The following is a 504,291-nucleotide window of genomic DNA, read 5'->3' as shown; positions in this document are numbered from 1 at the left end:
GAGAAAGGGGACGACGAAGGTGGTGAGGAGGAAATACAAATTCTTATTAGAGAGGACTGAGGGCGCGCGAGAGAAAATACAAAAGAAAGCGATGTACAGTAGTAGCGTTACCGGAGACAAAAACCGTTGAGAGATCTCAGGTGAGCGAACATCGTAAAGAAGACCGCTGGAAGAAGTATTACACTGCTGGGGTTTGAGAAAAGATAAACAATGGCAGAACTCGTGTTTAGCCTGCATTCTAACGTACAGAAGCTGAGGAAAGGCTATCGGTTATTTGGAGTTTTGCAAAGGTGGTACCTACATTCTTAAAATGGGTAAAAGAAAAGGGAAGGAAAAAGTAACAAGCAAAGAAAAATAAAATCTGGAGAAATTGTGACATGTCTGTTGAGAACACAAGGTATATGTACCACAGCTTAAAGACAGAGGACCCTGGAGTTGGTTAAAAAAGGGGGATGCTATGAAATGGATTCTAAGATGACGATCTTTAAGTGCGTGTTAAAGTCGTGCTCAGGGAGGTTAAAATGCAAAGAAACAGGGGTTGGTCGCTGATGAACAATGTCTCCTTTGTGTCCGTAAAACCGTTCCCGCATGGAATTAGACGTTTCTCCGACATACTGAACGTGACATTTGGTGCAGAAGATTATGTAGCATACATTATATGAATTACAGTTAAGAGAGTGTTTTATTTTAAAAGTGAAGTTGTTTTGTAGCTATCAATATGTGTACACGAAACAATAAATTTACAGGTCTGGCATCGTGTTTTGCCACATGGAGCACAACTTGGGGTTGATGGTGAATGTTTGACGATACTAGTAGGTTACGCAAGTTCGTCTGTCGCTTGAAAGCGACCGTGGGTGCCTGCGGGAAAACTTCCTTCAATTTCCTGTCAACGTGAAGGATATATTCAAATGGCGGTTTAGGATTGTTTTACAGTGATTGAGAGATTTATGGAACTGAGTGGTGAAAACTAAGTTTGGGCTTTCTATTCTAGTTTTAGGTGCTAGTGGGACATCTCTTTCCTGTAAGTTTGATTTGTGGAAGGTATTACTGACTAGAGGGGAAGGATAACCACGGTTTAGGAAGTCTTTAGTCATGTCGCGTGCATGTTTAGAAAAATCTTCCTGGTCTGAACATATACGTTTTAAGCGCAAGAAGGTATGTCACTTTTCTGTTTCCGGGGGTGGTAACTGTCAAAATGGAAATACTGGCGTCGATCTGTGGGTTTTTTAAAAAGCTCGGTAACAAGTGAGCCCGATCTAAGAGAGACGGCTACGTCTAAGAAGTTAACAGATTGGTCTGAGAAGTGACATGAAAATTTAATTGAATGATGCAGCGAGTTAAAATCTCAAAAAATCGTTTTAGAGACGTTTCATCATCAGACCAGATGATGAATATGTCATCGATGTATCTATAGTATGCCTGGGGGACGTATATAAAATGATTCTAGTGCTCAGATTGGCCCATAAAAGGTTAGCATAATTTGGGGAAACTCGCGAACCCATCGCTGCTCCGTGGATATGTACATAATGGGTGCCCGAAAAAGTAAAGTTGTTGTATTTCAGAACGAACTCTAAGAGATACTACATCCATGGTCGCTAGAATGACATTACTAAGATTGAGCTGGAGATTGATGAGTGAATCGATCGTGCCAAGAAAATCTTTTGTGTCCTTAACATTTGAAGGCAGAGGAGGGGGGATGTGGTTGATGCACTTATCTAAAACTAAAGAAATGTTCTCTGTCGGGGTATTTATACACCTGAAATGATAAGCCTGCCTAGGTGATTTTCCTAATGGACTTTGATCAGAAGGTAAAAATTGCCTGGCTTAACGTTCTTTGGCTTCATGAATTTAGATATATCAGAGGAGACCAGGTTTTTACGTGAGAGGTCGTCTGTGGTTTGGTTAATAATGCAACAAAAAGATTTGGTGGGATCCTTATCTAGGATTTTATAGAATTTCGAGTCGCTAAGTTGTCGTAGGGCTTCGGCTGTGTAGTCGGAGGTGCTCAGAATAACTATGCCGCCACCCTTGTCGGCAGGTCTAATAATAATATCTCGGGATTTTAGGCGATTCAATGCAGCTTTCTCTTTGGAGGAGAGGTTACCGTGATGCGATTTTGGGCTATTGTTAAATGCAGACATGATGTCATTATGGACGGCTTGAATGTAATTATCTATGAGGGGGCTGGTTTGGCTGGGATCAGGTGTCCAAGAAGAAGTTTGTTTGAAAGGTTCAGCTTTATCTGTGCATTTGTCATGAAAGAAAGTAATGAGGTGCATTCTCCGGCGTAGGCTCCGTTGAGACTTGAGACTGTTGAGACTTTGTGTTGGTGTCGTCTGTTTTTCGTCTTTTTCCCAGTCTCGGGTTTTCGTCATGGATCCGTAAATCGTTGAGTACTTCAAATTCGTTTATGGTAGTCTGTATGGAAGCGAAACTGAGGCCTTTGGACAGAACATTCACTCTGACTGAATCAATTCGGCGTTAGAAAGATTGAAGACTACGTTTGTGGCATTGGATGGTAGTGGGTCGACTGGCATGATCGGCTTCAAGATGTATCGGGGGTCAAGGGGTGTCAATATTACGTCAAGTTTCTTTGCTTTATTCAATTTTACTTTATTTATTTCGGTAGCCTTTTTGAATGCAAAGGGTTCGAGTTAGTAGGAGCGTTACCGGAGACAAAAACCGTTGAGAGATCTCAGGTGAGCGAACATCGTAAAGAAGACCGCTGGTAGAAATATTACACTGCTGGGGTTTGAGAAAAGATAAACAATGGCAGCACTCGTGTTTAGCAATCCCCTTTAGTATTGTATAATGCATCTCCCATTGTTTGACCAACTTCAAGGCCCTCTGCCTTTAAACTGTGGTACATATACCTTGTGTTCTCAACAGACACGTCAGAATTTCTCCAGATTTTATTTTTCTTTGCAAAATTCCTAACAACCGATAGCCTTTTCTCAGCTTCTGTACACTAGAATGCAGGCTAAACACGAGTGCTGCCATTGTTTATCTTTTCTCAGACCCCAGCAGTGTAATATTTCTTCCAGCGGTCTTCTTTACGATGTTCGCTCACCTGAGATCCTCTCAACGGTTTTTGTCTCCGGTAACGCTCCTACTGTACATCGCTTTCTTTTGTATTTTCTTTTTCGCGCCCTCAGTCCTCTCTAATAAGAATTTATATTACCTCTTCACCACCTTCGTTGTCCCCTTTCTCTGATGTACTTACATTAGTATAAATATCTCTATCAAGTGTTCAATGCATCGCACCTGATGAAGGACGGACTCCGTCCGAAAGCTTGTTTTTCAGTAAAATAAATGTTTCAATCTCTTTAAATACTTATTTTATTCACTCGCGAGTGCTAGACTTCTCCCATTTTTGCCTGTAGACACGTGCCTGTAAATTTGCCACATGTGTGTAGGGGTGTCATAGCTTCGGAGTGTGCGGCTTAATAAGGAGGACAAAAACTGACGACGTGACTTGTTCTCTTTCTCAGAGGAACATTACGTGCCACAGCGTACCGGGGGAAGAAAGAAGGTAATTTTTCGCGCATGGGACCTATCACGCCAAGGGGTAGGATCCATCTTGTTTATGGCTGGAACTTTTTATGGTGGTGTTATGAGAAACAAGAGCAGAAGAAAAAAAAAAAGATGAAGAAGAAGAACGCCTGAAAAAAAAAAAAAAAAAAGAACAACAACGAAAAACAGCATTGAGCTCGCGCGTGCAATGGCTTAAAATCCAAAGCCATTGCGTGCTACAGATTTTTTGTGAACTATAATCTTAAATAGCATGCCGCATCTTCACTGTGACTTTCCATGGGCAATTCTCGCCTTCTTCTCCTTGATGTGTATCATGAAAAACACACACACACACACATTTTGCGACGGGCGTTATACAACTGACACACGGTTCCCAACTGTGTCGTAAAAGAAAGGGGAAAAAATGGTTTCATGATGTCCACGTGCGAATGGCTCGGAATTACGAGCTTTGCTTTCTCTACGCAAGACTGAGAGACTGATATTTACGAACGAGATAACACGACCTTTTAGGAAGTGATGCTTCACAATGGAAATAGTTAACAATGGGCGCATTTACTACGGCTACCAGAACCACCATATCATATTTGTTCCCCTTGAATTGTACTTCAGGTTCACTTTGGCGCTCGGCCCGTAATTACGTTTGCCAACCATTATGCAAAGGTTCTTCCAATCTATCAGCTGGCGACTTTCCATGCAAGAGTTCTATTTGCGTTGTCCCATTGTATATACACGGATATGTCGTACGTACGATATCATCTCATCCCATAAGATTCTCGATTAAGCCGTCCTTCTTTCCCCGTCTTTTTTCCTTTTCGTCTAATAAATATATCCCCCCCCCGTCATTCTTCTTCGTTTTCAGTTATCTTTTCCCTGTTCTTTTTGGAATAGCAAGTTGACTCTTTGCTTGGATAGCCCTTCCTTTCTTTTTTAAAAATAAACATACCCCTCCCCCCGTTTGAAAATAGGCATAAACAGTTTTTGTAGAATTTCCTTAAGCGTACGTCTTATCATAGAGCTACAAACGAGAGTATATTTTTACTGCTATGATATTTTTACTATGGCGTTATTTATACACATTACATATTTATGGCTAGTAATCCGTGGGCCCCGAATTCATACACGTGAAATTGATAGAACGGAAGGTTCTTGCTTGGGGAACATTTGTCGAGCCTTACTGGGTTTTTACATAAAAGAGCAAAAATTGAAATTGAGCTGTTATAATAATGTTTAATAATATATTTTTATTGCATTAAATACACACACACAGAAAAAAGAGAGAGAGCGAACACTGGCCCGCCTAAGCTGATAAGCTTGTTGGCTGTAGACATGGCAGTCGGTACGTATATACAGTTCAATCATAGAAGCACGAAGAGGATCAAAACACACTCAAATAAAATGCTACACAGCATCCAACAATACCACAAACAAAAGAATAATCAACGAACAGGGTGGAAGCTAGCAGTTAAAAAAATGATGACGACGACGACGACAACGACGACGACAATAATAATAATAATAATAGGCTGATTTTCGTATGGCATAAAAAGCCGTAGTGACCTGTGGAATGGTACACCCCTGACGCATACAGGTGTTCTAGCACATATATGTATAGTTTGCAGGGTGTGCAACGAAAGACACGAAGGTGGCTATATTGTAGTGAAGTGAACCGTGGAGCTGGCAGTAGCCTGGCTATAACATTTCCGTTTTCTTAGTTTTCACTCTATTAAACATACCCCCCCCCCCCCCCCCCCCCCGTGGAACACGAAAACCTCAATACAAGAACGATTATAATCTCGCATTTTATCGGCAGGATGGACATCTTTGATGCACTGGCAGTGGAACTGACCTTTCGTGCATTCAAACCACGTACCACTACTGGCGATAACGTTAAATGTCAGGAGTGGTAATTTCCCCCAGAAATCGACATCTGCGGGGCGGGATATATGTATTGGTAACCAAGCTGTACGTGGGAAATTACAGTAATTTCGAGGGAAGGGTTGCAAAAAGTCGGGGGGTGCGGGGTAGGGAAACCCCTGGTAACGAGCCGTATCACAGTAACAGGGCTGGTTTACTCAAAGGTACATCGCTGCAGATCTGGTGGGCGGGCCAAAGATGAGCACAGGAGTTACGGCGACTGAGCATGATGACACAAAAGCAGGTACGGCAGCAACCCGCAGGATTGGGAAGAGTCTTTCCTGGAGCGTAGACAGGTAGAAATTCCAGCGAATCGGTAAGGAAGTATGAAGGGAATTGCCTCAGGACGAGAGCCACCGATATTTCTAACAGAGACTGTTCCACCCTCGGTTCCACACTATGCAGATTTGAAGGGAGACCAGAGCAATCAAACGAAGATGGGTAAATGAGAAGACATCGGTGAAAAGACACCAGTGATGCGTTTCCCAATAGCTGGCAACGCGGTACCGGCATTCCTTTCGAAGCGAAAACAGATACGTACTATATATTTCATGTCTTACGAACTTCCGCAAGTTCGAGAGGCCCGGCTCGCCTCGGAATCAAAATGGTGGAGGTGACGTGTCTCAGTTTATTTCGCTCATGCATACAAACAAGGCTCAAATGAGGAATTGCTTAGAGTGTTAACTCCACATCAACGTAACGATTCTGTTTCCTACTTACTTTTGCCGCGGGACACCAAGTAGATCGTTGGAAAGCCAGTGTCAGCGTCATGTCGTTGGTTTCGGTCAACTTCGGGCCGACATTGCAAACTTCAATGGGATGTTGGTCGCAAGTTGGCAGTGTCGGCTAGATGTCGCGTTTTTCCATCAACATCGAGCCTACATTGCCAACTTCTGTCGTACATCGGTCACAAGTTGGCAGTATCGGCGATACGTTGGACCGACGTGCCCAACTTACGGCCGATATCGGCCCGATGTCGTGTGCTTCCTGCTCGCCGTTGTCGGCCTCACAGATGTAGGCAATGTCACAACTGACGTCCTAGGGGAATGTGCGTCCTGGGCCGACTTCTAAGGAAACTGTGCCGACATATGTCTGAAAGCGTCTGAGGAAAACCCAGGAAAAACCCCAGACAGCACAGCCGGGATTCGAACCCGGGTACCTCCCAGTCTCGACGTGACATGGGCCGTGACGTAGCTGTCAACGCACCATGCGCTCTGGCAAGACAACCAGCAATCGAGGTACAGTTGGAAAAGTTACAGGAAAATGACCTCACACTCACAAAGCAGTAGACCAGAAACGGACGTTTCTAGCAGAGCCGTCGCGAGGGGAGTTTGCGCCCAATGCAACTCTGAAGCGCCCCCCGCCCCTCTCACCCGTTGACGTCAGAAAACCTGTAAACAAGGAAAAAGAACGCTTATTTGCACTGCCGAGATCGTAAATTCAGATTCTCTTCATGTCCGCTTTATACTGTCCAACCAACCTGCCGGGGCCTGCTCTGTGGCTCCCTCTCTGGCGGGGGCGCCCGGGGCGGCTGCCCCCCTCGCATCCCCGTCGCTACGGCTCTGGTTTCCAGTATAGACAAGCAGACTGTCGAAGTACGGCTATGTGTCGGCCAATGTCAATGTCAGCAATGCCAACAACTCGTTCACATTGGGCGCATTAAGTATAGGCGACCCGGAGCGCGAGTGTTTCAGGCGCCACTCACTATTCAGAATTCGCTTTTCGCTCTCCTGTTTCATTTGGGTACATGGAAGGATAAGAAGCAGACGACAAGCACCCGGGTGCTTGACGTTTCCCTGTTGAGCGCCTCCGCAACGACGGCCTCCGAAGCGTGGGTTTGGAAGCAAAGCACGGACTTACCATGTCATCCGATGCTCCTTTTTCGAGAAACTGTAATACTTTTATAACGGTTATGCTTTTCTATCCGTGGACAGCCTCCACACGGATGTCGGTCTGCTTTAATGCAGACATATTCACCCCCATGCAGCCATCTTCACAGTAAACAGCTCCTATGAGATCTGCTACAAATTCCCATCTTTTCCATTTCATTCACTGTTATAAGGACGAGTCTTCCCAACCGCAGTCGTGTCTCCCAACGTTATTATATAGGTTCAAGCTAAGCCAACGTGTCCTCCGTCTGTACACTGCATGTGCAGACAACCGAAAGCTGCGTCAGGTGAGTGAGCAGTATGACGTCCCAAAGTTGCTTTTCCCTGCTTAGTGACCGCTTCGGGTGTGTCATACCCCCGATTTGATTGCGCCAAATGAGGGGCGCCTACGTAACGCACCCATTGCCAGCGAAAGCAAACATCCTGACTACGCTTGATATGATTTCGGATTATGGTTTGCAAAACCACAGGCGACGGAAAATTCCCAACCCGTTAAAAAGGAGCACTGAGGTACTTCTTTTTGTCTGAAGCGTGTTCTGCAGCAAATAAAATGAGCTCAGCCTGCTCAGCACAGGGGTGGCATCCAATGTATTGCTCCGTAGACGAAAGCGTGCTGGGCAGGTCTTGGTCGCACGTCACAGCAAGCGTCAAGGCACACGTGACCTTAAAGATGGCGGCGCCCGTGATCGGCGGCCAAACCGTTTGTAAACAATGCGGTTGTTGTTTCTGGACGACGTTTTGGATGTTTTTCGGTCACGGTAATTATTTTTATCCGATAATCTCGCAATAAAACGCGCAGTTTTACACATAAAGCCTCGTATTGTTGCCAACTTCCAAAGATGTGATGACGACCGCGCGTTAAGACTTACCGAGCCGATGCGATGTACTTTTAAACTAAGGTGAAATGGGCTACCATGTTGCGGAAGAAGCACCGCATAGTTTACACTGGAAAAATACTGTCATCTCTTGGTGTTATGACGGCGAAAATATGTCGGTAAGCGGCAAAACGACAGATAAACAAAGTCACATGACCTCAAAATGACGTTTTCTATGACGTGCGACCAGGACAAGATGGCAGTTTTGCCAAAAGCACCCGCTCGAGGGTAGTTACAACAATGGCGGGTTTGTGTCACCCCTGTGCTGCTCAGGTGAAAGAACGCAGAGCGCCAGGTGACCAACAGCGCGCGCGGGAGGCCCGTCCAGCATGGCTTTCAAAAATCCTCCACGCCACCTGGATACAGAAGGGCTGCTTATTCTCCTCTCCTCTCCTCCTTCGCTCCTTTCTCCTTCCTCATTCTCCCCCATTCGCTCCTCTCCGTCCTTCGCTACGTGGACATCTATAAAGTCAAAATCCGTCTGCTACTGCGAATCGCCGTTCTGCGAATTCACGAACTTGCAAAGAGTTGCAGCTGACCTGGAACCTGTAGTCCTGAATCCATAGGTAAAAAGTGCAACACGCTTTCCAGAAAATCAGTCTTGAGAAAGATATTGGACCGTTTTGCGCTTTATTTTAAAGACTTCCCATTTAGTACGCGAGGACGTTCAATCATTACTCGCAGACGACGGTGGTTCGTCACCATGGCTACGACCGCTGAAAGCTCGTTCGTGATTGGCAGCCGCCGTTGAAAACACGATCCTGATTGGCTGACTCTTAGTTGTTACGTCACATCCACGAGTAAGCATGCTTTCTCTATCCAGGTGGTGTTGGCCGTACGCGGATGCTTTCTCCGTTTGTTTTTATAAACAAAATACAGAAGCCGACACTGAAGATTTTTGTTTAAGTTTAATTTGTACAAGCTTTCGCGTGGAGGTCCACGCTTCCTCAGGTACGTGGTACCTGAGGAAGCGTGGACCTCCACGCGAAAGCTTGTACAAATTAAACTTAAACAAAAATCTTCAGTGTCGGCTTCTGTATTTTGTTTATGTGATCTACAGGACTTGACTCCCCTCTTCGTATACGCATCCGTTTGTTTTTGTAAATTTGATTGAGCAGTGACAATACATCGCACAGCGAAAATATTTTGTATTGTGATCGACTCCTGATCGACAGCTTGACGAGTGAAACAAGGGTTCGAGAGGGACCTGTTAAATGTAATCTAATTGCTCCTTTATACCGCGGTTTTTGACGTGCTACTTCACGCACGCCTGTACGACTCTCACGAGTGTAGATGACGCCGGCGCACGCACATATGGCAGCGATTCGTATCCTTCGATAACTGCGAATGCCACGTCGTTCCACGTGCATCCATATAGAATACTTGGTGACCCGGTGGTTGATACCACGAGCATTCTCCGAGGTAAATAATTCCTCTATTGACCAGCAAAATTTCACACTGCTGGCGTGCCTCAGGTCTATGTGCGTACAAAAAAAAAAAAAAAAAAAAGAAAGCGTTCTCAATGAGAGAGGATTGGGACACACACACACACACACATACATTGGATGATGATGAGGTGGGTGATTCTCCGCCGCTGAGGCAGTACACTGCCCTATTGCGCAGTGGGAATGGATGAGGGGATGAGGATGGGGGGAGCACTTTCAGAGAGCCGTCACTAGACCAGTGGAGCACAAGTACTCCGCAAGAAGACGAAGGCCTTGCATCTGGTGGGCAGGGTTCGACTACGCCGAGGATCTTCGCGAGGTTGAACGGCCGCTTGTCAATACGTTTCGTAGAAACTTCCATCAGCGCACGTTCGTGGTGATATTGCCCACAAGCCAGGATGACGTGGCAGAGATCGCCGTGCACTCCACAAGTGGGGCAGAGGGAAGACAAGGTGTAGCCGAGACGGTGTTGAAAAGCACGTGTAATACAGTAAAGGGGAGCGGTAGTCGCAGAGGAAGTACGAGAGAAAGCGTGGGGTCTACATCCGAGAGAAGGGAATGAGCGATGTCGTGTTGCCACTGAGCCTGCATCTTTGGGCCGGTGAGTGTCCAAAGGAGGTGTCTTCGGTCGTCATCATTATCGGGGAAAAAGCAGCGTGCTGGTGGGCGCTCGAGGCGGCTGTGTCTGCTGAGAGGATTGGGACTTGTTACTGCCAAACGCCATTTTTGACTTTTCATTGAAGGACACTATGTACTGATCCACCTTGCAGCTGGACCTTACCGGGGAACGAGAATTGACCTTCGTACTTCACGTCCCGATAACACGCTCCAACAAATCGTGCACGTTGGAGCACACAAGCAATGCACTACTGCACGCTAACGCCGTGTTCCCGTGGGCGCCGCCATCTTGAAAGCGCAGCGCCGTCTATAGCCCGGGAAGCCCGTTGAAAGCTGTTTACCTCCCAAGCGAGAGACAAGGGAGTTTTAGTTGGCTACTCCTGCACCTCCGATAACTTTCCGACTCAGCTTTCCGCACAGTGCGCATGCGTATACTGAGTCGGAAATCTCTATCGTCTACGAAAAATATCGGAATCCCACTCATTCCGAATTTATCGGGTTTGTTTCGTGCGAGCTTTCATTGTCCCACTCAGCTGGAGCATGCGCAGAGCGTTCACTTACGAACAATATGGCTGACAACAACGGAAACAATATCGTTCACTCGGGGCGTGCACTGCGAACGATTTTGGTCTGCAACTTCCCGAAATCATGCATGGGCGACAACCACGGGTACTGTAGCGGACGTTCTGAAGAAAGGACAGTGCACTGTTGACGGTGTGCGGACCTCACACCTTGTGTGACTTCCCCTGCCTGGACGCCTAAGCATAAGTGAAGATGTGCATTGTTTCGCAGACTATTTTTGACCAAAAGCTGTTGCCGGCGCATGAATGCGCAGAGAAACATTTAGCAACATTACGTCCTCCACAACCATTGATACAAATGCTTGTAACACGCGTTTCATGTGCATAATGTAACTGGATACTAGTAAGCGAAGTTAAGGTTTGTGCGAACAGACGGCGTCCCGCTTGATTTTCCGTATCGGTGGGTCGTTCTCGGTGACTCTTCGTCTGCGAACTAAAACCAGGCTCCAACAGCTCCCCATAGAGCCCATAGTTTGACATGGTGGTGGTGGTGGTGGTGGTGGTGGTGATACGGCTTGCCGTTGTCGGCCTCACGTATGTGGGCAACGTCACGACTCACGCCCTGGGGGAATGTGCGTCCTGGGCCGACTTCTAAGGGAACTGTGCCGACATATGTCTGAGAGCGTCTGAGGAAAACCCATAGTTTGACATAATTCACACAACACTGTGCACACGACCAATTATCACGAGGTGGATATTATGCACAACAAGTCGGCCAATCAGGAGCCTCAATGACTAGCTCTCCTTTCGGCCGGTCCTGGCTACCATCGACTTCTACTGGATTTCAGGCCTGCCGCCGTTATTCGGTATTCAAAATTAATAAAGCGATTTTTGGGTAAAATAAAGATTTATTGGATACAAAGCACTGATTCAAAGATCTGATACATGGGTGCACTGTGCGTACAAAGCCCACTGCGTTGCTGACACACTGGGACAAAGTTCGAACATGAAGGAGAACGAACACACCGTTCAACTCCTAATACTGAGCCAGTCTCATGAGTGCGTACCGTTTCATGATGAGCATCTTCCTTCGCTGCTTGTGGTGCATCCATTATAGCGAAGCGAAAAGCGCTTGTGTGGCACGTAATCCTGTCTTTGTTGACAGTCCTCGAAATCCAACGGCGCCCGAACTTGTTCTTCACGTCTAGAGGCCCACAACTTTGTTTCTGTTTTTGGTCAGTATGGAATGTTAGGCGGCCGAAAACAGTTTTCCCACAATTAGTGCAACCGTAGCTAAATTGGGACGCCTGCAATAGCTCCCCGAACCTCCCGCGCGCGAAACACCCTCCTTCGACTTCACGATAGGCACGTGATGAGCGCCACCACACACGTCACTATGTGACGCAAGTGGTGAGGACGCTCCTCATTGGACTTGGGATCACATGATTGAGGTCAGCAACATCGCCCAGGCCGGAGCGTCTGCTAGCGCTTCGGAGACGCCATGCGTTCTCCGGCTTCGTGATGTCCGAAACGGAGGGTTTGAAGGCTGTCCACGACACAACCACGATTTTTTCGGACCGCAGGCACCACGGGAAGAACGAGTGGTGCAGCCAGAAATTAACGGCGTTTGTACAGCAAAAACCCCGTGCTTCTCGACAGTGTGCAGCCTGTACGACAGTTTTCACCGCGCAGTTGGTTCAGTGGCTAACAGGTGGCGCCACAATACCGCCGCCATCGCTAGCTTTCTGCTGCTGTGAATTCTGAGATTGCACAGAAGCCACGGATATATTACTCTTGTGATCGTAGTCTTATTTTTTCAGGCTGCGTATATGCTTCTTTTTTTATAAAGAAAACGTGATATAAATCATATAAATAATAGAAGTCAACAAGAAGCAGCTCGCAATGTTCGTAGCAGACGGTTTTTCCTACGAACGAATGAGGGGCTCTCTACCACGAACGTCGCACTAGAGTGGGTGTCGTCTGCAGTTGGAGCGCTCCTGCATGTCACCGTGGCAGCGATTTTCCAAATTAATTGTACCGTGGTGATACAACTTTGGACAGAAATATTTTGTGGGAATGCTTTTCACATACTGCTTTACAAGATGACAGCAGTTTTGGGCCATGTTAGATACCACTTTAATGCTCCTTTAAGCATTCCGGTACGGCAGTTGATAGATTGTTCGTGTGATAATAGTTGTGTCCAGAAACAGCACAACACGCGTAGACTCACAATAAACCCGCGAACATATTTCTTCAAACTGCATGTTCTGCCGATTGACACCACCGAACACAGGGGGACGACATGCCGGCCGTGCTATTTCGAAACTATGCTGAAACCAGGACCTAGTTATATTAAAAAAAACTCTCTATTTAAGTAGGTCCTGGCTGAAACGGCCGAGACGCTGCACGCACATGCGCGCGTACAAAATGCGATTTCAAATCATTCTCGACCAATCGGAGCGCGCGCACAGTCTCGGCCAATGGGCTTGCAACGTGGTGTATGGGCGCACCGGTACATACTCTACAGCCGCGTCCGCGGGTACCTGAGGAGGACTGCTAAAACTGCGGACAAGCGCTTTACGAATCATTCCCACCGACTCGTGAGTCGTATCTGTTTTTCCGAGATCGTATGGATCGGCGTGTTATCGCAGTGGGAACTAAAACGCCGTAAGGAAAGCACACGTTGTAGTGTCTTGCCAGGATTTTCTGTATCGTGCCCAACGTTGAACAGAACAACGACAGAGGCTCCTTTCCGTCCGTACACTTCAATGCTTTATTTTCGACTCCCTCATACCTCTACAGTTTTTCCCAGCGTGTCTGTTTACAGACATCGTGTTGGATCGACGCGCCTACGTGGCGGTGTGTATTACGTTACTTCGATACCATCCGTGTATGTGATATTATATGTTCGGTTATACGAACACTACATCCCCCCCCCCCTTGCTTTATTAAAGTCCTTCAGTCACATAAAGAAGTAGTCTGCAAATCTTGTAGGCGGTTTTCCGCGATTTGCACGTTCGGAACTACGGCAGTTTGTCACTGCTGCTGTGGTATGGCTGCCGGTTGTGCGTTGATCCGGGCTCGCATCAAAAGGGCTGGTGCTATCTTCTGCGTTGGCAGGAGGAACAGCTGTATGGGCAGGGTGCTCCGCTGTTTGCCACTCGTCCGAATCCTGAGAGGGGATTTCAGGAACGCGTTTAAAGAATGAGGCATTCCTGACAATTTTCTTGTTGTCGCGTTCGGCGGTGATCGCTGTTCCCTGGACCCTGATGACTCGGTAGGGTCGAGGGTCATATGCAGACTCACACGACAGTGGCGACTGCCGTTTCAGTAGCACAGTATCTCCTTGTCGAAGTTCATGGTGCGCTGCATGACGCTGCTTGTCTGCATATGCTTTCATTTGCTCCTTCTTCTCCCGGTCTCTCTTTTCCAGCTTCTCATGGGGTTTCTTTTCTGGTATCTCAGGAATTCTTGTTCGAATTTTTCTGCCGAACAGAAGTTCTGCTGGAGTAACGCCAGTCGTGGAGTGTGGCGTTGCTCTGTAGTTCAGGAGATAGTTGCTGATTTCTTCTTTCCAGTTGCTTCCGGAGGCGCCAGCCGCCTTCACGGTCTTCTTGATACTTCTTATAAATCTCTCTGCTTCACCGTTTGCTTGCGGCCACAGTGGGGTGGTACGGTGATGACGTATGCCATTTTGGCTCAGATAGCTTGCGAATTCTTTCGAGAAGAATGGTGGACCGTTATCTGTTTTCAGTACATGTGGTAAGCCGTGTACTGCGAATATATCGTTGAGTTTTGCCGTTACCGCTGTGGTAGTCAGTGAAGACAACGTCGCAACGATGGGGAATCGTGAGTACTCGTCCACAACCACCAGCAGGTAGCTGTTTCCTGGCAAGGGTCCTGCAAAGTCTGCTGCAAGTGACTGCCATGGCCCATCGGGTAGTGGAGTCATCATCAGGGGCGAAACCCTTTTCTCCTCGACAGTTGTTTGACAGGCTGCGCATCTCTTGATCAGGGCCTCCGTCTTCTGGTCTATGCCTGGAAACCACACTTTCTCTCGTATCAGCTGTTTAGTCTTCACCAGACCCTGGTGTCCCTGGTGGGCAAGGTGGATGACCTGCATTTGGGCTTTCTCAGGGATCACCAGACGAGTTCCTCTCAGGACTATGTTGCTGTCAGTGACAGTTAGCTCATCCTTGATTTGGGCAAAAGGTTTTAGCTTTTCATCTTTCCACAGGCGTTCACGAGACTTTCGATCAGCTGCCCGTAGTGCGCTGATTAAACTGTTCATCTGCGCATCGTTCTTGTATGCATCTTCGATGTCGTGCACGGTTAGTGCGTTTGGCGTGGCTGCCTTCATTACAAAGGAGATGTATTCTTCAACTGCGTCTGTTTCTCGGTACAGCTTGATTTCTTGCGGTGAGCAAGGCGGATGCCTGGACAAATAATCCGCAGGATTGTCCTTTCCCGGGATGTGCTGGATCTCGAACAGGTAGTGTTGCAATCGGAGGCTTAAACGTTCCAGTCTTGCTGACAGTTTTGCACTGGGGTTTCTCAGGATGGACACCAACGGTAGATGGTCTGTCTTTACTGTGAAGTGTCCCCCAGCGAGGTATACTCGGAAGTGTTCGATAGCCGATACAATCGCAAGCATTTCCTTGTCAATCTGAGGATATCGCTTCTCAGTCGGGTTCAGTGCTCTGCTGTAGTACCCCAAGATACTGGGTATCTTGTCCCTTTTTCTTTCTTGGACCAAAACGCCGGCTAATCCATCAGGTCCTGCATCGGTGAGGAGATATGTGTCTTTGCTGTCGTCAAAGTACGCCAGAGTGTGCGCTTGGGACATGGCCCCCTTCACTTTGTCGAGTGCCTCTTGGTGTTTTGTTGTCCAGGAGAATTCGGCGTCTCTGTGTGTCAGGCTTCTCAGGGGCTCTACGAGTTCGGCCAGGCGAGGGATGAATCTGCCGCAGTAATTAACCATTCCGAGAAGGCTCCTGACTTCGGTCGGGTTTCTCGGCGGTGTCATTTCAGCTACTGCTGCTACTTTGTCTGGGTCTACACTCACTCCCTCGGCCGAAAACACGTGTCCGAAGAATTTGAGGACTCGAGTACCGATGACACATTTTTTCTTGTTGAGTGTGAGTCCTGCATCTTCAAGACGTTTCAGCACTAAGCGCAGACGGTGGTCGTGCTCTTGGATTGTGCGCCCTGACACTAGGATATCGTCGCTCACGTTGATGATGCCATCTTCATCTGGCAGGACTTGTCTGATTGCGTCCTGGAATATTTCTGCTGCGGCATTCACACCAAAGAGTAATCGTTTATATCTTCTGAGACCGCAGTGTGTGGCGAAAGTGGTTATGACTCTTGACTCTTCGTTTAATTCAAGCTGGTGGTAGCCCTCATTGAGGTCAAGCTTCGAGAAGTATGCAGCTCCGTTTAGTATGTTTACTATGTCTTCTGCGGTAGGCATGACATGACGAACGCGCGTGATTGCTGTGTTGGGTTCTCGCATGTCGATGCACATTCTCACCGTTCCGTCGTTCCGAGGCTTGGGAACTAGGACGACAGGGGAAACCCATGGTGTCGGTCCTGTCACTGGCTCGATGATGTCGAGTTCCTCCAGCCGTGACAGCTCGGCTTCTAGCGCTTTTCTTAACCGAAAGGGAATCCGCCGGTGCTGACGGGCGACGGGCTGCACGTCTTTCGAAATCTCTAGTTTCACTTGGAAGTCCTTGAGCTTACCGAGTCCATCAAACAGCTTCGGAAATTCCTTTACGGCGTCGACGGAAGACTTCTCGGCAATGTTCTGCACAACGCTGACGAGTTGTAGTTCTGTGGCTGTCTGGTAGCTCAAAAGGGATGTCTGTGACCCTTTTACAACGTACACTGGTGCTCTCGTTTTCGTTTCTCGGACACCGAACTCAGCAACGAATGTTCCCAGCACATCTCTTGGGTAACACCGTACGGTACGAGACGCGTTGCTGTAGCGTCTAACGGTGTTCGGAGCTGTTTACGCCAGGTTTGCTCTCCTACAACGTTGACCCCAGCTCCAGTGTCCAGGTAAAAGTCTATTGACGTATCATTAACCTTGACGGTGACAACTGGAAGCTTGCTCGTGTTGGTTCGCACATGAAACAGTGACTCATCTGAGCTCGGGGCTTGCTGGGGGTCTGCTGTGGAGGTCGATGCAGCCAGGGATCGCACTGTTTCCTTTGTCTCTCTAGGGCCTCTGCACCATTTAGCGAAGTGGTTTTTCTTCTGACACTTATGACAGGTCTGTCCCCAGGCTGGGCAGTTTGTCTTGCCACCTTTGTGGGGCCAGGTCCTTCCACATGCTGAGCACTTCTCTGTTTGGGTGTCTTCAGTGTGGTTTTGTTTCGGACGATTTCGTTGTTGATTTTTCTTCAGAGGCGGACCCTCATGCGGCTGCTTCTTTGGTGTGATCTTCTGCACAGGTTGGGCTGACGTTGGGCTCTCTATGCTGCTAGCTTGCACTTCGGAGATCTCGATGCTGCGTCCCGTGCTAAGAAGTTTCTCCAGCGTGATGTCCGTCTCGCGAAGTGCAGCCCTGCGCAGTTTCTGCGACGATGTGCCTTCTATGATCTGCGAGACTATCTCGTCCTCAATGGCGGCGAACTCACTCGTTGCACCCAATCTTCTGAGTCGGATTTGAAACTGGTCCAACGTCTCTCCAGGCTCTTGTCTGGCCTGTCGAAACACATGTCGCTCGAATACTGTATTCTTCTTAGGGGCGAAGTGCTCTGTCAGGCATTTGACGGCAGTCTTGTAATCCGTTCCCGTGTTAGAGAGCGATAGGAATATGTCGTACACTGCTTCGCCGGCATAGTGGAGCAGCATTGCGCGCTTGCGCTCTGCATCTTTGACATCGGCCGCCAAAATGAAGTTCTCGAATCGAGCTAACCACTTGGTCCAACGCTGAGCGAGCGAGGACACATCTGAGTGCGGGTCGAACGGTGGAAGGGCTGGTAGGGAACTCGTCATATCGCTTACTTGACGTGGCTCCGCGGCGTCTGTCGAACCTGCTTCTTGGCTTTGTTGTCCCGTTGCTTCGGACATGGGCTTCTCCGACGGTGGATTAACATCCCATCCTCGTCGCCAGTTTTTTGTAGTGTCTTGCCAGGATTTTCTGTATCGTGCCCAACGTTGAACAGAACAACGACAGAGGCTCCTTTCCGTCCGTACACTTCAATGCTTTATTTTCGACTCCCTCATACCTCTACAGTTTCTCCCAGCGTGTCTGTTTACAGACATCGTGTTGGATCGACGCGCCTACGTGGCGGTGTGTATTACGTTACTTCGATGCCATCCGTGTATGTGATATTATATGTTCGGTTATACGAACACTACACACGTGACGTGCGCTTTCTCCGTCATATCGTGTATCGTGCTCCTCCTTTCTGGCTTGGATGGTAAACAGTGGCTGCAAAAGCGCTGTGTGTGAGGCTGGCTGGGAAACGCTCTATTCGCCTGCCTGGAGAAGTTTTGGTGCCGCCACCTCACAGGGAGTAGCCCGTGACGTCAGGCATTGGATGCGAGGCAGGAGAGCAGACGACGCATAGCTCTTGATTGCTTGTTTTGCATGTGCGGCGTTTGCGTGCAACTGTGCTAGTGCGACTCTGATACTAAGTATCGCTTGACTCACGCGTGAAATACAGAAACAAAAAGACGTGGATGAGTGTCAGGAGACAAAATTGCATTTATATGAAGCGAGAACTGGTGGGGTAGGGCGTGTGTGTAAGGCGTACGAGCTGGTACTTTCCGCAACTTCAAATTGAGACTAGAAGTAACAAAAGTCCAGTCAGCATACTTTTTGTGCATGAGAAAGAAAGCAATTCCTTCAGCTTTAGGATGAACTTTGAAGGGGCCCCTCTGCTAAATTAGTAGCAAGGTATCCATTTTTTTAGCATAGACCTATAGAATGGTTCATCTACCGATGTAGGTTCAACACGCACAGCAATATTGAAGTGTCAAAAATATCACAAATACTGGGTTTTAGAGCATTTAGGAGCGTCTTTTAACGGCGTGCACTAAAATATAAATGTGAATTTCACTAATATTTGCATACAAAAACTGCTACTTGAGTGAAGACACACACTCACATAAAAACATCTTGTTATACACTGTGCGACACCGCCATTGTGACACACCACTTTCTTAGCCAGACCAGTACCTTGCATCTGTACATATCCAAAGCAAATACAAGCAAGCGGTTAACAACATGCCCGATGCCTTTCATATCAAGAGAAACTTGCTCTCGGAGATTGTTTTATTAGTGTTTCACACTTCAGCAGTAGTTGTGACAATGTTAGTCATATACGGCAAGAGGTCGAAGCGGAATATCTGCTGCAAGATCATAAAAAAAGCTTCACTCGGTGGATAGCGCCCACAACGTGAACTCGAGCACTGGGTAGCGACTGCTGCTTGCAAAGTACTTACTGCAGACGCGGCTGTGACGGTAATTTTTTTTCCCATGTCGAGTCTGATGAGCCTTTTCAGTCGCGTAAGTTTCGCACTACAGCATTTCGCAATCCAGAATAAGAGCACGCTATCTTACCTACGGAGCGACAGAACCGCCAGCGCTGTTTACCAGTTGCTTTGATAAGGAATGCTAAAGCATCTCTTGCGGCTGTTCCTAATTTTCCGTCGCCCCCGTGCGTGAACCCTGCGGATGAACACGAAATTGACAGCCGGATAGCTGATCCAAAGAGCGTATTGGTGCACTGCTCCGCGCAAGAAATACGTAAACCGAAACCAATGAATTACTCGGAAAAATAACTAAGTGTCGACGCGTTTTTTTTTTTTTTTTTGCAATATTTTTCGCTGAAAGTTCCCGATGCGTAAAACAGAGGTTCCGTAAGCGTGCGAAGTAAAATTTAAAAGTTAGGATGTTTATTTAATTAGTGAGCGTATGTAAATGAGCCGTTCATTACTCAGTTCATAGCCGATGTCCCAAGGATCTTTACCAAAAAGAAACTTCTTCGATGGCGCCACCTGTTCACGAATTATTTAGCCGGGGGATTTTCGTGAAACACCCGGTAGAGTCAGAAACCTTTATTACGATTTGACACATTCACCTCAAAGTTCAACACACTTGGCACATTGTTCCTGAAGCTTCCTTAATCCTCGAACAAAAAAAAATGAATCTGCTCTCCGAAATATGCTTCGGCTGTTCCTATTACCTAGCCTACTAGCCTTCCTAGCTCCTATTACCTGGTCCTATCTCCTTGCTTCCAAACTTCTTTTCAGGTTTAGGAACAAGAAATATTCTGATGGGGAAAGATTCAGCGAGTACGGCGGATGTCCAATGCGTTCGAATCGCCAGCCTGTCAGAACCTGCAATGTATGGCCTGCTTTGTGAGCCGGTACATTGTCCTACAAGAGCCCTTCCGTAGCTTCCCGCACCGTTCGTCTTTCAAAGCTTCCTTTAACCAGCAGAGTTTCACCATTTTGAAGATATTGAGTCATGACAACACCTTCCTTGTCCCAGAAACCGTGGCCATATGACCTTTCCCGCTGATCGCTGAGTCTCGAACTTCTTCGACCTCGGGGAACCCAAGTGCCGCCGTTCCATGGACTATTCCTCTGTTCAGGCTGATGCAACCATGCTGTAGCAAGTTGCTCCGGAAGAAGGATGTCACTGCACTCTAAACACAGAGCTTCACCGCATTGCACGCAACTGCGCCAACCATCGCCGCGAACGATGGGATTGTCGCTACTGATTCGAGGACAGACGGGGGCGCACGCCTTTTCGTGTCCATTTTGGTATATGATTATTGACCACAAAAAGGCGTACGCCTTCCTCTCTCTTTGGATCAGAAGTGATAACCCAATCGTTCGTGGTCATGGCTGGCACACAGCGTGCTGTGCAGTGAAGTTCCGTTTTTAGAGTGTAGAATGCTTAAAATGCTGCAAAATGCGAACCAACTTGGAGGTATACCCATTCGGCATTGTTTCTAAACGCCATTCAAACATTTCGGCGCCCATTTGGCTACCGCATACCCAAACTCTTCATGAATTACAAGCCCGACGCGTCCTTTGGACATGCCCAAGGTCGTTTAGGTCGTCATTTTAGCCGACATTTGCCGATCTGCAAGAATGAAGTCATGGACGCAATCAACAATTTTGGGTGTTGACATCGTTGTAGGTCTCCCATATATTCCGGCGTCTTCGGTGTCAAGATCCACATGGTGAAAGCTGGCACACCACTTCTTGACGTTTAAACATGATGGCGCAAACGAGGTGAGGTGAGGTGGGGTGGTAACGTGGCTCGAAACTGTGTTTCGTCAAGCCGTGCATCGGCAGCCACAATGCAAAATATTTTCGCTCTGCGGGGTGTTATAACTGCTCAATCGAAATTACATTAACTCGGAGATAGTAGCCGCGGACGGTCGACACGATCCTCGCGTGACGTACGGAGGCCCCCGTGCCGTTTTGTTTTTCTCCCTGCGCACGCAAAGGCGATAGCGTATGATGCACTAAAACTCACTAATCGCGTACACATGGCGTTCATCAATAACATGCCAAACCCCGGCCCGGGGGTGGGGGTTTAATCCAACAGCCCGAAGCCCACGTATAGGGAACCGAGGAAGGCGAAGTATGAGGGGTGTTCAGGTCAAACCGGGACTTTTCATTTTTCGCAAAAGTAAAATGAACGTACAGGCGAGAAATTAGTTTTAGTTTTCAACGTAATCTCCAGCTGCACTAATGCACTTGTCCCAGCCTTTCACGAGGGCTTGGATGCCAGCAACGTAGAAATCCTTACCGGCACGTGGCAGCCATGATCAGACCGCATTCTTGACCTCGTCGTCGCAGCTGAAGTGGCGGCCCCCAAGGAACGCCTTCAGTGGCCCGAAGAGATAGAAATCGCTGGGGGCGAGGTCTGAACTGTAAAGGGGATGTAGCAGCAACTCCCAGTCTTGTTCCTGTAAGGTGCGTGTCGTGAGATGTGCGGTATGCGGACGTGCATTGTCCTGTAGGAGGAGGACTCCTTTGGTGATGAGGCCCGGCCGCTTTTGCTTGAGCGCCTTATGCACATCCCTGAGAACCTAGCAGTAATATGTACTATTGATGGTGGTACCACTGGGCAGAAAATCAACATGAACAACGCCAGACTTGTCCCAGAAAACCGTGGCCATGACCTTACCCGCAGACGGGGTGCTTCGGAACTTCTAGAGAGCTGGCGAGCCCGGACGCTTCCACTGTTTTGATGCGCGTTTAGACTCAGGAGTGAAATGGTGCACCCACGTTTCATCGCACGTGATGATCCGATCAAGGAACGGCTGTCTTTCAGTGTCGAAACGGTACCTTAGCTCATGGGAGATTTCCAGTCTTCTCTGCCGGTGAAACACGGGGAGCTGCCTCGGGACCCAACGGGCGCTAACTTTCCGAAACGGGAGGTGTTCATGAATGATAGTGTTCAACGTTCTCACAGAAAGGTCAATCTTTCGAGCCAATTCGAGACATGTTATCCGTCGGTCCTTGAGGATCAGACGCTCCACAAGTTGGATGTTGTCAGGAACTCTGACACTGGGCTCTGAGCCGCCCCGGCCGGGATCGTCCTGCGCTGATGTACGGCCGTCTCGGAACCGTTTGCACCACTCAAAGGCCTTGCGGCGGCTAAGTGTATCGTAGCCATACTGAGCCTGAAGTCTTCTGTGAATTTCAGATAACTTTACGCCTTCCTTCACGAGAAACTTCATGACAATTCGCTGTGCGATGTGCGCGCTCACCTCATTGTCGGCCATCTTGTCCAGCTCGTGTCTTCTGTTTTGCACAAACTTAGGACCACCACGTGGTGAGCGCGGAGGCCTGTCGCGTGTGAAAATGACGAAGAAGAAGTAGCGCGAGCCATTTGTACACTCAGGAGACAGAAAGTCCTGGTTTGACTTGAACACCCCTCGTATAAATACGGAAGTATGCTTAATGGAAGTGAAGGAGGTGAACGAACAGTAGACGATATCAGAAAATCTGAGTGCTCCTTGCGTGAGCGCTGCATCCTGGGAGATTACTGGAAACAACTGTCCTTCACGTTTCGTTTCCGCTGACTACTCGTGCACAATCGGCCGAGAGAGAAGGAACCGGAAAAGCTTGGAGACCTTCTGCTCCTTTGTTTCCAGCAACTGCCCATAGTTTAAAACAGCGCTAAGCTCTCTGGGATTTCTTCAAGTCGTCTATTGAGACAAACACACCAGCACCAAAGCAATGATCTGAAAGACGACAATGGAAATCTACCTGTTTGTAAACAAATGACGTCGTAATGTTCGACAGCGCCACGAGTTTGGTAGAGTTGAACTACGTTCAAAGCTATAGTGGCGAGCAAGGTCGCGCATGAAAGCCACGGTCTTGAGGGGATTACGATGATCTCTGAAAGGGACGGGACCTTCGGTCCTACTTTCTTTCAGCGAACAATTGCTCATTTTGTGAACCCAGCTTTTCCCTTCCGATCTGTTTTGGTTTCGGTCTGTCTACCAACGTCATGATGACGTTTGTCGGGCAGAGGTTTATTCACAAAAAATCAGCAAGTGCTGATAGAAGGACACGAACCGCTGTCGTGGATTCACAGCGCCTGAGTCCCGTTCCTGTGCTTCTGACTGGTGTAGATTCCTTACATTTCCTATGTCGCCTATGCCTTTGTACTGAACACGAGCCTATGTACATTCAAGCGCTTGCCTCGACCACCTATGCAAATCGACGCATATACAAAAGGTGTTCGTATTCGCATGTATACTCGCTAAGCACTTTGCATGTGATCGTGATCATGTGGCCCTCGTGAACGCGGGCGCCAAGAGAACTTTATTTTTCAAGATAGATGATTTCCCAGGCTGTTTTCTTTTTAGCCTGCGGGTTCTCGTTTTCCGACGTGGCGGCAACAAGTCGTCTGTATACAGATAACCAATGGCGACCTCGCGCCTATATGTATTGTGCTGACAGTCTTGTTATCATTCCTGTCTCGAGTGCTTGTCTTGAGCTTTTTGCCTATACTGACGGTGCGAAAACATTCGCTATCTGTATCCGAGTGCGATGCCTTCGCTCGCAATGCGTTAGAGTCTAACGCAGTTTCTCGGGACAGAGAAGGCGTGGAGATGTTTCGGGCCGTGATCGGCGCTGTCCTGTTGCTCGCCTTGGAAGCTCACAGCCTTTCGACGTGTCCTAGAGTGGAGGTGATCTTTCCTTGCCGCTGCTCCATCTCTTGGTCCTGTCGCTGTCCCGAGGCGCACTGCTCCGGGATCCGAGAAAGTCCGCGGCTACAGTACGCCCTCGTGCCGTTCGCCAACAATGGTTTGGTGAATCTCAAGATTGACTTCAGTCACGTGGACTTCTGCGAAGACTTCTTTCCGCGTGGCATCATGGTCCACCTGCTGAGGATCCGCAACAGTCGGCTCAGCTGGAATCCAGAGTCGAAGCCCCTGGAACCGCTCGCTGACTCGGTGGAGCACATCTCGCTGGTGAAGTGCAACGTTCCGGGAAACTGGACCGTCTTCTCGGTGCTGAGGAAGTTGAAGATACTGGAGGTGAACGAGGGTCAGGGAATTGTGCCAACGTCGCTTACGGATGTTCCAGCTACGTTGGAAATGCTCAAGTTGACGTGGTGCAAGTTGAGGGACTTGGCTCCCGGGGCGCTCGCGCACATGTCCTCCCTCAGGACAGTCTATCTGCAAGGATGCAAGCTAGAGAGGCTGAGGAGGGGTGTGTTCTCCGGGGATTCCCTCGTCACTCTCAACCTGCAGTGAGTGCTGAGCGTTCAGTTACACTAGCATCGGCAGGGCGTGACATGTCTCTTGCAGAAACAACCGCATATCAGTGGTGGAGGAGGGAGTTTTCGACGACATGCCCAACCTGCTGTCCTTAGATCTGAGCTCGAATAATATAAGAAGCCTTCCAGTGGATGCCTTCCGCAATAACCCGAGGGTTTCACTCATTCTTTACAGTAAGTATAGCGTTCAAAATCACCAAAGAACTCTGCCAGAAATTAACCGTTCCTAAACATTTTAGTCGCTCGAAGTAAATTTACCTAACTTGCAGTCATATAATTATTGTAGCGTGCGACGGTGTTCTGCTATAGAATCGCACGTTAAATTCGCAAATATAGCAAGTAATGCACGAATTCCCAAACCTCACTGGTTGCGACAGACCTGTAATTTCGCTGTTATGTGGAGATTTACGAGCACAAACGCACATTCCGCTGCACTGTTTACGTGAAGGCACACATGTATTTACATAATCCTGCTTAGTGACGAAGAGGCGCAAACGTGTCCTAATATAATTGAGTTTGTTTGTTTGTAAGGAAAAAAGAAGAGAAATTACTTAGCGATTGATTGATTGCATCTTTTACACACATTGTGTACACAGGTACATTCGTGATAGTGATAGCCGCATAAGCTTCAGCCGCACTCTCCTGGCAGTGTTTTCCGCCTCTGTGCTACAATTATTTACAAAGATGCCAATTATTACTGCAGAACCTTGTAACTACACCCAGAAACGTAGTCGATGTTGGTTATAAGTAAGTGATTGAGACAAAACAGAAATGACAAAAATGTCAACTCAAAATTTTTCGCATGTTTATACGTATCTACATATTTTGCTACGATAGTAGAGTAACATCATGTTGAGACCACTGCCTGTGGACATTTATATTTACAGATAACCCTTACAACTGCGACTGCAGCGCCAAGTGGCTGATGCGACGAGCGGACGACTGGCGGCTGCCGCAGTGCAGCGAACCCCCGACGGTTCGTGGCAAGTCCATGTCACAGCTGCAAGACTACTTCCTTTCATGTTAACCTTTCCAAACAACTCGAAAAATACCTCACAATTAAAAAATACCTAATTCTGAAGCAGCACCTATTGCAGGTTATTCTATTAAATGAGCGTGTGCATCCAACGCCACCTGCATTTACCAAACTTCATAGTCATACAGACTGCATTAGAAGAAGATTCACTCCGTCTTTTTTTTTTTTTTTTCATGCCGAATACCATTTCGTTCTCAAGAAGCTACTTCTTATTAAAGCGTACTTGACGAGAAGCCCCCCCCCCCCACCCAAAAAAAAGAAAGAAAAGAGAGAAAAAAACACACACACTTTGTTTTGGTGGTATTTAATATGGTGCTTCAATACCGGAAGCGATACTCTACAGTCTGCCCCGCTGCTGGAACAAACGACGACGAAGCACGAATTAGGCATTGTAGCCTCGAACCTCTGCAGCAGATGCAAGGTGCCAGAGTATGGCGGGCATAGCCAGAGGACGCACTTCACGTTTGAATGCACTGCCCAGACTACGAGCCAGCAAGAGCAAGACTGAAGCAATCCCTCCAAGCCCTCGACCAAAGGCCTTTCTCCTTTTGTAAAGTGATGGGGAGATGAACTACACAGGACCAAGAAGTTAAAGCTCTGGAGGTACTCTGCGCCTTCCAAAAAGATAGCGGCAAACACTGCGTATACAGAATTCTGACCTGACCTGATCTTCCTCCGTCGTTGGAGGGGGAGAACGCGCATACGGCACCCTACACTGTTAAAACAGAACTTCACCACATCACATGCTCCTACACTCTAAAAACTGAACTTCACTGCATAGCACGCTCTGTGCCAACCATTGCAACGAATGATAGGGTTATCGCTTCTGATTCGAAGAGAGAAGGGTGCGTACGCCTTTTTGTGTCGATCTGGATACATGGTAATTGCCACAAAAAGGCGTACGCCTCCCTCTCTCCTCGAATCAGAAGCGATAACCCTATCATTCGTGGCAATGGTTGGCGCAGAGCGTGCTATGCGGTGAAGTTCAGTTTTTAGAGTGTAGCCAACCATCATTCCGAATGATATCATTCTGTGACCTGATTTGTTCAAAAGATGGGGGAGGCGCCTATCTCAAGCATAATGTGTCTCAGATAGGCGCCTCATCCATTTTCAACAAATCGATGCACAGAATGATATATCATTCGGAATGATGGTTGTGTAGGAGCGTGCTATGTGGTGAAGTTCTGCTTTAACAGTGTGGCGTCTTCCAGAGGTTTCTACCCTTGCTTCAGACATGCGACGTCACTAAGCGGGGATTTCCGTACCGGGCGACGCGACAGAAGAGAGTGACGCGCCGCACCATGTACTGCCGTGTCCTCCCGTTCTCTGCGGCAGGATGATGCCAAAAACAACGTGAAGAGCCCTCTGCGAGCACGTGATATTTTCAGAGTGTGGTGTAATATCTTTACTTATCCTGGATCGCCTGGTACGAAAAGAGAACCGTTAATGGGGTGGGGTTACACGAGGAAGTCCCGCAACGGGTGACGCTTAAAGGAGTACAGAGGGCCATCAAAAAAAAAAAAAAAAAATCAGATTAAGACATCTGATGAAATTGTGTGTGTCATTATACCAAATAGCGCGAAAGGTTTTGATGTGTGCAATTTGTTTCCCCGAAAAAAACTCACATAAACATAGCTCCGCGCCTTCACCCTTAACTCGCCACTCCAGCTGTAACGAGGATGAGGAGGTATGATGGCACGTCACCGATGACGGCATAAGGAGACTCGTTCTGGTTCGCCGGTCAGTGGGGGTCAGCGCCTTGTCCCTCTGCCGCCGTAAACCTGTTTTGCCAGTTTTCCCGGAGAATTGGGATAGAAGGAGCGGCCGAAGCATTACCGAGCAAGGAGAAAGGCTTTATCAGAACCCCGAACAGCCGAGTAGCAGACGACAGCGGAGTAGCAGACAACATTTCTCTAGGCCAATCAGCGAGCGTTCTCCTTATAGCGTCAGCGCGAGGTTCCAGGCAGATCACAGGCTGGTACTGCTCTTCACCACCGTTGCGCACGGTCGCTTTTTGCGGCGTATTTTAAATACAATTTCTGCGATAATTATGACTCTCTGGTGTAAATTACTTCGCATGGTGCATCTTACTGGCCTACTTAACAGCTTTATAGGAAGAAAACTGAGTGTTAAAAATATACACATATAGCGCTTTGCTACATAGCACTAGAAAATTGCGCTATATTTTCCTCCCCGCATTGCTACGAACCGCTATAAAACAGCTCTTGTCGAAGTAGAGCCCCGGTCAACTTTTCTAGCGCTATATTGAGCGGTGAGTCTGCGTTAACCAATCGTGAGCTTCTTTGAGGCGTGACGTCGCGGAAGCTGGGGTTTGTTTTGCTTCCGATCACTCAAAGCAGCAAGACGGGAATGCAACGACGACGACGTGAAAATGGCCACGAGTTTCATCTGCCAATGCATGTGTGTTTGGTTACTATAGTCTGGTATCGCGATCACAGCATCAAAAGTGTCATCCCCCTTCATGCTGCGAATACCCGACGCTGACAGTAAGCAATCACGGTAGCACCGGTGCATCACGTCGCAAAGAGATATCCCGTGACCCCAGCAGGATAGCGCTATGTGCTCGGTTGTATGTGAGAACGGCAAACGGAAAAACAGCGCTAGGTTTCGAGCGCTATTTTCTAGCCCTATAGAGCGAAACGCTATATGTGGGAACTCGCCTTTACCCTAGCGACAAACAGCTACGCTGCAGACAAAGCTAGAAATTTATTGTTGAAATTGCCAAATCGCTTGCGATTCGGTCTCGGTCTCGTACGCAAGTCGAAACGCCGCGCCTATGAGCTTCGGTTTCAGTCTCTTGAGGCAGAACGAAGGAAAAAGGAGCAGACCACCACCGGCTGTGCTGTCTGAGGTTCTCCCCTGGTCTTCCGAAGACTTTCCATACGAATGTCGGCACAGTTCCCCCTGAAGTCGCCGAACGCATACTAACCCCCCGTCCCCCACTCCTTCCTGATGTCATCTAACTGTCCACATGTGTTCGCCGCTCATAGCCACAGTTGCTTCGCGGCGCTAACACAGAATTTAAAAAAAAACGAGAGTATGATGACTGGTGGCAAGCGTCTGATGAGCCTGTGCTGGGACCAGACTTGTACGTATTTGGAGTATTATATTTAAAATACTGTATTTTAAATACCATTTGTGGTATTTTGGTACTCTACTCAATACTTTTTGTTTTGTGTATTTGTGCTCTATTTAAAATACATTTTATGGTATTTTCTACTCAATACTCCAATTACATATTTTGGATCTCCCTCTCAAACTTTCTGTGTCTTGTCTTTCCATTATCTTGCTTGTTCAGTGGAAATTCCCTGAGTCCCTCGGACTTGACCCGGACATTGGCCCTTCTTGGAAGTCTCCATTTAGAGATTTTGCCCCGTGTGTACTAATCCTTGGCGAGTGAGGGTTCTAATATGTGTGCCCTGACGTGGTGACGCCGAATTCTGACCTCGCCGAGCAGGCACCTCTTAGAAGATTGCTTTGTTCTGGGTCACATATACTTAGTGGAGTTATGTGGTATCTCTTTGTCATCTTTTTGGGACTTGTGTGTAGATGACTCGTATCACACAGCGGAGGCTTGCGTAGTGCGCGGGGTTTAGGTGATTCATGTCACATAGCGGCGACTAGCCGCAGTGACAGGTGACTTTTTGCGTTCAAGGATAAATAGTATCTTAATTGTATTTCAAATACTTTTTGAAGTATTTTGTACTCTAATTACTTTAATCTTAATTACTTTAATTTTCATGTATTTATACTCTATCTTAATTACGTTCTAACGTTAGTATTTATTATCTTATCTTAAATACATTTTTGAGTATCTTGTACATGTCTGGCTGGGACACGCGTACTTTTATTAGTCTATGTACAATGAACTTGCTGAAACCTACGCTGGCTGCATCACTTATTAATAGATGCGTGCTACATTACTGCAAAGCCCACTTGTCCCCACTTCCTTGAAGTGTGAAGGCTGTGAATAGATTCAGTTTCCTTGCTGGCGTCACAGCTGCGTCTCTTACGTACACTGGAACAGAGCACACGCAGACAGTTTTTCCATGATACTGATATTCTGCATGAGAAGCATGGACAACTTAGATCCCAACATACATACACATTTATTTAAATATATACACATACTACAAGCTCTATCCACAATATAGTTTTCTCGCAACAATGGTGCAACATGGACTCTTTTTACGTGCCAGACAAGGCAAAGCTCGACTGCCATGAGGTAATTCTGAGTTGCGGTACCCGGTATCCAATTCGTCGAATCATTTGCATTTATCACATTGCAGGGAGGTACATACGTAATGTAGCGAAATAAAAACGCGTCTAGTAAGGCGTACATATTCGCGGGAATATGCTATGTTATAATACCTTCGTTGTACCTACACTGTTTACGCATATTGTGCATGAATATCGTTACGCTCTCGTTTGGAAGATAATCTAAGTGTAAAGCCGGTACAGACATTTAAGCTACGTTTCGGTAGGTGGTTTGACTTGGATGATGTAGGCGAGAGTCTTCCCCGTGAACCAGCTGAAGGAATTGTCGAACCTAAGCACATCTGTAACAAAGAAGGGAAAAAAGACGGTTATTGAACTTTGCAGAGGAAACCACGTGAAACTCACAGGTTCCAGCCTGCTGACACTTGAGCTGACCGTGCTCAGGGACAATACCGCAGGAGACACGATGCATGGCCATGATTTCAACCGTACCGGACGGAGACAGGTAGTTGACGCCGAAAGCCAGGTCGTTCTTGGTTGTCTGGAACTCCCAGCTCAGCATGGAGCCAATCCTGTCGACCTGCGTGATTAGTTGACACCCATCAGGTGTGCCCAGAAAGAACACTGAGCGTAAGGCCTTTGGTTCTTAAAGGTATAGGAATGATGCGGGGTATAGCCGGTGCCAATCCATAACCACCACCAGTTGTCCCTGTTGTGTATGTGTTCCCATAACTCGGTCTGTCGACCCTTCTGCTGCTCCGATGGTTGTTATGGAAGCCGGTCGTAACAACTCCAGGTTCAGTACTCCAACAAGTGAAAATGGTAAACGTTTCTGAGGGGGTCGTTCGCGTTCTCGCGGCTATCTTTCAGAGCTGTCGCGCAACAGCTGTCGTGGCATAGTGGTTAGGTTATTTTTTTTTTAATAATTGGGTGTTTTACGTCGCGAGACAACTGAGATCATGAGCGACGCCACAGCGGTCGGTCTGTGGATTGCTTTTGCCCACCTGAGGGTTCTTTAACGTGCGATGACGCGGCACCCCGTATTTAACGTCCCTCGCGGAAGACGGCGTGTCTAAGCAACTTGTACCCTGCCACCAAGTTGCTGGCGTCCTCGGCTGGGTTCGAACCCGCGATCTCGGGATCAGAAGGCGAACACGCTACCGACTGAGCCACCGAGGCCGGGTTATGATGATCGCTTTCCAAGCCGAGACTGCGAGGTGACACGGGTTCGCAATCCCGGCGCCCGCTGTGCTGTCTGAGGTTTCCCCTGGGGTTTCCGATGACTTTCCAGGTGAGTGTCGGCAGGACCCCCCATGAAGTCGGCCCAGGACGCATACTAACCCCCGCTCCCCTTCCTGCTGTCCCCTCTCCACCTGTCCTCATAGCCACAGTTGCCTTGCGGTGCTAACCGAACTTGAAAAACGGAAAAACAGGAACTTGAAAAAACAAAACAAAAAACAGAGTGATCGAGAAAGGAAAATGGTGAGACGGCGGAAAACGGTACGAAAAATGGAAAGGTAAAAGGCGTACTAAACTGCAAAAGGAATCAAGGATGCCGTTACCTTGATAACAATACAAAAGGAACGAGATTCATCCGTTGCGTCGTTCGTGATTTACGAGCGAAAGAAACCACAATTTGCGCTTTCCCAATCCCTCTCAACAAGGCCGACAATGAGATTGGTCTCCTCAAACGATTTGTGCAATCATCGCGGGAGATCCTTTGAGGGGGCCAATCAGAGGACCTCTGCGTCGTCGCACTTCTTGAGAAGGAGAGGGAGAGGGTAAGCATAAATTGTAGTTTCCCTCGCTCATAAGTCACGAACGACGCAATACCCATTAATCCCGTTCCTTTTGTGTTGGTCTCGAGGTAGCAGCATCTTTTGCTGCACGTTCGAGTCGAAACCTAAGATTCTAATCGATGCGTAAGAGCCAAGCGGAAAGGGTACATTGGTCTTGGGGAAGCGTTACACACAGGACATATCGCGTTCTGTACGTTTCTGTGGTACAAAGTTTCTAGGAATTTATAGTGAATGGATGCTGGGATGGTTACCTCAACGGGAACTTCCAGTGTTGCTAATCTGTCAATGGAACACACCGTGGCCCCTTCCACTTGAAACACCTGGCGGACGTTCTTCATGTACGACACCGGCAGGATTCCGCCTGGTCCAATCTGCAACATTCACATTATCCGTTATCTGTCAGAAGAGTTGTGGACAGAAAGCAGCCTGGGCCGACTTCTAAGGGAACGGTGCCGACATATGTCTGAAACCGTCTGAGGAAAACCCAGGAAAAACACCAGACAGCCGGCACCGGGATCCGAACCGGGGTTCCTCCCAGTTTCGACGTGACATGATCAGCGCGTCAATGATTCGCTCGCAGCGGACGTAACAAGCAAGCGCAATCGTAAACGCGGCAGTGTGAATCGGGCTTAAAGTGGGACTCCGTAACACAATCGCCACAAAGGTTGTGGTACGAGTACATCTGTAATATTTGGGATGTCAGGAACATGTTTACGAAATATCTCAGTCCAAAACCGCGCAGGTTTTACTCAGGGCGTTTGTGTATATTCGGTCGGAGCTAGGCGCTTGGACTCATAACGAATACACACACGGCTCGCAGCGCCTCCGAGCGAACAAATATAAACGCCCTCGAAGGAATTAATACGGAGCGAGCGCTTGGCCTCTGTGAAGCAAGATAGCGCTGAAAGCAACACTGCTGACATGCTAACGTCATCCGGCATCCGACCAGGGAGAAAGATTGTAGGCGTGGAAGCAGACGAAAATGCTGGGTGACGTCAGGAAATCCTCCTCGCAGGACTAACCGCCGTAGTATGGAGCTCTATTTTTTGCTCTTGGCATTTCGGTTTCGGTTTGCTATTGTCATCATTTACGAATTAATTGCTCGCACAAAATGAATGCGAATGGTGTACTCAGAATCGAGGGGGTGGTTCGTGTTCAGTATGATGCTCACCTAATTTTTTTTCGCAGCGAAGTGTCCCTTTAAGGGCACGCGCAGGGCCAAATGAGCTCGCGAGCTTCCTGCACGCTCCCTGAGGGACGAAACAAACATGGAGGACATATCTGTGATTTCATAGGATCGCGTCGAGCGACTGAAGCGTTACCCTCACGGTTTTGTTCCCGTTCCGACAGTGCGATGAATTCGGGACTGGGAAGATCCCCTTGAGCGGTACGACGAATGTGAATTCAAACAAAGGTACCGTTTATCGAACCTGTTGATGGGCTCTACCGACTACTGGACATCAGGAGGGGCATAGACAAATTTGGCTGCCCTTTTGCGACCATCCAGCGATTGTTATAATCGTGCCGTTTTAGTAGAAATCGTATCTGCAATACCCAACAGCTGTACAACATCGGGACACCAGACTGGCATGAAGCTTGCAAGCAAAACGCAAGCAGAACAGGCGATACCAAAGTAGCAGACGAGGGAAGCGGAAATAAAGTGCGGTCCCGCGCATGCGCTTCTGCCTCGCAGGAGGAAGAACGTGGCTCCAACCAAGGTTAGCTCGAAAGAGGGGTCCCACGTCATCGATTTTGACAATGCCCAGATTCTTGATTGTGAAAGCGACCTCACGAGAAGGCTCCTCGTAGAGTGGTCCACCAACCATTATAGAAATTCATAGTAAAAAACATAGGCCCCGGAGAGACATGCGGTCAAAAGGAATTTTTTTCTGACAATAACTTTGCCCGTGTATGAAGCCTGCTGCATCCTGTCCTCTTTGTCATCGGGAACGTCGGGATCCCTCTTTCGAGCTAACCTTGGTTGGAGCCACGTTCTTCCTCTTGAGACCGTGGTCTTCCCCAACCAGGTGCATCTGTATCGAACATGTTCGATGTTCAAGCCTCTGCCTCATTCTATGAGGAATCGTGCCGAATCCCCTTCGAGCCTCCTGACGCGCAGCCCTTGGCTGAGGACTCGCACGTTTACGTTCGAGAAACTCATGTTCCCTTGAGGGGATGTTCGCCCTCAGGGCGCCCGTAGCACAGGGTCCATTGAGGGCCAAGTTTGCGGGTGGCTTGGGAACAAGGAGCCACGCAGCATGGTAGTAGTGTAGTAGTACTGCTGAAAGGGCTTGCCGTTGTCGGCCTCACAGAAGTGGATATCGTCACGACTAACTCACCGAGGGAGTGTGCTTCCGGGATCGGCTTCGTGCACACTATTGAACATGGTCTCACTGACGGGCAGACTTCCTTTGTCTTACAAGGGACAATCTCGCGGTCTCTTTAGCATTATTTCGTTCTCGACGCGTCTGACTGATGAGACAGTGCAAGAAAATTCTTCGGTCAACAAGGGTCCTACACTGCAGCAGTGACGAGTTTGGATGCACCAGACATATGTCTTTCTGATTTCGCTTAGTAGTTTGGAGTGGTTTGATGAAACAAATAGTGATGATGATGATGGTGGTGGTGGTAATAATGATAATAATAATGCGTGTTCTAATATTAGCGTGTTGACACATCTTTTACATATCAGTGTCCAAGTTGCGATACAGCAGCATTATGTGAACCCGGTCACGTGACTCCTGGTCAAATTGACGGCGGGGATGAATGAATGGGACAGAACAACACTGATCAAAGCGAGCCCCCCCTTCCCTACCCTTGTTGCCCTCTAACGTTGTTCTCCACTGTGAAGAAATCTTCAGTTGTGAGTTTGTAGTCATCGTGTAGTGTCCTCCTCCATGTGTGTCTCTGTCCCCTTGCTGCATACTATCTACAATGTCACGTTACCAACCACCCCAACTATCAACAGTGCTAGTACCTTATCTGAGCACCTGGGGTCGTCGTCGGGCCCTACGAGGCTGCCTCCCCAGTGCTGAGGAAATCCTGACGGGTCCAGCATCTTCAGGAGGGGTTCCTGCCAGCCATCTAAAAACAAACGCATTCCATCAGTAAAACTAGCAACAATGGGCTGCAAAAGTATAGCATCGCGCTAACCGCGGTCCTCACTAACATCACTAGAGAGTTTGAGTGCATCGTGCGCTATTGACTTTGCGTACGTAAGGGATAGCGTTGTGGTTCTGCCCAATGCGCGTATAGCTCTCTTTATGTTTTGCACACGCTCAGAATCACCAACGCTATCCCACACGTACGGAAAGTCGATAGCGTACGCTGCATTAAAACTCACTAATAACGCTTGCGTAGAAGCCCTGAAATGAAAGGGTGCAAGGGAAATGCATTTGATATACAAGCATGCTCACTTTTGAACTACACTCTGAAACATGAGTTTCACCACATAGCACGCTCCTAGCCAGCCATCGTCCCGAATGACGACGTTCTCGCCCCTGATTTGTTGAAAACGGGAGGCGGAGCCTATTTTGTACCCATTGGGCACGTGCATAATGGCACAAAATAGGCTCCGCCTCCCGTTTTCAACAAATCAGGGGCCAGAACGTCGTCATTCGTGATGATGGTTGGCTAGCAGCATGTTATGTGGTGAAACTCATTTTTGAAGAGTGTACGGTCTCATTTACTTCGCTCACTCACTAGTCGGAACCTGTCTGCTTTTTGTTATGTCTCTTGGACATCTGGGTTATATTTGTTTTGCTTTTTCTACTTTGTCTATATTTATGTGTAGTGGAGTAGCCTCTCCGAACTTCCTGCCGAAACTCACGTCCTCTCCATATTTGTTTTTTTTTAATTAATCAGTCAATCAAAACATAGTTACAAAGCAGCTGCTATAACCTTTTCCGTAGATGTGAACTTTGGAGGCTGTCCTCTCCGTGAGAAACGGCCGAATTATCTTCCAAAACAGCGGGAAAAATCCAGGTGCTGAAACAGAACGCGTCATGTGAGCATGTCTGAAAGCGATGCGACATAGTCTGAAACCTGCCATTAATGATGTAAGCAATTTCAAGCGTCTCCGGGTAGTTGTCCTCGTACATCTTTAGCAGAGACGTCAAGAAGTCCATCACTGAAAGAAGAACTGTGCTTAGACAACCGACGGAGAAATCCTGGTATACATACCCTGCAGTGAGTACAGCTGTCGTAGGCTGAAATTTTCAAAGTCGAAGATGCAGAGCTTGGTCTCGACGACTTTGCTAAACTGGAGGACAGACACGCAGTGTAACTGACTCGATGTAAATCCACAACGTCCAGGTAAATCCACATTTACCTACACTCATAATTGTACCGCTTAATTACATTTTTATGTCAATAAATGAATGATTTGTGGAGCCGCGGCTTCTTGGTTGCTGCGTGGTATTATCCTCGTCAGTTACCTGTGAAACACTCAGCAACTTTTGTTGGTCCCTCTAGCCTACTTTTATTCCGAAATGGCTGGCGTATAATTACTACCCGAAAGTAATCGGTACAACTCCGCAACACACTTAATGTGTAGTATAGACAAGTTTATAGTTCCGTACCTTTATCGAGTTTCTCTTCTTCAGGGAGTCTGCATGTTCCAAGAGGTAGGTGACATGTCGCTCCAGTTCTGACTGCGGCACACACTGGAGGAACCCTGCGGAACGAGAACCACAATAGCTTTCCTCTTTTAATTCCACAAGGAGCACCACTCCTATTACTGAGCACAGCCCGTGTGGGTAGTGAGCCACCTCGATTTGAAGAGAACGGTTCGTCTTGCTGTACCTACAACCCGCGCGACCTCGGCCAACGTTCGTCACAGCGTTGTCAATGGTCGGAAGGAAGGTTGCGAATGCGAAGACGGTCAAGGGTGCAGCGATTTAACCGCGTTACAACAGGTAGCTTTAGTACTCCTACGATGGGTGTTAATGAGAGGTGCCTGTGGAAGGGACCTCTGGGGATCTGACCTACAAACTACGGAGGCTCCGTTGGAGAAGACGCTTTCTCGTAAACATTCGTTCAATCGGGTATAGTGTAAAAGCCCCCCAATGCATGCAGGGGAAACATAACAGAGAGGTTGCAACTCAGCACTGGACTGGCAAGCAAGTTTATCTATGGCATCTTCGATAGCTCTATGTTCCACTGGTCAAAACGGATCGTTCTGACAACAGCTTCGGCAGTTGTTTCTTTATTCCATCTTCTTTCTTTCTCCAGCTTGGACTCCTTGGTACCGACAGTCGAAGACACCGCTACAAACTTCGCGTCTAAATACCATCAGACCGACCCGGCCTATCTCTTCGATTGGTTCTTCAATGGCCGTTTTTTTACACTTTTTTGTCGTTATCTATAGCGTAATCACAACTGTCAAGGCCCAGACACGTTTGGGACGAGTTCGCTATCTGTAACAAGAACTTACCCAAGCGACACAATGTACTGAAAGTCGAGTGCAATAGGGGTGGACGGGTAGGTAGAAGGCCTTGAACAGACTCGTGAAACTAAAGAACATTGATAAGACACATACCGGCCACCCCGATTGCACTAGACTTTCAGTACATTGTGCTGCTTGGGTATCTTTGAGCATCAATGGTGCCCTCTTCGTTAGAAAAATTTCAACTCTATATGAGACATAACAACTGACGGGGCGCAAACACACCGCAAAGATATACGCAAGCTGCACAACGTACTGAAAGACGAGTAGGGGTAGACGGGTATGTGTCTTATCAATTTTCTTCAGTTTCACGGGTCTGTTCAAGGCCTTCCACCAACCTGACCACCCACATTGAACTCTACTTTCAGTACATTGTGCTGCTTGGGTAAATTCTTTGTTTCCAACGTCTCTCTATATAAATAGTGACCCTACTTTTTTGCCCCTGGTCCAGCTTTTTTTCTTCTTGTTTTTGCTAGTGTAGCGTGCGCCGTAATGATCGTCACCATGTATTTGTTGTTGTTTTTATAAACATTGAGTAATGGTCAGATAATTTCTAGAGTAAACGATGAAAGACTTGAACAGGTGAATCCGATGAGAGAGCTAAAGCGCAAGACGGCTGTGATGGTGGTGGTGACGATGAAAGAGCTTCGCCGTCGTGGGCCTCACAGAGGTGGGCAACGTCACGACCGACGCCCTAGGGGTAATGCGCATCCTGTGCCGGCTTCTAAGGAAACTGTGCCGACATATGTCTGACGGCGCCTGAGGAAAACCCAGGAAAAACCCCAGACCAAAATGCTTGTGTCTTACGCGTTCCTGTTTACGTTCCTTTTTGCATTCCAATCACGCCTCTGGAAGAAGAACTCGTCTTTCGTGTCGTCACTTGCGCGGCCATTTTCATGGTCGCGGTGACAATGGTGGTTTGTAATGATCTGTGACCAGGACCTTCCCAGAATGCATGGCATTCGTCTGGCGCGCTATTGTCGACGGAGCGATGTGTGATAGGGAACCCCTCTGATAACGAATGCCTTGCGCGTCAGTCTTTCTGCATCTTTCTGCTTGGCCTGATAGTTCGTCTTGTGCAGACCTCATTGGAAACTATGCCTAGAGTCAGTGACAACTTAAGTCCTACAGTTGGGACCGCCCATCCATCCGTGGAAGGCTCCTGTCATTGGCTACCAGCCTTTGCACGATTCCCCTGCTTCGCGATGTAGTGCCGGCTTCTCTCTCTCTCTCTCCCTCCCCATTTCCCACTTGGCCGCGTCGCACTACATTCGCGCGCGCGGAGCGATTCTTGTGTGGGGGCGGGGTCAAGTGTATGACTTAGGTATGTTGTCACTGACTATACACTCTAAAAACAGAACTTCACCGCATAGCACGCTGTGAGCCAACCATTGCCACGAATGATTGGGTTATCACTCCTGATTCGAGGAGAGAGAGAGGCGCACGCTTTTTTTGTGGCAATTTGGATATATGGTAATTGCCACAAAAAGGCGTACGCCTCCTGCTCTCCTCGAATCAGGAGTGATAACCCTATCATTCGTGGCGATGGTTGGCGCAGAGCGTACTATGTGGTGAAGTGCGGTTTTTAGAGTGTAGGAAGAACTGGGAACAGCGCAAGGGGCGTCGGGATTCGAGACCGTGTGTGTTCTAGCTCGTCGTATTGCCATGGAGCATGATTGAGTATGAGGTGACGAACTTCTTGGTTAGACAATGAAAAAAAAAAAAAAGTCTCGGGGTTTTTACATTGTGCATCTTGGTTAGATTCGCCACACTTTAACAAGTTAGAAATGATGAAGTGAGAGAACGCCGAAGTGAGTATTGCACTACCTTTTGATTTGATTTGATGTGTAAAAGAAAAAAAATGAAGATGTTAGTCCCGAGCCACTCGGGACTGGCTACTCCAGGACGCGTTATTCAAAAAAGAAGAAAGGGAAGCTACACAAATCTATGCACTACCTTTTCATTCCGTACATTATCATAACCACTACAGTAATTCACATCGCATCTTATCGAGGAAAGATTTTGGATATTTTTGGATTCCTTCCTAAAGTGACCCGTAAAGCCAAACGGGTCTCAAAAGGGAATTATATTTCTCAAACGTAGCACTTCACCGCGTTTCGTTTTCGCCGCTGCCTCTCTATTTCAATCGATACAGGTATGATCCGAAAATACAAAATGATAGAAATAAAATTCAGTTGCATGAAAATAACCCCCCACGTTTTCGTAAACATCCCCGCTGCCGTTACAAGGCAAATACGTACGTCACACAAAAAGACATACCCATCGAAGCATAAAATTCATATTACAATCCTATACTACTATAGTGTACGGGCCGCAATCACGCGGACGTCCATTACCCAGTAAGCGACTGTTATCATATCCATATTAATAACCGTCCATAGCAAGGGTCCTGTGCTTTGCACCCAGAAGGCAGCAGGGCCCACATCCTGCTACCCTGTGGTTTATCGGCTGTCCCAACGGGAAGGCCCCCGACGTATTTATTCAGCTCTCCGTACATGCTCGAGCAAAAGTTGGCCGCTCTCGCAAATTTTGCTTCCATGTAGATACAGAGCGCAGGCGGGAAATTTCCTCAGTGGCTGTCCAAAGACATGGCGATGATCAAGGCCGATCCTTCCATCCGTTACGATGCTATCGGTTCTTTCCTCAGGCTACTCTGCAGTCGTGCGTGCACTCCGGCAGAATGGTCCTCAAATCGCCGCTCAGATATTTCGCGGGGAGCACAACAGCTATACTTAATTGTCGACGAGGGCTATATAGGCAGCGTTAGACCAGGCTAAAAAAGCTGGTTCTTAAAAGGGCGAGGCTTTTGGCTAAAAGAACTGCTTGTATAGGTATCAGGAGTCAACGGAACATGGACAGAACGCAAAACGGCACAAAACAACAACAGCAGATAGTAGTTGTCTGGTTGTTCTGTGTTCGGCCAGATGCAAGTTTACACTGTAAGGATGGCGAGGGAAGAGTAATTTTAGTCAATCTGGAGACATGTTGCCTTGCCACCACCATTAGTACCTTTTGGGCGAAATGCACGCCTAAATGCCCTTGGAAGTAAATACACGATACATACATAGTGTTATGTATATGCATTTATAGCACACACATTAATTTCACATAACATGACGACAAAGCCGTACAAGGTACGACGTTTCAACGTCTACACGGGCGTCATCGTTAGATCGTCTTATCTGATGATGACGGCCGCAGAGGCGTCGAAACGTCAGCAAGCCTTATACTTCTTTGTTTTCGTGTTATGCGAAGCGATGCGGCGTTTATGTTCCATAAATACAACGTTATCTCTCCTGGCTGTAGGTCTGTGCTTAACATGCTTGTTACGCAAAACGATTCAAATGCTTACCCGCACAACCAACTGTAAAAATAACGTTCGCGATTGCAGCATTCTTTTCGAAGCGTGAATTCTCGCTCGAAATTTTCGCGTGCTCCAAGAATTCGATAATATTTTAATCCGTTAAAATTAGGCACTGGCGAATATTAAGTTCTACTTCGAGGGAAAAGCTATGGTGATATATGAGCGACGCCACAGCAATGTGAACAGCAATCCGTGAACTATGGTCCCCGTATTTAGCACCCGGTATTTAACCTTCCTTGCAGTGCGAAGGCGTGCCTAAGCAACTTGTACCATGCTATCAAGTTGCTTGCGTTATGGGCCACGTTCGAACCCACAGACAGCCATGAGGTCAGTATCAATGTGTGAGTATCTATCGGTATCAATGTTTTCGACGTTTCGTCTTTCACGCCAGGAACTTCCACCGTGTTGTAAGGGAGAAAATTCGCACGTGTCAAAATTTCGACACAACCATTACGCCTTGATCATTGCGACAATTCACGAAAAAGAAACAAAGAAAATAACCATAGGCCATTATATGGTGCTTTTTCTCGGCCTTATCTCGAGGTTATCATACTGACTTAGCCATTTTCCCACACAGAAGTTTATGCCGTAAAAGGTGAAGTCACTTAACCGTAACACGAGAGGCAGTCAACTGCTTATGTAAGATAACCTTTCACAACCCACGTCGAATTTTGTAACTTCTACTTCCATCGAGGTCTCTCAATTAGTTCCCGTCACGGTGTTGAAGTAACGTCTCAGAAGCCTCAATAGGTAGATATCCAAGAGTCCTGACCTTTGATGTCGATGTTCCCGATAGGAATAAGCCACACCGGATATCCTTCCGGACTGCACTCCAGAAATCCTCCTGGGAAGTGTTTCTTCACGATCTGATAAGAGAGCGATCAGATCATCATCTCAGTGTTATCGTTACCTTCCATTACCCTTGTGTCCTTGCGGACGTTCACTACCGCAGCGTATCCTTGCCCGGAACGAGTAGTAAGAGCATGGATGTTGTTACACAGTTAAATATTTATGTTCTTTGCATTTAGAGCACGTGCCTGTTGGTAAAACATCATAAATCACGTGGTTTCTTCCTCTGATTACCGGAGAAGGCAAATGGGGCTGCTATATTCTGTGCCAGGAAAAGTGAAAACCGGAAGTGACGCAAGGATTGCGTGGTCATTTACATCTATAGTTCCTCCCGTTCCCTGAGAGCGCATGGTACCGCGAACTAGTTCCGCTTGCTATTTCGATGCGGCGACGCCTGACGTCGTGGGTTTGCGAAATGAAACGATAATAGTTCGTTCTTGCAGAAGGACTTCGCTGGCCTTACGCTGTATTGCGTTGTTTCTTTAAGGACGCGAGAAATTAGAAGCCGAGACGGCCTTGCCGGGTGCACGAAGGTCGAAACCGAAACTAAGACGTGCATAACACGTCCGGCATTTTATATGCTTGAAAACAAGAGCAGTGCGACGCCTCGTTTTATTAAATGCAAGATAACTTCTACGAGAGCAACGTTAGGAGCGCACCGTTCACGCTGGTATCAATGCTAGGTCCCCTCGCACCGTCGCACTGTGTTAATTTTTACAATTTTCTGAGAGACACTGGTCTTCCACTCAGTGGCGGATCCCAGGAGAATGCGGGTGAGGGTACGCCCCCTCCCCCCTGCCCCCACACAAAAAGGTTTAAATATTGGATTTCCTCCTCTCCCCTGCCGTTATACGCGCTTCCAGAGCGACACCCCCAGAGGCGGATTCAGACCTTGGGTCTGCAGTGGGGGGGGGGGGGGGTTCTTTGACGAAGTGTGTAGTGGAGGAGGTGTGAGAGGGAAATCCAATGTATAAACTGACGTTTTTGGGGGGCGATTGCTCCCCGCCACGATAAAAAAGCGAGAGTCTGGGTCCGCTCCTACTCTATCTTTAGCTGAACTCAAGCCGTACTTTTGCTCAATGTTCAATGACTACTTGGTTATGAGCGGTTCATGCGGTGATTGCTGAATTACTACTATAGGCATTACGAGCCATACGAAAACTAACTTTATATCACACCGGCAGGGACTTGAAACATTATTCATCTATCACATCGTCATTTCATTTCACCAGTGTACCCTAGGGTAGGGCGGCACAAATTTCATCTATGTATTTGACAATCGGTGGGCCATTAAGTGAAAAAAAAAAAAAAAAAATCCTCATTCACCGTCGCTTCATGCATTTGTTGGAATTTGTTGTTCTTTATAAATGTATAAAAACTGGTTGGTTTTTACCGTTTGGTAAGAACCTGCCAAAAAACGCTTGGCGAAGCGTTGAAATGTAGTTTGGATGTCAAAGACATATTTATCGCACGGACATACCTGTGTTCTGAAACCAACAAAGCGGACACGAAACAATTTTTTTTTTTTTTTGCGCGCGCATTGGTTTAATTGAATGGCCACGAGCGGGCGCTCTCAACTCTGTCATCGCAGAAGGACAGCCATGATGCTTTCGCTTAAAAAAAAAGAAAAAGAAAAACAAAAGCAAAAAAAAAGGTTAACGTACCTCGTGCTCACAAAATGGCCCTTCATACGCAGATGCATAAATGAACGCTCCACTATACGTGACGTAAAGTCGGATATATCGAACAGGATGGCGTGGTCGAAAACGCTATATCGAATCTGCTCGCGGTATGCTATACGAGGTTGCCGAGATAAGGTACGTACCGAGATAAGGTACGAGATAAGATAAACCTAATAAAAGAAAGGGCGTGGAAACTAATATGTAAAGAGGTGTGCTAGAATTTCATACAGAAATTCCCACTTTGCACAGTTCTGTGTGGAGTAATTGTGAAAATCGTAATTACACGAAAATTATGCCTCCCACCGCTTTTCGCGCATTTGGTGGCTGCATAAACTTAGATACGACAATTACTTCGCTGCTTTTCAACAATTTCGCAGCATAACACACCCATTTTTGTTGCTCCACTTCCACTAAGTATGCCTTTTGAGTGTTAATTTCGAAACCTCATCGATTCTTAGACAGACCAAGAATATAAGGGCACTAACAATGTATAAGGAACGAGTGCTTCTTAACCTTTGGTGCGGTTTACTGAAACAAATCCGGTAGCGGAAAATTTACGCCTTAATTTTTTTTAGCACTCCATTTGCATAATAGAGGAAATATTCGACGTCTGCGTGGAAAGTGGTAGTTTTTTAACTGAACATAAGACATATACGAGTATTTTTCCTGGGTACCCCTATACACATTATGGCTTCTATACGTCACCAAATGCTTCAAACGGCCATCGACTAAACGAGAGCCTGTTGAACGTTCCTCCCAAGGTGTAGCCACATGCAATTATGTGCCGAAGACACTCACGGAAAAGCGTAGAACGATAAGTGTGTTAACGAGGATAGTGTATAGGTAGTATACCCTCCGTGGAAGGGCGTAACAGCTTACCTCGGAAGGTACATGCGTTTGTAGGATGTGGTCCACGTCGTTGTTTTGCCTCCACTTGATGCTCTGTAGATTGATGAAGCGGTTGCACATTCACAGATATGACCATCAAGAAGACACCCCTACCTGGCGGATCATGTGTTCGCTCTTGATCAGGTTGAACTCTCGAGCTGAAAAAAGTAGTAGATTTTAAGTATCTGCCATATTGTAAAAATAAAAGCCGTAATTTTTGCGACGACCAGTAATTTTCGCAGATTTTGGCATCGCCGTTTCTTTATTTTTTTTTTGGCAAATATTGTTAAAGACGCAGTAAAATGCAAAAATTTCTCATCGCGGCATGAAAAATGTCGTTACTTTGACAACAATACGAAAGGAACGAGATTCATATGTTGCCTTGTTCGTGATTGATGCCCCATGGAAAAAAAAAAAAAGAAAAAAAGAACGCAATTTACGCCTTCCCTCTCTCTCTCGCTTTCCCCCGGAAGCGACACACTGCGGAGGGGCCTCGAATTCGTCTTTTCAAACGGTCTCCAACGATGGTTGGTCAAATCGTTTCGCGGAGACCAATGAGGGTGCGCTCCGCGTTCCTGCCTGAGAAGAAGCGGGAGAAGGGAAGTGCGAATTGAGTTTTTCCTATCGATCATAAATCACGAACGACGTAACCCTTGAATCCTGTTCCTTTTGTACTGATGTCAAAGTAACGACATTTCTCATTTCGCGATAAGAAATTTTTCTACTTTAGTACCCTTCTAGTTGCTTTTTACAGCAAATATTTGCACAAAAGAGAAACATACCACGCAGCCATCGTAGAAGATAATTGTCCGAGGAGTCGGGCAGGTCCAAGTCACTCACATTATGCCGGAACTGCGAAGTAGGATTTTTTTAGGTACCATATAAAGAGGGGAAAAAAATGTTGGTTGGTTGGTTGGTGTTGGGAAAAATTAAATGGAGAATGTCGCGCTCACGAAGAGAGCCGGCTACTACAGTTCAATGAAATATCCAGAAAAGTAAAGAAAATGAGAGTTGAGGAGTGAAAATGAAAAGAAAATGATCACGTGTCACACATGATTGTTACAGAACGTCCAAAAATGTTATTCGCATCGCCAACTGAGAGTTGTTTTCTTCGAAGCTGTTTCATTGACTTCAGCTCGTTTCATTTTTGCTGCAGAAGTGTTTCATTCTACGATGCCGGTTTGCCGGAAATAATTTTTATGCTGGGTGTTATTTTTTTTAGCCATTACATAATTTCTATTTTAAAAAAAGCTACGAGAGCAGTATACATGCCGTTTTTGCAGTTGCGTTCTAAGCGGCCATCCTCTGGAAGAAAGCGTGCAACTACAAGATGACTAATTACCTAAAATTCGTTAATTATCTTTTTCATTCGGACAAAAGCGAGATAGAACATTGAGAGACTATCTTACACTCTTAGAAATGAACTTCACCGCGTAGCACGCTCCTAGTCAACCATAATCTCGAATGATATCGTTATCTTCCCTGATTTGCTAAAAACGGGAGGCGTACGCCTTTTTTTGTGACAATTATGAACAGCATAAGTGTCACAAAATAGGCTCCGCCCCACGTTTTCAACAAATCAGGGACGAGAACGTTGCCATTCGGAATGATGGTTGGCTAGGAGTGTGCTATGTTGTGAAACTCATTTTTAAGAGTGTAGTTGCGAGCCATTTCAAGTTTAAAAAATCCTTAAACACACACGTGCGTTAAAATATCTGTCCCCGAATTTGAATATGCAAATGAGCCGAAACCGAAGCCGCGGCGCCCGGGAACGCGGGGAGTACAGCGTTCATTCGACGTCAGAGGGCCACGTGATTTGCAGCGGTGGAGATGATTGGAGTAGGTGCCGCTCAGCTGGCCAGATAGGCCTCCGTCGGCGAGGGTGACGCGTTCCTCCTCTCTTCTTTTTCGGTTTCGGCTCATTTGCATACCAAAATTCGGGGATGGATATTTTAACGAATGTGGGTGTTTCAGGATTTTTTTTTTAATGCGCAATAGCGTTCAACGAGGGTAGTCTCTCAATCTGCCATCTCGTTTTTGCCCGAAATTCCATAAATAAATAGTGCAATGATGAATTTCAGGTAGTTAGTCATCTGGTTGTTACGTACTCTCTTCCAGAGGATGGCAGTATAACTCAAATGCAAAAACAACATCTATGCTGCTCTCATTGCTTTTTATAAAAGTCGGTAAAGGCTTTAAAAAAAAACTTATTTACAAGTACCTTCAAAAGGCCTACAAAAACTGTTACGTAAGGGAATGGGAGTCACTTCGTCCCCAACACGAAAAGTGCACCAATACTAGCATTAGAAAAGAAAAATAATGAAAAATACATCATTACAACAACTGGCGGGGAACAACGAAGAGAGGTACACACTAATAGTAACTCCTCCTCCTCCCTCGATATATTAGTGCTGCGAGATAAAATCCATGTGTTTAGAGCGACAAAGAAAAAAACATCCCGAATGGTGATAGAAGTAGTCGATAAAGACGAGAATTACGATGAACAATAGTGGGGAAAACTGTTGTGTTCCGCTTGGGTGATTTCGGGACCCGTTGTTTTCCTTGGAGTTTTTGTTCCATGAAGCATACTTGTTTCTTTGTACAGTACATGGACGCAGTATATTAGACGACTAGGTATCGACCTAATACCTGTGTAGCTGCATAGCCAATACGATTATGTCATATTACGTATCACCAGGGATCCAGGATTTTTCTGACGGGGGTCCTGCCTTGGACAGCATGCTATTAGTATTACATCACCAAGGTCAATAGACGAGTTCAGAACATCCCAGAGTGCTTAGCGCCGCATCGAACTGTGGGAGTTTACTAATACGAAAATAAAGGGTGGCGTCCAAACTGTTCCGATTTCTTCCCTACCGGTCCATTGTCCACGACATGTCAAGGTCAGCGAAAGCGAAATGTGAAGGATGATTCTTCGTTCCCCCGCTCAGCAAGCGCCCAGGATGCAATGCGTGCGCAAAGAGCACTGGGATTTTCTGAACTCCTCTATTGAAATGCTATGTAACGACTGAAATTGGGGGGTCAGGAAATCTGGACCCCACCCCGCTAAGATTCGCCCCCTGCGTATCACTCAACAACCTGTTAGTATATGTATTGTACGTACCGCATATTGTGCCCATGTCGTGTGCATATGACTCCGCGAATCGTAATTCTGAATATGAAGCAATTCAAATCGGAAGTCGGATCGAGTATAAAATTATTCGGTTCGGTATACGAACAATCCGGATATTGGCACAACCGTACACTCTTAAAAATGAACTTCACCGCATAGCACGCTCCTAGCCAACCATCATCTCGAATGATATCGTTATCTGCCCTGATTTGTTGAAAACGGGAGGCGTACGCCTTTTTTGTGACACTTATGCTGTTCATAATTGTCACAGAAAAGGCGTACGCCTCCCGTTTTCAACAAATCAGGGCAGATAACGATATCATTCGAGATTATGGTTGGCTAGGAGCGTGCTGTGCGGTGAAGTTCATTTTTAAGAGTGTAGTTGTAAGCCACATACGTCACACCCCGTTACCGTTTACCCCGTTTTGATACCGTTTTATTGACCTTTCCTCCCCCCTTCTTTTTTCCTTTGTTCTAATAAATATATCCCTCCCCCTCATAATACGATGTCTTAGTTTAGAAGAAGTACAATGAACACGGCAGCATTTTGCATACTCTGTCACGGTTCCAAAAACTCGTGACAAATTAAATGACGCTAACGATCCGTATAGCGCTGGATTAACTAATTAATTTACTTCTGACAGTACCTCGAGGCCCTCATGGGACGTTACACGAGGGAGGGATATATGCCAAAATAGATTATACTACGCTTTACACACAAACGTAATTTGTAAGACTGTGCTTGAACACTTGGTAGGCAGTTATGCTGACCAACGCTTGAATTATGAATTTCTACTTGGTGGTGAGACTAGTGTTAGCCTATTCTCTGTTAGGCTTTGAAAGCGAAACCGTGAGATAAAGTTGCGTGTATACATGTAGTTCGTAGAGATAAGGACAGTGTGATAGTATTGCGTTCAATGGAATTCGAAAGTCACAATCACGTCGCCATAATTTCGCGCATGGGAAGCTCTTTCAAAGAACAACCCTGCTTCTTTAGTGAATCTAGGAAAGAAGGATATCATAGTCATGTCATGTTTCGGATTGGAGCACCTTGTTTCTTCTCCCTCTCAAGCGAAATCAAGGCGCGCATCGTCGAGTTCAATACCTCCTGTTTTTAACGAGATATATACATTTTTTTATAGCTCAATTGGAGGATTACTCAACAGATAAAGTTATATGACTTTCACTCTCAATCAAGCAATGAGAACCTTGAACGCGCCGTGGAAGTAAAAACCCGTTTGCTGACCTTTTATGCCGTAATCGGCACGTGGCAATCTGGGGGTGAGGACAGACCCCTATGACTCTGAGATGGCATAATTATCTAGGTAGTATCATTTCCAGAGCTTACCGGTGGGGCACTTGTCAGTACACTTCAATGCAATTCAGTACACAATAACACCAATACAGTTTAACAGACATAGAGGGCAGTTCAACCATTATAAGAAAGGTAACACAATTGGATGTCAGGGAAAAAGAGAGCGCTTTGGATACATCCGGGGACATTTTGCGGATTCCATTTCAGAAAATTCGAAGGGAGCCTGAAGCCATTATCGGAGTGTTTTGAACAACCGGTGTAACTAAACACAAACTGTGACGAAATTGCGAAGGCTTCGTGAACTACATGAATGTTCACACGAAAATGAAAACTGAGCAGATGTACCACAGTGGTGTATACAGTTTACGCCGTGCGAAAATCGTAGGTAATATCAAACGCGGCGAAAGGGACAAGAAAAAAAAAAGTAAATAAAAAATAAAAAAACTGTCAGAGGTTTCTCTGATAAATCCTGTAAATCCAAGAAACTTTCTGTGCGGATATTTATTCGTAAACACCCATGGTTTTCTAATCTTACATTCTTAAAAAAAGAAAAAAACATCGGGTATAGCAAACGAATTTTATTTCAGGAGCTGTAAAATAGGGTAAATCGGGCGATATCGTGCGAACGAGCGGATTTTTTTTCGGCTCGAAATTTAGAAGATATAACGAAACAAAAAAAAAAAAAAAAAAAGCGCGTTTCGCAGTCCCGGTGAAACAATTTCAGAGCGACTCTGCGCGTTCTCCGGGTGCCGGGAATTTGCTGTGCCCGAATCCAGTGCACGTTGGCAAGCTCGGTGGCTAACTGGGTTTTCCCCGGGTTTTACTTCAAACAACAATGATGCACATCGGAGGTTAAAAAGAGGGTTTTACCAGGTCTAACCACCCAATAAAAGAGGCTCTTTTTGGTTGCGTTCTAAAAAAAAAAAAAAAAAAAAGTGTCCCAGCCCTACACTCAATGCAAATGGACCTGGGCCGCGTACCCCTGGCACCTTCCAGATGCACCACTGCATCCCCGCTTACCCCTTCTCGCAGTTTCTGTTGTCCGGAAGAACAATTAGACGAACAAATACCTGTTGTAAGATGAGCTCCTGCTCTTTGCTGAGATCTCCCACGTAACCACTCATGACAGTGTGTCTGAATATACTCGTGCCAAGGAACATTCGTTCGATGCATTTTATGGAAGCCCCTCACCTTGAACGGCGAGACGCCATTGGGTCGTGGTTACCTGACGCGCTTCCTTCCCCGACCTCCAATGTCGTCCGGTCCGTCATCTCAGCTGCGCGCGCTCCGTGTTCACCGTCGAGGAACCGAAACGGACATTCTATGTGGTTTTGAGAACATTTCGGAAGGACCCGATGAGGGATCGAAGGAACGTTTGTGCTTATTGGGCAGGGTTAGAGGTGAGGCTATGCGTACGGGTATGGGTATCCGGGCGCTGGGATAGTTGTGCTCCGAGACGCGGCGAATAACTTGAGGTCGTTGCGTTGTCCTCTGTGTTCCCCCGTTACGAGGTCTCGAGAATGAAGGAAAGGCACGCTGTTAAAAATGTTACGTCTTAAAAGTTAGCTCACATTAATTGCAGCATAGTGTGATATTTCGTTTCTTAAAACAAGAATGACGAGCAGATGTTAAAAAATGTGATGCTTGAACAAGTTAACGGCTTAAATTTCGCGCGGAGTTCGTACGGATGAGAAAAATAATGCGAGGGACGAGAGGTTACTGTTTTTTTAAAACGTCGTTTGTGAAGTCAAGGATCTGAGTTCCTGAAATAAGATGTCTTCGTGTTTCCTTCCGTTTTTTCTTTACTACACTGAAATTATGTATTGTCGTTAAACATGTTTGGTTACACATATGAGGATGATGATGAATAGAAGAAAAAAATACACATATAAATATATTAGCACCATTTGTCTTGTGGCATCGGACGTCGGAGAAAAATTATGTATCCCTTTCTTCCTTTTATTTCTGTCGTGGAACAAAGTCGACACTCTTTTCTCGAATGCAAGTCTCTCGCGCGTTTTTCTTTATAACGCAAAACATCTGATGATAAAAAAGAAAGAAAAAGTAATGCGCCGTAAAAGTGAGTCTTCCCCGACACGTTACGTCAACGGTCAAAATACGTCGAATTCCAGCTTTCAATAACACTTTTTCTGCCCACAACCATGGACATGGTCACGTGAGCGTCGCCTGTCTTCTGCTTCGAGACCCTGTTCTGCAGAAATATGCAAACCTCCTCGCGAGGGTATGCAACCCATGTTGCCGGTGCGTCCTATCCTGAGGCGATATGGATCTTGTTTTGCTGTTGTATTCCATCGGGAGCGACGCCAACATTCGTTCAATTGACGTCACCACCGGACGTATTCCATGAATGGATTCTACGTTCTGCTATGCATAGAGAAGTCCGTGCGAACCTTCTCAGTTCGAAACTACGAATTGGGGAGCCCGGCAAACATTCCGCCGTTAAAGAATGTTGGCTGGTGGAGTCTTGCGCTTGTCCTTCAGCTAGGCCTTAGCTACTCGCTATACGCTTCGCAGGGTAGGGTAGCTATAATGTGTATCGACGAGCAGGAACTAACCTCGCCCACGTATAGTGCGGAGTATCGGGGTATATTTTTGTGCTTCGAACTTCGTGAGGTACGGTCCCGTTTTCCTGACATGAAATGGACGCACAGAGAACGAAACTTTCAGCAGTGAACGAAGTGAACTGAAGTTCACGAACCGAAGTTCACGAACAGTCAGCAGGCCTGCTGAGCATGGCCAACCTCTCTTTTCCCCCATAAACAAACAAACAAACAAACGAAGGTTTGAGCCTCGTCTTGTCTACTTCTTCGTGTATTATCGTTCCCTCAAGCTCAAGGTATGCCTTCGTCGAACGAAACTTACTTCGGCGCAACAAATTTCGGAATGATCGACAGTTGTTTTCCTTCTCCTTTCTGTTTCGTCCCAGTAGAACGAGGCATATCGTAACGTTTTCCCAATGTTGCATCAATTATTTTGCAAACAGATTCATACGCATATTCGAATAGGGAGGTATAGAGCCATCTGCGACAAGTTTTGTCACAGTTGTTTATTGGGTGCTATTCACACAAAACGGCATATAGCTTCTCGCTATTACTTCGGAATATAACCTTAACGGAATTTTTCTTTGTACCGTTGGAATGCAGTCGTCATTTCTCGTTTCATTTATTCAATGTTGATGTGTTGTTCACAGTTACAAAGCGATGTTGTGCAGTCATAAAAAATGCAGCTATTTGTGCGAACTAAAAACCGCAGAAGGTGAAAGTATGGCTAAAAAAGCAGAGCGAATGATTAAGAACAGTTCTGAGAACACGTTCCTCCTGATCTCGTTTCCCAACTTTCTTTCCGTTTCTTCTTTTCTAATAGCAAAACGCTAATTTCTAAACATGCACACGAAAAGCAATCAACATTGAGTACGCCTATGGCGTTTGATCCTTCTAATTCGTGCCGTGCAATGTATTCCATTTCTTTGTTCCAATTTGTATGGCAATACCTTTGTACAAGCTGTAAAATAAAACATTTGAACTGAAAACTGAATAGTTATCAAAACCGCAGCGAAAACTGTCCGTGGGAACGTGCAGAGTTAAACTGTGTCGAAGTTATTTAGTTGTGACAGCTTTATTGGTAAAATTATACGCGTTCTCCCTTTGGCAGGGTGGCTTCTGAAACCGTCGTAAAGTTTCGATTTCGAAAGCGCAGAAGTTGCGGTGCGTTATAGCGACAACAGGCCCCCTAGCGGCTGATCTGTGCAACCACGTACTTCGGTTTGATTTTTCTATGATTTTCTTTCTAATGGCGAATACACAGACAAGAAAACGACAAAAAATCAAGCGAGGAAGTGGTATGTTTCTTATTCGGCGCTTCGTAATTTAATACATGAGAAGAATATGATGATATATGATGTGAGCCAAGTACGCGCGCACGGGAACGGAGAGCGAACAAATTTTCGGCGCTTGAAGTCACAGATAATCGCAGAAGACACACAAGTGGGAGCAAGTACTAAAATCACAAAAGTAAAAAAAAAAAAGAAAAGGAAAACGCAAGTAGAATGCGGCATTGTGTTACTGTCTAGGGCTGTGCGGTACATACGGTACGACACGTCTTCATCTAATCAAATGAATTCAAAATAGCTCATTCTGAGATTACAATTTCAACCATGTGACTAACTTTTGCGTCCTAAATTATGGCACAATTGCACAACCCGCACTTGTGTTTTATACGGACGCTCTGTGGGAAATTGGAAATCCGGATAGTATCTCAAGGCCGTATGTGCGCAACTGCCGCGGCGCCATCTCAGCGGCTCACATCCAAGCAAAACATCTGACGAGGTAAACATACACACGCCGACTTGGGTATGTGAAGCATTTTTCGTTGCTTGTGAACAACAATGCCAATGTCACCCGGATGATGCAAGCAGGAACGGACGAATACGAATTCGACTATGCTAACCAGGTGAGATCGTTATGGTCTGTTACTGACGGATTCCGACGCGCTTTATTCATTGCACCGAAATTTCAAGATGGTGTACGCGAAAGTTGCCCTTTCATTGAACGTAATGTTAACGTCTCGTAGAACTTTGGGTGCCCTGCGCAATTTCCGCAACTGACATCTGGTTTCGCTTGTATAACTTGACCTTGTAGTGCATTTCCGCCTTGTTGGTAGTGTTTCGTCAACGTTCTTGACTGAGATAGTCGTTGTTGAAAAGGCTTACGTAACTCCAAAGTCCCTTGTGGCTGATGACAATCTCGTGCGTCTCTCACTGCAACATATATCGTACACGTCCCATTGAAGGACAAGGCTAGATTTTACTCTCTATCTCTGTTGTTGCAATCCTTCAGTCGTGAATTTGATCCGAAGCTTTCGATGCGCGCGATGTACGTGCCTTTAAACAAAAATCCCCATACATGCCATTGGCCAAAAATAAATTAGTTAAAGGCATCATTTCGTACAGAGAATCGCGAATTTAGCCGTTTGCAGCAAATGAACTGTCACCATCGATGTACAGTCTACTCGATGTGTGGTCTTTCTTTATTGTATGGTCGAACCAAATTATTCCCTAGATGTCGATAGCAGGGATGGGCATAAATACATTTTTTGAGTATTTAAATATAAATACAAAATACTTTGTTGACAGGGGTATTTAAATACTCTGCATAAATAGTTTTCAACATCAGTATTTAAATACAAAATATAAATACTGTATTTAAATACCGTAACTACTACCATAAATACTGTGAGGAAGATGTCATCTGGAATTATAGAAATAATTATGATCATAAGGACAAATCAGCAAGAAAGAATAGCATTTATTTGTTAGATTATCATGGCGATTTTAATATTAGAAATTTCTCGAAGACTGCTTCTTTTAGGCATCTTCTGTTCGGCCGTACAATCAGATTCGCAAAAGAGAACAGCATCTCCACAGGTGCCGATGAACAAATGCTTGTATTAAATTTGACGAAGATTCTTCGTAGAACAATGTAATCGGGTAGTCACGATTCCACGTCAAGAGATCCAACGGGTCAAGAGATCCATCGAGTCAAGAGATCCACCGATGGATCTCTTGACTCGGGGGATCTCTTGACCCGTTGGATCTCTTGACTCGTCTGAGGGTTCGCCAGCCTTGGATCTTTTGACCCCTTTGTGTTACGTCGTTAACTCCAACATCGCTAAGCAGAAATTACCCGTATCGAAATACGAGGAACTCGTTTTACGTGCGGTGTAAATAGAATACAAATGCAGGAGGCAAATCAACATCTCATTTTTACTGACTTAGTTACTTACTTTGCACATAGCGCAGTCAAAGAAAAGCCGACAGTTCTCTTATGTCATTTGTGTAAAAAACAGGTGGTTGCATTGTAAGATCGACCTGTTTGTAACACAGAATTTATAGAAGTGCTGTCTTTTTTTTTTTTTTTTCAGCGCTTCGTGTTAGAGATTATTTCTATAGTTAGCGTGGGCTACATACACTCACATTGGGTGGGCCGGCTGCTGTTTCAAACACGTTGATTATTCAAACACTTCTCGTATCACAGCAGGCTCGTAGTCGAAGAGCCAAGTCGCTGTTGTGGACACACGTTCTACATGGCGGAACCGTATGTTCATGGACTCTCTCAGGGTACGAAAGATAGCTTCATATGCCCGAACATCTTTTGTGTGTGTGTGTGTGTGTTTCGGACAAAGACAAAGCACTTTACGGCTGGGCCCATTATTATTGGTAACAAACTTCAGTTCTGGCATAACGTGGGGACGGCTGCGCCAATGGACACAAAAGTACAAAGGAAGCTCTGAGTTCAGCAGTATACCCTGCATTTTGGGGATGAGGTCAATGAACGTGACAGGTCAATGTTGATTGGAAAGCACAGTCAGACAGTATTTTCCCGCACGGTCAGTAAAAGAATAGAATAACGTGACAAGGGTGGGGGCCAATGACAAGAACGCGTCAAGGATAAGTTTTAAGCTCTGCGGCCTACGATTCTTTGTAAGTTGAGCTCAATATTCTTGGTAACAAGCATAGCGTGTTACGGCGCTAGGGCCAAGGGACATAAACGTGCAAAGGCAAAAGGGGGACTCGACTCGCCGCCGTAACCTACAGCGCAACCACAGTATTTTCTCGCTTACTTTTTTTTTTGTGCGTGTGTGGTAAGAAGAGAGAAAACACCGAAAAGTCTTCGCTGTTACCGGCCATATTACTTCCTAACTTAATACTACGTACAGCGCAATCGTTCTGCAATGAACATGGTAAGGGATAGACTTTCTGTTCTGTCGGGAATCCTGACCAGTATGACGCTTTGACTGGTTGGATCTCTTGACTCGTCCGTCACGTGACCGGTTGGATCTCTTGACCGTGTTGGAACTCTTGACGCTTTGGATCTTTTGACTCGCCTGTCACGTGACCGGTTGGATCTCCTGACTCGATGGATCTCTTGACTCGTTGGATCTCTTGACCGGAAGCGGGTAGTCACGACCGTTGTCCGCAACAACAGCGAAAAACTCGCCATCTAAAATGGTTTGTCGCATGCGCATGCTAGCGCAAACCCGGCATAATTGCGCCCCAAACTCGCCCTTCTTCCCGAAAGGTCAAATGCAGGGCGACGTTAAGATATGAGTCAGTATATTCTGTATTTAAGAGTATTTATAAAGTATTTACAAGAATAAATACCCGAAAATTGGTATTTAAATATAATTATAAATACATTTTTCAAGTCTGTATTTAAATATAAAATATAAATACATGTATTTATATTTTAAATAGTATTTTAATTACAATGTATTTAAATACTGCCCATCCCTGGTCGATAGCTAGGGAAGGGAGCGCGCTAGCAAGAAACATACAAATAGAATACTGCGAGATTTCCTAAACTCGTGCTTGGTCGAAATATTTCTTCTTACTTGATATTCACATCAAGCTGGTTTTACTTTGTATGTTTTCTCTGTTTGACGGCCAATCGACCAAATGCTATTGCGAAACCAGAAGCATAATGTAACAATACATATATAGAAGGCAGGGCAGAAACTTCTTGCGTGCAAGTTATTCTACTGCCGACTTTTGTAGAGAGTGCACGTCATGATTCTTAATGATCACAAAATTGATTTTCGGCCTCATTCAGTCACCATATGAAGATGGCCATATAGTGCGCACTTTGTCTTCTCTCTTTCTCTCGTCTATCCCCCTCGACTCGTTCGGCGGCTTCGCTAAATTCGCTGTAGGGGGCTGTGCAACCGTGGTGGCTAGCGTCAGGCAAGGAGAGCCTAGCTCGTAAGTTTCTTTTCAATATCCTAATGCCAAAAGTGTGTTTTCCCCGCATGGAAAGCTTCCTGGGGTATTCATTCTTGCACCTGCCTGTGTTCGGTATGGAAAAGTTATTAGACGATCGTCTGTCAGTGATGTGCTGTAAATGGACCCGCCGGACGACTTGCTCTACGTGAATGGCCTTTCATCATGATTGTGTGATTATTCGAATATTTGGAGGCTTTTCCCCCCCAGTATATATAAAAATAGTGCGAGTGAAAAGTGTCGTTCCGATATTCTCCTTGCGTTGTAGCTAGCAGACGATATAGCCACTGTAGTTCCGTTATTGCAGACGTCTCTGTCGGGAGTTTCGACAGTAATCAATATTTTCTTTGGCATTTTTGGGTCAGTGGCGATTTTGAACAAAAGCAGATTTTACAAGCCGTATGGCCAATTTCTGTTAGCGAGCAAGACTTCGCGACCAGCGTCGCTAACTGCGTCGTTGAACTGGGATGCGTAGTTACAATGTTGAGCGTTGAGCGAACGGTCAGCTTCACTCAGTGCGTAGTTGTGCGTGTTAGTATTCTGGTTCTTGAAAATTGACACGCTTTCGCATTCCCACACGGGTAGATCATATAATCGTTGCTTGTCTTATATAGGATACCAGACATGTAACGGCATTCGGCTCTGCGCTCTGGTTGTTCGTAACCCAGATATATAATTAAGGATAAAATGGGTAGGAACCTGTCGAACTACACATATTTAGACAAAAGAATAAAGAAAATGTTTGCAAGATGGAAACGTTGGTGCCGATAGTTAGTGATTAAGAAGACGAAGGCATCATATTTGTGAGTTATCCCAAACTTGCCCAAACATATGGTAATGCGCACTTAGATTCCCGTTTTCATTGAATTTGTCATTGAATTTCGTAGAAAAAGGGGGAAAAAAAAAAAAACAGGCGTATGAAGGATTGTGTCATATCAACAGCTTATTTTGATGATGTTGATAGAATTTTGGGCACATAAGTATGGCAAATATTAAACAACCCCCCTTCCAAAAAAAAGAGAAAGGAAAAGGGAAAAAATGAAGAGAAAAGAAGACCTTAATAAAATGTTGTTTCAAGTTCTTTGATTTTGAATTATGCCACACAGGGAGGCTCAGTAAAGGCAAATACATGGCATTGCACATTTGTACCCCCAAGGAAGAATACTGAGACAGGAAACTTATGTCATAATAAATTTAGATAGCTTCAGTGGTGTTTCTATTTTCGTTTTAAGTACAAGGACTAAGGAATTTTATGCTGTGGTCTCTGCACTGTTGTAAGTATGGAGGACTAAGGATTTTTATGCTGTGGTCTCTGCGCTGTTGTAAGTATGGCATGGTCACAAGCACTTCGTAATTAAAACTGGTTGTAGAACTCGCAATAAAATAAACACACACACACAATATGTTCAATAACAGCCATCAACATGCACTTGTCTCATTTCGAAAGGATACAATATGCAGAAAAAAAAAGGCAATTTTTTAAAAAGTGATGCTTCTCCCGAGCCAGAACAAACAAACATGATGAAAGATGAAAGTCACTGAAAAGGTTAGCCAGCTGTAGGGATAACCATGTTTGTGCTGCGCATATTCAGACTATGTAGCTCACATATGTCTCGAAATGTTAAGTAGCGTAGGGTATGTAGTAAGCCATTCCCTTTAGCCATAGACTTTATTTGTTACTTGGTATTTAGCGTTTACTGTTGCAGTGGGTCACTGTACTACAAGCTTGATCTCATAGTTATCCCTATTGTTTGTGGCTAGACACCCATAGCCGACTTGTACGAGATACCAAAAAAGGTATTAAGTTACTGATTACCAGGCACAAAAGTAACAGAGTAGAGTAGATTAAATACTCAACTTTGAAAAGCATTTCAGTATAATACTAAAAACTCGCAAAAGTAACTAATTACTTTCAAGGTGCTATCAAGCTACAATTTGCAAGATCCAGTATTACGAAGTGATGATAAAAACGAATACTCGTTCGGATACTGCTGTACTTTCATGATACCTTCTTGCTGCGTGCTCTCCTCCTCGCTCTCATCCTCGCTCTCCTCCGTGGACATCTCACCCGATAATATTGCTCGCACGGGTATCGGATACGGTGCTCAGAGGAGGAGTAAGAGCCACGCAGAACAAATATGAACGAGTCAGCTACCTTGAACGACGTCTACTGTTTTGAGCAGCTATTCATTTCAATTGTTAACACTTGTAGCCACCCTCACACGCTGCGACTCTGTGAGGCACTGGTCCTGTCCCCTAGCCTCTACAGACCCAGATAGTCCGTGGTACTCGGGCCGGGGCTCTCTTCGTCCCACTCTCTTCCCCTCCTATTGAACTTCTTTATATTCACTTGTCACTTGTCTACAGACCCAGGGCATTCACCAACATGACCCTCAGGGCAAACACATTGTCTCGTGTATTCAGTTAACCTAAGACGCTGCCCGCTTCTGCAGCCTGGTCCTTTCCGCGGAAGCACTGGGGCACCCGGGAATATCTTGGATGAAATGCACGCACATGTAGGTGGTATGGTGCCCAACCAAAAACACGCAAGGTTAAACTTTCTCTACCCCTTCATGTCTCCCGGAAAAAAAAATAAAATAAAATAAAACTGAAAGGGAGTATCTTACGAGCAACTTTAAAGTTGTGTACAGACTATTTAGGTTACGCTCATTGGTAGTAGCGAAGGTCGTGCTGAAGACTGGGAGGTAGTGGGTTCAAATCCTACCAACGGCTTTCCCTGTTTTCCCTGGGTTGTTGGCACAGTTTCTCATGAAGTCGGCCCAGGACGCATACTAAGCTTGGGTTGTCCTCATTTTAGGACTTGTATTTGCACTCTGGCAGAATTTTCTTCTTTTCCTTTCACTTTTTTTTCTTTCTGAGGTACCTTGTGCGAGATACTGCGAACATATTTTTATTCACGATGTATTAATTTTTGCGAATCGCATTTGGGAAGTTATTCGCGAGCATTTAATTTCGCACTTCCAGGTCTGTTCCCTTCCACGGCATCAATGTCAAGTTGTGTTCGCGAGTACAATTTTTCGCAATTTTTTAGCGGTCACAAAATTGGAGAAAATTAATACATACATCGCGAATAAAAATACATCTGCAGTATGCTTGCCGATATGGCTGAGATACACCTGCTAAGGCAGAGGCCTGCAGAGGCATTGCATACACAAAGATAATACAGAAAAACCCAAACACTTTGTTTTGCAATAAATGGACTAGTAGTCAGTGATCACACGTTCTAATCTGCCTACAAAAGCAACCTTGCATTCTCAAACATGTTCCCTACTGCGTACTTTTGGAAGGATACAAACGGGTAAGGATCTGAACATAGCAAACAACGCCGTTCTGTAACCAATGTGCGCGTCGGGGGTACAGGGTAAAACGGCAGGGTTCCGTTTCAGGAGTGCGGCCGAGTGCAGGCAGCAGCGGGCAGCGGCAGCAAGAAGGGAAGGAGAGCTTCGACTGGTTCGTCGGGAGCGCGGAAGAGGATCGACATGAAGGTCAAGCTGGAACGCAGCCGGCAGAGCGCACGGGAGTGTCGGGCGCGGAAGAAGCTTCGGTACCAGTACCTCGAGGAGCTTGTGGCGAGTCGCGAGCGTGCTGTGCTTGCACTACGCCACGAACTTGATCTCGTACGTGCACCCCGTAACCCCTCGTGAGACGCGTTTAAACCCGCCCCTCTTTGTTTTTGCAGTACCGTCAGTACATCAGGGATATTGATGAAGGCAACATTCCTGAGGAGGTGTGGCGTCTGCTCCAGGAAGAAGATAACGTTAAGCTGGAGGATGAGGACGTCCAGGATATTGAGTGACGGAATATTTGAAACGTGTTTCGTTGGAAAAATAAATGTTTACGTCCGTCGTTTCAGCCGTGGGCTCGTAACTTGCTGCCTGCGATGTGCTCCATGTTGCCATCTTGTGAGCAAAATGCATCCAGGGTGGATTTATAATTCAAAATTTGAGGGAGGCCCCCCTTCTATGTTATATCTCCGTACGTTCTATATATTATGCTTTTGTATTTACGTGCTATCTGTCACTACTTTCACATGGAATTGAACAGTCTTATCACAGTAGTAATTGCCTGCTCATCTACGGGCACTGGGAGGCGGTTATGTCACAGGCCTTTGTTCAATAGTGCCTCGGACACATTATTGATTGCCTCTTATTATTGATTGATTGCCTCTTATTATTGATTGATTCTTAATTGCCTCTGAATGCCCAGATTTGCCCCTAGACTACCTGTTTTGAGCCTAATGCTCCAGAGGAGTGCAAACGGCACAGCACAGCCAGTTTCGAACCGTGCCTACTATAGCTGTACATTCCAGAAATGACTGTGTCCCCCACGTGTGTGTGTGCATGTATCTTTAGTGCCTTTCAGCAACATCTGACACTGCCAACAGTGAGCAGAAGAGCCCTTTGCCAAACCCTGCTGAGGAGCGAACCCGTATAGGAAGAAATAATTCTGGAGTGTGCTTAGGAAATGACAGTGCTTCTTGGGCAGCATCACAATCACAGTAATCCATAAAAGCAACTCACCGAAAAAATGGCCACCTAATCTACAAAGCAGATATGCAGAAAAATATGCACACACATGTAGTTTTCACTCAAAATTTCACATTTTATTGCCATCAAATTGCACCAGTGACGGAACAACAAAATAGTATCATTTACCTTTCAAATCTAAGACTAGTGAGAATACGTTTAAAGTTCTTCAAAATAAGCAGACGCACGCACGTGGTACGTAGACGATGCACTCGACTCGAATGTCCTCGACATGTTCCGATCACCAAACTTATCCTTATCCTTGAATGCTCTTGACAGTCAGTCGAGGTTCTGCAGCGTTCCACGATTCCAGCAACAGTGTTGCCCCACATTTGTTAGCGAAAAACATGCCAAGTGACAATTTTCGTCATTCACACTAAGTACAAATGTGCACAAGAGTGATGGTGATGTGATGCCGGCGGAAAGAATGAAACGGCGTGAAAACAAAGTGTGTATTGTAAAAGGAACCCTATGTACAAGAAGGAGCCGCCCTAAAGTTCACTGTGTGCTTGGTGATGAATGGCTGCCCTGTAGAGGCCTTCAGAGGGCTTCACAAATACACCCTCGGCAGTCTTCCAATAACATCCGGCGTCCGGGTAGCTCGTTGCACAAATCTCCATCTGTCCACCGATGGGTCGCCCATAAGTGTTGCCGGATGTGCACAGCCACATGTCTGTGTCCACGTGCTTGAATCGTACGGGGGCGCCACGTTCCCAGTAATCCGAACTGCACACCACGATCCAGTTGTCACCTGAAATTGGGGTAGTGTTGAATGGTGGTGAACCTAGAAAGGTGCACTTTGAACAGTGTGGGTGACCAGCATTAGTGGGTGTCGAGCGCCTCTGTTGATAGTTTCCCTGTGAGGCCTTATACAAAGAAGCCTTGCACCCCAATGGTTGGAAGTGTTTTTTTGGAAAAAGACTGGGTATCGGAAATGTGTCCTTGTTCCTGTATATTGCTCGAGTTTCGCTCTCTCTCTGCATTGTGTCTGTGTAAGGTCACGTTGCAGTTGAGACCTTGGATGCTGGAGTTCATGCAGAACAAGGAATTTGACACCGTATATACACGATAAATACACAGTGATGGCCAGTAGTTAACTACATGTAGTTAAACTACTAGTTAAACTACCTGATTGTAGTTAAAAAGTAGCTATCAACCACTTGCAGAAATGTAGTGGCAACTACTAGTTAAACTACTATTTTAAGTAGTTAACTACAGTACTTAGGTTAGTGAAGGCGCCAACTACTTCCGATTTTGCCGCAAGCTTTAAGGCACGCTTGTGCTTCCGACCTTTACCTTGAGCTACTTGTTTGATGAGAACGGAGGTGCAGAGCAGTTGTGTCGTGCATGTGTACTAAATCTTCACTTTTAATGCTTGTCTAGTGAAGCCTCATTTGCTGTGAAATAATTCTGCAACTTAGTTTATCGCGTAAGCACAGAAAGAATCCCGCCGCAAGCTTTGTATTTGACGATCGTAGCAATGGCTTGCGCCAAAGTTTATTATTGCTCGTGATTCATATTTAGGTGTCCAAGAACACTATAAGGGATTGGTGTTGGTGGACAACGTTAAGTAGTTATATAGTAGTTAAACTACATTGCAGTAGTTAAAAAAGTAGTTTTAACTACTCCTCTGAAAAGTAGTTGAACTACTAGTTAAACTACTCAATCACAAAGTAGTTAAACTACTGTAGAAGTAGTTAGCGGCCATCCCTGTAAATACACGACCAGTTTCGGGTGACTTCAGCCTGAACTTCATTCCCCACATCACCACCAGCGAGCGCCTTGCCTCTGGCGATGAAACTCCCCATTCGTCATCTTGGCATAAATTTGTTGTTGTTGAATATGGAAAGACACAGGGAGCCTCACTAATGTGCACCAAGACAACCGAATGACTGTTAGCAGTCATGTATCGCTACTTGCCACTATGTTTCATTGTGCCTGAATTAGAAAGTTGTAGGAAAGTTGCCTGGAGAGGACACCGGACTGAAGTGTCAAATGAGGTACACTTTGTGACAATGAAATCGTGACATGTGGGCTCATTGTCATGTGGTGTTTGTTGCATTTTGCAGTTTTTTTTTTTTAGCCAGAAAAAAGGTACGAGGGTACACAAAGTGTACCTTGTTGGAAGAGCCTCAGTTCAATACATTATCAGACTTTCTGCAACTTTCCAGTTGACACCTAGGCTGTCAAAGCCATACTTTAAAAGTCAGCTAATTAGTTTTACCTAATTAATTAGGCACAGTGAAAGAATACTGGCAGCTACGATCCGCCGCTGCTATAAACATTCTGCTGGTTTCATTCATGTAGGGTGTTAGTCCTTTTGTAAAACTTGGTGAATGCCTGTTGGGACACCCCGCATATAAGGAATATAGAAAGACAGACAGACAGAACAAATATGGGAAGGAGAGAGTTCTGGAAAATAAAAAGTCAAGCTTTACGTGAAGAAGGGCATAAACTGTACAGCTTGAGAAGTGTTGTCCCCCTGGGGTGCGTTCCGATATTCTGATCCGAAGACCGTATGTTGGAAAGTGTCGTACACAATTACAGGCCCATTGCAGGGTTCAATGCAACAGACACAGTGCTAAGTACTCACCTGTATCACCTTGGCCGTTGTCTCCAAAGGCGCTCACTTCTTGGTTCCCCGACAGAGGAGATGAAAAGTGATGGCTGTGCAGATTCTTGTGAGTCGTCAAATGCTCCAGACGGAGCATTGTTCCGCACCCGATAGGCTCCCTGCAAATGCACAAGGTCGCTACTCACTTTTGTGTCTAGTTCAGAACGTGTGCAACTCTGAGCCTGCATGTACACGGCTGCCAACCTGACGAACTCGAAATTCGGGAGACTGCCCGCAATGCGACGGGGGGGAAGGACGTATTAATTTTGGGCGCCGCTGGATCGTGATTCCTATACGCATCAAGTAGCCACTATCGGGCGGGGCTGCGACGCACTGTCGTTGCTTCCGTCAACCGCAATTGCGAATGCTCGTCGCCTCAGGCTCTCCAACATTGCATTTTGCGCGGCTGCAGCCATTTCACCGATGATGGCAGTGGTCTACGTGGTTGCTTATGCTACGTGGCTGGTTGTGTGCTCAACCAGAAAACCCTTGAAAAGGCACTCTTTTTTTCTTCTTCTATCACATCACACACGTGCACGTATTTCTTCTACTCGGAGATCGCCATCGGAGAAGACGAAACTATCGTACGAGGCTGGACTGACGATAGGACGATAGCACGTCTACTCGAGAAACACTGACACAATGAAACACACGATCTGCAGCGATCTCTAGCCATAGATGGTCACACTGCAAACGTGTTACGTGCTGTCTTCTTCAAGAATGCGTTTGTGCAGCTTTTAAGAGAAAATGAGAGGTCCCAATTTTCCAGGAGATTGGAGGGCGCGTCTGTACAACTGGGAGACTCAACGAAATTCGGGAGTCTCCCGGATAATCCGGGAGAGTTGGGAGGTATGCATGTAGCATATAAGCCCCTCTTCTGGGGGTGTTTTCACCAACGACCATTCTTTAATCAGACTGTGCATACAGAGCTTCTGGAAAACATGGCACTGATGGTGCTGCCGTGTAGAGAACCTTCACCTGCACCTAGCACACGACCTATGAAGGACAATATGTAGCAACTATTATACGGAGCACACTAGACAAAGGTATAGTAGAGCACCTGTCCTGTCCCTTGCCTCTGTCCTTTGTCTACTGCGCTCTGTATCACAGACGTTATGTACTAGCGAGCCCAAATCACTACCCTTACGAATGTGCACCAACTTTCTGGGGGTCACTAATATCTGGTGGCGCAAGAGTTGCTTGTTACAGGGTCTGTATGACTTTCTATAAAGTTAACTGCCTGGTTGACTTTAGAGAGATTTCTGACTCTTCTAAAAAAAAAATGTCATCCACCTATGTGCCACTCAGGCCTCTGGAACTCAACTGGCAGTAGCATCAAAATAGCTAAATATGGCTGATTTAAAGCTTTTTCTTCTTCGCTGCAGTTCATTGCCCTCCCTTCTGCACATGATGATGATGATGATGATTCGGGGTTTAACCCTTCTGCACATGTAGCATGTACATTAGTGGTCAGATGACGAATTTCTAGGTGTCCATTTTTCACCGGACGCTGCAGATGTGTAAAGCACTGAACGATGTCGAGACGAGACGAAAGATGACAGCAGCACTGTGCTAAAAGTATATAAAATGTCACTAATCCACAGTTACTCAACGAATGCAGATCTGTGGCGGTTCTGAGGCTGAAACACACAACAGGCAAAGTGCCAAGGTGCCTTTAAGAACACTAACAATTTCGTCGACTGCCTCTGCATTTTCATTTCGTTGTGCACTGTGCATTGTCACAGTCCTGATTTCCCAATTATTTTCAATAACATCATAACTCATGGTGTCACAAGAGCTAAGACAGAGACAAACGGTGAGCACAAATGCCTGTTGTCAATAACGCCCATCTATGCGGAGCTTGCATGTGAGAATATCGGTGGGTTGGGCTGGCCTCATCGTTTCCAGGCCTCAATTCAATTGAGTTTGTGTGGTACACTGTGTAGGATAACACACGGCACAATGTGTGCCACTCGAACAGGGCGTTCAGGCAATTGCATTGGAGTGCTCATTGGCACTGCAACGTTTGCAATGTATATCAGTACATTACAACTTGCACATCACTTCGCACAAGGAGCACAGAGCTTACTGAGATGAGTCTGCTGGCTTCGGAAAGGGTAGGAGTGAAAAATGCACATTCGCTCGACGAGGATGTTTAAAACGTGGCCACCTTTGTTTTGGCTTTGATATTGCATCAGTTGAAGCTGCTTACTACAGGGTCTGGGGAGAATTGCAACCCCTCAAGTACCTACAGGTACCTTCAGTTATGAGCACGAGCGTATGACTTTTGGATCGCTCCAGACTTACCCCCTTGTGCAGGTTTGCTCTTTTTTGCCTTTCACCACCCAATGGCTGTTGTTATCGTCCATTTGGTCTGTGCCTGTAACAGACTGACAACCACGAGGTTAATAATGCATACGCTTTCTTGCTTCGCCGTCTCACCTGCTGACCGCTACCAGAGCCGTACTTGATGTCGTGGGAATGAAGTCGAATATCGTGCTGTCCATTTTGCAGCTTCAGCACCGATCCGCAGGTGACGTGCTGCACATCTGTGGTGTCCAAATGTGTTCTGCTTTTTAATGCTGTACAAAAACTACTACATGCGAGATAATTTGTGGAGCTCCAGAACTCCAAGAGCCTTCTCTTTTCAGACGTCTTAACAAAATATATCTGGTGTGTTTTCTAAAGCAAGCTACTCCACAACCATTCTTTAGCTACATACTTAGACATGTAATCAAGGGAAGTTTTCTTCAACATTGTAAAGGAAGTATGTCGAGAAATTTCAATGTCTGCATCCACCATGGAATCAATAGGAGGATAGACGACATTCTTGCCGTGTAAGTGTGCAGAGATACAGAGAGCTCGGGTCACCCAGGGCACCGTCCTGTCCAGTTATATTGACACACTGCACACCGCAACATCGACAAATCTGCAATGGGCTGAAATGTTCCGAAGCTTCGAACGTTCAACGCGTGGGTACAAATTTCGGCAGATGCTAATGGGGCCCAATAATGAAATCCATTACCAATCAATACATTCTATTCTAACAAAAGTTCCTCAGACGAGATGTTCGAATGCCGGCGGTGTGTATGTGAATGGCAATAAAAAAGCTGCTGTGGAGATGTAGGCTATATTCGTGCACTTACGTGCTTGCGCCGATAAGTAGAGGTGGCTCCAAACTGTAATTAACAATAAACAGGAAACATGATACTGGTATCCTGACAACATCACGACGTCTTTCACGCACAACTGTGCTTCACACACACACACACGCGCAGCTGTCTTCTGCTGTTTATACACGTAAGCATTAGCAGTTTCGTACTTAAACACATACACTCATGACAAACGTCCCATATTGAAGAACATCGCACACAAAACGAGTACTGCGTCTTCATGTACACATGTACGTTTGTAATTTCTACGGTCTATAAGACGGTGCGTACTCGTCCGAAGTTAGCAGAATCATAAAAGCGTCGTCTGCTCCTCTGACCACTATGGGCATGCGTACGCTCGCCACTCGCTTTCCGGTTTATTTCGTTTGGTTGGTGTCGGTGAGTCGTTAGATGGGTTTAATGTGTACACATAAATAAACTACAGCCACGATGACTGAACCCGTGAGGCATGGTTGAGAGCAAGCAGTGGTATTCGCGGTGACTGTCGGAGACAAAGCACCGCTCACCAGAAGACAGCAGTGTACGGAAGAAACATGACTGTCCGTAGTGCTCACGGAGTCAGAAGATGCTAGGCCTTGTGCACGGGTGTCTTTGATGTGCGATTACAGAGCGTAACCATCATAAAGTCTCTGGACCCAGCCCATTATGGATACCGACTATGATCCGGATGCAGTGGAGCTATGTCCGATGGAAGAATACGACTTGGCAAAGGTAAGGAAGGCAATCCACGAAAAGGGTCCAAGATTGGTCCCCGAAAACGAGTGGACGTTGCCAGTCCGAACTGGACCTGTCAGTTGAGTGCTGTCTTGAGTACATCGGTTATAATTGTCGCGTTTGCTGTGAGGCCATACGAGACGTAGTCTGATCGTCCCTTGTGGCTGACCTCCCACGCGAAAACACTCAATTTTGCCTTATTTGGTGAGCGGTAATTTCATTCTTAATTATATAGTAGAGCGACCACTTGGCACTCTGCGGCAATTACACCGTCACAGCTTTGATTGTTGGAGCTGTACGACAAAGCTGAAATATTTTTAGGCAACACGGAACTGGGTAAACTGCGATAGTAATTCTTGCCGACAATGCAAACACCATTGCAAGTGTTTGCGTGAGACGTTCCTCTGTGCACGGGCAAGCTCTACTGACTCATTCTTTCTGGTCTTTGTACTTACCTGTGGATGAGACATTACAACTCAAGAGCCACATTACTACCACGCTTGAGACGTGGCTATAAAACAACGTCAACGGGGATGGCAGTCAAGTACTACTGTCAAAAACAGACCGAGTTCCTCGGTGTGCAGGAAACGATGTGCGTTACACTTTGGGTGGTGTACTCTTTTGCTATTCTGCTTACATCGTGCTCGAAATGGATTAGTACCCATGCATAGGGCTACTAAATCTCGCGTTTTTCTGTTTTCTCGACGACAACCTTACCTTACAGGAGGCAGTGGGCGGGTGCTCTCCGAATTCATTCATTGCCAGGAAGGGCCGGCTGTGTTCTTTGGAGAATTTGCAGCGCAGAATAATTTGCTTATTGGTGATAAGCTCGTAAAATTCAGCATTCGTAACATGAGGGACACAAGCCGTCCGTAACTTCTTTTTCTTACTGGCGGCAACGTTTTTTCTGCGGAAGAGTTTTTTTCTGCAGAACAACAGACGGTCCGCACGGGTTGTTGTCTTTCCGGATTTCGATATCGTCTGTGTGATGGTGACAGAGATATAAGTGTTCCACTTGAATCGTGGCGTTGGCCTCCCACGAAAAGAAAAAAGAACACAACAAACAAACAAAAATCAAATAAAGATAAAGTGAACAGCCGTTGTAAGAAGACCGGCGTACAGTTTCTTTTTTTACCGAAGGGGAAACTTGCTGAGGTGGTATCGCTGCACAAGCGCGTTCGCAGCTACTCCACTCTTTCTTCGCCGGACACCACTTCATTGAAAGAGGCCCACAAACGTTGGCGCGAAATTGAAGGATTGTGTTCTCTTTTTTCTTTTCTTTCTTTTTTAAAATAAGTTTTCGACGATTGCTAGCATTCGAAAGAAAGGATAAAAGATCGAAATACGTTGCGGAACAGTACTCGCCAGCTCTCGTTCTCGAAATAAATAAAATAAATAAATAAAAACACCACGTCCCATATTTAAATAGTGTGTTCATGTGGACACCGTATTCCGTCTCGGAAGATATTTTGACCATGACAGCCGATCTTCCTTGGTCGTGCTTGTCGTGACCAAAGGAACAAACAATGTCACGCGGCCCGAGGATAGCAACACTGGGGCTTGGTGAGTTTCGGTTTCGATCGTCCGTCTGCTTCGGTGTCTTGCATCGTCTTCTGCCGTTTATGCAAGAATGTCTGTCGGCTTTGGTTGTGCGTCGTGAAAGCGAAAGCGTTGGCTACGACGCGGGCGAGGCGGTATTCGGAACAAACGTTGGTGGCGAGTCGGCAGTGGGTGTCATTCGCCCACTTTTCCATCCGCCATGAGCCTTTCTCGGGAAATGCTGCCGTGAAGATGGTGCACTGTGACCAAGTTTCACTCCGACGCCAGGTAAACGTCTTGGCCAGTTCTTCCTTTCTTTTCTGTGCGGCCCTGGGGGAATACTGGCTGCTCGAGAAAGGGCAGTTTGAGGGGAACTCAGTTCAAGCCAATGCGCAGCTTGCCCAGTCGTGTTTTTCGTGTCCAGATTGAAGTGTTTCGGGAAACCTGACATGTTGTGACCACGTTCCTGTATTTGATATAATATTGCGGGTAACAGTGGACAGGCTGCACGGCAGTGATTGCCATAAGACAATCACAGTGGAGTAGATGCACCTTATTGGTACACACCCATAATGGATGGGTGTCAGAGACAATTTCAAAGTTGCAGCTAGTTCTTGCAATTTGCCCTCCCCCTTTTTTCGCATCTGCCCTCATGCCGTGCGCAGCATTATATCATTAACAATATTCTTTTAAAATAAATGCTGAGAAAGATTGCCATAAGGCTATGAATAATGAGTAACATTACATGTTTGTAGCAGAAGAGTGTGTCATACAAAAAAAGAGAGAGAGAGAGAAAAGGGGGAGAGAGAGGGAGACAGAAGTACTTGTGTTTTACCTGGTGTCACTGCACGATTTAAGCTTGGAAGCCTTCACTGAAAATAATCCTGTGTCAAGTAAGCGTAATGGAAACTAAAAAAAGACCAAAAGTGGCAGAACCATTGATGCCATGGATCAAATCATTTTTCATAGTTTCATATAAAATTTGAGTGGTGATATATTATTTTGAGAGAACCAAATGTATGAAATAATTCCAGTTCTGGTATCAAATAATAGATGTGGAAATATACTTGAAATTCTTCATGAATTCCATAGTTATATGAACAGCACTTGGAGCCTATCTGAACTCACAAAAAAATATTTTTATGCCAGATTTACACCAGAAAAGATTTACACCACAATACTTGCTTCCAGGCCAAGCAGCGGGCATCCGTGCTGTGGCTGGTGTCCAAAGCGCACAACAACAGGCTTCCCAGTGAGCTGCGAGATCCTTTCTACAGAGACCATGAGGAACAGGACCGACTCAAGCCTCAGATCGTGCAGGCGCTGGCCAGTGCAGAGCTCTATTGTCTGGCACTGGCCAACATCTATGCTGACCCGAATTATCACAGCCTCAGCCACCAGGGGGTGGTGCAGGCACTGCAACGCAAGGGAGTCGACGTGGAGGCCCCCACGGACGGATCTCCCCTCACCGAGACGGTGCTAACGCAGACCGCTCCCTTGCGAATGGTACTAAATTTGTTCTTAGTGGATAGCTTGACATTGCAAGAATGTATTCTGTTGAGGAAAGGAAGCTTGACTGGAAGACGGGAGTCGCATAATGAAAGAAATTATGGTTATTTTTGATAGCAAAGTCTACAACAGTGAGTGCGTACAACAATTTTTCGTAATTGCCAAGTTATTTGCAAAACTGTTATTAATTTCCAATCCTTTTCCCACATCACTATAAATGTGAGAGCAGCTTGTATGTATGTCTTCTTGCTGTTTCCAATGCTGTGCCAAAACGAAACTGGAGTAGTGGCAACGGGATATGTGTGCCCCTTCCTAGTGTTACAGGAAGTGAGAACCACTACTGTAAAGCTTTCGGTAGTATTGGTTGCAACATCCTTCTAGTAAAGTATACAGGGTGTCTCAGAAAACGTGTAATTGAATTTTAATAACAGAACTACGGCCACATAGAATCAAGTGGTCCACGGCATTTGTTCTTACTAGGTTTTTGCCACCTATAGACATGCATGTCATGCAACGTAAGTTTAATTATGTAAATTTTTGCGAACTGAACTCGGAAATTTGTCAACTAAAGGTCATTTTTCTACCCCACCAATGTGAAGAGCGTGCCCAATTTACTCAAATTAATGATAACTGTCAGGAATATTGGAGACCTGTCGTAACGGAAAAAATAGCAGAAAATCATGCTCTACGGAGCTCCCAGAAGATAGCGCGCAATGAATTTTTCAGCGCAATCGCTGTCAGTCTGACGAAAGCAAGTTGGAAACCCAGCCCACACCAGCATGGTAGAAAGAGATAACACAGACATGGCTTATCGCGTCCGGCTTTGGCTGGGACCATATCTTTCCTCTCCCAATTTCAGGAACTCTTTTCTACTGTCACTCTGTGGGCTGGGTTTCTAACCTCCTTTCGTCGGACTGACAGTGATTGCGCTCAAAAATTCGTCGCAGGTTATACTCGGGTGCTCCGAGAAGCATGATGTTTGGCTATTTTTCCCGATAGGATAGATCCTGAATAGCACTGTCAATTAAGATGAAGTTGAGTAAATTTGGCACGCTCTTCATATTTGTGGGGTAGAAAAGTGACGTTTACTTGGCAAACTTCCGAGTTCAGTTTCCAAAAATTTACATAATTAAACTTACTCTACATGATATGCACATCAGGAGGTGGCAAAAACCTAGTAAGAACCCGTTGACCGCATGATTCTAGGTGGCGTAGCTTTTTTATTAGAATTCAATGACACATTTTCTGGGACACCCTGTATATGGTGTCAAAATAAAGACACTAGGTACAGCTTGCATCAGAGTTAACATTTACGCCATACCAGCCTGCAGACCCAGGTGGAGGTTAGTAGAAATAACGGTGGAGGGTGTTTTGGTCATCTGTCTGTCTACAGTTAGAGAACTAACCCTAGTTCTGAAGGCATTGTTTTCTGCTAGGCACTGCCAGCATGTATTTAACACATATGGTTCCAGGACTGCAAGCTCAAATGCTTTCAAATATAACAGTAATTTAGTGTACTTTAGTTTTGGGATCCTGTTTTTTCTTTCACATAGTTAGTGCCAAAATATGTTACCTAATAATCAGAACTGTATACAGTCAACCCTCAATTTATGAACCCTCAATTTATGAATTCCCTCGTTTTATGAACACTAGCACGAGGAACCAACCTTTTTACATGCATTTTCCCCTCGTTTTATGAACCTCGATATTTGAATAATGGATGGAATTTCTGGGAACCAACTAGGAGTTCCCAGGGTTTTTGCCCTCAATTTATGAACGGATCGTTCCGAGGCCAACAGAAACCTTCGAAGGGATTATTCGTGGCCTTATGAATGGCGCCTGAACAGACAAAAAACGTTTTGCAGGTATTGCACCCCAGGTTCTTAAACGCTCGAAATCCGAACAACAAACGGTTTTTACAGAAGTGTTCCTGACCTCAATTGATGAATACGGTGTCCGCTGTCACCCGGAGATGAATAAACATAGGTTAAAAATCCCAGAGGGAATCCGAGACCAGTTGAGTGCGAACGTGCTGACATCTCTTCTTTCCAAGATTGACACAGCAGAAGGCACAGTCCAAAGCAAAATTAAACAATATATTGCATTATAAACACAATCCCTTCTCGGAAATACTGTTCCCTTTGCTCGATAGTACTCACTGAACGGAATTTTCGATTTATGAATCCCTCGATTTATGAACGATTTTTCGGGGAACCGAGGGTGTTCATAAATCGAGGGTTGACTGTAGCACATTCTGCTTGCAGTATCTATAACTTTGCCATGCTAACATAGCACAGAAGCTGTTTTGTTAGCACCAGCAGACATCCCATTTGTTTGACGCTGACAGGTGCAGGCCAGTGCCACTGTAGAATAGTGCAGACTGTTTTGTTAGCGCTGACAGACACAGCGGCGTAGCGTGGGTTCTCAGTATCGCGCCCCCAAACAAGACACAAAACAGCAATGCATCAAAATCGCCCCCCCCCCCCCCCACGCAAAAAAAAAACAAAAGATCCAGTAGAAAGTGCTTGATAAACAGTTGGACTGTTTTTATTTCAAACTTTTTGCCCTCTGTCAACAATTTCCGCCCCCCAAAATCTTGCGGCCGGGGTGACAGCCCCTACGGTCCCCCTCACGCTACGCCACTGCACAGACATCACGTTTTTTGACACTGTGATGACTGCAGTGAGCAGCCGTTGTTACCGATGTATCTTTACAGGGTGCTCACATGGCTGTCATTAATGGCATCATGGAACTGTACATAAAAGAGGTGCTGATTCCCATCAAGGTGTTTGAAGTGGTCAGGTATGCCTATCTTGCCAAATTTTTCCTGAGCATGAGTGAAAGGGAGTGCTGAAGCAAGAGGAATACGTCTCCCGTAGGCGGTTTGCGGCTGTGGGCTACCCGGAAGAAGTGCCCGTTGATGCGGAGGACGCTGCCCTCTTGTGGCTCAACAAGAGTTCCATCAAGATGAGGCATCGCATCGAAGACCATCTTGGCACCTGTCATGACATGTCCCAGGTAGAGCTCTTGTTTGTGAAGCAGCCACACTTTGGGGAATGTTGTACCCATTTGCGACACTCATTCACACCCGTCCACTAATAGGCATTTGCATGTGCTCTTTGGCACCGAGTCACATAGTTGTAAAAGATTTGTGTGCAATGTTGTACCACTGGTGCATTTTCTTCAACTGCCATCATTCAATTAGATTTGTGTGATATCGAATGACGTATTTCTGCGAGCGCAGTGGCGTGACAAGTGGCAAAGACATTATAAAGTGGTTTCAAACTTCTCAGGTTAATATGACAAAATCTGGTGGTTGGCCTTGAACCGTTTTGCTTGGAAATCTGGACTAAATCGTTTTCTAGCAGTTCGCAGTGGTGATTCTGAGATACGTGTTTGGAGATGTTAAATAAGTGTATAAAGGTCTTATGCAAAATTGTCATTTGCGCAACCATGTATATTTTGATGTTACATGTTTATGCAAAATATAACTTGCTAATATAACTGGCTCTATGCTATCCGGGTGACAGTTTGTGGAGTAAGCTGTGGACTCTCTGCCGCGTTTCCTTCTTGAGAACGTTCCAGCATATTTTCAGTAATCCCGTGAACATTAGACTAGTGTCTAGAGGCCTGTCAAATACTAGAAAACCCCATAAACTGCTGAAAGTGAGCAGTACCCAAATTTTGCAAAGATACTTCACTGGAAAGCCTTTACCCTTATGTGCTTCTTGTTCTACATGTCAATCGAAAGCTATAGATCGGCCGACGCCAGCAGGTTTTATTTCCTTTTTGCGTTTGGTAGAGCAGCCATCTTCCAGCAATTACCCGTTGAAGTATCTCCTATTGTCATATGAGAATGCTGAACATTTGGTACAAATGATTAATGTTATTAATGCTGTTGCGAGGAAGAAATTGCCTTTTGTGCACTATCATCGCCATCCTATTCGTCACATCGACCTTCACCCGCATCTCTCACGGACACTCCTTGACAAACGTTCGACGCCCATTAAAATGCCAGTGTCAAGTTCTAATTATTTATTGTTTTTGTGATGCTGAAAGAAAAGCTCCCTAGAATGGCCAACACGATGCACAGCGAATGTCAGACCTTTGCTAGTGACAGTTTTCTTGTGCACCGCCTCTCACCGCTTACGAGCGCCACCTGCCGACACTAGATGTCCTCCTCTGCAACTTTGCAGGACTTTCGCCCGTTAGTGCCCTACATTCCTGTGATCCAAGAATTGCCAGATCTGAGTGACGGCTGTGCCCTGACTGCACTGCTCAGCTTCTACTGCCCCGACTACCTCTCGTGGGAAGGTGAGTGCGCCCTCCTCCTTTAATACCCCTTTGCAGGTAACAGACAGGCCCAGCTGTTTCTGTTTCATACCCCTGTCACAGGGCAAATAGAATGACATTCCCAACGAATGACGTTTGCACTGAATGTCATGCATTTGTATTGTATTGAGCTACACGAAAAAAAAAAAAACTAATGTGATTCACAAATGATGTCATTGACGATTATTAAAATACCAGGACCAAACATATGGAGTTAAGTACAGGAACATTCGATATGTTTTTTTTAATTTCTTTTTCTCAAAACTAGCGAAACATTAGACTATTTAGAAAAATCGTTTCGTTTTGGACGACGCTTAGTTGGCCAAGTATCACAAGCCAAGTCATGTAAGAAGGCTATGTGCAATGTGTCAGTTGCATGGGTGTGGGAGTTCTCTGAAAAATAGTGTTAAGCCATGTCATGTCAAAAAGGGCAGCTTGCTGTCACAAATTAAAATGAAACTGTGGTGCTTAAATGATATTTACAGACATTTATTTTGCATTATTCACATATGAACTAATATACCTGGTACTCAGCAGATACCATCTCTTTCTCATCAATAAGCAGATTGTGGCAAAAACAATGAAAGAATGGGAACATCTATTGTGGTCTGTTGAGCGGCATTCTGCTGCAAGCAACTGCATTCTGGCTACGGCTATGGCCGTGGCTATCACCCAAATGTAGCGTGCTAATCAAGTCCTCGTCCGAAGCCAACATGGTGGCAGCAACCACGATGAACCAAGAGGCACGCAGTGGGGCCGTAGATATGTAGAACTGAAATTCGTGCCTCACTGGGATTCACTAAAACTGGCAATGATTTGCATTGGCTAAAATAGCGTTCTGGTGGGGTTATTCTGGCAAAGTTTGTACATCTGAATACGTAGTTCATTCGAGCGGTGTTTTACTGTACTGCCATTTGGTTTCACTGTGTGACACGAAACGGATGTCATTCGGTGCGAATGTCCTTAACCGGGAACGACATTCAATTTGCCGCCTGACTCTAGCACGACATTTCCTCGCTTTGTTTCACCGTTACATTCGCTGCAGAGCTCTGCCTCAACGACCCCATGAGCCTGGCGGACTCCCTGTACAACCTCCAGCTGGTCCAGAGGTTCTGTCAGACGCACCTCCCGCACGACGTCTCCTTCCTGACGGTGGAAGACATGTTGTTCATGCATCCATCCATTCGTCAGAACGTACTAGCACTCTTGGCAGACCTCATGTACATCTTTGAGATTCGGCCTCCCAAGTGCGTTCGTCGCCCGGGACTTCGCTACCAGGAGCCGCCCCCCGTCGAAGGTGATCACTTTCCCGTGTGGGAGGGCGTGCGGGTGGGTGACGCTACCCGTTGTTTTGTGCAGCTTCCAGCAGGCAGAATGGCCAGATGCTACGCAAGGCTCGTGCCAGGCAGAACTCGTACAGTCACATTCCGGACCTGTGTGCCAACAGCGGGAACAACAGGTGTGTGTGATGAACGAGGGGGCGGTGTTGGTCTGTCTAGCTTGGTATTCTTGGGGGTGTTCTTAGGGGCGTGTGTGTGTGGCGATCGAATGTGTCCCCAATTTGCATCATCAGTGCTTCAGGTAAAAAAAAAACAAAAAAACTGAACACTGCACGTTCAGCACAGCTGCCTGGCATCCAGTGTTCCAATGAAACGTGGGGATTCCTTCTATTTTTCATTTTCTACCCGAAAGTTATTGTTAGAGCCTGAAGTTTTAGGGTTTTACCCGATTCTTCCCCGAATTTGCACCCCGAATTGAAGGTTGCCTCTTTAGGGTGAAACCCGATTTTTACCTGGCAAATTGCCCTCACTGGGATGTCTGCAGGAACGTACTAATTTACTTGTTTGGCAGAAAAATTCAGTTACATCACCGTTTGTACCAAACCACTACAGTTAGTTTGAGCAACTGAGCCCGATTTCACCCCGAATTTAGCGTGGTGGAAGTGTTTTCACCCGAATTCACATGAATTTAGTGCACATGTTTATTTACCCGATTTTTACCCCCCGAATTTAGAAAAAAATATTTCCCGAAATCTTCTGGCTCTAGTTATAGTCTCACAGAATATCACTCTGTTTTACCCCGAAATAAATCACGATTTTGAAAAAAAGAAAGAAACAAACAATCAAAAGCATCAAACCCCAAAACACGATGGTCTGGGTCTTCTTAGGTATTCACAATACAAATTTACTGCATAGAAACAAACACTGATGAAATTTTGTCCCTTCACAACAGGAAGTAGTAATCTGCGATAGAAAGTTACAAAGCCTGAGCTAGCACACACAAAAACGTGGGTAAGGACAGCACTTGAACTAAAAAGTTACAAACCCGGAAAATACGCAGCAAACCACCATCCTCTCTGCACATATATAACAGAGTACCTGCGAAAACTGTAACGTGTAAAGAAAGCAAATGTGCATCCTCTCCACGAGTACAAGTAGGAAAATAGGACGTCTCGGGCATTCCCCACAGTGGACTGCGGTGGTTACTCTCTCAACTGAATTTTTTTTTTTTTTCCAGCAGCTTCCACCAGAACGGCGCTTGGCGAGGCAGCAAGAGGAACGAGAGTAAGTTTCGTGGACATTGCCTGGTGGTCAGAATTTTTTATGCCAACCTTTGATGCAGGTCCCAGAAGCAAGCACCATTCCCCTCCTGTACGGGATGATGGGGATTCTGATGGAGTCCACCTCAGTTCTTCCCCGAAGTCCAGGTATGTCATCACGTAGCCCTTACGGTACGGCCACGATAATTTTCTTTCCGAATTTATGCAGCCGTGCACCAACATCTTTAGATAGCTTCAGTTGCAAGGAACCATTTAAGGTGACAATAAGCCAAGGATTTTTCGTGTTCATACATACGGTTTGCACTGGAAAGGGTGTCTGGAATGTGGATTATGTTCAGATTAAGCCCAGTAAACAAATTGGATTCTTTGCGACAGCAAGAGAAATCAAACAAGGAAGAGAAATCATGTGTTGACAGGGAGCTCAGCACCAATTTGATTGCTTGACCAGCAATTAACTGGAATGGGGTTGAGGACTCCAGATTGTGTCATCCTTGCAGTCTTGCATTTGTATCATGCAGCTAACAACACACAGATTAAATGTCACCGAATCTTTAGCCTGTACTATGTACACAACCCACTTTTAGGAATGTGTGAGTGTAATTGGGCAGTAGATGCGACACAGTGGTGCAGCATGGTCTGCCTAGCAACATTGTGCATATAGGACCAAGCCAACCCGAGCAGCTATACCTATACCTATACCTCCTATACCTATACCCGAGCAGCTATACCTATACCCATAGGTGGGCATTTTGGTGAAACCTCACTCGCCCTCACCCTCACGGCCCTCACGGGCTCATGCCCTCACTCGCCCTCACCCTCACCGCCCTCACGGGCTCCTGCCCTCACTCGCCCTCACCCTCACGGCCCTCACGGGCTCATGCCCTCACTCGCCCTCACTCTCACCGCCCTCACGGGCTCATGCCCTCACTCGCCCTCACTCTCACGGCCCTCACGGGCACATGCCCTCAATCGCCCTCACCCTCACCGCCCTCACGAGCACAGACCCTCACTCGCCCTCACCCTCACGGCACTCACAAACGCAAGCCCTGAGGGTCTTATCCTCATAAGGTCTCCTGTCAGTGCCATGAGTGTCATGAGGTTGTGTCCCTCGTGAGACCTCCTGTGAGTGCGCTCATGAGGTTGTGCACCTCGTGAGACCGCCTGTGAGTGCACTCATGAGGTCTGAGGAGCGCCAAGTCTCTGTGAGTGAAGTCACTGGTGAGGCCTGAGGTGTGTGAGGTCAGTATGAGGGCATTCAGAAATGAGGTCAAATGACGCATACCAGACGTGCGCAAATTAAATTATGAAGGCATTGATGACATGGTTCCAGCGACACAACCACCGGCTGTGTACTTTAAAGGGCTGGTGTGCACGTATTTAGCAATTTCGTCAACGTCGCGCTGGGAACACAGCAAAGCGTCCTGAGCTGACTGATTACTTCATGATATGGTACCAGCGACCTAACTACTGGCAGGGTGCACTTTGAAGGGCTGGTGTGCCCGTTTTTAGCAATTTCGTCTATGTCGCACTGGGAACACAACAAAGCCTCTTGAGCTGACTGATTACTTCATGATATGGTTCCAGAGACCCAGCTACTGACAGGGTGCGCTTTAAAGGGCTGGTGTGCCCGTTTTTAGCAATTTCGTCTACGTCGCTCTGGGAACACAGCCACGCGTCCTGAGCTGACTGATTACTTGGTGATATGGTTCCAGTGACCGAACTACCGGCAGGGTGCATTTTGAAGGGCTGGTGTGCCCGTTTTTAGCAATTTCGTCTACGTCGCACTGGGAACACAGCAAAGCGTCCTGAACTGACTGATTACTTGGCGATATGGTTCCAGCGACCCAACTACAGGCAGGCTGCACTTTTAAGGGCTGGTGTGCACGTTTTTACAAATTTAGTCTATGTCGCGCTGGGAACACCGCAAAGCGTCCTGAGCTGACTGATTACTTGGTGATATGGTTCCAGTGAGCGAACTACCGGCAGGGTGCACTTTAAAGGGCTGGTGTGCCCGTTATTAGCAATTTCGCGTACATCGCCCTGGGAACAGAACAAAGTCTACAGAGCTGACTGATTACTTCGTGATAATGTTCCACCAACCCAACGACCGGCAGGGTGCACTTTGAAGGCGCTGGTGTGCCCGTTTTTAGCAATTTCGTCTACGTCGCGCTGGGAACACAGCAAATCGTCCTGAGCCGACTGATTACTTGGCGATATGGTTCCATCGACCCATATACAGGCTGGGTGCACTTTAAAAAGCTGGTGTGCCCGTTTTTAGCAATTTCATCTACTTCGCGCTGAGAACACAGCAAAGCCTGCTGAGCTGACTGATTACTTCGCGATATGGTTCCAGCGACCCAACTACCGAGAGCGTGCACTTTAAAGGACAGGTGTGCCGGTTTTTAGCAATTTCGTCTTTGTTGCGCTGGGAACACAACAATGCCCAGGACAATGGGCTGTGTTCCCAGCGCGACGTAGACGAAATTGCTAAAAACGTGCACATCAGCCCTTTAAAGTGCACCCTGCCTGTAGTTGGGTCACTGGACCCATATCACGAAGTCATCAGTCAAATCAGGACGCTTTGCTGTGTTCCCAGCGCGATATAGACGAAATTGCTAAAAACGTGCACACGAGCCCTTTAAAGTGCGCCCTGCCTGTAGTTGGGTCGCTGGAACCATGTCACCAAGTAATTAGTCAGCTCAGGACGCGTGGCTGTGTTCCCAGAGCGACGTAGACGAAATTGCTAAAAATGGGCACACCAGCCCTTTAAAGTGCACCCTGGCAGTAGCTGGGTCTCTGGAACCATATCATGAAGTAATCAGTCAGCTCAAAAGGCTTTGTTGTGTTCCTAGCGCGACGGAGATGAAATTGCTAAAAACGTGCACACGAGCCCTTTAGAGTGCACCATGCCTGGAGTTGGGTCGCTGGAACCATATCGCCAAGTCATCAGTCAACTCAGGACACGTGGCTGTGTTCTCAGCTCGACGTGGACGAAATTGCTCAAAACGTGCACCCCAGCCCTTTAAAGTGCACCCTGCCGGTATAATTGGGTGGCTGGAACCACGTCACCAAGTAATCAGTCAGCCAAGACGCTTTGCTGTGTTCCCAGCGCGACATATACGAAACTGCTAAGACCAGACCAGCCCTTTAAAGTGCACACTGCGTGTAGGTGGGTCGATGGATCCATATCACCAAGTAATCAGTCAGCTCAGGACGCTTTGCTCTGTTCCCAGCGCGGCATAGACGAAATTGCTAAAAACGGGCACACCAACCCTTTAAAGTGCACACTGCGTGTAGTGGTCGCTGGAACCACGTCATCAAGTAATCAGTCAGCCAAGACGCTTTGCTCTGTTTCCAGCGCGACATATACGAAACTGCTAAAAACGGACAGACCAGCCCTTTAAAGTGCACACTGCGTGGACGTGGGTCGATGGAACCACATCACCAACTAATCCGTCAGCTCAGGACGCTTGGCTATGTTCCCAGCGCGACGTAGACGAAATTGCTAAAAACGGGAACACCAGCCCTTTAAAGTGCACCCTGCCGGTAGCTGGATCGCTGGAACCATATCACTAGTGCCTTCATAATTTGCCCACGTCTCGTAAGCGTCATTTAACCTCATTTCTGAATGCACTCACACTGACCTCACACCCCTCAGGCCTCACCAGTGACTTCACTCACACAGACCTGGCGCCCCTCAGACCTCATGAGTGCACTCACAGGAGGTCTCATGATAGGCAAAACCTCATGAGTGCACTCACAGGAGGCTTCATGAGGGTAAGACCTCATGAGTGCACTCACAGGAGACCTCATGAGGGTAAGAACCTCATGAGTGCACTCACGGATGGCCTGATCGCGGGCCTGCCTTCACTCACCCTCACCTCAAAGGCGTGAGGTGAGAGTGAGGGGCACTCATGAGGGCCCTCATGAGTGAGTTCGCCCAGCTATGCCTATACCTATACCTCCTATACCTATACCCGAGCAGCTGATGCCCATATCTTTGCAGGTCCCGCTCGGATGATGACGATGACTTGGCTGGCTATTTTGTGAGACGCGAGCCATTACAACCGGCTAGGTTACGAGAGCCAAAGGAACGAACAAACAACGATGCTAAACACATGGAGCGCGGAGAAGATGACTCGTTTCGGCGGAGGCAGCAGCCCGATGAAAACCGACAGCTGCGGAGAAGTGCTTCGAGATCCGACGCTCGGCCGGCGGAACCTCCTCCTCCGGGAGGTCTTGTACGCAGGAGCTCCTCAAAGTGTGACTTGCACCATTCTTCCGAATTACACAGGAGCGCTTCCCGAAGTGACATACACTCTGGTTCTCCGTTGCACCGCAATGCTTCCAGGACGGACCTGCACAGGAGTTTGTCAAGGTCAGACTTGCAGCAGACGAGCTTGTCCCGAAGTGCCTCGAAACCCGACCTGCACCAGCAGAGCGGGGGGCTGTACAGGAGCGCTTCCAAGTCTGACCTGTATCAGCAGTCCGGTGGCCTGATGAGAAGCCCATCGCGGTCAGACGCTTCACCGCTGAGGCGGAGCGCCTCCCGCGGGGACGCGTCGCCCGCCAGGGGTCCCAAGAGCGAGCCGGAGCACACCGCTGGGCGGAACTCCGGCCTGGAAAGCTACTACGACCACCTGGGGGGCTCCGACGCCGACAGGGTGCAGACGCAGAAGTCCGCGGGATTCCCCTTGAGGAGGGAACCGTCAATGTCACACATACTCAACTTCTCCGGAGAGAAAGCTGCGCTGGAAATGACCGATCCTTTTGAGACTGACATGTTCGCTCAAAGCAGGGAAAAAAAGCAGACGACCAGCTTTGCGAAGTTGTCCAAGGAAGGGAACTCGAGCGGAATCAACATCGTCTACATGCAGCAGCAGAACGAAGGGAATGCACCCAGGCGCAGGAAAGAGGAAGAGCCGGCGCCCGAGGAAGACGCGACGGATTCAGCCGTAGCGGCTCAGCTGAACAACATTCGGATCAAACTGGAGGAACGAAGGAGGAAAATTGAGCATGCGAAGAGGCGAGTGGAGGACAGAGTCAAGAAACAAAGGCAGAAGGCTGGTGAGTCTTCTTTATTTTTAGAACAATGCGCGAGAGAACTTGATCGCCTATACATAGAGCATTGTGTTTTAGGGCTCGTTTTTGCCCTCGGGTTTGCATCATCTTCACTTATTTCTTTGCGTGTTTGTTTTATTTCCATTCATAATGATTACACAATTGGCAAGGGGTGCCTGTAGCAGAGCTGTGTCAGTTCATCCGCCAGTATAGACACTGGAGAACGCTAGGCACTGCACATTCAGCATATTGTGTTCGTCTGGAATGCAGGACATGGTCTTTATTTATTTTCCACACGATACATATACTGTAGCCGACCGATTTTCCTGACTGAACGGTAAGGTACTGAAAACTCTGACCGTTTTTATAATCTGGAGATTTCTGGATTTCTAAATATGGATCCTGGAATTTCCAGTATGTCATACATAGGAATCGTATCCACCTACATATCCATACTACCACAAATTGTGATAGTATGTCATCCCCGCGGAACGTTCTAGTGGAAGAAAACACACACACACACACACACACACAAATCTCTGCTCACCAGGCAAAAGTTTTGCCGCATATTATATTGAGCATTCGCAGTGCAAGAATATTGACTTTGCGTTGGAATACGTCTTTTCCCGTCCGCTATGGAATGTTTTTTGGCTGCGCCTCAGGATATTTGGCGGGGACCGGAAAAAAGTCCGAAGCAGTCTGAAAAAGCCGACGACCAGAAAATTCGACATTATTTCACCACAGCTGCACCAAGGAAGTCTATAATTGTAGGCGTGTCCATAGCATTGAAAGATGACAAACAGCAACAGCGCAGAAACTCGGGACAGCATCCCGATCCCGAAAGTGCCTACGCGCCGGTGCCGAAAATACATCACCTACTGTTACGGTTTAGAAGCTTTATAGCAGTTTCGTCTAGGACTCCAATGACCAATCCAATCCAACGTAAAATCCAAAATGGCGGTTTACAAATTGCCACTGCAGTGCCGAAAGTAGTAGTGTTGGTGCTTCTACGTGAGCCTTTTTGGTCCGGAAAATCGACTTCGACTTCGAAAATCCTTCTGACTTTGATCTGTGTGGCAAAACTGTTCCAAAATGTGTTAATTTATCCCCGTGGTGTCATTGTCTGCGCCAGAAAAATTAAGTATGTTGTGCAAACTAATGGCTGACAGAAATAACAAAGGTCAACATAACATAAAAACACCTCAAGAAGTTTGTCACCTGTAGGGCAAATGTGTTCTATTTTTATGACATTCCGCTGTCTTGTGGAAAGTCACACATTGGCCATTCAGGTCGTTGCGTGAATGTTAGGCTAAGAGATGAGAAAGATATGCTGTTAAAGAAAGAAAGAAAGAAAGAGAGCATGCCACCACTCTGAGAGGCTCATGCTTCAGCCACCTAGCTGTGCACTGCAACACGTGTTGGTGCTCCCCAAGATGGATCAAAAACAAAGATAAAAGGATACCCTACTGATCAATGTACCAGGGAGATAATGGAGGCATTTGAAGTAAGAAAAAAAAATAATGCTGATGATGATGATGGCAGGAGAAAATAAATGGAGATGTCAGCCTGCTTACTGCAGGACAAGCTACACCAGGTATTGTAGAGAAAGAAAGAAAGAACAAGTCGGGGGGTGGGGGGGGGGGGGTTGTGTTAACCATGCTTCTATTGCTCTGTATGATAAGGAGGTCAAATTCCAGGAAAGATTAGAAAAAGGGAATGATACTCGACTGAGCGGTTAGCGGATGACGCAGCTACCATGTATGGGGGGCACAAGATTACAGGTCTTGTTTGCCATTAAATTTTGGTTAAAAGTCTAGCACCTTGTCCTGTCCTCTCGTCCTGTCTGTCCTTGTTACCAAGTGCTTGTACGACTCGTGTCAAAGTTAACTTGAACAGCGCTCCAACCTGCTAAGCGGGAAGAGAGCCGCCCTGGCTGCGCCTAGCTGAAAACAACTGCCTTTGTAACGAGGGTCACCCGCTCAAACTGTAAATAGATGACCAAAACATCCTCCGCGGTTATTCCTACTAAGCACCAGGGTCTCCGGACCAGAATGGCGTTCAAGTTAAATCTGACGCGAGCTGTACATCATGCAAAAAAAGAAAAAGAAAGAGAATTCTGGAACTCTACTGATTTTGAGATTACAGTTGTATTCGGCTGTAAGTTACTCGCAGAACCTATACATTAACCGATGAATGGCACTGGTGAATGGCACGTTCACCACCTGGTTTCTGTTTCGTGGTGACGTAAGCGCGAGCTCATGTGACCGAGATAAAAGTGATTGAGCACTGTTTCGAGGTGTGATAAAAACATATTCAGTCAGTTCAATCTTGAGTGGGTGGATGGATTGCTTGGTGAAATGGGCACCAAGAGTTACTAACAGCAGTGTCACATTAGTGAATTAGTGAATTATAAAATTCAGTTGTGAATAGTTCCCTGAACACCTTGTTGGAGTGTTTTGTGCAGCGGCTCTGAGCAACATGAGGAAGTATGTGACAGTGTTGGTTCGGCTCGTGCTACGGGTTGGGGCTATCATTTTAAGAAGGAATTGAGAGACCTCTGCTGAAGTGCGGGTGCCTTCGTTGTTGTCTTGTTGGGGATATTCCTGTGTGAGAAGCATTTCAGGAGCTGTTCGCTTCTGTAGAAGGTGGCGTGATTCAGTAACTGTTCCGAGGCATTTTTCGGTGACTGCCATACTTTAATCTTTCACGTCAATGGTTCTGTCCTGCTCCTCAAACCCCCTTTTTTTCCCACTTGCATGTGTGTTCCACAGTTGCTTCATCTGCCTTTCAAACTTTGCACCTTCCAGGGAAAGCAGCTTTCCTGCAGGTGATTACAAAAGGCAAGGACGAGGTTCAAGAGAAGTCCCCAGAGAGAACGGCAACGAAAGAGATTGGCCAGCCATCCTTGAGGGAAATAACTGATAACCTTGATACCGTTAGACGCAAGTGGCTCGACAAACCCGCGGAACTTCTAGAAGACCCCTCGCCTGATGATGACAATGTGGATCTGGAGGACTGTGTTTCATCAATTGACAAGCTGAACATGAGCCTTACGGATCTCGATGAGGACCTGTCCCGGCTAGACAAGCAACAGCGTGCGATCCAAAACATGCTGCACGGTGAGCACACTCCAAAACCGACGACGCGAGATCAGTTCTTCCTGCATGGTCAGGGAACCTCAGCAGCGCAGCAACCCGTGGCAGCATCACAGCCGGTGAGCAGGCCGATATCACAGCCGATGTCTCAGCCAGCAAGTCAGCCTATCTCTCAGCCACTAAACCAACCTATGTCTCAGCCGGTGAAACAACCTGTATCTTTGTCAATGAACCAATCAATGCCACAGTCAGTCAACCCACAAATGCAGCAGCCAGTGAACCCACCCACGCAACAACCAGTGAACCCACCCATGCAACAACCAGTAAGCCAGCCGATGTCGCAACCTATGTCGCAACCTATGCCACAACCTATGAACCCACTCATGCCCATGTACCAAACACCCTACCAGCAGCAACCAAATGTATCACAATACCAACAGCCTTATCAGCAGCCCTACCAACAGCCTTATCAACAGCCCTATCAACAGACATTCCAGCCAGCACGGAGGCAGTGGGGCGAACCGAGTAGTTCTTACCCCGTGGAAGCTCCCCCAAGGAGGGGCCAGTGGGGTCCGCCTGTCGTCAGCGTAGCCGAACAGCGGCAACAGTGGGGGCCTCCAGTATACCCCATCAGCCAAGTTGACCAACAGTACGGCGACCAGAGCATGGTCATGTACCCAAAGCAGGACGAGTACCAGTACAACAGATACTCAATGGCCCCCCAGTACTACCAGCAGAACGAAAATTATGCAACCTTCTCGGTGCCGCAGAGTGAACAGCCAGTGAAGCAGGCGCAGGACCAGACACGAGTAGAGGCGATCGCCCGCGATCCGGAGCCCACGCCTGCGCCGCTGCCTAAACGGGACGCGCCTACCAGGGAGGAGCAGAGGCAGGCGGAGGTGCCTAGTTCCCCCGCAAAGAAAACCCCTAACTATGGGAAAACGTTTCGAGTCACGAGGAACAAGGCGGCTTCGCCCGCTGCATCTCCAACGGAGGAGAGTCAGAAAGCGGGTTTCTTCATCAGTTTCGACGACGATCAGCCTAAGAAGCCAAAGCCAAAGCTGAGGCCACGAATTACAAAGCAGGAAGTGGGTGAAGAAAAGCCATCTGAGGAACCTGCAGGTGAGTTCCCCCTGTAGATGTTGCTCCGCGATTGTAGCGTCTCATGCACACATTGTTTTCAGCTCAAGACCTCGGGCAGGAAGATCCTGAGGCAGACGACCCCGGTAACCCTGGCATCGGCTTTGTCATTGGTGCTGATCTGGTCAACCCAGACCCTGTGCGTACACCTTCAGAATAGCCTTCACTAGAGGAACCCTTTGTCCCCTGTTAAGAACTATGAAACAGCACTTCTCTGGGAGCAAAACTATAATCAGGGTGCCTACAAACCTGGAAAACATGGAAAACTGGAAATTATCGGGGAATTTTGATGCTGCTGGAAAAGTCAAGGGATTGCCAGGGAATTTGCCAAAAAGCAGCTGAAGTCAGGGAAAGTTGCACATAAGTGCTGTGGCGATGCGCAGTGAATCGCAAGTGCTGATCAGTGGTTGAACGGCCACACAGAAGCAACGTTGTCGCGTGCATAGCAGTTCGCCAGTACGACAAGCTCAGAGGCAGAAAAGCAGGGCAGCCTCGTTAATACTTAATATATGATCTGTTTTATGAGGGATTTGTATCAGAACGTAGCAGCAGGCACGAAGTTCCCCGTTGTTTTGGACAGGGAATTCGCTTGAAATAGTAATTGAAAACCTGCAAAATTTAGGGAATTTGAAGGCAAATAGTATTCAAATATAGCTTTACTGTGAAACCCGCGTATAACGATATTCCATCGTTATACAGGGTACATCATTAAACGAGGGTTGACCTAAATAGCGCGTCCGCGCCACCCCGCGTGTAGCAAAAGAAAAAGATGCTGAAAAAAACCTCGAAGCTGTGTCACATCGCACTGGCTTGGGAAAACTGACCAGATCTCATGGAGGGAACATGTCAGGACAATTTCTGGCAACATTACACGTCACCAGTCTGCAAGTCGGCTTCACCTAACGCATGCGTGCTTTAGGAGAAGCTCGCTTTAGAACACTGTCGCGCGACTCGTGGGTGGAAAGCACGTGCAGGGCCTTTTGAATCGTCTCGCGAATTTGAGCAGCATGAGCCAAATACGGAGACACGAAAGCATTACCACCGACCTCTTTTACTGACAGTATTGGAAAATGAACAGTCGGTGTCCATTCTCTTACCTCAATTTTCATTTTGGTCAATCCTTTTGACACGAATTTTGGATGCTAAGAATTTTTTCCTTTACTCCGTGAGATTCGTGTCATCGAGATATTGTATCCTATCGCGGCGATTTTCGCCGCGAGGTTACGCGCACGGGACAGCGTCCAACATAATTATACAATTTAGTACTCGGAAGCGCGGTCTCTGTCGCTGTACGCGAATCGTTTGCCCATATTTTGACAGTAAAATCATAAACCATCGTTTTACGAGGGATATCGTTATCCGCGGGTTTTACTGTATTTGAGAATATCAGCTGTTACTAGTGCCTGTCGGTTGTACAAAAGAGCATAGCATGGGACGGTATGGTGTAATACCTCAGGCAGTGGTAAAGATTTAAAGCCTGAACTCCTGCAAAGATAGCATCACAGGCCCTACACTGACACTACACACACATTTTTGTCGCATTTTAATTTGCTATTGAACAAGAGCTCAGCTTACGAAGAGGGTATTATTCGACAACAGCAACAACTTGATGTTGTAATTGCGGTTGTGTAATACGAAGTAAGCCTTTCAGGGCTCCTTTAACAGAACACCACTGTCGATTCATCATCTAACCTTTCCACTTTGAATTGTGTCTTCAGGATGCAGAGAGTGAAATGCAGCGTCGCAAAGAGATGATAATGATGGTGTGCCTGAAGCGTAAAGAGGAGCAAGAAGCCAAGCGCATTGCGAAGGAACAGGCCAATGCTGTCAAGCGCATGCAGCAACAGTGAGTATAGCGCAGATTTAGCGGTGGTTTGTGCTGCTGTGACACTTCTACATTTGGGAAGAGCACACGGTTTCCAGATGAGTTCTGTCTAGGCCATTTTGGGCAATCAGCTCAAAAACTGCAGAACAGGTGACTAGCTATAGCAATCTTCTGGGATTTATCTTTGGGATTTATAATGGATCTGGTGGAACTGGCAGGCAGAGGATCTGGTGACTGGCTTCAAAGAAAATCAGGTGTTCAACTAAGGTAGATAGTGATGGATGATGGTAAAGTAGATGGAGAGTGACGAGGACAGAAATATTCGTACCGGAAGGCAGCCTTGCCATCTGGTCCTTTCTGTCCTCGAGCTTGGGACAAATTGTCCGCAATCCCTTTAGACGGCTCCCACGTACGGCATTTTTGTTACCCAGGAAATGGCCGGCCTTTCACTGTTAACAGAAATTTTTTGTGGGGGAGGGTTTTGAACGAGCAGTGTCGAGCGATTCGAGCATTTTGAAGTGGCGCTCTCCCACTTCACCACGCCACACCCCGGCAGACGCGCCAACTTCTTGTACATTGGCTGGACATTGGCTGAACATTGGCTGGGCAAAAATTCTGCTTGTTGTCCGGCACTGTGCCATTGCAAAGCATATTGGAATGCCATTGTTCACGCGTCTCCAGGTTGCAAAAGGAAGAGCAGGAGCGGAAGAGGGAAGAAGAGAAACAACGACGGCAGGCCATCCTGGAACAATATCGGCTACGGAAAGCTCAGGAAGAAGCGGAGACGAATTCGAGTTCCTCAGCGTCTACGTGGAATGCTACTCTTACACGACCGAGGCCATCTAATCATTCAACATCAAGGTACTGTCTGTTAAAGGTTACATAGGGTCTGAGGTTTTCGGGAAATATTTTTTGCCAAATTCGGGGGGGGGGGGGGGGGCAAAAATCGAGTGGAAAACAGCAGCATCAAATTTGGGTGAATTCGGGTATAAAATTTCTGGAATTACACGAGACGGGTAAAAATCTGGTTTATCGAGCTTGTTGTACACGTCACAAATCTAAGAAGGCAACAGCTGCTGAACTAAGTAATAACACTGTCTGCGACAAAGTGAGGACTGTGTTTAAAGGTCTGTAGCGGAGGAAGATGACCTGACGGGATGCGCATGGGCATCGCGCGCACACCCCGCTTCTCTCGAACCGCAATCGTTGGAATAAACTACTGTTGCAACCTGCCTCCACAAACCATGTCAATTAAAACATTAAAACTGCATGGAATGGAATGGTAATTCAAATCTGCGTGGTAATGCAAACCTGCACATGGATTCAAGTTCTACTTGTGTGAGCATATTTATGCATTTACAACAGAGTTTCCAAAAGTTATTTGTTAGTTGTGATGACTTTAGATCCCCCTCGTCCAGCAGTTTTCGGGTAAATATCGGGTTAAACCCCGTTTTTGCTGATTTGAATCGGTGTAATGGGGTATAACCCTAAAACGCCAGGCCCTAATTATACATTGTGTGTTACGATGTAAGAAAATTGGCTTGCAGGTCATCCTCCAAGCCTAGACCAAAGTCAATGCACGTTGGTGCAGCCTCTCAGCTTGGCTCCCATCACCCACTCTCAGGATCACAGATCAACCTACATGGTATGTTTTTGCCCCTCAATTTTGAAAGGAGAAACGTCTTAACCCATCTGCTGCACGTAGAATGTCGCGGAAGAGCCCCCAGCCCACCTAGCACGTGCTCCGCGGACGGATGGCGAGCGGCCAGTGACGGAGACGCGTGTTCTACGACGTCGTCGCTGTTGCCTTATGAGTACACGGGGCCAAAGCTGTTTGTTAAGCCGACAGCCAAGTCCAATCGTGGCATAGTCCTCAATGCTATCAACACAGTGCTGGCTGGGGCTGTCAACTCTGAGACAAAGGCCAAAGTGGTAGAGGTGAGTGTTTCCAGAGCTTGAGTGGCACATCCCGTTAAACTGGGGCACTTGCAGGAGATCAACCAGTCGGACAGCAAGCACTTTCTCATCTTGTTTCGAGATGCCGGTTGCCAGTTCCGCGGACTCTATTCGTACAACCCGGACAGGGAGGAAGTGCTTCGGCTCTACGGCGTTGGTCCGAAGTCCGTCACTCCACCTATGATGGACCTGTTTTTCAAGTATGTTTGCCCTCCATCGGAGAGCCGCAGTCAATATTAAGGCCCCGGGTTTTCCACGATTCCGCGAAATTTCGCGGAATGCTTCACCTGATGCTTCACCTGATGCTTCCCTGCATGAGGTGAAGCCTGCTTTACAAAATTACCCATAGTGCAAGGCCAATACAGACAGATTGTAGTTTAGCGCTAGATAACGTTACCCCAAGTTTATTGTGCATATGTCACCTCACAGGTAGGGGGTGGTGTCCCTCGTGTGTGCAGTTTAGCGGTGGCGCGGGGGGATTTTGATTTGATGTCTGGGAAGTTGCCTTTAAAAAGTTGGCTCTTAAATAATGCCTACAGCCTTGAACAAAAAAGGGGTCGTAAAGATGTAACTTCCCCAGGGCATGCATTGTAAACTCCTTCCTATAAACTTCCTATAGAACTCTAATGATGCTGAAAGATCTTTCAGCAGGTATAAAATGACTGCAGGTGACAGACCACATCTGTAATTTGTAATAGTCTGTAATTTTATCAAATAATTTTTGTTCCCACATTATCCAACAAAATGAAGTGTTTCCCGTTCCAAGCAGCCATTGACCCGATGGCGCGGAGAATCGCGGAATTTACAAGTCGGTGCCGCAGAATTTTGAATTTGCCATTGCAGCAGAAGACCAGGGGCCCTAGTTCATACGATGGCGCATCTGTTTGGGTGATTGAATCGAGCACTTAAAGCTCAGCTCCGCCGATTTTCGACTGCGACAGAATGGAGCCATGCTTGGGCTGTGCGTTCGTTTCCGCACAGGGAGCATACATGTGAAAAATTTTCACCCATTTGTTTGTAGTTTTTAAAAAAACAATTTTTTAAATTTCCCTGGCACGGCGGTCCTGTGGTCGGCAAACCCTGACCAATCCCGGCTTCGTCCTGGCTTAGCCGCGCTCGTGGCTTGGCTAACGCCAAATCGTCGATGCGATGGCGGAGATCTATGGGCGAAGGTGAATGTTTTGGGTGTGTTCCGTGATAATTGCTGTCGTTAGTAGCCTCAAAGATAGTTTTGCCGGTCTTCTTTAACAAGCCTTACAGGATGGCCTCGTTGTGCAACGACGGCCGTCGTGAGCGGACATTCTGTGCCCGCACTGTGCTTCATGCTACCAACAAGACCTAACACCTAACGTGTGACGAACTCGTACGCATTCTCAATAGCTTTGGCAGCGCACTATGCGTGGACTTGCTGCGCGTGCAGAAAGCACCATCAAAGCTATTGAGAACGAGAACGAGTACGTGCTCGAAGACGAAGTATTTCTTATAAGAAACATGATAAAACGGTGCGGTGGTCCCCGATAGCTCGTGACAGCTATTTCAGCACGATACAGCGGCCATGACGGAGTGTAAACACAAACTGGTTGCCAGGCAGAGCTGGCTAGGTGTGGCTATCCAATCCGCGCAGTTCCAAGTATGACGTCACAAGTGGAACCGCCGCCCGGTAGTTTTTCTCAAATTTCTCACGAAGGAGTATGGAAATTTGGAAAGCAATGTGCGTTTATCAATGAAGTTGGGACCACGGTCCTGAATATCACAACGTCTTCATACTTTCGGAACAGCAGCGGAGCTGCACTTTAAGGGGCTAATGGGTAAAGTGGTGAAAACAGGTTTAAGTTACCGGGTTACCAAGCACAAGTCTGTGTGTGTGTAGAGCATAAATGCAGTCTACCAAGCCCAGCACACTTGTGCAGTACACTGCGCGCAATAAGGAGTCACTGTTTCTGGCTACGGGCCCTGCTTGCGCTCGTGGTGTGCATGCTGGTGATTTGTTATAACTCTTTATTTCAGATACAACTCAGGTGGTAAGAGCTTTACCCGCATCCACACCAAACACCTGACCGTCACCATCGATGCCTTGACCATCCAAAATAGCCTGTGGTCCAACAAACGGCTTCCTCGGAAGGATGCTACGTGACGTCCCAGGCGGCCAACCTTAGCTTAGTTCTCGGGGGTCGAATATTTTTTAACACTGATATATAGGCTGTAAAAAAAAAGTATAAAACGTCGTCGCTCTCGGCTGTCCCTTCACTAACGGCTGTCGTGGTCGCAACATGGAATTGTAGTTCTTGTTTGAAATTTTATGCACTTACTTACACAATGCTCTAGGGTACATAACTTTTTTTATGCACTCTTGGCAGGAAATTTTTCTTTCCAGAGGAAGGCATTTCATGTAAATACTTTTTTGGGTGAGGTTGTTAGACAGCATCATGTTTAGGTAGCTTTTATTTACTACCACAAGAATCACGTGTACAGCTGTCATGTGATACAGCTTTGCCAAATGTATAGCTTTCAGTGGCTCCTAAAAAAAAAACTGCACAAACTGTACATTTCAAGTTGGGAATGATTGATGCGCCAGGAGATTGAGTCAGTCCTTGGTTCGCATACTTGTTTTGTAATAACTGCTGTATCATGCCTCTATACTGTTATCTGTTCAGTACTGAACAATAAAAATGATGCTTAACTTTCTACTTAAAGTGGTCAAGATTTACACGCCGACTTGCATGCACTTACATGTGGTTGAAGGCTAGTAATATGCTGATTGGCCAGATATTGGCTGATGTGTGGGTAAATCAGTTCAAAGGCAGCGAACAGCAGCCTTAAGAAAGTCACAAGCACCCACAGCAGTACGCTGGATGACTGAGCTACCTCCTCAGCTGCGTAGAAGAAACACTTGATCCACCAGAGAGGATCCAGGGGTGGATCCAGAATTTTTCTGAGGAGGGGGTTCAGCCATGGACAGCATGCTAGACACGCAATCTAGGGTCAACTAAACACTATGTGAAGACAGAAATTGAGGACGGGGTCAGGACATACGGGCCCCCCTCTAGATCTGCACCTGAGATCTTGTTCACCAGTGCGCTTGCGGGACGCCCCGTTCGACAGTACTTTCGACCGACGGCGTCAAAATGGCGGCTTCCGCTTCTACAAAGGGGCCACCCCTACACAAAGGGGGATCCTATTCAGGCATCATAAATACCATGCAAGACTACATACTGGGTGGTGCAAGATGCCACCGTTTGGAACTGCTAAAGGTGCAGTATCAGTGCACCTGTCTGCCTTTGAACCAGGAGATTTCTTGCTAGCAGATGGGATTTCTGGGACGGTATGCACGGAGGTTCGTTCTGGAGAGCTGTTCCCAGTCATGACGTTATGCCGTGTGACGATTTTGAAGTTAATATATCTGATCAATGTGAACTAGCGTTAATTTTTCGATTTTTTATTTTTTTTTTGTTCATTGCGCTCTTACGCAGTGAAGCACGACATATGCTCACTGATGATAATCTGCACTCAAAGTCTTGCTCGAATTAGTCCTAACGTTGTCCGGAAAGTGAGCACGGCTTCGCCCAAACACTAGTAACGACCGCCGAGACTGGGAGGCGACGCGGGTTCGAATGGATCTTTTTCACCACGGCTTATGCGCATGCGCGTGACCTTGAGGCGCAGGAGAGGGTTATCTCAGTCTTCATTAGATGGCGCAGTGCGGGGACGACAGAAGTGAGGACCAGTGGGGAGGCCGTACGAACGGCGCGAGCTCGTCGGTCCCACTCTGGACTGGTTCCTTTGTGCCACCCACGTGGATTTGTTTTGACGCGTTCCGAGCGTGGTTCGCCGGAGAGCCGCTAGGATACGATGTGTACGTGAAAAAAAGTCAATTGCAGCACAGGCAGTGCAGTCTGAGGTTTTCCTTGTGTTTTCCGGCTTTTCAGACGAATGTTGGCATAGGTCCCTCCTGAAGTCTGCCCAGGACGCCCACTAACCCCCTCCCCCCTGTTCCCCAATCCTTTCTGCCGTCCTCTTCCTCTGTTCATGTCTATGCCGCTCATGGCCGCAGCAGGCGCCCACAGCTCCCCATAGAGCCCATAGTTTGAGATAATTCAGGCAACACTGGACATACGACCAATGAAAATGCGTCGTGATACCTAGCAGCCAACCAATCAGCAACCTCTCAGTTTGGCTCGGCTTTCGGCCGGCCCTGGCTGCCATTGACTTCTACAGGTTTTCATACCTGGCGCCCGTTATTCCACAATAACTAAGACATTTTTGATAGGCGAAATAGATATTTATTGATGCAACGTATAAACCCAAATGTTTGACTCATATATTCACCGTGCGTACAGGACGTTTCGTTCCTTGAATAGACAGCAACCAAACCAAGTTCGAACTTGCAAAGCACACATACAGTCTACTTCTGGAGGCGAGCGAAGTCCACGAGTGCGTGCGTTTCACAGATGAGCATCTTCTTCTCATTCTGGCGATGCACCGTAGGTCACACAGTCACGGGAAATACTTTTGTCGTTACGAACACACTCTTCTTAGTCACTGTATTTGAAAATGCGACAGCGCTCGAAAGTGTTCCTCAGGCGTCAGCTCACCAAGCATTCCAGCTCCGACCCGGCAAGAATGTCCGTAGGTTGACACTTTATCGGAGATCAGTACATCGCCAGAGTCACTATAGCTCACGAACAAACCCGCGCGTACACTTCCTCTTTGGTCGTTGTGGTCAACCGACATCGGCGAGCCGCGGAGACGCAGCGGCCTCGCTTGGAGCTGCCCGCCAAGTTACTCCTGAGGCGCTTGATACAAGCGCCCACCCTGTCTTAAAAGGGTTTAGGTACTGGAACTAACTAACTAACTAACTGGCCGACTGCCCAGACTGCCCGCGAAAAGTGAGCTGTCAGATATTTCGAAACTTTATCAACCAATCCCGGAGCGCGCATCCTCCTTTGGCCAATGGGCATCCGTCATGATGCCTGACGATGTAATACCACGTGACTGTGACGTGATTTTATTTTTCTACTGCCGCAAATGCGGGGAGCTGTGGAGGCCTGGCCGCAGTTGCTTCGCGGCGCTAACACGGACCTTAAAAAAAAGCTAGTGACACTATCCAAACGAGCGAGCGTTCTGTTTTGATAATCGCGTTGTCAATTAGCAGAAGGCTTACCTGCCACGATGTTGGCATCCATGGATATGTTGCCTCACAGCAAACGCTTTTGGCGAATTAATTGTTACGATCGAAACCACTAAAAGCTATAGTGCTGCCTTCGAAATAAAGACTGCATGTCAGGTGGCAGGGATAAACGTTTGGGGGGTGGGGGTGAACAGAGATACAAAGGCGCGATGGAGTTCACGAAGCCCAGCCCAGGTTTTCACCGTTTGTAAATATGAATTTCTCCCGACCAGCCCGCATCGTCACAGGGGCGGATCCAGACCCTCGGTTTGGGGGGGGGGGGGGGGCGGTTTCTTTGTCGGAGAGGGTAGTGGGGGAGGGGGAGAGAGAAATCCAATGGATAAACTGACGTTTTTTGGGGGGGCGATATCCCCCCCCTCCCTAGATCTGCCACCGCATCGTCATCCTTCTGGTTTATAAACCGCGCGAGAACTGGCTGCCTGCACAGATGCCTACCTCCATTCTTACACGCACCTGGTGCATACCGTGCACCTGATGCGCATAAAAGAGAAACGATGATGCCAATAAATTAACTATTTCACCGACAACGATTGAGCCGTTGGAATATATTGTTCTGATGTCTCGGCACGCGCGGTTTGTGGAAGGATCGGTAGGCGACCGGGACATCCGGACAGGAAGGATCAGTTCGACACGGCAGAACAGCATTACGACGCTTCTGCTGCAAATGGACAGCGAGATGCAACAAGGTAACCTTCGTGACTGTCTTTTATAAAGGCATTCAATGGTGGTAGAATTCGCATCGCTCTAGGTGGCAGTACTTGCAACAGCGTGATCAGCAGCGTCCTCTGGGCCCGCTTGCGCGAATGTTGAGGGGATTCTTCACTGGTGTCCTCAGTATAGCTTCGTGTACGCGCTGCTCTCCTCAACACTGAACAGATCACCGGCAAAGCTACTGAGCACTGAGGAGTACCCTCAACGGACCCAGAGGACTGCTGCTGATCATCTAGATGTGGTACCAACTGCTTGGTTTTGTAGCTTCTATTTATTCCACCTACCATAGCCTTCCCGCACCTGCTGACGAAGGTCGCTAACTTGTAGTTTACGTGAAATGCCCGGTTACCCTCCGCAATCTATGCTAGCCCAACTCCTATACACCGAAAGTATCCACTGGAGGATGCGGTCCTAACGCTTGAGCACCGGAACTGGAATAACGCGTTTGGAAAAATATTTATCTCTGCATAATACTACTGCTGTCACACGAGAAATGACGTGGTCGTTGCCTTTGAATGCCTTTTACACTATATACATTAGATTATATTTCCAGGTGGCAAGAATCCAAAATATAGCAAAATAAGGTAAGATCCATCTTCTTTTATATTAGCTATCAATCACTTAGGATTCTCCACATAAGGGAACACGGGGATCTGCGCTGTTTCGAAAAGGCAGGGGAGAACTAGATGGGTGCTGTCGAAGAGAACGGCCCACCACATACTATGGAGTATGGATCAAGAAAACGAACGTTATATATGACTCCTCCGCATAACACCCGCGCTTGTATTTTCTTTTGTTTCGTCTTTATTTTCGCTTAAAGCTTATGGTTGATAATTCCTATAGTGCCACTGATGTACATATTGCACGTCGCCATTAAGTGATCTAGCTGCTGTTCAGCGCGTGTCATGCTCTTGAACTTCCTTGGACTTTAAAGGGGCGGTCTTGTACAGCCGGGGCGATTCCGAAACTTTGCTGCAACTATCTTGACAAGTACTGTACACATACAACCGTCAAAGTTTCATTCAGAATAACCAAGTCGTTTTCGAGGAATTTGTCGAAACGTGCCGTAATAGCAGACGACGGAACATGCGCTTCACTGCCATGCAACGTCACGCATGACGTCGGCCTGCGGGTACGTCGCCGTTGCCATGGCAATCGGAACCTGCAGAAGGCCCTTGGGTTGAATAATCCCCTTGCTCTCGAAATGGGGACACTCAGACATATATCTCCGCGAGCGGAGAATGTAACCCGTGCATTGACTGTGGGGTCTCCGATAATGTGGCACATAATCGGATACGCAGAAGCTAAGTCACGTGTTTTCTTTCCCCGAGTATTTAATGCGTTTTTTAAAATAAACACGCACTCCTTCTCCATGTACGTCGTCAGCGACACTTCATTTCGAAACATGATCAGTGTGCAACGGGGAGTGTAATGGAAGCGCGCGTAATATATTTTTAGTCGGAGCTGTAGTGCGACCGCGCGCGCACGTGGCTGCGACTTCAGATATGTGATTGTGAGTGGGGTTGTTCTGCGACTTTTTACTTGTCTCTGAAAGTTAACATAGTTGTTCTAAACCACCATGTGGGCCACTTCTTAGAATGTGCGTTTTTCGCCCGAGAACTGAAAGAAAATGTACAAGAGTTGCCGCGGTCCCCGGTTACTCCTGAAAGTCGTCTGCTCAAGCAGGTGCACTGGCGCGCGCAAAAGCAGACGACTTCTGTATCCTATAACGGACTTTCCCGCAGGGCGACCTAGCAGTTCCGGATGTTGCTAGGATTGCTCGCTCTGCCGATTGCCTGTAGGAAGGTGACACCGGCAGCCTTTTGCCGGTATTTGTGGCTCAACACCTTTCATAGGGACTTTTACGGGGTTTTCCTTTCAACATTCCACTACAGCATGAATAAATCTGGAGCACAGACCCAACTCCGTAGTCACCAGTCGTTTTCTTAGTTATTATTATTAGTTATTAGTTTATTATTAGTTTAGTAATATTTTTATTTATTAGTTTGTTAGTTATTAGTTTATTTTATTTAGTTATTAGTTTATTTAGTAGTATTATTAGTTTTCTTCTTATTATTATCATTGTTGTCTTGAGCCAGTACGCTCGTTCTTTCTCTCTCTCTCTCTCTGTGTACTCTCCACCCCTCACTTACTTTCCCTTTCCCGCGAACATTTCCTCCTTTCCCTCTATTCCGCCTCCTCTCCCTCAGCAGGTATTTTTCACTACGAAAGGTGACAACCCTAGTTGTTGCCAACACAGACCGCGGCATGCTCTGCAATCTTTATCAATTTAATTCGGTTATTTAATAACCATGACGTGCTTTGTCGTGTAAATTTGCGGTATTCCATTTTCAACAAAGGGCAATCGAAAGGGCAATGATACACTTTATGAGAGGGGCAGGGGGTGCGAGACCGTCCCTTTAAGGCGTCATTTGATGTGCATCAACTAACCCTAGTGAATACTCTCATGCATCGAAGTTCGGTTTCAACTTGCACTATGCCATCAACCTACTTAGATACGTCCGCTGAGGATAAAGAACACCCAGGTGACCAGAAGGAATCCATGGACTGACAAGAGCGCTCGCGGTCATTGTTGCTTCGCGGCGTAAAGCGACGAATTATCGTTACCATTAGAGTTATGTACAGTTTTGGAGAATGCACTCAGGAAAACGCGCTGGACGGTTACTTCCCTATTTGTGAACCAACCTTGAGTTGATTACTTTCTTAGAAGAAAGAATAAAGAAGTGATGCAGCATCAAAGGTTTCATTACACATGATAGTTCGTGGTTTTACGGCGTGACACAAGCGCAACGCCAAGGAAATACACGGGTGCTATGTCTTACATGGGCAAGAGGAACCAGTAAACAATCGTTTGCCTCTACGTGCGGCACGTTTACGTAGTGCGAAGCGCTTGCGATTTGTATGCAGACTTATCACGGGTGCAAGTGCATACAGGGTGTTTCACCTAAAGTGATGAAAAAGTCTAACTGGCGACGTACTCGCCGGAGGACTGTGGGACTTTCGGCAATTACCTTCTGGAAACCTTCTTGGACACTTCTAGACACACATTTCGCGCGCGCTTCTTTGCGAAAATCAAGCAGGCGGGGCTAAAGCGTAATTTTTACAAATTTTTTCGACTATTTCTGTTACAATATTGTGCATAGTTTTTGTTTGGTCTGCAGTTATCCGTGGAGGACTTCATATTTCTGTAAAGAAAAGTGAGATTCACTTAGCAATTGTCAAAGCTCAGTTAAAAAGACAAATTTTCCACAATTAAAACGTGTCCAAAGCCTTCCACAATGGTGGCAAAAGTTTCCAGAAGGTAATTGCCGAAAGTCCACAATCCTATAATTTTTTATCACTTCAGGTGAAACACCCTGTATATGGCATTATACATTTGTTTGCGTCCAGGGACGGGGGGGGGGGATATGTTTATTAAGAAAAAGAAAGGAAAGGTCAGCCAGACGAAGGTCGGCTTGCTATTCCAAACAAAAAAGGCAAGGGAAGGGGAAGGAAAGAAAAGGGGACGAAAAGAAAAATAAGAAAAGAAAAGGGGAAGAAAGAAGGAGAAAAGGGGACGAAAAGAAAAGTAAGAAAAGAAAAGGAGAAGAAGAAAGCAAAGGAAAAGGAAAGGAGAAGAAATGAAAAGAAGAAAGAAAAAGAAGAAACGAAAAGGAAAAGAAGAAAGAAAAAGAAGAAACGAAAAGGAAAAGAAGAAAGAAAAAGAAGAAAAGAAAAGGAAAAGAAGAAACGAAAAAGAAGAAAAGAAAAGGAAAAGAAAAACCAAACTAAAACACAAAACTAAAACTGAAAAGTCACACACACAGTCACACAATCACAAGGCGTTGACAAGGTTCGAAGGAGGAGCGCTGTGGTGACTGCCCACTGGGCCGAGAGAGAAACTCAGGGCTCACAGGGAGCCCAGGAGACCCGTGTTACGCAGAAAGCGGAGCACCGCTTTTGTAACTCTCCACTGGTTAGCTCGCTGCACAGGGCCAAGGAGTGTTGCGAGGGAAACGTCTGTCCGTCCGTCCGTGCACCCAAGCTCTGAGAGATGTTGCCAGAGCACGGCCCGATGATGGTGGTGACGCTGACAGTGGAGGAGCTGATGAGAAATATCGTCTTCTACACCGCAGCAGGGGCAAGTGGGAGATGAGACGCGGCCCATTTTGAACAGGAGTGAACGGGTGAGGGCAACGTTCAGCCGGAGACGATGTAGAAGGGTCTCCTCCTCGCGGGTACAGCGGCAGCCGATGACAAACTCCAGTGAGGGGTCGATGGACTGCAGGAACGCATTAGGTCGGATAGCGTCTACAAGAAACTGGCGGGTGCCGTCGCCGCAGAGACGCCGTATAAGCAGGCGGCACGCAGACACCGGGAGCGGTAGTAGGGGCACCGGCGTGGCCGCATCAAGCGCGGCGCGTCTCGCAGCCGCGTCAGCACATGTGTTGCCGTGTAGCCCTGTATGCCCGGGTACCCACTGAAGGCAGATACGGTGGCCGACCGAGGAGAGTTGGGCGTACTCCTGAAGTACCATGGTACGCAAATCGCTCACGACACTCGGGTGGTATGTGGACAGGAGCGCCAAAGACGCCTTGCTGTCTGTGAGGACGACCCACGCATCAGGCACAGATTCAGCGATATACCGCAGAGCGGCCAGCAGTCCGAGCAGCTCCGCATCCGTGGAGGACACTGTGTAGGGAAGTCGGAGGGCGAGGTCACGGTTTTCCTGCGAGACGTAGTAGGCCGCTGCAGATGACGCATTCGCTACCGATCCATCAGTATAGATGGCGCGGCTCAGAGGATAGGCCGAACTGAGATGCTCGAGCGCGAGCTGGCGGGCTACTGTCACAGGCACATCGTTCTTCCTCTGGAGGCCGGGAATAGTGGCACAGGTCTCGGGTCTTGCAAGCGGCCACATCGCAGGGGCGTGCAAGGGCAGGGAGAACTGTGCAGGGACGGACCCTTTGAGGCGACCGAGAGCACGACCGAAGTCAGAGGCTGGGCAGTCTTCGTCGACGTGGCGAAGGTAGTGGAGAGGGTGCCGCGTAAGGTACCGTGCGAGAACACTGAGGGTTGCCCCGTCCCGCAGAACATCGATCGACGGTTCACGTGTCTCGGCAAGGACAGAGTATGTCTCGGTGGTCGAAGGGACTCCCAAGCAGACGCGGAGGCTCCTGGCTTGGCTAAAGAGCAGATCTCGATTTCTGCTTCGGCTGATACCGTGCAGGATGGGAAGGCTATACCGGAGAGAACCCAGCACGAGGGATTGGTGGACACGGCGGAGGTCAGAGAAGGATGGGCCCCATCGCAAACCAGCGAGGCAACGAAGAACCGCCACGTAACTGTTGATCTTGGTTGTAAGAGCCTTAATGTGGCGAGACCAGGAAAGGTCACGGTCGAGTACCACGCCCAGGTACTTGCAGTACGGGACAAATGGCAGTGGTGAACCTTCAATGTCGAGCGGGAACCTCGTGAATGATCGACGAGTGAACACCATGGCCACAGGGACGGGGGGTGATAGGTAAAATACTCGACAGCTCCGTAACCATTGGTTCGTAAACATTTATTGACTGCAGCGTGGTCAGCGGGGCTGTAGACAAATTTTTGGCGCCTCCTTACCAGTGCGAACCTTCTTTAATGTTACTTTTATTGCTTTGCTACTTTGTGCTCGCATTATTTCTTTGTAACGCACATATTTCAATACCGCAAGAAATTTGAGCGACGGCTGTAGCAAATGAATACAAGGTGCGGCATTATATAGTGCATCAGAATTCTCTGCGGAGGCGACGTTCGCGGTTTCCTGCTTTCAGTCGCGTATCATCGGCGCAGGAGCCCACTATACTGTCTGTTTAGTAGATAACATTGAGTACACATCGCACGCAGACGATAAGTGTAAATCACACGCGTGGGTACCCTTCTTACACATATGTTAAAGCGCTCTAGAATTGACATCTACGTAGTCCTAGTCTAGTCCGTGTGAAACGTTAGAGGGAACTAGTCTGTGTGGCTGGTCTTCCGCTGCGATGCCAATACATATAGACCTTGTCGCGTTACTCTCAAACCACCTGTCTCCGTGCGCTCCTTAGCCTCGTTCCCAGCGACGTCACAATAGAAGTGGACTGCCAAAATTGTCTGCTTCTGTTGGTATGAATGCTGGTGGTCGTTGTCTTTAATGAGTATGACTCACGAGACCGTCAACATTCCACATAACTAGTCATCCCGTGATCATTTGAGCAGCGTATGCATGTTTGAAAGATCGAAGAAAAAAAAAAGATTGCTTGCTTCAGCGTGCGATATGCACAGTTTTCCACGTGAGGGGTGCCTGCTGATTCGATATCGGTTCTACAACGGTTCCTGATCGGGAAAAAGTGAACCAAAACGAAATGCACACTAACAACACGAAAATCAACGGGGGCACACACAGAAAAATAAAGAAGTGCACAATTCCTATGACTGCCACTGGGTGGCAGCACTGATGGCGGTCCCCGTTCGTGGTTTCGCGTTTTTGACGGTCACATCCGGAAACCCATCTGTGAAACCGATACCGCTATGTTCGGCATCGGCGGACAATCTACCTGGTTATCTTTTTTTCGTCCGAAAAGTGGTTAGATATTAATTAAACGAATCTTAAAAATCAGCGCTGCTTCCGCAGCCGCAAAAGCCCCGGCGACGTGACGTCACCCCCTAAGCTGAGGAGAGAGAGCACGGCGCTCGGAGGAGGAAAGGCGCCGTTCAGGCGCCCGCACAGCCGTGGCGATCCTTTTCGCAAGGTCGCGCCCTCATTGATTCTTAAGGCTCATTCACACATGCGTTTCAAAAAGCGGCGCCGCCTCAGCGTTCGCGGCGCCGCCGAGAGGGGCCTGTCGCACATAGCCGAGCCGCCATCCTGAAAACGCGCTTCGTTCTTGTTGCTACGTCAAGATTGTACCGACACTTCCAGCTCTCTTCCTCAAAATTTACATTGTGAAGCATGTTCTCCATTTTATAATTATCGTGAAGCATTTCTACTGGAATCATCAATCGTTGGAACGACAAACGCGACACAATAGCAGAGAAAGAACGGCAGAAAAAGCGAGACACATGTTTACCTACCGACGACCAAAACACGGTCACACACAAGTCGTATTTATTTTCGTCGATTCCGTTGTTTGCGCAAATTCTGAGCTCATCGTTGACAGCTCAGACACCAAACAGCTATTGCTGGCAAGGAATTTACTCACGCGGTAGCACCAAACACATACACATGCACAAATGACAAAAGATCCCAGCGCGGTATCGGGAGGCCCGCCATTGCCCGCCGGCGCCAAAAGGAAGCCACCTGACCCCTCCGAGCGCTCCGATTGGCTGGATGAAAAGCGTTCGCGTTTCTGCCCTCCGAAGCTGCAGCACGGAGCGGTTCTCGAAAAGCGGCTGGAAACGCTCCGCGGCTCGCGTTTCGCGGCGCCGCGAACGCGAAACGCGTTCAAAAAACGCATGTGTGAATCCAGCTTTAGGGAGTGACGTTTTCTCGTTTCTCCAGAGAGGGAATTACGGCATAATGTCAACATCTGGCGTCTGCTCTTGCCATGCATTCCACTCCACCAGGGTGGGATTTTCGACACCTTGGTTAGTGGTCCACGAAGTACAAAAACGACACTATAGTTTTGAAATCGACAAATCGACGGACACGGATGCGACCGTCCCCTGTAACCACTCTGTCATTGCAGACGGTCCCATGTCCTCCTGCTCCTGGTGGGCATTGTTTTCGTGACTTGCTTGTTCATCAATCTTCATGGGAAAGTCCGCTATTCACCCAACCATGCTTCTTCGTCCACCGCGATACAACGGATACCACCACTGGAAACAGACAAAATTCTTCTTCACACGCCACCACACCACGCAGGTAAATCGTTCTCCATCTTGGATACAACGCGCCATGATGTCAACAACGCGACGCCTTATTGATATTACAGTATCTTGCTACCTACAAAAAGCGCAGTAATACCACGCACTTCGTACACAGAATTCTGGCCCTGACACTGCTTGGAAGGTGCGCTAGCCCAGTCTCTTCTCAATCTCTTTACGCCAGACTACCAACCGTTTCAACACGATGGTACTGGGTTGCAGTCGTTATTCGAAGACAGCACCACTTAAGATCACTGTTTCGTAGATTGGTTCGTTCGAAAAAGAAAAAAAAAATGGAGCAGAGGTTACGAAATTACAAATGTCTAATTTCGAGTTGAAAATCGCACAACCAAGGTGTATTACATTGGCGACGGGTACATCAAAGTAGTGGAAACTGCGCCTATATGTTATTTTCAAGTCGATTGCGTGATTCATATGTAATCATTGTTGTCTTATCCAGTAGTCATGTAGTCCAGTCTTTCTGCCCCATGGCTAAAATAGGCACCAACCATTCTGCAAAAGTCCGGGATCGCTCGCCATGCTCTGTAGCGGGGAACATCATATCGCCGCCTAGAATACTGGAGCGGCCCGCACCGAAGCCTGTTGCCGGTAAGTGGAATTGGAAACTCGTCGTCATCGTGACATTTTTGTTAGATTGGTAGCGGTACAAATGATATGATATGGACACTTGAAAGGCCACGTGTACTCCACTGCTCCCATTCTCATAGAACTTTTTGGGGTGTTACGCTGTGAGCGAAGCAGATTTTCCTCACATGTGGCTTGGTTGACACTGTTTCAGGAGCGTGGACGTTGTACAACATCGGACGGCTGGGTAACCAGATGGGAGGCTATGCCGTTCTCTATGCCATAGCGAAGCTCAACGGCTGGAAAGCCTACGTACATCCGACGATGCATTTCCGATTGTCCCCCTACTTCAAAATCACAATGCCAATCCTTGAAGACGCTGTCGCAAGTATTCCCTGGCGGATATACCAGCTCGAGGACTGCCTATTAGATCGTTACACAGACATCGACTACCCTTACGTCGTGCTCCAAGGGTATCCCAACTCGTGGACCTTCTACCACTACGTACGGAGTGAAATCCTGCAGGAGTTCACCTTCCACCGGCACTTGAAGGACAGCGCCTGGAGGACATTGGACGTGCTAAGAGGAGAGAGAGCTAATCCTACTTATGTCGGTGTGCATGTTCGTCGCACGGATTACGTTCAAATCATAGAGGAGGATTTCAACGGAGTTGTTGCCGACCAGGAGTACTTTAAGAAAGCAATGGCGTACTTCAGGTTACGATACAGTGGTCCGCTATTTGTTGTCGTAAGCGACGATATGGACTGGTGCAGAGAAAACATTGACACTTCTCATGGCGACGTGTATTTTGCTGGCGAAGGTTTATATAGCTCTCCAGGAAGAGATCTCGCACTGCTTGCTCACTGTAACCATACCATTATGACGTATGGGACGTTTGGCTACTGGGCTGGATATTTAGCTGGCGGAGAAGTGGTGTATGTTGACATCTTCACGCTTCCGCACTCGCCGTTGCTGGAGCGCTCCAGGCGGTATGCCAGATATCTGCCGGGTTGGGTCGGCATTGGGGCAAACGTCTCCTCGCTCAGAAGTAGACATCAGAGATGAGCGTCCCGCACAAATCATAAGGAAGCGAAGGAAACCAGTAGATGCAAAGTAGAATCGCACTTTGTACGAAACACGTACAAAGCAAGCCACATTCCAGTCGAGGAATAGAACATGGGCCATTGACGCCGTGCTACTGTCCATGGCTGCGGGTCCTTTATGGAGCTGTAGTTCGTTACAGGGATCATGATGGCTGTTGGGCGCATGCCAGGAGGGTGTAAAGGCAAGTGACCCTTGGAACACGGTGCTCTTCTCTCTAATTTTATTCACTTTAGCCAAATGCGCACACAGGATTGTATTGTAGTTTCTTGTGTGTGTGAGAGAGAGCTTTATTTATAAAAACATGTGAAATACATACATTGGTTTATGGGGAAAAAGCGGCTTGTCCCTATATACGTTCCCAGCAAACCACAAACGTGTATTAGACATACGAGAAAGATCTAAACATCTAAGACATTTGGAATGTCTAGTAGATATCCAGATACATCCACATTCCATTCCATGGATGTTCCGTGGATCGTCGGATGCTCGTCCATAAGTGTATAAATACATGTCCTCTGGATGTACTTGCTGGACATTTGTCACGTCCAGTGGACGTGTTTGCGAGGCATTGTGACGTCTAATATACGTCCAATCGATGTTCCTACTGGATTAACATACGATAATATAGACGTGCGCTTACGAAACGTTGTTTCGACTATCAATTCAATAAGTTTTACGTATAGCGGAAAGCGAATCTATCTTGCGAGAACGTGAGAAATTGGAGAACAAGTAAAAGCAAGTGTTTCCATTTGTTCGCGTCCTGATCTCTGCAAAGTATGTACGTAGCACTCTTCCACCAACACAGGAAACCTGTCAGTTTGACAGCTCCACTCAGTAGGTAACCTCATCATAGACAATAGCCTGAATTCCAAACACAATATTTGTCAGGAAGGAATATCAGAAATGTTAGCGAGCAGTTTGACTCATCGCAGACGTACATATTAATGTTATTATTAATCATTATTACTAATTAATTATTAAGTGTTATGTGTCCAAATAAATTCAGTTGCTAGTTGAACGCCTCCGTGTGTGTTCGTCCCTGTCCCTCCGCGTTCTTAATCATGTTCTGTCCCAACCAACACGCTCTACACCTTCTCGTACATATTAATTGCAGAAACATATCCTCGTCACCGTTACAAACGTTTTCGGCGCCCACTACACTTAACAAACATCCCGCAACTATTGGTATTTTAGTATATGTTCCATCCAGTACGCCAACGGAAACTGAGAAATGCCTAAGCCGTGTCGGGTGGAGTACGGCCACGGCTACGGCATTTGCGCTGTTCATGCACACAAAATAGCTGAAAAGGTAGATTTGCAATCCGGTCTATATATTGTCGTATGTTAATCCGGTAGGAACATCGATAGGACGTATATTAGACGTCGCAATGCCTCACAAGCACGTCTAATGGATGTGACAAATATCCGGCTGTTACATCCAGAGGACATGTATTTATACAGTTATGGATGAGCTTCCGACGATCCATAGTACATCCATTCCACGTTAGCTGGACATATCCGGATGTCTACTAGACATCCAAAATATCCACGGTGTACCATCCTCTGGATGTTCATTAGACGTTTGTGGTTTACTGGGTTATCACACACCCCACCCTGCCCCAGCGAACCACGAATGTCTACTGGGCGTACCAGTAATATCCAGATATCTAAGACCGAGAGGAACGTCTAATCGACATCTATTATATACGTACTGTTAGTACGTATATGTCGATTAGGCGTTCCTCTCGGAACTCTGTACGTACTGTTAGTACGTTGAAAGCGGTGGAAGTCTATGGAACGTGCATTGTACCCATATTCTAGACGTACACTGTACATCCATCTAGCAAGTGTAATGTACGTATAATGGATGGTACAAACTTATGAGACATTGTTCCAACTGCCAATTTCCTGCCGAATCCTGGCAATTTCCGCTTAGCGCTAGAAGCAATTTAAGAACTTGTGACAAAAGGGGAAATAAGTAAAAGCATTAGGTTTTGTTTTCTCGTTTTTTCATCGTTCGCCGTCCTGCTCGATCTGTTGAAGGAGTTTTCGTAGCACTCTCCAACCAACGCAGGAAACCTATCGTTTTTGCACCTCCACACAGCAGGTAATGACATCGTAGACGATAGCCTGAATTACAAACATGATACTTGGGGGAAGAGGTGTCAGAAACGTAAGTTGGTAGCTTGATTCAGTGTAGAAGTATGTAACCGTGCAAACGCATCTTCGTCACCGTTACAAGTCTGTTAGGCCCTCACAACGGGTAGCGAACGTGCTCCAACGATTTGTATGTAAGCTTACGCTTGTCCCATCCTACAGTTGGCAATACGAGGTAGTTCTCTTGCTTGATGACAATACACACCAATACATGTGGGAACATTCACTAAGACTACTGAGGGACATTCGCGTATTTCCTATGGTGGATGGTTCTCTTCGACTATTCAAATAGAGTTGGCACACATCTCCTAAAGACTGCTGAGAAATTCCCATGCAGTTTCCCGGTCTAACAATGAGAGGTGATAGTAATGCATTGCGCTGCAGTTTAGCGGACGATTTAGGCGGACGATCGAAGCTCAAATGTTGCTCGTACGAGAGCAACGAGGTGCCAATAGACGCTGCCGAATTCCGCCGAATAGAGCCCCTGAATTTTGCGGGGTTTGGCATCTCGCGACACCGGCGTTGTTATGATATTGCCCTGAAATTGCTATAGTACGCACCTGATATAACACTGCATATTAGTACTTCGGTAGCTGGGTTTTTAGGAAACTCATAAAAATAATTTAAGCCCGCATTAATTCTAATAGACGTCCTATAGACATCCATGTGCTTTGAACTGACGTCTAATGGATATGACAAACATCCAGTAGTTACGTCAATTAGACGTTCTTAGTAAGAGGTGTGGATGGGTTTTACATGTTGATAGTACGTCCATGCAACATCCAGTGGATCAAAATGAATATCTAGTAGACGTGCATAATATCCAGGACTACCCGTCTTATGGATGTTCATAAGACGTTTCTGGTTCTCTGGGGCACTCCTATACGTATATATGGTACAAGAAGCTTCTCCGTGTTTCCGAGGTTGCAGCGGCCCGAGGTACAGAATGGCCGTGCAGCGTCCACCGCCATAGACCACATGCGCGCTTTGTGCAGCACCCACCACATACGAAAGACCTTTTGTCTCCTGAGTGTACAAATGGCTCGCGCTACTTCTTTTTCGTCATTTCACACGCGACAGGCCTCCGCATTCACCACGTGGTGGTGCAAATTTTGTGCAAAACAGAAGACACGAGATGGCCGACAACCAGGTGAGCGCGCACATCGAACAGCGAATTGTCATGAAGTTTCTTGTGAATGAAGGCGTAAAGTCATCTGAAATTCACAGAAGACTTCAGGCTGAGTATGGTCACGATACACTTAGCCGCAGCAAAGCGTTTGAGTGGCATAGCATTTCACTCCTGAGTCTAAACGCGCATCAAAACAGTGAAAGCATCCGGGCTCGCCAGCTCCCAAGAAGTTCCGAAGCACCCCGTCTGCGGGTAAGGTCATGGCCACAGTTTTCTGGGACAAGACTGGCGTTGTTCATGTTGATTTTCTGCCCAGTGGTACCACCACCAATAGTGCATATTACTGCCAGGTTCTCAAGGATGTGCATAAGGCGCTGATGCAAAAGCTGCCTGGCCTCATCACCAAAGGAGTCCTCCTCCTACAGGACAATGCACGCCCGTATACCGCGCATCTCACGACACGCACCTTACAGGAACTCGGCTGGGAGTTGCTGTCACTTTACCCTTACACTTCAGACCTCGCCCCCAGCGATTTCCATCTCTTCGGGCCAATGAAGGCGTTCCTTGGGACCGCCACTTCAGCAGCGACGGCCAGGTCAAGAATTTCTAAGGTAAGGATTTCTACGCTGCTGGCATACAAGCCCTCGTGAAACGCTGGGACAAGTGCATTAGTGCAGCTGGAGATTACGTTGAAGAATAAAACTAATTTCTCGCCTGTAAGTTCATTTTACTATTGCGAAAAATGAAAAGTCTCGGTTTGACTTGAACGCCCCTCGTAGAACTAAAGTAGTAATAGGTGGTTAGATGTATCATCATCAATCAGGAGAGCTACCTATGGAGTGTGTAGTGTCATCAAGTAAGGAACCTGCCTACGAAGACATGCCTTTATACATGAAATGGAACTCTTGCATAGAACTACTCCACCCGAAGGTGGATTGTTGTGCATACCCGCCAGACCATACGAACAGTCCAGACCTCAGGAAGGGTCGCTTCGGAGGCTAGTACGGTCCTAGCTCGGTGGCTGGAACATAATCCCCCACTCACATTGAACATAGCGAAAACGACGTGTGGATGACAGCCACCGATGAGAACGCTCGAGAGTACCATAAAGGCTCTGCTCACGTTCAAGGTGCTCACGAAGACCAGCACGAATGACTTGATGGCGCCCTGCGCTCCCGGAGACTGCGCCACCGAACGCTAAGCAGTACCGATTAATCCACACTTGGGAGTTACATTGTCACGAGCAAAGCGAACTGCTTCTGTTCGCTACGTCTCTTCAAAATTGGTCGGCTAAATTCATTAAACAGCACTGTCTGTGTCATGGAAGCGGACATCCCACACCAGCTCCTACATTGTCAGCAGCATCCTTAACCATAGGGACACCCTTCGTTGCAGCCTGCTCCAGATTGGCTGTAACGACTTTTCGTTGGCCTCTCTCCTCGGTTTTCTCCGAGTCTCAGGACTGCATGTGACGTTGTTCGAGTGTCTCTTTTTTCTTCTTTCTTTCTTTCCTTTTCCTTCTTTTTCTTCAGCCGGCTCTTTGCATGGCTGACTTTTCCTTTCTTTTTTTTTCTTAGTAAACATATCCCCCTTCCCCCCCGGTGAGACAACTGCCACTGGAGACTGGCTCGCCGACCATCCAACCAACAGGCTGTGATCCTCCACCAGCCACACATAGAGGGACCCTGAGAAACGGCTCGTCCCCTGGGAGCTCTGTTAATTTCACAAAGTGCCGTATATGAGCCTCTTACGTCCCAAAGCGTCCCCACCAGGGAACGCACTCCCTATACGGCGAACTGCGTTTATGCTCTCCAAAGATGCGGGGGAGGTACCTCTGCACGCGGTCTGGCCTCCGCGGCGTCAGAAAAGAACCCAACGGAGTGCACTAAAAATAATTTTCTAAGGCACACGCGGGGTGCTCCGGCGAATGCAAGACTGTAAAGATTGTACGCAACTGCAGTGCGATGCATTTCGCCGCGACAGAAGGCACACCGAGACCGCCCGCGTCACGTACATCCTGAACCCGACTTACAGGAAACGAAACGCTAGACGGGTTATAGCTGAAAGAATAACAGAATCTGGCGCACACACAACACTCCAAAAACCACATGCTACTGAAATACCACGAAGCAGGCAATCGGGCACGATCAGTAATCGGCAAGCCAACAGCCTTAAGTTGCCGTAGTAATATAGAGCAGCGTCCAAATATCCGCATCCAGTTGTCTTTGGCCACACCTCTGGCGTTGATGATGACACCAAGAACTTTGAGCTCCGACTTCACTGGACCGGAAAGGGGGCATCATTTGAAGGTCGGTCAAAACAGTCTCTAAGTACCTCTCCCGGCGTAAAACTACTGAAATGTCGTGGGCATAGACGAAAACAAGTGAGGGGCACGTGCCCGGTCAGGTGTGTGTAGTCATCAAGCAGGAGAGCTACCTATGGAGGTAATCCCTTTTGGACAGACACTAACTTCACGTTACAATCCTACAAGCTAGACAACAACACTCTCTCGGAGAGTTTGCTTTTCGTACTGACCATACCAAGCGAACAATCCAGATACGGGAGGGTCGCTGCGGAGGGCAGTACAGTCCTAGCGAGCTGGCTAGAACATGATTTGGCACTGTCCCTAAACGTGGCGAAAAAAACGAGTACACGTCAGCCAGCGGCGAGAGCACCCCACAAGACCGTTCAGTGCTTCCTCACGGACAATGTGGCTACGAAGCCACGCCCTGACAGCCTGAAATATAGCCGCGTCTCGGAAAAATCTCCCATCCAAGCCGCGTCTCCGATCCAAAATTGTGCCGAGTGCGCGGAACTGTAACGTGGTGGAACTGTACGGTGGATACGCTGAGTGCGCGGAACAGGCAACGGTTCTAGGAACTGTATGGTGGCCTAGGCGACAGTCGACAGCTGCCTGAAACAGTGCTCTGAGGTTTCACACGTCCCGCAAGACGGGCAACCGTCAGAGCGAGAGACGTGAAATCGCGTGTAATCGCTCGCGGAGAGGAAGAACGTTGTGGGCAAGCGTCCACTGAAGAGTGGCACGGCGGGCGTCTAGCGGGCGGTCAGGTGTTTCCTACATGAATCTATGTCTCGGGTCCGAAGTTGTTGGGGCATGTTGAGAGGCCTACCTTCCCTGAAGTAGGCAGTCACAGCCCTGGACTGGTACGTTGGAGACGACACCGAAGAATGAGTCAGGGACACGGGGAAAGTTTGACAAGATTGTTTCATGTGTCTTATGCTGGGTCGTCCGGCAGCGCAGGTAACAGTACAATAGCATTCGAAGCTATGTCTTTCCAGTGGAAAAATAAGAGAAGACAAAACGTACGACGGTCAAGTTGACGCGACACCCGGTAACCAGACAACTGGTATAGAGACAATAGCGAGTGTTAGCAGACCGCTGATAACGTCGTCGTTAACTTACAGAGGGCGCGTCTCTCACTAATTTAGTGCCATTTCTGTGAAGTGCACTCCAACCGAGCGAATGTCACTTTCATCATACGTGTTTGCGACACAGCTTATGTAAGTGTCACTTATGCGATCATGGCAATCACGATAGATAAGAATAAACTGCGGTAAAAAAGTTTAGGTGTGCGCCACAATACCTTCCTGAGAATGTTTTTCTTTAATTTAGAAACACCTCCTGCAAATATTCTTCCAAATATTAAACAGATTGGCCTCAAGCGTGTGTCAAAGCAAAAATGACCGCCGCCGGATCGCCGAGGCCGCGAACTTGTCGCAGGTCGTTAACCAGAGCAATGGCATGTTTTTTCGGCAAAATGTCCCACTGGGCTAAAATAAAGTCAACACGCTGTTGAAAATACTTGTTTAAAAATATCTGGACCCCTCATTTTTTTTTCAATACTTTTACCTGTACCACAAAGCCTGCCGTCGAGGCTACACCCTCAGTCAGTCGAAGACAAGTGAAGTGAGTTTGGGTGGTTTGGGGAACTCACTAAATCGTTAGTGCACTTTCTGCCAAGTGTCACTAAAATATGTCGTGTGGCAGCACACGAATGACATTAAGTGCAAGTGTCGTTCCTGGAAAGTGACACTAAATTAGTCCGTCTAGCCACTGGTCACAACAGCATGTTTCAATGGGTCCCTGACCACATAGACCTGTATAAAAACACCAGAGCAGACGCAGTAGCGAGACGCGCTTGATCTGATGAAACTTCGGCCCTGGCGCGTCTGCCGCTTACAGCCTCAACATGCCGTCAACATATTCGCCGGCAGTTCTATCGACCCATTGATGGACTTTATCGTCGCTTGCCACCGCAGTGGAAAAGGAGAATCCCTTTTCCACAGCGTGTGATTCAATGTTGCCCGTACACCCCGATCGCTTCTATTCAAAATGGCTCGGACAAATTCCCCAAACTGCACTGTCTATGGCGTGGAAAGCTGACATTCCACACCAACTCCTGTACTGCCAGTAGCACCTTCCCCAAAGGAACACCTTCCGTTGCCGTCTGATCAGGATTCGATGTAACTTTTCTTTGGCCACTCTCCTTGGCTCCGTCCTACGCCCCAACCAGTGGTCTGTCTCTCCCGCTCTTCTTTCTGGTCTTTTCCATTCTTTCCTTCTTTTCCGTTTTCGTTTTCCTTTTTCCATGGAAAAGCAAGCCGACGCTTTGTCTAGCTAACCTTTCCTTTGCTTTGTTCTTAATAAAAATATCTCCCACCACCCACATTAGAATCCATTGCGTTCTTGTGGTCAGCATATTGTACCAGGGATTCGGTTACCTTGCAAGTGTGACACGTTTTTGGAAGAGTATGTGGTGTCACATGTTTGAACGTGACGTGCACGACAGCAGTCGCCAAACGAAAACACGGGGAAACACTTAACCGCGAGTGCTGTGGAAACGACTGCGCTGCTGTTTGATTCATAAGAAAAGAAGAATTAAAATTGTTGTGCATGTCCGATGGGAAACACTTAGTTATCGCCTTATCAAGGAGCTTTAGAGAATCGTAAGCACCCTCCGATTCTGTATCGCTGTATTCAATCTGATATCAGCAATGTGACGTCAGCCAATCAAAACGCACCAGGCAATTGGCTTATGCTTTCGGACACGTTATTGTGGAAATTCTAAGTTTTCCTAGGACTCCCTATTGTATCCACCATGCGAACTCCGCGAGCGCAGAGGGTGCCACAGCCACCTTATTTCACGAGGAAACCATCCTACAGTTATCGCTTATCAACAGCAGACAAGTCACTCGAGAACAAACACCCTCAGTTTTTATCCCCATTGTTGGTGTCCCGGAAGGACACATCACTAAAGGCATATGTCTTCAACATCACTTCAGGTAAGCAGTAAAAATTTGCAACAATAAGTCCCAGTAAGCAGTTGTAAAATACATCCGAAATACACCATCCTCAATAACTCGCCCTGAAGTCTCATGCACTGTACGAATACATTGTAGCCAGTAAACACACGGCGCTAGATGCACATTCGAAGCTTACCTCCATCATCCAACTATGTATGGTGGCTGCGATTAATGGCGAGATGGTCGCCTCCATCGTGTACACCAAGATACCGAAATATAGGTGCAGACATTTCAGCTCTACTGCTCTTCGCCGCACAACCAGGAACATTCAGCACAAGAGGAAACATCTACTTTACTTCAACGACAGATTATAATTTTATGCCACGTTCAACAGCGTCGACTGTTGCATTCATAACGCAAACCGTCGGCTCTTCGTACATGTAATTCTTAATGCGATAGCAGTGGCCGAAACCTTGCGTGTAGCCGGTAGTGCAGAAATCAAGTACGTCAGCGAGTTGAAGGTCGAATACCACCCATCCACCGCGGTGCCCGTACTCCGTGTAAGCCTTGCACATCTGAAATTTAATAATACAACTCACTGTCATATTGCACGATTGAAATATGTCAGTCGCCGAAAAAGAGCCAGGCAACAGCAGGAACCTGCAGCTCTTTATTAGCGGTCAAAGGCGTTGATAACTATATACGCTGTATCGATGACACATACAAACGGGACAAGTACTCACTTTTCAATCTTATAGGTTTTCTCAAAAACACACAGACACACACACAGGGCGAGGCTGCGAAATCTGGTGAACATGAATGAATGTAACTGAATTATGAGGCTGGTACACACAAACACAACACATGCCTCAAAGTGACGAATTTTTTTTTTTTCCCTGAGTGCCATGTTTCAATCTCCCATGTTCCTTGGCACATTGAGGCGTATGTTTTGTTTGCCAGGCTGTGCGTTCGAGCCTGAAGCAGGTACGTTCCTTCATGTCCACCAGATCCCGCTGCGTCGTCTGATGTAAGCTGCCTTAAAACTAGTCCGCGCTATTGAGTTTCAATGCGTCCGTCAGCGCTGCGTCAGTCTACGAACCGACGCAAGCCCACTCGAATGCGACGGACGCACAGGTTCGCAGAGCTCAAATTTTTGTTCGGAGCGACTCAAGAAATGCCTGTCGTTGCCCCGGTAACCGTGCCGCCGCGCGCTGTTACATCCTTTCACTTTACTTCATGTAGTCGGCTGTGAGCTGTTTCCCGTAACGCAGCATCGCAAAAGTATGGACGTGAATTGGAAACCCACGCGTCCGTCACACAGAAACGCCGACGGACGGACGTATTGAAACGCAATAGTGCGGACCAGGCTTTAGCTGTCAATGCTGACGCACTTACTTTCATAGACATGGTTCCCCAGGAGTCGTAACCACCGACCCACATAGGATAGGATGATCTGACGACTCGCGTTAGCCTCAAGTAGTCCAGGTTGTCTTGCGATCCGTCGCCGCGGTAAGCTTTGTACCGGTCATGGGTACTGTTCACGCAAGTCTGAAAGACGCTCTCCGTTGAGATGCTGGAAATGCTATACGGGGCCAAATACTTACGTAGCTCACGACGTCGTAGATCCCAGTCTCGTTACAGACGCGCGAGTCGCCCAGCTCGAGGTACTTCCGTTTCTCTGTAGTCGTTTTTGGCATTTGCGCCTCCGTGTAGGATGACCACCGCCCGTGAACAGAGAGGGACAACAGCTGAGTCACGTTGGCCGGTATCTTCAGGCCTTTGCGAAAGTTCAGCGAATCCTCCTGAAACACGCGACAATAGACAAGGTATCCTCGCTAACTGTGCACAGCATTTTATAAGATACTGCAATGCCTTCTTTTTATTGCAGCAGATGTCGATATATTCTAGTGTATACAAAGTGGACCAGCTTATGGCCGCACTAGTCAACCTCGAAGAACATTGAACTCGTTAATTTTTACTAGTGAAAGATAGAAGTTCGTTGCAATGAGAAAGTTTCATCCTTCTGGGGCGCTGATGCCGTTCCCGCTGTGAGATAAAGGAGGATGAGTGAATATAGCACTAGGATATGGTTGCTGCAAAACAGCAAAAAGGCCCTTTCTGTTGCAAAAGGAAGCGTATGACGTCTTTTGTCAACGTGCGGTAGAGAGAGCTGAAGGTCTGTACCGGCCGAACAGAACAGGAAGAAACTTATACTGAAATGAAATATCCATCGGCCGCACCTTTAGTTTTGGGCACAGTATGGATGGTGTCAGTGCAAGAAAAATTTGAAGTCACGTACGAATGTCGGCTGGTCGAACATTATGGCACGAGTCCACAAAGATGGCCCCGTAGACCTGCACCTGTTTTCTTTATAATGTGTCCGGAGGTAAGTGGTGAGGAACAGAACTCCGTCGGGCATCACTTCACTGCGAGGAAAAACAAGTACCTGAGTTGGAGGCATTTCTAGAGGCCTAGCGCCCTATTCTTAAAGGGGCACTGCAAAGACTTCTCCTCGGCCCATTAAGATTACTTTGAGAGCAATACAAAAGGAACGGGATTCATCGATTGAATCGTTTGTGATCTTTGATTACATTAAATACTGAATACTGAATGATCAATAGAACGAAAAAGAAAACGCAATCTACACTTTCCTTCTTCAGAAGGTCGACAATGCGACAATGTCTCGCATTGGCATTCCGCAACGATCTGCAGTAATTGTTTGAGAAATCGTTTGAGGAGAGCAATGGGTGCCCGCTCGGTGTCGGCTTCCACGAAAAGGAGAGAAGAGGGAAAGCGCAAACTGTGGTTTCAAGGTAACGCCGTCCTTCACCTCGCGCAGAGAAATCCTTGCACATGAGTGCCCCTTTGAAACGAGCTTCGACTCTGTATTCCACTCGAAGTGCTCCTCGAGGCTGGTTTTGCGATTCTAAGTCGAGCCTAAGGATCGTTTAAGAATACGGACCCTAAGCTCCCGCAGGCGTTCTATGACACTCAATTAGATATCTTTTAGGAAAGCCACTCACTCTATGATACGTTGGAAGTGAACCCACATCTTCGTAGTAGCAGTGTCGTCACTGATATTGTGTGCTAGCGGTGAAACGCCCACAAACAAGTAGCCGAAACCTGCACTATCTCCTTTGGCTTCTGTCTGAATAGCCTTTATCGTCTGCACAATGAAAAGAAACGTTCGCCGTTGAAATAATTCAGTTGACCATAATTACAATTCGTGGCTTACTTAGAGAGATCACCATGGTCATGAGCGACACCACATTGGTCGGTCTGCAGAATAATTTTACGCGCCTGATGCTTTTACGCACACCGAAGGCGCAAGGCGCATCGTTACTTAACGTCCCTCGCGGATCTAAACAACTTGTACCCTCTTACCAAGTTGCTCCCGTTCTCGGCAAGCATCGAACATGTAACCTTGAGATCTGCTGGCGGACACGCTGCAAACCAGTAGACCTTTCTAGAAAAGCAAGCACCATTTGTGGCACGCAAGGGCTCATGGGAACTTAGAGCTTGACAGAGCATGACGAGACTACCACGGGCGGAGGTAGAAGAACAACAACATTCCCGGTGTGAGCTCAGCTGCAGCGTCAGCCTGGGTAAACCATAACTATGGTGGAGTTCACCATACCATAACCGAAGTACACGACGGAGCAGTATCCCTCAAAGTTCCCATGCTGCTTTGCGCGCACCTTTCTAAAACCTTCTATAGACAGTTTGCAAACCTCAGCGCCCTCTTGTAGCGCGCACGGTAATCTCCAGATTTTCGCCATGTTTGAGGCGCGACACGTGTCATGCCTCACACATGTGCTGTTCCAGTATGTTATTCACGTGCTGAGAGGAGGCGTATACGAGGTAATTCAAACCAGGTGAGAGTGCTTCAAATACCTGTATTCCTTACTTCACTGGCGGAGCACAGACATTGCTCTGCTGTCATTGCACTGCTTTGTCAACTCACCCCAGGAGATATTTAGACAGTTTAGTAGAGCACATTTGAGAACTATGTTAGTGTTCTGTGTACAGAAGAAATATTTTGTGCAAAACGGCTACTATCGATGGTGAATTGTCGCAAAACTATCGTACGTTTCTCGTATCGATGTATACTACCGATAGTTCTCCCATGACTACTACGAGTTTAGGTAGTTTCCTCTCAGACTTCTGCTTCTTGGGTGCGAAGGCTAATAGTACCGGAAAGTCATAGAGAATCCATCGTCCACTCGGCACGTTTGGGACAATATCACCCCTTTGCTCTCTCAACACTGAACTCGCCTTCAGTCTTGAGGGCTAGCCTAGAAGCCATTTCTGTCTCATAGAACTGTGGATGGTAACTGTAAAATATATATTATGCGACGTGTTAGCACAAGTTTGAAGTGTCCTCACACTAAACGATTCAAACAGAGCGAGTGCAGGGTCTGAGGCGAATATCTGAGGGTCAGTACCTGTCTGGTAAACAGTCATATGAAATCCCGTGCAACCTAACGTGACAGTTGTGTAGGATGCTCAAACGAAAACTCAGATTCACAGAGCTGAGAACATCACGTTCCATACCAATGCGTAACAGTCAACTTACAGTGGGTTTCATGTCAAATGCGGTCGTATTAAGCGTTTAGTTTGTAATACCAAATTATTCTGCTGTATGGAGTGCACAAACTATAGTTCTCATGTGGGATGTACTAAACTGACTAAATTTATGCCGGGATGGGATAACAAAACAGCGTTGCGCTAGGTTAACGCGCACACCATCTCGGTGCAATCAGTAATCACCGTGCTCACTGCTTTCGACACAGTCAGCAACACAATCTTTTGAAACATTCTTACTTGATTTGCATTCCCTTTTGAACCCTTCCCGTCACCACGCAAATAACAGTACTAGAACTACTGGAACACTAAGTGTGTGTTCCAGAGTATTACTGTTCTTACTTAAAAGGGCACTAAAATGCAAAAGCAAGTTCACTGCAAATTACGTTACACGCTATGTTAATATCGTACTTGTTATCGTAATTCAAAACCTTGATTCCGTTACGAAGCTATCATCAAAACTATAGCGGACTCTTTTGTGCTTCTGAGCTAAGCAGAGAACGACGTTTCAGCTCGTGCATCGGTGCTTTTAGTCCAAGATGCGCGTGAAGCAGTCCCGGTGAAAAACAAGTGCGCGTTGCGAAGCGGTCTCGCAACGCTGTCTGAAGGACGTGAAGATATTGCTGTCAGTGGAAAATTCACGGGCTGCAATTCAGTGAATCGCGATTGAAAAATGCAGCAGTGCGCATCATGCCGCGCATATGCGGAACACTACGTTGGGGCTGTTCCATTCCACACACTCACGGTAGCTGCTTCTGTTGTCTCATTGGATGCCGCCAAAGATGGCTTTGTTTTATTTGCGGTTTTCTTCTAAACGGTAGCGTTGTGTGAACTAATTTTGTTAGAACTGTACTAATTGAAACACACACTTTCATTGGAGAGCAAGTTGCTTTTGCACTTTAGTGCCCCTTTAAGCTGTTTGAGGATATAGCACGGACCGTTCCATCATGTATTCAATGACCGTTATGCATGTATTCACACTCTGTGACCAACGCATACCTGTAGAAACCCTATCACGTCTTTCACTGCATCCTCGGTTGTATCAACATAGATGTCAACATCGAAGGTGCTGTAGTCTTGGACACCCTGCTTGTACAAGGAGGCTAGGGCTGTTTTTCCAGACGGTTCTTTCAGTTGAGAGATAGCTGCGTCTCGGATCCTGGGTGCAACGTGCAAAACATTAGAGCGAAACTATGCCAAAAAGGCACTACGATGCTTACTCCTGCCTGATGTCAATGCCGAGATGTGTCTTGCCGAACTCGGGTATAAGTTCCGTGAATTTCTTTAGTTCGTCGCCCGGCTCTGACGTGAATGGAACAGTGGTCGGCCTGTACATCAGGAAGTCGCAAAGGCCATCTGGGATACTTGGCAGTGAGACGTCAGCGGTCGGGTTCGCAGTACAGACGAACACTTTGGCGTTGAGAACTGCCGGAACGACAGTTGCAGGTCAGTATCTCTGCTCTCAATGACTCGTGATCAGATTATCGTTCTCATCACAACTACACGACTCGTCACAGCACAGTAGCGTTACCGCTTGAGGCAAGTTGACTCTCCTCACTGCAGTCACTGCGGTGCTGTAGAAGAGCCCATTCTTTTCCGTTGCCCACACTACCAACCTTCCCGAACCGTACTCTCCGGATCCCTGAACGAGCTAGACTCTCGCCCCCTCCCCCCTCTCTCACAAAATTGCTCGGTTGAGTTGCCACATCCAGCCCACCCAACGCTCTGCACTCAAAGTTCTCTTCACCTTTCTCGATGCCATAGGACTTGCGTCCTGATTGTGAAGGTGAAGATCTTGTAATAAAGTTGTTGTGTTGTTCATCACAACTGATTCAGAAAACTGTGGTGTGTAACGCTAACTATACCGTGACACATTGCTAGGCCAGACATTGTAAAAATACAACTTCGCCGCAACGCACGTTCAGGGTCAACGGTACTTCGTGTTAAAATCCGTGCCTCCTGATTTGCTGAGGACAAGGCGGACAAGGACCTGCAGGACAAAACATCACTTTGCAGCAGCAGGGCATCACTTTGAAGTCCTCAACTCCCCTCTCCCACTCTTTTTTTGCTTTAGTCGTGACGATGCCCACTTGAGTGCGGCCAACAACGGCACAAGCTACCTGGCCCTAGGCCAAATATGTTCAAATAAAAAATTACTATTAAAAAAAACATTTTCTTCAGCAAGATGTGTCTGTGGAGTGCTCAATCACGATTGCCTAGCTAACTCATGCGACCACAATTTTCATCACTCCCCTAATGCAGGACTGATTTAGGGGAATTCTATTTGATTCCACCAATTTCATGATTATCATGTATATGTTTATCAAGTACACCTCAATGATCAGCCATGACAATTCAAGCGTATGCTTACTTGGTTTAACAGTTGTGGTCGTCGTAGATGTCGTTGTTGTGGTCGTCGTTGACGTCGTTGTCTCGGGCGTTGCTGTGTCCGACGTCAACGTAGTGCTTACGGGCATCAACGTCGTTACCTCCATCGTCGTAGTTACTTCAGCCACCGCTCCTTCCGGTAGAACGTATTGGCTTTCGTCTTCACCTTGTATTTCAGACATTGACGAGTCGTAATCTGAGCCTTCGCCCTCCCCTGTCGACTTCGCGACTGCGAGAAATCAACGTGACCAAGGCTGTAGTTCAGACAACTCCGTGACAGACACTATTCCGTGGCGTCAGCAGATGCTTTACACAAAACAGGGTCATTATTAAAGGTGTGCCCCGGTGTGGTTATATGTGCGGATATCTTAACGATATCCTCGGACGGGGATACAAATGTGTTTTTGAAACCCGCGCGCCTCTGCGGCACACGTGTCTTTCCGCATTTGATCCGCAGTGACGCCAGCACGAGCCTGTCCCAGAGCGAGACCACGAATTCTTCTCTGCATTTACTAAGCAAAAATATTATACCTTGCCCCGAGCAGAAGCTCCATTCGTTCTATTATGTTTCCGTACCTGCTGAATTTATACGATTTTTTAAAATCATTTTTGTTTGTTTGTGTGTTTGTTTGTAAGGAAAAAGCGAATGTTTTTAAAATCGCCTATTACCTATAACTCAATAAATAACTCATTCATAAGGAGATTTCGAGCAAAAAGTGAGATAGCAGAATGGCAGACAATCCTCGTTGAAAGCCGTTCCATGTTCAGAAAAATCCTGAAACGCGCACGTGCGTTGAAATATTCATTGCCGAATATTGATATGCAATTGAACCGAAAGCGAACACGCGGCGACCGGGAGCGCAAGGAACACTGCACGTCGTCAGAGGGCCTGCTTTGGAGAAACGAAGGCGATTAGGGTACGCGCTGATCTGCTGGCCAGATTAACCCCTCCTGGCCCAGATAAGCCTCTGTGTGCGGTGTGCTGCGCTTCTGAGGCGCGCTGTGTTTGTTTCGGTTCATTTGCATAGCGAACGTCAGCGATGGATATTTCACGGGGCACGCGCTTGTTTCGGGATTTTCAGAGAGGATTCTGCCTCCCATTCTGCTATCTCGCTGCTGTAGCAATTCCCTAATTGGAGAATTAATCAATGAATTCAGGTAATTAGTCATCTTTTAATTACATACTTTTTAAGATGTCGGACTGGCCGCAATTGAGCATTGCGCACTCTCCGGCGCATAACGGGCAGCCCCTAACTGGAATGCGAATGCCGAAACGCGCTCCCCCTGGCTCTTCTCGCGTTTCGCAAGAGCCGTCTATGAGGAGAGTTTGGCCATTCTTTGATCTCTTGCAGCCCGGAGATGGGGAGCCGCCGATCAGAGCCGTCATCGCTCCGCCCACTTGGCTGTGATCAAAGGCGAGCCGCGGCGGCGCAGGGGGATTTCAAGGATGTCCTTCTGCTCTAAAATGGCGGGACGGGAGGTTTCAAGGTGATAGATCTGATCCAAAATGGTGCCACTCGCTTTGGCGCCGCCCATCGTGTGACGTCAAATGATGCGGTTTGAGACAGGCTCGTCCCAATGGCCAAACTCTCCTAATAAAGGGCTCTAGTTTCGCCGTTCGGAGCGGAACTCTGCTGAAGTTAACCCTGCTTCCAGCTGTACATAGAGCTGCACTTAACTCTCGGTTTCCTCAGAATCGTGACTTGCTACATGCCGTATACTCGTTTCGTCAGATCAATAGTAATTTTGGCGCTACCGACAATACGAACCACTGCCCTCGTGCGACATAGCTGCTGTCATTTGTCTCGCTAATATGTGCCCTCTCCACTTCCCCTTGTTCTGCCCCACGCAAACTGGCGGGTCAAAACATATCGCATCACAGAGGAAACGCTGTGCCACTCCTCCGCCAATGAAACACTGTGGCTGCTGAGCTGTTTCTGCCAGTGGAAAAATTTTTGCACCGTTCAAGAGCAAAACATTTATCCGGCTTTGTCATTGTGCAGTTCTCATAATGAAGGTAATCTGATTCGAAGATCCGGGTCTCCTGTGATCATTCAAGTCATCGTAGTCGCAGCCGAGAAAGCGAGTCAGTCAGTCACTTGTTTTGGTCTAAGCTAGCGCCGTAGTCAGCGCCAGATCAGTTCGTCTGATGCACAGCTGTGATCATTGAACACAATGCAGCAGCTTGAGGCACAATTCGGCTCCTCGCCAAGCCATGTGCAAGTCTCATCAGCTGTGGCATCGTGAACAGATGCAAATAGTAGAAGGGTGACCGTTTTGTGCAGTGCATGAATTCACACTCCCGTCCCTCGACAACCCCCACCACTCAGCTCCGAAACTCACCTGCGGCCGCAAGCAATGCGATTGCTATTAGAAGCGCGCCTGAGGCCAACGCAATTAGGACCACCGTGCTCCTCTTTCTGCAAAAAAAGAAAAAAAGAAAAGAAAAAGATCATTTTTGACGCACGTACCGGAGATCGTGCCAACGGACATGTCATGGACGGCATTGCAGTGTCTCGAAGGCGTTACTTGCAGCTTGCAGCATGATCAGCTGTACAACATAGCCGTTGTGGGAGCCATTTCTGCCATCTACGGGCATTTCTAGCCTGGGCTAGGCGCCGTGTGTACAAACGCAGCATCAAAGCCTGCTCGCACTACATGCTACACTCTGATATGACTCTAAAGCAGTGTGGTGAAATCAAATGTGGTGAATGAAACACGATGAATGAAACAGGTTTCGTTTGCTCATTTAATATCAGGAATGTATGAAACTTACGTTTTCCCTGTAACAGCAGAGCGTCATTGTTAGTAATGCACATAATAGACATGTACTACGCGGTTAGACTGATTCGTTTTCGGGTTGTGACACCTGCATTTCGAAGGGGGGGGGGGAGTGAAAATTGGGCGATATTTGCACGCACAAATAAGCAAATAACTCGGATTTTTGCTCACACATTTCGTATGTCATTGTCGATTTTCGGGTGAAACCCAAGCCGTCTGTTTCGAGTCACCATTCTGATATTTGGAGCAAAAATAAAAGTTTCGACTGTTCTGTGATTTACGAGATGCAAATTCTGCCAGTGTAGCAAACGTATCTACATGTTTTTATCGTGTCGAGTGCTCTCCTGTGCCACTCGCACTGGTGGGAACAGGTCACCAGACAAGAAGCACTTGGGACTGGAGCACTGGTTGTCCCGGAAAATTTCAACACGAGTCTCAGCGTCAGTACAGCTCGTATTTAGGATCGGCAGAGCGGAATTATAAAAGAAACTTTACGTAGGTCTCCATCCATACCTATTTTAGCTGAAACCAGTATTCATCCCTCCGAGGGTTTACCGCGACGGCCCAAGTTTGAGAATCTCAGTGATTTTTCTAGTAGAAATAGGGTTCTGCCCGAAATTTCAGAAGTACAAATATCGGGAAAATCGGGATTAACACGAAAACAAAATACACGTGCTTCAAGCAGGACTATTTGCTGAAACCCCTTACCTGGCTTGACCTCTTCTGTCATCGACAGCGGAGGCAGATCTTAAAAAGAAAAAGAGAGGGAAAAAAGCACACGGTGCATAAGCTCGTTCGTCGGAATGAGAGAAAATGTAATTGGCGCACATACCTGACGTGTGGCCAGTCGCTGTATCATCGGCTGCAAAGATTACGCATTCAGTCAACAGAGACAGTGGGACATTCACCCACTGCGTACACGGATGCCCTAGCCGAAAAAAACTTGGACGCTGGGCGCGATGAACGCTATATGGACTCTGTCCACCAGTTCCATCATTATAGTGAGAATAAGGTCACAAAGAGGGATGACGCAAGTCATGTTCCGAGACTACATGATAGTTGTAGTTAGATATTTGCCCCAGCGAATAGTTCGGACATTGAGATTGGAAAATGCGGGAAGACGCCGGGCGCAAGACAGACGTGCAAGCCGATTTACATGCCTTGTTTACGCGAATATTTGACAGTATCCGCTTTAAAAAAAATCAAGAATAAAAAAACATGCAAGTGTGCTCTAAACACGTCGTCTGCACCGAATGTTTTTTGTAAAATGTTTTCGTAACAAATCGTCTGCACCGAATGTTTTCGTAACATGATCAATGTACAAGCAACAGTCTGACTTCGAACCATACAGGCGCACTACGTTGTAGGTCGGAGGCATCGAGTGATTGCCTAAGCAAAGCACAGGCGATTTTGTGGGCCACGTTGACCAATGCGTTCTGAATTACTGCAATTACAGGACTCCCGTCCTGGGCTGAGCTGAGGATCTTCAAAGCAAGGTAATCATAAACCAGCAAACGTGGGGACGTGGTGCACATACACATACGTAACTTCATCGCGGTGCACATAGACGCAGAGTGGTATAGTTGTTGCATACCTTGTGTGGCACAAGTAGACGACATTGCCTGAGACCAAGTTCGACATACAAAATATGTTGTCGCTACGCCCCCCCCCCCACCCACCACCAACACACACACAGTCTCTTCGCGATGCCGATACCAGCGCACGAACTATAATACGCAAAACCTGACGCTGACATTATACGTATTTCACAGCGGGTAGGGGCCCACACACACACACACACAAAGAAGAGAGACAGAGAAAAAAAAAGAAAAAAAGGAAAATCGTGCAAACGGGAATGACCGTCCTATAATGACTAAAAATAACTTGTGATGGTCGTCCACACGTGGGTGGAGTTTAGACACACCAATTCTCAGTTCCCGCCCAACGTTGCGTTATGACGTGCACTTTCATAGACACCAATACAGTAGGCAAGTTAGCACAAATTCGTAAGCAACCAGAATTAGCTGAGGCAAGGTACAAACATGGACAAACAAGGAGGAAGGAAACACAGGAGTGGATCCTCCGACAGTTTTCCATCGGAACAAGCGTAGCCGCCTTCGCATTGCATTCTGGGATGCTCCTGTTTACCACGTGACCCCCCAGACAGCACGGCGCCACCAAAGCGGACGACGCGAGCTGTAGTTTTGTCACAGTTGAGGTGGCAGTATTGTGTTGAATGCGTTGCACTTTTATATCTGTATGTTGGGATGTTTACTCTTCTATTAGAAGAACAGACACGACGTGCCGAACGCAAAAGCAGTATGTGGGAGCGGAAACATCACGTGTTGCAACGGTGACTTCAAACGTACGTACGTTTCTTGATTAAGTGGTAAAGAATGCTGTACCCAGAACACCATTAATCATATTTGTACTGCAACAGAGGATATGAAATGAATCTGCGGCGCAGTGTCAGGTCCCAAACGAACGATTCAAGATTACTCGAACACACTCAGGCGACTAAAACAACCTATCTGTACTTACAAATAAAACATATGTTCCCGGAAGAGAGCTGCTTTCCGTACAACGAGAGCCGCAGCAGGAACAGGAACACACTACCATACGTATTTCTACGATGTTGCTCACATTTTCACAGTAAATGACTTTCGAAAAGCAAAAACACACAGAAGCAGCGATTTTGACTCGAGCGACCGCAAGAGGGGGGCTACGCCAGTCTGGAGGGAAGAGCCGCTCCTTATGTTTCCTTCCTCCATGGTCGGGGCAGGCCTCCATAGCTCCCCGCATTCGCGGCAGTAGAAAAATAAAATCACGTCATAGTCACGTGGTATTACATCGTCAGGCATCATGACGGATGCCCATTGGCCCATGGACGTTGCGCGCTCCGGGATTGGTTGACAAAGTTTCGAAATATCTGACAGCTCACTTTTCGCGGGCAGTCTGGGGGGCAGTCTGCCAGGCGGGCAGCTCCAAGCAAGGTCGCTGCGTCTCCGCGGCTCGCCGATGTCGGATCACCACAACCACCAAAGAGGAAGTGTATTCGCGGGTTTGTTCGTGAGTTATAGTGACTCTGGCCATGTACTGATCTCCGATAAAGTATCAACCTACGGACATTCTAGCCGGGTTGGAACTGGAATGCTTGGTGAGCTGACGCCTGAGGAACACTTTCGAGCGCTGTCGCATTTTCAAATACAGTGACTAAGAAGAGAGTGTTCGTAACGACAAAAGTATTTCCCGTGACTGTGTGACCTTCGGTGCATCGCCAGTATGAGAAGATGCTCATCTGTGAAACGCACGCACTCATGAACTTCGCTCGCCTCCAGAAGTAGACTGTGTGTGTGCTTTGCAAGTTTGAACTTGGTTTGGTTGCAGCACGGTGAATATATGAGTCACACATTTGAGTATATACCTTGCATCAATAAATATATATTTAGCCTATCAAAAATGTCCGAGTTATTTTGGAAGAACGGGTGCCAGGTATCAAAGGAGCAGTCTACAGGCCCACAACTTTGTTTCTGTTTTTGGTCAGTATGGTATGTTAGGCGTCCGAAAACAGTTTTCCCACAATTAGTGCAACCGTAGCGAAATCGGGAAGCCTGCAATAGCTCCCCGAACCTCCCGTGCGCGAAACACCCTCCTTCGACTTCACGATAGGCACGTGATGAGCGCCACCACACACGTCACTATGTGACGCAAGTGGTGAGGACGCTCCTCATTGGACTTGGGATCACATGATCGAGGTCAGCAACATCGCCCAGGCCGGAGCGTCTGCTACCGCTTCGGAGACGCCATGCGTTCTCCGGCTTCGTAATGTCCGAAACGGAGGGTTGGAAGGCTGTCCACGACACAACCACGATTTTTTGGGATCGCAGACACCACGGGAAGAACGAGTGGTGCAGCCCGAAATTAACTGCGCTTGTACAGCGAAAACCCCGTGTTTCCCGACAGTGTGATGCCTGTCCGACCGTTTTCACCGCGCAGTTGGTTCAGTGGTTAACAGGTGGCGCCACAATACCGCCGCCATCGCTTGCTTTCTGCTACTGTGAATTCTGAGATTGCACAGAAGCCACGGATATATTACTCTTGTGATCGTAATCTTATTTTCTCAGGCTGCATATATGCTTTGGTTTTTTAGAAAACGTGATATAAATCATATAAAGAATAGAAGTCACCAAGAAACAGCTCGCAATGTTCGTAGCAGACGGTTTTTCCTACGAACGAATGAGGGTCTCTCTACCACCAACGTCACAGTAGAGTGGGTGTGGTCTGCAGTTGGAGCGCTCCGACCTGTCACCGCGGCAGCGATTTTCCAAATTAATTGCACCGTGGTGTAACAACTTTGGACAGAAATATTTTGTGGGAATGCTTTTCACATACTGCTTTACAAGATGGCAGCAGTTTTTGGCCACGTTAGATACCACTTTAATGGTAGACAGGGCCGGCCGAAAGGCGAGCCAAACGGAGAGGTTGCTGATTGGCTGGCTGCTAGGAATCACGACGCATTTTTATTGGTTGTATGTCCAGTGTTGCCTGAATTATCTCAAACTATGGGCTCTATGGGGAGCTGTGGGCGCCTGGTCGGGAGTCACCGACCGCACAAGCCACCAACGTCCAGTAATCAATGGAGTTCAAATAACGCAGGGGTGGGAAAGGGATGGAGGATCCTCATGGCTTTCGTATTCAAGAGCGTGCACACTCCTGCTCGGCAAATGACATCAGCGGAAACTGCTCCTTCCCCTTTTCAAGTTCCCGAGCTGCTTTACATTTTTAGACGCCGCCGTGTTTTCGAGAAGGCCATATGACCGATACTTACCAATGAAGGATGACTCGAAACCGCTTTCATCTAAAAGGAAAAGTGTACAATGTACGCAAAACAGGTCGACGTAAACACAAAAATACTGTTTTCAAACCGCACGATGGAACGAGACGCAATGCCAACGAACGTTATGCCATTACGATGTTATGAGGCGCAATAATCACAAAAAGAGGTCGAGCATACACATTGCGAAGCCGTAGTAGATGAAGCGAAGCTAGAGGAAGGTAGGCCTGGTAGCTGGCACGGATGGAATTTGGTGCCGCACTTCCTCTACTTCTCCACTCCGTCTTCCTCACAGACACACGATCACTTCGATATGCGATATGTTCGTTGCGCACTTGTTTACTGGAGTAGAGTACTTACGTATCTTAAATGCGTTTTATTTATTTTGCAAATGATTTCAAAAGTCAGTATTTAGTAATAGTACTAAAATACTTTTTCAATAACCTCTAGTCGTTGTCCGAGTTACATTGAAGTAGAGCTGGAACGAATCCAGAATGTTCCGAATCCGAATCAGAAATCCAAGGAAGGTTCTGCGAGTCCAGGAATCTCACGAATCTCGAATCTTTCGAATCCTTCATTAAAAGGAGTTTAAAATTCTACAGAAAAGTGTTTTGAAGCAGAATATGATACATTTGTTTAACAAAAAACAAACAAACAGTTCAGTTTCAGGAGAAAATATGCCCGTATAGTTCATTTGATTGATTTGTAAAAAAAAAAAAAATTGAGATGTTCATTTATTTAATATATTGCTCATCGACTACACGAAATACATAAATTCAGCGTAAATTATTTCCATAAAGCTAAAGTAACAATGAAAAGCAAAACCATGTTACTTTTAAGCTTGTAATGTAACAGTTCCTGCCTGAATTCTTTCAGTCCAGAGCAACGTAAACCAAGAAACGAGAAAACACCCATCGTTCAATGAGGCTTTCGGTGGACTTCGGAGGCGCCAATTTGAAAAAGAAAGGAACAAACGTGGTTGGTGGATTCGAAAGATTCGATTCGCCGTTTTGGGCACTAGGATTTGGATTCCCGCATCACGAATCCCTGCGCAGGATTCGTGGATACGAGGATTCCCGGATTCGGTTGGCACATCCATACATTTAAGTTACTTCTCTGTGCGTGACATTGAGGTCGGGTGAAAGATTAACTTTTGTCTCTGAGCAACGCGCTTTGTGCTGTACATATACTTTAGCGTCTGAGATATTTGGGACATATTAGGGAAAAACTTTAAAAAACTCCCAGTGTCGGTGAGACACTGAGAGTTTTTACGCATTGGGAAAGCCGACACGAAGACAGCACTGAACTACAACCGAGTGACGTTTGTTGCTGTGACATATATAGAGGTTGTCCCAGCTAAATGCGAACATATTTTTTAAATACATATATATCAAACATATAATGAGGGGAAAAAAGCCATTAAAGAAACAAGTAAATGACACTAGACGCGTTTGAAATTCAAAGCTTCTATGGCTGCACGCAGAGGAACAGATACTCATGGAACGATGCGACAGCACCAGAGGACACGTGTTTCGTCGTGTTTGCGGCTCGTCAGCTCTGGGTAGCTGCGCATCGTTAGGGCCGACGAGCCGCAAACACGGCGAAACACGTGTCCTCTGGTGCTGCCGTGTCGTTCCATGAGTATCTGTTTCTCTACGTGCAGCCATAGAAGCCATATTAATCTGTAAGTTTGAATTTCAAACACGTCTAGTATCATTTATTTGTTTCTTTAATGGCTTTTTTTTCCTGCATTACAATTCACTGGCTTGCACTGTGGCATTGAGGAGTGCTCAGTCACCCTCCCAGGTGTATATCGCTCGCTGAGTGACCCCTGGTTTGCCAATTCGGAACGATGCGCAGCTACCCAGGGCCGACGAGCCGCAAACACGGCGAAACACGTGTCCTCTGGCGCTGCCGCGTCGTTCCATGAGTATCTATATATATATATATAAAGAGGGGGAAAAGTTCCATGAGTATCTATATATATATATACTACGAAATGGAGGTTCGAACGACCAGGATGTTGTATATAGATAGGGGAAAAAAGACACCAGAGACTGAAGTAGGGAGTGGGGGAAAGTTATTTATTAAGCTGGCATTTAAACTAAGGGTCCGGGGAAGTCTACGTTTCGGCGGAAGCTCCGCCTTCTTCAATATATATATATAGGGGAAAAGAAAATTAGCAAGAGCTCTTTGGCTGCACGTTGAGCACGTATAACTTGATCGTGCACTCCCTGCCGAGGGCAGCTGTGTCGCTCTACTTGGAGCTCGTCGGCCCGGCGTAGGGAAGTGACACCTGTGGAGGCCGCAATGCAGGCCGGCAAGTACACATACACAGGGAAAATAGCCGAAGCTCTGTGGCTGCAACGTTGAGCATATAGGTATCTTCGATTTGGCTGCACTCCCTGAACTAGTTCAGGCGGTGCAGCACCTTCGTATTCGCTTTGAGAGTGTCACGCGCGCCTAGCCGCACTCTCGTATTCGTTTTGTAATGGTGCACAACTATAGTTCTGCCCGAGTGCACGACCGGCCTGCACAATTGCTGGATAGGAAGCGAGGTACGAGTGCACATAGAGCTGACGACACGGGTCCGCGGTGGTGGCATGGATGTTGTTACGCTAAGGGTTCCTTCCTGCAGCAAGACAGTGGCCATGTGTGCGATGCAGCAGTTAGTGAAGTTGCATGGTCGCAATAAACGCAGTGGGATAATGCGTTTATATCTTGCGACCTAACCGAACGGTTTACTCGAATTCTCGGTTACACGGAAAACATTAATTATTACGCTTGTCTTCACTGCGGCAAATGACGCAGGCTTTGGAGCGGCTGAGAATCATTCTTTAATAAAAATATAGAGAGATGAAGGACCAAGTATAGGAAAAACAGGAGGACCTCGTGTTCGTAGTACCTGCCACAATATTCTCGTGACCAGCCGGGAACACGATTAAGATCTTCCCTTTCCTTCGTGCAAGCAAGTAGAATGCATACGTCGTCCACTCGCTGCTTACAGGTACAGATCATTAACAAACACTCATTCGAATGACTACTGAAGCGAATGAAGCACAACACACACAACGTGGAGAGTGGGGGGATTGGGTGGGGAGATTCCTCGCCGGGGGCGATACTCTACACTATTGCTGGAGGTGATGCGGGGAATGAAATAATGAGTCACAACACACACAAACAGTACACATGAAAGGAAAAGCAAGCACAAACAACACTACAGTGCCCGCTGTGCGGACAGCAGACGACCAGCCTGCTCCTGCACTGGCTTTTTTGTTTTCGAAACGACCGGGGAGCCCTGGTGTTGAACCTATACTTGTACTGTCTCAGTCGGCGGCACACGCGCTTGCACCACATCGGCACTGCCCTGAACTAGTGCCGGAGGTGTAGGCCAAATCGAAGAGACCGGTTTATCATTTGATCGTGCACTCGCTCTAGTTGCCGCTCGCTCTACTTGAGCTCGTCAGTCCGGCGCAGGGAAGTGAAACGATCTCGTGTCGGCGCTAACAGTGGGTCTCGGTGAGACGTCAGTGTTCCACGGTAACGGCGCCACCTGTTGAGGCCGCAGTGCAAGCCAGCGAGTACATATACAAAGGAAAAATAGCCGAAGCTCTGTGGCTGCACATTGAGCATATGCTTATAATTTGGTCGTGCACTCCCAGCCGGGGACAGCTGTTTCGCTCTGCTTGGAGCTTCGTTTGGAGCGTTTTCCTTTGTATATGCATACGCCGTATGCATATGTGTATACATATATCGGCCGTATACATTGGAGAGTCTTCCCGTTCAGGAGGTCCCCGGCAGAATTTTATAAATGCATTTCTGTCGGCACCTTGTACTACTACTCCCGTCCGCGCTACTTCATTAAGATTTGCTGTTGTTCTTTGGCCATTGAGGCAATGGATCAAGACATGTGCACTGCATAATGGTTATATGCACATCTCAACAACATTTGTGTGTATGTAGTGTTATGTTGCGTTTGCAGTTGCTTCGACATGCTGTGCAGCCTCGAATACAGCTTCCTCTTCGTTCGTGTGCCGTGCTCCCAAATGCCGAACCGGAAGACTTTTTTTCTAACACGAAGAACAATGACTGGTACGGCCACCAAGAATAAAAATATTAACCGAGAGTAATGCGGACAGGATGACACTTACATGCCATGCCGTCGGAGGTCGTCGGATTGCGAAATTTGTCACGAATCGTCGGGTACATCAGTGGTTAACACTGGGCGGAGGGCGAGCACAGCTCATTCATTCACGTGCGAACCATCCGTAAGCACCTGGACGTTCCTGAATCCGAGAACACCCAGGCAAAATTGATGATCTGCGAGGTATGTATGTATTTACGGTATCAGTACGGTGCGGGAGGTGATTTATGTTGCTAGTGAAGATGGACATTTAAAAGTGTTAATCTATTTTTTTACAGGATTGCGCCATTCACGCAGTGGACAGCTCCCTGAAGGGTAAGTCCCTAGAAATGTAAATTATCCAGTGTGTTCACGTTGCTGTATGTCCACAGCGTTATGCCGGAGGTCCGTGAGGACGAGAAGCCGACAGACAGGTAGTGACACCAAGGCGCCCTTTTGTGTACCAACACGGTCAGTTCATGCACATAACTATAACGCGCTTCGTCAATCACTGCGCAGTAACATCCCTCCAGAGTCCGACGCGCCATTCCGACTACCTCCCAGGTCATGGCGCTTAACCCTGATAGGAGGATGCATACTACTGGTGGCTGTCATCGTCATGGTCACCAGCAGTGAGGAAGAGCTGCGCCATAATGGTACTAAAGGTGGGTTGGAAGCCTACTTTATTGGAGATTCATTAAATGCGAAGTCTCCCCATAGCCCGCGGCAATTCTTCACCCGCCTATGTACGGCATGTTGAGAAGGGCAGCCCTGCTGGTAAGGATTTTATGCACCTGTCGTCACGCGATCGAGAACAACCAGCTACTATCCACGGCGACGAAGCAATACATACCAGGAGCGGATTTGGGAGGGGGGGGGGGGGCGGATTCGGATGTTAAGATGTCGTTACGGTGTAATAGCATGCTGTCCAAGGCAGGGCCCCCACCCTTTCAGAAAAATCCTGGATCCGCTTCTTGTGACGATTGCTGCGAGTTTAAAATTGGTTGCCCAGCCGCTTCTGAAGCAGTATGGGTGGCTGTTGCACTAGTGTGAAAGGCTGACTACTCCCAGGACTACAATGCCAGGTATTGGCACAGCGACGGTAATGACGCGTACTTCTCCTACATATGAGTGCATGAAAGAATATGAAACCCACAACATCAAAAACATGAATTTTTGACATTTTGAATTAACATTTTTTTTTTTAAGTTTTCAGTTGCAGCTGAAAATCGCTGCTTACGCACGTGAATCACGCTTGAAGTTTGCTTGTCGCAGCCGTTATCTTCAATGTTACATTACGTGCGTGGTTCGTTGGTAAATTAGGTGTATACATACAGAAAAACATTGGTCATTAAAAGGCATTAGTCAGGTTCTGACAGCCGCGCTTTCCCGCTTTCTAAATCTATTTCTAGAGACCCGGCACATCCCCCTCCACCACCCATAGCGTGCGTCATCTGCGAGCGTAGACATGGAAGTCGACCCTTTTCTCATGATTCTTAGAAAGTACCGGTCACATATTCTGATCCAACCTTCCAACTTTGTAGTAATCTTTCGGTAGGTCACAGAGATAACACCCCAAGCAGCACAATGTACTGAAAGTCGAGTTCAAAAGGGGCGGATGGTGTGTGTCTTATCAATGTTCTTTAGTTTCACGGGTCTGTTCAAGGCCTTCCACCTCCTACCCGTCCACCCCATTGTACGCGACTTTTGGTACATTGTGCTGCTTGGGACTGGGAAATTTTCCAAGACTGACTCCAGACGAAAGCTTTCAAAACTCGGTCATGACAAAGCAAGAGAGGGCCCAGTCGTGTGTAGCAGACGACAAGGACACACGCGCATTTGTGTGACATCACAGCCCTAGCTTGCCCTGCTTTGCAGCAGAGTCGAGAAGGGTTGTTACCAGGGTTAAGGCATAGACACATGTACGACGAAATGCGCGACGTGTCGTGCGACGCGTCGCAACGCAAAGCATCCTGGGACGGATTCTGGCAAAATAGATCGTCGCAGCAGCTCTTTACGACACGCCTCAGCGTGACAAAACTGCTTGGATATCTCCGCTCCCGTCGACGAGCTGTCGTGCGGTAGTTGTGACGTCACGAACCAAGCAGCCAATGATGCTGCCACTCTGGTAGATGTAGGTGGGTCCGAGAAAAAATGGCGGACAGTGTGCGTTCTGTAAAAAACAAGTGGCCGATTTCGTCGTGTTGCGCCTTGAAAAACAAATGAAATAAGGAATGAATTTTTCTCGTTTACTGTGTTTTATTATGTGAGCAAATTTCGGTATGTTAGAGAGAGTGTGAGCGAATGTATCTCTGGCCGCGCTGTTGTAGCAACTCGGCGGTTCAGAGCGACATATGTCGTAGGAGTGTCGCCGTCCATGTCTCCACGAATGCAGCATGGGACAAGTCGTGACACGAACGTGTGGGTCATCTTGTCGTACATGTGTATCGTCCTTTAACCCCGGCTATTTTTCGCCTCAGGGTTATGACCTCATTTCCGCTACCCCGGCCTATTCAGGCTACTTTTCGCCCACATAAAGTAACTAGGAGATGCCAGAGGCGAATAAGAAAACGCGCCCTGTACACACGCGCGTGCGGCTTTGTCGTCTGCTGAAAGCCTTTCGTCTAGAGTTAGTGTAGAAAACTTTTCCAGTGTTATTTCCGTGACTTACTGGAGGATTACTATACCAGCACAGAAGATTGAATCAGAAATGCAGATAACTTTCAAAGCGTGCACAGTGTACCCGCGTCTGCATTAAATAGGGCCTTTGTTCTATTTAGTTAGCAAATACCGTGCAATATTGTTGGGTTATACACCGTGCAATAGGGTATGATTATTTGGGTGGGCCTCGATATTCCCGGTCGCGATTCACAGTCATGACCTCGAAACAAATATCGTGCTCGATTGCTTCGTAAGATGATATTCCGTGCTAAAAACTGCTGATTAACCTCTTAGCTTCACCAGTCTTCGATATCTGTCGTCGTTTTAGTCGTGTAAGAGTCGTTTTAGGCAATGGAAACCACATTCTAACGGCCGTTCTGCATTGCAGGGCGGGCGCGCCGGCACAGCATGTTAGTTAGTTAGTTATCAGATTAGTTGAATTTTTTTTATATCCAGGTTAGGCTAAGTTCACAGTTGGCAATTTCCGTGCGTGACCTCATTTTCGGCAGCTTATTTTCAATCGGGAGACCACAAAACGGCTGTGTCCCGGCTGTGCAAAAGAGGTTTCGACCACTCACTTTTTCTAACGAAAGAAAATGACCTGGCTACAGAATTGTCACAGCTGGTTACAGAATGGGCGTCATATGTTTTGTGAAACACATAAAAATTAAACTTTATCGCCGATTTCTCCAACGTGATCTGCCATGTTAGCCAAGGAGGCAAAGGCACTTCGGCGGCTAAGTCCGGTGCCGGCGAGACTATCTCGGCAGAAAAGAAAAATAGTGCCCTGACCTGACCTAGACTAACCTCACCGGATTGCGTTAACCTAACCAAACCTTACGCTTCCTACATTTCACAAGCTGGCAACCTCCAAATCCGTTAGGCTCAGTAAGGTCGCGGTTCTCCTGCTGTAGAAGTGCTTCTGGTTGTGTTATTCGAACACATATAAAAAAGGTTTAGGATCACACAATTTTATGATTATATCTTTAGTTCCGTATATGCCCCTCTTTCACTCGCATATGCGGTATTTACATTTCAAACGCTTTCACTAACTAACTCACCAGCGGTCCCGATAACGAACTGCACCCTCGAGGAAACATGCAAATTTCACTGAACACTGTTTGTTACTTGCTGCGCAGCATGCAATCAACTAACACACAGAACAAACGAAAACACCTAAGTGCTAATAACACCCGATTTCATCCCCAGCTCCAGAGAGAACATAAACATATTTCTTCCTATTCCTCTTCCTGAATACACATTACAATTCGGCGCAAATGGGAACTTCAACGTCCGCCTTCTTGCAGCGCAGAGTAACTCCAGCCGTTCGAAAATTCCCGCGGAAGGGTGGCTATCCAAGGTGACGTGATATGTCATACCCGACTCGCGAGTTACTCGGGTTGAATAAATAAAACAAAAAAGAGAAAAAGAGAGAGAGAGAGAAAAGCGCGCCTGAGAGGTCCGTAGTGATTCGGTTTCGAGAGATTCGTACACTCCTCCTGGCTTTCTCTTTGATAGAAAACATCACGAATATTAGCAGCACCACTGGCCTACCCGCTGCATTACGAAAGCCCGCTGTTCAAAGTAAGTCTGCGCTAGATCTTGTACACAGGAAAGGTCCAACATACGGTTGCCTTCCGAAATAGTATATCACCAAGAAGAAAGCAAGGCTTCGAGAGCGGCCATCGACAGAATACTGTGTAAGTATCATCATTCACGACTATTGCGTGCTTTTAGCATTAGGGGCATTGTATTTCTTTACAGTGGAGGCCAAACCGCGGCTTTCGGTCCTTCGTCCTGAAGGTATACTGTCCTTCTTAGTAACATGTCCATGCTTCAGTGCTTTCCGCCTTTGTAGGAGCCAGACCTCTTTTGTGCGTGCTGTCTCCAGAAGCAAAACACCCGCTTCAATTTCCCAAGAAGTACTGCACACATCTCATCTACTCCGATGTGGAATACGATCTCCGAAACGCCACCTTCACTCCGGTTTGCGGTAGGACTATTTGTCATCTCTGGTAACGATATACTCTTGTTGTGACCAATATCTATGATTTTGATCCCAGAGGCCACATTCGCCGTCTTACAAACGCTCAAGGCAGGCTCCGGGATGCAGTTTGTAGTGAACATGGTCCCACGCACTCTTCAAGTCTTGGCTCGAAACTCCGAAGAGCGAGGACGCTTCACAGAAGCGCTATCACGCTGGCTCACCTCATTCGGTTTCAACGGTGTTGCATTTCTCGGTCAAATCGAGGATTCTGCTTCGCTTGAAGCCGCCCTCGTGCCCACGATGCGCTCTCTAAAAAGTGTTCTAGGACCACTCAAACTTGTGGTTGTCGTCGGCGTAACAGTGCAGGACTGGGATACAAACCCTGTGCTGGTTGCTCGAAGGCTCGCTGCCGTTGGAGAGTAAGTGTCAATGGCGAATTCCATTGCTCAATTTAGAGCGACGTCTGATGTTAGGCGGAGAACGCGTGTTCCACTGCTAGAATTGCAGCGGATTCACGTGTTTCGCCGGTAGTTTTCGCTGGTAAGTCGCTCCACCACGGAGCTCTGTCTTGGCCTGCCGGAAACTTAAGATTTGGCCTGAAACTTAACGGAGCACTGTCGTAACTTACACAGTAGCAACAGCGAGTGTTGGGCAAACCCGGTGAATTTGTCAGGTGCGCGCATCGAGTTTCATCAGGCTGTTGTGCGGATTCGGATGCACGCTCCAGATCAACCAATGGGGTTCGCTATAAGTGACTATTGTTCAACAGTATGAAGGGAATTGCATCAAGACAATGGCCGCCGATATTTCGCACAGAGACTGTTCTTCTGCAACTGCCCTGAACTGTCAGAACTGAAGAAGAACAGCCTCTGTTCGAAATATCTGCGACTCTCGTGCTGAGGAAATTCCCTTCATACTTTCTTACGGGTTCGCTGTATTTCTATCCGTCTATATTGTTTAACATTGGGCGTCATGTGCAGGATGCACGTTTCAAGAAAAGCCAGTTCTGTATGACAGCAAGCACGCGTTTGCGGCTTACAGTAATTGAAATAATGTCTAGGTTGCATTCTCGCAGATTAGATTGCATTCTAGATTACATTCTCGTAGTCTAGATTGCATTCTGCCTGCTACGCGCAGAAGCGCGTAGCACGTACCCAAGCAGCACAATGTACTGAAAGTAGAGTGCAATAGGGGTGGAATAGTAGGTGGAATGCCTTGAACAGAATTCCCCCAAGCAGCACAATGCACTGAAAGTCGAGTGCAATAGGGGTGGACGGGTAGGTGGAAGGCCTTGAGCAGACTCGTGAAACTAAAGAGCATTGATAAGACACATACCGGCCACCCCTATTGCACCTAACTTTCAGTACATTGTGCTGCTTGGGTAGCTTCTAAAATCAATTGCTGATGCACACTTCTTGCGAAATTGCAGAATCTAATCTAACGCTTGAGGATTTCTTGAACTTATTTTAGTACCCCAGTTGCAGAACGAATATGACGTACACAAAATATGTTGAGAGCATAAGTATGCGCTAGCAGGTTCATGTTAGCTTTCTCTATAGGTGTCATATCCGAGGGGTTGAGGTAGCTCAAGACAAATTGACGGTCGTTGTGCGTGGTGCACGTGTCTTGTGTTACCTCCGTCTCATGGACCCCTAGACAAAATGTGTATGTGAATTTCTGATAATTGCATGGCTAATTTATATTGCGCCCAGGCACCTCGACTACCTTATTCTAGAGACTCATTACCAGGTAGTCCCGAACAAGATCTGTCGCACGGCGTTTCCTTCAGTCTTCTACTCTGACGACCGTCATACTCCATCCGTACCTATTGTTAGTGCATCCTATTTTGTAGATTCAACTTCCACTGAAGGCAATTTCCGATCGCAGACTCGCGCCTTGTCCTGGATGGCCAGCATGCTTCTAGACGAGAAGTCACAGGTCAACACATGTTTCTCGATGACGCTGGCAGCGCTGCTCTTCAAAGGAGCTAGAAGTCCCCTGGCAGCATGCAAGACCAGTCAGCTTACCAGTTACATGAAGGTGGGATACGCCTGAGGTGTAGCGTTGGGAAGTGAGGACAGGGATTGCAATGCCACTCGCAGGTCTGTAAGGACATCCAGTGGACTACTGGCGTTACTGCTGACGTGGATGCTTTCGCGGAGAAACGACTTGGCAACGGACAAGTAGAGTCTCACGAAGCGTCTGCTTTCCTTGCAGCCAAGGTACTACAGGTGGTAGTATAGGTGGCATATCAGGACATCAAAATTACTTTATGTTGTGTGACCGTGCTGCCAGAGCCATAGACATCGATCTTTTTCGGTGGGTGCTGGGGTTTGCGCGGTGAGACCTAAAAAAGTTTGACTAATGTCAACCGGGATGATGCGCATTGACATAGTAATAATGAGGTGATCGGTACTCCAGCCAGTGCTAATTAATTTCCCTGCGTCTACCATAAAGAAATGACACCCCGTTTTTTGTTTTTTCTTGAGGGGCAAAGTCAGGAAGCAACCACTCCTCGCTACTACCCAGCAATGCTGCATCTCAGTCACGCTTATAGTATGCTTAGCTTTAGCATCACTGAACATGAGACCTAGCTCTATACTTCCATAGTGCTATAGATGGAAGTTGTAGATGCAAATGCAAAAATCATTCTTGCTGGGAGAGTCTTCGACTACACCAATTGACACCTCTGTGTTGCAAAATGGTTGACAAACATGATGTTCATAGTGGTGTAGGGGCAAGCTCCAATAGAAGTCTTCTGTACTCTAAAGGTATCACGTGCGCTCTCTGTGTTCCCGCTCTCGTGCGTCGCTGCTTATCAAGTGGACATGGACGATTACGAAGGCGAATGTGGAAAACCCTTTGGGCGCCTGGAACTCATGCGTCAAGCACAAGAAAAGCTCACGGCGAGCGACGTCCCCCTTTCTGATATAAACTCTCCAGGACCCGGTGAGTTATTGTCGTTGAATACACTTAGCAACTCTGAACTTCATTGCTTTACAGAGACAACCAGTGAGACTTCGCCCATAGGTAAGCTCATTGTAACAAGAATGCAAAACCTGCCGCCATAGCTCCTTTTGATATTGACGTTTAGATTGTCTGCCTCAACGTGCCTTTCAAGTTAGTCACCAGACGTCCCGATTTGGACTGGACAGGTTTCGCTTTCTGAGTTGTCCGTCAGGTCTGCCTGGGGAACGGCGTTTTGTCCCGCTTCTGCAGCAAGTTACCACGAATGGAAGAAAGAATAGGCTTACTGACTTACTTGCTGATTTGACTTACTGATTATTGTTTTCAAGTGCTCTGGAGTAGCCGGATCCAGTGCTCTGTAGGAGTCACAATCTCCATATTTTTTTTCCTAACTCCAACTCGAATCGACTAAAGAGCAAAGGCACTTTCGACTATACGTCTTCCGCATCTTTTCAAGATCTAGCCGATGGAACTGCGTAACGTCTTGGCTAGCGAGCCGTGCCCATCGTGAGCTTCGTCTAAACCAACGCTTTGTTCATCACGCTGCTCAGTGGGAGTACAATAATTGGCTTAATGACAATTAATTATCATATTTTATTGATGATGATCAATCATCGCGGCACAGACGGTCATAGTGAAATAGAAGTTATAGTAGATTTCAGCTGAGAGTAACAGCACGATTGTTTCCTTCATATGCGCGAGTGTGGGGAGAGGCACAAAAGTGAATACATTCTGGGAAAGGCAGATTATGCGCGCGCTAGATAGCACGTAAAATACAAAATACTCCAGAGAGTGTGGCATAGATGCCAACAAACCGGTGGACAAACTCCATGATGTGAAAAGGCTGAGTCTGGGTACCAACTAAAGAGACAAGACAAACACACGATTTATTGAGTTGCGGAGATGCTGTTCCCCCACACGAGTCCTGACCCGCGGTGATGGAAAATCCCAGCGGGCAGATGTTCATGGTCTTACTCTAGGACGGTGCGGTAGAACCAAAGCTGCTGCTGGCAGCGCGTGTCTGTAGCGAGGTGACATCGCCGTTGTCCACGAACCGCCACATCAGTCACCCCCCCCCCCCACTTCAGACGCGGGGCAGCGATAACACTGAAGACAATGAAGACGCATCGTACCGCAGGAGGGGGAGGAAGGACGAGGGAAGGACGACATGGAGCTATTGAGGACGTACAGTACGGCATTCATTGGCGACACGTCACAAAGTGCTTGACAGTGTGCTTGAGAGTGATGAAATGGGCGACGAAAATGCGTTGGCGCGGTCGAAGACGTGGTCTGGAGTGCCGCAACCGGCACGAGAGCGAGAGCTCTGAGAGTCCCAGGGATGATGAGTGCCGAGACACCGGCTGCAGGAATCCTGCCGTGGCGTCGGCTGCCGCAACGTAATCGGTAGGCGAGCTCGAGGCTCTAATGTTGCGGCCGGCAGGGAGAGGAGTTGCACCTTGTCTCCTGGAGGTCGGGTGCATGGAATGTGAAGTTGACGAAGCAGTGAAGTGCCGGAGGGATGTGCTTCGCAATTGCATCAATAGTACAGAGGTTCTCTTACCGAATTCAGGAAGCCGTCGAGAAATGTGCCGAATGAGCCGGTTTGAAGGAGCCGAAGGTGTCTGATAGGAGTCGATAATTTTGAGGCATAGGGTTTTATGCTCGGCAACATGCCATCAAAGCTTGTGCAAAATCTGGGTAGAAGGACGGGTCACCAAATGTAGGCGAGGTGGTGTTCCTCTACATGAGCCCTGACCGGCACTGATGGAAGATCCCAGCATACATATATAGGTGGCCTCACACTATAGGACGGTGCCGGTAGAACTGAAGCTGCTGCTGGTAGCGCGTGTACATTTAGCGGGGTGACATCGTCGTCGTCCAAGGACCGCCACAGAGTCGTATGTATGTCCCGTCCCTCTAGTTGTTGCCCAGACTCAGGCTTTCCACAAGAGGAGGGAACGACGCCAGCAATTTGGTGCCAGGCTGTGTGCCGTGCGCTGAGCTTTCGGTGCACGTTAGATAACACTTCGGCGGACAAAATTAATCCACAGACCGATCACTGTGGCGTCGCTCATGATCAGTTGTCTCACGACGCAACGTCACAAATTATCATTGTCATTAGTAAAATACAAAAAAAAAAAAAGAAAAAGAAAAGAAGACAGCACCCTGGTCTCCCCCTCGGAAAGGATGTGCAGCTGGGGTCGGAGTAACAGTTTCATTTCACCAAATTCTGTGATATCACTTGCAGGCAGCACCGACAGTGAACGTCGTCGACGCTGTATGGCCCGTGGAAAAGGTGCGTCTCTATGTGCACGCGGTTAATGCGACATGCGATGTATGACTGTGTGCGCCATGGTTGTGCAGAGTCAGCGCGCCCGTTGGTATGTGTGCTGTCCGACCGAATCACCGTGCCTCGTAATTTTACTAAGCAGCATTGCACGCACATCGTGCTTTCTCTGCGACGATATCCTACAGCCGACGCCATGCGACATGTGTCGTCAGGTGAGTGTATCGTTGTGAAAGCCGTGAGCAGCTTGGGTTCCAGAACTGTTGTTCCAGACGTTTACCAGCGTCTAAAGGGGCGGGACGTTAAGGTACTGGTCGCTCAGCACGAGGATGTTCTCCTGCACACAAATGCTGAGAAACTTGCAGAATCTACCGCTGTGTTGCTCAGGGGTACGCAACTCGATGGACTGGCTTTCCTTTACGTCAGTCAAACTGCACCACAGCTTGACAAACTCAATCTGAAGCTCCAGGTAAGACAGCTGAAGCAAGCGAACGCTTTGCAAGGCCATTTATATGTTGCGATTGGTATTTCAGACCCTGCATAGTGTGCTGAAGGCAAGCGATCTCTGTCTGCTGCTCAGTTTGCAGTTATCCGGGTATATCGCTCAGCCAAGAATCGTTGATAAGACGCTGCGTGATGTGTCAAAGTAAGAGTCAAAGTGGCCTGCCTACCGGAACTTCTCTTACTATGGTAACGCAGATAACATAGCTTCAGCCCAAGACATCAGTTCAGAACGAAAGTTGCGTTAAACCGTCCTCTTTCTCTGCAGGAATGTGGACATCCTTGTAGTGAATAGCCACTATCCTGGAAGCTCCGACGTCTGTCGAGCTGTGCACACATCCGTGTACAAGCAGAGTCTGAATTCTTGTATTCCCATCGTTGCTGTGGTATGTTGATGTGCCGCTGTTGTGAATACCATGGAATAAGCACTCTCATTGTACAGGAAACTGCCTTGTCATGGTTAAAGTTCATCGCATCCACTAGCGTGGATGTACCATTCCTGTGTTTTTCTGTCGACCTGCGCGTGTTTCGTTATGCTGCCAGGACGCCACTTGGCATCTGCGACTCTGAGGAACAGCTAGAGTATTCGAAAGTGAGTATCAAAAACCGTGTCCTGAAAACCAAAGCGTGGATCGTACGCTATCAGCTTTGCGCACTCCACAAGGTGTATGTTTCAGGAATAGCATCCGTACCCTAGAAGGTTTTGCGGGCGCGTATCGCATGATTCCGGCTAGAATCGGCGGCTGCTTGTTCTTCAGCATTGCATTCGTTAGGATCGAAAAGCACAATGAACTCAAAGTACAAAATAACAAATATTACCAGAATAAATTGTACGCCTCGTCTTGTCAGTTGCTATGACATTTCGGCTGTCTCTGTAGGGTGACACAGGCGCAGACTATAGCTTTCTGACTTTTGGGTCGAGAACGTTCACGGGAAGAGCTTGATGACAGGAGCCCTGTATGCTAATACGTGTCTTTGCTTCATCTGATGCTGAATGCGTGGCGTACGCGAAACGATCGCCTACGATCAGGTGAAACCCTTTGTAGGTGTGCTCCGGAACAGGATGGAGTACAGTATACGATGTCGCCACCGATAGTCTTATGCGACGTAAGGAAGCGGAGCTAGAGACATTCGACACTGCAAACTCTCTGCGGCGGAAGGCAAGTTACCGCGCGGTTACAATTACCGCTGGAAGCATGAAAGCAGCGCTCTCTTTACAGGTAGAGTCGGCCATAGCAGATTATCCAAAAGCGTGCGTCGTGGCGTTCAACTACGACTTCGACGACGTAGTCGGGCTGTGCAAGGACCAGAGACTTCCTGCTATTCGAGCAGCGCTGGGTAAGAACAGCTGAAGACGTCTTTCCGATCCTCTCTTTAGACTACTTCCTGCTTCAATAACGAGTGAGGTTCTATAGAGCCATTGAGGAAGTCCAGCCGTACGAGACTGTTTATTGGGGTGATGGTGACAGAGATGATGTTCAAAGCCCCTCTTATCTCACGCGGATGATGTCCGAGCCTCGCGCACGCTTCACCATCTTTTCACCCGGTTTTGCAACAGAGGCGCTGAATCAACTACAGACATGCTCTATTTATTCGCCTCGTTTATTCCTCGGCCCAACCAACCTGAGAGCGCTTCTAATTTGCTCCCCCAAGACCACCCCTCTGGCTACGCCCGCCACTGGACTGGGGCGAGTGCACGGATCGGAATACGCGGAGAACATCCAGCGTGTCCAGATATCTGATACATTACTTCGGATGATTAACTGCAGTTCTGCCTCAGTTAAAGCCGTTTCGGCGTTTTTATTTTTGTAATGGCAGCGAGTTCTTTGGTTAACTGTGTAAGGAGAAGCTGGACACGACCGCGTGCACAGAAATGGGAAGCCATATGTTTGTTGAGGCAAGGTGCGTGGCGTTTTGCCACCAAAGTCATACCACGTGGCCGCGCCTCATTTTTAGATACTGTCAATTCCAGATCGAACGATTTACCCCGCTTCGCCAACACTCCGGGAGTACGATGGTAAGCGCTGTCCGATAATGACTCTATCTTGTATTTAGTCCGTTGTGTGTGCTGCGCAGAACCAGTGTCTGTGCATGGAGATTCATCAAGAGGTGAGATCACTCCTCATCGAAAGGCGATCAACGCATGCAGCTGATATTTTTTGCAGCGGCCTCTAAACCGCTGGTGTGCGTTTTATCGCGGGTAACTCATGGGGTGCCTGTCGTTCCACAAGCCGAGTGCACACATGTCGTACACAGAGAAGTATGGTACGACATTCTCGCTGGAACTATCCACATCAAAGGTACCTCTTGCTCTGCCGCCACACTCGTGTGCTTTCGCTGTACTTAACTATTGCATCCGGAAAGTTGGGTATGAGACCGACACGATAACATTCGGCATGATTTCACAGTCTACTGGCCATGTTTCTCTTCCGAAAGCAGATTACATATTAAATAAACGAGTTTTAAATATTCGCGCTCCCTCTGCAGCTAAGGAAGCCCCAGCGATAGTGACATCATGAGGACGCAAGTCATGCACACGAATGGGAGCGCAGCGCAGGCGATTGCCTGCGAGCTCGTCTGCTTCGTGTTCGCACCATAACATACTAAGTGAAAAGTCATCGGTAACTACTCCGGATTACGAGTGTGAGTTCAGACGCGACCATGTCACGTGGAACACAGTGTAACGCTCTGGTTGTACGAAGACATCCGACGCCAACCCACTGCCCAGAAATAACATTGGACAGGCCGATCATAGGCTCTCCGTGACCTGCGGGTGCCTTAACCCGCCCAGCCACCCACCCACCCGCCCAGCCGCCGGTCGCAAAAGGCCCTCCGACGATTGAAATCTTACGGAGAGAGGACAGAAGGAAATGCGGGGAAGAGAATTAGAGGAGAGCAAAGGACTTGACCGAGCTCTTCCTTCTCCCAATGTTTGCGCATGGAAGGAGCCATATTGAATCAGACGAGGGAACGTCGCGTATTTTTAGCGCATGGAAACAGACGGAATTCCGAAAACTGTTGGCAATGCTTGCTCCGCTGCTTCCGTTGGCTACGGACCAGCTCCGGTGGCGCAGCGGTAACGCGTGCGCTTGGAGACTGGGAGGTCCGCGGTTCGAATCCGCGGGCCGGCTGTGCCGTCTGGGGTTTTTCCTGGGTTTCCCTCAGATGTGTAATAGGCGTATGCCGGCACAGTTCCCCTGAAGTCGGCCCATGGACGCAGCTATCCTCCCGCTTCACCCTTTCCTCTCCTCCTCTCCACCACCTTTCCCTTCCCGAGAAACATGCCGCCTAATCAGGCAGGCAGACCTCTCGGGTTCCTCCCTACGACACTCCTCCTCCTCCGTTGGCTACGGATTTTGTCACTGTCCTCTCCTATCCAGGCTCGTAGCCAAGGCTGGTCGAGGCAGCGGCGGTGGCAGTGTGGGGTGGTGTAGGCCAACGTGGTGACTGCGCCCCACGTGGTGTCCGTGTCGTGTCGTGTCGTGTGGTGTGGTGTCCGTGTTTCTTCGTGTCTGTTCTCCCCCCCCCCCCCAATCTTAGGGTTTCAATAATGGATTAGAGCTGTGTGTTACTGCTCCAAAATCCTATTTTGCGTTACGTTTGACGCATGTTTACCGGATTCTTTCTTTGCGTGCGGTACCTATACCTTCTCGACTCCCCAAGCAACTGTTATGCGTATTGTACATGGGCGTTTGGTGTGTGTACCGTTTACGTGTTTCATCTTTCAGCGCAGGCCATGTTTTCTAATAGTTAGTACATATATGCTGTGTATGTACGTTATGCTATACGCTAAGCTTAACGGCGCAGCCGAGCGCTGTCGCGGCAATGCAGGCTCATTCACAATATGACGCTCCCCTCGCCCGTACCTCCAGCTTTCAGAGGTTTGCTTCTAGTAGTATACTCATTAAGAGTTCTACGCCTCCGGCTGCTTTCTCATTGGACATGTCCGCACCAGAGGGCGCTTCGCTCCTTCGCGTCGGATGTTCGGCGGCGTTGCCGGTGATGAATAAGCAGTAAAACGGCACTATAGTTCCGAATCGACCGGGATGGGTGCTACAGTCCCTTTAACACATTTCACAGTACGCAAGAACGTGAAAGCTCACTCGGATATGACTAGGTCAGCATTTTTCTTCAGAATCTTCCCTAGGTCTTATAGCAGAGTGGCCCAACATAAAACATGTGTTAGATCTGGGCGGCGAGATCTTCCTCAACAGCGTGCTGGGTGATGAGCCAGCCGAGCTCGAAGAAATAGCCGCAAACATTGCAGTCTCGTCTCGCCGAATGCACGTCGACGGGGTGGCCATTCTCGACTTCAACCGCACGTCGAAGACCATAGCTTCGCTCGCTCCTGCACTATCGGTATGCTAATCGTACACTCATGCTGTATCACGGATGGTATATTAAGCATGCTACTAGACTAAAAAGTAAAAACGGGCGACAACGGCAGCAGTTCGCCCAAAGTGGACGGCAACACCGCAGAAATTGAAAATGATCTGAAAGTTGTTCATTCCAATTACAGATCCTAAGGAAGACTTTATCTCATGACCTGATCCTTATCCTAGGATTGGAAGTGCTGGATGGATCGCTGCCAACGCGGACCATGACAAAGCGTTTGCTGAACACGATAAGGTGAGCGTAGGGACACAGGAGCCTGCCAGTCAATCATGCATCAGCTGTTGATTCTTTCAGGTTCGCAGACATCACAATATTTCAGACCCACTACAGGAGTGGTCGAGGGTACTGCCAGGTGTCCTACCCTTCCGTGTACGAGTACAAGGAAGGCAACCTTGTTCCATTGGTAGGCGCGTCCACAGCTCTGAGACAACGCGCCCCAGACTTCTAGCTTTTGCTGTTTTAGGCAACCGCTCTGGATTGGATGAAAGACCTGGGGCTACCGCACACATGCATCTCCTTTAACATGGCCGTGCTAGAATTCGAGAGGCTGAACGGCGACATCCGCGACTGTCAGAGAATTTCTTCCCGGAAGTACTCAGAGGTGCAGTAGGAAGGCTGCCGGCTGTGGTTTGGTTTTAGGAAATATTGTGTTTACCTGTGAAAACAGGTTACGTAAATTTGGAATGTCACAGGTAACAGGTGGACATTCTACCGGTTTCCTGTTTGTGTTCGACGTCACCTGGTAGTGTCCGAATGGTAGTGTGAATGCTGCTGGGGGAATGGTGTAATAAGACTGTTATGCGCACTGTAAATGCACCATAGGTGCAAGCCTATTGCTGACTAGTAGGAACACGATACTTCAATGCACAATGCAGTGTCACGGAAGAGTGAATTTTTCCAACGTCGCGTGACCCCCTGTCTGGCATAAAAAAAAAGAGTGCAGTCATTTTTGGTACTGAAGCTAAACGTTCTACCATAAAGCTACGGACAGGCTGCTGTGCGTACAATACGCAGCGGGCCAGAACTGTAATTGGAGTAGCACCACAAGATGCGAACGATGACTTTTCCGGTGTAAGCCCTTTATCACGTACTTATGTAATCGTGAGCCACTGGTGTACAGGCAAGCATATCTTGGCTAAACCCTCTACACCCTTCACAAGCCACTGATGTCCACTGCGGGCGGCGACAGGACGTTGTATACCGAACCAACCATTACTGACTTGTGTAATGGTGCACAGTAACTACACAACGATCGCATAACGAAACCAGAGAGTGAATTTTGCATACTTCGCTCTGTAGTTTGGTCCCCAATACCAAATGGCATCCTGCACCTCATCGGCTTCTTTTATAGACGTGCAATGAGAGTGGATGGAAGAGTAACGACGAGATATCGGAGTCCTTCTCAGCTGTTCGAGAAAAGGGCCCTGTCTGGCAATCTTTTGAATCCGTCGAGCTGCTCGGACAGAAGGTATTTCGTGTAATCTATCTCTGCAAAACAGATGGACGCGAATTTGATCTTACGTTCAGGTAGAACGCGCACTCGCTCAGCACCCAGGCGCCTGTGTGGCAGCCTTCAATGTTGACCTCGAGGATGCTACCCCAGCTTGCGAAGCTCATAAAAGGAGATTTTCCCGAATCTCAGCCATTGCAGAGAGTATGTCACATCCTGGCTCTGATACAATGGAAAGCTAATTTGTTTTGTTTAGGGTACGTCAAGGCTGAAGCCGGCATTAACCCTGTGTACCAACAACTTCCTCGAATGACCGAAGGTGAGTACCTGTGTCAGTATCATGCGAAGTGACATGTCTGATATCTCAGTAAGGCCTTTTGCAGGTAGAGCTTCAATCATTTCTGCGGAGCTTGTAGGTAAGATCGCAAAAAGCATCCACCTGCTGTTGATGTTCTATAGCGGTGGGTATTGCAGGTTCTCCACCACTTCATCGTGGCAACACTCAACCTCCGAGCAGGGGTAAGTATTTCCAAAGGTTCTCTCGCAGTATTTCAAAACTCGCGGCTACTCAACCGTTTTTTTTTTGCAGAGCGTCCAGTGGCGTACCAGCGTACGAATCAAGGCAGGATTAGTAAGTACTTTGTTGAACGAAAACCCTCAGGGCAAGCCTGTCGTCCTGACCCTTCCCTTAACTTTTCCTTACCGGTTCGCTGGATTTTCTTTTCTTAATGATCATAGTTGTCTCGCGACGTAACGCCCCGCATTATTATTATTCTACCTTTCTTAGTAAGGAGTTCGTAATATTCTGAAGCCTTCTGCGCGGTACTACTAGAGGTCAAAGGACATCCGGGTGTCTACACGAGCGACTTTAGCGAGCGAAATGGCGGCGGGGTAGAACGAGGAGGAAAGCACGAGTCATCAAGATATCGCGGAAACAATGCAAAGGGTATCCTAACATTGGAAGGAACGATGGAAGAGCTTGTAGTGCTACTGAAGACTAACGAGACCAGACAACAACATGGCGGTGGAATTGCCAGGTCAGAGCGAGAGCTCGGGCTGAGCGAGGCAAGGCTATTTATTGTTCGCGCCTTGATGTGATGGCGCTGGCAATGCCGCCACAGGGCCTCCCCCTAGCCAAGCGCTGGAAGCTGGCGAACAGAAACGAGCTTGGGAGCCCAAGTGACTTGTCGGGGCGGTCTGAGTCGGGTAGACAGCCGAGGAGGCGACGGTGGGGGAAGAGTAGTTGGAGTAGTGAACGGACAGCTTGCCGTGGAGGGTGAGTCGTAGAGTAGCTCCACGGAGAAGGAGGGCGGCAACGGTGGTACAGCGTCGACGTATGCCGGTTTAAGCCGTTCTAAGGCAACAGTGTCCTCGCGGCCGTTGAGCTGAATGGTGTAAAAGTTGGGTGAACGGCGCAGCACGAGGTGAGGGCCTGTGTAGGGCGGTTGCAGGGGCTTCCGTACAGCGTCACAGCGCACAAAGACGTGTGTGCAGGAGGCGAGGTCGGGATGCTGGAAGGCCGAGGACACACGCGAGGGCCGAGATGTTGCTGGACGAAGGGCGGCCATAGTACGGCGGAGCCGCGAAACGTAGTCAGCTGGTGAGAGAGCAGTGCTGCCTGGCAACGGGCAAATGAGATCTCCGGGGAGGCGTAGGGACGTGCCGTATACCAGCTCGGCGACGGCGCAGCCTATGTCAGGTTTGAAGGTGGAGCGGATCCCCAGGAGCGCGAGCGGTATGACTTCTGGCCAGGGTGTTTCGGGCGCAGCCCGGAGGGCAACCTTGAGCTGTCGGTGGAAGCGCTCCACGAGGCCGTTTGACGCCGGGTGGTAGGCAGTCGTTCGAATCCGCTTGCAGCCCAGTGTGTTGACGAGTCTAGAGAAGAGGGCGGACTCGAACTGGGGACCTCGGTCTGACGTGATGATAGACGGTACACCGAAGCGCGACACCCAGGTGTTCAAGAGGGTGGCTGCAACTGTGGATGCAGTGGCGTCGGGTACCGGTACAGCCTCGGGCCAACGGGTGAAGCGGTCAATGATGGTGAAGATGTAACGATAGCCGGATGATATTGGGAGTGGTCCCACCAAGTCGATGTGGATGTGAGCGAAGCGGCTGTCTGGCGCGGGAAACTGAGAAGGATGGAGGCGGGTGTGCCTGTGAACCTTAGTCCGCTGACACGGAATGCAGGCTTGAACCCAGCGCTTGATGTCCTTGTTCATGAAGGGCCAGACGTAGCGCCGAGAAATGAGTTCTTGAGTTGCGCGTATGCCAGGATGGGACAATGAATGATAGGTCGAGAAGACTTCTCGTCGAAGTGCCGCCGGAACAAATGGGCGGGGTCGACCTTGTGACGTGTCGCACGCGACAGGCTGTGTAGCGCCTGGCAGGTCGACATCGTCTATGGTTAAGGAAGACGAAGGGTCACTTCTGAAAGATGCGAGTTCTTGATCGGATGATTGGGCCTGAGCCAGTGCGTCGAGGAGCGAAGACTGACAGGATGTCCCAATGAAGCTGACGCGACTGAGAGCGTCCGCCACCACATTATCTGCACCACTGATGTGCTGAACGTCTGTGGTGAACTCCGAGATGAATGCGAGGTGGCGGGTCTCACGAGGGGTGTAGCTTGTGCTGCATGAAGAAAATGCGTAGACGAGGGGCTTATGATCGGTGAATGCAGTGAATTGTCGGCCCTCCAAGAAATGGCGAAAGTGCTTGACGGTGAGATATATGGCCAGGAGCTCGCGACCGAAGGCACTGTAGCGAGTCTCCTGGGGCTTCATCTTGCGTGAAAAGAATGCTAGAGGGCGCCAAGCGCCAGAGATACGTTGTTGGAGGACGGCGCCGACAGCTGTGCTGGATGCATCGACCATGATGGACGTTGGGGCGTCGTGTTGAGGATGGAATAGAAGGGACGACGAAGCGATTGCCTGTTTGATTGCCTGGAAGGCAGCTGCCGCTTCAGGGGTCCAAACCAGCACAGAGTGTTTCGAGCGCTTGGTGCAGAGCAGAGCCTCGAGAGGACTCAGTTTGGCTGCGCATGATGGCACAAAGCGCCTATAAAAATTCACCAGCCCCAAGAATTGTCGTAGTTTGTTCACGGAAACGGGCTGCGGGAAGTCTTGAATGGCAGCGACTCGGGATGGTAAAGGCATGATGCCCTGGCTGTTGACATGGTGGCCAAGGAAGTCGAGTTCTCCGACTCCGAATTCGCTCTTAGCGGCGTTGATAATGATGCCGCTCTGTTGTAAGCGGGTAAAGAGTGCCCGAAGATGATGTTCGTGCTCTGTTGGGGAGCGGCTTGCGACGAGGAGGTCATCCATGTACGCGTAGACAAATGGTAATCCGCGAATGATGTTGTCGATGAACCTCTGAAAAGTCTGGGCAGCGTTCCGCAAGCCAAAGGGCATTCGAAGGAACTCAAACAGGCCAAATGGGGTCGTAATGGCGGTTTTTGGTATATCCTCCTCTGCCATAGGAATCTGATGGTAAGCGCGGACGGGATCTATTTTCGAGAACGTGGTGGCGCCTTCCAGATGAGCTGAGAAGTCCAAGATGTGCGGGATGGGATAGCGGTCGGGGATGGTTGCTTTGTTCAATGCGCGATAGTCGCCGCACGGGCGCCAGTCCCCGGTCTTCTTTGGCACCATGTGCAGCGGCGAAGCCCACGTACTGGATGATGGCCTGATGATACCAAGTTCAAGCATGTGGTCAAATTCTGCCTTTGCCACGCGGAACTTTTCGGGTGCGAGGCGCCGCGGGCGGAAGTGAACTGGTGGGCCACGGGTGGAAACGTGGTGAACAACGTCGTGTTGTACGGGTTTCGTCCAGTCGGGTGGTTGAGTCAACGCAGGGAAATCCTTCAGGATAGAGGCGAAGGGGACGTCCGGCGCAGTACAAGATAGTACGCGGGATGGTGGTGCAGGGAGGTTAAGGCCGCAGACTGACAGGGACGTTGAGCGATCAATGAGGCGCCTGCCGTTGACGTCAACGAGCAGCTTGAAACTGTTGAGAAAATCTGCTCCGAGAATTGCTTGGGTGACGTCGGCGACAAGAAAAAGCCACCTAAAATCTCTTCGGAGCCCGATGTTGAGGGTTAGAGACCGTTGGCCGTAAACGGGTATGGTAGAGGCGTTGGCGGCTCTTAGGCTGAAGCACTGCTGTCGGGGTCGGCGTGAAAATTTGTCGGCGGGTATGACGCTTACTTCCGCGCCCGTATCAACGAGGAAGCGCATCCCGGTGGTACGGTCAATGATGTGGAAAAGGCGGCTGCTGGTGGACTCGGGCGCTCTTGTCGTGGAAAAGGTTTTCGGCTGTCGCGACCACGAGCAAGGTAGGAGGCAGCGTCGTGCATCGGCGCCGAAACGGTGGTGGTAGTGACAAAGTCTGCTGGAGGTTCGGGAGCAGGAACGCGCAGGAACCGATGGGGAGTCTGCGCGATGGTCAGCGCGGCAGGAAGTTGATGATCTTGGTCGGCATAAAAGGTTTGCGACCAGCTGGGTAAGGTGACGAACCTGCTGAGACAAGGCGTGGGCGGAGCTTTCGAAGCTGACCTGGGACACAGGCGGAGCGGGCAGTTCCGAGAAGCCGGAGGAATTGACGACTGCCATGCCCAGGTCCGTCAGGTATTGTCCAAGGTATTGTCCGGGTCACCACTGTAGTGCTACTGAAGACTAACGAGACCAGACAACAACATGGCGGTGGAATTGCCAGGTCAGAGCGAGAGCTCGGGCTGAGCGAGGCAAGGCTATTTATTGTTCGCGCCTTGATGTGATGGCGCTGGCAATGCCGCCACAAGCTCTTGCGAAACGGGAAAGAGGTCGGTCAAAGCGATGGTGCCAGCAGACGACACAAGCAGTGAAACAAGAAATATTTTGTGATAGCGAGCAGAACCTTCCAAAGGCACAGAGTATATAGAGGACGATGGTATTCCTCTGCATGAGTTCCGACCGGCGATGATGGTATGCCACGGAGAGGCGATGACAGTGGCCTATCTCCATGGCCGCGCCGGTGGAACTGAGGCCGGTGCTCCAGGCGCGTGGTCATCGTTGTTGTCCACGGTCCGCTACAAGTATACGTGAGAAGATGTGACTAAACCTCAGGTGGTCACGTGCACTCAAGTAACACTTACATCGCTCTTTCCGCACTCTGGTCTCCGCTGACATCTCGCTCGATAAAGTCTCTCGTGCGGATACCCGGTGACGACAAGACACAGAAATATCCGCGCAAATGGCTTACCCTGAGACGGGGCTGGACAATCTGCGTTCGCGTTCTTTTGGAACCATTAATTTGTTATAAAATATAGAGGTCGCTCTGGTGAATAATGGTGCCACAAGTATTCCGTTTCTGTCTCGCAAAGGTACAGGTCGTCCATTCGTTTGCTTCATGAGTCGTGAATGGGTGGGAGCGAACAACTCTCCTCCGAGTCAATGCACGCACGTCGCCTTGTGGCAAGAGACAGCTGGAGGTTAGCGGAGCTTAAGTACTTGTAGACACAAATGTATTACGTGAGTCCACTTTTAGTGAAAGAAGTCCTTGCCGAGTTAAAACGACGGCTGAATTCTCAAGTTGAGTACTTAGTTGCTGAAGAACATTTCATGGAGCGGAATAACACTCGGTTGGCTCTCGCGGCTAGTGACTTCAACGGCGTAGCCATTGTCAACCTCCGGATCCGTTCCATCGCTCTCGAATCTCTTGGTGATGCTCTGGAGGTACGCGATGATAGACTGCCGCCGCGAAAGTAATTAAGTAACACCCACCTGTCTTTTTCTTTTTTTTTACACAGAGCTTCCGACACATTTTGTCTAAGGAACACGTACTGGTCGTGGGACTGGAACTGTTAGATTTTCACCAGGACGCCGACTTGATTGCTAAGCGTCTAGAATATGTTCACAAGTGAGTAACTTAGAGTGTAAGCCAACAGGAGAACGTATCGTGTATAACCATCCATTACCGCCCGCGTCTACCTAGGCAAGCCGACATAGTCATCTTTCAGACTCACTTTAGGAAAGGGAGCTTCTGCCGAACGGCCTACCCTTCCGTGTATCACCCATCAGTTGACAACTGTACTCAAACACCGCCTATTGTACGTATAGTAGAAGCCTGCTGATATGACCAAGAACTACCTATACCTGCTAACTATACCTGCAGGTGGTGGTGCTCCGATGGATGGAACTCGTGTCCTTCCCTAATATGTGCGTCTCATTCAACTTCGCTGCTCTGCGGTTTCATCTCTCTCGAGGTCCCGGCATCGGAGAACTGTGCCAGAATGTTGAGGAGATCAAAGATGTAAGTACGCGAGCCTGGACTGTGCATTCAGGCTGAGCGAACGAAACGCACTGTAGGCTCCAGTAGTACAAAGCCTCTACAGTTGGATGCAGCTGATCATTTTTTAACCTAATCGAAATTACTTACTAGAAAAAGATCATTACGCAAGAGGATATTTGTCTCCTTTACACCCAACGTCTCCTCCCATTATTAACATTGGGTGGAAATATGCGGTAGCTGGTACTTGTAAAACGTACGAGCAGCAACGGGGAACACGGTACGAAAGAACAAGTCAAGAGAAAAGACAAGAAAGGAGAACCAGAAAACACTGAACGAGGAAATTTCATCATAGGTGTCTCGTGCAATAGAAAAGAATGTTAGTTGTAAGCAACCGTCCAATATGGTACTACTTGCTTACTCATACTTACCTGGCGAAGCTGACTCACAACCAACTTGTCTGTCCAAATGTTGGTACCTTTTCTCCCGCGAACTTCGCGCATTCTGAGGTTAGCAGCTCCACTGGCGCACTACCACATCGCGAGGACGACTGTAGGTAGAAAGAGCAGAGCGAGCACCGATTGTCCTCGCTATGAGTGTGAATGGTTGAATATGTCTCTGCACATGAAAGAAGGCGAACAGAAGGGCGGTCACGTAACTGGACATATAAGGGGGGGGGGGGTTGTGTGGTCGATTTTTGAATATATCGGTATGATGAAGCTTGAGGGGTGCGCAGTTCCTTGACCTACTCGCAGAGGGCACTAACTCACCTCCAAGGCGAGCAGTAGTTTTCCCAGAATCAAAGCCATTGGGGTGTACAAAAATGGGGGCATCATTACAACGATGTCGTACAGAAGAAAAAAAAGGGGGTCTTTGGTGGGTCTGGATAAATCACTGAAAGCGAGTAAATACGGAAGGTCCTTCCAGTGCAGTGTATACGACGAAATGCGCTATGCATCACGTAGGCCAGCTTTGTGCTCAGCTCCCCAGCTTCCTTCTCGCCCCTATTTTCCGTAGAGCGACCTCATTCGTTCCTCTCCCAAATAAGCGGATAACAGCTAACAGCTCGATGTGAGGCTCACGTGGACTCTTTAGACGCACAGAGACAAGCTGCTGTAGCGTACTTGGGACACGAAGAAATTGTGCGCCTTGCGGAAAGACCTTTTCTTGATTTTCTATTACTCCACGTAGCTGTGCGGTACCGAAGAGTGGAAGAAATCGGAGGACGGGCAGTACTCTTTGGCTGCCAGCCGTTACCTAGGAGACATCTGGATCTCGCACGAAACAGAACGGCTTCTCGAACGGAAGGTTTCGTGACTTTACCCGATACGTCGCCATCACAAAGAAACAACGTGATAACCATATGTCATTTTTGCAGATAAGCGGAGCGACGCAGATCGACCCTAAGATGTGCGTGGCTGTTTTCAACACGGACTTCGACGGGAGCAGTACATGCCGCAAAGCGGCCTACAGTCGTGTGAATGTTTCGGCCGTTGCTGCGGGTAAGCACTTCTTAACGAATGTATATTATAGAAGTGACCTCAATGCGTTCTCCCAGGCTACAAGAAAAAGGATCTTAACGTGCAAGGTAAGCGCAGAGATTCCTCGTTGCATCGACATCTGAGTTCGCCTTATGTTCCTGCAACAATTCCTTTTCAGAACCCAACGTGGCTCGGCAGTGGGGACCCTTGCACAGTTGAGTATACTGTCAACGTAACTGTAACAACTATTTCCTTGTGGGCTAGGCGTTATGATGAAGCCCGTGCGGGTTAGGAATACGCGGTGACGAAAACGGACACTAATAGAACAAAGTTCGCTGTGCCATACCACAGTGGACCATGCAGAAGGCATGCTCTGTCTATTTTAAGAGTATGAAGGCGCCATGTGTAACTGGATGGTCACACGGCAAATCATCAAATCGGGTCAATCCGGGATGGTTCAATAAAGCACGGGTAAGTAAATGACCGGATTGCCATGTATACACTTAACGGTTCATATTTGGTCTTTCCGCCACCTGGAACGAATATATTTTTTGTTTGAGCTTAGAACTCGGAACTATTCACTTGGGTAGGCCCTCTTTGAAGGTGCTTTTTTTCTAAGTATCTGAAATGTCCGGTCGGCCCGAGTAGATGATGCGCTGAGGAGTGATCCAACCGCTTGCTTGATGCTCGGTTGGCGCCACAGAAATCGGTGGGGGGAGGGGGGAGGTCAGAAGAAAGGCTAGGAGAGAGACAGATTGGGTGGAAGCAAAGGACTTCTGAGGAGGCGATGCCCTCTCGCAACGACGAAGTTCGGCTGGTGCCATGATATATATGGTGTATTCACGGCCCTTCGGAGTTACTCCGCGAATACTGAGACGCGTCTCAGTATTCGTGGTATCCAATGCTATCCGGTCAAAAGTCGTGTCATTTGACTCAGCATTTACGTCGTTCAGGTAGTTTACGTGGCTGACACCCAGCGTCAGTCCGGGAGATACACGACAGATGCTGTCACTGCGGCGACGCGTGAACGCCTCTCCGCGCATTCTTGGGATCCAATCCAAGTCAAGTCTTGTTTTTAGTCAGGGCTCCGTGTGTGAAGTGCGTTCATCTCGACTGTTGTCTGTGCTTGAATGATTTCCCATTTCGTAAGGATAGGATATTGTTTCGTGCAAACTTGTGCTACGTCGTGGGAGAGCGGCGACGTACGGAACTTGCAGGGCGTACTGTTCGTATGTATGTTTCTTCAGCTGTTTCTGAACACTCCACTACTGCTGCAACTTAGCAGTCTTGTAACTTCACTATACCTGATAGCGATGTCCGAACATTTTCCTCGTCCTCGTTCCTTTTCAGAGTCCTCGATAGCACCATAGCTGGGCGAACTCACTCATGAGGGCCCTCATGAGTGGCCCTCACCCTCACCTCACGCCTTTGAGGTGAGGGTGAGTGAGGGCAAGTCCGCGATCAGGCCATCCGTGAGTGCACTCATGAGGTTCTTACCCTCATGAGGTCTCCTGTGAGTGCACTCATGAGGTCTTACCCTCACGAAGTCTCCTGCGAGTGCACTCATGAGGTCTTGCCCCTCATGAGACCTCCTCTGAGTGCAATCATGAGGTCTGAGGGGCGCCAGGTCTGTCAGTGAAGTCACTGGTCGGTGAGGCCTGAGGGGTGTGAGGTCAGTATGAGTGCATTCAGAAATGAGGTTAAATGACGCTTACGAGACGTGGGCAAATTATGAAGGCACTAGTGATATGGTTCAAAGATCCAGCTACCGGCAGAGTGCACTTTAAAGGGCTGGTGTTCCCGTTTTTAGCAATTTCATCTACGTCGCGCTGGGAACACAGCCAACCGTCCTGAACTGACGGATTAGTTGGTGATATGGTTCCAGCGACCTAACTACACGCAGTGTGCACTTTAAAGGGCTGGTGTGCCCGTTTTTAGCAATTTCGTCTACGTCGCTCTGGGAACACAGCCACGCGTCCTGAGCTGACTAATTACTTGGTGATATGGTTCCAGCGACCCGACTACAGGCAGGGTGTACTTTAAAGGGCTGGTGTGCACGGTTTTTACCAATTTCGTCTATGTCGCGCTGGGAACAGAGCAAAGCCTCTTGACCTGACTGATTACTTGGTGATATGGTTCCATCGACCCACCTACACGCAGTGTGCACTTTAAAGGGCTGCTGTGCCGGTTTTTAGCAGTTTCTTATATGTCGCGCTGAGAACAGAGCAAAGCGTCTTGGCTGACTGATTACTTGGTAACATGGTTCCAGTGACCCAACTACTGGCAGGGTGCACTTTAAAGGGCTGATGTGCACGTTTTTAGCAATTTCGTCTACGTCGCGCTGGGAACACAGCCAGGTGTCCTGGGCTTTGTTGTGTTCCCAGCGCGACATAAACAAAATTGCTAAAAACCGGCGCACCTGCCCTTTAAAGCGCACGCTATTGGTAGTTGGGTCGCTGGAACCATATCACGAAGTAATTAGTCAGCTCAGGAGGCACTGCTGTGTTCCCAGCGCGACGTAGACGATATTGCTCAAAACGGGCACACCAGCCCTTTAAAGTGCACCCTGCCTGTATATGGGTCGATGGAACCATATCGTCAAGTAATCAGTCAGCTCAGGACGCTTCGGTGTGTTCCCAGCGCGACGTAGACGAAATGCCTAAAAACGGGCACACCAACCCTTTAAAGTGCACCCTGCCGGTAGTTCGGTCACTGGAACCATATCACCAAGTAATCGGTCAGCTCAGGACGCTTTGCTGTGTTCCCAGCGCAACATAGACGAAATTGGTAAAAACGGGCACACCAGCCCTTCAAAGTGCACCCTGCCTGTAGTTGGATCCCTGGAACCATATCGCCAAGTAATCAGTCAGCTCAGGACGCTTCGCTGTGTTCCCAGCGCGACGTAGACGAAATTGGTAAAAACGGGCACACCAGCCCTTCAAAGTGCACCCTGCCTGTAGTTGGATCCCTGGAACCATATCGCCAAGTAATCAGTCAGCTCAGGACGCTTTGCTGTGTTCCCAGCGCAACATAGACGAAATTGGTAAAAACGGGCACACCAGCCCTTCAAAGTGCACCCTGCCTGTAGTTGGATCCCTGGAACCATATCGCCAAGTAATCAGTCAGCTCAGGACGCTTTGCTGTGTTCCTAGCGCAACATAGACGAAATTGGTAAAAACGGGCACACCAGCCCTTCAAAGTGCACCCTGCCTGTAGTTGGATCCCTGGAACCATATCGCCAAGTAATCAGTCAGCTCAGGACGCTTCGCTGTGTTCCCAGCGCGACGTAGACGAAATTGGTAAAAACGGGCACACCAGCCCTTCAAAGTGCACCCTGCCTGTAGTTGGATCCCTGGAACCATATCGCCAAGTAATCAGTCAGCTCAGGACGCTTTGCTGTGTTCCTAGCGCAACATAGACGAAATTGGTAAAAACGGGCACACCAGCCCTTCAAAGTGCACCCTGCCTGTAGTTGGATCCCTGGAACCATATCGCCAAGTAATCAGTCAGCTCAGGACGCTTCGCTGTGTTCCCAGCGCGACGTAGACGAAATTGGTAAAAACGGGCACACCAGCCCTTCAAAGTGCACCCTGCCTGTAGTTGGATCCCTGGAACCATATCGCCAAGTAATCAGTCAGCTCAGGACGCTTTGCTGTGTTCCTAGCGCAACATAGACGAAATTGGTAAAAACGGGCACACCAGCCCTTCAAAGTGCACCCTGCCTGTAGTTGGATCCCTGGAACCATATCGCCAAGTAATCAGTCAGCTCAGGACGCTTCGCTGTGTTCCCAGCGCGACGTAGACGAAATTGGTAAAAACGGGCACACCAGCCCTTCAAAGTGCACCCTGCCTGTAGTTGGATCCCTGGAACCATATCGCCAAGTAATCAGTCAGCTCAGGACGCTTTGCTGTGTTCCCAGCGCAACATAGACGAAATTGGTAAAAACGGGCACACCAGCCCTTCAAAGTGCACCCTGCCTGTAGTTGGATCCCTGGAACCATATCGCCAAGTAATCAGTCAGCTCAGGACGCTTTGCTGTGTTCCTAGCGCAACATAGACGAAATTGGTAAAAACGGGCACACCAGCCCTTCAAAGTGCACCCTGCCTGTAGTTGGATCCCTGGAACCATATCGCCAAGTAATCAGTCAGCTCAGGACGCTTTGCTGTGTTCCTAGCGCAACATAGACGAAATTGGTAAAAACGGGCACACCAGCCCTTCAAAGTGCACCCTGCCTGTAGTTGGATCCCTGGAACCATATCGCCAAGTAATCAGTCAGCTGAGGACGCTTTGCTGTGTTCCTAGCGCAACATAGACGAAATTGGTAAAAACGGGCACACCAGCCCTTCAAAGTGCACCCTGCCTGTAGTTGGATCCCTAGAACCATATCGCCAAGTAATCAGTCAGCTCAGGACGCTTTGCTGTGTTCCCAGCGCGACATAGACTAAATTTGTAAAAACGGGCACACCAGCCCTTTAAAGTGCACCCTGCCGGTAGTTCCGTCACTGGAACCACAACGCCAAGTAATCAGTCAGCTCAGGACGCTTTGCTGTGTTCCCAGCGCGACGTAGATGAAATTGCTAAATACGTGCACACCAGCCCTTTAAAGTGTACACAGCCAGTGGTTGTGTCGCTGTAACCATATCATCAATGTTCATAATTTAATTTGCGCACGTCTGGTATGCGTCATTTGACCTCACATACCTCAGGTCTCACCAGTGACTTCACTCACAGACACCTGGCGCTCCTCAGACCTCATGAGTGCACTCCTTAGTGCACTCCAGTGTGCCTATCGCTTTTTAACCTCATGAGTGCACTCACAGGAGACCTTATGAGGGTCAGACCCTCAGGGCTTTTGTTTGTGAGTGCCGTGAGGGCGAGGGCGAGTGAGGGCCAGTGCTCGTGAGGGCGGTGAGGGTGAGGGCGATTGAGGGCATGTGTCTGTGAGGGCCGTGAGGCTGAGGGGGAGTGACGGCCTGTGCTCGTGAGGGCGGTGAGGGTGAGGGCGATTGAGGGCGTGTGTCTGTGAGGGCCGTGAGGGCGAGGGCGAGTGAGGGCATGTGCTCGTGAAGGCGGTGAGGGTGAGGGCGAGTGAGGGCATGTGCCCATGAGGGCCGTGAGGGTGAGGGCGAGTGAGGTTTCACCAAAATGCCCACCTATGGCACCAGTGGTGACTGCTTATCGGTCACTGCAGGGTCCTAAGGAACTAGTCGATCGGGAGAACAGCGAAAGTCATCAGCTCATTAACACAACTAACATCGCGAAAGCTATCGAAGTAAATCTTACGCCCAAGATCTCGGAGAAGCAACGTTCTATCGGCGGCCTGGCGCTGCGCCTCGAGGGCACTGAGCTTCAAGACCACTTCCTTTGTGATGCCATCTTTCTTTATCATCCATACTTCTTCGGCTATGACCCTCGAAGTCATTCCAGATCAGCATGAGCCATTGTGCTCACCCGTCGTCTGTGAGGAGTTGTCGTCAACGTCGTCTGCGTCTGTGAGAGATATTCTTCAGCTGTTTGAGAACTGCCAACTAGTGCTGCAACTTTCCAACTCATTAACACAGTGATTCCCAAACTCTGCTACCCCGCGGCCCATCAGATATATCTCGTCGCGACCTCCCATCGGTCTTTTTGCGATGCCGCAGGCTTTTTGATTTCAGTGCATGAACAGTAATAAAAAATGGCGCAGAAATTTCATTTCGCAGTTCATATAATAAGAATGAATCAGCCGAGTCAGAAATGTTCGCAAAAAAAAAAAAAGAACTTATGGCTGCAGGAGTGGCTGTTCCTGTTCCGTACCACGAGCTTTTTTGTGACACAGAATAGTGGGGAGAAGACATAGTCTAAGGACATCATCTGTCGCTTTTCTGCGACATTATCACTTTATTTATCATGGCGGCTCAGTTGCTGAAGTATAATTACTTGCCTCCTTGGGTTTCTAGGTATCTTGGTTTCGAGGAGAACATTCTGTATACTGAGTGGTCATGCTTTTTTTTTTTTTTCAGAGCTGAGGAAACTAGTGTGTGTCTGTACCGGTAGCGAGAACCCGAACGACATGCCGGCAGACTACTGCGACTACTACGTGTACGGGTTCATAAACTATGGCACCAGCTACATCCACATCTTCCCCGATGTTGAGAGCGTGCGGCTGATGCAGAGATTTAAGCGACCAGGAGTGAAAATATTGGCAGCTTTCGTGCCGAACAAGTTTCTGACTTTACTCAAGTACATGGCAGACGAAGTCCAAGGAGACATTTTGTTTCACAAGGTGGTCGGCTGGTTGTTCGAATACAACCTCGACGGAATGGGGACGGTCTACTTCAGGGCGAATTGGAGCGAGTTGGACTCTTTGTCAGTCTTCATTCATCGCCTAGGGTGCAAGTTGCATTCTGCTGGCTTCGAGTTCGTCATTGGCATAACGATTACTGACATGCAAGAAGCGCCAATGACAAAGGCTATTGAAGGCATCAGAGTGATAGCCAGGTGAGCATCCCTCAGCTGCAATGGGAAAGTTTGGTTCACTCGGTTCAGAAGTAGATCTGCGTGGTTGTCGCTGTAGAGATGCCTAAACGTAACAAGTTTTTTGGTGAAGGTGATTAATGCTTCATCGCAAGGGGCGGTACTCCACCCTTCTGGCAAGCCAGAAGTGTTTAGTAGTGCTTATAGGGCAGAGTGTTGGTGAGCTCGATTTGTCCACGGACCAAACCGCTTTATCGTAGTAAGGGGGCGAGGGTCGAGCTGATTTAGAGTCTGGCCCTGAAGGGTCAGCAGTGGGGGTAAGAGAGAGACAGATGTGTTCTAGACTTTCCAGGTCACCGCAGTGATGGGCACCTTGAAGAGGTGGCCTGTCGCCAGCGGTAACGTCACCGAGTTGACACGTTGATGTAAGAAAATATCCATGATCTACCCCTTGAATAGTATTCGAAGGATAAATACTAAGACCGAGGCTGACCATTGTGGTTGGAGTAGGGGCGCGTTCGGGACGCAGTAGCATTGGAGTAAGCCACACGGGGAAGGTCGCGGAGGAGCTCTGCTCTCTCTCTCTCTCGCTCTCTCAATGTGCTTGCTTTCCCCGCCTACCACAGCCGGACCACCACACACACACTTTCAGCACAGTCCTCTATGTAGTCGGGATAGCACGGATGGTACCCCGCCATGTGGGCGAGAAAACGGTGGCAGATCGGGCGGTCTAGCAGGCAAGTGGCGGCACGCCCTCCATTAGTCAGTTTTTTGAACTGGCTGGAGAAAGTGACGCGAGGAGGAGTCCAGACAACGTTTTGCCCTGTTAACATCAAGGAGAACGCAGTTTCCTTGCCGTTGGAATTTTTTCCCTCCTTTTGGAGGAAGGGTTTGAGCTGCGCGTATTTCGAACGTGTAGTATACCGATTAGTAGTATTAGGTAATAGTAGTAGTTTGGTATAGTTGGCCTAATCAAGGCTTCGTCGACAAATGAGACCGCCAAAAATGTTGACGTGCGAAAGTCGTGGATAAGTTGTCCGTTGAAGAGACCGAAACTAGCCGTAGCGTAGATTCCCTTGAAGCAGTTACGCTAGGTGCTCATTCGTTGCACAGTTCACGAAGGGTAACACCAACCGGACGCTTAAATTTCATATGTAATGTAATACAGGGTGTCCCACCGAAAAAGGGCCAGGGGCTAAAGAAAAAACGGAGTGCTCTACACAAATGGAACCAACTGTACGTGCTTGGCAGTTGTGTGGTCTATCCAAAAATGTTTTTCGTCGCCCGTTGTTAAATAATTAGAGGTAATTAATTTTCTAATTACTTTAATTATAAAAGCTACAAAGTTGTTCAAATGAGAATAGTGAGTTTTAGTATACCGTTGATAAGGTTATCGTGCCTATCGGAACCAATCGCAGTTATGCGTGACTCAGAATCTGATCCACTGATTGGTTCGGGTTCATACGTTCGACGCAAGCCACGTTATCAACGGTTTGCTAAAACTTCCCCCCTCTAATATCTGATCTCTTCGGTCACCTGACACCAAAGCCGTTTTTAGAACAAAAATCCGTTCGATAGAGTGTTCGCCAAAAAATCGCGAAGCAACCACATTTTTTTCTTTATTTTGTTCATTGCGCACCTCTAGACACGCGTCTTTCCTTCATCGCCAATACGCTAGGATGAAAGACCACACTATCACCTCTTGCGTCCTGGAAAAATATCAAAAGAAAACAGAAAATGCAACCGAAAATAAGGGCAGTTGCGATAGAGTCACCAGATACGTTTGTTTTTGTTTTGTTTCCGCAAGTTAAAGCTCATCTTCAACACATGAGGAAGGAAAGGCGCGTCTTCGAAGATGTGCAATGAACAAAATAAAGAAAAAAATGGTGTTCCTTCATGACTTTTTTTGCGGACTATCTATCGAACGTATTTTTGTTCTGAAAACGGCTTTGGTATCAGGTGACCGAAGAAATCAGATGTTCTCATTGGAACAACTTTGTAGCTTTTTAATTAAAAAAGTTAATGATACAAAGTTAATTAAGACATTGCCGTAGGAGTCTGCTGATGCCCTCCTACAGAGTGCCCTTCAGCATACGCTGTATTGCAATTGATTTCATCTCGGAAAAAGTGATATAGATATATCTAAAAAAAATCTGTTCACATTTAGCTGGGACACCCTGTATAATCCCTGTGAATCAGATCAGCTAGGCAAAAAATCGTGATAAAGATGAAGACGAAAAAAAAAAAAAAGTACGCAAAGACAGGGGCGCTCGTTCAATCTCGACTCGCCCAGGTCCACGCCCAGTCCAGGTCAGCGCCTGTTGTTTTTTGTGTGTGAGGCGTTTCTCCTTTTGTAATCGGTAAACCTGTTTCCCTGGAGGGAGATTAGGAAGTGTGACTATGCTCATGGAGGATTTCATTGTCCCCCGTCCAGTTTCCTTGTGTGCAGTGATTCTTCAGAGCCCTGAACAGCTGAGTAGCAGACGATGCTCCGAACCAATCAGCGAACGGGGACGGTGTAGCGTCAGCGCAAGGTCACAGGCTGGTACTGCACTCCACCGCTGAGCACGGTCGCTTTTTGCGGCATATTTTGAATTCAATTGCTGTGATAATTTTGACTCCGTGGGGTGATATACTCCTCACGGTACATTTTACAGGCCTACTTGACAGTTTTACAGAAAAAACAAAACGAAAAAGAACAGGGTGTTAAAAAGCGACTTCTGTGTTAGTTTAAATAATCGGACGATGCCACGTATCGTTATAGTCACTTGTCTAATCACGTGTCTAGTTTAGGCCGTGTAATTCGCGGGTTCTCTTCCAAAATATTGCTTCTCTCTGGGATGTGTAGTAATTTCATGAAGTAGTGAACTTTATTGCCCTAAGGAGTATGACGCCATAGTGTGCAATGTGCCACAAGTCTGACAACATTGCACCTTGCAGGTCGGTACCCGTCTCATCATACAGTTATAGGTAGTCTTCCAAAGTGGGTTGGAGAGCGGAGAGCGGGAACGTGCGCGTCCGGTTTTGCTAGAAAAGCTTCAAACTCAAACGCACGAACCTCCGATGACGTCTAGTTTTGGACAATCCTAAATGTTCTTTCAAAATGATAGCACATGAAAGCTCAGGAAGGCGCGTAACGTCCACTGGCGGCATAAATATTTTGAGTACTGACTCCTCCTTGAGCAAACTTGATTTTTATACGAAACAATAACTTTTTAGTCCGAGGCCCTTTAAAGGGACAGTCTAGAGCTGCCGACTATTCAGATTGATGTTGTAATCAACTGTCTGGTACGTATGAACGTCAAATTCAAATTTTCATCTGGCAGAGCCGTAGTGTTTTTAGATGAACAGGTTGCGGTTGCGGCTTCACAATGGCGTAAGCATGGGGCAAATGGGACGCCGTACCTTGGCGGGTGTCACATGTGTGTGCAACCAAGGTGAAGGACCGTTTTGAGATATGGTAGAAACGTAACCAGCTCGTTTTGTATCAAATCGGTAGCGTCATTCCTTTGTAGAACAGAAACCGGAAGTGACATAGTGACGTCACGGTAAGGGAGCATTTTACAGCGTTTGTTCAGTGCTGTAAGTGGATCGGTCGAACTGTGAAGTAACGTATTCGCTGCTTGTGGTTTGCAGGTCTGTTGACATTCTCATCCTAGAGAGTCACATGGGTTACGATTACCCCAAGGACTGCCATGTACACTTTCCGAGTCGGCAGAAACTCACGGAACCGAATCTGGGAGATAGTGTCACTATTGACAGTGTCGCCCAACACGTTAAGCTTCTCAGCGATGCTGGCGTTGAAACACCCATCTGCTTCTCCTTATCGATGGGGGTGCGCACCTATGAACTTGAAGCTAAATCAAGACATGAAAGACCTGGGGCTACATGCGACGTTTTCAGATACGACAATTATAGCGTCGTAAGTTACTTTTTGTTGTCCTTGTTCTGAAAAGTTCTTGGTGACGATTTAAAAATAAGATATGGCGGCGATGGCTGTGCTCGGGGTCACAGTGGGTGGCGGTTTGGCATTGAACTACAGATATGCTACTTATGATGGTTGAAGTCATTTTGTAGCAGTAACGCTCGACGCAAATGGTCTTGCTGAATATACAATATTGCTGATAGTGCGTGCTGCCTCCTTTTCCATTCGTAGTATATTTCATTCAAAGTGTAGAACGTTCGCCAGCAGTGACGGTAGCACATTTTTACATTCCCTAGATTCTGCTTTCCTGTGGGACACGTAGTCTTTGATAGATTTGGATCGTATCTCCGTTGGGCCGCTCATAGCCAAACTTGCCTCGCGGCGCTAACATGAAATTAAAAAAAAACAAAGAAAAAAGATTATCCCCTGTATATACCGACATTGTCAACATATTTGCACATCGGCACCTTACTTCCTGCGGAACTTTCAGATGCGAAGTGGACACCCATTTATGTTGCTGCGAGTCAGTGCGTGTGCTACGAGCGCGGCGACGGTTCGACGGCTGACCTCAACTGAGCCTCTGTATGCAATAAGGGGATAAGTCGAAAAAACAGAAACCGAGAAAACTGCAAGTGAATATTTGATAGCGTAATTGCAGATGAGTTTCCTCGAATCACTCAAATGACAAATGTGTAACATACGTGCATGTGTCTACTCTACATGCCAAGTTCACACCGCCGCAGCCAGAAACACAGACAAAAGGCACACACAAAACAGGACGAACTGCAACTCACGACTACTTTACTGTTGAACACACATACACTCTTAAATACCAGAGCAGGCACCTGTTCCCCTATGTATCTGACCTATTTTTTTAGATAACAAAATTCCTCCTGTATGAGGGCGATAGAGGGAGCGCTGACACATTTTTCTCCTTTTTCCTCAATCAAGAATGCTTCGTATATCTCTCGATCCTGCTGTGATACTCTACATGCATGTCCCGTTAGCATCGTTTCTGGGAGTGAGACTCAGCAGAAATCGAACAAAGCCACAGCAGTCAAATGACATATCCCCTTTTTCTATATAACACCGCACGCATGGGGTTTTCGTGCAGGGAAAAACAGTTTCGGACGAGTCGGACTTTTATGGTGACGCCAGGACGCGCGCGGAGCTACCTTTCTGCAGTGGAGAAGTCTAGATCGTGATTATCGTGCTGCTAAACGAGCACAATCTTGAAAATAATGTTCGTATGGCTGCAAAATATGACTTATTAGCATAGTGCACATGTTTTGTTTTATTACAATGCTCAGCAGCACTGCTGACACGGTCTCGTGATGTAGGAAAAACATGTTTGTCGAGTGGAAGACGAAGTTCATTTTCGCATCGTAGCAAAATATAAGCTACACCTTTTGTATGCGTGTGTAGAAAAGGGGCATGATCTGGCTGTCCATCCTATTGACACACATGCATTTCCCGTTTCTTACCCTCCTATAGCGGATCAATAAATTTCAATACGGTCCTAAATTTTCTTTGTCATGTACAGACTGGTATGAAGATGTCATTGCAACAAAAATAGTAAAAAGGGGGTAATTCGACTTAATTATTTCGCTACGTACCCCTACCCGCGCAGCATAGCCCGTGACGCGTGCATTATCACGTGAAACTTATCCGTTATAAACTTAGACCTGTTTCTGTGGGCCAGGTGGCGATGGAGCGAGTGAGGAGCAACGTAAGCGCCCCGAAATATACAACGCGCGGTAGTTCGCAGACGGCGGGCGGTACTTTCAAATACATGGCCTCCAGTTGTCCGCACCTGGGAAGATTCACCGCGTTTTCTGTGGATTTCCTGCAGGTTTTGTAGCTTTTCTTGCCGCCATGCCACATGAAACACCATGTAAAACCCGCTAGTGAAACAACCTATACTGTTCGACACGTGGCCGCTTGGGCACGAAATGGCGCCGTGGGAAAAAACAACAACTTTATTTCAGGATAATGACGCCGTGAATGGCGCCGTAATGGCGCCGTGGAAACTTTGTTGCAACAGTCCTACATCTGTTATCTGCACCCCTTCTGCCCCTGCACTCATTGCGCTATCTTGCTTAGTTTTGAACTGATGAGGTTTTTGAATTACTACTAATTTCGTGACGTGGCTTCGTCGGTCATGGCGTCCCAGAAAGAAAAGCGTAATTCTACGTCAAGACACGTTCGAAGGTCGTGCTACTGAATAGTGCCACTGAACAACGCCGGCGAATGCTCACAGGGGAAGGATAAAGAAGTCACTTGATTCAGTTCGCTGCCGCTAATAAGAAAATCTGGAAAAGACGACATGAACATCGCGCTTTCGGTTCGGTGATACTCTTTAGCACAGCCCTGCTGTTGCCACAACTCTGTACCTGGTACATTGTACTTGCGTGGTTTCAGACGGCCAGTGTAGGTGATAGCTTCTACTGTAGTTTGGTCCCAGGTATCACCCATTAGTACGCCACGATCCAGCACCTGAAACGCTGTGAAATGCAGTATGTGTAAAATATGTATCTGGATGAATGGCACTATTGAACTTTCAGACATGCGACACTACGGAACACTGGTCCGTTCCCGCAGTTAACGCTCACGCCCAGTCCACTTGGAGATGGAAACCACGCATCGTACAGACCTACGACAGCAAGGAAAACATCTTTGCTAAGGTCTCTCCAGTCATACGCCGTGAGCGCTTGTAGAGGCATGAATTGTGTTACAGGTGCTAGCAAGCAACACACACTGCGCGGCTGTGTACGAGGTTGAGCTCGACGACCCCTACGATGCTTGTAAGACCGGCGACAAGTTCCCGCGGATCCAATCCGTCCATCAGTCATTCGGTAAGGCAGGGTTTCATGGCGGTACCAGTATTGTATTGTATTCTAGTGGCCGGTGGAACAAGTCACAGGAATGAGCCGCCGATATTTCGTAGGGTTTCGTGTTCTGCGATATCAGTGGCTCCCGAGGCCTGTCCTGTTCAGAAAAAAAAAAAAAAAAAACACTGTTTAGTGATAGCAGCATGGAATTGAGCATGGAAAAATTGTGCTCGACGGTTTGTAAAAGAATGAGCATGATCAAGACGAAGACAATGCGGGGTGAAGCTGGAACTGCGCTTGCCACTCAGACATCAGCCACAGAGCGGACCAGGGAAGGATGGTCGTAGTTTGACCGTAGATACACGCCGACAATGTGACGCGTCTCAAACGCGCTGTTTGACTGGAATGTCACTGGGCTTTGCGCGGGGGGGGGGGATATTGTCCACTTCCAGTTGTCTTTATATTTCTAGCAGCATTGCTATACTTATTGTATTCAGCTCTGCGTGCAGCCTGCCCGTTGGAATATGCTATACTCATGACTTTTCCTTTCACCCACCAGAGACCATAGCTAAGTTATGGCCAGGTATGTGGACGATCGTAGTTTAGCTTACTGGGTTGACAGTCTCCATATTGCAATTTCAGAATCGAAGAAAATTATAACGGCAGACGGTAGGTTACTCTGCGCCCCTTGCTCAAGCCACCAGAACCATGTGAAATGTATTGGTTTCAGAACCGGTGTTGATCTGCGTTGTTACTGACAAGAAGCCGACTGTAAACGCTCCTTGCGACCATTTTGTGTACTATGCTGCCCGGTACGTCGGTGGAGAGGTGGGCCTTGAAGACTCATCGGGTAAGTTGACTGCGTTCTACCATCATTTGGCGGAAAATTTGCTTAGTACTACGTGATAGGCAAGCCTGAGCAGGCTTCACCACTTTGGATTTTACCTCAGTGTCGTCTTAGTACTACGTCACTCGTTTGCCACATAGACATATATCGTGTGTTCACAATGGCGACGTTCACACGGAGTGTTCTAATGGAAGAAAAAGCAAAAACTGCCCACGGAGCAGAAGTTCCACCGCGTATTAAGCTAAGCATTCGGTGCCCGATTATCGAACGCGCAGGGGTAAAACGTCACTTGCTCTTTTTGTCTGTCGACCACCGAACATAGCTGAGAGACGCAGTTTTAAAACCCAACACACTTGGAAAAGGATAAAAGTTCAAATGAGGAATGTATTTTACGCACCGAATTCATGGACTACAACTGAGCCGTACGGATATAGTTTCTCAACACCTGTAGTACACGGTCCAAGTTAAGAAACCTTAAACATGAATATGCCGATAGAAACTGCTGAATATGTCATCTAAAGCGTATACCTTTAAGTTTATGAACTGTCTCTACTGTGTGGAACTGAGGGCCGTACCGGGTCTGGAAGAATATCTGAGTGGCAACAGGGCCATTGAGCAATTGGCTGCCGCATTCTCGTTTGGGCCCCGGCTGATCCTTCTGCACGCGCATCGAGCGAGCCCCCTGTGCACTACCAAGGCTATTGAGGCCGCCTCTTGAAGCGCACTAGACTCAATTAGGCGGTAATACGTTATGCAAGCAGGTCGGCTGCTTGGGTAGCTCCGCAGCATCCATCTCTCTACTATTGCCCGTGGAGCGACGTCACCCTGTCTGGACGGGACCGGAAGGTTAAAAACACACAGGGCAACAGTCGGATCCCGTTTTCCTTGCTGCAGTTATATCGCAAATGATCTCGTACCAACTACCCCGTGTCGTTCCTCACATCCTGTTTCCCTCCCAAATGAGGGGGTTCCTGGTTCAACATTTAAAGGGACTGTGCGAACCGTCGCGGTCGATTCTGAAACTGTACAGTATCGTTTTACTCCGGGTTCATCGCCGACAAGAACGCCGAAAATTCGGTGCGAGTTAATGGAGTTGTTCCCGTGCAGCTTGACGTAACGCATGGCAAGAGCAGACGACGAGCATTGAGGGTATACCGGAATTCCCTCTCTAGAAATCGGAGAAAACGTCACTCGGACAAGGTCAACCAGTGAATGCTCTTTTCGCGCGGACAAGTCCAGCCAGCTAGTGCTTGAAGGGATCTTGGTGACCGACCGGCGGTCGGGAGGAACGGACGGCGTTTACTGGTCGAGGAGGGCCTGTAAACGGCTTAAGAAATGTTGTTTCTGGTTAGCGTCCTGCATGTTCGTACAGCCAGCAGCGTAGCATGCTGTTCCACGCGACACGGTTGCGAAGGAAATCACACCGGTAGGCGAAAGTCTGCGTGTTTACCGAGGACTTTCCACGCGAAGCAGACGACTGCGGAGACTACCACCTGCGCTGTGCTCCCATTCGTGGGCGGTGCTGACGTCATTATGCGGTAACTACCTCTGCGGAATTCGTTGCTGTAGAGGGAGTGCGGATCTTTAAAACTCGTTTATTTAATATGTAAGCTGCTTTCGAAAGAGAAACCTTGCCAAGTATACTGGGTGAAGTGGTGACGAACATTATCTCATCGATCTCATACCCATGTTACAGGACGCGACAGTCAATTTAAAGGTTGAGGCGCCCTTGCTTTTTTTTCTCTGTACAAAATCCCCTTGTTGCTGCCTTCTGAGCGAACAGACGCTTGGTCACGTGGTTCCTCTAATATTAACCTTCTCCACTGCTCAGATGTAGCGTAACATACGTGCGGCACAGGGGTTTTCAATACTGGAACAACGCAAGTGCCGAAGCGCACCTCGTATGGGCGTATACAGGTATACGTGGCCTGTCCTCAAATCTCCACTTCTAGCAGTAACAGCGCCACATGCGACGGCCGCAAGCCAGACACTTTACGTCAGAGAAACACTATTCCATGTATAAGCACTGTGCAGACAGACCCGTTGCGTCCGATATAGCGAAAAGGTTTTGCCTTTGCGTTTCCAAGAAACACTATTCTAGAACTCCCTATTGGTTACGCTAGGCACGGAAACTTGACGGCGACGTTACAAACTGTATAGTAAAACTCGCTACCTCACTTGCACTCAACACTAATGAAGATTGTAAGTGCGCGTGGAACCGTTTCTCTGTTCTACGTCCTTGCAGTTTTCTGCGCTTACAGTGACTATGAATCAATACCAACTAGCCAAACTTATTGTCTTGACCCGTCCTCAAGAGGCCTTCATTCCTTTTTCAGACATTCCGTTACCCAGTTCTCCCATGGCGCAGTTTTTGGGGCAAGGCGACAACGATCGCCGCTTCGTTTCCCTCACTCCACAGAATCCTTCGTGGTTCCAGGAGATGGAACGAGACAACAGCGTGATGACTGAATTTGGGTCCTCCGTCACTAAGTTCCTGCTGAAGCACGCCCTTCGCGGTTTGGCGTTTCTGAGGCTACACATCTACGGCGAGGATGCTTCAGACATGTGGCGTTTCTTACAGAGAGCGCACTGCGACCTATCCCTTAGCGGTCGGAAGATCATGCTTGGCATCCACCTTAAAGACGACGCGTCACCCACACTCCTGGCTGATCTCAAGAGCTTGAGCAGGTAAACGTCCCTTGTAGCATTGTTAGATCCAGTAGCTGTGAGTGTCTCAAAATATAGTGCTAACTAAACTGGCACGACTAAGAAAGTCAGGGCGCTTGCGCAGGTAGTACATCTTTCATTAGTGCTTTGAATCCTGAAAAGTGAAAATTCGAGACGTTGTCAACAAAGATCTTACATTGTTTCGTAAGTAACGTAAATTGCAGAGACTAAGAGAGGATAATTAACAGGCAACATACAGCGTTTTGGGCCTGATAAACGGGCTAGCGATGATCTGACGGCGATAGACGAAAAGTCATTCAGTGGCCGTGGTGGGGATCGAACCCACACAACTGCTGGTCGGATTGCCAGTCAGATGTAACTGCAAACGGGAAAGATCCCTCAACCATAATCCGAAAGAAAGCGCCTTTGTACACCTTACAACAGCTCGTACAGACATGTTTTTCTTACACTATGTCCAGGACGGTGGATATCTTCATTGTGGAAACTCACCTGGAACCCTTCCCCACCGCTGCCAACTGCGTGACTCGGTATCCGACCAGCGTGTTTGGCACCTTCGCCGACGCTGGTACTATCCCCATCCAGTTGGCCACAAAGTGGTTCAGCGCCTTGCCCAAGACACAACCCTTGCTCTGTTACTCCGTTTCCATGGCAGCCTTTCAATTTGACAATTCGTGGGCCCCCGTCGGGGGCCCCTGTCAAGGGGTCAAACTGGTCGACATCAGTGAGGTACGTCGTCGCTTCAATGGCACCCCACGGGACTTTCCGGGAGTGCCTCGCCCTCCGAGCAGGACGGGACACAGCACTACTGCTTCTAATAAGTAATATTCAAATCTGTTGAGTCGTCTGTACTCTGCACTAATGCCGTTTTGTCACGTGCAGGCACTGTATACCCAAATGCATCCGGCATCCCGGTTTTTCCGAGTAACAGACAGAAAGTTATGCTGATAAACATTTCGATACGTGATGTGTGACATTTAGGTAGTGAAGATGCAGTGAATGAAACCATCCCGTTACCGTCGTACGGGTAGCATCCCAATGAAGACTACTGAGGGATGCTGGGATGTTTTCTGTGGTGGATATAGTTCTCTTCCCAAATCCCAAAGCAAGAGGATTAGCACACCACTCCCTCTCCTTGCCACCACCATATCTCCCCTCCTTCCTTCGTCCCCCGTCTTCTCCCTCCCCTGGGTGCACCGAGCCATCTCTACAGAGCAGGATAACTGCACTTTCTCCCTACATCGCCCCCTCCCCAATACTGAACGACTGGAGCAAACGCCTCAGGTCGGGAGACGTCTGTACTTCGAACAGAGGCGGGTCTTTGCCTGGGAGCAGTACAACGGTGAACAGTTTCTGTTGGAAATTCGTAATCGTTCAGCTTCTGCCGACCTGCTTCAGTCTACGTTCACCATTGAGTTATCATTCTATTAAAGTGTCGTAAGCATTCCTTGTGAACCAAGGGCGTAGACTCAGGCAATGGTTTTTCACCAGACAATATAACCTTACCTTACCTTATAAGTTACTCCCAGGATAAAAATAAGAAAATAAAATGAGCGATGTTTCGTTGTGAGCTCTGTGACACAGTTGGACCTCATTTCAGACTTGCAAGAAAGGGCACCCACCTGCACGAACCAGTCACTTGGCTGTCTCCAGTTTCCAGACTACGAGAAGCACATTAACCACATATGACTCCAAGGCCGACCTAGTTATCAAGGTAACTACTGTTATCTTACCTGCAATCTGCCGCGTCGTGGACAGGATAACATAACCAGAGCCAGCCATATGGGGAGCAGAGGGGTACACATGGGCGGATCTAGACTGGAGGGGGTTGCGTCACGATGACCTGGCGCAACCGTGTATTTACCATGCTGGCCAAGGCTGGACCCCCTATCAGAAAAATCCTCGATCCGCCCTTGGGAGTACCATCTGGATGGTGGCTATACAGGGTGTTTCACGAAAATCCCTCGGCTGAATAATTCGTGAGCAGGAGGCGATATCGACGTCGACCATGAACCGAGTAGTGAGCGGCTCATTTGCATACGCTCACTAATTAGATAAACATCTTTAGATAAACATCTTTAGATAAACATCTTTAGATAAACATCTTTAGATAAACATCTTTAGATTAGATAAACTTTTAACTTTTACTTCACACGCTTTACCTCGCACCTCGCACGCAGAACCTCTGTTTTACGCATCGGGACGTAGAGCGAAAAATATTGCAAGAAAAAAAAAGGGCATCGACACTTCCGCAGTAATTCCGGGTAATTAATCGGTTTCGGTTTCCATATTTCTTGCGCGGAGCAGTGCACCAATGCGCTCTTTGGACCAGCTATCCAGCTATCAATTTCGTGTCCATCCGCCTGGTTGACACACGTGGTTGACGGAAGATAAGGAACAGCCTCAATACCGCAGGAGACTCATTGGTGTTCCTTCTCCTTCTCTACACGCTTAAAAACGAACTTCACCACATAGCACTATCCTACCCAAGCATCATCCCGGATGACAACGTTCTCTCCCTGCCGTGGGCCTTTTCTTTTTTTGTACTAATGATGCCGTACATAAGTGCAAAAAGAAAGGCTCCGCCTCCCGTCTTCAATTAATCGGGCGAGAACGTTGTCATTCGGGATGATGGTTGGCTAGGAGAGTGCTATGTGGTGTAGTTAATTTTTAAGAGTGTACCCACTAGTTCACAGCGCTCGCGGCGCGTTCGTCATCATCCATGATAAGAGCACGCTATCTCACCTACAGAACGACAGAACCGGCAGCGCTGTTTACCAGTCGTTTTGAGAAGGAACACCAAGGCGTCTCTTGCGGCTGTTCCTTGTCTTCCGTCGCCCCCTTGAGTGATCCAGGCGGATGAACACGAAATTGATAATCCAGGTAGCTGGTCCCAAGAGCGCAATGGTGCACTGCTCCGTGCAAGAAATATGTAAATCGAAACCAATTAATCGGAAAAATCACCAAGTGTCGATGCGTTTTTTTTCTTGCAATATTTTTCGCTGAAGGTCCAGATGAGTAAAACAGAGGTTCCGTAAGCGTGCGAAGTAAAAGTTAAGGTGCTTACCTGTTTAGTGAGCGTATGCAAATGAGCCGCTCACTACTCAGTTCGTGGTCGACGTCCCAAGGATCTTTACCAAAAAGAAATTCCTTCGATAGCGCCACCTGTTCACGAATTATTCAGCCGGGGAATTTTCGTGAAACACCCTGTATATATACGTAGTTGTGATTGTTTTATCTAGTGGAGTTCCTATCGTGTCGACAAATACTGTGTTTCACGCAGGTCGACTTTGCAAACACACCATGTGTGGCTGCCTACGATGTGGACTACGACGATCCCGAGGGTGTTTGCGATGTCCCCGTGACGCGCACGAAGATGCTCAATGAGTCACTCTGTGAGTGCCACGTACCTGTGTGATGCTCAGCTGGTATATTCACGTGCTGAGGGGAGAACAAATTAGGGATGGGACGAATCCAGAATTTTCCGAATCTGAATCCAGGGAAGGTTCTGCGAATCCACGAACCTTACGAATCTCAAATCTTTCGCATTCGCCCCGCACTTTTGGGCCCTAGGATTCAGATTCTCGAATCTCGAACCCCTGCCTAGGATTGGAGAATTCGTGAATTCAGTTGGCCTATCCATAGTACGAATACTTGGAAGGAAAATTAAGTAACCCGAGTAGAGCAATAAGCACTTCAAAAAGTGTGTTTGATACATTACAGTAAGGTTAAGACTATGGTACTGAAACTGATCACTACTTGTTTTGCTTATGTTTTTTTGTTATATTACGTTATGTTATGTTTGCTTTGCGGTTATGTCGGTAAATTATTGGTCAAGTTATGTTGTTGTTCTTCACAATGCTGTGAAAAGACGCGAAAGGCCACGGAAACAAGGGTACCTTGTTGTGAAGGTGCGCATAGTCTAAAGACAGACGAACGAAATCAGAGTAGAAAAGAGTAAAAAAAGTTGTATGGTAGAAGTATCTTTCGTAAATATTGAGTATGGCACAGACGAAAATACAGTATACTGAGTGCGGAACTCAAGTATCGTACAAGGCTGGCACTAAGCGATCGCGAGTGACTCTCGAAAAATCGTAACTGTCCTCCGGTTCAGACTCCGTATCGCTATCAGACAATCAGAGCGCAGTACGCTGAGTCGGAGGCGAATGCGGCTTGCAGGCCCCTTTCCGAATCTCTCTCGTGAAATCAATATGGAAACTCGACATGGCCACAGCACTGTTTCGGGAACATCACGACTAACATTGAAGCGCTTAACGGTGGGCGATGAGTTATTCCTCATTTGCAAGGTACTTTATACACGGTAGGAGGAGATCAAGGGGCAACCGAGCAGCTAGTCAAAAGAGCCCCCATTCAATTCCTCCTATCCCTCACAGGTGTCGCCACTTTAGCGTAGTCTGAATCGTACAATGGAGAGGCCTCCATCTCACCAAAGGATCGCGCTGAACTCCCCAAAGTGTCTGGAAAAAAATGCACGTGCTTTTTATTTGTGAGCTGTTTGGTCCTAGTGGTCTCGGGCATCTTGCAAGCTTTCGATTTTCCCTGTTTTTCTTTTTTGATACACCGTGCACATTATGCGTTGCGGGACATTTTTGTGCTTTAAAATGCCGTGATCACAGTTCGTTGTGGGAAATACGAGCAAGAAACAAATAATGAAAAATCATTACCTTACGCCGCGAGACAATTGAGTATGAATATGAGCGACGCCGCAGGAATGTTTTGGTCTGTATCTTGGCACAAACTTGGTACAATAATGGCTGCCAGAGCTCGGCAAGCCATTGGTCAGGGTACAGATCCGTATCAAGAAACAACCTGTTGACCGGTGATGTACCGACCAAGGCCAGATAGGCCAGCCTAACTATTGCCAAGCTTGGCCCTGTTTGTTGCATGGGATAGGTTTTCGGAACTACCTTCTCATCTACATGTACTCACTAATAATAAAAGCTACACACAGCGTGAACTGTGGGAACGGTTGGAAATATGAAGTTCTATAGCATGGCCTTAATGGCAGCATGTCTCTGCATGAACTGCTCTGTGCGCATGGTCTCCTGTTCAGGGGCATAGCATGCAATGAAGACGTCAAACTCTGGTCGCAGCAGAATAAGGTTCAACTAATGGCGTACCATGGCAACCGTAGAGGGTGTCGTTGCTGTACTACTCTTGAAATGCTGAATCTGAAGATATGACGCCTTCCGTAATAATAACCGGGGTTGTGTTTTCAGATGAACTGGCCAAATCCTACGAGCTGACCCGAGAGGAATGTAAGTAACCATAAAAAGAGAAAAAGAGTGCAGTTGTTCTAACCACATCTTTAACTGCAGATGCTCCACACCGGGCAATGAGGCCCCTGAGCACTGAACGTAAGCGACAAGCCTTAAGGGCAGCAGAGACGGCGTAGTTGGTATAACGATCGATATTGAACAAAGCAGCCAAAATGCCATAGGGCATAGTTAACGGTAGAAGGGCAAAGGCGCAGGAGACATGGTGAAGGGTAAGGAACGCGAGATAGGGAAGGAGGACAATCACGACACGTTCTCTAACACAGCAAACCCTTTAATGACACAAAACGGAAGCCTTCAAAAGTTTCCCGGGGAAGGAGGGGGGGGGGGAGACAGAACATTATCACGAATCACACTGAAGGAAATGTGTTGAACATAGTGGTGCCCTCAAAAACCGGTGAACAGTTATGACAGAGCTTTAGGTGGTGCGCCGGCACCGGCAGTTCATTCGGCGCACTGTGAAAAGAACGCAAAAGTACAAAGAGAGTAGCTTGCATTTTGTGAAAAGAATGCAGAGATGCTGCTCTTTGCGCTGAGTGCTAAAGGAGCAAGTGGAAAGAATGCACCTTCCCTGCGTTTTGGGTTTAATTCACATGGCGTCACCCCTAGAAGCCCCGCTGCCGCTAGCAGGGGGGACGGAGACACAACACAACAGCGGGTTTTGGCAGGTTTTGGCTGTGCAGGCCTGCACCCACATCGCATTCACCACCGTACATTTGACGTTTCAAAGTTAGCGTACTGTGTGAATATTACTCAAAGTAATTTGCATGTTTGAACCTCTGTTAGACCTCTAAGTAACGCAAAGCAGCGAACGACAACTGGAACCAAACTTCGCGGGACTTACTTGTTTTCGGAGTTACTGCCCTCGGGAGGAGAGACGTCAGTGAATAAACTCAATACAGGATGAAGGATGAAAGTCACTGAAAAGGTTAGCCAGCTGTAGGGATCGAACCCACATCTTCTGGATTGCCGGTCCAGGGCTCTACCAATTGAGCTAAGCTAATCTAATAATAATTGAGCTAAGCTAAGCAATCCAGAAGATGTGGGTTCGATCCCTACAGCTCTACCAATACAGCTCTACCAATTGAGCTAAGCTAATCTAATAATAATTGAGCTAAGCTAAGCAATCCAGAATATGTGGGTTCGATCCCTACAGCTGGCTAACCTTTTCAGTGACTTTCATCCTTCATCGTTGATTTCTTAGGCAATTTGAGGCTTTGTTTGTATCTGTCCCTTCTATGTTGTTCCAGCCTCAGAACATCAGTTTATCTCTTGTTCAATACTGGATGTTTTTTTTTATCCTTTCTTTCTTTCTTATACTTTCTTTTGCACTGATGGACATTTTTGCGGGCGGGTTACGCTTCCAGGCGGGCATCCGATGTGGAAAAGAGCATGTAACTATACAGAGTGTTTGTTTTTACGTGCAACAAATTGTCATAAAAAGAGGAGTTGCCTTAGGACGCTTTTACCTTTGTCATTGGATTACCCGACGGGGCTGCTACTAGAAAACCGTATTCTTTTTTAATTTGGGGGCTAATTAAGGGAGATACTTTAATCAACTTTCTAATTGTTCAGTTTAGGGAGCACATTGCAATTGCCATATATTTCCAGCTTCCATGGCATAGTTAGGGTGGCGGCTTTTCACGCCGAGATTGGGAGGTGACGCGGGTTCGAATCCCCGCACCGTCTGCGCTGTCTGGGGTCTTTCCTGGGTTTTCCGGTAGGCTTTCCAGACAAATGTCGGCGCAGTTCCCCATGAAGTCGGCCCAGGACGCATACTAATCCCCTGTCCCCCAACCTTCCTTCTGTCCTCCCTCCGTGTGTCCACATCTGTAGGCCGCTCATAGCCACAGTTGCTTCGCGGCGCTAACACGAAATAGAAAAAAAAATGCGATATTGAAGTCTGATGTCCACATGATGCGCTTGAACCGCTGATGAAGCACAAAAGTAATCAGAGCGCGCGATACGGCCCAAACAATTCTAGCTCTGCCGTCTGCTGTAAACCGCACGTGGTCGGCAAAAGAGCGTGACGTTGATATCTCCGCCCTCGCTTAACGCCACAGAAAAACGTCATACGCGATGTAGGCAAACCCTTATTGCGATATATTTCACGATCTTTGTTTTGTATTCCTTTTTGCTTTCCTTCCTTCCTATTTGCTTTCCTTCCTTCCGTATCACTCCCTTCATTCTGCTGGGTAGGTTCTTGCCCTTCAATGGTACGATAAGCGCTGATATGTAGTGGTGATGCACAGAGCTCCTTGCAAGCAAAAAATACCGTGAAAAGGGTTCGTAAGACGCCTTTCTGTGCCGTTACGTCACTGTCGCTCTTTGCCGATCACTTGCTGTTCACAGCAGACGGCGGGGGTAAAATACTTTGGTCTGTAGCGCGCTCTGATTACTTTCGTGCTTCATCAGTGGTTCGAGCGCATCATGTGGAGGTCAGGCTTTAATATTGCAATTGCAATGTGCTCCCTAAAGTCGAAAGTCGATTAAAATAGATCCGTTAATTAGTCCCTTCATTGAGAAAAACATACGGTTTCCTTTTAGCAGCCCCGTCGAGTAATCCAATGACAAAAGTAAAAGCGTCCTAAGGCAACTCCCCTTTTTATGGTAGGTTGTTGTAGATAAAAAGAAACACTGTATTGGATGACAACCAGCCTAAAATTCAATAGTCAACCTTGTAATTAGATGTTTTCGCGAAAATGTGGAACAGGGAAATCGGAGGCATTCATTACTTGAATCCACCCCTTTCTTAAGAATCGAGAACGCACACCGAGGTATAGGTAATCAAACTTTGATATGCAAATGAGGCGAAACTAGAACTACACAATTCTCGAGCCCAGAAACGACATCGCTTCGGCTTACCTGGCCAACAGATCAGCGTTCATTCTAATCAACTCCATCGCTACAAAACATGTGACCCTCCGACGCGAACGCCCCTTCCCCCTTTTGTGCGCTCGTCAGTTTCAACACGTTTGGATCGGCAAAAGTTGCCGATTTCTATATCACAGTATGTGCTCGTTTCAGGGCATTTAAAAGGGAGGATGAATTCAAGTAATGACAGGCTCCAATTCAGCTATGTCGGATGTCCCCGAAAATATCTAATTATTATGTTGCTTACACGCTTTACTTTGCACGCTTGCATACACGCTCTTTTGCACGTCTAGATTCATAACCCACTTGTGAACGCAGCATCTAGGTAGCTCGCGTAGCTTTATTATAGAAATTCCGTAAAGCACAAAAAAATACCATGTAGATTCAAATGCATGTGCTGTACTTGATTCGCAGATACTATGATATGTGTCTTCTCCGAAGAAACCAGGAATATCGACCTGGTGTCGTTCAGTGTGTGCGACTACATCGCTATCCAACAGTTCGAGCTTGATTCTTCGCTCAGGGTGAACGTCAACGGTACGGAACGTCATTGAAATACTTACTGTAGGCATTTTATACGGTAGAGTCTTTTGAACAGATGTGTCGTGGATCTGCTCTGGCCTCGCAAAATCCTAAAGCACGTTCACGGGATAGTTCACTGTGCGAGTGACAGTGCCACGCAAAGAGATAAGGAAAAAAAAAAAGCCGCCCGGTCAACAGAGCTCACACGGGAAGGACTGGACTACATTTTTAAACACTGTAAAATCTACGTAACCTAGTGTGTATTTTGTTTCACTCGCATTCCCTACAACTCCCGTAAAGAAGCTGCTTCGTGAAACATGAGCCTTGTGTGACAGTGATGGCCACTAACTTCTACAGTAGTTTAACTATATCTACTAACTACTTCGCGATGGAGTAGTTTAACTAGTAGTTCAACTACTTTTCAGGGGAGGTGGTTAAAACTAACTACTTACGTTGTCCATCAACACCAATCCCATTCTATAGTGTCCTTTGACACCTAAATATGAATCACAAGCAGTGATAAAAGTGAAGATTTAGTATACATGCACGGCACAATTGCTCTGCACCTCCGTTCTCATCAAACATGTAGCTCAAGGTAAAAGTCGGAAGCACAATCGTGCCGTAAAGCTTGCGGCAAAATCGGAAGTAGTTGGCGCCTGCAGTAACCTAACTACTGTAGTTAACTATTCGAAATAGTAGTTTAACTAGTAGTTGCACACTACATTTCTGCAAGTAGTTGATAACAACTTTTTAACTACAATCAGGTAGTTTAACTACAATCAGGTAGTTTAACTACAGGTAGTTAACTACTGGCCATCACTGTTGTGTGACCGTATGACGAGCATCCGCGTGTCGTCTTCGTTTATTGCCTTTCCGTTTTGTACACGTACCGACAAGCCCACACGGTCACCGTCGCGTAGTTTACTATCGGCACTATAAGTCATTGCGGTCCACACGGTTTGAAATTCCCGCGTGGAGAGGAGTATGCACGACGTCAGTGTGACATCATTGTGACGACACGAGAGCGTTCCTTTGGCGCCGGGCTTCCCGCTGTAGAGAACACGTGAGGAAGAGACTGGCAAGATGGCGTATATGCAGGCCAGCTAGTGGATGAACTCCATAATGTAAAGGCCTGAGTCTGGCGCACAGAGGGACGACACCAACACACGACTCAAACCAGCAGAGCTTTGCTGGTTGGGGTCATGTGCGTTCGTGTCATCCCTCTGTGTTCCCAGACCCAGGCCTTTATGGACCTGAGGAAGAGGTGCGGGAGAGGACGCCGCCGCCAGGAAAACGACGCGCTGTTTGTGCACATAGCCACGATCAGAGCCGTAGCGATGGGGGAGGGAGAGGCGACAGGGGCAGCCGCCCAGGGCGTCCTCGCCAGAGAGGGCGTCGAACGGCAGGCTCTGACAGGTTGGTTGGACAGTATATAGCGGGAAATGAGAATAATTTGAATTTACTATCGCGGCAGAGAGAGAAAAAAAAAATAATTTTCTTTGTTTACAGGCTTCTGACGGCAGTGAGAGTGGGGAGGGGGAGAGTGCTTCACGTTTGCCCTGCCCTGTGCAAAAAATCACCTCGCTACGTCTCTGGTCACGATGGGCAGTTTGAGGTCAAATTCTCCTGCCAGACACATTTATTTTTTACGTGACTAGGGGTTACATTCGCGGTCCTCCCAAGCGTCCTTTAGAGATGCCAGGGCAAGCAGTTCACTGTCCATGTTATGTACAGGGTCTGCATGAAGCGGGTTCCACGTAGGACGTTTTTCTCGACGAAAAAACGCTGAGCTCATCCGCAAACGCCGATTTCTCCGTCGACACCGGCGACGCTTGGCCTTCTGAGCCACTAGCGGCGTTCTCTGTCACGGGCAAGAAGATGAGTGAGAGTCTCACGTTTAGACTATGAAACATAACCGTGTATGCGTATAATTTGGTAACACAAAACCCACGAACACGAAAAAGAATGCGAGAGCAGTCCTCCCATTTTGTGTGACCGTAGGGCGTAAGGATAGAGGGAAACAACAGTTGCAAGTGTCAATAGTCAGTGACAACTGGGACCGTCCACTCATCCGTGGAAGGCTCCTGCGATTGCGCGACGCCTCCGCTTCGCGATGTAGTCTCTCTCACTCCCCCCCTCCCCCCCCCCCCTTACCCACTTGGCCGCCTCGCACTACATTCGCGCGCGCGGAGTGGTTCTTATGTGGGGGCGGGGTCAAGTGTATGTTCCCACTGACTATAGGTGTTTTGTAACCGGGACAAGAAGAACGTTCTTCGGTCCTCAAGTGTGCTGCTCACTTCGTTCGTATACGCGAACATGGTCATATCTGCTACTTTCATTCTCTGTCCACGCCGGGGCAAGCACACTGCTGTGCCTGGACCGCTTCCTGCACGCACCGCGTGGTGAAGGCCTACGCGTCACTTCCGCCGTTGGCCCAAGTACCTGCCTGCTCCAGACGTCGGCAAAACAGGTCGCGCGGCTATTGTTTTCAGAGCAAAGCGGAAAACCGTCGAGCCCTAGATATCTTTTTCCCTCGAGAACATGTCGTATGCGGGTAGGGACACACAGAGAAATGGATAAGCTTGCATCTGGCGTGTCATAATGGATATGTCGCGATTGGGAGGCCAGATTTCAGGACACATGGCCTGTTGTACAACGCACGTAGATAATTGTTGGCGGACAACTGACCCTACCTGTTAGCAACATAAAAGTCGTGATTCGCTTTCCAGCGTATGTCTTGGAACAAGTTCGACGTTACAGCAACGATATCACGACGATTTTCGTAATGATGGTGACTGCTGAGGGACTTGTGAGCAGGTATAAGTCCGGGCAACGCATCGACGACCTTCTCAAGGAACTGGTTGTGTACATGACTGATGCCGGGTTCTGGGGTATTGCCTTCTCCTACAACAAGACCTTGCCCACAGATCTTGCGACGCAGACCGGGGTTCTGGCGGTGAGCAGCCCTGCGCGCTAAATAGGAAAATTATGAATAGCTGCGTTTAGATGAAGGCGACAGAAGTTGACCACCGTAAACCAGTTGTAAACCGGTGTATATCGACCCCTTTGCTGGTGGTGATGTGGAAAATGAAATAATGAACCCCTTCACAATCAGGATCGAAGCTTCGAAGTCCTATGGTGTCCAAAAAAGGTCAAAAGAGCTTGGAGGGCAGTTGGTGGGAATGAAATAATGGGTCGCTTTACAATAAGGATCGAAGTCCTATGGTGTGTAAAAAGGACAAAATAGCTTGGAGGGCAGAGCGTTAATGGACTGCATTTGGCCATGGACCAAGCAAATTTGATATATAGAGGGGGTGAGGGTTCAGCTGATTAAGAGACAGACTCAGGAAGGCGACAGCATCTTGTATAAGAGCGATCCAATGAGACCGTTCTACGTGCACATGGGGAAAGGGGAATGCTGAGAGGCTGCGCGAAAGGCTGACCTACTTGCATAGCGTATAGCTGGTATATAGAAGGCAGCAGTACCTCCAAAGGAATACAATTGACGGCTGTAGAGTTATGGAAAGAACGTCGTGTCGAAACAACAGGAGACGAAGGGAGAATAATAATATCGTATCGTCGTAAGTATTTGAGAAGTAAATAATTTACGCGATGACAGAGTTGTAACTATCTAAATTTCAATGTTACAATTCAAAGATGAGTGTGGCGCTTCAGTCGAGGATGAGTCGACTGAATATTTTGGAGCTCCGTGGCGCCTTACATACCGACCTTAACGATTATAGTCTATTTGGGCCTTAAGTCTATGATGGAGACACAAGTCAATAAGCCGATCTATAGTCTGTATGTAAACTGGCCTACATCGACACAGTAAAAATAAGTCGCCTGTCTTGGGTAGTGCACACGACAAATGTCGACTCATGGTCGACTGAATGCCGCCATGTAAACTGCGTCGGTCGACTTATTCAGCCACTTCCTACACGTCACTGACGGATGACTCGTCTTACCGAGGCTCTAAACACACGCGTGACGGTCAGAGACGGAAGAGTAGCTGGAGGCGCAGAGTTCCACGCAGTAGTATGGCGGGCTAGTGTATCCACTGACCTATATTGTAAAAAGGTATTGCATTCATAGAATCGGTGAGTTTATCATAACAGTACTATGCCTACCGTAGCAATACGTTAAAAAAAATGCAACTGCTGGCTGTCTGATCATGAAAAGAAGGCGGCGTGCCGAAAGGCTCGAAAAGTATTTGAGAATAACACAATTCACGCGATGCATCTAAATTTCAAGGCCACAATTCGAAGATGAAGGTGACGCTCCCGTCGAGGATCAGTCGACTGAACTACTGCAATGTTACTGCAGGGTGACTGCGCCGTGCAGTGTTGCTGCAGTGTGTGTTTGCATAAATACTGCAGTGTTTTATGGCGCCATAGTCGACAGTCATGTAAACGATCAGTCGACATTTGCGTCCATGTAAACGCAGCTAATATGGCTGCAGAATGCAAGTAGCTATACTAGGGGGCCTATGTCTGAAGGCGCTCACCATTAATTTTCGGAAAGCACGGAAAACCAACTGGACTATTCTTTTGAAGTGAGTGACGTTGCTGATCTTTGATTCGACAACTTCCTTTATCGTGTTGTTTCCGTACGGTGTTTGCTATATGCACTAAAAGTCGCTGCTGCCTACTGTGCAATGCTACATAAACAATACCATAATAATAGATCGGAAAGTGCGTCAAAAGGCATCAGCTGAGCATAGCCACCCTTCCACAGCTCCATGCCCAAGAATTAGGGACAAAACGTAAAGCAGGCTTCACCTAAAATGGCTTCCATAGAGCCTGTGTATTCTGGAACGAAAAGCGCGTGCTACATATTCTGCTGGCAGCGCTTTGCATTCGTTCTCTAATGGCATCTTGCCTCTGCCAGGACAAAACTTTTGAGCAATTTTTTGGGCATGAATAGTGGCATCTTCAAGGTTCCATTCGGGTTCCAAATTTTGAACCTGTAAAGGAGCCTTCAACCGCCGCACGAACGCGTAGCGGCGAAGCCGACGTTCAAGGCCACGCGCAACCACAGGTTTGGGAAATGGCTCGCCGCTGAAGAGACTACAACAGATAAAGAAGACAAGCAAGAAATAACAATACGAAGAGCAAATACTTGTGTGTTACTTCACGTGGTAAGGGTATAGGATATAAAAAACTAAAAACTTGACAGCTGTTAGGAGAACTAACATCGTTGAGGTTGTTATAAAGAGCAAACGTGTGTACATTACGGCTGTTACGAAGTCTGTTGGTATCTGCTAAACTGTGAGCAATCAAATAAAACATAAAATAAAGGTGTGGTCGGAGTGAACGGCACAACAAAAACAACAATAAATGATGACGATGAGATGGGGTGTTTCACCGCGGAGGTGCGCACCCTACCCCACTGCACGTGGAACATTATGTGAAGATGATGAAGGAAGGATGAAAACACAAGAAAGAACTAAAATGACCGGCAGAAAATAGACCTACGACAGTTTAAGACGAAACATGTGCTACTTTGCATAGAAAAATGTGATATCTGAGGTTCTACGATGTGCTAGGGTTGTCAAACCAAGTTTATCGAGGATAGGTTCATAATTATAGACACCAATGCGTCGGCCATAGAGAATGTACAATGACTCCAAGGGATTCGATGCTGTCATTCGGCCAATCTCTTATCTTTGAAAATTAGTAAAGCTAATTATGTATACCATTTTAGTTAGCCATCGAACACTGATGCGACCGGCTAGGAAAGATATCCGAGAGGTCAGGTATGCTAGGCGCCCAAATGGCACGTCCGGGGCTCTCATAAATTTTTAATAACAACTGTGGCACCTAACAAAGGACAACCTGTATATCGTCATATGTTTTCATACTGACTCCCGGAATAATTCGAGGCCCGTTCGAAAAGACCGAATGTACAATCGTATTTATGAAATAGCGCACAAAAAAAAGCTAAAAAATTTGACATGGTTGCAAAATTTGAGACATACACAAATAAAAGATTTGACTAAAATTGGCGGGCTAAAGTGTGCCTAACGAACCAACATTCAGTTTGCTTGTAGAAACAAGGTATTCTGAGGCATGATAGATCTATAAGTTGAGTGAATGTTGGCGTGGATATGTCGCGGTGACGTAGATAGTGTCGTCTAGACGAAAAAAAACGCTGAAGGCTGGAAGGTTCGGCAGTGCAGAGAACCTAGGGATACGCATGTAAGATGAGGGAAGTAGGACAACCATGCACGCACGCGCATGACGCTGAACTATAAAACCGATCTATATATTCCGAAACTCCGAGTGGCTGAACACACCGTTTGTATAGACAGCGGTTTTGTTTCTTCTTTTTCGCTCTCTCCTTTTTCCTTTTTCTTTTGGGTGGGGGTGGGGGGGCTTATTAATACTTGAAGGCAATTTATGATACAGCTATAGGATGTCAGGCTTCCTCGCTAACGCAGGAGCCTCTCTAGCGAGGAAAGCGCAATAGTAAAAGGCGGTCACGTGGTCGGTTTGTATTATAACTACGGTTTGTGGTTTTCGGCATTTATTTTCAACCCGATTCGGGGGGTGTTTATCGGCATTTATATTGGGGACTATAAAGCGGATTTTTTCGGCATCTATATTCCGCTCAAAAAATAAATGCCCGAATACGGGCATCTATTTATTTCGCATGAAGGAGAGCCTATTTTGCGGGCGAAGTAATAACGAACCGAAAAGAAGTGAATTGAATCATGGTTTCATTAACAATGTCTTTTATTGCCTGTGCCAAACCAGCAAACAATGAGACTACCTCTTGTTGTAATAGATGCAAGCGTACATCATCATGCTCGCATCTGTCATGGCGGCTCGTTCCTTGCGATTAATAACACGCAGTTTAGAGAACGCGCGCTCAACATTAGCGCTAGAAACAGGAATAGCCAGTATGCTTAAGGCGCACTGCGGTAACAAAGGCCATGTGCTGGAACGGGTCGTCCAAAACTGAATAGGAGATATATCCACCTGAGGGGCAGGGCATGCAGCATATTCGAAAAACTCGCGCTTTATATCATCCATACGAGATTCGTCAACAGAGCTGAGGTCATCCTCCTATAAGCGCTTACGCAGAACGAAACAAACAGGGCACAGCCCGAAGATAATGCCACGCTCGAGAAATAGTCGACAAAGGGAGATTCCAAGGGGATTTCCCTTTGCGGTTCCAGGAATGGCAGCTGTCAGGATACGAGAAATTCGTATTTTTTCGGAATATTCCGAATCTGAAAAAAAATCATTCGGGAGGTGTTTTCCGGCATTTTTCGGAAAATGCCGAAAACCACGAACCCTAATTATAACACATTACTCTGCTCTCTTTTGACCACAATAATGCTCGTTGCCCTGTCAATGTCATCTGCATTTTTTAGATACTGTAGATATGTCGTTCACCTCGAAACTACAAAAAAAGTTAAGAAATCACGACTTTCTGTTGTTTTTGTTTGATTTGCGATTATCTGGCGACTTTCTGTTGTCGTCATCTCTCAAAATCTATCAAAATAAGCGCAATTTCAGACAACGAAAAAAAAAAGCAAATATCGTTCTGCGTTCCTGGCTTTTATTTTCCATACTTAATACAGCTAACGCCGTAGTGGCTCAAATCTATCCCTACTGCAGCCTAATGGCGCGTGCTTTTCGACAGCCGTACTCCTGGCTTTTCTTTTCGTCAGTGGAGAGGGTGCTAGCGGGTGTGCTGTCTTATCAGCGTAGTTCTTCTGAAGATTTACAATCTTGATCCAGCCGTACATGTTCGCGCTTTCAGCAGTCTGCTTGGGACTGTGTTGTTCGCTATCGCGTCTTTTTTCATTCGATCATCTTTGTTTCGGTAGGTGTGAACAAAAGCTTATTGACCGGTTGATAAGCAACTGCGTGCACCACGTAAAAGTCAGTTGTGTAGCATCGATTGCTAGTACGTATGAGTTGAATAAATAGGAATGAAGCACGATGAACATTTGATTTACACATAAGAGTTAGTGACATCTTCATGTTGGGAAAAAGTTCGCATGGCTGCATATGCGATCACAATGTCCTCCTTTTAACGTTGAAGCCAAAATAATCGGGGGCACTTCAAACCACGTTACTCAAGCTGTGACGCAACATTTGCCTCGGCTTGCCGTCGTCTGGATCTCTGGACGTCGTTCCCGATTTCCGTTCTTAGCTCACCTCGCGTCATAGAGTCCACATCTAACATGCGTGACACGCGCTGGTTGAGTTCGACACTTATACGTGGCCTCTTTCCTCTTGGATGCCACCCTCTTCCCAGCGCGTGACGTCACGTCCCTGATATCTCCTACCCCGTAGCGCAGATGAATTTTCTTCTATCCTTTAACATGTTTTAGCCCATCCAGTGCTGCGTCCCTTTTGTTTGTTCGCCGATCATGTAGGTTCTCTACGACACAATTTTTCTTTTTTAGTCCTTAGCTAGAAGGCCATCCTAGTCAGCGCTGCTGCATGTGACTCATCGCGGCGTGAGGCGAAAGACATGTATACAGGGTGTCCCAGAAAACGTGTCATTGAATTATAATAAAAAAACTACGCCACCTAGAATCATGCGGTCAACGACATTTGTTCTTATTAGGTTTTTGCCACCTTGTAAAGTTAATGTCATGTACGCCAAGTTTAATTATGCAAATATTTGCGAACTGAACTCAGAAATTTGCCAAGGGAAGGTCACTTTTTTACCCCACCAATATGAAGAGCGTGCCGAATTCACTCAAATTCATAATAATTGTCAGTGGTATTCACGAGCTATCCCATCGGAAAAAATAGCCGAATATCATGCTCTTCGGAGCACCGGACCATAACGCGCGATGTCTTTTTGAGCGCAATGGCTCGCAGTCCGACGAAAGGAGGTTCCGAAGCCAGCCCACAGAGTGATAGTAGAAAAAGTAACAGTTCCTAAAATTGGGAGAGGGAAAGCATTATCCCAGCGAAAGTCTGACGTGATAAGCCATGCCGGCGTTATCTCTTTCTGCGACGCCGGGGTGGGCTGGGTTTCCAACCTCCTTTCGTCGGACTGACAAAGATTGCGCTGAAAAATTCATCGTGCGCTATTCTGTGCGACCTCCGTAGAGCATGATGTTCGGCTATTTTTTCCGATAGGATAGCTCCTGAATATCCCTGTCAATTATCATTAATTTGAGTAAATTAGACACGCTCTTCACATTGGTGGGGTAAAAAAGTGACCTTTACTAGGCAAATTTCCGACTTAAGCTCGCAAAAATGTACATAATTAAACTTACATCACACGACATTCACATGAGAAAGTGGCAAAAACCCAGTAAGAACAAATGCCGTTGACCGCATGACTGTAGGTGGTGTAGTTTTTTTATTATAATTCAATGACACGTTTTCTGGAACACCCTATACGGGGTCACGCTCTAGTATCCGTACCCCTTGCATGTGTTTCCCAGATCTAGAAACATAGTGTCACGAAGCGAAATGGGCCGGCGAGTCGTCGAATAAACAGCAAACGGTTTATTAAACTACTTGGTAGGAAAAACACAAGAGTGATAGCTCTCTGAACACAACTGAGTCCAAAGCAAGAATGCTGCAGCCTGGAGCGCACAAGCATTTAAGCGTCGCGCCGAAAAGTCTAGAAACAGCTCGTGCGTTTGCCAGAGAGCAGGCGATGTGTCTGTTAGCTTCTTGCCTCTTCTTCAGCACGCGCCGGGATGGGATGTACCGTTTCGTGCCTGCCCTGGATATTTCTCGAAGATGATTCGTGGCAATAGTTACGACGTTTAACGTCTCCTGACGCAGATCTTTTCCTGCAGTATCTTGCTCAAAAATTATTTTACCACACGTCTGAAAAGATCCCATTAGTGTACTAGTTCATCTCTGGTGTCTGAGGAAAGGACTGCAGTCACAAGGCGTGGTAGATTAACAAGAAATAAATCGACATCCTTTCCTGTTAATGATGTGAATTTAGCAACTTCCGTTTTGCTGTCAGTGAGCAGTCTGACGTTCGCGCCAGTTTCCCTTATAATGTCCACCAGTTTTCTCACGGACGTGTCTTTTCCTTTCGGATCGCGCACTCTATTAGCAGTGTCTACGTCCTGCATTTCCAAGAGCAGGTTTTCAAGATGCTGCTCGACTATTCGTATCTTCATGTGCAAAACATCAGGGACAATGAAGCGGGGTTCTGTAGAGAACAATGGGGGGTGCCGCACCGAGATTTTTCATGTTGCCGTACATCTACGTCTGCTTTCCACTCGCCGAATAATAACTTGTGAGTGTTTGTTTCACAAAATTGATTATCATTACACTACCTAAGAGCATCGTTAATCCAAGAGCTCATATGCATTCCATCACCGATGCCAAACAATTTAAGAAATGCTTATGGGACCATTGCGGGCGGAGGGGTGATGTGGAAATTGGAGCGATCTGCATGCCTACACTGGCGGCACTTTGCTCGGGGAAGGGATGAAGAGGGGGAGATGAAGGAGGAAGCCTCACGCGTGTGGCTGGCATGACCATTGCGCTGCATCGGCATTTTTCAATTTCCACTTTGTACGTGTTGTCATTGTTTGACCAGTTGACCAAAATGTTTCATGTACTTGTTTATTTACCTCCACGTATCTGCACATTTTTTTCATGTGGTTGTATGCTGCTATGTTAACATTATGCTACCAAATGCTAACCTCTCGTTTGCATTGCCTCAATGCCGCCAGGGGAAATAAGTCTGTAGGTCTCACAGCAAAATAACCGTCCACCTTCCGCGTACATGCTTTGAGAGCGATAAGAGCGATAATCAGCTTCTTTTGCGGGGCTTGTCGATGCCACCCGACTACTGAGGTTTCGCTCCTCTCTCTCTCTGTTTTTTTTTTTTTTTTTTTTCTGACAGCGGTTGCAGACCGGTCACTACTGCACGGCTCATGATGTACTCGTACCGGGGCATCAAGCGTGGAATTATTATTTTATCTGTATCTCGTTGAGTTGCCCGCTTCATCATGGCTTCTGCATTAACCACATGACAGACAGAAAGGCGAGGGCGATTACAGCAGCTATCAACGAAACCCGTGCACAAAAGTAACGACTGACTTATTGTGTTGTTTGATTTTAGTGGCTTTTTTTCCCTTCCATAGTTCATCCAATGAAATCATTCCTTGTTCACCAAGATATCTACTGGACCTTATACCACTGCGGTCTTGTCTTGAGTAGGAAGTACGCTAGGACGTTGCCAGAGCTTATTCGCTCTCCGCGCGTTCTTGCTATTGTTCTTGTATGCAAGAGCTTTTGTACCCGTATTTTCTGCGGCTGAGAATTCTGGGAGTCTGCGACGGGAGTACGAACAGATGGGCCTTCCTATATGTCTTCAGACTGCCTGTACGCCATAGAACGAATAATTGCTAAAACGGTATTCGATAATCTGTATGGGAATATGCAAGGAATATATTACACGTCCGTGAGAAAGCTGGTAGACATTATAAAGGGATCTGGTGCGAACGTCAGACTGCTCACAGACAGCAAAACGGAAGTTTCTAAATTCACATCATTAACAGGAAAGAATGACGATTTACTTCTTGACAATCTACCACGCCTTGCGACCCCGGTCCTCTCCTCGGACACCAGAGACGAACTAGAACAGTTATGGGATCTTTTCAGAGGTGTGGTAAAAGAATTTGAGCAAGAAACTGCAGAGAAAGATCTGCGTCAGGAGACGTTAAACGTCCTAACTATGTTTCTAGATCTGGGAAACAAATGCAAGGGGTACGGACAGGAGAGCGTGACCCCGTATATACATGTTTTTTTTTTTTTTGCATCACGCTGCGATGAGCCACATGCAGCAGCGCTGACTAGAATGACCTTCTAGCCAAGGACTAGAAAAAAAATTGTGTCTTCGAGAACCTACATCAGCATGGGATGGGCTAAAATATGTTACAGATAGAAGAAAATTCGTCTGCGCTACAGGCTAGGAGATATCAGAAACGTGACGTCACGTACTGGAAAGAGGGTGGCATCCAAGAGGAAAGAGGCCACGTATAGGTGTCGAACTCAACCAGCGCGTGTCACGCATATTAGATGTAGACTCTATGACGCGAGGTGAGCTAAGAACGGAAATCGGGAACAACGTCCAAAGATCCAGACGACGGCTAGCTCAGGCAAATGTTGCGTCACAGCTTGAGTAACGTGGTTTGAAGTGCCCCCGATTATTTTGGCTTCAACGTTAAAAGGAGGACATTGTGATCGCATATGCAGCCATGCGAAGTTTTTTCCAACATGAAGACGTCACTAACTCTTATGTGTAAATCAAATGTTCATCGTGCTTCATTCATATTTATTCAACTCATACGTACTAGCAATCGATGCTTCACAACTGACTTGTACGTGGTGCACGCTGTTGCTTATCAACTAACCAATAAACTTTTCTTTACACCTACAGATACAAAGGTGAACAAATGAAAAAAGACGCGATAGCGAACAACACAGTCCCAAGCAGTCTGCTGAAAGCGCGAGCATGTACGACGGCTGGATCAAGATAGTAAATCTTCAGAAGAAATACGCTGATAAGACAGCACGCCTGCTAGCACCCTTTCCACTGACGAAAACAAAGCCGCGTTAGCTGTATTAAGTATGGAAAATAAAAGACAGGAACGCAGCACGATATGTTCTTTTTTTCTTTTCGTTGTCTGAAATTGTGCTTATTTTGATAGATTTTGAGAGATGACGACAACAAAAAGTCGCCAGATAATCGCAAATCAAACAAAAACAACAGAAAGTCGTGATTTCTTAACTTTTTTTGTAGTTTCGAGGGGAACGACATATCTACAGTATCTAAAAAATGCAGATGACATTGACAGGGCAACGAGCATTATTGTGGTCAAAAGAGAGCAGAGTAATGTGTTATAATACAAACGGAACACGTGACCGCCTTTTACAATTGCGCTTTCCTCCCTAGAGAGGCTCCTGCGTTCGCGAGCAAGCGTGACATCCTATATAGCTGTATCATAAATTGTCTTAAGGTATTGATAAGCCCCCCCGCCCCCCCCCCCCAAAAAAAAAAAAGAAAAGTGAAGGAAAAAGGAGCGAGCGAGAAAGAAGAAACAAAACCGCAGTCTATACAAACGGTGTGTCCAGCCACTCGGAGTTGCGGAATATATGGATCGGTTTCATAGCTCAGCGTCATGCGCGTGCGTTCAGCGTCATGCGTCCTACTTCCCTCATCTTACATGCGTATCCGTAGGTTCTCTGCACTGCCGAGCCTTCAAGCCTTCATCATTTTTTTCGTCTAGACGACACCATCTACGTCACCGCGACATATCCACGCCAACATTCACTCAACTTACAGATCTATCGTGCCTCAGAATACCTTGTTTCTACAAGTAAACTGAATGTTGGTTCGTTAGGCACACTTTAGCCCGCCAATTTTAGTCAAATATTTTATTTGTGTATGTCTCAAATTTTGCGACCATGTCCAATTTTTTAATTGTTTTTTTTTGTGTGTGTGCGCTATTTCATAAATACCATTGTACATTCGGTCTTCTCGAACGGGCCTCGAATTCTTCCGGGAGTGAGTATGGAAACACATGAGGACATACAGGTTGTCCTTTGTTAGGTGCCCCAGTTGTTATTAAAAATTTATGAGAGCCCCGAACGTGCCATTTGGGCGCCTAACATACCTGGCTTCTCGGATATCTTTCCTAGCCGGTCGCATCAGTGTTCGATGGCTAACTAAAATGGTATACTTAATTAGCTTTACTAATTTTCAAAGATAAGAGATTGACCGAATGACAGCATTGAATCCCTTAGGGTTGTACATTCTCTATGACCGACACATTGGTGTCTATAATTATGAACCTATCCTCGATAAACTTGGTGTGACAACCCTAGCACCTCACCGTAGAACCTCAGATATCACATTTTCCTATGCAAAGTAGCACATGTTTCGTCTTAAGCTGTCGTTGGTCTATTTTCTGTCTTTCATTTTAGTTCTTTCTTGTGTTTTCATCCTTCCTTCATCATCTTCACATAATGTTCCACGTGCAGTGTGGTAGGGTGCGCACCTCCGCGGTGAAAAACCCCATCTCATCGTCATCATTTATTGTTGTTTTTGTTGTGCCGTTCACTCCGGCCACACCTTTATTTTATGTTTTGTTTGATTGCTCACAGTTTAGCAGACACCAACAGACTTCGTAACAGCCATAATGTACACACGTTTGCTCTTTACAACAACCTCAACGATGTTAGTTCTCCTAACAGCTGTCAAGTTTTTAGTTTTTTATGTCCTATACCCTTACCACGTGAAATAACACACAAATCTTTGCTCCTCGTATTTTTATTTCTTGTTTGTCTTCTTTATCTGCTGTAGTCTCTTCTGCGGCGTGCGATTTCCCAAACCTGTGGTTGCGCGTGGCCTTGAACGTAGGCTTCGCCGCTATGCGTTCGTGCGACGATTGAAGGCTCCTTTACAGGTTCAAAATTTCGAACCCGAATGGAACCTTCCAGATGCCACTATTCATGCCCAAAAAATTGCTCAAAAGTTTTGTCCTGGCAGAGGCAAGATGCCATTAGAGAACGAATGCAAAGCGCTGCCAGCAGAATATGTAGCACGCGCTTTTCGTTCCAGAATACACAGGCTCTATGGGAGGCGTTTTAGGTGAAGCCTGCTTTACGTTTTGTCCCTAATTCTTGGGCATGCATATCGGGGTAATTCATGCTGGGAAGAGCCATGTCGAGAAAGATCAAACCAGGACAACTGTTTCGGAGTGTTATAGCTGTCAAAAAGTCCGTCGCTGTCTAATACAAACCTTTTCTGGACCATCAATGATCTTTCTGGTATGAATTCTCCTGGTATGAACGTTGTTGCCACCAGCATAGCACGATAGGAAAGAACAAAACCCCATGTTGGCTTTTGGCCGTTGGCCATGTTGGCGCTGGTGCATCCTAGTAGAGATCAACGCACTTGATCACCTTTCAATGTTTTCGTGGTTCTGCAATGCGAGCGATGATAACTCCCCAGTTCATGTGAAAGCCAGAAAGAATGAATGTACACGCAAACCAATATCTCTTACGTCATCATCGCCAGTATGACAGGTAGCGGATGAGAGTATAATGGCTGTGTGTTGGTTCTCCCAACAGAAATTGCGTGACGCAATGAGAATGGAACAGAGGGCCTTCTACGAAATCATGTTGGTGGTACCACTTACCTCCAAGTGGATTGTATGGTCTCGAAGCGCCCTCTTCAGGTATATGCAGACCTTGTTTTACCATTTCATGCCGTATATGACGGCTGCTCTGCAAGGAGCATGTCATATTGGTATAGTACAGTGCTTTTTGCTTGTGTAAAGCCATCGCCAGACTTAGCCGTAACGTGCGATCGCGTGGCCTGCAGAGACGCCAGCGCCGCCAGGAGTTGAAGCTGGGTTCGAGACATTAGGTCCCTACGCCTAATGTAACAGGACAACTTTAAAATAAGGCACAAAACGGCCCCATAGCTTACTCAATCTTGGTTTGCTGGAAAGGGTGTTGCACTTTTTGTCTACAAATCCAAGTCTACAGGTTCCAAGTTGGCTGCAATCATTTGCTAGTTATTTAATTCGCATAACGCCGAATCGCAGTAGCAGACGAGTTCTGACTTTATATGTCTACGTAGCGAAGAAGAGAGAGGAGGCAATAAGCAAGCCTTCTGTATCTTGGTGGCGTTGATTTGGTGCCCTTCGTGCAAGCGTTACAGTGGTCCCTAAGGGGTCACTACGGAATATTTTATTTCATATTATAAATCACCTCGATGAAAGATTCGGTGCTCCAAGTATAAATGCCGTGCCAAGAATAAGCCGCAAAGCATAATGGATTCGGATATAGATGACGTCACCGAGAGTGGACCTCTCTCTAACTTCGCAACAACGCAAGGGGTCCCCGCAGTTCAACCAACTTTGAAAGCAGTCCGAGGTTGGAAGTCTATCAGCAGTTGTGGCGAGGAGACAAAAATGGGTTTTCGGACAGGAATGTTGTCAGACGCAGACAGTATCGCAATAACATGTCAAACGTCTCAAAACTAGAAATGAATTTTGGAAGTCACCAGATTTGTTTCGTATATAGTGAGGAATTACGAGTGGGATCCTATAGGTCATTATACTGACGCTGCTCATATTTTGCCCATTGTGACCGATACCGCAGCTACATAGACCATATCATCTTCCTTACTCACAACGATGCCACCGAGGGACCGTGCAAAATAAGGTTTTCGTCAAGCTACACTGTGGACAACCTCACAATCTCCAACGTGGTATGCTAACTTCATTCACATATGCTATGGACGTCATAGCGGTAGCCTTCATGATGAACGTAGCCAACACCTAGCCTTCATGCTATGCGCGTCTCCTTGTCGCCGACCTAGAAATACAGCGTCGGCAATCGGTGGCTATTTCGCTCACCACGAATATGTGGTTTTTGGTGGTAATGTTTTAAAAGTCAAGACGCTCCGTGAAACTTAGCAGTCCTGCAAACATGTCCTGTGCATATAGTGAACATGACACGTTATTTTTTTCTTTGTTAATGCTTGTTGTAGCAACTGCTAGAACCTGAGCTTGAAACTCGCAATAAATTGCCAGGTACGTGTCAAATTCAAAGGTACCATTTCGAACGCCGTTCCTTTTGTTGCAACAATGTTTTGCTACAATATAGCGGCAACGATGGATATTTCATTTTCCATGTGTGCTGCAAATCAGTCCAACATGAAATGGCAGGAAATTAAACCAAAAGTAATCTGAAGTGCTCATTTCGGTGACTTTCGGTGTATAATTGTTTTCATTCGGTGTATAATTGTTTTCAACCGCCCATGTAAAACATTTACCCGCGTACGTAAGTAGTATTGATTAATACGGCTTAATAACGGTGCCCGTATAAGAACCATGCGGCATAAGAACCGTGCGCTATAACGACATCCTTTTTCTAATCCAAGATGGCCGATTCTAAGCCAACACAATCCAGTTCTAAGCCAACACAATCCACTTGTAATCCAAGCACAAGCCAAATCCAAAGCCATCTGATTGGCCGCCATTAGCCCCGCCCACTTCACGTTGATTGGCCACCGCGCCCAACTGATCTTTGAATGGCTGACCGTAGATCCGCTCCTTTATGCTAATTAGTTGGCTTGGCTCCGCCCAGTTCACACTGAGCGGCCCGTGCTAAGCCTTGACTGATCATTGATTGGTTGACCGTAGCTCCGCCCCCCCCTTATGCTAATTACTCGGCTCTGCCCCCACTTCACACGCTGATTGGTGCATGCGTATCGCTGAGCACAGCTCCGCCCCTTTATGCTAATTAACCGGCTCCGCTGATTGGTCCATTCTAAGCCTACTGATCACTCTCCCAGCCCCCTCTGATTGGCCGCCGCCGCCGCACGCCGCTGAAACACACCGGCGCCCGCCCCGCTGCGGCCCTATCTCGGATGTTCAAACTTACCCGTGCTGATTGGTCCATTCTAAGCCTACTGATCACCCTTCCAATGTAAGCCTGCCGATTGGCCCGTTCTAAGCCCACTGACACCGGACTTTACTGGCTCCGCCCACTTCACGCTGATTGGTCCATTCTAAGCCTACCGATGGCTGGCCCCCTGATTGGTCCATGCCTACTGAACGGTGATTGGCTTACCTGTCACTCCTAAGCAGCTTCAGATAAGACACACACACACGACAATCGTTGATTTCAACCTTTATTTGGTGCAACAGCCTCCTGGTTCAGCTGTGGGTATAGGTTCAGCTGCATCAGAGATCATTGGTCTATGTGAACATCTCTCACGCTCACTCAGCTCCCTCGGTAGATTCCAACTGTTATTGGTTCATCTGACTGCGCGCGTGGCCGCTCACCCAGCTCCTTATTGGTTCTAGTTGGTCACAGCTCCCTCATAGGCTCCAACTCCGATGGGTCCATCTAACAGCAAGTTGTCACTGCTATTGATCCAATGAACTGCAAGCCACTCATTGGTCACTCACACTCATCTCTAGACGAGATAAATTTAACTGTGGAACTTTTACCATAAGATAACTTTAGCGGGGCTGGTAGGCTCCAACGGCTATTGGCCCGCGCTAACCGCATGCCTCCACCCATTGGTTCACAACGCGCATGCTCTGACGGCGCCGAAGAAGGTTCCCTACACATTTAATAGAAATTATGCTATTGGTCCAGCTGCGTCATAGGGCACGGCTGTGGCCGGCCCTGATGCTACTTACTTCGTGGCGCAACTCTTTAATGGCTCCACCCACTTCGCATTGATTGGTTCATTTTAAGCCTACTGACTTCTAAGCCAGTCCACGCTAAGCCTACTGATCACTCAACCAGCGCTCTGATTGGCCGCTACCAATTGGCCCTCGTTTTAAGTCCACTGACACCAGATGGCGCAACTCTTCACCAGCTCTGCCTACTTCATGCTGATTGGTCCATTCTAAGCCTACTGACTTCTAAGCCGAACCACGCTAAGCCTACTGATTGTCCCTTCACACCAAAGCCTACCGATGTCTGCCCCTGATTGGTCCACGTTAAGCCTACAGAACAGTGATTGGCTAGCCTGTCGCTCCTAAACCACAATGCAGCAGCTTCAGACAAGACACACACACGACAATTGTTGATTTCAACCTTTATTTGGTACAACAGGCAGCTGTGGGATGGTTCAGCTGCATCAGAGAGATCCTGGTCATCTCTTGCGCTCATTGGTCACTCAGCTCCCTCGATAGACACCATATGGCTCATCTAACTGCAAGTGCTCATTGGCCCATCTGACTACAAGCCTCTCATTGGTCACTTATGTCTAGGGCTCCCTAACGGGCTCCAACTGCTATCGGCCCATCCGCGGCTGCTCACCGGTTCACAATGAAACTTTTTCACATGCTCTACCCTACACAGACAAGAGATGGCGCCGCTTGTCTTTGCAAAGATGGACAGCTGCCATTGCATTGGTGACTCATTTCTATCCAACCGGTTCTAGAGAGCCAGCGTGCTGAACAGCTTACATGCCGCCGCCTGTTCACACAGCCACAGTTGGAAATGGGGAAAATTTTTTTTTTCAGGGTACACATCTCAAAACACGCTCTACACGAGTAAAGTTGGCTTCCCCCGGTTGCACGCGGGCGTTAGGTCAAGCCCGCCCCATGAGAACAAGCTTAGGATCGTTTAGGATGTGTGTGTGTGTGTGCTTTGCAGTTCAACCTAAAAATTGTTTCAATCAAGCAGAATGGCAAATGATGCGATGGAGCGCGTTCATTCTTGAGAACGAATTTTGTGACAGAACATAAACAAAACAAAACATTTCAATGTGCAAAAAACTCATCGTGATGCTAATCAGGGAAGCCAGCACGCGTTCGAAATAAGCAAGAAGAAGCACATGATCGAGAAAACAACGATAGTTGGTGCTGTGCAGAGAAGCTGGTTTGAGGGAAAAACAGCTTGTATGATCAATAAACCCTTGGGCCTGTTTTTATTTTAGACAGCGCGCATTCAACACGCGAAATTAAATATATCGAGCAGAATGACAATAGCATAGTGGCGCTATGTGGTGAAGCTCAAGACGCACTGACACTCCAACGCTTATTAAACAATGCTATGCACGCACGTACTGAAGCTAAAAAAGAAAAAGGCAGACTCAACCCAAGCTGAGTATGAAGAAACACACTGCTCCCCTCAGAATACCCTGTTCAAACATAGCCAGTGTACACGACACAGCTCGCAGTCCTGGAAGCACTCTTAGAAATATAAGTCCAAGGCACAACGTCGCACTATGAACGAGTTCATCTCGGAAAAAATGCGCGCTCACCTTCGCAGACGGGTCACGAGCACCATGCCGCAATATCTGAAACATGCGGCGCGTGGACAGCTCACGTGACTTTAGCCAGCCCGTGCAGTTCAACAGTGCAGTGACTTCAACATAAGAAATTAACTAAATCAAGCACAGTGATGCTATGTCGCGACTGATGCTTATTAAACAATGCTATGCACTTCATGGCCAAACTCTGCGGTGGACCCTAGCGGAAAAAAATGTTGCGTCAAGGTGATGTAAATAGGCCTTCTCCGAGAAACTGGGTCACCTCGTAAATCATGTTTTCCGAGGCCGCACGTATTAAAACCAGTGTTCACACCACGCTATGCGAAGGAAAAAAAATATCCCTATGAGCCCACCTGCTCATTGCCGAAACAAGCTTTCTCCAACCGAGAACAAAGGGTTCGCTTATGCAGTTTCCAAGAGGTTCCAAATGTCCTTCGCAGCTAACGGGCGCGCATCACGGGCGCGATTGTGTAAACAAAATCGCACCACCCTCCAAGGGCGCATTTGAGTTCCGTCGACTCTGGGTTAAGCGCACAACGAGGAAGATGAGGAAAGTTTTCAGTTCATTCGGCAGTATTTCCTGTTTTTAGGAGGGAAAATTCTGTGTTGTGTGATGGAGACGCTATATAGATAGGTGATAAGGAGAAGGATTATATAGCACGTACTCATCGACTAAGCGAGTATAGTTTGTGGAGAGCGCCACGCTATTTTAAAGTCATTTTATATCATATCCCAAACGTTCTGCGCGATCAAACGGAAAGAAGAAAACCGTTTCACGCATCACGGTGCGTGCGCGTGCTCAAACAAGTTCTGGCTATTAGTAAAAGTAGTTGTTTTGGGTTCCCAGGCGGGTGTTTCCAGCGCATCAGGCAACAACGTAAACTGCTCTGCGCGATCTAACAAGTCCCGCTCCCACGCGCGTACCATATCATAACTTGTTTCAGCGTACTCAAACAAGTTCTGGCTTTTGTGGTCGTATGATGGTGCAGATTTGTAAAACACTGAAGAGAGTCAAGGGCACACACTATGGAAATCGACGGCCGAATTAGAAAAGGTATTGCGATTTTATCCTCGCTGTCTAATCAAAAGCACTATTTTCAGCAGGGCGAACGGTCCTCGATGTTTTGACGGCGTTTTTCGGTTGGATTCCGGAAGATGCAGTACCGCGGGGTCTCTATGAAGCTTTCATCGGGAATCGATTCACCACCATCGATAGGGTAGACGATGCTGTGGACGAGATCCCACGAGTATACCACGAAATTGAGCTAGAAAAAGGAGATGCGAACCTATTCATGATATCACGCGAAGTCCTAAAGAGATACGGCTACAGAGACATCGCGGGCATAGATATTCTTCAAGCTCTTCATCTGCTGCACGTCTTAGTTTACCTCTGGAATGAATGCTGTCGTATCATGTACGAACCGGATGGCTGTCCCCTAAAGATCGAGTGAAAGTGCTGTGTAATCCTCACGTAAAATAAAGCTCTTTCGTCCGCACAAAAGATTTTTGAATGCATGAACAGACGGTTTTGAACGTCCAGTTAGAAAAGGTATTGCGATTTTATCCTCGCTGTCTAATCAAAAGCACTATTTTCAGCAAGGCGAACGGTCCTCGATGTTTTGACGGCGTTTTTCGATTGGATTCCGGAAGATGCAGTACCGCGGGGTCTCTATAAAGCTTTCATCGGGAAACGATTCACCGCCATCGACAGGGTAGACGATGCCATGGACGAGATCCTACGAGTATACCACGAAATTGAGCTAGAAAAAGGAGATGCGAACCTATTCATGATATCACGCGATCTCGGCGAAGTCCTAAAGAGATACGGCTACAGAGACATCGCGGGCATAGATATTCTTCAAGCTCTTCATCTGCTGCACGTCTTAGTTTACCTCTGGAATGAATGCTGTCGTATCATGTACGAACCGGATGGCTGTCCCCTAAAGATCGAGTGAAACAGAAGAAGAAAAGGCGTCTTTGACGAGCAACCGATTGGAGTGCGGAACAAATAAATAAATATTTTGTCAACACAGTTGTCCGTTTGTATGACTGGATAGGAAAAGCACGATATTTCTTGCATTTTTCTAAAGATATAGATTAAAAAGTTGTGCATATACTCACACATACTATACAAGATATATGATTGTGGATTAATTGCTAAAATTTATCGATCCACATTCAGGAGAAGTGGTGACTACCACACATCAGTAAGAGTTTAATCACAATTTGAACAAGTGTTGCGATTTATGATCAGTGTTGTGGAATGTGTAATTTCACAATACGCAAGCTTTAATTCGCTCACTTTGACGAGCACTCTTTCACGATGACAGAGAATTTAATCGAATGGATTGATATTTTCTATATACACTATAACATAATGCGAATTCTTTATGTCGTGGATATTAAAAGTTACGAATATTTTCCGAATGAAATTTACTTAAAACTCGAAGAAAGGGTCACCCGCGTCGACGAACCCGTTTCGGCAACACGCTCGCGTGCGGTACCGCGTTAACGCGTCGGGCGCAGAATCGCGTTCGGTTTCGGGTACGGCATTGGGAAAACGCGGCCCGGCGTGTTGCGGAAACGGGTTCGTCAACGCGGGTGACCCTTTCTTCGAGTTTTAAGTAAATTTCCATTCGGAAAATATTCGTAACTTTTAATATCCACGACATAAAGAATTCGCATTATGTTATAGTGTATATAGAAAATATCAATCCATTCGATTAAATTCTCTGTCATCCTGAAAGAGTGCTCGTCAAAGTGAGCGAATTAAAGCTTGCGTATTGTGAAATTACACATTCTACAACACTGATCATAAATCGCAACACTTGTTCAAATTGTGATTAAACTCTTACTGATGTGTGGTAGTCACTACTTCTCCTGAATGTGGATCGATAAATTTTAGCAATTAATCCACAATCATATATCTTGTATAGTATGTGTGAATATATGCACAACTTTTTAATCTATATCTTTAGAAAAATGCAAGAAATATCGTGCTTTTCCTATCCAGTCATACAAACGGACAACTGTGTTGACAAAATATTTATTTATTTGTTCCGCACTCCAATCGGTTGCTCGTCAAAGACGCCTTTTCTTCTTCTGTTTCACTCGATCTTTAGGGGACAGCCATCCGGTTCGTACATGATACGACAGCATTCATTCCAGAGGTAAACTAAGACGTGCAGCAGATGAAGAGCTTGAAGAATATCTATGCCCGCGATGTCTCTGTAGCCGTATCTCTTTAGGACTTCGCCGAGATCGCGTGATATCATGAATAGGTTCGCATCTCCTTTTTCTAGCTCAATTTCGTGGTATACTCGTAGGATCTCGTCCATGGCATCGTCTACCCTGTCGATGGCGGTGAATCGTTTCCCGATGAAAGCTTTATAGAGACCCCGCGGTACTGCATCTTCCGGAATCCAATCGAAAAACGCCGTCAAAACATCGAGGACCGTTCGCCTTGCTGAAAATAGTGCTTTTGATTAGACAGCGAGGATAAAATCGCAATACCTTTTCTAACTGGACGTTCAAAACCGTCTGTTCATGCATTCAAAAATCTTTTGTGCGGACGAAAGAGCTTTATTTTACGTGAGGATTACACAGCACTTTCACTCGATCTTTAGGGGACAGCCATCCGGTTCGTACATGATACGACAGCATTCATTCCAGAGGTAAACTAAGACGTGCAGCAGATGAAGAGCTTGAAGAATATCTATGCCCGCGATGTCCCTGTAGCCGTATCTCTTTAGGACTTCGCGTGATATCATGAATAGGTTCGCATCTCCTTTTTCTAGCTCAATTTCGTGGTATACTCGTGGGATCTCGTCCACAGCATCGTCTACCCTATCGATGGTGGTGAATCGATTCCCGATGAAAGCTTCATAGAGACCCCGCGGTACTGCATCTTCCGGAATCCAACCGAAAAACGCCGTCAAAACATCGAGGACCGTTCGCCCTGCTGAAAATAGTGCTTTTGATTAGACAGCGAGGATAAAATCGCAATACCTTTTCTAATTCGGCCGTCGATTTCCATAGTGTGTGCCCTTGACTCTCTTCAGTGTTTTACAAATCTGCACCATCATACGACCACAAAAGCCAGAACTTGTTTGAGTACGCTGAAACAAGTTTTGATATGGTACGCGCGTGGGAGCGGGACTTGTTAGATCGCGCAGAACAGTTTACGTTGTTGCCTGATGCGCTGGAAACACCCGCCTGGGAACCCAAAACAACTACTTTTACTAATAGCCAGAACTTGTTTGAGCACGCGCACGCACCGTGATGCGTGAAACGGTTTTCTTCTTTCCGTTTGATCGCGCAGAACGTTTGGGATATGATATAAAATGACTTTAAAATAGCGTGGCGCTCTCCACAAACTATACTCGCTTAGTCGATGAGTACGTGCTATATAATCCTTCTCCTTATCACCTATCTATATAGCGTCTCCATCACACAACACAGAATTTTCCCTCCTAAAAACAGGAAATACTGCCGAATGAACTGAAAACTTTCCTCATCTTCCTCGTTGTGCGCTTAACCCAGAGTCGACGGAACTCAAATGCGCCCTTGGAGGGTGGTGCGATTTTGTTTACACAATCGCGCCCGTGATGCGCGCCCGTTAGCTGCGAAGGACATTTGGAACCTCTTGGAAACTGCATAAGCGAACCCTTTGTTCTCGGTTGGAGAAAGCTTGTTTCGGCAATGAGCAGGTGGGCTCATAGGGATATTTTTTTTCCTTCGCATAGCGTGGTGTGAACACTGGTTTTAATACGTGCGGCCTCGGAAAACATGATTTACGAGGTGACCCAGTTTCTTGGAGAAGGCCTATTTACATCACCTTGACGCAACATTTTTTTCCGCTAGGGTCCACCGCAGAGTTTGGCCATGAAGTGCGTTTTGATATAAAACAGATGGCTCATCTTCAAGGTGACCCAATTTCTCGGGCTTGCAACCTTGCGGAAACGAGCGAGCACTGATATAAAAGAGATGGTCCCAACCAGAGGGGTGTGTTACGCGCCTGTGTTTCGGCTATCAAGTTTTCCGTGCGGCTGGCACGGTAAGTGGTCGGCATGCTGGGTGTGTCGGCGCATGTTGTGAGGTGTGCGCGGGCAGGCTGAAATCGTGTGAGCTGTCCACGCGGCCGTGTTTCCCTACCCTGCTGTACCGCGCCATGCGACAAGAGTCTACGTGCGTCATACCGGTGTGATGAGGTAAGCCCTTTTTCTTTTTTTGATGAGCCGGACTTGTTCATAGTGCGACGATCTTAATATTGCTGCTTCCAGTATAGAGAAGGAACGCGGAGGTGCACAGGATGTTCGGGGAGAGGGCAATCTGAAATTGTGTTTCTTCATACTCAGTTTTGGGTTGAGTGTCCGTTTTTAACATTGAGTACGTGCGAAGCTTCACTGCATAGCATTGTTTAATAAGCATCAGTCGCGACATAGCATCACTGTGCTTGATTTAGTTAATTTCTTATGTTGAAGTCACTGCACTGTTGAACTGCACGGGCTGGCTAAAGTCACGTGAGCTGTCCACGCGCCGCATGTTTCAGATATTGCGGCATGGTGCTCGTGACCCGTCTGCGAAGGTGAGCGCGCATTTTTTCCGAGATGAACTCGTTCATAGTGCGACGTTGTGCCTTGGACTTATATTTCTAAGAGTGCTTCCAGGACTGCGAGCTGTGTCGTGTACACTGGCTATGTTTGAACAGGGTATTCTGAGGGGAGCAGTGTGTTTCTTCATACTCAGCTTGGGTTGAGTCTGCCTTTTTCTTTTTTAGCTTCAGTACGTGCGTGCATAGCATTGTTTAATAAGCGTTGGGGTGTCAGTGCGTCTTGAGCTTCACCACATAGTGCCACTATGCTATTGTCATTCTGCTCGATTTATTTAATTTCGCGTGTTGAATGCGCGCTGTCTAAAATAAAAACAGGCCCAAGGGTTTATTGATCATACAAGCTGTTTTTCCCTCAAACCAGCTTCTCTGCACAGCACCAACTATCACTGTTTTCTCGATCATGTGCTTCTTCTTGCTTATTTCGAACGCGTGCTGGCTTCCCTGATTAGCATCACGATGAGTTTTTTGCACATTGAAATGTTTTGTTTTGTTTATGTTCTGTCACAAAATTCGTTCTCAAGAATGAACGCGCTCCATCGCATCATTTGCCATTCTGCTTGATTGAAACAATTTTTAGGTTGAACTGCAAAGCACACACACACACACACACATCCTAAACGATCCTAAGCTTGTTCTCATGTGGCGGGCTTGACCTAACGCCCGCGTGCAACCGGGGGAAGCCAACTTTACTCGTGTAGAGCGTGTTTTGAGATGTGTACCCTGAAAAAAAATTTTTTCCCCATTTCCAACTGTGGCTGTGTGAACAGGCGGCGGCATGTAAGCTGTTCAGCACGCTGGCTCTCTAGAACCGGTTGGATAGAAATGAGTCACCAATGCAATGGCAGCTGTCCATCTTTGCAAAGACAAGCGGCGCCATCTCTTGTCTGTGTAGGGTAGAGCATGTGAAGAAGTTTCATTGTGAACCGGTGAGCAGCCGCGGATGGGCCGATAGCAGTTGGAGCTCGTTAGGGAGCCCTAGACATAAGTGACCAATGAGAGGCTTGTAGTCAGATGGGCCAATGAGCACTTGCAGTTAGATGAGCCATATGGTGTCTATCGAGGGAGCTGAGTGACCAATGAGCGCAAGAGATGACCAGGATCTCCCTGATGCAGCTGAACCATCCCACAGCTGCCTGTTGTACCAAATAAAGGTTGAAATCAACAATTGTCCTGTGTGTGTCTTGTCTGAAGCTGCTGCATTGTGGTTTAGGAGCGACAGGCTAACCAATCACTGTTCAGTAGGCTTAACGTGGACCAATCAGGGGCAGACATCGGTAGGCTTTGGTGTGAAGGGACAATCAGTAGGCTTAGCGTGGTTCGGCTTAGAAGTCAGTAGGCTTAGAATGGACCAATCAGCATGAAGTAGGCAGAGCTGGTGAAGAGTTGCGCCATCTGGTGTCAGTGGACTTAAAACGAGGGCCAATTGGTAGCGGCCAATCAGAGCGCTGGTTGAGTGATCAGTAGGCTTAGCGTGGACTGGCTTAGAAGTCAGTAGGCTTAAAATGAACCAATCAATGCGAAGTGGGTGGAGCCATTAAAGAGTTGCGCCACGAAGTAAGTAGCATCAGGGCCGGCCACAGCCGTGCCCTATGACGCAGCTGGACCAATAGCATAATTTCTATTAAATGTGTAGGGAACCTTCTTCGGCGCCGTCAGAGCATGCGCGTTGTGAACCAATGGGTGGAGGCATGCGGTTAGCGCGGGCCAATAGCCGTTGGAGCCTACCAGCCCCCGCTAAAGTTATCTTATGGTAAAAGTTCCACAGTTAAATTTATCTCGTCTAGAGATGAGTGTGAGTGACCAATGAGTGGCTTGCAGTTCAATGGATCAATAGCAGTGACCAGTTGCTGTTAGATGGACCCATCGGAGTTGGAGCCTATGAGGGAGCTGTGACCAACTAGAACCAATAAGGAGCTGGGTGAGCGGCCACGCGCGCAGTCAGATGAACCAATAACAGTTGGAATCTACCGAGGGAGCTGAGTGAGCGTGAGAGATGTTCACATAGACCAATGATCTCTGATGCAGCTGAACCTATATCCACAGCTGAACCAGGAGGCTGTTGCACCAAATAAAGGTTGAAATCAACGATTGTCGTGTGTGTGTGTGTCGTATCTGAAGCTGCTTAGGAGCGACAGGTAAGCCAATCACCGTTCAGTAGGCTTAGCATGGACCAATCAGGGGGCCAGCCATCGGTAGGCTTAGAATGGACCAATCAGCGTGAAGTGGGCGGAGCCAGTAAAGTCCGGTGTCAGTGGGCTTAGAACGGGCCAATCGGCAGGCTTACATTGGAAGGGTGATCAGTAGGCTTAGAATGGACCAATCAGCACGGGTAAGTTTGAACATCCGAGATAGGGCCGCAGCGGGGCGGGCGCCGGTGTGTTTCAGCGGCGTGCGGCGGCGGCGGCCAATCAGAGGGGGCTGGGAGAGTGATCAGTAGGCTTAGAATGGACCAATCAGCGGAGCCAGTTAATTAGCATAAAGGGGCGGAGCTGTGCTCAGCGATACGCATGCACCAATCAGCGTGTGAAGTGGGGCAGAGCCGAGTAATTAGCATAAGGGGGGGCGGAGCTACAGTCAACCAATCAATGATCAGTCAAGGTTTCACACGGGCCGCTCAGTGTGAACTGGGCGGAGCCAAGCCAACTAATTAGCATAAAGGAGCGGATCTACGGTCAGCCATTCAAAGATCAGTTGGGCGCGGTGGCCAATCAACGTGAAGTGGGCGGGGCTAATGGCGGCCAATCAGATGGCTTTGGATTTGGCTTGTGCTTGGATTACAAGTGGATTGTGTTGGCTTAGAACTGGATTGTGTTGGCTTAGAATCGGCCATCTTGGATTAGAAAAAGGATGTCGTTATAGCGCACGGTTCTTATGCCGCATGGTTCTTATACGGGCACCGTTATTAAGCCGTATTAATCAATACTACTTACGTATATCAGTGGTTTTCGATAGATACCGAAAGCCCTACCTAGAACTAACCCAAGCAGCACACAATATCTGACCCATATTGGTCGGTCCTTGGCGATACGGGTCCAACAGTGGATCCGTTTTGCAAGGATTTTCCCCCACATTGACTTGGCAATATCGGCCCAATATTGCCAAGCTTGAGCAAATATAGGAAAATGCAGAAAATGGACGAACCCGTCTTGTACAAATGCCCAAGCAGCCCAGCATGCTTCGATGTTTAACCGTGTGAAATGCCCAATTCAATACGTCGTTAAATACGTACAACAACTTCCCGCAGATGATACACATTGTTCGGAACAGTCAACGTACGTGGCAATGGCACATGCACTGGAACTCAACAACTTTCCACCTGCTGCGAACAGCCGCCGTCATGCTTCGCGATACCAATGCCAATGGGTCGACTGAGAGTGTGGTCGTTTTAGCAAAATCACGCGTCCTACAACTAATGCGCATGCACGACACTCGGATCGGACGTTTCATTCAGGCTAAAATGTCGATGGTTCCTCTATTGACAACGGAATTACCGCTGGGTCAAGTAAAAGAAAATGTCTCTTCTGTAAGGCTAGGTGCTTTCAAGTTACTGCAGGCAGTGTAAGTTGCTGAGGCGCATGTCCGCACCCACAGGAAAGTGTTTCGCTCCTTTGTACTCAAGGTGCGAGTTGGGAATTTTTGGTTCATACACTATTGCGATCCCATTGGAGACAACTGAGGGATGTTTGTCATTGGCGGTTCCGTGGAACTGCCTGGGTCCTCCAGCAAGACGGGCGTAGCACCTGTTCTTCGTTTTTAGGACGATGCAACTTGGATCAATAAGAAGATCTAAAGAAATTATACCGGATACTGGCGCAGCCCATATTGGTCCAATATGGAGCCTGTTTGCACTTCCCATATTGGTGCCATATTGGCAGCCCATATCTATTGGTATATATTGGTATATATATATATATTGGTATATAATATTGGTAATCTTAGCTGCTTGGGAAGTTTGATCGCGGCCAGTCATACATCTGTGTTACGTCATTGTGTTACAGACGGACGCTGCGATGCTCATAAATACCCTACAGAAGTCCAATCGGAGCCTTCCTCACATGTGTTTCTCCCTAAGCATGGCTGTGTTGCAGTTCGATGTAAGTACTGATACGAGGAAGCACGACATCAGGATGGCAATGATTTAATGCCTAAGAATGACTGATTGAACGTGACATGCAGTTAGACATCAGTTCCAAGAGCGGCACTTGACCACCACAAAGATCAGGGTGCTTTGTGGGGTATTGAGACCTAATGTAATGGCGAGACCTTACTTAACATTAGCCTGAACTATAAAAGCAGCCTGCCGCTAGGGGGCTCCAAAGTTGTTTGTTTGTGTGTTTATGTGTTGAGGAGATGACAGAGGACGCGTAGGAAGAATTGCATTGTATTGATATTTGTATTCCTGTGGGTAATTCTTGTTGAGAGATTACGTGACTGCTCTTCTGCATAAGGTGACATTTACAACGTTTGAGCGTTACTTCACGTTGCTGTCACAGACATAATTTATCCACGGGTCTGGGGATCATGTGGTCTTAGTAGTTCCTCTGCAGCGGCTGCCACGTCAAGACAGCAGCGCTGGAACTAGAGGACTAGCACGAGTAGTCAAGGAGAGAGAGGTGGTGCAAAGAGATATCATGCCCCCGCACTTAGATCATATGATACGAGGCAGAACACGGGGCAGGTATCAGGATGGGAACGATTTATTGCCAAATAGCGACAGCGCGGTGACAAGCCTGGAACCTCGTTGTCCTCTTAGTTACAGCACAATCACCTTATTTTCCTCAATAAAACCTAGCTTTCCGCAGGGTACCAACGCTGATTCATACGTGGGCGATCCCTGCACAAAGATGTCGGCCGTTCCTTACGAAAGGGTCAGTATATCCTTTTATCATATGCTAGATATTCGATGGGGAAGAAGTAACCCCGGGAAGTGTAAATCCGACATGCAAAGGGAGTTTGAACTCAGTGGTAGAAGCGCACACAGAAGAACAAGGGGCGAGAGCGCTGTTCTACCACTGTGCTAGTAAGGCCCTGTTCGCATACTTCCGACGATGAATAATTCTGAACACATTCGTTTTGCTTGCCTAGGCGGCACTGTTGGTTTCGGAGCGTAGCCTTTTTACATGTTGGTAGCATCCACGGACAACAGTGGAACAACGTGGAGCAGGCTTGTAGGGCATAGCAGTCGTACCGCACCAGGACCCTATCAGCGAAAGCTCATACTTGGGTGGGTGGGGGGGACGAAGGAAGGTCTCACTTTTTTCCACGCGTGCCATGTAACCAATGACATGTCCCATTAACAGGCTTGTCCGAAGGACGTCCACGAGGACGAAGTGGTGTCTGCCTTTATGAATATGGGTAGCTACGTGCTCACATACGAGGACGAAGAAACGCTCGCTATGAAGGTAAGCTTCCACTGTACCAAGGGCAGACGAAACATAACGACGATCGAGATTAGCAGATATCATGGCCTTAACCAATCGGTTGCGACACCTCTCCCTTAACTTATGCCAGCATCATGGACGTTCCCAGGATTTTTTTCAAGGGGGAGGGCAAAGCGATTCCACAGGGGTGCAAGAGTGCAACCTTCACCCCTCCCCTCTTACCAGATCTTTTTCTGCAGGCGGACGTTGCGCACTTCGAGGTTCCTATGATGACATCTGAGAGTAATCATTACGATAGTCATTACGACCTATGACAAAAGAGCGCACTATTTTCACAAGCGACCTTCCAGGGGGTCACGACCCTCCTTGCACCCTCTCAGTACGCCCATGGCCAGGATGTGAAAGACATGGTCATTCCAAGGCGAATACCCAAACGCACCATTATTTCAAATTAAAATTTATGTAATTATAAATGTCGTGAACATTTCCAGGATAGTGTATTCTACGAGCGACGTCCCTACGGAATATTCTGCTCCTCGCGCGGCGAAAGTTCTGCCACGTTCCATACGTTGAGCATTCGCATGAGATATGGATAGGGTTCCGCGTTTCCGGTTTTTATTTTTGGGCGGATTCGGCGTATGTTTTTCGGTGTTTTTCGATGTTTTCCCTGGAGTGTACATGGTTTATCCGACAGTTATCGGCGAATAGAAATCCCAATGTAATATTTCCGCACGACGCCCATTCAAAATGGCGTTGTTCGCTCCGGTGGCGGCTAACGAAACAGTAAACTGACATTTTTCACAACCAACGTATTTTTGTATGCCTAATCAACTTCGGCAACATCAACAACTTGCAGGCAATGTGCAGCAATGTATCTCTGTCATGTCCTGGAATGTCTGTCTGTATTGGGTGTTTTTCGATTAAAACCGAATGAGGAAAAATTTAGCCGGCGTGTGTTTTTCGGTGTTTTTTGATTAAAACCGAAAATGCGGAACCCTGGGTATGGATAGTGGCACAACGCGGACATAGCAGACGACACTGGCCCTGTCGTCTGCAACGATAGATCTTGTGACTGAGTCGCAGGGTGTTCCCCAGGGTTAGCAGTGCACGAAACGACGTGACGTTGAACGCTCGCGTTCTCGTGGCAGCAGAAAGCTATGACGTTCTCCGCATCTTCCTCTCGAGTATTTCGGAAGTGCTCAATACACGGGAAGTGTGAGAACACCTGCATAACATATCCAGAAAAGTGCCGATAAAGAAAAAAGAATTGGTACAGATAGTGATTATGATACTACATCGGCGTAATTGTGAGCTTTATGATCACCGACGACCCGTGCAGATGGTCGCCCTTTCAGGCTTCTTGCCCAGAGTGTGTGTAGCTACATTTCATACGGACATGGAAGACTTCAAGGGCAACTGCAGCCACCGTCCCCAGGCGTCACGATTGCGAACCATAAGATCCAGCCTAAGTAAGACATCATTGGATGGGATCTCTGCTAGCGCAACTGATATAATCTCTCTTGCAGGCATACCGGAAAATGTAGCAAACAGACCAGGCCTGAAGAGTGAGTGGCATCTTAGTAGTGGTCTGCAGATTGTCGAGTTCGAGCGATTGTCGTGTTGTGCTCGGCAGACGTGGATGAAATGTCATTGCAATTAGTGGCAAACATGATAAGGACTGAGGTAATGCAGCGGTTGGTATAGTTAGGGTGAGTTGCTCCATGCTCAGGTCTGAGTCCAGTACGATGTAATGATGTGTCTGCATGAGTGAGGTCATGCCGGTCATGATGCAGGTGCATGGTGATATATGGTGCACCGTTGTGTGCGTAAGGCTGATTAGCATAAGACAGGTATGGTGTGCCAACTATGGTAATCCTGTCATGCATAAATTATGCTCTTATATGAGTACTGTAAAGAAATTGGATGAAATCCACCACCACAATCGGTCTGTACAGATAGACGCGCACGGCGCTAGCATACATACGTCCTCACATTATGCTGCTAGAAAAAAGAGGTGGACTAGAAGACTGCGTAGATAAACCCCAACAAGAAACCAGCGACCTTGTCTAAGCGAACAGTGAAGAGGTACTGTAATCCTTTGTTAGAGCACTGGTGATTTTTGCTGTCGGGTATACGTCCCGGCGGTCGTCGTGTAGGAAAGCGCATATGAGTATACTGGACGACTGATCATCTAAATTTCATATATTAACATATTAACTTGCTTTACGTTACTTAACGTACATAAAAATACGCACTTTGAGAAAAAGATCGCCACATTTTGATACGCAGACGAGCGGAAACCAGTACTCTACACACTTCTCAAGTGAAGGAACGACGTCACGTTCCGTGTGTCTGCCAGCTTATGCCTGGTTCACACTGTTGCATTTTAACGCGTTTGTATTGTGACAGGTTGCGTTGTGTCGCGGGGCGGGGAATGGTTGTCATGGAAACAAACTACGGCGAACCGAATAACACACGCACCGCAACAGTTGGGCTCGATCCAACTCCATGCGGTATGGATTAGCTCCGGTTACGCAGATCGCCAATGAGGGAAGGCGCACTGGAGAGCGGAGATAGACAGACGTAGAAAGAGTGGGTGCACCACTGGTCAAACACAGGAGTCTTCCGTATCAAACGCAACGCGAGCTAGTCCAGGAAACATCTATTTAATAAGTTGAGCTTTAGGTAATCAGTCATTCAGTAGTTACATACGCTTCTCGTCAAGGTGTCCACCTCAACGCATCTAGATGTAGCTCTCACAATTCTGTTACAAAAATTCTGTAAAGGATAAAAAAAAGTTATACACAACGTTGTAGTTCGCTCGGTGTAGTTAATGGCGCCAGGGTCTGCTGACCAAGTGCCGCTCACATGTCTGAACATGTCATCGCAGACCCATTGCTATGTACTCTTGGAAAGGCAAGCCGAATGACGGCAATGCATATGGGACACTGCGATATGTTGATCTTTACTGACGTGGAGTACGACGAAGCAAACCATATCGTGAGGGCTGCCCATAACCGTAAGTATGAGAAGGATACGTCGGCTGCCTTCTTTACAACGGCTTTGCATGCAGAGGAAGCCTTCGCCGGATTCATGACCTACCACGAGGGCTCTTTGCACGAGCCAGGGCGACCCAAGCGAGCAGTTGCTCTGGATGCGGGCCAACCAAAGTCTGGTGCGTACGGCAATCTGAAGAAACTGGAAGATCTTGCTCTGCACATGGCCCTCTGGCTCAACCTGACCAAATTGGACGGGCTGGCCATATTCGCCGATGTCATGTCCGAGGAAGTGCTGTTACGTCACACATTTTTCATGGAGGTATAATTGACAAAAGACATTGTATGAAATCTCACTTCCGGTGGCATGAACACGGTAATTAAAATTCGATAAGCCGTATGATGTTACGTTTTGCAAGACGTGCCGAAAGCTAGGGCAGTAAGGCAAAGAAGGGAAGGAACACTTTTTGGTCGATGAAAAGATGCTGGGAAACCCGTGCCTTTCCCGTTTCTGCTCCTGTAGCATCTTAATAGGAGGATAGATCTATCCTCCCATTAAGTCTGTCTCCTTGTGCTCATATTGCTAATACTACATCTACAAGTGCATGAACTTCCACTGCGCTGCGAAATCCGGCCTATAGTAAACCAGAAATCTGGATACTCACCAATGAAAAGACGTCCTACGGAAGCACTATCAACATTTGCCGCAATCACTGTAGTTCAATCCAATTGTATCAATGTCCAATTTGCTGACGCAAATGAGACTGCAAGTGACGGGCTGATCACCGACGAGCAGAGGTGCGTGCCGTGTTGTGTGTGTGTGTGTGTGTCGTTCGGACCTACAAGCTCTCACTTTGTGACGCCCGACGCGACGTCGAGGGCGGGCGGCGGAAATAGACGCGCATTTCCGGCGTTGGAACAGGAAGTTATTTCACGACGGCGGCGGGAGCTGCCGAGAACGATATACTGGCGACCAATAAGGTGACACAGAAAGGCCACTCCTTCTGATTTTTCGTCTGCTTTGTACGACGGAATGCCACTGTGGTGGGAACATGAAAATTGTGCGCTCTGACGGGGCGGCGGAAATGCGTCTCTACTTCAGCCGCCCGTTCACGACGTCGCGTCTGCGTCGCCAAGTGACAGCTGGCCCTGACACTGCGCGAGCTTTCGCCTCATTTTACGTTGAACAGACCCCAACCTTCTGTAGACCGTGCTTCTGCTGTGGACGTAACAACACCGCCTCCTCTTTTTTTTCTTTCCTTTTGTGTTTAGAAAATGCATTCCGCCTTCGTGCAACGCAGACGTGAAATAATTCTGATCTACGGCTCCTCGATCATCGAGGGACACAAAATGTGGCCGAGGTCACGCATCGCAACGTAAGCTTTCCATGTTAATGTTTTTTGTATTTTTTTTTAGATATGCGATTTTGCCCGTTGACAGACAACGCGGTTAGGCCGACCACGACATCTTTGACGTCATAAGTTTGCTTTTAAAGGTTGGCGATTGATCTATCGCGTTGGTGCACCGGAAGAAAAAAATGCGTGGTCGAATGAAGAACAGCACTGGCGGGACCCATGGACCTTCATAAAAGTAGACACTGATGGTGTATCTGCATGCCTCTTACTTTTGACCCACAGGAAAAGTATAGATATATGTCGGAGCCAAAGTCTCCATATTTTTCGGTTTACCATCCTACATGCCTTGAGTTCAATTTGAAGCCAAACTGTGAAGACGCTCGCAGCGCATTCTTTTTTGACGGCTTCCGGATTCGCCATAAGTAATGTAAACGCAGCCAATATTCTTCATGCGTTTTCGCGGTGTTTACATGGTCGAAGTAGCACATGCAAGGTGTATCACTGATATCTCCTACCAATTAACAACAACTCTCTGTACCTTCTTGTACGTATGTCCGCCGTAGCTGTTATATCATTTAGCTTTACAACATGGGTGTTTCACGAAAAATGAGCCTAGGTAAAAAAGAATAAGAATTGAAGAAATCATAGCACACCAATAACACTGACTGCGTAGACCAGTGGTGTGAGTGGTGAGGACTGTTCTTGTTTTGCAATTAATTAAATAAGTGAAATTAGATAATCAGTTTTTAATTATAAGGGTTAGAGTCCAACTGTCAATGAGGAGGTTTTGGCTGGCGCTATAACGACACGAAACCTGTTGACTGCAACTTTGTACCTCTAAACGTTTCATTTTTTTACGGTCTCCAAAGACTCACTTTTGGGGTTTGCGAAAACCGGACGCGGGAACTGTTAATGCCGACATGTCAATGAGAACTGCTTCTAGTCTCCGTTCGATAACCGGACGCTCCGGAGCGCTGTGATCCGTCGCTTATCGCGCGTCTGACAGGTCCCTCGTCAGTTTTTTGCAAACCCCGAGAGTTGGTCTTTGCAGCCGGGGAAAAAAAAGAAAATAAAAGAAAAGGATTCGTCGGGGGTACAAAGTTGCAATCAACGGGTTCCCAGCCGTTGTATCGCGCGCTACAAGCTTCTCATTAATATTCTGGTTGTAATCATTATAATCACAAACTTAATAATTAATTTTGAATTAATTACAAAAAGTTTAGTGCCCTCGCACTATTGGTAACACTATGCAGTCAGTCTTTATAATGTACGATGAACTATTTTTTAAGGAACTTTGTCTCATGTTTCGTGAAACACCCTGTATACCAAAAATGTCTAGACTTGAGAATGGGTAGTGAGTTGCACGTTCATGATGAAGATTTTCACCTGTTTCAGCTACGTCGACGTGCTGGTCCTCATGGTCCACCGAAATACCTGGACGAACACTCCGTGCATAATAGCGATGCCGAACACGTTTGATACGACACCCGAGTCTAAGCAGGCAGACATCTATCGGAACAGTATCCGCGGTCTGGAAACCGTCGTGTCCGTGGTACCGGCGGTGGCCGTGTCCATCCAACTGGCAGTCCGTCAGTTCCGCACGGATAAAAAATGGGTGTTGCACGAAACCTGTCTCTTCGAGACTTGGGTCTACTACGAAACGGTACTCAACGGCTGTATTGCCTTGCTCCGACTGCGTTCCTAAGTCACCTTATTTAGTAACGCCGCCCAGAGCTGAAATTACCATCGCGTAGGCCCCATGAGGTTGAAAGAACACTTAAAGAGCACAAGAGCAAAGAATTCAGTCGCTACCGCTGTGTACCAGTTGGGTAGGAAAGGAAAAGGTATACCATGTCGTCTCTCTCATCTGTGCCTTATCTTCCATCACCCCGATCCAGGCGGATGAAGACGTAATTAACGGATAGCCAAATGAAAGAAGGCACTGCTGTGCTGCTTCGCGCAACGAATATGTAAACCGACACGAAATAATAATTAGTTTTAGTATAACGCAAGCTGTCGCCTTTGCTTACGTAAGGGATAGCGTGCTGGTTCTGCGCAATGCGCAAAGCCCTACTTGTGTCTAGCATGCGCGCAGAACCACCAACGCGATCAGCTACGTAGGCAAAGGCGACAGCGTACGTTATACTAAAACTCACTAGGTACTCGAAAAATCTATCTGTCGGCCCGGGTCTTGTTCTAGAATATTTTTCGCTGAAGGTCTTTGGTAAAACAGAGGTTGCGAAAGAGTCGCTCAATGCTCAGTTCATCACCGATGTTCTCCAGCATGCTCCCAGAAATATCTATAGCACCACCTGTTTACAAATTATTCAACGTTTGTGAAACGCCCGGTATAATAAAAAAATATCCTGTTTAAAATGTTGTAAAATAAGTTCAATAGGTTGACCCGGGTGAGGCCATTTGCAGCAGTCCTGTGTTGTAGCCACCAGTATTTTTTGTCATTGTGCCTAATTAATTGCACAAAGCTGAGCTAACCTTCTGTGCAAAAATTTCTCATCGCCCAATGGTAGATGCCGTTACTTTGACATCAGCATAAAAGGAACGTTCGTGATTTATGAGCGAAAGAAATCGCATCAAAGTAACTGTCTTTCACACCGCGAAGAGAAATTTTTGCAAGTTAGTACCACTACAATTCACTTCAGTTATGCACTGAGTGCGGGCCATGCGGGATACTTAAAAGACCATGCTTACAACCTTCGTGATCCCTTACTGAGAGTGCACGTGAGAGTTCCTCCCACTACGGGAAGAGGCGCTCCAAGTTTCCGGCTGATTGGCACCCATTTTCAGACGTGTGGTGGACCTACATGGAGCAGGGGAAATTTCAGCGGGTCCTACCAGACGCGGGACACCATGACGTTCAGAACATTCGAGACCGAGGATTCCGTGCGAATCAAGGTACGGCTTCCTTGATGATGAAGGCAAGAAGTGAACGAGGTGACCCGCGCAGGTCATGCTGTTCAACGAATGGGTGAAGGGTATGGGTGTGGTTCTCTTCAACGTCGAGTACGAAAGCCCTTTCACGGCCTGCGGCACCATGCTGGACGACTTCTCCAGGCTAAAAGCAGCCCGTCGGGCTACGAGTATGTCTTTCGTTCCGCGACTACGGAGCAGAAATTTCATTTGAGGTGGACGTTGTTACTATAAAGCATCACACAACACTTACTTACACAACATCGGGCTCTACTACTTAAGAACAAATATACACGAACAAATCGTTGGCATAACGTCAAATTGGCATCCTTCAGACTCTAACGAGAACGGGGAGAATACTGACGAGTTCGGTCAGCGAATTCCGATGTCAGGAACAGAGGTAATCCCAATGCACCACCGAAAAATAATCGTGCCAGTTTCGAGCGCCAATTTCATTGTCCCCAGCGAACTCGCCAGAATTCGCCGTTTGTGAACATGCGCCGAATTCGCAATTAGCGATCTTATACCAACCGCTGTTCATAGGCCTTGCAGGACGTTGGAAGTGACGATAGTCACGGCAGAATGAGGTTCCTCTGCGTAACAAGAAAGAACATTACGTGACGGAGCGCGTTCAGCTGGAACTACCAGCGAAACGATCGATCGATAAGCGCGAGATCGTACCAATAGCTGTCTTCGACTTGGCTGCACTTCGTGAACTAGTGCAAACGATGCAAGTTCCTGTATTCGATTCAACGGAGGTGCAGCCTTTGCACTACAATCCACCACTCCACTGGAAAAAGTGCCGCGGGAGTGCAGCACCAGTTCCCGAAAAATGCTGCACCTTATCCGACGTCGGTGGAACGCTTCGTGCACCACGTGAACAGGGTAGTTGCGTTGTTTTGCGATGCTTTATCATCCATCTAGAGCGTACTGACAATCAACGTTGTTGAGACGTACCTGTTTTTACTCCGCGAGTCAATTTATAGACAATCGCTGGAATAATTGCGACTTAGTGTACACGTCTGTAAGAGACTATAAGATGACCCTACAATATTGGCCGCCTAGGTATCGATCCAGGTCCGATCCATAGATCATCCAATCTCGGCCATTCCATCAGAGATGTGTGGTTTTCGATGATATTTTGATGGAACTAATCTATAGCGACTTTCACGACGCGTGGCATTGTCTCTGTCTAGCACTACACTTGTACTGTGTTTACTTTGCAGACACAAATAAGGGCGTCAACGAGGACATGCCAGGTAAGGGTCCTCCCGTACGGAAGCGCTTTTGACGTCTTTCCTCATTTTCAGTCACGTTTCCGCCGGTGTTTCCGAATACGACGGCCCCTGATCCAATTGGTATGAATTTTCTTTAATAACCTTACGGCGCAGGGCGTCATACGTGATGCTTCCCTATGTTGGACGCCACGTAACGTCACCGTGTAAACTCATAACGCACGGATGACTTTTTGGTTAGACATACTTGGCTCTGCAAGCACAAATTCGTAGATATTTGTTTTCATGACTAGTTCATTCCCTGGATCGAGTTCCCTATAATTATTGCGACGTTGTAAACCATTGGAATCCATCGGGTTTGAAATTCGCGTGCAGAAAAATGTATGCGCGACGTCAGGGTCAAATATGGATGTTTCCCTTTCTGCATGACTTCGTTCTCCTGCCGCAGTGAATATCTGAGGAGGAGGAGGTGGGAGAGGACGCTGTCACGTCACGGGAACGTCACCCGAGTGGATGAGATTATGTCACATGGGTTTGGGTACCGCCCTCTACGGGGAGGAGAGAGGGGCGCCAAGAAGACAGTTCGAGGAGCAAGGATGCGGTGTGTGTGTGTGGGGGGGGGGGGGGGGGGGCAAATTTCCCACTTGTCTGCCGCACCCGGAGGCGGAATGTCGACGCCAATCCTGGGTCTGCTGCTGGCGGTCACGATGAAATACGAATATAACTAAGGAAATATGTCGATTCCGGGCGAAAGACCTCGCAGAAGAGTTGTTCGTAACCAAATGGCTCCTGTCATGCATTTCAACGATGTCACGGAGCGAGCTTTTCGTTTAAGGCACGATTTCGTTTTTCCATTGCAGCCCGACCGGATAAGCTATCAGACAGTAAGTTCTATACCGCTGTGTAAGGAACTGCATTAATATATAGGCGACGGCTGCTTGCAGACGCTATGGCATGCATCTACGGGAAGCACACCACTACGTTTCCGAGAAACTTCCCCAAGCAGATGTGCGACGCCATTATTCTCATGGCATTCACTTACTACGGTCCTTCCACTACTATTCTGCATGTCACCAACAGTAAGCCACATTGTTGTGGGTAAGAATGTGTCGGAATGAAACGTTTTTGCTTTTCTTTTTCTTATTCTTCAGCTCGAGTGCTCAATGCGTTCCTGTGGCTCGAGATGAACATGCATAAAACTCCTCACTACTATCTGGGGTTCGAGCCAGAGTCCTTCCACCGTCGTTGGCTCGGCAATCCTAAGACATTTCAGCACTTCGCCGAAACAGTGGCTATAACGATACACACAAGTGCACCCAGAGTGCACGGTATCTTCATGCAGCACGGGATCCTCGTCGGTGACGACCCCCAACATTTCTCGAGCATTATCTTCGTGAGTGCCCTTGCAGTGCTAGTAGGTCAATTGGGTCCCGCGTGAATAAATCGCATTACGCAATCTCAAGTCTGCCGGTTAATCGAGGTTCTGCCTCGTATTCGGCGCTATGTGGGCTTCGCCGCTAAGAAGACGCTTGAGTGTACGGGTCGCAGGGAGTTCGCTTAATTGTTTTTAAATCTAGTAGGACTATACGAAGGCCTCTTTGTGTAAGGCTGCACAGCTATGGCGTCAATGGTAAAACCGGAGGCAAAATGAGAATATCATAGAAACTCTACGAGTGTCCACTACCTTTCAGCGTACTCGCCAAGAGGTGAAGAAATTCCGACACGAAGACATATTCCTGGTTGGCATGGCTGCTCTGATGCCCCTGTACCCCAGAGACTGGGAGCAAATCATGTACCTCGTTCAGTAAGTAGATATGGTCCCACTAAACGCAAACGGTCGCTGATGCAGATACTGAATGCAGTTACACCAATCTGACGGTCATGTTGTCGCACCGGCTTGAACCTTCGACAGGTCCGTGTCGGGTCGACACCCCGTCCACGATTCAGCGGAACGAGTATTCTTTGGGTGTCTGGGTAAGGCCTTCGTTGTTGCGCATTCTGCGACAGAAACAGTTGTATTGAGAGTTAGTGGAAATATCACCCTGTCCAAGGGTGATCTATAATTAGGAATATATTGGAACCGGACATATAACCGGACGTATCAAGACGGAGCATATATGGGGGCTTTGTAGGGAAATATTCGTGCACGACACGTATAGTGCCTCCGAGACGCGAGAGCTCCAAATACTCTTGCATTCGGCGAGCTTCCCTGCATCACTGGCCCTGAGGAGGAGTGTTGGAATCCGCGCGTTGGACGTCTACACGTTTGCTGGAGTGGCACATAGGGAAATGATTGGTGACAGTCTGTATACCGCAATACAACGGACAACCACCTCTCGGTCGTGCCGACTCTTCAGCTTCAAAGGATCATGGGAGTTCCTTCGAAATTTTATTCTGTTTTTATTTTTCTACCGCGTGATATGAATGTAAACGCAAATATTCCATTTGGGAAGTGTGGATTGCCCTGGGTAATCTGCTTTACGAGAATGCGCGCAAATGTCGGCACAATTCCCTGTGAAGTCCGCCCAGGACGCACGGTACCCGTAGGATAGTCGTGACGTTGCCCGCCAGAGCGTGACCGACTACGGGAAGTTGTAGCACCATCACCACCTTTGTAGCCCGCGAAATTGAAAGCTGTCTTGCGCACCAGAATTCGCCGCTGCTCTCGTACTTCTTTGCGGGAATATACATACCCCAGAGCTCGCACTCCTAATTTCCGCTACTCGTGGCATGTTTTCTTTCGACTCCAACCATGTCCATTTGAAGGGACCACAAAGTAGGCGAGGTGCAATCTCAGATAATTGGTAGCCTGAGCCATAAGTACTCTTTCGAAACAATTTTCGTTCCAATTGCACCCATTGTTTTTTAGAGAGCTAAAATTGGAAATTACGGGCAACACTCTGTCAAAGGGTCACCAACCGTCGCTAACATTAACATTAAAGAAAGAGAGAAACACACGTGTTTTTAATTTTTCAAGTGCTACAAGCATGCCCCACTCGCGACCGTGTACTCTAACGTTTGTCCCACATCGTCCAGCACAGGTCGACACCGAACCTGTGCTTTAGGCGAAGTGTGACAGAGAAGAAGTCGCGCCGACGGAAGCATGTTGGCGTGGCGCAGCTGTTGCCGCCGACAACAGAATAGCCTTAGACGCACACCTCTAGGAGGAATAGACGTGTGCGCCGACGGAACTTTGACCGACGGCTGCGTCAGCCGCGCGAACAACCACGCGTCAAAAACAGCACGAAACTGCAACCTACCGCCATCACGTTCAGTAAATCGGCGAAAACGTGCGTGAGCGAGATGTATCTACGTCGTGCCATTATAGGTACTGTAAAGCAGTAGACAAGCATGATATGCCGGTGATGTGACTAGAGACTTTGTTGCTTCTAAATACCATATGCGGAACCATACGACCGACAACGCGCTATAAATATTTGCCACCATCGGCGGTGGTGCACAATTCTTGAAGGGGAACATAGATGACTGTTGCGTGACGAATGTGGGATTATTTTCGACCCTAGCCGTTTTACCACAATTTTGGTAATAAGATTAAAAATGTTGAGTGTCCTCTACCACCTATATAGCTCGTTGCGCTGGGTTTCAAGCAGCACTATTAAACTACAGCGTAATAATAAACTGCCTATCTGCTGCTTTACGATACCTTTAAAATCTTGTACGCCGTTACAGAAGGACAGCGCGTGTATTTTGTGCAGCGATGACACGAATGTATTGCAGCTTTAAGCTGCTTCCGTGTCACGATTTCAGAAGTGGACCCAGAACATCATGGTCGCCATGGTGAACCTCGCCCATAAGAAATCCCTGCCGCCTATGTGCTTCAGCATCAATATGGTGGTCTTGAACTACTCCGTACCAACCTACACAAATGACTTTGGCGGATTCTGCCACGACGAACAGTGGACAGGTTATGCAGAGGTACGCGAGCGACCGGCAACAGTCTCCCTCGTAACCGCCTCTTGTCTCATAGACCTGCCCAACACTCGTAACCGGCACGTACGTATCGTCAAGTAAGCTCACCGCGTACACTCGAACCCGAGATGTCTTCAAGGCTTTCGAGAGCGAAGACACCTTGAGAATAAAGGCAAGTGTCTTAGAAGAACGTCTATGCAGGATATAGTATATGATTGCAGCAGTAGATATAGCAGCAAAGTGGTCCAGGGCTGACGACATGCACAGTTTCGATGTAATCTTTCATATTGGTGTGAGACTCGAATGCATAGTTTGGAAAATCGACGTCGAGATCGGCATGTGACGCTGTCATTAGGAGTCTTGCCAAGCAGGCATGCTTTGAACGGCCGTAGCCAGGAGACGAATTGCCATTAGCCGGATGGGCATCCATTCGTGTAGCCAAAGGCTTTCCCTGTTGGAAACCGTCAGCGGCAACCGTTTGAAGTAGACGACACTGACTGCATATCTATGCACGTAGCCAATCACGGAAAATGGGCATATAGCGGGACTTTTTTTTTTTTGGCCTATGAGGCAAGTAATGAATGTGGCTTCACCGTTCCTTGAAAGCCACACCATTTATACAGGGTGTATTCTTACTCGTTAGACGTTTTTTTATCAATAACCTGTGAGAGCAGAAAGGATGGCGTCTGTACAGGTGGGTTACGTGGACCTGCGGATGTCCTGTCGGAAAGCGTTTTATTACTACTCGATGACTAATTAGATGAAATGCATCAATGTTTTCTGGGATATAGCAGAATTGGAGCCAGTCATTATACACGTCCATTGTCCTTTGTTAAACACCCTGAAAAGCGAACATACTTCCAGTTATATGCTGCCGAATTTTGCTATGCAAATGAGCCGAAACGACAACTACTACGCACTACTCGAGCGCAGAAAAAGCGTCAGGCCGCGTGGTTGAGAAGGATGCAGTTGATTGGAGCAGGTAGTGATCTGTTTTCCGGATAGACTGCTGTCCGGGGCATCGGGAGTCATTTTGAAATCTACAATCAACAATCTGTAACGCGGGGTGAAATCGAGTGCTACTGATACATTAGAGGGTTATCGGGTTATTATGCTTTCTGTCTGTCCAGAAACCCGGCTGCAGTTAAAGTGCACATATCGGTCAAGCTCTTCATGTTGTAACACCAAAGTGCGCATAGTCGACCGTTGCACTACATTTACACCCACAGTTACACATATTTACACCCATCATGCGTACAAATTGCTGCTACATAGTGCTCATGATACAACGTGATACGTGAATGGAATTCGGGGAGCAATCGAGTTCAACCAGGAAAAGTCGGATCCTAAGCATAATGTTGATTCGGTACCCCATGGGTCACATGACGTACTCAAGGGTTGCCTGTGACTTGTCCTGCAAGGCTGCATTTATAGGCTCGAAAGGTCTTCTCTTCAGGAGTATGTGACAGTGATTAGTCCTTCTCCGCAGACAGAAATGGCTTCCCGCGAGTTTCCGAGAGTGTGCGTAGCTGCGTACAACGTGGAGTTCGAAGACGAAGGTAACTGCACGCAACGGCGTGCTTTCTCGAGAATGGCATCTCTGCGGAGAGCGCTCAGTAAGTACTTTATAGCCAACGAGATGACACCCCAACCTATCGCGTGCCATTCTTTTCCAGACAATATCATACCGAAGGTCGGCGTACTCAACAGTGAGCTTACTCCTTCTTGACGTAGATGTAATGAGTGTAGGCCATCGATGGGATTATCTTTCTGTCAGCAGTATGGGCAGGCAGATGTGAATAGTACAGCGCACTTTTATTCGTGGCCCTTGTCCCTCGGCTCCTGACCTTCCTCTAGCCCTCGTCGACGTAATGAGTGTAGACCTTCCAAGAGCGGCTTTTGCTGTCGACACCGTTGGTGTATATAACCACATCATTCTTGGTAGTCCTCGCACCCTCGGCTAGCCCTCGTAGAAGTGACGAGTGTAGGCCACTGATGTGATGCTCTTGCTGTCGCCGGTATTGGCGTTCAGATATGCGTAGTACTGCATACCGTTATTGATAGTATAGTTGTCTCTCGGCTCCTATAGTCCCCGCTCTTCGTCCCGAGGCTATCTCCTTAACATTTCCTCACCGGTTCGCGGGATTTCTATCGGTATTTTTTTAATTCTACGTTAGCGCCGCGAAGCAACTGTGGCTATATGGGGCGTACAGACGTGGGCAGATGGAGCGAGGACTGCAGGAACGAGTGGAGGACACGGGGGATTGTTTGTTATGCGCAATGTAAGCATATCAACATGGCATAGCTAGTGGCCTGTCTGATGTTACCACCCCATTTTGGGAGCAACGTAAGGTGCTTTGATTGATTCTTCCGAACACTTCCGTGGCAGGACGTCGTCGCGGCGGTAAGCACGCAGCAGTTTTATTAGTCGTCACCGGTATACGTGAAAACAAAACATAATGTATTTTCGTGTGTTCCAGCTTACTATTTCGACCCTTTCAATCCTTCTCCGCCTCTTCCGAGTAACGAAAGCATACAACGTAAGACTTCTGTACACCTATGACGTATCATTCGTCAGCTGATCCTTAATTGCAGGTACATACATATACGGCGAACCATCGTACAAGAAGAAAAGACGACGGCGCTCGTGTGCGTATAATTTTACCGTGGTCTTAGGTCTTAATTAAACTTAGGTCTTCGGCCTTAGTCGCTGTGCGATTGATGACGTATTCCATTGGCGGAGCCGCATCAAAGTTCTACTCCAGGAAAATACAAACAATGCTCCATTGGCAGAACGTGGTCAGTCGTGCATTTGGGGGAGGTGCACCGTGTATTGCATTGGGGGAGGTGAGGCAAAACAAATTTGATCTAAGAGGCAAAAGCTTTTGACCCATCAATTTAGGTGAACCGTCACGCGGCAAAACGCGACGGAAAGGAACAGGCGTGTGTTCTAGAAATAAGGAAGGCAATGGTATAGAGACATGGAATGCGGCGCCGTGCGTTCCCGCAGAGCACATGTCACTTTCCACTGGGGACGCAAACACGTCCGACACCGCCGGGAGAAAACACTTCATCCACATCTGTCGTGGGATAAAATGTGTTCTCTCGATGGAATTCGCTGTGAATCACGGAAACATCTGCTGTCCATTTTCTGCGATAGTCCATCGCTGTTTTAATGCCATCCCACGCACAATAACGAAAGTGTACACGTTATGAACATCCCAAGCGAGCGTTCGAAGGAGGCATTCCCCGTTTTGTCGACAAATGAGCAGGAACGTAAAACTGTCTTGAACGTGTCTTGAAGCTCTGTTTCATTCGTCAAGCTGTCCAGCAGGAGCCATCGTGCGCTCTGCGGCATACTATCAATATACATAATACCCCAAACGCACTGATGCAAGGATCCACATCGAGCGCTATCGTGATTAGGCTACCATTGTGATCCCCACAAGTGCGGACAAAGCGAGTCTCGACAGAGATAAAAAACGGAGACACTTGTTCCCTGTTTGCGAACGTGATTGCGCACTTCAATGAGGGTTAGCGCAGGTGGCTCCCTCTCACACTCGCCTACTCTCAACGAGCACTGCCGGTTGCGGGGTGGCAATATGGCGCGTCATGTACAAAGAAAACATGGACAAACGCCGCAATAGCTAACTAGCTGAAATAGCATTCGGTTTAATCAAAAACCAATGTTTCCTTCTAATTTGAAACTTAAGTGAGCTCTCGCCAAACGGCGTCAAATGAAAATATGGATCACGAACGTGAAGTGTGTGCGGCGTACGCGTGTCCAGCGGGGATTGTGGCGACCAGATTGCGGGTCGATCCACATTTTGTGCTACAGAGCGTTTGGAGTATAGTATGTTACAAAAACATTGAGAAAGGCAGAACCGGGTCATCTTGCGTGTAAGGTCAGCAGTTGCCCGCGCATTTATTCTTCTTTCTCAACACGCCCGCTTTTTACCCGCTTCCGCTGCGCTAGACTACGTCACGAGTCACACGGTCGGCCTGAAGGTCACCTGCGCTCAACGTTCTTTTGCGTGAGCTCATTTTAATAGTTGCAGAACATCCAGTCATGAATGCTAAAGAAAAGTATGGACGAAAAGTGAGATGAGCTCACATGTAGTCGTGCAGTGGTATAAAGCCCACAGAGCTTCGATCCTCACGTTCGTGAGCTGTCAATGTGGAGCTGTCAACGCTGAATGCGCTTTTGAGCTCTCAGTAGCAGTTGCCAACATCTGTGCGGCGGAGAAGGCGACGTAGGAGGTACTCGAATGGGAGAGGGGTATCAAGCGCCTCAATCAACGATTACGTCATGTGCAGCAGAACTGGGTGGTTCCAATCAGCTGTGATATGTGGTCCGCTCTTTCTAGAGACCTGTGTGCACAGGAACCTGCACTAGAAGCCTGAATGCACAGCAGTCGTGCTGAACTCTTTTTCCAATGCTCAGTGTCTCATAACCCGTGCCAATGAACGGGAAGTCTTTCCTGATGCTCAGTGGCCAATGATACGGCAACAATACGTGCTTAACTAAGAACTCATTGATAATTCAGGGCTTTACGTCGCGAGACAACTGCCCTAAGAAGGCATTCCACTGTAATCAGTAGTTGTTGATGAAGTCCGACATAGGTTGAGACCCGTCCGACTCCTCTTCTGATAGGGCCACGGGGTTTGCCTTCGACCTGTGTCGATATACGTCGCTGTTAAAAAAGAAACTCCTGCACGGTCATGAAACTGATATGAACTGATTCGCTTTAACATCCCATGTTCTGCGTACCATTTTATAGGGCATTTCCACCGGAGGACATCCAACGAAAGTCACGTCGCCACGGACACATCGACAGAACCGAGTAAGTTTAGCTAAGGCGTACCGCAGGCAAGGCGGGGGGGGGGGGGGGAGGTAGGGGGCTCTCAACGGGACGTCTGGAGAGTACGGTGGACAATAAAACGACAGCCGGCTGAAGGTGTCTGTAAAGGACGGTGTTATACAAAAGCGGCACATGTACTCTCATCGTAGCACACTAGAATTCTGCGACCAACTGCTGCAATTCACACGGATAAAATATTTCGTTGTGGATTTCGTTGCTGGGTTGTTCCGTTCCTCCTTTTGGCAAGCCAAGTGCGCGACTCCAACGAACGAGGCTCGTTACCACTGTCGGGCGCCGCTCTCGTTGCTTGAAACGGCGTCCCGCGGACGGCAAGAGTGTCCACACACAAGGCACCGGACGGTCATAGTGATATCGAGGTATGTCGATGGCAGCGGGACTTGCTCCACTTCGTATCTGCTGTCAGGTCAGCTGCTCAGTTCTCGGTTTCATGCAACCAGGGTAGATTTTTCTGAGAGGGGTGGATACACGACCTAGGTCAATTAAACACTATGTCAAGACACGAATTGAGGGGGTCAGGACATCCTGACCCCCTCAAGGACCCCCAAGCAAGGACCCCCTCCCCCCTTTAGATCCACCCCTGCATGCAATAGGTGTGCTTTCCTTGCTTTCCTCTGCAACTGCAATGGAAGAAAACGAGATTCTTTCAACAATCAACGTGATGCTGTTGTCGGTGTCATTAATACTTCGGAATAGACGATCAAACAACAGCAAAAGCGGTGTGTACACCACGTGGGGAATGTGGAGGTAAAAAAAAAAAAAGAAAAAGACATACCGCGTCGTCGTCTTCGCCACAATTGGTTGTCACCGATCGCCGGTGAAGGAGCGACTGCTTGAACGGCGCCAAAGAACGGGCCTCCGAGTGACGTTTTGTCGTTCTGGGCGCCGTTCTGGACTCCCGCCCGGCAGTGGGAACAAGCCTTAAGTCTCGGTCGACTGCACCCTCAACCGTCTTCACCTCGGAAGGGCATTTTGTCTGAAGTAGAAAGGAGGTGGGGGCGCTTTGGGCTTATCGTGCCCCAGACGGACTTTGACATCGCGACGGCTCTGATCCCAGGTACTTTCACCAAGGTATATCTAAACAGGTAGCGCAACTCCCATAGGCCCCTGTGTCTTCAGAATGACGCCATGATAGAGACGGTCAGCGCCATCCATCCATTGAGCGGACTACTACGATTGTAAATAAATGACGTCAGGGATGACGTCAGCACTATGAATAAGTAGTGCATAATTAGCCATGGCACGTTTACATTCGCGCACTTTGTTTGCGTTGTATACCTTTTCCCTCACCCAAGCAACAACACCGGACGAGACTCGGAAAAATAATTCACATCAGGTTTAATTAAACATATCCATTCGAAATACATAGCGCTATCACAGATTTATACAATGCCAGACTGAAGGGCATCGTGATGACCACACAGATTCCCTTAAGTTCCATTTCTCTCCTAGAGCTACACGTACACGTAGTGATTAGACGTTTGCATTATATTCAGTGAGTGGCAATTATAGGTAAATTGCAACGAAACATGGCATCGTTGGTGCACAGCTGATTCCTGCTAACACTCACGCTATCATGGCCGCTCGTCCCATGACGAAATCTTTTTCGCGGGGCCAGCAACAGGGGATGCATTGTATTTATCTGTTCACACAAGTGGTTCTTGGTCTACAGCTCCGAGATGTGAATGTCGTTTCCTGTTTAACCCAAAAAGTGCACCAACTCAGTATTACAATGCACGGACACGATGCACGGATACAGAGATGCACGGATAAACACGCCCACTGTGACACATGCGCAAAAGGAGCAGGACACGGAAATGTACTCGGGTGGTAGATGATTTCGTATATGTGCACGGGCAGGACAACAGAAAGTTTTTTCTACATTAAAATTATGAATAACCTATTAGTACACACACAAGCCACGCCCATGTTGCAAAGTTTTTGTGTTTACGACCGTACCTCTACTGTCAACACCCAGGATCGCTCGCGCCTCTTGCTGGTGGCTTTGCCGATGGGTCTGATTTGGTATTTTCGCTTGTTTACGCTACCAGTTTAGATATACCTTGCTTTCACCCTATGCCAAGCAAGCATTTATTTATTCGTTCTTACCCTTAGCATCTTAACCGTTAAGCTATATTTTTTACTATGCCAGTGTCGCAACATATGAATGACTTCTGCAAATAGAACACTCTTATCAAAGCAACATGATTTATGCTTTCCTTGCGTAGCACCCAGCGTGTGCTATTTCAACGCTCCCGCTCCGGGTTTGCCTTGCGTCGCGAAGCACGTGTGCACATATACCATCTATGATGCTCCGGACTACGACAAAGCAAGAGGAAGCTTCTATAGCGCAGGTACACTCACACTCGCGATGAAATGTGAGGGTGAAGTACTTAAGAGTAAATGTCCTTCCAGATGGAACCTGGGAGTCCGCATTTGCGGCCGCTGTTGCCAACAGTATGAATTTGGTGATTGGTACGACAGCCGAGACCCTGTTGAATTTGTACTACGAGGGTCCGGTGGCACTGGAAGCCTTCTTGAATTCCATTCTCAACCTAGCGACGAGAGCAGATGGTCTTCTTGGCATCAGCGTGAGCATCCTACCAGAAATGGCGACCGCCGATGTAGATCACTTCCCAGATGTCATTCGAGTGAGTTGTACGGGAGTGTACCCGTCGAGAAATACCAGCCCCTATTAGTTATCTTAATGTATCTTGTAGAAGGCGCGAACGTCACTGGACAGCATGCACTTGGAGGCCATATTTGTAGTATCTCCTGCTGCTATGGACAACGCTGACCTAAGAAAGCTAGTCGCCGAGTAAGTATTTCTACGAGTCCTCATTCGAGATCTGAACGTAGGTCTAGCAAAGTGTTCTAGGTACGGGGTAAACAGGAGCAACGAGTTTAACTTGAGCAAACTCTACGGGACTCTAAACCCTGTCTCATTCGCCAAGCTCTCGATCAGGGGTCAGGGGTGTATTGTCACTGCGCAATCAAATTCACAAAAGCAGTTCGAGGAGGCACCCGCCGATCTTCGCGTGACGCCCTCTCTTGCTTCTTCCTTCTCCCCTCACGCGCTGTTTATACCCGTTTGAGCTGCGATGGTCTACGTTACGTGCCAGGGGCTCATGCCTACTTCACGACGTTCCCTCATTCTCCCACACGCTCTTTCCAAGAGTGGAGGATCTTTGAAACAGAGGCTCGCGCGTGCTACAGGTCACCTGGTGCCTCTCGTCACCTCTCGAAGGAGCACGTTTTATTCGTCAAAGAATTTGAAAAAAAGAAAGAAAGAAAAGTGAGATAAGGAGAGAGAGAGAGAGTGAGTGAGAGAAAAAAAAAACGGAAAATGGAGTGACCTCAGTGGTCCCTTTAAAGTACCACTCGTTTATTCGGAATCAGAGCGAATTCGTGTTATCCCCGTCTACATGTTTTCTTATGTCCTCGTCTTTATAGCGCTCAGCAGCAATATGGTACATGTCTCACGTCGTACCTTCCCAAATTATTGCTTCTCAAATGATATTGAAGTATCCTGAAATTAATTTCGCGTTTTGAGAAGTATGACATCATAGTGTGCGCAATCTGCTACCCGTCTGGCAGTGCATGTGCTCCTCCGATGTCGATTTCCGTCTACTCACCACTGCTGTGGGCAATGCTTCCAACATGGCGCGGATAGCGGAGACAGAGAAGGTGCGCACTCTGTCGTGAGGCGTTCTCAGACGTTTCCCTCGGAATCCCCCTGGAGAATCCGAAGCTAGTTCTTTCGAAAATTGTTGAAAGCGTGTAATGTTGACTGTCTGCATTTATGCTTCGTGCATTCACACTTTCGACCAGGTTGATTGTATAGTAAGAAATAAAATAAATATCATTTGTTGCGGGGAACACAATACAGAATGATTTGCAATTTTCAGTACGGCAGATACGATCGTGTACGCTGGTAATGTCGTCGCGAGAACCGTTAAAGGGAACGTCAGTGCGATCGACGACAGATTTCCCGGAGGAATCCTCAGGAGTGACGAGAAGAATGACGAGTACAGAAAATTTCCGGACGGAGATGCTCCAACGAAAGTATGTAATCGGCTCCCAGTAGCACGTGGCCTCCGACTAATGTTATCACGGCGCAGATGTCCTCCATGGATGGGCTTCTGGAGTTGTCCCAAGCAGTCAGCGATAATTCCTTGCTGTGCGTGAGCATCAACTTGGCGGTCTACGAGTGCACGAACGACGGCTGCAGGAAGGCCAACTATTCTGATGTAGGAGCAATCAAGTAATTCCGCAATTTCGTTCACTTATCTCCTTGCAGACATGCAAACTTGTTGGCAGAGTGGACCCGGACTATTCCACAATGAGAGCAAAGGTTGGGTCCTCCGTGTTCATCTATGACAACGAAGCAACGCTCTTATCTAAGGTACGCTATGCGGTGGTCTCGGCAGAAGCGGACGCCCTTGAGTGCAGCAGGCTTCTTGGCTTTTGTCTGACGACTACTGGTCGCGTGTGATGACGTCACAATTTCTGCTTTATATATTTCATACGTAGCTCAACTACTTCCGGCAACTGTATCCGTTCGCATGCGTTGCTCTGCTGAATGCTGATACGGAGGATCACGGCCGCTCGTGTGGTGCGGGGCTATCCTTCTCTCGACTCGCTCAAGCTCGAAGCATGTTGGGTACTTAAAGCGCATTTGCCGGGAAAGAAGTGTCGCAGAATGTCTATGGTGTCGTCCTTGCTAATACATCAAAGTGATTTAAGCCTGGTCCACACTATTGCGTTTCAATGCGTTCGTCGGCGTTGCGTCCGTCTGTGGACAGACGCAAGCCCCTTCGAAAGCAACGGATGCATACGAGTTCAATTTCTGGACTTAGCGACGCAAGAAATGCCGATCGTTGTCTCGGTAACCGTGCCGCCGCGATGCCGTGGAGCACAACGCACAACCCCATGCATGTAGTCGGCTGCAAGCTGTTTTCTCGTAAGCAGCATCGCAGAAGTGCCACCCGCCTCAGCACGTCACATCGAGTTATGTGATTGGGAAAGAGTGGATTGTTGGTAAAGCTAGCTACGCTGGTGTTGCAGTCGTGTAACTTCGTGGTTTTCGCGTTTCGTGAGGTGAGGTCAGGGTAGTATCTGCATGGAACATGAAGCATTCCTTCGTGTCTCCTTCACGCAATGGCATTCATCATCGGAAGCAACCATCAAACAACACATTGGTCGGCGGCTGGCAACAAACGTGGCTTTCTTTTGCCAACGACAGGTCGCGGCATCTGGTAGATTGTCTGCGAACAGCCAGTCGTCTAACGGACGGACGTATTGAAACGCAACAATACGGACCAGGCTTTAGGCTCCCTAATTGCGCTCATGCAATGTAACGGCTGACCTTCTGGTTTCTGCACTGCTTCGTATCTAATATGACCCAGGGACATTTGCTCAAGATATGTTCCAGAAGGTAATGATAGTTCATTGAAAAATCTTGTAACTGTTGCATGTTACCTACCATTTAAGCTTTGCGCATTCCGCAGAATCGCCACGCTGTCCCCTACGCATGCAGAGGTGACAGTGTACGATATACTAAACCTCACTATTATTCCATTAGGAGCATAGGAACATAGCTGACACGATTGGCTGGACGTTCGGAAGAGCAGAGCGCACTGGTGCTCATCTAACAAACGTTACCCCCTCCCTCCCCCACGCGCAGCGCCAACACCCACGTGTCTATAGCATGACTGCATGAGCTAGGAGAGAGAGGCAGAGCGGTCAAAAGGTGTCTGTGCACCTCCAGAGAACGATTTTCCGCTTTTATGCACTGCTATACCATAGACCTTCTGGCGCACACTTTTTCACTCTTGAATTCAGCCAGTACATAACAATAACCTGTTTGTAGATGGTGGTGAAAACATCACTCCGGGTGAGTGGAGTATCTACATTGGTCACTTGCCCTGCGGGAGACCCCGAGGAGAACTACATTAAGGTTCCTCAACCGTTACAGTTCCCCTTCACTCCACAACAGGAACAGCACAACCCCAACGTGCTACGTCGGAGACTCCACTGGGCACAGTCACACCTGCTGGAAGTAGAACACCATACTCTACAGAAGGTACACCTCCTGCTGCCAATCGTTATTCCTCTATAAATATATATCCTTCGTTTGCAGGCATTGCATTCTCAGGCACACACCATGGTAAGTCAGTTCTTTCATAGAATGGGAGGAACTTACACGGCTTCTCGTTGCAGCCACATTGATCTGCCTCTCTGGACACGAAGCCACGGTTGCCGACATAACGCGTATTCCTGCAACCCTCTGCAACTATATCGTGTATCCTCCAGGCTCTTACGACCACCGACGGCGCACCATTAAAGCCATAAAGCCAATCGGTTTGTACCACGAGATTTGAACCACCTGTGCGTGACATGCTGTCGTCCTGCAGACGGGCATAAAGGATCTCGCCTCGTGCTCACTCTGAACCCATCCAGCTTCGCCGACAGATGGGTGGTCAACGCGACTGAGCTCGTTGCTTTCGCGAACACCCTGTTAGTATTTATACGGGACGACCAATGGACAGCTTTTGGCATATTCCTCGAAAATCCTGACTATACTTCCAATGTAGTGGCTGTACATTCGGTAAGGCCATAGATATGGCACGAAATGCCATTTTTATGGAGGCACTCAATGTACGCAGGCCGTCCTAACACTGCTGAGGCGAAACAAACCGACACCGTTTCAACTGGTCGTAGGCAGCGTCCCGCTTCAGGACGGAAGGGCCTTCTTCGGCCTAGTCCTGTAAGAATTCTGCAGTCTTCCTGTACACTTTCTGCTCAATAACGGTTAATGTCCTACAGCGGTGCAGACTTCTTCATCATGATGACTCAGCATATCTCGAGAAAGGACTGCACCGTTCAACCCCCGACAAGAACCCCAGCGTTGCGGGCTTTCATCGCTGACCAGAGCGACGTAAGGACGCGTGCAGGGTCCTGGAGCCTTCCCTAACGAGTATGGTCGTTTTCAGAACTCTCTCATGTATTTGTGGCGAAACTCGGAGCTACTGCGCGCTCTCATTTGCGCCCCGATTAATTTGGGTGTGTTCACATACCAACTGAAAGGTCCATATTTGGGAAACACGGGCGATCACTGTGTCATGGAAGCACATGGAAACTACGCGCAGGTAATACGCCAGAATTCAGCTCTCGACCCTTGAAGCTGACGGACCTTTGTTCTCTAGACGTGTAACAAGACAACAACCACGGATGCAAACGCTGCCTATTACTCCACTCCAACGCATCTGACGACGTTTGAAAATGAGGCTACAGTAGTGCTTCGGGTAAAGTTTTTATGTAATGTTCATGTGTAGGTCCTTTGCAATCGCTCTGTTGTCAAACGCCGCGTCGACCATTCCTTTTGGTTACAGCCCCCTGTATAGTTTCCAGGTGACTAGGTGGCAAGCATGTCACATATCGGTGTATCAGCGTCCGTTGCTAAATATGCGACATTTTGATGCGGAATGAACTCCATAGGAAATTACCACAGAAAGCGCCGTGCAGATTGTCAGTGAAATGCGATAGCATTTGGGCTCATCGCGGGCATTCTCTAACGATAGACAGCATAGAGGCCTGTGGAGACTGAAGTGGCTGACGCCGTTGACAATCGGTAGCTTATCTATGACTCTGACTCTGACACAATAGTGCGTTTTAGTGGATCGTACGTAAGGGATAGCGTTGGTGGTTCTGCGCACTGCGCGAAGCTCTTTCTATTATGGGCGTGCACGGATGCGTGAAAGCTATCTCTTACGTACGCAATGGCGATAGCGTACGATGTACTAAAACTCAGTAGGTTAAAAAGCGATAAAAACTGGACAGACGAAGCACTGTCAGAGCTTCGTCTGTGTGTTTCGTCTGTCCGTGTCCCCTGCACTGGGGTTTTATCGCTTTTAGAACTAAAACTCTATTAGTGAGTTACAGTGCATCGTACGCTGTCGCCTTTGCGTACGTAAGGGATAGCGTGGTGGTTGTGCGCACTTCGCGGGGCACTTGCGCAGATCCACGAACGCTATCTCTTACGTATAGACGACGGCGATATCGTGCGATACACTAAAATTCCCTGAGCTATAACACTTCCCGTACGCGCTGTTAGGATATCACAGAACTTTACTATTTCTTACATACGCAAAGGTGGTAGCGTACGATCTACCAAAACTCTCTATTATCGGCACACAAGGTACTGTTGCACAGGAACTCGTGCCATTGCTGTGAGTGTGTGTTGGGTGTTATGTGTGTGCTATTTGCGGCAGCGACCTGCCTGCCTGCATGTTGCCCGAGGTGAATCATCTGTTCTGGACCGACTTCACGGGGAACTGTGCCGACACTCGTCTTAAAATGTCTGAGGAAATCCCAGGGAATGCACCCAGGCAGCACATCCATCGCCCGGCTTCGAACCCGGGTAACCTCAAAGTGGCGTAGAATGCCATCATCGCAGCCGGGAACTGAGCTTCCTTCTTCAAGATGCCATGCGCGTATACCGTAACACATACTCATCTACTTTAGGTACAGGTACAGCCCTGTGTCGTTGCTAGCGTGCCGTGGAAGACATTAAAACACCTTGTCCGCCTCCACAAGCACGTTCAGCACGCGTACGCTTGAACTTAAGTTCCTCCTCCGACTGACAACTGGTTGCGCGGCACGGTTGTTACTATCACGCTGTTACATCTGAGCCTCTCCCAGGCCGGTTTTGTAGCCACGCTTGAACACGTGATCTTCAAGCAGCAGTCAATTAATTGGTGCAGGGCTTACTCTGCGGCGTACCCATCCTCAAGAGAACTCGATGATGAAGATGTTCGTTCTGAATGAACGATGAATGATGACTGAATGATGAAGATGTTCGTTCATAAATGCTATCGCATTTAATAATGTCAATGTCTTTCGCAAGCGCCCTAGTTCTCAACGTGATACTTTTGTCATTGGCTTGCAGCTGACTCCTCATTTGAATAGTTGATTGTAAAGCAGGAGTCGAGGGGTACATGTAAATATTTGTGGTTTCAGTTTTGTGCAGCGGAATGTCCTGGTCCTGCTACCGACGATTGCGAAGTTAGTGGAGAGTTTTAGCACATCGGACGCAAAGGCGAAGGCGTACGTAGCATATAGCGTTGGTGGTTTTGCGCACTGCGCGAAGCTCTTTCTCTTATGGGCGTGCGCAGAACTATCAACGCTATCCCTTACGTACGCAAAGGCGAGAGCGTACGAATTATTAAAACTCTTTAGTACAGGACGGTTGTTCGCTGATGTTCGCTGCTACGAACAGAAATACCCTATAAGTCAATAGAACTAGTTAACTGCCATCCCTTCCACACGTGAAACTTCAGTATAAAGCAGTCTCTTTTCGGAGCAGGGAGTCGTTGACGTCGTGACAAGGAAGACCCCGCAGTCGTGGTAGAGCACACTACCACGATATTGTCGTTTGCAGATGCTGGAATTTTATGACAAGATCCCTGACCCTTGCGTGGCTGCATTCTACGCGGATTCCGAAGACTCTACGGGGTTGTGCACACCAGCATTCTCGAGACTGAAGGCTATACGAGCGCGACTTGGTTTGTTATTTTGTTCCTTCCCCAATTTCATTTTAACGTTTCTTTCATTTCAGACGAGTACAGTGTCTCCAATTCAACTATGGGAACCACTCCCTTCACCGGGACAAGTGGTGATGATGGATTGCGTACCTGCACCCTATTCTTACCCTATTTGATTCCTCAGGTGCACCAAGAAGTAAATCCTCCGAAAGTGCTACAGCGACAACGCCATCTGCCAGAAGATTCAGCATGCATCCAACGTCATCCAGAGCAACGAAGGCGAGCATAACTACTACCGGGCATCCCGTGGTATCTAATACAACAGCTGAAGATGAAAGGGCGGTTCCAGGACACACAAGTGTTCCACAGTTTGGAAGTAAGGACATGGACAGAGTGCACGAAAACTGCAAAACAAGATGGCGAGCACGATTACCGTGCGATGTGGCGTCATTTCTTCTCATTCTGCGCTCGTCTATGTTGTAGATACTCTCTTGTGCTTCATGTCACCGCAGTTGGCAGTTTATGTCAAGTTCCCTAAGCTCGTCTGCGATGTCATCATATACGACGCACTCTGCCTCAGGGGCGATGGACACGAAGTAATCGGTGAGTGTGTTTGTGTTATACAAAAGCACAGACTATCTATGAATTGTACTTCATCAGATGCCCAATGGAAGGCCTTCTTAGAAATAAGGAAAATGATCCAGAGTGAACGTGAGAAGTTCGCTGCAAACCTGGACAGCGAGTGTCTTCTTAATGCAACAAACACCGATAAGGATGTGAAAGCTGTGGTCACGGACGCAGCGTCCCTGCTTGTCACTTATAATTTATCTGCTGGAGCCGTGGTCGTCCAGGACAGCCGGCACGAGTCTGTCGTGCCGTATACTATCCTTTTGCAGGTGAGAATAACTAAAATCGTTGTATGCGACCGGAACTCTGTAATACACTTCCTGCACATATTTATTGGTGCTAGAGGGACGGCATCTCTTCTGGGCTCTTAAGAGTTCAGGACATAAGCACGACTCTGCACTGCCCGGTCGTACAGACAGTGTTAACTGTATGGAGGCGTAAGGGGCGCTCATTACTAGAATAGAGCAGTGTTTCCCAAAGTGTGGTCCGCGGACCCCTGGGGGTCCGCGAGAGTGTCCGTGGGGGTCCGCGACCGTCTCTTAGATTTCAGTGAGGATTTTCGTCCCCACAAACACGCGCTCGTACATGCTGCCCGATTTCCAAACACCCAGAACTTCCAAAATTGCTACAAGCATGCTTCAACGGCTAGCTTCTAATTTCTGATAGAAAAGTCCTGCAATGCACGTTTGTCCGCGTCATACACATACAAACAAGAAGAAGAAACCAGTCCGGAATCGTTTCTGAAGCTGTATCGAAAGCACGCAGCAGCTGACGAGGTTGCTGGTTATGCACTGGCTAGCATGGGAAATACAGCGCGTCATATCGTTTTGCTTCGAGTTCGAACTGACTGAGAGTGTTCCTGTGTTTAGCGCATTTTATATTTGGCAGCCTGCGGACCTCTTGCAGAGATGGTGACACTACAGATAATACCTCGCACTGAACGCGGCGTTGGAAGTCAACTTCGCTTCTGTCTAGACAGTCACTTGACCATGTTTATGCTTGCACAAATGTAATTTCCTTCCTTGTTATACCCTGTCGCGCATATTAAACGTGGCCTGCAATGCAGTGTACACAGCGCGTATCCCGGTATATTTGTGTGTGTGTGTGGGGGGGGGGGGGGGGGGGGGTCCGCGAATTGGTTCTCATCGCTTCCGGGGATCCGTCACCGCCAAAAGTTTGGGAAACGCTGGAATAGAGTACGTGACAAACTGGTACAGAAAACGCACACCCGTGAGTAGCTGGTCTCGTTAAGAACGCCCTTCGGTGCCTCGGTTCGGTGCTGGTGTCATCAGTCCATCATGAGTGACATTTCGGGGAGAGGGTGCACATGCCTTGATTTACCAAGGTGTACGTCGTCGGATTCTCTCGGTTCAAACGCAACACATTTATGAAAGCCTAGGTGAAGATTTTTGTATTCGCCACAATTGCAGGTTAGGAACTGTGCGCTATTGGGTGGGACAAAAGTAGGGGTGAGGAGGTGGCTCGAACTCGTAATATCTATATATTCCGTGTATCGTACAAACAAATTCGCACTTCACGATACAGAGAAGTGCAACAGTACAGTGCAACCTTTTGGAGACACCAAATGACCGTTCCCACGTCCTGTAACTCCTGCTTGCGTTCGTGTCTCATCTTCTTGTTGTTTTCCTTTGTTTATGACTCGTTCGCGGTTTGGCATTCATGCGCGATTTTCTTGCCGCGGGTTATGGTTGACGTGACACCGTGTCTGACTCGAGATGTACAGTTGACCGTGACGGCAGCTGTTGAAGTACAACAAGACGGCGCAATGCGCATGTATCTGTGGTGCTAGTATACTTTCGATCTTCCTCCATCACACTTGTATGCCTCTGTATTTCGCTCTCACTTCTCTGTCGCCTTTACAATCACAGCAATACCGGTTCCGAATGAATGAGCTTAACAGAGATGGTACACTTATCTTCGGAGCATCTCCAAACTACCTTGCGAACAACATCGTTTTGAAGGCAATTCTCCAGTAAGTTGCTTACCACATAAAAATTTTTCACTATTGCAAGCCCAGCACTGTCTCTGAACTGAACTGAACTTATTTCTCTGTACCCAGAACTGTGGACATCCTCATCTACGTCGATCATCACACCATCACTAGGGATGAGCCGTGTAGAGTGAGCTACCCGAGCGGCATGTTCTTCGAGAACGAGGTATTATCTGCATTCTGTGGAACATATCAACGAACTGACATTATCGGTTCTTGTATTGTCGATTGTCCTCGATGTTTGTCCTTGTAGAATGACCGCGCCGTGGAAAGCATGCAACAGAACAAGGACAAAATAGTTTGCAAGTCGGTCAACATGGCGGTCTTTCGTTTTGCCATAGAAGGAACGAACGACACATTCGGCTCTCTATGTCGGCAAGAAATCATGGACAGTTATGGGCAGGTAAGGATGAGTTGCTGCACGCTGTTGCGTCTTGGCTGTTAAGCGCGTTTCTCTACGCACAACTATACTACTGCACTAAGGGAGCCATTAATGCACCTGCGTAATAAACAGCTAGGATATAGTGTCCTTTGCAAGGAGCTATACCGAGCTCGTTGACAAGTCCATGGTAGGATGATATAGGACAATAAAAACAGGAAGAAATAGAAAAAAAGCAGTGCGACCTATTAAGGACCTCGAATTGCCCCCTTTGATGACATGATCGCTCGCGCCTTAGGTTTGTCCTTCACCAAGAGTCGGAGCAGAAGACGAGCCTGCCTGGTTTCCCATCCACTACAAGGACAGGTTCAACCTGATCACCTACGAAAGTGAGACGACCCTCCAGGAAAAGGTTAGTCCTCCCATGGCAAACATGGCAACGGTCCTATTCCTCACGTACTGTATCTTCTGCAGATCCTGGCACTGCGGAAGTCAGTGACACGCGCCTGCATCGCTGCCTTCCACGTCGAGTTTGAAGTGCCCACAGGAAAGTGTCCGCACCGCCCTGCCTTTTCCAGGATAAAAGGAATGAGAAACGTCCTGGGTAAGGAACAAACAATAAACGCAATTTATGATCCATGTCGTCTGTTACCCTAATTTTCAGACAATCCTGTAGACTATATTCCTCCGTACGTACCCGGTATGTTGTGCCGAGCGTGTAATATGATGGGGGATTTTAATTTTTTTTCCCCTTTCAGATCACGAGACAGGGACAACCGGTAAAGACTTATTTGTCGATCATTATCTTCTGCGTTCATTACTTTCATGTGTTCAATGAACGCTACTTAGGTACCGTTTCAACGACTTCTGGCTATAGAAGGCTCGCCAATGAACCGAGTGCACAAGGTATATTTTTTCTTTGTAGGTTATGTGATCATGAGCACCGACAATTTATCTCTATTTGCAGCTCGACTCGTCTGCTTCCTTGCTCCACCTGTAAAGACATTGCAGAAATACCCATCGTACCTGTGCGATTATATCGTTTACCAGAGCTTGGGTTACAATATTTCATCAAAACACATGTCCTTGTCAGGTATTTGTTGTATGTCGCTCAGCTGCCGTACATCATCTGACACAACGGGTTGCGCAGACGAAGTATCTTGGACGAGGTTCTTGAAGCTGAAGAAGCCTCTTTCAACAAGGCTGATGGTGTCTATTGATAGTCAGTCCATCGTTAATGTAACAAGAGCAAGCGCCGTCGACATCTTCGTCAATGAAGTACAGGTCTGGCTCCAAAATCACCACATCAGAGGCGTGGGAGTGCTCTTCGATTCACAGGACGATGCTCTTCATGGTTACGAAACATTGAAGGTCAGTGCACAATGCAACGTTGCCTGTACTGCATCTTTCTGCCGGAATCGTAAACTACTTTTGTTTCATTGGGAATCCGTTAGGAACTGACCCTGTGGATCTGTTCAGTAGTAAACCTAAAACTGTACTAAAATTTTGCGTCTTGCGTGCAAATATTCGTGTTCACCCAGCTTCTGCATGTTGCCGAGTGCGCTCAGTTACTAAGATCTCGTCCAAAAATTCACTTTAGTGCTAAGTCTGAAATTACAGTTCATTGCCCTGTAGCAACGTAATGGAGTGCGGAAGGAAAGTGCTGCCTTCCATGTCCGCGAACCAAGTAAAGAAGTAGCAACCTAACTTGGAACAAAGAAGAAAAACGTGTACACAACAAACCTCTAGCATACATAGAGCGTGTAATGCCTAATAGGCGTCGTCTTCACGTAAACTCACACGTTTGTGCATGTATCAGGAGCCACGAAGCCTGGGCAGGCTTAACTGTCCTTGTTTAGAGGGATCCTCATACGCCGAAAATGCAGTACTGCGAACTCTCCTGTATTCCTGCCTTAGTAGTTCACATAAACGATTATCCGCTACCTCAGGTCCTTCGTGAGCGCCTTGACCAATTCCAACATGGGGCATACGTACTTCTCATCGGAGCCTCGGCCGCTCTTCCCGTTCACCTTGTTCAGTAAGTGTTTTGATTTCTCACATCATACGCATACTCGAATGTGGACTTCGTTTAGGTTGGCCCATACTTTTGTGTTCGTGACCAACCACGTTCCGAGCGCAACGTCATGTCAGATCAGCTACCCATCCGTCACCACGCACGTGTCGACACTGGTAAGCCTTGCTTCCTGCTATCCCACTTTCTCAACTGCGACTGTACATTTCAGTCGGAACCATTGCTGCTGGCAAAGAGCCTCAGGGAAGTGGCGGGCAACGTGAGCGTCTGTCTCTCCATCAACCTCGCCATCCTGGTCTTCTGGCAGGAGACAATGGACAGAAGTGTCGGTGCAAAGTGCAAACGAGGCGCAGAGACGGACTTTGCTGAGGTGTGACTTGTAACGTTTTGTGGCTTGTAGTTTTTGGCCTTGTCCCACCCACCCTTATTGGAACGTAGGGGCAGTACGGAGTGGCAGTGTTGAGGGCTAAAGGAACCAGTGAATCGGTAAACCCGTGCGCTTTGTGAGGCGGCAAAGGGGAGAGAAGCGCTTGGTTTAAAACACGTGAGCCTCTAACCCAAATCGTTATCGCCATCGAGAAATGCAGTTTCTAACGCGCGTCAGATTTCACCCCACTTACGTTACTCGTCCATCCCGCCCCATACGTCCACAGTCATGCACCACACAGCTTCTCTCCTTAACAGGTGCATACATAGCATGCTTAACCGAATATTCATAACAGCAATAATAGAGCACTGTGAACGCGCGCATGCAGTGTTATCACGATCGACGGTTGCACGTTTTGGTGGCACCAGCTAACGTCTCGCGCATGTGCGTGCGTGTGCGCTCGCAACTTACACGTGTCATCGAGTTCTCCTCCGCAAAGATCTGTGAACGGATTTCTGAAGACCAGTTCAACCCGCACAAAGGTTTTGCTTTAAAATCTAGTTTCCTGAGAGGACACATGTGTTCAGCCTTCGGGAAGTCATCCACTTCTTGATGTATACGAAGAGAAATGTACAGCGTTGCAGGGCTTACTTCTGAATAGCAACACCAGAAGTCATGATGCGCATAGTTTGCAGCGCTCGCAGTAAAGGGAACATGCTTAGGGATCACACTGCAATTCCACGTGTCGATGGAAGACGGTTTCATACGGTTGCTTAGGATGGGCGCACATCTCCACTGGAGGGGGATAAGCATTACAGTGTACAGTCAAACTCCTTTATAGCGAACACCTTTTTAACGAAAATACCATTACAGCAAATTTTTTTGCGGTCCCGCTGGAGCCCTATAGGTCCAATAATGGACATCCTTTTTAACGAAAATACTAACGAATTTTTTTTGGCTGTCCCCTGAGTTTCGTTGTAAAGGAGTTTGACTGTATTTGAAATGGAGTATGTATCTAGATTAAGTACCGCACGTCTACTACGCAGACACAGGTGATTGCTGTCGGTCGTCAAGAAAATAACCATAGTTCCAACAAACCTGTCTTCTTTGTGCAGCTCTGTAAGCAAGCCGAAGTGAAGATAACCCCAGACAAAGAATGGATGAGCGCCTATCTTCAGACTGATGAAAACAACACGCTATACACATTCGAGACAGGAGACATGTTGGCTACTAAAGTCAGAATACCTACAGTCGTACAACGGGCTGTGTCTTTAACGTTACCCATGTAGGTGTCCTTCTTCAAGTCCTGGTTCCCGGACATCTGCGTGGCCGCCTTTCATACGGAACGAGACGTGTATGAGTATCCGTGTCCTCGTCTGCCCCCTTTCTCGAGGCTTATCAAGATCGGGGATACTCTCTGTACGTCACTCTCATCGCCGCTATTGTCAATTAATTAGCAAGTTCTCTTTCAGACGGTAACCACCCGGAGTCTACGTCTTAATAAAATGTAATCCATACCTGTCGTCTTCCTTGGTGTCGCACTGCGAAGTTATTACCGCACTACTATCTCGGGTTAAACTTCCTAATACTAGAGAGTTGTGTGTCCAAGTAAGATGTCGAGCAGGAGATTTTCGGAACCGTTATTATGACCACCTTCCACACTACTGAGGCATTTTGCGTGAGTGTCCTCGAGAAAGGGCACGAAGAGGTGTCATTGCAGTGCCTGTTCATTACCCGTAAGCGTGTCAATCTATTTGTGTGGCGACGTACGTCATTACGACGTACCATTCAGCGGATGACCCCGCACTGAAGGGTGCAGGGCACAGGGAAGGAATGAGGCTGAAACACTGTTGGGTAATTCCATTTTAAATCGACCAAGGTCCGCCGATGACATTTTTTTATTTCAGTGAAAAAAATTTGGAAACTACCTCCAATGCACGAAAGCAGGTTCCCGGCGCTTCCTACGATCAACCAGTCCACAGATGGACGTGATTTTTTCTTGCGACTTTGCATGTGATGCACTTTCACTTGCTGATGCTACTTCATTCGCGTCACATCCTTTACCGCAGCACACTTAAAGTATGGGAACACTAGTATACCTGAACGCTGAAGAAAAAATGCCAAAGTCAGCCGATATGACAAAAATTGCACATTTTTTTAGCGCTCATAGCTCCTCGACGGCAGGACAGATATCCGTAAATGAACTACGATTTTAATGTACAATCTTTCCTCTATCGTTCAATATATAGAAAACAATTCTAACCCGTTTCGTTGCCGACAGAGATGTCAGTAAAGTAAGGTGAGAGCAGAAAATTGCCGATGTTTGATATGGCATACCCCAGCCCGCTGCAATACTTATTCCAATAATTTTTCAGTTACTGAAAGTGCAAGTAGTTATCAACTACTTGCAGAAATGTAGTGGCAACTACTAGTTAAACTACTAATTCGAGTAGTTAACTACAGTAGTTAAGTTAGTGCAGGCGCAAACTACTTCCGATTTTGCCGCAAGCTTTACGGCACGATTGTGCTTCCGACTTTTACCTTGAGCTACTTGTTTGATAAGAACGGAGGCGCAGAGCAATTGTGCCGTGCCTGTGTACTAAATCTTCACTTTTAATGCTTGTCTAGTGAAGCCTCATTTGCATGAATTTGCATTGAAACCGCATAGGCTGGCTACGTGATCGATCATCGTGGCTAAGCGAAAATATTTTACGGTCCACAGTGGCGCAATCGCCACCCACCACAATATTTGTGCGTGGAACATTGATCTGTGACAAAGGAGCCAGAGTGTAAATCTCGCACATGGTCAGTCGTATGTTTTACGTACCTTTATAGCGGAAGCTTTCACTCCATAGAAAATATTTCCGCAGCAAGCTCTTTCGTTAGCTCATAATATACAAGAGCCAGGCAGTGGATTTTACGACAGTGCGTGAATTAAGCGATGTAGGCACAAGAGTATATTTTAAATATCATTATCACCGCTTGTGATTCATATTTAGGTGTCCAAGAACAATACAAGCGATTGGTGTTGATGGACAACGTTAAGTAGTTATAGATGTAGTTAAAATACATTGCAGTAGTTAAAGAAGTAGTTTTAACTACTCCCCTGAAAAGTATTGAACTACTACTCCATCGCGAAGTAGTAGTTATAAACTACTGTAGAAGTAGTTAGCGACCATCGCTGCTGATCACTATTTCACATGACTGCTTTTCAAGGGATACCAGATTTTCTCGTACATGTAGCAGCCATGAGCACTGTACTCACACCCACACCCTTGGGATTGCTTTACTCCCTGGTCCTCCAACCAGAGGCAGAGAATAGCGTGATTTCGTTCACGTGAACGGGTAGAGTGGCTCCGATTTTCCAAAGATCCCTAACACGTATACGTAGTACAGGTCCCGACAAAAGTTTACGGAACACGCGAGCGGTGTATTTTCTCCTCGGTACGACACCCTAGCGGCAAGCGGAAGCTGGCGAAATCAGGCCAGTTCACTGCCTCAGAGGGGTGGACGACTGTGCTCTTAGCGACACACAGCGGTAGTTTCGGTATGTGAATTGTATTTTACTGTTGTGCTCGCCAAGAACACGTGATTCACCGATTGTTGAGACAGGGAGCTCGCCGCTATCATCGTGATAACAAGGATGAATCATAGTGGCAACACTTTACGGTGTATTGCTTTTATTGGAAAGCCATGATATGTAGACAAGACAAAGAATGGTATCTGGTAAACAGTTGCTTTATTATGGACGAGGCGTGACGAGCTGATAAACAATTGACGCTGGCATTGATAATTGATTGTTTGATAAACAACTGACGTGAGTCACGAGTTGTTGACGAGCACAACAGTTAAGTCCAACTCACTTCGCGGGCACAGTAATCATACCGAAACTACCGCTGTGTGTCGGTAAGAGCGCAGTCGTCCACCCCTCTGAGGCAGTGAACTGCCTCAGTGAACTGCCTCACTGAAGGGCCTGATTTCGCCAGCTTCCGCTTGCCGCTAGGGTGTCGTACCGAGGAGAAAATACACCGCTCGCGTGTTCCGTAAACTTTTGTCGGGACCTGTACATCTAAAGGAAGTAAGACGACAGATATGCGTTACATTTTATTTATTCAATAGTAAGTTCGGTATGTTGCGGTCTGAAAAGAAACGGATTCAGATTAGTTTACAGAAAACGTGGGGTGCATGTGACGTACAGAGCGTGTCTGCAATCTTGATAAGCCTCGAGAAAGGTGGTAGGAGAGGGCAAGGGTGAGCGTATACGTCACGTTCCGTGTGGAAAGCAGCAACGCAGACGTCCGGGAACCACGATTTGAAGAAGGCCACCTGAAAGAGGGCAACCTATCGGCACAGTGTTCGTCAGCGACAGACAGAGGCTTACCTTGGTGGCCAAGAGATCTTCTGTTTCGAACGTGTACAGCGTGTTGTTCTCGTCAGCCTGAAGATAAGCACTCATCCATTCCCTGTCCACTGTTATCTTCACCTCAGCTTGTCTGCACAGCTGCCAAGGAAATATGACATACCGCGACCACAAATCATGCCTCACAATTACGGTATGTTTGCACCACTTCAATGCTGAGCGCTATATCTAGTGCCATAGTCAGTGCTCTATGTGATATGTGCCACACAAAGCCTTCTGCCATCTAGTAACGAGCAGTGGCGTAGCCAGTCCTCCAAGGTAGGGTGGGCTTGATACGACCTCCCCCCCCCCCCCCCGCTGATCCTGTGTGGGACAACAACACACATACTTGTGCACACCGCAAAATGTGGATGATAAAAAAGAACGAAAATAATTGTTTTGGACGTTCACAATACGATTACATGCATAGGCTGTCATGACCAATGAGGTGGTGTCACGAGATTGGAAGTATTTTGAAAAGCTCATACTTTGAAAACCATTCAAGAGTGCTGCTTAGATAGACGCCATGAACTGCAAGAACTTTCGCGATCGTCACACTGATCCCCCCCCCCCGCACACACACACATATATTATTTTCTCCTCGGAGTTGTACGATTTGCGTGGGTCGGGCCGTGGCAGGTAGGGGGGGCTCGAGCCCCCCCTAGCCCCCCCGTGGCTACGCCACTGGTAACGAGCAACTGAAGTAACATGAAGGTGAGTTCGATAACATTTAATGAGCAACTCTAATTGATTTAATTTAACAACCTACGGTAATTGTATTCAAAGCGTACATCCAATAATTCGTACGCAATGGCCTACTTTGTAAGCTGCGTCAACTTGCTACATGAACAAGCAGATAACTGCCAGTGACATGTGCTCCCTCATTTGTTAATTTTTCTCTCCAGCCTTTTCTAAACGCGTGATTGGGAAATCGCTGATACGGAGGTCACTGAACCTGTTAATTAACATAGAGCGACCTCTTCCAATATCATTGTTTTTAAAATAAAACACTGGCGGTGCGATGAATGTTAACATTTATTGCCATGCATACCTCCGCGAAGTCTGTCTCCGCGCCTTGTTTGCACATGGCGCCGACTGTCCTGTCAACCTTCTCCTGCCAGAAGACCAGGACAGCCAGGTTGATGGAGATACAAACGCTCACGTTGGCCGCCACTTTCTTGAGGCTTTTCGCCAGCAGCAGGGTTTCCGACTGAAACGTGCAATCGCAGTTGAGAAAGTGGGATAGCAGGAAGCAAGGCTTACCAGTGTCGACATGTGCGTGGTGACAGACGGGTAGCTGACCTTACAAGAGATGGCGCTCGGAACGTGGTTGGTCACGAACACGAAAGTATGGGCCAACCTGTAAGTCCACATGCAAATGTGCGTACGGGGTTCGGATGTCAAATAACCTACCGAACAAGGTGATCAGGAAGGGCCTCCGCAGCTCCCAGAAGTAGCACGTACGTTCCCTGCTGGAATTGGTCAAGACGCTCGCGAAGGGCCTGCATTGCCGAATTTGTGGAATCGTTAGTTATGTCATCTCAGCTATTGGTCAGCTCAGTAGCCCATGTGTAAGGCAAAATCAACTACTCGAAGAACAGCACAGGGCGTGTTGGACGGGATAAGACGTACCGCGCACATGTAGATGTCAAGCTAGGTCACTTTACCTGGGTCACTGTCGTACTTTCGAGAACCCTGCGGTCACACATATCTTAAAGAATATGGCCACTATACTAAGACACACAATTTTTGTTTTACTGTCCTTCTCAGTTCCTATCTTATTTTGGTGTCACGGCTGTAGCAAAACTATGTTCATCATATGTACAAGAAAGAACTCGTATAGCAGTTTTAGCAGCTTGTCAAAACCTTCTTATACAAGATATTAAACACATCAGTACATTTATATCCTTCCGGATTGCATTTGGAACAGTATCAACGATTATGAAACCGGAGCAGCTAGAACTGACCACATGTACTACTTACTTTCAATGCATTGTAAGCACGCAAAGAATCATCCTGTGAATCGAACAGCGCTGCTACGCCTCCGAACTGATGCTCTTGAAGCCAAGCTGGTACTCTATTCACGAAGCTTTCGATGACACCTACTCTCGTTATATTAATGAGAGACTGACTATCAATAGACACCATGAACCTGGTTGCAGGAGGCTTCTCCAGCTTCAAGAACTCTGCCCAAGACGTTGTATCTGCACATGCCGTTAAGCCACATGTTCAACGTCCAAGCCACGTAACGTGGCAAACCTACCTTGTAAGGAGATGTGCTTGGAGGCAACATCGTATCCAGCGGTCTGATAGATAAGGTAGTCACACGAGTACGAGGGGTAATCCTGCAAGGTCTTCACCGGCGGGGCCACAAAGCAGACGAGACGAGCTGAAATTGCGCAATCGTGTGCTTTTTGCCGCTGCAGACTTTTTAGAAATGTATTCATTTCGTGTTATGTATCAACCTCGGCCAAAGTCTTTGTAGGCCCGACAATGAACATTACACACCTCCAAGAATTTCCGAAAGAAACCACAAAAAATCGTTTCAGGTATTCCAAGAGTAGGTGACACAGAGACCTCTGGCGTCTGTCTTAAGAGCAGCGCCGGTCACGTACCCGGTCTCCGCTCTCCGTCCCACGTTACAAGACTGCCAGTAACGGTGGTGTGGAGGGGGAAATCTACCCTTGAGGAGCAACGTTGCAAGACATGCTTACATATTTATTTATTTAGATACCCTCGGGGCGTTTGCGTTAGAAAGGGGAGTGGTGGTTGAAGTAAATGAAGAACAATGAATGAATGAACAATAACAATGAAGTATAACAATTATATCAGAATAACAATGTTGATTACAATGCAACATAGCCACTAATGACACTTTTGTACTGAGCGATGGGCGAAATTGATGTCAGTGAACCGGGGAGGTGGTTCCAGTCCATGGGGGTACTGTAGAAAGAGGAATCAGCATGAAATTTGGTTGAGCAAGATGGAATGTGTACTGTTTGACGATGGCCAGCGCGATTTCATACGTATGTAGCTGCAAATATCAAGCGAGATCGCAAGTTATCGTTATGATAATATATTTTGTGGAACAGGCACAGACGAAAAATTTTTCATCGCAAGTTATGTTTTATAGAAGTTATACTCGCTGGGCGTTGGTAGTTGCCGAAGATGAAGCGGGCAGTCCTGTTCTGAATGATTCGATGGCCTGAAAAGGAATTGCTGAACTCGGGTCCCAGACCAAAACTGGGTACTCAAGCTTCGGGCGAACGACGGACGTGTATAGGAATAATTTGATGCGCTGAGGTTCCCGATGAAAGGTGCGTCTAACATATCCCAAAGTATGGTTAGCGTTGGTGATAATATGCTCAGTATGTGTTTTCCAAGACACGTCTGATGAGATAAAAACTCCTACTACTAAAAACTACTCCTAGGAAAGAACCGAATCTAGCGTAGTGTTATCAAGAGTGTATAGCTGGCAGTTTCCACGGATTCGTGTTATTCTCATGTGTTTACATTTGTTAATATTGAGCTCCATGCCCCAGGTGTGGCACCATGTTAGTACCCTATTAAGATCAGACTGAAGGAGCTAGCGATCAGATCCCTGTAAGATTTCTTTGTATTGTACACCTCGTACTTCTCTGAACTAGAAAGTTACACGTGATTGCAATGGCGATAAGGTTCTGAAGACGTGGGACCTAGTCCGCAGTGGCAATTTCACACAGCGTCATCATTACCTTCAGTGCCTGGTTCCTTGGCGAGCCTCCTGTGACCCTCAGCGGTAGGAGTTACGGTACCTGAAGTGGTCACAGATCATAATGATTGACAAAAAGAAAAAAAAATATGGAGGTATAAGGCAATGAAATAAATGTTTGGTCTTTCATGTTTGATCCTCACCAGTTGAGCCTTCGTCGAAACCTGGAAGAAAGAATTCTGAATATCCACCACTACGCCTCGCTCATTATAACATACCGGGTATTTCTGGAGGAACATATTCCACGGGATTATCTGAAAGTGAATAATCGCCGTAATTATGTCCCAGCTCTGATTAGTTCGTACTGGTTAGTGAAAACGTACCCAGAGCGTTCCGCATTTGTTTTATTCTGGTGAAGCCAGAACGATGCGGACACAACCCAGTGGGAGCTTCAAACTCGACGTGGAAAGCAGCAACGCAGACACGGTTTACCAGCATGCGTAGCGCTAAGACCTGTGGTGGACAGTGAAGCTAAGCGATGAAACAGTTCACTTGATAGGAGTACTACTAACCTTCTCTTGGAGTGTCATTTCGCTTTCGTACGTGATCAGGTTGAACTTGTCCGTATAGTGGATAGGGTACCAAGTCGGCTCGCCTGGAACTCCCACCCTTGGCGGAGGACATACCTGGGTCATCGGAGGACATCTCATGACACCAAGCGGAACGGTCGTTTGCAATTTAGAACACGTGGTTCTAACACAGTGTATAGTAGGCACTCTAACTGGTTCCTGCATTCTGCTTGTGGCATTTGACGACAAGCATAACTGGCAGAGGGCAAGGTATCGCTCACCCGTGTTATTACATTTCTGCAGCGTTACATTTGAGAAGGAAAATGGTTCCATTTGACTCTACAGCGACTCTCACTCGACATTTGCATGGAGGCATCCTTACCTCGCCGTAACTGTCCATGACCTCCTGACGACATGCAGAGCCAAAAGTGTCGTTGATCGCTGTCAATGCAAAACGGAAGACAGCCATGCTGACCGACTTGCAAACCACTTTGTCTTGATGCTGTTTCATGGTTTCCACGCTGTTGTTATTCTGCAGTTAATCGAGTCAGTTTAAATGCTCCAGGCGGTGAAGTTGCTGCTCTTACCTGATCCTCGAAGAACACGCCGCTTGGGTAGCTCACTCTACACGGCTCATCTTTCACGATCGTGTGATGGTTGGTGTAGACAAGGATGTCCACCAACCTGAGTTGAGTTCACCGCAGAAAGGTCGTTTAGGTAGTTCAGGTAATTCGTTATATGGTAAGTTACTTACGGGAGAATGGCCTCCAAGGCGACCTTGTTGGAAAGGTAGGTTGGAGACGCACCGAAGATAAGAATGCCATCTGCAGCTTCCCGTTCAATGCTGGTCCTGTAGTGCTGCGGTTACAAGACATACCTCGGTTGAGATTTTCGGGGATAGTGCAGTGGGGGCGTCGCTGTTCAGCGAGATGGCATAGACACAGAAGCTCTGCAGACGGTGTACACGGCAAGGAGGGACAATTGGTGATTTGTAAGATACAGAAGAGCTAATCTTTCTGCTTGTTGGTTGAGGATGATAAAAATTCCTGACGATTCCCGATTCCCTTATGATAAATTTCCCGCCTCTTCCCCGTAAATGTATATAAGATGGTGCCTTCTTCAATAAAAATTGTTGGAAGTAGCGCCTTGTTCGTCTCACGCTTTGTCCTTGTCCTTTCAGCCCTTTTAACCAGTTTTTGTAAGATACATTTTCCGAGAGGGCATTGTTGCGAGGGAGTTGCTTTGGATCAAACTTAGACATGATGAAGAAAGAGGACAGGACGGAACTGCCAGACAACCACTTTCTTCAGACATAACAGCGGGAACATTGCGGGGAATTACGTATAGCTGTTGTGCCAGAGTTTTTTAATGGAAGTGATGCTATGCCAGGGGGCTAATTCGACGAGCAGCACAACACGGCCGACACACTGGCCTCTGTAGTCACTTGTGGCGTGAAATACGGTGCCGGAATTGATTCGCAACCAGAATACACAGAAAGGGCCGCCACAGCGACGTCTGTATTCTCTTGTAGCGTGAAATGTGCTGCCGGTATCGACTCGCAGCTTCACTGCAGAACCTAGGAACGCGCGGGCCAGCTTCCAGTAATAATGGGCCGAAGTCCGTACATCAGCAGCATGCATCTCAGGTTTCTACTGGTAACAACAAGACATGCACAACAGGCCACCTGGTTGTGGAAAAAGCATACGAATGAGTCTGGTGCCACCAGGATATGTTCATCGTACGATCTGGACACTCGTACAGTCTCAAGAATAGGCTTCTATATACTGTAGCATATGCTATTCTTGGAATTCTGGTCACGTAAACAGCTCGGCTGCTTAGTGAATGTGTTTCCAGAAGTGACACCGACTTCTCCTTATCGTGGGATATCTACGGACCAGTGGTTCGATCACATTTGCCCCAAATAAGTCACTTGATTGCCCAACTCACCTGCATAACGTCCGCCCACTGAATGGAAGGCTCGTGGCGACTGTTCTGGACGACAACTGCACCTGCAGATAAGTTATAAGTGACGAGCATCGATGCCGCGTCCACGACCACAGCCTTGACTAGAGCCTTGTCGATGTTGCTTGCATTCAGAAGGCACTCTGTGTCGAGGTTAGCAGCGAACTTCAGTTTCTTAGTTTTTTTCTGTAGCTTTTCCTTTAAATCTAAGAAGGCTTTCCACTCCGAACCTGATGAGAGTCGGCATTTAGAGACGCCGTTTAGAAGAATTTCGTTTTTGGTACTACATACACCCACCCACCATTGACTCGAGTGTCTAGGTTTCCTTTCAAGCAGACCGCAACGTATATGATGACATCGCAGGCGAGTTCTGGGAAGTTGCTATGCAGAACGAGTGGCGGAGCCATAAAGCACAGCAAAGTGTCTGCAACGAAATTGCGTATGTCAGGAGGCACGTAAGAAAGAAAAACAAGAATGAAGGAAGAGCACGGAGCAGTTGATATTCTTGAATCCAGCTCACCACTACCTTCATTTTATCGTGCGTGTTAAATACAAAAGAAAAGCAGTGGAACCACGCCACGATGATAGATAACACATTTACTTCCAACCCCAGAGCTCACTTACTCTTGGTGGCAGTAGTTGCTGACCTCGATTTCGTTATATTAGGTGGCGCTGTTGTGGGTGCCGTTGTGCCAGTAATACTACTTGGCGTAGGACTCTGGGTTGCACTCGTACTACTGGATGTTGGGGGCATTTCTGTCGTCACAGTTTCTGAGGACGTAGTAACGAATGACGGAGTCGTCACTTCACTTGCAGTGCTCGATGTGTCATCGCGTCCTGTACCTGCGCTCGATTCAGTTACGTGGGATGGGGGCTCACTGGATGCCGTTGCCACCGTACTAGTATTACTACTGGATATTGTCGTGTTTGTCATTACACTTTCACTACTGGCCGTTGTGGGCGATCCTGTCGCCACAGTCTCTGGTCTCGCACTAGTGGTTATTGGTGCCGGCGCTACTGTTCCTGCTGCTGCTCCAGAAGTGCTAACATTATACGTGTCTGCAATGGAAAAGTTGAAGGAGCAAAAGTAGACGAATAGAATATAACTAACCGAGTTGTGCTCGAATAGCGTTGAGCCTTGAGAAGGCTGGCCCGCACAACCCTGTAGGGTCTTCGCAATCAACGCTGAACGCCGCCACGCAGGGGTCATCGATCTTGTTATAATATTCTTGCATCTGCAAAGGGGTTTCATGACCTTCAACTGATGGCGCATCTCCCTTCCGCAGCCACCGAAGGCCGCTTTACGCTGAACTCCTTTTTTTGCCACATATATAACGCCCTTTTGGAGAGTACAATTACGTTCAAAAGGGTGTCTCCTCACTCCCTCAAGGGAGTAGCACAACACCTTTCTCCCTACTCGAGAGTAATATTACTCCCCGGCAGGGAGAAGGTGTTATGCTACTCCCTTGAGGGAGTGAGGAGACACCCTTTTGAGCGTAATTGTACTCACCAAAAGGGTGTTATATATATGTGGCAAGGAAAGGAGTTAAAGTACACCCTCTTTTTAAGAGTGTAGAACAACAGCGATTCCAACATTCACTATTTCCGTTCATTCCCCATGTTCCCCATGGAAGGGGGACCTGGTGAGGCACGAAGTCTTATAACGCGAGAACACTTTGTGATGGCGGACACGGCGGTCATCATCCTACCTTACCTAAAGCGATGGGTACTGAATGAAAGAGTTTACCCGAGTGAGTGACGTTTCCTCATTCTCGAAAGCCATCAGATGCGTTGCATTGGAATAGTACACAGCATTGGCGTCCGTGGTCGTTGCTTTGTTACAAGTCTAGGAAAACGAAGGCCGTCAGCTTCATTGCTCATCAGTGCAGCTGACGCTTATTACCTGAGCGTAGTTCTCCGGGACTTGACTTATACAGTGGTCGCCGGTGTCCTTCTTCTCCTCATACATCAGACGGTAAGTGACGACGGCCATACTAATCGGAGCACAAATGAGGGCACGCAATTTGTTCGATACGCGCCATCGGTGAATAAGGGAGACGAGATCGTCCTGAAAGGGACAAGAGGTGCCAAGGAAGGTGCAAAGACGTTGTTAATGTCCTTACGTGACCCTGGTCAGCGATGAATGCGCGTAAGGCAGGGGTCCGCGTCGGTGGCTCGATAGTACAGGGTTTTACTGGGATATGCTGAGTCATCATGATGAAGACGTCTGAACCACTGTCGGTGGCGCACGTCATTAAGCAGAGTTCTCAAAAAGAAAAGTAACTGAAGCAGGCAAGGAATACCTACAGCAAAAGGCCAAAGAAGGCCCTGCCGTCACGAAGTGGAACGCTACCCACAACCATTTGAAACGGTGCCGGTTGCTTCTGCATCAACAGTGTCAGTATCGCCTGCGTACATTGATTGTCATTAGATAAGTTGCGTTTTGTACGACGTTTATTGTCATACCGCATGTACAGTCACTATATTGGACGTGTGGTTGGGATCCTCTAGGAATATGCCAAAAGCTGTCCATTGGTCTGTCTGCATAACTGTTCCAAGCGTGTTTGTGAAAGCAACAAGTTCAGGTGTGTCCGTCACCCAGTCGTCCACGTAGGTGGATGAGTTCAAAGTGAGCACAGCTTTATGCCCGCCTGAAAGGAATTTGCAATATCTCATGTATAGATGTGGTAAAAATGTGCTACTACGTACCGATTGGCTTGGCGGCATGAATGATGCGTTTTCTGTAGTCGTAGGATCCTCTAGGATAAACGATATAATCGCAGAGCTTAGCAGGAATATGGACTAGATAATCCTCCTTCGCAGTGGGTCCAGATAGGCAGAGCAAAGTTGCTACAACAAAGGGGACCATCAGGTCTTCGCTGTTTCATGAAACAACTTGTTTGGTATACTTACTGTTGTGTATACTGGAATATGGTGTGCCTGAAAATCGATAGAAGACTTATTTTATGCATCTCTGATCACTAGCGATCACGTCATATATACCACTCGCAGAAGATGAGGCAGTGCTTTTTGTGGATGTCGCATTATATTTTGTCGATGTCACGGGGCGGTCCGTCGGTACCTCTGCGGTCTCTGCCGGTGCCGCTGTGCTCTCTGTAGAACCCAACGTGGCTTTCGAAGCCGGTGCTGTCTCCCCCGAAGGCGTCGTTGTCACTGTGCTCCCTGTAGGAGCCAATGTGGCTTTCGAAGCTGATGCCGTCTCCGCCGAAGGCGTCGTTGTCACTGTACTCCCTGTAGGAGCCAATGTGGCTTTCGAAGCTGATGCCGTCTCCGCCGAAGGCGTCGTTGTCACTGTACTCCCTGTAGGAGCCAATGTGGCTTTCGAAGCTGATGCCGTCTCCGCCGAAGGCGTCGTTGTCACTGTGCTCCCTGTAGGAGCCAATGTGGCTTTCGAAGCTGATGCCGTCTCCGCCGAAGGCGTCGTTGTCACTGTACACCCTGTAGGAGCCAATGTGGCTTTCGAAGCTGATGCCGTCTCCGCCGAAGGCGTCGTTGTCACTGTACTCCCTGTAGGAGCCAATGTGGCTTTCGAAGCTGATGCCGTCTCCGCAGAAGGAGTCGTTGTCAGTGTGCTTCCTGTAGGAGCCAATGTGGCTTTCGAAGCCGGTGCTGTCTCTGCCGAAGGCGTCGGTGTCACTGTTGTTTGCGATGGCGGTGTCCCTTGAGTGGTAGTTTGAGCTGTGGATACCGCAGCAGTGAAGGGCTCAGAGCGCGGTTGCTCGAGGGCAACCGAAGAGTAGATAGCTAGCGTATAGTTTCTGTACTTACCCGAAGTCGTGTTATCACCACCGCCTGTAAAACGTTTTTGTTACAAAGTGGCCCAACTCAACACGGAAGAACGATGCTAAAATGTCTACAGCTTTTTGTCTCGCGAACTTGTGTGGTGTCTCATTACTTGGATTTAGTACGGCCAACAAGCCTTGATTTTCATGCAGCTGCGTGGTTCAAAATGACTTGGTACCAGGGAGCTATCGGAGTGCATTTACAGTGTTTTCATCGACATGTATCTTGCTGTAGGTTTCCACACGCTACTGTGCTGAGGGTGCACGGGCCTCTCCAGCTAAACGATGTGACGTGCAATGTGATGACGGATTATGCGCTCGGCCTCTATGCATCTTTACAAGGGTCAGCCACGTTTGTACACCGGAGGTGTTGCAAAGTTCTATCAGGCAATTTCTGAGCCTTCAGCAGTGTACAAAGTAGGACATGTGGCGTCACAACACACAAGAATGTCTACATCACTTTGGCGCATTAACGATGATGCAGGGACACTATAGAGGGTGTCCCAGCTAAATGCGAACATATTTTTAAAATATATATACAGGGTGTCTTTTTTAGGCGATACAGATATTTCATAAAAAATTATAAGGGCTATTGACATGCCGGTTTCACTTCTATCATCCCTGGGCCGGCGGACGTTCTAGGCCATATGTTGCTCAAACGTCAAATGACTAATTGTCGTAGTCGGCGTAGGATAGGCTCGACGGAGTCTAGAAGCAACCCTTTAATATATATATATGAACATTCGTTACATGGCGGTTGAGTTAGACTCGCGTCTTGCCTCGACGGAGTCCCGTTCCGATCTCTCCTACAGCGCACGTAGAGCACGGCTCTCTTCAGAAACACTTTCCCTCTCAGTCCCATGGCGCCATCCGTTGGTGCGCCTTTTAAACATTCACGACACCCCCCTTTCTTTGGAGTCGTGCACTACACTAACTCACAAGTTCAAGCGCACTGGTGGTCGAATCGTACGACCGCCACGGGTTCGCTTAGGTGTTCCATTTCCTCATCTTGGTTCCTGGACGCATGTCCGCACAGGCCGGTTCACTCTTTGTTCCAAGGGCTGTAGATGGCTCTGCGTGCGCCTCTGTAATCCTGACGTCGTCTCCACAACGTAGGACCTTGGTTCTTCTGCTGCTTTTACAATTTTTCCATGTGTGGCAGTTCCCACCAATATCTTTACACTGTTATCCGGCTGCAGAGGTTCTCTCTCTTGCGCTCTGTAGCGTCTGTTCTAATGTTTTGCATGGCCCTCTCTGTATTGACGGTTCCGAGCTCTGAGCCGAGCTCATAGTGCCAGTGTGGTTCTGGGGATTTAGCAGGAGCTGGAACATTAGTCTTTATTTTTCTTCCCATCAGTAGTTCAGTGGGAGTGTAGCCCTCTGGTCCCGGTGTGGCTCGATGTGCCATCAGAGCTTGTTCAACTTCAGGTGTCTTTGTTAGGAACTGCTTGGCCAGTTGCGCAGTACGCTCCGCGGCTCCGTTGCTTTGAGCATAGTAAGGGCTCGATGTCCTGTGTAAGATGTTCCACTCCTTCATGAACGCCAGAAATTCTGCTGACGCAAATTGAGGTCCGTTATCCGATCGTACAACATCGGGAACCCCAAAGCGTGCAAATATTGGCTTGAGACCCCTGATGACATCTGTAGTTGTTGTCGCTTTCAACTTGACGAGCTCGAAGAAACGTGAGTAATAGTCCACTATTACTAAGTAGTTTTCGCCTTGTAGTGTGAAAAGGTCCATGCCTATTTCCTCGAACGGTCGCTCAGGAAGTGGCGTCTGGAGGAGTGGTGCTCGCCCTGGTTTCCTGTGTTCCCGGCAGATGGAACACTTGCGTACGAAGTCTTCTATGTGAGCGCCTATACTTGGCCACGATATTGCTGCCCTTGCTCGTGCTCTGCATCTTGAAACTCCCTGGTGTCCAGCATGAATGTTGGATAACACTTCCTTGCGGAGGAGAGGTGGTCACACTTGAACAGGAGCCCTTCCACGACGCAGAGTTCAGCTGAGCCTTCTGCATATCTTCGTTCCTCGCACGGCAGATTTTTTGGGTCAGGCCAGCCCTCGGAGCAGTATTCAACAACTCGAGATAATGTGGGATCTTTCACGGTTTCTGTCTTGATGCGTGCAAGCATGTCGGCTGATGCTAGTAAAAGTTCCATCGTCAGGACCTCGTATTGACTCACTGCTTCTTCCAGATCACATGTAGCTTTAGTGTCTATATTTGATAAAGGATTCCGAGAGAGTACATCGGCCGTGTGGATGTCCTTGCCTGGAACATGTGACACCGAAATGTCAAATTCCGACAAACGCATGCGGAACCGTTGCAAACGTGGACTTAATTGGTAGATCCTCTTCGAGGTGAGAAGAGGCACCAAAGGCTTGTGATCTGTTTCTATGTGATACCGTAGGCCCAGGAGATAAGTTCTGAAATAGGAGCTTGCCCAGGTGATGGCCAAAGCCTCCTTTTCTATTTGGGCATACCGTTGTTCAGTTTCAGTGAGCGCTCTGGAAGCATAAGCGACAGGTCGTCGCTGGCCCTGCGTCTCCTGTAAGAGGACAGCCCCGAGTCCACACGCTTACGCTTCCTGTAAGCCAGTGACGACAAAGACCCCCTCCTGTAAGTTTGATGTCTCCACTTGATTATTGTTTTTACCTGCCGCAGGGTGTTGATAGCATTTTGACCTGGACCCAAAGGGACTTTGGTGGGGTACTTCAACTCGCCCATTTCTTCAGAGTACAGGCATTGGGGTATTACTGATACGTCAGCCCCAGTGTCGACTTTGAATGTGATATCTCTTCCCCCAACTGTGGCTTTAATCCTCCATGGCTCAGAGCTCGACTCTTTAAGCACTTCTCCCACGTAGACCTCTTCCAGTGCCGCGCTATAGTGGGGCTGACTCTTTTGATGTGTCTTGGGGAATTGCGAAGACTTACAGACTGAGTTTTTGACCTGAGTCAGGCAAGGCAAAATGTCCTTTTTTCTTACAGTTGTTGCAGATTTTGTCGTACGCCGGGCACTGAAGTCGTTTGTGGGGTCGTGCATTTCCGCACCACCAGCATGAACGCGTGCTGGACTGCGAAGTCTTTTTCTTGTCCTGGCGCGGTCGGGTCTTTCCTGTCCGTACTTCAACGGTTTCCTCGCCTTTTTCTTGGGCCCGTATGTCCTTCTGCTGCAGCTTTATTGTCTCGCTGTTTCTAGCTGCCGTTACTGCCGTTTCCAAAGTCTATTCCGGGTTTAACTGAAGACGTTCCGACAGTTGAACATCCGACAGACCGACGACTAAACGGTCTCGTATCAGTCGTCCTTTTAGTTCTCCACACTGGCAGCGATCTGCCATCTTGTGCAAATCCGTTATGAAAACGTCAACGGTCTCATGCGACTCTTGCCGGCGACGGTTGAACTTTGCTCGTTCATATATGACGTTTACTCGAGGCACGAAGTGCTTTTCGAATGCCGTTGTGACTGCAGCGTAACTTTTGTTTTGTTTCGGCGTCAGTTTCAACGAGCACAGTACGTGTTCCCCTTCGCGTCCCATCGCATACAAGAAAGTATTTGCTTGGGTTTCTTGGGGACGGAGGTGTAGCTCCGTGATGATTCTCTAACGTTATGTAACCTTATGTAACGTTATGTAACCTTATGAACTAGGTTTTCCAAGAGTGCGGTTGCCGAAAATCAAACTTATCGGGCAGTTGTACCGACAACGGGTTGAAAAAGTTTGCTGGGACGCTCTGCGTTCCTTGCGCGTTTGCCTCTTCAGCCATCTTGGTTGTTGAGCTCCGTCATAGTCCTTGACGGCTTACTTGATGCTTTTGAAGATGAACGACTTGATCCCACCGCTGCCAGCATGTCGTAGTCGGCGTAGGATTGGCTCGACGCAGTACAGAAGCAACCCTTTAATATATATGAACATGCGTTACATGATGGTTGAGTTAGACTCGCGTCTTGCCTCGACGGAGTCCTGTTCCGATCTCTCCTACAGCGCACGTAGAGCACCGGCTCCCTTCAGAAACACTGTCCCTCTCAGTCCCATGGCGCCATCCGTTGGTGCGCCTTTTAACCATTCCCGACATTAATTACCTAAAATGCGTTAATTAACTTTTTAATTAAAAAGCTACGAAGTTGTCCCAATGAGAACATCCGTTCCTTTCGGTGACTTGATATCGTAGCCGTTTTCAGAACAAAAATTCGTTCGGTTGATCGTCCGCAAAAAAATCGTGAAGGAACACCATTTCTTTTTCTTTATTTTGTTTATTGCGCATCTTCGGAGACCCGTCCTTCCTTCACCGCCAATGTGAGAATGGGCGAGAGCACACTGGTCGCCTCTTGCGTCCTGGAAAAAGATTAACAGAAAATGCAACCCAAGATAAGGGCAGTTCCGATAACGTCGCCCGATACATGTGTTTTTGTTTTGTTTCCGCAAGTTAAAGCTCATCTTCGCCGCATGCGGCTCCTTCACCATCTGACATTGGGGTTGAAGGACAGACGCGTCTCCGAAGATGCGCAATGAAGAAAATAAAGAAAGAAATGGTGCACCTTCACGAATTGTTTTGCGGACGATCTACAAAACGGATTTTTGTTCTGAAAACGGCTACGATATCAGGTCACCGAAAGAAACAGATGTTCTGAACTTCGAAGATGAAGGAACTTCGTAGCTTTGCATAATTAAAAAGCTAAATAACGATTTTTAGGTAATTAGTCATTTGACGGTTGAGCAACATATGGCCAAGAACGTCCGCCGGCCCAGAGATGATGGAAATGAAAACAGCATGTCTATAGCCATATAGTTTTTTTTATGAAAAAAATGTATCGCTTAAAAAAATAGACACCCTGTATATATAACTTTTTTCGGGATGAAGTCAATTGCAATATAGCATATGCTGAAGGGCACTCCTTAAGATGGTACCAGCAATCTCCTAAGGAAATGTCCTAATTAACTTACAAAAGCTAAGATATTGTCCCAATGAGAACATGTAGTGCCTTCGGTCACCTGATACCGTAGCGGTATTCATAACAAAAATCCGTTCGATAGATCGTCCACAAACAAATCGTGAAGGAACACCATTTCCGTCTTTATTTTATTCATTGCGCATCTTCGGAAACGCATCTTCCCTTCACCCCCAATGTGAGAGGGTGAAGGAGCACAGTGCCGCCTCATGCGTCCTGGGAAAAGACCAAACGAAAACAGAAAATGCAATCCAAGATAAGGGCAGTTCCGATAGCGTCACGCGATAATTTGTTTTTGTTTTGTTTCCGCAATTTAAAGCTCATCTTCGACGCATGAGGCGGCACTGTACTCCTCCACCCTTTCACAATGGAATTAAATAATTGGGGGTTTACGTCGCGAGACAACTGAGATCATGAGCGACGCCACAGCGGTCGGTCTGTGGATCGCTTTTGCCCACCTGAGGGTTCTTTAACGTGCGATGAAAGCTCATCACACGGCACCCCGTGTTTAACGTCCCTCGCGGAAGACGGCGTGTCTAAGCAACTTGTACCCTGCCACCAAGTTGCTGGCGTTCGCGGCCGGGATCCTTTTACAATGGAGGTGAAGGGAAGGCGCAGCTCTGGAGATGCGCAATGAACAAAATAAAGAAAAGGTAATGTACCTTCACGAATTTTTCGCGGACGATCTACCGAACGGATTTTCCTTCTGAAAACTGCTACGGTAGCAGGTGACCAAAGGGACCAGATGTTCTCATTGGGGCGACCTTGTAGCTGTTACAATTAAGAAGTCAATTATTGAAAGTTAATTACGGCATTGCCTTAGGAGTTTGCTGGTGCACTCTTAGGGAGTGTCCTTCAGCATATGCTGTATTGGAATTTGACTTCATCTCGGAAAAAGTGATACATATATGTAGTTTAAAAAAATATGCTCGCATTTAGCTAGGACATCCTGTATACATTCTGCATCACTCCTTTCTTCTGAAATGCGGTTAAAATACCTAAAATGCTTCGAACGCGGGCGAGCCGTGAAAAAGGTTCTTCTGTCCCACACTTGTAACTGTGGTCTTCGGCATCGGCATTCAGCAGAGCAACACATGACCTTGAAAACTGTTTTCGGAAATATTCCAGCTACGAAGAAGATACGTAACACATGCATGTAAAATAATCGAATGCAACCAATGCCACATACTCTAGAAGGAGCGTTAATCAGAGACTTCTAGGTGATTTTCTCAGTGATTTTCTAGACGTGTGTTAACCGCCACCACATGTTGCGGCAACAACATGATGAGCGGCGGGCGTACTCCTGATATACTCTGATATACTCGCATATATTCGAAGAAAAGCAATTTAAAAATATTTTTACGAGGGGTGTTCAAGTCAAACCGGGACTTTGTCTCCTGAGTGTACAAATAGCTCGCGCTACTTCTTTTACGCCATTTTCACACGCGACAGGCCTCAACGTTCACCACGTGGTTTGTGCAAAACAGAAGACACGTGCTGGACAAGATGACCGACAACGAGGTGAGCGCGCACATCGAACAGCGAATTGTCATGAAGTTTCTCGTAAATGAAGGCGTAAAGTCATCTGAAATTCACAGAAGACTTCAGGCTCAGTATGGCCACGACACACTTAGCCGCAGCAAAGCGTTTGAGTGGTGCAAACGGTTCCGAGACGGCCGTACATCAGTGCAGGACGATCCCGGCCGGGGCGGCTCAGAGCCCAGTGTCAGAGTTCCTGGGAACATCCAACTTGTGGAGCGCCTGATCCTCAAGGACCGACGGATAACATGTCTCAAACTGGCTCGAAAGACTGACCTTTCTGCGGGAACGTTGAGCACTATCATTCATGAACACCACCAGATTCGGAAAGTTAGTGTCCGTTGGGTCCCGAGGCAGCTCTCCGTGTTTGACCGGCAGAGAAGACTGGAAACCTCCCAAGAGCTCAGGTACCGTTTCGACACTGAAGGTCAGTCGTTCCTTGATCGGATCATGACGTGCGATGAAACGTGGGTGCACCATTTTACTCCTGAGTCTAAACGCGTATCAAAACTGTGGAACCATCCGGGCTCGCCACCTCCCAGAAGTTCCGAAGCACCCCGTCTGCGGGTAAGGTCATGGCCACGATTTTCTGGGACAAGGCTGGCGTTGTTCATGTTGATTTTCTGCCCAGTAGTACCACCATCAATAGTGCATATTGCTGCGAGGTTCTCAGGGATGTGCATAAGGCGCTGAAGCAAAAGCGGCCGGGCCTCATCACCAAAGGAGTCCTCCACCTACACGACAATGCACGCCCGCATACCGCGCATCTCACGACACGCACTTACCGGAACTTGGCTGGGAGTTGCTGCAACATCCCCCTTACAATCCAGACCTCGCCCCCAGGGATTTCCATCTCTTCGGGCCACTGAAGGCGTTCCTTGGGGGCCGCCACTTCAGCTGCGACGAGGAGGTCAAGAATGCGGTCCGATCATGGCTGCTACGCGCCCGTAAGGATTTCTACGCTGCTGGCATCGAAGCCCTCGTGAAACGCTGGGACAAGTGCATTAGTGCAGCTGGAGATTACGTTGAAAAATAAACCCAATTTCTCGCCTGTAAGTTTTATTTAACTTTTGCGAAAAATGAAAGGTCCCGGTTTGAATTGAGCACCCTTCGTACATTGCCGGCGTCGGTGGCGTGTGCATGTCGATGCCATGAACTGGAATGCGTCTGGATGCCACACTGGCACCTCGAGGAGGACTCTCCAGAAGGAGATCTCCAAAGCAGTTTGACATCATATGAGGCTCGTTTCTCCTTGCGTGCTTTGACGTTGTAGGATCAGGCAAACAAAACATATACCTTAGATGAAAGTGTTGCTTCGTTGTCGTAGATGAAGACAGATGATCCCACTGTGGCTGTCATGGCAGAGTAGTCTGGGTCAATGGTGCCAGTAAGATTGCATACCTGCAAAGCAATACGTCAGGAAAAAGAAAAGTGGGATTGAGAAATGCAGCGGTTTGTTTGTTTACTTGTTTGTGAGAAAAAAAAGAGGAGTGCAGCGGTCTTACATCAGGATAGGTGGCCTTCACGCATAAGTTGTCGGTGCAGTTGTACACAGCCAGGTTGAGGCTCACACACACAGAGGAATTATCGTAGAATATCTCGGATAGCTCCAGAAGGCCATCCATGGACGACATCTGCGTCGTAGAACCACAGTGGGGAATGACATTCCTTTGGCTACTGATCACTTACTGTCGTTGGGGAATCGCCGTCGGGAAATTTTGTGCTGCTCCTCGCGCCTTGGTTCCTCCTGCGAGTTCTGGCAGCAACATTTCCAGCGTACACAATCATATCCGCCGCACTGCAAAAGTAAGCGACACTCAGTGAACGCGATGTGAAGCAACTGTTCTTAGGCTGAAGCACACAACAGAGGAACACGACACAAGTCTCAATGCGCCTAACATGAGCAATTGAAATATCGTAGAGGTAGAAAAGGCCAGAGAGCGGCAGAAATCGAACCATGCGTTCCCAACGTCAATCGAGAGATGCGTGGCTCGATTCCACGCATTAATGGCTTGAATTACTCAATGAATCCAGCGACTGCATGGAAAGAGCTGCTCAAAGAGCTTTCGACCCATCTTAGTGGCGACGATGACTACCTCCTTGTGCGTTTTACTCTGCAATACAAAGGTTATTCAAGAGGAATACTTACTCGGCGACTAGTGCCCTTAAGCCAGCGTCGTTCATAGCAGCCGGAGAGACTAGGAATATAGCCGTCATGTTCATACTGTCCAAGGACGTCCGTAATTTCTACAGAAACCATATGCGCTGTAGGTTACCGACCTGGACACGATTCGGACTTACATGAATGGTGTCAGGGAAATGTTCTGCATCTCTGTCCGTAATTTTGTCTAAAATGCTAACGCTAACGCCCAGGAAACCTTCTGCCCCCGTCGCCAAGTCAAGGATGGCTTTCAAGAAGTCTTCCAGTATTTCACAGCCCTGGTAGTACAAATTCAGCAACCTCTTTGCTTTTGTACCGAGGAACAGGTCCATGCTATCGGCCCTGGCAGCTGCAATGGCAGACTCCCAGACTCCATCTGGAAAGAAGTAGTGCGGTGTTATGAGTGACCGCAACGTCATCTGTCTATATGTACCTGTGCTAGAGAAGACACCATGTACGCTGTCGTAGTCCGGAGCATCGTAGATGACATGTGAGCACATACGCTTTGCGACGCAAGGCATTCCTGGCGCAGGAGCGTTGAAATAACACACGCTGGGTGCTATGCAAGAAACGGTAAAATTAGATCGATTTCAATGAAAAGCTTCGGTTATACATGGCACACGCATGCGGCTGAAACAGTGTACCCAGTTAAACAGAAAGATATAGAATCTGCAGGACTACTGCTGAACTAAGAACCTTTGACTTTTGTGAAATAACCTCAGAGGATTTTAGTGACATCGCCTCCTTCTCTCCTCCTTTCTCTAGGTTACTCCATCGCCCCAACTTGTATCGCCTCATGCCGCATGCAAGAACGTTGTCCCTTCCTCCGTCAAAGCTAAAGACAAGCTGCTACGTGTTCAGCTGTGTTCAGCCATTGCAGTTCTGTAAGATTCTTCTATCTTCCCTGCTAATCGTTTCCGTTCAAGTATGTATCGACTCCCTTCACTGAAACGGTGTTTCAAAGCTACGCAAAACGACGTACATCTCGCATCAAGTTAAACGCCGCTGACAATACATTAAATCATAATAATTCAATAAATAAGTCATATAAACCATAATTACGGATATTCCAAGCTCGTATCACTAGGCACTAAAGATCTGCTCGAACTGAACTCACTCGGTCCTTTTGGTGTGCTCGCTGGGAAGCGACTGTCATTGGAAGACCGCTGTGAATGCGCTATGGAATGGCAAGAAACAAAGACTGATATCGTTTACTGAGCAGAGCAGCTGCAGAGGGCTCTAGAGAGCTTTGTGTTCTTCTTAAGCATATTGTAAAGTACTCGAGGACGGCAATCCGTTTCCATCTAGAGCTTCTGCATGTACACCATGCCTAACAAAACGTCACTTCGTCAAATTTACACCACAGTTAACTCTCGCCAGACAACCAACGTGCGTTGGTACCCCCCAACTGAAGGGCAGGGCTACTAAGCTTGCACTGGCACGATGCTACAGCGTGATACCCTCCTCATCATCAGGGGTCTCTGAAGGTGGGGGAAAGGGGCGCTCCCCCTCAATTTTGGCACAGGCCTCCACCGTCCGTCCTTGAACATTTGCTCTGAGGGTCCCGCCACGTCACTTTTCACCTGTAAGTCTCATCCGAGAAAGGATCATTTTCAGCTCTGTTACCGCAGGTTTAAAAGGTAGAAACCCAGCTCCCGTGGCATAGTGGTTAGGATGACCGCTTCACACACCGAGACTGGGAGGCGACAAGGGTTCGAATCATGGCTCCGGCTGTGTCTGAGGTTGGCCCAGGACGCATACTAACCACTCTGTCGCCCACTCCTTCCTGCTGTCCTCTCTCCATCTGTCCACGTCTGTACGGCGCTCATAGCCACAGTTGCTTCTCGGTGCTAACGCACATACACAGACAAAATTCAACATATATGGGTGCTATCCCCCAATTATCCTATACGTGATACTATATGCGGACCCGCTACGCGACGAGTAGCCAGCAAAGGACGCCTTCTTTTTTTTTTTTTTCTTCTTTTTTTTGATCAATGCAGGGAAGCATTCCTGGCTACAAAGGGAAGTTCTGGTCCTGCGGCGAGTAGTAGTGTTGTACATAGCGGCGTTACTACATAGTACCGCATTCGCTACGGTTTTCCTGTAGCAGAGTAGATCCCGTAACATTTTAAATTGGTGAAGGAAATATTTCCGCTACAAACATCTTGGCTGTAAGTACGGTAGTGGCATACTTCATCCTGCATGCTGGCTATGAGAGGGACGATAATCGTCTTTGAACATACTCGGCAACGGGATGCCTATAGTAAGGTGTTGTCTAGCCTGAGAAGGGTACCGTAGCGGAAAAGTAGCGGTGGGGTATTTACCTCGCCGCTCTTTGGTAGCGGTAGCAGTATCGCGTTACTATTTTAAATTTGTAGCGAGACTGGTATAGCGTTACTTCTTTTTAGGAATAGCGGGTAGCGGTATTCTGTTATTTCGTCTTGGTAGCGGGTACAACTGTGCCGAGGAGTCTTTAAGCAGTTCGCTGGTACGTTTGACGACTCGTGTCGTGTCTGTCTTTGCCTCAGCCATGGCCAGAACATTCCGCAGGGCATTTTTAGTGTAGCAAACATTGCGAACGAAACCATTGCATGCCTTTTTGACGAGAACAAAAATATAAAAAAATAAAACACGCCACCGCTGGCTTACTTCTATAATTTTGCCTTACTGAATGCCTTAGTTTTTGCCTTACTTAATGAAACCATCAACAAATATTTAATTTTTTTGTTGCTTTAACGCAAATTTCTTTAGTCGTCTCAAGGTAACCCAGAACGAGAGATGGATGCCTTCCGCATCTGCGTCACAGCCTCCACCTTCATCGGAATGCTTGGACGAGCCATTTGTAATAAACGCATCAATGGCTGTCATTTTTGTATTTTATGCGCTTGGCAACACAGAACCGTGTACCGTAGTACCAAAGGTTAGGTTAGGATATGATAGGGTTCGCCCCCTGTGCCGTGAAGGACTTCCGAAGCCCCTGCGCATCATATAGGGCCGCAACGAATTATTTAATGTTAGCGACGAAGGGCATTGTGGAGGATGAGGAGATGGTGGTGATGGGACTTTTCTGTCGCAAAAGCAATAAGGGCCATAGAGCGCCAAGATTGTGGGACGAGGGGAAAGAGGGTGAAATAAGAGGGTCGTTCTCGTGAGACACGCTTCGAGTGAAGCAACGAAAGGTAACCTTCGCCTTCTCAGGAGCCTTGTCCCACTAGGAACCCCACACTTCATTTGTATTCACTATACCTTAGATGGTATATTTCACGTATCACTAGTGCTTAATGAGCGCTTAATTTTCGGTTGGGTATTAGGAGCTTTCCTACAGCGCATACAAGGTGGGAAAAAAAATCGCATTTCGTGCCTCGTTCACTTGTGCGATCACTCACAAAATACAGCTACTTCAAACGAGAATTCTAATCACATCAAGTGGTAGAAAAATATGTATGTAATCGATATGTTCAACAATATCTAGTCTACGTCGAGCCATCTGCATTCTACACCACTTTTCGTCAGCTATGGTCAACCGACAAGACGCGCTAAGATTTCGGTTTCCAGCTATGCGCAAGGCCTAACGTAGCGTCATTTACTTGTATACAGCATAAAGCATGGACGCAATACAATCACCCTGCCGTACGTAGTGGAGGAAACAAGTATTGATGACCACTCTAATTGCAAGGGGGAGGGGCAGCACTTTAACGGAACTACAAAGCAATGGCCTTCGGCAAAAATTACGATAGAAAGATATACATGTGCGTCGTCGTTTCTTCTTCTTGTAGGACGGTTCGCCGTACTTGTACGTGTCTGCAATAAACAGTTTTACAGAGGGAGATTCCTCGCAGTCTGAAGAAATTCTTACGAAGCAAGCTGCGGTTCGAGGTCGGAGGTGGGGAAGGGTTCAGCGGATCGTAGTAGTATGCTAAAACAGTGAAAGTCCAGGTCATACCTTCATTCTAAGCAAACTAAGATGTCACAGTCCTTTGTGCACTTACCGCCACGGGGAGGATCTGCGAGGAGAGAACGATATCAAAAGCTGAGGACGCTATGCGGGCAACAGGAGGAAAAAGAAATGCTCATATAGACCTGTCGCGTTACTCTCAAACCACCAGTCCCCGTGTACTCATTAGCCTCGTTCCCAGCGACGACACAACAGGGGTGGGTTGCCAAGATCGCTCTTCCCATTGGGATGAATACTGGTGGCCGCCATCTTTAATGAGTATGACTGACGATAACGGTAATATTTCCCTCAAACATCTGAGTAGCGCATCAGTGTTCGGAAGATCAAGGAAAAAGTAGATTGCTTGCTTCCGCGTGCGATATGCACATTGTTCACGTGAAGAGTGCTGGCCGGTGCGATATCTTTTTATGGCTCACCATAATCTTTTCGACACCGGTTCCAGTGCGGGAGAAAATGAACGGGCACGAAATGAACACGAACGAACACGAAAATGAATGAAAACACAAACAGGAAAATGAAGGAACTCGGCTGTCCGCACGTGCACAGTTCCTGTGACTACATAATGATACACGGAACGCAGCCAGGGACACGGACGAGGAAGTGCACAAACGAACTGCTGACTCTCAACTAACAGAAATTTACTTGCAACACACATTTAAATACAAAAACAAGACACAAGGAATGTGACAACACCTTATCACAACAGCAAAACAGAAAAACTAGCTGCTCAACACATGATGGTTGCGATCCCAGCACGTTCCAAGGTATTCCATTTCGGCTGATAAGAGTGACAATGACGGTGCGCTAACACAGTGATCTTCCTCTGACGTTGTGATTAAGAAGGTCTCCAGAATTTCCCGAGCAACGCGCGTTTTGAACCCACCCTCTATTGTGGTATTATTCAATAGCGGGGAGCACCCACAGGTCTTGCAGTGAAGAGCCAGGTGTCCTGATGGAGTGGTGCTCCGGACCAATGCCCTATGTTCGTTCAGTCTAGTGTTAATGCAGCGCCCAGTCTGGCCTATGTAAACCCTCCCGCATGTTAACGGAATGCGATATACCACATTCTGCAGGCATTCTTGTGCGAAATCTGGCAGCCCCTTTTTGTAGGAGAGAACCATTCACATTACCACAAAGAGTTATTAACTTAACTGGCGCTGAGAGGACCACAGGCACGCTATGTCTCTCTCCCACTTTTTTCAAGTTGTGTGACATAGTGTGTACATACGGTATGGACACCGGTCGACCAGGTAACCTATCGTGCTTCTTCTTGGCCACACCTTTTACCTTAGACAAGAGTGTTTCACAGCATGCCTACTGGATAACCCCCTTCGCATAGCTTCATCACTTGCGCTACAAAACCACTGCCAAACTGCCATCTACATGGTGTTCGCATGACCTGTCCAAAGCAGCCCCAAGGCACGCTGAGGCGATGGCCCTTTTTTCAACTTTTGAGTGGCACGAGTCGAAGGGCAGAACTGCCCTTTTAGACCTGGGACAGTATGTCCAGCATACATGATAGGGAGATATCGTTAAGCGTAGGTCAAGGAACTGTAGGTAGGAACTGGGCGCTGCATTAACACTAGACTGAACTAACATAGGGCGTTGGTCCGGAGCACCACTCCATCAGAACACCTGGCTCTTCACTGCAAGATCTGTGGGTGCTCCCCGCTATTGAAAATACCACAATAGAAGGTGGGTTCAAAACGCGCGTTGTTCGGGAAATTCTGGAGACCTTCTTAATCACAACGTCAGAGGAAGATCACTGTGTTAGCACACCGTCATTGTCACTCTTATCAGCCGAAATGGACTATCTTGGAACGTGCTGGGATCGCAACCATCAGCTAGTTTTTCTGTTTTGCTGTTGTGATAAGGTGTTGTCACATTGCTTGTGTCTTGTTTTTGTATTTAAATCTGTGTTGCAAATAAACTTCTGTTAGTTGAGGGTCAGCAGTTCGTTTGTGCACGTCCTCGTCCCTGTCCCTGGCTGCGTTCCGTGTATCATTATGTACAGTTACCATTACCCCGCATTTCTACGCTCGTCCTGTGACTACCACGGGGTGTGGCAGCACCAATGGCGGCCCCCATTCCTTGAATTGCGTTTGTGTATAGTAGCTCGCACTTCCGTTCTCAAGACAACGGCACTCAAAGCAGCTGAATGTACTGCAGGTTGCAAGTATACATAGTATGTCACGCGCAGTTGGCTTTCCACTTCTATGATTCGTTTAGTATGCTTCCCACCAGGATCTACCCGTTCAGCCATGTGCTCTCGTCCTTTCGGTTCATGGTGTTGCTTGGGACTACGGTGCGCATCAAAATATTCTGCAAAGTGAAGTCCAATGGGAACTCTATAGTTCCTATAGGTATAGTTTGAGGCGCACCCTGTGAGATAACGTTGCCGCCGCTGCGCATGCGCAATGGTAGTGTGAAGTGTGTCAAGGACGACTCGCGAGCGCACGCTATTGTTTGGAACAGCGTCCACACACTAGCTGCTTTAGCGGGAGGATCAGGCAGCGTTCCGGCTAGCATCGTCTACTTACTCCTTCAGCTTCAGCGTTCCCTGCGTCAAGATCGAAACAACAAAACAACAAGGACAGATGCTTACCGAAGAGGTTGCCGACTTTAGAATTGATATGATCTATAAAACAAGAAGCGTGACATAGATTATGCTTGTAGCTTATTGAGTTCGTAACAGCACTTACTGAGCGACTTCCGAATGGCTCTCATTCTGGAGTAAGGGCGCCGCTGAGTGCACTTTCCCTCATCTTCGTAGTTCACGTTGTACGCCGCTACGCACAAGCCCGCATATTCACGGGCAGACGAGTCTGTCTGCGGGACGCACGAGGTAAAGTTATTAAGTTGAAAGGCAAATCGTCGTCTGCAACAGAGAATAGAAGTGGAGCTAAATACAAGTTGCAGAGCACCATCGGCTCAGACCAGGTGGGAATTTTTATTCCAGGACAATTAGCTGGTAGTGGCTGTGTGGTTGGAGCCATGCACGCTGTATTTGTCCAAGAGGCAAAGCGAGGAGGGGAGACGAAAAACCGAGGGAGATCTCGAACCATTCATGCCCACAAATTTGCGTCGTGCCTTTCCAGCTGATGGTGGGCCCGCTGTGTTGGGTGTCTCGGATAGGAGTAAATTCAGACTCGACTCTCTTAACCCGTCCCATGAGCCACGAGAACGCCGGAGCAGCCGGCAAGCGATGGGGGCTCGAAGCGTCTGGAGTGACGTACGTACTCGTATCTCTTGTTGAGCGCGACTGTCCACCAGGCGTAAGAGGCTGGCACTGGCAGAACACTACCTCTGTAGTGCGACAACGCCACTACAATCCGCCCACGCCACGCGCTCTTGCCTCGCGCAGGAACATTCTTATTTCGCTCACCGACAACGGCTGTTGTAATCTGTCCTCATTCTTCTGCGAGAACCCCACACTGGTGACCCGAACGTGATTCAGAAGCCGCGACGATGGATCCGACTGCCACTCCTAGCAGCGAGCCTGCAACTCAGCCCCACATCGGCCATGTCGCCGTGAAGATTCCGCCGTTCTGGCACGCGAACCCCGCCGTGTGGTTTTCGCAGGTAATGTCAGTTTCGTCTTGCTAATATTACGTCTCAAGCCACCCGCTATTTCCATGTCGCGTCGGCTTTACCTTCGGACGTGGCCTGCGACGTGGCTGACATTCTCTGCGCCCCTTTATCAACAACGCCGTACGAAGACCTCAAGGCCGCGATCAGCGCGAGGACAACACTTTCCGAGCGAAAACGACTCCAGCAGCTGTTGTCCGCCGAGGACCTTGGCGATCGGACTCCGTCTCAACTTTTGCGACACATGCGGACCCTTCTCGGACCCCGCGCCACCACGATAGACGAGCCTTTGATGAAGGAGCTTTTTCTTCAGCGTCTCCCTCCTACCATGCAAATGCTCCTGGCAATATCAACAACCCTACCGATCGCAGATTTGGCTGACCATGCTGACAGAATACTTGAGGTCGCGCCAGCGACGATTGCCACCGTCCAGACTCCAGAATCACCTATCCTTGTCACTCCGTCCCGTTCTCTCCAGGACGGTCTGGCAGAACTTACAGAACGCATGTCTTCGCTTCTCGCAGCTGTGCTGCCGCGACGACAGAATACCAGAGATGATGATCCCGGGAGAACACGTTCGCGCCGACCACGCTCAACCTCTTCCCGCCCCGCACGACGACCCCGTTTCCCTTCCACGGAGAACCCAACTGACTTTTGTTGGTATCACTGGTCTTTCGGCGCAGGAGCCAGAAATTGCAAACCTCCTTGTGCGTGGCCGGGAAACCGCCCTGGGGTCGTTAACGGCGGCGTGCGGCACCCCCCCCCCCCCCCCGGCAGCCGCCTCCTGTATATCACGGACCCAGGATCTCGTCGCTGCTATCTCGCCGACACCGGAGCAGAAGTTAGTCTAATCCCTGCAACCCGCGCCGACCGTTTGAAAGAAGCCACTTATTACCTCGCTGCCGCCAACGCTACTGGGATCCCCGTTTACGGCGAACGTTCCTTGACACTCTCCTTGGGACTTCGCCGTACATTTCACTGGATTTTCCGCACCGCCGCCATTACTCACAACATTTTGGGCGCAGATTTCCTCCACCACTTCGGCTTGATCGTCGATTTGAAACGCAGAACCTTGGTCGACTCTACCACACAATTGTGCACGCCTGCCCTGCGTTTGACGGCACCCATGACCGTTCCCACTCCCATCATCTGATCACTCCAATCCCCTGTCGCTGAAGTGGTGCATGCATTCCCATCGCTCACGAAGCCACCAGACTGGACGAAGCCGGTGGGACATGATGTCGTTCATCATATTGAGACGAAGGGTGCCCCAGTTCACTTTCGACCACGCCGTCTCGCCCCTGAAAAGCTACGGATCGCTCTAGGCGAATTTTAACATATGCTTGACATCGGCATCGCGCGTCCGTCAAACAGTGATTGGGCGACTCCGCTTCACATGGTCCCCAAAAAAAAACTGGTGATTGGCGGCCTTGTGGGGATTTTCGAGCACTTAACTCCATCACGAAGCCAGACAGATACCCCCTGCCCAACATTCAAGACTTCACCATCAATTTGGCCGGCACCAGATACTTCAGCAAAATAGACCTGGTGAAAGCGTATCATCAGATTCCGATGGCACCAGACGACATTCACAAAACAGCGATTACGACGCCATTTGGATTATTTGAATTCTTACGCATGCCGTTCGGCCTCAAGAACGCAGCCCAAACCTTTCAGCGCTTTATCGACACCATCCTACACGGGCTCCCTTTCGCTTTTGCGTATATCGACAACATACTTATCGCCAGCGCCACAGAACAGCAACACTTAGACCACCTTCGACAAGTTCTCTCTCGTCTGCATGAACACGGCATCGTTATAAACGTCCAAAAATCCGAATTCGGCAAGTCGTCTCTCGAGTTCCTCGGTCACAGAATCACATCGGACGGCATTGTTCCTCTTCCCAGCAAGGTCCGGGCCATCCGGGAGTTCCCTCGCCCCGCCTCCGGCAAGCAACTGCGACGTTTCCTCGGACTTGTGGATTTTTATGGTCGCTTTGTTCCAGGCTGCGCGGCGCTTATGCGGCCACTCGAGAATTTACTGAGGTCGTCCCGCTCACCAGCCGCGCTCTTGTCCTGGTCAGAAGACGCGGTGGAAGCCTCCGACTCTGTCAAGGAAGCACTCGCGAGCGCCACCATGCTCAGCCACCCAATTCACGATGCACCAACTTCCCTTCTTGTCGACGCTTCCGACAATGCACTCGGAGCGGTTCTTCAGCAGGAAATCGGCGGCATGCGTTTTCCCCTCGCCTTTTTCTCACGGAAACTTTCTGAGACAGAGTCAAAGTACAGCGCTTTCGGGAAAGAACTACTCGCCGCTTACTCCGCCGTCCGACACTTCGGGCATTTCTTGGAAGGTCGGAACTTGACTATTTGGACTGACCATAAGCCCCTTGTCGGCGCCTTCACCTCCGCAAGTCGGAACTACACTCCGCGTGAAATCCTGCATTTGGCTTGCATCGCGGAATTCTCCACGGACGTTCGGCACATCAGAGGCGCCAAGAACGCAGCTGCTGACGCCCTATGTCGCGTTCACTCTATCGGCAGCCCTCCTGTTCTCTCCGCAGATATCATTGCCCTTCGACCCTGAAATCGCTCACCTCCGAACACAGCATTCCACCAGCCTCAAGCTTCAGGACGTGCTTTTCCCGGGCCATAGCGCACAACACCTGCGACAACACCTGCGCTGATTCCCGCCCTGTCATAACAGCGACTTTACGGAAATCTGTCTTTGACAGTATTCACGGGCTTGCCCACCCAGGAACGCGTGCTTCCATCAAACTTGTCCTCCAACGCTTCGTGTGGCCCGGAGCACGTCAGGATATTCGCCGCTGGGTACGCTCTTGCGTTCCGTGCCAGCTCTCCAAATGCCATCGGCACACGGTTTCCCCTTTGGCAGCGTTCCTGCCTCCTGCCAACCGCTTCACCAAGGTGCACATTGACCTGGTCGGTCCATTACCACCATCCAAAGGAAAGCGCTACATACCCACCTGCGTCGACCGGTTTACGCGGTGGCCGGAGGCAAAGCACATTCCTGACGCTACTGCTGCCACCCTCGCTACGGCATTTTTGGCAACTTGGGTCGCCCGATTTGGCTTTCCGGAGGAAGTCGTAACGGATCGGGGCCCGCAGTTTGAGAGCGCCCTGTTCCACGCTTTTACCCGCGCCCTCGGAACTGAAAGGCTTCGAACTTCTGCGTACTACCCCGCCTGCAATGGACTAGTCGAGCGTTTTCACCGGCACATGAAACAAGCTCTCATGGCGCAAAACTGCCGAGATCACTGGACCGAAACCCTTCCGTTGGTCCTTTTGGGTATCCGATCTGCCCTCAAGTCCGACTTGGGCTGCTCTTCCGCGGAACTCGTCTACGGAGCCCCGCTGCGGTTGCCTGCGGATGTTTTTAACCGGCCTCCCCAGCCTGTTCACCCTTCCACTTTCGTCGCCCAACTCCGGAACGCCTTCGCAACCCTCCAGTTTACTCCCACTCGTGCCTCATCTGTGGCGCCACCTTTCGTTCCCACCGAATTGCAGTCCACGACCCACGTATTTTTGCGCACCGATCGTCTTCGTCGCGCCCTCGAACCTCCTTACTCCGGCCCTTACAAGGTAATGCAACGCGCTTCTAAGACCTTCCTCATTGACGTCCGCGGCCGGCCCGAAAGTGTGTCGATTGATCGGTTGAAGCCCGCATTCCTCGACAACATAGCCCCGGACCACAATCCTGACTCCTCTCTACCACCGGGCATAGTCACTTGAGCTCCGACTACTCCCGCTCCAACTTTCCTCCGGAACGCTGGAAGGGAGGCATATGTAGTACGACGACAACGACACAACAATCCGCCCACGCCACGCGCTCTTGCCTCACGCAGGAAACATTCGCTCACCGACAACGGCTGTTGTAATCTGTCCTCATTCTTCTGCGAGAACCTCACACCTTTCAGTACTTCCAAGCAAAATACGAACCTACTATGTTACCGAGTCCTCCGCCTGCTTAAAGCTACAGTTGACAGGCAGTTTATGTCGACGGCGTAGATTAACAGCTTGTTGCTCCCAGCACAACAAGTTACACAAGAGACAGAGATCACTAAATATGTTAAATTTGCGAACGAAGCTGCGGTAAAATGGCTCGGTGCGACATATGGTGGGGAACAACGCCCAATTCTATGATGAAAGGAGGAAGTCACTGTAAAGGTTAGCCAGCTGTAGGACCCGAACGCACACCTTCCGGATTACCGGTCCAGGGCTCTTACCAATTGAGCTAAGCTAACACATCTCCCCAGCGACTTCCAAGGGTGCGTCATCTGGAGGGACAAGCCAACCACTCTCGCACTCATCCGACATTCAATATTACATGTTTTCTCATTCATACACACACTCATACGACGGGATCGACGGGAAGTGGTATTTGTAGAACATTATGGCAATTGATGTACGCAGGCTGCGAAGACGTAGAAAGGAAAAATACTTACAAAGCTTGTATGTACTTGTCCTTTCTATGTGTTCCAGCCTCAGTACATCAATTGCCACCATGAACAAGCAACAGTGATCTACGTTCACGATTGCTTTTCCTGATCGCTGCATTGCCAATATATTTCGTTTGAGACCCGGTGTCACCCGCATGCAATGTTGTTTTGTCGCCCCGCCATACTTGACAAGCAATGCGCAGTTGGTGACTACTTGGACACAGTGTTGCCCGCAGTCTTCAATTTTACGTTTCTACGAAACTAGGAGTACCGGTTGTGATGAAAATTATCAATTGAGGGTACTGAGGACTCGGGCTATCGAGCAGATACATCTTCATACCCCTAAAACTGGTTTACGGTACCATACCCAGTGCCTGCGGCTTCCTCTGCACGTTCCCATACACGTACCTTGATGCTGACCGTGTCTTCGTTTTCGAAAGTCCAGACATGGTTTCTGATCCGGCTGTAGCCACACAACCTTGAGGCTGACATGTACGTCGGCGCATGGAATGACGGACACGTCTACGACACGATTGGGAGGTTACGCGGGAAAGGTGCCTCCCTGCTGGTACTCACCTCCGCATAGTTTACCCAATCTTCATCGTAGCAATACCCGTCGAAGGGCACACGATGACCAGCCACCTCAAATTTCAAGACGGCCATGCTCATGCTGAAGCACATGGGCGGCATGTGCTTTTTGCCGGCGAGGTTGATCATGGCTCTCATCACGGACGTGCTCCAGGACTGAAACCATCACATCCATCAGTGAAAAACCATGAAACCATTTATTCGAGCGATTCCGATACCGATATTCCCAATAGAGACTACTTTATTGGCAACAGCACTCAAGTCCTCTTTGTAGCTGAGGGGCTTTAAACCACACACTTTTTTTTAGTAACTAGTTCTCTACAAAAGTAGCTTGCAACTCTTACTAGTTGCCGCTTTTGGTTAGAGTGACTGAAGATATGCGACTATGTTACTCAGGTGCTGCAGAATTTTCTACGCGTCATTTCCCCATAGCGTCGTTTTGTCGCTTCGTTTTGTGCTTCGAATACAATGCCGCATTACCTAACCAGGAACTCCACGAATTTGTATGGTCATCCCATACGTGGCCAGGATGGCTCAGACTCTCACCGTGCTGTTCAGGCCAAACTCTTCTGTTTGTAACACAGGGTGACGGTATAACAATATGCTTGGAGAGCTGGTAGAACACAGTCTTTGGAAGTTACATTTCTTTGGCCTTTTTCCTCAAAAGGTAAATGTAAAGTAACTTTAACGTGGTAACTGTACTTGCAGCTCAGCTATACCCTAGTCAGACAGCAAACCTAAGGTCGTTAGCGGAACGGCCGTTACTTCACCTGTAGTCCAAACATAATTTCGAATGACATCGTTCTCTGCCCTGATTTGTTGAAAACACAAGGCGTACGCCTTTTTGTGGCAATTATGAACTGCACAACTGTCACACAAAAATTACAATCTCAACAAATTAGTGCAAAGAACGATGTCATTCGAAATGATGGTTCGACTACAGGTGAAGTAACGGCCGTTCCGCTAACGACCTTAGGTTTGCAGTCTGGCTAGGGTTCTACTATGATTGCAGGCAAACTATAACTGGAACTTAGTGTAGTATCATTGATATAATATTTTGACGGTCGCGGGATCACGTAAAAAATCCTGGGGCATTGTGAGTGAGTCAACTCCGGCGCACTGCCGAACGCATATACGAAATGCTATGCATTGCAGAAGAGGAGCGTGCCTGCGCTGTGATCGTACATGATTGGCGTCCGGTACAACGGCAAACCCGAACACAGGTTGCTATTGCACTGATGCAGACACACGGCCTACAAACGCGTGCCGCTTTCAAACACGTTTATTTCCAGTTCCCTTTCGCGTCGTCCACTACGCGATCTGCGCTGGCAGCTAAATGGCTACATTGTTTGTCCCAGTTGTGGCGACGTCTCACCGCGGATTGGTCGGCCCCGATCACCTGACGTGCACTATATGTCGTCACTTCCACTACATTTTCGTGATTCGGAAACAAACGGTCCTGTTCCCTTCTCTTCCTCCTTGATGCTAACGCATTTCTCTCCCATTTACTGCTAAATTGCCTCTTCAAATGCTCATTTCACATCTTGGAGAAATAGAGTCACGTGCTCTGGAGTGACAGATGATTGGTGCTGACCTGTTAGCCAGATCAACCGCTATGCGGCCCAGGTGGACCTCGGACGCCGAAGGTTATGGGCTTCTTAGGTGTGCGGCTTCGGTCGCGGCGGCTCGTGTGCGTGTAGCAATAGACGGCGATGGATATTTCAACGTACGTGGCCGCTTCATGACTCTTTGGATGTCTTTAGACGATGATGGTCTCCCATTCTGCTATCTCGCTCCCCCCCCCCCCACCACCCAAGATCTGTGGTAACGAATTTTATAGTCAGTGACAACTTATGTCCTAAAATGGGACTCCCACTCATCCGTGGAAGGCTCCTGCGATTGGCTACCAGCCTTTGCACGACGCCCCCCGGTTCGCGATGTAGTGCCGGCCTCCCGTCGTTCTCTCTCTCTCCCCCCCCCCCAGTCGCCACTTGCAACACCACCTAGATCGAGAAATCCTAATTATTGGTTGGTGTGACGTAACAACTAAGAGTCAGCCAATCAGGATCGTATTTTCAATGGCGGCAGCCTATCACAAACGTGCTTTCACCGATCGTGGCCTTGAAGACGAACCACCGTCGTCTGCGAGTGGTGACTGAACGCCCTCGCGTACTAACTGTAAAAAACTTCGAAATAATGCGCAAAACGCCCCCAATCTTTCTCAAAACTGATTTTCTGTAAAGCGTGTTGCACTTTTTGTCTAAATATTCAGGTCTGCAAGTTCCAAGTCAGCTGCAATCATTTGCGAGTTCTTTAATTAGCAGAACGGTGAATTGCAGTAGCAGACGAATTTTGACCATATATGTCTACGTAGCGAAGGAGGGAGAGGAGGCAATAAGCAGGCCTTCTGCACCTAGATGGCGTTGCCACTTGGCCGCACCGCACCACATTTGCGCGCGCGGAGCAATTCCTGTGTGGGGGGCTGGGTCAAGTGTATGACTTATGTTGTCACTGGCTATAGGTGATTAGTCCTCCAGTGTAGTTACATGCCCTCTTCCAGAATGTCTGTGAAACGCAACTACAAAAATGTCATCCATGCAGCTGTATCATATAGGCACTACTAATAGTCAACCTATACGGTTTCCGAACAAGAGATATGTCCTCAACGTTCTGTGTAGGATGAACATCTATGAGAGTCCCACCCATAGTCCAAGGCCATAGACTTCGTAGGACAGCGTAGACGGGGACACGATGCGACATCCAGCTACTTCAACTTCGGTTCTGTGCGTTACCATGACCATGACGTCCAAGTAACTGCGTTCGTTTCTTTATAAGTGGCTGCGATTGTTCACTATGATGAGAAATCCACTTACTGTATCAGAAGTGAGATATCATCCCACTTCCTCGGACGCAGTGGAAACACAGCACCCATTCCAACTTTAAATAGATTTCGGTGCTGGATTCGAGCCATCTCATTCCGGGTACGCTGAAAAAGGACAGACATGAGCATTCTTGTTGCGCTACTGAAGCCATCTATGGAGCCGTTTCGCGAGCCAATAACAATAATAAAAAAACAATAATAATAATAATAGTTAATAGTAATAGTAATAGTTGATAGTAGTTCATTACATTTCATCTCGCGACGTACTCGGAGGATTGTGGGACTTTCGGCAATTACCTTCTGGAAGATCTTGCCACCATTCAGGAAGGCTTTAGACAACGTTTAATTGCGGGAATCTATTTTTTTAAATTCGAACTTTGAAAATCGTCAAGCGAACATTACTTTTTTTACAAAAATATGAAGTCCTTCGTGGATATCCGCAGACCAAACAAAAAACTATGCACAGTGTCGCAACAGAAACAGTAAAAAGTAGAAATTAGTAAAGATTGCGCTTTAGCCCCGCCTGCAAAGAAGAGAGCACGGAAGGCACGGGCGGCAATTTTCAAATTTCAACTGAAAACGTAAATTCCCTCAATTAAAAATTAACCAAAGCCTTCCTAGATAGCGGCAAAAGTTCCCAGAAGGTAATTGCCGAAACTACCACAACCCTCCGGCGAGTAAGTCGCAGGTTAGAAGTTTTTATCACTTTAGGTGAAACACCCTGTATAAGCGAACCCGCCTGTGCCAGAGGAGCTTGTGACACAGGGGACGGCGTCAGCAGCGGTTACCTATAGCATGAAGATGATGAAGTACGCGAAACGGACACGAATAGCTTCAGAACAATCCAGATCATCAGGAGCAAGACGAATTAAATTAAGGGACATGACACTCTCTTCAGACACAGAAAACAAACTGCACTAAGGTTACCTGAAATGTGCTTCTCTCGCTTGGATTGGGTGGCGAATATTTCGTTGGGCAGGTTAAATAAAAGGAACCTAATAAGGACGATAATAGTTGTCATACCGGATTAATGTTAACGGCTCAATATATCGGGAAGGTAGCTTTCTAAGAAGACTCCTGGCACGCTCGACAGCACAACATGTCATCCAGGAATTCGAAACACTAGTTTCCTTCATCACAAACAACAGACCAGGCGCTGAAATAGTACTGACAACGATACTTCCCCGAAGACAGAACAAACACCGAACATACATATACCAGGACACATGGCTACACGAGTTCGACAGGAAGGCGCGCGCTGTCAACAACCACCTCATCCACATGCGTCAGGTACACACCAACGTTATGGTTATCACACACGCAGCTTTCGAATACCACGCTGAAGCACATCTCGCTCGGGACGGCATCCACCCAAACCACGCAGGCGTACGAGCTATGGCACACAACATCAAACACCTAATGGTCCATAGATGCCGTCCTGCACTGACAAACGCTCAAACACAACATTCTCAACCAGCTTACACTTCAAGTGCCAGCACCGCAAACACGCCAGAACACACGATGGCATCAAAGGGGACCACAACGACCACTGCACCCACGCATACACACGCGGCAGACGACAACACTCCAAACACAACCCGCACACACACAAAGTTCACGCAAACTGTGACACGGAAAACCACAAGCACGCAAACACAGACAGATGACATCGAGGAACACAGCGAGTCTCCCCAGCCACTGACCCCACAGACACCGACCCCACAGACACGACGCACGCGCACATCACGCAGAAAACACCGTTGACTATCCAATCACCAGCCTACCATGCAGTCAACGAACTTTCTACGAATGCGAAAACTCATGGAGAAACGTAGCCGATACCTACATCATCTACGGATCTACACCTACCACCTGGCTCACAACACAGTACCTAAAGGCCTCACCCCTAAAACAGTTCCTGCATTAGGAAAACTGACACCTGAACTAGAGCTAGAGTGGGCATCAGCCCTTAACAACACAGCCCGTACGTTTCTTGAAATATTAAAGAAACAGTGCCACGCGCAACTCGCTACGATCCAGGCCCATATGAACAATATCAGTCTCACCGACGCGGAGGCAAACACTCTCGAACTACACATTCAACAACTCAACCGCGAGCTAGCTAACAAGGAACACTCAAAACTCGGAAAACCTAATTCCAACAACGACACGGATACCGGACCCACTAACACGACACACGCAGCAGCCGAACAAATCATTTCCAGCACCACAACCACAACTCTCCGCAACATCGCTGATCCACCCCGAGAAAACGCTGACGCAAGCACCGTAATAGATATATCACGCTCACTAACCAGCGACGAACTACAAGTCCTCTCTAGGGGGTTAACATTCTGCCCTACACTCAATTCTGTTAACGAATACGAAATCCACAAAGACATATCAGACTTTGCGAGACGGCTACGCCTTAGAGAATTCTTCGCTCATACAACACAAGAAAACAACAACGACCTCCGACTACCATCAACCTGGACACCAAATCACGGCCGAGAACCCGCACTAGACCTGTACATTAAACAAGTAAGCAACGACATCCTTCGCGGTATTTCCCAAAGCTCGCGTGGTCACAACCTCACTAAAACACAACGTGACATCATCAATGCGCTAGCTGACAGAGATGATATCATTATCAAGCCCGCAGATAAGGGTGGGAGTATCGTCATCTGGCCCACAGATAAATATATCTCTGAAGCACATAGGCAACTCAACAATACGCAACACTACCTCAAACTGGACCATGACCCAACAAAGGAGTACACGGCGCTAATAACCCATACCATACAGGACCTCCACGAACGAAAGCTCATCACACGTGATGACCTCAGATATCTCACCCCATCAAACACAGACGCAGGTCGTTTCTATTTACTGCCCAAAATCCACAAGGTACACGCCAACGAGCTCTATACGGCTGACATCCCCGGCAGGCCAATTGTATCTAATAACAACACACCAACAGAAAGACTCTCGAAATTCCTGGACCACTATTTAAACCATATTCCGACAACACTGCCATCGCATGTACAAGACACACCCCACCTCCTCAGAATAATTAGAGATATAAACAACACTCGTACATTTGGTAGGGACACAATACTAGCCACGCTGGATGTGACATCACTGTATACTAACATCCCACACAACGACGGAATCACAGCCCTCTGCAATACCCTTTCTACTACAAACACCAGAAAAGACACGGAAACCATACTCGCTCTAATGGACTTGGTTCTTAAACTGAACTACTTCGAGTTCAATGGTGAATACTACCTACAAGTACACGGTACAAGTATGGGCACACCTGTTGCACCCACATACGCAAATATCTTCATGGGGATCCTAGAAAACAAAGTTCTCAGCGCCCTCTCATTAAAACCCACGGTGTACCTTCGATACATCGATGATATACTGATAATATGGGAACACGGGGAACATGAATTTCAAAAGTTCGTAGATCTACTGAACACCGCGCATAGCAACATAAAGTTCACATCACAACAGTCAACTCACTTAATTAACTTCCTCGACACCACGATATCACTAGACAACGGCAACCTCGTCACAACCCTGTACAAAAAGCCAACTGACAAACAACAATACCTTCACTTCAAGAGTCACCACCCGCGTCACTGTAAGGTTGGAATTCCTAATGGGCAGAGTGTAAGACTACGCAGAGTTTGTTCAAACGACACAGATTACGCTGAGAAGCTTGACGAACTCTGCAGTACACTTGCCCAAAGGGACTATCCAGACTCCCTCCTAACCGAATTCCGTCGCAAGGCACTCACACTCGATCGAAACGAGGTTCTGGAAAACCGAAAAAATCCCGACGCGTGCCAAATAAGCTTCATCACAAGATATTCCAACGCACTTCCAAACATCAAAGCCATTCTACAGAAGCACGAGCCCCTCCTCCAAAGCAGTGACCGACTTAACAACATATTCACAAATCCCATACAGGTGACATACCGACGCGCAAGAAACCTGGCAGACTCCTTGGTCAATGCCAAAATCAGCAAAACGAGCGCCCCGTACACGGGAACACGACCCTGCAATCTCCCGCGCTGCAAAACATGCAAGCACGTTCAACACGCTAACTCCATCAAAAGCACTGCGAGCAATTACACCCACCCCGTTAACCACGCATTCACATGCACAAGCTCCAATGTTATATACTGCATTGAATGCGGCGACTGCTCTATGCAATACATTGGTGAAACCGGCCAACAAATGAACAACCGCCTTACCGGACACAGAACCGACACGTCCAACAAACTCCCCAAAGCAGTCGCCGAACACTTTAACGTTCCTGGTCACAATTTTGACAACATTAAACTATATATTCTAGAAACCGGGTTTAGATCCACACGTGACAGACGTGATAGGGAGTCTTATCTCATATACAAGTTCAACGCTCTTCACCCGTCCGGTATCAACAAATCACAAGGCACCCTAGAAACACTTCACAAATAAAATATGCTTTTCCCATCTACCTCCATTATCATCTGTTATGTTCTGCATGGCCACTGCTTTCTGCTCTCTTTATTGCATGCCACAACTTTGTATTACAAATATATATTTAAAAAAAAAAAATTGCTCGTTCTGGAATTTTCCCCACGTAACCACTAACCTCCTTATCTTTCGCTATGCTTGCGAATTCTTGCCTGTTGTCCTGTTTCGTCCACGTGTTCGTGAACCTTCCATTTTTCTGCAACCGGTCTGTAGCCTAGATCACTACGTTCACATAATCCCCTCCACACTCTAACAAAGCAGCCATTCACTCCCGCCGTAAAAACCCGTACGGACCTTTCTTCCCTCCGGGCTGTTGACCCACAATTTGAACCTTTAAACACGTCACACCTAACCCTTTAAATACCATGCCAATGATGAGGACGGTGCCCAGAAGAAGAACAGTCTCTGTTCGAAATATCGGCGGCTTCTGTCCTGAGGCAACTCCCTTCCTACATCTCTACCGGTTCGCTGGATTTCTACCCATCTATATCCTGGTGGGACTAGGATTTTGTATACCTGCGATCGGAAATACTGCCACACAACAGAGTATCTGAAAAGGTGTTCAAAACGAGGGAGTTGTACATAGACAAAAATATCCGCCATATACTGTGCAAGGGGTACCATAGACAACGCGCTTCAAACAGTTTTTTTAAAAGTTAGAGTTAATTTTAAATTTCACTACAATGTCCATATACGTGTCACACCGTATCGAATGATACTACACCCTAAACGTTCTAAAATAGTTTTCCTGACTCTGAGGTGTAGTACCACATATCCTATATAATACACAGGAAATCTTTCATAGCTTGAACCTTCGCTTGAACACAGCGGACCGCTTCTACTGCTACTGCAGAAGTGCTTCGTATGGTGTTATACAAATGCATATAAAACTCAATCCCTAGTCTTATAGCTTAATAATTAGAAGACCACACGATTTAATTTCGCAATTCTCGTATTTTCATATTCAGCGTAGGACAGTCTATGCATGCATATTTCCCTTTCAACCGCTTTCACTCATTTTTAAAACCCAATGGTCCCAATAACGAATCAACCCCTCTCAAAGGGGATAATGTAATCTGTACCTGGACGATATTCTGGAAGTTCATGGCGTGATCACCGATGAGGATCCCGAACTCGATAAAGATACCGTGCACCCCAGGTGCAGTCTCCTTCATAAATACTGTTACTCTGTTGGCGAAGTGTACGTAAAGAGTAGGGTTGTGTATCCAGTGTCTGCTGAACGACTCTTGGTAGAAACCGACGAGGTAGTAAGGAGTGGTGTGCAGATCCATGTTGGGAATGGCCAAGAACTTTTGGAGCAAGTCAGCTGAAGTATAAAACGATGGAAGTCGTTCATATGGAACTGTTCCTCCAGTGCTAGTCTTGGCTTACTTTTGCTGACTTCGATGGAGGCAGATTCGGGCCCATGGTAGGTGAGGGCCATGAGAACGATGAAGTCGCACATTTGCTTGGGGAAGTGCTTAGGAATAACCGTGGTTTCTTTCCCAAAGACGCATACCATTGGGTCTGAAAACATCAATTGACGGTCAGACACACCCACTTGCACGGCGTTTGCCAAATGGTCTTACTGAATGACAACGCATCCGGTCGCGCTGGAACAGAGAAGACATTACTCGTTAGTCGCGTAAATTTCAACTCGAACCAGCTGTTCTTGACATGGTTCGGTACACAGAAATGTACAGTAAGAAGCACATCTAGCTGAAACAATATAAACTTCAGCCGCCGAAGCGAAACGGGAAGGAGGCGATGAGGCCCTGGTTTTCAGGTTCCCAAATATTGCATGTACTGTTCAACAAAACGCACCTTGCCGATACTGACAACGAAATCTACTAGAAAGGTGGTTCCAATACATTGACTTCACTAGCTATGCAGGCTTACTGCCGAACAACTTCCACCGCTACAACTATCCTCGATTGATGCGCACTGCTGTCGCAGCACGGACATTTCCCATGTGATGCCCTGTGCCATTAGAAGGCCATGCGGATGAATACGTACCTGCTGGCTCCACTTCTGTTATGTTAGCGTGCGACGGAGGCGCTGTGGCTAGAAATAAGAAGGAAATTAAAAGCATGCTCACACCTGAAGGTCACCTACCTGGGGTATCCCATTTCCCTTTATTTATGCCTGAAAAAAAAAATACAGGTTACACACAAAAAAAATCTGCAGAATTCAAGAGTCTAGTTCGCCATTAACGTATTTTAGACCTCCAGTGTCATCCGTATTTCCAGTAAGGAATTCCCACCCAGGTTGACGTCGGCATAATTCCCATGTGTAGTCCTGATGTGACACGTACTAGGTCAGGAAGCATCTGGCCCTCCGAGAGACTCCCTCACCGCGGAGTAGAATTTATACTTGTTCCATTTGTTACACACCGGCATACACAACAAGTAAAAACAATTTCAAAATGACGTTTCGAAATCCATCTGGATTCCATCATCGGAATAACATGCTGGTGCCTGTCCGTGTCTTTTTAAGTGTCAAGGGGAAATCCATCCGGATTCCATCATCAGAATGACATGCTGGTGCCTATCCGTGTCTCTTTAAGTGTCAAGGGGGCGAACATGGAGGGTATGGCCTTAGTAAAATAGGCAAACTTGTGACGTATTACAAGCGTTATGGAGATGGTATTGATGATACGCTTGTTATCGTCAAACGTCATTATACAAGCATATTCTCGGATATTCTCAACATCATCCATCCAAGCGTCCAGTTCACGCATGAAGTAGAGTCTCAGAAAAAAAATAAAAAATCATGAGGTAACCTTGAGCAGGGATGTCCCGCGCAGGTTATTCATTGTTGTTTATAGAAAGCCTCGCGATTCGGGACTAGTTTTACATTTCGTGCCGGCACACCCTGCGGAACCCTGCGTCAGTGGTCAGAACACTAGCAGGCCGCTCGCAAAATACCCCCTCTAGTCCATCCTTAAGAAGGGAGGAAGTGGAGTCCATTAGGGGTTGCCTGAGAGCCAGGGCTTAAACCCAATCATTTATTGAGGACACCTGTCGTAAAATGATTGAGAACCTCAGGGAACCACACGAGATGCAGAATAAGCCGGCGTATGACACCATAGCTTACATAAAAGGAGTTTCTAAACCCATACGACGTGCGTTAGGCCAGTTCGGTATAAAAGTAGCCCCTTAAACCAGGGGTCTCCAACTCAGAGTCGCGGATCGCATCAGCCTGCCCTGCACCACGGCGGGTCGCAGATAGTGAACATACACAAAAGCTGCCTCTGATTTAGGGGACGACGTGGCCGAGGCGGTGTGGTGTAGCGGCAACTTCCTCAACTGTTTTGAATATGGCACAAAATTCATTCTCCAGGCGTGCCGTGCCATGCCAACTGCAGGAGGCCATGAACCTTAGAATAAACTAAACGAGAGCAAGGTTAGAGGAGGACGCGCTCCTACGGATGCGCTGACGACACTTGAGGGCTCTTCTTCCTCACCAGATTCCCGAGATCCACTTGTAGGTTGGCCGCAGTGGCAATTCTCAACCGGGCTCGAAGATGGTCATCAGATGGTCAGATCGCAGCTTAGTCTTGTTCATATTCTTCATTGAAAAGAACTGCTCGCATACATATGCGCTCCTGAACATCGACAGGAAAACGGCCGACGTCAGGCATGAGGCAGACAAACGATTTCTTGTCTACATATTTGAAGAAATCAGGAGCGCCGATTTCGTCAAACTTTTGTCGCAATGCGGAATTGTACTGGATATCTATTAGTTCCATTTGGAGCTCGAGCTTAACGTCTTCTGGGAGAAATGAAAAGGCGTCGGTGAAGAATTTAAACATCTCCTCGAGGATCTCAAAGCCATGAAACCTCTATATGAATTCACAACGCAGCACCGACACTGCCGACGAGTATGTGCGAAGCGTTTCCTCGTTCTTGCAGTCAACAGCTTTTAGATTAGGAAATTGGAGGAGATCCTTCGACGTTCGCTGGTTCTCAAAGTTCCAACTTTCTCACAAAACATTTGACGATGTCCTACATCTCTGTGATCAAGCGAGCTGTCCCAGGCAGGCTCATATTAAAAATGTTCAGATGGTTAGTTATGTTGACGTGAAACACCAGGTCACCCCATCGGGGTCGGACATTTCAGGGCATTCTTTCCCCTTGTTGTGAAGAAATTACTTCATTTGACCTCGAAGGCCGAAGAAATGTTGAAGTACTTTCCCCCTGCTGAGCCATCTGACCTGTGTATGATAAGGCAGGGCTTTGAACGTTTTGAAGGAAATCGGCAAACAGACGATGACTCAAGCCTCTCGACCGAATGAAGTTAAAGGAGGTAAGAACTCCTACCTGCATGTGCTCAGTTACGGGTGTTATAGGTTTAATATTGTTCTTCTACGCTTCGTAATTCTATTTACAATTTATTATTCCATACTTCTCCTTCATAACACGTGCATAAACGCACTTTTTTTCGGATACGGGTGAGTAGACGTTCCGTCATCCAGATACCTGTATCAGTTTTTACGTCATTTGAACGCGGTTCCGCTACGGTCTGCGGTTACGTCATTTAAACGCGGAGGTACAGAGAACGTTCTGCCTTACACTCTTGAAAATGACCATCACCACATAGCACGCTCCTAGCCAACCACCATCCTGAATGACGACGTTCACGTCCCTGATTTCTTGAAAACGGGACGTGGATCCCATTTTGTAGCCGTACATAATGGATATATAATTGGCTCCGCCCCTCGTTGTCAACAAATCATGGACGAGAACGTTATCATTAAGGATGACGGTTCGCTAGCAGCGTACTATATGTGGTGAAGATACGGACCTATTGGATTCATCTATACAAAAGGAGATCCTCCCACTTAAGACCTGCTGCTACGATGCTGCCTTTTACCGCGCTCCACAGGTACCTCCCCGTCGTTGTCCCTTTCAGAGGAAGCAGATCAAACAGGTCCTCCCGCCGTGCGCCGTAAGTCGTGCGTGCACCGCAAATGAACAGCACACAATGAGCAAAATCATTTATGTCCGTGGATTCGTCAAGTGCTAAGGAATATGCACAAAACTTTTTCGAAATATCGCGCAGCTGCATTTCCAAATCCGCACCCATGAAAAAGAGGAGGTTGAAATAAAGGTTTTTGGGGCACGTTCTCCAGGAGAACGGTGGCGGATTTCCGCTGCTCATTTGCGGTACCTGTTGTACATTATCATGAACAACACGGCGTTGTGAGGCGTCTTGTGTTGATTTTCCAGCAACATATGTAGGCGAAACGGGAAGAAAAGCACAGACGACAGAAACAGAAAGAACATAAAAAAAATAATGAAACTGCAGTTCGAAAATTGTCTTTTGAACTTTGGGAACATGCCCATAATACATGCCATACCTTGGATTTAGATAAACCGCCTATCTTAGCTAGGAAGAATCCTGGTATATAAAACACAAACAAACAAAAACAAATAGCGCTATGAACAAACATCCGGTGACATTACGGAATGTTACGCCCCCTTGACACCTAAACAGAAAAAGGCAGGCACAAAAATAATCGCCGAAATATCCCCCTTTAAATAAAAACGCCAAGGAATCCACGATTAAGAATACCTCGTTAAAAATAAATCGTTTCAGAATCTCCCTAATCCACCCTACAGTTGCTAGAGTCATGTGGTATGGCTCAAATCAAGGCGAACTGCAAGCAACTAACCTCGCAGGACCAAACCAGCCTAAACTATCTCAAACTAACCGAAACCAAACTAAACTAACCTAACATAACATGGTCTAACCCGGCGCAAATTGCAATCAGTCCGCCTTCGTGCTAGATGATGAGGGGCTTTTGAAACAGTTAATTTTTTGAAATTTGAAATTTAATAATTTGAAACAGTTAATTTTTAATGGTGGATTATTAAACGGTGACCTCTAAGCGGGGATAGTAAGTGGTTTATTTTAGGAGATATATTTTTAACCGTTTATTTTTTAAGCGGATTATTCTTGAATGTTTTATTCTTAAACGTTTATTCTTAATGGTGGATTTCGGGGACCCCCGCCCCCCCCCCCCCCCCTAAAATTTAACTCGTCAATATCGTGTTGTGCCTGAACAGCGTATGTCTACCATGCAAAGGGCAACTAGAATCGTAACGGGGTCACAACACTATCGGACGCTGCTACTTTCTTGGGGGACAGACTCACATATAAGAAAAACGCTCTTCTTGTGTATTTTGATTTTGCACTGGCTCAATAATGGACTTCTTTCCTTAACACGTCCCTCCGAGAGCGACGCATGCTCCGCTGAAGACATCGCGATGACTCTCGACCAGCGCACCGCTAACGCACGGCTGCCACCGGGGCAGTTTCTTCACGTTGGCTGCCGAGTGAAAGGCAATACCGGTAGCGTTTTGCCGGTGTTTTGCCGACCAATGGCTGATCGATTTCGGTAGAGAATGGGAGTAATGAACAGGATGGGAGAGATAATCTGAGCGATCGTACCTGCCACAGTCCAAACGAAACAAACAGCATGTTTTGCTACATTCTGCTGAATGAGCGCTTTCTATACCATTCTCTTTCTCCCATTTATTTTCCTCTCTATTTCCCTCACCCAATGTGATCTGCTATTCCTCTTCCTATAGGTCTCCCTCAGACTTTCTGTATTTTTCATGACGAAAGGCAGCAACACCGCGCCAACGTCACTGTCGTGGTTTGGAACACCACGCGTTGGTTCGTTTTGACATACAGCAAGAGTGGTTTACCGAAGAAAACCTAGGCTGCGATCTAATTAGGAAAGTTGTCTCTTCAAGTCACGCATGAAGTTCGGATAAGCTACGTCATGCAAGCAACTATATGTGAATTGCCTCGTCCTGAAGCAATTCCCTTCATTCTTCCCTACCGGTTCGCTGGACCTCTACCGGCCGACACCACAATATCACTAGACATCGGCAAGCTCACCACAACTCTATGCAAAAAGTCAACTGACAAACAACAATACCTTCGCTTTAAATGTCACCACCCGAGCCACTGCAAGGTTGGAATTCCTAATGGGCAGAGTGTAAGACTGCGCAGAGTTTGTTCAAACGGTACAGATTATGCTGAGGAGCTTGGCCACCTGTGCAGCACACTTGCCCAAAGAGACTAACTAGACTCCCTTCTAACCGTATTCTGTCGCAAGGCACTCACACTCGATCGAAACGAGGTTCTGGAACACCGGAAAGATCAATAAGATATTCCATATATATATATATATGGAATATATATATTCCAGGAATATATATATATTCTAGATAATAATCGAGGCAAATAAGCTTCATCACAAGATATTCCAGAGCACCTCCAAACATCAAAGCCATTCTACGTAAACACGAGCCCCTCCTCCAAAGCGATGACCGACTTCGGAATATATTCACTCATCCAATACAGGTGACATACCATTGCACAAAAAATTAGACTCTTTGGTCAACGCGAAAATCAGCAAAACGAACACCCGGTACAGTGGAACACGCCCCTGCAACCTCCTCCGCTGCAAAACATGCGAGCACGTTCAACAGGCTAACTCCACCAAAAGCACAGCAACCAATTACACCCACTCTGTTAACCACGCATTCACATGCACAAGCTCCAGCGTTATATTCTGCACTGAATGCGGCGACTGCTGTATGGAATACATTGGTGAGACCGGCCAACAAATGAACAACCACCTTCCGGACACAGAACCGACACCTCCAACAAACTCCCCAAACAGTCGCCGAGCCGTACCTGGTCACAATTTTGACAACATCAGACTATATATTCTAGAAACCAGGTTCAGATCCACACGTGACAGACATGACAGAGAGTCTTATCTCGTATACAAGTACAACGCCCTTCATCCGCTCGGTATCAGCAAGTCACAAGGTACCCTAGAAACACTTCACAAATAAAATACGCTCAGATCTTTTTTCTTCTATGCTATCCCCTTTATCATCTATCAATACTGTTATATTCTGCATGACTACTACTTTTTACTGCATCCCACAACTGTGTATTAGGAATATACAGGGTGTCCACGCTAAGTGTGAACAGATTTTTTAAAAATATATCAATCACTTTTTCCGAGATGAAATCAATTGCAATGTAGCATATGCTGAAGGGCACTCCCTAGGGGGGCATTAACAGACTCCTAAGGCAATGTCTTAATTAACCTTCAATAATTAACGTTTTAATTATAAAAGCTACGAAGTTGCTCCAATGAGAACATCTGATCTCTTCGGTCACCAGATACCAAAGCCGTTTTCAGAACAAAAATCTGTTCGATAGATCGTCCGCAAAAAATTCGTGAAGGAACGCCATTTTTTTCTTTATTTTATTCATTACGCATCTCTAGAGACGCGTCTTTCCTTCGCCCCCAATACGAGAGGATGAAAGAGCACACTATCGCCTCTTGCGTCCTGGAAAAAGATTAAAAGAAAACAGAAAATGCAGCCCACGATAAGGGCAGTCGCGATAGAGTCACCCGATAGGTTTGTGTTTTTGTTTTGTTTCCGCAAGTTAAAGCTAATCTTCGACGCATGAGGCGGCACTGTGCTCTTTCACTCTCACACACTGGGGGTAAAGGAAAGCCGCTTCTTTGAAGATGCGCAATAAACCAAATAAAAAAAATGGCGTTCCTTCACGAATTTTTTGCGGACGATCTACCGAACGGATTTTTGTTCTGAAAACGGTTTTGGTATCTGGTGACCGAAGAGATCAGATGTTCTCAATGGAGCAACTTCGTAGCTTTTATAATTAAAAAGTTAATTATTGAAAGTTAATTAAGACATTGCTTTAGGAGTCTGTTAATGCCCCCTAGGGAGTGCCCTTCAGCATATGCTATATTGCAATTGATTTCATCTCGGAAAAAGTGATTGATATATTTTTAAAAAAATCCGTTCACACTTAGCGTGGACATCCTGTATATCAAAGAAAAACACTTTGCTTGCTCTGAAATTTCTCCACACAACCACTAACTTCCTTATCTTTTCGAATGCTCGCCAATTCGTGCCTGTTGTCCCGTTTCGTCCTCGTCTCCCGTCTCTGTAACCGGTCTGGAGCCAAGATCACTTCATTCACATAATCCCCTCCACACTCTAACAAAGCGGCCATACACTCCGGCCGTAAAAAACTGCACGGACCCTTTCTTCCCCCGGGGCTGTTGACCCACAATTCCCATGAACCCTTAACATGTCACACCTAACCCTTTAAATACCATGCCCATGATGAGGATGGTGTCCGGAAGAAGAACAGTGTCTGTTCGAAATATCGGCGGCTCTCGTCCTGAGTCCAATTCCCTACATACTTCCCCACCGGTTCTCTGGATCTTTACCCGTCTATGTGAATGTCACGTCTTATTATTATTTTCAGATGCTCGTCGACATACTCGTTTGCTCATAGGCAGTAATCAGCCTGGAGTAGCCACCCCTGACATAAGGACATGGGCTCCCTGTGGCCTCGTAGTCGGCGTTGAAGAGGACCACGCCCATGCCTTCCACCCATTCGTGGTAAAGCCGAATCTGCATGGATTATCCCGTTAGTGTCTCGGCCTCATCAATGGCGACGTGGGCGTACCTTGATCCGTACGGAATCATCCGTCTCGAATGCATTCTTGGTGATGGAATCTCGATTCTGGATTGCTCCACTGAAACTACCGACTGGTATGACGGTACTTCCACACACCTGGAAGCCGAAACGTGTATATGTTAAGTGGCAGTAAGGTGAAAAAAAAAAAAAAGTCATTCCTTTGACATCATCAGCACGAAAGGAACGACATCGTTTGTGATTCACGAGCGACAGTTACCTCCCTCATAACTTGGAGATAAACTAGCATTAATTTAACTAGATTATCTTTACATTTGACTCAATGACAATTGCCTGCATCGATGTGAAGTAGCAAACGAGGTCTTGCAGCAAGTGAAAAAGTGGGGAACAGGGTGCAAATAGTCTTGCTCTTGCAAATCTTGCTCTGACATCTCTGCAGCCAGATGTCTTCTCCAATGAGGCAATAGTAAGCACTGGCCACGACTATCCGGAACCACACAGGGAATGTTGACACCATTAAATTAGCAATTAGAGCTAATTAGGACCCCCCCCCATAGTAATTGGTACCATCCCGGGAGTCACCACACTAATTGGGGAGCATCTAATTGGTGTTAACACCACTCTGCATGTTTCCGGATACTCGTGGTCATAAAAGATAATAAAATAGAGTAGAGAGAAGCAGTTTAGTCGAAGATGAACAATGCCATATTGAAACAAGCGGTCCAGAGAGGCCGCTGACCATATCTGGGGTGATGGGACACAGAGGCAGGTGACTACATAGTTGCAAAGCATCACACCACAAGGCCACCATCCTTATTGTGACCGCCAGTTCTGGACATCCTGGGACGTCAGGTGTGACATAATCATGCCATGTCCGTACAGGTTAGCATAGCTCTCAAAACTCCCACACATAATCGAGGCAGAGGAAACTGCTGTGAAAGCAAGAGTAAAATATGCTATCAAGAAGCACGGTCAATATCTAACAACAAGGAGAATTAGGCACACAACAAATCAACACAATCTCCACCACAACATCAGTCACGAGGAGTGCAGAACAATGCATCCGCTCCATCCGAGAGCCAGGCACAGAACTGAATCGTAATGCTTTCTCCTTCTCTATAAAGTCATGCATCTGTACCCGTCTAGCGGTCACTTTTTCGATTAATTTAATGACACAATTATTAAGAATCCTGCCAGCGCTACTCTCGTTCCTGAGGCCGGTGTATCCCGTGTGTAAAATCCCGTATGTATCCCGTGTGTAAATGGGTGTATCCCGTTTGAAACCATTAAAAATAATCTTTCAAAAATAAACGCGTAAGAACCCACTGTTAAAAATATATCTCCCAGAATATATGCTCAAAAATAAACGCCCAAAAATAATCGGCGAAATACCCCCTTTAAATATAAACGCTAAGGAATCCACGGTTAAGAATATATCGTTAAAAATAAATCGTTTCAGAATCCCCCCAAATCCACCCTAGAGTTGCTAGAGTCGTGTGGTATGGCCCACATCAAGGTGAACTGCAAGCAAGGGGCTTAACCTAACCTCACAGGACCAAACTAGCCTAAACTATCCCAAACTAACCGAAACCAAGCTAAACTAACCTAACATAACATGATATAACCCGGCATAAATTGCAGTCAGACCTCCTCCGTGCTAGATGGTGAGGGGATTTTGAAACAGTTTATTCTTAATGGTGGATTATTAAACGGTGATCTCTAAGCGGGGATAGTAAGCGGTTTATTTTAGGAGATACATTTTTAACCGCGTATTTTTTAAGCGGATTATTCTTGAATGTTTTATTCTTAAACGTTTATTCTTAATGGTGGATTTCGGGGACCCCCCCCACCCGACATGCACGGGCACGTCATTGCTAATCGCAAACAAAGCGGGGTTCTAAGTTATCGCGTCCGTTCAATCCGAGAGGCAGGCAGAGAATTAACGTGTATGCTTTTTTATCCTCTAAAAGCCACACATCTGTCCCTCTTGCGGTTACTTTCTGAACTAATGGGATGGCCAAATTATTAAGAATTCATTATTATTAAGACATCCATATCAAGAATTATTAAAGGAGCATTAAAGTGGTATCTAACAAGGCCAAAAACTACTGTCATCTTGTAAAGCAGTATGTGAAAAGCATTCCCACAACATATTTCTGTCCAAAGTTGTTTCACCACGGTGCAATTAATTTGGAAAATCGCTCCCGTGGTGACAGGCCGGAGCGCTCCAACTGCAGACCACACCCACCCTACCGTGACGTTGGTGGTAGAGAGCCCCTCATTCGCTTGTAGGAAAAACCGTCTACTACGAACATTGCGAGCTGTTTCTTGTTGACTTCTATTCTTTATATAATTTATATCACGTTTTCTAAAAAAAAAAAAAAGCATATATGCAGCCTGAGAAAATAAGATTATGATCACAAGAGTAATATATCCGTGGCTTCTGTGCAATCTCAGAATTCACAGTAGCAGAAAGCAAGCGATGGCGGCGGTATTGTGAAGCCACCTGTTAGCCACTGAACCAACTGCCTGGCGAAAACGGTCAGACAGCCTGCACACTGTCTGGAAGCAGGGATTTTTCACTGTATAAACACAGTTAATTTCGGGCAGCACCACTCCTCCTTCCCGTGGTGTCTGCGGTCCCAAAAAATCATGGTTGTGTCGTGGACAGCCTTCAAACCCTCCGTTTCGGATATCACGTAGCCGGAGAACGCATGGCGTCTCTGAAGCGGTAGCAGACGCTCCTGCCTGCGCGATGTTGCGCAAGCGATGTTGCGCGATGTTGATCATGTGATCCCAAGTCCAATGAGGAGCGTTCTCACCACTTGCGTCGCGCATAGTGGCGCTCATCACGTTTCTATCGTGAAGGCGAAGGAGGGTGTTTCGCGCACGGGAGGTTCGGAGAGCTATTGCAGGTGTCCCAATTTCGCTATGGTTGCACTAATTGTGGAAAAACTGTTTTCGGTCGCCTAACATTCCATACTGACCAAAAACAGAAACAAAGTAGTGGGCCTCTAGACTGCTCCTTTAAGGCATCCATACCCGCGAGAGGCCAAGAGAAAAGTGAATCCTTGCAGCCTCTGCGGGCCTTGCTCATTGGTCATGACGTCATCGTATTGTCTCAAGGCTACACTGTCTTTTTTCCACTAATGCCCAACGCAACTACAGTCGAGCCCGTTTATAACAATATTGACGGGAACACGAATTTCAATTGTTATATCAGAGCATTGTCATATGCGAATTTTCGCGAAATAGTCGCGCAGTATGTGGTACAATCGGGAAACATGCGAGAACAACAGTAATGCAGATTGGCCATACCTGATTTATTGCAAAAATGAAAACAACGTCGTTTGCTTCAGCCTTGGACTGCTGTTGCAAACACTCTTTTCTAGTTTATCCAAGCACAAGAAAAAGTTTTGGTCGAGGCCGCGTGCAGCCACGAACTTCCTGAGGTCCGTGATAGCCTCCACAGCGCGCTGCACCGTGACTGGGCGGTCGTCTTCATCATCGTTTTCACTTTCACTGTGTTCATCGTTCTGGGTTGGGCACACCTCCTGGATGATGGACGCATCTGTCACTTCCTCACGCGTTGATGCGCAGCTGTCTGCGTTCAGGAAGTCCTCGAGGGTCACGTCGTCTAAGGGCGCAAGCCGCTCCCACGCTGCCTCCATTTCTCCCTGGATTGAGGCTGCCTCCACATCCTCATCTACCAGGCCTGTGTTTTCGTCAGGAACGCGTATTCCAGCTTTAACAAAACAGTTCCGCACTGTGGCGCTTCACTTCATGCCAGGCAGCGTACATCATTTGTACGGCCATGCTTAGGGTAATCTTTGTCACGGGAGTGGTACGGGCCGCCGGGTTGGGTCCGAGGTCGCGAAGGGTCCGTTCGATCACTCTCCGCTTGTAGCAAACCTTACAGTTTGCAATGATTCCCATGTCAAGCGGCTGAGTTTTGCAGGTGCTGTTTGGAGGTAGAAAGAGTAGCTCCACGTTAGACAGCCGGGGATTGACGCGATGTGCGCTGCAGTTGTCTAGCAGGAGGAGGATCTTCCTGCCTTTCCTTGCGATTTCTTGATCGAGCTCGACAAGCCACTCGGCGAACAGCACCTTTGTCATCCATGCTTTTGAGTTGCTCCTGTAACGCACGGGCAGGCTGTACAGGCTTCGGAAGTCTCGCGGTTTCGCTGACTTGCCGATCACAAACAGCTTTTGGCGATCGCTGCCGTCCATATTGCAGCACAGTAGGACCGTCACTCGGACTTTGCTGTGCTTACCACCAGCACACGCCTCGTTCCTCAATGCATGTGTGTGTGAGGGCAGGAGCTGAAAAAACAAGGCAGTTTCATCTGCGTTGAAAACATCCCGTTCGTCGTACGAGGCGATTTTCGCGGCGTGCATGTCCATCCACTCGTCGATATTCGAGATGTCTGCGGAGGCTGCTTCGCCGACAATTTTTTTTAAATCTGATGCCGTGCCTCTCTTTAAAGCGGTGCAGCCAACCGTTTCCAGGACTGAACCCCTCGTGCTCCATCAGAAAGGCCAGTTGCTTCGCTTTCGCTGTGAGAACGGCACCACTTACAGGGATATTCCGGCCACGGACTTCCAGAAACCACTTGTAGAGAGCGGCCTCGACGTCTGGGAGAGCTGCTCCCCGCATTCTCTTTCGTTTCCCGGACGCACCGTCCAGTGTCGCGGACGCAAGAATCTTGTTCCAGTTCCTGATGATTGTAAAAACAGTCGGCTGCGAAAGACCATACTTTGTAACCAAGGTCTTCACTGGAATCCCGGAACGATGGTCGTCGAGGATGCTGTGCTTAGTCTCGAGGCTGATAGCTTTTCTCTTCAGCTGACTTCCCGACGACGCGGACGCCATGGTTGCGAGTGCAGTCGAATATTCACGTGCCTACGATCTGCAATGTGTGCTGTCGGCTCAGCAGGCACTCCCGGTGTCGAAGTGGAGGAGAAAAGGGGAAAGAGGAAAACGTCTCTCCGCTACTCTCTCCGAGGTCGCGTGCGTTAGCTGCGGTTCAGTTTTCTCCCGTGACTCACTAATCCCTCTGCTCGGGCGTCTAATCCCCAAGGACGCAAAGTGGCCTCAAAAGTGTTCCAAGAAACCTAGCTTGCATTGCTGAACGAATGGAACCCATTCTTTGAGTTCCTTTCTCATTTTTCCCCGGGGCTCAGAGCAAAATCCCATTGTTATACACGAGCAAGGCATTCCTGTGACCATTGTACAAACGAAGTTTTGTTTGCACGTGTTTCAATGGGCTTGCTGACGGGATCCTACAATTTCATTGTATTATCAGAGTTATTGTTATATTGAAGATTGTAATAAACGGGCTCGACTGTACTATGGACAAGGTCCACCTGAAACAATGGAGCTGTTAGATGACGTCATGATCCTGGCATGCTCAAGCCTGGCCGCGGACAGCTGCATGGTTCAAGGACGCGTACGGCTGCGCTCTAGACAGGGGACATTTTAATTATTGACTTTCTTCCTCCAGCATTTGGCATTCGACATCTGACCACTCTTTCAGCGTCTGGTTTGCTTGCCCTGCAGATTTCTATGGGTGTTCGTACTGTGCTGCCTGCGTCCCGCTACGCCGCTATTCTCGCCGATTTTCCCGCTGTGACCAAGCCGTTCAACCTTGAGGTTACACCCAAGCACTCCGCCATGAACCTCATCCAGACCACCGGACCACCCATGGTATCACGCGCCCGTCGGCTCTTTGGTGAGCGTCTCAAGATTGCTCGCTGTGAGTTTGACCACATGCTGCAGCTGGGGCTCATCCGTCTATCGTTCCACCAATGGTCATCATGGCTGCATATGGTACTGAAGAATGGCCCCGGTGATTGGCGGCCTTGCGGCGACTAAGCCCTGAATTCCTGCACAGTACCAGACGAGTATCCCTTGTCGCACATCCACGATTTCGCCAGTGGCCTTGCTAGTGCGACCGCCTTCAGCAAGATCTATCTGGTCAAGGCCTACCACCAGGCCTACGAGGTCTTCCATTCGTGTTTGTGTATCTGGACGATCTGCTCATTGCCAGCAAGTCTTCTGCGGAACACGAAGCACACCTGCGCCAGGTGTTCCAGCACCTGGACGACAACGGTCTTGTCATCAATCCCAGCAAATGCCTTTTTGGCGTTCCATAGTTGGAATTCCTCAGCCACAGCATGTTGCCGGACGGCATTTCACCGCTCCCTTCTAAGGTACAAGCCGTTCAAGACTTCCCCGTGCCTTCTTCACTCGTGCCTTCCCCGTGGCTTCTCAGCCTCGTAAACTTCTATCGCTGTTTTATTCCACACTGTGCTGACCTTTCACGAGCCTTGACAAACCTGCCATCTGACTCTCCACTCAGGAGCTCTCACTGCCTTCCAAAAAATCCAGGCGGCCCTTGCCTCAGTGTGCCATGCTCGTACATGCCTAATGGTGGACGGCTCATCTCATGCCGTGAGCGTCGTTCTCCAGCAGCAGCAGACCGGTGATGATTGGGCCCCCTTGACTTTCTTCTTTCAGTGGCTCAAGCCATCTAAGAGAACTATAGCACCTTTAGCCAGTACTCCTCGCCATCGACTACGCTGTGAGGCACTTCCAGCGCTACCTCGAAGGCCGGTGGTTCTACGTTCTTATGCACCACAAACCTCTAACGTCTGTCTTCAAGTCCAACCGTGACGCACACTCCCCAACTAATCTCTGTCTTCTCTTGCTCATCTCGGAGTACGCCACCGACATCCGCTTCATCCGTGGTGGTCAGAACGCTGCGGCCGACGCACTGTCACCCCTTGAGGGTACCACGTATTTGGCCGTCATGAACTTCGACACTCTGACCGCCGCGCAAGCAGGAGATCCTAGGCTCAGTCACCTTCTATCAGAGTTGGTTTTTGGCACGACCCTGCGTTGACCCGCTGACTTCTGGTACCCCGGTCAACCTGAGAAACCTGTTCCCCCGGCCGACTATGTCCACGGCCTTCGATGCTTCTTCCTTCAGCTTGCTCCGACTCCTCCGCGCCAGCCCACCACCGTCCCGGTTTTCGTTCCCTGAGACCTCAAGTCCTGCACACATGCCGCAGTCCATGCATGCCTTCCGTCTGCTGTGCCGGTCTGACAAGACGATTACCCTCGACATTGCCGGACACAAACAGGTGGTGTCGTTAGACCATGTGAAACCTGCTTACATGGAGTCAGAGTCCCCTGCACCACTTCCTTGCTCCACTGTACGACCTCTGCAACTGGAGCCCAGGCTCCGTCGAACTGTCTCCTGGGCCAGCCCCCTCAGCCTGTCTTCAACTCCCGCCTCAGCCTGTCGAAGGGGAGGGGGAGCCCTGTAACGAGCCGCCCCATCTGCAACGCCATCAGCGCTCGCACGCTTGGGCGCGCTAATAAAGGCACGGCGCACGGGCTGTTCGGCCAGTTGGATTAGTCAGAACGTTGTCTCTTTCCTGGAACACGCTACCTACAAGATAATAGGCCCCCGTACAGAGTGCAGCCGTACGCGTCCTTGAACCGTGCAGCTGCATGACTGGGTGATGACGTCATGTCGCGGGTCTATTGTTTCAGGTGAACCTTGTCCATCGTAGTTGCATTGGGCATTAGTGAAAAAAAAACAGTGCAGCCTAGAGACAATAGCATGACAATGAGCAAGGCCTGCAGACTGTGCAAGGATACACTTCTCTCTTGGCCTATCGCGGGTATGGATGTCTCACTTGTGGATGGCGCACGTTGATTCTGTTCCTAGCAGTTGCGTTGGTCGTTAGTGGAAAAGTGTAGCCTAAGTGGAATTCAGTTTGCCTCTCACTGGGTACGGATGTGTGGCTTGTCATTGGTGGGTGGTGTGCGACGATTCTGGTGGATTTTGCATCGAGTGGTTTTGCAATGAGGTAGTGCTGTGCACGTGGAAATACTTCGATGCTGGTGAGTATTTTTCACTCTGTTCAAGTGTCTCTCTCTGTGCTTGCTTTCCTTTGTTGCCCAGCAGTTGTGCGATTTTGCCTGGTGCTCATTGAACAATGTCCTGGCATCCCCCGATCTGCTCTGTCTTATGATGCATGCTTTCCTTTGTTTTTACATCTAGCTCTGTATTTTTTGGACAAGAAAGTTTCTCGTTTGGTCATTCTTGTCTTGACGAGGACGCTAGTGCTGCCGCACCCTTGATCAATACAGGAGTAGTGCTAGAACGGCTCTTAATAATTTTGCAATTCAATTAGTAACTGCAAGAGGGACAGATGTGTGGCTTTTAGAGGAGAAAAAAAGCATTACGATTCAGTTCTCTGCCTGCCTCTCGGATGGAACGGACGTGATAACCCCGCTTTGTTTGCAATTAGCCGTGACGTGCACTTTGTTAGCATGTTTTACTCTTGCTTCCACAGCAATTTTCATTCCTCTGTCTCGATTATGAGTGCTTTTCTCCATGCTTGTTCAGAGCTGTCCAACCTGCCCACACCTGCCTTGATGTCACACCTGACGTCCTAGGATGTCCAGAACTGGTCGTCACAATAACGACGGTGGCGCCACCTGGTGTTATGCTTTGCAACTATGTAGTCACCTGCCTCTGTGCTCCATTCCATGGTCTGCGGCGGCACACCACGGTCTGTGGTGTGCTCGGTCGGCAGCCGTTCCAGACCGCTCTCTACACTATGGCATCATTGATCTCCAACTAAACTGATTCTCTCCACTCAATTTCTATCTATTTCTTTATTCTTTGTGACCATGAGTGTCCCGAAACATGCAGGGTGGTGTGGACATGAGTTAGATGCTCCCCAATTAGTGTGGTGACTCCATGGATGGTCCCAATTATGGTGGGGAGTCCTAATTAGCTCTAATGGCTAACTTAATGGTGTCGACATCCCCTGTGTGTTTCTGGATAGTCGTGGTCACTGCTTATTACTTGAGGCAACGAGTGAAGGGACACGTGCCTATAATACTCCAGAGGAAGAGGGTGCAGAACTCTAGGGTGCTGTACAATGCATTCATGATCGAGTGAACCAAACCGCAAATCCCTTAAAGAAGCATGGAGGGACTCGGAAAGAAATATGTTGGGAGAAGCAGAAATTAGGACTAGAAGGCCTGCGGTACACATTCGCAGAAAAAGCCTGACAGCAAAGTGCAATCGTGATGCGCAAGAGGTTTAAACCTCGCGTGTCTTCAAGGCTTGTTCCTTTTTGACTGCCACGTCAGTCACCCCATAGACTAGGAGGTACCCTGGTTCGAATTCCGGAGCCGGCTGTGCTGTCCGGAGTTTTTCCTGAGTTTGACTCAGATGGGCTTTTAGTCATATGTCAGCACAGTTTCCTTAGAAGTCGGCCCAGGACGCGCATTCGCCCAGGGTGTCAGTCGTGGCATTGCCCACGTTTGTGAGGTGGAGCCCTTTGCCCAGCACCAACACCACACATAGTAAGGAGAGCGCCTTCTTTGTTTCTTGTTGCTGTTGCATTTCGCGCCGCCCCTCCCACTGGTCATTGTCCTTAGCAGACGATTCTTGCCCGCCAATATAAAGCGTCAACTGACAAGATGTCACCACAGCATGGGTGAGTTCGCCGCAGCTGCGCGCACTCATGTAAATTATTTTGTTTTCAGCAAATTTGCACCCCGAAAGGAAATATTTTGCATGGCAGTTCCTGAAGGTAGTATTGTCCATATCATGTGGTAAAGGAAAAGGAAAATACATGTTCCAAGTGACTTCCACGCTCTTTCCACTTTACATCCATAGGATCAGATATGATACAAAGATTGATGGTTGGTCTGCCAGCCTCGTATGCCGCACGCAAATACAATTGTTGAACATCAATCTTCCACATGTAACCGACCTTTGCTGTTGTTGCGCCACAAAACGTTAAATCAAATCAAATTCACCTGTGCACGACAACAGAAGAGGTACCTTCTGTTCGTGGGAAGTACATGACACTTCTTCCAGATTTCATCAGCGGAAAAATGCCGTCACGTGACAGGCGCATAGTTTTCAATATATGACGTGGGAATGAACGCGCGCGAGAAGGATTGCAAACAAGCATTTATCTTGTTATGATGTCCCGCTGTACCGAAACCCTTGCGGCAATTACTGTTGTGTACCGTTACGTATTGAGGAACGAAGGGAATAACAAAAAGACCTCGTACCCTTGAAAAGTTGACCCATTTTTCGAAGATACACGAATCATTGATGGCATTGAAGTCGCTCTTAAACTGTCGCACTGCCAGGTTGATCGACACGGCAAACGCAGGTAGCACTGACACAACGTTTTTCAGGCCACGGACGCTGTGCTGCAGTAGGCGTTTTTGGGAATGTTCAGAACGGTTACGAAGCGTGGATGGCAGCCCAACGACGCACGGTGTGAGGGCCCAAGTGTTTCGGTGGGCCATGAGTATCAGCACGTCGACGTAGCTGTGGGAAATTGATGAGGTTATTAGGGTTGCCGTCTGTACATGATATATAGTGCGAAGGACACCGTGTAAAGAAGCAGTTGAAGGCCCTCTTTGAAAATTTTCTACTTTTGATTGTGTTGTACTGCGCAACAAATAAAATGTGCTCATTGCGAAACAACAATGGATGGTCCAACCTGAGCAATGTTTTTTGATGCACGTGCCTCAACTCAACCACTCGATTTTTCGCGAGATCCTGAGCCGTGCTGGCGGCATTCCGTTACGTAGAGGGTCCTTCCCTAGTGAAAATGTATCTGAGAGGCCTCTCAGGATTTTTTAAGAGGCCTGAGAGGACCTTTTAAGAAATTCTGAGAGGTCTGAGAGGACCTCTCAAGCAGTCCTAAGAGGTCTGAGAGGACCTTCTACGAAATTCTGAGGGGTCTGAGAGGACCTCTCAAGCAGTCCTAAGAGGTCTGAGAGGACCTTTTAAGAAATCTTGAAAGGTCTGGTAGGACCCTTTAGCACTTCTGAAGGGTCTGAGAGGTCCTTTCAAGAAATCTTGAAAGGTCTGGTAAGACCTTTCAGGCAGCGCAGAGGGGTCTGAAAGGACCTCTTAGAGAAAATCTGGAAGACGTTGTATAATCATTCATGTAGTCCTGAGAGGTTTGGGGGGACCTCTCAGACAGCTTTGCGACAGTGCGTCGTGCAACACCTCCCAGAGCAAGTTGCTACGTGTTTTCCGCGCCGCGGAACATGCTACCTCGTCCGCTTTGGAAAATAGATCGCAAGATTTCACGTGTTTGTGCATTATTCCTTCAAGGAACACGTGCCGTGATAACCTTGTATTGCCTTCCCCCCTTGAAGCCATTGTTCTTGCAATCCGTGCATTGTTGCACTGCACTTAAGTGGAAGCGTTTCGGCCAGTCGCCAGCGGTTGAATCAGTCTGTTTTGAAACGTTGAAGTGTGAGGACGTCGGCCGCGGATCTCAAGTAATTTGCGTTTTGTCTTCGGGATTGTAACTGTTTTTGAGGTATGTAGACGATGTCTCAAATATGCTTTTGTGATTGACAGCCATTCCTCTTCACTTTAGGCTTTTACCACTGTTCGCAGACACGCATTATGAGCGCCGATAGGAAGATTACCAACCACGTAACGTTACCAACCGCGCTGGGTGCCAAACTGTGTGTTATATATTTCGATGCCTACACACTGACTTACACTGACATTTTGAAGTTGTATTTCTTACAGATGAATCTCGTACGAAGTGACAGATGGTGAAAACACAAGGTGGTGAGAAGCCAATCTCTCCAGTTAGTTGGTGGCTTACGCAAGCAAGGGAAACTAGATGGTGCATCGCAAGTCCCGAAGTATACGTAAAACAGATGAACTTGATCACCGAGAAGCAGAGTTCCTCAAGAATATTTTTAATCGCCGCTGCGGATATTGTGAATATGTGTCCCATGAGTTCACGCTTTGTGGAATACGACAGTATGTGTTGATGATGACTCGTACGCTTTCGTAGACATGTAAGTGCTAAATCTAGTTTCTGTTGGTGCAATTTACCTTCGTGTAGTTTCTTGCGAGCGATCCTTCAACAAATATTAGATATTCACAATTCTGTAAGACATTTGAAATAACTGTTACATAATCAGATAGCAGTGTGCATGCCTTGAGTGTATCTGTACAATCGAAGGAACTAAATATATGTGGAGTTTTGTGACATGTACTTGTCTGTATCTATGTCTGGTGTATCATATAGCACTGTATGATTATACCACTCCGACGACAGGTGGAGCGTAGATGGCGAAATTGAACATTGATGTTCCGATGTCAGATCTGGGCATTAGCTTCTGAGAGGTCCTGTCAATCTGAGAGGTCCTCTCAACCTGAGAGGTCAGCCTGAGAGGTCCACCAGCCTGAGAGGTCCTCTCAACCCGAGAGGTCAGCCTGAGAGGTCCACAGGCCTGAGAGGACCTCTCAGCCTGAGAGGTCCTCTCAGTCCCATAACATATTAGACCTGAGAGGCCTCTCAGATACATTTTCACTAGGGTTTGCAATTAGCGCCGCGCCATATTCGCGTCTCTTTGTGAGAAATTGATCTTCGCGGCTACTCTCAACGCTGGCGCAATGCTGCAAGGACAAGATTATTGTCCATATCCTTAAACGATACTCGACCCGACGTCTTGCCTCGACTCCAGTGAGAGCAAGAGTAGCGTTCCTCCACCTGAGGAGCCACTGTGCACTACAACGCTGCATTGTAGCGCCGCCGTTTACTTTGACCACGTTTGACGCCGACGTTTGGGACTCGAGGAAAGCCGGAAGCATTTCCTCCGCTTCGGGCCCTTTTCTAAGGCACAAGGCCTGACTCGACGTCAGCCGGGACTGCACCGGGATAGCACCATAGAAATCTTATAGAGAGGGGTTAGAAGGAAGGGCAGGGAGGAGGATCAGAGGAGAGCTAAGGACTTGAACGGGCTCTTCCCTCTCTCAAAGTAGGCGCCCAGAGGCAGCCACATTGAATCAGCCAGGGGAATGTCGCGTATTTTTAGCCTATGAAAACTGGCACAATTCCGAAAACAGGTTTCAACGCTTGCTGCGCTGCTTCCATTGGCTGCGGATTTTGTCACTGTCCGCTCGTGCCCAGGCTCGTAGCCAAGGCAGGCTAGCAGCGGTGGTCGCAGTGTGGGGAGGTGTATGCATCCTGTCCTGTGGTGACGGCGTTCCCACGTGGTGGCCGTGTCCTGTCTGCGTTTCATCGTATCTATTTTTTCTCACCAATCTCAGGGTTTCAGTAACGGATTACGACTGTGTATGACTGCACCGGAAACCTTTTTTTGTGTGTTGTGTTTAATATGCTTACTGGCTTGTTTTCTTGTATGCGGCACATGTACCGCATGTAAGAAAAAAAGCGTGCGTACGTAAGCGTGTATGCGTGTAGACTTTCTGAACTCCCGATACAACTTTTATGCGTAATGTACATGGGTATGGTGTGTGTACCGTTTGTGTTTTATATTTGAGTACGGGCCTTGTTTTCTAACAAATAGTGTTGCTATTAATTGCGTTATGCTATCGGCTAAATTTATCCGGGGCAGAGTGCTGCCGCGACAACGCTGGCTCCTGGGTGATTCCAATATGGCGCTCCTCACCTTCATTTCCCTCTGTTCTTTCTGGATAGCACAAAGGTCGCGCGGCACCGCTCACATGACAGCCTTTTGAGGGAGTGTAGTAAATTTAATTTCGCCGTGATAGGACACCGCAGGCGACTAACAACACTGCCGGACACTTTCGCCAGCTGCCAGTCGTGCACATGATGGCTCCTTGATGGCTCCTACTCGACTCCTCGCCTTAAAGGGATACCTCGGAACGATCGGTGAAAAAGTTGCTACACATTGCAGTTGGTGCATAACATCCACGGTATGCATGATGTAAAAACCTGCCATCAGCTTTGTTTCTTTCTCGTGTGACGAATTATGCCTCAAATAAGCGAGCAATTATGCCGAAACAGGGATGAGGAGAGGAGTCGCAGAAAGTTTCCCTTCCGAAGACCAACGCGTTACGTCACCCTGCATGGAGCGGATAAGTAATATACCACACCGGTCGTATAGCCGCTGTATTACATTCCCCGAACAAAACAATGGACGAAGATTGAGAATCAAACCGCTCAAACACAGATGGAAAGAAACAGTGTCATCTGGTTCCCTGAAAATCAGAAAGCAGCGCAAGAATGGTACGACTAGTGCACGATGACGTTAGCCCAGCAAAAAAAGAAAGAAGTAGTACTTCTATGGCTCGGTGGGAGACAGACTTTTTCCAATTCCAAAGATTTAAAAGAGAGTTTCAAGATAATCACAAGAGTCTTTTTTTATGATTCCACCTTCATTTACATGTGAGGTATTTCACAACTGTATTCAGTTCGTGTAAATGATTGTGGAAATACTGTAAGCTTGAAGTCCATTTGGTTCTGAAGTCTCCATTCCGTTTGGTTCCGAAGTCGAAGTCTCCAGTAAGTGTACCGCCCCTCAACTTGAGGAGCCAGTGGGCCTCAAAGCAACGCCGGCATTACCGTTCAGTACTGCGGGAAAGCACGAAGGACTTCGTCCAAGATATTTTTCCACTCAAAGTTGATTTTTAAAACAAAAAACTGGCATCGAGGAGGACTTCACGTGGAGCGCACATTCTCGAATTTTACGGCCATGAATGTCGCTTCCTCGTTGCTTTAAACGTTCAATACACTGTCAGCACCAGCTTGCGTCGCCAAATAAAAAACAAAAAGGAATTTTTTGCTACCACGACTAGTACTCTTCACGTTAGTAAGCTGGCAACCATGTCAGCAGTCGCCAGAGCGCTGGCGCGTTGGGAAAGTGGCTGGCTAATGGACAGTGTCCTCAGCATCAACAGATCATTTTGTGCTGTGACGATTATGTGGCATAACTAAAGTCAGAGCATGCATAGGGCTGCTGGTACGTCCGCGGGTATAAGGGTACGCGTCGGTATGTGCGTGTGCGGATACGGGTTGCACCAATGGCACTGCGAGTGCGGAATCGGGCCGCGCGGGTGTGGTGCGGGTACTAATTTTTTATACCCGCACTTATCTCTACTCAGTTATCACTGTGTCTAGCACTCATAGCCACAACCAAAATTAGAAAACAGAATCGGCAAGCTTCAGCAAGCGTAAGTGCATAATGGTAATGAATATGGATGCTACATCATAGTAACAATGTATATAGTAAACGGAGATTCTGGGCTTGGCGATTGGCCATTGTAGCAACGTCAGTATCTTTTGACGCTTGTCCCTGTCAGCAGGGAGGAAACGTCGGGGAGGAACATTCTGCAACAAAGCTTACCTTGCGATGTCAGTCTTGGCCCAATTTGTGTATCCCTCGATGACTGAGGCACCGTACAGAAGTATCATGTTCTGATTTTTCTTAAAGGAGATTGACCTCATTTTCTACGGAACGGAAAACGTAAAATGAGCAAAAATGTGTCTTTTACGAAACAAACGAGGTACTCCAGCAAAAGCACATCAGAAAGCAAAAAAAAAAAAAAATAACTGGACACGAATATGTGAACAGCGTGGGCGAAAGTAGTGGGTAAGCTGAGTGGACACACACGCATCAAAAGGTTCATTTCACCAGCGTCAGCTAGTGTCTGTCAATAACGACTTGCTTTCGGTGGTCGTACCTATGGGGATGACGTGCCAGAAGCCGCATGGCCAGCCAATGGCAGTCATGGAAAACATGAGTTTGCAAACCTCTGCTCCCATTTGCTGAAGTAGACGACGTCGCGACTCTATAATACGTTCGTAATACTCTATGTTCGTTTACTGAACTGGAGCAACTCGGGAGCCGATATATATAGAGTTGACTCTTGCTGCTGCGGCTCTCGTGATGTCATCGCACGGGCACTGACTCGCGTTCTAAAATTCCAAGAATCAACGCTAGAGGTGCTCGAGAGTCGATGCGAGGGGTACGAGTTGATGACGCCCGATGACACTCAGACGACACGACTCCGACTCGCGCAAGTTGAATAAACGAAATAGAGGCACTAAGCATGCTTTCTACATCTAGGTGGCGTTGTTGTCCAGCCAGCTTCAGATTTCCAATCCAATTCAATCCAGTCCAATTGCGTCGGTGATTAGACTGCGTCGAAGAGCGCGAGAGGAGAACATGGCCTCTTTTCCTTCCTAGGGATGTAAAATTTTCTAGTCTCGGCAACTTTCCTAAAAGTGTCTAGGCAACTTGTACCCTGCCACTAAGTTGCTGGCGTCCTCGGCTGGGTTCGAACCCACGCCTCGGGATCAGAAGACGAACACCCTACCGACTGATCTACCAAGTCTGGCACATACAGTTACTACAGCCTGTAGCTTGTTTATTGAGATGAATATAATGGCAGTTCCCGAATAAAAGTTCAGTCGTGCAAGCGTGCCGTGCACCTACGATTACAAGAGTCAATGCATAGCAGTGACTTATCAGTTCTCTAGATTACATATCTAGATACATATCATAGATCATCATATCATACATACATATATACATACATCATACATACATACATCATACATACATACATCATATATACATACATACATATCATACATATCTCTAGATACATATCAGTTCTCTAGATTGCACAACGCAAGTGGGGCATTTGTGTTGTCTACATATAAAGCTCTGAAGGACATTAAATCCTTGTAGATTTCAAAGAGATTGAGCGTTGCAGTGCAAATTGAGATATGATGCAAAACGTACGAATCCTCTGTTTACAAATCAAGAAGGAGGTAGAGCGAAAAGGGGAGCTGAGAGATTGCTTCCCACACGGAGAGGTATCGCTTCTGCGGATACGTCTCCATGTTGTTCTTTACCAGGCTTTTAGTAAGCAGACAATATCAGTTTTTGTTGTCGCCTGCTAGTTACGTCAGTAATTTCGTTTCGCACGTTGTGCCCCGAGCAAAATGTTTCCATTCGGTTTCCAGTACTTGCACACTGCTCGCATTTCTCTTGGGATTGATGATTCGCAGAAGGAGAAATGCATCTAACGTCCGGCAGCGGGCAAACTCTTTTACAAAAGTGCCATGAACATTGTGGTCAAGAGCGAAAGCGATGAACGACGATGTCGAGCCTTCGCTGCCGCTCATGGAAGTATATTTTGTATGGTGAATGTGAAAGCTAAACTCGCGCATCTCACAATGCACTGGCACGCGAAAAACGCGATCTGGAGTTTGGAAGTTTATATGCATATATAATGTATTGAGTACCTAAAAGAAAACTTTTTTCGTGAATATTTCCAGGTTTCTTTTTCCTTCAACATAACATACCTCATTTTTAAGTTCATAAAAGCCCTTAGTTCTTCTGATGCTTTGAAGATAGACGTGGGGAGCAGAGCGCAGCTGCGTGCAGAACACAAGGCAAAGGACGCTTGACCCTCGATACCACTGCAAGTTTCTTTCAGCGAAGATTGTTGGTCATTAGACGTTTTGTTTCATTCGGTGATGCAACTCGGTCATCCCTCGCAACGAAACTCTGTTCCCTTTTCTCTACTTTTTTTCTGCATAGACTAGGATATGTAGTGTACCGCGCGCACTGCGACGTCAGGCTTCTGGACTGGTCCCAGAATGGTTCCAGTTGAATGTGGATGGTACCAGCTGGATTCCCAAGTGGGGTGGCTGGTTCCACTTTGCTGACATCAGTGGTACCACTCTAGTCTCAGATGGTTCCAGAGGTTCCAACTGGAGCCTCACATGTACCATTTTGTTCCCAGAATGGTCACTTGAGACTCCAAGTTGGGCAGCTTCCCAGCTTCCCCCTTTGAGATTTCATTTTGTCCACACTTGCCATATATGCTTCTGGTTTTGTTTGATCTATTACTCTGATCTATTTTAGCACATGCGTGGCCTCTTTTTATTGCTGTTTATCCAGGTGCACGCGTCTGCGATGAAATATACTATATCCCTGTAACTCCAATTCGTGCACATATTCTCATCGGAAGGTGCATGAATATCATAACATATTAAGTACCAGAGAAATGTAAAAAAATACATCTCAACAACAACAAAAATTAAACTAAATAACTAGAAGAAAGACAACGAAAAAAAGAAGAAAAGGTAATTGCAGAGGCTGATGCAATATGTGAAGACGCCACGGCGGCTCGGCGAGCGCCGAGAGAGAGAGGAGAGTTCGAGAGGCGAGACTGGCAGGTGGCAGTTGGAACTTGGACGCGTCGCGGCAAGTGGTTTTGTCTTCCGTTGCCGTCGCAAGGATGGTGTACCTCCCTCCTGTGCAGTATTTGCGTGTGTTTTAGTGCGCTTTGTAAGACAATGCGATGACAGTGGTTTCTGTGCAACATATTGTCGATTTCCTGGAAGGGTTTTGACGCCAAGAAGACGTAAACGGCGTAGGGGCAAGAACGCACTGTGAAACGCCAATCGGACTGCACGTCGCGAATGTTTGCAGGTATGAGTGATGACCGTGATGTTTTGATTACTATTAATTAGATGTTTCATTTAAGAGACTTAGGAGGAACTTGAAGAGAAACAGGATAAGAAGATTCCGAACGTACGGTGGGAAGGGGGTGTATGTCGCGACCTGCATGGAAAACAGGAGTGTCATGTGTCATCTTCTCTGAGAAAATACAAGATGTGAGGTGGCCAACGAACGAAAGCTCCCTGTGGTCCGTGACTGCATGGCACAGTCAGGCATATGCTTTGTCAAGATACAGTGAGTGATCAGACTTATACTACATAGTATGTACATGTAGAGATGTATTGATTATTTCTTTCTAACTGTATTTACTTGAGTAATATGTGCATTTCTACGCATTATTTTCGTTCATGCATTCAGTGGTCCCAGCTACTAAGTGGCCGGATCCCGGACCACTTAGCAGAGGGGACCACTGGATCAATTCCAGTGGTTCCACTCACTCCCAGTGACTGGTCCCAGTCACTAAGTGGTTCCACTCCAGATTTTTGCCTGGGTTGGGATCGGGGCCTAGTCGGGTCCCACTGAAATCCCATCCGTCAAGCGTTCCCACTTCCTGACTGGTTCCAGATCCCAAGCAGTCCCCATCCCAGAGTGGTTCCCTACTGGGACCACCTGGGAGTGGGGACCAGCATCCCTGCTAGAAATGGTCCCATTGAAGATTTCCCGAAAAACTCATTGAATTCAATTGGACGTCTTTCAGACAAACACCATTAAAAAACCCTGAAATTCCAATTCCCAATAGATGATTTGGAACAAATATTATATTGGACACAACTGCCCAAGCAGCACAAAGGACCGGGGCGAAGCCGGTCCAGCATTGGGAAAGAATCCTACAAAGTCGGGGGCATGCCACCAGCCGATACCGGTCCTTCCTCCAGTTTGCAACACCGGGATGATTAAGGACCGACATCGGCAGCAAGTATTCGGTCCCAGCAGGTCCCCGGCGGATCCCCGATAATGCTGGCAGGGGCTCCCCCCATGCATATTTACCCCCCCCCATGCATATTTTGGCATTAATATGCTTATTTTTAATAATTACAATAATTTTGAGTGTAAACAGTGTGTGTAGAGCCCAACATTTTATTTTCGGAGAGGAAATAGACTGACACAACACTTGGAGCACCTCAATAGACTAAACGACGAGTGGTGTACACTAAGCAGTCTGCCTGCATCATCCAATGCATGCCAATTGTGTCTGAAATGAAAAACAAAAAAAGAGGGGTATACAGAAATATGCAGCATGTCCGCATAACTACTGTCATTGCCAATGTAGCCTGAAAAGAAAAGGGTGGAAATGGTCTACCGTAATATCCAGCCTGCCTGCGTAACCACTGGCCCTTCAATGGTGTCTCAAAAGGGGGGGGGAACGTACACAGTAAGAGGTGGTCTCTGAAAGGAAACAAAAAAGGTATGCAGTAGTAGGCAGTCTGCCTAACCACTTGCACTTCGGCAATGGCCCTGGAAGAAATGAACGGCTTGTAGCATTAATATTAGACGTAACGGTAAAATTGCTGCATGGTGGGAAATGGTATACAGTAATATGCAGCCTGCCTGCGTAACCACTCGCACGTCAACAGTGTCTCAAAAGAAAGAAAAAGTATACAGCAAGAGGCGGTCTGCCTGTCCAAGTGGTGGTGCCTCAAAGAAAACGAAGTTATGCAGTAATAGGCAGTCTGCCTATCTGCTCACGCTTCAGTACTGCCCAGACACAAAAATGAATGGCATGTAACATTAGACGTAACGAAACAATTGCTGCACTTCAGCACAAAATAGTATGTGCACGGTACGTGGAATGAGCTTTATCAAAAATGGTAAAATGCACAGCGTAGGGATTACGAAACTCAAGAGTTACCAAGAGAAAATTTAAATTATGAAAAAATGACAAAGCCAACGACTGGGAGAAATGCAAGTCCAGGAAAGAGAAAATAGTTCACATCCAGCGCCTTTGGTGCAAATGACTAGCAATTACTACAACGAAAACTGTAAAAAATGACAGCTGACCGGGACTAGAGCTGACAGTCAATGGTGTGCGCATATTCAGCGTTCCTTCACAAAAACGTCAATAAGCAAAAAAAAAACATGGTCAAGGAGAAGCATCCCTATTGAAAAAAAAAGCGACATCAGGTCTGATGTTAACATCACAGCTGCTCTGATGATGTTAACATCAGAGCTGCGCTGGCTGATGCTCACATCAGAGCTGTCTTGATGCTGATGTTGACATGAGAGCTGCATTGATGCTGGTTATGGCAATCTTGAAAATGCTGCAGTCTTGGTTTACTGAAATGTTCTGCAAAGAAAGCCCCTCATGCCTGCGGTATATGAGTACCGACAAGAACCCTCACGAAACAGGAGATAGCAGCAACGAATCACTTCACCAGAACAATTCACCACTCCGGAGTACGTACCTTTTAACGCATATCCATTTATCATCAACATACCTAAGCGTTGAACTCACGGGGGCACAAAAACTGGTAATGATCGAACGGTGAACAACAGCGCAAAAGAGCACACCTAGGTCCTCATTTCCGGTCCAACTTGTCCTTCTTCCGAAAAAGCACTTCTAAGCGTTGTCATGGCCAGCAAGAGTCCCCACTGCATTTGAACACGGTGCTTGAGTTTCTCTTGCTGAAGGCCGCTGCGTCATACACGCTGAACCTGCAAGAAATATCGTTCCAGAAAATACGATGGCAGGACACCTATATGTAGAGCAGTGTAGAGACATATGACATACCGTCTGCACAAAGTACACAGTCGACTTCACTTGGCGTTCTATCTCCCTGTCGTTGCGCAGATCCCTGCAAATAGAGTAAAACGAACAATGAGAATGCATGGCGCAGTCGAACATATTACTTCAGAGTTATATTAATTACACACCTGAAACGGCAATAATCCTGAAGGCGAAGAACGATTTGGCTTCACATGCAAGGTAGCGTCTTCACTCTTTGACATGTCAAACGAGACCGACTGGTTTGCTCGCGGTTAGAAGAAACGCTTCCACTTACAGACAGTTGCAATATCAGACGGGTTGCAAGAACGACAGCACCAGGTGAGAACAACAATACAAAGCCTCTAAAACGCTTTAGACTTGCTGGAACGCTCGCAATTACGCGAACTACACGCGGCGACGAGAAACGACCGTTACAGCAGCCAAAGCGAAGCCAACAAGAACAGCGCATGCGCGACAGGCGGCGCGCAGCGCTGGCTGGTGGCATGGAAGACAAGCGACGACGCGCGAGCGAGCGCGGGTGAGCCTGTGTTGAAATGGGCATGGAGCCAACATCTCCGCGCAATGGCTTGGCGGACGAAATATGACGACGGGTAGAATCGTACTACCTCTTGAGATTGTGGCCGTTCCAGGATCTTTCAGAAATGCTGCTGTTTTCATAAGAATCCCTGAATGTTGTGTTTGAAGCAAAATTGCAACATGAGATTGGCCAAAGCTAAGGTATTAGTTAGTTATGATTGTGAACAGATCGGCAGTGCAACCTGACAGTGAGAGATCAATAGAATCAAAAACAACAAAACACTCACTGTTTTGCCGACCCTTTCTCTAGTGTTCTTTCTTTCTTTCTTTTTTTTTGTTTGTTATAATGAAGGAAAGCAAGGTTAAATGCTACATTTTTCTTGACTGTGTGCGATGGTGTACATCGCAGGTTCCTCATGTGCCATGAATCTACTTAAAAGCTGCTGATGGTGGCAGGGATTCACATTTATAACAGTGACCAGAATGCGGCAGGAGTACTTTTGAGGCACTCTGGCCACGTTGACCACAAAACGGCGTTCCATACTCCCTCCGAACCAAACTTTGCAAAACTTGTTGCTCAGAAACATTAAGAACACACACGCCGGCCATTTGCACCCAGCAATGACAACCAAAACAAAGATGATGGCGATGGCAGTCGCGGTAGCCCAAATGCAGGGAGCTCCAGCGTAGTCTTTGCGGGTTTCGGTGCAGCGGTTTTCGTCCGATCAGTTCGACTTGCTAAAGCTCTCTTCGTTTCGTTTCACGTGAGTTTTTCGATTCGGGAGATTCGGTCGTTTCGTTCGGGCGTGGCCGACTCTTCCCGAGTATCTTGTACTTGCGTGCTTTGCAGTGAGGCTCCATTAATACTTCTGTTCAGGGTGCTGCGTGTGCATGTTTTCCGTCATACAACACAACACAACACAACACATGAAGTGAACTGCAGCCCAATGTTTGAAAGAGTTACCTCATACCAGACAGCCAAATTCCTTCCTGAAGGGATGCTTCACTGTCTCGTACAGCTTGGGACAAAAGTTTCTGAAACACGGGTGTTTTGTATTTCACTTCTCTACGCCTCCCCTGCGGCCTAAGGGGAACACTTGTTGAACAGAATCCCCAAGGATTCTGCTCAACAAGCATTTCCCAAAGGTGGCTGGGAAAAGTCCAATACAGAAAACCCGTGTTTCAGAAACTTTGTCTCGAGCTGTACCATCCGATCACGTGTTACCGAATCTGCATAAACATCGGGAGACGAGCGGGAAGAAATACTTAGCCAGTACACCACAGCAGATCGGGACGTTAACGGGGATCCATCGGGAAAGAATCCTGGCCGGGACGCAAACGGGAATCTATCGGGAAAGAATTCTGACCGGGACACGAACGGGGATCTATCGGGAAATAATTTTATGTAGTTTCCCTCTCCCTCAATTCTTCCCCCTCACATAGTCGGGAAGCAGTCGGGCTCGTGACGGCGATATCGGCCACCTCGAACCCATCATCCCCGTTACGTTCCCAGCCGAATCCCAGTCCTTTGTGCTGCTTGGGTGGTGTTTTAATTGTGTGAGTATTCATGGAACTGAGAAACCACAAGAAACAATAAATAGCAGGAACAAATACTCAATTCAGCACTTACGTGTCTTTGAAGGCGTACCGTTCATCACCGACACAAACTACCGTAATCCATGGAGGCTCGTTCTCGCAACGTCCAAACAACGAACAGCGCACAACGCCAGGTGGAAAAAAATTCTTAAAGCACTGAGTTCTTCGACGACCATGTTCTTCACTGTCTTGTACACCTGCCGCCTCACGATTTACTGTCTAGCCTGCCGTTCTTGAGCGAAAATTAACGCATCTCCAACTTAGGCGAGACTGTGTTCCCACGACGTGGTGATAGCCACATCGCGACAAAGACTCCCTTGCCTGCCGCCTCGTACAGGCTCAACCTGCACGAAATACCATTTCAGATACACTTCATATAATATTTCAAATACCGTTTCAAATGACGTCGCTATAATGTCAGAAGGCAACAACGCATATTACATACCTTTTCACGCAGCGCGGTTGGTAACAGTCACTAAAACGCTCCACTTCATCTTGCTATCTTTCCGTCAGCGCGTATAATGCCTGCAGGGGTAAGGGCATACAAAGAACAAGAACGCCTTACACGTCAACTACGTACCTTAAAACGGAAAAAAATCACAAAGATAAAGGGCGAATTGATGCAGATGCGCGACCGCCATCCTCACACTTGGACGATTCATAAGAGACTGACTATTCCGCTTTCGACTGATGGACGCTTCCACTACTGTGCAGTGCAATATTGCATGAATTGCAACACAATAGCTTCAAGCGTTAGGCGCAACAGTAGGTTATACCACGGATCCTGTACCTTTGAGGAAATATTCAAAAACATTTGAAATCACGCGAACTATTTTGGAGCGCGGATGGGGAAACGTGCTACGGCGCCGAAAAGGTAGCATCTCATTCCTTCAGTTGGGAATGATCGTGTCTCATTCGTTCACATTGGGCCAATTCATTCAATTGGCTTCGCATTCCTTGTATTGGTGGAGTATCTCATCAAATCAATTGGAAGTCAGCGTTTCTCATTGATACCCATTAGACCAATTCCTTGAATTGGTTCTTTATTCCCTGTGCGCAGCCTTCGCCACACAACATGGTGGAACACGTTGTCGCGAAGGCCGCTCCCCTGCAAAACTCCCAATTATCTCAATGACAAATACTCCTCTTATGCACATTGAATGAATTGGTCATCTGATTTCACATTGAATCTCATTGGAACTGCGGGAGAATTCATTGAGATCATGCCCTTTATTTCCAGCAGGGATGAGACCTGTCTCAAAAACCACTTTGGGCTGGTCCCACTCTAGATTTTTGCCTGGGTTTCATCATACTCGAGCTTCATATGCAATGGCATCTGGCTAAAGGAAAGTAACAGTCAGAGTTGTTTGATTTTGTACTTTGATTTTGTTTTGTATTTCGTTTTGTATTTGGTTCTTGTATGTACCCATTAATCAGAATCAAGATTTTGCCTCTTTCGGGTGAACAAAATAATACTGAACACAACAACTGAAATATGGCAATCGTAAAAATTAATTTACAGTTGTTCAGGCTCTTAGGTACCTGAGGCTTGTGTTGGGTTTGTCCGTTTGGGCGTTTCAGCCTCAGTACAGGTAACTTTCCATCGGGTAACTGGACAACCCTTTTCTGAGCGCCGTCTCAAAACGCATCGTACTTTGAGCCTTTCTGCTTCGGTGGAGAATGTGGTGAACGCCACTTGGCTAGACAGCTAGGCTAGGCTTATTTCCGATGACAGCACAGAAGCGTGCACACCATGAGCTCACACTTAGAATCAAGACCGATGTCCATTTCATAACGCAATGTACCGTGTTAGCTTCATGCAAAGTTTGGAGGACAACTTTTTTTGAGCGGACCGATTCACATTTGAATCCGTACACGGGCCCAATTCACACCTGAATCGTGCCACAGGCGAAGCCATTTGGAAAAAGCGGCTATGAGAGATGTCAGAAGCATTGTTTTTTGTTTTTGTTTTTTTCGCAGCTCATAAATTCAGGCCAGATCAGAGATCAGCAATTGCGTTTTCTCAATATTTCCCCTTTTGAGAGATATATGTTCTGCAGCAATATACACATGGGTTGTTTACAGGTTGTGCACCTTGAGATATAATTTTACACCACATTTCACAGAACAGATTTTCGTGGTTCAGGTTCCACAGAAGAAAGAAAAAATATTGTGGAAATAAATGAGAGAGAAATGCATTAGCATGAAGCGCCTTTTCCAGTCCATACTTGACTACCGGGTATCCACTTCTAGTTTAAACCCCACTTCCCGTTGTGCACTTCCCGTCTATATTTGACCTACCGTATACACTTGCGGTACAACTAGACTTCCAGTCTTTTCTAACTGGATTGAAATTTTTGGGGTGCAGAACCCATCAAAGATGCAGAGCTTGGCGAAAACCAATGTCGTTTTAAGCAGACATTACGGCCCACGTAAGGCATGGAGCATGTTAAAAAACGTCTTATTTGATAGAGGAGAGTTCGTTTAACGTAGGTAAGCAATTTTCACCATGGCACTCGACGGGCTCCACGCTTGTGGCGTGCACGTTTGCAAATTTTGTGCAAGTTATTTTTTTACAATATAAAATTCTGGAATTTCCTCTTGAATTTTTTTTGTCATATAGCCCCCGTGTTTTTGTTTAAGCACAAAAAATCCAACCCCGCCAGTTCACTGTAAGCAACAGTAAAAAATCGGAAAGCTGTGAAAATTCAAAATGCACATTTTTTATTAAAAAATTGGTGTGAGGAGGTTGGGATACAACCGTGATCAAGGGAGAACTGATGTTCTGAGGCTGGAACAACATAGAAGGGACAATCACATACAAGGCCTCAAGTTGCAGGAAATTAACGATGAAAGATGAAAGTGGCAAGTGATGAAAGTGATCAAGGTGTCATGCGATGCACAGACTTCCTTGCAAAATGTAGCAAAAAAATCACAGTGGTATATTTATAGGAAGGTAACTTTGCAAACGTGTATGCGCGCTGCGACATAATGACCAATGATGTACTGTACCGAATGAAAAGTGAGCAGGTGACTGACAAAGCACTCGGTGGAAAGAAAAACACTAGGCAGTCGGATTATTGAAGAGCAAATAACGGTTGCAAACACGTGTTTGCCTCCTTCGAGCTGTGCATTCGGTTGTGCAGTGAGCGCTCATCAAGCTGGCTATCTTGCGCTCTAACGGAACTAGCCAGCTCGCGGTGCTGATAAGTGAGAGATAAGGAATGACATGGAGATAGGAGTCCATTCAGGTCCTATGGTACCCTATGGTTGATTTTTGGCCGTGTGGCATCCGTCATCCGTCAGTCGAGTCGTTGACATAGAGTAATCACGACGTGAACAGTGACCAAGTACTGCCTGCACCGAACAGAAATGGAGAATGCTTTAGCCAGTAAGTTCCTGATATGTGGCATCGTTCCTTTAATTTTTTTCCATGTGTGTGAGAACTCATCTCAGTATTAGGAATAGATCCCTTTAGCTGTTCACTACTCTTGCACGTATATAAAGCTTACTTAGTAGCTGTGCTGTATGATCTTTTCGCTTTGTGCGCAAAATTTTGAGGTACATCTACACGAGAAAAATTTTGTCAGTCATGGGCGCTATCACTTTCGATACCGGATGAACTATTTCCGGCATTTCTGTTGTGTACCAAGCTATGATACATGTACTGCGTTATTCACGTCAGGTCTAACGTTTCTTTCATAGTCATCTTGAATACGGGGATGGTTATTTCCGAGAAACATGGGCGAGCGTACGAGGACAGGCATGTAGAGGAAGTGTTGTTCCTCAACATTTGGTGACTCAAACAATGAACCCCATGTTCATCGTAATTCGGCCTCTTCAACCATCCAAAATTTTTCAACAGCTTCACCGGCATGGTGCTGAGCATCCCATCCTGGAAGCCTCCCAACCCAACGACGCCCTGCGTTCACGCAACGACGCGACCATTCAACTGCGACTCGACTCCTTCAAACTGGCTCATTCATACGCCACGACCTGGTCACATTTCCAAAGGCTTCCTCTGTTCAGCAAGACCACAACTGTACTGCAGGCGCCATATTGCGAAGACATCCGTCCGTTACACACGCGCTTCACAGCTGCATCCGCCTTCATTCCTGCCGCACCCCGGCACTGTTTCACTGCCGGCAGTGGCACTCGAGCTCATCTGCCGGTCGCGGTAGTGGCGGCAGCCGACGCCACGGCACGTTTCAGCCGGCGCTTTGGCAACTCACTACGGCTCGCACAGCGTGGTCTCACTCACCTAACCTGGGGCTCTCAGAGCTTCGGCTCCCGTGCCGGTCGCGGCACCCCAGGAGCGCGACGCCGACAGCGCCTGTCTTTCCCGCTCGTCTCTGGCTGACTGATCGTTGTTCCTGTTCGTCACCACCTGTAACTGTATGCCAACATATGCCGTACCATGCACCTGCTTAACCGTGCACGACATCCACGGTCGCCCTCGCTGTTCTCCTCCAGTGAACTCGTGGGTTTCTTTGATTTATCGCCGCTCCGCGTATTAGTGGGGGAGTGATGTGACGGACCATCGACAACGACGACAATGAACACGCACGCGCCAGGAGCATACCATCATCACCGGTCGGGGCTCATATAAAGGGACACCACCTCCTGTACAGGCACATTTATACTGCTTGCCGTGTGAAGACACTATAGTGGATAAGGAAGATTTTGAAACTGACTTCGGGGAGATGTGGGACCGCTCGCAGTTTGTTTCACTCTCTCCTTCCTCTGTGCGCCCGCTCCTAACGGTGATGGATTGCTTCTTCGTTTCCGTTTTGCTCTCATTTCTTTGCGCGTGTTTATTTGGAAACGGTCTATAAAAGCAGCGCGCACTGCGCTCGCGTCGCCATTCTGACCAATACGTGAAAAACATCGTGTGGTTTATTCTCCCAGGGTGTCTGAGCGAACCAAAAACCAGAACCGAAACCCCCCCCAAAAAAACGCTACTTTGGTGCCAACCGGAACGGAATCGAAACCGTATACCTTTTTTTCGCTCGGGAAGGAAACCGAGAAATTTGGACCAAAACGGTTTTCGGTCCAAGAAAAAACTTCACCAGTTTGGACTACGAATAGGTGAATGAAACTGACGTCGCAGGGTTTCTGAAGTCATGTCATGGATACTTTATGAGGGTTATGATTACGGTGAAATGTATGTCGGTCTACTATGACCCTTAAGGCTCCCTTTGTAACGTTTTATCGTTCACGCACATAGACTCAGAGGTACATGTGACCGGTTGTGACTCTCTACCAATGTGCCATAGTGTTCGTTTTAATTTCACTCACCCAAACTCTTCTCTCTGGTTAAGTTCCCCTTAAAGCCCCAGGTCAAATGTTCTCTTCAGGAGGTAAGGAAGATTTGATTGGCTTCGAAATAGGAGAGGATGATCAGTGATGCAACCAAAATAACAAGAAAATGAGCGTGCTGTCTCGGCCTGCCTTTGGCTGCACGTCCGCACTTATCATAGTCTGTTCATCTATCGCAGAATGATAGAGCAGTCTTCTCCTCGTCTGTAAAGATAAAAATGTGTCAGCGCCGTGTTGAAACGATTGAACGCATTTCAATTCAGGAAAGGTTCTTTTCCAGCATGTGCCCACTGCGAGGATCTCCCAATCCTTATTTCGGATGGGATGTTGTATTCTTCGTACCGGTACCAGTAGAGAGTGGAAAATGCTTGACAAATAAAATGAATGAGAAAGAGCGACAATATTGAGGAGACAGATGAGCAAGAAAATAAATGTATTGATAAGGCAACCTAATAGTGCGACCTAAATAATGCGTGAATGTCGCAACATGAGCTACAGAGTGCAAACGAGTAAACATTAACATATTTATATGTTGCGTTCCGAAAGGGTGGTGCAGTGCATCTGCCAGGCGGAAGACAGAGTGAACTCTCTCTGATGCATCTTTGCCATTTGCAACATTCCCTGTTTGGGAACCGATGGAGGGAAAATCTCAGATAGCACAGCATGTCTTCGCGGCGAATACATACTGCAAAAGGAGCTTTCCTGCATTGAAATGCTCTCAGTCGTTCGAGCACGTCGTTGGCACATTTTTATCTTTCAGAACGAGCAGAAGATCCTGCTTTATCATTTCGTGATAGCTTAACACACTATGGTAAGCGTGGATGTGCTACCAAAGGCGGGCCGAGACAGTGCGCTCATTTCTTGCTCTTTTCGCTTCGTCACTGATCATGCTCTCCCATCTATGAAGCCAGTAAAATCTTCCTTGCCTCCTGAAGAGAAAAATCTGACCCGGGGCTTTAAGAGGAAACACACTCAACTAAGCAGTGACCCAAGGAGGCTGCGTAATGGCTTCTCTACAGGTAATGTCGCGCAACGCGTCCCTTGTTTGAGAGCAGCGAAGTTGAATACATTTACGTATCCGCGAGGGCAAGCGCGTGGGAAGTGGCGTCTCTTTTGTGGACAAGACACGAAGAGAAGAACACGGAGCCGTCGAGCGCGTTTGTGAGTGTCGATTTGAGTCGTACTCGTGCGGTGGTGCTTGCTGGCCAAGAAGCAGCAACTGACATTTGGATGGGACACGATTGCACCAATCCAGCAAGAAAGTACTTTACGTAGACATCACGACAAACAAGTCCGTCTGTATCATGTGCTTCAAGAAAGGAGAAAGCCTATTTGAACAGACAGTCACCTACAGGAACCAGGAGCTACCAATTTCTCAGCTGCCTATTAATATTGAATACCATGTATGTGGAATAAATCGGTTTACATTTTGCAACATTGATTTTTTTTTCTGGGAATGAATATGCACACCAGAAGCAGAACCTGTTAATACCGGTATGAACCGTTATTGTTTTGTTACGGAGCAGAACTGGTACCGGACCGTTTGTGATAGATCCGAACAAAAACCAGAACGAAAAACGTTTAGGTTCGACACCCTGTAGTTTCCTACGTTTGTCGTCGTCACCAGGGAAAGACAAAAAACGAAGAACTTCGCGAATTTATTCGCAATATCGTCGACGAAGCCTTTCAAGTTCACTGCCTGGAGTGGTTGCAAGCACGTTAAGCAATGTGCCAGGACAAGATGAAGACGTTTGACGGCATCTTAGCGGCGGACGGACTTACAAAAAACAAGTCCAACTTTAGCCCGAATAAACTGTATTGGGAACGCAGTTCGGATCTAGAGGACGACGTCTAAATCAAAGAGATGCATTTCTCTATGAGACTCAGTGTCTGCTTTTTCTTTGTGCACCATGTACACACATACCATGTCTTCCCCCGAACCTTTTCGCTTCCGACATCCTTTTTGTTGTATTCTAAGTGGTCCCTTCGTGTGCGGTAAATTCACGTTTGTAGCGAACATGCTGAGGAACCTGAACGCCATTGTGGACATGCTACCGACACAAAAGTTCTACCTCCAGAAATATGCTTCGTCGATCATAGAGGACAAATTTAGGGACTCTGTAAAATTTTCCAAGGAGCCACCACGAGAGTGGGACACGTCACGCGCTATGCTCATCGTCGTCGACGATCACATGACTGACGCCAATTCGTTGAAGGAGGTTACAGATCTTTTCATTCGGTGTTCCCACCATGCCAACGTGTGTACCTTCTTACTTGCTCAAAACATCTTTTTCAACAGTAGCCATTTTAGAACTATATCTTAGAATGCCAGTTACGTCGTCTTGTGGCGCACCGTGGGCAGCGTTCACCAGATGGAACATTTTGGGCAACAGCTATTTGACAGAAAGATTGGAGTATTTTCTGGACACATATAAACAAGCGATGTTGTCGCCCCATGCTTATTTACTCCTGGATCTTCACAACTATACGCACGAGGATCACAGGTTGCTTAGCAATATCTTTCCGGGAGAACGTTAATGTATCTACGGCCCGAAATGAATCCGTTCTCACCTCACTCCACTCTATCCCCTCCGCGCCGTCTTGAGACATTCTTCCTCGTCCGGCATAAAACATCTCTTCGAAATTTGTCTCAATATATTTAACGAAAAGATTATGTTGGCTCCAGGTACGTTAGCACGTTTGAAGAAGCACAAACTTCTCTTACGTCTGCTCGCATACAAAAAGATTCACAACAATCCGCAACGTTTGAAGCCTTACCTGCCCGTTGAGTTTCGTAGTGTTGTACATCCTAAGCCTTTTTTCCGTGTTGTCGCATCATTAGCGGCGTGCGCCTAGGACTTTGTGGTTGTCATTGTGTGTTAGCTGTTGTCCGGTTAGGCCTTTTCTCCGTGCTGTCGCATGTTTAGCATTTGTCGTAGCGGTTAGGCCTTTTCCGCATGACTGGTCTTGCTTGGCAGTGTTGCAATTTTTACCTGCCGCTAGTATTTTGTTGTGCTCTGTCTTTCTCACATAGAGCCATGACTCATGACATGACATAATGGCTCGCACACAGAGGCATCTGGTGTGATGCATTGCATCTCGGTAGCCGCCTGTCGTCAACTTCTGCAACTACCAGCCGTCAACAAGCAATATGGTGGTCGCTTGTTGCTCGGGAGCGATTTCTTTGATGTGGCGTCGTTGATTTTCAAATTAATTGTTTCTCTCCACTCTATTTCCATCGTTTTTTTTTTTTGCTTTTTATGACCACTAGTTGCCCACAACACGAACAGTTGCCCACGAGTGATCTGTACACGAGTTAGATGCTCCAATTAGTGTGGTGCCTCTCTGGAGGATGCTGAATAGTGTGGAGGTCCTAATTAGCTCTAATGGCTAGTTTAATGGTGCCCAGACCACCTGTGTGTTGTGGGCATCTAGTGGTCAATGCTTACTACTAACCTGGCCCAAACGCGTTTCATTCCTGAGCTCTTACGCAGTCATCGGATTTGTTTTCGTTCTATATTCTCTTTGAGAAGCTGGACGGACATTTCCCTCTAACACATACGAAGAAAGTGCAAAAATGACACCTGTATGAGTAAGAAGCGCACGCGGAACGTACAACACTTTTTCATGTTTGGGCCAACTTCGAGGCCCCCCACACAATTATGCACACAATGCACACAATTTTTTCCAGTGAAATTAAAAGAATCGAGCTACACCTCTGGCTGGTTTCGGCTCCCAGAAACCACTGCTTTTCAAAATTACTCTCATATAGCCTGCCCAAGTTTAAACACATTACCCCTAGTACTGAAGAGGTGCTCCTGTACATGCGAACGCATGCTCTACGAATGCGAAGCGTCAGAATTTACCATTATTTTTCTTCTACATGGTTGCTTTAACCTCATAAATAGTTAATATTGTACGTGCCCTGTATCGCTGCGGTTTTCGGCACGGATCCTCTATCTTACCCGATAGGGTTTCAATTGTTTGCCCGCATACCCTTCAGGAGAACACATCATCTCATGCATGCTCACAAACCCAGGGCGATGCACGCTGCACCTTCCCAATTGAGATGTCCCAAATATCTCAGACGCAAAATCATACACACAGGACAAAGCGCATTGCCGAGGCAAGGAGAATGTCTTGCTCGACCTCAGTTTCACGCACAGAGAAGGATCTTCAAAGTAAGTTGGAAAGTGAGTACAAGTTACTAAAAAAGTGTTTATGCTAGATTACTAAATACTGACCTTTGAGACAATGTGCAGGCAAAGTTACTCACAAAAGTATTTAAGGTAACTTAAATAAGTTACTGAAAAAGTCTGCGTGCAACTCCTTTGCTCTCCCTTATTACTCCAAGCGTTTCTTCTTGCCCAACTCCTCATGATTTCTATGCCCTGCAGCTTGGTCCACTAAGTTGCACATCAGGCTTACCTCCATGAAGGTAGTGTGATGTAGAAGCGTTTGCTCTGATATCACATCATTAATAATGGCCAATCCATCCGTTCTGGTCAAGGCAAGCCACGAAGAAATGACATTAGCGATGTCTTCCAGGCCTTGCTTGCTCTGATATTCTCTACCCTCCAGAGACTTCGGGTCAAGGGCAATAGCGAGCTTGGGGCGATTGAACTCGTAGTAAGAATCATCGTAGAATTCAAAGAACTCGTTGAACTGACTCACTGCATCGAACGCGAGGTCATGAAAGCGAATGATCAACACATAACGCCAAGCACTTACGATTATGCGTGGGTCTTACGACTTGATGTGCCTGGTCGTACATCACTTCTGTGTAAATTAAGATGTCGCAGTAGTCTGCTGGAAACGGTACGGGAATCTTGGGCGACTTTCCAACAGTGCATATCAGTGGGTCTGTAGGAAATTGTGGAGTTCAGCTTTATGCATTCTATAAACATCATTTACATAATGTTTTGCATAATGGTGGTTTGAGAAACTGAACATTACAAACGAAAAATACATACATACAAACAAAGAAACATAACATTTTTATTCAAAAGAAAACGTTCTGGTTGATCCATAATCTACAGGTCAGGTCAGGAAACGTATGTAGCGCAAGAGCCCTATAGATCCCCCTGTTGGTATATAGGAAAAGATGGCATTGCATGTGTGCTTTCATCACGGGCACAATCTCAGATACAATGGCCTCACCTTCATGTATTGAAGTCATCATGTTATCACACCAATTCACTCATGCCTCGTCTGGATCTTGCACCCATCACATCAGTGATTTCCACATGGGCTGACATGATACCTATCCTGAATCTGCCTATATCGAAATCCACATGACCTCACTCACGCTAGTTGTGCACTCCTAGCGCAAATTTCTAGTGTCATCCACACGGCTTGCACATGAAGGTCTCAATGGATGTTGCGCCTCAACTCATGTACTGCTTTCGATATACTTCTCTGAACTCTCCGGCCCGTGACCCAGCAGTCCCCCCATCGGTGCTGTTGCGCACGAAGGAGCTGCACCATAATCGCCTCCGATGGGAGGCCCTGTTTTAGACAACGGCACCAGCTTTAGGCTTAGCTGTCAAATGCTAGCATGAATGCTAGCAGACGAAGTATCGCAAATGATCCCTCTCGAACAGTGGTGTTGGCGAAGCAGTGCCTCCCCTGTGATGTGACAATGCGCTGGACCTCTTGCATGCCACACCACCGGTAGGGGACAGCTGGGCCAGTTGCTGGATTTCAGACAAGGATGTCGCGAGCAGTTCGCTTTCCTTTTTTGTCACCAGAGCACTACACAAGCATATGTTTCAGCACACGGTTTCTGAAGGCAATGTACACACTACAGTATATACAGGGTGTCCCAGAAAACGTGTCATTGAATTATAATAAAAAAACTACGCCACATAGAGTCACGCGGTCAATGGCATTTGTTCTTACTGGGTTTTTGTCACCTCCTCATGTGAATGTCGTGTAACGTAAGTTTAATTATGTAAAATTTTGCAAGCTTAAGTCGGAAATTTTCCTAGTAAAGGTCACTTTTTTACCCCACCAATGTGAAGAGCGTGTCTAATTAAGTCAAATTAATGATGATTGACAGGGACATTCAGGAGCTGTCCCATCGGAAAAAATAGCCGAACATCATGCTCTACGGATGTCGCACAGAATAGCGCACGATGAATTTTTCAGCGCAATCTTTACCAGTCCGATGAAAGGAGGTTCGAAACCCAGCCCTCCCCAATATCGCAGAAAGAGATAAAACAGGCACGGCTTATCACGTCCGACTTTCGCTGGGACAATGCTTTCCCTCTCCCAATTTTAGGAACTGTTACTTTTTCTACTATCACTATGTGGGCTGGCTTCGGAACCTCCTTCATCCTCCATCATCCATCCTTCCTCCATCGCGCGCTATGGTCCGGTGCTCCGAAAAGCATCCTTCGGCTATTTTTTCCGATGGGATAGCTCGTGAATATCACTGAATTATCATGAATTTGAGTGAATTCGGCACGCTCTTTATATTGGTGGGGTAAAAAGTGACCTTTACTTGGCAAATTTCTGAGTTCAGTTCGCAAATATTTACATAATTAAACTTGGAGTACATGACATTCACATTAGGACGTGGCAAAAACCTAATAAGAACAAATGTTCTTGGCCGCATGATTCTAGGTGGCGTAGTTTTTTATTATTATTCACTGACACGTTTTCTGGGACACCCTGTATACTGTATAAGTGCTTAAATTCGCGGGCTCAATAATTCGCGAATTTGTGAGAAGCCAGGATCAGGCAATTATTCGCGGAACCTTAAATTCGCGGTACCGCGCTGCGTCCACCCTGCATCTTAGGGGCCATCCACCTTGAACTTCTTGGAAGAAGCTAATAAGAGGTATCCCAACTGGGTAACTCGTTCAATTTGTCTTCCTTTTGAGCACTTCTGACTGCAAGGGATGCGATTAGGGGGTCCTACTCGGCTCGTATCTGTGCCATTGCCCAATTGCCCTGTCTCCCGTCATTCCTCGAGCAGGTGCGATTGGCACTTGGTAGTGATGCGACAACTTTTCCAAAGGTCTATACGCGTGACAGAGTGCATACGCGCTTTCTGAACGATCCAGGCTTACAAGGAACCGGAATCACGGGAGGCTTACATCCGCGGGGGATTCGTACGCGAAGGCAGGACTACAGTCTCCAGTTGCAGCGGCGAACTGAACACTTTGCGAGGCAATGCAGTGTAACAGCGTAAGAAACTCCGTATACATAAGTTGCCTCAGCGTCCTGGGTGCCTTTCACGTATTTTTCTGCCATTGGTTCGAATATTTCGCGGGACTTTAAATTCGCGAAAAAAGGGCGTTCGCGAATTTCGCGAAAAATAGGTCCTCGCGAAAATTACTACTTATACAGTATATAGTATTTTGTATGGCGAGGAGAATCTTCCCCATTTTCCCTTTCCCAAATGCGCTATGGAAGATATAAGTTTGTGGTTGCTGAACCCTGAACTGAACAGCTGCCGCTACGTCGCTGGCCAAACATTGCTAGGTTGTCACTTACTCTTTATGCGGTATCTGAAAGCTGTATGCTCCGGTATTGCTGGAAGAGAGAATATGTCAACCGCACAAACAAAGATATAGGCCCAGGACGTCTTACTTAGGCTGTACTTTATGGCTCGCAGTCGTGATGCGGGAGGGCGTGCAAAGCAATTTCCATTCAAGTCTTCGAGCTCTGTGCTGTACGTCGCAATGCACACTTTTGGCAGAAAGCCGCTCATTCCGATCGCCTGCAGAAGATGCAGAAGATAGGTAATCTATTACGTCGCCTAGCCGCCGGAACCTTTCGATAAAACTATTGGCGAGAAGTATACACGACACATTACTAATTCTTGGAAGAAAGGACGATTCATATATTCCAGTGTTTTTTACTGAATTTCGAGCTTACACCAGTACGCACTCACCTTCATGGCGACCGTGTCTTCATTCTCATAGGTGAACATGTACCTCTGCCCTATCATGTAAGCAGCCACTGTATCGCTGGCTGTGGATTCTTCGAGACTCAGCGGACAAGTCTGTTCATGAAAGGCAAATTTTGCATGACGTGATTTTGTTTCCGGCCTTCAATGCGTCCTTGCATCTCTCACGTCACTTTCCTGAGACACAATGCTCTGAGGATACCACGACATGGTATTTCATATTGCGCAGAGAAACCAGTTAGACGACTCCATGAGTGAAAGAGGACTGCGTTCTAGCACTGGAGTGGATAGACAATCGAAGGGCGCAAGCGTATCTAAGACACCAAATAATTTTATCTGTGGTGATGGTGGTGACTGATGGAAGAGGGCTTACTGCTGAATAGCAGCCTTTGTTAACCGCTGCTGAAAATATATGGAATGGTTAGAAGCATCAATATACAGTCGTGCTCGTTAATACGGACACTTACGTCCCCTACCAAAATCGTCCATAAAGCAAATCGTACATAACACTGAGGTAACAAAAACGATGATGATGGTCTCTTGAAAAAATTCCCGAATTACTGCCCGCTTGCAGATTTGGTTGCAAATCGATTTAAGCTTAGCAAGCCATCAGCAACACGTAGAGGCTGCTACTCGTCACCATTGTTCTGAAAGAATTGCAGAGCACATTGTAGTCCCGTTTGAGCCGTACCAGATGTGACCGTTGGGGTTTGGCGTTGCTCAAGTCGTCGACACCAGGGCCCGACAACTTAACTTGACAACTGTACACCGCCTCTGTTCTCAAAACCCCTTTTCCTCTTGTAGTTACTGTGGACAGCAGTGAAGGAAAGGGCATAGTTCTCTATGCAACGGAACGTCTGTTCTGCTGTGGAATGTGGGAAGAGGGCTGTCCTCCGTGCTGATACCGTGCATAACAAGGAGACCAAAATACATGGACTACATGTCGTTGTACATTGGTGGACCGTCCATTGTCTAAAAAGAGAGCTTTCATATTAACGAGACGAAAATGTATTTCAAAAATGTTGGTCCGCACAAAGATTGTCCATCCATATTAACGGGGTCTATATTAAGGAGACACGGCTCTAGATCAATTTGAGAAGCTTTCGGACGGAGGGCGTACGGAAGCTTCTCAAATTAAACTTAACTGATGCTTCTAACCGTTCCATTGTTGCTGTTTTGCCATTAGCTGTGCATGGAAGCATGACCTGTCAGAAGGTACCCAGAGCGAATGATGGATACTGTCTAAGAACAACGATGGTAAGAGCATACGCTATCAAGTTCGTCCTACGGAATTATACTAATCCCATACAATGTGAGACAGAATATACTGACAGTTTCGTACGCCACGTGCGACATCACCCGACAGTCATCGCCCACGTAAGCATCAGATCGGGTGCCCTGCAAAAACTTGCGGTTTATTTGGGAAGAGGGAAGCGATTTGAACTTACGTTGAACATCAACGCAGCCAAGCTAACCGTGAAACAAAGAAGAGGAATGCTCCTATTGGATTTTGATAGATGCTCCATGAGGAGTGCTGCCTCTGTCTGGAATATAATGCATTGCAAGTAAGAAACGCCATTTACTCGGTGCCTATCATACTCGGTGACTTCGTCACACCATAGAGTAACGGCGAGTTTTATAACTCAGCATCTCGCACCTGGCTCGTTGCTCGGAAGTGCGTTCTTGCCGAGTGAGAGCTGCATGCCGGCAAAGCGGTATGTGGATCGGGCGTTTCCCATGCCAGACAGGTACGCAAAATAACCGCGATGAAACGTATCTATGATGTCGCCTATCAATTTTTCATCGCGGTGATGTTGCAGTTTGAAAACATGTGTGCGATTTAGACGGGTAGAAATCCGAGCGAACCGGTAGGGCAGTACGAAGGGAGTTGCCTCAGAACGAGAGCCGCCGATTTTTCGAACAGAGACTGTTCTTCTTTTGGGCCCAGAAGAACATGTATGAACATGTATGTATGTAAGAACAGTCTCTGTTCGAAATATCGTCGCCCAGAAGAAGAACAGTCCCTGTTCGAAATATTGGCGCCTCTCGTCCTGAGGCAACTCGCCCAGTAAACAAGAAATTCCTAGGGACGTCCCAGAAAACTCGCGCACGCCAATATGTCCAGGAGGTCCACCAAACAGTATTTGGAAGTCCACAATGTGACGCTCAAAGTCGTCGGACATTGTATCTCCCAGGGACATCTGCAGGATGTAAAAGGAATCGCCCCAGCGCGTGGTATTTTGCGCACGTATCTGGGACACGTGATGCTTACTGGAGTGACGTAAGCAATGCGAGAAACATTTTGGTCTTAGACCATTGTTTGCAGAGTAATCACATCACGGAAGATAGTTTGAATTAAAAACACAATATTTGTGAGAAAGGGACGCGAAAAGTATCAACGGTTATGCTTCGGCGTTGTTGGCACACGAACTGATTAACTACCAAGACGTCTTCACTGTTACGTGCGTAGTTCACCCCGCTGTACACTTACTGAACGTACTCCAACTCTCATTTCAGTATATGCATCATCTAGTAGGTCAAAAGAGGCCACCACAGGCCTCCGTAGGTAACAACAACTCTATTTCAGGATGAGGGTTGGGGAGTTTCATCGCCGGGGGCGATACTTTACCCCAATGCGGTAGAATTCCACTACCTCCGTATGTACTGCTCTTACTCGATATCACATACGTGTGTATGTGCGAGTGCAAGCGGTCTCCCCTACCCACAATGGGATATGCACGTCACGTGGCGATGCCGATAAGTGTTGTATACAGCGGTTGCATACAGTTCTCAAATAAAGGATGTCGATTATTTATCCAAAACTGTTTCCAAAACGTGGACAGATAACAAAAGCTGAATAATAATATAATAATAATGCGTAGTGCACAGCAAGAAGCTAATTTGATATGAAACGGTAAACATCTCATTCGCATCCAGATATCCAACGGAGACGGTCATAGGACGTCCCCCGGACTACAAAATGAGAAAGAAAGTCTGTTCCCAAGGATGTTTCACGGACGTAAACGGGACGTTCACGAACATCCCTGGGATATCCAAATGTCAAATTGAGTTCTCCCCAGGATATCCTCGGGACATAATTGGTTTACTGGGATCCCTTTGTATACGGTTTAGCTAGGTTAGATTAGGTTAGTCATGATGAAGTTCAATCAGTCAAAGACAGGACGACAGACAGCACAACGCATCTGCAATACATCAAGCAGATGTGTTGTGCTGTCTTTGGCGCTCGGACATCATCATGACTACCAGATACCAACTACCACACACAATCACCATGGTTAGGTAACAATCGCCATGTCATGCTTCCTCTGACACGGCCACTGGAATATGTGGTGGAAGTCAGCATTCTCGATGGTGAATACATGTTTTCGCGCTTACCGCTTCTGAAAGAATGTTCTTGGCAAGCCGCAGTTGCATAGCGTTACCTTTAACTGAACACGCCGTAATGTCCTCCAGGGATTGTGCAAAGAGTCGGAACTATCGACTCTGTTGTTACACGGGCACTCTCCAACGATAATTGAAACCACGTTGCCACCGAACATGCATGTCATTGTCAACTCCTCAAACCTAGTTGGATCACTGACAGGTTAACACATTACAGGGTTGGTGGCGACATGTGCATGGTCTAGCTGTCAGGTAGTACAACACAACAAGGCTGTCACATTATTGGTCGTGACATCGTGTGGCACTTTTTCGTCATAATGCAGCAAGACAACTTTGTTAAAGGGACAAGGGACTATCGCGTCCGTCGCGGTTCATACTGCAACAGCGATGCCGTTTTACTTCTCGTCCCATTGCCAACAATAATTCCGAAAATCTGTCGCGAACAAGTGGAGTTGTTCCTGTGCAACTTAATGAGGTCCATGTCAAGGACAGACGACGGACGTTGAGAGCATGCTTGAATGCTCTCACTAGATTTCGGAGAAAACGTCAGTCGGACAAGGTTAATCAGCGGGCACCCTTTGCCATGGTCAAGGCCGATCAGGGAACGGCCAGAGAGCCCTTGGCGATGGCCCTGCGGGAGGGAGGAACGAAGTCTGGCTGGTCGCGGAGAGCCTGTGGTCGTTGTTTCTGCTTAGTGTCGGTCGTGTTCATACAGTCACAAGCGATTGCACCTCCACCCAATTGGACATTGTGTATGACGTCAACCTCATTGGAGAAAACCGCCAGCCACGTCGTCTGCTGCATGATCCGCTGTCTGTCTAGCTCCACGTCCCGCTTGTTCGTGTGATTGGTGTGTGAACCACGTGGTTTCAGGATTGTGTCGAATTTTTCGAGCGTAGGAAAGGGGAAAAGGATGCTCAAGTCGCAAAAGTCATGCAGGATATAGGGAGTCACTGCTTCGCTTCGATGGGTGTAACACAAGAGGAAGGAAGCGCTGGTGCACGAGTGACGGTGCAGGGACAGCACACAAGACATAGTGTTGACCCACACTGTTTTTAGCTGTCACCCAACGAAAATGCAAGGTTTGCAGGTTTGGTGTGCTGCAGTGACAGATTGTATTTCATATTATAAAATGGTCTGACCATTCAGGTTATACCCGATGCCACCCTGTCCATCAACAATTATATTCGTGCGAATAACGAGAATTTATTCTGAGACGATGGAGAATGACGTGTGTTTATTCCTGTACCCTTTTTGAATGCTTTGGTGTTCAAGCTTTCCTCAGGAAATTTACAATTTTCCTGCATTTGTAGGGGGGGCGGGGGTGAGGATTGAGTGCTATCTTTGAACTCACAATTCGGGGTGAATTGGGACGCTGCTGACAGGTTTGGGCATCGTTGGTAATTTTGTCCAGCCACCACTGGTCTTTGTCCAGCAGGTTGCTTTCAATCAAAAGTGTAAAACTCTATTATATAAGTATCCTTCAGCCTCCCACACCTTACTATTTCTTTGATATGAAGTTTACATCACATGTGTATATACGCATGCGACTAAACAGTTTACAACAGTTTACAACAGGAGAACAGTGTGCGCTCCAAAAAAAGGTACAGGAATAAACGCACGTTATTCTCCACCGTCTCACAATAAATTATCGTTATTCGCAGGAATTAATTGTTGATGGACAGGGTGGCATCGGCTGAATGGCCAGACCTATGTACATGTTGTTTTATAATATGAAATACACTCTGTCACTGCAGCACACCATACCTGCAGTCCTTGCATTTTCGTTGGGTGACAGCTGAAAACTGTGTGTCAACACTATGTCTTGTGTGCTGTTTCCGCAACTTCACTCGTGCACGAGCGCGTCCTTCCTCTCGTGTTAAACACATCGAAGCGAAGCAGTGGCTCCCAATCCTGCACGACTTTTGCGACTTGAGCACCCTTTTCCCCGTTCCTACAATGGAAAACTTCGACACAATCCTGAAACAACATGGTTCACACACAATTCACACGAACAAGCGGAACGTGGAGCTAGACAGACTGCAGACCATGCAGCAGACGACGCTGCCGGCGATTTTCTCCAATGAGGTTTGAGCATGACGTCATACACAATGTCCAATCGGGTGGAGGTGCATTCCTCCCGGCAATGCTTGTATACAGTCAGGAGAACCATGTTCCACGCAATATGGTGGTTCCAGAACTCACACTGGTAAGTGAAAGCCGGCTATATTTATCTCACTTACTATATTGCGGCGCGAATGCCAAGCAAGCGATCTCGGAGACAATCACCTGCGCTGCGCTTCTATTGGTGTGCCTGGCTATCGTCATCATGACAGTACTATCGGTGGGGCTTCCTTAGCTGCAGAGGGAGTGTGAATCTTTAAAGTGCCACTCAGGGCTCAGAAAACAGCGTTTACTTTATTTAGTCCATGAAAAGAAGGTACCTTAAGGATTCTCTACGCAAAATTTCGATCCTGTTTACAAATGCTGAGCATTTCTGTCAGTTTTTAAGGTCAGCTGAACCTTCACAAGTTTCGATGACGCCAGGAGCAAGTGATGTAATCATAAGCCCATAAATAGCAATGATATGCCATGCCCTGGAGAGGGCACTCGTCCCCTCGTAACGGCGCCGGCGACCGGGGTGGGTCACGTGGTGCAGAAGTCATGTGAGGCTAATCGAAAGAGAGGAAAATGGGAGAAATGTCTTCTCCCTCCTTTGTGTTTTCTCGAAAGTCGCAGCCGTCGGATGATATGTCACGTGGGGCTCCGAAACGGAGTGCAGAAAGTGACCCCCCCGCGCAAGACGCGAACGGCAACAACGTTGCCCGTCGCAGACATGCCAGCCGGGCACTCCGTCGGAGTTCTACAGTCCGTCCGTTACAGTTCTAAAGAAAAAAAATATTTTTTTTTTTGCTTTGGCGTCACCGGAGTCAAAATATTTTGCGGGAATATAAAGTGAGAGAAGGTTTCAGTAACTTTGGTTCTGAAGACTCGAGATTTAGTGCGTAGTGGCGCTTTAACACTCGTTTTTTTAATATGCAAGCTGTTTTCGGAAAACGAACTTGGCCAAGTACACTGTGCAGCAGTGCCGAACATTACCGTAGAGCACCACAAAGGATCGAGCTGGCACGAAATCCCAAGCCAGCGGGCCAAATCGGGCCTCAAAGTCATTTTGACTGCGGGCTGAGATCCAGTCCGAGGGTTCTCGGACCTGAGTCGGATCGAGCTTTTGTGAGCCATTCTTTCACATTATTTAATGCTCAATATTCATTTTGAAAGCAAAGCAACTGTATAGCGACCAGCACCATCCCTGTGGTCTTCAGCCTTTACGAAGTGCCGCGCCAATAAATGCACGGCGCACGGGTCGTCTTCGGCAGTGCCTTCCGTAGACCTTCAGAACTAGACTTCACTGTCTCTCTGCCCTGCGACGAGCCTCTGTAAAAAAGAGTGTCTGGGTCCTTCCTCCGTCTCTCTGCTAAAACGCTACAATAGAAGAGTCGCCTTGTTGAGGCGGATCACTCCTTCGCCACCGCGTGCACCGCGGACAGGAGCTCGAGACTCGACCTTAACGTACAAAGCTACAGACACAAGCCGCATCAAAGGCTGCTCTTGAGCGTTCCAGCTATGTGTGATACTCTGTATTACCAAACTCTACCGTATGATTACCGTAAGCGGGTCGGGCTTTGGCTGGACTGAGGTTTCAGCAGCCGGGTCGGACTAGGGTGTAAGCGTCCGTTGCGTCGGGTAATGCCCGGGTCGGGTCGAGTTTTCAGCAGCTGGGCCGGGCTAGGGTCGGGTAGTACTGCGTGGTTTCGGGCAGGGGCTGGGTAAGGCCGGTAAATTCGAGTTCGTGCACTACTCCTCATCATATCGGCATCATACGCACGTTTCGGGATGCGAGTCCCTTTAAGTGGTGTTTGCTTACCACACTGGAGATGGTGAAGTTGTCTACTTCGTAGCTGGACGAAACCTTTACCGTACAAGATGTGTCTATGCTGTCGTTGTGGGTAATGAAGATGACAGCGTCAATGTAGCTGCGCAATCAAGATCATCGTGCTTACTACTTCAGCCTCCTTACGAGCTCATACACTTCTCCTTGACTACAATGAGCTAGATGACTGCAGTTTCAAAACTGACTGCCCATTCAGCGCTACGCGAAAAGATCGATCGTATGCAGAGCCGTTGACATTGAGCAGTACACCTGCCAGCAGGGAAAGGTAACGGAAACGGTATTATACCGGAAATACAGCAGGGAACGGTAACAGAAACAGAAACGGATGTCGCACAGTTAGAATACCTGAAATAGAAACGGAAACCAAAATAATTTACGGTAATAATTCGGGTACCGCAGGACCCGAATTATTGCAGTTCTTTACCATATCATGTAGATAAATTTATGAAATAAACCTCAGTGAAGCAAACTCAAATGAACTGAAGAACTAAAACTAAAATGAACTATCAAACTGGAGCATGTAAGTAAGTAGTATACACTCTAAATCTTTTCACACCCGTAAAGGTGTAAAATGAGTATAAAATGGCTGTACACAGGAGTAATACACCCTTTGTGCACCCAAAAAAATATGCTCTCGAGGGTGTAAGAATGGTGTATTACACCCTTTTCTGGAAAATCTCGGTGAGGGTGTGATACAGGGTGTATTCTAGGGTGTGTTTGTATCTTGAACATACGTTTACTTTGTTTACGAATACGTTTACGAATACTGCAGAAATGACAGGGGAACGTTATAAAGGAGCCCATTACATAACAACAACAATTATATTTTGACGACGAAGTGGGCAGGTTTTCCATAAAATTACTTACGAAACACTAGAAGAACGCACGACATGACGAAATAATAAACACATGGCATGATTAACAGCCAGGCGTGGATTAATTCAGGCACACTAAGGAGAGCCTGACATCAGTTAAAAAATAACATAGGCAATCAGAGAGCGCGTCAGATGAATTGACATAAGTAAGGCACACTACAGAAGCGCATGACATGGATTGATAACGCGCCTGCCATCCGGGACTTTGTGCAGGTTCAGCACGTCAGGTGAAACGCTCTTCGAATTTTCCAAAACAGTGGATTCCTGAGTGGTGGTTACCACATGGAGATGCAAGTGGCAATCGTATTCAACGGTGGTTAAACACAGGGCGATGAAAAGAATCTCAAGATTTACAACATATACTCCTAAGATCTCTGAAAATACCGGTAAGCCATTTTCAGGAATTTCTTTTACAATTACACAAGTTGCTGAAACTGCAAAGCTATCGATCGTGACACTTCTGACAGAAGCTTTCTTATGTGACATTCTGGTACCTGTTAAAGTGACACCTCTCTTGTTCCATCAGTTTTCAGTAAAAAACAAAACAAGCATATAACAAGCCATGTATGCCATTTTTCATATAGCTCATTGAAGTGTGTTGTGGTGAATTGGACTATCACTGAGTTGCCTATGTATAGCCGTATATTTTTCCTTAATATAACATTCTTATACATATAGTTGATCGCATTAGAGTCCACCAGTTACCTCTAGACATGCTGCATGAGCAGAGCAACTTTTACTGAATACTTTAGATGCAGTGAAACTTTTTATAGATATGCTCATTTGGTGATTATCAAAATGACATACAAATACAATTTATTCCTAGATGATCTTGGGCATATACCCAGAAAGTGTTGTCAGCTCGACAACATTTTCTGGTTATTTTCTTATTCGGCGTTGAGAATTACACCCTTCCACATGATTACACCCTAACAATGTTGACGGTGTTAAAGTACACCTCAAAAGGTTCCCTGCACATTGGGGTTTACACCCTTTAAGGTGTAAAAAGATTTAGAGTGTACAGTAAATAGAAGAAGCATAGTACTTATACGCTTATGGTGACCTGGAAGTTGCAAGCGTGAGTAACATTGTGATGTATGATGTGATAGAAAAAGAAACATTCCTGGAAACCATGTTCATATTAGCAGTTCACAAAAATCACGTACCTATATGTGTATTTTGAATAAACGTTGTCTCTTATATACATGTATCCCTGGAGTCGTCAAAATAGACTTCAGAACGTAGAAGGATTAAGTTTTGTCACGGTCTCAATGCTCTTAAAAAAAAGAAAAGAAAAGAAAAAGCTGGAGGTGAGGCTATACCGAAAACCGAAACACAAACGTAAGCAACAATGGTGGTAACCGAAACCGAAACAAATAAGGGCCAGTAACGGATGTGGTAACGGAAACGAAAGAGATTCCGTTACCTTTCCCTGCCAGCCAGCGCCAGCCCAGTGACTCGGGGATCTTTCCTTTGGAGGGCGGCAAGCATGCGCGGCAATAATGAAATGCCGTTGATATATTGGGCGGTCTACCTGCCATCACGGCGACAAGTTGTTATAAAAAGAATACACGAAAACAGTGCGAGCCCAGTGACTCGGGGATCTTTCCTTTGGAGGGCGGCGAGTACGCGCAGCAATAATGGAGTGCCGTTGATATTGAGCGCTCTACCTGCCGTTACGGCGGCAAAGTGTTAATGGTTGGCGCTCTTTCGAGATCTATTGATCGATGTATATGCGGAAGTATTAATAATGGTCGGAGAACTCGCTCAAACGTAGCGCAAAAATTGTATGCTTGAAGATGTCGAATACGTAAACGTGAGCACCCGACCGCGGCTTCACCAAAGATAACTGGCTGCTTTGCTTGCCCGCTTAACTGAATAGTTCCCTAGGCTTGATTGGCCAACATGTACCCTTTTGCCCGCGATTTGAGCAAAAAAAAGGGGGAGTTTGTCGAGGCACTTAGGAACGATTTGTTTTTGCATGTCTGTTCAATGAAAACCAACTCGACGAATTGTTCATTTCTGTCTTACGAACTTGGCATGATGTTGCTGATAAGGCTCCGGTCACTTTTTTTTTTCGGCAAGCAAGTCGACTTACCCGAAGATTTGTCCACGCGACCAGATGAGCCACCTGATGCTGAATGGAACCACCATAAGGATCTCGAATTCAGTGTGGTTTGCCTTCTGCATTTCCTCTCGCGTTTTCTGGAAAAAAACAATACATCTTTCAATCCACAATGTACGACTTCTACAGACAACGCGCATCAGTGTCTACGAGAGACTGCGGTGATGATAACGCCGTTAACGTTGCCGTTAACGTCAAAATTCCTTGCTTATACGTGCGTTCGCCTAAAACTTCGCTGTGACATGAAGATATCTAATCAACAACCAGGTACTGCTCTGTAATTTTGATAGACAAAGTATTTGGCGGATCAGTTGGCTGAAGAACGATAAACACATAAAAGGAATAAACTAATTACAAGTTACTTAGGTTGTCAGGTTTGAAAAGCAACTACAAGAATTTGAATTGGTGCAATGCTTGCATATTAATTGCTGCAACTATGTTAACCTTCAATCATCCACAAATCTGAAGTACTTGTGCAAATATTGACAACGGTATCTCCTTTACTATTCTGCACGGATGTAGCATAATAACAATGACACTCCTATGGCTCTTGCCAGAAGACCCCTAATAAAGAAACCTGCACTAGCACATGAATAGGGGAAGGTGGGGAAAGATCAGACAGAAATTTGCAATTGAACATGGAATTTTTATTTTCGTGTTTTTTTAAAAGAAAACTAGCCATAAGCACATTCTCAGTTTCTGATCTGTAAATCAGAATGGACGTAGCCGGTTCTAAGGTAAACACAGAACAAGAATTTCAAAAATGCAGATTGTCCCATCTTGCCCCAACCCTCGGGGCAAGACGAGACATCACGTGGGGCAAGATGAGACACGCCAATTACTTTTTGCAATCTAAGCACCCACACAGCTCTCTTGAGCCCACCGCCCACATGATGTGCCAAAAAACTACACAGAACACGGTACTATTTCCCTCCACCATGCTTTGCAAACAAGGCACCGCCAGTCTGACGTGTCCCTGGTCGCTCGCATGCATCTCTGCTTTGCTGGAAAATCCTAGGCAATATATATGTATATATTTAATATTTAATATTCTCTGAGGCCCAAGCATAAGGCAATCTAATAATAATTTACTTGTCAGTTTTTAAATTGCATTAAACTTAAGTCCCATCGCACACACCGTTGTCGCGTCATGCCCCGTGCATATCATTGGATGCATTAATTTTTCAGCGAAATACCGCAGCAAATACCGGCACGAAGAGTGCCGATATTTGGCATATATATATATATATATATATATATATATATATATATATATAGATGAATGAATAAAGAAATAGGATGAAGACTTACATTGAGAGACCAAGCCTGCCACATGCAGCCGCACAGCTCACAAAAAAAGGACTACAAAAAATTGTGATTTTTTTGCCAGTGTTTAGATTTCAGGCAGAAGTAATTTTCTTAATTTTCTTTCTCTCTCTTCAACGCAAACACCAATCCGCAAAATTCTCACGAGCAATAAAGGGGACATAGAGTTTCAAGCACATGGAGCAACGAGTCTCCGAGACAAGCGGCGTTGAGGAAAAAATGCCGCGTCTTGCCCCAGCTTACCCTACGTTTCTTCACACGTACACGTTCCATGAGTGTGGAGTTGGTCGCCGAGTTTGAGCAAAGGTTAATTCGCCTGTCTTGAAAATAGAACGCCCCGGCCAGGCTCTTGAGAAGTTTCCCGCGAGGCCACTTACCGACAGGATTGTCGTCTGGGCCACGAAATCCTCGTGCAAAGTTTTGGTGAAGCCGAAAGCGACAGCGTTAAATCCGTTTTCAATCATGAATGATATTATTTCCTGAATCTGGCTGTAGATTCGGCGCCCGGCCTTCCACCTCCGTGACAAACCGTCGCCATCCAGCATCATAGCAAAGTTCGTCGAGCTCTCCTTCGAAAGTTGCCGCACTTCCTGCATGATTGAAGCTGCAAACCAAAGAACCAATTAAAGGATGTGTAGAGTCACTAAATATACAGGGTGTTAATTTGTATACAACAAACTAGCGGAACAAAATAGATGCCGTTTTAGCAGGTGACTTGTACGTTTGTCGAGACTCGACCATGCACCTCTCAGACTGCCGTGCGTTGTGTAGTGTGCTTGCTTAAAACAACCCTTTCCCATAGACGAAAGCTAGGCTCCATAAAGGAATACAGTTTTGACATTCCTGGAGGTGCTTCACAATTTCCCAAATGGGGACTGGCCTTTCAGATTGGCATGTGTGTGCTCAAATTGTCTTGCCTGCGGACACACTGCAGATCTATTAAGCCTACTTAAGTTGTTCATGATTTATATAAAAATGCGCTTCGGAGCACTGCTAAACGCGTACGAAATGCGATAGCATTTCAACAGATGAAGGGTGGTGCGTGACTTCAAACTGCACCAAAGCTGCAGTGTATGGAACAGCCATCGACCACACCAAGCTAGATATGCCGGCTCACGTCCGATCGCGAGAGCTAAGCAGCGTTGGACTCGGTCAGTAGTCGGCGAGGAAGTATGATACACACAGCAGCTACACTCTAAATCGTTTCACACCTTTAAAGGTGTAAAATAGGTGTATTAACAAAGATCACACCCCTTTCACACCCTAAAACTTTGTTTTGGAAGTTCCTGAGGGTGTAACAATAGTGTACTACACCCTCAGGTGAAATATGGTGATAAGTGTGTCGCCTGGGTGTAGGAAGGGAGTATGTTTATTTCCGTTCACATGAACAAAAGTAAATATATACAACAACAGGGAACGGGAAGTGCAGTACAAAAGTGCATGGCGTGAATTTACAACACGTCTACCACCTAGTAATGTATGCAGATATAGAAGATTTGTTGAGATAGTGCTTAAATTTCTTAAAACACGTTGCTCCTCATTGCAAGACAGAACAAATACGCGATAGTCTCATCATTCTCAACTGTAGTTAATGTTTGCATGAAAAAAATGATATCAGAGTTAATAACATATATGCCTGTAATCTCTACGAACACGGGTAAGTCCTCCTCGGAAGATTCTTTGGCAACAACACAGCCAACAGCAAATGTGTTATCATTATCCACTGCACTTTTCACATAGACTATACATTCTGCGTGAATATCACGGTCATGAATGTAACTCTGAATTGCTTCTGGGGCATGTTGAAGCAGTATCTGCTTGGAACCATCAGTAGATGTGGCATTTCTGATGAAGGGCTGCGACCACACATACATTTGATAAAATTGATGTCTTCTTGCTAATGAAAGGGTTATATTCTTAAAATGTCGAGTTTTTCTAGCAACATCTTTAAAGTGCTGGCGTTTCCCTTCGAAACGCATACACCATACAGCTAGGAGAGGACCAAACAACCTGATGAGTCGCGGATAATGAACAATGTAATGCATTTTACAGGGGTTAGATATTCCTGGGAACAACACTGCAAAGCATTGAAGAAACGAATAAATGCAACGTTCTAAGTAATGAACATGCATATGGGGAAGATGCTTGCTCATGAGAAGGTCTACAATTTCACGAAAAGCTATACACAGCTGCCATGCTTCATTGCCCATGCACATCTGCCACGCCATACATGATTTTCTGTTCATGTTTATACACATATTTAACCACCTTGATGTAAATACATATATGGACCTCAATGTGATTATATGTAATATTCTGGTAATTGTGAATACACAGTTACCAGCATATTGCCACGAACCCAGCAGTTCTATTCGGCGTTACAACCTTTACACCCCAACTGTCACGAGGGTGTTAAAATACACCTTAAAAGGTGTGCGCCATGAACATTTTGATTTACACCCTTTAAGGTGTAAAACGATTTAGAGTGTACGTCACAACTTGGTGCTACAGCGCAGAAACAAGAACAGTACATACATCTGTTAGCTGCGCCGAACGGCGGATAGTACAGGGCCCTTCCCTTTTGATGTCAAACTTCTTAGTAGCGTGCCCGAACGTGTTCCAGTTCTGACTCAACTGAACGATGTTAAATGTGGGAAAAGCGGTGTGCCCCCCGCAGGGTCGACTTTCTTTTCTGTTTTGTCCTCCACGGATGTGCAGAAGCGCACACGTTGAAGTACAAAGAGGAAAAGAAAAAAAGAAGACGCGTTACAGTGCTCCACCATGCCTCAGTGCGTATAGTTGGCGAGCAACTCCTCCGAGGTTGATATTTACAACGGAAAGGTTACTTCGACTCCACAAGCCGAGGGTCAGGAGAAGACGAGTCCTAAAGAATAGGAAGTGCAACCCCGACTTCGACGCCCTGTACGTCATGCGAATATTGCGCGGAGCGCCCCCCTAAGTATTTCAGTGAAATGCACTCCTCCCCATGGTACAATTACGAATCCCAGCAAGTCTTTGACCCGTAAAACGTTGTAGAGGGCAGATGGACGTGGCCTCACGCTAGGACAGTGCCGGTAGAACGGGCTGCCATGCGCAGTAGCGCGCGGCACCAGAGGCGCGTCGTCGTAGTCGTCCACGGGACGCCACATCCCCCCCCCCCCCGCAGACTCGGAGCGGTGCATGCGGTTGAGGTCCGCGCCGATACTATGAAGGGGAGAATGAGGACGACTCGTGGATGGAGGAGGACTGGACACAACGTCACCTCCCGACTCAATGGGTGGGCGGGACTTTAATTGGATGACCAGTTATCGGAGCTTACGAGTTACGACTCTCTAAAACTGTCTGATAACGGCAGGTAGGATAACAAATGCAAAATGCATCAGAAGAGGCTACCATATTAGCCTATACCGTAAAAATATGACTACGAGGGCTACGTACCCTGGGCTTTCTCTACCAGCCCGTCTTCCACCACGAAAGCGTCCAAGACGATATAGTCGCACACGGAGGACGGGATACGGCCGATGCTTGTGGCGTTCTCATGAAACACACATATGACAGCGTCTGTAAGGCAAGCGTAGTTCAGCCACGAATAAAGGACTACACATGAATGAGTGCTCGCGACGACTGCTGGCCATGTATGTCCGCAGCGACTTACGCTGTGGGCCAACGGGTTTCTCAGCGCGACGCCCAACGTCTGTGTATAAGGGAGTCATCAGAACAAGGGTTTCTTCCCTTCTTTTGTTTTTCTTTTTCTATTTATTTTCAACGTTACTTACCTTCTGCTCGGTTCAGTCGATGTGTTTTCGCGAGTTCATCTGAAATAATAGAGTGCTGCGGTTGACCAGTGATGGCCACTAGCTACAACTACTTCGCGATGGAGTACTTTATCTAGTAGTTCAACTACTCTTCAGGGTAGTAGTTAAAACTACTTCTTTAACTACTGCAATGTATTTTAATTACATCAATAACTACTTAACGTTGTCCATCAGCACCAATCCCTTGTAGTGTTCTTGGACACCTAAATATGAATCACAAGCAGTGATAATGCCACTGCCTGTGTCTTGGATATTATGCGCTGACAAAAGAGCTTACTGCGGAAATATTTTCTATGGAGTGAAAGCTTCCGCTATAAAGGTACGTACAGCATACGACGGACCATGTACTCAGGCTCCTTCGTCACCTTCGTCACAAATCAATGTTCCACGCACAAATATTGTGGTGGCCACCGTGGACCGTAAAATATTTTCGCTTAGCCACGATGATCGATCACGTACACTCTTAAAAATGAACTTCACCGCATAGCACGTTCCTAGCCAACCATCATCTCAAATGATATCGTTATCTGCCCTGATTTGTTGAAGACGGGAGGCGTACGCCTTTTCTGTGACACTTATGCTGTTCATAATTGTCACAGAAAAGGCGTACGCCTCCCGTTTTCAACAAATCAGTGCAGATAACGATATCATTCGAGATTATGGTTGGCTAGGAGCGTGCTATGCGGTGAAGTTCATTTTTAAGAGTGTAGCCATCCTATGCGGTTTCAATGCAAATTCACGCGAATGAGGCTTCACTAGACAAGCATTACAACTGAAGATTTAGTAGACACGCACGGCACAATTGCTCTGCACCTCCGTTCTAATCAAACAAGTAGTTCAAGGTAAAAGTCGGAAGCACAATCGTGCCGTAAAGCTTGCGGCAAAATCGAAAGTAGTTGGCGCCTGCAGTAACTTAGCTACTGTAGTTAACTACTCGAAATAGTAGTTTAGCTAGTAGCTGCCACTACATTTCTGCAAGTAGTTGATAACTGCTTTTTAACTACAATCAGGCAGGTTCACTAGTAGTTTAACTACTGGCCATCACTGCCGTTGACACATAACTCGGTTGTGGATGTATGTATGTTGTACGGGGGCCTGTATCGTTAACTATCCACTTACACGGCGGAATAACTTTGTAAGGACGCTTTTAATCTCTGTTGCCTGAACAAACAGCCACGATATATCAACTCCAGAAAGACATGCACGTTGCCCTTTAACTGGGATCGTATACTGCGTGGCCGCCGTGATCGCATTTAGTGATTCATTTTCAGATTCTCGTTTCTGATGTCCTCTCGATGATGGCAGCGCCTATTTACACTGACCTTTTATTGCGATTGGAAGCACTAACCCTACGAGAAGGACAAGGCAACACAAGTAGCGCCCAAATAACACATTTGTTCACACAGGCACGACAGGCTTAAAATTATCTCGTTAATCAAAAGATCAATACATGGATTGTTCACACAGCCTTTCCCTACTCCTTTTCCCACTCCTTTCCCTCCCCTGCCCCTTTTTCTGCTTTCTAGTAAATTCTTCCTAAGCTTACACACATTACACCCACAGGATGACGCGCACTCAACGAATGTCCCCGGTCTTGTCGACGCACTGTATATACCTGTGTTCCCGTAGAATACAGCTCACACGTCTGCCTGCCTAAGGCCCATGTAACTTTAACGTTTTTCTCGGCCATGTTTTTAACGAAGCCAGAACGGGCCTATTGGAGCCAACGGAGCTGGATTGCCCCCAGATTCTATTTCAGAATCAAACGGACAACAAACACGGTAGTGCGGAGCCGTACAAGAAAGTTGACTGCTAATGCAAGAAGAAGTAAAGCTGGGGATAATCTTAAACTTCTAGTGATGATTTTTAGATATGGGTACAAATGTAGTAGGAGAACTACAATCCAGTCATGATGTAACGCTAGAGAAGATAACGAGCTGTGGGGGCTTGGAATGAAGAAATATGATCCCCTTGGTGGGCAGACACCTCGAGTGAATGATGCTGGAATGACTACCTAACTGCAACGCGTTGGCGACGTCCATGCACTGGCATGGGAAGTCCGAGACCGACCGTTTGTTCTCTCACGCCTACACTCTTAAAAATGAACTTCACCGCATATCACGCTCCTAGCCAACCATCATCTCGAATGATATCGTTATCTGCCCCGATTTGTTGAAAACGGGAGGCGTACGCCTTTTCTGTGACACTTATGCTGTTCATAATTGTCACAGAAAAGGCGTACGCCTCCCGTTTTCAACAAATCAGGGCAGATAACGATATCATTCGAAATGATGGTTGGCTAGGAGCGTGCTATGCGGTGAAGTTCATTTTTAAGAGTGTAGGTACGAGGGGCGTTCAAGTCAAACCGGGACTTTTCATTTTTCGCAAAAGTAAAATGAACTTACACGCGAGAAATTAGTTTTATTTTTCAACGTAATCTCCAGCACTTGTCCAAGCGTTTCACGACGGCTTGGATGCCAGCAGCGTAGAAATCCTTACCGGCGCGTAGCAGCCATGATCGGACTGCATTCTTGACCTCATCGTCGCAGCTGAAGTGTGTGTTGTTTTGTGATACACCTATCGGATCGGTGAGCAGTCTTCGAGTAAACGGCTAGGAGGGAAGCAAGCTTCCTTCCCGCTTTAAACACTACCCGAACCCCCACCCTCCCTGTTTCTTTTTTTTTAAAATATGTATTGTACGAAACATCATTCGTGTATGGGATAACAATTGTCCTGGCCGTGGCACCCCGCACCCTTCCTGGCCGTTTCAGGATACCAGTGCAACCGCCCAGGATAACCTTTACGGGAAATCCGCATTCTGTAACCGCTCAGTCTGCAAACTGGAACTGCGTTAAAACATCGTCAGAACACGACCTAGCTGGAGCAGGCCTAATAGTCCTTAACAACATTTGACTGATTTGTCATGTGTGACATGATGCGTTTGGTTGCTATCGTTATTGATAGCGAGAGTAGAGATAACCCCCGTATCGATTAGTAAAAGGCCTAATCATCTCTCTCCACCCGATCCATTGTGAAATCGAGGATCGGAGCTGCGCTTAAAGAATCCCTGCTTTGCTGTGTTACGTGCTGTAATCGTAACGCTGTTACGCTGTAATTGTAAATTTTTGGTCGTCATCATTTTGCGGCAGCTGCAGGAATAAGGCTGCGTATAAGCCCCTCAAAAAAGTTTGTGACTCACAAAGTGACTCGTTGATGAGGGCAGTGCGCAAGTGCGGAGCCCCACACACGCCTTGAGGATCGTCGTAGTCCGCATGGTACGCAGCAACACACGGCGTGCCTGCTGTATCAACCTGCGTAGTATGGTGCTCGGGTAAGAGACTGCTGCTGACACACGGATCCGGAGCGACACTGTTCGGACCACAAAATCCAACCGCCTTCCGGGATAATGAACTTATCTTGGGACAACGACGAACGCAGTTTTAGTAAACCCATTCACAGTTGAAACATCGCTAATGTGTATGAAAGGACCTAATGTATGCGTAATATTGTGGAACGTATTTCACAGACAGCACAGAAGACAAGGAAAGTGATAAGTGATACCTTTTAAATCTATGCAACACGCGTGTTTGAATTCGGGAGAACACCAGCGGTTTAGAGTCACTGAATGGCTTCAGAGTACTGCAACTGACGTGCAACAGCAAGTTCTACGTCAGGGGGCGCCCTGCACTCTAAAAAAAAAGGGAGTCGAGAGAGAGTATTAAGCAATTTTACACCCCGTGCTGCGGATGAACTCTCACCAAACACCCTTGAAACTCCTTGCTTTTGTATTTCCATGTTTTGATGCTTTAATAACTCCCTTCAACCTGCGCTTTACTCTCTGGCGAGAGTTAAGCGCGACACATCTGCAAATTCCTCAACAGTTTTCCTCCTTGTCATTGCGCAGTCTAGCAACACTGATATCGAGGCCGTTGAGTTTGAGCACTTGAGCTCTGCGGCGTGCGTCTCTCTCTGCTTGTCGTGCAGAGACTTGTTACGGTCTGTTGGACCGCTGAATATTATTTTCTCCCAACAGTAACGTTTTTCAGCATGCTGAGGTGTAATGAATGCGACGACTGCAAGTCATATAGCTGCGTGTCCTACCACTATGTACTCAAGGTAAGTCTCCGTCCTGTGAAACGTACTTACACGTATACGTTGCTTTGAAAGGAGGATCCGTTTGGGGACACTGCTAACAAAATACGGTAGACGTTGGCCTGTAATTTGTTCACAAATATATGGTTGAGAGTTTCTTTCATTTCATAAGCTTGGAAGTACCTTCTTGTTGTGTTCTAAAGGAACTCCGCTAAAGGAATTTTGACAATTATCAAGCCATCTGAATGACGATAGTTGAAATGTGATTTTAGCAAGGACACTGCGTACATGTTTACCAATGTTAACTATATTGCAGAATAGTCTGGCTTTAATCGCACGCACTGCAGATGACGAAGGTGATAATTTCCCCTGAAAGGCCAGCATAGCTTGGCATGACATTTAAGTGACAAACTGTGAAGATGGTGTGAAGGAGGTCCCCTGCCCTGGTAAGTTTCAGTGGGGTAGGTACTACTGCTGTTCTGTATTAATATTTCATTCATATGTATCCCGTTGATCATATGTGGTGTCAGTGTTGAGTTATAATGCTGTTGTTAGTAAGTTTCAGATTGACCAGTGGTGTGCACAGCACAGTGGAAAAGACGATGAAATAGCGCTGCTCCACCTCCACAAAGGAAGAAAGTACTATGCAAATTGCAAGGAAGAGAAGGGCAACAGTTGAACAAAATGGTAGGTCCAATGCAGTGAATTAAATCCCCATTATTTTCTTCTTCTATTACATCACATCACAGTGCCGGACAAAAGTTTACGGAACACGCTACGGAGTATATCTTCCTCAGCGTGACATGCCAGCAGCAAATGGCACCTATAGACTTGCAAACAGATGATTGGGTTACCTAGGCACATGTCTGTAAGTTCATGTAGCCCCGTTAGCTGCCTGCGTGTCACACTGAGGAAGGCGCCGGAGCGTGTTCCATAAACTTTTGTGTAGCACTGTACTAGCATCAATCAATTTTTCCACCCCGTATGATTCAAACCATTCATTTTCCTAGCACTATTTTTGTTTGGCATACGAAATGGTTAATTACCAAAAATATTTGACATATGATAGCATCATATATCGCCACTCTCATTGCCTATATTTATGTTGCAGATTATTTCACAGCAGAAGTAATTTATGTCTTTGCTCATCTGGTGAGGGAGATCAATCTGACCTGTTCACTTGTGTAAGTCCTTACTTTATTTCATGTGCTTTATAATAGATATACAGCAAAGTGCGCACACATACCTATTTTAGGAAAGCTGCAACAGATGAACAAGCTGGAGATTTACTCGCACACCAATATGCTCTTCCCAAACACTGATTTCTACAGGTCTGGGCTGGCACACACATTCTTACATTCTTATGGTTTTTACAGTGCATCCTACTATCTGTCCCATCCTTATAGTTAAGGATGTAAAATGTTTGCAAATAAGCAAGCTCTGAATTTTGCTGTGTATGTGCTCTGTTTGACTTGATTCTTCTCTAACTTTCAGTAATGGAAAAAATTACTCTGCTCCTTAGATTAATAGGTCTACATTGCATACTTGACTGATACTACTTGAGAAGGCCATATAGAAAGGAATGTAACATAACTTCGTAATATATCGCTATCGTTTCTCTCCCCTTAGCGGTGTCGCTTAAGACAAAAATGATCTATATCTGACAAAAATGCTCACAGAAGACCCATTCAAGTTCCAGTCCTGCTGTATCACAGTGAAGGGACGTGCCTGTCCAGTAAATGACCGCATTGAAACATCACGAAGACTTCAACCTGAAGTATGTTGCATTGGTTAGGGAACGCTTTAGGTGCTGTTAATCACTTTAGATCCTAACTGTTTGTTTGTGTTGTTTCTAGGCATATGATTATGTTCCATGTACATAGCGTGTAATGTGCATTGTAATGTTCAACTTCTGCTCTGTATCAGAAGCACAATAAACGTATGTTTTTTAAACATACTGTTTTACAACACTTCCTTGTATGTTTTTCAAGATAAAAAGTTGATTAGAGTAATGTACACCCCAGGATAGGGGCATAATTTTTATGCCTTATGTAGTGTAAGCATAACTCCCCAAAGGAGTTATGTTAACCTCATGAATGGAGTTGCTTTTACACTCGACATGCTGGAGTAAATAGGGAGCTGTTTGGGAGTAACTTTTACTCTGTACTTTAGGGGTAAATTTTACTTCATAGTTCCCGGAGTTGCAGATACTCCTCAAAAAGACTATAATTTTGCACATGGGAGTTAGGGTGTTTTACCCCCGCAAAGGAGTCAGTATGACACCTTTTTTTTAGAGTGTGTAAGGGACGCTATACTGGGTCCGTTAAGTTCGTCTACTATGTTAATGACGGATTCCCTCCGTGGACGTTCGTTGTTTCTTCTTTATTCGACCATGCTTTTGCGTCTTCCTTGACGACAATGGACCAAGGCCCTCTAAACGGACGTGCTGTTACGGTCAACGCGCAGCAACTCGCGATGTGAAATATAAGTTTGCCGCAGCAAACGCTGTTTTGCCTGGGCGGAAAGAAACTCGACTCTTAAAAACGAACTTCACTGCACAGCACGCTCCTAGCCAACCATCATCCCAAATGACATCGATCGGTATCTCCCCTGATTTGTTGAAAATGGGAGGCGCACGCCTTTTTTGTACGACTTTTCCGGTACATAATTGGTACAAAAAAGGCGTACGCCTCCTGCTTTCAACAAATCAAGGGATGATAGTTGGCCCGAGTGTGCTATGCGGTGAAGTTCACTTTTAAGAGTGCGCTTCCAGTGCAAAATGCCACCGAGTTGCAGATTTTGTTCAATGGGAGAGCGGCGCTCTCAATGTTGCCAGACGGCTGCCGGCATATTGCCAGGGAAAAGAAATGCAATACTCTGAGCAAAGCTATTCAGTGACTCTACAGGGGAGTATACACCGCTACCGGCAACATTGAGACTCATTATGCATGCATGTATGCGAACGGCTCAGAAGCACGCCCGAAGCGTGCGCGAAGACGCTAGTTATATTTTATTGTCGTTGATAACGACTTTTGAGAAAGACTTCGCGTGATGACCTCGTGCATACGCCGTGTGGCTGTGCCTTTCCGGGCAGGACAGTTCAAGTAAAGTGGTACGAATGTTAATGTCTTTCGCTTCGTTGCGTGGATTGCTACGATTGCCTCGGAGTACAGTTTGAAAAGAGAACGCGCGAGAAAGATAAACGCGACGTTCTGTTTCGTATGCCGAAAGGTTGGGATGTTTGAAGTGCCTGGCTGCCTGGGTGGCTAGGCACGCTGACAACTGTTTCACATAGGCAGGGTACAGGAACTGAAAAAAAAAAAAAAAAAAAAGAAGAGGCACTCGCAAGCGGGAAAGGACGTCACTAGTACGCCTTAACCCAGGCACACCAGGTCGCTCAAATACATTACATTCTCGGGTAACCATGAACAAGTTCCCGCCACAACTTGCGATGCCACGAGGACGTCCGGTCCTTCCGCGACTAAGGACGCTCGGAACCATCCGACATACAGAATTATATCCTTCGCTTTCCTGATTTGTTGAAAGCCGCGAGGCGTACACATTTTTGTGGCAGCTCGAATTGTCACAAATGTGGGTGGCGCAGAGCGTGTTTGCTGTGAAACCGGATGTCGTTTTGCGGCGAAAACAGCATGTGTACACTCTTAAAAATGAACTTCACCTCATAGCACGCTCCTATAGCGAACAATCGTCCCGAATGACAGCGTTCTCGCCCCCGATTTCTTTAAAACGAGAGGCGGAGCGTATTTTGTGCCGTACATAACGAGCACAAAATGGGCCCCGCCCCTCGTTTTCAAGAGTGAAGACACATGAAGACCATTCGCGAAGTTCAGTGACAATTTGCAGTCCCGGGGAGTAAATGTCGGGACTAAATGTTGGGTTAGGGGATAAAAATGGGGAGTAATTGCAGACTAGGGGAGTAGAAGCTGCAATTACTCCCCGTTTTACTCCTTTTTTTTCTTAGTGTAAGTGACCTAGAGGAGTTCTCTTTTCTAAGGACTGCATATGTGTCAGCAGTAGGCGCCGAAAGCAGGATTGCGAAAAAATACCTCCAGCTGGATGCTGAAACCAGTTTGTCAGTGGATGTCCTTCAGGCACACAAGGAAACAATCAAAGATCTCTTTTCTGTAGTCCTAGCGGCTGTAAATATCTAAATAATTTGTATAGGAAATTCCTGACTCAGCCAGTCATAATTGCTTTTGTAGGATGGGGATTCTCTAATTTGCTTTTGCTCGCAACAAACCAGTCGCTGTCATGAACAGGCCTAGGCTAGTAGCTCTCGTCTTTGTCGATGTAGAAAAGGACGTTCTAATGAGCATGGATGCCACGGATTTGTTAGGGAAATTTGCCACGCCCAATCAAACAGGCACCTCACCCTTGGGCACAGTGACCTTGGGCAAAACTCCGAAGCGCCATTGTGATCCCTGACAAGTGTGAGAATTTCCGGTGCAATAGTAAATATTTAATTGCGATAATAATCCTTCAGGTATTCTATATTTTCATCTTTGTGTATGTGTCTGGCATCTGTATCACATCTCGCTGTATGTGGGCTTGCCTTGGTCGGCGGGGGCATCGGGGGGTGGGTGGGGGGGTGGGGGGGGCTTGTCTATCGACTTCTGAGATTGGGCATCTTACATCGGAGGTCTGACTACGTCCTGGGGTCCCCAACACCGGATGCAGAAGGATGCTCTTGACGCTCTCTCTAGGGACGACGAGCCGATAACTTCTGTTAACCGTAGACCGGGACATTATGACAGAACGCTGCTATGGCGTTTGGCACGGAATTTCAGCACTGTCGCAGCTTAGACACACGAAAACGTACAAGCCAAGGAAGTATTGGACAAAGGAAGTTACCTTGAGCACCAGGTCAGACTTAGTATCATAAGTGTACAATTTGTTCCGTACACGTTGAAAGGTAGAAATTGCCAAGTAACTCGATTGTACTGGCACGTCAGATCTCTTGCAAACCTGAAATGGGATTAAATGGTGCACAAATGCACCGCACGTGTTTCGTGAGTTGGAACCAGTAACGATGTATAGTTCGCCGCAAGCAATGTAATAAACCCCTTACTGGCATAACGGAACGCGCAACAGGTCGTCAACCCTATATGTCGTCACGACGACATAGGGTTTTCGGATTCTTTAACGTATCGTCATACAATGATAACATGTATGATAACATATCATCATATTCCAGCCTGGTATAAAACGGGAGATCGGCACTCGGGCTCCCTCATTACTCGCTCAGCTCCTCGTTTGCTCGTTCATGCTGTCACACTCTCTGCTCTTCTCTCCGTTTGCTCGCCCATGCATCGTTAATTCGCCACATTAAGCGTGAGTGAGTTTTGTCAAGGTATGGATAGAGCATACACGGGTAACATTCTCACCGTCATCCAGTCACACCGAAAGATGAAAGAAAGACTTATAGTTTATCAAGATAATCTAAATTTTTACAGGGCATTCCCATGACCACATCCCAAATATACACGATGGTCCACCATCGATGATAGAAATTCATAGAAAAAAACGTAGGCCAGGGAGTGACATGCGGTCAAGGGATTTTTCCTGCCAATAACTTTTGCCACATATTCGTAACATTTTTATTTCATTTGAATTGACGAAAAATTGACGAAATTTCCCAAGGCAACCTAACGTTTTCTTTGCGGAAATGGGTTCCCCGTGATCATTTTATTCAGTATAGCACATAATCCCACTCGTAATGCAATGGCAATTACCGAAATAAGTTCACCGAAAATCACTGCATTACTGTACAACAAAGTAGGAGCCACGGAAAGCAAGCAAGAACGCACCTCACTGTAGTCGACGGTAGTCATATCGTTGCAATGGGCCCCAACTGGGGCTGAGTGACTCGACCTGTGGAACTCAAACGCTGCCATGGAAACGGAGTAGCAGAGGAACGGCTGCGGCTTGCGCAAAGCTTTCAGCCACTCCACGCCCAATTCGATGGGAATGGTGCCCGCGCTGGCGAATTGCCCGCGCATGGTGGACGGGTACCGGCCGGTACAGTTCGTTATGTTAGCGGGTACTTCCAGGTGAGTTTCCAGAATGAAGATATTAACCGACCTGAAAATAGCGAAAATGACTATTATATGCCTGCTTGCGTGTTCGCAAAGCCACGTACAGAAACAAAGATGTCCAATAACCACGTGGGTGTGTGGCTTTGGGGCTGTGTTCTGTTGTGGCAATCAGAAAGTAGAAAACTTGTCGCAAAACTAGCCAAATGTGGCAACGTTCTTTGTCCGTTGTCTGGGTCATGTATGGCCACCGCGAATCATAGCTATATAACAGCACTATACCAGCGAAAATAGCTCCGCGCGTCTGTATGACAGATGCTAATGCACACCAGCGACGCGTCATAAACGTCTTAAGGTTGGGTATAGTTGATGTCCGTGCTGGCCATTAGTGCTGTCCACTTTCAGACAGCGACGTTATATCCGGCAAGATCGCCCAGGGAGCTCAGCTGAACTGTTCCCGCAGCACACGTCAGGGAGGACTCACCTGCTCCCGTTGCTAAGGCTGGGGAGCAACTTATTGCGGTGGGCTGTCGCAGTCCCAGTAAAATACTGAACCTGTCAATGTGAATCTGGGATGTTCGTACGTTCAATAGCTTGGCGGTCCTCGCTATAACGCTGTGGGAGTGTTAAGATCTCCACCTGGGACTGTTACGTGCACTGCAGAGTGGTTCGCTCTATCGATATCGCTTTCGCATTATTTGTTGGGGATACCTCCCTCCAATATGCATCCGCCTCTATACTGAAGAGGTACTTACCTGGTCAGATGGTTCAGGTCAGACATGAAGTGTTCTGAGGCATCGCTCTTCAGTCTGATGCCTACCATGACCATGTGGCCATTGTAGGACAGTTGGCACTTTATGCTCTCCAGGAAGCGCCACAGCTCCCCTGCATTGTCACTGTATATTTCCAGATGGAGGAGTGCTATCCCCTTAAGAGCGTGTTTCAGCAGAAATTTAGTGGTCGAGCGCACAAATTCCCTCTTGGCTTCTGCTTTAGCGTCCATGTCCCGGTACCAAGAATAGATCTTCGCAATCGGGGAGATGAACCGATGCTCGTTGCCTGTCCTCCCCAAAAACCTGATCAAGGCTACATTAGCTGAAAAGGGAACACGAGCTCCTTGAGGAATCTGCTGCAAGGCGTCGGTACGCTTTCCTGAGCAATATGTACTGGGTCAATGATCGTCGCTACGTGAGAATTTATACATGTAGATGCGGTTTTCACACGTGGGATGTGTCCGGCCTTCCGCACATCCTCTCGGAATGTTCAATGTTAATTCAATGTTTTCGGGGAAATACGAGTTAGCAGAATTGTACTCAGTCACTGCTTAAATTCACCCTCTGTTTTCACCATTCTGAAACGAACATGTACTTTGCATAGAAATCGTAAGGAGAGAGGCTAGAAGAAAAGCTGGGAAAAGGATTAATTGGAGAGAGCTAAGCTGTACGGAGGCGAGACACTCTCCCAGTATCCAAGTCAGGGAGGCGCCATGATCGATATTGCAGATTCGGCCACAGTCTCTCCACGCGTGAAGGTCAGGCGCATTCGGTGCCCTGGTATCTAATCCAAGTCGTGCTTCCTTCCGCTGGGCTTCCACGCCGTGTGCATGCGACACCTCTATTTGGAGGTTAGGAACGGCTTGTAACCTAACATTGTAGGAGCAATAGAAGTTACTTCTGAGTTCAACCCAAATCCGATCGTCGTAACTTATAAATGAACCGCTTATAGGTACGTTGCAACTTCTAAACGAATTCCGCGTTTGCATGTATATCCTTCGTCTGTTTTCCTTGTTTGTTTGCAAAGTAACGTTTATAAAAGGCACTGCTCAAAAGTTACTGTGTTCTTGTTGTAGCCACACATTCAATAGGTGACGTGCACGTGACGTCACACCATAGCTTCACCTCTGCTTTTTCCCTCTTTCTGGTGAAACGGCTCCCGCCCGCGCACCCCACCTATACGAGAGTTTCGGGTCAGTTTGCTTTACTTTATTGTGTCTCTGCTTCTGTACGGACTGCGGATCGTGTTCAGAATTGTGAAGAAAAACAAGATTGAAGTAATGGAACTTTGTCAGGGTATTTGTGTCCGTATGTTCACTACAAAGTTTCCATAATTATGTTTTTGCTGGACATTCTAGCAACTCTCATCGCAGCGTCTGTCTGTCTGTCCGTCTGTTTGTTACGAGTGCGTGTTACGTCCCTTCTTTGCTTAATCCGTTGTCATCCTTATGTTTTACATGGTCCACGTCGCTTCCATCGTCGCGTCGCTGACGTGTCATTCTCAGATATCGGAAAGGAACAGGAGTGTATTCGGCGTACCGAGAGAGTGGCAAAACAACGTGAGGGCTGTAAAAAGTATACCTCGTTGAAGCTGGATGTAGTTCACCGCAGTGCGTGTTCGCAGCAAGTGTTTGTATTGTGACATCCCCGTGCTCCTGCCTCTGCAGTATAGTGCGAGGTTTGCCAATTATATAGTAAATATTTTCCTGTTGCAATTATTTATTTATTTCATTTATTGTGCATGTGAATCACTGCACTGCATGGATGCCTCTAGATGAATTAAGCTATACAGCAGATAGTTTGGGTTCATCTGCACTGATGAGGGCGGACTTTTAGCTCCACTTGTCGTGTAGCGTCTGTGAAGAGGCAGGCGTCTTAGAAGCATCCACGCCTGCCCAAACTGTAACCTTTACATCTGTGTGGCGGGTAATAGACAGTAACCTCTATTTATAGGTGATCTGTGTAACGTTTATAGAGGGCATCACCCATAGGTTACAGGGTAACTTCTGAAACAGAGGATAACAATTTCGATAACTTTTTTGCGCTCCGTGGATGAGTGGTTTCGGTTACGGCCAGGCCTTGGCTATTTATATCTCAAATTACCTGCCGTTTCAGGATCTAATTCATGCTATCTCGCATTTCCTCAAAAACATCAATGTAATAAGTTGAATTACTTAAGTATGAAATGAATCAATCGACAACTGTGGCAATACGAATTGCCGCAAAAAGGCGTATACGACCCCCTCCCCCCTCAAATCAGAAGCGATAGCTGTATCCATCGGCGCAGTGGTTGGCGCAGAGCGTATTTGCTGTGAAACCGGATGTCGTTTTGGCACCAAAGCGGAAGCGGTGAAAACGGCATCTATAGGATGCAATGTGTTCCGCCAGACATTTCACCGGCCATCATAATCAGCTGGATCCGGTCGACTTACACGACGTGTCTTCGAATCCAATTTCTCCACCGACGTACTCTACACCGTAATAGACAACATAGTCGCAAGGAGGATATATGGTCGGAAACTTGTCAGTCACCACGCATATCAAAGTGGGTTCTGAAACGGTATGACAGTAGGCAGTGATAATTGGCCCCACGGAAACAGGTAATGGCTGTGGCAAGGGGTCACCTACCGCTCGGCGCGATGATCTTTTTCGGTTCTGCAATTAAAGGAGAAATGTCAACGGGCCAAGAAGAAAGTACTATGGCTAACTTACCCTCTCTGAGGAGAGCTATGCTTTCTGGAAAGTTGAGAGAAAAAAGTAGTAGGCACGTCCCACAATATAGGAACAATATGGATGTATAGTTAGTGACAACACAAGTCATACACTTGACCCCGCCCCCACACAAGAATCGCTCCGCGCGCGCGCATGTAGTGCGGCGCTGCCAAGTGGGGATTGGGGGAGGGAGACAGAGTTGTGCCTAACTCGTTACAAGGAACTCGTTACTTGGTAACGGTTACTTTTTTTGGTAACGAAGTAACGATTCAGTTACTTTTTAAAAAATTGTAATAGTAACGGAATCAGTTACAAAAATTGGTAACTCGTTACTGACGTTACTCGTTCCTTTTCTTCAGCACTTTTCGGCATTTCGGCACTCCGTGCGGCGCAATGCGTGCAGATTTGACCTGCGTGACGTGTAACTCAAAGTATTATTCCAGTTCCTCGCTGGATGTGTTGTTGTCATTTCTCTTGTTTCAGTAATCTCCGACCATCACTGCTTCCCAAGAATGACCACCAATTTTGCTATGGCTACAAAAAACGTGTTTCGACTTCTAGCCTTTCCTTGTCTTTGCTAAGCCTCTGAGCACTCCAAATTATGACGCAGCCCCTCGTCTGTTTTTGGGAACCGTTTGTGATCGGTGGCACGAAAACCAGTGTTTTTTCTTGTGTATTCGTAATCTCCGATCACCCCCACTTCGGAAACAAGGGAGAGTATCGACAACAACAAATTTCGAGTATCAGCTTCTTTTGAAGTGCAATTCCTCAAGGCGAGTGACGGCATGTTTGTTGGCTCCTTTAACTATGCTGCGGTAACGTAAAAGTAACTCGTTACCTGTGAGTAACGAGAACTCGTTACTTTTGTATGTTGGTAACGAGTAACGTATTTAGTTACTTTTTCCTGAAGTAACGGGTAACGGTATTTAGTTCCTTTTTTTCGGTAACGGGCACAAGTCTGGAGGGAGAGAGCAACGGGATGCCGGCACTACATCACGAAGCGGAGGTGTCGTGCAAAGGCTGCTAGCCAATCACAGAAGCCTTCCACGGACGAGTGGACGGTCCCAATTGTAGGACTAGGAGTTGTCACTAACTATAGTTGGTATTATGATGTGAGGCATGGCAGCAGGAATTGCACTTCTAACAGGACTACTGCAGATTTTACAGGAGCCTTTGTTCACTTCGCACACGTCCCTTTTTTCTTGCTGCAGTTCGTCGCATCATGTATTAGGTATGTCTAGGAAGAAACCGTTCATGGCATCGTACACGGTAATTGACAGAACGCGGATCTGTATTGTCAAATGCCCCTTTTTCCTCGGACTCCTATCCCGTCCTCTTTGATGGTCAATAACGATTGACACGACGGGGGCACGTTCACAGAAGGCCTATTGTGCTTTTAAATGCCTATTTCTGCGTTACTTTCTAACTCGATCATCGTGGTCGCACCAGCACTGTATATCCTAATGGCGAATTCGGGCGGTCATTTCGTGGCAACACGGCCTAGAGGTCGGAAATTGTTAGGTCGGCGCCCGCGCTGGATCACGTGGCCGTTGCCGCCAGAACATGAGTGCCAGGAACCTAGCGTGTTTAGTCGCCTGAATCATGCTAGGGCCATCGCAGTCGGGCCATATATGAAACTATACTAACCCATGTTAACTTCGGCATGCGGACCAATCTTGGGGCCAATAAGCAGAGCCGTAGCGACAGGGGTGCGAGAGGGGGCAGCCGTCCTGGGCGCCCTCGCCAGAGGGCGCCGAACGGCAGGCCCTGGCAGGTTGGTTGGACACCTGATGAAGCAGGAATGAGGAAAATTTGAATTTATGGTCTCGGCAGTGCAAATGAGCGTTTTCTGTTCTTTTTTTACAGACCTGGCAGCGGCAAAGGGACGGGGAGCTTCAGATTTGCCCTGCCCCGGGCGCACACTCGCCTCGCGATGGCTCTGCCAATCAAGGCCCTCGCCGCCTCCCCGCCCTGACGGTGCGGATGTGACGACAGCGGATATAGTTAGGCAATCCGCCGCCTCAGGTCGCTTCGAGGCTGGGCGAAAAAAGTGCTAGCTGGCAAATTCCTGGTGAGAACACACGAGATTGCTACGTTTTGACCAAGCGAACGCAGTTGCCAGATCTGGCAAGAAAATCTGCGAGGCAATTACCACGCGAATTCGCCATTAGCAGTGCGGTGGTGAGCAACGTTTCATGATATCACGTTCGGTGACTGGGTTGGAGGCCGGCATACAATTGTCATCACGTTGCGTGTTTCTGAGTTCGTGATCGGTATCTAAATAGTCGGCATTTATTTGCAATTTAGCTGTCAGAGAGTTCCTGTTGGCCTCAAACTCTGTTTTGATGCACTTCGTCGTAACACACTAAATCGGTATTTGGAACGCCAAGTAATCCTTATGCTCCAAAATGTTTTCTTCCTCCTCGCGATGAACAGAGGTTTCTAACACAGGTTTGTAACACATGTTTGTAAACAGAAAGTCGTCCAAATCAGTACTGGGAATCTGGTTCTCACGAATCGTGTGGCGGGTCGAACTAGATAGCCTCTCAGACTGACGGGTCACGACTGCTGCGGTGGCACCGAATTCTGCCCTACGCGGTTGCACGTGCCGCTACTATCTTCGCCTCGGAGTTATAAGGTCACGATAAGTAGCACACGTACTATTTACGGTCTACCACCTGACTTTGGTGTGATGTGTCTATTGTACCATACGAGCAGTAAGCGTTTGAAATCTATCGATCGATTTCCTGGGACGGCCCCCAACAATATAGCCACGAAGAAACGTATATTCTGCACACAAAAACTGCAGACTATCCCAAGCCTGCTGCTACCATACACAGGTAAGACGCCAACATTAACGGACCATATGACTGGTAGATGTCTTGCAGCCTCGGAAATTTGCGCCCTTTGGTGCAAACTGCGTAAGGGTCGTCCAACTCCACTTCGTACAAGGCCACGCACTTGGACCTCACGTGCAGCACCTGTAAACACACCGGTCAGGCACCTTTTGTCACGCTCATGGGCAGTAGAGTGACCTTCATCACGATATCTGGGGGCGTTTCGTACGTGTATACTGCACCACGAGTCCAATGCCAAGTGCTTCCGACATCACTATTACGCACTGGCGGACTCCACAAAGAACCCTGGTTGCATACCTGAAAGGTACGTGCACAGTCATAGTCATTGTTCTGCGAAGGCACACATGTGGCACATGCAGGGCTCTAATAAACAAAGCTATAGCTTTGTCATATTTCATGGCGCGTATCCGTCGTTGTTCCATTACGCATCGAATGAAGCCATTAAAGGAGTAATCAGGTGATATTTAACGTGGTTCCAAATCCTGCCTCATCTGACAAGATGCCCACCAGGACTCACCACGCAAAATATTTTCGCTTTGTGGTGCGCTATAGCTGTGCAATCGAATTTACAGGCGGAGAAGCCTGCATTTATGCCGTTCAGCTCCAGACGTGACATGGTGGAAGTAGTAGGTGCTGCGAGATGTGTGTTGATAAAAAAGAAAAATGGCCAAGGGTAAAAGTTCAGCCAGAAATCGTGGATCTTATGCAGGGGCAGCCAGACAACTATTTCAAACGCATTCTCATTGTGCCTAAATAACAACAACTTTATTTCGAGATGATGGATTTGTTCCTAAATATCTATCAACGCGACGTGCACATTTCACAGATACACAGAGGCACATGCGTACTGTTTCTACAGTCAGTAGCATCGGAGGGTAACCTCCGCCTGTGTGGCGCAGGTGTCCGAAACGCAGTGCCGCGAGGCAAGCTATCAAGCGTCTATTCAATTGCTATATACAGTGAGTTCGGCAACTGTTCGGCAACACTGCATGTCCTAGTGAACATGTGTTACAAAGATTACTTACGTCGCTGTAGTTGAGGTATTGGAAAAGGTTGCATTCAAATCCAGGTTTTCCGCTTGCGGCATTCTCGAGTTCATAATAACGCACTCCCAGGGACAACGAAAAGCAGACTGGAACGTCAGTGATTTCGGCCAGTCTTTCAATATAGTAACTGGCTTTGGAGATGGTTGGAGAGTTCGCAACGTACGGATGCGTGAGTCCCATCCGACTCGGAAAATGTATCCTACAGTCTTCAAGATACTGAAAACCCACGTGGGTCTCCAATGTCAACAAATCGACCGACCTGCACAAAAGTATATATACTTAGACAATTACGCAAAGGGATAGGCAGCGACTGTTATAAATATGAAGCCGTCAGTAGAATGCTCCAAACGGCACAACCATCGCGCTATAACACAGTACAGCAAAAAAGTATTTGTGGTAACCACTTGGCGGACGCAGAATGCAATAATAACCAGCCAAGGCTTCACACTGCGAGATCACAACCACGGTGACGAACCGAACACGAACCGAATGACACTGTTGAACCCGATTCGGAGCAGAACCGTAAAAAATAATGGCTTTAACCAGTTCGCAACAAAACGGTTCGGATATAAAAGTCCTCTCAATCCCCGAACGAAGACACATTGGTATCATCATCACGCGTCCATATCATTGCTTTCGGAGCAGTTTCTTCATACTTTCAGTGTCTTCTTTACACAGCGCTGTTTTCCTTGTGAGCGCCGCGGCTAGCGACCCACGCACGCGCTGCGGAGCCTACTCTTCAGACGAGGCGCCACGCAGACGAATGAAACAGGAATGGAGTAGGCCAGTTATGTACACTCTTAAAAATGAACTTCACCACATAGCACGCTCCTAGCCAACCATCATCCCGAATGACAACGTTCTCGCCCTAGATTTGTTGAAAACGAGAGGAGGAGCCTATTTTGTGCCATTATGCACGGCACAAAATAGGCTCCTCCTCCCGTTTCCAACAAATCAGGGGCGAGAACGTTGTCATTCGTGATGGTGGTTGGCTAGGAGCGTGCTATGTGGTGAAGTTCATTTTTAAGAGTGTAGCTCTATAGGACGAATATGTGATTAAGTAAGCGCCCAACATTCCCCTTTACACGTGAGCAGTAAAAATTGAACAAGTCAGAAAGATGAGAAGTTCAGAAGGAGCGTACGCAGAACGGTGCCTGTTTGATTGGTGGTCATAAATGCAGTAAAAAAAAAGTAAATGCAGTTCTGCTTATTGGTAGTGCAATTGTGTCGTGACACACTGCTGTACACTAACTAGTACACTGCTGTGAGCTCGAACACAGTAAGGCTTATTTTCGACATGCTTCAGTACGGTTTCATATCGACGGGCAAGTACTATCGCCCATGTAACGCTGTCCATCTTATTAGGCTTTGTTTAAGTGTATCTTGCTGGCACTGTGAGTGTGAAAAAAGAAATTTTGGGAACAGAAGGTATAGCAGGACTATACAGCTTCATCAGTGTGAACTCTATTTGCAATAAGTGTTCATCCATTTCTCCTTTCTCTCGCTAAAGGGAGTACCTGACCGCTAAAAACGGCCATGCAGACAACGGAAGCAAGCTATTAGCCACGCCACGCATTTCCAGATAAATACAGTTTTATGGAACATAAAAAAGTGCTGAATTGATTCGCGAACAGTTTCTGCTCGAATTTTATCTGCTCGAAAAGACGTGTATGGTGTCGTGGTGTTGGTGGTTCATTGTGGGAACGGAAGGTACGTCCAGAAAACAGAATTGCCGGCGTATCGAACGAAAGCACATGACGCGTCTGCAGCCTGGACATATTTGCTCGCGTGGCTGAAGCCTAGGCTCCTTGTGATTTCGAAGTGCAGGGATTCAGGAATTTGTCAAAAAAGGGGCGCAGTCCGCCGACTTGAGGTAAACAAACGTACCACAACAAAACTTGGATGTCGCAGTGCGTTGGAGCGGAATGTCACACGCTAAACTGCTTGGCGGCTCACGATTATTTAGAGTGGTGGTCTTATGGGGAACAAGTTCGCGATGTTTCGTTACCACGCCACATCAGAAGCGGTAGCGGTAATAACTAGAGGTGTGCGCGGGGGTTGTTCAAATCCCGACCAGCATCTGCACCCGCGGTAAAAATTGCGGGTACACCCGGATTTGCCCACAGCTATTCCGAATAAGTAATGTTAACCAAAGCAACATCGAGGTATTACTAATATCGCGCTCATCATTGATTGCATTGGTAAAATTCAAATCTCTCTCTCAAAGTTAGCTAACAAGTATGAACTTTCTTGACGACCCTCTTTATTAAACCTCAGAAAGGACCGGTATTAATGGTGCGTGGATAATGCAGGTATACCCGAAAGATCCGCGGACACTTGCGTGTGCACCCGCATTTTACTCGCTACACGCAGTGATGCAAATTTCCACCCGTAAATCAGGAAAAGCTGTTTGGGCATGAGCGGGTCGCTAGCCTGCTGGACTGGGTTCGAACCAGCTTCCTCGGGATTGGAAGGCCGACACGCTACCAACCAAGCCACCAAGGTCGCCGTATAGTGTAAAAACGAGAGGTTAAAATAAGATCAGAGGTTGAACTGGAAGCGCTTTACGAGGTTCACTTATGGTCATGGACAAGGTCAGGCTGCCGACGAGTTAGCATTAATAAATATCATATAACGAATTCTCGAGCAGAAAGTACAGCCGGTGCAACCTGACTCTTCATGACCCTCCCTGTGAAGTTCACGCCATGTCTGTTATGCAGAGTGCTGTGTAGAACGCTGTGCGTTGAAGGGCGTACGGCCGGACAGTTGTCTGTGTTAATAGGATGCATTAAATTAACGTAACTTAAAACTAGTTTCATTCCTGCCCGTATACTAGCTGTAACTTAGCATTTTATGCATGAGTAAAAGTTGTAACCTGGTTGCATGATGCCAAGTTTTATTTGCGACCCAGACCGCTGGTGTGCATAAGCTATTATCAGCCCAATTATTTATTTCCGCTGGATAAATTATCAGACTTAGGAACATTTTGCAAGGCCTTCCAACTCTTTTACTATCAATGTTCCACACCTGAAACCTCACGCCTCTCAGCAATGCACTTTCAGATTTTCTATCATCGCAGCTGCCGGCACACGCACGAAGGCACACGATCGGCTAAAGGAAGCAGCAGCGAGAGAGGAGCTCGTAGCTTGAACACAGTGCTATCACCTTTTTCACCTTCACAAGCTTATCTCTTGGCGGCCACCAGCAGGCTATTTTCGCCTTATCATGCTGGAAGCTTAAAAAGCAGCACGCCGTATGCGCGGCGATTGTCAGCGGCAGTGTCAATTTTTTGGGGATAACTTACGAAAACCGTATACTTATTAATGAAACGGTGTGACCGAAATCTGGGGGTTTCTACTTGAAGTAATAAAATACATTTTCCTCACTTTGTAGATTTCTCTCAGCCTAATTAGGTCAATGTACCGAATAATGGAGTGCAATGATGCACACTACTGATTTAGGTGGCAGACACTTCCTAGCTAACACGTTACAGGCTTCAAATTTTTATCTTGTCAACTGTCCCGTTGTCTTCGTTTCAACTTGACATTAACACGTACAACGGCGTGTTTGGACACCGAAACACTCCCTACACTTGTTGTTACGCTCGATAAGTCACTGAAGACTTTCAACACCGTCAACTTAGACACTGTCCTAAGTGACCGTAGCGGTACCGGGAGCACATTGTTCATGCTTGAAGTTGTTCAAGTAACGCAGATATTTTCGCATGCTCGTTTACGCCATGGTATCACTGACCCTGAGGGGCGAGCAACAGAAACCGACCGATAAGTAATGAATAACTACCGATCCGCACCTTGCATGTCTCTTTCGAAAAACCCCGTACCCGTAAAACTATTTATTTGTGCATTCCGTGTATCCAGCATTGCCCGCAGCGTATGGTTGACCACCAACAACAGCCTTTTCTTGGACAATAGTCCACAGTAAGATCCACTTTAACTGACCATTCAGCCATATGTCACAATAACGCCACGCAAGTAGCTTTCATAGATTCCGGCTGTCCTTTCGTACGCAGTGGTCAAAATCAGGTTGCGAGGTCTACTGCTATGGCCTGTATCTCCTTCGTGACACGCGTTGTAGAAAAGTTCTCAGAAAAGATTTCAAGTCTACATATCCAAATGTACCTGTCGTTCAAACAATTTGCACCTACCATCGGAACTGTCGGTTCCCTGAATGCACGAAGTTGTCGAATGCACGTGAGGGGAGCTACTTCTGCAGCCGATATCTCCCACGTTACTCGCGTTATGAAAAGGTTCTCCCGGATTCTGGGACTACATGACATAAGGTACCTGCCGTCCAGACCATATTCCCTTAGACACAAAACTGTCGGTTCCCTAGCGGTCACCTTTTCCCCATAGAGATCAATGTGTCAGCGATAGTCATTGGGGAACCAAGTCGAATGGTGCTATCGCCATCAAATTTTGTGGTGAAGGTAGTCACCATGAACCCTTCACTTCAAATCCGGGAGAACTTTGCCGTCCTACGTACGCGAACAGAATTATAGGCAACGTTGTCTGCCGAATAGATGTATTTCTATGGGACCTGTGCTTCAAGCTTCCCCTGATGCCCAAGCGAATGTAGTGAAGTGTGCTCTACGTTGTGGCACAGATTGTTGGGAGTGTTTTAAAAACCACGAAGAATAATTCCATATCAATTGCAAATTGCCCCACCTTGCCCTATGCGACTAGATACTCACCTGGCTATGACCCTGAGGCTTGGAAGAAGTTTGCTCTCTGGTGCTGCGTCCAGGTCTGTAATAGTGATGCCAACGACGAGCTCGTAGCCTGAAGCGTGCAACTTACATCCAAGATCATGGATAAGTGTTACAGCCCTCTCCAAGTCACTTGATGTCATGTTGTAGTATGCCGTTGCGAGTCCGTCTAGGTTATATTCAAACAACCAGCCGATCAGCTTCGAAAACAACGAGGGTCCGCTCGTCTGGTTGAACATATCTTCGAGAAAGGCTCTGAAGTCTTCCTGCCAAATAGCTGCCACTATTTTGACACCTGGTCGCCTAATCTGGCGAATCGACTCCAGACTCACGGCGTCGGGGAGGATATGCATCAAATCTTTCACGTATCCCGCGTATCCGTAAATGTAATAGTCGCAGAACTGATGTGGTATGTCGCCCATGTTGTCGCCACCATTTAAGACGCACACGATCTTGTTTGGCTCTGAAAGATCAAATACAGCGCATTAATGCAGAGAGCTTCCATAAAGGATGTACGTCCTTCATACCAAACACAAAGCACGAGGCAGAGTGGTATCATTATGCATGAGGTCAGACAAGTGCACAATGAAGAGGAGCATATATATATGCTCCTCCTCATTGTGCACTTAGTGGGCCTCGGGGGGCCTCGATGGGGGGCTCGGAAGAAGGGAAGAAGAAACTGGTTGAAATACAAACGCTTGTCTTTTTGCTTTCTACCTCGGTGTCGGAAACATAGCGTAATATTAGCCTAAATAGTCGAAAATTGTAAATTTTCGGGTCGCTTTCAGGGTGTGGCCAAACACCTCTCGTCAAGAGGATGACTAATTCAGAGGATGCGACTCAATGCAGTTTTTACAGCTCACTGATGTTATACCGGTTGCGACAAGTTGATTCTCCTAGATGTGGTGATCCGGAGTGTGTAACATCGGACAACTTGGTTCCGCCACCGTGGAAGCCGGCTATACTCCATACCACGTAAGCAACACTGGCACACGAACGTACAAACACCCAGATATGAAGGGTCACGCAAAGTCACAGTAGTCAGAAAAAGAAGAAGAACCAGAAAAAAATGAAGAAAAATCAGGAAAAAGGAGAGAAGTACACCACAAAAAAGAAACAAACAGAGGACTAATAAGGAAACAGAGTCACAGAAACAAAGACTACGGCACCAATTGCACACAGGAACGAGACCAAGGCACGCAGCGCAAACTGAATTTGATACGGAAGATATATGATCTATATGCGGAAGCTCAGGAAGATCTATGGAGAACATCCTTTTCACTGTCTGCACTACCACCCTTCCGTCAGCTGGGCTCTCGCCTTCTCGCTATGTCAAAATGGCTTCCATGGCGAAATCCAGCCACACCCACGCTCTACCCTAAAAGCAAGCTCTTGCAAGCTGTAGGGTTTCGGGCCTCACGGTGAGGCCACTCAGTATTTCACTACATTGCCGCCAGCGATGGGGTGGGGTGTCACCCCTGGCTATGAAGCTCTCCCACCATTTAAATAAAGTTGTCTTTAATGCGCGAACGTGGCCAAAATTGTCTCGTTAGTCGTCCCAGTCAACTATTCCACTTATGCGTTTAACAGGAGTCGTGTGTGTTCTACCTTACATTCTGCATTGAGTTACACGAAACAAAGGATGTTCCACTTTTTATGTGTGCGGTGAACTATCGTACTGTTACGAATCTTAGTCATTGAATAAGGAAACGTTACGTGTTTCATATTTCTAGTCAAGACTTGCGCTGACTTGTCACGTATCGCATCTGTGTGCTGAAGAAATATGCTATGATTTGCCTCGAATTAATGTAAGAGTCGATTCACACGATGCACCTTTAGTGGCTGAGTTGCGCCGTGTGAGCGGGATGCGTAACCTGCACTCTTAAAAATGAACTTCACCGCATAGCACGCTCCTATCCAACCACCATCTCGAATGATATCGTTATCTGCCCTGATTTGTTGAAAACGAGAAGCGTACGCCTTTTTTGTGACAATTATGAACAGCATAAGTGTCACAAAAAAGGCGTACGCCTCCTGTTTTCAACAAATCAGGGCAGATAACGATATCATTCCAGATGGTGGTTGGATAGGAGCGTGCTATGCAGTGAAGTTCATTTTTAAGAGTGTGGTTGCAAGAGCTGCAGGACGAATGATTTTTCTGGCGATCTTCAGGCGCAACCTGTCAATCACTTGGCTCCGCGTTCGGAGACGTTCAATCGCAATCGGCTTGTTGGGGCGTCACTTCCGAGACGTGAATTCCGCATCCGAGACAAGAACACGCTGTCACTCTTAAAAATGAACTTCACCGCATAGCTCCCTCCTAGCCAACCATCATCTCGAATGATATCGTTATCTGCCCTGATTTGTTGAACACCGCGGGCGTACGCCTTTTCTGTGACAATTATGAACAGCATAAGTGTCACAAAAATGGCGTACGCCTCCCGTTTTCTACAAATCAGGGCAGATAGCGATATCATTCGAGACGATGGTTGGCTAGGAGCGTGCTATGTGGTGAAGTTCATTTTTAAGAGTGTAGCAGCATGGGAGCTGCCTCGGGGGTTCGCGTAAAACATTTTACGTGAATATGAAGGGAAGTGCCTCAGGACGAGAGATACCGATATTTCGAACAGACAGTGTTCCATAGGCGCGCAGAAGAAGAACAGTCTCTGTTCGAAATACCGGCGGCTCTCGTCCTCAGGCACTTCTCTTCATAACCGGTTCGCTGGATTTTCTACCGTTCTGGATTTTATCGTGAATATATTCAATACGTCATTGCAAACCAGGGTTGCGGAATGGCATCACAAGAAAACAAAAAACAAACAAAAAAAAACAAAAAAAATGAAAAACTAAATATAAGAAACATTAATTTTTTTTCCTTGGTTTTCAAAATTCCGGAAAATTTTGCCACTCTAGTACAGCTTGGGACAAAAGTTTACGGAACATGGCATTGGCGCATTCCTTTATCGGAACGGCTCCCTGCTAGTTGTCACGAACCGTGAGAAATGGGTGACTGGCTTGACTGTCCATCTCTCAGTGTGTGTGTCCGCTTCTGTTTGCGGCTAGGGTGTCGATCCAATGAAAAAAAAAGCAACACCGCGGGCTTCCGTAAACTTTTGTCCCAAGCTGTGCGAAGCAACGCAATCAGGAAGTACCTCGAATTAACTGAAAACAAGTAGAACACGAATGTGGCTGCTGTTGTTTGTTCCTCCCGAGCAGAACTCCAACTTCCCCTACTAAATTTCATAGAGCGCATGGCTTTAATGGCTTGTTCCGCGGTTCTTGGCAATTTCTAATGTGTGTCATTTTAATGCCCGTTTTTGCTCAAGTGCTATGTGGCTCTTCTGTTCTGGAACACTTAACCGAAGGGAATATGAAACGCCCACTAACTTGACAGAGTTTTCCTCTTTGGAGCCACGTTAGCTTCTGAAAGCGAATGATTATGATTTTAGCGATAAACTTTCAAGCAGGGCTCGCAGTACTTACTCTGGACAATGGGAGGCTTCACTTTGGGTACTGCGGAAGTAAAGAAAGTCAGATTAAAATGTGGCAGTCGTCGAAAAAGCGGCACAACGGCGGAAGTCGACTTGCACGCCTCTTACGGTCAAGTGTGCTAACCAGTATGCTAAACTGGCACGACTTCACGAAGACTTGCACACGGAACGTCAACGGAGAGGACACACGCACACGCGCGCAGAAAACACACATATAACACAGACGCAGGAACGAGTAACGGCACCTGGTGGATATCAAACAGCATAAAATACTATATATCTCATGTTCTCGGCATCCTGGGGCTTATGTTGTCCCTCTCACGTTATTCATCCAGACCTCCGTACCCCCCCACCGAAACATTTCGAAATGTTTTCAACAGCACCTAACTTATTTTTCCTGTGGACCCCCTCCAGGGGGCCTTTGTCATATCAGCAGACGCCTGTCAATGATGATGCAGCCGTTATGACACAACTGTAATGATGACCCCCCAATTATTTACAACGCACCCTGTGCCCGGTGTCTGCCATTCTGGATAATCGATTCTGCTAAGAAAAATAACGATGAAAGATGGAAGTCACTGAAAGGGTTAGCCAGCTGTAGGACTCGAACCCACGTCTTCTGAATTCTCTCTTGTCCATTGTGCTCGTCTGTTTGTATGTTCCCCCTCACAGTTACTTTCCATCAAATAGTCAGTCCATCCGTAGCAGGATGAGTATTAGTACGAAATACTTACGCGCAGCAGTAGCCATATCGTTTACGCGACTGTAGGCTTCTTTGCGACATTTACTGCTTCCGTCAGCGTCCACGCTGAAAGCAGCCAAACACAGTCTCGGATAGGCCGACAAAGCCTTGCTTATCTGCAAAATGGCTTCATGAGGTCTTTGCCGCTGCAATGGTTCTAGTAAGCGAAGCAACCTTTTGTCGGAGAAGCCGTCCCGTTTCATACGAGAACCAGATATCGGCCTGGTGGCGACTAGTAGCCATAGCGTACTGTTCCTCGTCCGAAGTCTTCCACTCTTCGGTATAGCACAACTAAAACGCGAAGTTCAAGATCATGAAATATTTGCTCATCACACGAAAACAGATCATTTTTTCTGCCGTGATCTAGCGGTGAATCTACATGGTTCAAGGCCTGTGTGGACCCCTGCGGCTATGTGTTCGGTGTGCCTGTTGCGGGCAGGGAATTTCATCAAGTTTCACTACCTTCCTATTGGGAACAAAATTTCAAGAAAATATATGATAGTATATATCTATTTCGAGATTACTGAACACCGCTATTATCTGAGGAACTGGTGAACCAGTCAATGCGCGTACGGCAGTACGCCAGATACCTTCTATCGTATCAGCCTGGTGAAACAAAGCATGGAGGACGAGCGCAAGAACGCAAACCAGTCTTGCGCACGAGATTGCAAGCAAAGCATCCATAGCTTACATCGTTCACCTCTTCCACGTTCTGGCAAAGTTCACCGACACCAGGACTTTCAGTCAGATGGAATCGCAAAGCGGCCAAGTTGAAGGAAATGCACAAGCTCGGGGAATACAGAAGCTGCATCCACTTCACCACTTTAGTCTGCACAAGCACAAAAAAGAAAAAAAAAGGAAAAAGAAGAAATGTTTGTTACAACAGATCAGCAATGTCTTGAGCTATACAGACAATGGGCGGTGTTTGAATGCAGGTGTCATTCGCGGAATGATACATTGAAGGATAAGCCGTTCGGCAGAAGCTCCTATCCCTCCTGAAGTGAGTCTGAAAGATGATTATGTCGGCCAACCTAGGAATAGTAATATGTGATTGGTATTCGATTGCTTTTTCGCATGGGATCATTCTTAACTTACATCTGAATGTGCCCCAGCTGCTGTACAATCAAACCAGCGTCCTGGTGAAAATCCATTATTTCCAGTCCCACGGCAAGCACATTCCCTTTGGGCAGACGGTTACGAAAGCTCTGCGTAACAGATTGGAACATTTTACTCCCAAGCCTCAGAACAGCGGTGTCCCACCACGTACCGCCAAAGAATCACCGACGGCTGTCAGGGCAGTGGAGTAAGTACGGATATTGATGACTGCTACGCCGTCGAAGTAACCAGGCACAAATGCTAAGCGATTCTTCCGCGAGTTTAAGCTCTGCGCAGCCAAGTATTTAACTGCGGAATTCAGCTGTTCCTTCAGTTGCTTCATGACTTCCTCTGGAAATGAACTCACGTGCTACAACTGTACGTCCAGCGGTGTAAGCACGACGTCCCTTACCTCCACCTGACTTCACCCTCAGGACCACGTGCGTGCACTGACTCGGAGGGAGCTTCGCCGGTCCAGCCCACAAGCGGCCCATGAAGCAAACGAACGGACGGCTACTGGCTGCGTAAAAGGAAAATAGGTAAGAAGGAAGCATTGATATGAGCAGCTAGGCAGCTCTTCAAAAAAGAAGGCCAACAGGGGCAGGAAGAACAGAGATTTATGTAGCGCTCGATGTTCGATGGAAACTTGGGAGAACGAAACTCCCTATTCGCGGATTGCGTGGATGTTGCGAACCTCATGATATATGTAAGCATTGCTATGGGGCAGCTGGCATCTTCATTGGAGGACTACCCCTTTGAGGGCTCTATATTCCCACAAGCTGAAAGTTGTGGGCCTCGTGCAAGAGACTATCGCATCTAGAAACGTGCATATGTGAAACCGATGCGGTAGTGTTCGCCACCGCTTCATAGGCTAATTCACCAAGCTTCGTTTCCGAATACAGCTCACATAGGAGGGGTGTTCAAGTCAAACCGGGACTCTGTCTCCTGAGTGTACAAATGGCTCGCGCTACTTCTTTTTCTCATTTTCACACGCGACAGGCATGCGCGTTCACCACGTGGTGGTCCAAAGTTTGTGGAAAACAGAAGACACGTGCTGGACAAGATGGCCGACAACGAGGTGAGCGCGCACATCGAACTACGAATTGTCATGAAGTTTCTCGTGAATGAAGGCGAAGACTTCTGGCTCAGTATGGCCACGATACACTTAGCCGCAGCAAAGCGTTTGAGTGGTGCAAACGGTCCCGAGACGGCCATGCACCAGTGCAGGACGATCCCGACCGGGGCGGCTCAGAGCCCAGTTCCTGCGAACATCCAACGTTTTTCCACGGCTTTCTCGAACAAGGCTCGCGTTGTTCATGTTGATTTTCCGCCCAGTGGTACCACTATCAATAGTGCATATTACTGCCAGGTTCTCAGCATAAGGCGCTGAAGCAAAAGCGGCCGGGCCTCATCACGAAAGGAGTCGTACTACTACAGGACAATGCGCGCCCGCATACAGCGCATCTCACGACAACCACCTTACAGGAACTTGGCTGGGAGTTGCTGCCACATCCCCCTTACAGTCTAGACTTCGCCCCCAGGGATTTCAATCTCTTCGGGCCATTGAAGGCGTTCCTTGGGGGCCGCCACTTCAGCTGCGACGACGGGGTCAAGAACGTGGTCCGATCATGGCTGCTACGCGCCGGTAAGGATTTCTATGCTGCTGGCATCCAAGCCATCGTGAAACGCTGGGACAAGTGCATTAGTGCAGCTGGAGATTACGTTGAAAAATAAAACTAATTTCTCGCTCGTTCAGGACAAATACGTCCGGCGCTATCCAATTCCACACGCAGATCATCGACTCTCCACGACCTGTAGACGCCGTCAAAGGATGCTCTCTGATTGGCCTTTTCCATGCGACGTTTTCTCCAGTTTTTAAAGTCTGAATTCCGAAATGTTCTCAACTACCGTCTTCTGCTCTTGCCACGCATTAAATCAAATTGCACAGAAAGTGTTGCACTTTTGCGCGCTGGATTTTCGGCATTATTGTTGATGAATAAGGAGTAAAACGGCACTATGGTTTAGCAATCGAGTGGGACAGATGCGACAAGTCCCAATAAGTCTGGAATACCTGGTCTGGAACGTGTTGCTAAAGGCCGGCCCGCACGGTGCGTTTTTCCTTCGTAAAAGCTGAGTTTTCACGCCCAGCGCGAAATTTTGTACGTCGCAGCCGTTCGCAGCGCGTGATTCACTGCATAAGAGCAGGTTTCATATTTCACGGAGCAGTCAGTTCAGGGGTGTCCATAGCAACCAATCACGGCGCAGCAAGCCACTTCTGGATCCGGTACAGCATGCTACTTCCTTGTTAGCAATGGCTGCTCTTCCGAGAAAAAAAAAAACTGCAGCAGGACATCTCCAAGTATAACTGCTTTTGCTCGTGAGGGTCCATTTTATCAAATGCAAATCAATTACAAACGAACGCATTTAGAAACAACCATTTCAGGACGGAACAGGAAGGAGAGAAGAATGTTGCCAACACTTCGTAAAGCACATACGCCAAACCCGCTGTGCACGCAGCGTCGGGATTTGGGCCCCATGCGGTTTGACAGGCGTATTTTTCCGCGGTGCGTGGCCATGCAGAGTTTTACGCAGCGCGATATTCACAGAAACACGCACCATGCGAATACCTTTCACGTGTTAACCTGCGTCAATGTGTACATTTAACCAAGTTATCGCGTCGCCAGAGGAATCCGGACGTTGCCTTTCCTCACTTTAAGGTCTGACGTCTCCACGTCATCACGTAAATCCGTCATGATGTGCGATACTTCAAGCGGTGTTTCATGGACCGTGCTCGCAGGACAACTTGATACGTTGCCGAGATCGTAAGCTCCATTCTGCCTATTGTAGTGTCCACTCTGGACAGGTACCTCTGGCCGAAAGGAATATGCCTGTCGTATGTGGCCCAGTACTCCTTTAGGATGTCTCCTGTTCTGGCTCGCAAAACATTGTCTTTCCAACAGAAGGTACGATACGTTACTCTGCCACCATTTACAGGGAACTCACATATAACATCTTGGAATATCAATAATTGCCGGTTGAACTTACTGTCACTGGTCCTATACTGGTACTCTGTGTGATCACCTGGAAAATGGACGAGCGACCATACATTTTGGGGGAGGGCGAAGCGGTTAAGTTTACCTTTCCTCTGATTCTGCGTGTCGTGGTTACTAAGTGCATGCGAACCTGAAACAGAGAGCACATTCGGCTGTAGGGCTGCTGCACTGCCTGGGTGACCTTCGTGCCTTACCTACGAGCTCTGTAGACATGATGGAAGCGGTATCTGCAACAAACAGTTGCCGTCACTGAAGCAGTTACAAAGATGATGCCATGAGTCTGGTATCCAAACCACTACTGACCTTCAGCAATTTGCGGAAGTGTCTCGTACTCAAGATTGGCATTGGCTTGAGACGTCACGTATTCTGAAAGGCGTTTTTTCAGACTGACGTATTACTCAAAAGTATAGCTTACTCTCTGCAATCGTGGAGAGTCTCGCAAATCTTCCATGCTTCTCGCACGTTGGGGTGGCGTCCTCCAGGTCGATATTGAAAGCTGCCACGCAAGCCCCCGGATGCTGAGCAAACATGCGGTCCACCTGAATGAATAATTTTTTTTTCTTTCTCAGAAGACGTATTGCTCTCTCGCACTATACTCGTGACGGCTGCAAGCCACTAAGTACCTTTCGTCCAAGGAGTTCTGCGGATTCAAAAGTCTGCCAAGCAGAACCTTTCTCTCGAACAGCCGAAAAGGACTCCGACGTCTCGTCGTCTCTCTTCCAGCCGGTGTTATTACATGTCTGCAGAAAACACGAGACAGGGTTCCCACATTAACACATTCCGCTTTTTTGCATACAGCTGCTTAACTGCACGACCTACGTTCGATGCTTAAATGAACCATGAGATCCCGGAATAGTATTGATTGATAGTGGTTCTTAAGAATGATTATCAAACATGCGCGATTTTTACCGTAGTCCAGTTCACGCGGGCACGGTATACCAAAAGAGAGAGAGAGAGAAAAAAGCGACGTTGCACACCCCAAGTGACCAGATCGCGACGTCACTTGCGTCTGAACACGATGAAAATTGATGTTCTGCGGCTGTGTCCAGAAGATGTCAGTTGCGTCATTGGTTGCGTTAAGTAGGCGCCTCGGAGCGCGAGTGTTTCAGACTCCACTCACTTAACGCGACACAAGCAGCACTCGCGCACCCGGGAGTGCGAGACCTCGAGCCGCTCCGCACGCACCCGTTTTGAAATGGGGGCTTTGAAGCAGGCGACAAGCGCCCGGGTGCTTAACTTAAAGTCCAAACTTAAGGTCCAAGCGCACTCAGATGGTGCCAGATCCAGATAGGTTAAGGAAGCAATCTATTTCGAATTCTGTTGCTCTGCCCGTTACAGAAACAAGTGTAGCCTAACTGAAGGTGAAAACGAAATAGAATAGGGATTTAAGCAACATCGTGAGCCTCACACTTTTTGAATGCCTCACCTCAGAGTAGCTTCGCGAAAGGACCTTCTTGCAGTCGTTGGTGCTGTTGATTCTGTCGAATTCTAGCACAGCCATATTAAAGGAAACACATATGCGCGGTACGCCCAGGTCTCTCATCCAGTCGAGAGCAGTTGCCTAGAATGACAGGTACCAGGAACAGCATGTACAATGCAGGTATAAGGCTCCTGTCGTGAGAGCGTTGGGCAATTTTACCAGTGGAAGGAGGTTGCCTTCCTTGTACTCGTACACAGAAGGGTAGGATACTTGACAGTAACCTCGAACGCTCCTATAGTGGGTCTGAAATATTGTGATGTCGGCGAGCCTGCATTAAAAAGGAAAAAAGAAAAGAAGAACACCATGTACAATTCACTACCTTCCCCTGGAGCTGATACACTCACTTAATTGTGTTCAGCAAACGCCTTGCCATGGTTTTCGTTGGCAGAGATGCGTCAAGAACCTCCAATCCGAGGATAATGATTAAATCTTGAGAAAATGCCTTTCGAAGGATCTGCAAGCGGAAATGCGGAAATTACAGCACTGTTTTTCTTTTCCTTTCCTTTTTATTTTTATTTATTTATTTGCTACTATATCGATATGGAACATCTGTCATGAGGTGGTCGCACGGTAGTCCTGGGCTGCTATTGGTATCGCGCGTTTTATTACACACGAACAAATGAGGAATAATTTTACTTCACTTGGGGGCCATTTGCACTGCGGCAACCTTAGACACTTTCGGGACTAAATGCCCAGGACTAAATGAGTGAGGTCTGCATTTCAGGCTTTGTCCCTTGTCGGGCTTTGTTCTACACTCTTAAAAATGATCTTCACCGCATAGCAAGCTCCTAGCCAACCATCATCTTGAATGATATCGTTATCTGCACAGATTTGTTGAAAACGGAAGGCGTACGCCTTTTCTGTGACAATTATGAGCCGCATAGGTGTCACAGAAAAGGCGTACGCCTCCCGTTTTCAACAAATCAAGGCAGATAACGATATCATTCAAGATGATGGTTGGCTAGGAGCGTGCTATGCGATGAAGTTCATTTTTAAGAGTGTAGATTACTCATCAATGAGAGTACACTCTTAAAAATGAACTTCACCGCATAACACACTCCTAGCCAACCATCATCTCGAACGATATCGTTATCTGCCCTGATTTGTTGAAAACGGGAGGCGTACGCCTTTTTGTGACAATTATGAACAGCATAAGTGTCACAAAAATGGCGTACGCCTCCCGTTTTCAACAAATCAGGGCAGATAACGATATCATTCAAGATGATGGTTGGCTAGGAGCGTGCTATGCGATGAAGTTCATTTTTAAGAGTGTAGATTACTCATCAATGAGAGTACACTCTTGAAAATGAACTTCACCGCATAACACACTCCTAGCCAACCATCATCTCGAACGATATCGTTATCTGCCCTGATTTGTTGAAAACTGGAGGCGTACGCCTTTTTGTGACAATTATGAACAGCATAAGTGTCACAAAAAAGGCGTACGCCTCCCGTTTTCAACAAATCAGGGCAGATAACGATATCATTCGAGATGATGGTTGGCTAGGAGCGTGCTATGCGGTGAAGTTCATTTTTAAGAGTGTACTCTGACCTTAGATTAGACTATACATAAGGTTCTAAAATGCTGCAAGAAGCACTGCGCACTCAAATAATTCGTCGTCCTTTCGTGAACAAATTTGGCAAGAGAGAACCACGAATTACTTCTTACAGCGCATGGATAGAAAATTGCTAAATTACGCCACATTGTTCAATCAAATTCCCGTGGAGCACATATTTGCGCGCAGACTGTTGCATTCAGGGGACCACTTGCAGTGCGGAGTAAATTTCAGGGAGGAGGGCTAAAGTAATTGCAGTATAGTGGACCAGATTGCTCCCGATGTTACTAATTTTTACTCCATCTTACTCCAGCCGATAGGTACATAGTGTAGGACATGTATGCAACTCTACGATATCCTACCGAAAGCGCAGGAGCAAAGGAAGCTATGGTCCTGGACGTGCGGTTGAAGTCCAGGATGGCCAATCCATCGAGGTGCATTCGTCGGGCAGAGATGGCCATGTTTGACGCCATCTCCTGAACAACGGCTCGGTCACCTAGTATGGCGCTGAGGAAGATCTCGCCACTGAGGCCGGCCACGTGCTTCATGTTGGGCCGATTGGCAATCAGACCTAGGGACGATTCTGAACAACAACGTTCATATGATGACATGTACAGGTAATCAACGTCAAGCGGGACCGGGGAAAGTCTAAAGGTACAGCGTGCCTTTTACGTGGATGGTTCCGCCGAGAGCGTCGTACCACGCTTCCCTGTGTACGAGATGTGTACACTCAGCTTGGGGAACGAAGGGCTTTGTAAGAGTTGCTTTCGACAACACGCACACCAGCGGTTTGTCGCTCACTGAAAGAAGGGGCACTGAGCTTACTCGCCCCTCGTTCAGAAATCAACTCACCTCCTGACTGGTCGCCGCGTACTGATATTGATTCTGTAAAACACAATGCGGTCAGATCCAAACTGACTTTCGGACAACGCGTACCTTTAGGCGGCTGCAGGGTTTGTGAAGCCGAGCTTGCAGTTTGATCTGCAATTTGTAGAAATATAAAATAACACGGTGCAAACACGACGTTCCGTTCCTGGATTGGTGTTTTGCATGTACTAGATGGCGTGTGTGTCAGGGCTCCATTCTTATCGTTTCAAAAATGGACAGTCGTCGATGAATACACAGAAAGTGACATTTTTGCCATTTTGACTTCCTCGCGTTACATTTCAGACGTATACTTCTGCAGACGGGGTACTCCTACAACATGACGTAACTGACGTACTAGGATTATGAACAATCTGGTAATTAACCGGACACCAGTGTGAAGCTGCGCGTCTCAAATTGGTCTGAGTAAGATATAACGTCATACCTAGAGCCGATCGAACGGAAGAGAGCCTCTGGTCCTTGCAATGTCCGACCACGTCCTCGAAGTCATAGTTGTAAGCGGCGACGCACGCTTTCGGGTACTGCGCTATGGCCGCCTCCACCTGCAAAGAGATAGCTAAAGCCACTGTGTAGGCACGCATATATGTTACCTTCTTTCGCAAAGAGGTTGCAGTGTCGAAAGTCTCCAGGTTCGCTTCCTTACGCCGCATTACGCTATCAGTGGTAACTTCGTATACCGTGCTCCATCCAGTTTCGGCGCAAACCTAGAGATTAGCGTTAGGCGTGAACGCGGAGTAAAAGCTACCTTATGCTCACCTTGTAGTAGTGTAGCTGCTCCTCTGAACCGCAGGTTCCTTGTGACAACTTGCCAACGTAACGGAACACGCGTAGATCTACCGAAAAACACAGGAACGGTATATAGATGCTTGTAGAAGCGATGAACTTGAACCACGACAAGGCAGTTTCCTGCACAAAGACCGCCGCTCAGCCAAAGCCGCCATGTACTCCAACACCGCATAAGCGTACCACAGCCACAGTCGGAACGCAAGTATCCAGACTCTGCTTGAACACTGACGCATGCACCGCTCGACACACCCCTGAACTTCCTGGGTAGTGGCTGTTCACTACAAGGACGTCTACGTTCCTGTGGAATGTTCAGTTCGCGTTTTCATACGTGATGTTTTCTTCTTCAGTACGAATTATGTTCTTACTTCGATACGTCACGCAGTGTCTTATCGACGATTCTTGGCTGTGCGATGTACCCGGCTAACTGCAAGCTGAGCAGGAGGCATAGACCGCTACTCTTCAACGTGCTGTGCAGTGCCTGAAATATTGGTGATCAAAGGCAAGAGATGACTCTGCAGATGATCTTTTTCTTCCGGTTATTTTACCTGCAGCTTGATATTGAGCTCACGAAGCTGCGAAGCAGACTGGCTGATGTAAAGGAAAGCAAGGCCGTCAACCTCCGTGCCCCTTAGTAGCACAGAGGAAGACTCCGCTAGCTCCTCGGCGTTCGCAGAAAGCAGTAAGTCCTCGTGAAGAGCGACTAAAACCTTGATGTCCGGAGACTTTAGACGCTGGAAAACGTCTGCAGCAGCAATTTTCGATATATTCCCCAGTTTTTTTGGGGTAGGGCTCTCACATCAAAGACACTCACGTGCTGATATGTTTCGCATGGAGTCAGGTCTACGATATCGTCGTAGGGAAAGCACGATATGTGTGCAGTGTTGCCTCGTGAAATTGCGAGGCACAGTGATGCGATCGGAGAAGACACATATCAGGGGGCGCGCGAACTCTGCAAGGTCGTGTCCCACATTGACAAGTTAGAAACAACAGCACTCTACACATAGGTGACTTACCCTTTCCGGGAGCCATACAGCGTTGACGTCTTTCACTGTCCGTGCTACCTGCAGACAATGTAGACAATTTAAAATTCGGAGCAGTTAACCATTGCGCATGAAAAACAAGCGCGTCCTCTTATACTACGAGCTGCCGCTTGCGTACAAGCATTCGTTCTGCGTGTATACGTAACAGGAGAAGAAAGGAAATGCGACGGCGACCTATGTCATTGCATGCACGGTTCTTACTGGCGTCAACTAAAATATGATCGAACATGACGCGTACCTAGGGGAGCAGATCCCTTGACGGTTTCTGTAAGAGCAAGCAAGAGCATAATGTAGAAGCAGTTGGACAGGAGATGACAACATGGGACCCGAACTCACCGTGTAGTGGAGGGATCGCAGCAGCAGGAAGTGGATGGCCATCGTCTGCTATTGCCTTCTCTTGTGCTTGACGCACAAGCTGTAGACGTTCGAAGGGTTTTCCGCATTCTCCTTCGTAATCGTCCAAGTCCACTTGATAAGCGGCAACGCACGAAAGCGGGAACATGGATATTGCTCGCGACACCTCGGAGAAAACCTTTCGATTAGGCCACTGTCCTTTCAACGGCTGTTTGCTTATACACATTTTCCAGGACGCCACAACCAAAAATGGGGGGTGGGGGTGGGGGGGGGGGTTCGGACTGCGAGTGCTTCGTTCACTTCACATCAGACCGATTGTTCACGACTTTTTCATATTGGGGCAGTTGGAAACCTTGCTTTCAAGAAAAACTGAGTACTGCACACTGTTACTGCAGGATTAAAAAACGATCGTGTTCTTTTGTCAGACAATAATCGTCAAAAAGCTTAGGGAGCGCTTTCTCGTGTCAAAAGCCTATGTACGGTAGTTCATGTACAAGTTCATCTATCAGACGAGTTCGGCGAGTTAGGGTTAGGCAACGCCTTGTTTTAGCCGTTGCGAAGCACTGCCGCTAAACACCTCTTTTCTTACTTTCCTGTATCCGTTTTACCTTGGCTGCAAGAAGTGCGACCCCCTCATGCGACTCTACTTGTCCATTGCCAAGTCGCTCCTCCGCCAAGACGTCCACATGGGCTGTGGTACCAAGTGTCCATTGCGAATCCTTGCATACCTGGCCATGACATACCATTACGATCTTTGAACTCGGCAAGCCACGTATACAGATCACACCTTCATGTAACTGACAAGCTGACTCGTCCTGCAACTCGCGAGAGCACTTCCGGCGCCTCTGAAGAGAAGCGCTCCTAAGGTCAGCGAAAAGCATGTGTTGACCTTCAACTTCTGGTGTATGTTAATGTTGGTCATCCAGGACAACGCTTGGGCCTGCGACCAAAAAGCCTTCAAAGAATGTCGAATGCACGGCAAGGTGTATACTGACAATGGGCACGGACGGATTACGGGGATCGTCAGAATAGAGGACTGAAGGATATGCCGTGCGACAAGTCCCGTTCATGACGCCCCGGTAGTGAGTCTCCAGAATGAGGTAATCGGCGTGCCTGCATGCTCAGTGTTATGAACGATTCATACAATCAAATGCTTCTTCACAATGCTCATTTCGTATGCGGAGTTAGAAGCCTTACACCAATCGGCTGATGCTTACTCCGGTTACCTCTGCAGTCGCACGCTAAGTGGTGGTCTAATAAATGCTGTGTGCGGGTAGTGTTACTCCAAGAACGACAGGTCCATAATACACCCCATTGGAAAGCGAAATACCGTGTGGCAAGCTACGTCTGTTAGCCAAACAAGAGCGAAACAGGAGCTTACTGTTCACAGTCGTATCGTTCACAACACCGTGATAATATTTTTATATTGTATGATATATTATTATATGATATGATTATATTGTGATATATTATATTATTGATAATATGATTATATAAGTTTCCATTCTACTTACGTGCCTCGCACCGGACTGTAGTGGAATCAGCAATACTCACTCCCCAATCGCATCCATCCTTCGAGCAATAAGTGTCGGCTGTGCATCCCAGTCCTGAACTGTTATGCCGATGACAATATCGAGCTTAAGCGGGCCGAGGACGCTTCGTAACAACCGAAGAGTAGGCACGAACGTGCCAATCATAGGTGATTGCAGGCTTTGACCGAGAAATGCTACGCCGTTAAGACCAGTAGAAGTCAGCCAACTCGACACTGCGTCAGAGAAGCGTTTCGACTCCCTGTCTGGAGCCAAGTCGCGGAGGGTGCGTTCTGCCATGTTAACCAGGAGCCGCAAGCTTGTCGTGCCCTTGAGCGTCTGTAAGACTGCGTATGTGGCATCTGCAATGAAACAGATAAAAATTGATCATGGTCGGAGAACTGAGGAAGACCAACACTCGTACCGCTAACTGGAGTAAAGGTGGCATTATGGAGGTCGTATTTGACATCGGAGTAGACAAGATGCGTGCAGTGTTTCTTGGGAAATTGAAGTGGGTGTTTTGCTTCTGGAGACAGCACGCACAAGAGAGGTCTGGCTCCTGCAAGTGTGGGTAATATTGATCCGCAGCTGTTGCACTGATAACGACATTATACCTTCAGGGCGAAGCACCGAGAGCCGTGGCTTGGCCTCCACTGTAAAAGAGATAGCGTCCCCAGATGCCTCGAACACTCCATGCGGATGATACTTACCTATAATTCTGTCGATGAGTGCTCTGGAAGCTCTGCTTTCTTCCTTGTGCAATGCTATTGAGGAAGGCAGGCCATATTACGGAACTGTCGATGTACAAATGCTGGGGTTTACTCACTGTGAACCTGCGGCTGTGGTGATGAAGAGGGACCGACGGGGGTGACGAGTTGATTTGCGATATTTTCTAGTAAGGCAAAGGTGAAACCAACAAGAATATTCTGTTCAAAGTATCACTTTTTTTATGCATCTTTGTGCATCATCTTTGCCTCAGGTCCTGAATTAGTCGAGAGCTGCGAAAAACTACAAAACATAGCTATGTAGCTGCACTACAAAACATTGCTACATTCCACTGTTGTGATTGTACCACTCCTGCTCGCTCTCTCTCGCCTTGGCTACACAAGCAAGAGAAAAAAAAAACTCACCGACGTTTCTGCCTGCTTCATTGTGATGCATATAGACGGGAGTAGATGCTATGTGCTCTGTGGGAAGTTTTTTTTTTTTTTTCATTCGACACCAAGTTCATCGCTTTCCATCTACCTTTGGTGCCATTCCGACGCACCTCTTCCTCTCGGCTGCTAACCAGGACGATGACGGTAACAAGGAGGATACACCCTCCTACCATGGTCACCTTCAAGAATGGCGTGTCGGACTCTGGAGGGTTGCCGCTGCATACAGAAACCAATGTGACAATGAACGCATTGGGGCTGTTGTGAGGCGGAGGTGTGCTAGTTTGTGGACCAGCAGGTTTGGTGCCACGAGTGCAGACAGATAAAGAAGGAAGCTATCCTGGAGAAAGTACTCGCATGCAGCATATATATTCGCTCGCGAATCATCGTTTGTCGCACGTAACGCATGTGATTATCGTCGTAAGTCTTGCGTGGTGCGCGTGTTCATCGCCCTGTTCCCGTCTGCGGTTCTTGTACGTATACTAGTGATTGATTCGCGATAGCTGAAGGACGTGACATAGAGCTCGCCTCAGAGTCACACGCGTTGTACCTTACCGTCTTCAGGCAATGTTCCCCGAAGGCTGCTGACATGCTGACTTACTGAGCAGCGGCAGCAGAGTGAAGTAAGAGGGAGAGTGGAACGGGCCACAGTTCACGTTTCCTCTTTTGTTCATGTGTTTGCCTGAAGTTAGTCCCTGCAGCGAGATACATGCTACTCCTACACACTCGCAAACGTATACAGGGTGCTTCAGTCAAATCCCCGGGCTAAATAATTCGCGAACCGGCGCACCAATCGAATAACTTTGTTTTTACAAGTACAAGTGTATCTGTCCGACACCGCCTACAAGCTGCGTACCGTGTGAATGAGTGGGAGGCGCTAATTATTTAAATAAAAGTTTAAACGAATTTCGTCAAAAAACATTATTTCTAAAGCAGAGCGCCCTCGGTATTAAAATAGGTACTACCCCTTTCGAGTCCTTCAGTGGACACCTTTTAGAGAAAAATATGCAACCGAAGCGGATCATTTGTTACAGTGATTAATTGATTGCGGTTTACATATTTTTGTCGCTGTTAGTCGCGGAGAAAAAAAGCAAATTTCTGAACTGACCTGTCTGTTGATTTCTCGTCCACACAGACCTTCGGCGCAGCTCTGCACACCACACACACCATCGTGAGCTCACTTGATGCATTAGATTACAGGACTTACCCGTGAGAGAGCTGGCCCCTGTCTGGACGACGGGATTCTGATGAAATGAATTATATTTGTCACATCTGTCTGCGTTGTCAGTAGGAATCGCTTTGAAAAGTCCCGTAGGACAAGGAATGCATTTACCTTGTCGCTGATGGTTGTCCATGCTCCTGAGTGTCCTTGGACACAAGAACGCCCAGGAGTTTACGAATGGTTCGCTCGTGTATGAATGAGCTCGGGCAGTGCTCGCTCTTTGGCTAATGTCGACCACCGGATATGTCCAAAGCCTAGAGTCAAGTCTACAAGTTTGCTTAACATGTAAATTATGTAGTGGACAAAAGATATGTTGCGTATTTTGCGGAAAATACGCCGTATTCCAATGGGTTTTACCACTATTGATCTTACTGAACACAATAAGAAAGATGTGAAGTTGAAACTACACGTGATTCCGGTCCACGTGCGTTACCATAGTGTTGCAGAAAAAATAAATGTGCAAGACTTGCTAGCAAGTAATGTGCAATTTCTGAGTGCGCTGGTCTCTCATCCTTGTCATGAGCACTCAACAGAAGCGTCTCCGCGCAAGACCAATACTGCTCTGATGTCCTAGGTCAAGTATTCGGAGCTGTTATACCCCTGTCGGACGGGCACACTTACGGGGTCACCTCACGAAAAAATTGTAGCTGAAACACGCGGGAGCTATGAACTCTACCAAGCTGGCCCGCATATTTTAACTTGTTGGCTATGATACCTTTTCTATACATGAATCCGATACCTGTTGGAAATGGTCTGCAGTTCCAAGTGGTTTATGAAACCTTTTCCATTTTAAGCCACTTACTTACAAAGTGGTCTCAAGTGGAAAAGGTTTCATAAACCACTTGGGATTGCAGACCTTTTCCGCCTGGGATAGGTCCGTATCCAACCAATGTAATCACGGTTGACCCGGCTTGGTTCCGCCACGGTCAGTCCGCCACTGTGTTTCAACGTGAGCATGCGTTTCTTCTGATCTTCACATTTTAGTCTTTAGCGCAGAAAGCGTGTGCAGAAAGAAAGACGGTCCATTCTTTTCGAAGGAAAAGTGCTGCACCGGTTCTTAAATACATGCGAGGTCTATAGCGAAAAGCATGCGAGAGGGTTGCACTGCTTGAATAGTTCAGGAGGTGCGGGTGAAAAGAATGGAGTTAGTAAGGCGCACGCGTGCTTTGTGGACGAAATTATATAGAAATGCCTACGTGCTGTCGTCGTCGTCGTCGTCAGAGGCAGAAAGAAAGTGAATTGCTCGACATCGACCCGCAAAACGAATGACGCGCAAAAGTATATTGCACTGTCCCACATTTTCTGTCCAGCATTTAAGGCCATATTACCACCCCACGTAAGTTCGTTGCTGCGGCACATTGCGTAAGTTTTTGTTGCTGCATCTACACTACTCTCTGACAGACTAGAGCAAACGACATTATGTATACCTCCGCGTTGGCGTCTGATTGGGTGCGATAGAGGTATCTGGATGGCGGTACATCTAGTCGCCCGTGTCGTGTCGTTTTTGTATTAACGCTGCACCCGTTAAGAAGGAGAAGTATTGAACAAGAACTTATAAATAGAATTACGAAGCGAGAAAAACAATAGTATACCTATTACACCCGTAAGTGAATAGCTGCTGGAGTTCTTACTTCTGTAAGCAGGACAGTAGAGGCAGGATAGGAGGGCAAGAGACCGTTTACTGAGCGACGCTCAATATACGAAAGCGGCGGGTGCTAACCCAACGATAGCGAAGCGGCTGCCCGTTGCTCGTCTTCTTCACATCTCCCCCGGGGCAAAGAGGGAGCCATCCTGGCGATCGCTCCGGTGTTTGGGGACGGGAGGACACACGGTTTTAGCCGGGAGACGTGGATGACGTCGGAGCCGCGGTGTCGGGCGTCGGGCGGGGAGTGCACAGGCTCAACGGCGTAATTGACATCAGAAACCCGCTGCACGATTCTGTAAGGGCCGGTGTAGCGGCATGAAAATTTGGGGGAGAATCCGGGCTTCCGTCGAGGTACCCAAAGCCAGACCAGATCGCCAACTTTGTGAGACACAACACGGTGCGTCTCATCGTAGCGCTGTTTCGCTGCAGCTTGGGAGTCGTAGGTACGGCAGCGGGCGATTTGACGGCATTCCTCGGAGCATGAGGTCGCCTCTTCAAGTGTCGGGTTGTTGGCGCTACAAGGGGGATACGGAAACATGGTGTCGATGGTACAAACGGGGTTTCGGCCGTAAAGGAGGTAAAATGGGCTGTAGCGTGTCGTGGACTGGACCGCCGTATTGTAAGCGAACGTGATGTAAGGGAGAATGGCATCCCAATTGTCATGTTGCGCCGACACATAAAAGGCGATCATGTCGGCGAGAGTGCGGTTGAAACGTTCTGTGAGACCGTTCGTCTGAGGATGGTAAGCGGTGGTAGGCTTGTGGACGACCGCGCAGGCACGGAAGATGTCGCGCAGTAAAGTGGCGAGGAAGGAGCGACCACGGTCGCTGATGAGGACGCGAGGGGCGCCGTGGCGAAGTAGAATGTGAGATATGAAGAAGGCAGCTATTTCCTGAGATGTACCAGAAGCGAGGGCTGCAGTCTCGACATACCGTGTGCTGTGGTCGATTGCAACGATTACCCAACGCTTTCCAGTAGACGATGTGGGAAGAGGACCAAACAAGTCGAGACCGATGCGATCAAAAGGTAGTTGCGGCGGCTCAAGAGGATGAAGGAGGCCAGGGCTAGGAGAGGGCGCAGGCTTCTGCTGTTGGCAAGCCAAGCAGGAGTTCACGTAGCTCAGTACAGTGGAATACATGCGGGGCCAGAAATACCGCTGACGGACGCGCTGGTATGTTTTGTAAAAGCCAAGGTGGCCCGCCGTGGCATCGTCGTGTAAAGCGCGAAGGATGCGCGCACGGAGCGTCCGAGGAACCGCTAATAGCAAGCGCTGGCCGTCCGGGCAATAGTTCTTTTTGTACAAGACGCCGTCCGACAAAACAAAGTTCCGAGCCCTCTTGAGAAGTTTCTTGTCAGATGAGGCGCCTTGACCGTCCAGAAGAGTTATTAAGGAAGAAAGGTTGGGGTCCTTCAGTTGTTCATGACGCAGAGAGCGGGCATCGTAGGACGTGAAAGGGCACACAGAGGCCACGCACGCAGTCGGTGATTCCGGAGGATCTGCAGTAGCATTCCTCGGGAGGGGACAGCGGGACAGGGCGTCGGCATCACAATGTTTCCTCCCGGATTTGAACTTGATGGTGATATCATACTCCTGAAGACGGAGAACCCAGCGGCCGAGTCGTCCAGATGGATCCCGCAATGAGTGGAGCCAGCATAACGCGTGATGGTCCGTCACGACATCGAAGGGTCTACCATAAATATATGGGCGGAAGTGGCAAACGGCCCAGACGATCGCAAGACATTCTTTGTCAGTGGTGGAATAGTTCTGCTCAGCTTTCGTAAGGGTGCGGCTGGCGAACGCCACGGCGTGTTCCATCGGAGCTCCAGGCAGGCGTTGTGCAAGCACGGCACCACGTATTTCTCTTCGAGGGAAGAGAAATACGTAGTGCCTTGAAGTGAGTCTAGTGCGTCGTCAATGCGAGGCATGGGGTAGACGTCCCGGCGGGTAATTTTGTTAAGGCGACGATAGTCAACGCAGAAGCGAATGGAACCATCCTTTTTGGTGACAAGTACCACTGGAGACGCCCAAGGGCTGGAAGATGGCTGTATGACTCCTTTAGCTAACATGTCCTGGACTTCCTTTTCAATGACTCGCCGCTCGGAAGCAGACACGCGGTAAGGTCTCTGTCGGACTGGCCGAGAATCTCCGGTGTCGATAGAATGCGTAACACCCCTGGCAACTCCTTGCCATGGCCGGCCGATGTCAAAGAGCGAAACATAGTCGTGAAGAAGGCGGAGCATATCGGGGCGGTGACATTCCTCGAGGTCGGTAGATATCATTTTGTTTAGAGCGCTGGAGTCGGTGGCCGATAGGGGGGGCGGTGGGTCGTCGTTGGCGGCGAGCAGAGGCGTAACGGCAGGAGAACTGGGCGAGTCGAGCAATGCGGCAACGAACCCAGCCGGCAGCCAAACAGGCGCTGCCAATGTATTGGTGATGGGAATACAGGTTTCTCCATCCTTGATAGTGGACAAAGTACACGGTGCAATAAGGCCTTTGCGAGCGAGGGGTGCGGGTTGAGGAATGACGAGAACTTCGGATGGGTATCCGCGAGTACCAGGAGGCGTTGCGAGGGGGACAAATGAGGTAGCGCGTGCGGGAAGCGAAGTGTCTTGAACAACGTGGAGCTTGAAGGGCGGCGACTGTTCCGAAGTAGAAGCGCTGTAGGAGGGTAACTCGGCAAGCAGTACGTGTTCTCCGGCGCAGTCAATGAGAGCGGCATTCTCATGAAGGAAATCCCAACCCAATATGATGTCATTACAGCAAGAAGGAAGTACCGTGAACTCAACCGGATAATGAACCTCATGAACTGTGAGACGTGCAGTGCATTGTCCAATAGGTAGGAGGAGGTCGTTGCAGGCCGACTTAAGTATGCCACCTGCAAATGGCGTAATTACTTTGCGCAAACGACGAGAAAATGGCAAGGACATCACGGAACAAACGGCTCCCGTATCAACAAGGGCGTGCACAGATACTCCGTCAATAGTTACACTCTTAAAAATGAACTTCACCACATAGCACGCTCCTAGCCAACCATCGTCTCGAATGATATCGCTATCTGCCCTGATTTGTAGAAAACGGGAGGCGTACGCCATTTTTGTGACACTTATGCTGTTCATAATTGTCACAGAAAAGGCGTACGCCCGCGGTGTTCAACAAATCAGGGCAGATAACGATATCATTCGAGATGATGGTTGGCTAGGAGGGAGCTATGCGGTGAAGTTCATTTTTAAGAGTGTACGACGACGATGTTTCGAGGAGGAGTGTCAGTGGGGAGTGAACGCGCAGCCTGCCCTCCTCGGTCTATGACCGCGCCTACCGGTTTCCCTGTGAGGCAGGGGACTGGTGGGAAATAGACCGTCGCTGTGGTGAGCGGCTCATGGCGGGAGACGGCGAACGACGTCGGGGAGGAGGCGAGCGTGTCCGGGGATTAGGATCATCGATGTAATAGCCGTCCGTTCGGTAGGGAGAGGTTGGTGGAAAGTTGGCCGGAAACTGACGACCACGAAAAGAGAAAGGGGCAAATGGCTCCTGGAGCGTCTCGGCGTCCCGTCTGCGACGACGACAGAATCTCGCTATGTGGCCACGTATTCCACAGTAAAAACAGGTGCGGGAATCCAGAGCACGAGGCGGCCGGTATGCAACAGCGGCGCACGCGTGGTCGCACGTAGGGGCCACTGGAGCACAGGGAGGAGGGCCATCACAGGTCGTTTGGGGCGACGTACGACGCACCATATCAGCGTAAGTGGGCTTGGGGGCCGGCGTAGACGGAAGGCTGAGGACTGACGCCACCTCCTGACGTACAATATCGTGCAGAGGCGATGGTAGAACAGGGGGCACCGGCGTGTGAAGTTGCAGCCGGTCTGGCGTTGGATCGACTGAATAGCGATGAACCTCGGCAAGTTCTTCGCGGATGATATCGCGTATCATGGCCCGTAAGTTGTCCTGGAACAGAGGGTCAGCATATGACACTGTTGCGCTCGCCGGTGCCGGAAGGATATGCTGGATGCGGGAGCTGCGGGCATCCTGTAGCTGACGGCATAGTTGAACGGCATCTTCCACGGTCGCTGGCGATTTCGTGACGAGCAGTTGAAATGCGTCTTCCGCAATACCGCGCATGATGTGCTTGATCTTGTCTGAGTCGGGCATATGCGGGTCGACCTTGGAACACAAGCATAACACGTCTTCGATGTAGGACGTGTATGATTCTTGGGAGTGCTGCATTCGCTGCGAGAGTTTGTGCTGGGCGTCCGCTTTCTTATATGCCGGGCGGCCGAAGAGCTCCCGAGCGCGTTGGCAGAACACAGGCCAGGTGGCAAGATCAGCTTCGTGGTTCAGGAACCAAGTTTTCGCGAGGTCGGTAAGATAGAACGCGACATTGGTGATTTTCATGGTGTCATCCCACAGGTTGTGTTTGCTCACGCGGTCGAAAGCGGCTAGCCAGTCCTCTATGTCACAAGAGTCAGCCCCAGAAAAGAATGGAGGATCGCGTTGGCGGAGCGCAGGGGCGGGCCGAGGAGAGGAGGATGGCTGGGCATCCCCAGCAGGAGGAGAAGATCTCTCAGCATGATTTTGTGGCATGGCGACTGCTCGCAAAACTCGTCCGGAGCGAAGTTCCAGGTCAGTCAGTAGGCGAGGGAAGCAACGATAAAATCGTCTCGAGGATGGGAGCGGCCGCATCTCCACCAAGTGTAAGCAGGACAGTAGAGGCAGGATAGGAGGGCAAGAGACCGTTTACTGAGCGACGCTCAATATACGAAAGCGGCGGGTGCTAACCCAACGATAGCGAAGCGGCTGCCCGTTGCTCGTCTTCTTCACACTTCCTTTAAATCATGGGAGGCTGCCAGAGGGTGCTCGTGAACACGTTTCGCCGATGATGTCTAAATTTGTGTACGTTGTGTACGCATGGGGTTTGTGAAACCACATTCGTTGTCGCTATAAATGCTCGGAAACAACGTTTGGTTGGTATTTCGCCAACTTGAAAAATACACTTCAGCAAACGATACTTGCTTCGAAGTGTTTTGGATCCTTTATTGTTGTACGCGCACGGAGTGCACTGGTTGGAAGGTATCACTAACAACACTGAACATATGAGATATAATGATCAGTAAAGTGCAAAAATACATCAGAAACACTCCATGCGTTGAACGCGAAAAAAGTTGACGGAAGTCTCGTAAAAATATTTTAATTCGAACAGAATGGAATATGTGCCATCCAGTCCAAGCAGCACAGAATCGTGACCCAATATTGGCTAGACGTCGGCAAGACTGGTCCAATATTTGTCGTGTATTCCCAAGATTTATTCAATATTGCCTGTTTATGTGGTAAATGGCACAGTGTTTCCAACAATCTACCGCTAATGGCTAGATACTGGGCATATTGGGCTAATATTCCAAAAGCCCTTTCAATATTGGCTATGTATTGGGAATAATGACCATTGCTGAATGACTGGGAAAAAATAAAATTTCTAAGAAACACGTACGTTATATTGACGAGTTAATACTCCGAGCTTTTCCTCACTGAGGGGAGCAGGGCTCTCGAATTTGCGGAAGCCCATTCGACAAGCAATGTACAGAAAGGAAATGCCACTGCCTTTCTAAGTGAGCTTTTGGTCGATTATCTCATTTATGTGAAGTTTCAAGCCTAACACTGTATTTAAGCGCGTATATTCGTAGGACGTAGTCTGCACGGCATTGTGTTGTTTGGGAACGTATTGCCAACCGGCACTTATATATTAGTACATCAATTGACCTATATCTATGAAACCCGATCAGAACTGCTGCTAAAGCTGAAAACACTTGGCTGGGACAAATAGAAGATAGTGACAGGGCGTTGGCAGAACTAGCTGGCCAGTATCGGTTCCCAATATTGGTCCAATATGGGGTCAGGTTGGCATTGCCATATTGCGCCAATATTGGCAATATTGGTCCAATACTCGTGTGCTGTTTGGCTGGCGTTTGGTGACGAGGCTTAGGCAGTGTCTATGGTACACTCTTAAACCCGTACCTTTTATTGTAACTTTTAGAAACATGTAACTTCTATATAGACGTAGATTTCGAGATTTCTTATAGGTTACACCACTGTAACGTATATTTAGAGGTTAAAAGCGACCAAGGTCATGTCTTTACAACACGAATAGAAGTTACATCTCGGAAAAAACAAAAACAGCTTGTTGTAACTTATAAATGTACCCTCTACTCCGGCACTGTAACTTCTAAGCGAAATCTCCAACGATAATTTCTTTGTTAGTTTCTTATCGTTCATGTTCTTATCGTTTGTTTTCCTTCTATTTTTCAGCATAATGCCGCGTTTCAGCCTCCCATTCGAGACGACAGTTGAGAATCTACGCTGTTATTTTTTATCTGTTTCAGCGTCATCTATACGTCGACTACATGTTATCAATGCTGTATGAACACAGATTATAAGCTCGCAGTCTGGAATACTGATAGTATGTTTCTTTCTAAAGGGTGGAAAACCATTGTCAATGCCGCAACCACCAAGATTTCCGATTTCGCTGCGTAGCCGAGCCTGGTCTATGTCTATCCACACTGAGAGCGGTTGCCTTGAAACGCTTAACGCTCGTCGTCCGTCCGTTAACAAGTGTAATCTGTTTTAATCAGTGGTTTTCCTCGCGTTTATCATAGTATCGTCAGGAACAACGGAAAAGCTAGATGTCTCTAGCAAACAAGGATATTTTCGGTGTTCTCAGGGGAAAGTGTAGTGAGTGCGAAGATTGCAAAGAATATATAACCGAAAACGAACGTCACCACCGCAGCCCTAATTCACACACTTCATACACTGGGTAAGTGTACGTTTTGTGCTAGGTACGTGCGTTATTTTGATAGCAAGAGCTCTTAGCGCATGTTTGTTGTGATTATGGCAAGCGTTTTGCGGTCCTGCATATGAACGCCACTTACGCTTGCTACTTTTCTGCTCTTACTTGGTCGCTAAGTCAATACACCGGCGTGCATTTTGCGAGCTGCGGATATATGCATCAAGATATATAATTCGCAGCTTCCTACTCGTTGTATTCTTACGATATTCTAAGACTCAATCGCGGAGTGAACGCCTTCCTGCATTTATGCTGCTTTGTACCTTGTGCTTTGTACCGATTTGAATGGTGCCGTAATTGTTACTCTCATTGCCCAAACTTTTGTTCCCAGGATCCCACATGCAGGTTCACATATACCGTCACCAGCGCAATGCAGTACCTCACAAACTCGTCCCAGAGCGCCTCCAACGCTGATAACGCAGTAATGTAGTGTCTCCTGCGTTACTGTACACTCATATTCCTCAAGGTTGTGTGCGTTTTATGTAATACTGTATTGTCATTTGCGCTCGCCTCTGCAACACGAATGTGGAATAAATTTTTTTCTGCTGCAATTCTCCATTTCGTTGGGTCTGTTCAGCTTAGCAAACATAGGTCAGTTGTTTTGACTCGCTGGCTTCCTCACACTTTTATGCATTGCTTCTCACTTAGAAGATAGTTCTTTTTTCCACATACCTATGGTATAGCGATCATGGTTCCTCCTCACATCAGAATCGCACTTGTGCACAATGTGTCACCTCTAGCTATACTTCTGTTTTTGTAATATACATATGTTCAAGATCTCCTTTTCTGCGGGTTCATTTTGGTACCTTGGTGTGTTCTGTAAATGTCTGTCCATATCCCACGCACGGGGTGTTTGTTTTTATTCGCATCACACCAGCGCTCATTTGACAGGTGGGTTACGTTAATTTTCGCAAATTAACCCATCCGTAGTTACAAACATCTCCGACATTTCCTGACGCATGTGTCTGTAACTACGGACCGATTAATTAGCAAAAATTCACATAACCCACCTGCCAAATGAGCGCTACTCTGTTGCGAATAAAAATGAACATCCTGTATAAAAAGCCGCGCGTTGGCGTACCCTTTACGGGCAGGTGCTGGATTGAAGGCCGTAACCTCTAATTAGTGGGTTTCCTTGTAACTTTTATAAAAGGGGTCGCTCAGAGGGTACCTGGTAGCTTCTGAAATAGAGGGTAAAATATTGCGATTTTTTACCCTTTACTAAAGGGTACGGAGTTAAGAGTGTACGCCGTGAACTGTCGTGTGGGAACTCAGTTGCCCTCACAAACCTCCAGGGTTCTATAGGACTGTATGGACTTAAGGCCGTAAGTGCGCTCGTACGACAAGGAGGGTCTAGCACAGTACTGTTTGAGGTGCTCTAATCCCATGGTTGTATTGCAAACTGCCAACAAACAGGAGAAATTAAGGGATGATTAAAGGAAAAGGAAAATCATACCGTTACTCGTTATCGGATCCATAATATACCTAAATAAACAGTGAACATATGTAACATGATTTCGTGTGCCAAGACAGCGACAACAATGAAGACTATGCAGTCAAACAAATGTCGGCACAGCTGCTTGTGAAATCGGTTCAGGAGGGGCACGCCCCCTTCTAAGCAGTACGCTGCCATCACCACAGGCATTGCCACTACCGCCACGCAGTCAGTCAGGTGGAGCTTCCGTCGAAATAACCTACTCAGGCTCTACGAGTACGGCACAACAGCACGTGACGTACTGACCCCGCTGACTGCGACCACATACCTTATAAAGCTACCACAATTGAACTGTGTGCATAGCTGTAGCTTTATTTCTCCAAAACATGAGCATTTCTACCTGTCGTCACTGTGTTCTATGGGTCTTGCGAATATGGAAATTGTAAACCCTAGATCCAGCCACACATCTGCTAGAGACAGCACACAGCTGTCTGCAAAGGTGACTGTTGCGCAGACAGGTGGGCAGGACAGGAGAGGCTGGGCCGAAAACAGTCCATGTGGAGTTGGCCACAGGTTGGGGTGCCGATGAACGCAGATTTCAGCCTGTCATCCTTCAGCTACAACACTCCTACACCCCACGTTTTGGGTACCATACGGGAGGGCGCCTACCGCGGTGGCTCGATGGTGGAACCTGGCGGACACCTAATGTCATTGTCGCGTCTGTACTGGGCATAGATGCTGTTGGGAAAAATTGGAATTTGGGGAAAAAGGGCTTCGTGCAGTCAGCTTTCACGAACGTAGATTGCTGGGGGAACCAATGCACAAATGTTCAGCACCCTGAGCAAGCCGCATACGTTGATGGTTCCTTTTTAGCGGCTGCCTTTTAGCAATTGCGAACGCTTGCTTATCGTACCGTATCGTTAACTAGGTGGTTACCACGAACCAGCTAATGTCTCAATGATCCGTACTGCTTTCACAATTGCTCGTCGCGCCGAGCAAAGGAAGGAAAATAGCATATATGTGTTATACTTTATTCAGCCATAGTGCCGTGACTGCCGCCATCTGAAACAGAGCGCTTGCAATTAGGCAGGAACACGGATAAACTGAGGGCGTATCTGACGTACAGAGCTTTTCTCCGATCTTTATGAGCCTCGAGAAAGGTGGTATGCGAGGGCACGGACGCGCGTACACGTCTCGTTCTGTGTGGAAGGCAGCGAAGCAAATATCCGGGAACCACGACTTGAAGAAGGCCACCTGAAAAGGGCGCGTCAGACAGGCCGTGCAAAACAACAAAACAACGATGACAAAAAACGTGCCTTGGTGTCCAACATGTCCTCCGTCTCGAATGTGTACAGCGTGTTGTTTTCGTCAGCCTGAAGGTAAGCACTCATCCATTCCTTGTCTGGAGTTATCTTCACTTCGACCTGCCTACAAAGCTGCACACAGAACGCACAAGATGACAAGATACTTCAAGGCACGATTATAATTCGACAAAAAAGGCGGCAAGTGTCAAAGCAATTGGTTGTGCAGGGCAGTACGCCTTGCCCGTGCAGGGTATAGTACGCCCTCATACCCTCAGACCAACTCTTGGCCTCAGATTGGAGTGCTACTGGCTGTGCAGTTAAAGGTTGTCATGCTAGAATGCTAAGGGTCGTAAAACGATCCTCGACTCCAGTGAGTGGGGAAAAAAGTGCTGCTCCATTGAGGAGCCATTGAAATTCACGGAAAAACCGGCGCTAACCATACGGCATTCGAGGAAAGCACAAAGGGTTTCTACGTCACGTCAATATCGATGATCAATGTGAGCGGTGAGCTAGTCAAGTATCGTCTAAGAGTATGGCCGTAGGCCCTATCGCAGACACACCTCCGCGTAGTCTGTCTCTGCACCCTGCTTGCATGCGGCGCCGACGTTTCGGTCTACAACTTCCTGCCTGAAGACGAGGACGGCGAGATTGACGGAGACACAGACGCTCGTGTTGCCCGTCTTTTTCTTCAGGCTTTTCGCCAGCAGTAGGGGCTCAGACTGAAAGGCACAATCGCGGCGGTGCGTGCAGGACAACAGGGAGCAGAGCTTACCAGTGACAACATCTGCGTGGTCACGGATGGATAGCTGATCCTACACGAGGTGTTGCTAGGCACATGAATCGTCACGAGCACGAAGGTATCGGCCAACCTAAACGCAAGAAACATGCAACAACGCAACAAGTAAAAGAGCACACACTGACGTACTCCACGATCTCAGCGGGAAGTGTGGTCGGCGCCCCCAGCAGTAGCACGTAACTTCCTTGCCGGAAGCGATCAAGACGCTCACGAAGGACCTGAAGGAAGGATGGACATATGTTAAACACACAACCGACACAGTGAGAGCGTTCCGTGTTCCGGAAATAAAGTCCCTTTATAGCGAACGCCCACACAAGGCTGCCTTATAGGGCGGTTCTACTTTTGTCATTGGATTACTCGACGGGGCTCATACTAGGAAATCAAATTTTCGCTCATTTACGGGACTAATTAACAGATATATTAATCAACTTTTTAATTATTGACTTTAGGGAGCACATCGCAATTGCAATACTAAAGCCTGGTCACCGCACGATCCGCTCGAACCGCTGATGAAGCGCTAAAGTAATCTCAACGTGTGCTATAGACCGAAGTATTTCACTTTCACCTCGGCCGTACGCTGGAAACAGAAAGTGATCGCCAAGAGAGCGACGGTGACGTCGATATGTACGCCCTCACAGGAAAACGTCATACGCGATGCTGGCAAACCCTTATCGTGGTATGTTTCAGGAAATCTGTTTTCATTTCCCTTCTTTTCGTTCATTCATGCATTGTTCAAGCGACTGCAGTCGCTCGCATACCGAATCAGTCATTCCATCCTGCCGGGCACATCCTGCTGGTGCCCTTCCCCGGTACGATAAGCGTTGATATGTAGCGGTGATGCGCAAAGTTCTTGCAAGCAAATAAAGAAACACAAAATGAAAGAAAGATCGTGAAACATTGCGTTTTCTGAGAACGCTAAGTGAGGGCGGAGATGTCGACGTCACCGTCGCTCTTTTGCGGACAACTTGAGGTGCGCAACAGACGGGAGAACTGAAATAATTAAGTAATATAATAATTAAGCGCGCTGCGATTACTTTCGTGCTTCGTCAGTGGTTCGAGCGCATCATGTGAAGATCAGGCTTCAATATTACAATTGCAATGTGCTCCCTAAAGTCAACAATTAAAAGTTCATTGAAATACCTTAATTTGTCCCCAAACTGAGAATGAATACGGCTTCCTAGTAGCAGCCCCGTCAAATAATCCAATGGCGAACGTAAAAGCGCCTAAGGCAACTCTCCTTTTTATCAAAATTTGTTGCAGATAAGAGGAAACACCCTGTTCGAAGTAAAATAAGTTTATTTAGTGGGTTTATTTAGTGGGTAGTGGGTAATTTAGTGGGTAGTGGGTGGCAAAGATTATAATATACTATGAAACGTTTAAAAGAAAGGTCGACGTTGTGTGCATATTTCGATGCTTCTCGTTAGCATTCCACGTTGGGTTTACGCCTTATGTACGAGGGGTGTTCAAATTAAACTGGGACTTCTCCTGAGTGTAGAAATGGCTCGCGCTACTTTTTCGTCGTTTTCACACGCGACAGACCTTCGCGTTCACCACGTGGGGTAGCAGAATTTGCTTGTGCAACCTCCACTTGTTATTTCACCACCAACCACCACCATGAATAGTGCACACGCAGAACGGTGCCTGTATGACTGGTAGTTTATAGACCTGCTTACTGGTAGTTCAATTGTATGTTGTGGACTAACTCATACACTGCTGTGACCACGGACAGAGCAAGGCCGGCAGACTTATTATCGACTAGAGTAGCTTGATGAGATGTTGGTACATGAGTCGGAGAACACGAAGCAGTCGAAACAGGGACGAAGATAAAAGAAGACATACAAACAGAGGCTCCGAGACTTATTCTCGACATGCTTCAGCATGGTTTCAGATCGATTCAGCACCGTCGTCTATGCAAAATACTGTCCATGCTTAAGTGTGTCTCGCTGACACTGCGCGTGTGAAAAAAGCGATTGGGAACAGAGTAGCAGGACTATAGACCGGTTTATGACCGACCTCACCGATACGCCATGTCCACCTTCACGTGAGTGCGTAACAGGGTCCAAACTGACGCCTTATCAGATGATTGTAATCGTGAGTTTCGAAGGCCCGAAACGCCGAGCTATGCGCGCTAGACCAGATTCTGTTCTGTATTTGGACCTTGAGTTACAGTGAGTGTTTTAAATTTCGAAAATATCGTTAACGAAACTCACGAAAGTGTTTAATTTCATTAGTGATTAGGTCATGCTTTCTAACTGCACGAAGTGGTAGCGAGGCGGACGACTCTTTCGCCTTGTCGCTCCGGCGGTTGGCCCAGTGTCACGGTTGTGAGCGAAAAGGACGCGGCGTTTGAACTGAGACGTTTCGAAGTCTCAACGGTTGAAATGAGCACGGGATGCCGCGGTCGTCAAAGCTGTCTCAGTGATCGGTTTATATCCTTGTCAAGTACGTGGTGTGGTATGCAGATGTGGGATGTGTACCCGGTTCACAAACTACAAGACGACTGCTTGCAGCAAAGTCTCGTTTTGGGAGGCCGTGAGAACAAAGGGAGAGTGATCATGATAGGGTGGTCGGAGGAAGAAAAGCCTGCCCCTGCATGCCTTGTTGACGTAGGCAAGTATCCACTGAAGCTAGAGAGTAGGTGTTAGCTGCAGTTAGGTGCGGCTGCGGTGTTTATATCTGCGGCACTGTATGGGTCGTAGGTCAAGCATGGTTGTCGTTAACTGAAATTGGAACTTTGACGCAGTTGGTGTGTCACACATGGCGTCCAATCGCGTGCATTGGGAGGCGTCATTAAACCGATAGTGACCTTTTTGGTTTTACATTTTGGTTCCACCACAGTATCATTTTATGGAGGCTTCTTTGTAGGCTCGGCAAGTGACATGGAAAAATTTCGTCATGAATCTATCAGGAGGTTGTGATAATATTGACTGCAGATTTGCCGGTGATGTTTCTTACTGGACAGGTGTGGCATCTGAATTGCAGTTGTATTGTGGTGGACCTTAAGAAACTGCAAAGGAAGACACGAAAAATGCTGGAGAGGGAACCACTACCAGCAGATGAAATGGTGAGCCCATAGAGATAGGCTTCTTTCAACCTTTACGAACTTAACATGGGAGACACTAATGAGGTCGACAAATGTTCACAGGAGTGATAAAATAAGTAAGCGAAGTTAAATCCGCTGTACCAATTTGATGGTTATACAAGTGGTAGGAGTTCACAGTTCTGGACTACTCTAGGTGGAGCTTGCTCCAAGCTCTGGGGTGTTCCTGAGTGCTTCTTCCCTAAAACGCGCAAAGATCACGAGTGGGGGCAACCGAACAAGGATAGCTCGAGATTTGTTGCACCTCCTTTTCACTAAAGAGCAGCTGGTGGGCAAGTCATTCACTGGAAACCCAAGCGACGCACACAAAGTTGCGCCTCTAAAAGAAAAGGTAGACCCGGTCCACATGGGAGCAATTTTTGGTAAGCCTTAATTTCACTATTGTGTTTTGCATAGACATACGTTACCATTGCGACTACAGATTAGTGCCGCACAGCGTGCCCCGGTACAGAGTTCTCGAAAATCAAGCAGAGCGTCCGGACGTTCCTCCAACGATTGTAAGACCTGCCGGGCAAGATTGTCCACAGAGCTACTGTGCTTTGCGTATACTGCGTATACACATAATAAACTCATCGTGGAAAGCCTTTTGTATACACTTCGACCCAGACAACAAAACGTCGTCCCACAAACGGCCCAGGGATATTACTCTATGGATATTCAATATCCCCCCTGCATTCCAGAAATGTCCGTGGGTTGGCATATGCATGTCCCAGTGGTAGCCCTTTGGACATTCCCAGGAATATCCCACGAATGTGTCACGTGGATGTTAATGGCACTTAATGTACCTACCGTTATTTGATGTGTCCGCACCACCAGACAGTGCTCCAAAACTTTACATATACAGGGTGTTTCAGTTAAATCCTCGGGCTAAATAATTCGCGAACCGGTGCACCAATCGAATAACTTTCTTTTTTACAAGTATCTGTCCAATACCGCCTACAAGATGCGCACCGCGTGAATGAGCGGGAGGCGCTCATTATTTAAATAAACATGCAAATGAGTTTCGTAAAAAAGCGTAACTTCTAAAGCAGGGCGCTGTCGGTGTTAAAATGGGTACTACCCCTTTTGGGACCTTCAGTGGACACCTTTCAGAGAAAAATCTGCCACCGAAGCGGGTCATTTGTTGCAGTAATTAATTGGTTTCGGTTTACGCATTTTTGTCGCGGCTGGTCGCGGCGAAGCGCAAAAAGACGCTCTTTCACTCCCTTATCCATCAATGAATTACGTCCTTACACCAATGAATTACACCAATAAATTACGTCCTTTTGCGCTTCGCCGCGACCAGCCGCGAAAAAAATGCGTGAACCGAAACCAATTAATTACTGCAACAAATGACCCGCTTCGGTGGCAGATTTTTCTCTGAAAGGTGTCCACTGAAGGTCCCAAAAGGGGTAGTACCCATTTTAATACCGACAGCGCCCTGCTTTAGAAGTTACGCTTTTTTACGAAACTCATTTGCATTTTTATTTAAATAATGAGCGCCTCCCGCTCATTCACGCGGTGCGCATCTTGTAGGCGGTATTGGACAGATACTTGTAAAAAAGAAAGTTATTCGATTGGTGCACCGGTTCGCGAATTATTTAGCCCGGGCATTTAACTGAAATACCTTGTATACTGTACGGTGCACAAGTCCCAGGCGTTTCGTACATTTCGCTGCATTTCTCGATCGCCACGCAGACTTGCAGACACATGAGGACAAATGATGCGTAATAAAAAAGTGCCAGCCGAATCGAGTCAGTGTGTAGTGCTCTGGCAAATTTTATTTACCACGTCCAACTTTCAATTACACTCAGTTTGCGTGCCACTCTGGACTGGACTGGATGACACTCTCTACCTCGAAAGCATTTACTTCTCGGAGACTTCTGTTTCCCCTCACCGCATCTGAGATATGAAAAGAAAAACAATTAAAGCATGTCTGTACATACGTATACATATGGGTTGTCTTTTTTATCCGATTTTTAAACACATAGGTGCTGAAAGCTGCACAGGCACCATTTCTTCCAGTCTCTTCACACATGAAATACGGCACCTGCCAAATCAAACTGAGGCAAACTACCTGTGTTGAGTGCAGGGAGAACTGCCTCGAACGATCATACGCTGTGACGCAATAATTCGCGCCCGTACTCGAAATTGTTATACAGACCCACTACAAAAACCACGCCTGTGCAGTTTTCGTACCTGTTTCATACAGATTCGATATTATTGTGTAAAAGAGAATGCAACCCACTTTCAATATTTAGCACAATCGTGTTATTGCTCAGCTTTCTAACATCCTGACGGAAAGGAGCAGGAAGTTCTCAAAGCGAAAATGATACCAACAAACAATAACAAAAAACAGTAAGAAATATTACTGACAATGCAATGCCACCAGTACTGGCTTCATAGGAGGTCAGCAAGAGACGCCGTAACGAATGAGGCTGCACAGTCGATATAAGAGTATGTGTAACTATGAAGCATTTCGGTATTTGTGAAAAAGTTCATATGGGAAGCACAGACGGCAATGCTTACGCTTATTAACGCCAGCCGCCACTTGTTCCAGTAAGGACCGCACCCAGAAACGCCTACAAGAGAGGTATATTTGAGAATTACCTTCCTGTTGTAGCCACACAAGGCACAACAAGCGTCAGTGTGTACTGGAGATCTGAAAACGAAACAGCGCTTACGGTCATGCATATATAGCGTGCGCGTTCATAGTGCGTCTCCATTTCACACCTATCGCATTCAATCGCATAAAGGACCGCACCCAGAAACGCCTACAAGAGATGTATATTTGAGAATTAATTTGCTGTTGTAGCCACACAAACAACACAACAGCAAGCGTCGTGTGTATCTCTAGGCGAAACCGCGTTTGCGTTCATAGTGCGTCTCCAAGTCACACCCATTGTCTTGAATTGCGGAACGCAATATCACTGTGTTAGTTACTACGTTATTACCCAGCAGTAAACACGCACTGACTCTACCTCATAAGGACACCAGTATTTCTTCGCTAGCATTCCTATAGCGGCAGAAGATTGTTTAAAAATTGGCACTCTGAACAATGTGGTTACGACTTTATGTAAACAAACACTGCATTTGCTTTCTAAGGCTCTGTATCTGTACGTCATGTATACGATATAGTATGGAATACTTACTTTCAAGAAAGACGAAACCTCTGCCTTTGCGTCGTAATAAAGCAGTCCAACAGCCGCGTCCACTCCCGCGTTTCACATCAACCAACTTCAACTGAATGAACTGCGTCTTGACTTGGCTTCGTCGCCGAACAGGCAACCGCCGTTCGTCTTCCGGCTCGAAAATTGTCATGTGACTACAGCCAGCGCGAACCCCACCACTTGCCCCTCGACATTTCCTTCCCCCACAGGAGGGCCCGACCGCGGTGTTCTCGATGCATTTTTTGGACATATCTTTGTGGATGCTACCGGAAATGCCGTCTTCAGCAATCTTCGAACATTCTTTGGATATATCTTTGCGGGCCTTCACATGGAATGCCGGCTTCGGCAATCTCTGGATATTGTTTGGACATATAAATTTTGTCGTGGTTGTCTGGGGAATAGCAAAAGCCTTATACACTGGATATACAGAATGTCCAAAAAAGGCGTTTCTATTGTATACGCAAAATGTATACAGTGTATATAGTAGAACTTTATACACTTGTATAAATGTTCATAGCCTATTTTCATAAGGGTGCTACATGAAAATTTGCGAAATCCATGATATGGGGACCAATGTGTCCTTGTTCGGGGATTGTGAGGCACTCTTATGCTGGCTTCTTTTGTGCCCAAACAGTTTCGTTGCAAAGCGGTTACCGCTGTTATTTTTTCTGGTTCTGCTCCGGTTCGGGTTCAACGGTGTCATGAAAATTTCGGCTCTGCTTCGGTTCGACACCCTGGCTTCTGGGTCATGTAACGGGTCAATATTAGTGCATGTGCTTGGCCAGAAATCAGTCTCGCGGCTAATCCCTTCATTTATGATTCTCTCATTGCCATGTCCATGCAGCAGCATCCACTTACCTTCATAGTGTGGAAAGTAAGAAGGGCGTCTTCCTTGGACGCGAAGAACACTCCCACTCCGCCTAACCGATGCTCTTGTAGCCAGACTGGTACCACATGAACGAAGTTGTCAACGGCGCCTGCTTTCGTCACGTTAACAACAGACTGGCTCTCGATGGAGACGATGAACCTGGTCGCAGGAGGCTTCATCAGATTCTGGAACTCTGTCCAAGACGCATCGTCTGCGCAGCCCCGTCGAATCATACAATATGTGGTCGCCACGCAAAACGCCACGAATACCTGATATAGACAACCGTTTCGAAGCAACGTCGTAATCCAAGCTCTGGTAAACGAGGTAGTCGCACAAGTACGACGGGTAATACTGCAACGTCTTGATTGGCGGGGCAACGAGGCAGACGAGACGAGCTGAAACCATGAAATGTTTTCGTTTTCCGTGTTGATAACGGAAACGACAACCTTACCCTGTATGCTTGGTTCTTTCGCAAACCTCCTATGATCAGTTGCAGAAGTAGTTGTAACGACATCTATGACGTAGAGGAATTGTAACCAGATATGATAACCAATGAAGAATCAGGCCAATGGGATGCACTTACCCGCCGTCACATGGTCAAATCCTGAGAAAAGAAGGAAAGAGATTCACAACTCAGTATTAGAAATTCGCCATCACTCTACGATCAACAAGACATACCCCGTATATCCGGAGGAACGTACTCCACTGGACTATCTGAAAAATGAGGCAGTACGCGTAGTAATCGGGCAATAAACACCCACGCGCAGTATATATGCACTGCACAATATAACTTACTCAAGGCCTCTCTCATTTGTTTCATCCGCGTGAAGCTCACACGGTGCGGGCACACCCCACGGGACGCCTCGGACTCCACGTGAAAAGCACCGATGCAGGCACGAGTGGTTAACTTTCGAAGCTCTAACACCTGGAGTGGAGGAACGTGGTGACGACCCTGTGTTACTTACGTTACTCCTGCAAGTACTAACTTTCTCTTTGAGGCTCGTCTCGCTTTCGTAGGTGATCAAATTAAACTTATCCTTATAGTAGACGGGATACCACGACGGATCCCCCTCCACGCCGATCCTCGGCGGAGGACAGACCTAGTGAAAAATGAACCGTCTTAGCACCAGTCGCATCTACCAGGTCAGGACTATAGTTCTGCACACCGAACTACATTCTATATCGATATTGAAACATTGTGCAAAACATAGTGAAAGTGCATAGTAAAAAACGAAACGAGAATGAAAGGAAAATGATTGGATTGGATTGGAAAGAGAAACATGGAGAGGTTAGTTCCGACCCAGTCAGAACTGGCTACTCCACAACGCGTTTGTGGGTGAAAGAAAAGAAAGAAAAAGGTGAGCTACGAAAAAGAGAAGAACAAACAAACAACCAAAAACAGGAAACAGGAAAGGGGTAGAGTGGGTGTAGCAGGATAAAGCATAAAGGAAAACGGGGGAAAGGAAAGGGGGAGACGTTAGGCGAGAAACACTCACTGCACAATGTCAGATATAGTGCGGACACAATGTCGCCGATGTTGTCAAAGAGTGTCAAGCAAGTTCGAAGCGGTAAGGAAGTCTACAAGAGCGCGCAATGTCGGCACCTGGTGTTGGGCAGGCCATCAGCCTAGAACCTTCCCAATAGAGAAAGGGCGATTTTCGAGGCGGGCTAGTGCCGCCTCAAGGGAAAGACGATGCGCTCTGTATCGAGAGCAGGCTTCGATAACATGCTCTGTGTCCTCCAATACCCCGCACTCAGAACAATTCGGTGTGGAAACCTTCCCAAGTTTAAAGATGAGGCGGCCGGTATATGGCACATTGAGACTAAGCCGGTGAATGATGGAGGTAACGGCCCGGGGGAGCGCTGGGGGCATTAAAAACTGCAGGTCTGGATCCACTTTGTGCAGTAGTGAGTTAACTGGGACGCATCGACGCCAGTGTTCCCCGCTCAGACGTTTCACTACTGCGTTTATCGTGCTCTTTGCATCCCCTTTTGCGAAGCAGACGGGGTGCGTGCGAACGCCACGCGCTAGATGGGCACGCCTGGCAGCTGCGTCCGCAGCCTCATTTCCGTGGACACCGCAATGGTCAGCGACCCACTGCAACTGGATGTCATGTCCCCGTGATACGGCAGAGGTGTACACTTCAAGGACGTCATACTTCATTGCAGACAGACATCCCTATCCTGTAGAGTAGAGAAGGACTTGTAGTCGTAGTGAAGGGCTTTAGAGTCGGTGTAGATGGACCACTGAGCTGGGGATGGACAGGATGCAATGAAGAAGCGTGCAAGAAGAATGAGGAAGCGTCATACAAATCGCGTGCAGTTCCGCCGCCGCCGCCGCCGTGCGGTGTGAGTGTCTTGCACATCCTTCAGCTGACAACTGCGGGATCACATAGGCGCAAGCAGAGCCGGAACGCGTCGTTGATGCGTCGGTGAAAACCTGAAACTTCCCTCTATCGCTGTCAAGCACGGCCAAGGTGAGCTGCCGTAAAACAACCGTCGACCCAGCTTTCTTTGGGGGACATTCCAGGGAAAGAAAATGAAACGAGTACCAAAACCATTGTTTCCTCGCAAATAACCAGTCTAACGTTGTTTTTGTAGTAATTGCCAACACATGAATCAAAATATAAAAGTATGTGCGCAACATAAAAGTAAAAGCGCAACATCGCCCACAAATCGCAAGCATGTCGAAATGACATCGGCAGCATGTCGAAATGGCATCGGGCCAATGTCCTGACTCGACATCGGCCCAACGCTGCGCGATGTTGCAAAGTGTATGTTGGGCCGGTGTCCGGGGTGTCGGCAGGAGGGCATCGAGCCGACGTAGGCCGTAGCCTACATTGGGGTACTGCTTGGAATGGTATATCGTTCTCTGCAACCAATTTTGGGGACCTTACTCTATCGGTGGTTCACTGATGGGGGATGGTGAAACACCCACACGGGACAGAGTGGCAAATGAAACAGACTTTGAAGGGCTTCATTAGAATGTTCTGTGTTCCTTCAATGTGTCTCGTTCCATTGGCCCTTACGATATGTTTCGTTCCGTTCCTCCAGAAAGAGTAATTGCCCATGTCTCCTGCCACTGCACCACCACGAGGTGCAATAACGTGCGTTATGTCATACATGCCTGGCCATAGTTGTCCATAACCTCTTGTCGACATGGGGAACCAAATGTGTCATTCGTTCCCTCTAAGGCGAAACGCAAGACAGCCATGTTGACCGACTTGCAAATCACCTTGTCCTGGTGCTGTTTCATGCTCTCCACGGCACGGTCAGCCTGCATTTAGATAAATCTGTTGAAGTGCTTCAAACCATACCCTTGAATCACGTACATGACCCTCGAAGAACATGCCGCTTGGGTAGCTCACACTACACGGTTCATCCTTCAGAAGTGTGTGATGGTTGGCATAGACCAGGATGTCCACAGTCCTATGTATAAAAGAATGCGCTAGCGCTCAAAGTGGTCTATATAACGCGGGAAACAACTTACTGGAGAATAGTCTCCAAAACGGTCTGGTTTGTGAAGTAGGTCGGAGAGGCACCGAAGATAAGTGCGCCATCTACTCCGTCCGCTTTCATAGCAGACCGATAGAGCTGTAATAACCCGGGCAACACGTGAACCAGTCCGTACGCAGTAACAAAGACGTGCACAATCAATGGTCTCGCAAACGGCACGTTACCGGACATCGAGCTACAAGAGCTGAGCCTGTTCCGCACTATTGCGTTTCAATGCATCCCTCAGCGGTGCGTCTATCTGTGAAGCAACTTAAGCCTCAGTTTTTCGTTAAGTTCGACATTTTTGGACGGAGGGACGCAAGAAATCCGGTGGTTGCCGAGGTAACCGTGCCGCCGCGTGCACTTATCTTCTTTTACTTTATGTAGTCGGCTATAAGCATTTTCTTGTATAGTATAGTAGCAAAAGTGCGGACCCATGCGACCGTCACATATGGACGCTGACGGACGGACGTTAAATTTTGCGGACCAGGCCTTACCATCGAGTTAACAGCCATTCACACACTACGGAACGCCGATACATACACCAAGTTGGTCGAACAACCGGTGCTCTCAAGGGAACCCTTCCCGTTATTGGTCAGCCCTGTGCTGACTACCAACATGCACTAAGAATATTGCGTCCACCTGCCACCTACCTACGTTGTTCTCGAAAGTTGCACACTCCAGACTTACTTGCATTATGACCGCCCACGGAAGCAAATTTTCGTGCCGCTTGTCTTTGACGACAACGGCTCCCGCGCCCAAGTTATACATGAGAAACATCGACGCCGCATTCATGACCATAGTTCCCATTAGATCCTTGTCGGTGTTTGTCGCGTTCAGAAGGCATTCGCTGTCAAGGTTCGCAGCGAACTTTGCGTTGCTGCGCTTGCCTTGGAGACTTTTCTTTAGGGCTAAGAAGGTCTGCCACTCTGAACCTGGTAGGGATCAACAGATAAGCCGCGGGCGGGAGCCCACATGGATCGTGTCTACACACTCACCTATTATTTGAATGTTTACACCCTTTGTCAAGCAGATTGCATCGTATATGATGACATCGCAAGCTTGTTCCGGAAAGTTGGCAATGACAGTGAAAGGCGGGGAGATGAAGCATAGCATGGTATCTGTCATGAAGAACCATATGAGAAACTGTAGAAAGGTAGAAAATCCTGCTAACCGATGAGGATGTGTTGAGGAAAAAACCTTCAAGACGGGAGCCGCTGATATTTCTAACAAAATGCGCCAAAACTTCTCCATAAAGGAATGAAGGCCGCCTTTACCTTGACGGGAACGGGACCCACGCGTTGAGTCACCTCTCCCTCTCAAGAAGAGGAACAACGCGGGGAGGCTTCGGATAGGTCTCAATCTCTCGCGGTGATTAGAAAAATGGTTTGAGAAAACCAATGGAAGTTCCCCCGCAGTATCGGAAGGAGAGGGACAGCGTGAACTGCGGTTTGTTTCGCTCATATGTCACGAAGGACGCAACGGATGAACCCCGTTCCTTTTGTGTTTGCGTCAAAGTAACGGCACCTTTGATTCCGCAAGAACAATTCTTTGCCCTTTAGTGCCCCTTGAACAGACATCCATGAAGAGCAGTCTCCGCGCGAAATGTCGGCGGGTCTCGTCCTGAAACTCTGACCATAAGGCAAAGTGATGCGGCTAGAGAAACGAGAAGGAACTATATCAGTCGTTTTTCCTTTTGTTATGTATATGATGACACCTATCAAGGGCGTGACACTCCGACTGCAGCGTCGAATCATCATCATCAAAAAAACTTTCAGTAACTTTCGGGAGCTTTCCATGCGTGAGACTTCTGGTGCTGACAACAGTAGCAAGACAAAAGGGGCCGAAGAACACAAAGCTGCACCACTACGATAAAGCTCTTCCAGGTTTTCAGAAAGTGAAGGTGAAGTCCGGAAGAGCTTCTAGAGGCCCGTGAAACAACCTGAACGTATTTACCCCTCCTCTCCCCCCCAAAAAACAATAAGCAAACAAACAAAGCAAACAAACAATAAGTGAAAACATTTCTCCGGACCACTTCCAATTTCCTCCTTTCTCGTTCATATTGCTTTCGTACTATTTCTTTTTAAGATGACGTGTCGATAGTAATGTCCTCATTATCTGGCGTGTTCCTCAAGACCGAGGAAACATTCCTTCTTCCTTGTGTTGTTCGCCCGCCTCTTGCCGTGTGCCATCCGTGTCGTTGGCGTTGTCACTTTCAGAAGCATGAACCCAAACCCAACAACTCATGCCACCATGCACAATACGGAGTTTTCAATTTCCTTGTCTACCCGAAAGCAAGCTGATGTGCCGTGCTTAAAGGGGCGCTACAATTAAAACCCGAGTTCACTTCAAATTAGGCTACACTCTATGTTAATTTCATAGTTATTATAATTCAACACTTTGATTCCGTTTCCAAGCTACAATCTGAATTATACCGGACTCTTTCTTGCTTCGGTGGAGCAATTCCGGAGCAGTCCCGGTTAAAAACAGTGCGCGATGAAAAGCGGACTGGCGTCGCTGTCCAAAGGACGTGAAGATAAATGCTGTCAGTGGAGCTCCATGATAGTTAGGAGTTGGCAGTCAGGAATGGAAGTTTTTTGGCAGTCAGGAGTGGAAGTTTTTTGGCAGTCAGTGGAACATTCGCGAAAACTGTCATGGGTTACAATTAAGTGAATCGGTATTGAAAAATGCAGCAGTGTGCATCACGCCGCGCATATACGCACTACGACCGTACCCGTTCCAAATCCGACGTGTAGATTGGCGACCAATGAAACAGCAGGAGAAGCGCGCGCATGTACCTACCGCGCACTTCTGCTGCTGTTTCATTGGTCGTCAATCTTAGCATACTGGGGATCCCATTCGTTGCTACCAAAGACAGTTCTGAGTTTTTCGTCTAAACGGCAGCGTTGCGTGAACTAATTTTGACTGAATGGCGCTAATTGAAACTCGGACTTTCACTTAAGAGCAAGTTGTTTTTGCATTTTAGTGCCCCTTTAAGCCTGTGAGCCTGTTTTCACCATTATGAACGATAACAAGGATCATTTGCTTACTTCCAACAAGTGGACCACTTGTGAACCTCGGAGCTGTCACTTCACCCTTAGCTGTCTCTGCGGTTGATTCTGTCACAGCGGATGGCGCTGCCGAGGATGGTGGTACCGTGCTAGCAGTATGTGTTGGAGTAGTTTGTGTCGTGCTTGCAGTACTGGCCTCTGTGGTTGACATTGTCGTCGACCTGGTAGTCTCAGTTGTTGTAGTCGGCTGATCCGCCGGTGCTACTGTGGTGGCAGCTTTGGCCGTAGCGCTGGCTGTAGCGCTGGCCGTAGCGCTGGCCGTAGCGCTGGCCGTAGCGCTGGCCGTAGCGCTGGCCGTAGCGCTGGCATCTCTCGCTTTGATCTTACCTACGCAATGAAACAAAGTAAGAAGGCCGTACATACCTGGTGCGTCATTACCAGTTGTTCCACTGGTTGAGGCAGACACACTGTATCCGTCTAAAATGAGTGAGAGAGAGAAAGAGAAAGATTGAAATTGCACGACAGACGAAATGTGGAAATAACAGACCCAGTCGAGTTCGTATAGCGTTCAGTCTGGAGAAGGCTGGATTGCATAGGCCCGTAGAGTCTTCGCAGTCGGCGCAGAACGCTGCCACGCAAGGGTCAGGGATCTTGCCATAATATTCCTGCATCTGCGACATGGAAGTTGCGGTGCGGAATATGAATGATGTGCCGTGGAACAAGCATCATTTATTGAAGCAAGTATTGATATGAATGACGAGCTTACCCGTAGCAGCACCGTTTCCTCATTTTCAAAAGTAGTCATGTGCGTTTTATTCGAGTAATAGACAGCATTGGCATCCACGGATGTTGTCCCAGATGTCTTTGCACAGGTCTGGAGGGAAAGAGCTCGTGAGCTGTGGTGGCCACAGTATAAGAAAGAAAGAAAGGACCCTAAGCGTCTCGGATGATCTATCGGTTGCGCATTACCTGAGCATAGTTTTTATAAACTTGGCTTAGGCAGTAATCTCCCGTGCTGTGCGAGTCCTCACCCAGCAGTTTGTAAGTGATGACAGCCAAATTAATTGGGGCACAAATAAGCGCACGTAGTTGGTTGGACTCACGCCATCGAAGAACGACGGAGACAAAATCGTTCTGAAATAATTGCAAAAATACACGTTAGGACGGCATTCAAGATGTTACGTATGTCCATACGTGACTTTTGTCAGCGACGAAGGCCTGTAAAGCTGGAGTACTTGTCGGAGGTTCAATAGTGCAGTGCCGCGTCGGAATATGCTGAGTCATCATGATGAACAGGTCTGCGCCACTGCAACACATTGCACGTTATTGGGGAGAACTCGAAGACACTTCTCCGGAGGGCTTACAGGGCAAGACCGTAGAATGACCTTCCGTCGCGAAGAGGAACGCTGCCGACAATCATGTGGAACGGTGCCGGCTCTTTCCCTTCCAGTAAATGGGCTACCACAGCCTACGTTCATTGAGTGCCATTGCAGAGGTGCTGGATCTCATATCAAATTTGTTACCTTACCCCGTGGACTGTCACTACATTGGCCGTATGCTCAGGATCAGTAAGGAATATGCCAAAAGCGGCCCATCGGTCATCCCGTATAACGGCAGACAAACGACGTGTGAAGGTGACTAGCTCAGTTGTGTCCGGAACCCAAGCGTCGTCGTATGTGGACGAGTCCAGCGTAAGCACGAGACGAGCATAACTGTGCTGGACTGCAAGGGGATAATTACATGTTATGAACAGCATAGAGAGATCAACTGGAACAACTGGATAGTATCGAAATTAATTCTGGAAGCAATTATCTGTATGTGCATTACAGTACTTTACAGTACTGGAAGCAACAACGTGATAGAACCAACCTAATGGTTTTGTAGCCTTAATGGTGCGTGTTACGTAGTCGTAAGAGCCTGGAGGATACACGGTGTAGTCGCAGAGAGCAGTGGGAATGCGGGCCACGTCATCCACTGTGGCGTCCAGACCAGAAAGGCAGATCAATGTGGCTGTAATGAACGTTAGAATCAGGTTCCGCCAGCGTGTAACAACGGGTCATTTGTTTTAAACGTACGTTTTTGTAGGCCCGAAGATGGCACAACTGGAGAGGAGGAACAGGTTAGAATGCCGACCATTGGAAGCATCGGAAAATATATACCTGTGCTGTGTGCGGTCCAAGATGTGCCTTTCGAAGGTGGTACTGTGGATGGCGATTGTATCGATGGCTTTGTAGACTGCGCTGTGCTGTGTGTGGTCCGAGATGTGCCTTTCGAAGGTGGTACTGTGGATGACGCGACGGCGCGGTGAATCGAAGTTTCGCGGATTAATTTAATGAGCAACATATGTTCCGTACTTACCTGAAGTAATATTATCACTCCGTTCTGTAAAACGTTTGAGTTACAAACAGGCACAGTTACCTTTGAAATGCTGCGACAGAAAGTCCAAGCGTCCCAACAACCAGTAGAGCGCAAGTAAATGGGTTTCAGTATGGGATTAACAGGGAAGCGTAGGGATTGACTACTGGGCTACTCAGTCTTATCGCTTTCTAAGCAAACAAGCCATCCAACACAGTTCATTGCGGCACAATTTTCTGCAAATGCTTATTCTCAGTGCCGGATTTAGGGTAGGGCAGACGGGGCACTTGCCCCGGGGCCCCCACCAGTAAAGGTCTTGTCCAAGGGAAATCTGTTTTGCATGCCTGCAACGGAAACTTGGTAAAAATCTGTCCTCCGTCCACGCATATCGACCACGAATAACACATTTATTTCACTTGTCTACGAAATGTTCAAAATATGACAAAACCTGACTGCTGAAAAATATCGGACTAGTGTGCCACACGGTAGCCGTCCTTTAGAAACAAAACGATGTCATTTATAGACATAATACACGAATACATAGAATAATACATAGAGTACACGAGGGAGCCCCCACAGCACAGTGCTCTGGGGCCCCCACCACTGTAAATCCGGCACTGCTTATTCTGCAAATGTATATTGGTCGATGTATTTTCCGACAGGTTGTATGGGATCCGGACAAAATGTCCCCGGACAAATGGTCCCCGGACAAAACGTCCCCGAAAATGTCCCCGGACAAAATGTCCCCAGATGCCGTCCGGTTGCACAGCCGTTGGTACCTCAAATGTGACATGTTTTTCATGCTATCAGGTGCAGGGTTGATTGATTTAAATCAGCCAGGTTTAAATCACCGATTTTAATCGCGATTTAAGTCATGAATATTAATCAAGATTTAAATCACCTCCCTTATGTTATGTTTGAATTCGAATAGTAACATAAAACTGGAGACGCTGGGGAAGATGAGACTGAGCCTGGAAATGAACCACAGCCTGAAATATATTATACTTACTGCTACTACTATTACTTATGCGCAAACAGCGTCACGTGACCCCTTCAGTGGCTCTCCGGCACACTGGCAAACAATTTGGTTACACATGGCGGGTGGTCATTCCACGAGCGTAGAACTTTTCCAGTTATTTCTTTTTCCTATTACTATTCGGTGTAATTCATAATATATAGTTTTCAAATAGATCTCCATTTGCATTAGCTAGTGATTTCGCTACTACGAGGTGGCATACGGAAGCCATGAGCCGGCTCTGATGAGGTGAAGATCTGTCTTAGAAGACAAAATCAACTCAGTGATTTAATCAATATTCATCATATTTAAATGAAAAAAATCTGAATAATTTGATTTTTTAATCACGATTTTTTTGAACCCTGATCATGTGGAGGCTGCGCATCCTATAGGCCATCAGGGCAGTTTGACTCCTTATTTACGACGTACTGCTCTACGTGCGGTTGGGCCCATGTAGTTAAAGCTCCCTCTAAAGCCAGTCTTGGGACTCAAGCAATGAAGCATATGTCAAAAGTAGGAGCTTACCAGTTATTGCGATAATGAGTATGGAACTGAACTAACCAAAGCATTTATTTACAATTATTTACATCGCTAAACGAATCTCTCCAAAGTGGGGATCCTGGTCTAGGGACCCATACAATGGAGCATCTCTCAAAAGTAGGACCTTAGCAATTATTTACATTATGTACAGTTATTTACAATACCGAACGTCTCGGATTACTTCAGCTTGCGATCTAGAAGCGGATCGTCCGGGCAACACCTCGTAGAAATTCTTCAATGGTTTTTTCATTGTTGACGTACTGGCTGCAAAGGTTCCGCAGCCGTGCTTGCAGTTCCACGGTTGCTGGTTTCAGTGACGGCAGCTGGGGACATTTTGTCCGGGGCCTTTTCGGGGGACATTTTGTCCGGGGACATTTTGTCCTACACCCGGTTGTATATATTTAGCCATGTCTCCATTATCCACAAAACCTCTGGAATGTGGTTTTTGTTATGTCGGCCAATGTAAACGCTGCCTAAATGATCGCTTGCGGGAGCATGCCCTCAAAGTAAAAATAACGATTGTTCCGAATTGGTAAAACACCTACAAGTCTGTAGAGGTTGTGCGCCCAGATGGCATGAAACCTTTGTAATGTCCAGTGAAAGTGACCTCAACAAAAGGCTTATGAAGGAAACTCTGTCCATTATCTCTGCTGGGAACTGTGTCAGCAAGCCTTCCCTGACCTTCCCGTTGGTTTTGGGGACGTTCTGACGTTCTCCTCACCCTTCATTCTCACCCACTTGAACCCTTATATGAACTTTCAGCTGTGTTTAAGACCTTGTCTGTGTTTGTCGTTTTTTTGTCCCCTAGTCTCGGGTTTTTAAGTTATGGATAAGTACTAACGCCGTAGGAGTGTGGTATGCAACCACTCCTGCAGCCTTGGTGCTTACCCTGGTATAGTCACCCAAGTGAACGACGAAACACCCGAACACATGACCGCAGCGCACAGCATTCCACTTCCGCCACCACTTCTCCGTCAAAGAACGACAGCAACGACTATGAGTCCTTCAGCGCAAAACCCACCTGATTCGACGGCATCCCAAGATACTCGTCCACAGCGGCCACATCGGGTTAGAAAACGTCCAGCGCGGTACTATATTTCAGGGGGGAGTGTGCCACTTTTGTTTTATCTTAAAAGGGGGAGTGTTATATATGTCCAATATAGCATACATTGGTTCAGCCCCATCGGGATTATCAAGAGCGCGTGCGCTCGTTCGATGTTCTTGTTCTATTCCCAAGGAATAAACGATATTAGCATAGTCCTACGTCTCCATGTTGCCCTCGAGGTCTACGGCGACCTAACACACGCACACACCAAATGGGGAATCAAACAGTACAGAATACCCCGGTGAGATGGCTCTTTTCCGGAATAATGCGAACACAGCACATGCCAGGGACAGATGACGTTGACACTTTTCGGAATAAGCGAATCAGAATGACTTAGATCCTGGAAGATTGGTTCCCCCCGAAGCAGCACAATGCACTGAAAGTCGAGTGCAATAGGGGTGGACGGTATGTGTCTTACCAGTATTCTTTAGTTTCATGAGTTTGTTCAAGGCCTTCCACCCACCCGTCCACCCCTGTTGCACTCGACTTGCAGTACATTATGCTGCTTGGCCCGTTCTTGCTGTCCGGACACGGATAAGGAATTCCAGATAGCCGAGACGAAATCGAATGGTAGCAGAGTATAGTCCGGAAATATGAACGCCGGATAAGCGAGACATGACTGTATACGCTTCTGTTTAATAGCATACTGTGTATGTTTCAGTGCACTATGTCATGAACCTCAAGGTATACTCCCCGTATGAAGCTAGACAAGCACAAAACGCCGTATAGTCGATACAAGCAAATAAGGATGTGCAGCACAGGAAGTCAGCTGTCTTAGGATTCCTATAGGTCAACTATAGTCGTCAAAGTTAAGAAGAGGACGCTGTAGACTTTCTGCACGATAACCCTTAATGAGATACTTTACATACCAAGCATTCTTCGAGCTTCAGCGACCCGAGAGAACGGTTGCCGTCTGTCGCATTCGTGTCCGCAGTCCTCGGCATCCACGTTCAGCAAAGCAACGCATGCTTCCGGGTACAGTTGTAGGAAGTGGTGCAGCTAGGCAGGTAGTATGGGAAGCATGAAAATCATTCGGTGGCCACCAATGTCATCCAAAAAGACCTACTCCAGGCATGTCACCGTGGTACAACGTCGAAACCGTGGCTAACGGCAGCAAAGTCAAATTGCAATTTCTATTTACTTCAATTCCACGTACCGCCGAAGCGACATAGATACATATTAATGTAGCTGAGGTGAGGGTAGGAGAGTTACATGGCGTAGCGCGGTTGGTGCCTCGATACAATGGAAGGCATTGTCCGCAGGGCGTACTTGATATTCACAGTACGCACATCGGCGAGTTATCTTTCACAGCGACAGCTGTGAAGGCCACCTCCAGGGGTAATTGGTGTACCTCGCCAGCCGCCGCGTGCCAAAAACGACGAGGTGAGCATCTCTTGCAGACTGCCATAATCGCATGCGTACAATAACTGTCGCTGCATTCGCTCGATCCCCCTATATGAGCAGTTGCTTAATTTTTGTTAGCGCCTCGAAGCAACTGTGGCTATCAGCGGCGTACATTGGGGGGACAGTGTGGTTAGTATGCGTCCTGGGCCGGCTTCAGGGGGAAATCGGGGTGAACCTTACCGACATTCGTATCGAAGGTTTTCCCGAACACCCAGAGAACACCCCCCATGCGAGCCGGTCATCCTTTACTTGTATAGCTGTATACACGTAATGAACTTACACAAACATTTCTGTTTTGACAGGTTCGTTATGATGGTTCGCGAATCATGAATTGTATCTCGTTCACTGGACTGCAGGGCTGGAAACACGGCGCACTTAACACCTACATTCAGAAGCGATTTCAGCGATAAGGATTTTTTGCGAGGCCTGACGATCAACTAAGCACGTGGGATAGCAGAGCACAGAATATTAAGGTGACAGACCTACATTATATGAACTTTCTTTACAGTGCATGTTATTTCAAAGCAAAAAGAAGTCGCATAGCTCATGAGTAACGCTCAAAGGGTAGTCACCGTACCTCTACAGTTTCAAAACGTTCCGGCTTAGAACGCAATGAGTACATTTGTCGTACAAAAGCTGTGTGAAATGCCACAGAAAGAACCGCTAACCTTCCGTTGCAGTGAGAACAAAGTTTACCTTTGACGAGACTGTCACTTCGTCGTCGTATATGTAGATCGTGGACCCCACCGTGGCTTTCACCCCAGAGTAGACAGGTTCTGGGGTGCCATCCAATTGACACGTCTGCGAGGAGGCAAAAGCATCATGCATCTCAGTAACTGTTAATGACTCATTAGACGTTAGTTACACCTGAGACTGCATCAGGACAGCTATAGGTAATACTCAAGGAGTGGTCTTACATCAGAGTAGTTGGTGCGGCTGCAGACATCATCAGTGCAGTGGTAGACTGCCAGGTTGAGGCTCACACACACTGACGATTTATTGGTCACTTTCTCGTACAACTGCACAAGTCCATCCATGGATGACATCTGCATCGTAATGGCACAGTATAGGCGATGATATGCTATTGGCCATTGAGTACTTACTGTTGTGGGGGCCGCTCTACCGGGAAATATCGTGGTGTCGTTTTTCCCGGCAACATTCCCCACAAACACAATCACGTGGGCAAGACTAGAAAACAAACCATTTCGGGTGTACTATCAGTTTCGAGCACGACGCGTCTTACAGCAGACACGCTCCGAGTCTCTACATACTCAGCTGTAATGTACTGAGTACTTACTCAAGTATTACGTCAACAATCTCCATATTGACTGGGCCAACTTCCAATATCACTGTCAGGTTCACGCTGTCCAAAGCTGCTCGCAGTGTCTACATACACCCCAGGGAAACGGTTACGGTTACGGAATTACAGCAGGGCTATGCTATTTCAACACGGGTGCCCTACCCAGCGAAATCAGCCAAATCTGCTGTTTTTGCGCGTCCGTTTTGTAGCTGCTTTCGCCCTCTTTAATTAGTTAATCTGATATCCTCGTAGCAAAACCAGCAGATTTGTGAATGCGGATTCACACTGCTGACCACGCGTAAGCATGCGGTAATGACCGCCAGGACTCAATCGGCTGATGCGACGCACTCATAGTTTGAAGGAATACAAGTTGCCAATGCAAAGCACTTTCGCCTATTCTGGTCGGCAAGCGCGCCAAAGCGGAATATAAAGCATGTCACATGACCTCGAGGTATACGGCGCGTGGCCAGGGCAATGTGGTGGTGTCGCCACAAGCGACCCCTTGAGGCTACGTACAACAAATGGCTGCTGCATAGGGCGCCCCTGTGCCTATATGGCGCTGTGGTTAACTCACTCGAATACTCTCCAGGACATCATCCCTTTCAGACGGGGTCATAGTCCGCAGCATGTTAACACTGACGCCCTGGAATCCCTTTGCCATCGTCGCCAGGTGGACAACGGAGTTCAGGAAGGCATCCAGTGCATCGGAACCCTCTTCATGGTAGCTTAACAAGACGTACGACTTAATACCAAGGAATAGGTCCAAGGTGTCCTCTGTGGCGTTCTTGAAGGCAGCCTCCCACGTTCCGTCTGGAAGGGGGTTTGTTACGGTTAGTTCCGCACCACTACATTGCCTGTGTGTGCACCTTGGCTGGAGAAGGTCCCTTTTGCACTGTCGTAGTTCGGAGCATCATAAACCAAGTGGCTGCAGATTTTCGGGACACAGGGCAGGCCTGACGAAGGGGCGTTGAAATAGCATATGCTCGGTGCTATGCAAAGTAGTGAGATGAAAGCTTTCTTGAGGTATTATTTTTCAATGACACTTGAATGAGTCTACCACTGAAAATTGATCTGCTACTCAAAAAAAAAAAAAAGTGGAGCAGTTATACCTTTCAGGAGGTAATATTTGTCGCATATACAGGGTGTCCCAGAAAACGTGTCATTGAATTATAATAAAAAAACTACGCCACCTAGAGTCATGCGGTCAACACAATTTGTTCTTATTAGGTTTTTGCCACCTCCTAATGTGAATGTCATGTCCAAGTTTAATTATGTAAATATTTGCGAACAGAACTCGGAAATTTGTAAAGGTCACTTTTTACCCCACCAATACGAAGAGCGTGCCGAATTCACTCAAATTCATGATAATTCACAGTGATATTCACGAGATATCCCATCGGAAAAAATAGCCGAATATCACGCTTTTCGGAGCACCGGACCATAGCGCGCGATCACTTTTTGAGCGCAATCGCTCTCAGTGCGACGAAAGGAGGTTCCGAAGCCAGCTCACAGAGTGATAGTAGAAAAAGTAACAGTTCCTAAAATTGGGAGAGGGAAAGCATTATCCCAGCGAAAGTCGTACGTGATAAGCCGTGCCTGTTTTATCTCTTTCTGCGATGTCGGGGAGGGCTGGGTTTCCAACCTCCTTTCGTCGGACTGACGAAGATTGCGCTGCAAAATTCATCGTGCGCTATTCTGTGCGACCTCCGTAGAGCATGATGTTCGGCTATTTTTTTCCGATGGGATAGCCCCTGAATATCACTGTCTATTGTCATTAATTTGACTATAGACACGCTCTTCACATTGGTGGGGTAAAAAAGTGACCTTTACCAGGCAAATTTCCGACTTAAGCTCGCAAAAATTTACATAATTAAACTAACGTGACACGACATTCACATGAGGAGGTGGCAAAAACCCAGTAAGAACAAATTCCATTGACCGCATGACTCTAGGTGGTGTAGTTTTTTTATTATAATTCAATTACACGTTTTCTGGGACACCCTGTATGTTGTGCCTAAAAGGTTGCAAAGTTCTACCCGCTATCTCACTCTCTCCTACGAATGATAATGTTATCACTTCTGATTCGGCGAGCGAGTGGGGCGTACGCCTTTTCGTAGCAATTTTAATATGATAATTGCCTTTACCACCCTTTTAAACCCTTTATCAGACGCTATGTTGACCTAGGTGGTAACTACAGAAGTCACCCAAGCCCACACCCTTTTTTCTGAGAGTGTACGTACGCTGTCATGGCGACACCTGCGGTGCACTCCGTACGTAACAGCGTGACGTACGCACCCCCCCCCCCCCCGACTTATCTTTCACTTATTCACTTATAGCCTCTCTGAATGAATTGACATTTCGAGAGGGTCTGCATGTCAAAGGCCTCTCGCTGGCTCTGCGGGGCATGCACTACGATAAATGTTGTCGAAGAACGCGTGTTATTTGCCACACAACCCGCTCCAGCCAAGAACGCCAAATTCATGGAAACTGTCTCAAATGCTTGGCCGTTACAAATGTAATAAAGCTACATGACATAGCATATAAAAAAGGCGGCGATCTGGTAACACTGAGCTTGAGAAACATAAGCGGGGATAGAGTTGAAAGGACACGCCTGCTAAACAAAAGAAAGGACACGTCTACCACTGCAACTAATTAATGACAGAATAGAAACGAAGCAAAGAATATCCGGCACGTCCGCACATTTAAAGCTGGACCCTCGTTCCAAAGAGGCCCACCAGGGGTGCCCCTACACTCCATCCATCCAGAAAAGGTCTTTGTTCATTTGCTGGTTTCAGGCCCCCGTGCCGACAACAACAACAACGATGATAGCAATACGCGCCCCGCAGATCTAGTGAGAGGCCTTTGACATGCACAAGGTTCGTTCTCGAGGTTGTTCTGGACTGCAAACTGCTCAGCTCACTGAATGGAACTCCCTTTGTTTAGTTGGTGCGCCCGGATGAACTTCGGTTACATTGTACCTTCGAGCAATCCCTGTAAAAATGCACCCTTAACTTCACTGATCAAGCAAGGGATAATCAAGGCCATGTGCATTACCACGAGCAGAAAGGTACATATGATACGCTACAGATGGCGCAAAACACATAACGTGCGACAGCCGTGGATTTCTTTATTTTTTGCCCTACCCTGCTACACAAAAAAAAGGGTGTGAAAAGGTGGTAACTTCTATAGTTACCACGTAGGTCAACATAGCGCCTGAAAAAGGGTGTAAAAGGGTGGTAAAAGCAATTATATATCCGAATTGCTACAAAAAGGCGTGCACCCCCCTCGCTCACCGAATCAGAAGCGGTTACCCTATCATCCGTGGCAGAGAGTGAGGTAGCAGGTAGAACTTTGCAACGTTACGCACAACATATGCGACAACTTACCTCCTAGAAGGTGTAACTGCTCCACCCTTTTTTCTAGGTCGATCACCTAAAGTCGGTTACCTGAGCTTTGTTGCCTCCTACTGGAAGGTCTGCCGTCGAAGGGATACACACCTGCAATGAAAATTCGGATAAAAAGATTTCTTTTTGTAGCACACGGTATCCCCTACCTCTCTTCTTTCCCGGGAGAGGAGGAGAAGGGTTGAACGGGTCATACACGTAGAAAGCTGAAACATCAACAAAAAGAAAATCATTTTTCGAAAATTGTTACGAGCGACACCGATTGAGATACTTACGTCCTTTGGTAATGGCTGAGAGAAAAAAATTTCTTTACGGAACAATGCAAAACTAGAAAATGAAGTTTTACTGGATCCTAAAATAGTGCAGACATATCATTCCGTAAGACGTTGCTCTGCACATCTATGCATTGTTTTGTGCCCACTAAAAGCGTAGGCATTGCGGATATTTACCGGTACAGATTTCCAGCGGAAAGCGTAGCCTGGCGCGTATAATATATGGTCAATTTTAAGTATAATTATTGTGGTGTCTGGCGGCAGTCTCGTCCTATACCAGGGGTTGCCGAAGTGGCGGTCCGCCTGGTGTTGCCATGCGGTCCCCCGAGCAAATAAAATAAACTCGTCCCAAGCTTCATGAACGGTGGTGGCGTCGTACTGGACGCGTTGTCTATAGGCACAGTACTCGTGCGATTTCCTGCATTGGTTAGTGCTGGTAAACAGGTCCTGTTGGTACATAGCAGTAGTGAAGAGGTCGAAAGTAACAGACAGACAGGGTCGAGCGTTCAGCTTTCAATCGTAATCTACCTTTAACCGTATGACTAACGGTTGAAAGTTCGACATTCCCTGTCTTGGTCCTTGTGTTACTTTCGTCGTCTTCGCTGATGGCTCTAGACCTGCTCCTGAGTGACTGATTTTTACTTAGTCGATATTACATTCCTACCAAAATTTCTGAGCAAATCCTACACCAGAAACGCACCAGGTTCATTCGCAAGCTTGGTGATCTCCCGAGTGAATTCAAGCAAAGATTCTTCGATTTCAGGACACCTGAAACTTTTGGTCGCAGTTTTCCGCAGCTGCGGACAACATTCCTGATGACTTACAAATGGAACTGATTGACCTGCAGTTCGACGCACCCACATCGAACAAAGTCGCTGAAGTCGGTGCGGCATCGTCTTATTCTTATGTTTGACAAAAGCGTTCGAAGATACGTATGTTGTCGCAGAGAAACCTGTCCATGTACGGTACAACGTAAGTCTACTAATAATAATTCGTGGCTTGAGGTCGCAAGACAACTGTATCAGCTTATGGGTCTGCGAGCAGGTGTTCCCTGAGATGAACTTGAATAAATCGAAGTTACGCTCACAACGCGCAACTGTGCAATCACTTGCGCCCGATGTTGACGCAATAGTTAAAACAAGAGTTGCCAAGTTTCCTTAGCACGCGGCAAATAAAAAGGATTGCTGACCACGTGATTCAGTTACGTAAATGTATACGTTCTATGTCGTCTTAAGTTCCGTGTTGCGTCATCTACAGGGTGTCCCAGAAAACGTTTCATTCAATTATAATAAAAAACTACACATTTAGATTCATGCGGTCAATGGAATTTGTTCGTACTAGGTTTTTCCACCTCCTGATGTGATGTGATGTGTGTAAATTTTTGCGAACTGAAGTTTTTAACAGCACCAATGTGAACAGCGTGTCTAACTTCAAGTTAATGATAATTGACCGGGATATTCAGGAGCTATCCCACTGAAAAAAAAAAAAAAAAGCCAACATCATGCTCTACGGAGCTTCCAGAGCATAGTGCGCGCCGAATTTTTCAGCGCATTCGTTGTCAGTCCGACGAAAGGAGTTTGGAAACCCAGCCCATACCGACATCGCAGATACAGAACACAGGCGTGGCATTTCGCGTCCGACTTTCGCTGGGATCATGCTCTCGCCCAATTTCAGGAACTGTCACTTTTTCTACTATCACTCTGTGGGCTGGGATTGGAACCCCATTTCGTTGGACTGAGAGCGATTGCGCTCAAACAGTCGTCGCGGGTTATATGGTCCGGTGCTCCGAAAAGCATGGTGTTCGGCTATTTCTTCCGATGGGATAGCTCGTGAATACCACTGTCAATTATCATGAATTTGAGTGTATTCGGTGGTGGAGCTTTACTTGGCAAATTTCCGAGTTCAGTTCGCAAATATTTACATAATTAAACTTACGATGTGTGACATTCACATCGGGAGGTGGCAAAGACCTAGTAAGAACAAATGCCGTTGACCACATGATTCTAGGTGGCGTAGTCTTTTTTTCTTTTAATTATAATTCAATGACACGTTTTCTGGGACACCCTGTATATCAGGAACAGGCTACCCCAAACCCGTGGTCTGCAACCCGCCTAGTTCCTCCATTGCTCAATGTGGCACGCGGACATGAATGAGTTCAGCACACCTGTCTTACACCGTTCGGGGAGACCAGAAAAGACAACAGCACTTGGCACAGGGCGACAGTATAACGCGATTGGGAGTGTAGTGCGGGTAACGAAGAAGAATGTGTTCCACATCTTCCAAGTCGCAACAGCGACTGTAGCTGTGCAGTCTACTTGACGCAACATGTAACGATCTCTTGGACATGGAACCTCATCGTGTCCCCCATGAGGCCACAGTACGCGCGAGACGCAGAATAGACAGGTCACGTGTTGGCGGACACCAGTGCCCGCCACACGTTCCATAGCGTTCTCTCGACTCATACCAGAGGTCGACACGTGGGTGTGTCCACAGGGTTTCTATGTCTTTTCTCTTGTTTCCGTAATCTCAGACCATCACTCCTTCCCAAGAATGGACACCAATTGTGCTATGGCTACAACTACAAGAAACGCGTTTCGACTTCTAGCCCTTTCTTGTGTTTGCTAAGGTTCTGAGCGCCCTAAATTATGACGCAGCCCCTTGTGTATTTTTGGGAACCGTTGGGGAACCGTTGTGGGAATCTTCCTCCAGCTTACAGCATTGGTACCGCCAGTCGAAGATACCATATGAACCGTTGGTGATCGGTGGCACGAAAACCAGTGTCTTTCTTTGTGTTTTCATCACCCCCACTTCGGAAATGTAAATCAACTACTTCTGAAGTGAAATTCCTCATTAATAAAGAACTGAAGGCACGTGATGGCGTGTTTGTTAGCTCCTTTAACTATGCGGCGGTAACGTAAAAGTAATTCGTTACCTGAGAGTAACGAGAACTCGTTACTTGTGTATGTTGGTAACGAGTAACGTATTTAGTTACTTTATTCTGAAGTAACGGATAACGGTATTTAGTTCCTTTTTTTTTTGGCAACGGGCACAAGTCTGTAAAACACGCACGTGTGTGTGTGTGTGTGTGGGGGGGAATATATATTTATTGAAAGGAAAGGTCTGCCAGACCAAGGTCGGCATGCTATTCCATCGCACGTGTGTTAAAATATGCATCCCCGAATTTTGCTATGCAATGAGCCGAAACCGAAAAAGCTAGCCACTCGCCAATGCAGGCATGTGCGGGCCGGAAAGCGGTGTACCTGGTCGGCTGAGGGGCGCCTACTCGCCATTGCTCGAAACCACGTGACTGACGTGAAACGAGAGCTACGCTCCCTGAGTTCCTGCCTTTCGCCGCGGTTTCGGTTCATTTGCATATCAAAATTCCGGGATGGATATTTGAACGCACATGCGTGCTTCAGGATTTTTAAAACGTTCTGCTACCTCTCTTGCCCGAAATCTCCCGATTAAAGAGCTAGCTAATGAATTTTAGTGAATGAATCATCTCGCAGTGGGCGTTGAACTGCAAAAAACGACATCTATGATGTTGTCATAATTTTTTTTTATATACAAAACCTGTACAGTATAAAAATAAACACCCTGTATATCAAAGCGGCACGAACACTGCGACAGGTAGCGTTAAGTGTCACAAGATATGGCGCATTATTACCGCATCACTTGTCCCAACTGTGGGTGTCTCTAATGGAATCTTCGCCTGGCAGCTTTACACTTAGAAAAAAGGGTGTAGCCACTACATTGTTTTGCAAAGTTCTGCCTGCTACCTACGAATGATAGGGTCACCACTTCTGATTCGGTGAGCGAGGGGGACGTATGCCTTTATGTAGCAGTTTGAATATATGATAATTTTTGTACCACCCTTTTACACCCTTCATCAGACGCAATGTTCACGCCCTTTTTTCTTAAGAGTGTAGAGCCCTCTGACAAGAGCTTAGGCAGGCGTTCCTATCTACAATCTTCCTCAAGCTTACAGCATTGGTACCGCAAGTCGAAGATACCATATGAAAAAAGAACAGTATTTTGTCCTTTTGGGGATTAGATGCATTGCTACACTGACATTCATTATCCATTGCTTTGGGGCTTTATGCACAGCCTAAGATATTTCAGGTAGCAGGGGAGACTACGCTACAAGAAGCTGCAGTCGCTGCCCACTTCATTTATTTTCTCTTCATTTTCTTTTTTTTTACTGTTACTGCGCGGAAGAATACTTACCAGGGTGCTCTCGTATCTCAAAGACTATGGCATCTGGAAAGAATAATCGAGTTCAATAACGTTGTGTCGACCTCTGGGGCCAACATCCAAACTTACTGAGCGCTCTCCGAATAGCCCTCATTCTTGAGTATGGATGCCGATAGGAACAGGCACCCTTTTCGTCTTCCTGATCGACGTGGTAAGCTGCTACGCAGAACTTCGGGTACAACATGGAGCCTGCTAGTATCTATAGGATGAACATTGTCAGGAAGTGACATAAAATTGACTGTTCTTCTAAAATAATACCGTTGAGGACCATAGTGAGTATAACGGACAGATGTTAGCGATACCGCAACGAAACGTTTTCCTACCTGTAAACGCTTGGAAGAATGCGATAATCAAATGCACACACCTTCTGTCTGAGGGTCCCTTCATCCTCAAAAGCACTGAAGACGTCTTTCACCTGTCTGTAGGCACTCAACATTCGAGACGAGACGTTCGTCGCTCCGCTTTCTGCTGGGCAGGTCTAGCGTACAATGGAGTGTTATGAGTAGGCCTCCCGGTTTCCCGGTTTCGGTGTCTTTCGGTGGTTTTGTTTTGAGACTTGAAGACACCGTTGGAAACCGGCGACTACCCTGACGGGAATTTCTCACGCGTACAGTGAAAGAACACTTGATGTATTTGCGTGCGTGTGTTTTTTTTTTTTTTTTTTCGTTACAATGCCAATTGCCAAGTTTGTGAGGTACATGTTAGCGATGCAGGTGACATGACACACCACTTTTTTCACTGTAAGGAATTAACATCGGAGCTTTCTTGTGGAAGGCAAATCTTCCAGTCGGTCCGTGTCCTAGTTTCTGTGTTTATGGAATAGGCGAACAGTTCGCACTTGTACTCTCCATCGTCTCTAAGCTCTAGCTGGGCCGCTTCCTCACAGAACAGAAATTCTCATTATGCAGATCTATTAATAACTTGCCTAGATCCTGGCTATCGACGACAATGAGACCCCATGAGAAGCTAACGACTATGTATATAGGGTAAGGTGGGGAAAGATGAGACATTTTTTACTTCACGCCGCGTGTCTCAGAGACGCGTTGCCCCATGCGCTTCAAACTTTACTCATAGGTAGCCTTGCATGTCCGCTTTACTGCACGTGAGAATTGTCCGGATTGGTATTCCCGCTGAAGCAGGGGCGGATCCAGACCCTCGGTTTGGGGGGGGGGGGCGGTTTCATTGTCTGAGCGCGTAGTGGGGGGAGGGGAGAGAGGAAAATCAAATGTATAGGGTGTGTGCAGAAAAACGTGACCCGCATTTTTACATGTAACTCGTTGTCGAGTTACCCGAAGAACCTCCGGCGGCGTACGATGACGTATTTATGCGTGCGAAAGCTACAAAAAAAAAATTCCGGAAGCCATACTCAGCGTAAAAAAATAAACCGAGCGCGGAAACATCGGCTTCCATGCATTAGAATACGGCTGTCATGAGAGTGCATGATCGTGCATGGCGGTCTCAGGAGAGTTATGTGCAGGCACCGCTATGAGTACTACCGATGAGCATCCAATCTGGGACATCGTTTCGATTTCTGCACCGATAGCTCCCCTAGCGGTACTTGAACACAACTGCCCTGCGTCCGCCATGTTACCCTATTCTGATGCACGGAGGGCCGAAGTTTTCGTTGCACTGTCTATTTTTTAAGCTGAGTGTGGCTTTCATGATTTTTCTGCAGGTTTCGCACGCATAAATGCGCCATCGTGCCCCACCGGAAGTTCGTTAGTTAGGTAGACAACAAGCTATGTGCCTAAATGCGGTCATGTTTTTCAGCACACACCCTGTATAAACTGTCGTTTTGAGGGGGCGATCGCCCCCCCCCCCCCTTGGATCCGCCTACGCTGAAGAGAAAAAATCTGCCTGGACCCACAAAAAGGCGCGATTTTCTGTAGTCCTTTTTCTTGTAAGCTGTGCAAAAGCGTGTCGCAGGTTTATTCTATCAATGGATCCTTTTTGTTTATTCATTCATCTAGATGCAAAATATGGGTTCTCTTTGTTTATGCGGTGTTTATCTGAAAAATTACGGCATCCGATGGTATCCACGGGACAACTTAATCTAATGCAATTAAATTTCATGTAATTTAAAAACTGATCACTCAACTGTTAGGTAGCCTTATGCTTGTTCCTCAGAGGTTCCTTTTCTGCATGTTGCCTTGGATATTTCCAGCAAAGCAGAAACGCACTCAAAAGCGAGCGACCAACGACACATCAGACAGGCGGTGCCTTGCTTGCAAAGGACGGTGGAAGGAACTAGCACCGGATTCTGTGCTTTTATCGCAAATCATGTAGGCAGGGAGCTGAGGGGGGCTGTGTTGTGTATAGGGGCTTAAATTGCAAAGACTAATTTGTCTCGATGAAAGATGAAAGTCACTGAAAAGGTTAGCCAGCTGTAGGGATCGAACCCACATCTTCTGGATTACCGGTCCAGGGCTCTACCAATTGAGCTAAGCTAACACGCCTCTCCAGCGACTTTCGGGGTGCGTCATCTGAAGGGACGACAAACCAGCCTGTGATTCTCCATCTCTGTGCCTGTGATTCTCCATCGTTGATTTCTCAGGCAATTTGAGGCTTGTTTGTATCTGTCCCTTCTATGTTGTTCCAGCCTCAGAACATCAGTTTCTCTCTTAATTTGTCTCATCTTGCCCCATGCGCTGTCTTTTCGAATTTCTTGTTCCGCGTGTTCATTTACCGGTTACTACCGGTCTGATTTACAGATCAGAAGCTGTAGACGTCTGACAATGTGCCTATTGGTAGTTCTTGTTTTACACACGAAAAATTACATAGTCAATTGCAAATTTGTCTCATTTTTCCCTACCTTACTTTACGTTCTTTCAAAAACTGTCCGCTGCTAACCAGTTCAGAGCGAAGTGACAGGACATGAAATCGAGACCTTTGAAGTCGTCATTGTCAAACGAACTTGTCAAAAATTTACCGGCGGACGTTTATCGGTGCGTTTCGATAGATACCGAATACAGGGAACCGTTGTCGCCGCCACCAACTTACCTTTGCGTATTCTGTCCATGTCTCGTTTCTGCACTCATCGTCGAAGACAGCTGTGGCGTTCGTCACGAGAAATTCCATGACAGCCAGGTTCACAGAGAAGCACATGGAATGCGCAGTCTTGCCCCACGATTGCGCATTCAGAGTGTAGTGCAATGCAAGCATTGCTTTCAGCGTCCATGACTGAAATGATTGCGTCACATCTAAGACGTGTCTATCGACAACTAGCTAGTCAGCGGGCACGTTTGTTCGTCGTCTGAAGCTATTAATGCAGAACGCATTCCACACCTACAAGGAAAGATCTCGGAACAAACACGCCGACGTTCTTCCGTCCGTCCGCTGGTATCGCGTATGTCGGTGCCTCTCGGCACTCTCTTTCGGGGCAAGTGGCGCAAGCCAAAAAGGAAAACTAAAGCCCGAATCCATCCGCCCAGCCCAATCTCCTTCCGTGACGGCAGCAGGCGTACGTTGGGAACAGTCCGTGGCCTGCAAAAATTACAACCGACTACAACCGATGCGACTCTTCGGTCGCGCATTCTACGTCACCAGCCATCTCACTGGCCCTCTCATTTAAGCTGTGCCGTCGGCTTCTCTAGTTTGTTCACATGCTCTTTGAAGGAGTGGAGGATGTGCAGATCACGGGCTACACGGTGCGATCGTTACTTCTCCGCAGGGGCTCATGTTGTTTATTACTAGGGCCCTCGGTTTTCCGCGATTTCGCGGAATCCTTCGTTTGGAACGGAATTTCGCGGAACCCATATTTTGCTTCAAATTTCGCGGAATTCGGCGCGGAAGTTCGCGGAAATCTGACTTGGTCAAAGGACGCGATTGGCGTGATGTGGACGGTTACTACGACGTGCAGCGTCTCAGGAGAAGTGCAGCGCGCTCACGTCAGACCGTCAGACCGTCAGATAAACGCGCGTACTGCGCACGCTCCCAACTGTTTCAACGCACACATGACCCCAGAGAACTCAACTTATGTTGACAACAGTGCTGCGTGACCTTTACTTTACTTATTTTTAGTGCTTTCGTTTCGCACGGACAGCCCGTGTATCCGTGTGTCTGGAGCCGTATGTCGCCACCATATTGCCACGCTTCTTGGTAACGACAGTAACACGCGGCCGACGTCAAGGTCAAGGACAATCAGCGCTTCGTGAACTTTCGTGAGCATGCAATCTGTCTAGGGCGGGAGCCAGCTACGTTGCGCATGCTATAGATCTGACGCCCGAACCTTGACGATGCGCGCTGTCCCTTCTCGGTTATTCCCTGCCGGGCATGGGGTGGGGGATCGAGACCATCGGTTTCTCGGGTATAAAATGTAAGCCCCCACGGCGGGGCATTCAAAGGGTCAAGTGTGCTCTTGTGCTGATCCCAGCAAGTATTCTGCCCGTTGGATAGCGATATTCAGCAAAAAGTAGGCTAAAAGTATGCTAGTAAAAGTCTACTGAGGGCAGCTGAGGGTCAGTAATCTGCTTCCCACAAAGCGCCCAATGCCATGTTTGCATTATGGAGCTATCTGAAAACCGATGGAGAATTATGTTGCCCTAATGAGGCTGGAAGGAGTAGAAGAGGAAGACGCTACACACGTGAGAGAGAAGCAAAATGAGGCATGTAGCAGGCAGCTGAGAAACCATCAGAGATCCTTGAAAACAGAGCTGGTGGAGTTCTTCAAAAGCATAAACGCCTTTGACTCACACTACAGGTTGTGCCACATGAACTCACCGAATTCAAGAACATTCCAGCCATACCAACAGAAGGCCCAAACATCCTGGCGGAATGACCACTTTATCTGCAGACCGCCAAGGATCTGAAGTCTGCGGACCGTGACTTGGCTCCATAAGTGTCTTAGTAGATCAGCCCACCTCGTCAAACCTTCGACCCTTTCTGGAGCGAGAACCGCTCGAGAACAACGCAAAAAAAAAGAAAACACTTCACTAGACGCAAGAGTACCTCGCCATTCGAGCCACGCAGGCTTTCCCAATCAAATTCCATGTAGTACTGTAGAATGTACTCTGCGTTGACATACCCTGTCCACTGTTACCAAAAAGACTCGTAGCCTTGTTTAGCAAGCCCGAAACATCTTACCCAAATGCCGAGACGCAAATTGTCGAAGCGGTATGTGCTCGGTGGAACAACACGGCATTCCTCAGACGTCGCCTGTCGATGCGATGTCATAATCACGGCGTCAAATTTCCTGCATTTTAGCTGCGTCAGCAGGGGCACCTATTCATTCAGCAGGACGTCCACTTACTGTGTAAATCGTGCAATATCTAACCAGGAAGGGGGATAGAGTGGAACCACAGCCGCCATCACGATGTAGATTCTGTCACGCACCTTCTTGATGCGTTCACGGATGGTCTGGAAGTTTGGGGAGCAAACTGAAATTAACCACACACTGTTGGCGCTTAACGCGAAAAGCAAATGCCATGACCCCACGTGGGCGCGAACAAATTCAGTTTCCAGATCCTTGCAGCTGCACGAATACAGTGCGCCTCACGGGCAACACGCGTTCCATGCCAAATGTGTCGTACGGGAACGTCCTGAGGATTGTGTGCCTATTTCAATTGATTGAAAATGGCTGATGCACATCGATAATGGGCAGTGTATCAAAAACCCTCAGCACTGGCGTCACACAATCGTACCCGCTAATATTAAATATTAAATGTAGACAGGTAAGGATAGCACAGGGCAGACATGCCATCCGTGTTGCACAACATCTCCACTAAATCTGGACTGACCCAGTGGCAACACAAGGAGACGACTTGAGGCCCGCTTTGTTACCATAACGAAACAAGACCACGTTCTATACTGGTAAATCGCGGGCGAGCAACAACCGAAATTAGCAGTCGCCAGTACTTGGTTACGACAACATAGGGTACACCAACCTCGGCCAGACTGGAGAAATGTGAGGGGTCTTCACGACCGAGGGTCGTATACTGCAGCATGATACCGTGCAGCTTGGGCGCAATGGTCTGTATGAAAACGGCAACTCTGTCAGCGAAGTGTTGGTGCAGAGTGTGATTGGAGAGCCAACTGCGGTCAAAGGACTGTGGAAGGAGACCGGCGCAGTAGTAAGGTGTGACTTGCAGGTTTGCAGGTTTCATGAACTGTTCGAGCAGCGTCTCTGAAAAAAAAAAAAAAAAGATGACATATGCCCATGTGATATGTAAAGCAATGCAACACGCTTACTGTTGATGGGGTTGAGAGTGTTACTCCCGGGGCCATGGTAGCTGAGGGTCATAAGGACAACGTAGTCGCACAAGTTCATGGGGAAGTTCGCAGGAATATGGGTGGTGGACTCGCCAAAGACGCATATCATCATATCTTCAAACAGATCGTCGTCAAATTATGATGTACGGATAACGGAAAGTGTCTTACTGTCTGACTGTTGATTTGGTCGAGCTGGAAAAGAAAAGTAATGTCACTGAGCAAGAAACGGCTATGGGCTTCGTGCCCACTGCTCGCATCCTGGGCGCCAGCGGCGACAAACCTAGGGCATTTGTGTACTTCCTCTGGGATTGCTTTCTGTAACGCAAATCTGCTTCTTGCTTATGAAAACGAGTTTGAAGTGAGTTCCTATGGGTTCACGCATCCTTTAAGGCCGCAAAGTGAAGGGATGTCCAGCAGGTCACAAGAGGAACACGCCTTCTAGTACTAAGCTAATGATCACAGCTGAGTAGTCTTTGATCTGGGTGCCTAATAGGGGCCCCTCCTGAAAAAGCCTATTACAGAAAAAGAGACTGACGTCCCTCCGTGACGTCAAGACAGGGGGGACCCTATGGGAGCGCCAATCGGGTGCCTCGCTTGCACTGTCCCGTCCGTAACGGCAGCAGTTTGGGGTGGGTAAAATAATGCAGTTCCACATAAGGCTGGTTACGTAAATTCGCACTGACAATAAAACGTTCAGCGATTTTTCTTTTTTCTTTTTGCGTTGTCGCTCCTGATTGATTGATTGCTTGATTAACTCATATGCATTTCCAGAATCCCTACTCGTTTAATACGCAAAGGACCCGGACATGCCGCCCCAAGAGCTTTCGCGGGTCTACCTGAAAAGGGACGTACCAGTTGGTTCTGGTTCCGGTGTCGTAGTTGGGTCCGGAGGGAGCGTCACTGGAAAGAAGAAACCAGTAAAAAAAAAAAATTACAAAAGAAACGCTAAAGTGTACGTGCTCCTCTTACGTACCTGGGTAATCCTCCGAATTGATTTGCTTAATTGCAACTGGAAAGGAAAACATTGCGTAGTAAATAGCTACAACGTAACCCACTTCCAAAACCTGCCACTAGAATCGGTGGCCGTCGGCGATCGCTTTTGTCATCTCGGTCATGAGCTCATCACGTGAGTCCATGTGATTGGATCAAGCATTTTCTGTATTTTCACAACACTTCCGAAAGTCACGAACGCACTGACGTCGGTGGACGACATGCTATCGTGTCCGCCTACTCATTCCAAGGTTGCGAGTTCAAACCAGGTTGAAGAGGACAGCCGCTCTGTGCAGTGGTACGGCATTCTTAGGCTTAGTCACTCGAAGACCGACAATTGTCCGAGACCCAGTGCTTGCACACGCAGGTCCATCACGTATTATCTTATAGGAGAATACCTTTTTGTCGGGGAACGTCGAGATATGGCCTTAAAATGTTCTACGCACGAATCAGAGCGAAAAGGACGTGCTTTTAGACAGCTTCTTACAAATTGGCTGACGGATCGCATCTGAAGCTGTTCTCTCCCAACGTGGCTTACACAACATGCTTTGCACACGGGCTTCACCGAGTATGCGAGGTGTAAGAGACCTTAACGACCTTAACCGAACGAAGCCGTGAAGGTCTTCCGCAAGTGCCCCTCAACCAAGCAACTGAAAGACGTTGCGCTACCACTCCAGCCCAATGTTACCCGATGGAAGCAGTACTGTGAGGTAGTCTCTCATTCGACGTTGCTGCCTTCGTTAGATCTGCCGAGGAGTCTCTCTCAGGAAAGACGGGCGAGGCTTTCTGAGAGCACACATGAGTATATCTTGGGAGGCTGCATAAGGCAGCTGGAACGATTAGACAACGGTATCTACGGCGCCCTTAAGGCGATGAGAAACGTACAGGCCGCCGTCCCTCAGACTGATGGTGCGGAGAATGCTCAACAAGTTCGAAAAAGTCCAGGAAAAAAATCGTGGTTGCAATGCTGTGGTTGCCCTTGCAGTTCTTACTGGCGACGCCTTCGACTGTTTCAGACAGTTATACCTTCGAGTACTCATGTTCCTACAAGACACGTACTTGTCGTTTTGGATAACCGAGGGGAGATATACCTCTGCGTATAAAACTATTCTGAGTGTCAGGAACAATGCCGGCTACTTGCTGCTTTTATGCGTTCGACAAGGACACAACTGACAGTTTGTAAGATCGCAATCCCCCTTCCAGTTGTTGTGGCTCTTAACCTTTTTTTTTTTTACCATTACCGTCGTAGCTGAAGTTTTGGATGGATCGCCACGATGCCTGTAGTTACTTCCACTAGAAGGACACGAACTAAGGTCAACGATTACCGTAATCTCACGCGTATAAGCCGCACCGCAGATTAGCCGCAGGCCCCGTTTTTAGGGACGTTTTGAAAATTTTCTGTCAGATAAGCCACGCTGGTAGATAAACCGCGGGCAATATGACGCCACTGATGTGTGCGTCAACGGAGACCGTAGAGAAGGCCATAAACCATGAGGTCTATAGGTCTATACGCCCAGGGCGGCATGGTGTATAACAAAAGGAGGTCAGTTCTAGTGTTCTACCAAGATCGAATTGTGCCCTTGTTGCGTGTTTTTCATGGATCGAGGGGTCAGTGGTCTTCCAGAAGACATGAATCACTGTCACCACTTTTGTTAAAGCCGCTTGGGGGAAGACACTAGGGAGGTCAGTCTACTCGAATGCGGACGCGCCCCTGTTTCGCGTTGTTCGCACCACTGGCAGGGTGGTGCTATTACGGAGACAATGTCGGCCCTTTCGTTAAAACTGGTGTATGGCGAAAATACCATGGAAAAATAGTCATCAGATAAGTCGCACCGGTGAATAGGCCGCAGAGCGCCCACGAGAAAAAATACCGCGCATAAGTCGCGGCTAATACGCGTGAAATTACGGTAGTTTACACACTAAGGCAGAGAGTCTTTTGCGTGAGGTGCGTCGTTGGTTCTTGGGAACTATGTTCAGAAATGATGCCCCAGCTGTCTGGCAATGCATGGATTAATTTTGTCCACCTGCGATATCTTAAAAATGCGCCGAAATCAGGGCGCCTGGCGCGTCGTACTTCACATTCCTCCCGAGAGACAGCGGGTATCATCTTGTAACGTCCCAACAAGTTGGTGGCGTCCTTTGCTGGTATCGAACCTGCAACCTTGGAATCAGTAGGATCACGCTACCGAAAACCCAAAGCAGGTATAGAGACAAACAGGACGTACTCATCACGTGATATGCTTCATTTATCCTGGAGTAGCCCATTATGATTTTGCTGCAGGGGGCATGAGGGACCTCGTAGTCTGCGTTGAACAGTGCAACACCCATGCCCTTCATCCATTCGTTGTAACGTTGCATCTGAATACAGACAACGTCGCTTCAGTTCCTTTCCTGCCGTTATCGATGCGCACGCGGTACCTTGATCCGCACAGATGCCTCGGTCTCGTACGATCTCGCGGTCACGGAATCCTGGAACTGGAACGCCCCGTTGAAATCGTCCAGTTTTGTCTGACGTGCTGTACACGTCTGGAAAGGATTTCGAGATGCACTTGAGAGATTTAGAGAGCCACCAAATCTGATTTCGCGACAGTGGCTGCATTTATGACCAAAATATCTTGGTCGCTGACGAGCTAGCTCGAATACTGAGGATCAGATCTAATAGAGGCTATGCAAAATGGTGTGACCCATCGCTACAGGCAGTAGCCATTACACAGACGACTCCCGAGTGACTAGTCTTCGCTGCGGGATCATATCGGCATTCTGTCGTCTCTTCACCCTAGCAGGATCGAGACAACACGGTCAATCCAGTGTGGCACTCTGCTACACTGTACAACAAACGACTGAGGTGTTGTTGTTCGTCGGATTCGATAAAAAAATTTTTTCGTCAATTAGATGTTCAAACTACCGAGGCGGCGCTGCCGGGATGCACGTCATGCGTGTAAGGCCTTTGTGAGGTAAGCGAAAAGCGAAGCCTATCACATTAATGCGTTAGCATTAGAAGCGTCAAGATGGAAAAAGCTATAGGGATGTCCCAACCGAATCTGCGAAACCTCGAATCCTCGGCAGGGCTTCGAGATTATCGCGAGTCCGAATCCCATTGCTCAAAACAGCGAATCGAATTTTTCGAATCCACCAACCACGCTTCTTTGTTTTTCAAAATCGGCGCCTCCAAGCCTGCTTGGCTGCCAAGACCAAAACATCAAGCTCCGATATTACAAGTTTAAAAGCAACACGGTTTTGCTTTGATTGTTTCTTCGTTTTATGGAGGGAACTAGAACTCCTGGGTTTATATATATATATATATATATATTATATGCAACCTAACCTAATATGCAAACCTAATCTGCCAGTGTCGCGCCATTTCAGTAAACTAGGACACCCAATCACCAATATATCTATTTTCATCCTGCAGTCATGCTTTCCTTCCCAACGGCTCAGGGAACAGCGCGAATCTTATCTCATTCATAGATTCCAGTGTCAGATAAACGAAGATACAGGAATCCTTTCTACTATTCGCAACCTGCATTCCTAATCCAGCACAATACATACGCTCTTTTGTCTCTTTTTCAGGCTCACTGGTATTTCCTCAAGGTCCTGCTGCACAGACCCGGCCATTCCCCTTTCACTTAGTCACCAACCTGTGTTAGTCATGACAAAAGCGCATGCGCTGCTCTCTTTCCCTTGTACATAACCCTCTCCCATATATAAAGCTTGTTCTCGTCACCAAACTCCAGTCCCGTCGAAGGCAGCGCTGACTGCCGAAACGTCGTCCCCTATCCCCATATGTGTTAATAAACTCCCCTTTGTGTTTTCCTGTAAGCTCTTTGTCGTCTTCTGATTTTTCCTGCTTATTTCATTCTCGTGGTATATATATATAGGGTGAGGTAAAAGGATTATCAAACGGCCACGAAGTTTTACAGAAGTTCAAAAAAAGACGCGGAAACAGATTTTAGGGAAGTTAAAAACACTAGTTTATTACATGGGGAGACGTTAAAAAGTAAAATGGGCAAGGGGTCGACGTTTCGACAGTGGCACTGTCTTCGTCAGGACAAAAGACCTTTGTCCTGACGAAGACAGTGCCACTGTCAAAACGTCGACCCCTTGCCCATTTTACTTTTTAACGTCTCCCCATGTAATAAACTAGTGTTTTTAACTTCCCTAAAATCTGTTTCCGCGTCTTTTTTTGAACTTATATATATATATATATATAGATTAGATAAATATATATAGATTATTATTATATTATTATATTATATTATTATATTATTATAGATAAATTTATATAGATTAGATATATATAATATAATATAGATATATATATATATCACTTTCCAGTTGAAGAGGTTTTTTTCCCTGGCTTTTTAAACTCTTTTCGAAGAAAGGACTCGAAAGATTGAGAGATTCGTAAGATTCGTGGATTCGCAGAACATTCCCTGGATTCGGATTCAGGTTCGAGAAATCCTTAATTCGTCACATCTCTATAGGAAAAGCTTCTCTCTCTCTCTCTGTCTGCATGTATGTGTGTGTGAGAGAGAGATGGGACACCCAGGCAGAGGTATAAGTGGACATGTAAAGGGGAGATAAGAGGGTAAATGTAATTTTAAGGTAAATGATATGAAATTGAAGGCAATTCCGAGTTAGAGGCAAGAATATTAGATAATTAAAGACGACTAAAGCAAGAAAGTTGAGTTTAAAGGCAATGACATTAAAGATTACCGAAGGTACCGACGTAGTTCAATGTAATTAAGGGTAAATCGAGATAATTGAGAAATTGAGGCGCGCGGACGTAATTAGAGAATTAAATGAAATCAGGCAACCTGCGGTAACCTCCGGTAACTAAACGGTAATTAAAGGGTATTTGAAACTAATTGAGGTAAATTAAGGTTAAATTAAATGGACTTATATGCAATAATTGCAAGTGCAAACCGAAAGTGAAGTACTGTAAAACCCTTCACTCTTAGAATATGGCTAGTAAAAAGGTAGTAACGACTGCAGTTACTACCCACGAAGTGCGTTACTAGTTGGTCACTAACTGAGTACTAGCTAAGAGTTGTGGGAAGCAGTAAATGCTGCCGTTTCTAGCCAGAAAGTTTTGCTTAGTAGCTGTTACTAGATCGATACTTATCGATCGATGTTATTTTGTGCCCGTTAATTTGTGATGTAGGCAATATTATCTGAGTTAAACTGTAATTTGATTTAAAAACACACGTGTTAGCAGAGTAGCATTTTATTCAATACGGGAGAGACCTACGGTAGCGTATTATTTACTCCTGGGACAACCGTGTGCGCGCGTCCACACCCGAGAAGTCGCTTCGCGTCTGTTGGCGGCTTCGTAATCTGAGAAGTTGCCATGCATTTATATCAGTATCTGTTGTCCAACAAATGGCAGTCTGCTAGGATGAGGTGTCCTTTTTCGTTCACACCCATGCTTTGGGAATGTGAGTTTGTCTAGGCACAGTCTCCCCCCCCCCCCCCACGCGCGCACCCACACACCCACACACCCACCCACAGGTAGAGGTGACAGATCTTCGTATGTTTGTGACTACTTCTATATACAAGTTGGGAAATATATTGGCGCTGAAAAACATTAGCATTCCCTTTCCCGAAATTACACGCAAGCCGTGTCTTTTCTTTTCTTACCAGTGTATACACTATTTTCACTAGGTGAAGGTCGCGCTTTTACTAGCCACAGTCCGTGCTATCAGCTAAGACCGACTGATGGAGGTAGTGCTCTTTACTAGCCTTTCGCCACTTTTACTACCTACAGTTACTAGGATCTTAATGACTGGTGTGAAAAGTAAGTGCTGAGTTAGTAAGCGTACCGACCTTATTTTTAAGAGTGTTGATTTTCGCGAGCCCATAATTTTCGCGAAATTTGCGGGCCGCGAAAATAAAGGATTTTACAGTATAGACGAGAAGTGGCCAACCGGAAGTCAGGTTAGACGATAGTGCGGATGTCGGGTGTAGACCGGAAAAGGTGCTTAATCCGAACGCATTTTTGCATTTCGCCACTGGATGCTTGCACAGAATCTGCTTTTCGGTTGTTGCCTACCCCCCCCCCCCCCCCCACAGCACACACAAACGTTTAGGTCTCATACCTTTGAGTAGTTGACCCATGTTTCGGAGAGGCATTCGTGATACATCACCACCTCTTTGTCCGCGCGAAACTGACGCACCGCCAACTGGATGGACACAGCGATCCCCGGTACAACGGAAGTGACTGCTCGGACACCGTGGATCTTCTTTAGAACGATGTCCTTCTGTTCACGCTCGGAGAGGGGATGAAACATTGTGGGCATATTGGCGTAACAGCGAGCATTTTCCCAGCTGTCGAGGTGTACGATGAGTACAGCGACGTCCACAAAGCTGCAAGTGGGTATAAGGCAAGGGTATTATTTCCACACCCGTGCATGCGTCCTGCCTGCGACATGAATCCCGACTGTATTTAAAATTTCAGCGCTAAACGGGACGGACTGGCCCGGGCCTGCATGAGTGCTCTTTGCACAGTACCACATGCGTGTCTTCCCGTTCACAACGTACTTTTCTTTCAAATAATAATGTAACTGATGGAGACTTCGAGTGGCTATTTCGTGGCAAAAAACACGGCCTAGCGGTAGGTCCGCGCCCGCTCCCGATCACGTCACCGTGGCCACCCGAACATAAGTGCTAGGAATCTAGCGGTTTCAATCACTTGAATCACGCTAGGGGACTCGCGGTCGCTCACGTTCGGGCCTGCTAACGTATGTGAACTTCGACGTGCGGGCCAATGAGGGTCCTCGCCAGCCTCTTTGTGCGGATGTGACGACACCGGATATAGTTGGGGAATCCGCTACCTGGCCGCTCCAAGGGCGTGTGGAAAAAGTGCTGTAGCTGGCACACTCCTGGCGCTCGGAAAGCGGCCCACAAGAACGCACGGCATTGCCACGTTTTGACCAAGCGAACGCTCGGTGGGATGGCAAGAAAATCTGACAGTAAATGGCTCCGCGAATTCGCCATAAGTGAGCAGGGCCATATATTTTGCGATGACACTTCACGCGGGTGCATGCCGGCCATCATGCTGTTAAAGGAACAATGGGTGCGTTAAGTGGGTTAAAAGGGTCATGACTCCATCCACTACACGACCAAGCGCACATCCGGTGCTCGTAACTCCAGACAAAATTTCTGACACCTTCTCGAAAGCGGAGTGACGGAACCAAAGAGACGGGGACGGAAGCGTAGTGACGTAGTTCCACCATGATAGAAAACGCGTTTTGATGCCCTGGATGCCTGCCCTGCGCTTCACGGAAATACCTCGTTTAAGCTGCACGAATTTGCAACGACGAACGATGCTCTAAAGAAGCAATCGAGAATCAATTGATCTGCCGGTTGATCGATCTACTAAAAAGATCTATATCCAAGATCGATCCAAGATAAAGGCGAAACAATTAGTAAATACCCAATACTCAATTGCTCAGTTGCTCAGTTGAGACTACGCAATTGTCTTGTATCCGCGTCTGGGTCCGTGTCTTTGGGGCTGCACTACAAGCATGCATGATCGATCCACGTCGGGAAACGAACGATCGCTGATCAATTAGCCCGAGTTTGAGATTAGTGTGAGAATGCATCGGCTCAGCCTTTCTCCGCAATCCTGGAACACTGGACACTGGACTGGAATACTTGCGTCCAACGTTGAGTTTAGCCCTGGCCAATCTCTCTTTCTGGGTGACGGCCAGAGATGGAGGAAGAAGACGGCACTCATGTTCTATTACAACACGTAGGACGATGCTCTGGTAATGTCTGACTCATCGCTTTCTTCAAGCACACAAAATCGCCAACGTACGGCGCGAAAAATAGCAGTTACGGCGGAGACAAGTTACGAAGCGGCCATGTTAGCGAAAAAGTAACAGGAAACAGGAAGCGCAAGGGACAAGGTATACGGTTCCGGCTGAATCTGCCTGTTTTTGCGGAACAGTCTGGGTTGCCTTAGAGCGACCGTGGCTTGAAGACCGCTCCAAAGCTTCCATTGGAAGACTTCGGCACTGTTCCCAACCTGCGAACAGAAGAGACTTGCTCCCGGAGAAGCAGCAAAACTTGCTCCGGATGCGCTCCGAATCTGTCGTTGGAATTCAACATAACATTCCACACTTACCAGACACGACCACGCCCCTGCCCCTCAATCTTCCTCTCACTATGGTCCAATCTTTCACTTCAGTCTATCATTCTGTCAGTACTCGACCTCACTCGTTACTCTACGGGTTTACCACAGGAGGGGAGGGCGTTCTTGCGAGTCTAGCGCACAATCAGCTACGATCAATGTCGCAGCGCAATCAACGCCAAGAACGCATGTCTTCTGCCTTACAAGGTATACAACCCGCAGTAGAGAAAAAGGAAAAACCGACGGAGTGTTCTTTCACTGTTCCTCCTGAATTTCCCTCGTTGCAGCCATAGCCATTCTCCGCTGAATCAACCTCAACACCACGACGTGTGCTAATGCAAGACGAAAACAGAACCGCTTACCCTGCGATGAATGACTGCGGCCAGGTGCTGTAACCCACTGTTATTGGTGCACCATAGATAAGCAACATGTCGAGCCGTCTTTGAACGATAGCTGCGCGCATTTTCTAAGAAAAGAGAAACCATTCTTACACGAAATTCGGATCATGTGTTGTCAATGAATGCTATGAAATGACACAAAGTTGTGTGGCCGCAGACCACGCTGCAACTTGAGTCTACAGGTTTTGTCATCAAGAAAAATAACGAAAGAATGAAGCACGAAGTCAGAGTAACTATTTAATACGTGAGCCCTGCGGTTCTGGGTCTGGGTGAAGGGCAGGCTCTGCCCGAAAGCTCACGTATTAAATAGTTACTGACTTCGTGCTTCATTCTTTCGTTATTATTTTTCTTGACATTTCAACAAGCTTGACTCTATTGATCATAGATCATATTTGACCGCAACATTTGGCATCTGACAAGACGTGGATGTGGTTGCACAAGGGCATGCGCGGGTAAGGGGAAAGTTCATCCTCATTTCACCCTCACCGCAACAGTGGTTTCCTATTGCGTCTGTCTAGAATCGCTTGTCTTGGAACACGAGTATTTATTACCCAATGTTGTCGCACGCAGGGTTTATCGGCCTTGCTAATAGCAATGGTAGGCCCGAATATTTACATTGACAGTGCACAATGTTTAACCACACCGAGTTGCCATTGCCGAGTTGCCGAGTTGTATGTGCTGAGGAGACAACCATGAAAAACCATGGTAGAGCCCTGTATCGCAGTGTACGGAGCTGCAGTTATCGAAGTTACCGGTTATGCAATGACGATCGATATTATGGCATAGAAAATTATGGCATTGCCGTAACGCATGATTATTATCCTGTGGATACCCGGAATATGCGGGATAATGCAAAGTACAGGCTAAACGGTTATGATAGTGTTGACGGCCACATACCTCCATGAAGATTGTGTGACGTTCCAGCATTGCCATAGTTAGTGTATTAGTGAAGACTGCTACGCCATCCAGGCCGGCCACCGTGATCCATGCCGTCACGTTACGAGCGAGACCTTCCAGGGTCTCTGTGGTGTCGTACACTGGGGAGCCAATCTGGGCTCCATCGAGGGCAACGACGATATTCTTTAGCATAAAGACAGCCTTTGACTCGATGAGATTATCCAGAGTACTCTCTATCAAAAGCACCCACGTGAGGAATACGAATGGCACACGACGTGGGTTACTTACGGTTGTATATGGATCTCAGGATACCCAAGTATTTGTCGTGCACTACCGTTGCATAGACAAGGATATCGCAAAGGTGCCAAGGAAAGTTTTCCGGTAATAAGGGCATTTTTCCAATGACACATATCAGTGGGCCTGAAAGGAATTGATCATTTTATTTAGCCACCCCGAGGACCATGCGCTTAACTGGAATGTGAATAACTGCACTCTCCTCTGGTGTCTCCCCTGCCCCGCCGCAGTTTTTCAAATGGAAAAGTAAGCAAATACGGGCATTATAAATGATTGCGATCCACACGGGTCGAAATTCTTTCGAAGACAGACGTATACAGTATGACAACATCGTGGCGACACGAGAGCGTTCCTTCGGCGCACGGCTGCGGCCGCTCCTGCTGCAGAATACTTTGCGTCCCGCCGCAAGAAGCCTTGGATTATCCCAACGAGAATTTGACGGCAGTGCCACGAGCTGATGAGATACTCCTTCTCCACATACTTATTTCAATCACGTTGGCACCGTGGCTTCTCACACCCGCGTTCCCATTCGCGGGTGACCAGAGTACCGCAGTACCTCATCTATCACCTACACCAGCTCACAGGGTAACATCATGGTCAGGCATGCAAGTGCTCACCTGAAACACGACATCGGCATCGGCCCTGACTACAATCATATACGCTTAGGTAAACAAAACAGGCTACACACGCTCTTTACAGCACGGTAGACAATACACCACGCTGTAGAATAGCCGCTATACGTACAAGGACCCATCACTCACTTTCGATGCGTGTTCTGCTCGCCGTACTTTCCGGTATGTCTGCAACGAAACCGACATCAGTGTGCGGCTGGCAGTGACCATATGCTCACCTAAGGTGTGCCTTATGGCTCGCATACGCGACCCACTAGGGCGCTTCTCGCACGTCCCTTTGCCGTCCTCCATCTCCGTGTGGAACGTAGCCACGCATACTTTGGGCAGGAAGCTAGACATTGAGGTCACCTGCAGTTACCATTTGATCATCACAATGGGCATCGCTTGAAACGCATTTTGTGGCGCCACGACTGAGCGACCTCCACTGTCTCCACTATATCGTCGCGTACCCAGCGATGTCCTCGACGCCATATTGACGCAAAGCGTTGCTTACGGTGCAAAGAGGGAGGAAGCGAACGCATTTTGTTGGCAAACCCACTGAGATCCCTTCGTTCTTGAATCCTTGGTTCCGGCACGGTACCCCTCTCCCCCAAATACAACGATATTGCAAGCCGGTAATTCTGATTGATTATGCTGAAGATCGATTACAGAAAGCACGTGTCGATCGGCTGGCAGGTCGCATCAATGGACGCACTTCACTGCGCGACGGCACAGCAATGCGGCCTCACTGCTGTACTGTTTGGTGGTGTCTTCGGGTGTCACTGGTTTGTTTTCGGTCGTTACTGAAGGCATCCCGCAAAGTGGTGTAGCTATTGGATGTTCTACGCTTACAGAACACACCGTGCGGTTTCCTACTCCCTTTTGCCCACCAGCGACGTCTGCTATGTCCATGCGCATGCACAGATCGCCCCCCTTGTTCACAAATAAAAGGGGGTCTATATGATGACACGTAGTTGCCTGAGGAACGTATTCCGGATGGATCAGAATGCATTCAGGCTTTTGGGGCGGCGCTGCACCGTTTGACGTCAAAAATGCGATTCGATCAAGCTACCCCCGTTCGTCTGCCCCGTTCAAATCTGTCATAGGCGCAACACATCAAATAACGTTGTTTCAAATCTTACCTTCATAGCAACAGTTTCTTCGTTCTCGTAGGTAAACAGAGAACGTCCAGCAGGTGTGAAGGCAGACAGAGAGTCATCGGTGGTAGTTTCATTACCCATTGCTTCACAAGTCTGTTGGCGGAAGGTAATCGAGGATTCAACTAAACCGTGAGCTGTAAGGCAGCTTTGCCATCACTGCGCATTCGCAGCGGAAGCGTGTGCACGGATGCCTACGAGCGACTGGAGCGAGCGTGAAGCACGGTTCACGCTATTTCGTTTGATTGCGTGCAGTGGAGTGTTCACACACCGCAAGCGTCACTCAATGCACATCTTTCGAGCGTGGTGGGAAAAGCCGCTTCCGATTTCCATCTCAGGTCCCCCAAACTCACCTGAGAAAAGCGTGCAACGAAGAAGGCCGCCACTAGATACCCCACTGTTGCCGTTCCGGATCACCTCAGTTTCTGTTTTGCCGCAAGTTTAGCGGCAAAATGTTTTTGTTGTTTCTGCGAATGAATCTAGTCTTTATATGTCCAAATAAAACGCGTATAACAACTTTCTGTGTCGTGTTTCACTTTTTGGTCCCGTTTTTAAACGTGTTGAGCGATCGGAAGGATCTCGTGCACGGCTGCGTGCATCACATAGCGTACCTGTCGTACCAGGCACCGCAGGCGCAGTCGTCCATTTCTCCTTCGGTGACTTGGCCTGGCTTGGATTGTGCTTCAACTGGATCTTTAGCGCGCTACAATCGAAGCAAGCCAACGTCTGGTGTTGCGGTTTCGGGTCCGAGCGGTCTGGTGCCGGAGGTAGTCAGGCAGGGGTCCGTTACGAGAAACACAACGAGGTTTATTTACATGTTCGAAGACTCGAAGTGAACAGACAGAGGAGCCCTGAAGGTCTCCGCTTTTATATACAATCTAGCATCAACACGTGACACCGTTTACAATAGAGCACACTGGTTGTACATGGTGGTGTGTCCTTGCCGCACGGCGTTTGTCTTCACCTTCAATGTCCGTCTCCCAGACAGCGCAATCGGCTTAGCTCTACGGAAGGCAATGGTGATATGGACAGACAGTCTGGCTCGGAAGGTCGCTCGTCGACTGGATGGCCAGCGGGAAGAATGGACACATTATCCCCTGCACGCTTATGCCTTATTTGGCTGTCTGGATGGCCTGCGGGAAGAAAGGGATGTCCTTCGTGAACACCTGCCGAAAATCCGTGTATACGCCTGGGAATGTTGCCACGACGAGACGCAACAACACCTCCCCCGGCGGCCTGGTCATCATGATGGGGAAGCAGTTTCTCTCGCTGCTCCACAGAGATGATGATCTGCGATGTCGATTAGGGACCCCTTCGAGAGAGTGCTTCTCGCTTGAGGTGCAACTTCGAAGATGTCATGGCGGGCTTGACCCCAAGACGGTTGCAGAATGGCACCCAGGGTTGGCCTGACAGAGGGCCTACCGAAATGACCACGAAGGGCGAATATGGCTGCAAGCACAACAATGGACAACAGCAAAGAGAAGGGTAACCCCAAACCGCACACGTCCACAAATAAGCACCCCGCATTTCCAGGCGCGATTGAGCCAGTCTTTATCAAACTTCATTCCACACTAAGACTTCACATCGTGCTGGTTTCCTCCAAAATTACATCTACCTGATGATTGCATTACCCTAATTACGATCAGCAGAGACACGAATACTTTTAAAGCTGCCAGTGCCAGATCATCACTCCTACTTAGGACTGCGCAGGTCAACAATGTATAACTATTTACATGAATTGAGACGAGCTTGAGCTCCTTCACTGACTCAGAACCCTCTGCTCAGGCCGTCGGCGTTGCCGTTGAGGCTCCCCTTTTTGTATCGTACCTCGTAGTTGTATTGTTGAAGGGTGAGGCACCAACGCAACAGTCGACCGTTCTTCGGTGACATGTTTTGTAACCAGGTCAGAGGACAATGATCTGTTTCAACAATGAACCTCGTTCCTACCAAATAACATGCCAACTTTTGTATGGCCCATACAAGGCAGGCACACTCCTTTTCTGAGGTGCTGTACGCTTCTTCGCGTACCGTCAACTTGCGGCTGATATAGAGAACAGGCCGCTCTCGCCCACGATCGTCCAGTTGACACAACACCGCTCCGACTCCGCGGTCACTTGCGTCACATTGCACAATAAATGACCGGTTGTAGTCCGGCGTCGCAAGCACTGGCTTGCGAGTTAGTGCCATCTTTAAACCTTGAAATGATTGTTCTTTCGACTTGTCCCATTCTACTTTTACTGGGGCGTTTTTCCGCAGCGCATCCGTAAGCGGACTAGCTATCTGTGAATAGTTTGGGATGTAGTGCTGGTAATAGCCAGCCAGACCTAAAAACGCCCGCACATCAGACTTTGTCTTAGGCTGAGGAAAGTCGACGACAGCTGCAATCTTTACGTCCAACGGGCGACGGAAACCCTGCCCGACAACGTGTCCTAGATAGGTTACCTCTGCGCTACCTAACTGACATTTCTTTGGTCGTACCGTCAGCCCAGCCCGTTGAAGACGGTCCAAAACCACTCGTATGTGTTCAACGTGCTCCTCCCAACTGTTGGAGAATATGGCAACATCGTCCAAGTAGGGCAGAGCAAAACTACTCAAGCCGTCCAGTATCTTATCCATTAGCTTTGAGAAGCAAAATGGAGCGTTTTTGAGACCAAATGCTAGTGCCGTAGGCCGAAACGTTCCGAAAGGGGACACAAAAGCGGCATACCGGCTAGCCTTCTGAGTCAGGGGCACTTGCCAATATCCCCTTACTAAATCTAAGGTTGAAATGTATTTGGCCTTGCTCACGGTTTCTACTCTCTCTTCGATGTTAGGGATTGGATAGGTTTCGTCGCGGGTTATCGCGTTGAGGCGTCGATAATCTATACAAGGGCGGGGATCTTTCCCCGGGACTTCAACCAGTATCATCGGTGAAGTGTAATCACTTTCCGCCCGTTCGATCACCCCAAGTTCTAACATGCGCTTGATCTCGGCCTCCATGATCTCCTTCTGCCTTGGCGACATTCTATATGGCTTGGCGTGTATCAGCTGGTCACACGTGAGTTCGATATCATGAACTACAGTGGGGCTTCTGCCAGGTTTTTCTGAAAAGGTGCCCTGAAAATCACGCACAATCTGCTCAATATCGGCGATCTGTGCCGGTCTGAGCCCTTCTCCTATACGTGCGCAGGACATTATCTCCTCGACCCTTAGTCGCTGGCTATCACCGATACTGGGAATTTCCTGTATCGCTTCCTCGGGAATATTCAAAGTTAGATTCACAATTTCCTCTCGCTCACGATACGGCTTCATAAGATTGCTGTGATATATCTTTACCGACTTCCGGCGACCTCCGAATTCGACGACGTAGTTCGTCTCTGAAATCTTTTGAACTACCGTCGCCGGGCCTTCCCACTGCACTTCCAGTCGATTTTGCTTCGCGGGTTTCAGCAACATTACCTTGTCTCCCACAGCGAACACACGCTTTCGGGCTGATTTGTCGTAATAGGTTTTTGCCTTTCTCTGTGCCGCTTTCATATTTTCTTCTACGATGTCTTTTGCACAGCTAAGCCGGTGCAGCAAATTAAGCACATATTCCACGACTGTCGGGCCTTCTCCCTGACCTTCCCATGATTCCCTCAACATACGCAAGGGGGATCTGAGGTTCTTCCCGTACACCAACTCTGCTGGGCTGAAGCCCGTGGTCTCGTGAGGGGCGGAACGGAGCGCGAACATTGTCGCGGGGAGGCACGCTTCCCAATCCCTTTTATTTTCAAAACACAGGGCCCTCAGGACGCGTTTCAATACCGAGTGAACCCGTTCGACGCTGTTCGACTGGGGGTGATAGATGGAGCTGTGGATCAGCTTTATCCCGCATTTCTCAAAGAACGTTGTCGTGAGACAACTGGTAAAGACGCTCCCATTATCGCATTGTATTTCAGCAGGGAAGCCGACGCGCGCAAAAATTGAAAGTAGGGCGTCCACTACCGCTGTGGAATTGAGTTCATTGAGGGCCACTGCCTCGGGAAATTTGGTGGCGGGGCAAAGCGCCGTCAGTATGTACCGGCGTCCTGACTTTGTTGCCGGGAGAGGTCCCACTATGTCTATCACAAGTCTCTTGAACGGTTCAGTGATAACCGGGACTAGCTGCATGGGCGCTTTCTTTCTGTCCCCCGACTTCCCTACCCGCTGGCACGTATCACACGACCTTACGAATGATTCGACATCTCTCCAACACATGGGCCAATAGTATTCTTGCGAGAGGCGAAGTTTCGTTTTACGAATGCCCAAGTGCCCAGCCCATGTTCCCGAGTGAGCTAAGTGTAGAAGATCCTTACGGTACTTCTCAGGAACTACTAACTGCTCAAATATCCTGCCGTTTCGGTCTTGGTATTTTCGGTATATCAGACCATCTTTCACAAAAAACGTAATGTTTTTCTTCGCTACACCATCCCGGACATGATTCTGTAGCTCAACCAACGAGGGGTCGCTTATCTGTGCATCGGCCAAGCTTACTCGATCTACCTTGGCAAGGTTTTCGAAGTTCCGCGAAATTGGCGATAGGAATTCTCCCTCAACTGGCGGTGGACTAACGCCCGCGTTTTCCTTAGGCGAACAATTCTGCTCCTTTACAATATGTTCGTCCCCGTTGCTTCCTGAAATAAGCGTGCCCGAATTCTGCTCATCCTTCTGTGCTGCCTCAGCTTGAGGCGCCTTTGCCTCTACATCATGCTCCATCTTTGTAGCGAGCTCTCTTGCTTTAGAGCGTGTCAAAGCTAGTACAAGTTGGTCTGAAAAACATTGTCCTCGGTCCCTGAGCAGCTGATCAGATTTGTTCGAAAACAAATATGGATACGCCCGAGGAAGGTTGGCCGATACTGCTGCCTCAGTCGCGAGAGTTCCGAACGGCCCTTCAATTGTAACGCGTGCTATCGGAAGGCACACACTGTGCTCTTCCACGACCTGCTTTATCCAAGCAGATTCGCCGGTGTAGTCATCTTTTGTCACGTACGACGGGTGCACAACATCCATTGTAGCTGCCGAATCGCGCAAAACCTTACACGACTTTCCGTTCACGGTCATATCCCGCACGTATGGTTCCAACAATTTAGCATTCTCGCCACCGTCACTTACATAAGAAAACACCACTTTGTTGGGACAATTTGCAGCGTAGTGCCCTGGTTTGTTGCAAACATAACAAACGTCGCGTCTCCTAGACTCAAACACTTTTGCTGTTTCCTTCTTTGGTTGGGCTTTGTTCTCTGACTTGGAATACGTCAGTCGGGTCTCGTTCCCGTTCTCGCTTTCATTGACCCGGTTTTTCTCAACGCGTTTAGGATGAAACCTCCTTCTATGCTCGCCTTTCCCTTGTGCGGATTGTTCCCTATCAGTTTCCTTTGTTGCCCTGGAGGAAACGGAGGCCGCACTTTGCGCCTTTCTACGTGTAACATACTCTTCCGCAAACTCGGCGGCTGTCTGTATTTTGACTTCAGTCATTCTGTCTTGTACCCAAAACATAATCTGGTCAGGGAGGCCTCGATAAAACTGTTCGAGAGCCACGCACTCTACGACCTTGTCGTGGTCTCCGAATACTTCAGCGCTTTTGAGCCATTCTACTAAGTTTGCCTTTAAACTGTAGGCGAATTCCGGGTAAGACTCGTCCTCCTTTTTCTCTGACAAACGGAAGCGCTGCCGAAAAGCCTCGGTGGATAGTCGGTACTTTTTGAGTAGAGCAGCTTTTGCTTTGTCGTAGTCCCCCGCGCCTTTCTTGCTCAGCCTCGCAATAACGTCTGCAGCTTCGCAAGGAAGTAGGGTGAGAAGTTTTTGTGGCCATGTCTCTCGATCAAAGCCTACCCTCTCGCAGGTTCGTTCAAAGTTCACGAGAAACAGACCGATGTCCTCCCCGATTTTGAACGGCTGTAGGAGATCCTTTATCTTCAACTTTTCATTATCCCCACTTCTATCAGTCGTCCTAACAGAGGTCTCGGATTCAAGTCGGAGGCGCTCTAACTCTAATTTCTTTAAGGCAAGTTCATGCTCTCTCGCTTCTTTAGCTTGCCGTTCCTCCCTTTTTTCCTTTTCTTCGCGTTCACGTTTGATTGCTTCCTCGTCTCGTTTTCTTTCGAGGATCATTTCCCAGCATTCCTCAATCTCCTCAACATCTGCTCCAATACTCTTAATGAGCTCAATGATTTGAGGTTTCCGCTTTACCTGTCCCGCGCTACCCCCAAGTTCTTCAAGCAAAAGCAACAATTCTGGCACTCGCAACTTCGTCAAGTCCATGGTTCTCCCCTGAGCGCAAATTTCCCGTACCCTAGCCTTTTGAATGAAGCTAAAACTTAGTGCTTCCTATACCAAAAGGGCTAACAGATTTTGCCTATCGTTCTAGACACTTACGATCTGGCTACAATCTGACCAAGGAAAACGGAGCACTCACCCATGTGACGAGTTACAGCCGGTGAGATCCATCCCAGTGCTGCCAACCAGTTGTTGCGGTTTCGGGTCCGAGCGGTCTGGTGCCGGAGGTAGTCAGGCAGGGTTCCGTTACGAGAAACACAACGAGGTTTATTTACATGTTCGAAGACTCGAAGTGAACAGACAGAGGAGCCCTGAAGGTCTCCGCTTTTATATACAATCTAGCATCAACACGTGACACCGTTTACAATAGAGCACACTGGTTGTACATGGTGGTGTGTCCTTGCCGCACGGCGTTTGTCTTCACCTTCAATGTCCGTCTCCCAGACAGCGCAATCGGCTTAGCTCTACGGAAGGCAATGGTGATATGGACAGACAGTCTGGCTCGGAAGGTCGCTCGTCGACTGGATGGCCAGCGGGAAGAATGGACACATTATCCCCTGCACGCTTATGCCTTATTTGGCTGTCTGGATGGCTGGCGGGAAGAAAGGGATGTCCTTCGTGAACACCTGCCGAAAATCCGTGTATACGCCTGGGAATGTTGCCACGACGAGACGCAACACTGGTAACAATGGGGTATCTAAGGGCGGCCTCCGGCATTGCACGCATCAAGATAAAACAAATACATGGGGAAATGGCGACCTTGGGGGACCTGTTCCATCTATCACGCCGTGGACGATTTTCGGCCAATCAGGAGGTCAACGGAAGTTGCGTGCCTTGTTTTCTTCCAGCCTCCCGCCCGGAAACCAGTGACGGCGGCGCTGACTGGCAGGTATATCACATCGGGGTTCCCGTTTTTCAACCATCGAATTTACGAAAGAAATAAAACTGCTGCCTACTTTATAAAGCGTAGCATTAAAATTTTTGGTTCGACATTGGATAAAATTCGGCAGTGCGGGTAAGCAAAGTGTAGGATAAAGACACACCAGGGGCGGCTTGCACGCGCGAGGCTGGCTGTTCCGCACATCTCTACCGCATGTGGGTACTGGCATGAAGTCCATGTTTCAGTCTGGCGTGGCACAAATCGCTGTTATTTGAATGAAAGCAATGAATCCTAGCTACACCTTTTTTTTTTTTTTTTCTGTCTCGTCTATGCGCTTTTTAACAACGGCAATGTTGAAATTATCACAGAGAAACAGTCTCAACACGCATGCGTAGAAGGCAGCGATTTGTTTGCCACTTGTGAGTGCTTCGAAAAACGTTCAGCTCAGAGACAACTCCATGCGTTCTACTACGGAAGGTCTCGCACGCGTCTGATGCCAACGAACTCTCGTCCGCATCCGCACGCAAAGAAACGTAGTGCGCTCTCAGAAAAAAAGGAGTATGGGAAACTCCCTTGCGGGTGACCACGCGCGTCACACATATGACTCCCCATGAGGAGTTTATGCTACTCCCCTTGCTAAAGGTGTTCCCTTGGCTCCCCATCCTGAGAAAGTCCCCTCGTATCCCACCAATGAGGGTGTTTCCCGGAGGATCTTTCTATAGGTGTTCCCTTAACTACCCTACCGAAGCACATTGCAGAGAACACTAGGCACCCCGTTTTTCACTCTGTTATCAAGTGATGTTACACCATTGCTCTTTGTTTTTGTTTTTTTTTCTTGTGCAGATACTGATCTGTGTTGCACCGCGTTGCAAAAACTATACTTTCCACGCCCGAAAACAACATGTGCAAACTGTATAGGATGGGACAAGCACAATGCTTGCCCACATCACGCTTCGAAAATAGTACTGCTCTCTTGAGCTAGACTAGACACTAGTAAGAGCAGGCTCTTACTGCTTCGTCTCCCTGCTGTTGTTCGTTGTTGTTGCTCTACGTCGTATCTATAGGTAGTCCCTTAGAACAAGCGTAACATCCCTCAAAGGGCTTCATTAGGACTGCAGTACTATTCGAATCAAAATATTACAGCCCGCTCCTAGACTACGAAGGAGCGAAAAACTGTGGTAACGATGACGGGCATACGCTTCATCAGCTCACAGTGCATCTGCAGTAACTTCAAGGCACTTAGCGTTACAGAACAGATATCCCTCTAACTCGGCCTGCCGCTTCCCTTGTCTTTAGATAGTATTTCGACGGGCATTTTCCATCGAATGAAACAATTACAATCATACAATTACAATTATAACAAAAATGACTGCATTGTAGAACCGGCATCATTATGAGCATAAGGAAACAAGATGTAGGCGTCAGCTTGCTTGTAAAGTTGTTCAGTACCTGTTCCTCAGTACATAATGTTGGGTACTTCCCAACAGGGATGGGCATAAATACATTTTTTGAGTATTTAAATATAAATACAAAATACTTTGTTGACCAGGGTATTTAAATACTCTTCATAAATAGTTTTCAACATGAGTATTTAAATACAAAATATAAATACTGTATTTAAATACCGTAACTACTACCATAAATACTGTGAGGAAGATGTCATCTGGAATTACAGAAAGAATTATGATCATAAGGACAAATCAGCAAGAAAGAACAGCATTTATTTGTTAGATTATCATGGCGATTTTAATATTAGAAATTTCTCGAAGACTGCTTCTTTTAGGCATCTTCTGTTCGGCCGAACAATCAGATTCGCAAAGGGGAACAGCATCTCCACAGGTGCCGATGAACAAATACTTGTATTAAATTTGACGAAGATGCTTCGTACAACAATGTAATCGGGTAGTCACGACCGTTGTCCGCAGCAACAGTGAAAAACTCGCCATCTAAAATGGTTTGTCGCATGCGCATGCTAGCGCAAACCCGGCATAATTGCGCCCCAAACTCGCCCTTCTTCCCGAAAGGTCAAATGCAGGGCAACTTTAAGATATGTGTCAGTACATTCTGTATTTAAGAGTATTTATAAAGTATTTACAAGAATAAATACCCGAAAATTGGTATTTAAATATAATTATAAATACATTTTTCAAGTCTGTATTTAAATACGAAATATAAATACATGTATTTATATTTTAAATAGTATTTTAATTACAATGTATTTAAATACTGCCCATCCCTGCTTCCCAATTATATGCGCCACCAACGACTTTTCTTTGGTACAGCCGGGGCTTGCGAAAAGTACATGTCCTCTGCTGGGAGACAGCTCCTTTGACCATGAGGGAGGGACAGGCCTTGTTCACCTTTCTCTTTTCTTTTTTTCTCTTATTTCCAGGTGTATCTCGGTAACTGTGTAAACGCGTAAAAGTACGAGGCCGCACTGTTGAATAGTCTGGAAGGACATCGTCATAAACATTGCGGAGTGAGGCCAACACCCTTCCATGGAGGGAGTCTACGCAACACCCCGCATTAAATACGGCCGCGGGAGGGTGTCGCTGCAACGCGCCCTCTCTGTTGGAGAGGGTGTCCACGCATCCTTTGATTCCCTTTTTTCTGAGTGTGATGGTGTGAACCATGCTCGAGGTATTGCATGCGTGTGCCAGAAGTCTTTACAGGGTCACATCCTAATGGTTGTGGTTCCTCTTAATACTATGTTAAGCCCCTGCTATGCATCCATGTGCAAATGACTTACATCTGCATATGGGACTCGCTCCATCTTTGTACAAGCATCCCCTACGTAGTAGTCTGGGTGGGCCACCTGCAAAAAGAAAAAAAGAAAAAGCTTACTTCAGAGATCTCAGTTGCCTCGCGACGTAAACCCCCAATTATTATTAGGCTTCCTACAGGAGAAATAAGAAGTGATTGTGCATACATCGAACTTGAGCGCGGCCATGCTCAGAGAGAAACACATCCGAGGAAGATCCCGACCAGACTTTTGTAGTTCCCGCATCAGAAGTGCAGCCTCCGACTGGAACAGAGAGAGTGTGCTCATCGTGACCACAGAGAGAAGTGCACCACGGTTTGCAAACCGATGCTGCCGTCCCCATGCCATCACTTACCACACTGGAGATGGTGAAATTCGCCACTTCGTAGCTTGAGGAAAACTTTACCTTGCATGCTTTGTCTATGGAATCATCGTGGGTAATAAAGATCACCATATCGACGTGGCTGCAGTGGAGAAAACTTATTCACCTTCAAAACCTATGACATCCACGGCTTCGTGGCCACTCTTTGGACACTATACATTTGACTTACTGGCATCACACACACACACACACACACGTGACCCTGTGACAGGCGAGGGATGGCTGTTGACATATGCTAATATTTATAGCCAACGACAGCACAGCACATAGTTCATTTAAGCGTCGAGCTCGGGGAAGTTTTATTTGTCATAACAGTGTTGTTCTCCAGCATGTATGATGCCATATGTGGTCGTAAGGCGCAGTCTTAACCAGGGTGTCGAACCGAACATGAGCCCCAAACTTTTATGACATTGTTGAACACGAACCGGTGCAGAACATGAAAAAACAGACATAACAGACATAAAAGTCAGCATAAGTGTCTCAATCCCCGAACGAGGACATACTGATCTCCATAAAATGGATTTGGCAAATTTTCCCCTAGCAGTCAAGAGGACGAGGAGCAGACGGCGTGGCCGTCCTCTGCCAGCAACTGGTCTGTTTTTTGAAAGCTGAGTGGCCTGCTATCGTCCACCGAATAACACAGGAATGGAGTAGCCCAGTTGTACAGCGCTATAGGTCGAATACGCCCAACATTTTCCTTTACAAGTGAGCAGTCAAATTAAACAAGTCAAACACATGACAAGTGGCGAAGGAGCATACACAAAACGGTGCCTGTATGACTGGTGGTGGTCCGAAAAATAAATACAGTCCTGCTTACTGGAGTGTGTTGTGACACATTGCCTTTATTGCGGGGGGGGGGGGTATTAACTGGTACACTGCAGTGAGCTCGGACAGAGCAAGGCTGGCATGCTTCAGTACGCTTCCACACCGATTGACACTGCGAATGCAGTGTGCCGGCTCAGTACCGTCGTCTGTGTAATATGCTTTAAGTGTATCTTGCTGGCGCTGTCCGTGCGAAAAAAAGTGATTTGGGGAACTGATACTAGCACGACTTCACTTCATCAGCATAGACGCAAGTGTTCACCCATTTCTCCTTCCTCTCGCTAAACGGAGTACCTGGTACCTGAGTACCTCTCGCTGCCGGAGAACCGGTTCAGGGCTGCGACTTTTTACGCTACCAAACCTGAACTGAACCGGAACAAAATCCAAGCAATCCACATGCGTAGTTGATCAATTGTTTTGAACGGGTCTGGTATAATTAATTCACATGCGTATACTTACGACAATTTGTATCATAAAACCTTTGGCTGAACAATTGAACCGTTGTGTGGAGCCTTTACATATGCTTTTGTACACACACACACACAAAAAAAAAACGACTGAGAGCACCATAGGTGTCGCTTTTGCCGTTGAGTTATACGTCCAGGCAAACATCCTATGGAAGAGAGATTTATCTGCAAGATGACTAATCTCTTACAATTCATTGTACTATGTAATTAGGGAATTTCCGTCAATAGCGAGATAACAAAATAGGAGACAATCCTCGTTGAGTCATTTTGTCTTTACAAAACTCGTGTAAAAAGTGAGCGCGTGCTGTAAAATATCCATAGCGAAATTTCGCTATGCAAATGAACCGAAACCAAAACTGAGCGCCTCAAGAGCGCGTACATTACCTGCGGGAGCTTACCTGGGACGTAAAGCGATTGATCTGGCCAGCAGATCAGCACCTGCTCCAGTCATGTCCGTCGACTTGATCCCTGTGCGCTACCTATCGTCGAGCCATCGGTTTCAGCTCATTTGCATGTAGTAAAAATCGGCTAACGGGTATTTCAATGCGCGTGCACGTTCCAGAGGTATTTAAAAATGGAATGGCTTTCAATTAGGATTGTCGACTGTTCAGTTTTTGGGGAATGAGTCATCCTGTGGTTGCACACTCTAGTCCATAGGATGTCAGTGTGGCCCTGAACTGCAAAAAACGACGATTAGGCTTCTCTCATATCGTTTTAATAATAAAAAATGTGAGGGATAGAAACAAGCGTCCTCTATAGCATTTGTCAAATTATGTCCAGATACCTGAGAATGCCGGATCGCGCCCACATGAGCCATCGTACAGAAAACGGCACCACCATGAAGATTTCGTAGTGGCTCATACCCTTGATCCTGGTTACATCCCGCACATCCTAATAAAAGGAAACACTTTTCAGTCCACAGTACCATAAGGCGTAACGCATTCTTGTAATCTGAATGTAACATGGAGAATCCTACCAATATGGAGTAGACGAGGACATTGTGGTACTGTTATCCGTTCACACAACTATCGAGGAAAAGTGACAGTTGTGTCGTTGGTACGTGCTAAAGTTCCACTGGACGATGTAGATCCAAACCCCTTATGATCAGAAAAAGACTGCACCGAAGAGCCGTACCCAAATCCACCTCCGAAAAATAAGCACACTGACCACGGGCTCTGCACTAGCTGCAGCGGAGGTGTTCAGCGACTCGTCCTTACAAAGTACGGAAGTAGCGACAGTGCTCCGTTGCAATTCCGGCCGAATCTGGGCAACACAGCGTGCTTCGACGCAGATCGAGTTAGCCCGAAACAACCATGGGAACAGGTACAGATCGCGATAAAAGTTTACGGAACTCCGCAGCGACGTATTTCATGCTCCAAGCGACACTCTAGCAGCGAACGGGAGTGCATATCTTATCTGCTCCTGCTTCCAGCAACGGTATCGCTCCGATCGCGCCGATGACTACATACACCCCTCCGGTGTTCCATTTCAAGTTGACGAAAATTGCATTGCAAGTTGACGAAATGAATTTACCTAACGATATAGCACTACCCCGTCTGCGCGAAGACGTCGTCTAGAACTCCTTTAGTGCGCGCTCATATTGACATACACTCCGAGATAACCTGTATGAGAGGGAGGGACACCTGATGGTGTTAGGGGTACATTCGCCGACTTTTGTATCGGTGCTATTATATCTTTAGTCAGTGCCGGCGTTCACAAGGGGAGTCGCGACTGGGGAGATGCCAAAAAAAAAAAAACACTTAGAGCAGGGAGACCGCTTTAGGACGACGGAAGAGATGAAAAATGGGGGTGGCGCAATTTCTCACTTTTCCCCCAGGAGGCGAAAGGCAGACTACCGCTAGCGTGTACTGAAGCCTACCGCTATCATCTTTGCTTGTGCATGGAAATCGCTGGTTGAGGTTTCACTGAACTCGAATGCGACCCCCTGGAATCCAGTCTTATTCATGTAATCGAGAGTCTTCTCGATCGTGGAGCGGACGTCTTCCCCTTCTTTCCTTCTTGCGATGATGCCTTCCGCTGGCGCCATTATCATGAAGGTTGTTACGTTCTCCCTCGAAAGCTTTCGAACGTCGTCCTCTACGGCGTGGGCTGCGTATAGAAAAAACCGTTAAGGACATTCGATGAAAGACCACAATGTACCTAGCACAAAAGCACAACACAGATCCGCGCAGTAAACGCCAACGGCGGCCACCCTCGCGTGCCACATCTACAGTTTCTGGTTGTTATAATTTCCGTGGTAGGACGAAGATAGGTGACAAAGCGATGTTATCCTGTTACCTCGTGATGGTCATGCGCCAATTCAATCTTGTACTACTGTAGTTTGGTTCCGCGTATTTTTGCTGCGTTTCGGGAGGTCAGAAAACCAATAACTCTACAGGTGTAACCTCAGTCCTCTTTCACTTTGTCAGCAACAGTTTTCGAAAAGCTAATTCCAATACCACGTGGGTGATTCAGAAAACGATTTCAAAGATTCATGTGCGAGTTTTCACGAATTCGAGGCATTTCTGCACTGAAAAGCAATTTGTTGTCTAAACAGTCTTCTTTTCATCACTGATAAATAAACGCCCAGCGAAAGACCCGTTTGCAGTCAAATGTATACGAACCGAGACTCCCTGCGCCTAAAGGAACAAAATGGGGAGGGGGGACGTTTCGATCTCCCTAAAAACTAACCTAACCCAAGCGACTAAACTTGGTCCTTTTTCTTTCAGGGGCCACAGGAGCGTCCTGTGAGTCTATACATTGCGAAATTATTGATGACATACCGTTGATGTAGGTGATCGAATCCGCGCTTAATGTGAACTGCTGGATAACGACGTAGTCACAGGTTGCCACCGGCAGGTTCCTCAAGGTTATAGTTTGATTAGAGAAGAAGCACACCACAGTGTCTGTGAGGTAAACCGTACATTGCACATGGTTTCATCATGCCTGCCATCAACAGCTAATAACATTTTACTTACGTTGGTCGCCCACTAGCCCGTCTGCCCGGTACTCGGTATCTGCGTCATTCGGTTACCCATTAAAACACTCACACTTTCGCTGTAAGACTGTCACTTACAACTTTCGCGGTGCTGGCGAGCCTTCGCGAGTTCGTCTGAAAGCACAACGTTGCAATATATATACGGGCAGTGTACATACGCATCAAATAGCACTTGGTTGATACGATGGTATTCCCTAGGCCAGCTTGTCAAAGATACACGGCCAGCCTAAAAGGTCTAGAATGCGAGAAGATTAGCGTTTTTTCTCGAGAAGGCTTCGTAAGCAGCAGTAGTGGACTGTTTACTGTTTCCCCGCCACTGTAAGTGATTGCTACTGCTCCGTTGCCGGCATAAGTGACCTAACCTGTATGCTGCACAAAATCCTTTGATGTCATTCTCTCCGCTTATGGGTGTCGTTCAGTATGCACTCCAAACGAACTTTACGAATTTTACGAGCTAGGTGACGGCACAAATGCCGGCAACAGAGTTAGCAGTCGCTTGTGAGCAAGCTGCAGTGCAGTGCACTGTTCTGCTTTTCGTTCAGGCACTGTTGCACACTGCTTCGCACGCTCCTGCTGCATTCGTCTTTATCATGCCCACGTACGATGTCTCCTTTCGACCTAACATGTCTGCTGCAGTATGCACCGTTAAAGGTTCCTTTCCATTTCGCGACACTTCGCGAATACACTTTCTCGCTTTAAGACAGGCATAGCGGGTGCGAGTCACTGGGCGCGGTAAGTAGCTGCTCTTACTCCTTCCCGGGTGTTCAGACCTCCGTGCTCTGGAATAACTATATCAAACGGCACTTGTACACTTTGCCAAACACACGCTCGCTGTGCTGCCGTTTCTCCCTTTCTCTTTTTTTACTCTCTGCTCCGCTGCAGCGCCACATCCGACGTCCTCTCTCCGCTTTCTTGGAGAGGAGGGTGCTCACGTGACCGGGCACGATACCCCTTTTTTGTGCACCCTCCATAGAGCGTGAAGGGAGCGCGGAGTACGAGCGTAGCCACTTAACGGTAGGAGCTCCAAACAGTTGCGGTCCGGAACAGCCACTTAACGCGCCCATCGGGGACATCCAGGTAAGACATGTAGGGCTGCCGTCAGTGGTAATTTGAACACCACTCCAGCCTGCGAAGCGGTAAGAGAGCCACCCCGGCAGGGCCTACCAGAAAACAACGCCCTCATAGCGAGAGTCACCCCACTAGTCCTGCCCAACTTGCTCCAAAACACTACCGCCGTTATTTCTGCTAAGCACCTACAGGGTCCGCAGGTCGGGACGACAATAAAGTTAACCCTGATGCGAGCTGCGCGTATTTGGCGACGCGTCCGAAGACAATACGTGATGCTCACGAAGAGACTCGTTGATCATCTTCGTCCGATCCATGGGAATCCCACAAGCACCGTCAGTATCGTCGTAGTCCACATGGTACGCAGCCACACATAATCCGTCCGCCGCAGCGACCTGCATGACCCAATAGTGATTAGGAATGAATGTACTCATAATGTGAGTCAGCTTATTCGTGTGGCGACATCCTGCACGTGCCGCAGGGAAGGACTAGTCACTAAATAGGGAGCAGATTAGCGAGACAGTGAGAGACGCCGGCGAGCGAGACCGCCATCTTGAGTCAGGCGCGGCTGCGTCGCCTAGTCACGAGTCGCCCATCTCCCCCTTCTCTGCCGGAGAACAGCGCGCCAGGTCCCCCAAACTCACCTCGGAAAAGCGTGCAACGAAGAAGGCCGCCACTAGATACCCCCACTGCCCCACTGCTGCCGTTCCGGATCACTTCAGCGCGCTAAGTTTAGCGGCAAAATGTTTTTGTTGTTTCTGCGAATGAATCTAGTCTTTATATGTCCAAATAAAACGCGTATAAAAACTTTTGTGTCGTGTTTCACTTTTTAATTTCCCTTTTTAAACGTGTTGATCGATCGGAAGGATCTAGTGCACGGCTGCGTGCATCACATGGCGTACCTGTCGTACCAGGCGCCGCAGGCGCAGTCGTCCATTTCTCCTTTGGTGACTTGGCCTGGCTTGGATTGTGCTTCAACCGGATCTTTAGCGCGCTACAATCAAACGCAAGCAAACGTCTGGTAACAATGGGGTATCTAAGGGCGGCCTCCAGCATTGCACGCATCGGGATAGGAACAAATACATGGGAAAATGGCGACCTTGGGGGACCTGCAGCGCGCAGTCGAGCCAGCTCGCGACGGGGGAAACCGGTTTTGGATGGAGGGGACTCAACATGGACGACACGTTCTTGATACAAGAAACCGCGTAACACGATCGGCCCAATCACGGACACCGAACGGCGGTTCCGGCGCGCAAAAAGGAATGCGATACTCTGTACCCCTATTTAGCGACGCTATATGTAGGACGGCGGATAACCTGGACCACCTACTGTTCTTTCGACGTGCGCCGGAAATCTACGAGACAAGTTGCTGGAAGCCATGTTTACCTCTCCCACACTGCAACCTTCCTCGGCCGGCACATGACTGACATACATTGCCGCCATTTTAAGGTTTCCCCGTTAACGATACTATATAGTCGTATTCAATCTGGAAATGTCGCGTCTAAGGCGGTCTATCAGGAATTTTCATTCGCAGGGATCTCGTAAACCACGCTAAATTCCTACACGACATCGGCACGGCGCGTCGCTCCCGAGTATATCCAGGGAATGACACCCTGAATGCAGCCCTGAAGGGACAAATTCCTATTACATGGCAGTCTATGGGAGTTGCAACAAAATCGCTTCTCACGGCGCGCACGGCCGCGATATCTCGTCCAAAATATGTCATTCGCAAGTACAGTAACCTAGGAACTGATTTAAAGCAACAAATTAGACAAACTTACACCAGTTTTCCAGACCCCTGCGCACAAAAATAGGTGGTTTTGTCATCTGCTAGCATTCTCTGCGCTGTGGCGCCATCACAGTTTTCTCTCGATAGGAAAGGGTGCTCTTCCGGGTACCTTTTCCTCCGTGTTCTGTATCGCATTTCTCCGTCGCCGATGTGGAGACCGCTCATGTGGAGGCTCCATGGGAGGCTCATATGTGCGGTTTGGGCTGTGCGCATGCGCCTCAGAGCCGTTGCTTGACATTCTTTGCTCGACTCGGAGGCCGCTTGTAGGTGCATCGTTTCGCGATTCATATTTTTATATCCATATTTTTGGTGTCGTTGAGCACCGGGAGCGCAATTTATTTTTTCTATGTGTGTGTTATCATGTCGTAGTGGAATCGAAAATTACACAAATATTCGGGAATTATTTTTGCTAACTTATTTGAGCTGTCAATGAGAAATACGCAAGTGGAGTACTGAGCAGAGCACAGCCATTCTGCACATTCAATACGTCCGCATGCAGGGGCGCCTAACCTAACCTTACTACAGGAGAGCAATACGGTGCATTGTTGTGTTGAAATAAGGTTGTTGGAAAAGCCAGATGGCGGCGGGCTTTTTCGACGCCTGCCATATTTCAACTGTTGATGTTCCTATATAGGCACCCTCGAGGCTCATGTTGTATTCGCCTGTTTGTTTGATTCAGCCTCAGCACAGTTACTTTCCATCAGGGTTCCGAGCCATCGATGGGCCTAATACAAATAGGTCGTCTAAGCAATCAGATTACGTTGGAGCTTACACGTCCGATGGGAAAGGACACCTTGCGTTCTCGATTACCTCGAGGGAAAAAAAGGGCGTCAGAGCAGCACGAACTGAAATATTTGTAGATCAGATTAAGTGCGGTAAAACAAGCGAGTTTTGGTATATTGGAGGGTGTTTACGGGGCGATTTCATCTCAATTCAGGTAAGACTAGGGTCTCTAGGGTCATTTTTTATATGAAAGCACATCGTGTGTGTGAAGTCCGACGTGCAGTTGTCGTGTAAGAAGAGAATGAAACGTCATCGCGTGGCCAAACTGCACTCTCCTAGCACTCTGAGGGCACCTCTCTCGTCCCGCATAGAAGCCACACAGTCAGCTTTTCTTACATATTCTGCGCACAGCCTTCCACACAGCAGACTTTGTTTACGCAAGCAGACTTTGCTGTTTACGCTCATTAAGCTGCTGCGCACAGCACACTGTACCTAGTGTGATTCTCTCAATATTTGCAGTCGGTCCACAAATAAAGTATAAAAGAAGCTTACTTTTCCTCTTTTTAGCGATGTATTTTACGTTACTGGAGAGGTGGAATATACATTCCAATATGGAATATAAGACAACGCTTCGGGAATTTTCACCGTGTTCATAAACCTGTTCTTCAACACTACCACATCCGATCAACAAAAAAAGTAAGGTATGCAGAGCAACATGCTACCTTTCTAATGGTGCCATTTTTATACAGGCAAAGAATGGAGAACCGCTTCAATCCCGCTGCTGCAACGTTGATGCGCTATAACACGTGGTGTGCGTATATAACACAGGATGGCATTCGCGCGTTCTTCTTGGCATGGCAAAGGAGGGACTTCTAAATCATGTACTATTTCTTCGGTCTTTCCGACCGGCTTTTATGTTCACAACAGTCGTACAAGACATATATCAATGATGTACAACGTCGCGCAAGAACGCGCCTTTGTTTACATGAAAGAAGCACGCGGGCATGCACGTATTACACACATGAACGATGTAAACCATGAACATAAACCATGTAAATAACGTGGTCGAAATAAATTCAGAGTTAACTTGAACTCTATCCCGGCCTGCAGACCCTGGTGATGATTAGTAGTAACAACGGCGGAGGGTGTTTTGGTCATCTATTTACGACTGGATGGGTAACCCTCGTTATGAAGGTGTTTGCTGTTAGGGACTTCCCGCTCAGTTCCCGCTTCGCAGACTAGAGGTGTTCAAGTTAATTTAGACGCGAGCCGTACGTCGCGACAAGTAGTTCACAGATTGCAGTTATAAGCTCTCCTGTGGAGTAGCTGTGTTAGGTTTGATGGACTATATTGTGTGCCGCCCTTTGCTTGACAACGGGTTTGCCCCATCATCGTCGTTGCCACAGTGTGTTCGCTCGGTACGCCCAGAACGTGGCGTACTGGGACAGGCGCCGATGAATAAGACAATTACCTTGAGGAGCAAGTCACCCTTGGAGTCAAACGTTTCAAGTCGCCCCTTCCTGTATCGGTAACTGGAGATGGCCAAGGGAGATCTCCCAGCTTCCGTATCTTTTAGGCATTGCTGCGGAGAGGTCAAGAAGTTCAGAGCTCGCAAGCTCGGTCAAGAAGAGCTCGGTCAAGAAGTTCAGAGTATTTATATCGAATATTTATACGGCAGTGAGGGTGTTTCTTCGAAGCGCAATGTCTTCGCCTCCAGAGGAGGAACGCTCCGAGGAGGAGTGTCAAGTCGTGGATCGGCCGTCATTCCTGGACTGCGAGATATTAGGTCCGGCCTCACCAACGCTGGTTGTTAACTTTGAACCCAGATCAAGGATTGCTAAAACTTTTAACATTTAATTTCTTGTTACAAACGTTAGTTGGTGGCGTGATGAATGTTTTAGTGACAATAACTCCCCACATTGAGTTCAGCGTAAAATTAAGGGACCGTTGATCTCGGTTCAAATGCTAATCGACATTTGTGAGGCCGGCACTAGGCCAAAAAGCACAATGCCTTGAACGACATCGCGGTTTTTTTTCCTGGAATATTCTTCCAGGAAAAAAAAACCGCGTTCCGTTCGCTTCATGTCCCAATCGGTAAAACAGAGGCCCCGAAAGCGTCCGAATTTAAAAGTTGGGAGTTTTATGTAGCTAATGAGCGTATGTAAAGGAGCCGCTGACTGCTATACCCTTGGCCAACGTCTCGTGGATGATGACTAAAGGAAATGTTTTCGATAGCGTCCCCCCGTTATACCATCGCACTCAACCGGTTCTGGGTCTGGCAGAACTGCGCTGTCCAAACACTGCCCTCCCGACAGGTCAGCCAAGGCCAGCCTATTTAACTTCGTTTATTTTATTTGAACCCGTAAAGGCCCGAGGGCATTACATAAGGGGGTGAGGGACATAGGCGAAGCAGAACACGGGAGTGCAGTGTAAGTAAAACACAATGTGAATCAAACATCTGAACATCTGTGAACATTGGCATCTTATTAGCGTACAACAGGCTAGTGATAATGAAACTTCTAACAAGTCAGTTCCTTGCGACTGTACCTAACAAGGGACCTACCGAACCAACGTCGGTCAGCACGCCATCCTTGCAAGGGTCTTCCACGCGGGCATCTCCAGAATCGACGCCAAACGAATGCACTGCCATGGAAAGTGAGTAGCAGACCACGGGCTGGGGGCTAGGCAGGGCATTGATCCAGTCTACGGCCAAGTGTATGGGGACAGCACCCGCAGTCTGACGCCTGCCGCGCATAGTGGCTGGGTATCGAACCACACAACTCTCTCCTTTTTGGAAGACTGCGGAGGGGTCATGGTGAGTTTCAATGATGAGCATGTCGACGGCCCTGGACAGAAAGATATGGTTCTTCACGAGACACTGTTTCGTCCTCGAAGCTCGAGTGTTGTATACGCAAATCTAGGAATAGTCGCCCTCCCCTACAGCAAGGGTGCTTTGTCAGACGTTCTCGGACCATCAGCGCACCAGTAGGCGTCAACTGCGCGATTTGAACGTTCCATGCTGATTCGTTCCATGTCTCTTTTCAGGCCGCGGGTGAGGAGTCGTGTAGTGCTGCTGTGAGGCAACGCCCTCTGTGCAGCACATTACGAAACTGATTGCAACCAAATGCAAATACTGCTCGAAATGCTGCTCTCTTGAGGAAAGCGCTACTAGTCATTGATGTCACTAACTCAAATTCCTATATGGAAGTGCTCGTATAAGTCCTAGTCAGTAACACAGCTCCAGGAGACATTACCTGCTGATGCGGCTGATATCCGAAAGGATGCGTCGTGGTTCGTCATTTACAGGGCTCATGCCAACAATGAGTTTGTAACCGTGAGCTGTCAAAGCACAGCGTAACTTTTGTAGGAAGGGCCACACGGGATCAGTCTCTGTGCCGAACATTTTCAATCGCAGAAGCGCCAGTCCCTGAAGTTTCTTCTCGGAGAGGAAAGCAATGGTGGAGTCCTGAAACTGCTTCATCTGGGGTTTGTTAACGGCCATTGCCACGTAATATGAAATGCCCTGTGCAACCGGAGAGATCATGCGACTCTCCGCTGTGGTCCGAGACAAAAATTTCAGCAAGGCCGAACTAGCTGCAACGGAATGAAAGGCTTACTGAGTGTCGTTGTGTACAGTATCCTTCTGCATCCTGCTTTCTAGCAGGCTGCAAGCGCGCGAAATATAAGTAGATAAGTGATAAATAATCAAGCCCAGTAAATCGCCACCTTTTTGGACACCATAGGACTTCGATCCTTTTTGCTCATTTCATTCCCCATACCCACGCCAGCAATGGGGAACAGTAACGCCCCTGTCATGTCCCGCTATGCGTCCTCATTTGTCCAGCCATCTTGTCCTTCGTCCACCTGTTATCCGTCAGCCATTTTTACCCACCAAGCAGGAGCAATTTTGTGAGGAACCACGACAGGAAGATTCCGGGAACCGCGTCCGGCGGTGTCCTCTTTCTCTAGGAGCATCGGCTACTTAAGCGGAGACACTGGTTCGCTAGAACAGATTCCCTTTTTGTACTTTCCCGAGAACATACTTTGTTTGCTCCTTGTGTCTGCCTACGTTCCCGCCCAGGGTGTTGGGGATCGGCCTCGCTACAATACGGCGGTTCGTAACACCCATGGCGATGAACTCACCGTTTCACTCTGTTTCTGTAGGAAGCTACGGCGCGAGACGGCACAGTATCCTCACATGGGTCCCAACAATGAAACCGCCCAAGCAGCACGCCAGTATTGGTCCAATATTGGACCTATGTGGGCTGCCAAGATTGCAATATTGGTCCCATGTAGGCTGCCAATATGAGGAGTGAGACTAGGTTCCATACTGGACCAATATGGGCTGCCAGTATTGGCTAGCCCATTTTGCCCATATTGCGCCATTATTTTCGTGAATACGCCAGCGAGGAGTTCGTGTAATAATAAAGCATTATCCGGTTTAATATCCATCACTGATATTACTTCTCTCTTCTTTTTACTTTTTCATTTCTGCAGATCTTCTTACTGACCAACGTTGCATAGCTTGCAAAACAACATCGCATCGCCGCAAAAACGAACAGGCGCTATGCCCGTCTTCGTATTGCCAACTGTAGGACTGGACAAACCAAAGCTTGCCCACATCATATTTCAAAAATAGTACTGCTCTCGTCCTAAAAACGAAGAGCAGGATCAACTAGTGCTAGGCAGGCAGTGTTATTGCAACTGTCAGATTGGGAAAGCGAAAGCTTGCCCACATCACATTTCAAAAATAGTACTACGCTCGCCCTAAAAACGAAGAGCATAATCAACTAGTGCTAGTCATGCAGTGCCACGGAATTACCAATCAGGAGCCATCATTGGGATCACAATACTATATGCACCAAAAATTTCCAACCCGCTCCGAGAGTACAAAGGAGAAACACTTTCGTGGTGGTGACTGTTACGGACATACGCCTCAGCAACTCACACTGCCTGCAGTAAATTGAAAGCACCTAGTTTTACAGAAGAGCCACCCCTTCCTAACAAAAAATGTGTTTACTTGTCCGCCGTAATTCCGTTATTATTAGAGGAACCAGCGACATTTTAGCCTGTATGAAACGTGTGATCAGACTGTCGCGCATGCGCATTAGCTGTAGGACGCGTGATTTCGCTCAAACGACCACGCTCGCTCTCAGTCGGTTCGACCAATTGGCATTGACATCGCGAAGCAAGATTGTGGCTGCTTCCAGAAAGTGAGTTCTAGTGAATTGTGTTATAGTGAAGTGCTGAGTTACAAGGGTCCAGGAAGAAATGTCCCCGGAAAAAATGTCCCCAGAAGAAATGTTCCCTGGAAGAAATGTTTCCTGGAAAAATTGTCCCCTGAGGAAAATTCACTTTTGGTACGCGTGGACTGGTTGACTTCGGACGTTGACTTTTTACTATATAGGACGGTGTGAATGTTTGGATTTTTGAGCAGCGAAGCGAGTAATCGTATATCCTATTCCATTTCCTAATCAAATAAGGAATTCAATGTTTGAATTCCAAATGGAATTGATGCTTCTACTAAACTGAATATATTTGAAGAGACCCGGCACATGGAGAACAAAAAAAAAAAGTAAGCGCTATACTTACGCATACATATACGTACCGTACATGTTTGTATTCCAATATAGGTTGTATATGTATCCAATTACGGTTATTCAACGAGTCACTTAATTTATTCGTATTCCATTCCATTTTAAAATGACTATTCACACATAGCATTTCTTTGCCTAGGTAGTCGCTCTGCGTCAATTTTGATGAATTTACTTCACTGTGTCTTGCAACAATGCGGCCTGTACAGTCATGGGGCTCCCGAGATGTGATACCACTAGACATATTGAAATATATTTTTGTCTGTCAATTTTGTTGCTTTCCCCCCGCATTTTATTTTCCTGTTTACACATCACCGTGCACGTCGATCTGCACACTTCTAAAAAGAACTTGACATGCTCCTGGTCAATCCGAATGACGTCTTCTCTCCTGATTTGTTGAAACTGGACGGCGTACTACTTTCTGTGACACTTCACATGTGTGCTAATTAGCAGAGAAAATGTTTTTCCGTGTTAGCGCTGCGAAGCAACTATTGCTGTACGCGGTGTACAGGCGTGGACAGAGGACAGCAGGAGGGAGGGTGACAGGGGGTTAGTATGCGTCCTGGGCCGACTTCAGGGCTAAGTGAGCCGACATTTATCAGGAAAGTCCGATGGAAAACCCAGGGAAAACCTCGGAGAGCACACCTGGTGACAGGATTCGAACCCGTGTCACGTTGTGTCAACGAACGTGAAATTGATTGCGGTGTATTCCCTACGACAAATCGTTAAGTGAAAGTAGGTCGAGCTTTCAAAGTAAAAACCCTTAGTAAGTGGTTAGGAATTTTAGTATTTATTTTGAGCCGGAGGACTTCAAGACCTGCAATATCGCAACCGGGGATTTCGCAAAAATTCCACGCGTACCAAGAGTGGATGTTTCTCGAAGGGACATTTTTTCCGGGGGACATTTCTTCCGGGACATTTCTTCCGGGGACATTTTTTCCGGTTCCCGAGGTACAATGGGATTGCCATGTACGTTGACTGTTTCGAACGATGTGTGTAATCTGCGGGAAGTTGTTGGATGTAACGACGTATTGAATTGGACATTTCACACGCTTCAACGTCCATGCAGTCTTGCCATGCTTGGGCATTTGTGCAACACGGGTACGTACCATTTTCTGCATTTTCAGTCAATATTGAGTGTACACGAGCAATATGGGGCCCATATTGCGAGGATTTTCCCAATATTGGCAAAACGGGTTCCATATTGGACCCGCATCGCCAATCACCAGCCAATATGAGCACAATATTGTATGCTGCTTGGGTAGCACCCGTCCAAGGTTGAATACTTACTCCCGTTTTACGTTACCCTATATCTGTCTCTCGCTAGCCTACGAGGTAATAGCGGGTCCTACAGTAGATTCGCCACAGCAATGTACGACTTTAAGATGGAGGTAAGACCACCATCTCCTCCTCCCGCCTTGTATGATTATCTGGCCGTTTTACAACGTTTCGTGGATACTGCGTATCTGGAATGCGACCCGTTTATTAACCTACCTGATATATCTTCGAAGACTACCTTATCGCCACCGATATAGTGAACACCATAGTAGACAAAAATATCGCAAGGAGCAACAACTTCGGGCTTTTTGGCACTAACGACGCAGATCAGCACAGGCACTGTAAATAATAATAATAGTAATAGTAAATGCTCTCGCCAGTCGAGGTGTACCGGTTACCTACCATCTTGAGAAATGCGCTTCGGTTTCGCTGCAATGGTAATGCGTTAACCTACTACCCTCCAGGAAACTTACGCCAACTTACCTGTTGCTTCGTTTTCGTCTATCCTCTCTAGGAGGAAAAGAAGAAAAAAAAACGGCGTGAGGTTTTCTTACACATTGTCGGGAGAGGGCGGACACAACACGTACAGTGTACGCAAGGCCAGTACCGCACCATATAGTCAGGCGAAACATCCCAAATCCTCGCATATCCCGCGTGTAGTTCACTGACGGTATGTATTGTGCATACTGAGGCGTTTAGACGATACACTTTAATAGCACACCCTGTATCTGTTGCTTCCTATCCCCATCGTCGCCGAACCAAAATAGATGCAGTAGAATGGTTGTGGTTGTTATGTGCTTTTCGATATCAGCATCTGACGTCACACACCCCTGACATCTGCTGACCGCATCTCGGCTCGACACCCCCCACACCACACCCGGTGTCATTGGCATGGTTCCACTTTGTGTGTGTGTGTGTGTGTGTGTGTGTGTGTGTGTTATGTGTTTACACACACACACACACATATATATATATATAGATAGATAGATAGATAGGGGAGAAAAGACACCAGAGACTGAAGTAGGGAGTAGGGGAAGTTATTTATTAAGCTGGCATTTAAACTAAGGGTCTGGGGAAGTCTACGTTTCGGCGGAAGCTCCGCCTTCTTCGGGACTGAGACGAAAATCTATGTACAAGGTCTTTTAAAAGGTTACAAAAGTGTCGTCACAGTTGGTACAATTCCACTGCGAGGAATTGTACCAACTGTGACGACACTTTTGTAACCTTTTAAAAGACCTTGTACATAGATTTTCGTCTCAGTCCCGAAGAAGGCGGAGCTTCCGCCGAAACGTAGACTTCCCCAGACCCTTAGTTTAAATGCCAGCTTAATAAATAACTTCCCCTACTCCCTACTTCAGTCTCTGGTGTCTTTTCTCCCCTATCTATATTCAACATCCTGGTCGTTCGAACCTAAATTTTGTAGCGTATATATATATATATGTCTATATGTCTATATATATATAAAAGTAAAATAATAAGACGTGGACTACAGATTACAGGAAAGGTAACAAAAACTAATTTATTTAATGGGTAATTTAAAACGATTATAAAAGAACGGTCGACGTTTCGACAGTGGCACTGTCTTTGTCAGGACGTCCTGACACTGTCGAAACGTCGACCGTTCTTTTATAATCTATGTTTTAAATTACCCATTAAATAAATTAGTTTTTGTTACCTTTCCTGTAATCTGTAGTCCCCGTCTTATTATTTTACTTTTATTCAACTTCGCAGCCGATGATGCCAGCAATTGGTGGCAGGGCACAAGTTGCTTACACACGCAGTCTTCCGCGAGGGACGTTAAATACGGGGTGCCGTGCGGTGAGCTTTCATCGCACATTATAGAACCCTCAGGTGGGCAAAAGCAATCCACAGACCGACCGCTCTGGCGTCGCTCATGATCTCAGTTGTCTCGCGACGTAAACCCTCAATTGTTATTATTCCTGTTCATATTACGAGGTGAATCCCCAGGGAAATAAGCACATGAGCAAAGTTGATGTTTGTGCGTGCTGGTACGACAAGAAGAGAAGAGATTAGGTACAAGAGAATCCCGCCACTTATTTCCTTGGTCACGAAAGCAATAAACACGCGCAATAAGTTACCCGAGCTGACTTACAGGAGGGATTACGAAGTTTTGGTCATTAACATATCACGAAAGTGCACTCTTAAAAATGAACTTCACCACATAGCACGCTCCTAGCCAACCATCACCCTGTATGACAACGTTCTCGCCCTAGATTTGTTGAAAACGGGAGGAGGAGCCTATTTTGTGCCGTGCATAATGGCACAAAATAGGCTCCACCTCCCGTTTTCAACAAATCAGGGGCAAGAACGTTGTCATTCGGGATGATGGTTGGCTAGGAGCATGCTATGTGGGGAAGTTCGTTTCCTTTTTTTGGCTATAGTCGTGACGATGCCCACTTGAGTGCGGCCAACAACGGCAAGCTACCTCGACACCCCCCCCCCCCCCCTCGTTTCTAAGAGTGTAGTTGCTGTTGCTAATTACTGTATTTTGTACTCTACTCAAATTATCTTCAGTTTTGAGTATTTGTATACTCTTATTTTAAATATTTTTGCGCAGTATTTTGTACATGTCTGGTTGAGAGCGTGGCTGGAATGAGCCCGAGAAACATAAAACTGTGCGAAAGCGGAAGGCTTCCAAGGACGCGGCACCATTTCTCAATTTGGGATGTTTCCCTTATGCAACAACTGTTTTTCTTTTCTTGTGATGCCACGAATGTTCGTTTCGAAAGCTGTCAACTGTTACGGTAGTACATCCTTTACATCCTAGAACTAGTTTTGCGCACTCGATGCGCTTCCACGGCGAGAATAGTGTAGGAACGTGGAATAACAGTGATGTTTTCCCACTATCGTAGTTGAAAATTCAGCGCGAAGTACGCACCTAGTTCTTCGTGAATTTTATGGATCCGTGGAAATTTGTAGCCTTTCACGCAGAGACCATATGGATCGTCAGCCTCTACTTCATAGGCGGCCACGCATCTCGAATGGTGCAGGTCTGTCACCTGAAAGCAAACTCATGAAACCGCTACCAGTAGCGAGATGGACAAGTGCAAAGACCTTGAACGCTACGTCGTCCAGCGACTCGTAGGTGAGCATAGCTGCATCCCCCTCCATCCTCGTTCCCTTCACGGAATTATCGGTGATTGGCGTGGTCCATTCGCTGCTTGTGCATGTCTGAAAGTTCGACACAAAGTGCTTCATATGAGGATATACAGTCTTTATGAGAACTAAATGCATGGCCACGACAATTGGTCTGTTTCAGGGCTAAACGCATTAGACTAAAATGAATGTTATAGAGTGGGTACTGTGTCACGCTTTACCCTCACAGTCTCATGTATATGTTCCATGTGCATGAATGGCTGAATTATACAGTGATACATCGAGTAATATACCACAGTGTCACGTGCATATTGGGCACAAGTTATTAGGGAATAGTCGAAATTGCCTTGTTCCAACAAATAACCGCAGAACACACATTCAGGCATTGTTGCATCTAGCGAACCATTTGCGGAAGTTTAAGGGCTATTTGCCCGGCTGATGAGTAAATTTCAAGGTCAAGGCACTAAAATTCGAAGTAATTGCATCTAGGGGAGTACAAGCTGTAATCGCTCCCTTCTTGTTCTCCAGTCTAAGCGTACCAGTTACCCACCATCTTGAGAAACCAGTTTCGGTTTCACTGCAATGATAATACGTAAACTTACAGTGAACTTAAGCGTGAGTTTTAGTACATCGTACGCTGTCGCCTTTGCGTAACCACTGCCACGCATATCACGTGCGATACTGCCCGATTACGTCACCGCATAGTACGCCAATGATTGGCCCATGTTCCTACCTGCGAGTCGTGCGCGGGAGCAACACCACCTACAGTCACTATATAAGTGACTAACACCACCTAGATAGAAAGCCTGCTCACTCGTCGACGTGACGTAACAACTAAGAGCCAGCCAATCAGGATTGTGTTTTCAATGGCCGTAGCCAATCACGAAAGTGCTTTCAGCAGCAGCATGGAGACCAATCACTATACTCTTAGAAATGAACTTCACCGCATAGCACGCTCCTAGCCAACGATAATCTCGAATGATATCGTTATCTTCCCTGATTTGTTGAAAACTGTAGGCGTACGCCTTATTTGTGACAATTATGAACCACATACGTGTCACAAAAAAGGCGTACGCCTCCCGTTTTCCACAAATCAGGGAAGATAACGATATCATTCGAGATGATGGTTGGCTAGGAGCATGCTATGCGGTGGAGTTCATTTTTTAAGAGCACTCGCAGACGAAGGTGGCTCAACGTCCCCGCGTACACTCTTAGAAATGAACTTCACCGCATAGCACGCTCCTAGCCAACCATAATCTCGAATGATATCGTTATCTGACGTGATTTGTTGAAAACGGGAGGCGTACGCCTTTTCTGTGACAATTATGAACGCATAAGTGTCACAAAAAAGGCGTACGCCTCCCGTTTTCAGCAAATCAGACCAGATAGCGATATAGAGATTATGGTTGGCTAGGAGCGTGCTATGCGGTGAAGTTCATTTTTAAGAGTGTACTAAAATAAAGCGCAAAACAGTCCCATACCTTTCGTGTTGCGTGCTGCACATTTTGTCCAGAGATTTAAGTCTGCAGGTTCAAGGTTAGGTACAAACATTTGCGAGTTTTTGAATTTGCGGAACGGGGAATCGCGGCAGTAGCAGACGGATTCTGACTTTATATGTCCACGTAGTGAAGGAGGGAGAGGAGGCATTAGGCAGGCCTCCTGTATCTGGGTGACGTTGGCAGGAGGCACCAATGAGCTATTGTAGTCACCAAGCAGCGAGAAGAAACACGAGAGGAAGGTGAACAGCGCATGTTTAAGAAATGGTGCACTTCGATCCCAGAACAAAAAAAAAAATATATATATATATATCGTGTGGTAGTTTCTCGACAGAAACGGAAAACGCGTGTGCTCGTGAAGTTTCATGGTCGCCTTAGTAATAAGGACTAGCACGTCCGGAGATCCGCGTTTATTGACCTGTCTTCTTGCCCCGCATATCGAGGGCATCAAGCACTGTGGTCACTTACCTCGCTGTAGTTGACGAAGCGAAAGCTGGTACAATCTCCGTTGACGTGTGGACGACCACTTGTATTGTACATGCGCACTGCCATCGACATCGAAAAGCAGACAGGAGTGTCGACAATTCCTCCCATTTCCCTGATGTAGAAACCCGCTGTACGGACAGGGGGGCTATTTGCGCGTGGTACTTTCTCTCCTGAAAGTGTACTTGCGTAGTACACTTTGCACTTCTTTGGGTGGTATATGCCAACGTGTGTCTCTAGTATAAACACGTCCACCGACCTGAAACGAAAGGAACACATTATGCGGCACATAAGGCGCAGTCTCACTATTTAAACTGTGTACCAACATCCCACGTTGCAACATATTGGCTCGCCGAAGCGAAATTTCTCGATGTCTGCGGGAATCACGGAGTCCGGTCACCCGGACCGGAAAGGAGCAATGTCCTCAGTTACACTTAACTTTCGGCATTGTTTATGGAAATTCGAGCGATTATGGAAATCATGGAATTATGGAATTCGAATTTAAGGAAATTCTTGTATGGAAATTATGGAATTATGTAATTTGAACTTATGGAAATTCGAATGTTTATGAAAATTATGGAATTATGAAATTTGTATTTATGGAAATTTAGTCTTTAGGGGCACGTACTCCGCATTGAACTTCGTATTGACGGGATTTTTCTCAGCAGTGACATTTGGACTAAAAAATAAATGCACGAATTCGGGACGTGATACTGTACTTGCTGGGGAAGAGCAACGAGTTAGCATAAAAATCGTGTAATTTATTTGTAATTCGGAGTATGCCATAATAGAAAAAAGCATATAACTTGTACAGACACAGCCGGGGGCGGCCGAAGGGGGCTACACGGCTTACTGTAAACCGTCTGAATTTGTGAAGAGGGCGCGAAATTCTCAAGGTGGTGAGGCGCCAAAGGAGTCTCTGGTGCCGCATGCGAGTTAAAATATCATAAACCCTTTCCGTGAATTGATCAAATCAAGGCTTTGTCGATTGATGCTGCAGATTTCACGACGACATAACCTGAAAGTGTTCACACATGGTATGTCGTTGTTGTTCTGAAGCATGAGTATGCAAATAATGCAGTAAACATTCAACCCATACAAGAGGGCAACAATAAAGCAGTGGCCACTACAGATACAGTATGTTAAATACATTTTCAGTATTTACTGCTCAGTGCTCAAAGTACTTTCCTCCCTCGTCAAGCCGTCCGGACTTTCAGCTCCTGGAACTTCCCCCTCTTTCTTTTTGCTTGTTTTTTTCTTTTGTGAAATTCTCACATCTGATTTATTGCCTGTGCACTAGTTCGACCCCAGAAAACGGTCAGAAAACGGTTCCCATGTATATTGCTATATTGCCAACTGAATCCGCAGGAGATAAGGCATTTATTTCCTTGGTCACCAAAGCAATTAAGACAAGGGAGGGAGGGAGGAGGGAAGTTGTGGGTCAGAACATAACACGAAAGTTCACCAAGCATTACCAGACACCTAGACCTTGTGGATAAAATACATGCTTAAGTATGGCGGATGAAGCTTGTTCCTTTCACTCACTGCTAATACTAAAGTACTTTAAAGGGTATCCTAAATACTCTTTAGAAAAATACTTTTACGCGGAGTATTTAGTATATTTTAAATGTATTTCCGCAGTATTTTGTGCATGTCCGTAAAGCAGACTGCCTCGCATTTTTTGGGACCCGGGCATGAATTTTTATGGTGGCTGTGGGGGGATGGAAAGGGGAGCCGGGTGGAATCTGGGAAGAAGCTTAAGGCAGTTTGAAAATGCGGTGCTGATGTCCACTATTAAGCCCCCCAAAACATTGCAGGGATAACAATTTCTTGGTCGCAGTTGTCTGTGCGTAAATACACGTGACACACCAGCATACCTTGGACAAGCACGTAAATACTACGAGGATTCTTTCTTGAAATCATCGTGCATGACTGAACATATATTCATTGGGCTGTGCAGGACTGAACATTGGGCTGGCATGGAGCATGAGAAGATTCTCATCACTGACAAAATTTGGGTTTCCCTTATCTCTCCCTTTAGATCTCTCCCCGACAAGGCTACAAATATTTTTACCGTGGATACTATTTGTAACTGAAAATGAAATCGCCAAATTTGCGAACTGCATGACCTGTAACCCTGCAGAAAGAAGCAGACGAACAGATCATGACAAGCATTCAAGATTGCTGTGGTTAACGACATCCTCTCAAGCACCACTTCACCACATCACATCCTGTTATGCGGTGACGTTTGAAGAGTAATTGCAGCTGCTAGTGCCCTAGACTGAAATTACTCCCCATTTTGATCCCCTAACCCCGATATTTACTCCGCAGGACTGCAAATTGTCACTGAAACTTCACAAATGGTCTTCCGAACGCAACAGTATGTAAATATATGCTCTTGGTCAATGCCCCCACCATGTAAGAAACAGTTAGCGCTTCTTTCTTAGCAAATTGTGCCCTATGTGCCCTAAGATTTTATTATCACTCCGAATATCACACGAACTATGCACCTGGGACTTTTAGAAGAGAGCGTGAAATACAGTCTCCACTATGTTTACTACCGTGCATTTACTCCCGAAAGGGACTTTTTCGTGGCAATGCACATAAGAGGAGTAAAATCACTCCTCTGAGACTCTGCAAACTAAGGACATACTGGGCCTCGGGGTCCAGTAAGGCTTACAAAATTCACCTGGCTATCAGCAGCAGGCGTTGGAATGTCTCGTTCTGCGGTGCGTCCTCCAGGTCATCAATAGTCATGCCAAGCACGAACTCGTGACCGCTATGGCGCAACATGCACCCTAAATCGTGGATCCGTTGTCCCAGGGTGTCCAGTTGACTCGAGTTTGCTCTTAAGTAGACAGTCCCGAATCCATCCACCTGACGCTCGGACATCCAAACATCCAGCTTCATGAGGAAATCGTTCATCTTCGCTGTGTCTTTGGTATCGCTTAGAAGGTCTAAAAAGTCGTCCGGATAAATGGCTGCTATTATTTTGACTCCGGATCGCTTCAACTTCGTGATACAATCGAGCGCCTCTTCCGTGTGGAGATGCGATCCGTTAGTCTGGTACTCAGTGAATGCATGAACGTGATAGTCGCAGTAGTATTGCGGGTAGTCTTCCGCACTTACGCTACCATAGGGAAAGACACAGACCACCTTCCTGCCCTCTGAAAGACAATGTAGATACGGTATGTTGATTCTATAGTGCAATATGGGGCGCAGTTGCTTGCGTCGCCTGACTTGTCATTACTCTATAGCTATGATAAGCGCCAATTCGTCTCCGCTAAAGCTGTACCATCGGAGAACGGAAAAAGAACGCTTAAACATGGCAAATTAAGGACAAGCCTAGAGTAACACCATCGATGGTATTCAAGCCGACGGCCTCGGGGGGGGGGGGGGGGGGGGAGGTGCGGTCAGAATGCTCTGAAGTGGCGGCAAGGTGCACTCAGGGGAGGGAGAAGAGGGGTGTGTGGATTAGGGAGCGGAGCGATGATGGTGGCAATTAGGGTAGTCCAAGAGTGCTAGCCACCACATGCGAGCATCCCTCAGTATTCTTCATTGGAATGGTCCTTCTCTTGTAGGGTAGTTCTGTAGCGAAGGTTTGTATTTTGATATCTGTTTGAGGTCTCACGTGTAGATCCTCCAGGCTAAAATCATTGACAAGACTATACGGAAAACTATGAACACTGGACAGGGACTGTTATGCAATCTTTCTACGGCGCTTCTTCCAACGATGCAGCCCCGTTGCTTTACTTCGCATAAGCTATGTTATGCATACATATGACCTTCGACGCCGCTACCCTGCCGAATTTGGGTTACAATGTCCGGCCGCCGCCTTTTCCTAGACGAAATATAATGTCGACTGTATACTCAACGTTTCATGGTTCCGATCTGACGAGCTACTCTGGGCCCTGAAATCAAACAGACAGTCACAACACAAAAAGTTCAAGCGACAACAACGCAATACCAACTTTGGCCAAGCGGACGCGAGCCAGCCTTGCCGTCCTCCTTCTGCGCAGTAGGAGGAGTTTTCTCATTGTAACCTGTGAAGACAGGTAACGTCAGTGAACGTCTAGCGCGGGGAACTGATGACAATCGGTGATTACTCTTACGTGCAGCAGCGGCTATTGCGTTCACACGACTGTACGCTTCTTCGCGACATTTACTGCTCCCATCAAAGTCCACGTTTACGGCAGCCACACAGAACTTTGGATAGGCCGCCATTGCTTTGCTGACCTGCAAAAACGGCTTTGTGACTGTTTCGTTACACTCGTAATGTCCAGTCTAGACAAGGAAACCTTTAGCTGGAGGAGCGTCTCCGTCTCATGCGACAACCAGATGTCACCCCGGTGTCGGCTGGCAGCCATTGCGTACAGTTCCTCGTCCGACTTCTGCCACGCCTCCGTACCGCACAGCTGGAAACCACAACAGAAGGTGTTACGACTGGCATGGGTTCACAAGCATTCTGTTTCTATTGCGATTCGCGTATACGTATAGTGCAGCTCCAGAAGCACATGTTCCTCGGCAAAACTCACTCATGAGCACACTCCCGCATGCTCAGTCATGCTCAATGAGCTGAACATGGGTGACCTGAAATAATGCTCGAGTGAGCTTGAGCTTAACATGGATGACTCGCAATCGTCCAAAGCGCCAAATCAGCGCGTGTGAGCAAATGAGCATGAATAAGCGTGACCCAGGATTGGACCCGACTCGTGAGCGAGCACAGTTTCGCGGCTGAGAGAGACAGCGGAGCTCAGAGAAAGGACGCTCTGCCAACAGTCAGCACCAGACGCTTATGGTTTCACACTGTCCTGTCTCAACAAATCGCTATGAACGTCAGCTCAGCTCTCCTCGCATCACCTCTACGCTCATGGCAAGAGCTGAGCTGAGGACCAGTGATCGAAAGTGCAACCTCTACCCTTAAATAGAGAGTGCATGTATGGCGTGTACGTTAGGGACTACGGTAAGGAACGCAAGCGGACATAGACCTGTTGTCCGTCAGTGTTTACAACCTTCCAACGCTGCCTACCATGACCCTGACATGACATGTGTTATACGCACGTCCTGAATCTCTTCCGCACTCTGACAGAGTTTCCCGGCGCCTGGACCTTGAGTCACATGGAATCTCACGGCCGCCAAGTTGAAGGAGATGCAAGTGTTAGGGAAAGACATGCGCTGCATCCACTGGAGTGCGTTCACCTGCAGATATGAAGACGTTGTTTTAACACTTATGATCTCCAATCCAGCGTGCGTACAATAGGAGTGGACAAAATACAGGTGTCATTAGACGAGTCAAGCATAGACACATGTGCCGTCCGGCAGAAGCTCCGGTCTTTCCTGAAGTGGGTCTGAAGGATGACTATGTCCGCGTACCTGGTTAGACGCGAACAACAATCAATGGTTACGCAGGATAGTTTCGCCATAGATCTCCTTACTTGCGAACGTATTTCATACGAGTAGCTATTACGTCAGCGTCCTGATAAAAATCCCTCACTTCTACGCCGACGACTACCGTGCCTTTCGGTAAAAGGGTACGGAATCCCTGCGTGAGAGAAACACATGTCATTCGGTTTTACTGCAACGGTCCGTCACTGCACATACAGCCACAGCACGACCAAAAGCTTTCAGAAAGTCGGAATGGATGCGGTTATTGATTATGGCCACGCCGTTAAACTCCCTAGCAGCAAGTGCCAACCGGGTCTTGTTCTGTGTCATAAATTGCTCCACAGCAAGCATGTATTGAACTGTTGAATTCAGCTGCCGCTTCAGTTGTCCAGTGAAGTCTCCCGCTGAAAATCAAATATGGTATACTCCCTGCATGCTTTGTTACGTACGCACAACCATCTATGCTACCATATGGCTTTGGCTTCAGGACGACGTGCGTGCATTGACTTGGGGGTAGCTTTTGTCCATCCCACTCACGACTCATGAAGCATAGAAACGGACGATTTGCTCCTGCGTGGTACGAAAAGGCACAATTATCAAATGTCATCATCAAAGTAGGTTCACACCTGTAATGAAAGTCATAAGCTTCGTTTCTTTGCTGCATCAGCGGACGGCGCTCGATACATACCAGAAGAGCATATCTATACAGAACTACGCAATGCGAAAACACCTCAAAGACACGATGGGCATCGAGAGAAATCTGAGAGCGCGACCTTTCTGTACTGCCCTGGATGGCCAAGGAACGTTTTGTCCCCACCATAAAGTATTATGCTTACTGCATACTGATATGCGGCATGATCGAGCTCACCGATACGCCATGTGAGTTCCATGCTATGATGTGAAGACGAATGGTGTGTGGGGCGAAGGCCCGAAACGCTGCCCAATGCCTCAGTTTTTCTTCTGTTTCGCTTTAATTTCGCTTCTGTTTCGCTTCGAAACCGTCCGTGTACAAGTATACTATAATGACGGCCGTGAAGAGTTTTGCGCCAGTGTACAATGACAACAGCAAACCCAAAGACCCAGGATCTAGCGTGAACATTCTCCATGAACCTATCTGTAGTCGAAGTGAACGGCAGCTCCACGGCCGCAGTATGCAGTAGCGACAAAGACGTGAGCAACAGGGTGATTATGTGGTTATGGTACGGTTCGTACCAACGCTTTTCATGTGTGTCCCGTACAAGTTCTGATCCGTGGCACACATTATGTAATGCGCGAATCAAACGAGTCACTGCTGATGTTATGTGGCACGTTGCCAACTGGTACAGGTGCACATCGTGTGATACTTCTGAACACTGCACTAGGCTTCAACACAACACTCAATGCGTAAAGATATAGAAGTACACGCTGATCTTACCTTCACTTGTCGTACGCTGCAAGGTTGTAGGGGAGTCTGGAAAAGGTGTGGTTGCAAGAGAGTTTGAAGCACAGTGAGACGGTGACGCTTACCTGTACCTCGAGGTTGTGGGTCCTCGCTACGAAGGGGTAGAGAACCTGCAATAAAATTGAAGAGAATTAACCTACGCGCAAATTCCAACGATTTCAAAGGACGGGAGATCAATTGCCGTCAAGTACCCCCCACAGCGTGCTTGAAGCCTCACTTACCTACGAGCTCCGCAGAAAGGATGGAAGCACTTCCTACGACAGACGTTATCACATCATTGCCAAAGTACCATACCACCCTACCATTCGTAATGAGATATGCATTCTTGCCTGTTCTTACCTCGATCGATTTGAGGGAGTTGCTGGTGAGTCAAATGACCCTTGGTTTGAGTCTTGACGTATTCTGAAGAGCAAACAGGATTTACAACACAATGGGTTCGCGGCATGTAACTTACTCTCTGCGATAACGCTGAGTCGGGCAAATCTCCTTCCATGGGTGTCGCATGCTTGTGTGCCGTCTTCGAGGTCGATATCATATGCGGCTACGCAAGCACCCGGATAACGAGCAAATGCGCGGTCCATCTGAACGGGAGAGGGGGGGGGGGGGAAATGCCTCGTTATTCTGTACGTAGACTGCCGCAACAGAGTACCTTCTGTCCAAGGAGTTTGACGGATTCGAAAGATTGCCAAACAGAACCCTTTTGGCGAACCGCGGAATAGGACTGTGATGTCTCGTCGTCTCTCTTCCACCCGCTATTATCACATGTCTAGAGGAAATGAACGGATAGTATTGGTACAGGGTCCGCTTGCAAGGACGCTGACGGCCGCAAGGACGCCCTCTGCTTCGAGCACACGCTGCCGTCCTCAACGCTGCATGTTCGTAAAGTTCGGACAAAGACTGAGGACGACGCTAGGCAATTTCCTCAGCGTGCGTGCTGCGGGCAGAGGGACGTTACCTACAGCTTTCTATTTCGCGTGTTAAAACGCTTTTCTATCGACAGATGTCCGAAGTTGCTAAGTATCAGTGACCGGCCTCAGTCGGCAAGTTGATAGCGTGTTCTCCCTCTGATCCTAAGGTCACGGGTAGAAACCCGGTTGCGGACGCCAACATCTTGGCGGTACGGTAACAGTTTGCTTAGATACGGAATCTTGCCCGAGATAGGAATACTGTGCTCTTTGTGGAGAACGGCTGCTATGGCAGTATCAGTATCAGTGGCGATTTGTGCATGAGTAGTACGAGGCATCCGCGTTCTTTTACGGGTCAGCAATACACAGCGTTTTTGACCCACGAAAAGGTTCGTTCACCGACATTAGGTGCTGACACTCGTACCTAAGTAACATTAGTATCCCCGAATCAGCTTACAGAAACTGTCAGTGCGTCCCTCGAGTCTAAATAACGCTAAAAAGTCATGCAGGGTTATCCAGACAAGATGCTATGTTCTCCATGGCGCACCTCAGAGTAGCTTCTCGAAGAAACTTTTCGGCAATCACTTGTGGCGTTCACTCTGTCGAATTCCAGCAGAGCCATGTTGAAAGAAATGCAGGTATGCGGTAGTTTTAAGTCTTTCATCCAATCGAGAGCGGTTGTCTGTAAAAGGCAAGGGTAAGGTAAAGCCATAAGAGACCTTAAGAGATCCTACCAGTGGTAAGAGGTTGCCTTCCACGTACTCGTACACGGAAGGGTACGATATTTGGCAGTAGCCTCGGCCACTTCTATAATGGGTCTGGAATATCGTTATGTCTGCGAGCCTGTAAGAAGTAATGGCGCGTATCATTCACTTGCGACTCTTAGTGCTGCTTCACCCACTTAATTGTTCTAATTAATCGCTTTGTCATGGTCTTCGTTGGAAGGGATCCATCCAGCACCTCTAGTCCTAGCATAATGACCAGGTCTTGTGAAAATGACTTTCGCAGAATCTGTAAGCGGAAGGAAGCGTTTGAGCTATATACTTCTTTCGGGTACCACCAGTTACCGACAAGGTTGCCAGATTTTGATACTTCGCACAAAACCGACAATCGGGACTTAGCAACTTTGCGGATGATTCGCAGCGCTATGCTTCCGAAGTACAGTACCGCGCTTCTTTGCACTGAGTTCCTTCCGTACCAGGGACGTAGCCAGAAATTTTTTTCGGGGGGAGAGGAGGGTGCGGAAGTGGCACAAAAACTTCGCTCCAGCACTTATTAGGTAAAGTGGTGATCGCTAGCCGATGGTGATTACATTTATTTAGCGCTTCACCCAATCAACCTAACCTACCGTGAAGACATGGCCCCATACCCACAAGGTAGCCTACATTTCGGTCTAGGCTTACCCCCTCGCTAGACACTGGTCTGCACACCATTGCTAACTACAACGGAGCTTGACTACTTTTGGTTACTTTCTCAGGGCGTGTTGCCGACTTCTGAGGATTATGGCCTGGCAACTCCGTGCCATGCACCACGGCACATCCCTCTGTCGGCAACATTTCCGACGGGTGGTTGCTAGACGGTGGTAGTGCGACAGGGACAAGGGTGTGTTCAAAAGGTCACGCGCCTATAGATATCACAAACGTTTCCAGCTTGCTAACGTGCACAGCCGCCGTGCACTACGCACAACCTAACAGTTCCATGCTGGCATACCGAAAGCGCAGGAGCAAAAGCAGCGATAGTCTTCGACGTGCGATTAAAGTCGAGGATGGCTACTCCGTCGATGTGCATTCGTCGGGCCGATATGGCCATATTGGTAGCCATCTTCTCAACGACGGCCGGTGGGTCGTTGAGGAGCCTGTCGAGGAAGGCCTCTCCACTCAGCCCTGCCAGGTGCTTCATATTCGGCCGTTTAGTTATAAGACCTAGGGAAGATTCTGACAAACGATGCACACTTTAGGATGTATAGCCCTGTCCCGTTAAGCCTGGCGAATGAACGGGCGAACGATTTTCGAGCCAATTTGGTCGGCCGAAAGCCGGACTAGTGGAATGCTTTACGTCGAGGTCGAAATGTGTTTTGATTAGATCTTACAATTGACCGTATCCTTAAACGATCTTCGACTCGTTCCTTCACTCCAGCTACACGACGGGACAAGTTTTGGCGTTTCATAAACAGACTTCGACACGAAATGCCTCCGGAGCGAAGGAAGTCTTCTATGCTTACTTAGCGGTAATACTGGTGCTACCTTGCGCGTTCCTCGAGCAGGATATGGGGGTATGGTGACCGACAAGTCGTCCGCGTAGCGCGTAGACTTACTGGTCGAGAAACACCCTTGCGACGACACAGAACACCGTGGTCATTTTCTGCGCTATAACGCTGTTTGAAATTGAACATTCGATAGTTTCTTATCAAAGACGCCTGGAGGCGAGAGTGTCACTGAAGTGAAGAGCAATTGCTCAAGAAGCTCTTCGCTTCGAATTGGGGGGGGGGGGGAGCAGGACCGGCTCGCCGTTGTTGGCTACACACAAGTGCAGGAACCGTCTGGGCACTTAAGTAAAGCCTGATAGCTCCTCAAGTTGAAGAGTGCTTTCACAGGAGTCCAAACAGGGAGTAGAGTTATCGTTTAAGGATAAGGACGACTAGCCGAGCGCGCAAGTAAGCCAAAACGTTGCGGCGTTGTGGTGTGCACAAACGTCAATGTTGCATTCGAGTCGCGTACAGTAGTCATCGTAACTGTGACCGCCATCAAGTTGAAAGGACTTGCGCAATCAATCTATGGAACGTACGTTCGGCGAAGAGAGTTCCAGTGAGAGCATCGTACGCTGCTTCTCTGTGCACGAGGTGTGTGCACTGAGCTTTGGGAATAGCTGGCTCCGTTAGCCGGCCTTCTCGAGATAGGACGCACACAAGGGGCTTGTCGCCCACTGTAAAGAAGCCAGTTGTTCTCGTTGCTCGTCTCATCCTGAAAGTTCTCACCTCCTGACGAATCCCCATGTATTGAGACTGGTTCTGCGAACCACAATGTCCCTTAGAACAGGCCAACGCATCAGCACGCAAAGCTTACCTTCGTAGTCCTGCAGCCTTTGTGATGCTGACCTACTCGCTCGATCTGTAATTGGCAGAATTGGGAATGAGAGCATTGATTTATTATGTTTACAGTGCATATTGCATGCATTGACGTGAGGCCGGAAACGCAACGTTCTGTTCTTGCCGTTTGTCGATTGGCATATGCGTTTGTGCATTGTAGTGCAGCACAGATATTGCCTCCTAAATCGCCTTCGCCACATAAATACACATCCAAAACAGGCCGTCATACCCAGTGCGGATCGAACGGAGGCAATTCTTTGGTCCTTGCAACGGCCACTCAGGTCATCGAAGTCATAGTTGAAGGCGGCGACACACGCTTTCGGGTATTCTGCTACGGCTCTCTCAACCTGCAAAGGGCCCCTGCTCAGGCCGAGGACTAAGTGCCTCAAAGACTACCTTCCGTCGCAAAGAGGACGCAGTGTCGAACGTCTCTAACTTTGTTCCCTTTCGTCGCATTAGACTATCGGTGGTGACGTTGTATACAGTGCTCCATCCCCTCTCGAAACAAACCTAAAGGAAGTCGGAATCGTGGATCTGCCACATGCTACAAACCGTACTCACCTTAGAATATTGGAGCTGATCCTCTGAATCGCACGATCCCTGTGGCGTCTTGCCAGTATAACGGAATACGCGCAGGTCCACAGAGAAACAGAGGAACGGTATGTCTACACTAGTAGATGCGATGAATTTCAACCACGACAGGGCTGTCTCCTGCAGAAGAGAAAGTGATTTAGCCACACTTTCACGCATGTTACCCGCACACGGCCATACAGCAGCAACGACCGGGACGCAGGAATCCAAGTTTTGCTTGAACACAGAGGTCTGCATAGCCCGACAAACGCTTGAGCTCCCGGGGTAGTGGCTGTTCACTACGAGTATGTCAACATTTCTGCGGAGAACCATTTCCGGTATAAAACGAATCACTGTGGGGCTACGATATGTTACGTTGTCACGAAAACAAATGTCAGCATGACTTGCGTTCCTACTTCGATACGTCACGCAGTGTCTTGTCGACGATTCTCGGCTCTGAGATGTACCCGGCCAGCTGTAAGCTGAGCAGCAGGCAGAGACCGCTTGCCTTCAGTGAACTATACAAAATCTGAAACGTTGACAGTAGCAGACAATGAACCTGATAGAGAGTTTATCTCAGTTTCTGTTTGTCTTACCTGCAGCTTAAGAGTGAGCTTGTCAAGCTGCGAAATTGACTGACTGACGTAGAGGAAAGCGAGACCGTCGAGCTGTGTACCCCTGAGCAGCACAGGGGAAGACTCCGCAAGTTTCTCGGCATCCGTATTCAACAGCACGTCCTCATGCAGAGCGACTAATGCTTTGATGTCCGGACCTCTCAAACGCTGGTAAACAGCTGCCAAAGCAATTTCGTAAGGTCCCATACCAGCTCCCGAGCTACTTCAGCAACTCACCGGCTGATATGTTTCGCATAACGTCAGGTTTAAGATATCGTCGCAGGGACAGCACGATGTGCGTGCAGTGCTGTTTCGTGAAATTCCGTGGCACGGAGATTCGGTCGGACAGCACACATATCAAAGGCCTCGTGAAGTCTGAGCATGACCATGTCATATTGCACCATGTATCTCATAACGTTGAATATAAGTTGAGGAGGCAAGTAAGCTGGTGTATACGATTGAACGGAAGCACCTCCTTGAATCTGAGGAGCAAGGATGTGGAGGAGTAGACAGGACGGGCACGGGACAAGAACCGACAACGACGACTCAAAAAGGACGTTTGAGTCGTCGTTGTCGGTTCTTGTCCCGTGTCCGTCCGGTCTGGTCCTCTCCTTCGTTGCTCCTCAGACTGAAGGAGGTGTTTCCGTTCAATGTATCCCATAAGATTGAACGTAAGTCCATACCTTTTCCTTGAGCCATACAGCGGTGACGTCTTTCACTGTCTGTGCTACCTTCAATACCGCAGAATTTTGACATAAGTTACTTCCGCTCTTGCATGTGTTCTCGAACTGTACGATAAGCTAATCATAACCTATTCAGCAATTCGTGTAAGCTGTCACTAGAGGTACGCCTATTCTACGGCATCTGTTGTTAATACAGAACATAAACATGTCTGAGGATGAGATGATTCTTACCTAGTGGCGCAGCCTCGTTGTTTCTTTCTGCAAAATGAAGAAGCTGAGAGTTGCTTCAATGGCACGACACGAACTCACCGTGTCCTGTAGGAATCGCAGGAGGGGGCGGAGGGGCATCGTCTTCCGTTGGATGGCCTTGTGCCTGGCGCACGGTCTCCAGACGCTCGAAGGGTTTTCCACATTCCCCTTCGTAATCGTCCATGTCCACGTGGTAGGTTGCGACGCACGAAAGCGGGAACATGGAAATCGCACGTGACACCTTGGAGATGAACCGCGCACTATTATAGCTGTCATGGCATGACCGATTCGATTGTATAGGAAATAAAAACGAGGATAAGTAAAGGGACAGGGCAGCATTTGCATCTCTGACGAGTCTCAAACGCATCCCAAACAATTCTGATACCGCATCCGTAGGGAGCGTGCAGTGTCAGGCGCTTTCGGCCTGTCGCATCAACTCTAAAAGCTGAGCTCCATACGGCGGCAAGGCAGTGTGCTCTTTGACACTGTCAGACGATGGACGATACCTAGCCACGGCAGAGACCTATGCCTTTAGGAAATGACGTTTCTAGCGCTCAATGAGGCTTGTGCGGTGACGTCACGTTTGGCCACGTGCCTCAGGAAAACGTATTGCTGCACAGGAGTAACAGTAGGAGGGCATGCCATCAGTTGTTGCGGTATGCGTGCAATTACGGGAGGAAATTGCAATTGCCTTCGCCTCATTCGACCCGCAGTATGAGGCCTGTGACGGATCCCCACGTTTTCCCTAGTCCCGTGGCTCAATGGCGCTCAAAGGCTGCGCGTGAAGTTGTGGACGAGCATAATCACCCAAGACATTGGTGTATTGCAGCAGGTACAACGTACAAGAATTTCGATCAGAAACACTGAATTGATATACAGGGTTCGCCAAGATGAACTTGGGTTTGTAAAGGGGAAGATTGAAAAAAAAGGCTATACCTGCGCCTCAGGTCCTTCGGTTATATGGCGACTCAGCTGAACGCGGCGTTGCAGACGATATCGAAACCAAGTTAACAAGTGGAACTGAATACAGAGGAGTACTGCGAGAAGTCGTCTGCAACGCCGGCGTTAGTTTCCGCATCTGACGGAAAGAGCTGAAACACACGTATAGCCGTTTTTTTTTTTTTTGTTTTTTTAATTGACAAGTGGAAGTATCGATTTGGAATTTTGGTTCATAATACGTCCTCATCTCGTCGTCATTTGCTTCCGAACAATTATTTATTTGTTTGTTCCGAACTTGTATGTGTTTTATCTCCATTACGAACCCCAAAGTTATCTTGGCGAACCCTGTACCTAACATGCCATCTACTTGTCTGAACATTACGAGATTAATGCAATTAATCTTACGGGAGACCTTGCCATTACCTGTGAGCACTTTTGTCAGATTTAAGAAGTTTATCGGGCCAACCCAACTTACCCGTTACCATTTTTCTATTTATTTATCTTTCTTCCTTCGGTTTCTGTTTCATTTTTCTTTCTTCTTTTTTTTTGTCAGAAACAGAAAGCGCGTGCAGGAGTTACCCCATTCTAGCGCAAAATGCATGCAAAAAAAAGAAAAGAAAAAAGCGAAAACAGTCCTTACGCGTCCCGCAAATTGGCCACGCTCACATCTCCTAAAGCAGCGATGCCAGGAAGCCATGTACCTGCCTTTCTGATAACGGCCAACCTTCTGAAAACTGCAACAGTACGGAGAACACAGGAAACAGGAAGGGGCGGGTGACTGTTTTCTTTCCGCAGCATCTTGCACTATCTCGACGCAGAACTGAGCTTGAGCGCCAGTTTGCGATCCTTTTAATTAAGGACGGCTTTCGCAATTTTTTTTCGGCTACCAGGGAAGTCCAAGAGTAAATGCAACTGTTGATGACCTTGTAACGCAATAACCCTAGTTATTTGGAATTTACCCCTCCATTATATTGCGACACCGTGGAGTTTTGCTGAACTAGGAAGCACTATTGACACCACTGAGCACTGAAACACTTTATATACCTTAGCTGCAAGAAGAGCAGCGCCTTCGTGAGACTCAACCTGGCCGTTGCCAAGTCGCGCCTCTGCTAACGCGTCTGCGTCAACTGAGGCACCTGGTGCCCATTGGGGGTCTTTGCATACCTGCGACGAATATCCGACACATTATCCCGCACACTACATCACCGTGTACGTATCTTACCCTCATGTAGCTGACAAGCTGACTCCTATTACATGCCGCTCGGGTGCTGCCCGCGCCTTTAAAGAGCAACGCCGCCAAGGTCAGCGAAAAACACGTGTTCATCTGTGACTTGTGGTCTAAGAGAACGCTGGTCATCCAGGACAAGGCTTGAGCCTGAAAACGAATCTTTGTCGGTAGCGCTGTCGAAGAGCCGGAAACAGTACTTACAATAGGAACAGATGGAGTATGGGGGTCGTCAGAGTACAAGACTGAAGGGAACGCCGTGCGGCAAGTCTCGTTCAGGGTGTCTTGGTAGTGAGTCTCCAGAATGAGGAAGTCGACGTGCCTGCATGCTCAATGTTATGAACAAGCTGTACAGTTATGCGAGTGCTCCACCGCGCGAAATGCAGTCTTTGCGTGTCATGTGTTCAGCAAGATCAAGGAAGCCAACATCGATCGGTTGACCTGACGATGAGACGTGATGTAATCAATACAGCAATTTTGAACTGGTGGTGGCGCCGATGATATAGTAGCTGTAATGGGTTCATTAATAGCCTGTAGTATGAACCTACGTATTTTCTGTCACTCTGTCAGACATATGTTGGCACTGTTTCCCCCAAACAGAACAAAACCTCCCGGGGTGTTCCTGTGGATATCCTTTGACGGAAATTCGGATCTCCGTGAGAGACAGACGTCCGACGGACGTCCCCCACATCTCCGAGTGGCCACGGTTCGGACCTCCCACATATATCCGTCGTTTGTCTTCACAGGATGTTACATGGAGATGTCTGGACATTGCACTGACCTACTTATGTACATGCAGACGTTGTGTGGATATACAAACATCCGTAGAGGAGAAAGACAGTTTTCATAGAAACCAGCATTTTGCCGCCTGCCATTTTGTTTTAATCCCCGCCTCCGCACCTTTTAATTTTTGTTGCTCCTCTTTGTTTTTTGTACATGCCATGACGGAGAACGAACGCAGCGTTTTAGTCGGAAAAAAAGATATATAAAAACTCCGACAGGACCACCCAGTCCCAGAAGGTCACTTCGAAAGGCAGTGCCATTCCCTTCAAAAGAGACAACAGATACTATATACTGCTTGTCTCGCGAGCATCCCCATATTCCAGATACCTCCTCGCCTGTGAATCAAAATGATGAGTGTGTTGTCTAAGCTTAATTCGATTACGCACGCATACAACAACGAAGTGAGAAATTGCTCGGTGTATTAACTCGACAACTTCTGTGCTTCGTACTGGTTTTGGTTAGAGAGCTGGTACATCGAAAGTCAAACTTCGCAGTGCTATATCGCCACCCGTTTCTCTCTCTCCCGCAATGAATGATCCGTGTAACATCCCGACAGGGATCTAGCTCGGACAATTCTTGAAACAGCCGCGACCGGATATCCTGTGGATACAGATCCTGGGACGTCCATGTATGAGGCTCCCAGTGATATCCGACGAATATAGATTTTCGGGTACGGACCTTGGGATCTGTTTCGGACGTCTACAGGAGAAAGTGTTCTAGAAGTCGGCACAGGACGCACATTCCCCCAGAGCGTTAGTCGTGACGTTGCCAACCTCTGAGGCAGACCACGGCCAGCACGTTCATTAGCTCCACCACCACCTACGCATTTTTTGTTGTCTCAGACGTAACATTTCCGCACAAGAAGCCGCAGATAAAACCGTTTCGTGCGCTCTTAGTCATCAGGAGACTTCCACTACCACGACGTGATAGGAGGTCTTCTTCGGCGGTCGTAATACCCGTTACCATGCTACGTATACGATGCCTGCAGTAAAACATAGTTAAAGGCTTTGAATACTCACTCTCCAATAGCAGCCAGCCTTCGAGCAATGAGCGTCGGCGCTGCATCCCAGTCCTGGATGGTTAAGCCAATGGCAAACTCGAGCTTAGACGGGCGAAGCACGCCTTGTAGCGACCGAAGAACGGGAATAAACGTCTCAAGCGCGGCAGAATGTAGATTCAGACCGAGAAACGCAACACCGTTGAGACCAACGGAGGTCAGCCACCTTGACACACTGTTCGAGAAGCGGCTCGCTTCTGGACCCAAGACTTCCAGTGTCCTTTGAGCCATGTTCACCAGGATATGGAGTCCCGTGGTACCCTCCAACACTTGTAATACTTTAAATGTAGCCTCTGTGGCGCAAAAGAAAAGGTATTGGTGTTGATCCGGTTCAGATGTATGGTATGACAGCGTCTTACCGCTAACTGGACTAAATGTTGCATTTTGCGGATCGTATTTGACGTCGGAGTAAACAAGATGCGTGCAATATTCCTTGGGAAACTGAAGCGGGTGTCTTGCTTCTGGAGACAGCACGCACAAAAGAGGTCTGGCTCCTAAAAAGATTGAAAGATAAGTATGCGCGCTTTCCAAGACCAGTTGCCCCATACCTTTAGGGCGTAGGGGAGAAAGTCGTGGTATGGCTTCCTCTACAAAGTGAGATGAGGTTTTACTCGCACTCCCGTCACCGGACATTGCAGGTCATACTTACTGAGAATTCTGTCTATGTCAGTTCTCGAAACCTTGCTTTCCTCTTGGTGCAGGGCTGTCGAGAAAGGCCGGCACATACCGTAGTCAATGTTTACCAATACATCTGTACACTGCTGCTTACTTACCCCTCGCGACAGGTGGCGCTACTGATGGACGTGCGGCAGCTATGGTGGGATTGTACGTGGGATTTCCTAGCAGGGAAAAACGGCAGGAGTGGAGTAAATGAACTTCTTTCTTCCCAACACAAGAAGCTATCATGGTCATGCATAGTTTGCATACGAGTAAAAAAAATTATTTCGTAGCCTTCGTTGTCTGACACTAGCCTTTCGATACCTCATTAACAAGCCTTTAACCTGTTCGTGATCACGTGCCTTGTGCAGTGATAGCGCATTCATTAGCTGCTACCGGTCTACCTATGTATACCAGTTTATACTGCAATTATTGTAGCAGGAGTTCTTCCGATATTCTGGAAACGCCTGCCAAAGGGCGCTCACCAGCATAACGATCTTTCTCGACGTTATGTTCATAGGCGGGCGAAGAAGAGGTGAGACCTGCGGGACATAACAGCATTTATAATGTCCACCCAATGAGGGTCATTTGACGCCCACCCTTCGTAGCATTGCGGCGCAGTTCCTCCTCTCGGCTGGTAACAATAAGGATAACAGCAACGAGGAGAATGCAGCCTCCTACCAGGGCGACTTTCAAGATTAGCGAGCCGGACTCTGGAGGATTGCTGCTGGGTGGAGACATCAAATATTTCAGTTCGTGTAGTTACACGTTTACACGTGTAGTTACAGTAAAAGCAGATCACCGGTAGCCAAGGACACTGTCCAAGGAACTTACCTGTCTGTCGACTTTTCGTCGTCAGAGACCTTCGGAACAGCTCTGCAAAGCACACAAAAATTGGGAACTAAACAGCATCATTCTTGTTGCACGACACAGTATTCACTGCATTGTTTCGTTATCATGACCCACCCTGCGTTGCCCTGCCGTCAATAGCAACACGTCATTTTGATATCGCCCCCATCAACTAAAACTTTCAGGATGGCAAGTTCACACCGTATCATAAGTCCACATTGTCCCATTTCATGTGTTTACTATATTTTCAGCGAGGTCACCGTGAAGTTCCCACAACCAGTACACCCTACGCGTAAGAGTTCGTCAGCGAGTTCGAACCGTCACCGATACCTAGTGCATGTAATACAGCCTCTCTACACGTCGGAACTTGGTGACGTACCTGATCTCCAAGAAGGAAGGAAAGAGTCGTGCGGATTATGCTTTTTGAATACCATACCATAATTGTCTCTTGGTAAATACGCTCGCTAGAACTAACGGAATTTCATAATTGTGAGTTACGTTCCTCTTGTGGAGAATCGTAATTGGACAGCATCCGGGGAGTTGTTTAGTGGCCCTCTAGGGATGCACTGAATACAACTCACCTTGGAGGGAGCTGTTCCCTCCCCGAAGGACGGGATTCTGCGTGGATGTATTGCACTCGTTAATATCCATTCGCTGCGATCGTTTTAACTGTGAAAGAAGCGCGACATACCTTTCCGCGGAGGGCTGTCCATTCACCCGGGTGTTCTTGGTGCCAAGAACGCCCAGGAGTTCACGGATGGTTCGCGCGTGAATGAATGAGCGCGCTTCCCCTGCTCGCTCTTGTGGCAGGGTTGGTAACGGATACGGCTGGAAGATTCTGCCAAATTTCGACTCTATTTCACTTCACGAACACAGTGAACGAAACAGCACGTACATCACATTCAGATCGTTGTCATGATATGTGGGTGTAAGTAAGTTATATTCTGCTTTTTAGTTCGAAAGTGTGGAGGAATGAAGGAAGAAAAAGTCGTCTGCCTTCCTAAGAGTGTGGGTCAGAGTGTGGGTGCTCGCAGCGGGCCCGACCCTTACTGGTCGGCGTCTGTGGACATTCGCTCAGTCCCCCTGAGCCTCTTCCAGGCCAACGGCCTCACGTCCATCCCAGTCGCAATCAAGCCTACTGATGGCTCTGTCATCCGGTCCAAGAACCCGAAATCTCTGCTTCAAGGCCTGGAAGCCATTACTCCTGAGTTCCGGGACATCGCCGAAGTGCGCCAATATGGAAGAGATGGCATCATCTGCAAATCTGACAACGTCAACGTCATCCGCTCGCTCCTGTCAACTTCCACCTTCGGCAGGCAGCCGGTGGAGGCATTCATCCCGCACCATCTCGCCTGTGTCAGAGGGGTGGTGAGGGGCGTCGACGTCTCTCTTCCCGCTACTGAAGTCCTCGAGCTCTTCTCCGACGCTGGTGCCCTCGACGCGTACCGCTGCAGCAGGCTTGACAACGATCGGCGTATCCCAACCCAGTCCGTAGTTGTGTCCTTTGCGGGACTCGCCTGCCCATCTGAAATCAAGTCCTGGCCACTCATCTTCTGTGTAGACACCTACAAGCGAAGACCGCTTCAGTGCAAGCGATGCTTCCGATTCGGACATACCACCAAAAACTGCAGATCTGATCCCCGCTGCCGCCACTGCGGCGACGGCCATGACGAGCCCACGTGCCCTGTTAGTGTCTCCCCGAAATGTTGCCTCTGCGGCGGGAAGCACTCTGCCGACAACCAATCATGCCCTTGCCGTGAGCAAGAGTCTTCCTTGTTAGAGGTCATGGATGCTCGCCACTGTTCACGGGCGGGAGCGGCTGCTGCCTTGAAGAGGCGCGGTTCGGATTTCGCTGCCAGAACCCAGCAAGCTGTCCAGTCCCCATTCCCTGGCGATAGGCTTCAGAAGATGATTGATGCCGCCGTCGAGGCTGCAGTCTCGAAGGTTAGAGCGGAACTCGACTCACTCTGCGCCATGGTTGCGTCCCTCTCTTCGGCCCTTTCTGAGACGGTCAACGCCATCTCCGGCAACAAACAAGTGGCTGTAGCCGCTGTGCCCTCGGCTGATCCTTCTCCTCAGCCCTGTGAACCCTGCTCTCCCTCCTGCTCATCGGCCGCCGCCCAGCCTGGCCGCGTGTGCCCAGCCTCGTCCCACGAGGCCATGGATGCGTCCTCCTCCAACTCCAAGCGTGACGCCTCGTCTGCGCTAATGTGGTGCAGCCCCTGCGAAAAGCCCCATGGCAAGCGGTCAAAGAAGGGTAGCCGCCCGAATACTGGTGACGACGTCCTTGCTGCCGCAGTCGCTCAATCCTTACTGGGTGATGAGTAGCCTGCGCGTCTTACAGTGGAACTGTCTTGCGATTTCTTCAGCTCTACCCGACCTCCACACGCTTGTCTCGAGCTGCTCTCCTGACCTCATTCTCCTTCAAGAAACGTGGCTATCCCCCCGACGGTCCTTTTCCTTTCCGGGCTTCCAGGTATTTCGCCTGGACCGGCCCGTGGGACGGGGAGGAGGTCTGTTAACGCTCATCTCCCTTCGCCTAGTGCATTCTGCCCGCGTTGTGTGGCAAACCCTGTCCCCTCTTTGCGAAGCCCTCGCGGTGCGGGTTACTCTCCCACGCTTCGGCCCCCTGGATGTCTTCAATGTGTACTGTCCGGCTGGCTTCCAGTCACCCTCGGCGCTCAGTGGCGCACTCTCTCATGTCTCTCAGCGGTACATCGTCGCCGGTGATTTCAACTCCCATCATGTTTCGTGGGGTTCCAAGACTGACTCTAGCGGCAGAGAGCTGTGGGAATGGATATGTCGTCATAACCTCAGTGTTGCAAATGATGGATCCCCGACGTTTCTGCGTGGCACCGCTAGGTCGGTGCTCGATCTCACGTTGCATTCGCCTGCAGCCCGCCTATCTTCGTGGCGCACGCTGGCCTCGGGCTCTAACAGTGACCACCTTCCCGTCTTCTTTGAAGTGGTCATACCGGCAAGACTCGCTGCTACCTCGCGCTCCCTCTGTAATTACTCCCTGCAAGACAAGAACCTGGCCCGCCTCCTGGAGGGCAGCTCTGAGCTCCCGCCCGTCAACCGTGCTATAAGTGCTGCCTCCTCGCTGACCCGCTCGATAGCGTCATCCACATTCCGCATCGACAAGCGATCGCCGTCAGGCTGTGCGCCATGGTGGAATGCTGATTGCGCAAGGGCCTACCGGCGCCGCAAGGCCGCTTGGAAACAGGTGCTCGCAAATACATGCTACGTGAATTGGAAAAATTACCAATTCCATAAAGCCGTGTTCAGGCGTACCATCTCTGCGGCAAAGCGGGCCTTTTTCACTGAACGAAACGCATTCCTCTCCGGCCCGAAGAACAGGAAAGCCCTACACAGGCACGTTTCCAATATCAGCAGGTCTCTCTCCTCAGGATTCCCCTCTGACTCTCTCGTCATGTCCGATGACGCGGCGAGGGCCCAGCTGGAAGATATCGCCAGGGGTCTGGCTCTCCGCTTCCAACGCTCTACTTCCTGCGCGCGGCAGCCTCCCGTGACGTCGTCGTCCGGCTTCGTTGCTGTTTCTGCAGAGGAACTTGACTCAGTGGTGCGCGCTCTTCCAAGCTCGGCTCCCGGCCCGGACGGCGTCTCAGGCAGAATGGTGAGGTCCCTGTGGGCTGCCCATCCAGAGGAGCTCCTGAACATTGCGAACGTCTCCATCGAACACTCGTGGATACCGGATGACTGGAAGGTGTCTAAGGTGGTTATAGTCAAGAAGATCGCCTCGAGGGGCTTGGCCATGGATAACATTCGCCCGATTGCCTTGACATCCGTCCTCTGCAAGACCATTGAGCGGATTCTGCACCGCCGGCTCTCTTCCTTCTTGGAAGCCTCTTCAGCGCTCAATGACAGCCAGATCGGCTTTCGCCCCCGTTGCTCAATCTGGATGGCACACGCCAGCCTGGAAAGCCAGATTTGCCTTGCGCGTGAGTGTGGGAAGATGTCTGCCCTGGTTACCTTGGATGTGGCGAAGGCCTACGATAGCGTGGAACACAACGTCCTCCTCCATCGTATGGTAGCTCTCAACATTCCCCCGTACATCGTTTCATGGGTTTGCGGCTTCCTCACTGGACGAGCATTCTTTTGCTCGGATGGACGCTTTGTCTCATCTTCGCATCCGCAGCAGAGGGGCGTCCCCCAGGGGTCCGTCCTTTCGCCACTGCTGTTTAACATTTTGATGAGTTCCCTACCTCTCGACCCGGGCGTCCTCACCCTGACCTATGCGGACGATATTGCCTTCTTCTCCAGCTCTCTATCGCTGCATACGCTACGTGAGAAACTGCAAGAATATCTCCTCGCGCTGTCATCCTGGATGCGTTCCGTCCACCTCACGTTGAACGTCCAGAAATCTGCAGTCCTGGTGTTCCCCCAGACCAACTGGACTGGAGGAGCTGTGACCATCATTCTGGATGTTGCCGGTCAGACCATTCGCCAGACCAACCTGCTGCGCTACCTAGGCGTCTGGTATGATCACATGCTCCACTGGGACCATCATGTGGAAGTCATAAGCCAGAAGGCTTCGAAAGCAATTGGCACAATCCTCCGCAGCGCCAGCGCCCGCTGTGGTATGCGCAGGAGCACCCTGCTCTTCCTGTACAAGTGCTACGTACGGCCAATTCTTGAGTTTGGGTGTGTCGTCTTCTCGCACCTCCCCGACTACCGTCTGAGCAGGCTATTCGCCGTAGAAAGGAGAGCCCTCCGCCTGTGCATGGGCCTCCCCAAGTACACGGCCAACCAGGCGCTGTATGCCGAAGCCCGCATTCCCCCTCTGAAGACTCGGTTCCGCCTACTCACTGTGAACACCTTCCTCTCGCTCTGCCAGAGCCCATTAGCCTCCAGACAGAACCAGTCTCTCAGGGATCGGGCCCAGTGGATCGCCCGGAGGTGGCGAAAATCCAACACCCCGCAGCTCGTCTTTGTCGAATCCCTTCTAGCCTCGCTGAATACTTCTCTGACTGCCCCTCCTGCGCCCATCTGTCCGGTCTCGTCCATGGCCCTGCGAGTTGCCGACGCGTTCCAGCCCGGCGTTGCCTACGCTCCGTCTCCCCGGCTTGAAGCCCTCCTCTCGGCGCACATCAACCAGTTCCCATCTCACGTTGTTGTCGCGACAGATGCCTCGGTCTCGGCTCAGCTAGCGGGTGCCGGCGTC

The 504,291-nt window shown here is 47.5% G+C and overlaps 12 protein-coding genes and 3 long non-coding RNA genes across 26 annotated transcripts; 6 read left to right on the top strand and 9 right to left on the bottom strand.

Annotated features, from left to right (window-relative positions):
- Window positions 1–13,758: 13,758 nt before the first annotated feature.
- LOC135387750 (uncharacterized protein K02A2.6-like) lies at window positions 13,759–16,323 on the bottom strand. Its single transcript, XM_064616848.1, has one exon. The coding sequence runs from the start codon at window positions 16,321–16,323 to the stop codon at window positions 13,759–13,761; it is 2,565 nt and encodes an 854-aa protein (XP_064472918.1).
- A 350-nt stretch (window positions 16,324–16,673) lies between these two features.
- LOC135389953 (uncharacterized) lies at window positions 16,674–18,155 on the bottom strand. Its single transcript, XM_064619992.1, has one exon. It carries the CDS (start codon window positions 17,874–17,876, stop codon window positions 16,674–16,676), a length of 1,203 nt encoding a protein of 400 aa, XP_064476062.1. The 5' UTR covers window positions 17,877–18,155.
- A 5,616-nt stretch (window positions 18,156–23,771) lies between these two features.
- Window positions 23,772–25,660, top strand: LOC135389952 (slit homolog 1 protein-like). Its single transcript, XM_064619991.1, has 3 exons — window positions 23,772–24,546; window positions 24,605–24,747; window positions 25,461–25,660. Exons 1-3 carry the CDS (start codon window positions 23,903–23,905, stop codon window positions 25,598–25,600), a joined length of 927 nt encoding a protein of 308 aa, XP_064476061.1. The 5' UTR covers window positions 23,772–23,902; the 3' UTR covers window positions 25,601–25,660.
- A 4,092-nt stretch (window positions 25,661–29,752) lies between these two features.
- LOC135389951 (SEC14-like protein 3) lies at window positions 29,753–49,542 on the bottom strand. The gene is made up of 13 exons (XM_064619990.1): window positions 49,416–49,542; window positions 44,680–44,749; window positions 44,012–44,055; window positions 43,889–43,951; window positions 41,251–41,344; window positions 36,228–36,322; window positions 35,830–35,908; window positions 35,696–35,776; window positions 35,548–35,634; window positions 34,625–34,731; window positions 31,899–32,018; window positions 30,254–30,428; window positions 29,753–30,189 (listed from the first exon to the last, which is right to left on the bottom strand). Exons 1-13 carry the CDS (start codon window positions 49,503–49,505, stop codon window positions 30,101–30,103), a joined length of 1,194 nt encoding a protein of 397 aa, XP_064476060.1. The 5' UTR covers window positions 49,506–49,542; the 3' UTR covers window positions 29,753–30,100.
- Window positions 49,543–52,667: 3,125 nt separating this feature from the next.
- LOC135388201 (cAMP-responsive element-binding protein-like 2) lies at window positions 52,668–60,013 on the top strand. The gene is made up of 3 exons (XM_064617597.1): window positions 52,668–52,815; window positions 59,548–59,778; window positions 59,841–60,013. Exons 1-3 carry the CDS (start codon window positions 52,768–52,770, stop codon window positions 59,955–59,957), a joined length of 396 nt encoding a protein of 131 aa, XP_064473667.1. The 5' UTR covers window positions 52,668–52,767; the 3' UTR covers window positions 59,958–60,013.
- Window positions 60,014–61,125: 1,112 nt separating this feature from the next.
- On the bottom strand, window positions 61,126–67,719 carry LOC135388200 (stromal cell-derived factor 2-like). Of its 2 annotated transcripts, XM_064617596.1 has the most exons (6): window positions 67,644–67,719; window positions 66,448–66,480; window positions 65,744–65,850; window positions 65,609–65,691; window positions 63,281–63,420; window positions 61,126–61,438 (listed from the first exon to the last, which is right to left on the bottom strand). In XM_064617596.1, exons 1-6 carry the CDS (start codon window positions 67,675–67,677, stop codon window positions 61,179–61,181), a joined length of 657 nt encoding a protein of 218 aa, XP_064473666.1. In that variant the 5' UTR covers window positions 67,678–67,719; the 3' UTR covers window positions 61,126–61,178. The 2 variants fall into 2 exon arrangements, with proteins under 2 accessions (XP_064473666.1, XP_064473665.1); XM_064617595.1 differs by lacking the exon at window positions 67,644–67,719 and having other exon boundaries at window positions 66,448–66,600.
- LOC135388199 (patronin-like) lies at window positions 66,794–92,892 on the top strand. Of its 3 annotated transcripts, none has more exons than XM_064617593.1 (18): window positions 66,794–67,185; window positions 69,919–70,233; window positions 72,953–73,038; window positions 73,116–73,254; window positions 74,433–74,550; window positions 75,614–75,865; window positions 75,928–76,027; window positions 77,089–77,132; window positions 77,191–77,275; window positions 81,135–82,195; window positions 84,997–86,406; window positions 86,469–86,563; window positions 88,143–88,270; window positions 88,931–89,110; window positions 89,797–89,894; window positions 89,955–90,187; window positions 90,242–90,405; window positions 92,213–92,892. In XM_064617593.1, the coding sequence occupies exons 1-18, from the start codon at window positions 67,120–67,122 to the stop codon at window positions 92,337–92,339; spliced, it is 4,701 nt and encodes a 1,566-aa protein (XP_064473663.1). In that variant the 5' UTR covers window positions 66,794–67,119; the 3' UTR covers window positions 92,340–92,892. The 3 variants fall into 3 exon arrangements, with proteins under 3 accessions (XP_064473663.1, XP_064473661.1, XP_064473664.1); XM_064617591.1 differs by having other exon boundaries at window positions 66,795–67,185; window positions 77,086–77,132; XM_064617594.1 differs by lacking the exon at window positions 66,794–67,185 and adding an exon at window positions 68,775–69,015 and having other exon boundaries at window positions 77,086–77,132.
- Window positions 92,893–103,817: 10,925 nt separating this feature from the next.
- Window positions 103,818–105,855, top strand: LOC135389950 (galactoside alpha-(1,2)-fucosyltransferase 2-like). Its single transcript, XM_064619989.1, has 3 exons — window positions 103,818–103,989; window positions 104,493–104,600; window positions 104,791–105,855. The coding sequence occupies exon 3, from the start codon at window positions 104,832–104,834 to the stop codon at window positions 105,639–105,641; it is 810 nt and encodes a 269-aa protein (XP_064476059.1). The 5' UTR covers window positions 103,818–103,989; window positions 104,493–104,600; window positions 104,791–104,831; the 3' UTR covers window positions 105,642–105,855.
- Window positions 105,856–114,567: 8,712 nt separating this feature from the next.
- LOC135389949 (uncharacterized) lies at window positions 114,568–123,653 on the bottom strand. The gene is made up of 9 exons (XM_064619988.1): window positions 123,547–123,653; window positions 121,187–121,432; window positions 120,036–120,240; window positions 119,815–119,974; window positions 117,255–117,397; window positions 116,531–116,657; window positions 115,836–116,033; window positions 115,627–115,779; window positions 114,568–114,806 (listed from the first exon to the last, which is right to left on the bottom strand). Exons 2-9 carry the CDS (start codon window positions 121,383–121,385, stop codon window positions 114,600–114,602), a joined length of 1,392 nt encoding a protein of 463 aa, XP_064476058.1. The 5' UTR covers window positions 121,386–121,432; window positions 123,547–123,653; the 3' UTR covers window positions 114,568–114,599.
- A 1,035-nt stretch (window positions 123,654–124,688) lies between these two features.
- LOC135389948 (uncharacterized) lies at window positions 124,689–129,105 on the bottom strand. The gene is made up of 4 exons (XR_010421630.1): window positions 128,999–129,105; window positions 128,813–128,842; window positions 124,817–124,846; window positions 124,689–124,731 (listed from the first exon to the last, which is right to left on the bottom strand). It is a non-coding gene; the product is annotated as an uncharacterized LOC135389948 (long non-coding RNA).
- Window positions 129,106–133,075: 3,970 nt separating this feature from the next.
- Window positions 133,076–246,934, top strand: LOC135388198 (uncharacterized). 3 transcript variants are annotated; one of them, XM_064617589.1, is made up of 125 exons: window positions 133,076–133,145; window positions 133,241–133,277; window positions 133,334–133,375; window positions 133,461–133,606; window positions 133,662–133,718; window positions 137,121–137,186; window positions 137,249–137,302; window positions 137,367–137,405; window positions 137,461–137,595; window positions 137,666–138,008; window positions 139,302–139,419; window positions 139,477–139,629; window positions 139,692–139,811; window positions 140,361–140,538; window positions 140,593–140,619; window positions 142,805–142,852; window positions 142,921–143,058; window positions 143,116–143,312; window positions 143,377–143,489; window positions 143,613–143,730; window positions 143,787–143,936; window positions 144,391–144,504; window positions 144,565–144,682; window positions 145,317–145,361; window positions 145,421–145,453; window positions 145,510–145,644; window positions 147,480–147,703; window positions 147,864–147,973; window positions 148,034–148,142; window positions 148,203–148,340; window positions 149,091–149,207; window positions 149,267–149,393; window positions 149,446–149,508; window positions 149,573–149,605; window positions 149,664–149,708; window positions 149,779–149,820; window positions 154,546–154,653; window positions 154,710–154,897; window positions 154,972–155,081; window positions 155,157–155,271; window positions 155,337–155,474; window positions 156,642–156,758; window positions 156,829–156,952; window positions 157,009–157,038; window positions 157,110–157,145; window positions 162,936–163,413; window positions 167,026–167,311; window positions 169,879–169,998; window positions 170,052–170,169; window positions 170,705–170,728; window positions 170,788–170,814; window positions 170,876–170,995; window positions 173,329–173,680; window positions 174,139–174,406; window positions 175,278–175,391; window positions 176,961–177,072; window positions 178,918–178,956; window positions 179,017–179,055; window positions 182,263–182,385; window positions 185,100–185,326; window positions 197,460–197,566; window positions 198,498–198,606; window positions 211,750–211,845; window positions 212,554–212,619; window positions 213,052–213,153; window positions 214,472–214,601; window positions 214,659–214,697; window positions 216,023–216,151; window positions 216,206–216,450; window positions 217,401–217,504; window positions 218,879–219,146; window positions 220,289–220,396; window positions 220,449–220,581; window positions 221,638–221,670; window positions 221,722–221,769; window positions 222,507–222,530; window positions 222,591–222,725; window positions 222,798–223,039; window positions 223,338–223,450; window positions 223,509–223,620; window positions 225,415–225,582; window positions 225,635–225,748; window positions 227,066–227,192; window positions 227,253–227,285; window positions 227,966–227,980; window positions 228,057–228,116; window positions 228,172–228,225; window positions 230,358–230,420; window positions 232,685–232,810; window positions 232,872–233,107; window positions 233,177–233,274; window positions 234,365–234,521; window positions 234,578–234,706; window positions 234,757–234,861; window positions 234,990–235,119; window positions 236,329–236,352; window positions 236,455–236,541; window positions 236,599–236,625; window positions 236,679–236,819; window positions 236,873–237,066; window positions 237,125–237,225; window positions 237,285–237,396; window positions 237,452–237,607; window positions 237,665–237,763; window positions 239,899–240,022; window positions 240,076–240,132; window positions 240,186–240,377; window positions 240,485–240,604; window positions 240,662–240,897; window positions 242,518–242,621; window positions 242,709–242,805; window positions 242,893–243,042; window positions 243,317–243,430; window positions 243,493–243,622; window positions 243,683–243,718; window positions 243,777–243,797; window positions 243,868–243,924; window positions 243,986–244,111; window positions 244,169–244,389; window positions 244,968–245,056; window positions 245,112–245,208; window positions 245,262–245,420; window positions 246,533–246,652; window positions 246,707–246,836; window positions 246,890–246,934. In XM_064617589.1, the coding sequence occupies exons 3-125, from the start codon at window positions 133,338–133,340 to the stop codon at window positions 246,916–246,918; spliced, it is 14,412 nt and encodes a 4,803-aa protein (XP_064473659.1). In that variant the 5' UTR covers window positions 133,076–133,145; window positions 133,241–133,277; window positions 133,334–133,337; the 3' UTR covers window positions 246,919–246,934. The 3 variants fall into 3 exon arrangements, with proteins under 3 accessions (XP_064473659.1, XP_064473658.1, XP_064473660.1); XM_064617588.1 differs by having other exon boundaries at window positions 236,434–236,541; XM_064617590.1 differs by lacking the exons at window positions 237,452–237,607; window positions 237,665–237,763; window positions 240,076–240,132; ... (17 more) ...; window positions 246,707–246,836; window positions 246,890–246,934 and having other exon boundaries at window positions 236,434–236,541; window positions 237,285–237,435; window positions 239,899–239,932.
- A 2,576-nt stretch (window positions 246,935–249,510) lies between these two features.
- LOC135388196 (uncharacterized) lies at window positions 249,511–390,838 on the bottom strand. 2 transcript variants are annotated; one of them, XM_064617586.1, is made up of 124 exons: window positions 390,675–390,838; window positions 390,549–390,585; window positions 390,450–390,491; window positions 389,433–389,560; window positions 389,318–389,374; window positions 389,014–389,079; window positions 388,898–388,951; window positions 388,802–388,840; window positions 388,612–388,746; window positions 388,213–388,549; window positions 387,654–387,771; window positions 387,446–387,598; window positions 387,267–387,386; window positions 386,641–386,836; window positions 386,543–386,569; window positions 386,278–386,325; window positions 386,076–386,213; window positions 385,810–386,006; window positions 385,630–385,742; window positions 385,445–385,562; window positions 385,235–385,384; window positions 385,069–385,182; window positions 384,903–385,020; window positions 384,530–384,574; window positions 384,446–384,478; window positions 384,259–384,393; window positions 383,956–384,176; window positions 382,382–382,491; window positions 382,197–382,305; window positions 381,984–382,118; window positions 381,181–381,297; window positions 380,973–381,096; window positions 380,861–380,923; window positions 380,752–380,784; window positions 380,643–380,687; window positions 380,550–380,585; window positions 377,917–378,024; window positions 377,677–377,855; window positions 377,505–377,614; window positions 377,323–377,440; window positions 377,101–377,238; window positions 376,584–376,700; window positions 376,402–376,525; window positions 375,660–375,689; window positions 375,564–375,599; window positions 372,162–372,639; window positions 367,430–367,709; window positions 366,582–366,701; window positions 366,410–366,527; window positions 363,547–363,570; window positions 363,463–363,489; window positions 363,267–363,386; window positions 360,817–361,156; window positions 359,837–360,110; window positions 358,881–358,994; window positions 353,116–353,227; window positions 349,878–349,916; window positions 349,757–349,795; window positions 349,540–349,662; window positions 346,479–346,705; window positions 344,749–344,855; window positions 341,749–341,857; window positions 335,870–335,965; window positions 335,754–335,819; window positions 334,407–334,517; window positions 334,103–334,232; window positions 334,007–334,045; window positions 331,235–331,366; window positions 330,932–331,176; window positions 313,213–313,316; window positions 308,125–308,389; window positions 298,041–298,148; window positions 297,853–297,985; window positions 290,613–290,642; window positions 290,514–290,561; window positions 290,087–290,110; window positions 289,890–290,024; window positions 289,580–289,824; window positions 283,957–284,069; window positions 283,786–283,897; window positions 281,072–281,239; window positions 280,904–281,017; window positions 275,148–275,274; window positions 275,051–275,083; window positions 272,480–272,494; window positions 272,347–272,406; window positions 272,238–272,291; window positions 269,605–269,664; window positions 268,921–269,046; window positions 268,628–268,863; window positions 268,476–268,573; window positions 268,016–268,124; window positions 267,832–267,960; window positions 267,623–267,727; window positions 265,786–265,915; window positions 259,828–259,851; window positions 259,042–259,737; window positions 258,952–258,978; window positions 258,748–258,888; window positions 258,505–258,689; window positions 258,346–258,446; window positions 258,162–258,273; window positions 257,942–258,106; window positions 257,786–257,884; window positions 257,150–257,273; window positions 256,663–257,097; window positions 256,340–256,462; window positions 256,024–256,268; window positions 254,831–254,934; window positions 254,664–254,760; window positions 254,459–254,608; window positions 254,080–254,193; window positions 253,891–254,020; window positions 253,786–253,821; window positions 253,711–253,731; window positions 253,551–253,610; window positions 252,080–252,205; window positions 251,800–252,020; window positions 251,230–251,318; window positions 251,080–251,176; window positions 250,868–251,026; window positions 249,799–249,918; window positions 249,614–249,743; window positions 249,511–249,556 (listed from the first exon to the last, which is right to left on the bottom strand). In XM_064617586.1, exons 1-124 carry the CDS (start codon window positions 390,694–390,696, stop codon window positions 249,522–249,524), a joined length of 15,210 nt encoding a protein of 5,069 aa, XP_064473656.1. In that variant the 5' UTR covers window positions 390,697–390,838; the 3' UTR covers window positions 249,511–249,521. The 2 variants fall into 2 exon arrangements, with proteins under 2 accessions (XP_064473656.1, XP_064473657.1); XM_064617587.1 differs by having other exon boundaries at window positions 386,641–386,824.
- LOC135388195 (uncharacterized) lies at window positions 317,409–321,098 on the bottom strand. 3 transcript variants are annotated; one of them, XR_010421301.1, is made up of 4 exons: window positions 319,219–321,098; window positions 319,076–319,139; window positions 317,648–318,999; window positions 317,409–317,539 (listed from the first exon to the last, which is right to left on the bottom strand). It is a non-coding gene; the product is annotated as an uncharacterized LOC135388195 (long non-coding RNA). The 3 variants fall into 3 exon arrangements; XR_010421302.1 differs by having other exon boundaries at window positions 317,409–317,733; window positions 318,535–318,999; window positions 319,219–321,090; XR_010421300.1 differs by having other exon boundaries at window positions 317,409–318,999; window positions 319,219–321,087.
- On the top strand, window positions 353,873–355,344 carry LOC135389947 (uncharacterized). Its single transcript, XR_010421629.1, has 3 exons — window positions 353,873–354,032; window positions 354,325–354,695; window positions 355,120–355,344. It is a non-coding gene; the product is annotated as an uncharacterized LOC135389947 (long non-coding RNA).
- A 10,650-nt stretch (window positions 390,839–401,488) lies between the features above and the next one.
- LOC135388194 (uncharacterized) lies at window positions 401,489–499,885 on the bottom strand. 4 transcript variants are annotated; one of them, XM_064617582.1, is made up of 124 exons: window positions 499,798–499,885; window positions 499,688–499,724; window positions 499,092–499,133; window positions 498,857–498,981; window positions 498,743–498,799; window positions 498,374–498,439; window positions 498,250–498,303; window positions 498,149–498,187; window positions 497,960–498,094; window positions 497,563–497,893; window positions 495,965–496,082; window positions 495,758–495,910; window positions 495,580–495,699; window positions 493,657–493,837; window positions 493,579–493,605; window positions 493,348–493,395; window positions 492,902–493,039; window positions 492,647–492,843; window positions 492,467–492,579; window positions 492,252–492,369; window positions 492,042–492,191; window positions 491,877–491,990; window positions 491,710–491,827; window positions 491,458–491,502; window positions 491,370–491,402; window positions 491,180–491,317; window positions 490,106–490,329; window positions 489,297–489,406; window positions 489,130–489,238; window positions 488,943–489,077; window positions 488,140–488,256; window positions 487,945–488,071; window positions 487,830–487,892; window positions 487,712–487,744; window positions 487,556–487,600; window positions 487,464–487,499; window positions 486,506–486,619; window positions 486,266–486,453; window positions 486,100–486,206; window positions 485,920–486,037; window positions 485,726–485,863; window positions 484,963–485,079; window positions 484,777–484,900; window positions 484,636–484,707; window positions 484,540–484,575; window positions 483,354–483,831; window positions 480,650–480,923; window positions 478,644–478,760; window positions 478,468–478,588; window positions 476,052–476,078; window positions 475,971–475,997; window positions 475,785–475,907; window positions 471,951–472,290; window positions 471,260–471,542; window positions 470,168–470,278; window positions 466,468–466,579; window positions 465,198–465,233; window positions 465,100–465,138; window positions 464,905–465,027; window positions 464,001–464,230; window positions 462,906–463,012; window positions 460,806–460,914; window positions 460,619–460,714; window positions 460,439–460,504; window positions 450,519–450,629; window positions 449,616–449,745; window positions 449,527–449,565; window positions 448,760–448,891; window positions 448,472–448,704; window positions 447,539–447,642; window positions 445,141–445,408; window positions 441,461–441,568; window positions 441,268–441,400; window positions 439,026–439,061; window positions 438,905–438,952; window positions 438,221–438,244; window positions 438,032–438,166; window positions 437,728–437,966; window positions 437,094–437,200; window positions 436,928–437,036; window positions 434,846–435,025; window positions 432,210–432,323; window positions 431,915–432,044; window positions 431,819–431,851; window positions 427,595–427,609; window positions 427,469–427,525; window positions 427,362–427,412; window positions 424,782–424,904; window positions 424,490–424,725; window positions 423,913–424,001; window positions 423,719–423,803; window positions 423,533–423,661; window positions 423,312–423,416; window positions 422,081–422,210; window positions 418,555–418,578; window positions 418,356–418,478; window positions 418,272–418,298; window positions 418,066–418,206; window positions 417,725–417,918; window positions 417,561–417,664; window positions 417,391–417,502; window positions 417,166–417,330; window positions 416,963–417,070; window positions 416,744–416,867; window positions 416,635–416,673; window positions 416,236–416,583; window positions 414,184–414,306; window positions 413,876–414,120; window positions 413,181–413,284; window positions 413,023–413,119; window positions 412,818–412,967; window positions 410,677–410,790; window positions 410,486–410,615; window positions 410,369–410,404; window positions 410,274–410,294; window positions 410,142–410,204; window positions 409,960–410,085; window positions 409,681–409,901; window positions 402,703–402,791; window positions 402,550–402,646; window positions 402,338–402,496; window positions 401,790–401,909; window positions 401,598–401,727; window positions 401,489–401,535 (listed from the first exon to the last, which is right to left on the bottom strand). In XM_064617582.1, exons 1-124 carry the CDS (start codon window positions 499,817–499,819, stop codon window positions 401,504–401,506), a joined length of 14,550 nt encoding a protein of 4,849 aa, XP_064473652.1. In that variant the 5' UTR covers window positions 499,820–499,885; the 3' UTR covers window positions 401,489–401,503. The 4 variants fall into 4 exon arrangements, with proteins under 4 accessions (XP_064473652.1, XP_064473654.1, XP_064473653.1 ...); XM_064617584.1 differs by having other exon boundaries at window positions 486,518–486,619; XM_064617583.1 differs by having other exon boundaries at window positions 487,562–487,600.
- Window positions 499,886–504,291: the final 4,406 nt, after the last annotated feature.

Source organism: Ornithodoros turicata, chromosome 3 (assembly GCF_037126465.1).
Source record: "Ornithodoros turicata isolate Travis chromosome 3, ASM3712646v1, whole genome shotgun sequence".
NCBI lineage: Eukaryota > Metazoa > Arthropoda > Arachnida > Ixodida > Argasidae > Ornithodoros > Ornithodoros turicata.
This window is presented reverse-complemented; position numbering and strand designations above follow the sequence as displayed.

Bases quoted from the DNA above. Each gene is read 5' to 3' on its own strand.
- LOC135389951 (XM_064619990.1), bottom strand. From the start codon at position 49,505: ATGTTCCTTGGCACGAGTATATTCAGACACACTGTCATGAGTGGTTAC. The intron at 44,750-49,415 runs GTATTTGTTCGT...CCTACTTCGCAG, and splicing joins AGGAGCTCATCTTACAACAG to TTCCGGCATAATGTGAGTGA. The intron at 35,777-35,829 runs GTATGTATACCA...TTCTTCTTTCAG, and splicing joins ACAGCTGTACTCACTGCAGG to TGATGGACTTCTTGACGTCT.
- LOC135388199 (XM_064617591.1), top strand. From the start codon at position 67,120: ATGGATACCGACTATGATCCGGATGCAGTGGAGCTATGTCCGATGGAA. The intron at 77,133-77,190 runs GTAAGTTTCGTG...CCTTTGATGCAG, and splicing joins AGGCAGCAAGAGGAACGAGA to GTCCCAGAAGCAAGCACCAT. The intron at 77,276-81,134 runs GTATGTCATCAC...ATATCTTTGCAG, and splicing joins AGTTCTTCCCCGAAGTCCAG to GTCCCGCTCGGATGATGACG.
- LOC135387750 (XM_064616848.1), bottom strand. From the start codon at position 16,323: ATGTGCATCGACATGCGAGAACCCAACACAGCAATCACGCGCGTTCGT.
- LOC135389952 (XM_064619991.1), top strand. From the start codon at position 23,903: ATGTTTCGGGCCGTGATCGGCGCTGTCCTGTTGCTCGCCTTGGAAGCT. The intron at 24,547-24,604 runs GTGAGTGCTGAG...TGTCTCTTGCAG, and splicing joins CTCGTCACTCTCAACCTGCA to AAACAACCGCATATCAGTGG. The intron at 24,748-25,460 runs GTAAGTATAGCG...TTATATTTACAG, and splicing joins GGTTTCACTCATTCTTTACA to ATAACCCTTACAACTGCGAC.
- LOC135388201 (XM_064617597.1), top strand. From the start codon at position 52,768: ATGATGCAAGCAGGAACGGACGAATACGAATTCGACTATGCTAACCAG. The intron at 52,816-59,547 runs GTGAGATCGTTA...GTTCCGTTTCAG, and splicing joins AATTCGACTATGCTAACCAG to GAGTGCGGCCGAGTGCAGGC. The intron at 59,779-59,840 runs GTACGTGCACCC...TTGTTTTTGCAG, and splicing joins TACGCCACGAACTTGATCTC to TACCGTCAGTACATCAGGGA.
- LOC135389950 (XM_064619989.1), top strand. From the start codon at position 104,832: ATGGGAGGCTATGCCGTTCTCTATGCCATAGCGAAGCTCAACGGCTGG.
- LOC135388196 (XM_064617586.1), bottom strand. From the start codon at position 390,696: ATGGACAACCATCAGCGACAAG. The intron at 382,119-382,196 runs GTAAAATTGCCC...CTGTCATTCTAG, and splicing joins AAGGCAACCTCCTTCCACTG to GCAACTGCTCTCGACTGGAT. The intron at 380,688-380,751 runs GTAAGGCACGAA...TCTCTGTTTCAG, and splicing joins CATGTCTACAGAGCTCGTAG to GTTCGCATGCACTTAGTAAC.
- LOC135388198 (XM_064617588.1), top strand. From the start codon at position 133,338: ATGCCGGAGGTCCGTGAGGACGAGAAGCCGACAGACAG. The intron at 149,394-149,445 runs GTATGTCACATC...TGTTTTGTTTAG, and splicing joins AATCTCAGCCATTGCAGAGA to GGTACGTCAAGGCTGAAGCC. The intron at 174,407-175,277 runs GTACGTCGTCGC...ACCTCATTTCAG, and splicing joins AACTGGTCGACATCAGTGAG to ACTTGCAAGAAAGGGCACCC.
- LOC135389953 (XM_064619992.1), bottom strand. From the start codon at position 17,876: ATGTCCGAAGCAACGGGACAACAAAGCCAAGAAGCAGGTTCGACAGAC.
- LOC135388200 (XM_064617595.1), bottom strand. From the start codon at position 66,529: ATGTTGTCAGGATACCAGTATCATGTTTCCTGTTTATTGTTAATTACA. The intron at 65,851-66,447 runs GTAAGTGCACGA...TGGACACCACAG, and splicing joins CTACTTATCGGCGCAAGCAC to ATGTGCAGCACGTCACCTGC. The intron at 63,421-65,608 runs GTAAGTCTGGAG...GTGCATTTGCAG, and splicing joins GAGCAAACCTGCACAAGGGG to GGAGCCTATCGGGTGCGGAA.
- LOC135389949 (XM_064619988.1), bottom strand. From the start codon at position 121,385: ATGTCTGAAATACAAGGTGAAGACGAAAGCCAATACGTTCTACCGGAA. The intron at 116,658-117,254 runs GTGAGTGGCTTT...TTTTCCTCGCAG, and splicing joins CACTTCCAACGTATCATAGA to TGAAGTGATGCCCGACGGAG. The intron at 116,034-116,530 runs GTACGTGACTTC...CGCGTGTTTCAG, and splicing joins TGTTCGACCAGCCGACATTC to GAGGATTCGCTGAACTTTCG.
- LOC135388194 (XM_064617582.1), bottom strand. From the start codon at position 499,819: ATGGACAGCCCTCCGCGGAAAG. The intron at 491,828-491,876 runs GTAGTCTTTGAG...GGCCCTTTGCAG, and splicing joins CGTCCTCTTTGCGACGGAAG to GTTGAGAGAGCCGTAGCAGA. The intron at 423,417-423,532 runs GTAAGACCACTC...GCCTCCTCGCAG, and splicing joins GCCGCACCAACTACTCTGAT to ACGTGTCAATTGGATGGCAC.